The 464,627-nt window shown below is 49.1% G+C and overlaps 27 protein-coding genes, 5 non-coding genes and 1 pseudogene across 64 annotated transcripts; 17 read left to right on the plus strand and 16 right to left on the minus strand.

Annotated features, from left to right (window-relative positions):
* Positions 1-13,248: 13,248 nt before the first annotated feature.
* Positions 13,249-17,514, minus strand: ERAL1 (Era like 12S mitochondrial rRNA chaperone 1). 3 transcript variants are annotated; one of them, XM_060081307.1, is made up of 10 exons: positions 17,198-17,514; positions 15,949-16,076; positions 15,759-15,836; positions 15,300-15,346; positions 15,075-15,136; positions 14,796-14,908; positions 14,462-14,710; positions 14,171-14,320; positions 13,972-14,052; positions 13,249-13,855 (listed from the first exon to the last, which is right to left on the minus strand). In XM_060081307.1, exons 1-10 carry the CDS (start codon positions 17,478-17,480, stop codon positions 13,733-13,735), a joined length of 1,314 nt encoding a protein of 437 aa, XP_059937290.1. In that variant the 5' UTR covers positions 17,481-17,514; the 3' UTR covers positions 13,249-13,732. The 3 variants fall into 3 exon arrangements, with proteins under 3 accessions (XP_059937290.1, XP_059937289.1, XP_059937291.1); XM_060081306.1 differs by having other exon boundaries at positions 15,720-15,836; XM_060081308.1 differs by lacking the exon at positions 13,972-14,052 and having other exon boundaries at positions 15,720-15,836.
* A 5,201-nt stretch (positions 17,515-22,715) lies between these two features.
* FAM222B (family with sequence similarity 222 member B) lies at positions 22,716-89,931 on the plus strand. 2 transcript variants are annotated; one of them, XM_060082430.1, is made up of 3 exons: positions 22,716-22,826; positions 77,979-78,100; positions 86,024-89,931. In XM_060082430.1, the coding sequence occupies exons 2-3, from the start codon at positions 78,019-78,021 to the stop codon at positions 87,631-87,633; spliced, it is 1,692 nt and encodes a 563-aa protein (XP_059938413.1). In that variant the 5' UTR covers positions 22,716-22,826; positions 77,979-78,018; the 3' UTR covers positions 87,634-89,931. The 2 variants fall into 2 exon arrangements, with proteins under 2 accessions (XP_059938413.1, XP_059938414.1); XM_060082431.1 differs by lacking the exon at positions 22,716-22,826 and adding an exon at positions 49,903-50,103.
* Positions 89,932-92,159: 2,228 nt separating this feature from the next.
* Positions 92,160-98,630, minus strand: TRAF4 (TNF receptor associated factor 4). The gene is made up of 7 exons (XM_060082694.1): positions 98,410-98,630; positions 95,379-95,430; positions 94,694-94,798; positions 94,456-94,617; positions 94,205-94,366; positions 93,963-94,118; positions 92,160-93,702 (listed from the first exon to the last, which is right to left on the minus strand). The coding sequence occupies exons 1-7, from the start codon at positions 98,550-98,552 to the stop codon at positions 93,070-93,072; spliced, it is 1,413 nt and encodes a 470-aa protein (XP_059938677.1). The 5' UTR covers positions 98,553-98,630; the 3' UTR covers positions 92,160-93,069.
* A 602-nt stretch (positions 98,631-99,232) lies between these two features.
* On the minus strand, positions 99,233-110,435 carry NEK8 (NIMA related kinase 8). 9 transcript variants are annotated; one of them, XM_060082686.1, is made up of 18 exons: positions 110,343-110,435; positions 109,413-109,580; positions 108,761-108,844; positions 105,602-105,807; positions 105,130-105,362; positions 104,760-104,891; positions 104,056-104,264; positions 103,821-103,900; positions 103,352-103,533; positions 103,107-103,257; positions 102,624-102,700; positions 102,178-102,295; positions 101,384-101,534; positions 100,973-101,136; positions 100,710-100,868; positions 100,368-100,526; positions 100,117-100,156; positions 99,233-99,983 (listed from the first exon to the last, which is right to left on the minus strand). In XM_060082686.1, exons 4-18 carry the CDS (start codon positions 105,735-105,737, stop codon positions 99,794-99,796), a joined length of 2,181 nt encoding a protein of 726 aa, XP_059938669.1. In that variant the 5' UTR covers positions 105,738-105,807; positions 108,761-108,844; positions 109,413-109,580; positions 110,343-110,435; the 3' UTR covers positions 99,233-99,793. The 9 variants fall into 9 exon arrangements, with proteins under 9 accessions (XP_059938669.1, XP_059938670.1, XP_059938671.1 ...); XM_060082687.1 differs by having other exon boundaries at positions 109,409-109,580; XM_060082688.1 differs by lacking the exon at positions 110,343-110,435 and having other exon boundaries at positions 109,413-110,127.
* On the plus strand, positions 109,906-113,472 carry TLCD1 (TLC domain containing 1). The gene is made up of 4 exons (XM_060082695.1): positions 109,906-110,277; positions 110,608-110,690; positions 110,784-110,866; positions 111,268-113,472. Exons 1-4 carry the CDS (start codon positions 110,084-110,086, stop codon positions 111,649-111,651), a joined length of 744 nt encoding a protein of 247 aa, XP_059938678.1. The 5' UTR covers positions 109,906-110,083; the 3' UTR covers positions 111,652-113,472.
* On the minus strand, positions 112,245-115,714 carry RPL23A (ribosomal protein L23a). The gene is made up of 5 exons (XM_060082696.1): positions 115,615-115,714; positions 114,836-115,019; positions 113,111-113,287; positions 112,540-112,609; positions 112,245-112,305 (listed from the first exon to the last, which is right to left on the minus strand). Exons 1-5 carry the CDS (start codon positions 115,637-115,639, stop codon positions 112,291-112,293), a joined length of 471 nt encoding a protein of 156 aa, XP_059938679.1. The 5' UTR covers positions 115,640-115,714; the 3' UTR covers positions 112,245-112,290.
* LOC132479445 (small nucleolar RNA Z17) lies at positions 112,425-112,495 on the minus strand. The gene has a single exon (XR_009530559.1). It is a non-coding gene; the product is annotated as a small nucleolar RNA Z17 (small nucleolar RNA).
* LOC132479436 (small nucleolar RNA SNORD42) lies at positions 112,689-112,755 on the minus strand. Its single transcript, XR_009530551.1, has one exon. It is a non-coding gene; the product is annotated as a small nucleolar RNA SNORD42 (small nucleolar RNA).
* Positions 113,360-113,431, minus strand: LOC132479444 (small nucleolar RNA Z17). The gene has a single exon (XR_009530558.1). It is a non-coding gene; the product is annotated as a small nucleolar RNA Z17 (small nucleolar RNA).
* LOC132479435 (small nucleolar RNA SNORD42) lies at positions 115,108-115,174 on the minus strand. Its single transcript, XR_009530550.1, has one exon. It is a non-coding gene; the product is annotated as a small nucleolar RNA SNORD42 (small nucleolar RNA).
* A 1,211-nt stretch (positions 115,715-116,925) lies between the features above and the next one.
* Positions 116,926-120,855, plus strand: RAB34 (RAB34, member RAS oncogene family). 4 transcript variants are annotated; one of them, XM_060082014.1, is made up of 11 exons: positions 116,926-117,032; positions 117,702-117,914; positions 118,127-118,218; positions 119,055-119,123; positions 119,226-119,327; positions 119,444-119,508; positions 119,634-119,685; positions 119,875-119,956; positions 120,036-120,126; positions 120,216-120,347; positions 120,430-120,855. In XM_060082014.1, exons 2-11 carry the CDS (start codon positions 117,861-117,863, stop codon positions 120,495-120,497), a joined length of 807 nt encoding a protein of 268 aa, XP_059937997.1. In that variant the 5' UTR covers positions 116,926-117,032; positions 117,702-117,860; the 3' UTR covers positions 120,498-120,855. The 4 variants fall into 4 exon arrangements, with proteins under 4 accessions (XP_059937997.1, XP_059937999.1, XP_059937998.1 ...); XM_060082016.1 differs by having other exon boundaries at positions 120,240-120,347; XM_060082015.1 differs by having other exon boundaries at positions 119,058-119,123.
* Positions 120,856-130,762: 9,907 nt separating this feature from the next.
* PROCA1 (protein interacting with cyclin A1) lies at positions 130,763-131,990 on the plus strand (the record flags this gene model as incomplete). The annotated part of the gene is made up of 2 exons (XM_060082803.1): positions 130,763-131,010; positions 131,089-131,990. Coding segments are annotated over 2 exons (1,017 nt in total), but the record flags the coding sequence as incomplete, so codon positions are not given.
* A 1,267-nt stretch (positions 131,991-133,257) lies between these two features.
* Positions 133,258-165,557, minus strand: SUPT6H (SPT6 homolog, histone chaperone and transcription elongation factor). Of its 3 annotated transcripts, XM_060080869.1 has the most exons (38): positions 165,418-165,557; positions 160,880-160,977; positions 156,304-156,445; positions 155,366-155,524; positions 155,191-155,267; positions 154,670-154,862; positions 154,351-154,435; positions 153,443-153,716; positions 152,848-152,949; positions 152,484-152,600; positions 152,042-152,131; positions 151,698-151,840; positions 150,656-150,804; positions 150,401-150,499; positions 149,820-149,949; positions 149,583-149,733; positions 149,261-149,415; positions 148,865-149,060; positions 148,314-148,453; positions 148,085-148,202; positions 147,209-147,285; positions 146,814-146,949; positions 146,383-146,520; positions 146,137-146,304; positions 145,029-145,156; positions 143,695-143,902; positions 143,018-143,165; positions 142,441-142,583; positions 141,145-141,285; positions 139,157-139,352; positions 138,518-138,756; positions 137,849-137,962; positions 137,548-137,672; positions 135,708-135,820; positions 135,220-135,297; positions 134,957-135,123; positions 134,300-134,487; positions 133,258-134,053 (listed from the first exon to the last, which is right to left on the minus strand). In XM_060080869.1, exons 3-38 carry the CDS (start codon positions 156,410-156,412, stop codon positions 133,867-133,869), a joined length of 5,181 nt encoding a protein of 1,726 aa, XP_059936852.1. In that variant the 5' UTR covers positions 156,413-156,445; positions 160,880-160,977; positions 165,418-165,557; the 3' UTR covers positions 133,258-133,866. The 3 variants fall into 3 exon arrangements, with proteins under 3 accessions (XP_059936852.1, XP_059936853.1, XP_059936851.1); XM_060080870.1 differs by lacking the exon at positions 160,880-160,977 and having other exon boundaries at positions 165,422-165,557; XM_060080868.1 differs by lacking the exon at positions 160,880-160,977.
* A 556-nt stretch (positions 165,558-166,113) lies between these two features.
* On the plus strand, positions 166,114-172,636 carry SDF2 (stromal cell derived factor 2). The gene is made up of 3 exons (XM_060081280.1): positions 166,114-166,327; positions 168,415-168,611; positions 171,971-172,636. Exons 1-3 carry the CDS (start codon positions 166,174-166,176, stop codon positions 172,256-172,258), a joined length of 639 nt encoding a protein of 212 aa, XP_059937263.1. The 5' UTR covers positions 166,114-166,173; the 3' UTR covers positions 172,259-172,636.
* Positions 172,637-174,960: 2,324 nt separating this feature from the next.
* Positions 174,961-201,886, plus strand: BLTP2 (bridge-like lipid transfer protein family member 2). Of its 4 annotated transcripts, none has more exons than XM_060080361.1 (39): positions 174,961-175,108; positions 175,946-176,069; positions 176,584-176,633; positions 176,931-177,078; positions 177,263-177,381; positions 177,613-177,673; positions 177,856-178,045; positions 178,640-178,763; positions 178,924-179,048; positions 179,509-179,576; positions 179,683-179,828; positions 180,797-180,915; positions 181,027-181,190; positions 181,350-181,608; positions 182,116-182,321; positions 184,080-185,172; positions 185,612-185,803; positions 185,945-186,147; positions 186,294-186,412; positions 186,534-186,754; positions 187,066-187,256; positions 187,390-187,489; positions 187,621-187,823; positions 188,705-188,999; positions 191,681-191,838; positions 192,118-192,324; positions 195,477-195,576; positions 195,810-195,992; positions 196,490-196,611; positions 197,087-197,242; positions 197,334-197,446; positions 198,023-198,203; positions 198,780-198,866; positions 199,059-199,169; positions 199,304-199,439; positions 199,544-199,674; positions 199,861-199,962; positions 200,531-200,665; positions 201,095-201,886. In XM_060080361.1, exons 1-39 carry the CDS (start codon positions 175,041-175,043, stop codon positions 201,275-201,277), a joined length of 6,693 nt encoding a protein of 2,230 aa, XP_059936344.1. In that variant the 5' UTR covers positions 174,961-175,040; the 3' UTR covers positions 201,278-201,886. The 4 variants fall into 4 exon arrangements, with proteins under 4 accessions (XP_059936344.1, XP_059936343.1, XP_059936342.1 ...); XM_060080360.1 differs by having other exon boundaries at positions 186,534-186,748; positions 197,325-197,446; XM_060080359.1 differs by having other exon boundaries at positions 197,325-197,446; positions 201,095-201,885.
* A 158-nt stretch (positions 201,887-202,044) lies between these two features.
* Positions 202,045-207,266, plus strand: RSKR (ribosomal protein S6 kinase related). Its single transcript, XM_060080363.1, is given in 14 exon segments — positions 202,045-202,351; positions 202,721-202,741; positions 202,743-202,875; positions 202,878-202,981; positions 203,077-203,160; positions 203,293-203,361; positions 203,706-203,775; positions 204,006-204,110; positions 204,290-204,330; positions 204,586-204,613; positions 204,724-204,813; positions 204,901-204,989; positions 205,116-205,226; positions 205,665-207,266. Coding segments are annotated over 14 exon segments (1,221 nt in total). The 5' UTR covers positions 202,045-202,294; the 3' UTR covers positions 205,884-207,266.
* A 5,437-nt stretch (positions 207,267-212,703) lies between these two features.
* On the plus strand, positions 212,704-232,973 carry SPAG5 (sperm associated antigen 5). 3 transcript variants are annotated; one of them, XM_060082039.1, is made up of 24 exons: positions 212,704-212,745; positions 213,111-213,236; positions 218,514-219,604; positions 219,720-219,894; positions 224,564-224,638; positions 224,887-224,979; positions 225,075-225,209; positions 225,422-225,541; positions 225,664-225,756; positions 225,859-225,972; positions 226,313-226,406; positions 226,566-226,713; positions 226,793-226,895; positions 227,084-227,217; positions 227,429-227,564; positions 230,404-230,515; positions 230,683-230,769; positions 231,031-231,151; positions 231,268-231,379; positions 231,762-231,842; positions 232,002-232,157; positions 232,238-232,312; positions 232,443-232,523; positions 232,777-232,973. In XM_060082039.1, exons 2-24 carry the CDS (start codon positions 213,123-213,125, stop codon positions 232,846-232,848), a joined length of 3,522 nt encoding a protein of 1,173 aa, XP_059938022.1. In that variant the 5' UTR covers positions 212,704-212,745; positions 213,111-213,122; the 3' UTR covers positions 232,849-232,973. The 3 variants fall into 3 exon arrangements, with proteins under 3 accessions (XP_059938022.1, XP_059938020.1, XP_059938021.1); XM_060082037.1 differs by having other exon boundaries at positions 212,745-212,853; XM_060082038.1 differs by having other exon boundaries at positions 212,745-212,853; positions 224,890-224,979.
* On the minus strand, positions 215,597-216,216 carry LOC132478744 (U2 small nuclear ribonucleoprotein A'-like; annotated as a pseudogene).
* A 632-nt stretch (positions 232,974-233,605) lies between the features above and the next one.
* On the plus strand, positions 233,606-237,230 carry ALDOC (aldolase, fructose-bisphosphate C). The gene is made up of 9 exons (XM_060080824.1): positions 233,606-233,708; positions 234,791-234,912; positions 234,998-235,209; positions 235,323-235,377; positions 235,472-235,632; positions 235,757-235,840; positions 236,086-236,260; positions 236,401-236,600; positions 236,730-237,230. The coding sequence occupies exons 2-9, from the start codon at positions 234,801-234,803 to the stop codon at positions 236,823-236,825; spliced, it is 1,095 nt and encodes a 364-aa protein (XP_059936807.1). The 5' UTR covers positions 233,606-233,708; positions 234,791-234,800; the 3' UTR covers positions 236,826-237,230.
* Positions 237,231-238,965: 1,735 nt separating this feature from the next.
* On the plus strand, positions 238,966-251,717 carry PIGS (phosphatidylinositol glycan anchor biosynthesis class S). The gene is made up of 12 exons (XM_060080952.1): positions 238,966-239,029; positions 239,310-239,449; positions 239,534-239,645; positions 243,476-243,565; positions 243,993-244,084; positions 245,880-246,087; positions 246,370-246,512; positions 247,230-247,344; positions 248,631-248,776; positions 249,335-249,435; positions 250,223-250,433; positions 250,782-251,717. The coding sequence occupies exons 1-12, from the start codon at positions 238,996-238,998 to the stop codon at positions 251,055-251,057; spliced, it is 1,668 nt and encodes a 555-aa protein (XP_059936935.1). The 5' UTR covers positions 238,966-238,995; the 3' UTR covers positions 251,058-251,717.
* A 1,122-nt stretch (positions 251,718-252,839) lies between these two features.
* UNC119 (unc-119 lipid binding chaperone) lies at positions 252,840-258,616 on the plus strand. 2 transcript variants are annotated; one of them, XM_060080953.1, is made up of 5 exons: positions 252,840-253,171; positions 256,664-256,777; positions 257,293-257,395; positions 257,507-257,679; positions 257,945-258,616. In XM_060080953.1, the coding sequence occupies exons 1-5, from the start codon at positions 252,949-252,951 to the stop codon at positions 258,055-258,057; spliced, it is 726 nt and encodes a 241-aa protein (XP_059936936.1). In that variant the 5' UTR covers positions 252,840-252,948; the 3' UTR covers positions 258,058-258,616. The 2 variants fall into 2 exon arrangements, with proteins under 2 accessions (XP_059936936.1, XP_059936939.1); XM_060080956.1 differs by lacking the exon at positions 252,840-253,171 and adding an exon at positions 255,908-256,033.
* A 6,805-nt stretch (positions 258,617-265,421) lies between these two features.
* Positions 265,422-278,364, minus strand: FOXN1 (forkhead box N1). Its single transcript, XM_060082259.1, has 8 exons — positions 278,242-278,364; positions 277,393-277,851; positions 274,943-275,053; positions 272,989-273,119; positions 271,542-271,638; positions 268,168-268,375; positions 267,486-267,977; positions 265,422-265,738 (listed from the first exon to the last, which is right to left on the minus strand). Exons 1-8 carry the CDS (start codon positions 278,362-278,364, stop codon positions 265,422-265,424), a joined length of 1,938 nt encoding a protein of 645 aa, XP_059938242.1.
* Positions 278,365-300,797: 22,433 nt separating this feature from the next.
* On the minus strand, positions 300,798-322,554 carry SLC13A2 (solute carrier family 13 member 2). The gene is made up of 12 exons (XM_060081487.1): positions 322,453-322,554; positions 308,543-308,671; positions 307,629-307,765; positions 307,307-307,521; positions 306,572-306,752; positions 306,348-306,470; positions 304,272-304,490; positions 303,971-304,059; positions 303,562-303,683; positions 302,245-302,406; positions 301,461-301,598; positions 300,798-300,968 (listed from the first exon to the last, which is right to left on the minus strand). The coding sequence occupies exons 1-12, from the start codon at positions 322,552-322,554 to the stop codon at positions 300,798-300,800; spliced, it is 1,788 nt and encodes a 595-aa protein (XP_059937470.1).
* A 28,366-nt stretch (positions 322,555-350,920) lies between these two features.
* Positions 350,921-358,272, plus strand: SLC46A1 (solute carrier family 46 member 1). Of its 2 annotated transcripts, XM_060081167.1 has the most exons (5): positions 350,921-351,190; positions 352,575-353,427; positions 354,550-354,633; positions 357,043-357,199; positions 357,737-358,272. In XM_060081167.1, the coding sequence occupies exons 1-5, from the start codon at positions 350,963-350,965 to the stop codon at positions 357,792-357,794; spliced, it is 1,380 nt and encodes a 459-aa protein (XP_059937150.1). In that variant the 5' UTR covers positions 350,921-350,962; the 3' UTR covers positions 357,795-358,272. The 2 variants fall into 2 exon arrangements, with proteins under 2 accessions (XP_059937150.1, XP_059937151.1); XM_060081168.1 differs by lacking the exon at positions 357,737-358,272 and having other exon boundaries at positions 354,550-354,614; positions 357,043-357,150.
* Positions 358,273-360,030: 1,758 nt separating this feature from the next.
* On the minus strand, positions 360,031-378,759 carry SARM1 (sterile alpha and TIR motif containing 1). Of its 2 annotated transcripts, XM_060081299.1 has the most exons (9): positions 378,012-378,759; positions 372,965-373,580; positions 370,087-370,299; positions 369,689-369,780; positions 369,341-369,576; positions 367,079-367,181; positions 366,813-367,002; positions 362,071-362,192; positions 360,031-361,993 (listed from the first exon to the last, which is right to left on the minus strand). In XM_060081299.1, exons 1-9 carry the CDS (start codon positions 378,479-378,481, stop codon positions 361,864-361,866), a joined length of 2,172 nt encoding a protein of 723 aa, XP_059937282.1. In that variant the 5' UTR covers positions 378,482-378,759; the 3' UTR covers positions 360,031-361,863. The 2 variants fall into 2 exon arrangements, with proteins under 2 accessions (XP_059937282.1, XP_059937281.1); XM_060081298.1 differs by lacking the exons at positions 360,031-361,993; positions 362,071-362,192 and adding an exon at positions 363,238-363,826 and having other exon boundaries at positions 378,012-378,572.
* A 505-nt stretch (positions 378,760-379,264) lies between these two features.
* Positions 379,265-382,963, plus strand: VTN (vitronectin). The gene is made up of 9 exons (XM_060082026.1): positions 379,265-379,340; positions 380,167-380,290; positions 380,384-380,503; positions 380,580-380,927; positions 381,005-381,144; positions 381,401-381,557; positions 381,724-381,876; positions 382,277-382,627; positions 382,851-382,963. Exons 2-9 carry the CDS (start codon positions 380,227-380,229, stop codon positions 382,961-382,963), a joined length of 1,446 nt encoding a protein of 481 aa, XP_059938009.1. The 5' UTR covers positions 379,265-379,340; positions 380,167-380,226.
* Positions 382,964-384,329: 1,366 nt separating this feature from the next.
* Positions 384,330-385,237, plus strand: SEBOX (SEBOX homeobox). The gene is made up of 3 exons (XM_060082804.1): positions 384,330-384,360; positions 384,524-384,684; positions 384,857-385,237. Exons 1-3 carry the CDS (start codon positions 384,330-384,332, stop codon positions 385,235-385,237), a joined length of 573 nt encoding a protein of 190 aa, XP_059938787.1.
* A 5,656-nt stretch (positions 385,238-390,893) lies between these two features.
* On the minus strand, positions 390,894-395,929 carry TMEM199 (transmembrane protein 199). Of its 2 annotated transcripts, none has more exons than XM_060081301.1 (6): positions 395,694-395,929; positions 393,865-393,938; positions 393,452-393,541; positions 392,898-392,940; positions 392,573-392,685; positions 390,894-392,271 (listed from the first exon to the last, which is right to left on the minus strand). In XM_060081301.1, exons 1-6 carry the CDS (start codon positions 395,902-395,904, stop codon positions 392,179-392,181), a joined length of 624 nt encoding a protein of 207 aa, XP_059937284.1. In that variant the 5' UTR covers positions 395,905-395,929; the 3' UTR covers positions 390,894-392,178. The 2 variants fall into 2 exon arrangements, with proteins under 2 accessions (XP_059937284.1, XP_059937283.1); XM_060081300.1 differs by having other exon boundaries at positions 390,894-392,274.
* TRNAG-UCC (transfer RNA glycine (anticodon UCC)) lies at positions 394,592-394,664 on the plus strand. The gene has a single exon. It is a non-coding gene; the product is annotated as a tRNA-Gly (tRNA).
* A 108-nt stretch (positions 395,930-396,037) lies between the features above and the next one.
* Positions 396,038-404,944, plus strand: POLDIP2 (DNA polymerase delta interacting protein 2). 2 transcript variants are annotated; one of them, XM_060081933.1, is made up of 11 exons: positions 396,038-396,265; positions 397,583-397,664; positions 398,851-398,948; positions 399,643-399,739; positions 399,908-399,983; positions 400,223-400,330; positions 400,790-400,926; positions 401,741-401,767; positions 401,977-402,102; positions 403,305-403,384; positions 403,910-404,944. In XM_060081933.1, the coding sequence occupies exons 1-11, from the start codon at positions 396,105-396,107 to the stop codon at positions 404,022-404,024; spliced, it is 1,107 nt and encodes a 368-aa protein (XP_059937916.1). In that variant the 5' UTR covers positions 396,038-396,104; the 3' UTR covers positions 404,025-404,944. The 2 variants fall into 2 exon arrangements, with proteins under 2 accessions (XP_059937916.1, XP_059937917.1); XM_060081934.1 differs by lacking the exon at positions 401,977-402,102.
* Positions 404,945-405,114: 170 nt separating this feature from the next.
* Positions 405,115-414,851, minus strand: TNFAIP1 (TNF alpha induced protein 1). Of its 2 annotated transcripts, XM_060081936.1 has the most exons (8): positions 414,718-414,851; positions 414,008-414,351; positions 411,384-411,701; positions 410,641-410,810; positions 410,121-410,210; positions 409,987-410,039; positions 408,998-409,193; positions 405,115-407,851 (listed from the first exon to the last, which is right to left on the minus strand). In XM_060081936.1, the coding sequence occupies exons 3-8, from the start codon at positions 411,586-411,588 to the stop codon at positions 407,615-407,617; spliced, it is 951 nt and encodes a 316-aa protein (XP_059937919.1). In that variant the 5' UTR covers positions 411,589-411,701; positions 414,008-414,351; positions 414,718-414,851; the 3' UTR covers positions 405,115-407,614. The 2 variants fall into 2 exon arrangements, with proteins under 2 accessions (XP_059937919.1, XP_059937918.1); XM_060081935.1 differs by lacking the exon at positions 414,008-414,351.
* A 177-nt stretch (positions 414,852-415,028) lies between these two features.
* Positions 415,029-421,377, plus strand: IFT20 (intraflagellar transport 20). 6 transcript variants are annotated; one of them, XM_060081939.1, is made up of 6 exons: positions 415,029-415,207; positions 418,010-418,250; positions 418,410-418,538; positions 419,702-419,787; positions 420,395-420,498; positions 420,956-421,377. In XM_060081939.1, the coding sequence occupies exons 3-6, from the start codon at positions 418,412-418,414 to the stop codon at positions 421,035-421,037; spliced, it is 399 nt and encodes a 132-aa protein (XP_059937922.1). In that variant the 5' UTR covers positions 415,029-415,207; positions 418,010-418,250; positions 418,410-418,411; the 3' UTR covers positions 421,038-421,377. The 6 variants fall into 6 exon arrangements, with proteins under 6 accessions (XP_059937922.1, XP_059937923.1, XP_059937925.1 ...); XM_060081940.1 differs by having other exon boundaries at positions 418,031-418,250; XM_060081942.1 differs by having other exon boundaries at positions 418,066-418,250.
* Positions 421,005-429,595, minus strand: TMEM97 (transmembrane protein 97). The gene is made up of 3 exons (XM_060081937.1): positions 429,390-429,595; positions 423,767-423,911; positions 421,005-422,852 (listed from the first exon to the last, which is right to left on the minus strand). Exons 1-3 carry the CDS (start codon positions 429,516-429,518, stop codon positions 422,593-422,595), a joined length of 534 nt encoding a protein of 177 aa, XP_059937920.1. The 5' UTR covers positions 429,519-429,595; the 3' UTR covers positions 421,005-422,592.
* Positions 429,596-464,627: the final 35,032 nt, after the last annotated feature.

A 464,627-nucleotide genomic window follows, 5' to 3' on the forward strand; every position in this document is an offset into this window, starting at 1 on the left:
GAAAGGAATAGGAAGTTCGGGAGGGTGTTGAAACTTTAGTGTGAGGAAGGCCTCATTGAGAAGGTAGCGCTGAGGAAAGCAAAGGAGTGAGTCATGCAGATATCAGAGAAGAGCTTTCTGTCCAGAGCCTCTGACATGGAAGTGTGTCTGGCATGACTGAAAAACCAGCAAGGAGGTCAGTGTGTTTGGAAGTGAGTGAATGCATGAGCAGTGGGGCGAGTGGTGGGAGATGAGGTCAGGATGGAAACCTGTTTCTGGTTCACGTAGAATCTTAATGGGGCCTATTTTTGCCTTTGCTCCGAGATGGGAAACCACTGAAGGGCTTCGAAAGAGAAGTGATGTGATCTGACACATGTAAAAAGATCATTCTAGGCACTGAGACAATCCAAGGGAGACAGGGAAATCTTTTCCAGAAATGGTGGAACAACTGAGTCTAAATGAGAAAAAAATTGGGACTTCCCTGGTGGTCCAGTGATTAAGTCTCCGAGCTTCCAAAGCAGGGGGCAAGGATTCGATCCCTGGTTGGGGAACTAAGATCCCACATGCTGTGCAGCAAAGATACATAAATAAATGAGAAAAATATTGAGTCACAATTCCTACCTCATTCCATATATTGATACAAAAACTAGTTTGAGATGGATCATAGATCTAATGTGAAAAATCAAACCATAAAGCTTATAAAACAAGAGGGAAATGTTTCTGTGACCTTCGCACAGGCAAGATATCTTAGGACAAAAACGAAAAAAAAAGCACTAACCATAAAAGAATAAATTGGACCATCAAAATAAGGCTCTGTTCATCAAAAGAAACAAAATGAGAAGGCAAGCATAGTCAGAAACAACATGTACAGTATGCGTTTCTAACAAAGGGCTTGCATCTCATTTAAAAAGAGCTCCCAGGGACTTCCCTGGCAGTCCAGTGGTTAGGACTCTGCGATTCCAGTGTCGTGGGCCCAGGTTCGGTCCCTAGTCAGGGAACTAAGATCCCACAGGCTGCTGGTGTGGCAATAACTAACTAAATAAATAAAAAGAGCTCCCACAAATCAATAATAGAAAGACAGCACAATACGAACGTCACTCTGAATGCTCTGCTGAAAACAGAATGGAGAGGGACAGTTGCTTCTTACCTGTATTGCAATAATACAGGTGAAATATGATGGTGACTTGGACCAATGGGGGCTGGTGAGAAGCACTCAGATTCTGGATCTATTTTGAATTAACCAGAGTTGCTGACATTGGGTATAAGAGAAAAAGCGGGGAAAGAAAATGCCCTCAGTAAGCCATGTTCATGAATGTAAAGACAGTATTACAGGGACTTACCTGGTGGTCCAGCACTTCCACTGCAGGGGGCACGGGTTTGACCTCTGGTCGGGGAACTAAGATCCTGCATACTGCACAGTGCGGCCAAAAAAAAAAAAAAAACCAACAGATTCAGTATTGCAAAGATAGATATAATTTCTCCCAAATTGGTCTATAGGTTCAATATAATACCAATCAAAATCCCAAGAGGGGCTTCCCTGGTGGCGCAGTGGTTGAGAGTCCGCCTGCCGATGCAGGGGACACGGGTTCGTGCCCCGATCCCGGAAGATCCCACATGCCGCGGAGCGGCTGGGCCCGCGAGCCATGGCCGCGGAGCCTGTGTGTCCGGAGCCTGTGCTTTGCAACGGGAGAGGCCACAGCAGTGAGAGGCCCGCGTACAGCAAAAAAAAAAAAAAAAATCCCAAGAGATTTTTAATTGACAGACTAATTCTGAAGTTATGGGGAAATGCCAAAGGACCAAGAATAAGCAAGACAAGCTTGAAAAAGAGTAAAGTCAGAAGATTCGAACTATCAGATGTCAAGACTTTTAAAGTTTTAGTAATCAAGACAGTGTGATACTGGCACTTAGTAGACCAATGGAATAGAACAGAAAGTCCAGAAAAAGACCCACACTTGTTTTATGACAAAAGTGGCAATGCAGAACTGTGGGGAAAAGACAGTCTTTTCAATAAACGATACTGGATATCTGGGGGGGGTGGGGAATGGTTCTTGACCTTGAACCTCACACTGTACATGAAATCAGTTCCAGATGGGTTGTAGATCTAAATGTGAAAAGTAAAACTGTAAAACATATAGAAAATAACAGAATATCTTCATGACCTTAGGATAATCAAAAAAGTTTTTTAAACAAGTCAAAACTCAATAACTGTAAGAGAGGAAATTCCCTGGCTGTCCAGTGGTTAGGACTTGGCATTTTCACTGCAGTGGCCTGGGTTCAATCCCTGGTCAGGGAACTAAGATCCCACAAGTCTCGAGGGGTGGCCAAAAATAATAAAAATAATCAAGAATATCTGTTTATCAAAAGATATACTAATCTCCAGGGAATTATACTGAGCAAAAAAGATCAGTACCAAAATGTTACATACTACATATATGATTCCAATTATATAACTTTTATATTTAATTGTGGTAAAGTACACATAACATAAAATTTACCATCTTAACCAATTTGAAGCCCACCTTTCAGTGGTATTAAGTACATTTATATTATTATGTAACCATCACCACCATCCATCTCCCAGAACTCTTTGTATTTTGTAAAACTGAAATTCTATACCCATTCAGTAATAACTCCCCATTCCTCCTTGTCCCTGGCCCCTGGCAACCATCGACCTACTTTCTGTTTCTATGAATTTCACTACTATACATACCTCACATAAGTGAAACCATAAAATATTTGCCTTTTTGTGACTGGCTCCTTTCACTTAGTATAACATCCTCAACCCTGAATAACATCCCATTGTATATATACACCACATTTTGCTTATCCATTCATCTGTTAATGGACACTTGGATTGCTTCCATGTTTTAGCTATTGCTTTTGTTTTGTTTTGTTTTGTTTTTTTCCCCCCCGACCAGGGACTGAACCTGGGCCCTCAGCAGTGAAAGCTCCGAGTCCTAACCACTGGACTACCAGGGAATCCCTATTTCTAATTTTTTGAGGAACTATATTTTTTTCCACAGCAGCTGCACGATTTTATATACCCGCCACCTACCAACAGTGTACAAGTGTTCCAATTTCTCCACATTCTCACCAACACTTGTTCTTTTCTTTCTTTCTCTCTCTCTCTCTCTTTTTTTTTTTTTTTTGGTAGTAGCCATCCTAATGGGTGTGAGGTATATATAACATTTTTGAAATGACAAAAATTTAGAACTGGAGAACAGATTAGCGGCTGCAGCGGTAGGAACAGGTGTGGGTGTGGTTATAAACATTAGGGATCCTTGTACTAGAACTGTTCAGTAGCTTTATCGTGGTGGATACATGTACATACACAAGTGATGAAACTGTGTAGAACTTAATACACTTATGTAAGTGAGCACAAGCAAAACAGGAAATCTGAATAAAATTGGTAAATTATGTCAATGTCAACATCCTGTGATATTTGGCTGTGGTTATGATATTACTCTGCAGTTTTGCAAAACGTCACCAGTGGAGAAACTGGACAAAGTGTGGAAGGGACCTCTCCATATTATTACTGACAACTGCATGTGAATCTACAATCGTCTCAATAAAAATTTCCATTAATAAGCACACACACACACTCACACACAAGGGCCCATTGAGAATATGAGAAGGCAAGCCTCAGAATAATGGGAAAAGATATTTATAATACATATATCTGGGCGAAAAAAGTAGCACTCAGAATATACTTTGCAAATCAAGAAGGAAAAAGACAGATAACCCAACAGAAAAAGAGAAATGATGGCTCAAGCACTAGACAGAATGGCCAATAGATGCACGAAAACATGTATGGCAAAGATAGTGGCAAAGACAGTGGCAACAATATTTTCCATTCTACATGTTCCCTCTTACAGTGTGACTTTGACAGTCCTTCCAATTAGAGGTGGAGACTATGCCCCCTTTCCCTTGAAACTGAGTGGACTTTTGTGACTATTTAGGTCAATAGAATACGCAGAAGTGATATAATATGACTTCCAAGGCTAGCTCATAAAAGACAATGCATCTTCCACTTTATTTGCTGGAATATTCTGTCTTTAAGTCTTCAGCCACTGTGTAAGCAGTCTGACTGTGCTGTGAGGAAGCCCAAGCAGGCAAACCACATGGATAGGCCCTGAGCTACATGAAGAGAGAGGGATGCCTGGCTAGCTCCCAGCTCTCCCAGCCCCCATCTGACTTCATCTGCATGAGAAACCCCAAGCCAGTTCTGCCCAGCAGACTTCCTGAAATCCTGACTTCCAAAACTGTGCAAGTAGGAAAAGGACTGTTGTTTAAGCTTCTAAGTTTGGGGATGATTTGCTACACAGCAATGGATAATGGGAATAGCATGCATAACTTCATTAATCATCAGGGAAGTCCAAATTCTGACCAGAATAGATATCACTGCACATCCACCAGAATGACTAAAATGGAAAAGAGTAACAATACCAAGTGTAGGGGAGGATGTGGAGCAACTGGAAATTTCACACATGGCTGGAAGAAATGTCAATACAACCACTTTGAAAACCTGTTTGACGGAATATAGTACCTACACCTGAACGTAAGCATGCCCTTTGACCCAACCATTCCACGCCCAGCAGAAATACACACACATGTATGTACAAGAATAATGGGAGTTCCCTGGTGGCCTAGTGGTTGGGATTCCGGGCTTTCACCGCCATGGCTCGTGGCAACGTGGTAAAAAAAGGAATATTCATGGCAGCGTTATGAATAACGGCCCCCAAACTCAAACAATCCAAATGTTTACTAATGGTAGAATGAATAAAGTGTAGTGTTTTCACGAAACTGAATACTGTGCAGTAATGGAAATAAACCAATTACTGATCCATACAACAACTTGAATGAGTCTTGCAAACATACTGTTGAGCTAAAATCATACATAGTACATCATTCCATTATACAACATCCAAAAAAGCAGGCAAAGCTAATCTATGGCATTAGAAGGCAGGATAGAAGTCACCTTTGGAGAGAAAGAGGTGGGTAACAGAGAGAGGATGCACCTGGGAAGGTGGTGTTTCTTGACCTGGGTGGTTGTTACTTGGGTGTGTTCACTTTGTGATAATTCACTTATGAGTTTGGTGGGGTTTTTTTCTTTTTTTCTTTTCTTTTTTTTTTTTTGGCACCACGCAGCTTGCGGGATCTTAGTTCCCCGACCAGGAATCAAACCCAGGCCCCTTGCAGTGGAAGCTCAGAGTCCTAACTACGGGACCACCAGGGAATTCCCCATTTTTTGAATATATATATATATATATATATATATATATATATATATATATATATATATATATATATACACACACACACACACACATATTGTACTTCGGTAAAAAGTTAATTCAAGAATAAGTTGCCGGGCTTCCCTGGTGGCGCGGTGGTTAAGAATCCTCCTGCCAATGCAGGGGACACGGGTTCGAGCCCTGGCCCGGGAACATCCCACATGCCACAGAGCAATTAAGCCCATGCGCCATAACTACTGAGTCCGCGCTCTAGAGCCCACTAGCCACAACTACTGAAGCCCGTGCGCCTAGAGCCCTTGCTCTGCAACAAGAGAAGCCATGATAGTGAGAAGTCCACGCACCACAACAAAGAGTAGACCCCACTCGCCGCAACTAAAGCCCACGAACAGCAACGAAGACCCAACACAGCCGAAAATAAAAACAAATAAATAAATTTTAAAAAGCGAAAAAAAAAATTGTCTTAGTGGGTGTATATATATTCCAAACTTATCAAATTGTGCATTTTTAATATGTGCAGTTTATGGTCAATCATACCTCAATAAAGTATTTTTAAAAGTTGAAAAAAAAAAGAATAAATTGCTTCCAAGGCTTTTTGGCTGATCTGGAAGAATGGAGCTGCTATTTGCTGAAATGGGAAAAACAGTTGAAGGAGCAGATTTGAGGTGGGATCAGGGACCTCGGTTTTGGACATGTTAAGTCTAAGGTGCCTATTAGAGAAATTTGCCAACTAGGAGGCTCACTTTACAAGTTAGTTTTGGGGAGAAGTCTGGCCTGGACACATGGATTAGGGAGTCACCAGTGTGTAGACAGTATTTAAAGCCATGGGACAAGATGAGATCAATGAAGGAATGAGTGCAGGTGTAAAGAGAAGAGGTTCAAGGATTGAGCCTGGGGCCGTCTATAGTGAGGGTTATCATAAGGACTAAATGACATAGCTCATGTTCACATCAAACGTGGCACTTCATGAGCACTTAGCATGTAGGAGCTGGTATGATTTGCTTGGTAGCTGGCTAATAAAGCCCTCTTGCAGGCATTTCTTTTTTTTTTTAACATCTTTATTGGAGTATAATTGCTTTACAATGGTGTGTTAGTTTCTGCTTTATAACAAAGTGAATCAGCTATACATATACATATAGGCATTTCTTTTCTTTTTTCAGATTTTAATTTTATTTTCCAACTGATTACTAAAATGATGTATATGTTGTACTCATTTAATCCTTGAGCCAACCCTGTGAAAAGAGCTACTGCCCTCCATTTATGAAATAACTGAGGCTCACGGAAGTGGAGAAACTTGCCCGAGGTCACACAGGGTCTGAGCCAGAACCAGGACTGCAAGCCAGATGCCTAGACTCTGAGGCTCCTGCTCTTTTCACTACTTCCTGTTGACTTTCAGGAAATGGAGGCCTGGGTGGCCACACTAGGACCTAAGTAGGATATGGTCCTGGTTCGCCTTAGCGTCAGGGACAGTGGCTAGCCAGAGGAGATGACCAGAGGGGCCTGGGAAAAGGCAAGCGTCTTGCTTAAAGAGGCTTGAAGGATGCTGGAGGAGGGGAAGGGGCAATGATCTGGAGGGAGGCTGAGGCATCAGCACCTGTGTTAAAGCCAATGGACTCTGAGAGTGGGGAGAACAAGGTCTCATTCCCTGAGCCTGGAACCAGCCTCAGGAAGGGCTGAGGGCCCAGCACAGAGCGGGTTAAGCACCCTGGAACCTTTGCCTGGGGTGGGGGTGGAGGCAGAGGACTGTCTGGAGGAGCCTCTTCTGGCCTGATAATCCAGGCTGCCTATCTCTTTCACAGCAGCTGTGAAGCAGACAGGTTGTCCTGGCAGGGAGGGAGGGAGGTAAAGCCCAGCTGATGGCGGGAAGGATTTGAGGAGGGAGGGACACCCAGCCTCCCTGGAGATCCTTTCCCACCTAACAGCTAGCTACCTTCAGGACTGTGCCAGGAGATGGGAGCGGGCATGGCCCGAGTCTGGACATGGGGGCTCCCACTGACCAAGAGAACAGGAACTGGGAGCTGATAAACAGATCTAGGGAGGTGTGGGTTGGAAAGTTTCTATTTCTGCCTCAATATGAGCCTGGGCAGGTGTGCGCTCCCACGCACACCTGGCAGGTATTTGAGTGAGCATGCCCCCCCCGGGAGGATGAGTAGGAAAAGCCCATGGCAAAGCCAGAAGGGAAGGAGCCTGGCATTTGCTGAGCTCCTGTTACATATGAGCCAGTCCCTAGGTTAGAAACTGTCACCTCTACTGTCTCATTTCATCTGTACCGCAATCATGAAAAAGATGGCATTTTAAGCCCATTTTACTGATAAGGAAGCTGAGGCTCCAAGAGCAGGGCAGGGCTCAGGCCCACTCGGCAAGCTGTGATAGAGCCCAGGCTCTGACAGATCCAAAGCCATGCTTTTCCCTTCTGGCTCTGAGTTCATCCTGGGCCGGTGGTCTGGAAAAAAAGCAAGAACTCTAAGGCATGACTCCTGAACTGTACAGGCGGAGGCTCTGGTTCAAGCCTCAGATGGCCTGGCCTGTGACTCCAGGGCATGTGAGCTCCATACGAGGGCCTGGCTCGTGAGCCGCAGGAGGTCAGAGAATGGAGAGGATTGTTGCTGGGTTGGAGTTGGCCAAGAGCAGGTGTGGAAGAGGCTTAAAAAGGGGTGAGACGGGTGGGAGTCTCTGAGGAAGCAGAAGCGAGGAGGGAATCCCGACTCCACTCGGGAGCTTCCCACATACTTTCACTGAGTCTTCCCAAGGTCAGCCCCATTTTAGAGATGAGGAGACCAAGGCTCAGAGAGATGAAGCAAGCAATGTGGTCAGAATCGCATTACTGGTAGGTGGCAAAGCTCAGGTCTGATTCCGTTGCCTCTGAAACTTTATAAGGCCCCACAGAGACACACACAAAATCAACCTCAATCATAGCAGCTTTGTGCACAGAGCTTGGGATCTGGAGTTTAGAGAGAAGAGTTGTAGCCTTGCCTCTTCTGATTACTGTGTGACCCAGGGTCATGAGTGTCCTCCCAGAGCTTCAGTTTCTGTTATAAAATTGGCATGCAGTCATCTTCTGGAAACTGATAGACGTTGGCAAAGCCCCCAGAGAAGCCATTGCTATGACCCGCAGCACCTGAGTTCATTGCTCAAATCGTGCACTTGCTCATGGGGCCAACAAGAATAGAGCGTGGAAGGGGATGTGTTGAGAACGTGAGTACACGCTGGTCACTGTCTGCAAGGCATCTGTTCAGCGTAAGGCTTTCTCTGAGCATCTCCCAGGATAAGGCCCATGAAGGGTGCTGGGGCCATAGAGAAGAATCAGACAAGGTGCCTGCTCATGGAGCCATTGGGGACAAATGAGGGAACAGATGAATTCTCACAGTGTGATAAGGAGAACAGAGCAGGTCCAAGCCTAGACACAAGGGCAAGTGTCAGGGAGGGTTAGGAGAGGCTTCACAGGCCAGTCATGATGAAACCAAGCTGGGAGAAAAGGCGATCGCCAGCAGTAATCTCCGACAAAGCCCCAGGTCACAAGCCCCAATCTACCACATGGAGAGTAAGGATTAGATCAGTTTTCCAGCCTTTCTTTCTCACACCTGTTAAGCTCCTAGAACCACACCAGGCTCTTGCTTTGAGTCCCCTGAATCTAAAGCAAAACAGGAGAGCAAGAACTTCCCAGAACTTCTTAAAGTCCTTGGTTCCAAGATGAGTTTTGCTGCTAACTGTGCTGTGAGTGAGACATTGAAAGACCATATTTTTCGGCCTGCTTTTATCTTTGTACAAAACTGCCAACTTCGTGAAACTTAGTAAAACAACCAAGAGAAACTTAAGAGTAATTTTACTAGCTGAGTCCAATTTTTTTGATGTGTATCTCTGTGTGTTGTAGGTCTATGCAGGCATCATACATGTGTGTTGTGTATGCGTATCTGTGCGTGACTGTGTGTGTATGTCTATGTACCTGTGGGTACCTGCTGCTGCCTTTCTATTCCTCATAGGGTCATGGGTTCCCTGATTCTGAGAGGTGGAGGGAACCCTGAGGCTTTGGATGATACCTTCCCCTCCTCTGGGCCTCAGTTTCCTCTCTTATATAAAGGAGGGACTTGAACTTCATGATTTTGAAGGAATCTTGCAGATCTTACTGTCCTTAATTTCATCACTCAGCATATGGTTTAAGGACTTCATCCAAAGAAGGACAAAATAAGAGTCAAATGTTTAAAGCTGCAGTGGCAGGGGCTGGAATCAGACTTTGGAAGGATAAGGTCCCAGACAGGCCCACCCCAGTCTCAGGAGAGCCATGAAGCTCCTAGTCTGAAGCAAAAGCTCTGAGCATATAAGGCTTCTCCCAAGGACTGGGATTGTGTCCCCCAACCCCAGGCTGGCTGCCAGGCAAGGGGCAGAGTCTTGCCCCTTGTGACCTTGTGACCATGTGACCTGCAGAAAGGGAGAAGTACTCCCAACTTAACTCCCCTCAGGGTTCTAAGGAGGGAGAAGGATGGAAAAGCAGCCATCCAGGAGACCGCCCTCAGCATGAAGTGTCCTCAGGTTCTACTGTGGCCCCTGCAAGCTCCTGATAAGCAAAAGGGCCCCTGCCCTGATAGCCCCAAGTCTGCTAATCAGGGTCCGCAGACTACCCCGCCCAGGCTCAGACTCTCCTTCAGCCCACACCCTGATCGCCTGCCCCTCCACCCAACTTGAGGCCACAGTCACAAGATCTCTGGCTGGTGGAGATATCTCTCCTCTACCTCCAGGACCCCTGAGTGCTGTCCATGCTCACCCCTGGACTTGGCCCCCAGGGTCTAAGTGGAAACCTAGCCAGCGAGTGGCATGAATTTGGCCCTAGTGCCTGAAGGCTTTACTCTGGGAAGGGAGCCTGGACTATCTGTGGGGTCACAGGACAGGAAAGGGGGTCGCAGGGAGGCAGGAGTAGACAAGGATAATTCCTCACTGGGTTGGAGCACCTGGGTCTATAAAGGCTTCTCACCCACATTTCTCACTTAATTCTTACAACTTGGTAAGATACGTATTATCACCAAAGCTCAGAGCAGTGGCATTTGCCCTCAGTCACACAGCAAGAGAGTGAAACAGGAAAGGAGAGAAGGAAACTGACATTGGTTCATGCACGCTGGGCTCTGATCTGGGTGTTTGACATGAGTGCTCCCATAATCCTTGTAACCACCGCTTGAGGTAGGTTGGACGGCGCCCATTTTGCACTTGAGGAGACTGAAGCAGAGAGCACTTGGCCCAGAGGCACAGAGCTGGATGCAATGGAGTCGGGACTGTCACTCCAGGCCTGTTACCTCTGAACCTGGGCTTTCTCTATGGCCTCCAGCTGCTTTCAAGAGTATTTTATGAATTTTCAGATGTTCATCAACAGGTCTCGGGACTACCCTGGTGGCGCAGTGGTTAAGAATCCGCCTGCTGGGCTTACCTGGTGGCGCAGTGGTTGAGAATCCGCCTGCCGATACAGGGGATACAGGTTCGTGCCCCGGTCCGGGAAGATCCCACATGCCGCGGAGGGGCTAGGCCGGTGAGCCATGGCCACTGAGCCTGCGCGTCCGGAGCCGGTGCTCCGCAACGGGAGAGGCCACAACAGTGAGAGGCCCGCATACCGCAAAAAAAAAAAAAAAAAAAAAAAAGAATCCGCCTGCCAATGCAGGGGACACGGGTTCAAACCCTGGTCCGGGAAGATCCCACGTGCCGCAGAGCAACTAAGCCTGTGTGCCACAGCTGCTTAGCCTGTGCTCTAGAACCCGTGTGCCTAGAGCCCGGGCTCCGCAACAAGAGAAGCCACTGCGATGAGAAGCCCGCGCACTGCAACGAAGAGTAGCCCCCGCTCGCCCCACTAGAGAAAGCCCACGCACAGCAACGAAGACCCAATGCAGCCAAAAATAAATAAACTAATTAACAAGAAGCAACAGGCCTCACCTGTGGCCTTCAACAGCGAGCCCCGGTGGGAGGCGGGCGAGGTTTGTTTAATTAATTTGTTTAACCCCTTCTGTGCGCCGGCACTAGCACTGTGCTAAGTGCTTTACCAGCAGCTCATCATCCAGCCCTCACAGCTCTGCGAACTGGGGACTGTTATTACAGGGATGGTCCAAGAAAATGACTTGCCGGAGAGAGCCACAGCTTTGTCAGCCTGCCTCCCCGGGTCAAAATCTCTCCCCTCCCCCACATGACATCAGGCATCCGACGTGAACGCTTGTTTAGTCACTACTCTGTGGTAGAGATACATTGGTGAATAAACCAGGCCCTCGGGATTATTTGCTTAATGTGAATAATCACACAAATAAACGAGCCCATAACAGGGGGATTTAACTAGCCAGGACAAACTTCTCTGCAGAAGAGACACTTAGAGATCTGAAGAGGGAATAAGAGTTAACGAGACAAGAGAGGAGGGAAGATCATGCCAAACAGAGTCAGAGCATGTGCCAAGCCTCTGTGACAGCAGGAGGTAAAACACCTCCAAGGAACCGAAAGAAGTTTGGGTCTCTCCCCTCACTCCCCATCTTGGCCTCATCTGCCCCACAGAGGCGGGTGTAACTGCTTCCCAGCATACACACCAGATGGTCTAGGAGAGGGGAAGGGGAGGGAGCGGAGAAGCAGACGTGCTCCCCAGAATGGGGGTCCAAGGAGCAGTGGCCCTGCTTTGAGGAGTCTCTACTCCAAGTCTCACCTTTCCCAGAGGCAGAGAACCTAATACTGCCGGGCTCTCACTCTGGGGGCCTTGAGCTCTGACGAACAGCCCCTACCCTTTCCTAAGCTGGCTCCCACGTGAGCTTGGGACTCAGCCAGCCACCCTCAAATGTTCCGGCAGAGGACCCCTCCCCCTAGAGGACCTTGCTGTGGCAGAGGTGGGCAAAGGGTCCGGCCCCCTTGGGTTCAGCATAAACATAGACAGGGGCCGGGGGACTGAAATTTAGGTCAGAGCTTGCCCCAAGATCCAGCTGTCAGGACCCTCCCTGCCTTATAGAGATTCAAACATTCCCATCACCAAAAAGAACCACCACCACCTCCCCAGGGCTCTGACCAGCAATTAAGCCCTGCAGGATGGCTGGGGTGAGGCTGTTTTTTCTTCAGCCAGGCCCAGGCCCAGCAGGCTTAGCAAGGTCCATAAAAGAGTATGTGACAAAGGGCCTAATGGAGAAGGACCAGTGACCTTCAGTCCAAGGAGTCTAGCAGGGAAAGGGTTAAGAGGCAGGGCCTTCCAGAACCCGGGAAAGTGCCCCACCCAAGGGGAGGGGCCAACTGGTGGATTAAAAGGGAGCAGCTTGAGTGGAGAGGCAGGAGGGACGGGGTTTCTCTACTTCCAAAGGCCTTAGTCTGCAGTTCCAGCCCCAGGTAAGTGGTCCTCCTCTGGGTCTGCTTGTTGGTATGACCAGAGGAGATCTTCTGCTTAATTATGTGATCTCTGGCTTGTTAAACTCCGGCACTGGCTCCCTAAGGACATCTCAACAGACCCTACCTCTGACGGGCTCTTTGCATCAGTCCCCTTCAGGCTGCCCTTGACCACAGAACCAAGGGGATGCCAGCTAGAGAGTGGGGAGCTGTGTCCATCCCTGACCTGTGCTGCTGTGCCCCCAGTGCCTGGCTCTCTCTGCCACAGTGGTCTCCAAGCCATGCTCCCTGTGCCTCCTGCAGGGCCCTGGCTGGGATATCATCATATACTGTAAGTTTGTGATGAGACACTACAGTATAGATGATGTACTAGTCCGGGTACTCCCAGCTCTGGAGGCTGATGAGGAGGCCAGGGGTGGCTGCAAGCCCACCGTGCTCACTGCTCAGCCTATCACAGCCTGCCGACCGCCAGGGCGCTTGGGGGTGGCGAGGAAACCGTTACCATTACTGAGTTTAGTAATGGTAACGGTTCTCTTGCTGCACCCAGAAAACGTGCCAAGAAGATTGCTCGGGACCCTGGAGCAGCCTACTGAAGGGAGGGAGACTCCAGCTCAGACAACGGGGTAGGGGTGGAGGGAATGGGTATGTTTTCTCTTTCCTGTTCTAAAGAAATAAAGATGAGACCCAGAATGCTGCTTGTCTTTTAACTTTATTAGCATCCAAGATTGGAGAGGGGGGTGGTGGGAGGGATCAAGGACTTGAGGAGCAGTGGGAGGCACTATCTCACTCAGGACACGTGGGTCCTTACACAGCTGCAAGGTGTACGAACTGAGGGGAGAGGGGAAAGATCTCCCTGCTAACAACTCAGGAAGAAACTCTGGGCCCAATGCCAGGTGGCAACAGTGCTCCCACACCAAAGGGCCAGCTTCTAAGACCTAAGTAGCTACAGGCCCAGGCAGAGGAACTACATGGGAACCAGGCTAAGGTAGATTCCTTCCTCCAGCAGGAGGCACGGCCGGGCAGGGGCTGTGCAGACTCGGACGGCCACCCAGCGGTCAGCCAGCCAGTCACTGTCCAGGCCCGGCTCCGGGCCCTGCAGGCCCCAGGTAGGGGCAGTTCTGGTCAGTGGCTCCCGCCAGCAGCTTGGGCGGGGATGCCTTGGGAAAGATATCAGAGGGTGGTCACTTCAGGAGTTTCACAGACAGGCGGAGCTGAACTTCACAGAGGAAGATGTTCATGAGGTCGCGGCCCACCTCCTGTGCCACCTGGGAGATCACGTGCCCCTTCGGACCGATCAGGATCCTCTGAGGGTGGGGTAAAAGACAGGGACGTGACCCTGCTCTCAGAGCTCCCAAGCAGTCAGGGAAGAACCCCTGCCTAACAGAGTATCGGTCCCTCCTCCAAGCCTGGCCCTGCTTACCATGTGAGATTCTTTGGGCACCAGAAGCTTCTGCTCAATCATCAACTTCCCGTTTGGCCCTTCCTCCCACATTACCGTCTTCTGCACAGGGAGACATCATGACTGGTCAGGCAGGCCCCTACCCACGCCCTCTTTGGGACCCAGCTGTCTGCTCCGGGTGTGTGCCTGATGGAGAGCCCCATGACCCCTGTGCCTGCACCTGCTGCACGTTGTAGGGCACCTCCTGGGGCAGGTACTCCAGGAGTTTCTCTCGGATCATGTTGGCGCAGATCTCCTCAGGCGTCTGGCTGGTGAGGACTCCACTGTGGAACTCCCAGGGCCCTGGCCGGGCCTGTGCCAGGAGGTATTGCTATGGGCACAGAGGGAGTAGGTAGGCATCTCAGTCCCAAGCAGGACTTTCCCCTCACTCTCACTTCCAGGAGGAGGAACTCTGAGGCTTGTCTTCACATGGTGGAAACCAAGGGCCAGGCTATGGTCAAGGCTAACTGACCTTTAGTGTTTTCACATCCTCCTGGCTTAGGGCTGACAACATGAAGATCTCCTGGAAGTGGGGCCAGCCAATCTGCTGAGGGTCTCCCACGGACAGTGTGTTTGGGCCGTTAGCTGCTGGGCTGGAGCAATGGTTGCCCGGCTGTGAGCGGACAGCCTGCCTCGTTTTGAGCTTCTTGCCGTCGACCACACCTTCAGTGAGGGCTGCTGTAAGCTCCAGGAGAACTGACTTCTGCTTCAGGCAATCAACCTGGGGGTGGCGGACGGGCAGAGGACTGTGGTCAGTGAGACGGGGCCCTTGAAGTAGACCCCTTCCTCAGGTAGGGGGTGCTCACCTTGTTCATGACAAGGACGCTGGGGACTTGGGAGAACTGGGTCAAGCACTGGAGCACCTGGGGACTGAGCTGGTTCCGAGTCCACTTGTCCGAGACATCCACAAGAACCACAACTGGGAGTTGGCAGTGTAGAGAGGACAAGGTTACGACCACTCTTTCCCTCCAACCCCCAAAACTTCCAGGGTATGGGATCTGGCCAACCCCCATCCCCCCAAACTGTCAGCAATGAGAGGCCATGACCATGTAAACTGGGCTTCAGATTCCCATCCTGAGCCTAACCCAGATCAGCAGATTCCATGCTCTTCCATGGATCTTCCAACAAAGAGAGCTCCAGATGGTGCCTAAGGGACAGACAGACATAGATCAGGAAGGGTCTTGGGAGTGATGCCCTCCTGAGGAGGGATGGGGTGTGATAAGGGGGTTTTCCAGCCCCTATGGTGGAATCTCCCCACTCCCTCTTCAACACCTTTCCCCCCTACAACTCCCTGTTTCCCCAGCTATTACCTTTTCTGTTTAGCAGGGCTGATGAGGCCAGGTGTGTCAAGTAGAATCTAAAATCAGGAAAGAGAGATGCCCAGACCCCCGACCCCAGGAGGAAAGATTATGGCTGGGTAGTGAAAGGTCACCCACCCTTGATGTCAGGAGCCTGCCCCCACTTCTTGGCCAAGCTGACTTCAAATTTTTACCCTCCAGCCTTGCTTTAATTCTAGATAGAATCCAGGAGAAAGAGAACAACTGTGAATATTTGGAAGATTAGGAAGCAGTAAAGAGGCAGTGAGACCTTTCTGACTAGATGCCAAAGGGGGAAGGTAGAGAGAGAACTGCATAGGCCTAAAGGAAGAGGAGCCCCCTTCCCTCAGAGAAGTGAGCCTAAGCATCATTTTCTTCAGGTCTAACAGTAAGGGAGACCCTCTTAGCTTCAACCTCTGTCCTGTTTGCTGGACATCCATCGCAAGTACCCACCACCTGGGTCTCTTTCTCTGTGATGACCCCCAGAGCTTGGCTGCGAGTGGTATGCACCTTCTGGGAGACAGGGAACACCTGCCAGGAACAAAAGTCCCAAGTGAGGTCCCAGATCCCTCCAGAACAATCCACGAAGGCACAGTAAGAAGTGAGAAATGAAAGGGTGGGGGGTGTCAAGGATGCAGCATACTTTTCGGCCCAGCAGCTGGTTGGAGAGGGTTGACTTTCCTGCATTCGGGGCACCCAGGAGGACCACTCGTAGGACTCGGGGGTTCTCAGGCATGTCCGGGCGATGTACCAAGAGGAGATCCTGCTCATCTGTGTGTGGGAATGGGAGGGGAGTGAGAGGTAGTGCAACCTGGATCCCCTGTCAGGTACTTGGTCCTACCCAACCACAAAGGGAATATGGATACAAGATTAGTGCATCAGGTTGAAGCCGAGACCTAGCTTTGAGATTCAGTTTGTCCATTACTTTGTTTATATGCCTTTATCAAGTTCTCTAACTTCTCTAATCCCCTTAGTTTTCTCATATGTAAAACAGAAATGATATTGATGGTAACTACTTACTGTATAACCTCCTTTTGACAGTTGGCAATTGTGTAAAACCACTCAGCACAATGCCTGGCACTTAATACTCAATAACCTTGTGGAATCGTATTGTGTAGTTGTGCCCAGTAAATGTATGTACATGTGTGAAAGTATCTCTATACCAGATAAAGCCACAAATCCCTCCAGCTCTATCTCACCCTACTAAGGGTACAATGAAGGCTCTGCAAGCTTTCTCAGTCTTTCTGTAATTGCTCCTTATGACACTGCATCGTAATTACCAGTTTCTGTGTTCAGCCTTTAGTCTATGCTACTTGAAGAATAGAGGGTGCTATTTCCAGGTGTACAGTTGACCCTTGAGCAACATGGGTTTGAACTGTACTGGTCCATTTATACGCAGGTTTTTTTGTTTTTTTATTCTTCACTAAATGTGTACTATGCGATGTGCAGTTGGTTGAATCCTCAGATGGGAATCGTGGATACGGTGGAGCTGCATATACGGAGGGCCCACAATAAATTATATGAGGATTTTCGATGGCTTGGGTTCTGCACCCCTAACACCTTTACCCCGAGTTGTTCAAGGGCCAACTGTAACTCAGTGTCTTGATAAGTAGATGGGTCAAGTGTGCTCCCCATGTTAGGACAGAGAGCCACAACTCTTCCATGCCTGTGGCCCTTCAATCTCCTGCTCTATGGTTGTGACCAGATCGGTTCCCTCTGGCTCGAAAACTCTTAGCACCTAGTATCTCTTTCCTATGAGATCCTTCACTGCTCGCTTCTATCTCTCGGGGCCTCAAGATCGTTTTCTGTAATACAGAGCCAAAGACGATATCCCCGGGGCTTTCAGTGCTAAGACCGTGACAGTCCCAGACAAATCTATCTGGGCTCTTTACCTCTGTGCATGGACACGGCGGGGACGCGAACATTCAACGAGCTGTCTGGCTGAGAGAGTCCGAGGAAGCAGTCCAGGGCTGAGTTCTGGCCATTAGGGCGAGAAGCCGAGGCCAGGCGGGGACCAGAGAAGGCCGGGCCCGAGACACAGGAGACGCACCTCTGCTGACTGCCCAAGAGCGAGGGGATCCGGGTCACGCATTCCCTCGCCGCGTCGGGACCCGGCTGCCAAACCCCTAACACGGTTCGAAGGAGCACAGTCCCTCGCCTGCCATGGGTAGCCATCGCAACCGCAAGGCACTCCGGGAACTCCCAGGAACGCACCTATGATTGGACAGTGCTGCGGAGAGGCGAGCGAGCAGGAGAGAGCTAGATCGGCCCAAACAGAGCGGAGGAACTTGGGACATTGGAGGTTGGCTGGGGTTGGACCGGCTCTGGAGACTGCCCGAGGCTAAGGAACGGGGAAAAAGTGTATTTAGAGTTTGTGTGAGCTTGAAGATCGTTTTGGATTCCCATACGTATCGTGTTTTCTTCTTCTCCTAACAAAGTTTTGTAGAAGGCCCTTCTAGCCCTGCCTCATGAAAGACTACATCTCCCACGAGGCCAAGCGGCAAAATCGTTCTCTTAGCGCCTGACCTCACTAAGCGGGAGAAACTCGCGCAACGAAGGAGGGATGGTCCGGCGCGTGGGGCCGTGTACTGCTCCCCCTGAGGGTCTTTTTAGTCCTTTCCAGCCTCAGGCTTGCAGGATCCCCTCCCAGTGCCCCTCTGGCTTGGCCTAGCGTCGGCAGCGGCCTCCGGCAGTCTGTACCTTTACTTTATGGGAGCCTCCTGTAAGGAGGGGTCGGTGTTCCCGATGAGCAGCAGACCCGGATTTCCCTCCTGTAAGACTCGCCTACTATCTCCCCTCTGAGGCCATTCCTTTCTGGAGAAAAACCAGAGGGTCTGCAAAGGGAGAAGAAGCGGCTTAGTCACCTAGGATCTCCCGGACTGCCTTAGCGGCCTGAGGAACCTGATATACCTTGGCCGATCTGTGGCCTTAAGCCCTCTCTTCATCCTTTGAAGCCTCGGTCAGACTTTTGGAATTGAGGGATAAATGTCGCGGGTTTGGAGGTGCTGAGGATACAGCAATGAACAAAGCGGACAGAAATCTCCAGCACGGGACTTGTATCCTGGGGGCCGTGCGTGTGTGTGTGCGTGCGTGCGTGTGTGTGTATGTGTGTATGAGAGAGAGAGATACCTAAGTGACCTGTGACCTGACAGGAATAGTTTCGGTAGGATGGTCTGGGTGAAAGCCTAAATGGAGTGGGCTTAAGAGAGAATGAGGGGAAAGAAACTGAGGGCGGCCAGAATATATATACAACTCTTCCCAGAGGACCAGAGCAAAAGAGAACGGTAACACAAGATGAGGATAGAGGGGTGGAGTTAAGAGAGGGTTTCCTTTTTCTTTTTTTTACGATGGGAGGTTTTTGTTTGCTCATGGTAGTGACCTAGTAGAGAGGAAGAAATGGATGATATAGGACAGAGAGGGGAGAATTGTTGGAGGATGGTAAGAACCAACTGGCCAGGCTGCTGTTGTCGGAGTGGATGCTGAGTGTGCAGAGAAGCTCTTCGTGACATGGACTGACAGAGCCTTGGGCAGCCAGATGCACTGATGGTTTGCAAATGGTGTCAGGTTCCAGCTTTCAGGCTGCCTGCTCTGTTAGTAGAAGAAACAACCTTTTTGGAACATGATATTCTGGATGTTCTTTGGGCATATGGGTGTCCAAAGAAAAAGATGCTACTAAATATGAGACAGCCAACAATCAGAAAAATACAAATCTTCCTTCATGGACAGTTAGGTGAAATACCATTTCAACTGCAATTTAGGTGAAGGGAAAGTTCAGGTTAAACAGTAGTTGAAGAGCTTAATTGCATAAATGCATCGCCCAAGGAACACATATTAAGTACTACAGTGGTGGTAACAGATAGCAGTGAAAGAATCCCAGGGATGACACAAAAACTTAGGGGAAATGAGTCAAAGTGTCTTGTTAATTCTCTTCTTTCCCAGAGATTTTCTCTCAAAGCATATTGTGGGGGGAATTTTGTATTTTGTGAGGTTAGGAGAGACTAATCAAATGAATCAGACTGCCTGGGTTCATATCTCAGCTTGCCACTTATTAGCTGTGTGAGTTTGGACAAGTTATTTAAACTCTCCACGTGTCAGTTTCCTCATCTGTAAAATGCAGATGATAATAAACATTTATCTAATATATGTTCATTTGAATCTAGGGTTTAGAACAATGTAGGCTCTTAATAAATGTTCCTATCTTAAGGCTGTTTTACCCCCTCAGAAACCTTGTTCCATGAATTATCCTTTTTCTTTTTTAAAAAATAAATTTATTTATTTAATTTATTTATTTTTTGGCTGCCTTGGGTCTTCGTTGCTGTGCGCGGGCTTTCTCTAGTTGCGGCGAATGGGGGCCGCTCTTTGTTGCGGTGCGTGGGCTTCTCATTGCAGTGGTTTCTCCTGTTGCGGAGCACGGGCTCTAGGCGCGTGGGCTTCAGTAGTTGTGGCACGCAGGCTCAGTAGTTGTGGCTCGTGGACTATAGAGCATAGGCTCAGTAGTTGTGGCGCACAGGCTTAGTTACTCCACGGCATGTGGGATCTTCCTGGACCAGGGCTCGAACCCATGTCCCCTGCATTGGCAGGCAGATTCTTTTCTTTTTTTAAATTTATTTATTTTATTTATTTTTGGCTGTGTTGGGTCTTCGCTGTTGCACGCGGGCTTTCTCTAGTTGCGGTGAGCAGGGTCTATTCCTCCTTGCAGTGCGTGGGCTTCTCATTGCGGGATTCTCGTTGCAGAGCATGGGCTCTAGGTGCACGGGCTTCAGTAGTTGTGGCACGCGGGCTCAGTAGTTGTGGCACATGAGTTTAGTTACTCCACGGCATGTGGGATCTTCCTGGACGAGGGCTCGAACCCGTGTCCCCTGCATTGGCAGGCGGATTCTTAACCACTGCGCCACCATAGAAGTCCCTGCTATTATTATTATATGTCCTCTACTAGACTGTAAGTTGTGAGAGGACAAATAATATATATATTTTATATGTATGTCACTACGGTGTCTCCTGCATCTAGAGCAGTGTCTGGCACATAGTGGGCACATAGTGTCTGGCACGTTGTTCAGTGACTGAATAAATTACATCTTTCTTTGGATTGGCGGTCCCTTGGTGGTGTCAACATGTGAAGCAGTTCCAGATATTATATCTTCTTACATACAGTTTTTGTGGGAAAGAGCAACAGATCTTCCCAGAAGGAACTCCTTGTGCATTTTTGGCTCTGACTGGGTTACATGCCCATCCATGAAACAGTCATTGTAACTTAGGGAATGTTATGTGTTGATTGACTTGGGGTCTAGGCTATTTGCTCATCCACATGGTCTGAAATTGGAGTAGGGGTGACTCTCTGAATGAGTATCATTCAGATATAGTGAGTGAATGCTTGGCAGGAAAAAAAAATCACAATTTTGCCCTTGGTAAGATATTCAAATAGGGAAATGGCTCAGGAGACTATTATGGTTCAAATATAAGAAAATATGCTGTCATCACATAGATTCCAGCAGGCCTTCTCAGGGGCTGTGTGTGGTGGTGGGGTTAGGAAGTCACAGGTCCCAGAAGCTTCAGGGGCAGCTATGGCCTTCTTTTTAGTCATCCATTCATCAGAACGTAGTGTCGATATTAATTCTTGCTCCTTTCTGGTTCTGCAATTCCCCTGTGGTGCCAAATGTGCTCTCGTTCCAAAGGATAATACTTTTGCAAGTAATGACAACCCTTCTAAGCCTGGAGCTAGCCTCTGTAGGGCCCCACCTACAGGATGTCCTGTTTACTGCCCACCACCCTGTTCTGTCAGCTGTTGTAGTTTACTCTATGTATGTCCAGATGGAACTCCCTAGCTGGGAGGCTATTCATACATGAAGCCTGAACCTTTGAGTAGATTTGCTTTTCTAGGGACAGGATTATGCCAATTTATACACTTTCTCTACAGCAACATATGTATATATGTAAAAGTCACAAGCATCTGAGGAGAAAAAAGAATTCTTAGTTTCCTAGGTGCTGCAGGGAGTAACCCTTAGTTTCTTAGGGACCTGAGAATTCCGTTATATGCATCTGTATATATCTTCCTGCCTCCTTTTCCAGAAGAATGTGAGCAGGCTCTATTACCTCCAGCATGTCTGTGACACTCCACTTACAGCCTTTTCAACCTTTACTCTAGGACCTATTTTTGCTTTTTTCCAAAATGAGGAAGACCCTTAATATTAGATGAGGAGTTCAAATATTCATAGCAGATCCAGGCATCCAACAGTAGCTTTTGCTTTCCCTAGAAGTAAAGCGAACTTAAGACCCTTCACAAAAGAATGGAACTTCTTCTCTTTCTCTCTCTCTCTCTCTCTGTCTCTCTCTCTCTGTCTCTCTGGACTTACATTATATCTTGGTCTCTATCCCTCCAGACTCTGAATTGTAGACAGGAGATTGGGCTGGAGGTAGGATGGAAGAGTCACGGTGATAAGGAGAGTTTTGTCCTGTACCTCCTCTTCCCTTTGACTGCAGTGCATCGCCCGCAGCTTTCAAGTTTGCATTGTTGAGGTGAATTCCCTGGTGGTCCAGTGGTTAGGACTCCATGCTTTCACTACCTAGGGCCAGGGTTCCATCCCTGGTTGCGGAACTAAGATCCCACAAGACAACAGACGCTGCCCCCCCACCCCCGACACAAAAAAGTTTGTATTGTTGAATTCCTGGGACTGAATTGAGCCTAGCTTCTTGTTGGGTTATGCTAAGGCAGCAGTCTAGGTAGGGGTCTAGGGGTGATAGCTGGGCCTCCTTGGGCTAAAGGCCTGGTTTTCGTTTACCAATTTACAAAAGAGCCAGGCTCCACAGCGAGAGTTGTAAAGTAGGGGACTATTAACCTGCAAGTCCCTCGATGGCACATATGAGATGCCTAGAGCATTTTCGTCCCATAAACAGTAAGTGCTTGATAAACAGACTGAACAGTGCATTCTAGGTGCAGTCACCTTCTTGACAAGGTCCCCAGGGCTTCTGAGCACCTACTGGCCAGTAGTGTATTCAGGGTTGTCAAAGTTGACTCTTGCACAATTACCCCTCAGTGCATTCTAGATGTGATCGTATTCTTGAAAGAAACCTAAATTTATCAGTAGTCACGTCAGAGCATTCAGGCCTTTAAGTGCAAGTGGGATCCAGAATCCTGGAAGTGCTATGAAGTCTACGGCCCCTATGGGCACCGCGTTTAGAAACCTACGCTACCTTCCAGAAGCCTCAGACCCCGGGGCAGCCGCCAAAGCCTCTAAGCTTAAGTCCTCGAAGCCAGCAGCCATAGCCATCCGAGACCCGGGGGTCCAGGGCATCAGGCACTGAGGCAGACACCCCCGGTGCGGGCTGCGCAGGCGCGGGAGGCCCGAGAGGGCCCCGGCGCTCCAGGCTGCGCAGGCGCAGGAGCGGCTGCCGGCGAGTCTTCACGGCGGCGGCGGCGGCGACGGCGGCGGCGGCGGCGGCGATTGAGGAGCCGGGGCGTGGAGCAGCAGTGGCGGCGGCGGGCGGCAACGGAGCAGCCATGAGGGCCGGGCCCAGTCACCGACAGTGAGTGGTGGTGGAAGCGGGGTGGGCGACGGGAGGGAAGTGGGTAACCTGCTGGAGGGATACTCCGACTTGGTGGGGGGGCTCTGCCTGTCGGAGGCGAAGGGGCGTGGGGGAGGGACAGTTTGAGATGATGATGCGGGAATTTGGGGCAGGGGTGGTCAGATGGCCCGGCGTCAGTGCTGGACAGCTTGGGGAGGGAACGGGGTGCGCGCTGCAGAGTGAAGGAGCCCGCCGCAGGGGCAGTGTCCCGCGCTCCTCCGTTTGTCATCGTCCCTTCCCCCGGGAGCTTTCGGTTGCCTCTCCCTTTCTGCTTCTTTCAGAGAATCGTCTCGGGGGATGGGGGTGCGTGGAGGATGAAAGCCCTGCTGGGGCTGCAGAAGACGACTCTAGTCCAGGCAGGGAAGAGCCGGTCGCCCGGAGTAATAGGCTGCTCTGGGTAGAGGGTGGGGGTCGTTTAAAGCTGGGAGGGGTCTAAGGAAAAGAGCTAGGGGCTTAGAGTCCGTCAGTTTCGAACCCACGTCCACCGCTGTTTAAAGCTGAAAGGTAACCTTGGGCAGGTCCCACTTAACCTTTCTGAACCTCTGGAAGATGTAATGGGTTTCAACGGACTATTGCAAGCATCATGTATGTGATTGAGATCGTTTATAAAAATTGTAAATTGTGAGTACTGTGCCGAGGTTGCTATATCACCAACAGTATCACTGGATTTTAGATCTTACCGTTATTAATGGAACGACTGGTTTCTTTGTCAAGGCGAAACATATTGTTTGTAAAACCTCAATAGGCACAGATGTGTTTTCTTCATCAGCACAGCAGATCATGTGCAGAAATACCAGTTTCTTCTGTGATGTGACAGATTAACCATCAGACTTGTGTAGGAAAAATACCATACTCTCGGGCATTTTTACAAATGGTATGTAGCTCCTTACTCAAGAGGGAGGCAATAGAGAATGGAAGGCCAATCTGTTAAATGCTTTCTGAACACAGCCCGTTTAGGTTTGTTCCCTTGTAACCACAGTTGGTACTAACTTGCTTTATGATGAATTGAAGAAACTAGTTTGAGACAAACTGGGAGGGGTGCACAATGAGGGATGTGCAAATACAATTTGTTATCTTTTAATTGTAAAAAAGTTTTTCGTTGCAAGAGTCTCTGGTTGCCCCAAGGCCCTGTCTCTGTTTTGGAGGTTAGATAGCATATAGCAACTTTTCATCTCCACTTTTTGTTACCCTGCCTGTGGAACCTCCAGGGTGGAGTGCCTCTCAAAGAAAGACAGAAGCAGCTGTGCAGGAGCCCAAGAGGTGGCTGGTTTGTTTCTGAGGGGCTGAAGGAGCGCTCCTGAGGCTTTGTTGTTGTTCTTGCTGTTTAGGGTGGACAAAGCGGAGGACAGAGTTAAACTGTGTACTTAGAGAGAGAGAAAATGGCTTTCTAGTCACAGCTTTTGAAAGAGATGAAACTCCTTTCAAAAGGACAGAAAGAGACGATGCTTCAGCTTTGCTGGCTCTGAGGATGCAGAGCTTGAAATGGTGAGGTCTTTTGGAAATTAGTGAGTGATTTGTCTTTCATCTGACCAAAGGTAGAGAGTAGCTGTATTAGGTCCTTGAAGGTTCACAGATAAGGAGAATGAATTATTTTATAGGAATAGGGAAATGCACCTTAGTTGTCTTTAACTTCTCCATCTGGTAAAACGTGTTTTACTTCTTTCCTGGAAATACACAGTGATATATTATTTTTAACTTTTTGCTTTAGTTCCTTGGCTGTCCCAATAAAATCTCTGTCCATAACACAGAGGTAAGTTTTTTATTCTTATTTAGAGGATAGTTTAAAAAAGAAAGCATTTGTTACTGTTGTCATAGGTCATTTACAGGCTACAAATTTATTCTGTCTTTCACCACCACATGGAAGATGAAGTAGAGGTATAAAATGTTAGAACTAACCTAACCATCTTATTTTTAATAGTTGGACATTTATTTTTAATTTTGCTAATGCATTTTCCCCTCCATTGGAAATTTCCATCAGTTCAAACAAGTCCATAAATGCTATCCTTATTACATTAAAATGGTAGAGGTTTGTTCAGCTGTGATGAGAATTTCCTGTCCTCTCCTTCTGTTCTCTTTCCTATTTGTGGTTCCTTTTATGTAGTAGATTACTGTTACAGAATGAAAAGTCTTCCCCTGAGGGAAAGAAAGGGGATGGCCAGTGCCTTGATTGCCTTGTTGTGTGAGCAGTCCGTCTAAAGTGGGGATGTAAGGACTTCCCCTGAATCCCTGACATAGCAAGAGCTAAAATAAAAGGAATAAGGTTTACCAGTTCATTTTTATTCTAATAAAATGAATCATTTTTCTTAAAAAAAAAAGCAAAAAGCATCTTATGCCTCGGGGGAACCTTTTTATGTTTTTATTTTTTTAAAAATTAATTAACTACTTAATGTATTTTGGCTGCATTGGGTCTTCGTTGCTGCTCGTCGTGGTCTTTCTCCAGTTGGGGCAAGCGGGGGCTACTCTTCGTTGCGGTGCGCGGGCTTCTCATTGCGGTGGCTTCTCTTGTTGCGGAGCACAGGCTCTAGGCACGCGGGCTTCAGTAGTTGTGGCACGCGGGCTCAGTAGTTGTGGCTCGCAGGCTCTACAGCCGCAGGCTCAGTAATTGTGGCGCATGGGCTTAGTTGCTCCGTGGCATGTGGATCTTCCCAGACCAGGGCTCGAACCTGTGTCCCCTGCATTGGCAGGCGGATTCTCAACCACTGCGCCACCAGGGAGGCCCCTCAGCGGAACCTTTTTAAAGCAGTCTGTATAAAAACAAAATTTTGGTGTTTTTACCTCCCTCTCTTTTTTCACTGAGAATATTTGCTTGCAAACAGAATCTTTGTTTCTTCAGAGCCTTTGTGATCTTGCCACCCATTCCTTAGCTGAAGTCACTTTTGTGATATTTTTATAGCCACTTAACAATAGAGCACAAAGGGGTTTTTTTTTGGTTTGGTTTGTTTGTCATTTGTTTTGGTTCTTGATAGAGTGCTAACAACTTTAAAGGAATACTATATGAGAAAATGTTAAAAAGGAAAAGTAGAGTGGATTTATTTATTTATTTATTTATTTGAAGTATAGTTGATTTACAATGTTGTGAGGAGAGTGGATTTAACTTAGTGAATTTGTAAGTTGGTTCTGATGTTTGGAGGGTAAAGGATTCAAGAATGGACTTGTGGTTCAGAGTAGCCTTCTGAGGACCAGGGTTTGCTTACCAGTGTTTATTTGTTTAGCACAGTTGTTGGCATAGAGTAATTGCTGATTAAATACTTGCTGAAGGGAAAAATAATAGCAATATGAATCATAATCAGCAAACATGGGTTCAAATCTTCTGCAACTTTGTGTATCTTTGAATAAGCTTACCCTTCTGTCTTTACCTGTTTCCTCATATATAAAGCAAAGATAATAGTTGTACTTATTTCATAGGGTTGTTGTGAGGGTTAAATGTGGTAATACATGTAAACTGTTTAGAATGGTACCTGATACTTAGTAAATGCTAAATGAATGCTAATTATTACTAGTGTTTGTTGGATACACACTCTCTTTGTGCCCAAATCACTGGTCAAAGATGATTATGACATAGCCCTTGCCCTCTGGGAGTTCACAGTCTAGTGAAGGAAACAGAAGTATACAAAGTAATTGTATAGAATGCAATATCTATTTCATCAAATCTGTGGTGCTAATGATTGTAAGGCTCACAGTTATTTTGCACACCACTAAGAAAGAAGAAATGCTGCTAATGAGACTGGCATGCCATCAGTTGTAAGGTGTATCCTGTTTTCAGAGAAATGTGACGGAAAAAAGAGTGTCTTAGAATTGATGGAGAGACTTCCCTGGGGTCCAGTGGTGAAGACTCCATGCTTCCACTGCAGGGGATGATGGTACGGTCCCTGGTCGGGGAACTAAGATCCTGCATGCCACATGGCCAAAAGAAAAAAAAAAAAAAGAATTGATGGAGTATAGTAAGTGGTTCTCTACTAGAGAAAGGTACAGCTTGTTATGAGAGTTGATGGAAGGGCTGGGTTCAGATATCGTCAGTAAAGGCCTCTGCTGCATTGAACCTGCATGATAGGCCCTCACAGATGGACATGGAAGATAGGGCATTCCAGACAGACAGTAAAGTCTGAAAATGGGAAGGGAGAGGGCATTATTGATGTGTACCACCATATCAGGACAAGCAGGAGGAGGAAATGAGCTAAGGCTTTGGCAGAGTAACATTGTATAATGCAGCAGAGCAGGACAGGAAGCTTGGAACATTTTCAGAAGAGACATGAGCCTAATTCTTGGATTTAAACTCCTAAAATATCACAACTCTAAAAAGATGATTCTAATACAATAAATTGGGAAGTGAGAGTATGGGAGAGAAGTGAAGTGGCCAAGGGAAGGGCTGAAGCTTTACAGCTGACCAGAGAGGGGATAAGTGTGAAGTCTCTGTACTCTTGGTGTGAGGTGAATGCTTTCTCAGCAGAGAAGTGTTTAATATCTATTTCTGTCTTTTCACTGCCTATCAAGGTCTTGATTGTGTCCCTTTTAGAGCTTTGTAACTCAGAGTGAAAAGGAATACAACTTGAGAGGAAAAATGCTAAATTTTCTTTATTAAAGATGCATTTAATACAAGGAGGGTAATAAGTTATCAGATTTCATAGCTCAGTTATAAAATGGTGGTTTGGTACAGTGCTGGATTGTACAGTTTCATGGGAAAATATAGGTCACTTAAGGAGTGACTTAAAAGACTCAGAAGAAAAGAAAAGAAAAAGACTCAGTTATTAATTTTCTGGTAACTAACCCTGAAGCTAGTAGGGAAAACTATGAAAAACGAAAAATAGCATAAGCATGAATTTCTGTAGTGTCTTTTCTTTTCACCGGTAAGCCAAAACTTGACTCTCTCTCTCTTTTTTTTTTTAAGTATTTATTTATTTATTTGGTTGTGCCGGGTCTTAGTTGCAGCAGGCAGGCTCCTTAGTTACAGCTCACCAGCTCCTTAGTTATGGCACATGGGCTCCTTATTTGTGACATGCATGTGGGATCTAGTTCCCTGACCAGGGATCGAACCTGGGCCCCCTGCATTGGGAGCGTGGAGTCTTAACTTCTGTGCCACCAGGGAAATCCCCAAAACTGGACTCTCTTAAGCTTTTTGGACTCTGGTCTCATTGAAAAATTTTGGGGTTGATCCTCAGCAGTCAAATTCAGCAAATACTGAAGTGCCTACTGTGTGTTAGGCATTATGCTAGGCACTGAGAATTAAAATGTGAATGACATGATCCTCGTTTTTAAGGTGCTCACATTTTTTTTTTTTTTTGATTTTTTGGCCACGCTGCTCGGCATGTGGGATCTTGGTTCTCCCACCAGGGATTGAACCCGTGCCCCCTGCGTTGGAAGCGTGGAGTCTTAACTAACCACTGGATCACCAGGGAAGTCCATTAGGGTGCTCACTTTTTAAAAAAAATATTTATTTATTTATTTATTTTTGGCTGTGTTGGGTCTTCGTTGCTATGCTGGCTTTCTCTAGTTGCGGCGAGCGGGGGCTACTCTTTTTTTTTTTTTTTTTTTTTTTTTGCGGTATGCGGGCCTCTCACTGTTGTGGCCTCTCCCGTTGCAGAGCACAGGCTCCGGACGCGCAGGCCCAGCGGCCATGGCTCACGGGCCCAGCCGCTCCGCGGCATATGGGATCCTCCCAGACCGGGGCACGAACCCGTATTCCCTGCATCGGCAGGCGGACTCTCAACCACTGCGCCACCAGGGAGGCCCAAGGGGCTACTCTTCATTGCGGTGCGCGGGCTTCTCATTGCGGTGACTTCTCTTGTTGCAGAGCATGGGCTCTAGGCGTGCGGGCTTCAGTAGTTGTGGCTCCCAGCCTCTAGAGAGCAGGCTCAGTAGTTGTGGCTCACGGGCTTAGTTGCGCCGCAGCATGTGGGATCTTCCCAGATCAGGGCTCGAACCTGGATCCCCTGCCTTGGCAGGCGGATTCTTAACCACTGCGCCACCAGGGAAGTCCCCTAGGGTGCTCACATTTTAATTGGAGGCTGACAAATACGTAATTATGAACCAATACAGTATGTGCTGTCATAGAGATCTGCACTAAGAGCTATAGGAGCACTGGTTCTGCCTGGTGGTGGGAAAGGAAGGTTGGAGAAGGCTTCCTGGAGGAAGAATCAATTGAGTCTTGAGGAATGAATACAATTTGGCTGCTTCAACAGAAAAGGATTGGAGAAGATAGTGTTTCAAGTGCAAAGAACAACTTGCACAAGGGTATAAGAGTACAGACCCTCAGGCTAGTGGTTTAATGTGCGTAGATCATGGGGTATGAGGTAGAAGTGGAAGGACGTGAGGTGAAAGATGGGTTGGAGCCCAATTGTGGATGGCCTTGGTGAGGGGTCTGAATTTTATTTTGTAGGTGCTATGGAAGAGTTCAGATCACTATTTAAGAAAAGTAACACTGATGGATCAACAGCAAGGTCCTATATCCTGTGATAAACCATAATGGTAAAGAATATGAAAAAGAATGTGTATGTACAACTGAATCACTTTGCTGTATAGCAGAAATTAACACAACATTGTAAATCTACTATACTTCAATATAATAAATTTGAAAAAAAGAAAAGTAATCTAACATTGTTGACAGTGTGGAAGTTAGATTTTAAAAGGAGAAATTGGCTGCAGGGAGACAGTTCGTTATGAGACTGGTGTGATGGTTGCTTGAGAGATATTGAAGATCTCAATTACAGTGGTAGTGATGGAATTGTAGACAGATTAAAGAGCTTTTTAGGAGACTGACTAGAAGGATCTTATTGACTTTATGTTGGGGAGTGTGTAAGGGAGAGGGAGTTGTCGAAGATGGATTTGAAATTCCTTGCTTGGGTGACTAAATGGATGGTGATGTCATTAAACAAGATAGGGAATACAGGAATAAGAGGGTGTTACATTTGAGGGGAAATGAGTTTGATTTTGGTATGTTAGGTTTGAGGTGTCTGGGAAATCCAGGAGCAAATGTCCAATAGGCTTCTGGATATTTGGGTCTAGAGTTCGGCAGAGAGGTTTAGAATGGAGATGCAGATCTAGAAATCATTAGGGTGTAAGTAATAGTTAAAGCCAGCATGATGACCCTGTGAGTCTAAGTTCCAGTTGCTTAATATGTTGTTCATTCACATCATCTGGAGGGATTGGCTTAATGGAGATGTGGCACTCAGTACTTTCTCAACAGTAGTTCATACTTATTTTTACATTTTTTAATGTGTTACATACTTGGCTTAAATTAGCAGCTTTTAGGTTGCAAGCAAGAATAAAACACAAAACTTCTCATCTTGGTGGAAAGAATGGTATTACTCTTAATTAAATAAGGATACCATTCCTGCTTAAAAGCATATATGTTTGTAAATTTTTCAGTGAAAGGAAATTAGTGTGCACATCAGCTGTACATTTTCTTTTCCTATTCTCAGTGGTTTACCAGACTTAGAAAACTGCCTTTTCTTTCTTTCTTTTTTCTTTCTTTCTCTCCTTCCTTCCTTCCTTCTTTTATTTTTGGCTGTGTTGGGTCTTTGTTGTGGCACACGGGCTCCTCTCTAGTTGTGGCGTGTGGGCTCTGTAGTTGCGGCACACGGGCTCTCTAGTTGTGTCGCGCAGGTTCAGTTGCCCCGCAGCATGTGGGATCTTGGTTCCCCGACCAGGGATCCAACCCGCGTCCCCTGCATTGGAAGGCGGATTCTTAACCACTGGACCACCAGGGAAATCCTGAAAACTGCGTTTTCTAACATCAGTTCCATTATAGATATGGGGGGGAAAAAAGGAATCTGTTCCACTGAGTACCTCAGATTAGAAGCTAGGTGATTTTTTTTTGGCTGCGTTGGGTTTTCGTTGCTGTGCGCGGGCTTTCTCTAGTTTTGACCAGCGGGGCTACTCTTCGTTGCGGTGCACAGGCTTCTCACTGCAGTGGCTTCTCTTGTTGCGGAGCACAGGCTCTAGGCGTGCGGGCTTCAGTAGTTGTGGCTTGCAGGCTCTAGAACACAGACTCAGTAGTTGTGGCGCACGGGCTTAGTTGCTCCACAGCATGTGGGATCTTCCCGGCCCAGGGCTCGAACCCGTGTCCCCTGCATTGGCAGGTGGATTCTTAACCACTGTGCCACCAAGGAAGTCCCAAGCTAGGTGATTTTTATGAACCAAAACCTCAGAAGATTTGATTTGAAGACCACAGGATAATTTTGAATCAGTGATACCAGGTTAGTTCAGAGTTGGGATTGGGAACTCAAGTCAACTAACTCTGTGCAGTCTTCCTCTACCACACAGCTTTCCACCATTTATATAATAACTGAAAACAATGAAATAAATATGCCTGATGGTAAGTGAAAGATATACATGCTGTTGTTGCTTTCTGGAAGGACAATTTGGTATAATTTAGGTGCTTTTTTTTTAGTTCATGATTTTGAAATATAAGCAAAGGCATGTTTTATGAAAGGAAGGAATTTGAAGAGTGTTTAAAGTTGTTGGTATATTTTAGCTAAGCATTTTTAATATTGACATTGAACAGGATGTCTGGCTTTGACTGGAGAATCAAATGCTGGGAATCACAGACATCCCTAAGGTCTTGACTTGGTTCAAGGCTTAGCTTTCCATACTTTTCTTTTTCTCCCTTTCCTTGGGGATTTAATGTTAAAAAGAAAATTAATCTGTAGATATGTTATCTTTTTACCCCTTTATTATGGAAAATTTCAAATATACGCAAGAGTAGACAGAACAGTATAATGAACCCCTATCATTCTGTTATAATAATTGTCAACTCATGCCTGTCTTGTTTCATCTATGTACCCCCTACCCACTAACCCACCTACATTATTTTTTAAAAATCCAGGATATCATAATTTCATGAATAAATATTTCAGTATATATCTCTAAAAGATAAGGACTAAAAGAAATCCCACAAAAAATTAACAAGCATTTTATTTCTTTTTTTTTCTTTTTCTTTTTGTGGTATGCAGGCCTCTCACTGTTGTGGCCTCTCCCGTTGTGGAGCACAGGCTCCAGATGCGCAGGCTCAGTGGCCATGGCTCACGGGCCTAGCCGCTCCGCGGCATGTGGGATCTTCCCGGAACGGGACACAAACCCGTGTCCCCTGCATCGGCAGGCGGACTCTCAACCGCTGCGCCACCAGGGAAGCCCATTTTATTTCTTAATAGCATCAGTTATCCAGTTAGTTTTCACATTTCCCCAATTATCTCAATAATTTTTCAACTGTTTGTTTGGAACAGTATCCAAATAGGTCCATACAGAATGATTTCATATGTCTACTGTTTTTCGTTTAACCTATAGGTTTGCCCTCCATTTCTTCATGTATTCATTGAAGATCTCTCCTTTTTTTTAAAAATTTATTTATTTCTTTTTGGCTGTGTTGGGTCTTCGTTGCTGCACGTGGGCTTTCTCTAGTTGGGGGGAGCAGGGCTACTCTTCGTTGCGGTGTGTGGGCTTCTCATTGAAGTGGCTTATCTTGTTGCGGAGCACAGGCTCTAGGAGCTTCAGTAGTTGTGGCACGCTGGCTTAGTTGCTCCGCGGCATGTGAGATCTTCCTGGACCAGCGCTCGAACCTGTGTCTGCTGCGTTGGCAGGCAGGTTCTTAACCACTGCGCCACCAGGGAAGCCCCAAGATCTCTCCTTTTTTTTTTTTTTTTTTTTTTTTTGCGGTATGCGGGCCTCTCACTGTTGTGGCCTCCCCCGTTGCGGAGCACAGGCTCCGGACGCGCAGGCTCCGGACGCGCAGGCTCAGCGGCCATGGCTCACGGGCCCAGCCGCTCCGCGGCATATGGGATCCTCCCAGACCGGGGCACGAACCCGTATCCCCTGCATCGGCAGGCGGACTCTCAACCACTTGCGCCACCAGGGAGGCCCAGATCTCTCCTTTTTAACAGCTGTTATCCCCTTTACTCTTTTGGAGGTTTCCTTTTACAATATGTCTACAAGGTAGGACATTGTCTTTTCAGTTTCATCCTGTCATTCAAAGCAGTTGGTCATTCACAACAAAGATTAATGCATTGCCTACTCTGTGCTAGGAGCTAAGAATGAATTAGCTAGTGTAGCTAGTTCTGCCCACCCAGTTTATGTCCTGATGGGAGAAACAAAGTTAGCTATCAGTTATAGAATATAACGTGTTAAGAGGGATGTAGAGAACCCCAGGGTGCAATGGAAACATGTTAACTCTTAACCCATATTTGGGGGATCAGGAAAGGCATGTGGATGGATGAAAGAATGTTCAATGTAACACCTGAAGGATGACTTGGAGTTAGGATTACTGGCAGCAGAGGGACTGTTGTTTGTAAAGTATAATAATAAGTTTAACATTTTAATTTTCACTATTTGAAATAAATAGCATGTTTCTTAGGAAAATTGTGTTTTCAACTTTATTGTACCAAATAATATTAATAAATATCTTTATACAAAGCATTTTTCTTCCCTTTTGCACAACTGCAAGGAAGTCTCAAAACAGCTGTGCAAGTGAAAAATCAGAACCTTGAAAAATAAGTCTAGAATTTCCAACCCTTACAATGCCCCCATCGTTTGTTTGTTTGTTTATTTATTTATTTATGGCTGTGTTGAGTCTTCGTTGCTGCACGTGGGCTTTCTCTAGTTGTGGTGAGTGGGGGCTACTCTTCATTGTGATGCGAGGGCTTCTCATTGCGGTGGCTTCTCTTGTTGCGGAGCACAGGCTCTAGGTGCGTGGGCTTCAGTAGTTGTGGCTTGCAGGCTCCGTAATTGTGGCTTGCAGGCTCAGTAGTTGTGGCACACGGGCTTAGTTGCTCTGCAGCATATGGGATCCTACCAGACCAGGGCTCGAACCCATGTACCCTGCATTGGCAGGTGGATTCTCAACCACTGGGCCACCAGGGAAGCCCGTACCCCCATCGTCTTTCTTAAGGTTAACCTAGGCAGCCAATTTCCATCTCTAAGTAGACACTTTGGGGGAAGCTTAAAAAATCCTTGACAAGTTGATTCTAAAATTTATATGGGACCAAAATAGCCAAAACAATTTTGAAAAAGGTTAACAAATTTGGAAGACTCATACTACCTGATTTCAAGACTTACTGAAGAACTACGGTAACCAAGACAGTGTGGTATTGGCAAAAGGATAGATATATAGATCAATGAACAGAATAGAGGAATAGACCCACACTATTAAATAGGGCTGTTTGATTTTTGACGGAGGTGCAAAGGCAAGTCAACAGAGAAAGGATAGTTTTCTCAACCGCTAGTCATTGGAACAACTAGATATCTATATGCAAAAAAAGAGAAAAAAGAACCTCAACCCACACTTCACACCTTATGTAAAAATTAACTCAAGATCAATCACAGACCTAAATGTAAAATGGAAAACTATAAAATATTTAGAATGAAACTGGAGAAAATCCTTGTTACCTTGAGTTAGGCAAAGAGTTCTTAGATACAGTACCAAAAGCAAGATCCATAAAAGAAAAAATTGGTAAATTGGGCTTCATCAAAATTTAAAACTTTTACTCTGCAAAAGCCAAGACACAGACTGGGAGAAAGTATTTGCAAGTCACATATCAAGATAGGAACTGTATATAGAATGTATAAAGAGCTCAAAACTCATCAAGAAGAAAAGCAAATGACACCATTAAAAAAATGGGTGAGAGATTTGAATGACTTCAGCAGAGAAGATATATGGATGGCAAAGAAGCTCATGAAAATGTCCTCAACATCTTAGTCATTAGAAAAACGCAAATTAAAATCATAATGAGATGTGCCATTAGAATGACTAAAAAACAACAAAAGGAAACTGTCTAGATTATGGACTGATGAGGATGTGGAACAATTGGAACTTTGGAAAACACTGTGGTGGTTTCTTATAAAGTAAAACATACACTTAACCATATGACCCAGGTGTTTACCCAAATGAAATGACAACCTCTGACACAAAAACCTGTATGTGAATATTTATAGCAGCTTTATTGGTGATCATCCAAAACTGGAAACAACCTGAATGTCCCTCAACTTTGGAATGGAAAAACCAACTGTGATATATCCATACAATGGAATACTACTCAGCAACAAAAAGGAACTATTCATATATGCAATAACATGAATGAATCTCATGTGCATCATGGTAAGTGAAAGAAGCCACCATACTCAAAAGGCTACTCTCTACAACCAGGACCTACTGTATAGTACAGGGAACTATATTCAATATCTTATAATAAACTATAATGGAAAATAATCTGAAAGAGAATGTATATATGTGTGTGTGTGTGTATATATATGTGATATATATATATATCATATATAAATAACTGAATCACTTTGTTGTACACCTGAAACTAGCACAACTTTGTAAATCAACTATACTTCAATTAAAAAAAATACTCACTACATGATTGAATTTATATGACATTCTGGAAAACTCAGAACTATAGGGACAATGGAGAACAGATCAGTGATTGCCTTGGGTTAAGGGTAGGTGAAGTGTTTGACTACAAAGGGGTAGCATGAGGATATTTTGGTGAGGTGATAGAACTGTTCTGTACCTTGTTTGTGGTTATAGTTATATGAATTTATGAATTTATGAGAACTCAGAACTGAACACTACAAAATGAATTTTACTGTGTAAATTTTTTATTTATTTGTTTGTTTGTTTGTTTGTTTATGGCTGCATTGGGTCTTCATTGCTGTGCACGGGCTTTCTCAGGATCTACTCTTCGTTGTGGTGTGTGGGCTTCTCATTGCGGTGGCTTCTCTTGTTGCCCAGCGCGGGCTCTAGGCACACAGGCTTCAGTAGTTGTGGCACGTGGGCTCAGTAGTTGTGGCTCGCGGGCTCTAGAGCGCAGGCTCAATAGTTGTGGTGCACGGGCTTAGTTGATCCATAGCATGTGGGATCTTCCTGGACCAGGGCTCGAACCCGTGTCCCCTGCATTGGCAGGTGGATTCTTAACCACTGTGCCACCAGGGAAGTCCCTGTGTAAAATTTTTCAGAAAGAAATTCTGAGGGTAGAAGACTTTAAAGAAGATTTTAAAGAAGTCTTTAAAGACATTAAAGAATTCCAGGGGCCTCCCTGGTGGCGCAGTGGTTAAGAGTCCGCCTGCCGATGCAGGGGATACGGGTTCGTGCCCCGGTCTGGGAGGATCCCATATGCCGCGGAGCGGCTGGGCCCGTGAGCCATGGCCGCTGGGCCTGCGCATCCGGAGCCTGTGTTCCGCAACGGGAGAGGCCACAACAGTGAGAGGCCCGCATACCGCAAAAAAAAAAAAAAAAAAAAAAAAAAAAAGAATTCCAGAAGTATAACTTCTTAAATATTTGAATTTTTTAACTTAATTTCTTTTTTGAATATATTTTAAATAATTTAAAAGATACATAATGAGGGGACTTCCCTCATGGTCCAGTGGGTAAGACCCGGTGCTCCCAGTGCGGGGGGCCTGGGTTCGATAGCTGGTCAGGGAACTATATCCCGCATGCCGCAACAAAGACCTGGAGCAGCCAAAATGAAACCTGGTGCACCCCTCTGCTGGGCATCCATCCTCTTCCCTTTGCTACTGCTTTTTTGGTGAGAGATAATTTGAACTATTTGCTAGTGTTTCTGGATCATGTCTCTACTCTGCCCTTTTTTTCCACAAACACTCTGGTTTTTCCATCAGATCTCAAATTTCTAAGTAAGGACTTTTATTTAGATAAAATAAGATCTTTCCTCTTAGTAGGGGATTGTTGGGTATCCAATTAGGCTTCTATATCTCACCTAGATATTTGCCTGTTCTTGGTAAATCATTAATTTCTAGTCCTTTGTTACTCTCTCCCCCACCTTTCTCTCAGAGGCTATCAAGTGGAAATTATCTTTACTCCTTTCTTCCACACCTATAGAGTTTAGTATATTCATGTTGGCCTTTCCTTTCTTCACTATACTGTTAATGCTCTGGGACCTTGTATCACTGTTTCTCTTTCAGCCGAATCTTTAGTCCTTCTGTCGTTATTTTTTCTTTTCACAGGTGGTGTAATTCATTGCACACACAAACAAATTCTCCAGATGTCTAGCTTTAACTCAAATCTCTCTGTTTCTCTCTCTTTCCCTCTCGCCTGCGCCACCCCTCCTTCCCTCCTAGAATCCAGGCCTATATTTCCAAAACCCACCTAGGCATTGCATAGGCATCACAGAATTCATTGTCTTCCCCACAAAATCTAAACATTCTAGATTTCCTGCCTAGTTGAATGGTATTAACAGCCACACAGTTACCTAAATCAAAAACTTTGGACTTGACCTTGTTTCTTCCTTCTCCTTCATCACTCATATCTGGTTGATACCTAGGTCTGATTTTAACCTTCAAGGTCTCCTAAACCTGCCATTTCCTTTCCAGCCATATTGCTGAAGTCTTGGATTAGACCGTTTTCATTTCTCACTTGGACCGTTGCAGTAACCTCCTAACCGGTCTGTATGCCTCAGGTCTTATCATCCTTCACTTGATCCACCACACTGCCACAAGAGTGATCTTCCTAAGTTCTAAGACTACTTATGCACTTTCCCTTTCAAACCCTTCATTACCCACAGTGCCTGATACATAGCACATGCGTGATTCCATCTTCCTTCCTCCTTTCCTCATTATGTTTTTGCTCAGGCTGTTTTCTTTCCCTCCAAGGACACTTCCAAAACAGGCAGACAGACATAACCAATAATCTAGTGAATCTCCTGATTAATCTTTAGGATTTAGCTCATAGCTCATTTCTTCTGTGAAGTCTTCCTAGTTTCCAAGTCAGAATTAATCACTCCTGCTCTGGGCTGCTCTGATATTTTAGTATCCTGTTAGCATTACACTTATTATTCTAATGTTTTGTTTCCTCAACTGAGCTCTTTGTGGGTAGGGGTTATGTCTTTTTTACCCTTTTAAGTTCAGCAGCACCTAACAACTAAGCCTGCCAAATTTATTGAGTTTCTAGTATGTGTTGGGAACTAACAATTCTCTGGTAAACAAAGTCCCTGTTCTTATGGAGCTGATGTTCTAGTGAGGGTAAACAGACAACAAACAACTTTAAAAAAATCAGTTGCAGAGCATTAAAATAGAATGATGTATTAGAGGATGAATGGATAGCTACTTTAAATTGGGAGAATAGGGAATATCTCTCTGAGGGTATGGCATTTAAGATCCAGGAGGATACAAGGATTAGCAGATCAAACATTCCAGTGCAAAACTAAGGAGGAATGAACTCCGTATGTTGGAGGAACAGGAATAAGACCAATGTGGCTTGAATATGGTGGGTGAGAGGGAGAGTGATGCAAGAAGAGGACAGAGGCCATATGACGTTGAGATTTGAAAGCTAGGGTAGTGTGCTTCCTTTGGAGGCTTTTAAGCAGGCATATGATGTGAGTTGATTTGTAATTTTAGAAAGATACTCTGGTTACTGTGTATAAATGGTGATTATATTTATTGAGATGGGTAAGACTGTGGCAGAACATATTTATCAAGAATTCTGTTTTGGTCATGTCGAGTTCGAGCTGCTTGTTCGACAGCCAACTGGAGCTGTAAGATAGTTGGGTAGAAAAGCCTGGCATTCCAGGGGGAAGTCTGGGCTGGAATTGTAGACTTGGAGATCATCAACATGTAGACAGAAGTTGAAATCATGGAATTCTGTCAGGAGGTCACCTAGAATGGTTTGTGTCTAGAGAAGAGAGGTCTGACAGAGCAGGAGTAGCCAGTGAGGTAGGAGGAAAACCAGGAAACATGATGGTATGGAAGGCAAGTAAAGAACATGTAAAGAAGGGAGTGGACCACTGTATTGCATTGCTGTCTCAGATAAGAGCAGAGAAGTACCTGTGGGGTTTGGCAACCTAGAGATTATTGGTGATCTTGAGTAGAACTACTCATTGGACTGGTGGAGATAGATGTCTGATTGTAGTGGTTGGAGGGAGCAAGTGAGATGAAAAGCATTTCATTTTCGTATGATGACAGCGAGGTTTTGGAAGCCTATTTCTAAAAACTTCCTGTGTCATTGTCACTAAATTCCTACCTATTTGTATTCCAATGTGGTTATATATTTTTGTCAAAGATTATAATCTTAATGTTTTTGTACCATCATTTTAGGTAGATTCCTGTTCTCTCAAAACCTAGCTTAGGGGCTTCCCTGGTGGTGCAGTGGTTAAGAATCCGCCTGCCAACAGGTTCGAGCCCTGGTCTGGGAGGATCCCACATGCCGCGGAGCAACTAGGCCCGTGCACCACAACTACTGAGCCTGCTCTCTGGAGCCCGCAAGCTACAACTCCTGAGCCCACATGCCACAACTAATGCAGCCAAAAATAAATAAAATAAATTTGTTTAAAAAAACAACAACCAAAAAAACCCCCTAGTTTAACTAGGGTTATGAACAATACATATACACTGGTGAGTGAATGAGACTGTATTTAAGGATCAGGCCCCTGGTCTTGGAAAAGCAGACTGGCTTGACCTTGGCTTTATGATACATCAGTTTTCTCAGCTGTCAAATGAGGATAACAGGACCAGTTTAGCTCAGTGGGTGGTTGTGAGGCATGACTACTAATGAAAATAATTGTAAAACACTTTTGCAAGTTAAAGTGTGATATAAATGCTAAATAATAGTTCTTTATTGGGATGTTGTGAAAATTAGCAATATGCTGTCTCTTTGAGCCCTTAAGTTCCTTTTGAGAAAGGTGATATATATATATATATATATATATATTTTTTTTTAAAATAAATTTATTTATTTTATTTTTGGCTGCGTTGAGTCTTCATTGCTGCGCGCAGGCTTTCTCAAGTTGCGGAGAGTGGGGGCTACTCTTCGTTGCGGTGCGTGGGCTTCTCATTGCAGGGGCTTCTCGTGTTGCGGAGCACCGGCTCTAGGTGTGCGGGCTTCAGTAGTTGTGGCTCGCGGGCTCTAGAGTTCAGGCTCAGTAGTTGTGGCACACGGGCTTAGTTGCTCCGCGGCATGTGGGATCTTCCCAGACCAGGGCTTGAACCTGTGTCCTCTACATTGGCAGGTGGATTCTTAACCACTGCACCACTAGGGAAGTCCCGGTGATATATTTTTATAAATACTATTTGCAGAAAAAAATAGCTCAGGATTTGGGAAAAGATTGCTATCCTAATTTCTGGAGTGTAACAATTATGGAACCATAATGAGACAACTTTTTATTAAAGAGAATATTTCCTAAAGGTTTATTATAATATCACTTTAGAGCTTTCTTATCACAAGGGTTTTACCATCTTGGCTTTTTGGTTCAAGTGAGGGTGTGAGTGCCACCCTATGGCAGTTAAAATTCTGACTGTTTAAAGGACTGGTGGTGATGATTTATTATCTATATTTAAAGTGTCACAGCCAATCAATAGAACCACTCAAAAAAAGCATTGAAAAAGCATTTTAATTTATTTTAGGCAACACCATATAGACATTTTAATGCAGGCTTAGGTGATGGTTGCAGTTAGGCTTTAAAGAGAGAGACAGTGCCATTTCAGGCAAAACTAGCACTCCTTGTTCCACACCTATATGAGTCTAAATATAGAATTGGTGGCATCATTACCTATAATGTACTTAGAAAATGCCTGAAATTTGAATCTGATGAACTAAATTTTTCTCAGCCTCTAAAGTAGCATTAACAATAGAGTAAAACTGGGATGTGGTTCTTTTGATGTTTAAAACCGATAAGGGAAATGGTTAAGCAATAGTCTGCTGACGTGCTCAGAACTTTACCCTGCTGACAGCTCAGTTGGGATCTTGTGTATTATTTTTTTCAGTGGAGACCTGTGTATTGCTAATTTTAGAACAGAGTGACATGAAGTTCTTAGCTTTACATAGGTTGGAATTGAATCTTTTTTCTGGAATTTCAGTTCCACAATCCATTACCTCTTTGTATCAAGGACAAGTGAAAGGTTTTGGTTTCTTTTCCTCTTTGATGGGAAGACTGTACTTGTTTTTGCCTCACCCAGGCATTATTCGCTTTATTTTTGCATTTGGTGACTGGAAAGGGGGTCCCTGAATGGTCTGCTTCTACAGCAAAGACAGTGGAGTAAGCTTTCTTTCTTGGAGATGCTTTACATTTGTGGTTGTATTTAGGCTTTCTGTTATTTGCTGCCATCATCTGCCTTGCTCATTGTAGACTCGGGGATTGGCTTCAAGTTCATAGGTAAAGGTTCATCTTAAATTCTTATTTTAGTTCCTTTGGGTTTGATTTGCAGTTGACCTGTATCCATTCTACTTGTTTCTTGTTTCTTTTCCAGAGTAGATATTTCACAAAGCTTCTATCATATATTTTTAGGAATGTATATTTTTTCCAGCTTTATTAAGGTATAATTGATAAAATTGTAAGATATTAAAGTGTACAACAGGATGATTTGAGGCACCCTTATCTTTTGTTATTGTTCTTCTTTTTATTCTGGAGGCTTGCAGTTGGCAGTACTATCAAGCCAAAATACCTTTGGGACTGTATGGAGAAGGCACTTTCCACTACTTCCTAACAATATGGAATATATGTAATACTTGATCTTATGTATTTCTTCTGTGACTACTAACTAGTTCATGCCCTTTGAAAATTTCCCCTTCGGTTGTTTCTTTTTCTTATTGACTTGTAAAAATTCTTCGTATTTTGTGGCCAATTTGTTGCAAATATTCTTTAAGGCTGTGTATAAATGAGAAAGCAGGCTGTTGCATCAAATGCTTATCCAAGATGATATTTGGTTAAAATGTTTGCCTTGGTTATTTGAGCAATGGTAAGCTTCTTTTGTCTCTTTCCTTCCAAAAATGCATAGAAAAGCTCCTTCTGTCTGAAGTAAAGTGTTGGCTCTGTGTTGGTTATAATTTGCTTTTTCTGGCTGGCAGAGCCTTCTTTTTGTTTTCTGTCTTCTGACAGATTATAGGATTGTGGGGAAACAGCGTCCAGGGCTTTTTCAGGAACTGTGCCATTTTATCTACAGGAGAAGCCATTGGCTTTGGCACTAGAAGGGAATTGGCTCTTCATTTAAAGATGCCAAATCATGCTTGATTCACAAGTTTGCTGTCTCATTTTGTGTATGTGTGTGAAACTTTTTCAGGATGTTGGCTTTTACTTTTTCTACCATGTGCTACTCCATCAGTATGAGAAATTAACAACTTGTTCCTTCTCTCCAACTCTCCACCCCCAACACACACAATCCAAACATCCCAAACCATAGCAAAAGATGCAACAGTCATTTTGAGGATTAGGGCAAAATACACCACACGAATGTTTCCATTGCCCTTTTGGTGACTTTGAGTTTTAATTCTGCTTTATCAGTTAAAGTCTTCATCTTTCCTATGTAAGCTTGAATTATTTAGGTGGGGAAATGATTTGCCAACCAAGATGTCCCTTTACAGAGGCTTTTCAAAGGCATCGGTGGAAGTGAATTGTCAGAGTACTCTATTTCCTAACTTGGGAAACTTAACTTGGCATAAGAGAGAGGACATTTAGGAAACTTCTACTTATTTATTTATCCTTGACATGCTCTTTGCAGGGGGGTGTAGTGTAATTTATCCTGATCTCAAATGAGAATTTTTTTTTTTTTTGCGGTACGCGGGCCTCTCACTGCTATGGCCTCTCCCGTTGTGGAGCACAGACTCCGGACGCACAGGCTCAGCGGCCATGGCCCACGGGCCCAGCCGCTCCGCGGCATGTGGGATCTTCCTGGACGAGGGCACGAACCCGCGTCCCCCGCATCAGCAGGCGGACTCTCAACCACTGCGCCACCAGGCAAGCCCTCAAATGAGAATTTTTATTATCATGTAAGCAGTCTTAACTCCAGTTGTATCTGTTACCTTCATGCTTTTTAAACTGTGTACAATTGATTTTGAAACCTAGCCAACTAGATATTTTAGCAAATCTTCCACACACGTTAATGCCTCACTCCTCTACTTTCTATAGATAACAGTTTAAAGATACCTTCTTTTTTTTTTTTTAAGAATCTTTTATTTATTTATTTATTTATGGCTGTGTTGGGTCTTCGTTTCTGGGGTGGGCTTTCTCTAGTTGTGGCAAGCGGGGGCCACTCTTCATTGCGGTGCGTGGGCCTCTCACTATCGCGGCCTCTGTTGTTGCGGAGCACAGGCTCCAGACGCGCAGGCTCAGTAATTGTGGCTCACGGGCCCAGTAATTGTGGCTCACGGGCCCAGTTGCTCCGCGGCATGTGGGATCTTCCCAGACCAGGGCTCGAACCCGTGTCCCCTGCATTGGCAGGCGGATTCTCAACCACTGCGCCACCAGGGAAGCCCTAAAGATACCTTCTAAGTGAAGCTATTTCCATTTAGATTAAGGTGGGAAAGTTGTAAATAGGAGAATAAGCCAGTTTTGATAAGCTGGTTTGTCCAGTATGAATTTTTATATGGACACATGTTTTTTTCTCCCTCTGCCAAACCGTCCTGCCCCAAACCCACAGTCTTGCAAAAGTTGGGGTTTGGTTCTCATGTGCATTCTTTGTTGTAGTTTGCCTTTTTTTTTTTTTTTTTGCGGTATGCGGGCGTCTCACTGTTGTGGCCTCTCCCGTTGCGGAGCACAGGCTCTGGACGCGCAGGCTCAGCGGCCATGGCTCACGGGCCCAGCCGCTCCGCGGCATGTGGGATCTTCCCGGACTGGGGCACGAACCCATGTCCCCTGCATCAGCAGGCGGACTCTCAACCACTGCGCCACCAGGGAAGCCCTAGTTTGCCTTTTTTTTTCCAAACTGGTGTCTCCCTTCACTAGACTAAGCACCTTAAAGATAGAGTTTGTAGCTTATTCATCTTTTTGTCTCTGGAGTCTAATGAAGTTCCTGGTGTGTAGGAATGCCGTAAATACGTGGTGATGTGAGTGAATGAATGAATGAATTGAATTCCCAAAGATACAGTGAATGGATTTTATACTTCCCTCTGGTGTCTGAAAGAGAAAGTGCAGCCAGTTAAAAAAAGGTTAAAAGAATACCTTGCTACATTGAAATAATAGTCAAGGCATTGCCTTTTTTCTTTTTTTCCCCCAAGTTTTCACACTTGTTTTTTCAGACCTGTTGTTCTCTTTAAGTCTAGTGAATAATACATTTCCTCATCAAAGTCTGTGTTCTGTCTCTTGGGTGTTTGAATTTTGTAAAATGTCACTAGTGGGTCTTTTTGGGGAAAATGCCTTTTTGTTTTATTTATTTATTTATTTACTTACTTATTTTTTAACACTAAAGTTTTATTTTTTTTCTTTGCCATTATGCTTTATTACAGGATATTGGATATAGTTCCCTGTGCTATACAGTAGGACCTTGTGGTTTATCCAATCTATATATAATAGTTTTTATCTGCTAATACCAAACTCCCAATCCCTCCCTTCCCCACCCCTCCCCCACCCCCTCCCCCTTGGTAACCACAAGTTTGTTCTCTATGTCTGTGAGTCTGTTTCTGTTTTGTAAACAAGTTCATTTGTGCATATTTTAGATTCCACATATAAGTCACATCATGTGGTATTTGTCGCTTTTGTTTTTTTAATTTTTATTGGAGTACAGTTGCTTTACAATGTTTTGTTAGTTTCTGCTGTAGAGCAAAGTGAATCAGTTATATGTATATCCCCTCTTTTTTGGATTTCCTTCCCGTTTAGGTCACCACAGAGCATTGAGTAGAGTTCCCTGTGCTATAAAGTAGGTTCTCATTAGTTATCTATTTTATACATAGTATCAGTATATGTCAATCCCAGTCTCTGAATTCATCCTCCCCCTGCTTCTGATTTATTTCACTTAGTATGATAATCTCTAGGTCCATCTTCATTGCTGCAAATGGCATTATTTCATTTTTTTCTGGCTGAGTAGCATTCCATTGTTTATATATACCGCATCTTCTTTATCCATTTATCTGTTGATGGACATTTAGGTTGCTTCCATGTCTTCGCTATTGCAAATAGTGCTGCTATGAACATGGGGGGTGGGGTGCAGGTATCTTTTCAAAGTATTGTCTGGATATGTGTGCAGGAGTGGGATTTCTGGATCATATGGCAACTCTATTTTTAGTTTTCTGAGGAACCTCCATACTGTTTTCAATAGTGGCTGCACCAATTTACATTGCCACCAACAGTGTAGGAGGGTTCCCTTTTCTCCACACCCTCTCCAGCATTTGTTATTTGTAGACTTTTTTTTTTTTTTTTTTCCGGTACGCGGGCCTCTCACTGTTGTGGCCTCTGCCGTTGCGGAGCACAGGCTCCAGACGCGCAGGCTCAGCGGCCATGGCTCACGGGCCCAGCCGCTCTGCGGCATGTGGGATCTTCCCGGACCGGGGCACGAACCTGTGTCCCCTGCATCGGCAGGCAGACTCTCAACCACTGCGCCACCAGGGAAGCCCTATTTGTAGACTTTTTAATGATGACCATTCTGACTGGTGTGAGGTGGTACCTCGTAGTTTTGATTTGGAAAATGCCTTTTTAATAGTGTTTAGCTTAGGTTCAGAATAGATCATTGTTATTGTTTTATTTTTGTTATCTGGTTCTGCTGAAAACTGTATATTTATTTTGATTTGAGTAAATTAAGCATCAAAGGCACCTTTTTTGGGTTTTTTTGCTTGTTAAAAATGTCATTTGGGAAATTTGCAGAATAGAGTACTCAAGAAATATTGAAGTGCAAACAGTGATCAGACTAGATAGATGGATGTTACCTAAACTAGTTTTCAGTCCAACCCATTGATCTTTTCCTTCTGTTTCTGAGAGATGGTATGTTTGTTTTGTGTTTTAATATCTTTTGCTGATTATGAATGTAAGGCATGTTCAACACAAAGTTTAAAAATTACAAAAATAATCATTTGTAATTCTGCTACTCAGCTAATCTATTAAAATTACAAAATTACCTCCCTGGTGGCGCAGTGGTTGAGAGTCCGCCTGCCGATGCAGGGGATACGGGTTCGTGCCCCGGTCTGGGAGGATCCCATATGCCGCGGAGCGGCTGGGCCCGTGAGCCATGGCCGCTGGGCCTGCGCATCCGGAGCCTGCGCATCCGGAGCCTGTGCTCCGCAACGGGGGAGGCCACAACAGTGAGAGGCCCGCATACCACAAAAAAAAAAAAAAAAACAAACAAAAAAACAAAATTAATGCATGTTTTTTATCTTTTAAAAGATTGAGTAAAACAAATATAAAAATTTTTTCTCCTTCATTCCTCCGTACCCCTCTTTTCCTCCTCTCAGTGGTTACTACTGTTGACAGATTGGTGTATATACTTCCAGATATTTTCTTGGACCTACAGACATATATATAATATTCATATGTGCTTTAAAAATAGGTGTGTTTATCTTATAATACAATCTGAAACTTGATGTTTTAAAACTTTTTATTGAGATAAAATATATGTATAGGAAAGTGCACGTTAAGTGTACAGCTCAGTGAATTTTCACAAATTGAACATACTTACGTAACTAGTTCTCAGATCAAGAAACATTACCGGCCCTCTTGAATCCCCTCCTGGCAATTTGTCCATGATATTGTAGAAGCACAGAGTGGATAAGTCCTTGGTCAGTACTGGCAGACTTAAAATTTGGTTATATGTTCTGTCTTGAAAATGAATGAAGTTATTAATGATTTCAACTTTGGTGGCTGTTATGAGAACTTGGGTCATTTCGTGATTTGGACCATTCTTTTGCTGTAGTGTTTACTGGTCTAAATATTTATAGAGAACTTTACTATGTATGACTTACTGTGTAAAATTGGGAAAGGAGAAGATACAAAGACAAGTGTAATATAAGCTTTGACTTACAGTCTAAATTAGGAAGACAAATCACATATTAGACAACAGAACAGTTAGGTACTAAATTGTGTAGTAGTGATTCAGAAAAGGAATCATTGCTGACGACATTAAAGAAGGCTCCACAAGGGAGGTGGAATTTGAGCTGAGCCTTGAAGAATGGGTAGGATTTAAATGGAATGGTTATAACAGTACAAGTCATGGCAAGAAAGTAGAAATGGAAGATACACAGACAGTGAGCAAGCAGATCAGTCTGTCTGCTATGGGGGTAAACTGCTGAGGAAAGGTGGAGAGTAAGTTTGATAACATAGGATAGTACCAGATTGTGGAACATACAATAGCCATAGAGTGGAAGCTTGGTTGGATGGCATAGGCACCAGAGGGCCACAGTAGAGCTTAGTGGATAGGAGTATTAGACTTGGAGCCAGGAATACTCAACTTCTAAAATTGGCTTTTCCATTTATCACCTTTGTAACCTAGAGCAGATTGTTCAGCCTCTCTGGACCTCAGTTTCTTTGTCTGTAAAAATGGGGGAAATATCTATTTCATAGGTTTACCATGATGATAAAATCATAATTATTTATTATGTATATTTTTTAAAACTGAAGTATAGTTGACTTGCAATATTTTTCAGGTGTACAGAAAAGTGATTCATTTATATGTATATTTTTTCAGATTCTTTTCCATTATAACTTAATACAATATACTGAATATAGTTCTTTGTGATATACAGTAAGTCCTTGTTATTTATTTTATGTGTGTGTGTGTATATATATATATATATTTTTTTTTTTTCCCCCTTGACACAGGGGCTTGCACCTAGTAAATGTGCAATAAATCGAACTGTTTCTGTAGTTCTTAAGGAGAAGAGCAAATGGATGTGAAAGCAGTGCTACGTGGAATTAGGGAGGTAGAAAGAAGTTATAGTTTCCCCCACAGATGTAGTAAGGGTCTCTGTTAGGGTAGTGGTAATAAGATAGAGTACATTTGGGGGGCATGAAAAGAAATTGGACTTGAGTTCCTCTTTAGGAGGAAGTGTTTTGGGCTTCCCCTGTGATCTTGTGTTAAACAGTTGTAATTCCTCTCTGTTTTCTTGGACTGTGTAGCTGAAGATAAATTTGATTTTTTAATTTTATTTTAGGTATTCAAAATACCCTCAGTTCCTCATTTATATTTTAGAAGAGGATATTAGAAGTTTTGTCTGAATTATCTAATTGTCAAGAACATTTGTGATAATGGTGAGACTGGCATGTTTATTTGTTTGTTTTTGATGTCTTGGCAAATTAATGGGCTTATGAGTGATATTGGAAGGATTTTTTTTTTTGGCCACGCAGTGCGGCTTGTGGGATTTTAGTTCTCTGACCAGGGATTGAACCTAGGCCCTTGGCAATGAGAGATCGTGGAGTCCTAACCACTGGACCGCCAGGGAATTCCCTAAATCTTAGTTTCTATTTAATCCTTAAAGAGAGAAAAATTGCCTTTTTCAAGAAGGCTAGAATTTGAAGGAAAGTACTGACGCAGCTGTTTACCTTAGTCATCAAGAGTAGCTTTTAGGGCTTCACTGGTGGCGCAGTGGTTGAGAGTCCCCCTGCTGATGCAGGGGACGCGGGTTCGTGCCCTGGTCCGGGAAGATCCCACATGCCGCGGAGCGGCTGGGCCCGTGAGCCATGGCCGCTGAGCCTGCGCGTCGGGAGCCTGTGCTCCGCAATGGGAGAGGCCACAACAGTGAGAGGCTCACGTACCGCAAAAAAAAAAAAAAAAAAAAAAGAGTAGCTTTTAGGTCAGCTATTTAAAATAGTTTCTTGAAGTACTGTTTAGTTATTTTACTATGGAAAATGCCAGAGAATTGCTAAATAATATGGAGAGTTGTAACTGCTTTTGTGCTTTTGAGGATTTTTGTTTAGGTCAGATGTATTTGGAAAGGGAATGGACTCGTTAGCTAATTTGAGAGGCTTTTGTGGGCAGTATTGAAAATAAAATTTTCACGTTTGGTTCTTTTTATCTGGAACCTAGTCTGTGAGACAGCAATGAAGTTCCTCCATAAATCTATTTAAGCCCAAAAGCCTTTTAATTTGGGTTAGAAAAAAGAGCTGGCTTTTAAATGGGCATGTCACACAATTCCTTTTCCATCTTCCCAGAACACTGAGGTTATATATATATATATGAAATGCTTTGGGCTCCACATAAGAAAAGGCTACTTAATTTTAAAGTGTTTTGTTGTTGTTTTTTAAAAATTGTAGTAGCACTTGGGAACTAAGGGGGATTGTAGTGTGAGGTAGACACTTAACATTAGTTGCAAGAACTTTGTGGACAAAAATGACAGTGTAGGTAATAACCTGCCTTCCCCATCCCCACTTGTTTTTCTTAAATGAACCCCTACTACTGCTTCACCACTATACCTAAGAAAATATTCGACAGTCTTTAGCATATTGCATCCCAGCAGTGTTAGGCCCTTAACATTGACGTTAGTGATTGAAGTGTTGATGCAACCTGCCAGTTACGCGGAGGCCTGGCAGTTCCTGAGAGTGTTTTCTAATATTAGGTGTATGGCTTGAACAAGACTTAGATGTTTGTTTCCTAATTGTACTGAAACCTGCTAAGGGAGTGGTTAGCTTGGGTTTAATTGGATGTAGATAGCTTGTATCTGAGCTGGGTTGGATCCAACTGTGTGTGTGTCTTTGGTGTTTTGTTTGTTGCAGATGATTTGATGTATTCCTTCTCCCAGCGCACCAACTTCCAGATAAATCTCTTCCCAGTATGCGCCCCCCTCCCCCCTTAATTTCTGCGTCACGGGAAGCAGGAGTTTCAGACAGGGTGGATTGATGCGTGCAGCTGATCTAATATGCAAACCTAAATCTATGCACTGTTATGAGAGAGTGCAGTTGATTAGTCTGAGAAAAGAAGGGCGAGGCAGAGAGGCCTGGGGAGCATCTTTCTTTCTACTCTCAGGTGTCTCCGGATGGCTATTGCTGTGGAAGTCTGATGCACTCTGGGAGGTACTGCCTGGATGGGGGTCACTCCTAGTATCCAGGCAGGGCGTAGGCGGGGGAGCAGGAGAAGGGGCGCCGCATCACCTGGCCCATCCGGGATGCCGGGCTGCAGGCTTCGGGGTGGGGGCCTGGAGAGATGGGGGCAGCTCTAACAAAGAGGAGCCGTGCCAGGGCCGGGGCCGCGGGTAGCTGGCCTATCCCGGGCGGCTGACCTCCCAGTGGGCCTCCCCAGTTGGCTGTTTGGTGAGTCGCTCCGCTGGCTCCCTGGCTCGCCATTGGCTGTGCGGACTGAAGGGGGCTCGAGAAGGGCCGGGATGGAGTTGAGGGGGCGGGGCTGGCTTCCGGCGGCGAAGGGGGAGCGAGCGAGTGGTAGCCGGCTGGGGGAGGGGGTGTCGGCGCGCCGTGGAGTGCTGCGCTCAGAGAGCCTGGCACCCGGAGCAGCCGCCTCCCCCTCCCCCTGCCAAGACAGCTAGAAACCCCTTCTCTTCCATCCTCCCGGGGCTCGGGCGAGGAGGGCTGAGCTGCCCCAGGCAGGCGGGGCGGAGCCCGGAGCCCCAGCGAGCGCTGCGGAGCGAACCTCACCTCCTTCCCTTCCAGGGCTCAAGGTGTGTGTGCTTTTTCTAACCAACCCCGACTTCAGCTGACTTAACCTTGTGAGAAAAGGGGAAATGGAATGGAAAGTAAGAGCTCCCCTTCTAATCAGTTTATTTTGATTTTCTAATTCTACCCTTCATTCTAATTTCCCTCCCTTCATCTCACCCGTGCAGCAGGGTAAGGAGATTCAGGACCCTCATCTCTTTTTACTGATGTGTCGATGTCGGTCGCGTAGTAAAATGAACAGATGATAAAAAGAGGAGCCCTTTCTTGTGTGGCATCTGATGTAGTAAACCAAAAAAAAAAAAAGCAGGTTAGGATAGGAGTGGGTTTTTGGAACTGTTCTGCATCCGTGTCCATTAAGACTGTCTTCACCATTTTCCTACTTGGGACTGCCTTAATCAGCAAAAACAATCTGAAAAGGAAGGAGGTGCTAGTGGAAAGAGGGATCAGCCCCCGTCAGATGGTGGTTAAAGGAAATCCTGATAGTTGTTAGCGATTAACTCTGCTAAAGTCTCTCCCCGAGTACAGTGTTACCGGCTTTGTGTAGCCCTCAGCCCTGTTGGAGAAACCTAGCTAGAGCAAGCAAACTTACCTTGCTGTTACTGAAACTTAAAAGTCTTATCTTTTTCTCCATCTGTATATTTCTCGTTCATAGGCTCTCAGAGGGATTAGTTTCTGTCATCAAAAACCAAGCTTTAAACAAATCCAGATGAATTTTGTTTAATTCATTTATTTTTTAAAGCGCCACCCCCATGAATTCGTGTGGCTGTATCATTACAATTTATATGTATGTCTTGAGTTCCTTTGCTTCTACAATGTCCTTCTTTCTGAAGGACAGAGCTCATCTTCAGCCAAAATCAGGAACCTCTTTATAGGTTTTTAATTGAGAGGAAAGTTATCAATTGAAGATAGAAAACCCAAAATTTATGATAGAAACAAAGGAGGGTGTGTGTGTGTGTGTGTGTGTGTGTGTGTGTGTGTGTGTATGTGTGTGTGTTGAGTGGCCGTGTTCATGGTAAACTTGTTTGGACCAGATTTATCTTAATGTTGATTAGCAAAGAGCTAGAATGCCAAAAGTGAGGAATATCAATTTTTTTGGCAGCACTTTGGTAAGTATTAATTGAAATGATTGAGAGTTCAGTCTTGTAATCCAGATTCAGTTTCCAGAAATTGTTCTAACTGGAGTTCAGTTTTGAAGATAGAATTGGTATGCTGGAGCTGTTTTACCATTTAAGTTAGATTAATATTTTTTCTTTGCATTGATTTATTTTATCTCTAATCAGTAAGGAGCAGTTTGGGGTAAAAGCAAGTATTATAAAGACTAGGGGTGATGGGGGTAGGAAACCATCTCAGTTGTGGAAACTTACTAGGGATCAGGAACTTACTATACTTTTTTTTTTTTTTAATCGCAAGTAGCCTTAACATAGAGTTGTGCAAAAAAAAGTAGATTCACAGTAAACCTTTGTTAGATTTTGGGTTTTTAGTTTATTACCCATTTATCCCTTAAGACTCCATGAATCATGTTTAAATTGAAAAGCAAAGAGAATCCCCCAGATGTTGTCTTACCCAACTTGTTATTGAGAATGAACTGTTAAAAATCACTTTGAAGCTTTGACGGCTAGCTAGTGTATAAAACGAAGTGTACTTTGATGTCTGAACTATATAGTAAGCTGAGGGAATGAAAAAATCCACTTGGAGGCCATGTTAAAGCATATACCACTTCAACTTGCTTCTACCAAAAAACAAGTTGTCCTCCTATTTGATATCTAGGTGTTTTTTTCTTTGTCTACTCATGAGTGAGCAGTTAATACAGCTTTATAAAGTTACATCACACTTTGCTCACTTAATGTTTTTATATTTCTATTTTCTTGACAGATTTGTGTAATCTATATTTTGCGCGGTGCAGTGATTTCCCCAAAGAATTTTTCCCAGGAGACAAAAGGCTATGTATAGGACTAATCATAGGTGTGTATCTATACTGATCTCCAATTATCATTTAAGGGGGATGGAAATTCAGATTTGGTCCTCTGCAAGGAAACAATTATATGAAGCCATGACTTTCCATAATCTCTTAGGTTGAGGGGACATGGTGCAGCTGAGGTTCAGTCCACTGATTTTCCTTTAGCAGTCTCTTTTTATCCATCCTGCTTATATCTGTGAGTCACAGCTTAGAATGTGTTAAGAAAAAGGGCCCTATGTTCTCTCTAAAGGGAGACTCAAGCCCAATCCCCCATTCGCATCAGAAGTATAAAATGGTCCCCTTGAGAAGGTGAAGGAAAAGATTGGACCCTTGGTGTTGTTTGATTCTCATGATAATCAGCTTGAGTGTTGTCAGGTTTGGAATTGGGAAAAGCTTGCTCAAGGTGAGAAAATATTAGAGGCAAAAAGACCTGGGAGACAATGAATGCATTCATATGGAGATGGGGCTGGTGGGAGTTTTTAGCTATTCAGCTCTGTCAGGCAGGTGTCTGAGACAATATTTTGTGTGTTTAAGCACAACCCCCTCCCCCAAAGGTTGACTCTTGGAAGCTGAATCTTTTGAGGAAGTTGTTTGCTGTCTGAATCCAGAGGGTAGAGGACTTGGTGGAGTCTGTTATCTGTTTATGGCTTAGATAAGGACATGGAATTGATTGCTGGTGAGTTACTGAACTCTTCCTAATGAATGGTTGCTAGGCAAAGTGCATCTCAATCAGTTTAATCCTCAATAGTTTACAGGTCTGCTCTTGGTGAGGGCCAGAGCTGTCTTTCTAATGATACTGCCCTTTAAGAATCTTGTTGGATGTGCATATATGTTGCTCAGTGGTTCAAAACAACAACAACAACAAAAAAAAAACAAGACTAGAATAACTTGTGTGTTTCATTTCATCCATCTAAAATAACTTAGCTGTTGGTAACCTGGGTCAGCATTATCATTAACTTCTCTCCTGGATCAAGTGGTGGGATGAAGTTGCTCTCCAATGTTAAGATACCACTATTCGATTATCTTTGAGTTTGTAACTAGTAAGGCAGTGAACTAATACATTCATTTTGGAAACAGGCCAGTGATAACACTGCACTTGGGCCTGGATGGATGGAAAAATAGGACAGAGTAAACAATTGAGGGCATAAATAATGAATCTTCCAACTGAGCCCTGGGAGAATGAAGGAGATTATCCTCAGAGCTGTGCAATCTGGCAGTGAAAGGGGAAGAGTCCACTGAATTAATTACCCTGACTTGTTTGATACTGCACTTATTATGGGATTGTTAGAGCCATTCAAAATAGAGTTGCCTTTTAGATATAAACTTTTAATCCACCTTTTTTTTTTTAAAAGCCAAACACCCAAATAACTCATCTGTTTTTTAGAATCCAAGCCTTTGCTCCCTCCCCCAACTTTGTTTTCTGTATTAGCATTTTATGAATACTGGACAGTCCTTTTGTTTGGTCACATCTTAGAATTTTGCCTAATTAGAGATTTCATCATCTGTAAATATATAGAGTAATAGAAGAGAGGACCTGAGCCTGGCTTAAAGGAATTATTTGGTACCTTGAGTACATATTATATTGTACCTTGAAATTAAATGTTGGGTTGTAGGGTATAATATATAACAACTCACAAAAGGTTAAGACAAGAATTCCTTCAGCCCAAGAATCATTTCCAGTATTAACATAAATATTTTTACTTTTGGATTAGTTTTCATCCAGTGAATTAAATAAGCACTCTCTTAGTGGTCTCAGCATTTCTCTGAGGTGGGGAAAACTAATGCCTCAAGAATGTCTAAATAACTTAGAAAGTGATTTGGTAGTGAAGCCAGACCCAGAGCCAAGGTCTCTGAATTCTTCCCTTCTCTGAATTTCTAATACATTTAATTCTTTTCTCCAAGAACTCCTTTCAGGGTCCCTATTTGAAATGATTGAAATTTTCCTATCTCTACCCTGAGAAGGGTGTTTTTATTTCTCTAGTTGTGAAGAGAATCCAAAGACCAAGATGCCATTATCAGTCAAGAGAAGGAGAAAGGTTCAAGATGAGGTGTTGGAGGAATAAAAGAGATGTAAAGGAAAGGCCAAATTGAAGTTTTATTAAATTTGGTGCCCATGGATCCAGGGCGGGGGTGGGGGTGTGGCTGATTAGATCAAATTTAGTCATAGACTGAGTTTGTTGCATTTAAGCCTAGCTGAAAAGGGCAGGAGGCATCTTTACCAACGTACAGGCAGAACTCTAGTTAAGGGTTCCTTCCTGATCAGAGAATACAGTCAGTTCTTGATTATTCATGCAGAAGGGCAAACAGTCAAAGTATAGACAAGTAAAATCCAAAGATATTCCTAGGCCACATTTTTAAGCAATAGCTTTAACTTCCTCTGCTTTTTAACTGCGATTTTCCAACTGAACAAACTGATTAAAATTTTGTTTCTTTGTCTGGTCATTCAAGAGACAAGTAGGTGAGATTGCCACCAGCTTGGTTTACACTCAGTTTCTTTTTTTTTTTTTTTTTTTTTTTGCGGTACGTGGGCCTCTCCCGTTGTGGAGCACAGGCTCCGCGGCCGTGACTCATGGGCCCAGCCGCTCCGCAGCATGTGGGATCTTCCCGGACCGGGGCACGAACCTGCATCCCCTGCATCGGCAGGCGGACTCTCAACCACTGCGCCACCAGGGAAGCCCTACACTCAGTTTCTTAATCATCAAAGGTAGTGTATAGCTCAAAACAGAACCTAGAAAAGTTCAGCTCAGTTTTGTATCCTTGAGACAGTTTGTTTTATTTACTATTTTAAGACTTGACCCTTCTTATAGGACCTAATTATACTGAGGTTCTATGGAAAACTGAGATTTTCCAGGTAAATCATAAATCTTGACACTGGCATGTTTTCTTTGTTGGTGTCTTCTTGCCCCACAGATATGTAAATCATTCCTCATATGTGGGCAAGCTGTAGATAGCCAAGCCAAAGAAGAACTAATACCAAAGTAAACCCCTTTTCTAACACTGGGCTCTGTGTACTCTAATGATGGGAGCTGTTGGCCGAAATGAAATCCATTTACACATTAGATTGTGATCAAAGAAGTACTATAAATTACAAATTCAAAACTGAGTATTTCTTTAAGTGCTGTTTGGTGGGAAAATGTTATCTCTCTTTAGTGGAAGATCTACTGAATATTACAGCAGATTTTAAAGGCACTGTTTCATAACCACTCGCTAATTCTTGGCACTCAGCAAAGTGGTTTTGAGGATCAGTTGCTGATCTGAGTGAAAATCAGATTTTATGCCACTTGCAAAATTGAAGTGATTTACACAGCATCCCTGTTGCTTCAGAGGAGAATCATAAGCATTATTACTCCAACTTAATTTTTTTCTTTCCTTCCAAAAAAGCTAAAGTACTTCTGCCATTGGCATTTCATTTATCACTTACTATGTAAAGGATAGCACTTAATCTATTTTAAAAGGAAAAGGGTATCAAGACTATGAGAAGTTAAAGGCAGCTCATCCCAGGTCACAGTATATCAATGGAAAAGTCACATTTCCTGGGTTCCTGAATGGGCCTTCTGAATCACCCAGCTATTCAGCTGGAAGTGGTTTTACTATTATGAAGACATTAATTTTGTAGCTGTGAAGGTACTGGTTTGGCTTTTGCTTATCTTATTCTCCCAGAACCTCTTTCATTCAACAGAAAGTGGGACCAGTGGATTAATGAAGAATCCATATCTTGGTTCTGACCTGTCGTGCCAGGTGTTATTGTGAATTCACTAAAGTGATTTACTGAGGGGCTTTCCTGGTGGGCAGTGGTTGAGAGTCCGCCTGCTGATGCAGGGGACACGGGTTCGTGCCCCGGTCCGGGAAGACCCCACATGCCGCGGAGTGGCTAGGCCCGTGAGCCATGGTCGCTGAGCCTGCGCGTCGGGGCCTGTGCTCCGCAACAGGAGAGGCCACAACAGTGAGAGGCCCGCGTACTGCAAAAAACAAATAAATAAAGTGCTTTACTGAGGATTTTAGTACTTAGGCTTCATTCAGTCCCTGTGAGGTATGGTAGGATTGGAGTGTGATACTGTGTTAGAACATTTCTCCAGAGAGATGAAAGGAACCTTTCCCTCTTAAGAAAAGTGCTTTGCCTATTTCCATATCCTGTGGCAAAATTAAGTTGGAACAAGTTGCTTTTTCAGCAAGCTATATTTTAATTTTTGCCTCTTTTCCAAGCTGAACAAATGTCCCAACTGAAAAGTGTCGTTCTTATCATTCATAGTATGTTCTGGAGAGATTGTTCCTTAGTGCACCTAGAAGTGAGAGGCTGATGCCACTTCAGTCTGCATGCCAATTCTGTAGCTCTCTAAAATTCTGTTTCTACCAGCTCCCTCCATCCCCCTATCTGTCCACAGCTGCTCATCTTTCAGCTCCCCACAACTAGAGAAATGCTCGTCTTTATTAAAGTCGGAGTTGCATCCAGCAGCAGTCTTTGTGTGTGTGCTGGTGGGCTTGCATTACTTTTTGCATTATTTCTGGAAGAGTATTTCAGCATTACAGAAACAAAATTTTCCTCTTCAAAACAAGTTGATCAATTGCTTTTTATTAAATGTGCAAGTACCTAAGAGTTAAACTTGAAATGAGAGGGGGGGAAAAACTATTTTAGTTATAGTTTAATTGCTAAAAAAAGATCTCTTATGTAATTAAAAGCTGTACTGATGCCTTGCACTGAAACTAGCAGATAAAGCATGGAGAAAGTACAGTTTCTCAGTGAGGACCACACTCTGACTATGCTATTTAAGGTTGCTGCCCCATCCAGTCCTCCTCATCTCCTTATACTGCTTCATTTGTTTTTTTCATAGCATTTATCACCTTCTAATAGTCTATGTCACTTACCTATTCATTAAGTTTATCTGACCCTCGCACTCTACCTCGTGTACAAATGGAAACACCATGAAGACAGGAGTTTTTGTCTGTTTTGTTCATTGCTGAGTCCCTAGCTCCTGGAGCAATGCCTTGCTACATAGTAGGTACTCAATAAATATTGGTATTAATTAATTGGAGGAAGTACTCTTTAATAGAATAGATATCTGGGGATTAGAATTGGAGTGATGGGAAGAGAATATTATCTTCCTGGAGCTAGTACTAAATTAAGGATCAGATTACTTAACTACTTTAAGGGAAATAATATTTATGTGAAAAAACTCAAGTAATTGGGATTAATTATCCTAGATTAGAGAAATGACAGACATTTTATTTTATTTTATTATTTTTAATTAATTTATTTATATTTTTGGCTGCATTGGGTCTTTGTTGCTGTGCGTGGGCTTTTCTCTAGTTGTGGCAAGCGGGAGCTACTCTTCATTGTGGTGCGCGGGCTTCTCATTGGGTGCCTTCTCGTTGCAGAGCACGGGCTCTAGGCGCGCGGGCTTCAGTAGTTTTGGCACTTGGGCTCAGTAGTTGTGGCTCGTGGGCTCTAGAGTGCAGGCTCAGTCGTTGTGGCCCACGGGCTTAGTTGCTCCGCGGCATGTGGGATCTTCCCGGACCAGGGCTCGAACTCATGTCCCCTGCATTGGCAGGTGGATTCTTAACCACTGCGCCACCAGGAAAGTCCATGACAGACATTTTATAATATGTAAATATGAAGGAACATTGTATAAAGATAGATGACTAGCTCTTATTCACCTACACGAGGGCAAAGGAATAGGCTGAAACTTCTGAACAACGAAAATAAGACATGCAGAAGAATTTACTGATTTTGAGAATAAACACTGGAACAGGTGACCAAAGAGGGATGGTTTCTCAGAATGGATTTTCAGCACCGGCACCATGTTGGCAGCAATGGTGAGAATGGAAAGAGCACAGAGCCAGGAGTCTGAAAATCTGGTTGAAGTCCAGGCACTTACTAGCTTTTCCTAATTTCTTTATCTGTGAAAATGGCACTAATGTAATGATACCTGCCCAGACTATCTCAGGGCATTTGAGAAAATTAAGTTAGAGAATCAATGTGAAAGCACTTTGAAAATTGTAAACCTCTCTACAAATGTAAGCAATTGTTAATGATTTTACAAAACCACCTCTGTAAGTGATTTAGAATCTTGGAATCTGGAAATTGGGTTTAGTGGTCCCCTAGTCCAAATTCTTAGCTACTGAAAATAAACTCTTTTCCGTCATTCTTAATGAAGGGGTCATTGCTTTTGCTTTAGTGTTTCTAGTGCTGTGCCACTGTTGAATAAGCTCAAATTATTGTTTATGTTCACTAAAAATTGCCTTTCTTCAGACTTTATTAACCTATTTTTGATCTCTGGAGCTCAGAGATAAAGCTGCTCCCTCCTTTGTATGACAGCCCTCTTATGACACCTTTATTTGAGATCTTCATCATCTCTCACCTCGAAATCACTATAGCCACTTAAATGACTTCTGCCATCTCCCATTTGTCTTTCACACTTCCAACAGGTTTATTTAAAATAGACATCTGATCATGTTACTGTCCTTAAAACCTGTTCCTATCTCCCCATGGCTTCAGGATAAAGTCTGACATTAGCTAATAATAGTTATAACTACCATCATTGAGCATAGGCACTGTACTAAGCACTTTATAAATATAATCTCATTTAATCATCACAATTAGTCTATAAGATGTCAGGGCTACTTTTCTGCTGATTTATTTATTTATTTATTTATTTTTATTTTTTATTTTTTTGGGCTGCGTTGGGTCTTCGTTGCTGTGTGCGGGCTTCTCATTATGGTGTCTTCTCTTGTTGCAGAGCACAGGCTCTAGGCGTGCGGGCTTCAGTAGTTGTGGTGCATGGGCTTAGTTGCTCCACAGCATGTGGGATCTTCCCGGAGCAGGGCTCGAACCCGTGTCCCCTGCATTGGCAGGCGGATTCTCAACCACTGCGCCACCAGGGAAGCCCCTGCCGATTGATTGATTGATTGATTGATTGATTGATTGATTTTTGGTACGCGGGCCTCTCACTGCTGTGGCCTCTCCCGTTGCGGAGCACAAGCTCCGGACGTGCAGCCTCAGCGGCCATGGCTCACGGGCCCAGCCGCTCCGCGGCATGTGGGATCTTCCTGGACCGGGGCACGAACCCGTGTCCCCTGCATCGGCAGGCGGACTCTCAACCACTGCGCCACCAGGGAAGCCCCTGCCGATTAATTGATTGATTGATTGATTGATTGATTGTACGCGGGCCTGTCACTGCTGTGGCCTCTACCGCCGTGGAGCACAGGCTCCGGACGCGCAGGCTCAGCGGCCATGGCCCACGGGCCCAGCCGCTCCGTGGCATGTGGGATCTTCCCGGACCGGGGCATGAACCCGTGTCCCCTGCACTGGCAGGCGGACTCCCAGCCACTGTGCCACCAGGGGAGCCCTAAAAAAGTTTTTTTAAATTATTTTATTTTACTTTTTTTTTTTTTTTAATAAATTTATTTATTTATTTATTTTTGGCTGTGTTGGGTCTTCATTTCTGTGCCAGGGCTTTCTCTAGTTGCGGCAAACGGGGTCCACTCTTCTTCGCGGTGCGCGGGCCTCTCACTGTCGCGTTCTCTCGTTGCAGAGCACAGGCTCCAGACTGCGCAGGCTCAGTAGTTGTGGCTTGCGGGCCCAGTTGCTTTGCAGCATGTGGGATCTTCCCAGACCAGGGCTCAAACCCGTGTCCCCTGCATTAGCAGGCAGATTCTCAACCACTGCGCCACCAGGGAAGCCCCCCTGATTTATTTTTAATCTGCTATTCTGTCCCTCTAGTATAAAATATAAGGCTCTTCATAATTTAACACATCAGGCTCATCTCCAGGTTTAGCCCATACACTCGACACTCTCCTCTCCATACCAGACCACTTGTGGTTCCCCAAACAAGCCAGTTAGTTTTACAACTACATTCCTTTCATTATGCTAGTTTTCTCTGTGTAGAGTGGCCTACCTGTCTCAGTCTGGTAAATTCTTGCTCAGCCTTCAATGACCCATATTGTTTTCTCCCATCTTTCTCATTGTTTTCTGGAAGTACTTTTTCATTATTTGGGCTTTCAAACAACTCTGTTTTCCTTCCTTCCTTCCTTTCCTGAGGTTTATTTATTTATTTATTATTTTAAGAATATTTATTATTTATTTGGCTGTGCTGTTGGGTCTTCGTTGTGGCATGCAGGATCTTCAGTTGCAGCATGTGAACTCTTAGTTGCAGCATGTGGCATCTAGTTCCCTGACCAAGGATCAAACCTGGGCCCCCTGCATTGGGAGCATGGAGTCTTAGCCACTGAACCACCTGAGGTTTAATTGATAAACAATATGATTAGTTTCATGTGTACAACATAATGATTTGATATTTGTATATATTATGAAATGATCACATTAATCACATACCTCATCAAGATTTTGTCTGCCATATCTGTATTCCTAATATATAGTACTGCTACTACCATAGTGCCTAGTGTATCATAGGTGCCCGGTGAATGAATGAATGAATGACGTTCCTACTAAGTGTCCTCTGTTTCAGGTTAAACTCCTGTTTCACTTTACTATCCATATTACAGTTTCTAGATCCTTCTCTTTTTTACGTACTGGATGAGATATTCTTAGGATTTTCCATATTTCATATCAGAAAATGGTGTATTTTGATGACTAGAGGAAGTAAACTGCAACCTTCCAAAATAACTTTTTTGAAAAGTATACCAAATGGACAGTTGGTCCAGCTGCTTCCTTGGGGATGGTTCTGATTGCATTAGTAATTTCTCTAGCCACCTCCTTGCTGGGATAGAGCCCAGACCACCTAAGAAAAAACAAGCAGAGGTAGCACTAGGTACTGTTTTTCTCTTTTACCTGTTGTCACCTCAGGAGGTGACTGCCTCCTGCCCACTTTACAGGTCACTGTAGATATAAAGACCACAATTTTCCCCTTTTGTAAGAGTGGCTACCTAAGATGCCATAATACCCTTAGGAGTCTCAGTCTCTTGGGCTGTAGACAGAATTGAAAAGCAGAGAGTCTGATACTAATTCCAGGGGAAAGGGCACAGTTCTTGTCCAGAATTGAAGGCAGATGAGTCAGGCAGCAGGAATCTATCAACTCCAAAGTCAATTCAGAAGCGATTTAATCTTTGCTATTGAAGCAGATCTGCAATGCCATTTGCCTGTCTAAAAATGAGATTACCCAGGATTCTCTTACCAGAAGATAAATTATTTGTGTAACAGTAGCTCCCAGCCTTGCATAGTGTCTCTTCTTACTACCACATGCTAGTGGCACAGGGCACGTCTCGTGTATAGTACTAAGGTGTGGAGATCAGGCCACATTGCTTTACTTAGGGTGTCCAGGGAAAGTTAACAGTTCTCAGCAACTCTCAGCCTTAATGGGCCTGGTTATTGTTAAAATTCATCTTTATCCAAGGAAGTGTTGGTTAATGATTTTTCTCTTGGCCCAACATGCCTGGGCATTAGCTGGAATTGATGAGTGATTTGCAGTGGGGAAGCCGTGAGAGCAATTTCTTGTTTGTCCACAGATTATCATTAGCAGTTTTGTTTGCAGATTGAAGGAGCAGGAGAAGTGGGCTCTTCTCCAGTTGCACTTCCCGATGACTAGGGCGTTAGTTCAGTTGTGTCCAATTAACTTTCATTGCAGACAGTGGTGATGATTACTTGCGAGTCAGTTTTTTGGCTGCAGTTATCCTAAGGCTGAAGTATGAACTTGATGGATTTTAATAACCAGAGTGACAGTTTCACTCCCTCACTCCACTGCAGTTACTTTTTTTCCCAGACTTCTTTTAGATAAGAGGTCAAAGCATTGTAAAAATCCATTTCAGAATTAAAACATATTGTCCTTCTTTTGAAGAGCGGTGTAGGATCATATTTTAAAAGAATCTGTTAGGAGCAGCCTTAATGGCTTTTTATATTCTGACATCATACCCTTGAGTTCATTGCTGCTTATCATGGGAGAATAGACTGAGATGGAACTAAATGTCATTCACAGGAGCATGTGCTTATTGTAAGACTATAGTAATTAGCAAGGTGCAGTTTAGTCCTCTGCTTGCACTAAAAGTGCAAAAGAAAACTTTTGGGCACTAAAGTCAGTATGGGGACTTCCCTGGTGGCACAGTGGTTAAGAATTCCCCTGCCAATGCAGGTGACACGGGTTTGATCCCTGGTCCAGGAAGATCCCACATGCCACGGAGCAACCAAGCCTGTGTGCCACAACTACTGAGCCTGCTCTCTAGAGCCCATGAGCCACAACTACTGAGCCCGTGTGCTGCAACTGTTGAAGCCTGTGCACCTAGAGCCCGTGCTCCGCAACAAGAGCAGCCACCGCAGTGTGAAGCCTGAGCACCGCAACGAAGAGTAGCCCCCGCTTGCCGCAACTAGAGAAGCCCGCACGCAGCAATGAAGACCCAGCACAGCCAAAAAAATAATAATCATAATAATAAATAAAAAATTTAAAAAAATAAAGTCAGTATGACACTGAGGACACGTTTCTTTAGCTCTGTAGGAATTTTAGTTTGTGATTTTTAAAAAAGTTGCATGTCTTTGGAAACAATCCTTGCTGGGTAGAGAAAGAGGGAAGAAACAAAAGGAAATAGTTTGTCTTTCTCTAAAGATGATGAAGTTCCTTTGCTATTTCCCCTTACTGTTGTTGTTTGATGGTCACCCTGAATTGGCTTGTAAGCAAAATTTTCTCTCTTCAACACGAAAAGAGTGAAGCTGATTCCAGCTAGAGCTGTTCCTCGATCTCTAGGTGACTTGCTGCTGCTTTCATTCTGGATGTTGTTGCTCACCTTAGTGTCCTTTGTTGCTAGGCTCTCTTCCCAAGGGCCCATCGGTCTCCTTAGATATTTTCATGGATGTGGCTGCATAAAAATTTTGTTGACTATAAGTTGCCAAAGGGTATGGCCATGCATTTTAAGAGTCTGCTTTTGTTAGCGTTTGTTTAAAGTAAGGGAAGGGGAATTGCTTGGCGGTCCAGTGGTTAGGACTTGGAGCTTTTATTGTCGTGGGCCCAGGTTCAATCCCTGGTCCCTGGTCCGGGACCTAAGATTCTACAAGCCGCGTGGCACAGCCAAAGGAGGGGAGCGGGGAGAAAGTTCATGGCTGCTTGGAGACAGGCTATAATATAGTTGTTCCTCTTCCAAAACTTCCATGATCACCCTAAATAGGAAAGAAGAGGAAAGGATGAGTGATAAACATCATCTTTGTACTACTTCAAAGCTCTTCATTGATTGTTACTGAAAACCTTTCTGCTGTAGAATAACCAAGACTCTGCCTGCCAGCTGCTGCTGGTGTGAAAGTAGAGAAGCTAGTTATAGTTGCTACATTTCAGGGAGTCTGGAGATAAAGCTTATGATGTCATCTGAAACTTTTTGTATAGTGGGAGCAAAGGGTGTCAAAACCCTGTTACAGTCCAGAAGATATAACAAGGCTTTCCCTTGGAGCAGGTTATATGTGTTTAGAAGGAAAGGCCTTGAAAAACTCTTACTAAAACATGAACTTGATGGAGATGTTAGTGAATGTCAGGCCTAAAGAAAGGAGGGTCATTAATAGTGCCTCCTTCAGGATAAGACATTGCTTTTGGAACCTTTCTAAAGGTGAAATTTTCCATCTTTAGGGTAAGAGAGTTGTATGAATGCCACTTAGTGGAAGCATTGCCAGAACAGAGTGGAGGTTGGGAGAGAATTAGAAGTGCAGGCCCAGGAGAAAATGTGATTCAGATAAGTGTTGAAAAGAAATTAGAAGTTGATGAGGCAGAAAGATACAGGAAACCTATTCCAGAAGGCAAGAACCCCAGTGTCGGCACTCACCAATTCAAAGATGTCACCTGCGTTGAGATAAAATGAGAATGGTTTCTAACAGACCACTCTTTTCACCTCTTCTTTATGATCTCCACACCCCCCCTCTTCAGATTTCAACACTGCTATCTTGGGTTTTTTTTGTTTGTTTTAACAATTTTAGTAAAATATTTGGAAACAGGGACTTCCCTGGTGACGCAGTGGTTCGAATCCGCCTGCCGATGCAGGGGACATCGGTTTGATCCCTGGTCCGGGAAGATCCCACATGTCGCAGAGCAACTAAGCCCGTGTGCCGAAACTACTGAGCCTGTGCTCTAGAGACCACGAGCCACAACTACTGAGCCCTTGTGCCACAACTACTGAAGTCCGCACGCCTAGAGCCCGTGCTCCACAGCAAGAGAAGCCACCGCAATGAGAAGCCCGCACACCGCAACGAAGAGTAGCCCCCGCTCGCCACAACTAGAGAAAGGCCGCGTGCAGCAGTGAAGACCCAGCACAGCCAAAAAAAAAAAAAAAAAAAAATTGGAAACAATCTCAAATTTATAGAAAAGTTGCAAGTACAGTACAGAGAATATTTTTCTTCCTTAAATCATTTGAGAATAAGTTGCTGACTTGATGCATCATCATCCCTGAATACTTTGGTGTTTATCTTCTACAAACAAGAACATTCTCCAACATCATCACAATTCAGCCATCAAAATCAGGAAGTCAACAATGACACATTGCCATCAAATAATTCTCAGACCCCCCTCAAATGTTGCTAGCTGTACCAGTAATGTTCTTTATTACAAAAAGGGTCCAGTTGAGGGTCATACCTTGCATTTATTTCTTATGTCTTCTTGGTCTCCTTCAATTTGGAACAGTTTCTTAGGCTTCTTTGATGTTCACGACCTTGACACTACTGCCAGTTATTTTGTAGAAAGTCCTCAGTTTAGGATTGTCTGATGGTTCCTCGTGTTTAACTTCGGTTATATGTCTTTAACAGGGATATCACAGGAGTGATGCTGTGTTCTTCACTGCATAATTTCAAGAAGTGCAGAAGTTTTATTTGTCCCGTTACTGGGAATGTTTGATCACTTGGTTAAGGTGGTGCCTGCTAGGCATTTCCAGTGTAAAGTTACTCTTTTCCCTTTGTAATTACTAAGTATTTTGGGAGAAGACAATTTGAAACCATGCAAATATCCTTTTCCTCTTAAGCCTTTCAGTTTACTAGTTTATTTACATTAGTATGGACTCATGATTTCCTATTTTATTCAACTTATTACATTTTATTAAATTCAGTTTGTTATCTTTATTTACTTTGATGTGCAAATTATCCCAGATTTTGCCAGTAATCAGGGGAAAAAATACATAACTATATGTTTAACCTTAAAGATGCCCAAATGATTTGCTGTCCTTTTATTTCAAAGGTTTGGCTGACACTAACCCAAACTAACATCTTTTGAACAGTGGTAGAAAAAAAAGTTTCTAATTATTCTATTCCTAGTATATGCCTCCTTCACTCAGTGTATCCATTCTCTGTTCCCTCTAATTTCTACTGTGTAAACTTATCTTTCTGGAGTTTCCCTCACCAGCTGAGCATCCTGTAGCTTCTGTGTTCTTTGACATGTCACCATTATTCTTTGAGCACTTCCTTTCCTACACAGTAGTATGTACCAGCCTCATCTAGTACTTTCTCTGCCTCAGCCATTTCTCCAAGGAGCCTTTGTTCCTGTTAGTGGAGGATTTAGTATTTAGAAGCCAAGATCTGAGCAGACCCTGTTGGGGCTCATTGTTATTGAATGGGAAGTAGTCGCTGCGTCCAGCCCCTCTGGAGATGTCCTCACGCCACTTGGGTTCGGGCTCCCGACATCAGGGCTCCCCACCCTCGACTTTGTGGATACCCTCCTCACTGTACTCTGTTTGGGTACCTTCTCTTTCTAGTCCAGTTGAAACAGAGGGAACTGGGTGAAAGTTGGTTAGGACACTTAGTTGGTGAGGGAGACCCCAGAGCAAGAAGTTGACGGAGTTGAAATTAGGACAGTGAATAGGTACACTGACGAAAGGAGGCGTGTACCAGGAATAGAAGAGCTGTGAACTTGTTTTCTGCCACGGTCTATAAAATGTTAATTTGTGTAGTGTTAGCCATTTCTTTGAGGTATCTTTGAGATAAAGGAAGACAGATCATTTAGACATCTGTAAGATAAAACGTGTATTTATATACTTTTTCCTGATTCACTCAGTGCTAAAGTAATCTTGAGTTAAATTGCTTTGTTTGGGTGGCACTTAATATCTCGTATAAGACACAGATTTGACCAGTTAGAACCAGTCACACACTGACATATAACAATGATGAATGACTATGGAATTTCTCAGGGCCAGTCTGCTGATGGATTGATCTGTGAGTGAGCTGTAGTACTTTGAGTCCTTGGAAAATTTAAAACTACTTTGTTAGTTTTTGTTTTGTTTCCTAAGACAGTTCCTGAAATGAGGAAGCCTCCTAAAGCTAAGTTCAGAATCTTATTTCTGTGGTTGTTTACTCTAGCTATCAAAGTATTCTTCCAGCAGGGACAGGGACTGTCTCTCTGTTCTCTCTTCTTCCTGTGGATATAGCCAGTATTCTGAATTTCATTATCCAGTTGTGGTAGTTTGCAGGGTGTGGGAGGAGGTGTTGCTCCTCTTCCTCAGTAAGCTTTCAGTTCCTGGGTCCTTTTGAGGTTTAGCAGCCTCTCCTGCTTTCAGAAACACCGTTAGCTTCAGAAGCCTGGTAATTCCTTGGATATGTGGAGTGTGAGCCATAAAGCTTCAAGTGATAGTCTTAGTGAAATGGCAAGGCAAGATCTTTTGATTTTTCACTAAGGCTATAGAAACCCTCCCCAAAAGTTGTTATACATCAGAATTCCTCATGGTCCTCTACTCAGGCTGGGGCAGAAGGGAGGGCCTAAATGAACACAATGTATTAGTGTATCAATCATGCCTTGCCCTGTTACCTTAAAATCTGCCTATTGCCAAACTAACCCTAATAATATTAATACCGTGAAGGGTGATGTGTTTACTGTAAGCATAACTTCATTCCCCACCTGCGCTGAATTTACTAGCCTTACTGAAACTCTACACTAGAAATCTAAGGCACATAAGCTCAAGGTATGGTGTACAGAGAACTAGTTCTAAGAAGGTAACAGACCAAATGAATATATGGTGGATATAGTAGATGCATAGCCGTGGAAAAGTGTGAGCTCCTTTTCACCCCCCCAAATTTAGAACATCTTAAAGAGCAGAGGGATGCTTCCTGTCAGAGACCTTGGTGGGCTGTATGATGCCCAGTTCCGGCATAGTATGCGTGTCCAAAGTGGAAACTGACTTAGAAAAGGTATGAGTTGAGAGTATGTTCAGAGTTAGTCAAGGTTTACTTCTCACATTCAGGAAAGAGCATGAGAATAGGAAGGGAAGAGTTTTCTGTACGAGGATTGAGAATGAGAGATAACTGTGTTTGATCATTACTTGTAGTATTCTCTGATAACAGTTTTCCTCAGTGTGAATGATAGAGCTTTCCCCTGGGGAAGAAAGTCTGACCACTCGAACCTAAAGCGTTTCTTTGCCTTTATGTAGTCACTTTCCCAATGCAGTCTTACCTTGGTTATAGTTGCTGCTCCGCCCCTTTTTTTAAAAAGGAATTATCACTAAAAGCTGATTCCAAAGTGTTAGGCTTGCCGAAGGGTTACAGAGTATAATAGTATAATAGAGTTACAGAGCGAAGTGCTGCTGTGGGACAGGTAGTTCCATAGGAAAGTCGATAATTACACTTAAAAAACAAAACCATGGCTTAGAATTGTATGTTTTTGTTGTATGTAATAGTGTAGGAAGAGGGCTACGATAGGTACTTAATAAATATTGACTTGAGAGGCAGCCGTGGTACAGTGCAGTGTTTTCCGAACATCTTCATCTGTGCCCACAATAAAGACTGCATCCCAGTAAATACACACATGATTTAAATAGCTGGAATAGAGTCATGAGACAATAAGCATTCTTACTGTTACTTCGTGATTTTTTTTTTTTAAAGGCTGGTCACAGCCTACAGATTAGAAAATACTTGTCTAATGGAATGAGCCACAAGTCTAGGAGTTACGACAGACACTCTATATGAGGTCCACTATCCCAGCTACATATCACTAGACAAGTTACCTAATCTTTCTAAACCTGCTAATCTATGGAAAGGGAATGATACTTATTCCATATAGATTAAAAGGTTGTTTTAAATTTCAAGTGAAATAGTGTATGCAAACGCGTTTCAGAGTATAAAGAACTATAAAGTGTAAGGTGGTGGTTTAGTTGTGTTGGCAAAATAAAAAGTGACCTGGATTTTGATAGATTAAGAAAGTGATAAGAGCCAACATTTGAATAATGTTCAGGCACCGGTGTCCTAAGCACTTGAGTATATTAAACTCATTTAATTCTTACAACAATCCCATGAACTAGGTCCATTTTACAGATGAAGTTGTTTCTTTCCCAAGGTCACATAGCTGGTAAGCAGCAGAGCTAAGAGTCAAACTCAGTCTTGTCTCTTAACCACTTTGATGTTGTGCCTCTTGTTAACAGATTTCTTCAGGTGATTTGAGCTGCACTTGACACTTACCTATATGTGAATTTTCCCCTTTTGAAAACTTATGAGAAAATGACTGCCCTTGCCACCCAGTTTTTTCCTGTTACTTCCTTGGCTCTGTTCGTTTTATATTCAAGAAATGAAAGCTAAGTAGAATGTTATCCTGAACTAGATAGTCCAGGAATGAGAATTTATCCCCACAAAGTGCTGTAATGCATTTAATGGTCAAATACAAATGACTTCATAATTTTTATGTATATATAATAAATTTTACAAAATTATTACACCATATATATATATACATATATATATATATATATATATATATACTTTTTTAGCCCAGCATTTATCTTACAAGCATTTTTTTGTCCTTAGATATCTTTTAACAATATATATTTTTAATTTGGGAGGCTCATACTAATTTTATTAGATGAATAGCCCATAATTTATATAACGATTTCCTTACTTTTGGACATTTAGATTGTTGGAGTTTTTGCACAGTTACAAACCATACTACAGTGAAGAGAGTTGTATGGAAATCTTTGTTTACATTTCTGATTATTTCCTTAAGTTAGACTTTAGAAGTGTAGTTACCATATCAAGAGTATGAATATTTTTAAAACTTCATATTTATTTCTAGAAAGAATGTGTCAATTTTTTTTTTTTTTTTTTTTTTGCGGTATGCGGGCCTCTCACTGTTGTGGCCTCCCCCGTTGCGGAGCACAGGCTCCGGACGCGCAGGCCCAGCGGCCATGGCTCACAGGCCCAGCCGCTCCGCGGCATATGGGATCCACCCAGACCGGGGCACGAACCCGTATCCCCTGCATCGGCAGGCGGACTCTCAACCACTTGCGCCACCAGGGAGGCCCAGAATGTGTCAATTTAACAACTCACTTTAGTGACTCTTCACTGTATCCTTGACTCAGTGTGTTCTAGATTTTTTTTCAAACATGTTTGTCAATTTTTAATCAAAAAATAAAATATCATTCTATTTAATTTACATTTCTTTAAATATTAGATAGTTGCACCATTTCTTTATATGTTTAGTACTTGCTTACATTTCTCCAACGACTTTGGTGGGAGTTGTGTCTTCAGTCCACGCACATGCATACAGATGTTGCTGTGGATCCTGTCTCCTTTCACTGCTTCCATTCATAACTCTTCAACACCTCTTCAAAATTTCATTAAAACCATTCTCTGCAGTTTTGACAAACTACTCTCTTAGGCAGTATAAATCAGTGTTACTCATTACATAGCAAAAATGTGGGTTTATAAATGTCTCTTGAAATTTCTAAACCCAGCAGTGAACTTTGGATGAGGCACTTTAGACCCAGAAAAGGAAGACACCTTGGCACCGGGGTGAGGAAACAGAAACTCGCACAGATCCAAACACTCTCATCTAGATTTGTTTTAGAATAATACCTTGTAGGGACTTCTCTGGTGGTGCAGTGGTTAAGAATCCGCCTGCCAATGCAGGGGACACAGATTCGACCCCTGGTCTGGGAAGATCCACATGCCGCGGAGCAACTAAGCCCATGCGCCACAACTACTGAGCCTGCACTCTAGAGCCCACAAGCCACAACTACTGAGCCCGCGTGCCGCAACTGCTGAAGCCCGCGCGCCTAGAGCCGTGCTCCGAAACAAGAGAAGCCACTGCAATGAGAAACCCTCGCTCACCACAACTAGAGAAAGCCTGTGCACAGCAATGAAGACCTGATGCAGCCAAAAATTTAAAAATAAATAAATAAATTTATTTAGTAAAAAAAAAATAATAATAATGTCTTATAGTTACGTATTCAGAATGGAGCAGGCTTATAAAAAAGAGTGAAATAATGCCATTTGCAGCAACATGGATGAACCTAGAGATTATCATGCTAAGTGAAGTAAGTCAGAAAGAGAAAGACAAGGGGAGTTCCCTAGTGGCCTAGTGGTTAGGATTCTGGGCTTTCACTGCCGTGGCCTGGGTTTGATCCCTAGTTGGGGAACTGAGATCCTGCAAGCCATGCAGCTTGGCCAAAAAAAAAGAAAAGAAAAGAAAAGAAAGAAAGACAAATACCATATGATATCACTTATATGTGGAATCTAAAATATGACACAAATGAACTTACCTATGAAACAGAAACAGACTCACAGACAGAGAGAACAGACTTGTGGTTGCCAAGGTGGGGTGTGGGGGAGGGATGGACTAGGAGTTTGGGATTAGCAGATGCAAACTATTATTAAATATAGACTGGATACACAACAAGTTTCTACTGAAAAGAATATGAAAGAGAATGTATATATATGTATAACTGAATCACTTTGCTGTACAGCAGAAATTAACACAACGTTGTAAATCAACTTCAGTAAAACACATTTAAAAAAAAAATGAAGCAGGCTTTCTAAATGACCTTAAGTCTCTTAAATTTCTGTCACCCTTCAAACTTGAAAGCCAGACTCTAGACTGAGTTAGGGGGCCTACTCTGGCGAGGTGATTCTGAGGCAAGGGAGTCACTAGAGAATGCGGCCTCTGTGCAGGTGAGGGGAGGAGAAAGGGCGTGAGTAAGCAACTCGTTTAGATGTTCTTTAAACACATGCTTGCCAAAGTTTTTTAACAGCCTGCTAAATTCTTCAAATTCTTTTTCCATGTTGTGCCTTTGATCTATAAAATTACAGAAGCTATACTGAGGAACTGCCTTTTTCATTTTAACCAGAATGAATACCTGTCTATGATCTGACTTGTTTGGGGCTCAGTCAAGGCCTATTAAAGGACTTTTTAGATACCCTGAGTCTTAAAATTGCACCCAACTTTGATATCTTTCCTACAGATTTCCTTTTCTTTTTTTAATGATTTAGCTCTGATGCCTCGGTTTCCCCATCTGGGTGTGAGATCCGTGCTTCTCTGGCAGCTTTTCATGGACTCAATGTGCGATGTGGGCTTTGAAGATTAAAAACTGCCACATAATTATAGGTTATTTGTTAAATTATATTTAATCTGCGTAATAATCAGAAACTTTCTGATTTGATACAAGTTTCTACAGGAAATTGTAAAAGGTAAAAATCCAATATTTGTGTATTATCTCAAGGAAGCGGTTTCTTCTGGTTTCTTGTTATTCTTATTGTCTTGCTGGGCACAGTCCCAGGTACTTATGAGTAAAATTCTACCCAGCTTGAGAGCTCTGCTTGTGGTTATGAATGTGGTTAAATACAAAGGTCAGTCTACCTTTCTAAAATTGTTCAGCTTAAGTTATAGTGATACAGCCCTGATAGGAAACTGAAGGCTATTACATATGATCATGAAAAACTGCAAATTCTGATTTAGTGGCTTGCAATGAACACAACCTGCATTTCACATTTTTAGGAACACTGATTTCTACCTAATGGGGATGAAAGTACAGAAGCCAAAGGATACTTTTTTTCTTTCTTTCTTTTTTTTACTTTTTGGCCTTGCCGCACGGCATCTGGGATCTTAATTCCCAGACCAGGGATCGAACTTGGCCCCCCTTCAGTGGAAGCATGGAGTCTTAATCGCTGGACTACCAGGGAAGTCCCAAAGGATACTTTTCAATACAATGCAAAAGTAGTACCTGGGCCTTTTTTTTTTTTTAAGTACCTAGGCAGTTTTTGTCTCCTCTGCACTCTCTCGCTCTCAGTAAAGGCACCTGTGCACACACGGGCACGGACACTTTTTGGCACTTGTATTATCCATGTGTTTCAAGGCCCTAAATTCAGATAAATTCCAGAGCGTGGGATTAAAGTATATTGCTATTCTTCTGGAATGTGAGCCAGTAATATTTATTAAACATCTGTTACATGAATAATCTCATTCCTGACCCTGTTACTTGGAAGGATAAATAAAAGACAGTCTTTGGAAGCTCACACTCGAGTTGAAAGGTTAGAATGTCCGGGCAAATACTTTCCTAGGACCTGAATAACAAATTCAGGAGAAAGCACTGGGTCATAGATGAAATAAATAGTCAGAGGATCTAGGAAAGAGTATTCATGCTAAAGAAAGCACTGGCAGAGAAAGCACCTTTAGGGACCAGGGTGGGGTGGGAAACAGCATCGGAACAGGACCTGTTGTGATGGGTCTAAAGGGTAGTTAGAAATAATGTTTCCAGGGCTTCCCTGGTGGTGCAGTGGTTGAGAATCCGCCTGCCAACGCAGGGGACACGGGTTCAAGCCCGGTCCGGGAAGATCCCACATGCCGCAGAGCAACTAAGCCCATGTGCCACAACTACTGAGCCTGTGCTCTACAGCCCGCAAGCCACAACTACTGAAGCCCGCGCGCCTAGAGTCCGTGCTCTGCAACAAAAGAAACCACTGCAATGAGAAGCCACTGCAACGAAGAGTAGCCCCCGCTCACCACAACTAGAGAAAAGCCCGTGCGCAGCAATGAAGACCCAACGCAGCCATAAATAAATAAATAAATAAATAAATAATTTTAAAATAATAAATAAATTTTAAAAAAGAAATAATGTTTCCAAACCCCTTGAGCCTCTGTGTTCAGCTATGTGGAGATGGTTTGCAGCAGGGATAGTTCTGGGCTTTCAACAGTTAGTCCAGAGTGAACATCCATCTTTCTCTCCTGCTCTTTCTCCCAGCCCAGAGTTGTGAGGTTACAATTACAAGTGACTTTAAGTCCCCTATTGAGTTAAAGATAGAGAAGAAAGATGCCTTTGAGCAATGACTGAATGTTATTTAGATTGAGTAAATAGTGAAAAGTACAAGGTAGTTGGAAGTTCACAGTTACCTGGACTGACAAAAATTACCGGTTGAATAGATTATTTCATCGACATAGACCATAAGATGACTGATTCTGCAGAGTCTGATTTGATAAACATGTTTAATTTTTGCCATCCTCTACCCTGTTTATTTTCCCCAGAGCAGTATTTCCGTTAGGTTTTAACCTAATTTCTTGGACCCCAGGAGTAAGAATGGGGAAGAGTAGGATAAAACTTCTACCCCCACTATTGAAAAGTAGTCATTTTAGATAAGCCTTTTACCTCATGGATGAGAAGGCTTATTAATCAGAGACAGTGATGACTCTTAATTAACGCAGTTTCTCAGTGTTAATCATATTCTCTTAAAATGATGTGCTTAGGATTTTCACTGTTGGGTGTATTTTATAAAGTGGAGTCAAATAACACGGGGCATAACATTTTCTTTTTTTTACTTGGTATTTCAGAGATGGCACTGCTCTCAATTTCATTTTTTAATTAAAGTCCATAAATGGTAGGTTTAAAATTTTGAACCACAGCATGAATCAGAAATTGGGCTAGTCAACCTTTTTTTTGTGGCGGTGGGGGGGGTTCTTTTTGAAGGTGGGGTTGAAGGCAGGGAAGGAAAAGGAAAGCAGGAGAGAGACTTGGCAAAGAAGGGTACTGGAAGGCACTAGGGTGTGAGTGGGAGACTATGCTGGGAAGTGATTACTCTAGATCGCTTCACCCCCAGCCCCCAAGTGAAAATGCCTTTGCTAGCATTTTATTTTCTCTCCCTTCCTTTTCTCACTAAAGAAAAATATGAAGAGGAGTCTTCCTTTTTCTCCTTTTCTACCCTTCAGTGGCCGTAAGCATAGACAGGGACAAACAGTACAGACAGCGGAGGTTTTCCTACCAGCACAAACCTGTCCTAAGGCAGAGATGGTCCTTTATCAGATGCCACCCAGGAAAGCAGAGAGTGTAACATCACAACTCTTAATAAAACCTCTGTCAGTCTCAGTGGGGCGGGGGAGGTGGGGGGCATGGATGAAAGTCCTTTTGAGTTTTCTCAGTGGGGCCAGGGGTTTTTTTGTTCTTTAATTAGAGGTAGTCTGGGAGAAGCTAGCACTTGTGCAAATGCCCCAGCAGAGTCTGGACACCTTAGTTCTGTGCTCATGGTAATACCATCGTACCCCTGCTTAGGCAGCAGACCAGCTGGTGGTGGGAAAGCTGTCTGAGAGCTCCCAGAGAGGCTCTGCCAAGGAGATCTTTTTTCTTTCTCTGTGGCGTCTGCAGCTCATTTGGTCTGAGCACCAGGTTACTACTTGATTCTGTTCAGTCGTCTGGACTTGAATTTTGAGGCCCTTTCAGAGAAGGTAGAGCTCATGTTGATTTCTGGGTCTAATTGTGCTTCTGGAAATATCAGCTGTAAATTGTATTGGAATTTAGCGTTTAAGAAAAAGCCAGATGGTAATCAAAATGTGTGGATGGTTTGAAGTTTTTAAATAAAAGGCTTGTGCTCAGCTGTCAAGCCTCCAGAGGAGTGCTTTATACTATGCATCCCTGCTTTCTAGAATGGGTTGTGGAAGGAAGTTGCTTCCTTCCTGTTTCATCATACCCTTTGTGACCTTGCCACATTCTCTGCCTTCCCTGCCTTGGCAGAATCTGATTCTTGACTTCAGTAAAACTGCTCAGGGGGCTTGAAAATTAAGGATGGCAGAACTCTTAAAGAAAGGTGCAGAAACTAAGAGCTGTACTCTTAGCAGCCCAGTTAATGCCAGTAAGAGCTGAAGAGTAGTCTAGACTTGCTGGGTGATTCTGGTTGGGAACATAATCATAGAGGGTCCCAAGCTCTGGTGTCTTTCTTATTCATTTACTTCTTCCTGCACAAACTAAAAACTGACTTTCTGGAGTCTTTACAGAAGTCACCTCTTATTTTTGTTCCTTTGTTTGCTGTCAGTAAATCCATTAATGCCTTTTGCCACAGTTTAGCTGACTTAATTCTCTCTTGTTCTGCCTCTTGAAATCCAGAGTTGTGGCTTGAAGGGCAGTATGTTACAGTCAACTCTTAGGATCCACAACCTCCACTCGTCTCTTCTTGGTTGCAAGGCATCAAGATTTACTAGGTATATCAGAGATTACAATGATCATTCATAGATTGGTTCCTTCCAGAAAGTACAGGGAGAGAGTGTGTCTGCAAGAGAGCTGAATGAATGTGTTTTTTGTACCCCCATCGTCACAGTATGTCCGCTTTCCAGATGAATTACAAAGCCTGGAGGTGGGGGTGTGCTGGCTCGTAGAGTCAGCAAGAGGGGCAGGGGAGGTTAGAGGATGAGGTCGGAGAGGTAATGATCATGTGACAGATCATGGAAGGCCTCGTGGGCCGTGTTAGGATTTTGTATTTTATTCTAAGTGAGATGGCAAGTCATTGGAGATTTTTGAGCTGATATGATTTCCAATTAAAAAAATAAATTAGTTTGGCTGCTATGTGGAGAATAGATTGGGTGATGGGGCAAGGGTGGAACAGAGAGACCATTTGGAAGGCTACTGTAGTAATACAGGCTAGAGATGATGAGATGACAAGTGAATTTATTGCCTACTTCCAAGAAAGGTTGGGAGACCTAATTAAGAAAACATCACTAGGACTTCCCTGGTGGCGCAGTAGTTAAGAATCTGCCTGCCGGGCTTCCCTGGTGGCGCAGTGGTTGAGAGTCCGCCTGCCGATGCAGGGGACACGGGTTTGTGCCCCAGTCTGGGAAGATCCCACATGCCGTGGAGCGGCTAGGTCCGTGAGCCATGGCCGCTGAGCCTGCGCATCCGGAGCCTGTGCCCCGCAACGGGAGAGGCCACAACAGTGAGAGGCCCGCGTATCGCAAAAAAAAAAAAAAAAAAGAATCTGCCTGCCAACATAGGGGACACGAGTTCGAGCCCTGGTCCAGGAAGATTCCACATGCCGCGGAGCAGCTAAGCCTGTACGCCACAACTACTGAGCCTGCGCTCTAGAGCCCGCAAGCCACAACTACTGAAGCCTGCGGTCCTGGGGCCCGTGCTCCTCAACAAGAGAAGCCACTGCAATGAGAAGCCCGCACACTGCAACGAAGAGTAGCCCCCGCTCGCCGCAACAAAGACCCAGTGCAGGCAGACATACATACATACATACCTAAATAAATAAATAAGAAAACATTACTAAAGCCCCTCACACAGTCCATTTCACAATATTAGGCCCCAGTATTTGTTAATTCTCTTCCTTTCCTTGGAGTTTGCCCTCAGCTATATTAGGACCATAGGGGAGAGGTTATTAAATAGAGATCAGCATTCACAAGGGAAGGGATGTGAGCAGTACCTCAGTCATTTGACCCTAACAGAAGACTTTTTATTTCTTGAGGCACTGCAGTTGGCACACTGTGTTCATACTGTCATCCCACCCACCAGAGACCTGAAAAGACTGAATCCGTGCCAGAACTCTGGGGCAGCTCCATTCTCATTGAGGCATTCACTCTTCAGTTCTTTCTGCACTTGCTATCTTAGACACAGTTTGAGTAGCCTCTTTTACAAAGTATCTTTTCAGCTACCTGGCCTTTCCAGCTGGAGCTCTCTGATACTCATCGTGACAAGGTAGTTTCACATACTTGAGAGGGCCCTTTAAGGGAAAGAAAGAGGTTTTGTGGTCTTTGTTTAACATTTGAGCTTTCCCCCATTCCTCTTTTGTTGTGATCTAAAGCCTTAATATGCTACCTTGATTTCCGGGGTTTGCAGTATGGGAAAGGAATTTAATGTGTTTTAGTACATTATAGTTGTTTGGGAAAAAGCTTGGTCCTTGGTACACAGGGAGCTTAAATTGTTGACAAGGCTTCCTTCCCTACAGAAGGCTACTTCAGTGTCTGCTTGCTTTGGCTATATACGTCTTGTTGGAAGACTTCACTGATGAAACCATGCCATCTTGATACAATGTCCGGATTGCCTGCCCAAAGAGGGCTGCTGGCAGCCTACCACCTCCTTGATTTACCCGGGGAGCAAAGCAATGTTTTTCTTTTTTTGGGTTCTGGAGGTCTAATTGTGTGAAAGGCAATAACAAGGTGAATCCCTAGAAACATACAAACAGTTTGCTTTAATAGTAGTTAATTTGTCTCTTAGGATGCTTTGCTCCTTCCTCTTTTTAAAAGTAAGTTCAGGTGAAATCCCCTGGCGGTCCAGTAGTTAGGACTCCGCCCTTTCACTGCTGAGGGCTCAGGTTCACTCCCTGGTCAGGGAACTAAGATCCTGCAAGCCACGGGGTGTGGCCAAAAACAAAAACAAAGTAAGTTCAGATTACTGGGGTCATAAGTTGGACTTTGGGTGCCTTTGCAACTCATATACCGTACTGTCTCTGGAAATGTCTGACTGCCCCAGCTGCCGGCCAAGGCTGAGAGTAGACTGAGCTGAGCCCTATGAGGGCGAGCTCTCTTCGGGAACGTTGTTCTGTTTTCAGGGAGAAATCATCTTTTCCTTCACCTCAGTTAGACTGTGCCCTAGCCTTTCTGCTTCTGCCTCAGCTGGGGCACAGATGAAAGCCAGATGCCATTTATCTGGCAGCCACATGGGCTTATCCAAAAGCAGTACGGAGAGGCAGTCTACAGGAAATGCAAATGCCAAACAAGTGCATCTACAGCTTGTGAACATAAAGACCTTCAGTTGTTTGTGTGGATAGGTATATTCTAGTTTTTATTTTCCCCACCCAAGCATCTGTGCTGACTGAAATATTTGAGCCATAGTAATAGTTGAGAGCAAATTGTGCTACAGATAAAGACATAGATATATTTTCAACCAACATGCTACTAATTAAATTGTTTATCTGTCTAAACCTGGACCACTGTTGCTCATATCCGATGTCCCTGGTATCTTCCTTGAGTGAGTTGCCTTGTGTTCCATGACCTTGTTTTTTTGTCATTACAGTGTGAGTGACTGCCTCATGTTGTGTTGATGCTGGTCTGCCATGCTAGCCTGTCTACCAGGGCCAGGTGACCTGTCCTTTCAGCTTCTTTCTCACACGCAGATGAACACTGGACTTCAGAAATGTAAGTAATCTGGATCCCAGGGAAGGATGTGATCCTTTATTTTTTCCCTACATTTGAGCTATACCAGAGGCACATTTGGGGTACACTGACCATGAATTTTGGTACCTCCAAGATATTCTTCAGCACAGACAGCAAGAAAGCAGCTGCAGGGGCCTCCCTGGTGGCGCAGTGGTTAAGAGTCCGCCTGCCGATGCAGGGGATACGGGTTCGTGCCCCGGTCTGGGAGGATCCCATATGCCGCGGAGCGGCTGGGCCCGTGAGCCATGGCCGCTGGGCCTGCGCATCCGGAGCCTGTGCTCCGCAACGGGAGAGGCCACAACAGTGAGAGGCCCGCATACCGCAAAAAGAAAAAAAAAAAAAAAAAGAAAGCAGCTGCAAAACTTGTCAACAATGTGAGACACTTCTCTGATCAGAGAGATCCTCTTTTTTTTTTAAATTAATTAATTTAGTTAGTTATTCTGTTTATTTGGCTGGGTCGGGTCTTCATTGCAGCACACAGGATCTTTGTTGCGACGCGCGGGCTCAGTAGTTGCAGCGCGCGGGCTCCAGAGCACGCAGGCTTAGTTGCCTTGCGGCATTTGGAATCTTAGTTCCCCCAACCAGGGATCAAACCTGTGTCCCCTGCATTGGAAGGCGGATTCTTAACCACTGGACCACTGGGGAAGTCCTGAGAAATCCTCTTAAATACTAGAATTCCCCAGTGTGTATCATCTTAATTTTAATTGTTGTTGATAGCTATCTGTTAAGCAATAAGGCTATCAGGAGTTTTACAGGATATATATATCAAAGAAGTGTTTCAATTTGAACCCCCATGAGGAATTGAATGAAAACTCACAGTCCAGATTACTTACTGTATCTCTGAAACAAACTGTATCCACTGTTCTGTTGTTTTGAGCTCTCTGAGCACTCTCTGCCATGGAAATAGACAGTTCCCTTTGGCTTTGCTGTCTGCCTTCTGAGATGTGGCCCTCAGTTCACAGCAAGTAAAGAAGCTTTCGCCTCCAGAATGGATAGGAAGGTAGCTTGCTCAGTCTCTCTGGGCGTGTTCCTGTTAATATACTTGCTATAAGACGGAGTTTTTGAGAACTGTTAGATTCCTGTCTTACATTGGCTGGAATTGGGGCTTTATACTTTGTATTTTCCCAGATTCCTACCTTCTATCCCTGTACTACATCATGTGCAAGGAAAAGAGTCTATTCCTGGCTTATTACCATGTACGGCATCTTCAAGTGTAAAAATGGCCCTAAATTTGGAATAGACTTTCCTTTCAGAGTAAAAAGGGAAAATCAATGAGGCATCTAGGCTTACCCTTTAATAGAAAAGGAGCTTCAGCACCTTACCTGAATCCTTTATGAGAGATGTTGGCAAAATTTTTCTGTCAAATAGCAAATATTTTAGGCTTTGTGGATCATCCCATATGGTCTCTGTTACATGTACTCACCTCTGCTGTCGTAGGGCACAGGCAACCATAGACAGTATGTAAACAAACGAGTGTGGCTATGCTCCAGTAAAACTTTCTACAAAAGCACAGCAGCTGGGTTTTGGCTTGCAGGCTGTAGTTTGCCGCCGCCTGCTCTGTGAGATCATCTTCAGAAGTTAAAAATGGTCTGGCCTCTTGACTTCCTTTCTTTGAGGGAGAGTAAGACTCAGAGCCTGGCTAGTTCTAGAATTTGGCGAGTGAATCCAACTTGCGTAACGACAAAGCTGAAGGTGACAGTCTTCCTTCTGCAGCTGCTTGACACAATAGGCCAGCTCTGCTGTCCCAGCTCTTCCCCGGCTTTTCTTACTAAATGATAATTGGGTGAGAAAGTTGTCTGGGCTCCTTGGCCACCCAAATCTGCATGCTCACTGCATTGTGACTGGTTCCAGACTTCCAGGCACACAACTGGGGAGGGAATGTGCTCGGAAGCACGCAATAAGGTAACAAAGAGCAGCTCACTGTTCTAGGTCCCTTAGCATACGCTGACAGCTTCACCCAGAGACGCGCTATCAAGGGCTGGACCATTTGGGAAGAAAGGCAAATTGGCAGCTTTATCTTAGTTGCTGACTTTGGACCTTCACGCCCTTCTACCCAAAGCAGTCCCCAAGTAGCCTCTGCCAACCACTGTCCCAAATCTCTATTCAAGAATTGAGGTATCCTTTTTCCCTGGTTTCAGGCTTCCCTGTCCGTTTAGGGGACAGTGTATTTGAATCCCTTTGACTCTCTTGTTGCTCTCCTTAACACCTAAACTTTCGCAGAGGAGAAAACCCAGTGGTGTTTTTTTTTTGTTTTTTTTTTTTTTTTTTGCGGTATGCGGGCCTCTCACTGTTGTGGCCTCTCCGATTGCGGAGCACAGGCTCCGGACGCGCAGACTCAGCGGCCATGGCTCACGGGCCCAGCCTCTCCGTGGCATGTGGAATCTTCCCGGACTGGGGCACGAACCCGTGTCCCCTGCATCGGCAGGCCGACTCTCAACCACTGCGCCACCAGGGAAGCCCCCCAGTGGTGTTTTTAAGCCCACTTACTTTCTTCTTTCCTCTCCCAAAATGTGTAAGAAAAAAAAAAAAATCCTGGGACTTTCCTGGCCATCTGTGCTTCCAACTGCAGGGGGCGTGGGTTCGATCCCTGGTTGGGGAACTAAGATCCTGCAGGCCACACAGTGCCGCCAAAAATTTTAAAAAGAAGAAAATCCTGTGTTGTGACTTAGCTCTTCGCATTAAGCATTTACCATTAAGGTGAGATAAGCTGTCTTATAAGCTGTCTCCTTTGGAAACCAGCAGCCAAGGAGCTGCTCAGAGCCCAGGCCTATCAGCTGTAGAGACCTTAAAACCAGTTTTGTAACTGCTATTCAGCCTTTCCCTGCCCCCATCCTAGGGAGGGTCTTAAAAGTTGCTCAAAACACAGAACTCCGTATCTGGTGAGGGGATGGGGTACTGATATTTATAGCTTAATATACTTTTTTTTTTTTAATTGTTAACATCTTTATTGGGGTATAATTGCTTTACAGTGGTGTGTTAGTTTCTGCTGTATAACAAGGTGAATCAGCTATACAAATACATATATCCCCATATCCCCTCCCTCTTGCGTCTCCCTCCCACCCTCCCTATCCCACCCCTCTAGGTGGTCACAAAGCACCAAGCTGATCTCCTTGTGCTATGCAGTTGCTTCCCACTAGCTATCTATTTTACATTTGGTAGTGTATATATGTCCATGCCACTCTCTCACTTTGTGCCAGCTTACCCTTCCCCCTCCCCATATCCTCAAGTCCATTCTGTATGTTTACATCTTTATTCCTGTCCTGCCCCTAGGTTCATCAGAACCTTTTTTTTTTTTTAAGATTCCATATATATGTGTTAGCATACGGTACTTGTTTTTCTCTTTCTGACTTACTACTCTGTATGACAGACTCTAGGTCCATCCACCTCACTACAAATAACTCAGTTTCATTTCTTTTTCTGGCTGAGTAATATTCCATTGTATATATGTGCCGCATCTTCTTTATCCATTCACCTGTTGATGGACATTTAGGTGGCTTCCGTGTCCTGGCTATTGTAAATAGAGCTGCAATGAACATTGTGGTACATGACTCTTTTTGAATTATGGTTTTCTCAGGGTATATGCCAGTAGTGGGATTGCTGGGTCATATGGTAGTTCTATTCATAGTTTTTTAAGGAACCTCCATACTGTTCTCCATAGTGGCTGAATCAATTTACATTCCCATCAACAGTGCAAGAGTGTGTAGCTTAATATACTTTATATATTTTCAGAGTCAGCTCAAGGCGGGGGAGATGGGTCTGGGGTCAGGAGAGGGCATACGTGGCTTCTTGGCCCAGCACTGTCAGTCACCTGGCTAATCACTTCTCCTCAGGCTTGAGCTGCCTTATGTACAGAATCACAGGATTGTTCCCTTCAAATGCCAACATTTTCTCTTCTCCCCTTCCTCTTCTACATGTATAGGAGGATGTGATGCATTTTCCAACCTAGAAGTATAATTTGCCAAAGTTCAGGCTGGATTAAAGGACATCTTGCCTCTGGGTGGGTCCTGCACTTGGTAGAAGACCACAGTTGTGGTTAGGTGGATGCCCTCCTAGAACTTTTCTCGATTGTTATTCCATAATGTCACTTGCTTTGAGAGACCTCAGCCATTTTGGAACTCTGTACTTGCGAAGTCTATTTTCTTCTGACCCATCTTCTCCCAATTCCCCAGAAAATGTGTTTTTGAACGTTTTTTTCTTCATTAACCCCAAGCCTCTGCTCCTGTTTTTCCAGCTCACAGTCAGGTATGTAGATAGGGTGGCCTGGTAAATATTTCTGGGTAGAGTGGTTGAAATGACCAAAGATCCCTGGTCGTCAGATCATCTTTTAGACCTCTTTCATTGTAGAGTTTTGGGGCCTAGGGCAAGTATCGCAATTAATTTTTTACTACTTCTCTGTATGCTTACCTGCCCCTTAGTGGAAAGACCTGGAAATGGTGAATTGGCCCAGTGACTGGATAAACTACAGAGAAATATCAGAAACATTAGCTAACATTTGTTGAGTGCTTACCATATGCCAGGCACTATCTTGAATATTTGTATGTATGTTCTCATTCATTCCCCAGTAATTCCATATGGGAGACTCTCTTATCTTTCTTTTCAGGATGAGAGTGTTTGTCAATGTCACGTTACTATTCAGTGACTGGGCTAGAACTCACACTTGGGTCAGACTCCAAAGCCTGTATTTGACACACACTGCCTGTGTCTCTCCACAGGTTAGAGGTTCCTGCTGCAATAAGCCACCCATGTCTTTTGATCTACAAAACAGAAGGATAAACAGGGAGGTCCTTGCAGGGAAGCCTGGATTCAGGGAGATCCCCCCAGTTCCTGGAATAGACAACAGCGCTTTCTCTACTACATGTAATGCTCAGACTCAAGCCCAGGAGGTACTGCAGTTAGGGCTTCCATGGTCCCGTCTGTGGGCAGACTCAGCCAAACCTGCTATCCTTGAATAATAACTATTGACAGTCATAGTTCCTGTTCACAGAGCATTTCCCATTCATTGGATCTCTTGAGCTTAGTAATTCTGTGAGGTGGGACAGCAGGTATCATCCCTGTTTATAAATGAGGAATGACTGAGAGAGAGACTGAGTAGTCAGATAATAAAGCCAGTGCTCGAATCTGGATCTCTTTTTTCCTAACCACAGAGTCTCTGTTCTCTACACTGCCTTATGTCTCAATGACACCATTGGTACCAGATATTTAAATAAGTTGCTTACAAAGTTGTAGTATCTGTGTTAGCTGTGCATTTAGAGGAAGATGATGCAGAAGAAAGAAAGTCTTCAGGGTGCCTCTGTGGGGACTGAGATAGAGTACTGAGGAAAACTTGGCTCTTTTTTCAGGGTTGGGCTGAAATCTGGTACATGAGGTGGGTGGTGTTGCATTCCCAGAATGTGGCCTCTTTCTTGTCCAGTATGCTCATCTCATCCTTGAGATTCTTCCTTAACATACTGTAGCCTGTGTCCACCCTTCCCGCCCCTCACCTCACCTCATCACCACTGTCAGCATCAGTGGACGCAGGACAGAGAGAACTAATCGGTGTGGTGTCCCACTCCATACTTCTGACTGGGGCCCAGCCATCAGTACCTCTGCCTCTGCTAGAAAAAACCAGCCTTGGAGTTGATGTTGACTTGGAGCAAAGGAGCTCTATTATTCAGCAAGCCGCTGTACCAGTCTCTCTTCCCTGACCTTCAGAGAGAGAAGCCCATCAGCATGGAGGAAAGCTCTTCCAACATGGAGGAGCGGACCTTCCTTTCCTGTCCGAACTGAAACCCAGCAGCTTCAGACTCCCATTATTCAGCCGAGTCCCAGTTGTTCAGTCAGACAAGTACACTTACCAAGCACTTACTACACGTTTGCTCTGGGTAAGGAAGACACTGAGCTAGGAATGTCACGTTTTTGATCAGTCACACAAGAGTACAGTGGCTGACCAGGGCAGCTTCTAATGGAATTCTGGTGCCTTGAGTTTAGGAAGACCTGTCAGTGATCCCAGACTTCTTGGCTGTCTTCTTGTCCAGGAGAATGTAAAACCGGTCAGAAAACGGCCCCACTTTGTAGAGTCTGAAGCCTATTAAGGGTCAGTGGCTTATAAGAAGCCGCAGAACTCTGTTCTCCAGGCTTTGACCTCCTTGCCAGCTAGTGCTACCTAGTGGGTGGGAGACTTCCAGGCCTCTCTGCCTCCCTCTGCTTCCAGCCTTCAGTTGTCACTGTCACATTCATCCTTCTAAATCAGTCCTTCAAATCAGCCATCTTACAAACATTTCGTTTATGAATGGAGCAACTATTCTGTACTCAGTAAATAAAGCAGAGCCTTAAATATGTGGGAGTGCCTACTAAGTTCAAGGCGTTGTGCCTGTGTTTGAAAGCACAAACCTTTTCCTTTCTGTACCCTTTTTGCTAAGTTCTACCTCGTTGAGCATGGGTCCGGATCTCTCTGCCTCTTCTGGACTTGAGCTTTCTTTTCTTGCTTCCAAGAGCAGCAGTTTCTAAGCAGTTGCTGCCAGCCAACCGGCAATGTCACCTAACGCAGGCAGCTGTGCCCTTTTCCTGCTAGCACACTCACTAGACTACTTCTGTTCCAGTTGATGCCCAGCGACATGACTTTGAATGGGGTCTCCTCTGGGCCAAGCCAGCTGAGGCCACAAGCCAGGCATTTGGCCAGCTCAGTCCTTGGTCTGCCCTGGCTGCCCCCTAGAAGGGGAGGAAGTAGGGAGGGAACCAGCTAGCTGAGCCAAGGCTCCCAGCCAGTCCCCCTTTTTTTTCCTGCTCTGGGCAGTCTGTGTACTTACTCAGCAAGCCTTTATTAAGCACCTTCTGTGTATACTCAGGGGAGACCCTCCCCAGAGAGAGGGAGAAGGGAGCAGAGACCCCTTGCCAGCAGCCTGGCATCCTTAAAGAGCTCTTGTTCTCAGACCTTTTCCTTTTTGATGGAAGCACGACATCCGCTGGAGCCCCCTGACGGGAGGCAACTGGAGATGGGAACAAAGAGACCATTAGCATTAACGCGGCCCATTGAGCGGCGTTTCCGCAGTCTCCAAAGAAGGCAGGTTTTTCCTCTTTCATTTTGGAAAGTGACAGCTCACAAGGGCAGAATACAGACTACTTTTGGCTCCCGGGACTTAGAGACCCTCCGAGTCCTTTCTCCTCAGTTCCCTCCCTGCTGCCCTGTTATTATGGTCACCCCCACAGGAAATAAATAAAGCCTTTTGATCTTCACCCAGTCAGGCTCAGAGTAAGCTGTAAACAAAAGTGAACTTGTGACTTGGGGATGGGGAAGGGATGTTGGCAGCTTCCTCCTCTGCCCCTGAGAAAGCAGCATCCTGTCTGCTGCGCCAGGATGCCCACCCAGTCGGCACGGTGCGCCAGCTGCCAAGGCAGAAAGTTGATGCCTCACTGGCAACTGCAGACTGTAGAGGAGTCGTTCTGGGTACCCTCTTCCTCAGGGTGTCATGGGACAGGGACTGTGTGGCCCTGACAAACAGCTCTGCTTAGAACCTTCAACCCCCAGGCCAGGACGGGCTGGTAGGAACTTGGAGAGAATTCCATGTGAGAATTGGCCAAGTTCTGGCTCTCTGAGATATGAGACTTTTGCAAGTTGCTCTGCTCTTCTGATCTTTAGTGACCTCACTTGTAAAGTGGGAATACCATGATAGTACCTGCCTCCTAAAGCAGTAGCAAAGATTCGTTGAGATAGCCTGTCACTCAGCACAAGACCTGGTCCATTAGAAGTAAATGTGAGCACTGCTTGTTTTTGTGGGGGCTGAGGCTGGGTCTCAGTGGAAGACTAGAGATGACAGCCTAGTTCGCCTTGCCCCTCAGGCCCTCAAATGGGAAATCTAGAAGGGCTGGTTGGCTTGGCACTGATGAGCTCCGTCTCCTTCTTTGCTCTCCTTCCCCTTCTCTCTCTAGGGGACACTACACAGAAAATGAGAACTGCTCACTATCCTACCCCAGCCGAATTGGACGCGTATGCTAAGAAGGTCGCAAACAACCCACTGACTATAAAAATCTTCCCCAACAGTGTGAAGGTTCCCCAGCGGAAACACGTTCGTCGTACTGTGAACGGCCTCGACACATCAGCCCAGCGCTACAGCCCCTACCCGACTCAGGCTGCCACCAAGGCAGGCCTGCTTGCCATTGTCAAAGTGCCAGCCAAAAGCATACTCAAGGACTTTGACGGCACCCGAGCCCGGTTGCTCCCTGAGGCCATCATGAACCCCCCAGTGGCGCCCTATGCTACTGTGGCACCCAGCACTTTAGCCCACCCCCAGGCCCAGGCTCTGGCCCGCCAGCAGGCCCTGCAGCACGCACAGACCCTGGCCCATGCCCCTCCCCAGACGCTGCAGCACCCTCAGGGTATCCCGCCACCCCCGGCGCTGTCCCACCCTCAGAGCCTCCAGCAGCCTCAGGGCCTGGGCCCCCCTCAGCCTATGGCCCCAACCCAGGGCTTGGTCCACCCTCAGGCCCTGTCTCACCAGGGTCTCCAGCACCTCCCCACTCCCTTGCTGCACGGAGGCCGGAAGATGCCAGACTCAGACGCCCCCCCGAATGTGACCGTGTCTACCTCAACTATCCCCCTTTCCATGGCGGCCACCCTGCAGCACAGCCAGCCCCCGGACCTGAGCAGCATCGTGCACCAGATCAGCCAGTTTTGCCAGACGAGGGCAGGCATCAGCACTACCTCAGTGTGTGAGGGCCAGATCGCCAACCCCAGCCCCATTAGCCGCAGTCTGCTCATCAATGCAAGCACTCGGGTGTCGACCCACGGCGTCCCCACACCAATGCCTTCATGTGTGGTCAATCCCATGGAGCACACCCACACGGCCGCAGCCGCATTGCCCGCTGCAGGCCCTGTCAACCTGCCCACGGGCATCTCTCGAGCCCCCACTGGCTACCCTAGCGACCTCAAGCCAGTCGCCTGGAACCAGCACCAGCTGGCCCACTTACAGCAGATGTGCAGTGAGGCCGGCGGGACGCCGGCCCCTGGCCTGACAGGCAAGCACGCGGCAGGACGCGAGTTGGCGGGGCCTGGCTTCGTGGGCAAGGCCCCCGCCTACCCGCAGGAACTCTGCATGGCGCAGGCCTTCCATCTGAAGCCACCCCTGGAGAAGCCAACCCCGTCCCCACCAGTCAACGGCCTGGCAGCCCCACTGGCCTACCCTAATGGTCACTACTTCCAGCCCCTGTGGAACAACATCCTGCCCACTCCCAATAGCGACAGCTCGGGGTCTCAGGACCTCGCCATGCCGTTCCACAGTGGGCAGCCTGCAGGCGCACCCCTCGACTGTGCGGCGGCGGCGGCTGGGGCCCACTACCGGGCAGGGACCGGGGGCGGTCCGGTGGCAAGCCAGAACAGCCTGGTGCAGACAGTGGATTACCTAAGCGGGGATTTCCCGCAGGCCTGCTTCCGAGACCAGAGCCTGGCCATGCTGAGCAAGGCCCACCGAGCCCCTGGCAGCCGAGCCCCTGATCCCACAGATAGTCGAAATCTTCATATTCAGCACCCTGGGTATAGATAGGTAGCCCTGGTGCCCTCCACAAGCTACACATCATACGTCACCCTCCTAGGTTTAGTCTTACTTTTGAGTAATTGGATAGTTTCAAAGTTTCAGTGCTCCAACGTGATCATTCTTAGATGTCTAAGAAAGGGAGTTTAGTGGGATCTGATTGAGGACAGAGGGGGATCCTCTTTGCTCTCATCTTCCCCTCTACCAGCCCCAGCAACTTTTGGGTTTATGTTGGGGCCTCATCCCAACTTCAGGCTTTTCTCTCCAATGCCTGCCTATCAGTGCAGTTTTCCCCCCCACCCGCCCTTGGCCATTTCCCACCAGCCCCCTTTTGTCTATTCCTGCACCTCTCACTGTTTCTCTTTGGACTGAGGCGTGGGCTAAGGGAAGGGCCCCTTAGGTCAGGTAGCTGTCGGTGCCCAGCCACCTAAGCTAGGTCTCTCCCTGTCTGTCTCTCTGGGGCTAGGAAGCCAGACCTCCCAAGTGCTCTGAAAGCCAATTCCTTGTTTACCCAAAGACCTCAAATCAAAACTGACCCAGTCTGCATCTCCTCCCAGCCCTTCTCCTTTCCTCAAGGCTTTGTTTTACATCTGCATTGATCCCAAAGCCACTGCACTTGTCCTTGCCACACTCAAGGGCATCCTGCACGCACGTGGCCATAGCCTTGAGACCGAGGGGAAAAACTGTGTTTGGATTGATACCTTGGTTCCTGACTCCCTTTCCCTGCCTAGAGAAATGCCGAGACCATCCAGCGTACCCAAGACCTTCCTGTCTCACTGCTCTCTCCTAAGTCATCTGCTGCCCTCATCCCCCACCCCCCCTCAAAAAAAACGCAAAACAAAACAAAAAAGTCTTTCTTGAGGGATTAGGTAGTAGGTATGGGATGATCACATTGGAGTTTGGATTTAAAAACACTGAAAAAAAAAAGTGCATTTGGTTCTCTCTACACTGGCTAAGAATATTGCTCTACGCTGTAAGTTTTAAACGTCCTGTTTCTGTATGAATGTAGTGTGGGTTTGAGTAGCAATGTGTGTGAGCGGCCCCACAGGTGCATTCACTGTCTAATCACCTTTCGCAGCCCCTCAGTTTAACGAAGAAAACACAAAGCCTTAAGCTCTTTGAATTCTCCTTTACCAAATGAGCATGGTTCTGACAGCTGGAGAGGGGCCTCCCTTGGAAACAGCCCCTTCTGCCCCTCGCCCTTTCTTCACCCACTCCATGCTCCAGGTCTCATTCCCAGGTGACAATTAGTTGGCTAGAAATTTAAAACTTTTCTGTAACTTTAAACTTAGATTATGTTTTGTTGTAATGTTTTGCACCCTTCTGTTAAAGATGCATAGTTGGGCTTTTTTTTTTTTTTTTTAAACCAAATAAGCCCCACCCTTTCCTCTTGTCTCTGGGGAATGTGAGCTGATGTTCTTATTTAAGATTTGGGGTTTTGTTTACTATACTATCCACTGTTCTTTAGCCAGAAATTCTCTAGTGATCTGAAGCAATGTGACTGAAGACCAGTTTTTAAAATTGTGTGTTGGCAAGTTGCCTTATATTTAAAAAGAGAAAAAAAAAGGAAAAAAATGCCTGATTGTGTTATGCCAAATGATAGCAACATGAAGTCCTAACTCATTGTTCCCAATGGTTTTTTCCTGCCGTCTGTGAACACTGGCACCTCCCTGTCCTGAGCCCCCAGGAGCACCTGCAGCTTCTGGTGCGATGCCTTCTCCCTGTGTGTTGGCCACCATCTCACCCAGGGGCCCCTTCCAGTTCTCGCTTCTCTGAGTTAAATTCTCTGAATGAACACCATTGTCTCCCCTTATCCCTTGCTTGATCTCCAAACCAGATATTTTTGCTGTAATTTTTTCCAATGCCTCTCCCCAAAAGGTGAGCTGCCATTTTAGGAAATTGGACCAGACACCAACTTGGGGACTTAAAATCAAACCTCAAACCCATCTCTTCCTGTGTAGGGGTGCAAGCCTCTGAAGCTCTCACTCCCACCCCTAGTCTGCATGGAAAATGTACTGTGACCCCCCTGTCCCCCATCTACCCTCTCCTTTGGTGTGAGATGTTTCCTAGTTCACCCTGAGCCCCTCTCCCCCTCTGCCAGCCAACCCCCAACCAGCAATAAGGGTCCAAGCCAGGGCCTCCTATCCACACCCCCTGCCTCCATTCCACACTGCCCCTAGAAAATACCCGGATCCCCACGCCGCCCACATACTGTAGCAGTCATTCTCCATCTCCCTCATCTTCTCACCTGTGGTGGTTTATGGGTGTGATGGGGTTTTTAAGATTATTATAAACCAGTAAAAAGAAAAAACTCACCTTTGATCTTGTCCTATTCGTTTAATGCTGTCAGTGTTTGAGATGATCTTTCTTAACGGTTTTTAATATGTCTTATTAAGGGAAGTAATTTCTCATTTTAAGGGGACTCCTATAGTATTTGTTCCTGTCAGAAGCCCTCCCACTCCATTATCCCAGACCAGGTGTGTTCAGTCAGCCCCTGGAGGGCACCTGGCTAACTGGCCCTCTCCCTAGGCAGGGCTGCAGGGGGCTTGGTGGGATTTGGTTAAGTATGGTTCGCTGCCCCTCACTGGAGGTCCAGTTCAATGTAATGCCACTTTCACTCCAAGGACTATCCGTCACTGAAAAACGGGGACCTGGTTTGCTAATAAGCCAGCTTAAGACTAAACGACCCTTCCCCCCACCCCACAACCTTCTCCCACCTCGAACAGTTTGGAAGCTGAGGACCTCTGGCAGGTGGAAGTAATAGGTGGTGTGATCTGTAGCATGAGAAGTGGCCCTCTTGGTGGTTTGAATCTTCAGGGTTGAGTACTGATGGGAGAACTTTCTTCTGTCTGCAGGGGAAAAAAAATCCAAGAGCTATTTACGTCCCCTCCTCCCTCTCCACTTTCTGCTGCATTTGGGTCTGGGCTAAGATGTGATGGAGGGAAGGAAGGATCCCACAGGTTGTGGGACTCAGTGAGGGTGGAATCAGATGGTTAGGTGGCTCGAGTGGAAAGCACCCTCCTGAGCATGCCCTTTTCTGTGGGGTGCCCTTTTGTGAAGGTGCTTTGTCTCCTTTACTCCTCATCCCATCCCTGTGAAGGAAAGCCCTCTCCTGCCTGTGTCAAATGAGACCTGCAGTCAGCCTAGGGTCACAGGGCTAGACAGAGCAGATGGCTGAGTTGAGCCCAGCTCACGCTCTGAGGCAAAATCTGGCCTGAGTTCCACAAGCAATTATGACTGCCTGCAAAGGCAGTGAATGAGGGCTAGGCCTGGGTATGTGGTCAATCGCAATATCCACTGCAGGCAACTGAAGGCGGCAGCAGCCGCCTTTGTGAACCTACCGCCTGGAATGGTGCAGTGGTACAGTGCTGCCAGCAGAGGGAGCCCAAGCTTGATCCAGGGGGTTCTGGCTTCTCTTGGAAGGCTTCTGCAGAAGAGTGGTTCTACCTGTTGCTGTGTGAAGCCCGTGCTTAGGTGAAGGCATTTCCCCTGCTAGAGCCCATGGTCTTCTCTACCAGCTTCCAGACTTCACAGTACCACGACAGTTTAGATGAAAGAGCCATCTTTACTTTCTCAGCAAGGCAGCCAAGGCTTCATCTCTCCCCAGATCAGTGAATTTGACCTTTTGAAGGCTTTAAGTTGGTTAGTTCCCCGGGCTGGCTGTCTCAGGCTCAGGCCTTTCCTATCACCTTCTGATAAGGGCTCTTTTCACCTGAGTCTCTGGGAAAGTAGTAAAGGCAGGCTACAGCCCTTGAACCTTCTCCATACTAAACAATACTTCCCATACACTGGGTCTTTACGAATCTAGCAGGATTACTTTAATTTAACCAGTGAGAGTAAGGATGCCCCATGTAGCTAAGTAACTTGTCAAAAAAGCAAGCACAGCAAGGATCCAAAACCAAATCTACTGCCAAAATTAAAGGAAGCTAATCTTCTAGTGACTGCTGGAGCTTAAAACAATCCAGTGACGGGGGAAAAAAAAATCCAGGCCCTGCCCCAAACTAGCTGAAAGATCACTGAAGTCAATTCACTCCTGTTCCTATTTCACCAGTCAAATGTGGATAATCATAGGTACCCATTGAGGCCTGTATGAAAAGTAAGTATGGATGAGAAAATTTGAAGCCCCCTGTGCACAGTTTAGGAGTCCCTGGGTGTGGGCAGGGCTTTGGAGTTAGACTAACATTCATAAAGCACTCACAGACACCCCTCAGTATCCACAGGGAATTGGTTTAAGAATCGCCAGCGGATACAGAAACTCACCAAGTCCCTGATATAAAATAGCATAGGATTTGCAAGTAACCTATACACATCCTCTGGTATACTTTAAACTCTAGATTACTTATAATACCTAATACAGTGTAATACTATGTAGATTTGCCCATGAGTGGCCCAAAACTTTTGCTTTTTGTAACTTTCTGGAACTTTCCCCAAATATTTCCAATTCACTGTTGATTGAATTCGAGGATGTGGAACCCACAGATACAAAGGACCGACTATTTTTACTGGGAACATGCATTGTCTTCACCACAGCCCACTAAGATAGGTCCTTTTATTAAAAGCTATTTCACTTGACTGTTGTATTAAATAATGCATATAAAGTGCTTACCAGTGCCTGCCACATCAAAAGTACTCAATAAACGGTAGCTATTATCATTAGACCAAGAAAGACCTGCCTAGAGCACAGGCACTATTCCTTGGTGGGGTATCGATCAGAGACTCTAAACCTTATAAAACGTCCAGAGCCTGCACCTCCCTCCTCTAACCACTAGAGGGCAGCAGCAGGCAACTGTCCGCCACACAAAGCCTAGTGCAGTCCCTCTGTCTTCCACCAGAGGGCGATGCAGCAGGGCAGCTGGATCCTGGGGCCAGAGCAGTTGCAGTCCCTGACTGGTCCCCTTGACTTCACAATTGGGCCCTGAGCAACCCAGATGAGTCAGGCTGGAACCAAGGTAATAAATACAAGTCAGGATTTATTAAAAATCAGGGCTCCCCTGCTGTGCCCTCCTGGCACTAAGTAAATAAATAACCAGAGGGGACACAGCTGGGGAGAGGAGACATCAGATCTCAAGACAGATTCTTTTAACTACCCCGCAGTTTCCCAACTCCCCCTCCCCCCCTATGGCTCTTGGGACATAGCACCAGCAGGCACCTCAGTCCCTGGAAGAGTGTGGCCGGCACCAAGGCATGTCTGCCCTGATCCTAGGCAACAGGCCCCGGGATCGCTTGTTTCCAAGCCCTTGATGACCCTAAGACCTGCTCTTCCCAGAGGCCAGGGCTGAAGCACCAAAAGGAGGCACCTGAGGGTGGTAGGGAAGGAGGGAGGGGGAACAGGGTAACAGAACCTAGGCAGCGGAGGCAGCTGTAAGGGGGTCCGGCCCCCTCTCCAGGCTCAGCCTGCCTGATGGAGGTCATTCCCCACCCCCCTTTTTCCTATAGCTGGGTCTGCTCTCAGCTGAGGATCTTTCGGGGCAATTCAACAGAGGCACGGATGAAGACTGCATCATCCCGCACATAGTTTCGCTTGCGGATATCCTGGTGGGAGATGAACTTGGGGTAACCAAAGCCCAGAGAACTCTCATCCAGGGAGCCCCGCCAAGTGCCTGGTTTTTGGAAATTCTTCCAGTTTGGGTCAGGGTGAAAGGTCTCAGTGACATGCTGTGGCTTAGCCAGCCCAGGGTCGCTCTGATCCAGCAGGGAGAAGGTGACGCGGCGGGCAAAGGGCCACTCAAGGAGATTGTCAAAGGCACCTGGCAGCACGCGAATGTAGAGCGAGAGATGTGTACCCTCACCACTGCCATTGCCATTGAGGAATGCAGACACCTGCAGCTTGTAGCCATACTTATGCGTGTAGAAGGCGGGGCTGAAGCACTCGAGGTTGGGCTTGGCTTTGGCCTCCTGTAGCCTTCGCCCGTAACTGCCAATCTTCCAGATGAGCACGCCGTCGCTGCCCACGGAGAGCTCCTCCAGCTCTCTTCGCAGCTCCTGCAGCTCTTGCCGTTGCCGGCCCACCAGGGCACACATCATGGCCAGATGTGGCTTCACGCTCTCCTCCACGTGCCGTGCCATTGCCAGCTTAGGGCACTGTTGGCAAAGCCCCAGGCCATGGGGGAAGAGAGGAGAGTTAGTTGGGGCAAGTTCAGGGGAGAGGGGAGGAGCAGGTACAGGGCAGTGGGCACCCAGCTCTGAATGAGGAAGGTAGAGGGCTCTAGGAGGAGGCTGGAGCTGGCCAGCAGGGGGAGGGCTGAGGCTTCAGAGCAGCACAGCAGGGACCACTACGGGCCTACGTCTGAGGTTTCAAGGACCAAGAAGAGAGCTGACAGGAAGGAAGAGAGGCATCTCACCCTGTGCTTGCAGCCGGAGTCTTTGAATGGGCACAGCACCAGGGCAGTGCTACAGCTGTCCTTGAGGTGGCCCGGCAGATCCTCCCGAGCCATGGTGCCCACGCCACACTGGTTGGGGCACGGCACAGGCAGCCTCGGGCACTGGTACTGGTGGCTCTAGGGCCACAGAAGCAGAGAGAAGCAGTCAGTAGCCTGACTCCCTGCTACCTGCCCCGCGGCCCCCAGCTCAGGAAGGGCCTCACCTGGATGGTGTCAAAGACAAACTCCTTGGTGCAGTAAGTGCAAGGCTGGGTGCGCTTGGGGCACTCAGAGGTGGCATGCTGGGCCAGGAGCCGCCGCATCATGCGGGCACCGCACTTGTTCTCACAGTACACACTCTCTTGCGGGCACACGCCTTCGTGGCTCTGTGGAAACGCCAGAGGGGCCGAGTTAAGGGATCCCTGGGCCACCAGGTGCCCCACTCTCCCTCTACCCTCAGCCAGGCCCCACCCACCTCAAAGGCCTCCCCGCTGAAGTCACAGCCACAGAACTCGCACTTGAGTCGCCGCTTGGGGCAGTCGTGCTGCAGGTGCGCGGGCAGATCCCGGCGGCTCAGCTTGGCGGGGCAGCGGTTGGGGCAGGGGACTACATTGAAGCTGCAGGTATTCAGGTGGCCCTGGTGGGAGGGGCCGCAGTTAGTGCCTGCCCAGGCAGGGGCAGTCCCCCCACCCCAGGCCCCTTCAGAGCCTCACCTGTAGGTGACGAAGTGGCCCACTCCAGCGGCAGCCCTCCTCACTGTGGATGCAGCGGATAGGCAGGCCCAGTACCTGTACCTCCAGCTCTGGGTCTGGGTAGATCTGGGGGCGAGGAGGCGGGGAACTGGTCAGGGTCAGAGCCTGCTACGGTCCCCAGTTCCCACCTCCTCCACCCCAGACAGCTTAGCTTTCTACCTTAGAGCCAGCGACAGCCCCTCGGTGTAAATTCTCCTCTGTGCCCAGGGACAAAGAGTGCAGCAGGTGGTCTCTGCTCTAACACTAGATTCCAGGCTCCCCAACACGCTGGCCCAGGACGTTCCCTTCGGGGCGGCAGCCAATCAGCCTGCTCAGCCCCAGGCAGCCTCCACACCCTTTGCTTCCTTCCTCCTGGTACAGGGGCCCTGGCCTTCAGCCACAGGGCTGGCCAGCCACCCAAATGGGAGGGGACACTTCTGGTGGGCACAGAGCGGTTCTGTACACCCCCACAGGCTGGGCATTATGCCTGCCCTCCAGGGCAGACTCGGGCCTCATCTGCGAACTGGCCTGGTGGGAGGGAACAGGCCACGTTCGTAGGGGTGCATGATTCCGCAGCACCGGGTTGACACTGGCCCCGAGCCCACTGGCTGCAGCAGCTCCAGCCTCCACCGAGGGCAAGAGCCTGTACCTGGCACGGTGGACTCACCTTGGCATAGTCCAGAGGAAGTTGATCCTCAGGGCACTTGAAGACTCCTTCACTGTGAAGGGGGAGGGGACAGGGTCAAGGCGCCACACTATGGGAAGAGAGATCCCTGGGCCCCACCCCCTCAAGCAGGGTCGCCTCCTTCCCTCACCAGACCGGTTCCCAGGCTCCCAGGCAGCCCTACCGGAGAGGGCAAGTAGAGGCCTGAGGGTACCCACTTCTACAGGACCCCCAAAGATCCCAGCTCCTGTCCCGGGGAGGGTGGATTTGGGTCCAGTGGAGGCAGAGGCAGCTGCTTCAGACAGCATTTGGCCAACAGGTGGCAGCTGGCACCCCTCCCCCAGGATGGCAGCTGGACGGCGAAAGGAACAGGCTGCCCAGCCACCCAGTCCCCCAGGTCACTTTTCATTGGCTGGGCTGAAAGCTGTTGGGGGAAGGTGAACACGGATGGGCTGAGGTTAACAGCCAGGGCTGCCCAGCCCCTGTGAGGGTGCCCAGCCAAGAACCCAGGGCAAAGGTCAGCTTGGGGCCACCTTACCCCAACTCTCCCCTCCTCCTATGTGGGTGTGTCTTCTAAAGCAAAGAGGAGGAAAGGCTCGCTCCAAGGTATTGTGTTTACACTCCCACCAGTTCTCACAACCTGCCTGAGAAGGGGCTCAGTGCCTCATTTTGCAGATCAAAGAACTGAGGCTCACGGGTGAACTGGGTATGTCTGTCTGATTCCACAGCTCGGATAGTTTCTACTACGCTGTACACAGAAGAGAGGCTAGTCCAAGAAAAACTGTCCAGGCAAGCACAGCCAAGACTCTGGTCACTGCACGGCAGGCATCTGAAGCCTGCTGACCCTGTCCGCTGCCCTCCCTCTCCTCCACCAATCCCACACCAGGCTGTTAGCACTCAAGGAACCTGTGGCATGCCTCCCTCTGCCAACATGACCTTGCTGACCCTAGCCAGGACCAGCCACGCATGCCTGGCACGGCCTAGGCACGGCAAGGGCTCACCCAGCAGGACTGAAGACCCTCAGGCATGGCATTTCTGGCAAGTCTGAGTCAGGTAGGTGGGAGGCAGGCAAGGATGAAGGCGGAAGCAGAGGCTACACGGCAGCCCTGTCCATGACGGCACTTTGCAGGACGTGGGCAGTCCATGGCCCAGGTGCTCAAAGGATTTCTAGCACCCACCTCCTCCCCGTGACCCCACGACTACTACTGGGCATGCTGCCAACGCCAAGAATAATACATGCTCAGGCACTGAGGAGGTATGCCCGTGCCCACAGGGTAACCAGGCTTCCTGGACCCACCTGAGTACAGCGCTGGCAGAAGGGAAAGAGGGGTGGGCCGTGGGGGAGGGGGTCTGCTTGGCTGCTTCAGGAATGTGCTGACTTAGTGGTTTTGGAGTCAGGGAGGGGACTGAGGCAAGTCCCCAGGCTTCAGGCAGAAGATTAGCCTGGGCAGCTTGGGGCCCAGCCAGGACAAAGGTTCCCCCAGTGCTACGGACACCCTAGCTGCTAGGGTGGGAGGCGCAGGGCCTGTCCCACCATCCCTTCCCTCCCGGGCCTCAGCATCAGAGTTCAGGCGCCAGCCGAGGTGGGGAGGCAAGGGCAGAGACGGCTCCAGGCCGTGCAGTGGAGGCCCAGGCCCAGGGGAGAAGACAGGATGGGGGAAGGGGCTGTGGGAGAGGAAGAGGGGATTTCCGGGAGGGGGAGGGGAGAAGCAGCAGAGAGGGACGGAAGAGGGAAACAAGCCTGGCAGCCCCCTCCCCCGTTCCTTCCCCGAGGCAGTCAGGGTGGGTCAGCTGAGGAGGGGGGAGGCTCAGCTGGCCTCATCTGGAAGCCAGAGGGCCGGGGAAGAGCACGGGAGAAGACAATGGGGCTGTGTGTAGGTAGGGGAGTGTGTGTACACTGAAGGGAGGAGGGAGGCGGGTGAGGGAAAAGGAGGAGCGGGCAGCACAGCAGCTTGTGCAGGAGCATATGTGAGGGCAGGACCGGCCCAGCCTGCGGGGAACCGAAAACAAAGGGCCTGCTGAGATTTCCGCCGGGCAAGGGGCTGCGGAGGACGGAGGGACGGAATCCCGGGGGCGCTCTCCCAGCCTGCGCCCCACGAACCCTCAGCAAACAGCCTCCTGACACAGGGCACTGGCTGACCCAGCCTTCCCCGGCGCTCTTGGCCCACGACCTCCCCACGACACGGGGCTCCCTCTTCTTGCCTCCCCACACCCCGGAATGAGCAGGTCCCAGCGTGGACAGGAGACTCAGGACACCGCAGGGCGCCCAGAACTCAACGAGTGCCCAAGAGCCCACGGAAGACCTGGGTCGAGAGAGGGCAGGGGGCGTTCAGTCACAGCCAGGGTGCGACCCCCTCCCCCTCACGACTTCTAGACCACTCGCGGTACTCAGGACCCCCAGGGCAAGGAGGGACACCCAACGGGTTCCTGTTTCAGAGGAGATCGGGAGCGTCGCAGTCCTCCCTCTATCGTGCGACCACAGGCAGGCCGGGCTTACACCCCAGTTAAGCCTTTAGGTAACTGCGCGACCGTGGGCAAGTCACAGCCTTTCTTTGAATTTCAATCTCGTTTCCTTATCTGTGAAATGGGAGAACAATAGCTGCCGTTCTCGGAACATCCGAAGAATCAGAAAAGCTTAGATGGGTGAAAGCTCGGAGGCTTAAGGTGTTGCGCGGGGCACAGGGTTTTGTCCTCCTCTTCCCAGGATTCAAAGTTCAAGGGTGAGGCCGTTCTGGCTCTCAGGTGAGGGGGAAGGGCCGGCCACGGATCAGGAAGGGCGTCCTTTCCCACTCCACCCTGCGGGAAGGCACGGAATTCTTCCCACCTGGCGCGTGGCACGCGGGACCCTACGGATCAGTGCGTGGGGTCCTCCCTCGAGGCCTGACGTCACTGCCGCCCTGTGACGTCACGGTGGGCGCCTCTGAGGTCACGGGGCCGCGGCGCAGACAAAGGCCCGGCGTGCCTCCGGCCTGGGTCCTCCCCCAGCTGCGTCTCCCACCCCCACCGGCCGTCCCCCGCTCCCGCCGGGCCGCACCTGAGGAACTCCTGCAGGCAGGTGTCGCAGAAGCGGTGGCCGCAGGTAGAAACCTGCACGGGCTCGCGCATGGGCTTCCCGCACAGCGGACACAGCAGCCGCCGCTTGGGCTTCTCCAAGAACTTGTAGTCAAAGCCGGGCATGGCGGGCGGGCACGGGCAAGCGGGGCCGGGTTCGCGGCGGCCCCACAGCCCGCGCCTCGCTCCAGCCGCGCTCCCGGCTGCGGGCGGCGCCGACTGGCAGCCGCGGCCTGCGCCCAGCCCTTGAGCTCGCCCGCCGGAAGAGGGGGCGGGGCCGTGCACGCGCGGTCCTAGTGCCCGCCTCACCGGGCTCCCCACCCACCCGGCCGTCCGGCAGCTTCGGGGTCGGCACTCAGACAGACTCTCCCCCTCCAGGAAACAGGGTCTCCTCTTTATGCTCGGGAACAGAGATGGAGGCCCCGCTACTCCCCAGGGTCGGGGGTGGGGTGGGGGGGGAGCTCTGATGCTGGATGGGGCGGCGAGCCTCGGGGGACGGGCCGCGCCACAAAGATTCGCTTCTCCGGAGTCAACAGCTCGGCCTCGCGGGCCACGTGTCGCCCCGGGGCCCGGGGCTCCAGCTTGCAGGTGCTAGGCAGCTGAAGCTTGGCAACCAGATCCGGGGAGCCCAGCTGGGCGGGGAGGCCGGGCTGGGAACTGGGCCAGAGGAACCTCGGCCCGGGCCTCAGGCTGTGCCCACATTCCTCTCTCCACCGCGGCCCTGCAGCCCAGATGGAGCCCAGCCCAGCCCTGGGGTGGCCGCCACCCCCAGCCCTCAAGAGACCACACTCTAGGCAGGCAGCTGATTTTTTATTGGCGCTACTTCCCAGTCATCTGGGAAACTAGTCTGGTCCAGCCAGCTACCCTTTCTCCCAACGTGCTTTGGGGGAATGGCATGGGGTGAAGGGCAAGCTTCAGCAGGGCTGTCCTCTACAGCATACCGCAGCCCATGCACTCCCCCCGGGGAAGGGAGGCGCTCAGATTGTGTAAACCCGTGCCTCGGGATATAGGAGTGGGGGCGGGTGGTAGCGCTCCTGGGACCTCCCTGCCCCAGGCAATGCAGGGGCTAGGCCTCTGGAATGGCCAGAACAGGCAGGCCCCAGCTTGCCTTCCTCCAAAGCACTGAGCTGCGCTCCCAGCAGACACCAGCGACTTATTTTCTAACTGGGCTGGGGGAGGGGCAGCGTCTAGGTGGAGCCACAGCGACCTCCAGCCTTTTTCTGCAGAGGCTCTGGAGACCTCCCTGCTTCCGAAAGTTACATCTGGTCTCCAACTCTAGCCAGGCTGAACCCTGGGGACGTTGACTAAAGATAAGAAGGGGTGGGGAGGGGAAAGAGGGATGTTGGGGGAATAGGGTGGGTTGAGTTTTACATAGCCAGGGCCAAAGGCAGAGCAGGGGCTTTACTGGTTCTTATACCCCATTGATGATACAATCCAGGGGGCTGGTCAGGCCTGAGGCACCTGTACTTTTCAAGAACATTTACAGGAGAAGCGGTATCAGGGTCGTCCAGAGGTGTATCCAGGTGCCTCAAGGGGGGACTGGCTCGTCTGTGACCGCTGGAGAGCACAGAAGAGAAACCCCTGCAGCCTCCCAGAGGGCGACGCCTCCAGCAAGCCTCAGCTACTTCCACTCTCACTCCCACACTGGGCCCTGGACTCTGCCAGGCCAGAAATAGAGGTTCAAACTAACCTGGACTTGAGGGTTGGAGGAGAAAGAACGCATTTGGGCCCTGGGGAGGAGCGGAGGCAGCCCTTCAGGCACAAGAAGCACCTACCCTTGCCCACCCCAGGAGCTCACTTTTGCCCAGCAGCTTCTGCTTTCATTTATCTGGGGGCTGAAAATGCTTTTAATAATTTGGGCTGTGACCACCGGGGATGGGAATGTGGGCAGGGGCCAGCTGGGTTAACCCTTGTGTGGGTGAGGGTGAAGTCATAACTCACGGCGGATAGCCAGGAGAGTGTTTCCATGGCAACAGGACACAGAAGTTACTGTGTAGGGGTGTGTCTCATCCAGCTGCACTGGCCTAGGGAGTCCAGCATCCTCATCCCTCCTTCCCAGTCGACCTCGGGCCCCTTTGCCCCAAGAGTACACTTCACTTTCTGCCAAAGAGAATCCCAAGGAGAGAAATAGGAGACAGACATACCTTAGCAAGCAGCTAGCTTCCTAGATTGCCATACTGGCCCCAACATGGGGTTGCTGAGTTCAGTAGCCCTGAGCATAACCCCCCATTGCCCCTGGGTCTGCCCACACCCCTACCTGCCCCCATAGTGCCCACTAATCACCTGCCCCAATGGCCACAGTGAAGGCATCCCCACAGGCCACCATTGCTATCTTGATTCCCTGGAGGCCCTGGACTTGACAAGGTACCCGGCTGACCCGGCAAGCGATGGTACCCAACTGCCCATGCTGATTGCTGCCGAATGTATAGCAGTCACCACAGGCTGTAGGGCAGGAGAGAGGAAAGGAAGGAAAGGGTGCCTCAGCAGAGGGCCCAGGGAAGCCAGGGGAGCCCACCTTTGGCCTCCTGTGCCCAGGCCCTACTTACCAGTTACAGCAGCTGAATGAGCAGTGCCCAGGTCCACGCTCAGCAGGGGCTCCCGGTCCAGGGGTGCAGACCCTAGTGGTGTGAAGCTCAGGGCCTCCTCCACTTGCTGGTGTGGGGCAGGCTCCTCCCCTAGGGAGAGATGATCCAGGCCCAGCTTGTTGAACCTGAGGGCAGAGCCAAAAGCCAAGTCCAGCTGACACCGGTTATATAGACTGTCCTCCCCCCACCTATCTGGGCAGGAGCTGGTGCACCAGGGGACATGTCTTACACGGGGTTGAACCCACAGAACACTCAAGACCCCCTCAGTTCTAATCCCTGGTGGGAGGTAGGCAATGACAGATGGAGCACTGGCAGCTAAGGAGGGTGGGGGAGAGGGCAGGCTAGTCACTGTAGTGCACCTAGTTGACGTACCTGTTGCTCCCACAGGCCAGGGCTTGGCCGGGCACAGTGAGGATCATGGAGGAGTCAATGCCACATACAACCCGCTGGGCTTCCTGTCCTGAGGGCATGGGTACCTGCTGGGGGCAGCTGTGGGACTCCCTGGTGCCTAGTCCCAGCCGGCCTGCAAGGAGAAACCAGCACTGGGCTAGTTTGAGCTTTAGGGTTAGTGATACTAGGATAAGGAGGACCCACAGTGCAGCATGAGTGAAGGCTGTTCCTGACTGAAACGCCCATCCTTGGCCCCTCCGTGGGTCAAAGTTCTACTCCTCCTTTAAGGCCCTGCTCAGCTGCCACGTCTGTGTTCGCCAGGTAGAGTCCCTTGCCATTCCTTGTGTTCCCACACCTCTGGACCTTGGGTGAGCCCTGATGCTGTCTGTCCTCTATCATGTTGGAGATGTGTCATCCTTCCCCCATCTAGACTGAGTCCTCCAGGAGGACAGGGACCCCCTATCTAAGTCATCCCTAGTTTCAATGCCCAGCCTGATGCCTGACCCAGCGAGGGGCACAACGTATACTTCTGGATGAATGAAATCTCTCTCATTACATCATGGGCACCCGAAGGAATCGACATCATGTTCATCTTGTCTCAGCACCCAGCACAAGGTGGGCACGTATTGGGTGTGCAATAAAGGTTTGTCGAGTGAATAAATGAATCAGAGAGAAAAGGAGGAGGAGAAGACAGGCCATAGGGTAGAAGATGGCTATGAAGAGGAACAAATCATGGCTGGGGGGGTTCCAGAGGCTAGAACAGAGTGAAATCTTACCACCATCTCCGCGGCCCCAGGCAAATAGTTCCCGCTCAGTGGACAAGGCCAGCACATGAGACGCCCCACAGGCCACCTGCACCATCTCATAGCCCAGCAGGGCCTCCACAATGGTGGGCTAGAGAGAGCGGAAGCAAGGGCAGACTGGGCAAGGGGCCTGGACTAGCCACCTGGCCTCAGCATCCTCTGTAGGGATGAAGTTGGAGGCTGCAAATTCTCATGAGGTGGCTGTCTCTTTAACTCCCCCCCCCACATACTGCAACCACTGGGGAAGCCTGGTCTTTCTGTACTTCCCCAGATGCTGCCCAGAACAGGTGCAGCCTGGGAGGTACAGGGACCTGTGGCTGCTGGGGATTCCCCTGCCCCCAAGCTGGGTGTCAGCTCTCAAATGTGGGCTGCTTGCCATCTCCCCACTTCCTCCTCCCCAATGTACACTCAAAACCCACCTGGCTGATGTCATTGAGGCTGCCATGGCCTAGGCACCCATTGCTGCCACTGCCAAAGGTCATGATGATGCCTCGGTCTGGGGAGGGGAGCAGTGAGGAAAGGGAAAGGAAAGAGGTTAGGCTGTTTTTCCAGACAGACCAGTGCAACCTTGGATCGGAGGAGCAAGAAAAAGCTAGTTGGAGGCTAGGGCAGGAAGAATTGGATGGGGGGAGAAAAGGACTGGGGTCTTTCTTCCCAAGTGTGTGACTTTGGACAAGTGACAGCCTCTGAGCCTTAGTTTCTACATCTGTCAAATGGGGATGATATAACTGCCTTGCCAGGCCTGCTGTGAAGGTAAAGGAGATCAGGTAAGTAAAGCACTCCCTGGAAGATAAAAGCATTATTAAGTGAGCAGTTAGCAAATGATAGGCAAGGAAGGAAATTGCTCTGGGGGGGTCTTCTTATAGCTGAGTCCCCACAGGCTAGTCCCCTGACCGGCTCACCAGTCAGGCAGGCCGTGAAGAGGTCCCCACAGGCCACATGCTTGATAGTCACACCCGACTGGCCCTCCAGGAAACGGGAGACGAACTGGGGCTGCTGCTGCTCCACCGCCCCAGGGAGGAGGGGGCCCCCTCCAGCGCCTAGGGGCGGGGCCTGCGAGGGGACAGGGGAGGGCGTGGGCGGGGCCTGAGTGCTCAGCTCCTGAGCCACGCCCCCCTCCATTCAGGCCCCCACCCCGCCTGCTCACCTCCCAAAGTATGAGGCGCCCGGAGCGCGTGACGCCAGCCTTCTGCGTGCGCCCCGCTGCCACCTGGACCACCTCTGTGTTGAGCATTGGCAGCCGCAGCGGCACACTGAGCCCGCCACCCCACGTGTACACCGATGACAGCGGCGGCGGAATGGCCGGCCGGGCAGGTCCCCGGGGGACACCTGCGGGGACAACTCATCAGGCCTATTAAATTGGTGGGATGGACTTCCCTGGTGGTCCAGTGGATAAGACTCCACGCTCCCAATGCAGGGGGACCAGGTTCGATCCCTGGTCAGGGAACTAGATCCCACATGCATGCCGCAACTAAAAATCCCCACGTGCTGCAACAAAGATCCCCACATGCCGCAACTAAGACCCCGCACAGCCTTAATTAATTAATTAAAAAAAATCATAAATTGGTGGGAATGCCATGGTGTCCCTCGGAACCCCTGCGGTCGCCCCGACTTACCTCTGCAACGGCCACTGGTGGTCCTGCCCCCTGTGCTGCCGGGGGCCATGGGTGGCCCGGTGGCCAGGGGTTTCTCTGCCCTGCAGGACAGACGGGGGCTTCAGGACAAGGACCCTCCTTGGCATCCCCACACCCAGAAATGGTGGACTTGCCGAGAATGCCCCTCTCTGCCCCAGGCCTACTGTGCTCCCATGGGGTGCCCCACTGCTGCCCAGGGCCCCCTCCCTGCACTGGCCTCCGCATGCGGACGCTGCCCAGGTCGGTGTGGAGGTTGAGGAGCGCCCGGATGCAGAGTGGCTGCGCCATGATGTGGCTGAGCGGTGGCCGCTGTGCAGGCTCCAGGCTGAGAAGACTCAGAACCAGCTGGCGCAGCTCAGGGCTGTACCGGTCAGAGATGGGCGCAAAGGTGCCGCTCATGATCTTCAGCACCAGCGCTGGCAGGTTCTGTGAAGGCACCACGTGTGGGGTTGGCCAGAACCTCAGGCCAGGCTCTTAACCTGCAACACCCCCAGCTCCAGGCCCAGCCCCTAGCCTGGTGGGGTGGCCACAGCCCTGCACTCAGAAGCCATCGGTATGGTGAGGGGACTCCCAGGATGATAGGGGAGCCAAACCCTGCTTTCAAGAACCTCTGATAGGGGAGCTGCAGCCATGTCAGCTGGATGCATGTTGGGAAAACTCACGTCTTGCCCTTAGGAGGGTCCCTAATCTGATGGGAGAGCCCTACCCTCAGGAGCCCTCAGTTTAATGGGGGGACCCAAGCCCTACCTTAAGGAACCCATAGTCTTAGGGAAGCCACAGCCCTGGCCTGGGGTAATCCACCAGTCTGATGAGAGGGACATAAGTGAGCCACAAGAGAAGAAACACAGAAGTGGTTGGAGCCAAGGACTTCAGGAGATAGAGGTAGGGATCCCAGTTGTCCCCCTGGGGGGACTTACTCACCGCAGCCTCAAAGGCCCTCTTGAGGCTGGCCAGCTCATACAGAACACAGCCCAGGGCCCAGATGTCACTCTTCTGGTTGTAGGGCTTGCCCTCACACAGTTCAGGGGAAATGTAGCATGGAGTACCCACCACCTGCAGGAGGGAAGCTGATATTACAGCCCCGGGGTGGGAGGACCAAGGCTCTGCCCAAAAGCCCACTTAGAGACAGCTTCTCCCCAAAGTAGGCAAAAGTGCTTCCTCCTGCAGGACCATCCAGCCAGGGACTAAGGGGCCAAGGTCTTGGGGGGGTGGGGCTGGGGACAGGGGTGCAAAGTAGACCTTGGCCCTCAAAACCTCCAGCACCCTTGAGGTCCCCTCCATGCCCAGGCACCGTATAGGCCTTGCTCTTGCTGCTAAGGATCTTGGAGATGCCGAAGTCACCAATCTTGACGACCATGCGGTGTTTGTCTAGAAGGATGTTTTGGGTCTTGAGGTCCCGGTGCAGGATGAGGTGGGTGTGCACGTGATGCAGCGCCAGCAGGATCTGCACAAAGAAGTGCAGGATGGTCTCCTCCTCCAGCAGGGAATTACAGCGCTTCTGGATGAACTCAGCCAGGGTGCCACCTGCAGTCGCAAGGAACTAGTCAAGATCCAGGTTTCTCCATGCTTGAGATGTTCCTTTTACGAAACTAAAGACCCAGACAGGGCAAGGGCTTGCCAGTGTCACACAACTGGGGTCAGAACCCTATACCTCTGACCCTCAGCCAAGCCCATTCCAAGGAGGGAAGCTGGCTGATCTGTGCCTGCCTGTCCCAGAGGCGAGAGGCCCTTGGAGCTAGGCCAGTGCAAGGAGGCTGGCCCACCTGGTGCATATTCCATGGCGATCATGAGCGCCTTGTCCTCCAGGAAGTTCTCGTAGTACTCAATGACATTGGGGTGGTTGAGCAGCTTGAGGACCTGGCACTCATTCTGGGCTGCCTGCCTCTCCTCCTTGGTCATCTGTTCCACTGGGATCTGCTTGATGATCACCAGCTTCTGGTCAGCCTTGCGAAGGCACAGATGAACAATCCTGAGGACGTGGAACACAGGAGTGGGTACCCGCTGGGCTTCCAGCCACGTATCAGGCAGGGCAGACCTGCTGACTGGGTGTTCCTTAGGACAAGGGAACTGGCCCCTAGACTAAGAAGTCATCTAAGTTAGTGCACAGAACACTGAGTTTAGGAACAGGGAGAACCGACCACAAGCTGTCTGAGACCTTAGGCAAGTCTTGTAACTTATCTGGGACTCAGTTTCAGCACAGGCACAATGACTGTGCCTAATAAAGTTAGTCTTGGTCTCTGTAAGTCCACATAGACTCTGGAGTTAACTGCCTGGTTCGAATCCTGGCTCCTCCTCTTACTAGTTATCTGGTCTTAAATTATGTGACATCAGGATCTGGGAAATAGGATCGATCTCACAAGGTTGTTGAGAGGACCAAATGATAAAATGCATGTACTGCACTTAGCACAGCGCCTGGCACATCAAAAATACTCAGTGAGTAGGAGCCATTCATTTTATTATTTTCTGCCAATTCTGTAGTCAGTGTTCATAAAAGCAGGGTTTTGTTCTTTCTCCTTCACCACTATAGCCCCAGTGCATAGCCTAGTGCATACCCCAGCACTTAGTAGGAGCTTAATAAGTATCTGTTGAATGATGGACTATCTAAGTATCAACTGTATATCTCCAGTTCAGACCTCTCCTCTGAGCCTGACTTCACATATTCAACTACCTGCTTTGCATCTCTACCTGAATGGCTGGCAAGCATCCTGAATTTTAACAAATACAAAACTCTTGATCCCTGCCCTTGAAACCTTTCCTTCCTCAGTTTCTTCCATCTCAGTCAATGACACCACCATCCCCCAGTTATTAAAGTCCCCCAGTTAGTAAAGTCAGACACCTGAAAATCATGCCAGAATCTTTCCTCTGTCTCACACTAACATCAGTAAATCTTGTTTCTACTACCTACAAAATACTGGGAACCCACCCATTTCTCTGTGTCTTCTGCTATAACCGTTGGCCAAATTATCATTTCTTGCCTAAAATACTGCACTAGACTTCAAATGGTCCCTTTCACTCTTGTCACCCTCAAATCTAAATTCTACACAGCAGCCAGAGTGACATTTTAAAAATGCAAATCATATCAAGACCATTCCTCTGTTTAAACCTCTTTTCCTTTACACTGCAAATAAATTCAACTCCTTTACCTCAGCCTACAAGGCCGTAATTTGGTTCCCACCCTCTGTGATAATCACATTTTATTCCATTCTTTACCTTGCCCACTACATTCCAACTACATTAGTCTTTTTCTCAGTTCTTTGAATACTCTGAATTCTTTCCCACGTGAGGACCTTAGCATAAGCTGTTTCCTCCGCCTGAGAAGCTCTGCCTTTTTCAGACTACATACTGGTCCTCATTCCTCAAGTCTTGGTTTGAAACTTCACCTCTCAGAGAAATTTTCCCTGATCATCCCAAATGAATACTCCCTGGTGTTGTACTCTATTCTCGCCGTTTGTTAATCACTGCTTTAACAATGTCCTGTTTATTGTATAATTTTCCGATAGTCTGTAAGCTCCGAGAGTGAAAGGAGCACGCCTGTTTGGTCTTAACTGTATACCCAGTATCGAATGCCTGACGTGTATAGTTGCTCCTCAACATTTGCTGAATGAATGAGTCAGGATCAAAGAACAAACTCTGCGGGGGGCCGCAAAGGCTGGCCGGGGGCGTGACCTCCTTGGAGGCGGAGTTTCCCAACCAGGACTAGGACAGGAAGCCTGCGCAGGGCTTCCCGGATTAGGCGCTCACGCATCGGGGCGGGGCTAAACGGGTATAGATTTTGCTGTCGGAGTTGGGGCTTATTTTCCCTCTCCCCGAGCAATTGCCTCCCCCAGAGCCCTGGCTCACCCGAAGGCACCTCTGCCCACCACTCGGATCCGCTCGTACTTCTCCATCTCCTTTCTGAATCACATTTCCGGAACCCCCCAACTCAGACACAGCGCGTGCGCGGGCCCGCCCTCTCTAGAACCACGCCCCCTACACTGCAAGATAGTTGAGGGGCGGAGCTAGTGGAGCTAGGTGTTGGTTCAGCCTCTCGTTTGTCTCCGCTAATTTGCACCGTCCCTGCAGCCCGGATCCTCAGTCGCCCTCCCAGTGTGCAAGGAATGGGGCGATATGCCATTTCTTGGCATGCCCCGCAAAAGCCAGCACCTTACCAGCTGCTTCCTACACACGTGGCCGCATCCGGCCCTCGCAAAGCTTCCTTAGACCGCAGGGGTTCCCCGCGCAGGCCGAGTGAGGGTGGGAAGAAAGGGCCGATCTCTCCCTGCCCCACTCTTTGCCCACTAGTGCGCTGTTTCCGAAGGAGAGGGCAGATTCTCACCGGCACGCAAACGATAAACACTACCAAAACGACCGGTCTCGGTCTGTGGGGCAGGGTGCCGGATTACTTTCGCGTTTGCCTAGGGAGGGACCGGGGAAACCCCGACCTGTGCAAGTTGATTCACCTCGGGAGGACGTGACGCGGTCTCCGGGCTGTCCCGGCTAGTGAGCGCTGCGCTCGTCAACACCCTCAGCTCCCCAACGCACACATACAACGCTGCCGCTGCCGCAGATAATCTGCCTTCAGTTCTCAACTAGAGAAAACCTCCTTGGGGGAAGATGGGAGGGAGTGGACTACTACCTGAAAGCTTCGGGGAGAGGGGGAAAGACTCTTGTTCGGCTGATATGGGTTCAAGGCTTCTGCCCAGAGGTAGGGGGTCGTCGGTTAGTACAATTGTCTAAGATCTTGACCAGAAGTGAGTTTAATTCCAGGTCGCTCCCTGGCGCCTCCTGCTCTTCACGAGCTCCATAAAAGCTCAGTTTAGGGAGCAGGAAGGATGGTGATTAGCTAAGGGATAGCATCCCTATTTGAGTGGGCGAGGAACGTGGGGAAAGGGGTGTTTATCTTCAGCTCCCACCCTGCCCCTTGAAAGGGTGCCCAAACCTACCCACGTGGAATGACCACTGGAAGGGCCCCTCATGAGGGACCCTCAGTCTGGCTCAGGCCGCTGTGGCTGTCGGACAAAGCTGCCCTGTGAGCAAAGGGGAGAGCAGAGGAGAAGGCCGCTCAGCCGGCACACTCCGTGCTCTCACCTAGAGACCGATCGGGCCTTGGTTGACCAAGAAGCCCCAGAGGGGTTAATGTGTAACCTTGGAGCCGTCAGGGGAGGCAGAACAAACACCCAAACCGCTTTGCGCCTCGGGTTTCTGGCTTTTCCTCCCTCTCGCAGCACCTCCACCACCTCCCCCCCGCCCCCGCCCCAACTACTCCTTTCTCCTTTACCCCCGCCCCCGCCTCTCCGCCGCCCTTCAGTTTGCCTGGTTCCTTCGCGGGCGGGAGGGGATCCCGCGCCACGGTGAGAACAGGCTGACACCTAGTGGTCGCGAGCTGCAACTGCTCCACGCCACTGGCCTGAAGAGTGAGGGTCACCCCAGCGGCCTGGGCAAATCGGCCGTTTTCCCCGCCCCAGCCTCCAGGGAGCAGGGAGAAGAGAGTTGGGACTGTCTGAGGGAGGACTGTGACTGCCGCGCGGCCCCAGGAACCCAAGAGCCGGACGGGAGGATGGGTGATGAGTTAGTCGACAGTTTCTAGGTACCGACTCGGTGCGGGACGAGGTAGAGGCAGGTAAACGTGTTCGTCTTGGGCTCGAAGAAGCTAGTGATCCAGGGGTACAAGGTCCGGGCGGAGATCAGAGTCCGAAGCGGGGCAACGGCTGGTCCCCAGAACCAGGGATTAAGGACGTGGGTTGTGACGGGCCTCGCTTAGTTCTGCCCACAGAGGAGTTGAGGGAGGGGAGAGAGAGTTATCTCAGTACCCGCCCAGGAAGGGGAGCCGGGACCCCTGGGGAAAGTGGTTATGCGGGTTAACGAGGCCAAGCGAGCGAAGTGGGACTCCGTCGGCAGTCGGGAGCTGCCAGCGAGGGGTGGCTCGATGGCGGCGCCCCCAGGACAGCCCATTTTGCCCGAAGTCCGCGGGATCCTCGAGGCGCCAGAGGGGGCCCCGGGAAATGGGGCTCGCGCCCTCCGCGCTGCAGTGGCGCCCGAGGGGCGGGGACAGGCGGGCGGGGCGGGAAGGGGGCGGGGGCAGAGGCCGTTGGGGAGGGAACTGGAGGAGCGAAGGGGCCTAGAGGTCTCCGCCGAAACCGTGTGTGTGAGGCCGGCGGCCGGCAGCAGAGGCGTCCGGGGTGGACCGGCCCGAGAGGGAGCCCCTTTCCCGAACGGCCGGAGGAGGCCACCTAGAGGGCGGACAGACAGAGGCAGGGAGGGCCAGCATGCCCCCAATGCTGTTCCCCGCCCTGCCGCTGCTCCTGGGCGCCACGCTGACCTTCCGGGCGCTCCGGCACGCGCTCTGTCGCCTGCCCCTGCCTGCGCACGTGCGCGCCGACCCCCTGCGCACCTGGCGCTGGCACAACCTTCTCGTCTCCTTCGCCCATTCCATTGTATCAGGGATCTGGGCGCTGCTGTGGTGAGTGGAGGACTGGGGGAGTGAAGGTGGCCCGGGGACCCCGCGTTACTCTTTCCATCACTCACCGGCGGGCTAAGGCCCAGGCAGTCTCACCCGATTCCCGGTTTAAAATGCTGTCCAAAGAGGAGCGGCAGCAGCGCCTGGGGAGCGGGGGGGCTTCTCACCTGGGAAACAGGAGACACCTGGGTTTCAGCCGAGCCCCTCCTGGCTCCCCCGTCAGCCAATAGCGCCAGCCCAGACCCTCGGGGGACTGGCAAGGGTAATGGAGGGGGGAGTTGTGGGTCCTTGGGGATCCTGAGATGAGAGCCTGCCTTCTCCCTTCCCTTCCAGTATATGGCAGACCCCTGAGATGCTGGTGGACGTTGAGAGCGCATGGTCGCTTTCTGGCTATCTGCTTGTTTGCTTTTCCGCAGGTAGGTCTTGCCCAAGAAACATTAAAAAGGGGGGACAGGGATAAGCTTCTTGTTCAGTACCATTTATGACCTCTTCCCCCAACCCTCCGCTAGGGTACTTCATCCACGACACTCTGGATATTGTGGTTAGCCAACAGGCACGAGCTTCTTGGGAATACCTCGTCCACCACGTCATGGTGAGAAGCAGGGGATGTGGTGTAGGCCTGGTGCTAGCAACCTAGTCTCAGCTGTCTTTCTGAACCTGGGAGGTAAAGACCATCTTTTCTTAACTCCATCCCCACCCTGTGTCCCCCATCTTCTCATGCTAGAATGCTGACAGCTGGGTCTCTAGGCCCTTGCTTCACTATTTGAGGCCAGCTATCATGGCCTCACTTTCTTAAGACTGGAAACTCCACCCAGAGAATCTGTGGGCAGGGATCAAAATTTAATCTTGTTGAATCCACTGTAAACTATATTTCAGAAAGCAAATAAGGGAAGATTTCCTACCCCTCAATCTGGTGGCCTTGTTATTCCCACCAACTTCCAGGAAAGCCTTGACATATGGGTTCCCTAACCCATTCTCTCCCTTGCCTTGTAGGCTATGGGTGCCTTCTTTTCAGGCATCTTTTGGAGCAGATTTGTTGGTGGGGGCGTCCTAACACTGCTGGTGGAGGTCAGCAACATCTTTCTCACAATACGGATGATGATGAAGATCAATAATGCTCAGGACCTCCTCCTCTATCGAGTCAACAAATACATCAACTTGTTCATGTACTTTCTTTTCCGCCTGGCCCCTCAGGCCTACCTCACCCATTTCTTCTTGGGTTACGCCGGCCAGAGGAACCTGGGAACCTTTCTGCTGGGCATCCTGCTTATGCTGGATGTCATGATTCTCATCTACTTTTCCCGCCTCCTCCGCTCTGACTTCTGCCCCCAAGGTGTCCCCAGCCGGCAACACAAAGACAAGTTCTTGATTGAGTGAAAAGCGCAGTTAGGTACTTGTGGCAAGGACAGCAAACACAGCCAAGAACACCCTCACACGGACTGAGAAGAGATTTAGCCCCTTGCCTGAGGTGTCCTCTGGGGCCAGCCACTCCACCTTTCAAGCCTGCATCCACTATTGAAAACACTAATGAAAGCACTCTTCTGAAGTCCTTGTCCTTCCTTGGGCAAGGGGTGAGGGAAGCAGACAGACCGGTTGGACATGGTAGATGGGTATGGGGACAGGGTGCTACCGGAAAGCCAGCCAACCCACACTGCCCTGAAATGGATGCTAATGAAAACTCTGGATATTGGTTTCATACAAAGCCTCTTCCAGAGATAAAGGAAGGGGTTCTTGCAAAGCTTCTTGCTTGGTCTCTTACCTCACGATGGAGGACAAGTTGTAGTTGTCCTAAGACAATCAACTCTAGTCTGGGTCACAAATATCTGTTACAGGTATGGCGAGGTGATAGGGCTGAGTGTTCCAACAGGTTAAGTAGACCAAGAGTCTTGCCCAAGCCCTGTTACTTAGGTGTGTATATACCATAGTATGGCCTCCCACCCAGAAATCAACATAAAGAAAAGAAACATACATATAGTGAAAACTTTTATATTTTAGAATTAGCCAGCTGGACTCAGTTTAGATGATCCCAATCTGAAAAACAAAAGGGAGCTCTGTTACTGGGAGTTGAAATGTGAATATTAAGCGGGAAATGTCAAAGTTAAAAAGCAAACTGAGGGCACATGGTGAGGGGTAGGGCCTACTAAAGACAGGGCACAGTCAGTCAGTTGGAACTAATCACCGAAGTCAGGGTTTGGTCACTAACAGACACATCATTTGCACCCAGGAAGCGGGGGTGTTAAGGAGTTTGTAGCAAAGGAAGCTTACTTTGTTGGCAACATCCAAAGCGTCATAGTCAGGAGCCAGTCGAACATATGCTTTCTTCTCTCCATCAGGCCTAGGGTGGAGGAGGAAGCCTTAGTCCCTACCGCCCTCACTGCCCCCATCCATGCCCCTCCTTCCTCCCCAGTCTTCTGGCGTATCAGTGGTTCCTTTGTTCGTGTCATTTTCCCCCCCAAATAGTGATTTTTCCATCATTTGCGCAGAGGGGGTCAGGGAAGCCACTAAGCCACAAATGAAGCCAATTCCATTTTATGGGAAACACCACAGGCATTCTGACATTAACTGTATCTTACTCTAGGGTCTGCTTCTGTCTAGAGGTAGGGATCAAGAAAATGAGCACCAGCCCCTTAAGTCCTAGAGGCAGGACAGCTGATGTTTCCTCAGAAGTCCATACTCCATACAAGGGGCTGCAATTACAGCAGGGGCTGCTCACTGGGAAGTCTACTTCTGATCCCAAAAGTAGCATCAAGAAATTTCATGCCATTCAGGTTTCCTGGCTTCTGACAAGAGGCCCAGAGGCCCTGGGTTCCTCCCCATCCCACAGGACTCCACTCACCTGATCAGGGTGTTGACCTTAGCCACATCAATGTCATAGAGCTTCTTCACAGCCTGTTTAATTTGGTGCTTGTTGGCCTTGACATCCACAATGAACACCAATGTGTTGTTGTCTTCTATTTTCTTCATGGCTGACTCGGTGGTGAGGGGGAACTTGATGATGGCATAATGGTCAAGCCTGGGAGAGAGGCAAAATGGGGTAAACTGGCCTGGGCCCAGTAAAGTAAAGAACGGGCCCTCTTGGAGCCCAGGTGCGTCAGACGATGAGGCAGCAATCATCTGTGTCAGACTTTGGTCGCTGAACAGTGTCATCACGTGCACCCTGAAACTTAGGGACCTGGAGCCTCAGCTTGGGGACGTCTCAAGGGCTTTCATCCTTTAAATGATTAAACAATCATTTTTGAGTTCCAACCTTCTTCATTCTTTTACCTGACCTCAACATTTCTGAAGAGCAAATTTCTAGAAGAAATTTGAGACTTAAGAGGTTAGACAACTTAACCCAAGAGCACAAAGTTAAGACTATGGAATCTAGAAACTCAGGCTAGGGTTCCGAAGAATGTTGGTGCTTCACTATGAGGCTGAATTGACTGTTTTGCCCCCTTTGGTTGCTGAAAACTGGCTTACAAGCCATCAATTCTTTTTTTTGTGTGTGTGGTACACGGGCCTTTCACCGCCGCGGCCTCTCCCGTTGCGGAGCGCAGGCTCCGGACACGCAGGCTCAGCGGCCATGGCTCACGGGCCTAGCTGCTCCGCGGCATGTGGGATCCTCCCGGACCGGGGCACGAACCCGTGTCCCTGCATCGGCAGGCGGACTCTCAACCACTGCGCCACCAGGGAAACCCAAGCCATCAATTCTTGAAAGCAAATTTTTATTTACAGCTCAGGTTAAAGTTACAGTGGCCATCTAACACAGCTTTCCCCCTGAAATTTAGAGAAGCAAGGCTCTATTTGCCTGGGTACACCATCCTCTTTTGAAGGTAGAGATCAGATCTCAATCTCTCATCACACTAAATTCTAGGTCCAAATGGCAGTAAAAATTCTGTCAAGTCCATTTCTCCGTGGACACAATCCACTCTCCTGCCTTTTTCTTAGGAAGCAGTGGGAGGACCCATTGGTGGTAACCACTACCAAGGCTCTACCCTAAACTGTGCTCGCTAAGGTCGGTCATTACGACTAGTGACACCAAAACACTCAAGTACCTTAACCTTTCCCACTCACTCCCCCAACCATTTCTTGAGTGTAAACATTTGGGAAAGTGAATGAAAAGAAGCTGCCATACACTGCTGCAGGTCTTCACTGTCCAATATAGATAAATGAATCTCATCAATCTAGAATCATCCCACATCCTCACCTTCAAGGACTATTCCCCACAGCAAAGATTTTAAAAAGTGCAACGAGGAGCAACCTAAACCTGGAACCCCGAACAAAGAACATCTAAGTCCCACTTTATACTCACAAGAAAGTAGACTACATATGAAATGATGATTAACCTAACAATTCGCTAATCTTGACAGTGACTCTGGGTTGTTTTAAACAATTCCTGCTAATATGCTAAACACGCCTCCTTTCGTTCTTAAATAGGGCATTATTCTCTTCATACTTCCTTTAGAGAAGCACACTAGGTACCAACATGGTTTTGAGAAGCCATGCTCTAGGTTTGGTAAATTTCCAAATTACCAATGGAGGATACCCAAACATCTTTTCATGGGTACGGGGCAGTACTGACTTGTTTCTCCTAGGGGCGCTCTTCCGAGGATATTTGGGCTGCCTCCTGAGCCGCAGTGTTTTGGGCCGTCGGAAGGTGGGTGACGTCCGGATCTTCTTTTTTTTGTGGCTGTGTACGCCTTTCAACACTGCTTTCTTGGCCTTCAAAGCCTTTGCTTTGGCTTCGGCTTTGGGAGGGGCAGGGACTGAGAGAAGGAAAGAAAACGAGGGTGCGGGATTCAGAAATCAATCACTTCTGGCCTCAAGACCCACAGTGGGCGCCCCAGGCCACACGTGCATCAGTGGTTCCTTTGAAGACATCACAGGTCTCAGGAGTTATAAATTTTTCCATCATATGCACGATTCTAGGGGGAACTTGCGATACGATGAGAAAGAAACTAGCAACAGCCGAACGCTTGACACTTGCTAAAAATGTGAACTAGTAGTTTTATGTATACCATCGCCCAGCCATTGGCGGAGAGTATATAGCCCCATTTAACATGGGGATAAAAGGGAAGTTGAGGGTACCGATTCCTTACAGGCCTAGAGACATGGAGCTCCCCAGAGCCGACTGTCTGGCTGTCCCCCGCAGGTGGTACCGGCCGGGCTTGCCTCCCCAACACCCTTCACTGAAACCCAGACCATGAGGCTGGGCCCACGCGCTCCTCAGCGTTGCCAAAACTCGAGGAGCGGTCCCACAGCAGACACCGCAAGGCCTGGCTCAGCCACCATCCTCCCAGTCCATTCACTCTGCGGGGACCCCAGGCCAGCCAGCTGTGTATCCCCAGCCCCAGCACACACCTTCCTTCTTCGCCTTCGGCGCCATCTTCGTGAAAAGGGTTTCCGAGACTTGTTCCCACGGGCTTATAGAGTCAAGTCTCACAGAAGACTCGCGATACTTATTAGTTAAAGCTGATTGGATACTCTGCAGCGCGGCGCCCGCCGGGAATGGTAGTTAGATTTTATTTCCTCGCGAGAGGGATTAAACTAGCACCACCCCTCCGTTTGTTAGACCCTAAAGCTTCATGGGGGTTGTAGTTTTTTGGAGACGCGTGTTTATTTTATGTGGCGGGTGGATGGTGTAGCCTGCACCTGCACGGGACTGAGCACTTCACATCTTGAGCAACTTTAGGGAGGAGGATTACAGGATTGCAGTTCCACTGCAAACTGGAATTAATATACTGTAGTTAGATTGACTCAGGTAGAGTGAAGCAAAATTCTAGAACGTTAGAGCAGAATTTGCCCAGTCCAACTCCCTCAGACATCTGTGGAAATTGAGGTCGAGAGAGGGGACACGGATTACTTATAACACGGTGATTAGGTGGCAGAAAAAGTCGAGTCAGGCGGAGGGGAAGAGCAAAGTGTCAGAAGAAGTAGGAGGTGGCCACATTGCCCCTATGACAGATTTCATGCGTCTTCCCGTTAATAGTCTTGAAGAGACTCTACCAATTATTCCAAATACCCAGAGATCAGATTTCTCCAGGATACGCTCGTTCTTCTTGGGAATAATTTCATTCACAGTCCCCTCCCTTTAAGCAGTCTTCTCTTCCTTGCTCCAGTCATCTTTGCGTCCCCAAATTCAGTTCCTGACACAGAGCAAGGTTTAGTAAACGCTCGGGTTTTCTTTGAAGGACTGTGCTTATCCCATATCACAATGCCTTTCTGTCCTCCCCCTCCTCTCCTGGAATCACCTTTGAAGGTGAGATCTGTTGTGTGCTACCCCCTCTTCTAGCCTGCAGACTGCAAAAAAGAAAAGTCCTGGGGGAGTGGGGGTACATTTCAATGGGGTCAGAGCGAAGAACGCCCATACCAAAGGAGAGTCCCCAAGTCCCAGAGCGGTGACTTCTCCAAAGGGAGGAATTCTGGGTCCCCTAGCCCTCCTTTATCCTCCACCAAGGGAGGCAGCTTGGTCTTCGGCGCCCCAGTCCCCCAATCTAACACGGCAGCCTTGGAGGAAAACGCACCAGATTTCGGACCTCCCTCTCCTTGGTGGCACCTCGTTCCGACCCTGGCACCCCCTCTACGCTCCCCACCACCACCTCCCAGGGCAGAAGGGCGAGTGGGGGCAGACCCTATGAGTCACGTCCTGGGCCTGGAGTTGAGGAGGGAAGCGCCGCCTCTCCTAGGGCCCCTTCTCTCCCCCTTTCCCCTCCCGCTGGTTCCTGGCGCAGCCAGATGCTGCGCAGCGATCACCGATTCCCCATCACCAATTCGACTGGGTAAGGGTCCCCATGGAGGCTCCGCCCGGCACAGGAGGTGCAGGGGAGAGAGACCTGGGGGATCCCGATCTGGGCAGGTTCCAACCAGGGTGAGGGCGGGCCCGCAGCCGGGTGAGGCGTCTGCAGGGGGAGCCTGACCTGGGGCAGCGCTGGCGGGAGGAGGGGAGGGGGAGGCTGGGGCGGACTGCGAGGCCTGGAGCTGCCGGGAGAGGGGCGGGGGGCGGCCCTTTTCCAGGAATTTCCGGGGATCAAGTTACAGCGCTTGCGAAGGGAGAGTCGAGTGGGACGCGAGGCCCTGCAGCGCACTGGGCCCCTCGCCCCCTCCTCCAGCAGTCCACCGGCCGTGCTGTGCCGTCCCTGCCCACACTGACCCCGTGTGGCGGGGCCGCTCCGCGCCCCCGGGCTTCTCTGTTATGGTAGGGTCGCCTCAACCCCGAGTTGTCGTCGGGTCTTCTCGGCCTCGAGTTATTGTAGGAACTATCCGGCCCCGGGTTATTGTAGGGTCAGCGCGGGCTCGGGTTCCCCCAGACGGGACTCCACGCCCCAACTTGGCGGCCGAGGGGTCTCCTCGCCCTCGAGTCGTCCTGGGGACGCCCCGGGCCCGGGTGATTGTGGGTTCGCCCCGGCCCCGAGTGATTGTCTCATCCCCGTGGCCCGCGGTGGTTGTAGCGTCCCCGAGGCCACGGGCTCCCGTAGGCTCCCCGTGGCCCCGAGTTATAGTCGGGACCCCTCGGTCGCGGGTGATTGTCGGGTCTCCACGGGCCCGGGTCGCTGGGGCGGATCAGGCCTCCGCGCCTTCTCAGGGCGCCCCGCAAGGCCGCAGGCAAGATGAACATTCTGGCGCCGGTGCGGAGGGACCGCGTCCTGACGGAGCTGCCCCAGGTAGGCGCCAGGGCCACGTCGGGCTTCTGGCTGCGGTGGGTGTGGGCGGGGAGGAGGCGGCACCAGACCAGTAACAGGCCTGGGCCCAGCCCTGCCGCCCAGCTAGGCCTGCTGCTTCTGGGTGGTCCCCTCCCCATCCCCCGCCGCGGGCTGCTTGGTTGCGGGAAGAGGGCCAGGATTGGGCGAGTCCCCTTTTCTTCCCTCCCTCTCAGTGCCTGAGGAAGGAGGCCGCTTTGCACGTGCACAAAGACTTCCACCCCCGCGTCACCTGCGCCTGCCAGGAGCACCGGACAGGCACCGTGGGGTGAGTTAGAGACACCCGGAACGAAGAAAGAAAGTCCCAGGAAACCTGTAGTCAAAGCAAGGCTACAGAGCCAACAACTGGAGGCTCCGTTTCAGCTTTTACCAGCTACATGGTTATTCCCCCTTTTCATGCCCCTGTGTGCTCCCGTTTCTTCCAGCTAGGTTGTGGCAAGTCCTAAGAGATGGGGTGGGGTAGGAAGGTGGCAGTTTAATTCCTGACACAGAGAAGGTGTCCAACATGAGGGCGTGGTCACCACCTCAGTTTCCCACACACCATCTATTTGAGCTCCAGGGCAGGGAGCAGTCCTAGAGGGATGAGTCCTATTGTGGGTAAAAAAAGATAACACTGTTAACAGTTGCCACCAGTAATTGAGCATTTACTGTGTGCCCAAGCAGTGTGTTGTATACTATTATTGTCTTTTATTAAATGGAAAACACCACCACTTTTAAGATGTATCCTGATTTCAGAGATGTTAGAATGTATGTTTGTGTGTGTGTGTATGTCTCAGAATATAGGACATTTATCTCATTTTAACCTTCACAACAACCCAGTAAAATGTATGTTAAATCCCCACTTAACAAAGGTTGAAACTGAGGCTCAGAGAAGCTGAGAAACTTGTCCTAAGTCACACAGCTAGTAAGTGAGAGCTGGAATTCAAAATCATGTCTCTCTGATACTAAAACAAAAACACTCCTCCCCAGCATATCTGTCCAGCCCTGGTGTCTATGGTAACCTCAGCCTGGGTGCAGCTACCTTTGTGGACCTACTAGGGAGCACTGGGACTCCTCTGAGTGAGAGAGCTAGTGCTCACTTTTCCTGCCCACTCTTGTGTCCAGCAGATTTAAGATCTCCAAGGTCATTGTGGTGGGGGACCTGTCAGTGGGGAAGACTTGTCTCATTAATAGGTAAGAGGGTGCTGCAGCTGAGCTGGGCTGGGCTGGGCAGAGTGGGCCCAGGTCTAGCCAGGTGGGCTGGGCTCAGGACCAGAGCATCTGGTGCCCCCTCAGGTTCTGCAAAGACACCTTTGATAAGAACTACAAGGCCACCATCGGAGTGGACTTTGAGATGGAACGATTTGAAGTGCTGGGCGTCCCCTTCAGTCTGCAGCTGTGAGTTCTTCCTCCACTCCTTCCCGCCGTTCCTTCTCCCAGCACCTATCTCCCACCGCAGCCACCAGCACCACCCTGCCCCACACATACCTGTGTTCCCCCCCGCTTCCTCCCAGCTGGGACACCGCTGGACAGGAGAGGTTCAAATGCATTGCATCAACCTACTACCGAGGAGCTCAAGGTAAGGGCCACGGTTAAGTGAGGTAGGTGGGAGCACCTGGCCTCTAGTCTAGGGCTGGAGGGATTGTGGAAATGAATCAGTAGTGTCTTCCCCAACACTCTGCATGTTTCCTTCCACTCTTCCAGCCATCATCATCGTTTTCAACCTGAATGATGTGGCCTCCCTGGAGCATACCAAGTACGTGTGCATGCTGAACTGTAATGGGGGCTCTGGGAAGAGAAGGTTCAGAAAAGAGGGGGGTCAGGAGCATGGAAGGGAAGGAGAAGAATGTATCCAGGACCAGAGAGAGGGTCCCTGGGCGTATAAGTGTCAGCGGGGGGAGCCTGTCTAGCTCCCTCATCCCTTGCTGTCCACTGTCTATGGCAGGCAGTGGCTAGCTGATGCACTCAAGGAGAATGACCCTTCCAGTGTGCTTCTCTTCCTCGTGGGTTCCAAGAAGGACCTGAGTGTGAGTGTGCCAGTGGGGGGAATTCCCACCTTGACAAGGGAAACCCCACCCCCAGCATCTGACTCTGACTTTCCCTCAGACTCCTGCTCAGTATATGCTAATGGAGAAAGATGCACTCAAGGTGGCCCAAGAGATGAAGGCCGAGTACTGGGCAGTCTCATCTCTCACTGGTGAGTCAGAGGCATCCCGCCTTCTGCTGTGGCATTCCTGCCTACCTTGCCTCTCACTCCTACACTCCAGCTGTGCTCATTGACCCCAGGCCTGAAACTGCTCCCTGTGTCAGGTGAAAATGTCCGGGAATTCTTCTTTCGTGTGACGGCACTGACCTTTGAGGCCAACGTGCTGGCTGAGCTGGAGAAATCGGGGTCCCGGCGTATTGGGGATGTTGTCCGTGAGTGCCCGCCTGGATGAGGGTGGCAGAGGGCACAGGGACCCTCCAATCCCTGCCTCACATGTTTCTCACCCTTCTTCAGGCATCAACAGCGATGACAGCAACCTCTACCTAACTGCCAGCAAGAAGAAGCCCATGTGTTGCCCATAACGGGTGAGGGTACTGTCCAGAGACTGCCCAGCCCTGGGGCAGTGTGCCACCTTTTCTCCCCCAGAGCTCAACCCCTGGACATTTGCACTGACTTTTTCCAGACCAAAGAGCTGCCCCTTGGTGGCAGTATCCCCAGAGGTGTAGCTGGGACCATGCTAGTCACTTCCTGCTCCCAGGCACCGTGCCAAAAACTGGATGCCCCTCTCCTCCAGGGCTCTCCAGGTTGCCCAGTGGTAGGGAGGTGGGTGGGCCCTGCTGCTCTTACTCAGCCTGCTGGGCCCTCTGGGTTTGAGGATGCTTAATGGTCCCAGCCTCACACTATGCCTTATGCATTAAAATATCTGTTATTAGCAGGTTAGGTGCTGGAGTCCTTTGTGGGGGATCAGGGATGTGAAATGGGCAGGGCTGTATGGTGATCTTGGGACTGGAGCCTTCTGGGATTCTGGCCATTCCTGGCCTCTGGGCAGGCCTCAGGCAGGCTAGGAGCTCAGGGACCATGTTTGGGGGATGCACCGAACCCTCACTGGATGACATCTGAATAATTTTTGAGATCTTTGAGAGCCCTTTTCCTTTGGTCCCTTCCCGCCAAATGTCTCCTGCTACATCGTGCTTATACTGAAGTCCACCATTGGATAATTTTTTTTTTTCACCTTTTTCCTGCCTGTCCTTTAAAAAATATTTCTCTGAGGGGAACACAGTGAGAAGGGAATGAGTTTTGGGTGCTTTTTGGGTTGACCAGAAGGCCCAGGAAGGTAGAGGCAGGGCTCTTACTCAGGAAATGTTCTATCTGATAACATCTAACTATATTAGTTAACAAGATTATCAGTAGCGTATTCTTATATTTTAAAACAATTAAAAAACTAAATTGGATTAGAAATAAGACATACGGGGACTTCCCTGGTGGTCCAGTGGTAAAGAATCCACCTTACAATGCAGGGGACGCGGGTTCGACCCCTGGTCAGGGAACTAAGATCCCACATGCTGTGGGGCAACTAAGCCTGCGCGCCACAACTACTGGGCTCACGCGACTCAACTAGAGCCCGCGTGCCACAAACTACCGAGCCCACAGGCCCTGGAGCCTGAGAGCCACAACTAGAGAAAAACCCACACACCACAACCAGAGAGAAGCCTGCATGCCAGAACAAAAGATCCCGCATGCCTCAACGAAGATCCCGCATGCTGCAACTAAGACCCAACGCAGCCAAAAAAAAAAAAAAAAAAAAAAGACATACATTTTCCCCTCTTCAAAAAAAAAACACGTGCTCCAAGTCAGGAGGATCTGCATGTGAATCCTTGCTGTCCATCCTGGGACACTCAGACAAAATCACTTATCCTCTGTGACTTAGTTTCCTCATCTCTATTATTATTTGGGGGGGGGGGCATGCCATGCAGCTTATGGGATCTCAGTTCCCTGACCAGGGATTGAACCTGCGATGGCAGTGAAAGCCCAGAATCCTAACCACCAGGCTACCAGGGAACTCCCAGTTGCCTCCTCTGTGAAATGAGGATTCATGGATGAAATAAGATAAATCACTAACATACACAGGAAGAGCTCAAAAACCTTAACTATTATAATAACAGTTTGGGTGAAGAGCGACCAAGAACCTGGCTCACTGTTGACATCCAGAGAGCCAGAGATAGGCTGAAGTGTCTCAGATATCTGGGCCAACAATGGAGGGACACATGTGGCCTGGTGTCATCCTGGGAGGTCATGGAGGGTCAAGATTAGAACACAGATCCTCTTTCCCAGTCAGCAAGTGTTCTTCCTTTGCTTCCATTCTTTTTTTAAAAAATTTAAATTGGAGTATAGTTGCTTTACACTGCTGTGTCAGTTTCTGCTATACAGCAAAGTGAATCAGCCATACGTATACATATACCCCCTCTGTTTTGGATTTCCTTCCCATTTAGGTCACCACAGAGCACTTGAGTAGAGTTCTTTGTGCTATACAGTAGGTTCTCATTAGTTATCTATTTTGTACATAGTAGTGTATATATGTCAATCCCGATCTTTTGCTTCCATTCTTACCCACTACTCTATTCTAGAAGGGTTGGCTTTTCTTCACTCTCCCCCTTCTCCTGGCTTCCCCTCCCCTGCTGTTCTTATTTTTTTTTTAAACTATTTTATTTATTTTTATTTTTGGCTGTGTGTGTCTTTGTTGCTGCACACAGGCTTTCTTCAGTTGCGGTGAGCGGGGGCTTCTCTTGTTGTGGAGCATGGGCTCTAGGCACGTGGGCTTCAGTAGTTGTGGCACATGGGCTCAGTAGTTATGGCTCACGGGCTCTAGAGCGCGGGCTCAGTAGTTGTGGCACACTGGCTTAGTTGCTCTGCGGCATGTGGGATCTTCCCAGGGCAGGGCTCGAACCCATGTCCCCTGCATTAGCAGGCGGATTCTGAACCCCTGCGCCACCAGGGAAGTCCTCCCTGCTGTTCTTAGAGTTCTCTAAAGCTACAGTGGGTGAGAGGGTCTGGGTGGTGATCCTGCCACTCCGGCTGCTGGGTCTTGAGGAAGGTGGAGGTTGAGATCATGCAGAGCAGCAACAGGAGAGGCCCTTGATGGCTCTGGAGAAAACAAAGTTTAAGCAACATCCTTATCCCTTCTCTCCATCCTTTGAGGCATATTCTGGCTTTGGAGCCTGGTACCAAGAGAAATTGAGAGGTGTGATGTGTGGAAAGTTAGTGATGTGGCTGTAACACTTTTTTCACACTCTCCTGGAATTGTTTTTCCATCTCTGTTCCCTTACAGGACTGTGATCCCCAACTCTTGCCTTACAGAGTGTGTGTGTGTGTGTGTGTGTGTCGTGCACCACAGTACTGCTGTGGAGTGTTTGTGCTGCGTGGAGCGTGGGCAGCAGGAGTATGGGTCTGTGTTCTGGGTGGTGTATGTGAGGGGCGTGTGCATGTGTGCGTGTTGCGTTGGTCCGTGTGGTGGTGAGTAGATTTTTTTACCTGCGCTAGAGTGTGATACATGCATGTGCAGTGTGTATACTATACTTAAGGGTGAGAGGGCTGTGCGCTGTGAGGGGCGTGTGTCGTAGGTGACTATGCGTGCAGCTTGCCCTGCTCCCCGCATGGGGCAAGCCTATGGAGATACGACATGAGGTTGCAAGAGTGAAATAAAGCACTAACACACACAGGAAGAGCTCAAAAACCTTAACTATTATAATAAATATTTGGGGGAAGAGTGACCACGATTCTTTGGCTCTATGTTGATGTCTATCTATATTGGGCAGTATTGTCTCAATATAGGGTGCCCCATGGGGGCTAGGAGGGGGCGCTGTGGGTGGGCGCCGCAGCGGAGGTTGTGAGCCGACATCACGTCTTCTTTAGCTGGGCTCCATGGAAGGGCCTGCGGATGGGGAGAGAGAGCGAGAGCGAGCCCGCCTCCCGCCAGGGAAGGAGGGACCTTGCAAGAGCCAGGATGGCGGGTTGGAGTTTAGAGGGAGTAGCTCCCTAGGCACGCAGACAGGGGCCCGAGTGTAGATTGGGCGGGGCTAAGGGCAGCGGCTGGGTTCCGAAGGATTGGGAGGGGCCCGGAGGTTGAGAGAATGATTGGGGCGGGGCTAAGAACGGGGTTAGGGGCGGGGCTGGAGTCTGGGGGTAGGACTAAACCTGGAACAGATCTGGAGAGGAACTAGCGATGGGATTGAGGGCTGGGCCTCAGCGGCCGAGTTAAAGTTTAGGCCTAAGATAACGGGGAGGTGCTAATGTTAAAGGTGAACAAAGAGGGAGAGGCCCGGAATGAACTGGGAGGACCCGGATGAAGAGCGCAGCGGAAGCTCAGACTTGGGCTAAGACAACGCAGCCTAGAGCGGAGGGAGGCGGGAGACTGGGCAAGCATGAGGCGGGGTTAAGGGCTGGACTGGGGCGAAGCTGAGATTGGGGTTTACGTTGGACTCGGCCAAGCTGAGGTTCAGGGTTGGACTTCTGCGAGGAAGAGTCTTGTAGAGACGAAGAACTAGGCTGAGAGATATGTGGGTTAGGACGACACTGAGGATTGAAAGGTGGACTAAGGAAAAAACTGAGGACGATACCAGCTGGTGGGACGAGAGCAGCACCGGTAAGGAGTGGACGTGGCAGCAGATTAGGGGAGGGCTTCCAGCTGGGGGCGTGGCATGGGGGCTGGCTTGAGAACCCAAGGGGGGTGTGGAACCTGAGAGAGCCCGACGAAGGAGGCGGGGCCAAGGAATGGCTGGGGCGGAGTTAGGATCTGGGGGTGGGCTCACGTCGAGACATGGACCAATGATTGAGGACTGGGGTCCTGAGGACCTGGAGAACCGCCTGCGCGTTCAGTTGGGGTGGTCCGGTTGAAGCCAGAGCTGAGGCCTCCGGTTGTAAGGCTGGAAGGCGTTGCTGTGCCGCACTGGGGTCCCAAGCCGCTGCCCAAGAAGTGCGGGGCTTGGCTGGAGCCCATGGTCCAGCGGCCAACTAGTCGCCGGGGCTGGGGCGGGAGGTTTCATTGACTCCGGGGCAGGAAAAAGGCTGGAAGTTCCGCCTCCAGATGTGGGCGGGGCCAGGGAGGCATTTCCAAGGAGACGGGAGCTGCCCTGCCTTGCTCCCTCCTCTTCCCTCCTTCCCTTCCTTGGTTACTCCCTCCCTTCCTTCCTCCTTCCCTCCCTCCTTCCCCCGTTCTGCTGCCCGGGTACCCCACCTGAAACCCTACCCCTTGTGCCGCAAGGTCGGGGGGAGCGCCTCAGCTCGCCAGACTGGGAGGGTTCTGTACAAATGAGCATCACCTGTGAGTTTTGAGTGTTAGGCCCCTGCGCCAAGAATAATACCCTACTGAGAAAGAGACCACGAGCCTCCCTCTTCCTTTTAAGCTATCACTCTCATTCATTATGAAGTCCCCTCTGTGTTCAACTTAAGTCACTTCTGCTGAGGAGCTCTGGACTGCTGCTTCAGTCGGAAACTCCGACTGAAGGTCTGAGGAGAGTTATTAAATCCCTCCCCTTGGCAGAGTTGTAATTGTCAGGGCTTCTTGGGGGTGTCGGGGGAGTTAGTCAGTGGACCCTGCATATAAGCCTCTTCCATGGTGACTGGAGAGAGCAAGGAGAGTTTGAATCCTGAAGCTGGCTCGCGCTCCTCTGGCCTGACTTTAGGGTCCAGGCTGGATACCGGAGGCTATGGAGTCAGGACTGAGTAAGACCAGAGGGTGAGGAATTGGCTATATTAGAGTTGAAAAGCCGGTGTAATGGGAAGTGATAGCTGGCAGGACAGGTTTTGGATAGGAACCATAAGTAGACAGGCTGAAAGAGCATAGACTATGGAGCCAGGAAAACTGGATTTGAATCCTACCTCTGTCATCTGTTAACTTGTGTCTTTGGACAGGTTACTTACTGTAAGGCTCTCTGTCCCCATCCATAAAATGGACTTTGGTGAGGATTTAGAATCAAAGGCATATTTTAAAAGCCCCCCGCCGTCCCGAAAAAAAGCCCAGCACAGTGCCTGACATTAGGAAGATGCTCATCCAAGGTCAATTCTCCTTCCCTAGAAAAGTCCCCAGGTTTGAACCCTGAGCAGAATCTCCAATGCCATAGCTTCTTTGTGGCTCCAGTAGGGGCTTTATTCTCTTCTACTCATGTGTTCATTCAATCAACCAACATTTACTGAGCACTTTCCATGTTCCAGGATCTATAGATACAGAGGTGGATTAAATATAGGCCTTGTTCTCAAGTTGCTGTAAACACATGAAGTACATTGGCGCAGGGTAAAGGGGCAAAAGAAAAGTGTGACCCATTCTACTTGGATAGCATCGTTCTTTCCAAGATGAGCAGGTGTTCCTGGGGAGTAGGAGGCAGGAGAGAAGGAATGGAAAAGGGCAGGGTGGGTGGAGGGATGGATGGACAAGAGGAACTTATAATAGAAGAACCAGGGCCTGGGTCCTGGGGACCAGTTCTGTCCCGATAAGGAGTTCTTACCTCATCCTGAAGGCAGTGGAATGCTATTAAAGAGGAGGAATGTGCTGAACCGGTTTGGCTGCATTGTGAGGACTGGATATGGGTAGTGAGACAGAAGTCAGGGAGGCCAGGCAGCAGGTTACTCCAGCTGTCTTGGTCAGAGATAATGAAGGTCTAAACCAAGACAGAGGCAGATATGGGGGCAGGTAGGCATGGCAAGACTTGGTCATCAGGTTGGTGAGAAGTGAGGGAAAGAATGATCCCTAGATTTCTAGCTGAGGTGTCGCTCCCTGAAATGGAAGATACAAGAGGAGGTGGTTCATGAAGGGTAGGGAGAAGATGGTGGGTTCATATGGGACATGCTGGTTTGATGTTTTGGGAATGTCCAAGAGGACATTGGCTACATGCTCAGGAAAGCAGTCTGAATTGGAGACCCAGATTTATGTCATTTTATTAGTGGATGTTGAAACCATGGAAGTGGATAACATTATCCAAGACAAGCCTGTAGCTTCTTCTGAGAAGGAGACCAAAGACAACCTTGGTAATCACCAATTTAAGGGGTACAGCAGAGAAAGAGGGGGCAGCAAAGGAGTTAGGAAAGAACTAAAAAGCTGGGAAGGAAGAGAGATGAGAGGGGTCTGTCATGGGAGCCAAAGGAACAGTGTGCAGAAGAAAGAGATTGATTGGTCAACAGGGTCAAGTGAGATGAGACTGAAAGAAGGCCACTGGGTTTGGCTATTAGATCACTGGTGGCCTTTGCCTGGGCTATTCTGCTAGAGGGGCTGGGATGGCTGCCATGCTGTAGGTGGCTGGCGTAGAAGAGAGAGGTAGAGACTGAGCTCACTTAAGTAGGGATGAGGCTTCCTTCACTGGTGCCTAGTAAAGCTAATCCATCCGTTCAATGAGGGAGTGAATAAACTTGGATTGAAAAGGAAGAGGGGTGGGATATGCAGTGGCAGAGTGAGAAGCAGGGTTCATAGAGTGTTTTGTTTGAAGATGTTCATAGCCTGTAAGGAGAAAAAAAAAACCCAAAACGCTAAAGAGGCCGAAGGCGAGAATTCTGGCTGGGACCTAGAGTTCAGGTGCTTGGGCAGGAGGAAGGAGGGCCACTTCCCCAGGCTGGAAGTTGATGAGGGTGGGGGCAGCCATAGATAATGCTGGTGAAATTTTGTGCTGAGAGGAACAGAAGCAGGGTAGGAGTTTCCAGGAAAGTGCTTGGAGTTTCATTCATTCTTTCCATTAATTTTGAGTACTTCCTGTGCTGTGGAAAATAGAAGGAGCTCACCAGGGACCAGTAGAAGGATGACCGAGTGCCACTGAAAGCCCAGCTGAAGTCCCCAAGCAGTCAGCTACCTTCCTTAAGCAGGACTCAGCTCCAGTACCCCAAAGGACAAAGCTAATTGTAGGAGGAAAAAGGAGGTGGCAGACTCTACCCTGTGGTTGCTGATGGAGCCGCTGCCGGTTGGAGTTGTCTTTGGGAACACCCTGGGACAATTCCTGACACTGTCCCTTCTTGCCTGGACTCTGGCTCGCTCCTATTCATGACTCCAGATTCAGCTCCTGTTATGCTTCTTCCAAGAAGGTCACCCCACCCCTGTCTCAGTGGGTGTCCTTGTCCTGTCCTCCCACAGGCCTTCCTCCCCACCATTTCCCTCCCTACCAGTGTCTGCCTCACCCTACTGTCATGCACTGTGCCACAGATCTCTCCTGCCTCTCCCCTCCTCATCCCCTCCCCCAGCCCCTTGACGGCAGGGACTGTTGTGTCGTTCTTTTAATCTCTGCATCTTCTGGGGACTGCACCTGGGGCTTCTCAGGAAATGTTTTTTGAATGAATGGCATGGGGAGGGGGGCTGCTGTTACGTCTCTGTACTCTCTCAGATATAAACAGGTTACCCATCTGGGACAGAGGACATCTGCTGGCTGGTGTGGCGTCCAGCACTGACGCATCCACCTTCTCCTCGGAAGGTGGGTCTGTCTGAGGGATCTCTGGCCCCAGGGGTCCCCACCACCCCTCACCTGGTGGTAGGCAGAAGGGAGAGAAGTGTCTGGTCCTGAAGGGGTCACCCAGCTGCCCTACCCTGAGACCCCTTCTTGTGCCAGACAGAGAGGGCCACTCCTTCCAGGAAGCCACAATCACCCCTTTCCTTTGTACGGCACTTTATGTATGGTGCATCAGTATCTTTGACACATGTAAACTGAGTCCTCCCAACAACCCTGCAAAATAGGTATTACCGTCATCCCCATTTTGTGAATAAGGAAAGGAAGGCTCAGAGAAGGAAAGTAACTTGCCCTAGGTCACCCAGCTAGACTTGGACTCAGGCCTGACTACAAGTTCAGAGCAGTTGCCACCTTTGCTCCAGTTCAGCTGTGCTGGAGAAAGCCCGAGGTGGTGGTGCAGGACTCTTACTCTGCCTGCCTCTTATCTCCCTGAGATGGAGAAAGGGCCTGGGAGGAGGGGAAGCAGAAAGGGCGGCCACTAAGTGGATCAGGGGTGTACGGGGGACCCGGGCCCCCCCGAGCCTGCTGGGGGGAGGGAAGGGAAGAATGGAGGAGAGGCTCAGACCAAGCTGCCGTCCCATCTCTCAAGTACTTTAAGGCCACTTGGAGTAACACACCCCCAGCCTGATCAGCTACTAGCTGGTGGCCAGTGTGAGGTCTTGCCCCAGTTCCACCCCTTGTAGGGGCTGGATAAAGCCACAGTCCTCCTGGCCTGTTTGGGGGGCGTTAGCCAGCCGTAGCACCCCAAGCCGGGCTGCCCTGGAACTTGCGAGTGCCCGCCCCCTTCCTCCTCTGGGAGCGGGTGGAGCTGGAGTTCAGGGGGAACCTGCAGGAAGGTGCCTTGTCCTCTCGGCACAGGGAATCACTTCATGGGCTTGTTTTAGATGGTGGCCCAAGGGGAGAGCCATTGGTAGACTGGGGCCTTAGGCAGGGTCACAGGTGAGGCTGGGAGACACCAGTGTGTGCACAGGGCTTGCATTCAGCTGAGCAAAAGAGGTAGGAACCTTTCTTCAGGCCTTTCCCCTAATCCCCAGGCCTCTCCCCAGCAGCTTCTCCCCTGTGCCCTGGGACATGGTATCTGTGTTGCCTACAAGGGGTGGACTGTTCAAGTCTGTGGCTCTAAGGACTGGGGAGAGAGAATGGATGGGGGATGGGAACTTGATGAGTAAAAGAGAAGGGAAAGAACCAAGAGTGAGTCTGGCAAAGGGGAGAGAAGTGAGAGTGAGAAAGGTGTCAGAGGGAGGAGAGCGAAGGAGGGAAAGGGAAGAGTCAGCAGGAGAAGCCAAGGAACGTGACGCACTGGAGGCCTAGCTCCCCTCCAGGCTTGAGCTGTCATGCTGCAGCAGGCCCTGGGGCTGCAGTGGCTTCAGAGGCCGTGAGAGGTCGGACACTGGCCTCCTGGGCCTGTGTGGAGCAGGCGTAGCAACTGGGGATGCTGCTGCGGCCAGCTTTAACTGCCGGGGACTCTGAAGTGGTGCTCCCCTCTGCCATGGCGAGAGGGCCCTCCCTTACCCAGGCACTCCGTGCAGAACTCTGAGCACTGGGTGAGGGGCAGGCAGGAGTCAGCAGAGGGCCCTGGGAAGGAAGGTAGGCTCCCACAGAAGGCAGGGGAGGGGAAGAGGCAGGTGTCACAGGACAGCAAGGGGGGACTTGGTGAGACACTGTCCTGAGAGTCTGCGAGGGGCAGGCAGAGTCACACGCAGTGGACTGGGGAGAGGAGAGCGCTGGGCTGAGTTTCTAGTACTCAGCAGTAGAAGCAGCCGTGGGGGGAACTCCCTGGTGGTCCAGCGGTTAGGATTTGGCCCTTTCACTGTCGGGGCCCAGGTCCAATCCCTCGTTGGGGGAACTGAGATCCCACAAGCTGCATGGCGCGGCCAAAAAAAAAAAAAAAAAAAGAAAGAAACAGCTATGGGGGAGGGAGGGACGATGGTGGCAACAGGTGACCTTGGTGAAGCCTTTAGACTGAGCTGTGGGAAGGGAGATCCGGGTATGTTGCCGCTGCTGCGCAGTACAACCCAGACTCTTACCCCAGACTCCTACCCCGCCAGGTGAATTCAAGGACACTGACAGGTGCTGCTGGAAACACAGATAGTGCACCAGGCACATCATCCATCCCTTCACCTCTTACTATGGCCACCACGACGTGCACCTGCACTCTATCAGCCACTGTGACTGTGATTCTAGGTAAGGGCCCTCCTCCTTGGGAGACCCACAGCCCAGGAAAGACTCCTGGGTAGAGCCAGATCCAAAATTTTCACTGTGGTTCCCTGCTTCAGCTTTGACCTGGTGCTGCCAGCCCGGCCCCAGCTTTTGTAAACCTGGCTTGTGTTCCAGGAGCCACCGGGAGGTCTTTTGGCAGACCGGGCTGAACCCAGTGGAAGCCTGCTGTCCCTCAGTCTTCTTGCTCTGGGCCACTGGGGAGTCATGGAGGCAGGGGAGCCAGCCTGAGTCCCCTGTGTGGCAGGCTGAAGGATTGCTCAGAGAAGACATATAGCAGTTCCAGAGATGTGGGCCTAACCTGCTCCCAAGACGTGGACTCGGCCTGTTTCAACATCATCCAGTGCCCATGCTTTGAGCTCATCCCAGAGGGAGAGTGTGTGGAGCCGTTCTGGTGTGGCTGGTGAGTGCCGGCGGGCTGATGGGGGTCACTGGCCCCCACACTCCGTCAACCGTCTTTCCCTGTTCTCTTCTCCCCCAGGTGCAAAAGCTACAGGCCTGTCTCCGTGGCAGTGATCCACCATCCCATCCACCGTGTGTGTGGGGCAGATGACGACCTAAACCAAGAAGAGGAAGAGGAGGAGGAGGAGGAAGAGGAAGAGGAGGATGATGATGAGGAGGAGGAGGAAGAGGATGAGGAGGAAGAGGAGGAGGATGAGGAGGAGGAAGAGGAGGAGGAGGAGGAGGAGGAGGAAGAAAGCAAGCCTCCCATCCCGACCCACGTGGGGCCCCCCGCCCTCCCCACCAACACAGGTATGGGCATGGTCACAGGTAGCCCTGACCTAGCAGCTCCCATCACCATCTGGCATTCCGAAAGCCCCACAGCGAAGTCCCAGGGCAATAAGGTGATCAAGAAGATAAAGAAGAAAAAGGAAAAAGAGAAAGACAAGGAGGAGGAGATGGACGAAAAGGCAAAGGTGAAGAAAAAAGTCAAGAAGGGCAACTTGACTAAGAAGAAAAGCCCAGTTAAATCAGAATCACCTCCAGACTTAAGCCGATTGTTAAGCCCAAGAGAGTTGACCAGGATGTCAGAGTCCAGCCCAGACAGCCGGCAAGATCTGGAGAGTGAGGACAGTTACAATGACCCTGGGTGGGAGGAACCCTCCAGTGAGGATATTGTGGAGTTTTCATCAACCAGGAAGAGAGAGAAGAATAGGGTCCATGCCAAGAAGCCCGGGATGAAGACCTCGCCAGTCAAGAAGGTCAACAAGAGGAAATCTTCCCCAGCATCAAACCCCAATCTCAGTTGAGGCCAGGGCGACCAGGGTGAAGAATAAATGCGATCATGCCTGTAGCTGACCCCCTGCTTCTCTCTCCCTCCAACCTGGCTACTTCTGGCGGGGAGGGGGCAGCCTCTGGGCATAACTGGAGCCAAGGGGCTAAGGAGCTGCAGGTGTTTCTGAAGGGCAATCCATCTTTCAAGAGGAAGCCCAGAGAAGGCAGGTGGGAGGGCAGGGAAGGGGCACAGCCTGTTTCTCTGTAACATCCTAGGTCCAGGGCAGGAGAAGAGTCCCTCTGGGTGGGAAGGAGGCTTCCTGTCTACTGGGAGACAGGTCAGTGCAAAATCCACTTGGTGATAGGCATTGTGTGCAGCGATACCACTGATAAATTAAGCCTTTTAACCCACTCTGTGCCGCCTTGCCTGGCCTTTCCCTACTCTAAGTGGCCTTGGGGCAGGTGCTGGTAGCATCAAAAGGAACATGAACCTTCCCAGCTGGTGTGGCCCTGCTCCTGCTAGGCCCTTCTAGGCCTTTTGTGCTGAAGGGAAAGGAACTGAATTCCTGTCAGAAGGCCAGCCCCTTCCCCCAGCTCTTGCCAAACAACAGCCAAAGGGATCTTGAATGAAGGAAAGCAAGGCGGGAGCTCTTCAAGTGTGGGCAGCAGTGGCCTTTTCTGACTTCTCTGCTGAGCCCCAAGCAGAGGAAAGGGAGGGGAAAAGCTTTGCTTTCGCAGAGCTGACAGGCAAAGCTGTGAGGTGAAGCCCTAGTAAAGAAACACAGGGAGATCAGTCCAGAACAAAAGAGGCAATGGGGCTGGGGGAAGCGACTAGTCGGCTCTCTTCGCCAGGGCTGTGTGTGTTGGGGGGACCAGGTGAGTGTGGGGGGGGCCATCCTGGGGGAGATACACTTGACTCACGTGGAGGTACTGTCAGAGACCAAGGCCCAGCCGGCAAAAAGGGGAGAGAGAGGTGCAGGGTTCAAGTGGAGACACCCAGATTGACTTGTGGCCTTTCTCCCATGTGCCAGAGAAGACTAGAAGGCACAGTGGATGGGGTGGCTGTGTGTGAGTGTAATAGCAGCTGCTAACATTTCCTGAGGCCTGATGAGGTCCCAGGCACTGGACCTAGCACTTCACACATTCTTTCTTAGTCCTCACAGCTGCCCTGCTGAGCTAGGTATCATCATCTCCATTTTACAGATAAGAAAGCTGGCTTAGAGACAACAGGAACTCGCTCAAGGTCACAGGGCTGGGAAGTGGAGCAGGGATGTGACCCTAGGCAACGTGGTACAGAAGCCACCTGCTCCTCTCTAAGTCCGTGCCTCTCTGATGGCCTGGAAGAGGGAGTCAAGGGAGCCCTCAGAGCTCCCAACACTGCTTTGAAAGCTCCCCCTCAAGAGCTGGAGAGTTGGGGAGAGGCTTCGCCAAGTGCTCTATAGAAACACTGTTTATTCAAACGACGACGGGCAGGAAGCGTGGCAGCAGGGGGTAGGGGCAGCCAGGTGGGGCTGGGCAGGTTAGCACTGCTCCCCTACGTCCCTTGTGATCCTGCTTTGATAGCCATCCAAGCTGTTGGTATCAGGGGCAGAAATACCTTCCCTCCTCTCTCCTGTCCCAAACTGAATAAATAGCATTCCTCTCCCCACGAGAGCTGGGGGAGACTCACGTGCCGAGCTGGTGCTCCGTCACAGCCCAGAGTCAGGTGAGAGCAGCAGCTCAACATGGCTTGTAGGGAGTAGAATACAGAACCGTTCCACTCTCATTTTCTTCTTCCTCTTCCTCCTCCCTGCCACACTCCCTTCCCAGCCTGGTCCCAGGACAGGTGGTCGGTGAGGGCCTGGAGTGGGAGTATCGTTGCCTAGCGTACACTGAGCTCACGTGCGCAAGGCCATCCAGACTGTCACCCATCCAGGCTGACCACCAAAAGAGAACGTCAATTCACTCCACTTTATGGACAGAAAAGGAGGGGCAAGGAGTGAGGCAGTGGGCAGCCAGGCCTCTCCCAGCCTCAGAGGTAACCAGAGTCCTAGGAGCAGGCCCTCTACCGATCCATCTCGTCCAGGAGTGGGGTGGCGTCGCCAGCAATAGACATGGGGGTGCTTTCGATCATAGGGCTGGGGGAGGGCCGAGGTGTCAGCCGCTGCTTCTGTTTCCGCCGTTCTGCCTCCCTCTCCTGCAGCCACTGTTCCGCCATCTTCCCCCAGTCGATGGCTGCATGGCTGTTGGACCTGGGAGGGAGAGCAAGGGCCTTTGAGACCGGGACTCTCTAGAAGAAAGCCTTCCCAGCAATCACTGGTGAGCGTCCGTTCTCGCAGAAGTGGACCTCGCCTCTATGGACAGCTGCCGCACTGCGTTCTTCCCTCTTCTCCCAGAAAGCAGTCCTCCTGGGACATCACCTGGGTCACGGCTGCCAGAAGATCCAGAGCCCCTCCCTCTACTAATAACCTGTTCTGTGCCACCATCTGTCTACTTACTTTGGCTGCTGCTGCCGTTGCCGGGAGCTGGAGGAGGGCTGGGGCTGGGCCTGGGCGGACTGAGGGGTGGTGCTGGCCTGTAGCTGGTGGTACTGTGGTGTGGTGATGGGCTGGCTTGGGGTTGTGTAGGAGTAGCTGGGGGTCATTAGTGGTGTGGCCACCGGCTGCTGGGCTGGCGTCGGGAACACCTGGAGAAGGGTGAACAGTTGAATCGGGATGGGTTTTGTGCTTAGTTGGTTTTCCTGTGAATTTCTGGCAAGCTGAAAATTTGGGCTCCGTCCAGAGCCTTCCAGCTGACCCTCTCCTGAGCAGTGTGTGGTTCTGAGCAGCAGAGGCAGGCCAACACGATGGGACCTGGCACAACAGGGTGCACCCTGGACCACTTGAGGTTGCTAGAGGCTTGAGGATTCTAAAGATCCCAAGAGACTCTGTGGAAAGGTCAGAACTTCTCTCATTCCCTTTCCCCTTAAATGGGCCTGAGAAAAAGGAACATCTGCTGGAGACAGTTCCTAATGCGGTGGTAGCCCCCTCTCCTTATGAAGGCCCTCGTGGTGGGCACTGCAGAGGCCGGTCTACGCACACAGGCTGGTAAAGGATGGCCGCTCCCTCTCACCCTTCCCCACCCTCTGCAGGGAGCTTCCTCCCCAAGCCACGTACGTGGTAAGCGCTGCCGCCCCCTCCACTGCCGCCGTAGCCGTACTGGCTGGAGGCCCACTGCGCTGGGGTGGCATTAGGGTTCTGGCCTTGGCCTGTCACGGCAGCAATGGCATTGAACACCTGTGAGGTCATGTTCTGGGGCAGGGCGTTCACAGCCCGTGTCAGATCTGTAAGCACACAGAGGTGGGAGATGGGCATGTTAGAGGTAACAGTCCTTCTAGCTCCGTCCCTCTTATCCCCAGTCCCTGGCACGAGCTCCTTACCTGCAAGGTTGATGTTGGCTGGGGTAGCATTGATAGAGGCAGGTGTCCGGGTCCTGCTGCTGCTACTGGGGGTGATGCCTGTAAGAAATGGCCCAAATTATGTCTCACCAGAAACCTACTTCTGGTTTTACAACTGGGGGGCTGGGAGAGGTACTGAGGTGGGTGGAAAGAAGGGAAGCTGGGGGAATTCCCTGGCAGTCCAGTGGTTAGGACTCTGCGCTCTCACTGCTGAGGGCACGGGTTCAACCCCTGGTCGGGGAACTAATATCCCATAGGCCAGGCGGTGTGGCCAAATAAATATATAAATTTAAAAAAAAAAAAAAAAAAAGGGAAGCTGTACAGGCAAAGTGGAAGATGGAATAGGAATTAAGAGAACTACAATGACAGCCTAGGCCTCAGCCCCTCCTGTAGAAGGCCAGTGATTATCTTGACTCAGCACTTAGGTGTCCCTCAACCACACTCCAGAAGTCAGAGAGAGTAGAACTCACCTGGTACAGGATCCTGATAATGATCCTTAAACCATCTGAAAAGGCCATTCACAGTCGGGAAGATTTGGCCCCGGTACCGGAATCCTTCTGGAGTCACTGTTACATATTCTATCCTGGGATTTTGGGAGGAAACATACATCAGATACCACTTGTGGCCAGCTGTAAGAGAGCGGCCAGAGCAGATTTCACCATGTGAAGTACCCACACTGGGTGCTGGGGGAAAGGAGAGAGAAAAGAGCCAGTCCCTGACCCTGTAAAAGGAGGCTGCACTCTGGGTGAGGTGAGGAGGGCACAGCAGAGTCCAGGCAACACCAGGAGTCAGCAGCCCCTGGTGTGCTACGTTCAGGCTGCCAGAATAAGCCTTGCTGGGGGCTGGGCCACCGTCCTGCGCTGCAGTATGTTGGCAGCACACTGCAGGTGAGGGTTACTGAGATCACAGAGTGTCAGGGTTGGGAGGCGCCTCCCAGGGCAGCAAAGCACAGCTCCCCATGAGCCGGAATCCGGAAGTGCTTCTTGACGGTGGTTGGTCTGCCCTTACTTAACACTTTGCCAGAGCAGAGAGTGGATCAGAGGATGGGCTCTGGGTTCAGACCCAGTCCTTGTTCCAGTTTTGTCTCTGCCACTCATCACCTACATGGCTTTGTACCAACTTACTAAACCTGAACCTCAGCCTCATTTGTAGAATGAGGATAACAGCACTTAAAACCCATAGCGTGGGTATGAGGAATAAATGAGACAACACGTAAAGCCCTTATCACAACACTTAAAAACAAGTTGTGCTCAATAAAGGATAGCTGTCAACAGCCAACAGTCAACGCTAAGTATGGCAATGTGCTGACTCATATTAAGCTGAAACCTGCTTCCTAGATCTTCTACCCAACTGTTGTTCATTCTGCACCGCAAGGAGTTTGTGCCCCTTTCCACGGGACGCTATCATGTTGCCTCTGCTCCTGGTTAAAGTCCCCTGTTTGTTCAATTGTTCCTCATGGGATAGTTTCCAACCGCCACATGGCCCCGGCTGCTATCTTCTGGAAGCATGCTGGTGAGTCAGAAAAGGCTTCTCAGAAACAAGCGCAATATTCCAGAAGTGCCCACGATGGTGCAGGGTCCAGAGTCCAGAGCTTCTTGTCCTCTGGCCTCTGAGCCCCTCCTAATAGAGCCCACACTGTGCATCATGTGCGAGCAGTACAGGACTGAGAGCAGAAAGGCGCAGGCCGTGGCCAAGGACCAAAGGGAGGATGGGGGAGTAGGGAAGGCTAGTATGGCTATCAGTCTGGGTAACGGACACAAAGAAAGCAGGCCTAAGGAAATGAGACTTTGTCTGATGCAGGGTGAACAAAGGAGGGACTCAGATAGAGGAATGCCTAGGAAGGCCAGCCTGTCAGTCATACACAGAAGGGAGCGGAGCAGGTTGGTGACCGCAAGAGATGCCTTCCTGACCGATCCCCGTTCAGCACAGGCTCACCACAGCAACGGTGAGCCACCGTGTGCTGAAAAGCCCTGGTGAGGGAGAAGCAGAGAGCGGAAGGAGTGACCAGTGTGTTGGCCCCCATCTTTGCCAGTCAGGTGGAGAGAGCGCCTGGTGATTTCTGTCACTCTCTGGGTGGGAGAAGAGGTGAAGGGAACTCCTTTTCGCAGGGTTGATTAAAGCACCTTTCTTATTCAGTCTGCCTTTTGCCTCTAAATCATCACCCTCTCTCCCCACCTCCAACCTCCACCTCCACTCTAAACAGATACGAGGAGAAAGGCAGTCAAGCAGAACCAGAGAGAGTACTGTTTGGGGGCCTGCTAGCCTATCTGTGGACCCCAGTGGCAGCACCTTCTCAGCACCAGTGCTCACCTGGGTTTACCCCGGGGCTGGTATCCCAGTAGGAACTTGCCGGGCAGTTCCTTGCAGGCACAGATGAAATAGGGAATGAAGGTGGGCTTCTCCTTCTTAGTTTTGATGAGCAGCTCCTCTAATTTCTGGGGGTAGAATGAGGGGGAGAGGTTGGGATAGCAGCATGCTTGGTACACAGTGTCTGGCTCACACATGATGTACATACACCTCCTTCACCAGCTGAGCATCCCCTACACTGAAGGGAAACCATACATCCGTAAGTGACTGGGAGGTGTCATCCCTTGCAGGGCCCTGGGCTCACCTTACGGTCCCCACCACTGCAGTCCTGATAATACTTGTGGTTCAGAAGGTCCCGGGCAAAGGATGCCATAGGCTGAACGTAGCGGGCAACAATCTCATCCAAGTCTTCAAATTCCTGTGGGAAGAAAACGGCCCCGACTGTCATATCCAGCGCTGAGATTCGGCCTTCCATCCAGTCCACTTGGAGGAGAGCCCACTGTGGGGAGGAGCGTCCCGGCCCTGCTGCAGCCTTACTCTGCCGCAAAGTCCCCTCAGTGTATCCATCTGTTTGAGTCATGCCCAGATTTATTAGCTTACACGGCACAAAAATCCTTTAATTCATAACTTTAGTTCTCCCTTAGTGCTTGGGAACAATAGGGGGCTCCATAAGATTCCTCTCCACTGAAAACAGGACAAAGAAATTTGGTGTGTGTGTGTTGTGCACGAAGCGCTTGCATGTGTGTTTTCTCCTCTTCCTCCAGAGGTTCTCTAGTCTATTTTAAAATCTGGAGGACAGGGAAAGAAGTGAAAAATATACAAAACTGATATCAAATTACTCATTTCATAACCAACCTCCTGTTTTGTTGCTCTGTGTAGCTAAAATACAATGCATACCAGTAACTAAGGTGAAAGTGGTTTGTTTCTGGAAGCGGGAGTGGGGATGCTAGCGCAGGCAGGGGCTGCCTCTCACCTCACTGTTGATCCACAGGGTGGCTCCCAGGCTGAAGGCATTTTCCTTGCCCTCTTCCCGCACATCCACGTGCTGGTATATGCCGTCACTGACCTTCCAGGTCACCGTCAGGTGATTTTCACCCTTGCTGCTCGGTCGGATGATCACGTCACCCTGGTCCATGGTCTCCATCATTTTTTCTGCTTGCTTAAAATTTATATTATAGAAGGACGGGTGTGCAATCACTCGCTTGATATATGCTGAAGAGAGCAGGAAAGAAGTATAGGTCAGGTGATGGGACTGGGAGCCAACAGCCATGGGACAGGCCATGGCTTAATTTCTGACCCACTACTGAGTTCTGAGACTCTTTCACCCTCTCTGGGCCTGGATTCTCTGATATGAATGATATGTTAACCTGGGCCCCTGGGTGCTGAGAGAATGAAGCTTTAAGAGTCACAGTGCATTAGCAAAGAAAATGTGACCCAAGAAGACCCCAGCTTCCAGCCCTGCCAATGGCTCCCTTTCATGATGCCTCTGGGTCTCGGCACCTCAGAGCTGAGCGCTCGCTCCCACCGGGAAGCTGAGCAGTCAGCAGTGCACCCTGCAGAGGGAGAGCTGCCAGGACTTGGGGTGCACAGGCGTGGTCGTGGGCACACTCACTGGTCCGCTGTTGCTTCCGTTTCATGTCCTCCTCCTGCTTGTGGTCTGCTGCTTCAGCGTCAAAGTCATAGTAGGTGTCCTTGGGCAGTTTCCACTCGTTGTTCCTGTCCATGAGGTCTGAGGTGCGGCAGGTCAGGTCTGCACTAAACTTCTCGATGTCAATCTTCATGATGCGGCAGTGAACAGTCATTCCCACCTAGATCCACAGAACATTTGAGCTGGAAGGGACAAAGATGGTCTAGCCCGATGCCCTATTTTACACGTGAGAAAAGCAAAGTCCAGGCAGAAAGGTGGAGTGACTGCCCAAAGCCAGCCAGCTACTGAGTGGCAGATTAGTGGGAGTTCAGGGTTGAGTTTCATCTGCAGACTACAGTCTGTGCCCTGTACTGATGCCTCCCACTCTAGGCAGAAAAACCAACTGAAGCCTCCTGGGACATGCTCTGTCACTGGTAATATTCCCTTTTCTCATAAAGCTGCCTAATTGTTGCTGCTAGGATGTGATCCAAGTCTGGCCGCCCTTTTTGGAGGGAAAGCAAAGTAGTAGCTATTTTCTGTACTTTACCCCTGATTTGAGCCCTTCTGTCTAAAGAGTAACAAAACCCAGTCATCTGCATGGCTCTCCTTCTGAAAATCTCCCTAGCTTCATTTACAGGCATACCTTGGAGATATTGCAGGCTCAGTTCCAGACCACCGCAATACAGCAGATATCACAATAAAGTGAGTCACAAGAATTTTTTAGTTTCCTGGTACATATAAAAGTTATGTTTACACTATAGTCTACTAAGGGTGCAACACTATTATGTTTTAAAAAATGTACATACCTTCGTTAAAAATTACTTTATTGCTTAAAAATGTTAACCATCACCTGAGCCTTTAGCGAGTCCTAATCTATTTGCAAGACTAACATCAAAGACTACTGATCACAGATCACCCTAACAAATATAATGAAAAAGTCTGAAATACTGTGAGAATTACCACACATAAATGTGTGACACAGAGACACGAAGTGATCAAATGCTGTTGGGGGACCTCCCTGGTGGCACAGTGGTTGGGAATTCGCCTGTCAATGCGGGGCACGTGGGTTCGGGCCCTGGTCCGGGGGGGATTCCACATGCCGCGGAGCGGCTAAGCCCATGTGCCACAACTACTGAGCCCACGAGCCACAACTAGAGAAGGCCCACATGCAGCAATGAGGACCCAATGCAACCAAAGATAAATATAAAATAATAAATAAATTTTTAAAAAAATGCTGTTGGGACAATGGTACTGATAGACTTGCTCGATGCAGGGTTACTACCAACCTTAAATTTGTAAAAACAAACAAGCAAACAAACAAACAAACAGTATCTGCAAAGGTCAATAAAATCAGGTATGCCTGTATTCAGAATGTCTTTCCCCAGCCTTCCTAAGTCCATAGGCTCAGGGGTTCACAACACTTAGAACCAGAGAATTTGGCAGATCTGGTACCAGCTGTATCACTAACCAACCAGCTGATCCTGGAAAAGGCACTCAAATTTCTCTGAAAAAAGAAGGTAGTATTTCCTTCCCCATCAGGCTGTGAGATTTGAGTCAACATATGTAAATGTCAAGGGCTGGTATCTAGTGTGTGCATAATAAACGGCAGCTCTCACAAGAGAACACTAGAACAGAAAGGGAGCTTAGCCTTTCTGCTTCACAGCATGTAACGCTGGGCCCTGCTTCCTGCCCGCCGGACTAAACCACAGCTTCCCACACAGGAAGAGAGAGCCCTCTCTCAAAGGGCTAGCAATTTGATGAAATTTCACAAAGGCAGGGCACAAAAGCTGCTCCTCATTCAGACAGACGGTTCTCGCCCTGACTTCACTCAACTGGTTATAAATCCTCCTGAAATGCTCCCCACCAGGAGCCACTGGGAACAGAGCCTAACTCCTGGTGGGGACAGCCCAAAGCCAGCCTGATTTGGGCAGCTGAAAACTGCACCAGAGGCCTTACCCCAGTCATTCACCTACCTTCACTCGCTCCTCCGGCCGCTTCACCACCTTGTCACTGAGGAATTTGGTGGGGATGAAGCCAGTGACACCATTGTCTAGCCTTGTTTTGACACCGATGGCCTGGCCTGGGCATGAACCACTGTCAAAGTGGTTCCAGACCTAAAGAGGGCATCAGGAGAGGAGCCTGATCATTAAGATTCTGGAGATCACACATTCAGAGAAGAGCTGCCAGGAGTGCTGTAATTCATTTCACCATCGACACTGGCATCGTGATGTGAGAACACGATGACTTAGCCACCCAGCAACACAGAATTTGAATATTCCCAAAGTTCCTTGACTCATAACTCATGTTTGGCACCACTGGCCATCAGACCAATCTTTTATGGTAACATAATTTATATGTCCCTCCAGCTACAACTGAAGCCCCTCCCTCCCATTCTGTTCTGACCTAGTGGGCATAAGAAATCTCTCTGTCAGTCTCCTCAGAACAACTCATTTCAGTGAACCAGGCACACCTTGGCTCTTTATAACCTGGACAAATCTCACCAGCTTCTTTTATTGGGTAAAGTGAAGAAACTGTCTATTTTACAGTCTGCCTAAATAACATTTGAGGATCCAGAAAAAGCTTTCAGGATGGCTTTTATGAGTTCTAACCATGAGAAAAGCAGATGATGTCTAGAAGAATGTGGGAAAAATTAAGACGTGTGTGGACAATGAAAAAATTGAAGGGAGCCTTACAGATACCTTCTAACTAGCATAGGGACACAGTGCCTACACTGTATGTGAGAAATGCATATATCCTCTTGTCTCTACTCTGGTTGAGCTACATCCTCAGGGAACGGGAAACAAGGATTAAGGGTTGGGCCTCCCTGGTGGCGCAAGTGGTTGAGAGTCCGCCTGCCGATGCAGGGGATACGGGTTCGTGCCCTGGTCTGGGAGGATCCCATATGCCGCGGAGCGGCTGGGCCCGTGAGCCATGGCCGCTGAGCCTGCGCGTCCGGAGCCTGCGCGTCCGGAGCCTGTGCTCCGCGACGGGGGAGGCCACAACAGTGAGAGGCCCGCATACCGCAAAAAAAAAAAAAAAAAAAGGATTAAGGGTTGAGCGAGAACAGAAAAAACCACATAGATCATTTCTGACTAGCATACAGAGGGACTTCATGTTAGGCCTATATGCATTCCAGCCCTCTTCCTTCTTTGTGTATTCACTTGGTAAAGTGTCATCTAAACTATCCCCATTCTTGGTTCCTTTATAGGGCACTGAGACCATTCAATAAAGGAAATTCAGCGTTACCATGGTAACAATGCAGCATGTACCTCGCTTAGTTCAGGGAAATTGTCCTGTTGACAGAAGGGGCACTGCCATAGCCCTGTCTCATCGTTGCGGATCGCCTGGTCATAGCTCTCACCCTGTGGACGCCTGTGGGCGATGCCAGTGACGTTGCAGATAATGAGCTTTCCTGGAGGAAGGGGAGAGGAGGAGAGGGAAGGGAAGGAGAGAACAGGAAGCAGGCTAAGAGAACTGGAGAGGTAACTCCTTCCCACCAGCCGTTTAGTGACAGAGCTTCTGTCCTAGAGCATCTCCACTGATTTCCTTCACATCCTCGAAAAGGGAGATCTTTCCCTCATTTGATGACAGGAAAATGAGGCCATAAGACTGATCCCATGAAGACCCCACAGCAGCAGGTTAAAAGCATAATCTGACCTTGAACTCAGCTTTGACTTCCAGCTCAGGGCTCTGTAATCTTCTTAAAAGTTTCCCTGGTCTTTCCCACCTACAGTACAAACCTGCCTCATTCTGCTGGAACTGTTGCTTGGTTTGAATGTGTACATTGAACGCATCCCCTCACCCCTACATATCCTCCTCCAGCTAAAAAACAGACACAGAATTTACCAATGTAGAAGGTCTCTGGTGTTTCTTTGGTTAACATATTGAAGATTTCCTCTGTGTTGGGAGAGCGATAGGCTGTCCGGAGGTCCTTATACCGACAGCTCAGCTCTGCTCGGATGTCATACAGAGTGATGTGTTTGTCACCATAGCCCTGGGGAAGAAGCCCCCGTCAAGAAGAGCCTTGCAACTGCTCCCCAACTGAGCCATCAGGGGTTTCGATGAAAGAAGTAAGCCAGTTGGCTCCTGTCAGGGTTTCTCTTCTTTCCCCCTAACACTTACTAAAGGACTAAAGGAGGTTTTCAAACTTTTTCTTAGCCATGGAACACTGTTCTGATAAAAATGCCTCACGGAACCCCAATGTGTAAAACAGACAAATGCAAAGCCGCACCACTGGAAAGGAGGAAAGAGGGCCTAGAAGGAAACCCTGCTACTCACCCCCTCCCAGCTCCCTCGCAATGTGCCCCCAACAATGACTACAGCAGTCTCCGAGACGCCCTCGGCTCCTTAATAAGCAGACTGAAAACTTCCTTGAGAAACCCAGTACAGCACGGGGAGGGAGAAGGATCAGGTCTCCTACACTAGCAGTATTAGGGCTTCTCTGAGGACTTGCTGCCTGAGTCTCCTCTCAACCAGGCCACTTGGGATGGTTTCTGTGCCAGCCCTTCTACACTGTCACCCACCTGCCTCTCCAGTTCTTCTGCAAAGGCATCCAAGTCCAGGTCCTTGAGTCGCTCTGGGTTTTCCAAGATCTCCTCAAGGGCCCCTGCAGGGTTGGCATCCTCGGCTGATTCATCATATTCCAGAGCATCCACTGCCATCTTCCTGGCCCACTCATAGGTCTCAGGGTGAACTCGGGAACCATCAAGGACTTCAATATATGAGTCAGTGCTGAAGGAAAGGCAGAAAAGGGGCAGGATATATAACGAGAAGCTTCTAGTAACAACCCAGATGTCCACCAATGGGGAACTGGTTAAATAAACCAGGGTACCTCCATACAATGGAATACTATACAGCCATTAAAAAGAATGAGGTAGATCTATGTGTGCTGACATGGAAAGATGGCCACAATATATTGATACGTGAAAAATGCACTGCAAAACACTATGAACCGTATGATCCCATTTTTGTAGTAAATGGGTAGTTAGTAAATGCATAGCAAAAATAAAATTTAGAAAAGTTGTAGTATACATCAACTTGTTATGGTAATTATCTCTGGGGGGTGGGATTATGGGGGACTTCCACTTTCTGCATAATATTTCTATATGTTGAATTTTATATCATGAACTTATATAAGTCTTATAATAAGATAAAACAAGAAGGGGGAAGAAGACCTTTGAGAATTTGCTGACAGCTACTTTCCCCCATAAAGCCTTCCCAGGCTGGTCTTGCCCGTGCACTCACATGGACCTATGTTATTCGTGGAGTGTTACAGCAAAGCTGGGTGGAAAATGAAGTTTTAGAACTTGAAGCCTATTTCCCCACTGATTTCCATTACTGAATGAGGAGCTATGTGCCCGTGGAAAAGATCCTCCAAAGACTGAGTTGATAACTTCTGGAGAGGAAGAGGTCAATAGTGAAGTCCAAAGTCCAAGTGAATAGAACTTTCTCTCAATAACATCATCTCAAAACATACCAAATCTCTCTCCCCCTTCCTGATGCCTCAGACCCCCACACTGCTTCTCCACTGCCCCTTCTATTCCCACCGTTATCTAGCCACAACAAACCATTAACAACAGAACAAGTATGTGTTTACTGAACCAAGTCTTATGTTTTCTGTCCTTGATTTATAAACTAAGTTGGTTCTTTTTATGTTTCTCTCACAAAAAAGCTTCACATAATTGAACTGATCTTTTCCATAGGTCAGAGGCTCTTGACTAAATAAAGGTTCCTCACCTTTGCTTTAAAACATTTCCTAATTTAAACAGCTTGTGGCCCTTTGACAGCCCTAATCCCTGAATCCCCAAAGCAAAGCCCAAGAGAATTCCTCTTGGCCCACCCAGGCAGAGGGCATCACCTGTCCCCCAGGGAGGCTGTGTCGATCTTGAGGAAGCCAGCGCAATTCATGAAGACTTTGGGACCCATGTGGCACATGGTGACCAGCTGGGTCCGGCTCTCGAGCCTGGTGTTGTTCTGTTTCAGGATCTAGAAGAGCGGACTAGAGTAAGCTGGAGCAGTAGGCAGGCCCCACCTTCCAGCCTGCTTTCAGGTCTTTGCAAAACCCTCCATGATGGGAATTTTGCCGCCACACCCCGATATCTAACTGAGCACTACACCATACTAACTGCTACTAAACAAATTATGTTAAAGAACTACACTATGCCAAGCAAAGATAATACATACCTAATGTATTGCTTCAAAGTTAATGATACAGTCAAGTAGCCACCCCATATTAAGAAAAAAAAAAATTACAAATACTCTTGAAGATCACTACATACCCTCCTCTGTATTGAAATCCTTTTTTTCCACTGGGGGAAAAACCCCGACTATCCTGGGCTTCCCTGGTGGCACAGTGGTTAAGAGTCTGCCTGCCAATGCAGGGGACACGGGTTCGAGCCCTGGTTCAGGAAGATCCCACATGCCACGGAGCAACAAAGCCCATGTGCCACAACTATTGAGCCTGCGCTCTAGAGCCTGTGTGCCACAACTACTGAGCCCGCGTGCCTAGAGCCCGAGCTCTGGAACAAGAGAAGCCACCGCAATGAGAAGCCCGCGCACTACAACGAAGAGTAGCCCCTGCTCGCCACAACTAAAGAAAGCCTGAGTGAAGCAACAAAGACCCAATGCAGCCATAAAGAAAGAAATAATAAATAAATATATATACAAAAAAACCAAAAGAACCCACTATCCTGAGGTCTGTGTCTAGTACACTCTCGCTTTCCTCCATCTCTTTTAAATCATGGCTCAGGTTATCTTTTCCATGAGCCACCACTGTACAGTAGTGAAGACCATGACTGTGGCCACCTGGTCTGAAGTCTGACTCTTGACTCTCTCTAGCTGGATGACTCTAGGCAAGAGGTAAAGTGCCTTTACCTCTTTGACCTTGGTCTGCCTGTCAAAGCATATTGGCAAAGTAAAGGTTCAATGAAATAGAACTTTTCTTTTTTTCTTCTTTTCAATCCTACCTTTAGGAGATGGGTCCCTTTCCGAGGTCCCAGGCCACAGACGTATTGAATTAAGGCCTGGCTGTAGGGGTGGGCAATGGCACGGTTGACGTCAACTCCAACCTCATTGACTCGGTTGATAAATTCACAGTACAACGCGTTGAGCAGCTCTTCTTTCACCACATGCTCCTGTCGGCACACAGCAGGCAGGGATAAGGTTATTGTGCCACTCTGTCCACTTGGGCCTATCTGTCAAATCCTACTCACCTGCAAGGGGTGAAACTTGAGGCACAGGATGTCTTCATCAGAGCTGCAAACCTGGGCAAATTCAATCAGAGGGTCCTGGATACGCCGGGCCAGGGAGACTGCCTGTCTCAGCACAGGAGGGTAATCCCGGAACTCTGCCTAGAGTCAAACGAGGGTCAGCAGGGCCGTATGTTCTCCTCAGCTCTAACAGCAAGAGGAAATCCAAACCGCCTGGCTTTTTAAGTCAGTTTCTCTTCCCTGGGACCATTTTTCCTGGGACCAATTTAATCTCTGGGGCTCCCAATCTGAACCATGACTGGCACAATGGAGATCCTCTGCATAGGTAAGTGAACAGGTGCAATCCTGTGCCCCCATAATCTTTGTTTCCCCAACTCCCTGGGATTGATAGCTCTTGCCTGGGCAGGGCCTAAGGGTGGGGGCTCCAGCATTACCTCTGATTTCTTGCTGTTCATATAGAGAATGGCCAACTCATTGTCAATCAGCTCCACCCCAATAGAGGACAGCTGTTGACCTTGGTCCAGCTCATGCACAATGCGCTTCACATCCTCAATCAACATCTGGGCGTCCCTGGAGGAATGAGGGGTGCTGGTCAGGGATATTTCTGGACAGTTTCTCAGGGATGAACAATCTCATGGCTGGGAGTCGGGGAGGAGAGAACTTTGAAGACAAAGAGGTACAATATCCCCAGGGATATCCCCTGGGGATGGGCATAGTACCAAGGCTCTACACAGGCGCATGCCTACTCTGTAACAGGGACAGAGCAGATTCAACAATAAAGGATGAGTGACTTTAAGCCAGGCCTGGCCCAATCCCCTGGTACCCCTACCTGTTCTCTCCTGCAACTGTCACCACATGAGGCTTTTTGTTCAGGAGGAATTTCTTTAGAGTTTCAATGTCTTGAGCCTGGAGTGAAAGAGAATTGGAGCTGAATGACTTTGAGGATAGGGAGATTTCAAGCACTTCTCTCTCCCTAAGCAGCCCGAGACCTTACAAGACCACAGAACAATGATGCAGCACACGCTGTCAAACTGGAAGACAAAACGAGGGGACTAGGACCTCTAGTTTGAATATTGTACTTCTGTTAATATTTCCTAAGATTATTACACTTCTGGCCTATGCTTGAGTTGTGGTTAACCAAACATACTTAGGTCTTTTTTAACATAAACCACTGCCTGGCAGTCAAGACTATTCTAATCTCCATTTTAAGATTTTTCTTTCTTTTTTTAAGAGCTGTTTGTTGAAAATTATTTTTTAGAATGGAGCTCTGTCAATAAAATTGAAAGACACCTTTACGCTAAAAAAAATCAGACGCATATACATGAGATGAATTCAAGTTTCTCTTCCCCTGGTAGAAACACAAATGCTAAAGCAGGGAAAAGGTTGGCTTAATGCCACAGTGGCTTTCAGCTCCTGGAACAAGCTGACCCAGATGCTGGCAAAAACAGAGGCAGATATGGCAGCTCCCAGAAGCACATAAGGCCTAGGAACTGGCTTCAAGCCAGAAGGAAATCCTGCACTAGAACTTGAGTGCCATCTACTGCCTACACAAGTGAGACTTATCCCAGGACTTAAGAGGTCAGGGACCAGGTCAGAGATAATCAGGGTCTTGCACGGGATGTTGCTTAGACCATAAACTCTTATCCCCACTGAACTATAAGATGTGCTCAAGATGTACACTTGGTAACCTGTCCTAGTCACTTGCCTTCTTCTCCCGTTCTTCCTCTCTCCACGCAGTCCGCCGTTTGGTAAAATGAGGCAGCCGGAGGAAGTCTGTCACTTCTCCTTCACCGTTGACCAAGGCGCAGAACACAGGGTGATCTCTGCCAGCCCGACAGAAAAAGAACCGGGTGATAATCAGCAACATGAGGATACAAGTAAGAGAAGAACGAGACTCGGGAGACAGATAAGGGTGATGCCAGACAGGAAGTTACCTGGCAGAGGAGAAAGCAATGCCTAGGACTCGGATGCCCTTCCCTTGGTTCTCATCCATAAAGTCATCATCTTCCTCTACCTGTTGATCCGGCCGGTAGGGTGCCACCCTCAACCAGTTGTAGAGCTTCCGACTACAGGCCTGGGGAGGAGGCACACCAGTCACTATGGCCAGCAGGCCCGCCAAGTATGTTAAGGAAACAGATGCAGGCACACATTTGCAAAGGTCATATTTATAAGCATGCACATTCCTAGCCCTCGGCACGCTTACAACCTGAAGGCGTACTTTGCTTTTAGAAATAGGAGAGTACACAGAGGCCAGTCGTATAAACAAAGAATATGTGTATGCAGTGGGGGAGGGAGGGAAGAGGCTCTTCAAGTGGGGAGGTCTTGGAGTGACCCGCGACCTTGTTTGCACTCCCTCTTCAGGTTATGCTATGTCTGCCCTCAGTGTTTCCCCATTAGCTACAGGACAGCTATTAAGGGGTGCCTTCACTCTCAGCTCTAGCTTGGGGAAATCATATGACTAAAGACCACGAGCTCCTGTCCTCACCTTTATGACATATTCTTTGGCTTCGGCCAGCAGCTTGTTCTTGAGCTCTTTGGCCATCTGCACGTACAGGAACTGCTGCAAAGCTCGCTCGATGGCCATGGTGCGCTGCCGATTCCACTCCTGCACCTGGTGGCTGAACTCATCTCGGTAGTAAAATTGTTTGATTTCTTCAAAATACGTCTGGTCATTGCCATAGCTGAGGAGAGACAACACTGTGGTGTCAGGGACAGAGAAAAGGTGATGCCCAAATGCCCTTGAACACTGGGAGTGACTAAGCCAGGGACGGTGGCTTGCTCAGTTCTGAAAGTGTGGTTCACATTCCTGAGGGACCCCTCCTTCCAACAGACTACTGACCAAGCCCTTCCCAAAGAGCCCCCAGCCCAGAGCTTTGCTTACCCTTCCACCCCCTTCATATCTATGCTGATGTCAATGGTGAGCAGCCCTTCATCTTCAGCCAGGCATATCTTGAGGAACTGGTCATCTCTCAGTTCCTTAACAGGCTTGTTCTTTAAGTACTTGAAGGAGTAAGCGTAGTGGGCTTCATCCACATCCTGTACACAAGAGGGAATCATCAGTCAACACACAGACGGGGCTTGACCCTTGGAAAAAAGACCGACTCTCTGCTCTCAGGCAGACAGCTAAGTGTGAAGGCAAGAAACTCACTTCAATCAAACAGAGCTGGACCCCATGCTAGATCAAAGCCCCTCAATCGGCTTACCTTTCTACCTTTCTTGGTGGGGGTTATGTTGAGCTTGGCTCTCTCCTGGAAAGTTTGCCTCAGCACCTGCCGGACAAGGGGCTCTCGGGCAATCTGCAGGGCTACCATGTAGCGGGCACCTTCCAGCACAGCTTCTGGTGTGGGGAACTGGCTGTAGGGAAACAGGAGGAGCTGCAGGATGAGGACGTCTTTGCCCTCGGGCCCCTCCCCCCGCCAGCCACCTACGGCAGCGCCCACCTGCACACGTAATCCTTGGCCAGCTCCGAGGGCTCCGCGGGGAACTGCTCTGTCTCGTGCCTCTGGTAGCTGTCCCGGAGGTTCTCCCCAAACTGCTCGGGAGTCAGCCCGAACTTCTTGGCCAAGCCATCTAAAGCAAACCAGGAGGGTGGAAGGTGAGCCAGCAACCTCTTGGCGTTCAGTCTAGAGCAGCAATTCTGGGCATTAGACTGTAAAGGGATCACGAATGAGCAGGAGCAGGATGTCTTACAGTGAACAGTGAAAACGCTGACTTTAAATACCTAACAGGCGGTCACAAAGCAGAAAAAATAGAAATTTTCTGTGTGACGACTGGGGTCAGAACTAAGGTGGAAGTGACCGTTTAGTAAAAGGACTTCCCAAAGATAGGATGAACTCCCTCTCTCTGATCATGTGTTTCCCACTCCTTCAGGAATTATGGGAGAGGCTGGACCATTCTTGTGGCATGGGTGTGGGTCATGGGAGCAAGTGTTGGAAGTGGATTGGTGACTCATTCAGATGTCCTTTAGGTCCTCTTCCTACCTACCAGTGACTACTGGGGAACATATACAGCTCGTTTTTACCTAGCCCAGCGCTCTGGCAGATGGTGTACATATCTCGGCGGGAAGCCTGCTTGAGCTCTGGCCCTCTCTGCTCCTCATCTTCTGCCTCCTCACCATCACCTGGGAAGAAAACATGAGTTAGTCCTCTGGTTTCCGGTTTCCAATCACTCCCAAGGATCTGATACATGTAGAGAAGCCCTGAAGTGTAATCGGCCAAGGGGATCCTTGGAGAGGCCATGGCCACCAAGCCTCTAGGTTTTCTCTTCCAACACTCACCTTCCTCATCTCCCTCTTCCCTTACACGCTTTAGCTTCTTGCGGCTGGCCTTGGCGGCATTCTGCATCTTGGGGATGTCACGACCATAATAAAGCAGGAAATGATTGTAGACATCTTTCAGTTCATCCATTGATTGTACATCCTTGAGCCTGGAGGGAAGAGACATAAGACCTCAATTGTCACGGAGGAAGGGTATACCCCAGTTTCGCTACAAGAGGTCCAATTCCCATGAGGCAAGATCCCAACTAGGATGAGTACCCATATTTTCCAATTATTAAAGACATGCAATGGCCCCAGACCATGACTTAACTGCAATCAGGTTTCTTTTTTCTTTTCTTTTCTTTTTTTTTTTGCGGTACGCGGGCCTCCCACCGCCACGGCCCCTCCCGCCGCGGAGAACAGGCTCTGGACGCGCAGGCCCAGTGGCCATGGCTCACGGGCCCAGCCGCTCCGCGGCATGTGGGATCCTCCCGGACCGGGGCACGAACCCGCGCCCCCCGCATCGGCAGGCGGACCCCCAACCACTGCGCCACCAGGGAAGCCCAATCAAGGTATCTTAAAGGCAGAATACGTCAAACAAGTGGTGGCTGGTGGTTGTTAGAAAAGGCAACAAAGAAGGAGAGGCAGACGAGGCAGCAAGTCTCCAGTTCAGAGTCCTTGAGACAGTCCTTCTTTCCCCGGTTCACGCCGCTGGCCACTGAAATCAGCTGCTCCCCACCCACACCCCTCTCTGATGCCAGGCTCACCAAGCTACTTTCTGGTTGTAGTTTGGTTTCCCATGTAGCTTTCCACACAGGGAACATGTAAATAAGCAAACATGATTATCTGATCCTCTAAACCTTTTATACCAAGATGGATAAGTAACAGGAATTTCCCTGTCAGAAAGATCCCTTCTGACGTGTTGATAAGTTGGGATTCTAAGGAATGGGTCCCGCGCTGAGAATTTTGCAAGGTTATGCTGCTCTGGGGTCGGGGTGGAGGGGCGGGGGCCTGCCTTTGGTGTGAGGGCTCCCTGTAATGGAATAAAGCCTGCATATGCTACCTCTCCATGTCGGTGGTGTCCAGAGCCCGGATGCCATCAGCAAGGGGCTTGTCAGGGTCAGCAGAGATTTGCTCGTACTGGTAAGCCTGCATCTTCTCAAACAGCCGTGTTAGGTTCTCCTTACGGATCCTCAGCTGGGTCCACTAGGACAAGACAAAGCAGGAGTAAGGGATGGTATTCAGCCTTGGACACCCAAGACCATGCTGTTCCTTACCAGGAGACCCTGGGGGAAGCCTGACAGGGTCTGGGCTGCCACCTGATATGTACGGGAGAACTCGGGTCCCAGTAGTGGTGGTACCCAGTCCAGCCCTCAACCCCTTGAGGGGCATGGATCCCTGTATTACCTTTTCATCCCACTGCCACACCCTCCACAGGTCATTGATATGCAACTCGGGCTCCACATACTCCTTCCGGTAGAAAGCAATGAAAGGCACCTAGAGGGGCAAGGAGGTGGCAGTCAGCCAGAGAGGAAAGATCTGCAAGGACCCCCTTTGTTAGAGGAATAAACCGCTCCAGGAAATTCAACAGCAGGAAGCTTGGCCTCCCTCACAGGCCCACCCAGGACACATGCTCTCTTCCCCCTTCGCCCCGCCCCGGGGGAAGATAATGCTGCAAATGGGGTGGCACTGTTCTCTTGATCACTGGAGTCTATGGTCCTCATGCTTCTTGAGTCAAGGGACCACTGCTGCGGACAGAAGGGGGCTCCCCACCCGGCTTAGGGAGCCACCGTTTCCATCACCCCCGGTGAAGGTCTAACCAGTGGGCCACTAGAGCTTGAGGCGCTACCTCAAAATGCTGATTTCGCATGAAGCCCAGGGCCTCTTTAATCTTCTGAATCGTGCTGGGCCCTTTTCGACTGAAGCTGCTGGTTGGCTGCCCTCGGTCTAGGTAATCACAGCTTTCCTACAGTCAGAAGAAGAAAGAAACAGCAACGACACCATTACTTGCTCTGTCTTACCACCCACAAAATGGCTTCTTGTCACGGGATGACCTTCTCCGATTAAACCTAGAAAAATCTCCCTCACACACCCGCACACACATGCTATTCTATACTAGGCCCACAGATGTTTGGGGCAGGGGAGAAGCAGCTCCTCATCCTAATGAAGTAGCTTCTGGTTCATGTCAAAATATAGCATCTTTTTTTGGGTACCTGCAGAGAAATGGTTGGTGTGGCAAAGGCATTCCTGTAGATCCAGTCAGCCTCTTCTTCCAGTTCATCATCTTCAGCCCCCTTGACGGAGATGGAACGGAGCTGCAGGGGATAAGGCATCAGCATGAGACTGACTTTATCTTGTATCTCACGTAGCAAAAACATGCACTACTTCTGGACAAAAACGTGTGCTCCAGAGGCACACATTTCCAGTACCTGGAAGAGTGTTGTCTGGCAAGAAGTAGGCATGTCATGTATTTGCTCAAGAAAGAGTGCCATTTTAGGAACCATAAGCCACTGGAGAGTCTATGTTGAGCTAGACTTCCTGTACGCCTAGTCAGATGGGGTTCAAAGCTGACTTCCTGTATACCATTTTTAGATTTTTTTGGCTGCGCTGCCCCAACGAGGGATTGAACCCGCGCCCCCTGCAGTGGAAGCATGGAGTCTTAACCAGTGGACCGCCAGGGGAGTCCCCCTATACACCACTGCTGTTAGATTGTTGCTAGATTGTTTCTCTGCTATAACTCTTGTACCAAGGAGGCTCAGGGCAGTTGATGACCGTTCAGCAGAAGGACAGACACTGGTGCTTCCTTACCTGGAACCTCTCAGGCAGGTCAGTAGCTCGGATTTCATTGTCCTGATCTGTGAGGTGGCTGCTTTCCAGCTCACTGGGCTCATACATCTCGAAGATGCTCTTGCGGCTCACACGTTTCTTGGTGGTCTTCTTGGGGCGCACTCGGATCTCGCCCTCAGCCTCATCATCCTCATACTCATACTCTTCCTCCAGTTCTTCATCATACTCATTGTATTTCTCAAATTCGTCATAGTCAAAGTCCACACCAAAAATCTCCTGGGCTTCTTGCAGGGCCCTGTGGGTGAGAGCAAAAGGCAGTTGGCCCAGATTCCAGTGAGAGGAGACAGATGCAGCCCCTGCAGAGGTCCTGTACCTACCCCAAGGGGACTAAAAAGGTTAAAAGAAATGTAAACAAAAAAAGCATAGTCACTGCAGAGGAAAGGCTTAGCTGGGGGACATTTCTAGGGAAACTATTATTTATTGAGATTAAAAAGCCCATCTTTGGCACGTGCCAGTGACAAGGATCAAACAGCAACAGGGCACATGGGTTCATATCACGCTCAGTGGATCCATCTTCTGCTAACACGTTATAGTATTCCCTCAGAGCAAAAGCTTTCTTCTAACAAAATTATATTTAGAAGACTAATAAATAAACAAATGAACAAGGAGCTGCAGGTGGAAGAGAGAGGCTGGATCCTTGCCTGTGTGTGCCTCCACCCTCATCCCACCATGACCCTTGAATGCTGAGAGAGCTATCAGAGCTTCTAGAAACAGTCTGACATCACTGCCTGGTAAAGGATATTAGAGGTAGGGAAGCAAAATGGCTGAGAGCTGACTGTTCCATTTTTAGCAGAGGCCTCTGACCTCCTCCTCCCGGCCTGGGTCCACTCAGATGCCCGTATCACCACCTCGCACCAGACCCCACTCACGCATCAGTGTATCCAGGAAGCTTTTTCCGCCACTTAGGTTTTTTCAGTGGTTGTCCATCATCATCCACAATGAAGTCGTCAATGTCTGGATAGGGAAGGGAAAGGTTAGTGCCCAGAGGCAGGGGATGAGCCAGGACTGAATGGCTTTAGTTCCTACTGTAGGAGTGGTCAGTGAGGAGGAGACAGGTTCCTGAAAAGGAACTTCTTTGTGTCAAATGCTGGGGGCCAGTAGCTGGACAATGGTCTCCCATTCTATTGTTCGGGGTAGGAAATCCCAACACCCCACCCCAAACTGGCTTCCCTGCCTAATGCCACATACCTGACTCTTCATCATCTTCCTCCTCCTCCTCTGGAGGAGCCGTGGAGACCTCCATGGCCTCCTGCCCTTCTTCCCCTTCCCCATCCTGAAAGATCTCCTCTGCAATGGCTTCTTTCTCATGCTCCTCCTTGCCATATTCCTCTTCGTCATCATCCTCATCATCTGACATTTTTTTGACACGTCGGTATTTTTGCTAGGGGTGGAAAACCTGCCTCGTCAGGGTCTGAGGGAACTGGCATAAGGATCCCTGCTTTCCCGTCTCACTCCTATTTTCCCACCCTATCTATACTCACAAGGGAGATGGGAAAGAACACATCAAGTACGCCCCAAGGCCCGCTCTTGAAACTTTGACAAGCCTTTAACAGGCACCCAGAACTGGCTCCACAGCACAATGATACTGAGCCACTTTCTCCTCGCTGACATTCCCCAAACTGTTCTGGATGTGCCTCCTCCCCCAGAGTCACTGAATTTCAAGGGCTTCTTCCTTCACCCCCAAGGACAGAGACAAAAAGGGCACTTACTCCTCTTTTGACTTTGACACCCAAATTCTCCTCAATGAGATCAAAATCATCATCCTCCAAGCGGTCGTCAAAAGATGCTAGAGAAGACAGAGTGGTCGCCCATGGTGATGGGGAGGCCCCTTCTCCACTGTGACTTCCACCCCACCCTCACCTGACCTAAGGAGAGGCTACTCACTGCGTTTTCTCTTCTTGTGGCCAACATCATCTTCTGAATCACCAGAGTCACTACCCTCATCCTCCTCCCCTTCATCTTCATCGTCATCGTCATTGATAAAGCCTTTCAGGTTTCCTTGCTCATCCTGATCATCTAGGTTCTCCTCCTCCTCCTCCTCATCTGGAAAACATGCATGTTTGAGGCATGCAGTTTGGGAAATAGGCTGGAGCTGGCGCAGGGCCACCTGCTTAACTGTTATTTCTCACCTGCTCTGAACCTAATGACCTGGATGCCATGTTAACTCTTCTGCCTCATCTAAAGATACAAAAAACATGACCACTGACCTAGAGCAGCTTCTGGAAAGGAATATCTCTTTTCTACATTCACCATCTGTATTTAGGCAAGATGAGCTTCCTGATTACTTTGGCTCGTCAAAATCATTACTAGAGGCTTTACAGCCACCAGTAACCTTTGTTTTCCTCTCAGTTTATAAACTCAGTAGCTATATTCCTTCTTTCATCCATAATGCTTTTCATGAAGCTTGCATTTTCCTTGCTGTCTCTAAAGCCATTTCATGGTTCCACTCTGCTGATGATCCTAATGGTTGGATTTGGACAGAGAACTTGGAAACTGGGTACATAAATACCAACAATGCTAAGTCTCTAAAAGAGCGAAACACTACCTATGTATTTATTTATTGGTTTACTGTCTGTCCCCTCCCACTAATGTAAGCTCTACGATAGCTGGGACTTTATGTTGTATTCTTAGTTCTAGGTACAGTGCCTGGCATACAGCAGACAGATGTTCAGTAAATATTTTCTATGAATGACTGAAAATTCTCAAGCTGGTACCTCATGTGTGATAACTTCTGTGCTCAGCCTGAGCCTCTCATCAGCAAGAATCCAACTATCCAAAGCTTAGCAATACTGGGGAGAAGCTTGAGGCTGGGGCTTCCTCACCGTCATCCTCCTCTTCTACAAATTTCTTGGTGACCCGGGGCACCACCTCGCCTTCATCATTGTACTCTTCCTCTGACTCCTCGGCCTCGCTTTCCACAAAATCAGACATTGCTGCAGCTTCTCACGGCCTGCCTGAGGACGACTAGGGAAGGAAAGGAGTTGGGGATAAAAAATGAGACAGAGAACCTTTAAACATTTCCACAAAAAGCATTCAGCTAGGTGCCACTGATCTGCCCAGTCATTTCTACCTGGGAGGAGAGAGTAAGAATCAGATGGCTCCATCTCTTTCATTATCCATTCCTCTCACAACTGCCCCTCTCATGTGTACCTTATAAAAAGCAATTATACTGGACTGCTCTGTATATACCACCTTGCTCGTCCAAAGAGTTTTATCACACTTACCATCTGGGGACAGGAATAGGCAGACGAAGAAATTAGTGTAGGAATAATTATATAGGTAGGGATATGGTGTAGTGAGATTATATGACTCACTCATAAGTTTGGGAAACAATAATTAAATGCCAACTTAATGACAGGAACTTTCATATTCACTATCAAAAGGAAAATCCTTTTCGACAGATTAAACAACGTTTCATGAAGTTGAGCCCCCTTGTGTGAGTAGTGGTTGGGAGCATTTGGGTAGAGAAGGGGCCTCTTCAGAAACATCAGAACCACAACTCTATTGTGACCATTTACCTCCCCAGCAAAACAATAACCAAAAAACCAAAAATACAAGAAACACTTTGAAAGAGACTTTCATGGCCTACAAATTAAATGCAACATAGTTAAATACAAAAACTGCTGGGCCTAAGAGTAGAGATAAAATCCTGGCCCCACCATCTACTAGGTATATAAACTTAAGCATATTACTGAACGTGCCTGAATATCAATTTCTTCATCTGGAAAATGGCAACAGCACTACCTACCTCGCAGGGTAGTTAAGAATATCACATGACATAGGAGAAAGAACCTAGTCTACTATTTCAAAAAATGCTAACTGAGTTTAAATTTGAATCCTGGGCATAATTTTCCTTAGCATTCTGTAACTTTGTACCAACCAATCCCAACTTTGTCTTCTACCTTCCCGCTGTCAGATGCATCCAAAGTCTGGAAATGGCAGTGGAGAACCACAGAACCATGACATGGAGTTTCCTGGGCTTTAAAACACAGCACTGGGACTTCCCTGGTGGCACAGTGGTTAAGAATCTGCCTGCCAATGCAGGGGACACAGGTTCGAGCCCTGGTCCGGGAAGATCCCACATGCCGCAGACCAACTAAGCCCGTGCGCCACAGCTACCGAGCCTGCGCTCTAGAGCCCGCGAGCCACAACTACTGAGCCCATGTGCCACAACTACTGAAGCCCGCACGCCTAGAGCCCGTGCTCCACAACAAGAGAAGCCACTGCAATGAGAAGCCGGTGCACCGCAACGAAAAGTAGCCCCCGCTCACCGCAACTAGAGAAAGCCTGCACGCAGCAACAAAGACCCCACGCAGCCAAAAATACAAAAAACAAAACAAAAAAAACAGAGCTCTGATCACACAAATCATAGCATCAAGATTCCATTCTGGAATCCTGAAGCTGGCTGCTGATCAACTCAGCACCACTCCTCACCCTGTCCTGAATTACGGTCCACTGCATATGTCCATTTTCTCCACTTAGACTATAAGCTTCTGGAAGTCAAAGACAACATCCAATTGAAGGGCTAATAAAAACCATGAAAACATAAACGGCAATGTAAGAAGCATTACATGGTACTTTATTCTGTACCAGATAAGCTGTTTCCCACTAGGTGCTCTATACAAAATAGAAACTGCTAAGTATCTGTTAAATAGATTACTTATTGTTTCATGTCTTCCCAGTTAAAGAAGGCAGTGGAACTGGAGAGAGAGGAGGGTGGCTAATGGCTACCTCAAGTGGTCTAAGCTCTAGAAGGAGGCTTAAGTTCTGTGGCTCTAATTCTCCTGAAAATTACCCTTACTGATACCAACTGATACCATAACCAGTTAAGATTAACTGAGCTCAAGGAAATAAAACTGAAGATACTAAGTTCTGGTGGAAAGGGAGGGTCAATGATATGGTCTTATGTTCAATTTTAGGCTGAGGTTTCAGATGCCATTCTTTTCAAACTGTACTGAATGCCTACCAAGTACAAACACTCTGCTAGGAGCTGGGGATTTGAAGAGAAACTGTATGTTCTCAAGGAGCTGATGTCTAGTAGAGGGCCAAATAAGGACCTTAAAATAATTTTATGTATTTTGACATATATGTAGAGCAGGCACAGGAAGAGAATTGGAAAATGAACAAACCCACAAAACCCAACCAAAACTAATATAGGCCTTTCCTGGGTACTTTATGCAATTAAAAAAAATGTGCCCTGGGCTTCCCTGGTGGCGCAGTGGTTGAGAGTCCGCCTGCCGATGCAGGGACACGGGTTCGTGCCCTGGTCTGGGAAGATCCCACATCCTGCAGAGCGGCTAGGCCCATGAGCCGTGGCCGCTGGGCCTGCGCGTTCGGAGCCTGTGCTCCGCAACGGGAGAGGCCACAACAGTGAGAGGCCCGCGTATCGCAAAAAAAAAAGTGCCCTGAGGAATATTTTTTGCATACCTACCAAGTTCCAGACACTTAATAAATAACCTATTAACCCCTACATTGTCCTAGGAGTTACAGCACACTTCTCTCTCCATTCAGCAAAGGAGGAAATAGACTCAGAGATGAAGTCACTTGTTCAAGGCGACATAACTGTCAACTGCAAGAGGTGAGATCTGAGTTAAGGTCTGTCTGACTCCACTGAAACAGCCGTTTCTATCACATCAGTAGTTCTCAAAGTGTGGTCCAGGGATCACCCCCTCCTTTCTCTCATGAGTGTACAGTGGAGTTTTCCAGAGGTTATACGACATGTAGTATCACAACAGACTGAATGCAGAAGCAGGTAGGAAAATCCAGCATTCCTCTATTAAGGCAGACATTAAAAGGATTTGCCGAAAACAAAACAAAACAAAAAAACCCAAACCCAAAACCAAAACAATCCTCCCTCCAAAAATCCAAACCCCAAAACAAACCAAAAAACCCCCCAAAACCAAAAAAAAAAACCCAAACAACATCACTCTTCTTACTATGTTTTTTGTTTTGAAGATTATATTTGTTTTTCCTAAAACATGTTATTTATGCTAAAATGTAGTGGGCTTACTTTTTTTCTCAGCTTTACTCATGTACAATTGACCCTTGAACAACATGGGTTTGAACTCCGTGGGTCCACTTATATGCGGATTTTTTACCCAGTAAATATAGTAGAATCTGTATTTTCATTTTACAGATCTTTAAATTAAATGTGGGAAACTGTTTGTGTTTGATTAGAGATCACAATATGTGGAATCAAAAGAATCAGGGTTTGGGCTTCCCTGGTGGTGCAGTGATTGAGAGTCTGCCTGCCGATGGACACAGGTTCGTGCCCCGGTCCGGGAAGATCCCACATGCCACGGAGCGGCTGGGCCCGTGAGCCATGGCCGCTGAGCCTGCACGTCCGGAGCCTGTGCTCCGCAACGGGAGAGGCCACAACAGTGAGAGGCCCTCATGCCGCAAAAAAAAAAAAAGAATCAGGGTTTAAGTTTTGATTCTATCCAAATTGTTTCAGCTTCCTGCCCTTGGGTGAGTCATTCATCAATTCCTTTGTTTTTGAGGCAGAGATAGCCGAATGCGGATTGTGAGGGGAAGAGAGGTGGGTCAGCACATCAACCCTGTGTTATCCAAGGGTCAACTGTAATTGGCATATAACATTGTGTAAGGTTAAGGTCTATAATGTGTTAATTTGATATACTTGTATATTGCAAACGGGCTTATTATTATGTTAAAATGAATTAACATTCATCTATTTATTTAGTCATTATTAATTTACTTTAGAAATTAATTTTAATTTCTAATCTGATTAACATCTATATGTATAAATCTCAAACATCAATAGATGTAACTCACATTAACAAAATGTCTTTGGAATCTTAAATTATCTTTAAGAGTATAAAGGGGTCCTGAGATCAAAAAGTTTGAGAGCCACTATACTACACCATTGTATAGGTCCCACAGGGTGGTGATACAGGAAGCCTTGGGTTAGACTGATGCCCTTTCCCCTGCAAGATCTGTATCCTTAAGGTCATTCAGCCTGAGTACAGCCAAAAATGAATATCTAAAACTTCTGCCGATTAAATGTAGTGCTCTAATTTTAATACTGCTCTCTTTCAGCCCTGAACTAAGTCATTAAAGATAGATTTGGGTACAGCAGCCCCCACAGATAGCTTACTTTAATTAGGCTATCAGACCCACAAATTCAGTCTTGTAAGGCCTCAACATCTTCACACTAAGTGCCAGCTCCTCCAGGCCAGATGCCCTACAGCCTACTTAGCAGAGAGAAACAGACAGCCTACCTGATGAAAGCACAGCTTTATTCTGTTCTGCGGGCAGCTGGTGCTCTGTGCTGCATGCAGCTTTCCTCCCATTCCCTAGGTTAGCAATGAAGTACATGCTGTGCTATAGCTGGGGAATGCCTCCGATCTAACTCACTGCCAAGACTTCTAGTTAAAATACCTTGTGCCAGAAGCAATCCTGATTTGCTGCAACTTGAGGGAGCTAGATGTGCAGAGGGTGCTGCAGCAGCACTGCAGGCTGAGGTTGGCAAGCAGCAACTATTCCAGAACAAAAACAGTATTGATTAGTATGTGATTATCATTAATATATGATATCTGAGTCTGATGTCATTTGGATTTTGTATTTAGGACTTATGCTCGTGAATTTTCCCCATATTCAGATTCTAAGTTAAATTTGCTACTGAAATAGATCCAGAAGGGGAGTGGGGTGGTGAAAGGAGAAGGTTTCTCCAGGCGGAAGCACAGCTGCAGTACAAGATGTGGCTCAAAGGGACAGGCTGGCGGTTACCATGACATTCTCTGGAAGAGGAATGGAGCTGGGATCAGATTGCCACAGGGGAGGCCCTCCACAGTCCCTCCCTTTGAACAAGATGATGTAGGAGGCAATTAAAAGGAGACCAGAGCAAAAAGAGATGTCTGTTAATTCCCTCCACTGGCAGCTTCAATTAACGTTTACAGTTCTGTTTTTTTAGGGTAAAGCTCTGTGCTGGGACTTGGGTATGTAAAAATAAGTAAAACATGCTTTTGACCCTAGTGTTCATATTCATCTCACAAAAAACTTGTAAATAAAGTTATGACAGGGGCTTCCCTGGTGGTGCAGTGGTTAAGAATCTGCCTGCCAATGCAGGGGACACAGGTTCGAGCCCTGGTCCGGGAAGATCCCACATGCCACGGAGCAACTAAGCCCGTGCGCCACAACTACTGAGCCTGTGCTCTAGAGCCTGCGAGCCACAACTACTGAGCCCGTGTGCCGCAACTACTGAAGCCCGCACACCTAGAGCCCGTGCTCTGCAACAAGACAAGCCACCGCAATGAGAAGCCCGCACACCACAACGAAGAGCAGCCCCCGCTCGCCGCAACTAGAGAAAGCCTGCGTGCAGCAACACGGCCATAAATAAATAAATAAATAAATAAAGTTACGACAGAGCACAATAAATGTTTTATGGTAGTTATACACGAGAACTATGAAAGCAATATTAAGACAGAGGTCAGAGAATGCCTCAGAAAAGGTGATGCCTGAGTTGAGAGGAGTTAAGAAGATAGTCTGGAAAAAGGCAACACGAGCAAAGGCTTAGAGGTCTGACAGGGCCTAGTGATCTGGAGAACAGCCCTAGAAGTCTGGTGTGGAGTTTAAACTATAAGACATTCTGCATTTGATGAGCAAGAGCCTAGGACTACTCCAAAGGTGTTCACAAATGACTACCTAACTTGGAATACAAAAACCTAAGAGTTTAATAAACAAAAGTATTCAGAGTCCACTCAAGACAAGTTCTTTTAAGTTTGGGATTCAGAACTCTGTTATGAAAAATCCTAATCACATCAAGTCAAGATGTTAGAATACAGAAAATGTTAGTTCTACCTATAACCATTTTAACATGCACACCGTATTTATATGAAATAACAGTCTTAGAATCTTTTCAAGAATCTTTTCAATGCCTGGGCATAAAAAGCACTATTGTTAATGGTTAACATAATAAGTAATTTAAAAATATTAGTTTTTTCTTTTCTTTCCATGTTTCCTTGGGGGACAAGGAAAGGGCAAACGAGGAGCAGGAACAACTAAAATATGTAACCAGATTCAGTTTCCCTGCAACAGTTACCGAGCCTTGTGCAACACACACTAGGGGAGCAGGCAGTTCCTGCTCTAGCACAGAGGGGCTGATCTGCCATTGTAGTACAAAAGCAGACATAGACAGTATGTAAATGAATGGGAGTGGCCTAATTTCTTAGTTTAGTAACCCCTGATCTAGAAGTAGAGAAGGTCTTTAAAGAATTGATGGCATGGGCTTCCCTGGTGCAGTGGTTAAGAATCCACCTGCTAATGCAGGGGACATGGGTTCAAACCCTGGTCCAGGAAGATCCCACATACCATGGAGCAATTAAGCTCATGCGCCACAACTACTGAGCCTGCGCTCTAGAGCCCCTGAGCCACAGCCACTGAGCCCGTGCGCGCCTAGAGCCCGTGCACTGCAACAAGAGGAGCCACCACAATGAGAAGCCTATGCTTGCTGCAACTAGAGAAAAGCCTGCGCAGAGCAACAAAGTCCCAATGCAGCCAAAAATAAAATAAATAAAATAAAATAAAATTTATTAAATAAATGTTAAAAGAAAAAAAACTTGATGGCAAAGGTACCATGGGAGACTGTAATAGAGGATTCTAACCCGGTTTTGAGAAAGTGACTTTAAATAAAGACCTTAAATAGTGAGGCAGAATTAACTAAGTGGAGGAGCTGGCTTCTTTGGAGATGGTTCGAGAAGTGGTGTTGTTGGAGAAAAGTGCTCCCAGCGCAAGGCCCAGAATATGCTATAGCAGGAACAGTGAGGGTCAGTTTGACTGGAGAGAGGGTTCATGATGAGTTAGAGGTGAGGCCACAAGGATCTTGATAGGACAACTTAAGGATTTTGGATTCTATCTGAAAGGTGGTGGGAAGCCCCTACAGGGTTTTAAACCAAGAATTGACTCAGTAATTTACTTGTTAATTAAATAAATATTTATTTAATGAGTGCCTACTACACGCCAGGCACATACAAGACAAACTCCCTGCCCCTAGGATACCTGTATTCTGTAGTTTGCCAGGAGACAAACCACAAACAAATAAAATAAAGCTTGCTGTAAGTGCTAGGAAGGAAGTAAACACCCTCACCTTTGAGAGGGTTAGTTTAGGCCAAGAGGTCAAGAATGGGCAGGCTGTGGTATCCAGAGCCAGGGGAGGAGGTTCCTGGCTGAAAAGGTGGGCAAGAACTTGGCATATGGTAGGCAATGTCCTATGGCCAGTGTGACCAAAGAATGGTAAAGGCAGCAGAATGAGAGAGGGAGAAGGGGCCTGCTCAAGTCAGGCTGCGAAGGCCACGGAAAGCCACTGGAAAAGGAAATGACGTGATCTGACCTGACCTGATCCTGCTAATGTGGAAAAAGGACTGGGAGGGGTTCTGGGTGGAAGCAGAGAAAACTGAAGATACTATTGTGGTAGCTTGGGCAAAAGATGCTGGTGGCTTGGAACAGGGTAGCAGCAGTGGAGATGGAGAATAGAAGAGAGATTTGAAATATATTTTGGAGGTGAAAGACTTGGCGGGGTGGGGGGTGGGGGAGGTGGATAGTAAAAAAGAATCCAAGATGATTTTCAGAGGTCTGGCTTTGGTAAGCATGTGGATGAGAGTACCACTTAGTAATGTAGGGAAGACCAGGTTTGGGATGATGGGAAAAACCAAAATTTTCTTTTTCTTATGTCAGGTTTGGGATGTCTAAGAGACATCCAAATGGAGCTGTTAAATAGGCATTTTGTGTGATTCTTAAACATAGAGGAGAGAAGCCTGGACTAGAGACTTAAACTCGGGAGTTGCCAACTTTCAGATGGTTATTAAAGCCACAGGACTGGGTCATCTGAAGGAAGCATGCCGAAAACCCAGGATTAAACTCTGAAGGAAATTCAACTGTAAGATGTGACTGCACCACTTCCTGATGTGATTAATCCCAGGATGAGATGTAAATTTCTTCGGGGGTAGCAATACCATGCTAATCTGATCTAGTAGCCACCCAAAGCAACTAAATAAGCTTTCAGATGTTTCAGACTTGTACTGGCTGGAGGAACACGAGTCATGCAAAAGGGCTCTAAATTCACAGTTGATGGGGGAGCAATCATACTTTTGTAATCAATACATAAGACTTAAAAATCAGTAACTTTCATATAAACAGTTAAACTAAAAAAGGTCGAACTAAGCTTTTTTTGTCCCAAGAAATCAATTACACTCTCCATGTTCATTAATAACAGCAGTATAACTTAATACTCCCTTGCTACTTCTGATATTACAGTGAAGTATTTTAAGAGAGCTGAGGCCTCCTCTAACAGAAAAATAAGTATCAGTACTTGTAACAAACACGGGAAATGAACCGCTCCAGCTGGTTCAAGGGAGTCCCTGGAGAGAAAGGCAGAAACTGGAAGAAAATAAAGTTTTTGTCTTAATAGCCCATTCTGATGCGTCTGGTAAGCGTTTGATGAATGTAGCCATCTACAAAAAGTTCCAATTATATTATTCAACAATATGGAAAAAGACGGAATTTGGCATCGCCCTCTAGCCTGCTGGCCGAGTTGCTGGAACTCCGTAGGTTTCACATCCCCAGGACAACAATTCGGTCACCTGATTCTGACTCGGAAGCCCCAGGTCCCTTCCATTCCAAACGCTATCGCGCGGCCCAGTTTTCAGAAGATGCGAGAGAAGAACGGCATCCCAGGAAGCCTGCTGACACAACAGGCCACCCAACTCATGGGTTCTGGGTGGCAGAGGTTGGGAAAAGCCTTGAGACTCTGGGCAACTACCCCGCTTTCTTCCTCCTTCTCTCTCATAGAGCAGGGCAGGCCGGAGGCCCCCTTCTTCCCGCATACCGCTCCCCAGTGCCTCGTCCCTTACGGGACCAGGCCCTAGGAGCCTGGCTCCCCACCTGACCCATTCGAGGAACACGCTTTCCAGTCCAAACTTTACCTGCCTGAGGCCCGCCGCTTCTCCGGTGCGCTAAGCCCCCACCGAGGAAAATGGAGTCCTCGAACCGAGACTGGGAAAGGATAGTACGGACCCACCGCACGGTCCCTCCGCCGCCGCCGCCGCCGCCGCCGCCGCCGCTGCTGCTGCGTCAACGTACTACGTCACTTCCGGCCCCCTGTCACTGGGAGTGGGCGGACCAGTTCTTGCTCTCTTCTCCCAACCGGGTCTCCGGGCTTCGCCGGGGGCGGGGGCGGAGGCGGGGGTGGGGTGGGGAGGGAGGCATGGGGGTAGCTGGGCTGGGCTGGCCGAAGCAGTTTAAGAAGGCAACTGTCTGGTTGAGAGTCCGCCTGCCGATGCAGGGGATACGGGTTCGTGCCCCGGTCTGGGAGGATCCCATATGCCGCGGAGCGGCTGGGCCCGTGAGCCATGGCCGCTGGGCCTGTGCATCCGGAGCCTGTGCTCCGCAACGGGAGAGGCCACAACAGTGAGAGGCCCGCATACCGCAAAAAAAAAAAAAAAAAAAAAAAAAAAAAAAAAAGAAGGCAACTGTCATAGGGCCCCCGTAACAGAATAAGCTGAATGAGGAGGTCGGAAGCAACCAGACCTAGCCTGTTCCTCAGGCCGCTCTAGCCAAAGGAACCATAAAGACCAGACTAGAGCTTCTTTTCGTCCTCTCTGTGGTTCCACCCGCGGCTTCCGGTTCCGGGGAGGGGCCGAGTTTTCTTCGAAGATTAGGGTCTCCGCGCTACAGACAGGATGGCTGCGGTGTCGTCGCTGCTGTTGTTCGGGGGTTTGTGGAGTGCTGTGGGATCGTCCAATCTGGCTGTCGTTACATGCGGTTCTGTGGTGAAGCTGCTCAATACGCGCCACAACGTGCGACTGCACTCACACGACGTGCGCTACGGGTCAGGTACGGCGACCCGGGTTCGGGTGGGCTGGGAAGGCCTGGTAGGCTCCGGAGGGGGCGGGGCCTAGAGAAACTCTTAGGGGTGTGGTCTGGGAAGGTTAGGGGAGCGCGAGGGAGGTTCCTGAGGTCTGGAGGCGGAGAGTCCGAGAGTTGAGTGGTCCTTAAGCATCTTAATCGTAATCTTAGTTTTTATGTGGTGAGCTTCGTGCCAGGCACATTACATATTTGCTTTTTAAGACTCACAACATTCCTACGACGCATAGACTATTATTATCCTCATTTTACAGGCGAGGAAACAGACTCAAATAAATCGCATACTCAAAGCCTTGGCAGCTAGTGAATGACAGTATGGGGTTCGATCTACATCTGTCCAGGCTTAAAGTCTGCTTTCAGTTACTGCAGGCTGGTACTACTCAGTGCAGGAGAGACAGACATGTAGAAAATTACAGTAAGTGCTGTTATTTCTGAAGTCTTCCAAGACCTCATTCTTTGATTATAATTCTCTGTTCTAGCTCTTTTCCATCTTACACTTGCTCTTCAACTCTTTTCCTTTGGCCTCTTTTCACTCAGACCTTATCCTTTTTGTAAAGGAGAACTGAAGCACTCACTGGAATTGGAGAGGAAACTGTTGAGAGGGCTTTTTAACGTATGAAACTAAAATGCTTAGCTTGTGGGTTCATTTATAATTCAGCAATTATTTGTAGATTCATTCATTCAGTATAGATTTAAGGAATCTACTGTGTGTCTAATATTGTTCTAGATACAGGAAATACAGTAATGAGCCAGTGAGCAAGTGACAAGAAAACGAAAACAGAAAGGAGAGGAAAAAAGTTAAGGTCGTGAGATGTGAGAGACATCTAAAATGACTGCTAGATTTCTGTCTTAGATAACTGATGATGCTATTAGCTAAGAGAGGAAGGAGTTCTCTTAGATGGAGACTGGTCTGTGGTTTATGATACCCAAAACCTGTCTGGCCAGGTAGACTAGGAGATGAACTGAATTGTCATTGTCGGGACGTCTTAATAATTCTAGCGGTGGGCTTCCCTGGTGGCGCAGTGGTTAAGAATCCGCCTGCCAATGCAGGGGACACGGGTTCGAGCCCTGGTCCGGGAAGATCCCACATGCCGCGGAGCAACTAAGGCCATGCGCCACAACTGCTGAGCCTGCGCTCTAGAGCCCGTGAGCCACTACTTCTGAGCCCACGTGTCACAACTACTGAAGCCCACACGCCTAGAGCTTGTGCTCCATAACAAGAGAAGCCACCACAGTGAGAAGCCTGCGTGCTGCAACGAAGAGTAGCCCCAGCTCGCCACAACTAGAGAAAGCCCGTGCACAGCAACAAAGACCCAATGCAGCCAAAAAAAAAAAAAAGTTGAAATTGTAAATTAAAAAAAAAAAAACTTTTGTAATATGTTGGATATATCACTTACAGGAATTGGAGAGCTGTAATGGCTTGTTGGATTGAAGTTGACAGCAAAAACCGGTCTCATTTTATTTTATTTTTAATTAATTTATTTATTTTTGGCTGCATTGGGTCTTCGTTGCTGTGCGCGGGCTTTCTCTAGTTGCGGTGAGTGGGGGCTACTGTTCGTTGCAGTGTGTGGGTTTCTCATTGCAGTGACTTCTCTTGTTGCGGAGCACGGGCTCTAGGTGCACAGGCTTCAGTAGTTGTGGCATGCAGGCTCAGTAGTTGTGGCTCGCGGACTCTAGAGCGCAGGCTCAGTAGCTGTGGTGCATGGGCTTAGTTGCTCCACGGCATGTGGGATCTTACCAGACCAGGGTTCAAACCCGTGTCCCCTGCATTGACAAGCGGATTGGATTCTTAACCACTGTGCTACCAGGGAAGCCCTGATATGGTACACTCTTAAACATAGTTTGTCATATAATAACTAATACTATATTAATACATATAGTGTTTTTCATATATATTTTAATGTCATAGAAGAAAAAAATATGAAGCATGGGGTTTCCTTCCCAGCCCCCCAAACCTATTTTATGACACAGGGCACATTATTAGCCATAGGAAAGAGAGGGGTCAGGTTGAGCTCACCCTCTTTTCTTTTTCTTTTTCTTTTTTTTTTTGACTGCAGGTAGTGGGCAGCAGTCAGTGACAGGTGTAACCTCTGTGGATGACAGCAATAGTTACTGGAGGATACGGGGGAAGACGGCCACAGTGTGTGAGAGGGGAACCCCCATCAGATGTGGTCAGCCCATCCGGCTGACACATGTCAACACTGGCCGAAACCTCCATAGTCACCACTTCACCTCACCTCTTTCTGGAAACCAGGTGAGGTGGCATCCTGTGGGTCATTGCTGCTCATTACTCAGTTGAGTTGTTTGATATCTTGGTTCTTAGCCCTTTCTGTTCCAGGTATAGATCTTCTCTTTTGTGCAGACCTGAAGAATTGCCTCTGTCTCATAAGTGTGAAGGAAGTTGTTTCTGGTCAAAATGGAGACTCTACATTTAGATCAGATCAAGAAGTGAGGAAAGAGAGAATAGGTATATGTTAGTGTATCATAAGTTATCTTGATAAATCTTGCAATAAACCCAGTGTTTTCCAAACTTGCGATAAAAATTATTATTTTTTAATGATGCCAACTAACCACTTTAGGAAAATGAATTAGGTATTGTGCCATTTTTTTTAAGCCTTGAACTTCTGAAGGATGTGGATCCCTTAATGACTGCTTCCCTCCCACTCCCCCTCTGTACATATTTTCCCCTATTAACGTCTTAACATTAGTATGGTAAATTTGCTACAGTAAATAAAGCAATACTGATACGTTATCAACTAAAGTCTATAGTTCATTCTGATTTCCTTAGTTCTTACCTACTGTCTTTTTTCTGTTCCAGGATCCCATCCACGTTACATTTAGTTGTCTCCTTAGACTCCTCTTGGCTGTGACAGTTTCTCAGATTCTCCTTGTTTTTGTTGACCTTGATAGTTTGTTTATTTATTTATTTATTTTGCCGTACGCGGGCCTCTCACTGTTGTGGCCTCTCCCGTTGCGGAGCACAGGCTCCGGACGCGCAGGCTCAGCGGCCGTGGCTCACGGGCCTAGCCGTTCCGTGGCATGTGGGATCTTCCCGGACCGGGGCACGAACCCGTGTCCCCTCTCCCCTGCATCGGCAGGTGGACTCTCAACCACTGCGCCACCAGGGAAGCCTGATAGTTTATTTTTTATAAATTTATCTGTTTATTCGTTTTTGGCTGCGTTGGGTCTTCGTTGCTGCACGCATGCTTTCTCTAGTTGCGGTGAGTGGGGGCTATTCTTCGTTGCGGTGCGCAGGCTGCTCATTGCGGTGGCTTCTCTTGTTGCGGAGCACGGGCTCTAGGTGCATAGGCTTTAGTAGTTGTGGCACGCAGGCTCAGTAGTTGTGGCTCGTGGGCTCTAGAGCGCAGGCTTAGTAATTGTGCACAGCTTAGTTGCTCCGCGGCACGTTGGATCTTCCTGGACCGGGGCTTGAACCCATGTCCCCTGCACTGGCAGGCGGATTCCTAACCAGTGTGCCACCAGGGAAGTCCTGACCTTGATAGTTTTGAGGAGTGCTAGTCAGGTATATTATAGGGTGCTCCTCTGTTGGAATTTGTCTGATCTTTTTCTTATGATTAGACTGGATTTATAAAGGTTTTGGGGAGGAAGACCACAGAGGTAAAGTGCCATTTTCATCCCATCTATCTAGGGTACATAGTATCTTACGATTGTTGATATTGATTACCTGGCTGAAGTAGTGTTTTTCAGGTTTCTCTTGTAAAGTTATTCTTTTCATTTTTTCCCTTTGCATACTGTACTCTTTGGAAGGAAGTCACTGTGCACAGCTCATACTTGAGTTGGGAGTTATGCTCCTCTTCCTTTAGGGTAGAATAGTTACATAATTTATTTGGAATTCTTCTGCATGGAAGATTTGTCTTTTCTCTATTTAGTCAGTCATTTATTTTCATTGGTACGGACTCCTGGATATTTATTTTATACTTTGAGTTATAATCCGATACCACTGTCTTCATTATGTTGCTCACATTTTTCCAACTTTGGCTGTTGGGAGCTCTTTCAGTTGTCTCCTGTGTCCATTTGACCTGCTCCCATCATTGTGTATGTGTGTGGCTATGTTTTAACACTTCCTTACTTTCTGGCAGTAAAAGATATTCCAGGCTCGTCTTGTATATTTCTTGCCCCAGTCCTAGAATCAGCTATTTCCCTATGGAGTCCTGCTTCCTTTTATTGGAAAAGGGTATTCTTAAACCAAGATCTAGGCCTTTCATGAGCTTGTTGCTAGGGGGTTTTGTTTCTTTTAGGCCCTCTCACCTGACAGGGCAAAGAAATATGTGTATGTACGTGTATATACTCATATTTATTGTAAGTGTTCACATATATAACCATCTATATCTATATTAAGTTAAACATGAGTTCTTACTGATGCCTCCAATTCTAATCCATTGCCACGTAGACCATTTTAGCCTCCTCCCTTTGCTTATTTGTAAATTCCCACTCTAACAGTGAGACACCCGGCTGCTAGCACTGTCATCCATTTACTTACGTGTTCAGTTCCACTATACAAGTATAGGAGTAGAATTGTTAATTATGTGCAGTTTCTTTTGCCTTTAGTCTTACAGACTTTATTTCCAAACGACTGATTTTTATCATCTAAAATTTTATAGCTCTTAGTATATATTTAAATCATATGTGTCTGGTAGTGGTCATTTTGTAATGTATAGAAATATTGAGTCACTGTGTTGTGCACCTGGAATTAACATAGTGTTGTAGGTCGATTATACTTTGATTAAAAAAAATTATGTATGTCTGAAATAATCACTTTAAAAATTGTGACGGAAACTTTGAATTTTTGGCCTTATGGAGAATGGGATTAGAATACGAGTGGAAGATAGAATCTGCTGTACTCTGCTCAATTAATATTTATTATTTTATTTAATTCTTATTCTCACAATTATTTTGTAAGGCATTATTGTCATCATTTCATAGAGGAGAAAATGAAAGCCCAAAGGAGTTACACAGGAAGGGACAAAGCTGACATTCAGGGTTTGCCTGTTTCCAGAGCCCATCCCCTTTCCAACTTGTGTTTCTCACCACGTCACTTAATGTCTAGTTCAGGGAATGAGGCAGGAATATTTTTTTTTTTTTTTTGCGGTATGCGGGCCTCTCACTGTTGCGGCCTCTCCCGTTGCGGAGCACAGGCTCCGGACGCGCAGGCCCAGCGGCCATGGCTCTCGGGCCCAGCCGCTCCGCGGCATATGGGATCCTCCCAGACCGGGGCACGAACCCGTATCCCCTGCATCGGCAGGCGGACTCTCAACCACTTGCGCCACCAGGGAGGCCCGAGGCAGGAATATTTAAAGTCAAATAACAAGAGGTAAAGTATTTGAAGACTATAATAGAAAATATAAGGCACATAGAGGAATATTTGCAAAGTAAACGTTTGGACCATAATCTTATGGCAAGTGATTTCAGGTCCTTGGTGTCTTTTTATCTTTTTTCCACAGTTTTATTTTATTTTATTTATTTTTAAACAACACTGGCAAGCCTCTTATTTATCACTTTTGGAGAGTCTTAGTTTTATTCCCATTGCCTCCCTCCCCTTTTCAAGCCTACATGTCAGCTATACTAATGTCGCTACCTATCTGTGTCTTCCAGGAAGTGAGTGCTTTTGGTGAGGACGGTGAAGGCGATTATCTGGATGACTGGACGGTGCTCTGTAACGGGCCCTACTGGGTGAGGGATGGTGAGGTGCGGTTCAAGCATTCTTCCACTGAGGTTCTGCTGTCTGTCACAGGAGAACAATATGGTCGACCCATCAGTGGGCAAAAAGAGGTGCATGGCATGGCCCAGCCAAGCCAGAACAACTACTGGAAAGCCATGGAAGGCATCTTCATGAAGCCCAGTGAGTTGTTGAAGGCAGAAGGCCACCACACAGAGCTATGAGTCTGGAGGCTGTGAGCCACTGTCACCACACAGTGTTCATAGACATCTGCTGCTCCTTCACCCTTTGGATCCCTGCCACGGGTGACCATGTCACCAGAGATGAAGATGCATGATAGGAAACAGTGGATGTGTTTGGAAGCCTCAGCCCTTCACAGTTGAATTTGTTGTTCTCCCAGACTTGGGTCAGTTATTTCTGAGTATAAGACTTGTTGGTGAAGGAGCAGGTGCTTTTTATTCATATTAATAAAAAACTGAGGGAGGCATCCCTCCTAGCTGGGAAATTTTTATTCCTCAGAATCTTGGCATCATGGATTATTAATGTGTGTGACTTTTCTCCCACTTTCTTTCTCCAGAATGATATAAAAAATTTCACTGTTAGTCACTGTATTGTCGTTTATTAGGCATGCTATTTCATAATCTGATTAATCCTTGAGTCCTAAGAGTCATTGCTAGCACTCTTTTGACATGATGGGAACCTTTGGTGTGGGCCCTTTTGAAAGCCTTACTTGCATCCCACTTTTTCTATCCTTACCTTCACTTCTCCCTCAGCACCTCATCTTTATTAGATTTTTGACTAATTATGGCTATAGACCCTTAATAAGTAGCCAATAAAATGTTTTACTTTGGGTATGCTAACTGTACTTGAGAAAAAAGGGTAGGGGTGGAAAGTGGAACCAACATTTATTTACTGCTTGCTAAATACTGGGCACCATATTATAGATCTTACCTCATTTAATCCTCACAGATATGTTACCGGGTATATACTACGATTTTACCAATGCAGAACAGAAAAGTTGAGTAACCGCCTGAATTCCTAAAGCTAGTAAATAATTTGAAGACAGGAATCCATATTTTTACTGCAGTACAACTGTGTTTAGTTCTTGGGAGATAACTATACTTTTTGGACAAATGTAGATGTCTTTCTCTGAAAAGGGGATTAGAAATCTTTTGTCCTCTACTCACCTCACTTCTTCCTTTCCTCTGCTTGGCAGTTCCAGGAAGTTTGCTTTTCTGTCCTTCAAGGGTGGTGGTAGTGGTGAACAGAAGTGTCTGTCATCTGCTGGAATTTCAGTGACCAGCGGGCCTTTTTATTTTTAGAAACTTATGGATTTTTCCCTTACTTGCCTTAGGGAGTTAATGTCGAACATTTGGGGGTACCAGGTCTGTGCCAGACGTGACCTGTAACATTCAAAGACTTGATCTCTTTTACAAGGGCTTGTCTCAGTAAGCCGAGACCAGGAACCAGTTGAGCTCCATCTCTGACCTCTTCCCTCTTTTTCCACTTCAGTTGCGTTGCTCCCTTGAGAGCTCTCCAGAAAGTAGGCAAATGATAATATCAACATTTCATGCCATTGATATAGTTGGGAGTAGGGTGGATTAACAGTCTGGGGAGAAAGAAAGGAAGTGATAGAAACAGCTGAGTAAAGGGATCAGCTTTCACAACATGATTGAGAGTAGGGAGTTGTGTTGCAAGTACCCCTTCGTGGCTTGGTCAGAGTTTTTACTCAGTTGTTGGGCCTTCTCTGAAGGTTCACAGACAGAACATACCTTGAAGCTGCAGGTTACAAGGTGGATGGCGGAACTATAGCACCCGAGAGATAAGTAGAAACTTGAAAAAAACAGTGGTAGAGCCCTTGGGAAGATGTGAAATGACCAATAAGAGGATTGATTAGGTGAGGAAGGAAACCAGTTGGAGGGGTAAAAGCAACTTTGGGTAACCTAGGTGAACGTTGACATGGTGCTTTATCTGAAGAAGTGAAAAAAGTCTCCCAAGAGAAATCCTGAAGGATGTTTATGGAGATGAGGATGTCAGAGCAAAGGGATATGAAGTACTTATTTTGAAATAAGTATGTCAAAGAATCTGAAGCTAAAGAATTTTTTTTAGCTTGTACTGTATTAACATCACTGTACTAGAGTTGGAAGGAATCTTTGTCCAATGACTTCACAGAGAAGGCAATCGGCAAAATAAAGTTGGCCCTGAATTCTCTATTTCATATAATTATGTTTGCTTCCTAGATAAATTGTTGCTGAAGAGCAGGAACAATATTCTTTATTTCTGTGATAACCCCTGGCCCAGTGCCTGGATTGTGCTATTCACAGTAGAAACTGAAAACTGCAATGAAGGGTACAGAATGGTGCAACTCATTCCTTTGTGGTGGGATTTTTGAGGCCTTTTAATTACCGCTTGGTTTCCTCCTTAATGATGTTCAGACAAGACTCGAATAAGACAGGATAACTACTTCGTGTGACCCAAGGGTATAACTTCCGCAGTAGCCTCAGCATGAGCCCTAGGTGGCCAAGCAGACTCTATAACTACTCCGGGAAACTGCTTTGAAAGTGGAACTCTCCGTGGCCCAAACGACGCAGCCAGGTCCACTGCCAGCCACGCAGCGGGCTCAGGCCCAGGCCACTGGCAAACCCCCGGCTCCCCTTTTCCGGGTCCCGAAGGGTGCGCCCGGGGGCGGGGCCTGTGTGTCAGTCCGCTTGAGGGCCGCTCCCCATCGCTCCCCATTGCTCTCCTTCCGGAGCCACGCCTTCACTTCGCGCACGCAGCCGGTCGGCCCCGCTGGATCGCGGGCGCCGGGTGGGGCGCGGCAGGGAGACAGCTGGCTGGCTGGCGGGCTGTGGGGGGGGCGGGGCGCACGCGCGCCAACGCTTCCTCGCCCAGCGCCATCCCTGCGCGTGCTGCCGGTCGGCCCGCGGCGGCGCAGCTCGGAGCCGGCGGGGCGGGAGGTGCGCCCCGGCAGGGCGGGGGCCGGAGCCAGGCCGGGCCGGGGCCGGAATGCCCCTGTTCTTCGCTGCGCTGTTGGCCTTGCTGTTGGTTGCGCTCAGCGCCCTCTTCTTAGGCCGGTGAGGGGATCCCGGCTCCGGCGTGTGTGGGGGGGTGGCGGGAAGAGAAGGAAGAGAGACCGAGGAGTGGGCGCGCGCTGGAAAGAGGCGCGCGGGAGGGGGAGGGGTCTTGGGGAAGGTGGGCGGGCAGCAGAGGGGGAGGGGCCGGGGAGGGGGCGCGCAACGCGGGGAGGGGTCGAGCGGGGGCGTACTACCGGAGCTGGCGCGGAGGAACCCAGAGTGGGGGGAGACTGAGCCAGCGGGCGAGGCCTGAGAAGATGCTGAGATTGGGGAGCGGATAGGGGTGTGAATGAGGAGGGGGGCCCGGCTGGCTGGTTTTTTTTTTCCCCATCCACATGCCCCTGAACGTCCCCTTCCCCGAGCGCGAAGGGCACCTGCAGCCTCGCCCTGGGGAGCCGGAACAGGTTTGGCTGCCCAGGGAGAGCGGCATTTGAGCCGGCCGGGTGTGAGCCCGCACTGCCTTCTCGCAGACACCTGTCTGGAGGGCGGAGACGGCACATCTGGCACGGATGCCTGTACTTCGAATCCTGTTGGGGCCTCTTCTCTCTACCTCTGGGGTTCCTGCGGATTTGAGGGGTTGCTCTCTTTTGTCTCCAACTTAAAAGGTGGAGTTTAGTTCGTCTCGTTTCATCTGGGTGGAGGGGACACTCTGGGGCTAGGGTCCTGATCAGCGTGGCTGAATGTATGTGACAGAGTGGTGTTTTGGGAGACAGGAGGGTTGCCAAGAAGATCCACCTCCAGTTCATGGCCCTTTGCAAGGCCTTCTAGGACCCGCAGGGGGTGAGGGAGGCAGTAATTGGGAGAGGGTCCTACGAACTCACAAGGATTTTTCTGCAGGTGGCTTGTGGTCCGGTTGGCCACCAAGTGGTGTCAGCGGAAGCTGCAGGCAGAACTAAAGATTGGCTCCTTTTTTTGGATTCAAAATGTCAGTCTTAAGTTTCAGCAGCACCAGCAAACAGTGGTGAGTCCTAGGAAACTTCCTGGGAATGTATGTGGGGTTGATCCAACTGAATTTCAACTTTTAATTGCCTTTTTTAAAAATATTCTGGTGGTTTTCCTAGTTAACCCCGGCCTTGCCATCCCTTTGCCAAGATGATTTTAGAGCTAGTTTGGGAACACTGGAATTGATGCAAGTTGTTCTTTTATAAATGCTTATAAGGCACAGGGTGTCCAGGGCATGTAAGAAAGATACAGAAGTAAAGCACAGAACAACGATAACAGAAAGTAGAAGAGCTTACTGTTCTAATGTAAGGGCAACATATTCATAAAAGAGAAGTACTAAGCAAGTTCAATCAATGTCATTAGAGGAACAGGATATAGTGACGAGGAGAGAAGCTGGTGGAAATTGGATGGAGAATATTTAGTGGAAGGGCTATAGCACATCCTCCTCTTCTTAGACCCCTTTCCTATCTTGTCACGCTGCTCTTGGCTTGCCTAGCAGCTAGTGTACAAAGCTTCTTCCCACACTGTTTTAGGAAATTGATAGCCTGTGGATTTCCAGCAAACTCCTTAGCCATGATCTGCCGTGAGTACCCTGTCACCTCACTCTCCTCCTGGGGAATATTTTGGGATTGCGGTTTGCAGAATGAGATTCTTTTACAGAGGCCTCACAGCCCAAGGAGGGAAGTGGGTTCTTGCTGATGTCTCTGGATTAGCCTTGAAGCTATTGTTTTGTGGGACAGATATTGATAACTACTATGAGACTGTCTTCCATGATTTGAGCTACATTTTTAGGGAGGATGGGAAAGTGAACGTGAGGGAGGGGGAGAGACTGCTATGGAAGGGATGGACCTGATGGCAGTGAGATTTCTCTTCTGGGCAGACACTATGTGGCCTTGTGCTTTGGCGAAGTACGTATCAGAACAGACCTACAGAAGGCTTCTGGCCTGTTTGCCCCATTCTCCCAGAGTACTGGGGTGCACCAAAAGGAGCTGTCCTTCAGCCCATCCTTACTGAAGATCTTCTGCCAGGTGAGACTACTTTCCCACTTTCCTGGACTGAAGTAGGAATGGCTGGCTGTGGAGTCATGGGTGGACTTTTTTTTTACTGTATTTGAGGCATAATACTAAGAGCTGCCTCTTATTCTTTTTCCACTGGAAAGGAAGGACGTTGCCTTGACGTTAATTATTGTTCATTTTTGCATCTTCTTTTCAGCTATTCTCCATTCATGTAGATTCTATAAACATCATGGTTCTCAAGGTGGCTACTTCTGAATCCTTGTGGCATATTCAGATCAGAGATAGCAGTTTTCTTTTGGATAGTGATGGGAAGAGGTAAGCACTGGGTAGAAGGTTTGCTAGTCCCATTCTTGCCTTATAGTTGTTTTAGGGTGGGTGGATGTCAGGGCTTTCTTATCAAGGTGTCAGGTTCTCTGTCTGTGTAATTTGAGGAGAGAGTAAGATTAGGCACTTACGCTTGCCTTGTGCCTTCCAGCCAACAAAGCTTGATTGAAGGTAAATGGTGAGGAAAGGGGCCAAGTGCTGTTAATTTTTTTCCTTTCCCAGGCTGAAATGTGAGGTGAGCCTAAGTCAGATCAACAGCAAAGTGCTAAAGAGTGGCCAGTTGGTGAGTATGCCATGGTCATTCAGATGCCTTGTTTTCTCTGGGCATGAGGTATGAAGGAGCTTAGGGCTTACATTCCAGATTCTGTATGCTATGCGGTTCCCTCAAGGATGTGTTCCAGATCACAGCATTTTGATCCCAAGCTCCCTACGCGTTCACACCTTAGAGGAGTATCTTTCCTATAGGAGGACACCTGTCTAGCGGAGCTCTCACTTACCCTAAAGCTGTGTCTAGAGGTGGGCATCAGAAGCCGGCAGCTGAAGGCGATCACTGTGGATGTGTGGACACTCCATGCTGAACTGCATGAGGGCCTCTTTCATAGTCAGCTGCTGCGCCAGGGCCCAGGCCTGGCATCCAAGCCTGTTCCCTGTTCAGGTAAAGCCCCAGTCAGTGAGCTTTTTAGCTTCCCTGTTCTTGGGTTATCTTGGAAGTAGAAAAGAAATAGTGGTCTCACCACTTGTTCAGGTGTGATTTGTTAGTTGCCATGGCCTTTGACCCTGGCCTTTGAGGATAGCTAGAGAAAATAGGGCATTTGCTTGTGGTGAGTGAAAGAACTAACATTTAGTGGGTAATTATTATGAATTAGACCTGTACTTTGTGTTTTGTGTATGTTCCCGTACTAACTCCTTAGCATTTTACAAATGAGGAAACAAGCTTAGGAAGATTAGATAGGTTACTTGACTGAGATCACCTAGCTAGTCAGTAGTGAAAATGGGGTTTAAATTATTTGGCCCGAAAGTCCGTATTCTTTTCATTGTAACAACCTGCTCTCCATACTGTTTTTTAGACTCTGGGGAAGGAAGTATAGCAAGTGCCTGGATCTCTGGGATCTTTGCTTTATGACCTAAGATTGGGCGTTTCTTTAGCCTACTTTATATGGGAGGATTTGGCCAAAGAGGGCACAGCATGTTGGGAGACTTAAGAGTGTTAAGGATTGATGGCTCTTGTCTTCTTCATTCATGTTTTCAGAGGTGATAGAGAACTTGGCTGAGCCAACTCTGCCTGGCCTGTACCTCCTTCAGCAGCTGCCAGACCAAATCAAGGTGAAGATGGAGATCACAAGTGTGGTGCTGTCCATGAATAGTCAAAAGAGGTGAGATCTCTCCTGACAGAAGCGTGGAGAGTGATAGTTGGAGCTTTGTGCTGGGGTCTCCATAACCAGCCCAGTAGCTGCACTGAGCGTGTCTGAGGGGATAAAGGGAGTAGGAATAGCATCCCACGTATTTCTAAGCCAGAGTCTGTCTCTGGTCCAGGCACCTCAATTGGACACTGAAGCTGCTGCATTTCCTGTACCACCGTGATGAGGATCAGCTGCCCCTTCGAAGCTTCACAGCAAACTCTGATATGGCACAGATGAGCACTGAACTCCTTCTGAAAGGTCCATGGGTGGGGATACTGGTGCTGAGAGAGACTGGGAGGACCAGACACACACTTCCCCAGTGCCCCACTTGGTCTTCTTTTTTTTTTTTTGCGGTATGCAGGCCTCTCGCTGTTGTGGCCTCTCCCGTTGCGGAGCACAGACTCCGGACGCGCAGGCTCAGCGGCCATGGCTCACGGGCCCAGCCGCTCCGCGGCATGTGGGATCCTCCCGGACCGGGGCACGAACCCGTGTCCCCTGCATCGGCAGGCGGACTCTCAACCACTGCGCCACCAGGGAAGCCCTCCTCCCACTTGGTCTTCTTAATACCAGTGTAACCGAGGAAGGGGAGGTGGGAACATACTGAAAGAGAATAGTGTTGGTGACCTTCTGTTCATCTCCTTGCCTGCCTCTGACTCTCTCCTAGTCTTACCTCTTGCCCTCCCAGTGTTTCCTTCTGATCTGCCTTTTGCCCTTACAGATGGGTTGTTGCTGTCCCAGAGCCGCCAGCGCATTGTCTGCCTCAGCTCCCTCAAGGCTAGTGTGCAGGTGTGTTGACCAAGAATCAGTCCTTTTCTTCTCTCTCCATGCATCGTCGCATCATGAGCTAATGAAATTAAACCTAAGCCCACAGTTCTGGTGTTCTTATTTCCAGGTGACCACCATTGACCTCGCAGCCTCCCTGGTTCTGAACACTTGTATTATTCATTACCGGCATCTGGAATTCTCTCACTGGCTGCACATGCTAGCCCTGGAGACCCAAGAGTCTAGTTCATCTGTTCTTAAGCAAACGAAAAGAAGGTCAGTGTAATCTTCTTCAGCCACCATTTTATCAGGTGGATTCTTGGATTTTTTGGTCTAAAGTGGCATTTTGTGTTAAATATGTATTTGATTGTTTGATCTTTTTATTTTTTATTTTTGGTTGCATTGGGTCTTTGCTGCGCTTGGGCTTTCTCTAGTTGCGGTGAGCGGGGGCTACTCTTTGTTGTGGTGCGTGGGCTTCTCATTGCGGTGGCTTCTCGTTGCGGAGCACGGGCTCTAGGCGCACGGGCTTCAGTAGTTGTGGTGCGTGGGCTTATTTGCTCTGCGGCATGTAGGATCTTCGTGGACCAGGGCTCGAACCCGTGTCCCCTGCATTGGCAGGCGGATTCTTAACCACTGCGTCACCAGGGAAGTCCCTGATTGTTTGAGCTTTTTAAATCTCAGTTTTAGTAGCCCAGACTCAGTAGCAAACCTATTTTATACATCTTCCCTATTAGACTAGAGTCTGGCGGTAGAATGATGTTCTCTTTGTTTTTATGTTCTCAATGCCCAGCACCGTTCCTTGTTATACAAAATGAACATTTGTTGAACTGAACTTAAATGATAAACAGTATCTCGTCTGCCTTAGATTATAAGGTGACAGATCACGTCAGCAGTGCCGTGACTCTGTCTGTGTAGTACTTGCATTGTGTTGCGTAGAGAACTTAAGGTCAGTTCGGAAGCGATGCTTTTGATTGTAGTAAGTTAAATCATAAGATATACTGATTTCATCACATTCGATCTACGAAAATGGCAGTTTCATCTGGTTCAACCTAATAAGACTCTATGGATTATCACTGGGAGTGGGAGCGAACTGATGAATTCAGTCTGTTTTTTTTTTTAGTTGCCTCCCATCCTAAGAATCACAACAGAACTCACCCTGTCTTTTGAGAGGTTCAGGAATCTGTTCTATAGTAGGAAGTTGCAATTCTTTCCTTATCAAACAGTGATGTCTTATCCCTATGCAGAACCTTCCCTCAAATCCTGGCTCCTATCATCTTTAGCACCTCCATCTCCAATGTCAACGTTTCCATTCAGCTTGGAGATACACCACCCTTTGCCTTGGGATTCAATTCCATCTCTTTGGGTAAGGCTGTGCAATGGAAGAGGAACAAGAATCTGTTCGTTAGTGGAGCTGGGCCCAATTGATGGCCACTGTGGCTCCAAAGAACTCCTCTCTCCCACCTCCTTTTTTCAGATTACCAACACCTGAGACCACAAAGTATCCATCAGCGGGGTGTCCTGACTGTGGACCACCTCTGCTGGCGGGTGGGCAGTGACTCCCACATTCAGCGGGCACCCCACCCACCCAATATGCATGTTTGGGGTGAGGCGCTTGTCCTGGACTCCTTCACACTACAGGTAGGTGGGGACTTTGGTGAATAGTAGCCTGTGGAGTTTCCTCATCCTACCATGCTTTAGAGCACTGAGCACCTTTTTTTGGCAGAAGACGATGCATCAGTGTGTTACGGAACTGTGTGTTGGCATGCTTCTGATGGTGTCCTTCTGCTTCTCTTCTAGGGTAGCTATAACCAGCCTCTGGGCCTGTCCAGCACTCAGTCAGATACTCTCTTTCTTGATTGTACCATCCGAGGACTGCAGGTAGAAGTATCAGATACCTGTGCTCAGTGTCTTTCTCGGATATTGTCCTTGATGGGCCCACAATCTGGGAAGTCAGCTGTCTCTAGAGAATCTTCGTTTGGGGAATCTGTGTCGTTACTGTGGAAGGTGGACTTGAAGGTGGAGAACATGAACTTGTTCACCCTTTCTGCCCTGGTTGGTAAGTGGGACAGGAAATCTGTACTGAAGTGGGTAGTTTGTAACCTAAGCAGATTATGCTGCTCCTTCTCACTTGATAAAACCAATTATTTGAAAATTTTCTAAATTAGAGGCATGAAGTGTTGGAAGGTCTTGCATAACTATTGGGCCTCTTGATGTTTCTTAAGGGTTTACAAATAGCAAGATGTATAAGAAAAAGACAGCTTTGAGATCTGATCAAGAGAATGAGATGCAGTTAGTTTTTTATTTCTTTGTGTATTTAGTTCTAGAGAGTAACTGATATACCTCTGGGGAATTAGTAGGAGTTTGGGAACTTCTTTGGCCCTGCCAGATCTAGTTAGGTTAAAATGGGAAAGGAAAAACTTCCCTAAAACATGAGAAATGAGGTTAGGAAGGTTTGGGGAGTAAAGGTAGCTAGAGTGAAGGGAATAAAGGAGGAGGGAGGGTGAGGACTAAAGTTGCCATTTGAGAGCTGAGAACCAAGCCTAACATGGTTTCTGGATGTTAGGTGCTTCAGAGATCCGACTGGACACGCTGACCGTCCTGGGAAGTGCTGAAACCTCCGCCGTGGGTGTTCAAGGACTTGTGCTTGCGCTGGTGAAGTCGGTCACAGAGAAGATGCAACCCTGTTGTAAGGCTCCTGACATCCCCACTCCAGTGCTCAGCCTCTCCATGCTCTCCATCACCTATCACAGCAGCATCCGCTCTCTAGAGGTAATGCTTCTGTGGGGAGGTGGAGTCAGATTGGTTTTTCCCTAGGCTTAGAGCATTTTCCAGTCTTGAGTCACGTTGTGAAACTCACCTATGAGAAATATAACACCTCGTGGTTGTTCTTTTCTTCCTGGTTTTTTTTTTTTTTTTTTTTAGCTGTGTTGGGTGTTCGTAGCTGCACGCGGGCTTTCTCTAGTTGTGGCGAGCGGAGGCTACTCTTCGTTTCAGCGCGTGGGCTTCTTATTGCGGTGGCTTCTCTCGTTGTGGAGCACGGGCTCTAGGCGCGCGGGCTTCAGTAGTTGCAGCACGCGGGCTCAGTAGTTGTGGCTCACAGGCTCTAGAGCACAGACTCAGTAGTTGTGGCGCACGGGCTTAGTTGCTCCGCGGCATGTGGGATCTTCCCAGACCAGGGATCGAACTCATGCGCAGGTGGATTCTCAACCACTGCGCCACCAGGGCAGCCCTTGTTCTGTACATTTTTAACTCTTAATGTGGAATTTAAAATATATATAAAACTAGAGAGAATATACGAACTTTCATGCATCCATATCCAGCCTCAATAGTTACCAACTTACGACCAACTTCATTTAGCTAAACTCTGAGCAGTCATCCCTGCCTTCTGCTCTGGGATTATTTTGAAGCAGAAACCAGACATATAATTTCAACTGTAAAGATTTCAGTGCATATATCTGAAAAATATAGGGCTTTGAAAGGTCACGATCTGGTATCATTTTACTGAAGCACTCAGCTCATCAAAAGACTGGAAGAGATCTGAAGATGGAGGCACTGCAAAGTTTTGAGAGGCTTCCCAATAGCTTTCTCCTCAGAGTATCAGACAGACATAAGGCCCTGTTGAGGGGAGAGTGGGATATGTTCCTGTTCATCAGACTTCAGCTTCCTTTGGAAACTGAAGAGTTTCCTTTTCAGAGATTGGAACTCAAAGGAATTTTTTTGTCTTGGGATATACATTTTCTCTGCTTAACTATTGAGAATTGACTTTGTTTTTCAAGCTGACAAGGTGTTTAGTCCCTTCTTTGAGGCATACTTTCCCATAGGTCAATGGCTGTATTAACTTGTGTGACCAGTACTCTTTACACATTTTAAGAATTAAGTCAAGGTGCAATCAATGCATGAAACATTTTCCAGTTGATTGTTTCAGTGGTTATTTTACAGAGTGTGGTTGTTATAGAAAGATAACTCACGAGCAGAAACATAAAGCCCGATAACTAATTGAGTACATGTGTGTATACTGGATGTACTGTGGTAGATACCAGAATTAAAATATGTGGCCTCGGGACTTCTCTGGCGGTCCAGTGGTTAAGACTTCACCTTCCAATGCAGGGGGTGTGGGTTTGATCCCTGGTCGGGGAGCTAGGATCCCACATGCCTTGCAGCCAAAAAACCAAAACATAAAACAGAAGCAGTATTGTAATAAATTCAATAAAGACTTTAAAAATGGTCCACATCAAAAAAAAATCTTAAAAAAAATAATAAAATACATGGCCTCTACTCTCAGACAATTTAGAATCCAGTTGAGGAGGACTTAAAAAGTGTACGTGCTTGTAAGTATAAGTTAAGAACTGTTAGCTCAGTTTATTAGTGCAAAGAGGAGCAAAACAAGGGGGTAACTAATGTGATTACTCAGGAAAGACTTCTGAGTGGAGATGGTTCTTGAGCCAGGTGTGCATGTATAATAGTTCCTGCGTCTCTTGTGTTCTGGGACTTTGTAATTGACAGATCCTTTTCTCTTGCCCTCTAAAGGTTCAGTGTGGTGGAGGGCTGACCTTACTCTGGAGCCCTCCAGATCACATGTACCTGTACCAGCATATCCTGGCCACCCTGCAGTGCCGAGACCTACTAAGAGCCACTCTGTTTCCTGAGACTGTCCCACTTGTTGCACTAGAGACTCCAGAGACGGCCTGTGAGCCAGAAGGCTGTCCCCCTGAGCCCTCTCCCCCAAAGCGGCTGCTAAACCTGACGCTAGAGGTGAGCACAGCTAAGCTGACAGCTTTTGTAGCTGAGGACAGGTTCATTACCCTGGCTGCAGAGAGTGTGTCTCTGAGCCGGCACGGGGGTTCACTGCAGGCTTACTGCCCAGAGCTGGCTGCTGGGTTCGATGGCAATAGCATCTTCAGCTTCAAGGAGGTGGAGGTGCAGCTGCTGCCTGAGCTGGAGGAGATGATCCTCCACCGGAACCCCTTCCCTGTGCTGCAGACCCTCCGGAACCGTGTTTGGCTCCTCTCCCTGGGTTCAGTCTCAGTGGAGTTTCCTTATCAGTATGATTTTTCTCGAACTCTGGATGAGGCTGTGGGAGTTCAGAAATGGCTGAAAGGACTGCATGGAGGAACTCGTTCTCAGGCTTCTCCAAGCTCTGCCCGCCTCCCACCTGATCTACTCTTGAAGGTTCAGCACTTCTCGTGGGTTTTCCTGGATGACATTTTTGAGGTGAAACTTCGTGATAACTATGAACTGATGAAGGATGAAAGTAAGGAGAGTGCCAAAAGGCTGCAGTTGCTGGATGCCAAAGTGGCTGCTCTTCGAAAGCAGCATGGGGAGTTATTGCCTGCCCGCAAAATTGAGGAACTCTATGCCTCTTTGGAACATAAAAACATCGAAATCTACATCCAGCGCTCCCGTCGTCTCTATGGCAACACACCCATGCGCCGGGCACTGCTCACTTGGAGCCTGGCAGGGCTAGAGCTGGTGGCTCTGGCAGATGCCTCCTTCCACGGGCCTGAGCGTGTGGTTGAGCAGGTTCGAGAGCTTGACCCAGGCAGCCCCCTTCCTGCTGCGGGAGTAGATCTTGTCACTCAGTGGTGCCGTATGCTCAAGTGCGGTGTCAAGACATTTCTGGGTAAGTGGTGCTTCCCTACTTGCAGGGCCTAGCGTTTGCCCTTGGAGCTCCAGGGAGCTCTTCGAGTGATTACAGAGGAGCTTAGTTACACTGGGAAATGTGGCTGTTTTGGGGTGGGTGGAGTGGGATGGGTGGACTCCTCTTCCCTTTCTTTGTTCCTGAATTTCACCCTGAAACCGCTTGGCTAAACACAAAGGTACAACGAACACAGTCATCTTCAGGCTTAGTGCGGCTCTTGGATCTCAGTGTTATGCCCCTCACTGTCTGCTCAGGGTCTTCGTGCACTTTTTCAGCCTTGCTGCCGACTGCCAACTCTTATTCTCTCAGTTGATCTTGTAAACTAGCAATAGATGGGTAAAAATAGTAGCGGGGCAAAAGTGCCCGAGAGTGCTAAGACAGATTCCTGAGTAGCTGGTGTGTATCCTCCCTATAATAACAGTTCGGATAAGAGACTATCCCCGGTACTTGTTTGAGATCCGTGACTGGAGGCTGATGGGTCGACTTGTGGGCACCGAGCAGAGCGGTCAGCCTTGCTCGCGTCGGCGTCAAATCCTGCACTTGGGGCTTCCATGGGGTCACGTGGCAGTGGAGAGGAACATGCCCCCGCTCAAGTTCTATCACGACTTTCACTGTGAGTAGAGGAGGGCAAATGATTTGACTGAGATGTTGGTGATGGCTGGGGTGGGAGATGAGCTGAGGCCTTTCTGGAGTGAAGGCAGGAGAGAGGGAGGAAGTTGTTTAGCAGGCTGTGCCCTTTGCTCCTCTATCCCAGCGGAAATCTTCCAGTACACAGTGGTATGGGGACCGTGTTGGGATCCAGCGTGGACACTGATTGGCCAGTCTGTGGACCTCTTGACCAAGCCCTCAGCTGACCCCAGCCCACCCTTGCCCTGGTGGGACAAGAGCCGTCTTCTCTTCCATGGGGGCTGGCACATGGACATTGAACAGGCAAACCTGCACCAGCTGGCTACTGAGGTGAGGGGTCCAGAGGAACTGTTTTCTTATTAGGATGGTATGGTTGGGGCTTGTACAGCACATGGGGGAAGAGAGAAAGGTACTGATTTGGGAGGTGAAGGTGATACGTTTATTCCTATCTCACCAAGTTTTTGGGGTGGTTATAGGATCCATACAACACAACAGAAAATATGCACTGGGAGTGGAACCACCTGTCTTTTCATTGGAAACCTGGTCAGTTTGTGTTCAAGGGTGACTTGGATGTCAACGTGAGAACAGCCTCTAAGTGAGTGGAGTGATAGATGGGGCCTCAACAGGGTGTGGGACTCAGGGTGGGGGGAGAGGGGAAGGGCCGAGGGGCTGCAAGTGACCAGGGCACTAAGGACCAGGGCTGTGTTGTGAGCCAGGTATGATGACTGCTGCTTCCTTCACCTGCCTGACCTCTGCATGACACTGGACCTGCAGTGGCTATGTCATGGGAACCCCCATGATCACCATGGTGTCACTCTACGGGCCCCAGAGTTCCTGCCTGAGGTGCCTTTGGGCCAGCTTCATGACTCCTACCGGGCCTTTCGCTCTGAGAACCTCAATCTCTCCATCAAGATGGATCTGACTTGGCACAGTGGAAGTGAGGCTTGGATCTGGGGCAGCGGGGAGGAAGGGCTTGGGAGGATGAACTTAAGACAACAAGGACTTAAGCTTGACCCTCTGGAGAGGGGATAGGAAAAGAACAAAGGAGGGTTTGGGTCAAGATGTTTTTTTGGAAGAGGATTGGTGAAAGTAGAGAGCTTGGGTCTTTGAAAGGAGAGGGTGTTGGGGATATTGAGGCTTGAGTGCTGTTTGGGTTTTTAAATCTCTAAAACCTGAAGCTACGGAAGGATTTAGCTTTGTCTCTGTGTTTTAACCACAGCTAGGAAATGTCTGTTGTTTCCTTTGCAGCAATATCCCAGCCCCGAATTCTGCTGTATAGTAGCACCCTGCGCTGGATGCAGAACTTCTGGGCAACTTGGACTAGTGTCACAAGGCCTATTTGTAGGGGAAAGCTCTTCAATAACCTGAAACCCAGCAAGAAGAAACTCGGCCAGCACTACAAGCAGCTTTCCTATACTGCACTCTTTCCCCAGCTGCAGGTCAGCTTTGACGGTGCTGCTGACATCTGCAGTTCTGTTCCCCTTCTCTGGTTTTCTTTTTTTCTCTTACTGGGTCTCTGAATCATCTCTCTGATGCCATCCTTCATTCAGTGGTATGCTTTCTTGTTGCCAGGTGCATTATTGGGCCTCATTCGCCCAGCAACGTGGCATCCAAATTGAGTGCAGTCAGGGCCACGTCTTCACTCGGGGAACTCAGCGGCTTATACCTCAAGGTAAGATCAAAGGCTCCCACCACTTGTCCTTGCCTCTTCCTTGTCCTCTTTCTCGGTTCCCTTGCCTTCTCTTTCTGCCCCACACTGTTCTGTACTGGTTTGCATGGGCTCTGTATGCCTCTTTTTCTCAGCGGGCACGGTGATGCGGCGCCTAATCTCTGACTGGAGTGTGACACAGATGGTTAGTGACTTAAGTCAGGTGACTGTATACCTGATGGCCTCACCCACTGAAGAGAATGCTGACCACTGCCTTGATCCCTTGGTAACAAAGACCCACCTGCTGAGCCTGTCCTCCCTTACCTACCAGCGGCACAGCAATCGCACAGCTGAGGAGGTACCGCCTGACACACTCTCTTTACTGCCTTATCTGTATCAGTAGGTATCTTAGTCAGCTCACGCTTCCGTAACAAAATACCATAAACTGAGTGGCTTAAACAGCAGAAATTTCTCACACTTCTGGAGGCTGGGCAGTCCAAAATCAGGTGCCAGCATGGTCCTGGTGAGGACCAGGTTCCGGTGAGGGCTCTCTTTCTGGCTTGCAGGTGGCTGCCTTCTCACTGTGACCTCACTTGGCAGGAAAAGCAGGAAGCTTTCTGATGTCTCTTCTTATGATGACACTAATCCTGTCATGAGGGCCCCACCCTCAGGACCTCATCTAAACCTAATTACTCCTAAAGGCCCCATCTCCAAATACCGTCACATTGGGGGTTATGGCCTCAACATATGAATTTGGTGTGGGTACACAATTCAGTCCATAGCAGTAGGTTTCAGGCTAAGTCCCTGGTGATGTTCCTAACTACACTCTAATCACATATGTTGTTACTTTATGATGCACTCACTAGTATCAGCATCCCTCTTTTTGAAAATTCCTTTTTTTCCCTCTCCTTGTAAAGTTAGTCTCTTGCTCTTCAGGAAATAGAGTGAAACTTTTTGTTTCTAGTGCCTTATTTGGTGGTCCCCCCACCCCCCCACACACACAATTAAGGAAGGATTTTAGTTGAAATTCTCTGAGTCATTTAAAATACAGTGGATATAGTCAGAGTGTAATCTAGTGCACACACTAAGACCACTTAGGTTTTCTTTCTCTAGGGTTGTCTTGTATCCCTCAGAACAGGTCTGTTACTCAACAAGCATGTTTTTTATCTCTGCATTTGTGGTCTAGGAGGAATGTTGGGAATTCCCATGCTACTCTGAGGTTCTTTTCCTGTTTCTTAGGAGCTCTCTACTCGAGTTGGGGATCCTGCCTTTCACACACATCAGCTGCACTTGGTAGATTTACGGGCTTCTTGGACAACCACCAATCGGGACATTGCCTTTGGTTTATATGATGGCTACAAAAAGGCAGCTGTACTCAAACGTAATCTCTCTACTGAGGCTCTGAAGGGGTTAAAGATTGATCCCCAGATGCCAGCCAAAAAGCCAAAGCAGAGTGTCCCGACCAGCGTCCCAGCCCCACCTCCTGTCAACACTCCCAGCTTTAGTGGACAGCCTGATAAGGCATCTTCAGGTGGTAAGCTGGGGGAGACAGACTCCACAGGGTTAGGTTTAGAATTTGTATGTGGGCTTGGACAGGAGTATGAGAAGGACTAAATTATGACTGGTTCGATCTGTGTGTAAAGATGAAACTTATTTTTCCATATTAGGCCACCTAAGTCTTACATAGCAGTGATGGGGGGCATTAAAGGGTCTGGTCCATGGGACTTCCCTGGCGTTCCAGTGGTTAAGACTCCACGCTTCCACTGCAGGGGGCACGGGTTCAGTCCCTGGTCGGGGAACTAAGATCCCACGTGCTGCGCTGTGTGGCCAAAAAAAAAAAAGGTCTGGTCCTTTGGCCAGGAGAAGAGGATCAGGAAGGAGTGATGACTTAGAATATGACTAAGGAAAAGAAACAAAGGATTAGAGAATTGTGTTGTGTTTTGATGAACTAATTTGTTCAGTCAATAAATGTTTATTGAGTACTTGATAGGCACAGAGCACCGTGCTGGGTTTAGTGAGAGATACAGAATATATGATATTTCACTTGACTCAACAAGTTTATCATCTCTGGATGAGCTAAGATTAGTTCATTCATTCACTGAATCAATCATTCATTCATAGATTCACTTTTTAGCTCTACTGAGGGTTTATAATGTACCAGACATGACCGTAGACATTAGGGATGTAAAGATGAGGGGGAAGCGCTGAAACTAAGAGAGAGTCATGAGGGACTTCCCTGGTGGTCCAGTGGTTAAGACTCTGTGTTTCCACTGCAGGAGGCACAGGTTCGATCCCTGGTCAGGGAACTACGATCCTGCATGCTGTGCAGCACAGTTGGGGTGTGTGTGTGTGCAGGGAGGGTCATGAAGACGCTTTGTAAGAACGTTCAAGAAGAAAGTATTTAAATCAGCATAGGGAAGTCTAGAAAGGCTTCACAGAGAAGCTAATATAATTGAGATGGGTCTTAAAAGATGAGTAAGAGTTTGATAGGCAAAGAAAGAAAAGAGGGCATTTTAGGGAGAGGGAATAACAAGTACAGAGGAATGCAAGTTCATGGTGAATTTAAGAACAAGGTGAAAAATGATAAATGCCGCTAGGGAGAAATTAAAGAATATGTGAGCTGTTCTTGACCGTAGTGAAGGAGGGACTATAATCAGAGAAGGGTTTATTGAGGAAGTAGCATTTGAGCTGGACTTCGAAGGCTTAGTATGGTTTGAACATGTGGAAATGAGGGGCAAGGGCATTAAAAGCAAAGGGAACATCCTGAAAAGGAGTGGAGTTGGTCAAGCTCAATGTGTTCAGAGCAGAGTGAACAGTCCGTTTGGGTTGGCGTAGAGTATAGCTACAGGTGAAGATGCTGGAAGGGAAAACTGCAGGTAGACCATCAAAAATACAAGGCTAAGGAGTTTTTGTTCTTTATTCAGTAAACAGTGGTGAACTACTGAAGGTTTTTTAATAGAGGTATGTCATTAGAATCTTACTTTTAGGAAGATAAATCTGGCAGTGGTGTGGGGGATGACTGGAAAGAAACTGGAGGTGGGGGAGACAAATTAGGAAACTATTATGGTGTCTCAGCAAGAGGAAAGGGGAGCCTGAACTAGGTAGAGGCAGTGGGAATAGAGATGAGGGGATGAATAGAAATGTTATTACGTGTGTAAGAGATTTGGCAGCTGGTTGGAAGAGGGAGTTAAAATAGGGATAAAGTGATAATGATTGAGGCTTTGAGCCTGGTGACTGGCCTGATGGTAACTAGGAGAGCCAGAGGCTAATAAACAGGTTTGGGGAGGTGTAGTGTTGTTGAGTTCATATTTGGACATGCTAAGTTCGTGGTGTAAGTAGTACCTCTAGGTAATGTCTAAAAAACAGGTGGAAATGAGGATCTGAAAGCTTAGGGGTGGAGGTAGAGACTTAGGAGTTTCAGCATAGAACTAAGAGTTAATGCCAAGGAGATAATAGTTGCTTACTGTGTGGCAGGTACCCTGCGAAATACTTCATGTATTATTATTATTACATGTAATTCTCTCAACAACCATATTAGATAGTTACTGTTACTTTACACACAAGGAAACTGAGACAGAGAGGTTAAAGCAAGCAAGGTTACAATCAAGTAACTGGCAGAGATAGCATCTTGAACATAGGCAGACTAGTCTAATTCTGGAGACTGTGCTCTTAACCACAACACTGTTGGACAAACTCTTCAGAAAAAAAGAAAAGGGAACAGGCCAAGGACAGACCTTAGGGGATATACTTATCTCTAAAACCTGGGAGAAGGTAGAGGATCTAGAGTGATAATCAGAGAAAGCGGCAGAGCTAGGAGAACAGCGACACTGGTGGCAAGGGAGTGGCTTATGTGGAAAGGAGTGGTCAACAAACAGATAGCGTGTAAAACAGCATGAAACGGAAAGGAGAAGGGACAAAATGGAAGGGAAAAGACCCTAGAGTTATTCAGAGGTGGACGTGCCTAAGAGAAAGGAATGCTGCCACTTACGTAGCGTTTCTAAGTGTCTCTTGGGAATCTGTTACTTTTATTAAAATTGAAGGAAAATGAAATGACAACCCTTACCCAGGGGTCAAGGGGTGGAGTGGGCCGGGCTGGAGTTGCAGGTTGGGGAGAATACGTTCTAGAGAAATTGAAGGGAGATCAGTTTGGCCCTGGATGTGTTCTCGATCCCTTTGACTCTGTGGCTTTTCCCCCACTTCATATTTCTCTGCCAGGTGCCTACATGTTGCAGAAGCTGATTGAAGAGACAGATAGGTTTGTAGTGTTCACAGAAGAGGAGTCAGGTGTGAGTGACCAGTTGTGTGGCATTGCTGCCTGCCAGACGGATGACATATATAACCGAAACTGCCTTATTGAACTGGTCAACTGCCAGGTACCTTCTCTTTACTAGAGCACCCAAAGATAGGGCTAGATCATAGTCATATGTGTTTACCTTCTCCCACCTCTAAATAAGAATAGGTGGGTAGAGCTCCAAAAAATTATTCTTTCTAACAGGTATCATGGATAATCACTTCCATTACTAAAAACCAGTAGAGTGCGCTCAGTAAGCCAGAATTAGACCCAGCTGCAGTCATTGGTACAGGCCCTTTCACTAACCTTCCATCTTCTTTGTGGCCCTGGTGCTGTGACTCTGCTTCTGTCTCTGGCGTAGATGGTTCTTCGTGGAGCGGAGACAGAAGGCTGTGTCATTGTGTCAGCTGCCAAAGCCCAGCTGCTGCAGTGCCAACACCATCCAGCCTGGTATGGTGACACATTGAAGCAAAAGACATCCTGGACTTGCCTACTGGATGGCATGCAGTACTTTGCCACCACTGAAAGCAGCCCCACTGAGCTGGATGGCCGACAGCTCTGGTTAGAGGTTAGTCAGCATGGCTGGGAAGGCCCGTTGTATCTCCAGTTTTCCATAGTTGGCCCCTTTCGCCAAAATAGTGTGCAAGATCCTTGACAGTACCTGTTGCTACCAGGTTGGCAGAATAATGAGGCTGACGATAACACCTGAATGTAGAAACTGTTGGCAGTCTCTGGCCTGTGATCTGTGAACACATAGTGCTTTTTCTGTTTTTTAAATCTCATACTATTCTATTTCATTGCAAGGGAGATTCTCATTTCCCTACATGAGAATAAAATGGGTTAGAACTTTTTTATTTTTGAGATTGCTGATCCCTATTAATAAGATCCCACTAATCAGCAGGCAGCCAAAAAAACAGGCAGTAAGTCTGAGAATTTTAGATAAGCTCTCTATCTGCCCTTTCTCTCATCTCTCTTATGAAGATGATTGGTCGTTTCAGCAAATCGGTAAGGTTGAATAGAAAGACTGCTTGTCTAGGAGGCAGGTTATTATGTGAGTTCTGATTTCACCTTTGCTATTTTAGTGGCCATGAGCCCTTGGGAAGTCACCTTTATATTTGTAAAATTGAGTTAATACTCTCAGAAAACTGTTGAAATATCAGATGAGAACGTACTTTGAAAAATACAAAGCTTCATTCAGATGGAAAGTAGTCTTATTTGTTTTTTAAAATTTATTTATTTATTATTTATTTTTCGCTGTGTTGGGTCTTTGTTGCTGCGCGCAGGCTTTCTTTAGTTGCGGTGAGTGTGGGCTTCTCATTGCAGTGGCTTCTCTTGTTGCGGAGCACGGGCTCTAGGCGCGCGGGCTCAGTAGTTGTGGTTTGCGGGCTCTAGAGCACAGGCTCAGTAGTTGTGGTGCATGGGCTTAGTTGCTCTGCAGCATGTGGGATCTTCCCGGACCAGGGCTCGAACCCGAGTCCCCTGCATTGGCAGGCGGATTCTTAACCTCTGCACCACCAGGGAAGTCCCAGACTTATTTTTTTAAGTCAGTATGTTTGGGGAAGTCTTAGTGTATGTCAAGATAATGTTTTTGTTAGAAGGTGAGATTGTGAGCAGTTGGCAGGGACTAAGCTATAAATTTTCTTTTCAGCATCTTGGTAAAACTAAATTTGTACTATAATTTCTACAATATAATTGCATCAGATTTATTGGGAGATCTAATGGTTATGAGATGTACCTAGCCAATATTCTGCATTGTGGTTACTTATTTAACAGGCGTTAAGTGTCCACATTGTGCTGGGCATGGTACATGCAGATGAGTTATTGGATCCAGCTACATCTGATTAGGACCAATGCGAATACTTCATTTTTCATTCTACTCAATGGGGATAAAGCTAATCCCTCTTCCCTCCTCCCTGGCTGGTACTTCTTACTCCATTGACCTTAAGGCTCAACCCCAAGTATAAGTTATGTGAGGTAATAAGCATTTAATCAGATGTCAAGCCAAGTAAGGGTCAGGTTGTTGGTAATATGAAAGGTCATGCTGGTATATTACAGTTGTAGTTCAGGCAAGCAGTACCCTTTACCAGTAGTCTCAGGAGATAGGCACAGAAGGTGGTAACTACTCACGCAGAGATAGGCAGGATGAACTATGCAAGATCTGGCATTTTCTGGGCCTCTGCTTCTTGTAGGCATGCGTTCGTTTGCAAGTGAACTCATTTTTTCTCAGGCTATGATATTAGCATTAGAGTGGAATGTCCTTGGCTTAGGTGGGAAAGACTTAGATCCTGCCTTTGCTATATGAAGTTTTTGGTGACTTGACAGATTGTTTGTTCTTCTCATATCACTCATTGCATTCACTTTGACTTCAGCTTGGCAGAGAGTGTCAGAAGAATTCAGTTCCCTTCCCCCATGGCAACAGTGTCACAATGGTCTGAAGACAGAAAACAGCAAGAACACAAACACACGAATACCAAAATGGGTGGGAAGTCATTGGTTTTCATGATTTTTTTTTGCCCATGACATGATTTGATTTTTTTTTCATTTTTAAAAATTGTGATAACATATACATAGTATAAAACTTATACACATTAAAAAAAAAAAGAAAAGAAAAAAGGGACTTTCCTGGCGGTCCAGTGGTTAAGACTCTGTGCTTCCACTGCAGGGGGCAAGGGTTCCATCCCTGGTTGGGGAATGAAGATCCTGCATCCCACGCAGCGCGGCCAAAAAGAAAGAAATAAACATAACATAAAATTTATCATCCTAACCGTTTTAAGTGTATAGTTTAGTGGTATTAAGTACATTCATAATGTACAACCATCACCACCATTCATCTCTGTAACTCTTTTTATCTTGAAAAACAAACTATACCCATTAAGCAATAACTCCCCACTTCCCCTTTCCCCCAGGTCCTGGCAATCACCATTCTATTTTCTCTCTTTGTGATTTTGACTACTCTTAAATACCTCTCTTTTATATATAGATAGATAGATAGATTTTTTTTTATTAGGTGTCTCATATAAGTGGAATCATATATATTTGTCTTTTTGTGACTGGCTTATTCACTTAGTATAATGCCTTCAGGGTTCACCCATGTGTTAGAATTTCCTTCCTTTTTAAACCTGAATTCCATTGTATGTATATACCACATTTTGCTTCTCCGTTTATCCACTGATGGACACTTGGGATACTTCCATATTTTAGCTATTGTGAATAACGCTGTTATGAATATGGGAGTACAAATTTCTCTGAGACCTTCCTTTCAATTCTTTTGGGTATATAACCAGAAGTGGAATTGCTGGATTATAGAGCAATTCTGTTTTTAATTTTTTGAGGAACTTCCACAGTGGCTGTATCATTTTACTTCTTATCAACAGTGCACAGAGTTCCAATTTCTGCACATCCTTGCCTTATTTTCTAATTTTTTTTTGGTAGCCATCCTAATGGGTGTGAGGTGGGACATGATTTGGTTTTAACCTAGCTTGTATTTTTCTGGCCTGAGGCCTGGCAAAACGTGCATGTAACTCAGTTGGGTTTGGAGAATTTGGGTGGTTTGGGCCAGGAGAGAGGGACATATGTCCTTTCCCCTGGGAGATTCTTCAAGTTATTCCAGGCAGTGAAAATCTAGATAGTGTTAAACTTGTATAGTGGAGATAATGGAGCTTGTGCAGGACAAGCTGCTGGTCCCCCAGGAGTTAAAGGTGCCTGTATCTGTGTCTTCAGGTAAAGAATATTGAGGAGCACCGGCAGCGTAGTCTGGACTCTGTGCAGGAGCTGATGGAGAGCGGGCAGGCAGTGGGAGGCATGGTTACCACTACCACAGGTCAGTTCTCACCTCTTCCTCCATTATGTGGTTAGGAGCAGACATGCATCCTTAAGGGGCCTCATTTCCTTACCTATTTGTAAGATTAATATATATGGAATAGGACCACTTTGTGTTAGGCTATGTTGAAAGCAAGTGTCTGGAGTTCCCTAGACATCACGCATAGCTTGGAGGCTCTCACAATACCTCTTTTGAGAATGTCTTTCTCTTATCTCTTTCCTACCTCTTTGCAGATTGGAACCAGCCAGCTGAGGCACAACAAGCCCAGCAAGTCCAGCGGATCATTTCACGCTGCAGCTGCCGAATGTACTATATTAGTTACAGCCATGACATTGATCCTGAGCTGGCAACTCAGATTAAGCCACCTGAGGTTCATGAGAACCAGGAAAAGGAAGATCTCTTAAAGAAGCAGGAAGGTATTCAGGGTTTGAAAGGCTTTTAGGAGGGGACTAGGGAACTTGTGAAAGTAGTTATTTCCATAGTGGTTTTGAGGCAGAAGTGTTACTAAGAGTCCCAGTGTGCATAGGGCATTAACATTTCACTTTGCTTTACATTTTTTAAGTTCTGTTAGGGGAGAATAGAACTGGAATAAATGGGGGACTTCCCTGGCGATCCAGTGGTTAAGACTCCGCGCTTGCGCTGCAGGGGGTGCGGGTTGGATCCCTGGCTGGGGAACAAAGATCCCACAAGCTGCGAGGGTGAGGCACTGCCAAAAAAAAAAAAAAAAAAACTTACTGGAATGAATGGATATTGTTTGACTCTGAAATAAGCACATGTTTCTACCCATGAGCATATCTCACCAAGACCTTTTATGGGGTTAAGTAACAGAAGTGGTTCTAGATATGGGTTAGGAGTTGGGGTAGACATTTAGGGAGAAACTGAGTCTCTTATTTAGCTGCTAACAATTACCTAGGGGCTGTGGATACCTTTACCCTCATCCATCATGAGCTGGAAATCTCCACAAACCCGGCTCAGTATGCCATGATCCTGGATATCGTCAACAACCTGCTGCTCCATGTAGAACCCAAGCGGAAGGTGAGTATGGGCCCTTATAGAATGCCAGTTAGTCTCACAGGAATCTCCAGACCTTGTGCTTTATTTGGGGTCCAGTAAGAAAAGCCATGCTTCAGACTGAAAAAGGGCTTTGTGGTTAGTACATCCTCTTGTAGTCAGCAGCAGCAGTTGAAATTTTCGTTATCTAGGAAAGGTCTGGGTGTCCCTAAGACTGTAGAGTTGTTTACTTGTTTTTCTTGGTCAGTTCTTTACTCAGTCGCTTACGTACCTCTGAAAACAAACTACTTCCCACTTCCCACCTCTGTCCCTACCCTGTGGGACTGGCTTATTGTGAAATCCACATTGCCAAATCTTCTGCATTGGCTTACCCCTTACTCTCACCAATGGTGAGAGAGAAAGTTGAGCTTTCCAGAAGAGAGATCATTTCTTGTTCCTTTCTCTGTTTTACTTTACTACAAGACTTGTCTATTGTTCATTTCCTTTTCCATTCCTTTAGGAGCATAGTGAGAAGAAGCAGCGGGTCAGGTTCCAGCTTGAGATCTCTAGCAATCCTGAGGAGCAGCGCAGCAGCATATTACATCTACAGGAGGCTGTGCGGCAGCATGTGGCCCAGATACGGCAGCTGGAAAAGCAGATGTATTCTATCATGAAGGTAGTCTCCCGGGCAATCTGAGGACAGGGAAGTCTCCTAGGACAAGGGAAATCTCTCAGTTTTTCCTTATCTGGTTCCCTAGTCTTTGCAGGATGACAGCAAGAATGAGAACCTGCTTGACCTGAACCAAAAGCTTCAGTTGCAGCTAAACCAGGAGAAGGCCAATCTACAGCTGGAAAGTGAAGAGCTTAACATCCTCATCAGGTGCCACAGCATTCTTTCCATGCCCTTTTCCAGTGCCCCAGCTGGAGTCAATTTCTTTTGTCCACGTTCTGATAAGTCTTTAGGTCTAGTGTGTATTATCAAAGGCTGATGTAGTAGATTCAGGCATCTTTTCCTGAATGAGTCTTGTTGGACTTGGCCAACAGGTTGAGAACAGGAGAGCCCTTTCTTAGGATCCTTATTAGAGTACCTCCGGGGAAAGGAGAAAAACAGGTAGTTCGGAAAGATCATTTTTGTTGCCTTGATACTGTGCAACTAAACTAAAAATAAAATGTCTTGAAGTTGATCAGTAAGGAACACAATTGCAGATACAATCATAGGGGTTATTAGTAGGAACAAACTACTTTTTCAACAAGCTGTAGAACTAGAGATGGGATTTGTGCTCCCATGGCCCAGGGTTTGAGGAGCAACAAATCCAATGAAAAAATTTAGGGAATAGCTGTTCTAGAATAGGTCCATCTCTGGGTTTACCTCCTGCATCATTCTAGGGCATTCCGCCCCACCCCTAATCCAAATGCTGTTGCTCTTATTGGCTTTGACCCTCCTATCCATTTATAGGTGTTTTAAGGATTTCCAATTGCAGCAGGCCAACAAGATGGAGCTGCGAAAGCAGCAAGAAGATGTGAGTGTGGTCCGCCGCACCGAGTTCTACTTTGCTCAGGCACGATGGCGCTTGACAGAGGAAGATGGACAGCTGGGAATTGCTGAACTGGAGCTGCAGCGGTTCCTCTACAGCAAGGTATTGGGTATATTCAGTTACACAAAGACAGCTGTATTGAGAGGCATTGACCTTTCTCAGGAGTCTTAACTCACAAAAAGAGATAAACAAAAAGGGACTGATTATTATATGACTGTTAATGATGGTATTAATGGTTATTAATAATGACAGAAACATGAGCAGAGAGTGTCGCTCATACACATTTGCTTGTAATATTAAATAATACAGATATAGATGAGCTTGATCAAATGCTTCCCTCATTGAATAAGGTTATCCCTAGAAATGTGGCTCAGAGGGAAGTGATCTTCCAAGTCCAGCTTAGAATAGAATCATTAATTCTATATTGGCATTCAGCTTTCCTGCAGTTAACCCATGGCATGGAGGACAGGACATTATTCATTATTCTTCCAACCCCCCAGGGACATTTGGAAATAAGTTGAGACCATTTTTGAATGTCACAGTGACTGGCAAGTACTGCAGGCACTTAGTGCCCTGGCCATGGAAACAAACGATATATGGTAGCAGTACTCTAGCAAGCTCCTGAGAAAGGCTTATTACAGTGGTTTGGGGGTGGGGGGCGGAAATCTGTTTTTATAGGTGAATAAATCTGATGACACAGCAGAACATCTTCTGGAGTTGGGCTGGTTCACTATGAACAACCTCCTCCCCAATGCTGTCTATAAGGTAAGTCTTATTTCCCTATTCCTAGCCCATTCACATGCTTCCTGGGCATTTGCAATGACCCTTCCACATAAACCTACTATGGGAAACAGTGTGATCTGAGATGGTGGAAGCTTGCCCAGCTTAGCAAGACCATTGCTTCTTCTCTCCTCTGCAGAGGATTTGTGGGTTGATTTATCACTCTTTATTCTACAGGTAGTCCTGCGGCCCCAGAGCTCCTGCCAGTCTGGGCGACAGCTAGCTCTTCGCCTCTTCAGCAAAGTCCGCCCCCCCGTTGGGGGTATTTCTGTTAAGGAGCACTTTGAGGTTAGTAAACAGTCCTTTGGGGACCCAGGAACAAAAGGCAGTTAAAAACTATCTGTGCGTTGTTATGTTAGGGGTAGGTAAACAGAGGGATGATGTCTGAGCTTAATTGCTTCTTCAGCCTTTTTCCTCTTTAGGTAAATGTGGTGCCTCTCACCATCCAGCTGACACACCAGTTCTTCCATAGAATAATGGGCTTTTTCTTTCCTGGACGAAGTGTGGAAGATGACGAGGTTGGTGATGAAGAAGATAAGTCCAAACTGGTGACTACTGGTGAGAACTTTAATGGTGGAGCTCCAGAAGACTGGGGTAGCAGCCCCAGAGACAGCTGAAGCTTCAGCAAGAGGACAACAGCTAGTGTACTTGCTTTTTTATAGGAATACCAGTGGTGAAGCCTCGGCAACTGATTGCAACAGATGACGCAGCACCCCTGGGCCCTGGGAAGGGTGTGGCACAGGGCTTGAATCGGAGTTCTGGGGTCAGAAGGTCATTTCGCAAAGTCCCTGAGGTATCAGACATGCCCCTGATGATAGAAAAATGGGAGAGCCTTGGGGTACACTGTTTGGCCTGGCTGGGGATTTCTTTCTGTTTCCTTTGAGTCTATTCCAGGGGTGAAAGGAGATGGGAGATGTTTGGGGTCCTGAGTTTCTTGTGATAGCTTCAGGGGCACACTCTTCTTTCCTTCCTTTCCTAGCACCCTGTGGATGATATTGACAAGATGAAAGAGCGAGCTGCCATGAACAACTCCTTCATCTACATAAAGATCCCACAGGTTCCACTGTGCGTCAGCTACAAGGTCTGCCCTTCCCCAGCACTTTTAAAATTTTATTTATTTATTTTTGGCTGTGTTGGGTCTTGTTTCTGTGCGACGGCTTTCTCTAGTTGTGGCGAGCGGGGGCCACTCCTCATCGTGGTGCGTGGGCCTCACTGTCGCGGCCTCTCCTGTTGCGGAGCGCAGGCTCCAGACGCGCAGGCTCAGTAGTTGTGGCTCACGGGTCTAGTTGCTTCGCGGCATCTGGGATCTTCCCAGACCAGGGCTCGAACCCGTATCCCCTGCATTGGCAGGCAGATTCTCAACCACTGCGCCACCAGGGAAGCCCCCCAGCACTTTTTGTGTGGGAACGGCACCACATAAGATCAGAGATTAAAAACAGAGATAGTTCAGCTTGTGAAGCTTGTCTGTGGGTGATAAATCTGTTCCCTCTGCTGCCCTCAAGAATCAGTACCAGACTGAGATAAGGGGAAACAGGTATCTGTAGGTTGCTGCTGCAGGAAGGTCCTAGACTTGGACTCAAGTACTGGCTTGGACTAACACTGGCAGCTGATAATATTTTTTTCTCTTCTCTTCCCTCCCCCTCTTGCAGGGTGAGAAGAACAGTGTGGACTGGGGCGACCTTAACCTGGTGCTGCCCTGTCTGGAGTACCACAACAACACCTGGACATGGCTAGACTTTGCCATGGCTGTCAAGAGGGACAGCCGCAAAGCCCTGGTTGCCCAGGTATCCTGGCAGAATTCATGGCTGTTTGGTTAGCAGGGGCTGGCAAGCAGATCCTCTGCTCAGGAGCATTTCATTGTAAGATGCATGTATTAACAAGCAGCCTTGGGAAAGGGGCAGGTGAATGAAGTGAGTGACTTTTATCCCTGTCCTCTCCATGACTTCGCTCAGATGGTTAAACTGAATGTTTACTGACTGCTGTATATATGTTAACTACTGTTGATTCTTAGGTAAGTGCGGGCTGGCACAACTTCATGTTTAGAGTGGGTTCTAATAGACTAAGCTTCTTGAAAGCAGAGAACATTTTTTATAATTTGAATTGCCCCATTGTGCCTTCATGTAAGTTTGATAAATCTTTACTTAGTCCACTTGATTTATTCTGCCTGTCTCATTAATATTTACCTTCCCTTTTACTCCTCTCTAACCTATCAGGTAATCAAAGAGAAGCTAAGGCTGAAGCCTGCAGCAGGGTCTGAAGTCCGGGGAAAGCTAGAAACTAAATCGGACCTCAACGTGCAACAGCAGGAAGAGGAGGAGAAGGCCCGGCTCCTCATCGGTTTAAGTGTGGGCAACAAGAATCCTGGGAAGAAGTCCATCTTTGGCAGGCGCAAGTGATCCGGCAATTCAAGAGAGGCTTGAATCTGACTCTGGCTCAGGCCACAGGGACTTGTGGGGTGGGAGGTGCTTCCCTTCATCCATTAGGATTTGTGGGGGTCAGGGGCCCACAGGGTACTGTGGATAGAGGCACTGCTCTTTAGCAGCTGGCCTGTTCCTTGCAGAACATGGTGGATAATAATTCTGAGTTCTACCTCACACTGATCAGCAGGCCCAGGGCCAGAGAGGCATCAAGAGAGCAAGGCCCAGGGAATGGCCCCAGGGCTAAGATCTGGTTCCCTTGGGGTCAACTGAAAGGGTGGGGGGACAGTTCTGATCAAGTGTGATACACTTTTATAAATAGACATATATAAAAAATATATATATATTTCTAAGTGTAACTGCTTTCCCTCTGTGCCAGAAAGTGGAGGGGAGGGGCTGATCTGTCCCTCATTCCACTGCCTTGTATGAAAGAGGTATTAGTGTTGTGGGGGGAATCAGCCCCTCCCCAATCTGTGCCAAGCTCACTTGGGAGAATGGCAGTAGGAGACAAAGCTGGCTATGGGTCCCTCTCCCTGGGGTATCCCCTGAAGAATGGTAAAAGAAAAAAATCATTTAAAGAGAAAAAATATATTTTAAATTTGATGCTGGTTTTTTTTTTTAAATTGTATTGAGTGCATGGTTTCAGCCTGTATCCTTTTCTCCCCATCAGTCCAAGACACCTAGCTGCCACCCTAATGAGGGTGGCTTCTTCCCTCCTGCCTGAAGCTGTGTCACAGATACTTCCCAGCTCTGATGTGACATTGGTCCCATGCTGATAGGTCTCTGCACATTTTAGTCCTGGCTATAAGCCATTCTTAACCAGGGGCGATAGCCTTTGGGGATAAGGGTGAAGTTTGGCTGCATCATTTGCATCTCTAGTCATGAACAACAAGGGGAAGAGGCGGGGCTCATGTGTAATGCAGCATCAGGGGAGGAACTGCTTATGTAACTGGGGCAGCAGATTTTGCAGGAGAGAGGAGGCGCGGAGGCTTGGGGATGGGAGCAGTGAGTTGTCGGAAGGGGCAACGTGCCCAGATGGCTGCTCCTCATAAGGTAGGGTGTGGGGCTCTGGCAGCTTGTTTAGGGGAGGTGAAAGGCAGGAGCTTGAGGCCTGGGAACTGGTAATAACCGTGTTGTCCACTGTGGGGGTGGGGCAGGGAGGCATTACCATCAAAGTATTTATGGTAGGTGCAGTACTGAATCTCTGATGCCTTATCGGGAAAATATCCAAATATTACTCTCCTAGAGGATTTTAATTGTGTGCAGGAAATCCAGACCTTGGCCTGAAGCAAGGGCAGTAGCAATTTTGCCTGGGGTTCAAATTTACATACCTAGGGTTGAGATTTGAGGGAGTGCCTGCTAAATGGGCAGAGCCTGTAGTGCCCCAGGGGCAGCAGGTTTAGTGGCTCCCTTGGTTCTCAGCAGGGTGGCAACATCCGGGGCCCCTGGGTCCCCCTGGGTCCGAGGCTAGAAGAGCCTCTGGCCAGGTGTGGGGACCACCAGGTCAGGTCTGAAGGAGTTGCTGTGGGGACTACAGGGACATCAGTTCCTGCACCAGGAGCCCCTGGAGCCAGCCCCACGCTAGTAGAGAAGCCTCTGCCTGAGTGGCCAGTGCCTCAGTTCATCAACCTCTTTCTGCCGGAGTTTCCTATTAGGCCCCTTAGGGGGCATCAGCAGCTGAAGGTATGTCAGTGGAATCCCTGGAAGGGATCTCAGTCTTGGGGAGAAATCTAGAAACAATCGGTCTCAACTGCCCTGTTCTCCACTTCTCTGTACAGATTTTAGGCCTTGTGGCTAAAGGCTCCTTTGGAACTGTCCTCAAGGTGCTAGATTGTGGCCAGAAAGCAGTATTTGTGGTGAAGGTAGGGACCTAGATACTCTTCCACATTATTCTCTAGTCCCTGCCTCCAATCTTTATTCCAGAAAGGTTGGGAGGAATAAACAATTTAATACACTATTCCTCACTAGGAGTCATCACTCCTCTCCTTTTATAGGTGGTGCCCAAGGTAAAGGTCCTACAGAGGGACAACCTGAGGCAGTGCAAAGAGGAGGTCAGCATCCAGGTATGCACAGAGCCCTGGAAAGGATCCTAGGAAGAACCAAACCACCGGCGGAGAAAGTACCTTTCTTGTCCAACTGTACTGCTTTTCCTGACTCTCACCCCTCCCTCTGCTTCAACCAAGAGATCCCAGGAAAAGTAGCTATCAGCAGAGTAATTCTAGGTCCTGCCAGGGAAATCTCTCCAGCACGTCCAGTGTGTTCCTTAGTACTGGGATTACCAGGCAGGCAACCTGTCCTGAGAGGTGGGACAACAGCTTCCTTTCTGCACAACTAGGTAAATCCTGACTTCTTGGCTGCCTTGATCCTCAATGACCCTGATCCTAACTTCCTGTTTTCTTGTCCATAGCGACAGATCAACCATCCTTTTGTACACAGTTTGGGGGAGAGCTGGCAGGGAAAACGGCACCTCTACATGAGTGAGTGACTGGGTTCTCTCCTCATTCCCAGGGGTCCTTCTACCATACTCCCCACCTGAGATTACCCATCCCTTTGGCTTGTTCTGCCTTTGCTCTGTTCCCCTCTTCATAGTACTCTCTCCCAGAGAGAGGGGACAGCAGGTGGCATCGGTTTGGGCAGGAGGCATACGATGCCTTGAGCCCAGGCATAGTGGCCCCCAAATACTGCCTAGATTTCTGGTACTTTGCAGTGTGTAGCTACTGCAGCACAGATCTGTACTCCCTGTGGTCCGCTGTTGGCTGCTTTAGTGAGGCTTCCATCCGCCTCTTTGCTGCTGAGCTGATCCTGGTGCTGTGTAAGTGAAACAGGAGTGGTAATAGAAATGAGGGAAGAAGTAAGCAGGGAGGGAGGCAGAAGAGAATTGATACTAACTATGGAGGTCAAAGAACAGGGATAGGAATGGGGTGGGAGCTATCAGGGAAATTGGAAGGACAGGAGAGCTTCAGCGCACCCCATGCTTGCTGTCATCCACAGGCTATCTCCATGACTTCGGCATCATCCATCGAGATGTGAAGGTAGTTAAATGCTTTTTCTTTTTGTTTAAGGAGGGACTTCAGTAAGATGTTCCAACAGGTCCAAGAAGGTGGGAGGAGCTGCTGAGAACAGTTGACCTTGGGGCCCTCATGGGTGTTGAGGATTTGGGCAAGGGCCCTCCAAGTATAGACTTGGATGCTGAGCTAGGGCATCTTCTTCAGCTGGGGGGTATAGTATACATGATAAAGGGGACTGAAAGGAAGAGGATGAATAACTTCTCACCTGTGATTTTTCAGATGGAGAATATCCTTCTGGATGAACGAGGTAAGTCCTTTTCTTTTCCTAGTCCGAGAATGAGAGGTACCTCAGTTTGGAAGTAAGTCATGGCTGATGAGGGTTGGAACAGAGTGGTGCTGATGGCTTGTTTTTCACAGGCCATCTGAAACTGACAGACTTTGGCCTGTCCCGCCACCTGCCCCAAGGAACCCGAGCCTATACTATCTGTGGCACTCTTCAGTACATGGGTGAGAGAGAAGCTAAAGCTGGTGGGTAAGCATTGGGCAGGAGGATAGCCAACAGATATCAGTGACAAGTATCTTTCATATCCGTAGCCCCAGAGGTCCTGAGTGGAGGGCCTTACAACCATGCTGCTGATTGGTGGTCCCTGGGTGTCTTGCTTTTCTCTCTGTCAACTGGAAAGGTGAGAGAATGGTAGTGATGTTGGGCAGAGAAGAGAGGAGTTGCCCTGCGGTGGGAAGAAAGAAGACCTTAGGAAGTCTTACCTTATTCTTACTAAGCAATGACACCTTCCCACCCCTTAACTCAGTTCCCAGTGCCCGCAGAGAGAGATCATGTGGCCATGTTGGCAAGTGTGACCCACTATGACTCTGCAGTCCCAGCTTCTCTTAACCAGGGGCTCTCACTCCTGCTCCATGAGGTAAGGGTGGGCATGACTTTCCTTCTTGACTACAAAAACCATTCCCTTCTTCCCCTATCACTGAAGTGATATCTCCCCATTCCTCTGATTAATTATTAAGGGGGGATTCCAACCTGATCAAGTACTACCTCACTACTTGCCTTCTAACCAACACTACAGATTTTATTCCTGAGTTCCTGGTCCTCCGAAGCTCATCCCCATACAGAGCAGGTCACTTCTGAGAGAGTGGGCTAGTGCTGCTCTCTTACCACTACTACTACTTTATTCCTACCTTTGCCGCCAGATTAGCCTGTTTCTCCCACTTTTACATATCCTACTCTTTTGGGTTCTTCTCCCTGCCCTCCACAGATCCATGAACTTCTTTCTCCTTTTCCAGCTTCTCTGTTCAGTCCCTTTCCTATCCCAGTCTCTCATCCTTCATGCTCTATTTCTCTTCAGCTATTATGCCAGAATCCCCTCCACCGTCTACGTTATTTGCATCACTTCCAGGTCCACCCTTTCTTTCGGGGTGTGGCCTTTGACCCAGAGCTCCTACAGAAGCATCCAGTGAACTTTCTCATGGAGACACAAGCTACCCAGCCATCATCGGAGTCCATGTTCTTCAAGGACTTTGACTGTAATCTGGAGTCCTTCCTGGTGCACCCCAGTCTGGCTTGAGCTCCTCTACTGTAGTTGGGGCTCATCTGGGAACCTGAGGACCTCCTCTGCTGCCAATTCAGTGTGACCACCTTGATGATTCAGTTTGTTTTTACTTTGTAGCCTCTTATCATTCTGTTCCTCTAGGTGCTGGACCAGAGTTCACACTGGGCATTCTGCAGTTGGTAGTCACAATGCCCTAGTCCTTACCCCATCATACAACCCATCCCTCAATTCAACATCTCAGATCAGAGTGTGGACCTTTTCCTTTGTTTCATTTCTCCAGTGCTAATACCGTGCAGTTTTTAGCCAGAAGTTTATTCCACTTTTCCTTCTCCTTGTTTCTGTGCCATGTTTCCTTTTGTGAGCAATAACAGCACTTCATGGGTTCCCAAGGTGCTGCTATTTATTTGTCTAATAGGCTTGTCAGAAGCAGTATGAATGTTCTTCAGAGCTCTCAAAAGCTGGTATTTGTTTCAACCCCTAAATATGCAGGTAAAACATATGATCTGGGGGCTCAAAGTCAGTCTAACTTTTAAAAATTTAAGAAGTGAATCTAATAGCTTACTGTGAGGAAGAGAATAAGAAATGAAACATGGGTGGGTTAAATGTCTTCTCTAGGGGGTAATTGGAATAGCTATACACATTTTTTCCAAAACAAAACCTCTTTGAAGGACACAAGGATTCTTAAACTGATCACTTCCCTAGATGGCCCAGGTTTCAGTTGGTGATGGGAAAACCAAGGGATTAAGAGGCGTGATATCAACCTTGAGATTTAAGATCAGAGATGTAACTCAAGAACCTTTTCCTTTAGGAAAATCATCTGGACCTTAAATCTGTATACATTTCTGGCCTTTGTGACTTCTTTTCATTTTTCTTAAACCAACTTCTTAGAAGTTTCATTTTCATTATTCTTCAGTTAAATCTGATCTCTCTTTACAAACCAAAGAGAGTCTGGGAAGTATTCTGAGTACTATTTTTTAATTTTGTCCCTGGATTAAGCCATATTTGCCCTGTACATAGCTGGCATTTTATTGGCCTCTGCAGAACTGCTTTTTCTGAATTGTACTTTGGCAATTCATATGAAAATCCCTATGAAATTTAATTGCTGTGGATACTGCAAAGGGTGTTTATCATTATAATTCATAATGTTCTATATAAGGATGCATGGAAGAAATTTTCTCTGAACCCAGTTATTCTTTTCCTGAATTGCTGGTTGGTTTTTACCTTAAAGACAGTAAATATTCAACTGACTCTATTTTTCTTTTCATATTGATGCTAGACCACTTAGAGCCCAGTTTGTGGCCCACTTCCAGCAAGTGTTTAGGACCTCATGTTATGTTTTGTATGCTAGCCACGTTCTTGGTTCCATCATCTTCCTTTTTGACCTTTACTTTCCTTATTCTCTTCTCATTTTTCTGTTTTAATCCTTTTTTTAAAATCTTACTAGATTATCTCCATCTTTGTAAACCTTTTAGAATGAAGTTGAGATATAAATAAATAAATGAATGTATTCTTGATTCTTTTGATTATCTCACTTGTTTCTCTTTAGAGACTTTTTAGGCTTTATTACATATTTTTAAAGTTGTAGTGACCAGAACTGCCACATTGGATAAAAACCAATACTGGGGGCTTCCCTGGTGGCACAGTGGTTAAGAGTCTGCCTGCCAATGCGAGGGACACAGGTTCGAGCCCTGGCCCGGGAAGATCCCACATGCCGCGGAGCAACTAAGCCCATGCGCCACAACTACTGAGCCTGTGCTCTAGAGCCCGCAAGCCACAACTACTGAGCCCATGTGCCACAACTACTGAAGCCTGCACGCCTAGAGCCCATGCTCCGCAACAAGAGAAGCCACCACAATGAGAAGCCCGTGCACCGCAACAAAGGGTAGCCCCCGCTCACCACAACTAGAGAAAGCCCGTGCACAGCAACGAAGACCCAACACGCCAAAAAATAAATTATTAAAAAAACAAAACAAAAAAAACAATACTGAATACTAGAAATGGGAATCAATGGCTTCTAAAATAGTAGTTAAGAGTATTAGATTGGAATTTAGGAGACCTGGTGCCTTGATCCACCAATAAATATTTCGGTGTCTTTATACAAGTCATTTTAACTCTCTGGACCTAGTTTCCTAATGTATACCACCACTGGTTCTTCATTGTGGGAGACAGGTTTCAGATTTCTGTGATGCTTCTTCAAAGGGCAGATGCAGATGATTTTATGATACTGTGTGTCTGGCCCAGTGTTAATGTTCAGATCGCCCAACATTATATAGCCTCTCTGGTCACAGCAGTATACTGGTTTAAGGTCTTTAGGACATGGTTAACATAATGTCACTAGGGTCCCTTTCCTGGGTCATGTTAGATAGCTTAGAGACCAGGATCATGTAAGTGTCGTTTGAATCATTTCTTATCAAATGAGGGCATTTTTAACATACTCTCTTCAATCAGTGGTGCTTACAGCAGTGTTTCTCAGGGAAGAGTGGAGGCAGTGACAGAAAAATCAAAGTTTCACAAAGTATAATTTGAAAAAGCACTGCCTCCACCCCCCCACCTACCCCAGTTTTGATATGCTCATCCCTGGAAGGCATTCTTTCCTGCTACCCTCCACCCCCATTCAGAATCACCTAAAAATAAATACCTTCTATTTATTCACGTGAAATTCAGTAAAAAAAAATTTGTTTTATATACAACCTGAAATGATCTTTTAAGTTTAGACCTACATTTTTAGTTTTCATTACCTAGAAGAAATCAGATACACTTTTAAGTATGGATGTTTTGCTCTGTACTCCTATCTTTTCTAAGAATTTAAGATTAGTCTTATAAATAACAAGAACCTACTGTATAGCACAGGGAACTATACTGAATGTCTTGTAATCTATAATGGAAAAGAATCTGAAAAAGATTTTGTATATACATATATACACACATATATATATATACCTGAATAACTTAGCCGTACACCTGAAACAACACTGTAAACCAACTATATTTTTTTAAAAAGTCTTAACACCAAACCTTATATTCTTCTTTTAGAAAAGTGTCCTTTTAGTTCTACTCATTGTTTCTTACCTCTAACCTAAGTTACTTTATCATATATTGACCAGTTCATTTGTTCACTTGTTCATTGATTTAACAAACTGGTAATCTCAATTCCTTGGTTTACTTCTTTAAATAGAGTCTTCAATGTAAAAATCTCTTCAAAGCTTTTTTGCAAAATTGAATAGAATCATATTCACTGTATTATTAGCCCCTGTTACAGGCTGAATTGTGCCCCCTCCCCATTGATATGCTGAAATCCTAACCCCTGTACTTCAGAATGTCACGGTATTTGGAGATAGGGTCTTTACAGGTGTAATTAAGTTAAAATGAGGTCTTATGGGTGGGCCCTAATCCATAATCCAATATGATTGGTTTCCTTATAAGGGGGGGTACTTCCCTGGTGGCGCAGTGGTTAAGAATCCGCCTGCCAATGCAGGGGACACGGGTTCGATCCCTGGTCCGGGAAGATCCCACATGCCGCGGAGCAACTAAGCCCGTGCACCACAACTACTAAGCCTGCGCTCTAGAGCTCGCATGCCACAACTACTGAGCCCGCGTGCCACAACTACTGAAGCCTGCGTGCCTAGAGTCCGTGCTCTGCAACGAGAAGCTTCTGCAATGAGAAGCCTGCGCACGGCAATGAAGAGTAGCCCTCGCTCGCCCGCAACCAGAGAAATCCCGTGCGCAGCAACAAAGACCCCAACACAGCCAAAAATAAAAAATTTTTTAATTTAAAAAACTAAAAAAAAAAATACATTTACATAAAACATGAATGAATCAATCAAGATAAGAAATCCAGATGCTTTGAAAGGAAAGATAACATCTTAACCTCATAAAAGTTTTATCTTTGTATAGCCAAAGATACCATTAATAAAGTCAATGGACAAAAAATAGATCTAAAGAAAAATATTTGCAATGTGATGGCAGTTAATGTCCATAATACAGAACTCTTACAAATTAGAAAAGAGAAATAACCTATTTTTTTAAAAAGGACATGGAATATGAAGTGATGAATGAGTTAATTAGATCTATATCGGTTGACTTAGAAAGCTCAATACAAGCCATTGAGTGGGGAAAAAATGCAGAAGTGTAAGAAATGATGCCATTTCTGTAGACGACTCTCAATGCTTACTTCCCCTCCGTGTGTGTGTGTGTGTGTGTATGTGTGTGTGTGTGTGTGTGTGTGTGAGAGAGAGAGAGAGAGAGAGAGAGAGAGAGAATGAAAAAGAAAACCTGGGAGGGAGAGGGGAGTAATGCAAATGTAAAGAGAAGAGGGAAAAAAAGGTACTAGCTCTCAATCCCAGAGACCTCAGTCTGCACGTCAACTAATTTGGGTAAAAAAAAGCGTGTGTAAATAAAAACAAAATCCTTGTGTGTGTGTGTGTATACATATGTTGTTGTTTTTTGGCCGCATGGCTTGTGGGATCTTAGTTCCCTGACCAGGGATCGAACCCCGGGCCCATGACAGTGAAAGCGCCGAGTCCTAGCCACTGGACCACCAGGAAATTCCCTGCATATGTTTTTATAAAGGCATACACACTATTCGTTACCTCAGGCAGGTAGAATGGATGGGGGAGGCTGTGCCTTTAATATGTCTTTGCATTGTATTGTTTCACTTGCTACGACGAGCATCTCTTATTTTTTATAATTTGAAAAACGCCAAATTAAAAATATCATGCAGGGAGTTCCCCAGTGATCGAGTGGTTAGTTAGGATTTGGCACTTTCATCGCCGTGGCCCGAGTGCAATCCCTGGTTGGGGAACTGAGAGCCCGCAAGTCACGGAGCACGGCCTCCCCCCAAAAAAAATTCATGCAAAACACCACCAACAAATTAATTCTGCTTATGTTGCCTATTTACAATAGTATTGTCCCTCTCGTCTACCCTCCATATCCCTCCGAATTTGCTGCTGGAAGCACTATATCTCTTTGGTTACTCACCTGGCATCTGACATACCAACTGCAACAAGGACTAAGCATTCCAAGTCACACTTCATATAATACAAGCTTTTACTACTGGCGCTTAAGAGTTTTCTGTCTTGGTTTTTCTGCCCCTTTCACCCTTGTTTTATTTGCTGGACCTTTTTGATTGACCAGAAGTACATATACCTTGGGATTCCCTCTGCTAAGTCTGGGGGGATCCCAGGCTCAAGTCTGTGTTCTTCTGTTGTCTTTCTCCCAGTTTTCCAGTCAAGCAACTGTTATCTCTAGCGTCTTTAGGTTGCACCATTATGTTTCTAAAGCGGTGTTGTCCAACAGAAATAATGTAAGCCTCATAAGTAATTTAAAATTTGCTAGTAGCCCCATTAAAAATTAGGTAAAGGGGCTTCCCTGGTGGCGCAGTGGTTGAGAGTCCGCCTGCCGATGCAGGGGACACGGGTTCGTGCCCCGGTCCGGGAGGATCCCACATGCCGTGGAGCGGCTGGGCCCGTGGGCCATGGCCGCTGAGCCTGCGCGTCCAGAGCCTGTGCTCAGCAACGGGAGGGGCCACAACAGTGAGAGGCCCGCGTACCGCAAAAAAAAAAAAAAAAAAAGAAAAGAAAAGAAAAAGTAGGTAAAAAGAAACAGATGAAATTAATTTAATGTATTATATTTAACCCAATGTATCTAAAATATCATTTCAACATGCAATCAATATTTTAAAATAAGATATTTTATTCTTTTCTTTTTTCATACGAAGTCTTCGAAATCTAGTTTGTATTTTACACCTATAATACATCTCAATTTGGACTAGCCACATTTGAAGTGCTCAATAGCCACATGTGGCTAGTGGCTATGGTATTGGACAACACAGTTCTAGAAGAGCCCATCCCCTGAGAGCCCCGAAGTTCGTAACATTATAGTTTTTCCTCTTTGGGTTATTGCCTTTTCCAAATTCATTATGACTTAAGAGTGTAAATAAGGTGCCGTGAGCGTTCAAAGGAACATACTTCATCATAAACTGTTAACTCTGAATACTTACCTTTAGGCTGTTTCCAAAAATCAATCCCACCTCCAGTAGCTAATTTCCCACACAGAGGGGTTTCAAGCGACAGGAGAATGCAGTAGTCGGTAGTGTGGGTGGCAATCTTGACTCTGCCATTTACTACCTGGGGGCATTAGGCAAAAGGCATTATCTGTGACTCGGTTCCTACGTCTGTAAAACGGGGATATTTACGGTGCCTACTTCATATGCCCTTTGGGGCATTAAAGGAGTTAAGATATAAAAGGCATTTGGAAGAGCGCCAGGTGCCTAATAAATGTTCAATACTTGTGAGCTATTATTGTTGCAGTAAACTTGTTGCGGACCCTGAGTTAAGTCCCAAGAAAACACCAGAAATTCTGAAGAGGCTAAATGACAGCGCAGGCTGAGGACCACGTCTCAGGCCATCACGGACGCAGGACCTCTGTGCGGACCGATCAGCCTACGTAAAAAAACGCTCCACTCACCTTCCCTTCTAGACCCCCGACCGGCTCCTGCTGGTCAAGGCTGAGGTAGCTGAGGGAAACCTAAGGAGAAACTTCCAAAGGCCAGGCCACAGGGACAGCTTTTCCGACAGGGTGTGAGACTGGCCTACTCGAAGCAGGAGGGATGGACTCCTCAACTGTCCAACTTCCTGGTCACCCTCTCGGAGGTGAGGCCGAAAGGCTGGCCTTCGGCCTGTAGCGCGTACCGGCTAGGCGTCGGGGGTTGCGGGTCGGCTCGCCGAGCGCGCGCGCACAGCGGGCCGGGCGGGGCGGGTCCAATATAGTCCCCGCCCCCGCCCGCCGGGCTCGAGCCCGGAGCGGACGCGCCCACTTGACGCACTGAGACTTCTCAGCCAATCGGGAGGCGCGGAGCAGGTTCAAATAAAGACGGCGGGTGAGTATGGCGTCGCCTCTTGCGTCTAGGAGGTGATCACCCTGTGTTGTTTTGAAGATGTGGCGGGTGAAAAAACTGAATCTTAGCGTGTCGCCTTCGCCCCAACCGGTGAGCGGGAGGGCCTCATGGAGAGAGAGAGCTGGGCCGGGGTTTCGGGTCGGGGTCGCTGGCAGTGCCGGGCGTCGTGGAAAGCTGGGTCAAGCCTGGGGACGGGTGCATGTGGAGTCTAATGCTGGTCCTGATGTTCAGAGGACTGGGGTTGGAGCCTACTCGTTATTGCTCGTGAGCTTCTTAGGGAGGGAGGGGAGCTTCTTAGGGCAGGCTGGCAGAGCCCAGGCTTTCTCACCTTCTCTCTTCTGTTTTAGGGAAAAGCAGCTATGAGAACGCCTCTCCGAGAACTTATCCTGCAGCCTGGTGCCCTCACCAACTCGGGAACAGGGCCCCCGATAGCCTACTCGTCCACCCCATCACTGTGCAAGCTAGGGCTGCAGGTGAGATTCGCCTGGCCAGCCTCTCGACTGGGCTCTTTGCCGAGGCCGAGAGCTCAGAGGAACAGAGGGCCAGGGTTGGAACGTAATTAATAACGATAATGAAGTTTCCTTCTTCGGTGACATCCATTTACAGCTATTCAGGCCAACAGAGAGGTACCCTAGGGTCGTTAAAGGAAGTCCACTGAGAACCCGCACCTCTATTTAGCTGTTAGTTTTTTTTATCACCTCCTCCCCCGTTCAGTCTTTACCAAACGTCTCAGAAATACTATCACTTTGGTTAGTGGTCTCCCTCTTAATAGGGGACTCACTTAGGGAGAAGTCAGTCAGCTGCAAGAATGAGGCAATGTCCATCCATTCCCAGAGGTAGTCAGAACTCCCCTGGGATCAAGTTACACCCCTGAACCACCGGAGTTAAAACTAGCTCCTTGTAGAACTGCCCTCACTGAGTTGTACTTTTGTAAAAGGTCTTGAGAGACATAGCTATGTAGAAAATGCTTTTCAGTTCAAATAATGAGGATTGACTGTGTACATTTCTCTGCCTGTTGCTTTTCTCATTTAACAATGTGGTTTAAATTCCTCCATGTCAACTAGTGTAGAGCTAATTCATAAGATACTGTGGTATGTATGCATGAATCATAATTTAGTCATAAATGGTCATTTATCTTTCCACTTTTTTTGCTTCTGCAAACAATGCTAATGTAAATATCTTTGTACTGATACCTTTATTTCAATGAGATACATTTTCAGGAGTAGGATTATTGGTTTGAAGGAAAGATATTTTTAATTTTAAATTTTGTCAGATTGCTATCTAAAATAGCTATTACAATTCATATTCTCTCCAGCATTGTATGACGATATCCATTTCCCCACATCACCTCTTGTAGTAGTTGTTAGAGATCTTTAAAATTTTACCCAGTCTGATGTGGTATCTTATTGTTACTTTAATTTGCATTTTCCTGACTACTAGTGAGTGTATCTCTTACATGTGAGTTGGTTATTTGGGTTTGCTCTTTTGTGAAATGCTTATTTATATTATTTGCTCATTTTTCTATTGGGTGGTTAACTCTTGTTCCTCATTTTCTAAGTGTATATTATAAATAGTCATCCTTTGTCATGCTTCTTAGCTAGTTTGTAATTTTCTTTTGATTTTTACCTTTAATCCAGGGGTTATCTAGGAGGGGTTCTTAATTTCCAAGTGCTTGAAAACTATTTTGTGTCACCTTTTAAATTTATTTTCTTGCATTATGATCAGACTGTAATCTGTTGTCTTTGTAGCCAAGTATAGGATGAATTTTTCTGAGTGTTCCATGAACATATGAAAAAAAGCATATTTACTATTCAAAGGATGTCACATTCTGTTACATCCGTCAGCAGATAGTTAATTACTCTGCCCTTGCACTTCTTTCAGTCTGCCAGATCTGTTGAGTTCTGTGTTGTCCTTGTCTAATTTTGGTATCAACATAATTTTGGCCTTGTAAAATGAGTTAGGAAGTGTTTCCTTCTCTTTATTTAATTTTTTGGAAGAGCTTGAGACAAATGGGTATTAAATCTTCTTTGAATTTTGGTAAATTCAACCTGTGAAATGATCTGGTCCTGGACTTTTGTTTTCTGGGAGTTTTTTTTTTTTTTTTTTTTTTAATTTATTTTGGCTGCTTTGGGTCTTCATTGTTGTGTGTGGGCTTTCTCTAGTTGTGGCGAGCGGGGGCCACTCTTCGTTGCGGTGCACAGGCTTCTCATTGTCGTGGCTTCTCTTGTTGCGGAGCACAGGCTCTAGGCGGGTGGGCTTCAGTAGTTGTGGCTTGCGGGCTCTAGAGCGCAGGCTCAATAGTTGTGGCGCACGGGCTTAGTTGCTCTGCAGCATGTGGAATCTTCCCGGACCAGGGCTCGAACCATGTCCCCTGCACTGGCAGGCAGATTCTTAACCACCGTGCCACCAGGGAAGTCCCTTTGCCCATTTTTAAATTTAATTATTTTTGTTGTTGAGTTGTAGGAATTCTTTTTTTTTTTTTTGATAATCGTAAGTTTTATTATGAATTTAAAAACCTAAACATTTCATGAGAACTGGAAAGCCTACCCACAAGATCCACCCTCCTGCATTTCCAACTCCCACACGTCCAGGCCTCACTGCACATACACCCCAATGATGTGCAATCTGCAGCACAGAGTGTCCTTTATTTGTACTATTGATAGAAAACTGGCATTTAGATTTCAAAATTTTTATTACAAAATTACCAGCAGTCTTAAGCATTTCAGCAATGCTTATGGACTCTACTTTGCTGACACAAACAAGGCTATTCAAAAAGCAGGACCTGTCTGAAGTGGACTATTGTATGTCCTGAGATCCTTAGAGGCTACCCTGTTCAGGACCCATTTGTGACTGTGTCTTCTTCCATCTCCTCTTCACCATCATCAGTGGGGCCTGATCTGCGTTCTCTGCCAGGTATCTGACCGGACTGAAGCAAGCCCTTCAGCCGCTCCACTTCAGCCAAAGTTGACGTGTTTGCTATAGCATTCTTGATTGCTTCCACATCCCCTGGAGATGGCCCACCTTTCTTTTTGTCAGTTGGCAAACCAGCACCTGGATTGAAAGTTTTGCTTCTCTTGGCAATATCCTTTGCAAGTTGTGCACCCCGTTTGCCCTTGAACATTTTCTCTGCTTCCTGACGCTCTTTTAGTTTCACCTTCTGGAAATCCAGTACTCTGACTTGTGGAACTTTATAAATCACATATAGTCTGTAATGCTTCTTATTTGTTACAGGATTTCTTAGAATACTTAGATAAGTCAATGATTTGAGAGATGCCAAAGGGTCCAGATCACCCAATTCCACAAGACTGTTGTTGGTGAGAATGAGTTCTGTCAGACAGGGCAGAGCCTGATCAAGTCCCTCACCTATACGGCCCGCAGGTCCAGCTTGCGGTCCCGCACGGCGTTGGTGTACTGCGCCACCTGCTCTATCAGCTCCGCCGTCAGTTTCACCATCCGGCCACCTCCCGTCCGCCGCGCCGCCCGCTCCTGTAGGAATTCTTTATCTGTTCTGGATATTAACCCCTTATCAGATATATGATTTGCAAACATCTTCTCCTTAAGTGATTTTTAAAAGGAATAAATAGGCACTTGATAAACACAGCAAAAACTTTAAGGTCATTTTTACCTTTCTAAAAGCCTTTGGTTTATATATTTAGCTTCTGGGCTATGTAGTGCCGACTGATTTATATTTTTTTATATCATATATCTTTGATTTTGTCTTCTGTCGTAATAGTGCCGTAACTTTACATTCTACCTTGTCTGATACTAATACTGCCGCCTCTGCTCTCTTTGTTTGTTTTTGCCTGATATCTCTTTGCCATCCCCTTTATTTTCTACTTTTCCTTTAGCACTTTGTTTTTGTTTTGTTTTTTTTTTAAATAAATTTATTTATTTTTTATCTCTGGCTACGTTGGGTCTTCGTTGCTGCGTGCCGGCTTTCTCTAGTTGCGACGAGCGGGGGCTACTCTTGGTTGTGGTACGCGGACTTCTCATTGTGATGGCTTCTCTTGTTGCGGAGCGTGGGCTCTAGGCACACGGGCTTCAGTAGTTGTGGCGCGCATGCTCAGTAGTTGTGGCTCGCGGGCTCTAGAACGCAGGCTCAGTAGTTGTGGCACACGGGCTTAATTACTCCGTGGCACGTGGGATCTTCCTGGCTCAGGGATCGAACCCATGTTCCTTGCATTGGCAGGCAGATTATTAACCACTGTGCCACCAGGGAAGTCCCTCCTTGAGCACTTCGAAAGAAAACTTGAAAATTTGAAATAAAATACATGAAAGTACATAAAACATTGAGCCTAACAAATTTGTATAAAGCACACATCGTTGTAACCTATACCCAAGGACATTGCTAGAATATCAGAAGTTTTAGCTCAACTTTATGTTTTAAAGTTTCATCCACTGCTGTAAATGAGAAATTTCATGTAAGTCTAATTCTTTTTTTTTTTGGTAAATAATTGGTCTTTATAATCTAAAGCTTCTAAAATAGTTTTTTGTTCTGGTAGTTCAGAAATTTTATCATTTTTTGTCAGTCCTGCTTGGAACTTGGTGAGCCATTTTAATGTGCAAACTCAGATCTTTCTTTACCTTAGAGAAATTTTCTTCTAATACTTGTTAATCAGTGTCCCACCTGTACGTGTTCTCTTTTCTCCTTGAGCTTCTTTTATTCACATGTTAGGTTTGCTGGATTTATCTTCCAGTTCTCTTAGTTTTTCCCTCAGATTTCCATTTCTTTGTATTTTTGTCTTTAAGATATGTCTTCCACTTGATTGTCCAGGCCAGTAATTCTTGTCTTAACTCTGATCATCCTCTTTCGGTGCATATTCCTAAAATTTTTTGTTTAAAAGTAATATTTATTATTTCCAGAAAATCTTTGTGTGTGTGAGTTGTACTCAGATCTTCTTATGTATGCATATATTTTTTGGTGCAAATTGTTATCTGTTTCTTCCGTCAGCTGTATTTTGGTAGGGCCTACCTTTCCTAACTATCTTAGGGTTTGTCCTTTCTCTGGCTATTGGATCCACATAAGTACATTCATATTTTCCTTTTTTTGTTCATTGAGTCTCAGGACCAGCAGCCCTGCAAGTGGTAGAAAGTGCAGTGGTCCCTGTCCCTATGAACCAGCAGTTGGGAGGTTGTCACTCCCTTTTCAGGGCACCAGGAAGAGTCTTTCTGCTCTTCATTCTCCTTTGCTACAAAGGCTAGAGCTCTTCAAATCCCTAGGATTGAATGGCTTCAACCCATGTGTTCAGGCTACCCTCAGTTCTTGCAGTCAAGGAGACTAGGTCACTGGCACAGGTTGATGTTGCCCTTTCTTCCTATGGTACATGGATCTCTGTGGGCCAAGTGCTCTCTCACTCTAGTCCCCAATTTCTCATCTGTTCCAAAAGAACTAAAATCTTATACCAACTGTAGAACTTGAGCCAGGGATCCCTCCTACCCTAGAAGTGGGTTGGAGTTAGGATTGGAGAAGAGTGGGGTCACTTTCAAGCTACCATCTTCCTGTGACATGGATAGATTATCTTAGCCTTGTTTATACTGTAACCTGGTTCACTTGGAAGGACCCAGAATGGCTTCCCAGCTCTTCAACTGGGTCTCTGTAGTAAGTAGCAAGGTTTAGCCAAGTTCTTACCTAAGTAAAGGTAATGAGAACTCTTTCCTTTTCTGAGTTCAGACCGTATCCTGTACCCATAACTGTATATTGGGAACCAGAACTGACTGTACTAGTCAACTACTTTTGTTTCCTTTGGCAGGAAGGCAGCAGCGACTCATCTCCACTGGATCTTGTCAATGCTAAGAAGACAGACTCCCCTTCAGAACAGTTCAGCCATCCCTCAACATGTCTAGAAGCTTGTCAACATGAATCAGATGAGCAGCCCCTAAATCTGATTCCCCAAACCAATTCTACTCCCCAAACATCTGAGGAAGCAGTAGACCCACTGGGCGACAATGTGGTTAAAACCACGGTCCTTGTACCTTCTCCAGGGGGACAGCAGCAAAACATTGCACTCGAGGCCCATCTAGATACCATGGCAGAGACAAACAGCTTCTCTCTAGATGAGCCTTTGAGGCCAGGAGATCTGCTGAGGATGGGGGTGGCCCCCTGCATGGAAGACAACTTTTCAGAAATTGTTCCTGCTATGCCTGAGAAACCTACCTTTCAGGATCCTCCATCCCATCTGTTGGAGTACCCACAAAATCCCTGTTCTGAGCAACAGCTACACTGCTCCAAGGAAAGCCTGAAAGACAGTAGGACTGAGGCTGTGCCTGAGGACTTAGTCCCTTCTGAAAGTAATGCCTTGTTGCCTTCCTCCCTGCTCTGGCTTTCCCCTTCAACTGTCTTAACAGCAGGTTTCCCTGTCAGTCTTGTGGACCCAGGGGAGGAAATTTTAGAGCACAGAACTACAGAGGAGAGAGAAATGAGCTTTCCCACATTCCCTGAGGAGGCTGAATTGCGAGAGCAAACACTTGTCTCAAATATGGACGATATTCCATCCACAGGCCTGACCCCAAATCCAGGAGAAATGGAATCCCAGGCAGCTCCAGGGCCAGCCGTAGAAGATGCTGGTAGCACTCCTGTCTCTGATATGGGGCCTTGGAGGTCTCCCCTGGCCTGGCTGGAAAAAGGTGTAAATACCTCCGTCATGCTGGAAAATCTCCGCCAGAGCTTATCTCTTCCCTCTGTGTTTCGGGATGCCGCGATTGGAACTACCCCTTTCTCTACTTGCTCGGTGGGGACTTGGTTTACTCCCCCAGCACAGCAGGAAAGGAGTACAAACACATCCCAAACAGGCCTGGTGGGCACCAAGGACAGTACTTCTAAAACAGAGCATCTTCGATGGGGGTAAGTATCCCCGTATCTTTGTGCTCCTGGACTTCATTCACCTGGATCTGCCACTCACCTGGATCTGCCATCCCTTTCCCTCTCTTCTCCTCACGTTCTCCTCTTCCTACTGCAGCTGTCCTCCAGATCTGACTGCCTTATCTCGACATGACCTGGAAGATAACCTGCTGAACGCTCTTGTCATTCTGGAGGTTCTCTCCCGCCAGCTGCAGGACTGGAAGAGCCAGCTGACTGGCCCTCACCCAGAAGTTCAGGACAGCAGCACACAGACTGACACCTTTTCCAGTGGGGTAAGAAGGTTCTTCCCAAAGTGTGGAGGATCCCAGTGGGCCCTCTTCCTTAGAATATGTATAAAAGCTGAGGATCTGGAAAATCCCTTAGAGCTCTTGGTACTCGTTATACCCCTGGGGTACATCAAGACCTTCCAAGGGAATGCAAGCAAGGAAAGTTTTAAAGGAATCGGTTTCTAGATCTTCATCTTCCAAATGCACTCTTTACTAATTTGTTTCTTTCCTGCTTCCCCATTCTCAATTACCCTTGCCCAATTTACTAACTTTACTATAAAGAAGAGCATATTTACTACCTGTCCTGAATCTTACATTGTCAAGAGGCAGCATTCAAAGGACAATAGAAAATATTTGTGTATGTGCTGCGAGGGCAAATGACTGCAATGATTATGTAACATGTCATTTTTGTGTGCTTTCAACAAAATTGAAGGAAGGCTTCAGTTATGTCAGTGGATGGACGTTCACTGTGAGATTTTCGGCATGTATCTCCAAAGGAGCTCCTAGAATTGCATGACATGCCCTTCTTCCCTTCTTTCATTCCTACTTATTCCCATTATTTATGTGAAGAAACTTTCTCACAGAAATCTTTTTTTTTTGGCTGCACCACATGGCTTGTGGGATTTCATTTCCCCGACCAGGGATCGAACCCAGGCCTTTGGCAGTGAGAGCGCGGAGTCCTAACCAAACGACCGCCATGGAATTCCCTCACATAAATCTTGTATCTGTAAGAATGGAAAATAGGTATAGAATTCTTGCTGAACTATGTCTTATTGTAGGAATTATAGTAATCACAGACACATGAACTAATAAGGGGAGGGATGCTCCATCTATTTCATCAGTAGATGGATCTCCAGTAAAATTTTACTGGATATGTTTATGATTTTAATTAAAAATTATATTATTACAGTGATTAATATACAACTGATGAAAATATTTCTCCGTCCAAAAGAGAGTTTTCTCACTAAAAATCTTATGTGGGACTAGCAAGTGGGAGCTACTCTTCATCGCGGTGCACAGGCTCCTCATTGAGGTGGCTTCTCTTGTTGTGGAGCACGGGCTCTAGGCGTGTGGGCTTCAGTAGTTGTGGCTCGCGGGCTCTAGAGCACACGCTCAGTAGCTGTGGCGCATGGGCTTAGTTGCTCCCCAACATGTAGGATCTTCCCGGACCAGGGCTCGAACCCATGTCCCCTGCATTGGCAGGTGGATTCTTAACCACTGCACCACCAGGGAAGTCCCCTTTGTGTATTTTCTAAAGGTATCAAATAGGTATTAAATCATTATGGTTTATAAAGCAGAAACAAACACACCATTGTAAAGCAATTATACTCCAATAAAAACGTTAAAAAAATCATTATGGTGTATGTAACATTTATACCATTGGGTATATTTAAGAGTGATGTAACAGTTTTATTTCAAACTGTCAATGTTTATAAGGCGGTGGAAATTACAGCCTTTGTAACAATTTAAACGTAAGGGTACTCCAGCTTTCAAAATTACTGTAGGAGATATGAGAGGAAAACAGTTGAAAGACCATTGTATTAGAGGAGTCTTGCTATGACAGCACAGGCCGAGGAAGTAAGGGAATGTGTCAGGGAAGGAATTGAGGTCCTCAGTGTTGTGGCTGTTGAGGTAATAGGTGGCTGCTGCTAAGAAGAGATGGTCTTGGGAATTCCCTGGCCGTCCAGTGGTTAGGACTCCTTGCTCTCACTGCCGAGGGCCGGGGTTCAATCCCTGGTCGGGGAACTGAGATCCCGCAAGCTGCGCAGCGCGGCCAAAAAAAAAAAACCGATCGTCTCTAAAACTCCAAAGACCTCCTTTGGGTTGAAAATATCCTGAAAATAATGACTTTACTTTTTGTCAAAATCCTGGAAGCCATAGGCTCATCATTCCTGTATTTTCTTATTTTTGTATCCTTTCCTCTTGTCCTTGACCTTGTTCCCCATCCCTGAGTTGGCCTTGTACCCTCTTTCCTTGAAGCTTGCCAAATCCTTTTAGAGACCACTGGAGCAGAACCAAAGAGAGGAAGTGACAGTGCCTTCAGCCATTCCCCATCACAGTGCCATGTCCTTGCCGCTTGGCTGCCTCATTCACGCTAATCTCATCACCTGCCTGACTGGCCAGCCCTGAGCAGTATGTGTGCCCTGTTCCAGGGCTCCAGGGGTAACTGTGCCTTACTGCATGATGCAGTCGGGAACAATGTCTGCTTTGCTGGGGAGGGGAGCGATGAACTCCAAGAGATCTGCCTCCTTATATCCAGACTGCTGCAGCATCGTGACTCAGCACTGCTGCTCCAGCACTAGGCTTTTTCCTAGACGATGGCTGCCTTGCAGCAGTAATGAAGGTTCCCCACTTTTCTCTCAGAACTTCAAAGTTTCTCTACGGCTCTGCTGCCTTTGAAATCATACTTATCTACCCACATAGCACACTAAGATTTTCGTCTGCCCCAAGATAGTGAACAGACCATTAGAGATCAAGAAAATTAAAATGAGTAGTAAATAAATATTTGAGAAGGTTACCATTACTGGTATTCAGAGAAATGTAAATTGCAACATGAGATGCTATTTCCTTCTGACAAAATAGCAAAGAATAAAATAGATAATAGTGGTAAGCATTGCCCTGTCGTCAGTAGGGCATAAATTGGTTCAATTTTTTTTTTATGTTTTAAAAGTTATATTTAATATTACATTTAAAATTTTTTTCTCTTGTTTGAACATTATGCCTTTAAACGGGTTCAGGCATTTTTGAAGGCAATTTAAACTGCTCAAAGCAGTTCAAACTTTTTGATCCAGTAACCCCACTTCTAGGGATAAATCCTAAGAGGAAAAAAAAATTCTGCATAAAGATGATAACTTTAAAAAAATGAAAAATAATGGTACATCCATAAGATGGGATATCCTACAGTTATTTAAAAATATATTTATGGGGCCTCCCTGGTGGCGCAGTGGTTGAGAGTCCGCCTGCCGATGCAGGGGATACGGGTTCGTTCCCCGGTCTGGGAGGATCCCATATGCCGCGGAGCGGCTGGGCCCGTGAGCCATGGCCGCTGGGCCTGCGCATCCGGAGCCTGTGCTCCGCAACGGGAGAGGCCACAACAGTGAGAGGCCCGCATACCGCAAAAAGAAAAAAAAAAAAAAAAAAAAAAAAAAAAAAAAAATATATATATATATATATATATATATATATATATATATTTATGAAGAGGTTTTTTTTTTTTTCCAGCCATGCAGTGTGGCATGCAGGATCTTAGTTCCCCCACCAGGGATCAAACCCATGCCCCCTGCAGTGGAAGTGTAGAGTCCTAACCACTGGACTGCCAAGAGTTTTTACTAGCATGGAAAAATAAGTTTAATGTTCATGGTTTTTAAAGAAAGGAATTCAGGGACTTCCCTGGTGGTACAGTGGTTAAGAATCCACCTGCCAATGCAAGGAACATGGGTTCGATCCCTGGTCTGGGAAGATCCCACCTGCCACAGAGCAGCCAAGCCTGTGCGCCACAAGTACTGAGCCTGTGCTCCACAACAAGAGAAGCCACTGCAATGAGAAGGCTGCGCACCACGATGAAGAGTAGCTCCCACTTGCTGCAACTAAAGAAAGCTCATGCACAGCAACGAAGACCAAACGCAGCCAAAAATAAATAAATAAATAAGATCCCACAAGCCCCATGGCCCAGCCAAAAAAAGATACCTAGAGATCAACAAAAATAAATAAATAAATAAAAAGAAGAAAAAAAGAATAAAAAAAAGAAAGGAGTTCAGAGTTCATATAACCTCTAAGAGGCTTTGAGGTGAGGTAAAATATCAGCAGAAGTTAAAAATGAGTGATACTCCACTTTGATAGGTCTCCCTAAAGCACATATCCTAGTCTCAGGCTCTCAATGAGGAGACTAAATATAAACTCAGGGCTAAATAACATTAGTATAATAAAATTAAGTAAGAAAAGCAGGACCCCAAATTTATTTATATATTATAATCACAATTGTGGTTTTTCTTAAGCATTACTGTCTTTCATCAAATCTAAGATACTATCAATATTGAATGCATACCAATGTCAGTGGTGTTAAAATGTAAAAAGACAGGGACTTCCCTGGTGGTTCAGTGGTTAAAACTCTGTGCTTCCAATTCAGGGGGCACGGGTTTGATCCCTGGTTGGGGAACAAAGATCCCACATGCTGCGCAGTGCGCCAAAATTTAAAAAAATTGTAAAAAGGCAATCATCTTAGAATTGATTAAATATAGTTATTTCTTTCTAAATCAGTAGTCTACAACTTTTTTCTCCCCCTGACACCTGAGGGAGGTAACATACTCATCAGTAACAGCAAATCCCTATAGCAAGGACATCTGGTGCGGAGGTATATTGAAATCTGTTGGGGTGGGTGCTGTACTGTTGGTTGAGAATCACTGCTCTAGGGGTGAAATTGATAATGATTCTTTTTCCATTTTATTCACTTTCCTATTTCCAAAATTTTACAGTAACCACATAATCAGAAAAAAAATTTATTTTAAAAAGTAATTTTTTTACCTACCTCTGGATTTTTTCTGACTTGGCTTCATCAAGCTGTGAGCCTTGCTCCTGATTTTAATGGGAAAGGCTCTGTATCTCGGTGGGAGGGGGAAAGAGCTGCTGGTGGTGCATGTTGCCTATGCAAAAGGGGCAACTCTGTTTCTCCAACTAGATGAGTAAGAAACCTCAGCATCTTCAGGAGAGCCAGGAGATTGGACAGGCTCTGCAGCAGGCCAGGAATGTCATGGTAAGTGTTGATTGACCTTATACCATTGCTGGGTCTCCTGTGAAGATCAGGAATGGCGACTCCTGAGCAGTTAGCAGATGATGGATGGTACTCAGCCATGGTAGTGAAGGGAGATTTCCTTTTGTTAAGAACATCTCTTCCTTAGTGGGAGCGTGAAATTGGGGTTGGTGGCCTCCTCCTCAGTGTCCCAGCTTACTTCCTGCTTAATGACTTTATTTGATCTAGCCTAACCATCTCTCCCTCTACAGCAGTCATGGGTGCTGGTCTCTAAAGAGCTGATATCCTTGCTTCAACTATCTCTGCTGCACTTAGATGAAGATAAAAATGCTCTGAGTCAGGAGGTAAGCAGCATGCAGGTGGAGGCAGAGGCCTTTGGTGGGACTGAAATTCAGCCAAATAAAGAAACCAGACACAGTATATGATTCTTATCTTATAGTCTTGGCGTACAGAAACCTTGGTGTCCTGCTGTTTTGATGTGTTGAAGAAATTGAGGGCAAGGCTCCAGAGCCTCAAAGCAGAAACAGAGGAGGCAAAGCACAGAGAGGAAATGGCCCTCAGAGGCAAAGATGCGGTAAGGTGTCAGGCTTTTGTTCCTGGATGTGGGAGGTCTCTTCCTAAGGTTCCTGCAGGAACATAAATTGACTTGAGACACAGATGGGTGGCCTGAGAACTGCTTGCCCTGGGGAATAATGAACTAAACTACTGGTGTGACGGATAGTTATGGCTTTTTGTGATGTATCCTTCCTCTGCCCACAGTGTCCTCTCAACCTCTTCTCTAAACAGGCAGAGACAGTGCTAGAGGTTTTCTGTGCACACGCCAGCCAGCACATCAGCCAGCTGGAACGGGACCTGACATCCATGGGGGAATTCAGAGGCCTTTTGAAGGAAACCCAGACCCAACTGGTAATTGAAGGCGTATTCTTTCCTGGGATCCATACTGACACGCTGGGAGGATGGTCATGTACCCCTACTTCCCTGTATCCAGAGGGAAAGGGCCCCCTCCATTGACAATCCTTCTCATGTAGGTAGGGCTTCATACTGAGCAAGCAGGGTTGGCTCAGCAGACAGCAAGTCTTACTTCAGCCTTGCAGCAGGACTGGATATCCATGCAACTGGATGTGAGTATTTGGGGCCATTATACTGCTCCTTTGCTCACAGCCAGCCCTGTTAGGAGTCTTGTCTCAAGGGTGCTCTTCTGACCTGCTTGCTTCCCCTGGTAGTATGTAACATGGACAGCTCTGCTGAGCCGGTTTCGACAACTCACAGAGAAATTTACAGCCAAGAGCCGGCAGACCCTGCAGGAACGTGATGCTGCAATTGAGGAAAAGCAGCAGGTACAAACCAGGAGTGGGGACTGCTTAGGCCTGGTTTCCTCCTTCTCTACAGAAGGCCTTTCTGATGAGTGGTGTCATTAGCCTCTTCCCTGGGAGCTGTCTTCTTTCCATCTGGGTTTGGAGACCAACCAGTCCCTTTGCTGTAAGATGGCCTTCAGCACCTTCTTCAGCAACTTTCCTCCTGCTTCTACTTTTTCCTGAGGATCAGACTTATTTGCTGCAGTGTTTTTGCCCAGGAACAAGGTGGTTTGTTGTCCTGTCCAGAAAGAGAAACTAGACTAAGTCTTGGGACTTTTGATTCAGGAGGAGCTGTGGGAGGAAAACTGTCTTTTTCTCCTAGGTTTCCAGGGAGCTGGAACAAGTCTCTTCCCATTTAGAGGACTGCAAAAGCCAACTAGAACAACTGGAGTTGGAAAACAGTCGCCTGGCAACAGGTGTGCGTGTGTGCATGCGGGCAAGCAGTTGTACCCTGCTGAGGCTTGGGGTATGGCAGTAGCGCAAGAAAGTGCTCTAGGGCACTTGTCTTAGAGCAGAAGTGTGGGGACGTTTGGGCCTGGTGACCACATGGTGTCATTAGGATAATTTTGGTCTAGATCTCCGGGCTCAGCTGCAGATTCTGGCCAGCATGGAGAGTCAGCTAAAAGAACTACAGAGTCAGCATGCCAGTTGCACCCAGGACCTGGCCATGAAGGATCAGTTGCTCTGCCAGCTTACGCAGAGCAGTGAGGAGAAGGCTGCTCAGTGAGTTCCTCTCAGGTTATTGTGGCAGTAGGCATCCAGGATATGGGACCAATGGGATCTAATGTAAGGTCTCTGGCAGATGGCAAAAGGAAGAGATGGCATTAAAACATATGCAGGCAGAGCTGCAGCAACAACAGGCGGTCCTGGCCAAGGAGGCGCAGGACCTAAAGGAGACCCTGGAGGTAAGGAAGATGGCTTGGGGCAGGGGAGCTGCAGGAGTGTGACTCTTCCCTGGTGGTATTGAGGTGAGGTTTGAGACTCTGGACTCGAAAAAGCCTCTGTTCCCAGGACTCTAAAATTTCCCACTTAGATGCATCTTCCCCCCTCCCTTCCTCGCTCCTTGCCTTCCTTCCTGCTCCTGTCTCCCCAGTTTGCAGAACAAGAGAATCAGGTTGCTCACCTGGAGCTGGGCCAGGTTGAGTGTCAGTTGAAAACCACACTGGAAGTACTCCGGGAGCGCAGCCTGCAGTGTGAGGACCTGAAGGACACCGTGGAGAACCTGAAGTAAGACCTCTACCTTTCTGTGCTTCCCTGTTAGTGTTTATCTCTCCCAGGACCGCTTCTGGAAGCTAAAGTCTCCAAGGAGGGAATTGTGACAGGGTCTGAGAGCCTCTTGTTTCCCCTCTTTGAACGCAGTTCTGTGTGAGGATTTGTAGAAGTGTTCAGAGAAGGTCATCTGGTGTTTGGCTGTCTTCTCTGTTCCTTCCTATTTCAGGGCTAAACTGGCCAGCACCATGGCAGAGAAACAGCAGCAAGACCTGGAGAAGACACGCCAGTATTCCCAAGAGCTAAGGGTGCTGACTGAGCAACTCCGTAGCCTGACCCTCTTCCTACAGACAAAACTAAAGAAGGTAGGGTCTGGGGTTTCCTTCTCTTCCCTTACAATTGTATCAATATCTTCAAATAAAGACAGTTTTATTTCTTCCTTCCCGAACTGTATACCTTTTATTTCCTTTTCTTGTCTTACTGTGTTAGCTAGAACTTCCCCTATAGTGTTGAAAAGGAATGGCGAGAGGGGACATCCTTGCCTCGTACCTGATCTTAAAGGGAAAGCTTTGAGTTTCTCACCTTTAAGTATGATGTTGACTGTGGGCTTTTTGTAGATATTCTTTATCCAGTAGAGGAAGTTCCCCTCTAATCCTAGTTTGCTGAAAGTTTTTCCACTTGTATCCTTATTGTATAGAATGGTCTTCCTAAAATTCTACTCTTGTTCCATCTCTGTGACCTTCAGTGATTTTCAGTTGCCTACAGGATGTCTTCAACCTGTCACTCAAACTTTTCTTCTTCTGTCTCCTACCTCCCTGTTATGAACCCTTTACTTCCATAGACTGCCTACGTACTACACACACGTCTCATCCCCACTCGCACCCAGATGCGTGCTGTTACCACGTCCGTTCTCTTCTATCTTCAAACTGGAAATACCTTTTCCTTCCTATTAAAATCCTCCCTGGCTCACCTTCTTCTTTGAAATGTTCCCAAACATCAGTGGACTCAGTGATCTCCTGCTATATTCCTCATGAACTTACTCTCCTTTTGCACTTGTATTAATTTTCCTTGGATGTTTGGTCTCTTCAACTAGACTGAATTTAAAGAAAGCAGAAATTTAGCCTTGCTTCTTTGGCTTCCCCACAGTGCACGCTGAACAATAAATGGATATTTTTCAGAATGCAGCGTTAGTTAGCTTACTCAACAGTTAAAGACACAGCCAGAATCCTGAAATCGAATTGCTTAGGATCTGACCCCATTCCCCAGTGTGCACTAAGCACAGGAATCCAGTCTTGCAGGGAAGACAGACAGATGTAAACTTGTCATCTTGGCTTGTGATTGTGATAGAGGGTTGCCTGGATGGCCACTGAGGGTTACCTGGATGACCACAGAGAAAGGAGCATCAGTTTTACCTTTGAGAGTTAAGATGTCTTCTCAGAGCAGGTGACTCTTGGTCAGAGTCTTGAGGTTAGAAGTTTGTAGGGCAGGGTTGGGTATATAGGAAGGCCCACCAGGCAGAGGGAATAGTATGAAAGTCATAGAGGCACTATGGGTACTTTTTGTAGTGTCTACCTTGTGACAAGACCTGGGTTAGGTGCTGGGACTACAGGTGAACAAGGCCAAGGCCCTGCTCCTGTGGAATGTGGTGAGTTTGAGAACTGGGAGGTAGCTCTTTATGACTGGATTATAGGAGCTACGTGGGGCAAGGATGATAAGGAGAAAAGGCTGGAGAGCTAGGCAGGAGGCCAGATTTTCGAAGGCTTGAACTAAAGGGATATGGAGGAGGGGATGAATTGGATGAATCCAGTACATATTTAGGAAGTAAAAGTAAGAGAATGGGGACTTCCCTGGCGGTCCAGTGGTTAAGACTTCTCCTTCTAATGCAGGCGGTGCAGGTTTGATCCCTGGTTGGGGAGCTAAGATCCCACATGCCTCGCGGCCAAAAAACCAAAACATAAAACAGAAACAATATTGTAACAGATTCAATAAAAAAGACTTTAAAAATGGTCCACATCAAAAAAATCTAAAAAAAAAAAAGTAACAGAACGTGGTGACCAGTTTGATGTAGGAGTACGGTGGAAGAGTGAATGATGATCTCTAGATTGCTGGAAAGATGGCGACACTCTAGAACTGGGATTGGCAGACTTTTCCTATAATGTGCAATATGATAAATATTTTCGGCTTTGCAAGCCACATGGTCTTTGTCTCAACTACTCAACTCTGCCTTTGTAGCTCAAGAGCAGGCATAGAGAGTATATAAATAAATGGATGCGGCAGTGTTCCAATAAAACTTTATTTACAAAAACAGGTGGCAGGCCAGATTTGAATCACAGGCTGCAATTTGCTGCTCCCCTGCTCTAGGATCTTAAATACAGGTGGAGGAATAGACTTTTGGTGGGGTGGGACAGGAAAAATGGTTAGCTCAGCTTTATACATACTAAATTTCAGATGAACTGTGGAACAGTCTGGTAGATTCTTCACAGATAGTTGAGCCTTTGGGCCTGGAGATTGGGAGAAGGTCCAGTTGAGAGAGACAGATTGAAGGGTCCTCCATGTAGAAGTGGATGTTTTTGTGGAGCTCCTGAGGTGCGGCCACCTGGGGAATGTAAGGAGGGTCAAGGATGAACCAGAAGGAGCCACAGTTAAAGAAAGACCTGTGGATGGAGAGCAGAAACAGCCAGAGAGGTATGAGTCCTACCTGTGAAGGAGAGAGAGTCACGTCACACAAGTGAAGAAAACGAAGTTTCTAAAAGAACATAGTCATCGGTTATCACATAGGTCAGATAAAATAAGACCTGAAAGGTGTCCGGTGCCACTGGTGTACCAAATAATGAGAACTTTTGTGGAATGGTGGGGCAGAAGCCTGAGTGTAGTGGGCTAGGGAGTCCATACATGGTGAGAATTTTAGGCAAGAAATGTAGGCTTTTCTTTCTTTCTTTTTTTTTTTAATGGAAGGGAAAAAGAAAAGGCAGTAGCTAAAAGCATACTTAAGGTAAGAAGAAGGTTGTTTTTTTTTTTTTTAATTGTTGTTCTACTGAGAGAGAATTAAGTTCAGGGAAAGGAGCTAATGGAGAAGTTGAAGATAGAGAAGAGAGGTGACATAGAGAACCGCATCCCGAGGAGATGGCCGGTGAATACCTGCAAGTTCAGGGAACCCACTATCCCTGAAAAGCAGCTGACGTTTTTTTCTTCCTTTGCCCTTAGGCTGAACCAGAGACGCTCCCGATAAGCACAGCCTGTGCTCCTTCCCAGGAACGCCCTCTGCCCAGTGACAGCACCTTCTTGGGAAGCACCCTGACAGCGGTAGCAGATGAAGGTTAAAGGCCCCGGAATTTAGGGGTGGGAAAGTTATGACTCTGCTGCTGATATCTTCAGCTATTGAAGATGCCACCAACAGACCCTGTCTCTCCCTGGCTCCCGTGATGGCCGACCCTTGACTGGGTCACCAGAGGGGCCCTCTACCATGGTTGCATTTTGTTTTAGAGCCAGAATCGGCTCCTGTGCCCTTGCTTGGAAGTGACAAGAGTGCTTTCACCAGAGTAGCATCAACGGTTTCCCATCAGCCTACAGGTTAGGATGGGCTCCAGGGATCCTGCCTCATTTCTAGATCTGGTAGTGATGATAAAGACTAAAGCAGTGAGAAGTGCTTTGCTCTAAAAACCTCAATTTTACTTGGGCTCATTTCATTTCTGCCTTTTGGGATCGGTAATGTTCCAGACATTCAGATCCTGTGGGTGGGGAACATGGGTAAGAGTTGTGGAAGTGATAGCAACACACTCCTTCCTTCCAGAGCTAAAGGGCCCTACCTCTATCTAGTACTTTCTCTTTCAGAAACCCCAGGCATCGAGAATAGCCTGGCAGAAATGAGTACTATGACTCTGGAGCTTCAGAGCCTGTGTTCCCTGCTGCAGGAGTCTAAAGAAGAGGCTGTCAGGACTCTGCAGCGAAAGATGTGAGTGGAGAGCAGTCTTGGTGAGAGGGGGCAGGTCAGGTGAGCAGCCCCTTATGTCAAGGGCCCAGGCAGCCCCTGGGGGGACAGGAATAATGCTGAATTCTTCCCTCCCCTAGATGTGATCTGCAGGCTCAGCTGCAGGCCCAGGAAGAACAGCATCAGGAAGCCCAGAAGGCAAAGGAAGCGGACATAGAGAAGCTGAACCAGGCCTTGTGCTTGCGCTACAAGGTGGAGGAGGGGCCTGGAAGTGAAGCGATGAGGAACTGGGGCGACTGTGAGGGCCCCACTGGGAGCTGTTGTCTCTCCAGGAATCTGGGTGGTGGAGATTTTCCAACCATTGCCCTAGTTTTGCCCTTCCCGGGGTCAGACAATTCACATGTTTGGGAACCAGCTATAGACTGACCCATCTTCCAGGCTGACCTAGAACTCCAGGAGAACTCTTTCAACACGGAAATGTGCCTGGCCTGACATAGCCCTAGAGGAAGAATTGGACGGTTATCAATTGGTATCACCTGGGCTGAGCATGGTCAGGCACAAAATCCTATCCCCTGGCAAGGGCTGCAAAGAAGCCAGCGCTCCCACTGCCTTCTTACCTCCCTTTTCCTCACAGAATGAAAAGGAACTCCAGGAAGTGATACAGCAGCAGAACGAGAAGATCCTAGAGCAGATAGACAAGAGTGGTGAGCTCATAGTACGTTCGTCATCATGCCCAGCCTCTGCCTTCTGTCACTGGTAGCCAGGGTCCCAAATGTGGGAATTGGGTCCTCTGGTCTACCCTTGCTCACCACATGGGATAAGGATAGAGAGGACCTTTGAGGGCTACTAGATACCTCTCCATTCTCATCCCCAGAGGCTTAGAGAGGAGGTGACCCAGCTCACCCGTTCACTTCGGCGTGCGGAGACAGAGACTAAGGTGCTCCAAGAGACCCTGGCAGGCCAGCTGAACCCCGACAGTCAGCCCATGGCCACTAACTGGATCCAGGAGAAAGTGTGGCTCTCCCAGGAGGTGACTCAGAGTTAACAGAAGAGCTGGGCAACTAGTGGGAACCCTAGGCTGTGCCCCTACTGATCTGAACATATCTATAGGTGGACAAGCTGAGGGTGATGTTCCTGGAGATGAAAAATGAGAAGGCAAAACTCATGGTCAAGTTCCAGAGCCACGTAAGAATTTCCATGTCATTCTAGGGCTATTTCCTGTCACCACTAGCAAGTGCCCTGCCATATTTATCTTTCCCCACAAGCTATGTTGTTCTTTTAAGCATAGAGCTTATGCATCCTATTTGCGTTTTAGAGAAACATCCTGGAAGAGAATCTGCGGCGCTCTGACAAGGAGTTAAAGAAACTAGATGACATTGTTCAGCATATTTATGAGGTAAAGGAGGGAGGGAGTTGATGCAACTAAGGCACTTGGTATAAGGCCTGGCCCAGGGGGTACTGATGAGCATAGCTGTGGTTCCCAACCTTTGCTGAGAGCTGGGCCTGACTCACTATTGCAGCCTTCTCTGTGGCTTCCATTTCCCCCGCTCTAACTCAGTGGGTGCTTCTTGGGGCTGGGAGCCTTGGGGCTGGGAGCCTTGGGCCTTTGGCCTGTGACCCTGAGCTGCCTTTTCTGTATCTCTTGCCAGACTCTGCTGTCCATCCCAGAGGTCGTGAGGGGTTGCAAGGAGCTACAGGGACTGCTGGAATTTCTGAGCTAAGAAACTGAAAGCTGGACTCTGTTTCACCCCTTTTTACCTGCAGTACTCCCTTACCCCAACACCAGGACCAATTGGCTTAGAGCCAGCTCTGTTTAATGCTATTTAAATAAAGTATATTTCATGTATTTCTTCAGGCTCACTGAATCTTATTTCTTGGGTAGGAGGTGGGTGGATGAGGTCAGGGGAGAGGCAGCTTGGCCCTCTTGCCTGGGCATCCTCCACACACCCCTCCCACTGCATCCAGAGTCAAAGCCAGTCTCCCCCCGCACCCTGATGCCTTTTCTTCCCCAGGTACTCTGGTCGCTGGACTGCTTGTTCCCTGGCTCACTGCCTGTAGCCCTGCTGAATAAGGGGGTGAGGACAGAGAAACTCAGTTCCTTACTCTCTGCCCTGGACTCCCACACTGTTGGTGCCTGTGTCCCACCTAACCCAACTGTTGTGATTGTTTAGGTGACCCTCCTTCACCAGACCAGGCTTCGTCCCCAGCAGCCATCACAGGGCTCTGCACATGGTAAAGGCGATTGTGGCAGAAATGAGGCGAGGCCATTTCCTGCCCATGGGGCCTTGGTGGCTGGCCCACGAGGCGGGAGGGGGACAGTGCGCAACCACCTCGGAGATCCCAGCAGAGTAGTCACTCCACCTCGTCGCCCCGCCTCTGCGGGCGTGGCCTCGCTACTGACTCCAGTCCTGGGAGAGGGCGTGGCCAGGGCGGGGAGGTGCTGGCCCCGCCCTCCGGGGGAGTCACGTAGCTCTGCAGTCGCCGCAGCCTCATTTACGGGAGCCGGGCTTGGAGCCACAGCTGCTGCGGACCTGAACCCGAGCTGCTCCTGTGGCTGCCGCAGCTAACTCGCCGCGCACAGGTGAGGTCCGGGGCGAAGCGGGAGTTGCTCAGCATCTCCGCTTCCTCTCCCTGACTCTTCTTTCTGCCTTCCTTACCCTGCTCCCGGGGGCCCCTGGATGTGCCTTCTCAGCTCTCTCCTTACATTCTCTCTCCTTTCTGTCCACTGGAAACCCCACACCACTGCTCAGCTTCTCGCACACCACTCCTTCCTCTTACGCTCTTATGCAGCTTTGCCAACCCCAAATCTTCTGCCTACTGGATTGTTCCTTGGGGTTAGCCTCTCTCGCCCAGACCATTTTAATCCCAGCCTGCCTCTCCTAGGCTGAGCTCCCTCTCCAGTTCTCCTCCCTTCATGGCCCCCCTGGTCTAGGTCCTTCCGCCTGACTAGTTAGCCTGTCTCACCATCATCTCCCCACAAGTCTCCTCCCTGCTGCTCCTGCATCTCTCCCTCTCTCTCCCCTCAGGCTCTCTCCTCATTCCTTTCAACCCTGATCCTGTGCTCCCATTCTCCTGACTGCCTAGGCAGTTAGGTTCAGGGAATGGAGAAGAGGTTATGGAAGCCTGTGGCCGTGTTTTGTGCCACTCCTCCTCCCTACCCCCACTCTTTTCCTCCAGAAGCTGAGGGAAGAGGGGTGATGGGTAATTTTGCCTCATTCCGAAGCCTCTGAAGTAAGTGCATTTTCCCTCAGGGCCCTGCTGAGGATGAGAAGAGGGAAGTTGGAAAGGCCAGGGCTTATGCCCACCTGAAGAAGGGGCCAAATTCGGTGAAAAAAGGGTTGGCATCTTTATGTGGGCAGTAGTTTCATTAGAAGACCTGCAGCTTTGGGGCTGCTCACCTCCCCACCCCCACCCTGGGGCTGGGAAGGGTGCCCAACAGGGACAAAAGGAGATGTGGGAATTGGGGCCCTGAGCCTGCTGGCTGTCAGAGGGATTGGTGCCATTTTAATGCCCAGGACCCACGCCAAGGACGGCTGCTGCCCTGTTCCCAGCCCCTCCTTGTTGGGTGGAAGGAAACGGCCATGCCTCTCCATATGGACAGGAGAGGAAGCAGCGGAGGTAGTGGGTGGGGTCCAGCTTTTATACCTTGTTTCCGTTCCACAGAACTGTCACCATGCCCCACTCGTACCCAGCCCTTTCTGCTGAGCAGAAAAAGGAGTTGTGCGACATTGCCCTCCGGATTGTGGCCCCAGGCAAAGGCATTCTGGCCGCAGATGAGTCTGTAGGTAGGTGGGGGCCTGTGGTCAGTGGGGAAGAGGTGTCCAGGGAGCCCTGGGGATGACCTTACCACCCTACTTTGTTTGCCCCCAGGCAGCATGGCCAAGCGGCTGAGCCAAATTGGGGTGGAGAACACAGAGGAGAACCGCCGGTTGTACCGTCAGGTCCTGTTCAGTGCCGATGACCGTGTGAAGAAGTGCATTGGAGGTGTCATATTCTTCCATGAGACACTCTACCAGAAAGATGATAATGGTGTCCTCTTCGTCCGTACCATCCAGGATAAGGGCATTGTCGTGGGCATCAAGGTGCAGCCACTGGCCCTGGATGGGGGCTGAGCATGGAAATAGGTGTGTGGGTGTGAGGGGTGGCAAGCGGAATCCTGCCTGGGTTCAGTTCTGTGCCTGTGTTTCCCCTTCAGGTTGACAAGGGTGTAGTGCCTCTAGCCGGGACTGATGGAGAAACCACCACTCAAGGTATAGGAGGGGTGGGCTTCAGGACCACAGGGTTGTTGGGTGGTTGCTGCTGGCAAACAGGAGCAGAGTAATGAGGCTGGCACTATGCCTGCAGGGCTGGATGGGCTCTCGGAACGCTGTGCCCAGTATAAGAAGGATGGCGCCGACTTCGCCAAGTGGCGCTGCGTGCTGAAAATCAGTGAACGCACACCCTCAGCACTTGCCATTCTGGAGAATGCCAACGTGCTGGCCCGCTATGCCAGCATCTGCCAGCAGGTGTGCCTACTATGTGTGTGAGAGGGGGTCAGACGGGTGCTCTGTGCCTGGTGGCGAGAGGGTTACATGGCTTTCTTCCACCTTACCTACTGCCCATCCCAAGATACTCTGCTCTTACCTGCAGAATGGGATTGTGCCTATTGTGGAACCTGAGATCCTGCCTGATGGAGACCATGACCTCAAACGTTGCCAGTTCGTTACAGAGAAGGTGAGTCCACACCTGGGCACAGACATATACCACAGAGAAAGAGCCTGACAGGGAGCCTGTTCCCCACAGTCCCTGGCTCAGATGCAGGCGCCTTCCTCAAGCACTCTTTTACTTGATCCCAGAATGTACCTGTGAGTCTGACCTGTACCCACCCTCACAGTCATGCCCACCCAGCCCTAGACAGGGAACATAAGGTAGTGAGTGGCAGGGGCCCAGAACCTTAGTAAACCTCCTCTGATCCCCAGGTCCTGGCTGCGGTGTACAAGGCCCTGAGTGACCATCACGTGTACCTGGAGGGGACCCTGCTCAAGCCCAACATGGTGACCCCTGGCCACGCCTGTCCCATTAAGTATAGCCCAGAGGAGATCGCCATGGCAACTGTCACTGCCCTGCGTCGCACTGTGCCCCCAGCTGTCCCAGGTACCACCCTGCTTCCAAACCTGTTCCTTTCCCTAAGACCCATTCTCACGTTCTTCCCCCGTTCTTGTGACCTCCAGGGGTTCCTTACCCTGGAAAAATAAGGAGTGATCAATCAGTTTGTCTTCTCTTCTCCACCCTAGGAGTGACCTTTCTGTCTGGGGGTCAGAGCGAAGAGGAGGCATCTCTCAACCTCAATGCTATCAACCAATGCCCCCTTCCCCGGCCCTGGGCCCTCACCTTCTCCTATGGGCGTGCCCTGCAGGCCTCTGCACTCAACACCTGGCGAGGGCAACGGGATAATGCTGGGGCCGCCACTGAGGAGTTTATCAAGCGGGCCGAGGTTGGGAGCTAGAGGTGGTGGGTGGGGAGGTGGTGTGTAGCCAGGCAGGGTCAGCACCCAGAGGCTGTAGTCTGGGAGGGTTCAGCACCTGTGGACTGGGTCGGCCTACTTACCCCCTTCCTTTTGCAGGTGAATGGCCTTGCGGCCCAGGGCAAGTATGAAGGCAGCGGAGAAGATGGTGGAGCAGCAGCACAATCCCTCTACGTTGCCAACCACGCCTACTGAGTACCCACTCCATACCACAGCCCTCGGCCCAGCCACCTGCACCCAATTTTGCCTGTAGTTACGGCCAGGGCCAAGTAGCCATGAAGAGTGGAGATGCCTCCACCCAGCACTGAGTCATCTTCCTTTTTTCTCCTCCCCTCCCCTCTCCGATTGCTGCACCTGGGACCATTGGATGGGAGGATAGGGAGCCCCTCATGACTGAGGGCAGGAGAACTTGCTAGAAGTCAGAGCAGGATGCTTGGGTCTCCCCCGTGCCCCTGCCAGCCCCCACAATTTCCCCATGACGGGGTTGCTTCTCCTTGGGCTCTCCTTGCCCACCCTCTCTCCTGGGATCAGAGGGTAGGGCACCAGAGCTGACTCATGCTTTGGGTACATACCACATAGCAAATAAATGGTAGCAAAACATGCTACTTTGTCTGTCTTTTTTACACATCCAGTTCCCACCTCCCAGTTTCTGATCTCTGCTGACTCCTGTCTCTGAGCCCTCTCCGACTGTGGAGGTGGAGAGGGTGGGTTTTGAGTTTTACTGGGCTTTAAGTTTGGGGGGGAGGGGCACACCCAGTCACCATTCTCAGCTCAGGCTCTTGCTGTTGATGTCCGAGGCTGGAGCGTGGCAGTATGGAGGGCTGTGAGTCTTTCGGGAACTGCCACTTCAGAGGCACTTGGCAGCAGGTGCAGAAGGATGGAGTGAGGCAGGACTCAAGCTACTTCTGAACGCAGCTTTTGCACATGGCCCCAAACTGGGATAAGAGGCGATGGGAGAAGTCTCTCACCTCTCAGCTGTGTTGAGCCCTGCTGAGGCTTGACACATTTCACCAGGGGGAGCCACTGCAGAAGGAGCACCTGGGTTGCCCAACAGGGAAAATGCCCAGGGCTCAGCGATGCCCGACACAGCAGGGTATCTAGCAGGTTGCCGAGAGCCATTGCTCACTCCCATTTGGGATACATAGGGGCACAGAGGGAGCCAATTTAAGGGTCTGGGCAAGAGCAGACCTGGTGAAGTCTCATAATGAACTTTGACCACTTAGCTTGGACGTGGGGCTGTAGGTGGAGCACCGGGGTCTATCTGAGCAGATGAAAAGAAGAGAGAACCTGCTGTGTGTTCTATGTGAACTGGGGAGGCCATGCTCTGTGTGAAGTGCACAACCAATGCTCCGCCCAGCTAATTATTGCAATATGGGAGTGTAGGCTCAGTGTGGCCTGATCTTGTATTAATAAAAATAGCTCAAACTTACATAGTAGTCTCCTGCCAGGCCCTATTCTAATCACTTTACAGTTGTTAACTCATTTACTACAACAATTCTACATAAAGTAGATACTATTGCTATCCCTATTTTATTTATTTATTAAAACAATTTTACTTTTCTTGGCCCCGTCACGTGGCATGCGGGATCTTAGTTCCCCGAATCGAACCCAGGCCTCCTGCAGAGTCCTAACCATTAGACCGCCAGGGAATTCCCTGCTATCCCTATTTTAATATGAGGAAACAATCACAGAGAGGTTAATTAACTTCTCAAGCTCACTCAGGTAAAGTGGTGAAGCTGGGATTTGAACCCAAGTGATCAGGATCATCCAGAATTCTGTGCTCATGAATTTTCAAGAATTTTAAGTGAGGTATTCAGACTTTAACAAGTTGTAAATGAATTCAAATGAATTTTAAAAATATTAAATGAGCTAAATATCCTAAAAAGGTACTATTAGCTTGCTGCTGCGAAAGAGGAGCTCTATAATAGGGATGATAAACAATGATCGTGATAAGCGACTTTCCGTGTGCTCTTTCCATGAATGACCACATTTTAGTCAAGTATCTCCATTTTTCAGATGAGAACACTGAGACTTAGAGCTTCCCGTGGTCTCCCGGCTAGTATTTAACAACTGCAGAGTTTGCGCTCTTATTCCCTGGGCTAGGAGTGGGTTCCACAAGGAAGCGGACGGTGTCTTCCAGCAAAACCGAAACCCGCACAGCTCCTCAATAGCCGGGACAGCATCCTTTCAAGCTCTGGGAGAAGCCCTCTGCGCACCCCGCCCACCCTTCGTCGGTTTTCGTCTGGAGTGCCGCTCGTGATTGGTCACGATCGCTGCCGTGGGCACGCCCCCTCCTTGCGGGTTTCCGATTGGGGGAGACTTACGCAGCTCCTCCCCTCGGCGGCAAGAGCGGTTGGAAGCGAGTATGGCGGCCCCGGGGGCCGCAGCTACAGACTTAGGTGCGGTGGCATTCGGGAGGGGGCTGCGGCTCGCGGATCGCGAGGGAGGAATGTGGGGGTGGGGACTGTGTTGTGCCAGAGTTCTCGCGGATGGGGGTTCGGGGTTCGTCTCAGGCAGGATCCCTTCAGACTAGGGTCCGGGCCCCTCGCCGGGGAATCCCTTCGAGTGCGGGCTGAGAGGTTCTGAGTACAGGTTGCCGGGGCTCCTCCGCGTCGGGGGTGGGGCCGGCACCCGAGCCCACCTCTGGCGGCGCCTCAGTGGATCCCCCCGTGTCCCCAGAGGTGGTTCGAGGCAAGCGCGCCGCCCTCTTCTTCGCCGCGGTGGTCATCGTGCTGGGGCTGCCGCTCTGGTGGAAGACCACGGAGACCTACCGGGCCCCATTGCCTTACTCCCAGATCAGTGGGCTGAATTCCCTGCAGGTAAGACCTCGGTGGTGGAGGACCAGGGGACAGCCCACCGGCAAGATGGAGACTCACTGATGGCCCTGATGCTTCTTCCCGCAGCTCCGGCTCATGGTGCCGGTCACTGTCGTGTTTACCCAGGAATCAGTGCCATTGGACGACCAGGAAAAGCTGCCCTTCACCGTTGTGCATGAGAGAGAGATCCCTCTGAAGTGTGAGTTCCTGATCAGGGCTGCCTTTCTGGTCTGAGTTCAGTCCGCAGATAGGTTGGATAGGAGGAGCATGGGTATCCCGTAAAGGTGATTACAAACTTATTAAAAGACCACTTTGAATGAACAGTGTGTTTGCTAAGAAAAAAAGCAGCTTTAAATTCAGTATTCACCATTAAAGGGGCAGTTTTATTCATAAAACGGTTGTGCTACCTGATCAGAAGTAGGTGATGCTCATTACGGGATAGGGGAGGATGTGGGATGTAGTGGAATGAACACAGGGTTTGGAATTAATTTGGACTTACATACGGGCCTTATTCAGTTTAACATTAAATACTTTACGGAGTGTTAGGCACGTAGGTATCAGGAATTTGGGGATGAATAAGAAATTGATATTGGTTTCAAGAAATTCATAGGTAGGGGAGAGAGACAAAGAAATCACAGAAGTATATAAGTATATAAGAAACAGAGATTGTACTTAAGAAAGAGACTATAACTGTCTGGAGGAAAGAAAGGTAGACAAGGTTTTGAGGGCTGTAATTTTTAAGCCAGATTTTTAAAGGATGTGTAGGAATTCAAGTTAAATAAGGAGGAGAGGGAGGGATAACACTAGTTAGTAATAATGATAGCTGATATTAGTTGTTCATTAGTTGTTTCACCAGAAACTCAGTGAAACACTTTACACGTGTTGCTTCATTTAATCCTAACATTATGATCCCCATTTTAAGTCTCTTGTCTCTTTTATTATATACCAGCTCTCCCTACCCCATCCCAATATACTTGTTTTCATTGATTTGTTGGAGAAACCAGGTCATTTGTTTGATAGAACATCTCACATTCTGGATTTGGTAGATTTCTTCCTCCTGGTTTCATTTAACTTATTTTTCTAGTATCCATATTTCTTATAAACTGGTAGTTAGATCTAGAGGTTTACTTAAAATCAGGTTTTTTAATTGTTTAAAATTTATTTATTTATTTGTTTGTTTGTTTGTTTATTTAATTTATAATTTGGCTGCGTTGGGTCGTCGTTGCTGCACGCGGTCTTTCTCTAGTTGCAGTTGCAGTGAGCGGGGCTACTCTTTGTTGTGGTGCAAGGGCTTCTCATTGCGGTGGCTTCTCTTTTTGCGGAGCACGAGTTCTAGGTACACAGGCTTCAGTAGCTGCAGCACGCGGGTTCAGTAGTTGCAGTGTGTTGGCTCAGTAGTTGTGGCTCGAGGGCTCTAGAGCGCAGGTTCAGTAGTTGTGGCGCACGGGCTTAGTTGCTCTGCAGCATGTGGGATCCCCCCAGACCAGGGTTCGAACCGGTGTCTCCTGCATTGGCAGGCAGATTCTTAAGCACTGCGCTACCAGGGTAGTCCTAAATTTATTTTTTGGCCGCACTTCATGGCATGCAGGATCTTAGTTCCCCGACCAGGGATCGAACCCGTGCCCCCTGCAGTGGAAGCACAGAGTCCCAACCACTGGACTGCCAGGGAAGTCCCCAGGTTCAGTTTTTTTTTTTAACATCTTTATTGGAGTATAATTGCTTTACAGTGTTGTGTTAGTTTCTGCTGTATAACAAAGTGAATCAGCTATATGTATACATATATCCCCATATCCCCTCCCTCTTGCATCTCCCTCCCACCCTCCCTATCCCACCCCTCTAGGTGGTCACAAAGCACCGAGCTGATCTTCCTGTGCTATGCAGCTGCTTCCCACTAGCTATCTATTTTACATTTGGTACTGTATATAGGCACATATATGCAATGGAATATTACTCAGCCATAAAAAGAAATGAAATTGAGTTATTTGTAGTGAGGTGGATGGACCTAGAGTCTGTCATACAGAGTGATGTAAGTCAGAAAGAGAAAAACAAATACTGGATGCCAGCACATATATATGGAGTCTAAAAAAAAAAAAGTGGTTCTGAAGAACCTAGGGGCAGGACAGGAATAAAGATGCAGACGTAGAGAATGGACTTGAGGATGTGGGGAGGGGGAAGGGTAAGCTGGGATGAAGTGAGATAGTGGCATGGACATATATACACAACCCATGTTCAGTTTTTTTTTTAATTTAATTTTATTTATTTTTTTATACAGCAGGTCCTTATTAGTCATCGATTTTATACACATCAGTGTATACATGTCAATCCCAATATCCCAATTCATCAGACTGTGATTTCTTTTTTTTTTTTTTTTTGCGGTACGCGGGCCTCTCACTGTTGTGGCCTCTCCCGTTGCGGAGCACAGGCTCCGGATGCGCAGGCTCAACGGCCATGGCTCACAGGCCCAGCCGCTCTGTGGCATGTGGGATCTTCCCGGACCGGGGCACGAACCCGTGTCCCCTGCATCGGCAGGCGGACTCTCAACCACTGCGCCACCAGGGAAGCCCCCATGTTCAGTTTTTTAGGCAAGAATACTTTACAGTTGGTGTGTTGTACTTCCTATCGTGTTATATCATGTAGTGGCCTGGTTGTTTCACTTTGGGTGATACAAAGATGATTATTTAGTTCAGATATTGTCAGCTTGATTTCTGTATTTTAGTTCTCTGTCAGCCTTTCACCTGATGATTTTAGCATCTGTTGATACTGGAATCCATTTCATTAAGTTGCAAAATGGCAGTTTTTAAATTCTGCCATTTCTTCTGCATTCTTCTGGAGTTCTGTAAAGAAGAACTTTCCCAATAAATTTTAGGTTCAGCTTGTCAAGTTCCAAGTGGCGAAAAAAATCCCTTTGGGATTGCCTTACATGTTTAGATTAACTTGGAGAGAATTGATATTCTGAGAATATTTAGTTTTTCCATCTAGGAGCCTTGTATGTGTTTCCATTTTATTCAGATCTTCTTTTATGTCATTGTGTAAAGTCCTGTTTTTCTTTTTTTTCCTTACAGTTTTGTACATGTATTCCTGGATATTTTTATATTTTTTATTGTTACTGCAATTGGGATTTTTAAAAATACTTGCTTTTTTAATTAGATATTGCTGGTATTTATTAGAAAGCTACCCATTCTTGCATTTTCTTATAATAGTTTTTTAGTTGGTTCTCTTTGATTCCCTTTGAAAATAATTATACTACTTCAAAAAGTGGCCATTTTGTCTCTTTCTTTCAAATATTCATGTTTCTCTTTTTTCACTTATTGCATGGGTCAGGAACTTCAGGAAGAACAGTGCTGAATAATAGAGGAGATAGCAGGCATCCTTGTTTTCGCGCTAATTTTAATGGAACTATAGTGTTTTGTCATTAAGTGTGCATCTTATTTTTATCAAGAATGTTCACTGAGGGCCTCCCTGGTGGCGCAAGTGGTTGAGAGTCCGCCTGCCGATGCAGGGGATACGGGTTCGTGCCCCGGTCTGGGAGGATCCCATGTGCCGCGGAGCGGCTGGGCCCGTGAGCCATGGCCGCTGGGCCTGCGCGTCCGGAGCCTGCGCGTCCGGAGCCTGTGCTCCGCAACGGGGGAGGCCACGACAGTGAGAGGACCGCATACCGCAAAAAAAAAAAAAAAAAAAAAAAAAAAAAGAATGTTCACTGAGTTTATTTTGAGACATCTATTGAAATGATCATATGGTTTTCCTCCTTTTACCTACTAATGTAATGAATATTGTAATAGATTTCCCTGTGGGGAGGGTACTTCAGGTTGAAGGTGTACAGCGAGAGGCAGGAGCTGGGCAGGTGGAAGAGGTGGAGTGTCATGTATTTATATCATCCATGCAGAAATCATTAGAATTGGCTGTTGCTTCTTGGTATTTCTCTGCAGACAATCATCTTGCTCTCCTCGGACACTGGACAGCATTAGAGCTGGAAGGGTGGGCAGAGTCTGACACTTGCTCTTCTCATCCTGCTTCTTTCTTTTCTCTAAGACAAATTGAAAATCAAATGCCGTTTCCAGAAGGCCTATCGGAGGGCTTTGGATCATGAGGAGGAGGCCCTGTCATTGGGCAGTATACAAGGTACTAGGAGGGGTGATCATTTTAACAGGAAGCCCTCTTTTTCATTCTGATCTCTAAGTGTATAGTTTCCATATCTTGTCCTTTTTTTCTTGGGGCGGGGGGCGGGCGGCCTGTGCCGTGCGTCCTGCAAGGATCTCAGTTCCCTGACCAGGGACTGAACCTGGGCCACGGCAGTGAAAGCCCAGAATCCCAACCACTAGGCCACCAGGGGACTCCCTCCATAACTTGTCTTAACTCCAAAACCCCTCTGGGAAAGCTGGGGATGAGATACCTTGTGTCTCAGCCTGGGCCACCGAGGGCCAAGCCTGCCCACAGTGTCAGCTGGGTGTGAGCGGGAGGTGGAGTGATGGGTTAGGCACCGTGTGGGAGCCAGAGGGAGAGGGAATGGTGTTTGCGCTCCTGATACACCACCTGTTCTTGTCCCCAGAGGCAGAAACCATGTTTGCTGAGCCATCGGAGCATGCAGAGGGCTCCCTGACAGTGTACGTGATCTCTGAACACTCCTCACTTCTCCCTCAGGTAGGGTGAGCAGAGAGGCTGCGGACATGCCTTCTCCCTTCAGCTTGTCCTCTCCTACGTCTCCTCCTTGCAGTATTGCTGTCCATTCCTTCCGTTTGCTACAGAAAACTCTCCTCAAGTATTTTTTAAAAAGAATGCAAATAGGGATTGTTTTCATTGACTCTGGGTCTTTCTAAATCCAAGGCTTGTATGTGGTTAAAGTTCCATTTTTTAAAAAAAATAAATTTATTTGCTTTTTTTATTTTTGGCTGTGTTGGGTCTTCGTTGCTGTGCGCAGGCTTTCTCTAGTTGCGGCGAGCGGGGGCTACTCTTCCTTGCGGTGCGCGGCCTCTCATTGTTGTGGCTTCACTTGTTGCAGAGCACGGGCTCTAGGCACGCAGGCTTCAGTAGTTGTGGCACGTGGGCTCAATAGTTGTGGCTCACGGGCTCTAGAGCACAGGATCAGTAGTTGTGGTGCACGGGCTTAGTTGCTCTGTGACATGTGGGATCTTCCTGGGCCAGGGCTTGAACCCGTGTCCCCTGCATTGGCAGGCGGATTCTTAACCACTGCGCCAGCAGGGAAGCCCTTTTTTTTTTTTTTTTAATTTATTTATTTATTTATTTAGGCTGCATTGGGTCTTCTTTGGTGCGCGGGGGCTACTCTTCGTTGAGGTGCGCGGGCTTCTCATTGCAGTGGCTTCTCTTGTTGCGAAGCACGGACTCTAGAGCACAGGCTCAGTAGCTGTGGCACACAAGCTTAGTTGCTCTGCAGCATGTGGGATCTTCCTGGACCCGGGCTCGAACCCATGTCCCCTGCATTGGCAGGCGGATTCTTAACCACTGCACTATTAGGGAAGTCCTAAATTTAAAGTGGAAAAAAAATCAATAGGGTTAAAGAAGCTGGTTTGAATGGGCTGTGATGATAATATGAACAATACATTGACCTTTTCAGTTTCTGAGCAAAAGGCTTGGTGGGAGCTGTACAGCTACCATTTTATTTTTTAATTTATAATGAAATATTTAATTATTACAAGAAGATGAAGGCAAATTTTAATAAACATCCATGTACCCACCCCCAGCTTGAAAACTATAATACAGCCCTGTGCATCTCCATGATTATATCCCATTCCCTTGCAGCCAAAGGTGACCATAGTTTGTATGTATCATTTTCATATTTTTCTTTCAAGTTTTATCACATATATCTCTGTAAACAATATGTTTAATTTTATATATTTCTGAACTTTATATAAATGCCGTAACGAAGCGCGTGTTCTTCTCCAGTTTTCATTTGGCTTGACCTTTATGTTTGAATCATCTATGATAATATGTCTAGTTGAATCTAATGCATTCATTTAAAATTCTGTCTAATGTTTCATTGTATAAACATATCACAATTTATCCATTCTGTTGCTGACAGGCATTTGGATTGTCTCCAGTTTTATCCTATTACAAATAATGCTGCTGTGAAAATTCTTGTATTTGCCTCTTTGCCATTTGCCATTTACTTATATCAAACTTTCCCGTTGTTTGTTTATTCTTGCTCAGCATGCCGTCTCTTAGTCTCCAGCCCATGAAGATAGAGCTGTTGCCTGCACCTATGTCAACCGGGAAGGAGAAGGGAACTGAAATGAATGAAAACACTCATATATACCCATAGCTCAGAAATGTTGACATAATAGTTCTCAGTGAATCTAGAGAGAGGTGCAGGCCTGTTGGTCGGTGGCAAAAGGCCAGATTCTCAAAGACAGGAGCCAGAGTGCTCTTCTGCTTTCTTCCCTGAGCCGTGGGCATTCTGTCCCCTGCTTGCCCCTCATAGGACATGATGAGCTACATTGGGCCCAAGAGGATGGCAGTTGTGCGGGGGATAATGCACCGGGAGGCCTTTAACATCATTGGCCACCGTGTAATCCAAGTAGCCCAGGCCATGTCTTTGACTGAGGACGTGCTTGCTGCAGCCTTGGCTGACCACCTCCCAGAGGACAAGTGGAGCTCTGATAAGAGGCGGCCTCTCAAGTCCAGCTTGGGTAGGCTGACCGGGCTGTGCCACGGGAAGGGAGAGGGAAATGAATTATGTGGAGACAGTGGGGCAGGAGGGGAAGCTGCATGCAAATGCTTCACTCCTTTCTTCTGTGGGTTCATCTGTTTCTTAAAGCACTCAGTGTTCCTCATCCCAGTTTTATCCTCCCTTTGTGTCCATGATGGCAACCAGCCCCATTTCAGAGGAGAACCAAGTTCAACTCAGCCAGGGGTACAGGCTGCCTTTGATCCACAGATGCCTCTGGCTTCCCTGACTCCTGTTTTTATAGGCTATGAAATCACCTTCAGTTTACTCAACCCTGACCCCAAGTCCCATGACGTTCACTGGGACATCGAGGGGGCCGTCCGGCGCTATGTGCAGCCCTTCCTGAATGCCCTCAGGGCTGTGGGCAACTTCTCTGTGGACTCTCAGGTGAGGCTGGGAGCAAGTTGAGGAGCCCTTTTCCCCGCTGCACCATCCTTTTCCAAGTCCCTCCATATTTGGCATTTACAAGTGTAGTCTGTTCTTCCAGCTCTTTGAGCTTGCTGATTTGCCAGGAAATTCCTGTGTATGTATATGGTTCTGGGGTCTACTTTTCCTCCTTGGTGTCCAGCCTGGGGAGTTCTGTCGATGCTTGTTAAAAAAGTAACTTCCTTATGGCTCCCTCTGGAACTGTATTCACCAGTTGTGCCATCCTAAAAATTTATTAAAAAACAAACAAAAAAACGTCCTGAAATATGTTAATGTAGTAACAATAAAGATGTGATGAATGTAGTCTTCTGAATTACACAGTGTCCTTTTAGGGAAAAGGTGGGAGACATTTTTATCAGGTCTTGGTAGCGGGAGAAATTACTTCTGAATAACTGATTTGATTTGATCTTGTGGACACTGAATTATGCTATTCTTTGTTTAGGCTGTGAGAACGCCTGGTAAAATAATGTGGTGTTCAAAACATGAATTTAGTGTGTTAACTTTACCCTTAGCTTTGTTATTTTTTTCCCTACTCCTGTTTTCTCTCGGCCTTGATTTTTGTCTCTTATATTTTGCCCTGCCTAATGGTTATCTTTTTAAGGCACCTCAAATCTTTTGGGGGGACAAATTGGAATATAGCTCAGTAGACAAATAGCATGCTCCCTCTTTGCTCTACAGATCCTTTACTACGCAGTGTTGGGGGTAAACCCCCGCTTTGACCCAGCTTCCTCCAGCTATTATTTGGCCGCACACAGCCTCCCCCACGTCATCAACCCAGTGGAGTCCCGGCTGGGTGAGCTCCTGACGATGAGGGTCTTTCTGCCAGGCCAGGGAAGGACCCTGAAGGCTCAGCCTGGGGTGGGAGGCGGGTTGTATATAGCGATGGCTCCCAGGTTGGGTTGGTCCAAGGGCGTTGAGGAGGTGCTGGGCATTTAGGCTCCTTTTTCACGATAGTCTGTTGACATCTCCATCTCCACACGGTCACATCCAAAAGCATTGATTAAACATTCCCAACACTTTTTATAAACAAATGGATAGGTTGCATCTCCCTCCCTGCAAGCCATCTAGGAAAAATATGGCCACACGTGTAGGAAAGCCAACAGCAGAAGTACATGAAGGCAGAATTTGAATTGACAGTTCTGCTGATTGAGGCTGAGGAACCTTGAAGCTGGGGTTCCAGTTTTTCATTTTGGCGCTGGTACCTCAGAAGAGTAGGTAGTACAGTACGGTAGAACTGTAATAGAGGCAAACCAAAGGGAGTATATCACTAGTTGTGGAATTTTAGGCACCAGGGTTAGGCCAGTGTGGACCAAGGGGTATGGGTGGGGCAGCACATGAGGCCTTGGCAAATTCCTCCTCCCTCCCTTCTTTCCTCCCTCCCTCCCTCCCTTCTTCCCTCCTTCCCTCCCTCCCTCCCTTCTTCCCTCCTTCCCTCCCTCCCTCCCTTCTTTCCTCCCTCCCTCCCTCCCTTCTTCCCTCCCTCCCTCCCTTCTTTCCTCCCTCCCTCCCTTCTTCCCTCCTTCCCTCCCTTCTTTCCTCCCTCCCTCCCTTCTTTCCTCCCTCCCTCCCTCCCTCCTTTCCTCCCTCCCTCCCTCCCTTCTTTCCTCCCTCCCTCCTTTCTTCCCTCCCTCCCTCCCTTCTTTCCTCCCTCCCTCCCTCCCTTCTTCCCTCCCTCCCTCCCTTCTTTCCTCCCTCCCTCCCTCCCTTCTTTCCTCCCTCCCTCCCTCCCTCCCTCCTTTCCTCCTCCCTCCCTCCCTTCTTCCCTCCTTCCCTCCCTTCTTTCCTACAAGGTCCAAGGGACTGCTTTATGGCAGTGCCGAAAAAGGTGGGAGGCTGTTGGAGGAGAGGCGATTTAGGGGCAGTTTGAGGCTGAGGACTGCACTTCATGTGTGTGGCACATCTCAGGAGAATGCTGAGGTTCTTTACCACAGAAACCCAGGCCTGGAGGATATCCTAGTGATTATCAGTTGGGGAAAATGAGGCCCAGAGTGAGTGAGCAGCAAGTTAGAGGCTGACCTGGGCCTAAGACCTAGACCCAGCGTGTTTGGTGTGCTGACTCCCCTTCTCTTTGTGCCACAGGATCCAGCGCTGCCTCCCTTTACCCCGTGCTCAACTTTCTACTCTATGTTCCTGAGCTTGCCCACTCCCCGCTGTACATTCAGGACAAGGATGGGGCTCCAGTGGCCACCAACGCCTTCCACAGCCCCCGCTGGGGTGGCATTATGGTATGTTCACACCACGGAGACCCCAGAGCCCAAACGTCAGGGGTGTTCCTTGAGACTGTTCCTTCTGTTGTTCCTCTGGTGTCCTCTGTGGCCCAGCCTGGGTTGGGGGGTGGTGGTGAGGTGCTGTGAGCTCGTGCCCCCCACCGCCCCCCGCCAGCCCCACTGCTTCTTATTTCCATCAGTGTTTATATAGTAGCACCCTTTTGCACTTGCAGTTTGCGCTGACTTAGGACTATTCTGTGTATAACTTAGATCTTGGCCCTGTTTGTGGGAGTCTTAACAAGGTTGGGAATGTTGTCTCCCCTGTTAGATTGGAGTTTCTCATGGGTAGGAACTGTAAAATGGAATAAAAAATATTTCTTTAACAAGATTTTTGAGGGAGTAGGGGAGATAATTTATATAAAGCTCCTAATAGCAGGTATTCCAAAAATATGAGGTTCGTAATTTTTAAGGAGCACAGAGTATGTCTTCCTTTCCTCTCATGGCCTCCAGAGTGTCTAGGGCAGAGCTGTGCACAGTCCTGGCATGATGTTGAGGCACCCTTATTTCCCCCTGCAGGTATACAATGTGGACCCCAAAGCCTACAATGGCTCGGAGCTGCCGGTGAGAGTCAAGGTGGACATGGTGCGGGTGATGGAGGTGTTCCTGGCTCAGTTGCGGTGAGGTCCTGGGGGATCCACTTGGGGGCGAGGCCACTGAGACTGACCACAGTCTCCTGGGCTGACTGCAGTAAACCCTCACTTGGCAGGGATACCTTGGCTGTGCCTGGAGCCCCAAGGAAACCAAGAAAGGTTTCCAAGGATCACTTCATCCTTCTCTTAAGAAAGACTAGTTGTTGACAAAAAGTGTTTTAGGAAAAACAGGCTCATGAATGTCAGGTCCATAGGCTTTGATTAGGGATGCTTAAGAAAATAGCTGTTAATTCTTGTGCGAACGGATCTATTGATAGTGGCTTCCTGATGCCCTGTGTTAAGTATTCTAAGGCTGTGTCTGGGCTCATCAGGGAAGAGGATTCTGATTGATTAGCAATGTGTGCCATGGTGCAGGAATAGAGAGGCACAGCACACATGCCTTGTCAGAGGTGGTCATGGATCATCCCTTAAGTAAGGCTCAGGGGCCCCATTTGTCCAAAGAGAGGGTAGACAGGGTGAGGGGATTAAACTAGTTGGTGTTAATTAGAAATATTTTAGCCATGGAACCTTTTTTCACACAAGATCTTAGAATATAGAAACAATATAGAAACAGGTAAAAGTGAAAAGCCACTGGTTAAAGTGGGGCTTGGGGCTCTGTGTTACTTAGTGTTGCTGCTCACCCCCTAAGGCGCTAAGGCACTTCCTACAGCCCCTGTGGTTCTGGGTGAGATCGAAAATCCTAATAGTTATTCTAGGAATCCTAACCATCTTCTCCCACCTTCTGCCGCTTTGACCTTCTTTGCTGTTCCTACAGGCTGCTCTTTGGGATTGCTCAGCCCCAGTTGCCTCCAAAATGCCTGTTTTCAGGGCCTAAGAGTGAAGGGATAATGAGCTGGGAGCTGGACCGGCTGCTCTGGGCTCGGTCAGTGGAGAACCTGGCCACAGCCACCACCACTCTCACTTCCCTGGCCCAGCTTCTGGGCAAGATCAGCAACATTGTCATCAAGGACAACGTGGCATCTGAGGTAAGCGGGCAGGGGATGGACTCTGTGGCCTAGGACTGGAGTGGCCAGCAGGGCCCAGGGTGTGGTGAAACCAGAGAGCCATTTGAGGTCCAGAGGATGTGTGGGCATGCCATCCTTGAGTGCCCAGGCTTCCCCTAGAGGTCAGTGCCAGCTCCCCTGTAAGGAGTCTTAAGTGCGGGTGTGAGATGTTAAGCAGGCACTAAGAAGATACCCCCTAGCCCTTTTATACCGGCCTCCATATATCCTGGGCAACCTGCCTGGTAGATGGAAGACACAGTGAGGCCCTCTCCCACCCTCCCCACCAGCCGATGCCTAGGACTTTTTGGTAACCCCCTACCCCCTTCCTAGGTGTACAGGGCTGTAGCTGCAGTCCAGAAGGCAGCGGAGGAGTTGGCCTCTGGGCACCTGGTCTCTGCCTTCGTTGCCAGCCAGGAAGCTGTGACATCCTCAGAGCGTGCCTTTTTTGATCCCTCACTCCTCCACCTCCTCTATTTCCCTGATGACCAGAAGTTTGCCATCTACATCCCACTCTTCCTGCCTATGGCTGTGCCCATCCTCTTGTCCCTGTTCAAGATCTTCCTGGAGGCTCGCAAGTCCTGGAAAAGGCCTGAGAAGATAGACTGAGCAGGGCAGCATCCCAGTAGGAAGCCTTCCTTTCCAGCCAGGAGGGGAGGGGTTAGATTGAGAGGCGCATAATGGGGCCTGCCACAGATGACTTGTCTCCAGCCTGCTCTGTTGCCACTCCAGCAGTCAAAGTATAACACTCCTTCCTATTCTTCTGACTCAGGTCCCTCCCACTCTTCATCCCCCCACCCCCCACCCCCCATCCTCAAAAGACACATCATCTGGGCCTCCTTACCCGGCCTGAACTTGAAGGCCCTTTTCTATCTCCCTCTGGAGCAGGGGCAGCTTGTGCTTCTGCCCTGTTCCTCACAGTCCTCTTGCACTGAGAGGGAGCATTAGGGGAAAGCCCTGGGTTGGATTCTAGGGCCCTTCCCTCCACGCTTCTCTCTAACCCCTCAGGGAGAGCCCTAGCACGCTCTCATAGAAGGGGCCAAGCACCTGTCACCTCTGGGACCTTCTCCTTTACTCCCCTCCCTCCTGGCTGGCTACACCTGTTGGGTGCAGCCTGATGCTGGGTGTGGCAGAGGTTCCCTTCACCCTTTCATAGAGGCAGTGTGGTGAGCGGGGAAAGTTCTGGACTTGGGATTAAACATGCCTGAATTCAAACCCTTGCTTCTGTACTTATCATCTGGGGAGCTTTGAACAAGCCACTTAACCCTCTCTGAGCCTCAGTTTTTCATTTGTTAAAATAGTACTAATGATACCTCCCCTACAAGTTGGTTGTGAGGATTAAATGGGATGAGCATGTGATAGTGTCTGGCATATTCTAGGCTCTCAAGAAACATTGGTTGAATGTGAATTGGAACGATATGAAGTATGAGCATACCTTTCATTCACATTCGTGTGTAAGTAATGGTTTCCTGGTGTCTGTCCTCCTGGGCTCACTGGTCCATTTTGCTTCCACCTGGCCATGTGCCCTTCTTGCGTTGATGTCCTGGAGGGCCCTGTGGTGGCTGGACATTGTAGGCTGTTGTCCTTCGGTACGTCCTGGGTTGTCTAGCAGGGGGTCTGGGAGAGAATAGCTTGTACCAGTGTAAGCCCTCAGATACTAACTGATTCATAAATTCAAAACAAGAACATACAGTTGACCCTTGAACAACATCGGGGGTGGGGTGCCCACACTCTGCATTCAAAAATCAGAGTATAATTTATATTTGGCTCTGTTGATCTGCAGTTCCATATCCAGAGATTCAGCCAACCTCCCATCGTGTAGTACTGTAGTACTTTCTACTGAAAAAAATCCACAAATAGGTGGACCCACGCACTTCAAACCCATGTTGTTCAAGGGTCAACTGTATTGAGCACAGGCTGCACGGGGCACTGTGCTAGGTGCTGGGTATTATAGAGAACAAAGACAGGATATCCACTTTCACCGAACTGGTCTTTTAGGAGGCGGAGTCAGTGAGCAAATGAAACTAATTTCAGATAATGCCTTAGAAAGAAAAAACAGGCTGATCAGATAGTGACTGGGGGTGTTTGAGAGGGTCTCTGAGCAGATGACATTTGAGCTGAGACCAGCAGGACAAGAGGAGGCCATCTGGGGGAAAAGCATCCCAGGCAAAGACCCTGAGGCAGGAACTCGCTTGCGGGGCAGAGGGAGGGGCGGAGTGGCTAGAGCACAGCGAGTAAGAAGGAAAAGGTAGCCAAGACCCCTTAAAATCCCTACCGAAAAAATGAAAGAAGCCCAGGGCGGGCCGCCTCCCTGCCCCGGGTGAGTAGCCCAGGTGGGCGGGCGGTGGGCGGGGCCAGTACCGGGCCCACCCAGGGGGCGGGGCGGTACCTGGGGCCCCTGCCCGGCCGGGGGCGGGGTTGCGGACGCTTCCCCTTCCCTCGGCTCCCGCCGGCGCAGGCAGCTGCCGCGGCAGCGAGCAAGCTGCGGCCCCGCGAGGCCATGAAGGTGAAGAAGGGCGGCGGCGGCGGGGCCGGGACGGGGGTGGAGCCCGCTCCAGGGGCCTCGGGCCGGAGCGTGGAGACCAAGCCGGAGCTGCAGGCGGAATCCGAATCCGGGTCCGAGTCGGAGCCGGAGGCAGGCCCGGGGCCCAGGCCGGGGCCGCTGCAGAGGAAGCAGCCGATCGGGCCGGAGGACGTGCTGGGGCTGCAGCGGATCACGGGCGGTGAGCACCCGCGAGGGAGCGCCACCCGCGGGCGGGAGCGAGAGAGCACGAGAGGGGGCCCTCGAGGCGCGCGGAGCCCGGGCCCCCGCCCCCTTTCCCGCCCTCCCCCCGCCTCCCCTCCCCCTCCACGTCTGCCTCCAGGCCTGAGATCTCATGTTCCCCCTAACCTTGATCTCTCTCTGCGCCCCTCTTGTCCCTTTAGAGATTTATTTCCACCCCACGCCTTCCTTTTTCAGGAGTCCATCCCCCTTTCCCAGGTGGAAGTGGAGCAACACCTGCAACTGTGACCCCTTCCCCACAGAGTCTTCAGAGCCCTTTGAAGATTTTCTCTGCAATAATGAGGAAGGGGGCTGAGTGCAGTCTACCCTCAGTCTCCTCCACCCTGGAGGCTAGGTGGAGGCTGAGTTACTAGGGTGGTATCAAAACCCTCAGTTCTCCCCGACCATTAATGCCTTCGCCCTGGACACCCCAGGAAGTCTGGGGCCATCCCCCTCCCCAGGAAAGGACCTGAGGAGGAAGCTTCAGTGGGTTGGCTCTGGGCGCTCTCAAGGGAGTGGGTTAATGCCCACCCTTAGCCTGGACTAGGGCCTGTCCTGTTTTGGGAGGCCAGGTCTCCACTGTGGTTGAGTTTCTGAGCTGGACTGCCTAAATTGAAGTTCCAACTTTGCCATGTAATTGACTGTGTGACCTTGGGCTAATAACTTCACCTCTCTGAGCATATTCATCTGTAAAACGGGGATAATGGTACCTACCTTGCAGAGCTATTGTGAAAATAAATCCTCTCATTTTGCACCATGACTGGCATGCTGTGCATGCCCTGTAAATAGGGCTCTTTTATCAATAGTACTGAGGGCCCCACAGGACTGCTCATGGCTGCTGCCTAGAGGCAGACAACTGGGCATTCAGGGCAGGGGACGGCGTCACCATAGGCAGAGAACAAGGGCTGGAAAGTCTCATGGCAGGGGCAGTGGCTGAGCCTCAAAGAACAGAAGGCGTTTGGAGTGGCCTACTACCTTGGCCTCATTGATTAGTAAAACTGCCGCAGCTCCCTCTGAGAGAGCAACTCTTGGGGCTCCCCTGTGGGGGTAGGGGCAAGATGCTGGAGTGGACCTGAGCTCTGGAGCTGCAGGAGCAGCAGAGCCCAGGGCTTCCAAACAGAGCTGTGGAGGAGACCATAATGGCAGGTCTAGGCCTGTGCGTCTGGGTCCTCGGGGGACCAGCACCTCCCGTCTCTCTGAGCCAGGCAGCAACCATTCTTGGCTAGGCCCCCAGAGCGCTGAGCTGCCTTACCCAAGCAGGCACTGGTAGAGGGAGGGGGCCTGGCCCAGTCCGATGTTGGTGCCAATTGGGCTGTAATTGGCAACAGCAGCATTTAAGATTCAGGTTAGCTCTGGGGCAGAACTTCCTTATAGGGTGTCTAACTTGTCCAGGTCCTAGGTAACTTTAGAGGTTATTTTGCACCTATGGGGGCTTCCAACCCATGTACAACCGTGTGTCTCTGAATTTGGAGGAAATTTATAGCCCTTAGAGACGTGGCATCTGCTGTAGATGAGCAGAGGAAGAGTCTTCACGGGAGCCCTTTCTTTTGTAGAAGTTGAGAACAGGGCTCCAGGACTCTCCCCACTGACACCCCTGCCTGGTCTCTTCTGACCCTAATCGCACAGGTCTGAGGTTTTTTGTTCCTGGATTACTGAGCCCTGAATCCAGCTTAGGAAGCTATTTGTGGCTGAGGGGAAGGGAGCAGTTGTGTTCTGAGCCTTCGGCCAGTCTGCCCCTTATCTGGCCTGACCCTGGGTCCCAGGCCTCATCCTCCTCTAGCAGAGGGAGGGAGTGGAGGTGGTGTCGTGAGCTATGGGCCTCTCCTGTTCCTCACTTCCTCTAAGGACAGAGGAGTTGATAGGTTGAGTTTGCGGTAGAATAGACTGAGGTCATACTGCAAGTTGTTCTCGAATGAGAGGAGAGGCTCCTTAAGTTAGAGAATGGGGGAAGAAGGAGGGCTTTCTGGGGAGCTGGGAGTTGGGCAACTAGGATGCTGTTCCCAGTTCTGCCACATCCTCTCCTTAGGCCCCGCACCCTCCTTCTACATCTTGGGATTAGTGCTTACTTTCTGTGAAAATAAGGTGTGTACAGGGTGAGGTAGGAGTTGCCTACTTCCATTCCTCCTCCTCACCTCTCACCACCATGAGCTGTGATGGGCAGACCAGGGCTCAGGCCCCTCCACAAGCCCTATGTAGTCCCTGCTGGACCCCAAGGTGCCAGGTGGCTACCAGGAGGGCTTCCTGGAGGGGGCTGCCCCAGGCTTGAGGGAGAGAGAATGACTTTACATTCACTTCCTCTTCCTGCCCCAGAGGGATAAGAGGTGGTCGAGGGGCCTGGAGGGTGATTTCCGGGCCTCTACGTGGAGGATGTGATGCTATGCAGGCTGACAGCACCAGAGCCCCCACTGTACCTCTCTGTTCCTTCCTATTCGCTGCCAGGGCCTCCTTGAGTGCTTGCAGTTGCTGCTGCAAGAGCAGTGAGGGTTGGATCAGGCCCTGGTATTTCTAAGCTTCCTCAAGCAGGGCCCACCACTATTCCTGGTTCCTCTTCTGGGCTCGAGGACTCCCCTTACCCCATGCACACCCCCGATGCACCTGCCACACCCTATTACTGGCCTTGCCTGTACTCTTCTCTCTGGGGGTGGCTCAGCATCAAGGCTGGATGGATGACCTTTGAGGGGGTTCCCTCTGTTTGCTAAGACCTCCTCCTGCTTGAAGATCAACAGGGATGGGAGCAAAGGTGGCTCCCTTCCCCCCAATATTCCAGGCTCTGGGCTTGAGCCAGCAGAGCTTTGGCTAAGCTGCTTAAGGGAGCTGGGTTTGTGTAAGCCTCTTATGGGGAGAGGAGGGGCCGGGGTGGGGGGTGAGGAGGGATAGGGAAGGGGTTGTTCGCTTGCCCCAGCACTACCCAGCTCAGAGAAAGTCCTTGATTGACACACCTAGATATGTGCCAGGGGTGGCTATGGGGTGGGGGCGGAGGCATCCTCTCCCGAGGTGGAGCTGTGTCACCCCTGTTAGAGTGAGGTTCCTAAAAGCAGGGCTCTATCTTCCCTCTCATGGTGGCGGGGGAAGGGCTCCCCGTCAGATTAGAGGCTCATTTGGTTAAACGTCACCGAGCCAGTCCTGGCAAAGCAGAGGCTGGAATAAGGGCCCTCAACCCCTGTGTGGGCGGCAAAGTGTTGGGGAGGTGACCTTGTCCTCCACCCTGCCCCTCCCTGACCCTAGAGGCTATCAGGATGGAACCATTTGTCTCCCATTAGATGCCAATGGCAGAGTTATGTCTCCCGCACACTGTGGGTGCTCCCCCAGGGTGGGGGCTCAATTCTCTCTTTCTGTAAGGCAGTGACCTTAGAAGCAGGAAAGGTGGAGCTAGTTCGGGCTTCCACTAAAGCTGAGTTGGCAGCAGGGGCTTCTGGGCAGGCCCCTTCCTTGCTCAGCCGCCCGTCTTCCCTAGACTACCTATGCTCCCCTGAGGAGAATATCTACAAGATTGACTTCGTCAGGTTCAAGATTCGGGACATGGATTCAGGCACTGTTCTCTTTGAAATCAAGAAGCCCCCAGCCTCAGGTGAGTGGGTTGGGTGGGCCATCGACAGAGGGAGGTGGGCGAGGGCTGTGAAATGGGCTGCCCAGGGACTCCTCAGGCCACAGAGGAGTCGGAGCAGAGCTGGGATTTGCACCCAGGCCTTCTCAGGAGACACCAGGCAGGGGGGCCTCTGCCTGGGGCTGGGCCTCTTCTTTTCCTTCCCGTGTGCTCCTGGGGTTGGACATCTTGGGAAGACAATCCTGCCTCTTCAGTCCCTGCCAGCCTGCCCCCTGCAGGCCCCCTTGGGAGCTGCAGCCCCAGAGGCCCCAGGTCTTTTTGTCTCTTGCGGCTCAGGGAATCTCAGTTGAAATTGGTGACCCGCTGACCAGCTGGAAGCAGTTGGAAGCATTCAGCCAGTGGTCTGAACCCTCAATATACATCAGGATCTCCTGAGGAGTTTTGAAAAATTCAGACAGATGAGGGCCTTGGGGTGAAAGCCCGGGTGGGCATGGGCCCCAGCCTGAAGCCCACTGAGCCCCAGCTGGGGTGCATTACAGAGCGGTTGCCCATCAACCCACGGGACCTGGACCCCAATGCTGGGCGCTTTGTCCGCTACCAGTTCACGCCTGCCTTCCTCCGCCTGAGGCAGGTGGGAGCCACGTGAGTCACTGGGCCGGGGTGAGGGCTAGGGGTGGGGGCTGAGGTGCCGGTGAGGGTGGTAGGGAGCCCTTCCTGAGTCCCAGCTCAGCCCCGCCCCCTCCTCTCACTCAGCGTGGAGTTCACAGTGGGAGACAAGCCTGTCAACAACTTCCGCATGATTGAGAGGCACTACTTCCGCAACCAGCTGCTCAAAAGCTTTGACTTCCACTTTGGCTTCTGCATCCCCAGCAGCAAGAACACCTGCGAGCACATCTATGATTTCCCCCCTCTCTCTGAGGAGCTGAGTGCGTGGGCAGGGCCCTGTGGGAGGGATACAGGGGGACTCAGAGAGACCAAGTTGTGGGGACTGTGGGTCTGAGCCCCTTTCTTCCCTCCCTGGGTCTCTTGTGTCCGGCCACCATTCGTGTGTCACCTGTAGGGAAACTGAGGCTCAAAGAGGCTGGGGGAACTCTTTGTTCAGCTTGTCTGCGTCCCCTAGTCCTGAAGCCCTTGCAGTGGCCTGGCTCAGGCTTCTGACCTTTGCCCCAACTGGCTGGGTCTCTCTTGCAGTCAACGAGATGATTCGTCACCCATATGAAACACAGTCTGACAGCTTCTACTTCGTGGATGACCGGCTGGTGATGCACAACAAAGCAGACTATTCCTACAGTGGGACGCCCTGACCCCCAAACCAGCCCCTACCCCAGGAGGGCCCGGGGCCCGCAGCCGTGACCACCCCAGCACTCACCTGTCAGCCCCAGGTCTTCTGCCTGGGCAGTGCTCCAGAAGCCCTGAACCCTGAGTCAGTGTTGGGAGGGCGGGTGCCTGATGTCCCCCGTCCAAGTCTGTGCAGCCCATGGGGCCTGGCACGTGGGGTGGGGTGGTGGGAGGCTGTTTGCCTCCATAGCCAGGAAGACCTCCCGTGGGAGGAGTAGCCAGGACTTCCGGACAGCCAAGCTGGGCCTCTTGGGCCCAAGTTTCAGAATAGTGTTCCCCTATCCAGGCTTTGACTAGGTCGGGGCAGGGGGTCCCATTCCCTGTCCCCTGCCCACCACTGACAGGCCATTTAGAGTCGTAAATTCACAGAGGAAGGTCCTTGTGGGGTCTGGCAGTTAAGCCCTGACCGCAGCCCCAGCCTCTACCATCAGGGGCTGAGATCCTGCCTGAGGTGTGAGAGGGACCTGCCCAGATTGCAGCCTGGGGTAGGGGCTGGACCAACTGTATATAGTTTTCAATAAACTCTTTCTCCTTTTCTGTTCTCTGGTTGTGGGCCAGCATGTGCGTGTGGTGGTGGCTGAGGGGGCCGTGATGTGGTCCCAGGGCTCTCCTGTCTCCTAACCCGCTGCAGCCTGACCCCACACCCGGCATCTAGAGTCAGCATTTAGTATGTGTTGCAGCTGGAAAGGGTTTTTCCTTTGATAAGGAAGGAGACCCAGGCCTTGAGAGGGGAAGCTTTGGCCAAAAGTCATAGCCAGCCCTGAAGAACAGAGAGAGGCTGGGACAAGGGCCCCCGACTCTACGGTGGGAGGGGAGGTGTTGGGGAGGTGGCCTTGCCCTTTACTCCACCTTCCCTGACCCCCAGAGGCCACTAGGACCGTTAGGTTGTCCTTTTAGCCCTCATCAGTGAGAGAAGGCTGAGGCCTGGAGCCATCTTGCCCTCAGCTCCCTTGGGGAGGCCCCCTGGCCCAGCTGCCCTGCATCTAACACCACCCCCAGTCCTACCCCAGACCCAGAGGAGGTCTTCATTTCCTTAATGGAGGAAGTTCAGGAACTGAGATGGGTGGAGTTTACTGCAGGGTTTACAGCTTACTGTTCCAAGCGCCAATTTGGATACACGTGGCGCTAGTGCTCCCGCTCCCTCTCCCTCTCTGGGCTGAGGAGTTCATCTAACCCTGAGAGGCCTAGAAGGGCTGGAATTCAACTGGGTTCTGTGGAGCACTTGCTGGGGGCCAGGACCTGGGCTGAACTCTGGGATTCTAAAATGAGTGAGACACAGGGATCAAATACCTGTCCCTAGAATAAGATGAACTGGTCATACAGGGGAGCAAGAGTCGTCCTGCTTGGAGGGTCCTAGGGAGGACTCTTGGAAGAATCTTATTCACCCCAGCATTCAGGCCACAAACAAGGGATTCAGTCTCAACTCCTCCCTGTTTCCAGCTCCATCCAATCAGTCACCAGTCCTGGAGATTTCGCCTCTTAAAAATCTCAACTGCATCTACTTCTCTCCAGTTCCTTCCCCTCTCAGTCGAATTCCTACAGTTACACTCCTCAACACCCCTCTGCCACTACTATGGTAGTACGTGGACTCTGGAGCCAGACTGCCTAGATTTGCATCCTGACACTGCCACTTAATAGCTGTGCAATGCTGGCAGTGCAAGTTAACCTCTCTGGGCCTGCATTTTCTGAAAAATGGGCATAATCCTCAGAATTGATTGTGAGCAGTCTAAGTTAACACATATAAAGCACCCAGCCTTGGGCCTAGCACTCAATATATATTGGCTCTTATTAGCTTCATTCTTTCCAATTCACCCTTCACTCAGCTGCCAGAGATAATCTGGCCAGGTCATTCCTGCTTAGACCTCCTCAGTGGCCCACCATTGTCCTCAGGAGAAGCCCCAACACCTGAACCCCAAGGCTCCACAGGTCTTTCACATTGTAAATATTCACTTTCTTGAATGCAGCTGATAAATCTTGCCTCCAAACCTCTGCTCTATGCCGTTCACTGTGCCTAAATACTCTTCCCTCATCTCTTCCTGTCAAAGTCGTCCTAAATTTTCAAGCATTTGTGGCGGTGGCTACCTGGCTCTACTGGTGTTCAGTGAGCAGGGGGCAGGAATGCCAAATGCGCTCCACTTGATGGGACACTCGGTGCTAACCGTCCACCCCTCACAATGGAGGGTCACTGAATGAGTGTGTGTAACCCCAGGGAAGGCCAATGAGCATTTGAGAGCAGGGCAGCGGAAGAGGAACCAGTGATGGAGACAGGAAGAAAAGCCGGAGAGGTGAGGGTACGAGCCTGTTTGGGAGCAGGCTGTGTTAAAACTGAGGGAAGAAAGAATTTCACCAAGAGGTAAGTGGTCAGCAACTGTCAGCTGTCACAAAGGGGAGGAAGGGGCGTGGGATGGGAGGGGTTTTGGTTTGCAGATGAGGCTGTACAGGTATACAGGTGTTTGGAGTTGGAAGTGTTGTTTTGGGGGTTACAAGTCTACAGAGGAGGTATAGCAAGCAAAGGGGACTTTTAGGCCAACACAGGTGTCAGGAAGAAAACCCTCCCCTACCACTCTGGTAACAGTCCTCACTGCACCTGCTAAATCGAATCGGGTTGGGGTCCTGGATCGGGCCTGCTTACTTCCACCTTCAGATGGCTAGGGAGGTCCCTGTTCTGCGGTCCTCATCCCTGGAGCATGTACCAAAGAGGCCCTCATCTGAAGAGGTCTGTGTCCCCTGGGCCTGGAGGAGGCCTGGCTGGGAGAAGCCTTGGCACCCTGCCTCCTTTTAAGTCTTCATGCCTCTGGCACTGTTCCTACTGCTAATGGTGCAACTTGGTGCATTTGGTTCCTGGCACTTTTTCTGGGAACCCAGAGGATCCCTGGGCAGTAGAAGGAGGAAGAAGACAGGGCCGGGTGGGGCTAGTCCTGGCTCTGGTGATGACGAGCTGTTGACCTTGAAGGCTGATCTGGACCTTGCCAGATCTGCGCCTCAGATTCTGTCTCTTTGAAGTCAGCCAGATATTTTTGCTTTGACTCCTTAGGGGTGTCACGAGGACCGACCCCTGGGTTGAGCAGGAAAACCCAAATTCTACAGGGAGACTCACCACACGTGCCCACCTGGGCTGGAGCCAGGGTGCACATGGGGACTGCCACACCCTTTGTAAAATATTGAGTCACTTCCCTTTCCGATGGTGAAGAGCTGCTGTCCCAAGCCCCTAGTGCCTTCCTCCCTAGGCGGGCCCCTCCCCTGAGAGCCACCCTCCATTTCCCCACCACCTGGCAACTAAAGCAAGGGTGCTTTGCTTTTTTGTGTGTCATGGACCCAGTGTTGGCTCTACTGAAGCCTGTGGACAATAAGGCCGTGTTGGGTCTTCGTTGCTGTGTGCAGGCTTTCTCTAGTTGCAGTGAGCGGGGGCTACTCTTCATTGTGGTGCATGGACTTATTGCAGTGGCCTCTCTTGTTGCGGAGCATGGGCTCCAGGCGCGTGGGCTTCAATAGTTGCAGCACGTTGGCTCAGTAGTTGTGGCTCGCGGGCTTAGTTGCTCCGCGGCATGTGGGATCCTCCCGGACCAGAGCTCGAACCTGTGTCCCCTGCATTGGTAGGTGGATTCTTTTTTTTTTTTTTTTTTTTTTTTTTTTTGCGGTACACGGGCCTCTCACTGTTGTGGCCTCTCCCATCGCAGAGCACAGGCTCCGGACGCGCAGGCTCAGCGGCCATGGCCCACGGTCCCAGCTGCACTGCGGCACGTGGGATCCTCCCTGACCGGGGTGCGAACCCATGTCCCCTGCATCGGCAGGCAGACTCCCAACCACTGCACCACCAGGGAAGCCCCGGTAGGTGGATTCTTAACCACCGCGCCACCAGGGAAGCCCCAATAAAGTTTTCACATACATAAAGTATATTGTAATCCTATATATTTTATGCATTAACAACTATATAGAGAGATCTATACATATTCTGCAATACCTGTAATGTAATATGAAAACATCTGTGATTTCTCTACTAATGACAAAGTCACAGATTCTGTGAAAAGCTATTGTGATTTATTGCTGACTTTTTTGTTTTTCGGCCTGCTGCGGTATATTAGTTCCCCAACCAGGGATCAAACCCGTGCCCCCTGCAGTGGAAGCACAGAGTCTTGACCACTGGACTGCCAGGCAAGCCCCCCCGTTGCTGACATTTTTGTTTTAAATAAATTTATTTATTTATTTTTGGCTGCGCTGGGTCTTCATTGATACGTGCGGGCTTTCTCTTGTTGTGGTGAGCGGGGGCTACTCTTCATTGCGGAGCGCAGTCTTCTCGTTGCGGTGGCTTCTCTTTGCTGTGGAGCACAGGCTCTAGGTGCGCGGGCTTCAGTAGTTGTGGCTCATGGGCTCTAGAGCACAGGCTCAGAAGTTGTGGTGCACGGGCTTAGTTGCTTCGCGGCATGTAGGATCCTCCTGGACCAGGGCTCGAACCCGTGTCCCCTGCATTGGCAGACTGATTCTCAACCACTGCGCCACCAGGGAAGCCCATTCATTGGTGACATTTTTAAATTGAGAAATGCTAAATTCGAGGTAGAGATGAGTGAAAATGAAGGTGTAATTCCTTTATTCAAATTCATGGACTCATGAATTCTAACCAGTTTTAGGACCCTCATGTTTAGAGCCCCTGAACAAAAGGGTTAATTCCCCACAAATAGAGGACTAGTGGATAGTGTTAGAGCACGCAGACCCTGCATCCATTCAGACTGTTCCTCCCTCTAAACGGTGGTTGAACACGTGGTGATAGGTGGCCAGCAGGGGGCAGCATATGAGCAGAAGTGTGGGGCTCAGTTGAGAGGGAAGCTGCCCCCCCCAGTTTTAAGTCCAAGGGCCAGTCTGGTTACAAACAAACAAACAAACAAACATGAGACCCCCAAGTCTTATCTGCTTGTCACCTGTCTTACTTGCACAGGGGCAAGCTTACTCGTAGGTGTGTCGAATGGGCCCAGAAGACTGAGGTCGGACTGAGGGCTCCTGGAGATGTCCTTGCTTGCTGCCTAGGAGGGAGGTGTAGAGCAGGTTGTCTGAGTCTCCAGCGTCCGAGGGTCTGACGCAAGGAAGTGGGTTCTCTCACGAAACATTTGCCCAGCCCTTGGGGTCTTGGGTATCAAGACACAGGCCTGGGGTTGCTCAGAGCTGGGGTGCAACATCAGCTGGGGGCTTGACAGAGGGCCGTCACCACTTCCTATACTGTGGGGCTGGGCTGCGGCACGCAGGCTTGGGGGCGTCTTCCTCTTGGGTGCACTGGCTGCCCATGCCTTCCTCCACTCCCTGCCCTGCCCTCTCCCTCTAGCCCCAGCCCCAGACTTAGAGCCTCTGTGAGGGAGGGTGCTGATGTAGGGCGGGGTTCTATTATGGGATCCTCTGCAGAACTGTCCTCTGGGGAAGGCAGGTGGTGTTGGCTTGCCCCTAGGCCTAGCGCCTGGAAGAACTTTCTAAGCAAAAGCCCCACCTGTGGCTGCTCTGAGACTCGTGGTCTGAGGTCCATGTATATGCTTTTGGCTCCCACACCTGCCCCAGCCCTGTTCAGGCAGAGTGTTTGGTGACAGCAGGCCTGCCTGGTGGTGGTACCCCAAGCGGGACTGAGTGGGCCCCTGACCCTCCGGAGACCACCCTCCAGGGCCAGCAGTGCACATAGCACCAGGCTATGGTCCATTCATGTCATCTGTGGAACCCAGAGCCAAGCCAGGGAAAGATGGGGGCAGGAAGGCACAGCCAGGATAGGGAAGTGACCCTTTCTAGTGTGAGGAGAGGGAGGGTGAGAGGAGGGAGGGGCAGACCTCAGTACGAAGGGGTGTGGTGGAAGGGCACCCCCTCCCTTTCTCTGGGCAGGGAAGCTGCTGCCTCCAGTCCTTTCGGAAGTTCTCCTGGGGGAAGTTCTCCCCGCCAGCCCCATCCTCCCCATGCTGGTCGGGAAGTACTCCGAGATACCTCACTCTTTGGATTGAAACTTCACAGTCCTAGGGGGTAAAATCACAGGACCAGGGAATCTACAGTCAGCGTGTCCTAACCTTTCTGCCCCAGGGTGGGGAGGTCCGGAAAGGAAAGCTTGGTAGCCGAGACCACAAGGCACTTGCTTTATTGTTCCAGGACAGGGGACAATGGCAGGACTTCAAGGGTTCTACTTATGTCTCATCTGAACCTGGGGCCAATCTCTGGGGGTTCTTGTCACCCTCAGACCCTGGGTAGGCTGAGGCTCCCACTTGGGAGGGGTTGGGCTCTCAGGTAGGGCATGGAGGGCAAGTGGGTCACACCCTCTCATTCCAGGGGCATCCCAGGCCTGCCAAGCAGTCAAAGAAAGGGGGCATGGGTGCTCCCCCCACCAGCCTCTACCAGACTTCCCTTCCCTGAATGCCCAGGCTGCCTGAGACAGCTGGAAGTAATTCACAAGCTGGGGCCTAAACTACATGAAGTTCTCGGGAGTGAGACTGTAGTGACCTGGAGGGGCCCTCCCTGCACCCAGGGCTGGGAGAAAAGGACACTTTCAAGTTTCTGAGGGCGAGGGCTTTTCCAAACACTTTGTGTCGGAATTGGGCTCAGTTTGGTCCTGGGGTGGACACTGCCCCTCCTGTGTGTCATCCTGGGAAAGGCCAGAGAGAGCTTAAGTTGAGGACAGGTAGAGCCTGGCACGGCGGGTGCTGCTGAATAGCAGCCCCCCAGGGGTGGGCCCACAGACAACCCGGGGAGGAACTCCATATCTCCTCCTTCTTGATGGGCCGCTGGGATGAAGATGGGAGAATAAATACAGGGGGCTTCTGGGAAAGATCATGCCTGGAGGGGAACGGGCCTGCAGGGAATGTGGACGTCAGAATAGGGTTCCGTGGTGGTCTTGGACCTGGCATGGGGGCCCTGAGCTTTTGGTAACCAAAGCCCTCAGGTCTCAGCTGCCCCCAAAATGAAGTCAGGCTCTGTGATGTAGTTCTGATTCCTCTGGATGTAAGGTATGTGTGTGGGTGTATGTCTGCATAAATGTATGTGTGTGTGTCTGTGCATGTGCGCCTGTGCATACATGCATGAGGGCTTAAGAGTGGATGAGTGTGAGCTAGGAAGAGTGCATTTTCTTCTTGCCCAGACACTTGCTCTTCAGGGGCCCTGAGCGAGGAGCTGGTGTACCAGGCGGCAGAAATGTGAGAGGGGCAGAATCCTGGGTGGTGACTTCTACACCCCCAGCTGCCAGCTAACAAACAAGTTGGCTTAGTGGCATAGGGGACAGGGAGTGTGTTCCTTCCTTGACCTTTAAGGTGAGCCCAACATGGGCGGCCAGCTGCGACTTCCAGGCCAGGCAAAGGCTGGAGCAGCTGCTGGGCATAGCTCATGCTAGGGCCATGGGCTTGGAGCTGGGGCTGAGGTACACAGAGGGGCCAGCAGGGGCCATGGATTCCAGCTCCATGAAGGCTGAGTAGAGGGTGGTGAGATGCAGGTCCCCCGCTTCCCCGGAGCCCCCATTGCCTGGTGGTGTCAAGTCTTCTGCCCCACTGCCTGTCTCTGCCAGGCAGGGCCCAGGGGGGAAACAGCGGGATGGGGATGGGGGTTGGGGCGGCAGCATTGAAGATGACGTCAGGGGTGAGGTCACCAGTACCAAGGGGTCAAGGGCCAAGCTGTCATCCTTCAGCTGTTCCCACAGGTTTCCTATTTGGGGGAGAGAACAGGCGTCACTGGGAGGCACTAAGGAGCCCTGTCTGCCTCCCACCCCATAAAGAGAGCAGGATTGGGGTAACACTGAATGGAGAACAGACCCTTGGCACTAGCTCTGTGACCCCAGGCAGTTGCAGAACCTCTCTGATTCCTCCTCCCATGTAGGACAGTTTGAAAACCACACCTCAGATGATCTGTGTGGCTCTTTTTCTTGTGGGTGGGGGAGATGATCAAGGATTTGAGAGCTGCCTATTGGAAGGGTTGATGCAGATGCTGTACATTCTGCGGTTACCCTGGGGAGGGAGCCCCAGGAACTCTTCACCCTGGCTCTTGCCCAGGCTCCCAAGGAAGGTGGATCTGCAGCCCAGACCAAGGATCTTCCAACAACGCGCTGCTGCATCCAGTGAGCTGGCTGGGCTCGGCTCCCTGGGCATCCTCCACTGCAGGGCCCAAGGGACGGGAGCAAAGCCCCGAAGCACTGACTCTGGGAGCAAACAGCGCTGCCGCCAGCTCCTCCTCTATGTGTTGTGTGACCTGCATCGTGGCAGGCCAGGGCCTGGAGCTCCTTCCCTGGGTATCAGGGCTGCAGGGTCTGGAGGAAGAGAGCTGAACTAAACCCTCGACTGAACTTGGCTGCCTGGGTTCCAATCCTAACTCTCCTTCTTTCTCTCTCTCTTTTTTTTTTTTGGCTGCCCTGCGTGGCTTGCAGGATCTTAGTTCCCCGACCAGGGATTGAACCTGTGCCCTCAGCAGTGAAACCACAGAGTCCTAACCACTGGACCGCCACGGAATTCCCTTAACTTTCCTTCTTTCTAGCTAAGTGACCTTGAATAAGTTACTTAACCTTGGTATACATCTGTGAAATGGGTTGAATAATCCCTCCTATCCTATAGGCACACATAAGAGCACATGTAAAGCGCCTCACAAGATGCCTGACAGTTAGTAGGTAAATGCTTATGGTAGCTCACACGTCTATAGCTTCTTCTGAGGCTGTTGAGCCCTGTTCCCTACTTCTGGAGGTGGATGAGGCTCTAGCTGCTCGTTTCTAACAATAGCTCCCCAAGACCTGGGCTCTCTCCCCATCAGACCGGGAGACCTCTGAGGGTCGGCTGCCCCCACCTGCTTGTGGATGTCTCCTACCCCAGTGCGCACAGAAGGTCTGAGGCCTGGGTCAGCACCCTCCTTCAAACCCTCTGTGGCCAGTACCAGGACCTGGGGGTGCACTGGAGGTTAGATGGGAATGGGTGGCGTTGGCCACGTGCAGAAATGGAGCAGGCAAGATGGAACGGAAGAGATAGGACCTCTCCCCCCGGGACCTGCCTAGCTCTGAGGCCTTCCATTCTTCCAGGGGGGAGATCTGTCTCCTTCCTCTGCATTCGAAGATGAACTCAGAAAATGCAGTCGCTTCTGGGAATGTTCAGACCATGGGTCACTCACCACCAAATATGGAACGGAACATCGGGCCCTTTCCAGCCCACCCAGAGCCGAGAGCGGTTTGATGATAGGTCGGTTGGAACCTGTTCAAGGGCACCAGGAGGAGGGAGAGGGGGGCAAGGACATTCCTCTTTGACCCTTAACCACCACTACCCCCTCCCCAGCTTGGGCCTTCTCTGCTCCAGTTGACCTGAAACCCGGCAGATAGTTAGCAGGCCGAAGCCTGGAGACTTAGATGGGCCGGGCCACACTGCCACATGTCCCTCTCCAGTACTGTCCCACTTCTCCCTTCCCATCCCCAGCTCACCCTGAAAGTCGAAGTCAGTGAGAGAGGGATTGATGGCGTCCAGGTCAGTGCCAAGGTCTCCGTCGGGCAGCAGGGTCTCGTGTATGGTCCTAGCTGGGGAAGGTTCAGCCAGCAGCTTGGCACTGTGGCTGGGTGGGGTGTGGGCAGGCAGAGGCGAGTCCTGGGGGGTGCCCGGCTGGGCCCGCAGCTCAAGGTGCCCATCTGGCTGTGGGAACAATGGCTGCGGAGGTCCGGGAGGGGCCAGGCCCGGTGAGAGGTACGAATATGTCTGCCCATAGCAGGAGGGTGCATGGCCCCCAAGTAGGTCCTGCAGGGGATTCTTGCCAGGAATGGGGCCCGGAACTGGGTGGATTGACTGCAGCGGCTGGGAGAACCTGGCTGGAGGTGCCAGGGGCCGGATGGGGCCTGAGCCTGGCAGCCCAGGGGGCGGGCAGCCGAGCAGTGGGGAACCCAGCTTCTCCCTCTTGTCTCCAATGAGGCTGTCCAGCTCTTCTGAAAAAGCCCAAGAGAGAGAGACACCATGAGACCTCCCTTTCCCCACGAACGCTCCCAGCCTTAGAACCGCACTCAGGCGCTTTCCTCACTTATCAGTTCTCCTTGCTCAGCTTTTCTTGCCTCCTCCACTCTTAGTTTCTTGGCTCGTGGGCACTCTGGGCCCTCCCTGCATGGCCGTTAGCCTCACCTGGCTTGGCCATGCTTTTGCGCACGGCAATGGGGTCTTTCCTCTTCCACTTCTGCAGCTCCTCCTGCATCTTGTCGATCTTGGCTGGATTGAGGGCCCACAGGCAGCCCTTGCGAGAGGAACTGCCTGATTTGTTCTCTACCTTCTCGAAGCACTTGTTAAGGGACAGGTTGTGGCGGACAGAATTCTTCCAGCCATCAGGCGCCGTCTGCCAGAGCAAGACAAGAATTCAGGCCGGGGTCACGATGCCGGAAAACTCCTTTGCTATCTGGGCACAGAACTGCCACCCACTCTGGGGCTTGTCGCCCTCGTCAACACCCAGCCCACGCTCGGTACCCTTCAGTAGTAGGGCAGGGGTCACAGTTATTAGCACCTAAAATCTGCCTTCGTCCTACCCCATGCCCTTCAGAGAGGGCTGTAGGTGGTTCATAAAGGAAGGGCTGGTGGGCGCTACGGACGGCCCCGCCCCTCCCCAGCCTGCGGTTGGGCCACTCCCCACTGGGTCCTCAGGCCTGTGCTTGGACCCGTCTGTGGAGAGGGACTCACTACACTGAGCTCTCCCTGCTGTGAGTTTGTCTCTGGGGTGTAGGTCCGTGGAGTCCTCTGAGTGTGAGGACATGTGTGTCCCTGAGAAATGAGTGTGTGTGAGAAAGTCTCTCTGGGGGTGTGTGTGGGTATCCATGGTTGTATGTGTGTGGTTGTGAATGTTCATATGTGTGTGCCTAGGGGGCGTGGCCTGGTGGGGAGGCCAGCCCTCAGGCGGGCAGTGCTCATGCCAACAGAATAAACACCCATTAGGAGGCCTGGTCATGCCACCAGGGCAGTAATTGCTCCCAGGGAGGGTTGTAAAAACTATTAGGCTGACTCAGTTGGGTGAGAGGCGTGTGGCGGGGGTGCCAGGGGGCACCCCCTGTCCCCCCACCTCCAGCTCTGTCCCAGGCTCTGTGACAGTCCTGGGCCCAGCAGGGGTGACTGTGGGCAGAGCGCCTGCTCTGGCTGGTGAGGTCCCTCTACCCTCGCCCCTCGGTCCCTCTCCCTTCCAGCTCACAGTTTCTGCTTACTGAGGGGCAGCCACTCCCTCCTCCCCAGCTCACTTGCCCCAGGGAGCAGTCAGGCTGAATCATGTCCAGCAGAACTGGGCCCTGATACCAGCGTCACTGCAAGTTGCTCGCAGGAGCTGCTGGAGCCTTTCTCAGGGGCCGCTGGCCTGGGTCAGGGGCCTGGTTGAGATGACCCCCAAGGCTCCCAGGGTCATGAGAGAGAATTCTTGAGCCACCAGACCAGCCAGCTGGGGAATTCAGCTTCAACTCCCACGACAGTCCCTACTAGGAGTCAAGGCTGTGGGCAGAGTTAATGGGCACTGGGCCCTTTTATGGCCCCATAAATCTGTGATTTGGGGGTGCCAGGGCAGCCCCCACCCCAGCCACTTCCTGTTTGGAAGAGGGATGATCAGCACTAGCAATTATGTCCAGTGACTGGAACTTCCCCAATCCCGCATCTCTGACTCACAGGGCTTCAGGACGCCCATCCCAGCTGCCTTGGGCATGAGTGCTGCCCACCCCAGGGTCCACTTTGTCCTTGCCCAGAAAAATGACCTTCAACTGGGGAGTGAGTGATAGAGGGGGCAGACGATCTTTGACCTAATTCCTTAGGTGGGTCAGAGGGGAACTGTGAGAGGTGGAAGGAACTTATGCGCCAATGGGTTCAACCTGACCATTTTACAGACTGGGAAACTGAGGTCCAGAGAAGAAAGGGTCTAGCCCTAGATCACACAAGGAGGCGGTGACAGAGCCCAGACTCCAATTCTGTTCCCTAACTAAGGGCCCTGCCCAGCTCACCCCATAGGACTGCTTTCACCATCTGGGGCCTGACCCATCCTCACAGATGCTTTCTCTCTGAAGTCAAATGTAAACTTGGGAGTGAGGGAGTGATGCAACTGGCTAAGAACAACAACTGGAACCAAAAAAAAAAAGCAGTTAGACCTCTTCACTACTCAGCCCTATAAAACAGGGATTACACAGCTCCCAGGAAAAATAATTAAGCCAGGAAGATGAGACGTAGGGAGGGGCTGGGAGTTGTCAGGGAGGACAGGCTGAGAGGAACGGGGCGGGGCCCTCACTTCCCTCTCTCTGGCCTGGCTCCTTGAAGCCCTAGGGGACCCTCTCAAATCTTTATAGGCCAGGGAGACTTGGGCCCCCTGACTTGCTGGGGTAGAGGGGCAGCTCTGGATACTGGCTTTGATGCTTCTTGAATCCCAGTGACAACTCTCCTTCCTCCTCTCCCTTCCAGGACCTTTGAGGGATGACCATACTTTTTCACTCTTGGCCAGAACTCTGGCCATCTTGCCCACTCCTCATCTGATGGCAGCTTGGCAAGTACAAGCTTGTTTGAATATCAGCCTCAAGTTACCCCCAGGCAGCACAGTTGGGAAGATGGTGGGGCCGGAAATCACTGGCAGGTGGAGCTGGGTTCTGGATTACCTGGGCCTCAGCTCCCACCCTTTGCCTGGGTAGAAGGTGAGACTGCATCCACTAGGGTGCAGGTCTCGGAGAAGGCACTCCTCACACGCAAGCTCTGACCTCCCTTGCACCACCCCCAGAAGAAGGGGTTTTTGTTGGAGGGCCTGGGGAGCATCAGACAAGGGAAGTGGGTGGTGTGGGAAGCCAGAGAGCTTGAGCCGGCAAGTGATCCCACTTGATGTTTGGCCTTGAGCAAATGGAGAGAAGGGCATCTGTCCTGCCTCTATGGAGGGAGTTTGCTAGAGCCCCAGAAGCCCCTTCTGTGGAGGATAGAAATTATTGATAGATCCCGTCCATGGGAAGGTCAGGTGAACCAGCCAGTTCCCTAGGACACTCTAAGACCATGAAGCCCACACTCTGCTTTCTGGCAGATCTGCAGCTGAGCCTGCTGCCCACAGAGGCAGATCCTAATCTCTCCCGGGAAGGTAATGAGTTCTGCAGTCCCAGCATCCTGTGTCACCTTGGCTGGCCAGCTCCTACCCAAACTCCTCCAGTCCTACAGCATCCTGGGGGCAGCGGTGGGAACAGCCTCGTATTTCTTCCCAAGCTCTCTCTCCCCATTTGGGGTAGGTGGACGCTCCTTGAAGCCTATCAGAATTGCCATGTCCACCTTCCACCAGCATGAGGTCTGACTCCAGCCTGCTGTGTGACCTTTGGTGAATGGCTTGAGCTCTCTCTTCCTCACACAGAACTGTCCTTCTGAAGTGGAGACAAGGGGAAGCATGTGGGGGACACACCCTCTCCTGGCTTTCACTCAAACTCATCTCCCGCCTCCCAACGGAATCCTCTGGTTCCAGAGAGGCCTGGCTTGCCCAGGACTTGGGGCTGGTGGGGTGCAGTGGATTGGGGGCTCACCTTGAAGTAAGGAAAGTGCTCCGTCATAAAATTGTAGATCTCGCTGACGGGAAGGCTCCCAGTTTTACTGTTCTTCAGGGCCATGAAGATGAGGATGCTGAAGGCAGAGAAAGTTCTGAGAGTTTGAACCTCTGACATGGCCTGGAGTCTTTCCCCACCCCACCCCCCACCCCGCCCTGGCTGGAATAGTCAAGGAAGAATAGCCTGCTGCAGAATTCACACGTGAGAAGCCCTATGAGGTCCAGAGGAGAAGGAATGAGAAAGTGTCCACGGAAGTCAGGAATTACTGATATACAAGGGTCTTGTGGCATCTGAGAGAGCTGGGTTACAATCCTGGCTTTGGCCACTCACTAGCTGTGTGACCTTGGGTGAGTGCCTTAACCTCTCTGAGCCTCAGTTTCCTCAGCTTTGAAGTGAAGAGAGTAATAGCTATCTCAGAGTCGTGAGGATTAAGCATGCTGCCTAGCACATAGAAGGCACTCATTAAATGGAAGCTGTCATTACCAGTCAGCCTTCAGCCGATTGCATGAATGTTGGATAGTAAGGGAGGGGATTAAGGTTTTTTGAGTCCCTACAAAGTGCCAAGCATATTCTCTCACTTAATCCATCCAAAGGCCTGAACACTGCAGTTCTTTTTTTTTTTTTTTTTTTTTTTAACAGATGAATAAACAGAGGCTCAGAAAGATTAAGTAACTTGCCTGAGGTTTCACAGCTAATAAATTCAGAGCCTGGAGTAGAACCCAGTTCTACTGGACTCCAAAGATTGCATTTGCTCCTTTCTGCTCATCATCCGGCCTTCCACAACGCCCTTCTCTGTGCTCCTGGATAATGTTTAAGTTCCTTTTCCTTCTCCTGAGCTCATACTGGCTGATGACCTGACCCCATGAGGGGCCTGGCACACAGGAGGTCGAGTATCGATGTTGGTTAGATGAATGAAAGTTCAGATGGAAGGTCTCCCAGATGGGCTGGGTGCTGCTGGCCTGGTACTTACAACCCCAGCGCCAGAGAAGTTGCACCAGATCTGGCAGATGCTGGACAACTGAGCCGCATCTGCAGATCTCATCCCTCACTTACTTCCAGCAGAGCTTTGGGGTGAAGCTTCTCTCTATATCTGGGGAGGGAGGGAGAAGGGGGGAAGCATCCCCCCTAAACTCTCGGTTTCAGGCCCTGGGCCCCAGGAAGCTAGAACTTAGCGGGCTCATCCAGGGCACCAGCACCTACTGAGTTGAGCCAGAGACATGGCTCCCCAGGGTGAGACGAGAGGTCAGAGGTGAGCTAGTCAATCCCCCTGCCCCATGCTGGAATCCTCTCTATAGCATCCTTGGGAAGTCCACTAGCTATGACTTCCACTCCCTGCCATTACCCTTATACCTCAAGGGATTCCGTGTCTCAGTTTCCCCAGGGTCCTCTCAGCCCTCTTCTACCTCAGGAGTGCTGAGAAACGTACCTGTAGGAGTAAATGGGTTTTGGGAAGAGAGGCTGGTGCCCATCGGTGCTGGCCTGGGGTGCAATCCGCTGGTATGGATAGTGTGAGGAGCCCAGGTAGGGTACAGGGTAGCCGCTGCCACCTGGTGAGTACTGTAGAGGTCAAAGGGGCAGAGTGGTTGCCATGGTAACCAGTCTTCCCAAGGAAGGGGGCCCCCTGCCCCCATTCATATACATCCAGAGAAGGAACTGAGGCTAGATTCTTCTCTCATGTGCTCCACCACCATGGTCATGGGCCCCAAAGGCAGAGCTATCTGAGGATGCTGGCCAAGGATGTGGCTATCCGGGGGCCTGTGAGGAGATCCACATTCCAGAATTCAGGATCTCGGAGGCCTCAGAGCTCCCTTCCTCCAGCGTCTTTCTCTCAGGTCTCTAGGTACTCTGGTTGCCATGGTGATAGGACAGGAGTTGGGCTAGAGAGTGTGAGGGGTAGCCCAGGCCCCTCTACCCTTCTGGGCGGGCGCTCCGGACCTCTCTGGTATCTCCTGGAGTGGTTGGGCTGGAAGTGGGGTGTCCAGCCTGGGCATTTGCTGGGCACTGCCACCTTTTATGAGTTTCAGTGGCTCCTTGAAAGGGCTGGTCATGATGGTGGGCAGGTGAGGGTAGGAGGTGGTTTTTATGGCAAAGGGAGTGGCTGCAGTGCCAGGGATGGTGTTTTACGGGGGTGAGGGTGGGTAGGAGACTCTGACTCCCCCATCTGCTCCAGGCCGAAGTGATCTTTCCAGGTCACCCGAGAGACACTTAGTGACTGAGTCACCTCTCTGAAGGTTCCATAAAGCCCTGGGTGTGGCTATCTTGTTCGAGGAGGGGGTACAGAAAATAGAGGGCATCAAGACAGGGCTGGGCATGACGAGGCCGTCTAGGGTCTGGTAGTCCCTTAGCCCTGCTGTGGCTCAGTTCCTGTTGGGCCAGGCTGCCTCAGGGACATTCCTACCCTGGGTCAGACCGTGAGCCTCAGGAGGGCTCGGCTATTCCAGCCAGGCTCGTCATGGAGTGAGGATGATCCCTCATGTGTTCCCTCTGCTTCCTTCCTTCTCTTTCTTTCTCCCCACTAAGCAGGCAGAATGACCAACACACCCCCATCCCCCGCCCACCTGCCTGCCTCCCTGGCTTGGCCAAGATCAAGGCCAATGCCAAACAGCTGGGAGCAGAACCTGCTCCACAGGCAGGGCCTGTCTCAGTGCCAGGCTGCAGGTGGATGAAGCTGGGTGCTGGGCAACCACTTGCTCTGTCTTGCCTGGCGACTCCTGGGAGCTGCTTGGCTGTTCTAGGGCTCTTTTCTTTCTCTTTTAAAAAATCTCCATCCCATGCCAGTGTGGGGCAATTACTTGGCTTCCTGTACATCTGGGAGGAGCTGAGGCTGGGCAGTGGGGTGGGAAGGGGGATAGGGCCAGAGATGATGGGGACCTGGAACCTCCAACTGGGAAGGCCCCCTAACTTCACTCCTGGTCCCACCCTGTCTAGGCTAAAGGGGAGTTTGAGGCCAAGGCCACATAAGATGGTGGCTGACCCAGACGAAAGCCCATTGTTCCCTGGCCTGGTCAGCCTTGTGTGTCACCCTATTTACTCCTTTTCTCTTGGCTCAGTCCTTTTCTAGCTCTCCTCTTCTCTCCCTTTTTGGTTCACATCCGGCCCTGCCCCAGTCTCAGTCCCACTCTCTTTCCTGAGACCTCTCAGGCACTGCCAGGGTCTCCGACAAGCCCCATCCACCCCAAGAGAAGGGCAATTGCTTCCCTCCCCATGAACCCCTGTTCTCCACGCCAGGTGGCCCAGCCTGAGATTCAGGGCCCTGCTGTCCCTACCTGCCCATCCAGGTGTGCACACACACACACTCACACCCACACCCGCACACCACACACACACACATGTAATATCCTGAGACCCTGGGGAAAATTGCCCACCTGCCCCAGACCCACCTGGTGGAAGGGGGGCTGGGAAGGACAGTACATATGCTGCAAGGGGGGCTGGTAACAGTACATCCCTGGACCACTCTCCAGAGGGGGGGGCTTGACCTTGACTTCTGACCCCTGCTGGAAGGAAAAAAAAAACAGATGACCAGGCTGGACCATATTTTTCTTCCTTTTTCTCTTCTGTGTCTCGAAACTTACACAAAAGCAACCCCTACTTTGCCTCCCCCAGAGCTTATTCCTGGAGAACAAATAGAGAACAGAGACGGGCAGGGATTTTCCTGAGGGAACTCAGCAAGTTAGTGGTGGAGCTGAGGCTGGAACTGACAGGGCTCCCCATCCCCCCACCTCCCTGCAGGTGAGAGACTGAGGCTGGGCTGTCCGGGGACATGGGGGAGACTTGTCATTGGTCACACTGAAGCTGCGGTAGGACCAGTGGTCTCCCTAGAATGGCACAAGTGTGCACTGCCTGACCCCACTCACCAAGCCTGGCTCAGGACTTGCTGGTTCAGAGCCACCAGCCCCTCAGAGCAGGTCTGCAAAGGACCACTGCTCTAGAATTCCCATTGCAGAGCCATGGTGAGTGGAGCACAGGAAGTGGCCAGAGAGGTTGGTCCAGCTGGGGCCCCCAAGGCCCTGCCACTTCCTCTTCTGCAAAGCCCAAGGGAACTCTGGCAGGCTCTCTGGAGGGGGCTAGCGAGTCCCCTCTGCTCTGGCCATCCCCAACTCAGAGCCTCTGCTCTCTGCTCTGGGGAGTCTACACAGTTGCTGGTCTGCTGGAGCCCCGTGGCCTTTCTCACTCTGGCAGAGGGAGCCTGCAGCTGCTGCTGCTGGTGGTGGCCTCCCATGGGTTGTGAGCCCCACATGGAGCCCCCAGGGGCCAGCACAGAGTTCTACCCAGAGTAGGGCCAGACAGAGTGTGCAGCTGGGTACAGGAAGGTAAACAAGGCCAAGAGTAGGTGGACCATTCTTCCTGGGATTACCAGGGGCCTTGGAAACCAGCATCTGGGCCCAGAGGGTCAAATCAGCTGTGAGCTCTTTCTGGGTGTGCCCGGGGTTGCTGATAAAGAGATAACCCTAATCATAGTATCTCAGGTCTAGAAGGGCCACAAACACTATGTCCAGCCCTGTCATTTGGCAGATGATGGGGCTGAGCCCATAGAAGGGAAGTGATGTGCCCAAGATCACTCAGAGAGTCAACCAGCCTGCTGTGGGTCTCTGGGCCCAAGCCCTTCTCTATATTGTGTGTGTGTGTGTGTGTGTGTGTGTGTGTGTGTGTGTGTGTAAGAAAGTGGGCTCAAACCTCAGCCTCACTTCTTATAGGCTGAGAGACAGCTTGGGCAAGTCACTTGGTCTCTATGGAGCCTCAGTCTCCTCATCTGCAAAATGGGGTTAGTGGGAACTCTTTAGAGGGTTGTCATGAGGATTAAACAGGGCACTTGAAAGAAAGCGTCTGGCACAGTGACCACGGGCTGGCACTGAGTGGACATTTAGGGGGAAGTAACTGATGCGATGGTCCCTTTACTGGGGGTTGCTGCCACGTTCAATGGGCCTGAGGAAGATGCCGTCAAAGGGCCCCAGAACCAGAAGCAGACTCTGTCTTGGCCACAGTTGGTAGGTGCCCAGCGCCTTCTCTATCTTCCACTCCTGGGAAACAGGCTTTTGTTGGGGGTGGCTTGTGGATGGAATGGGAGCCTGTTTGAAAGCAAGAGGTAAGGAGAGCTGGGGGGCATCTGGAGTAGGCACAGCCCAGGCTGGGGAGTGGGGAGCAAAGCTCCCTTTAGTCTTCCTCTTCCTAAGGCAACAAGCCTATGAGGTACTATTAACGATACTTTTCTGATGAGGCTCAGAGAGCTTAAGTGACTTGCCCAAGGTCACACAGCTTGTGGGTATGGCTATGAAAGGAAATGAGCTTTCAAGGTGCTTTCAAGGTATTTCTATGAATATAGCCAGGCCTCACTCTGGGTAAAGAATGGGACCGGAGGGTCCTTTGAGAAGACTTAAGTCCTCTCAACTCTGTAGGCTGATGCTGGAGAGAACATCGTGCCCTGTGGCTCCTCCCTAAACCCTTTCTCTTGGCCTCTGGAATGTGTTTTTCTTCTCACGTTTGCATACGGGCGTGTAGGTCTGGCTGGAGATTCTCGACACTTAAAAAAACAGAGAGAAGCTGCACACTGGAATCCTGACTCAGGAGCCTCTGGGAAGCTTCCAGCTTCCTCTGTCTGACAGGCCTCCCCAACCTTGTCCCCCCGACACCAGGCCAGGGCAGCAACCCTTGCCCAGCTGACCTGGAGGCCCAGAATGAAGCCTAGAGTCCCCAGCTCTCTGAGCTTGCTGCTTTCCTGGTGCACACTGACCCTGAGTGGAAAGGTCTGGAAAGGGATGGCGGGGTGTTTGTTCTGGGCTGCCAGGAATTGGGATGGGGGTAGGTGGGATGGCTGCCGGCCACTGGTACTCACCAGGACTTGGGGGCTGTGCTCCCGGCTGGGGTAGGGGAGCCCGTTGCACCAGGCCTCTGCTGGGAAGCCGGGCAGGAAGGCCTCATGCTCCCCCACATCCGTGGGGATCTCCTCGAAGGCCTCCAGCGCCCCTGGGGTCCTAAAGGAGTGTCCAGCGAGGGCCAAGGCGGTCTGGGCCTCAGGGAAGATGTCGTCATGGAAATGCCGCTTGTATGGATGGAAGGGCACGTGGCTGCCCTTGAGGAAGCGCCCGGGGCTGCTTGCCGGGCCCTCCTCAAAGCCGAAGCCGGGGTACTTGTCTGAGTGTGAGAGCCAGAAGGGGCCCAGGCCAGGGCCAGCTGGGCAGTGGACCTGCTCCAGACCCGGTGACGCGGCACAGGGGCTGTGTGGAGGCAGTGAGGGTGCCCTCTCTGGAGGGCCATCAGGCACAGATGATGAGTAGCTGAAGCCAGCATGCTTCTGGGGTGGACAGAGGGTAGAGAGCCTGTGAGCGGAGGCTGCACTGGGACCCTACTCTGTGCGAAGGTAAAGGGTCTGTGGCTGAGCTCTGGTGAGACATAGCCTGCCCTTGGAAGCCCCGTTCTGACGAGAGCACACTGCTTCTAAACCTGGGTCACCCCCAGTAGGATGGATGCACAGTCCTGCCCTGGGAAAGCCCCAGACTGAAGGGACAAGCAGAGGCCCAGGTCTGACACTTCTGGATCTGGGAGTCACTGGGTACTTATTTGCTGGTGGAAGGGACAAGACAGATGCAGGCAGGTCCCTTGGGGATGGGGGTGACGGTCCACCTGCTGCTCGTGCACCTCTCAGGTTTTGGCTTCAGCCTGGACCTAAGTGCCTGGTACTTACGTTCTGTGGGGCAGGGGAGCCTGGGAGGCCCGGTGCCTGCATGTGGTCCCCTTGGGGCTCGCCCTCCAGTCTGGTGGGGCCCGGCAGCGTGACGTCAGACTGCGGCAGGAGTAGCGACACCATCACCCAGTCCTGGCCTCAAAAAAAGCCAGCTGTGATGAGTGTGAGGACCACCGTCCAGGGCTGACCAAGCCCAAGTCCACCACCTCCACTCCCACCCCATCCCTGGGCTGGGACCCTGACTCCAGCCAGATGTCTGATGAGAGGGGGAAACAGACAGACAGAGACAGATAAACAGACAAGCTGAGAGGAACATTGGAAACGGAAGGAAGCAGATAAACAGTGTAAGAGACAGAGTGTGAAGGACACAGAGAGAGAGAGAGGCTGGTGGACTCGAGGGGACTTGGATGCCTGCTGGCCCCGTGAGCCTGGCAGGCATCCCCCACGGCACTGGGGATGCCACCACCGGCCCACTGTGGAACGTGTGGCATATGTGGTTTTCTCCTATGTCCTCCACACTCCAAAGTACCTGTGACTTTGTGCAGGCCAGTGCCCTTTCTGAGCTTTGCACTCACCATTCGAAAAACTCAGGGCCTATACTCGGTGACATGGAGGGCTTTTTCTGTTCAGACCTTCTAGAATTATGGGAGAACTCTGTACCCAGCACAGTTGAGGGGTTAAGAGGACTCAGCTCAAAGTCAGCCTTTGCCTTTCCTTGCTAGCTGTGTTAGCGAAGCTCTCTGAGCTTCGGCATTAATCAACTGCAAAAACAAGGAGAGAGAGAGGGCCACTCTCATGGGGATGCCGGACTAAATGAAATCATGCACATGAAGAATTTAGCACGGTGCCTAGCATATAGTAAGTGCTCAATAAATACCAGCTCTCGTTATTAAAATCATTATTAGTATGGTTCTTTTTTTTTAACATCTTTACTGGAGTATAATTGCTTTACAGTGGTGTGTTCATTTCTGCTTTATAACATTAGCACGTTCTTACTACTCCTACCGTCATTTCTCTGCCTTCCTTCTCCACCATCTGCAAAGGGCAGTTTCTCCTGAATTTATTCCTCTTTGCCCAAGTAGTTTCTGAGAAAGGCCACCCTTTGCTGAGAGCCTGCCCTGGGCTGGCCACTGTGTAAATGATTAGGAGAATTTTCTCATTGGTTTGTCAGAATAATCCTGTGAGGGAGGGACGTTATTAACCTCACTTTCCAGATGAAGAAACTGAGGCTCAGAGGGGTGAAGTGACTTGCCCAAGTCACATAGCTAATCCTTGAGAGAGTCAAGTTTTGAACCCAGATCTGTCTGACTCTGAAGGCTACACTCCTCTTAGTCTCTTCATTTGTTGGGGGTCAGAGTGGGGGGTGCACGGGCTGGGTGCCAAACAACAAGAAAAGCCCGAGGTTTACACATACCCAAGACCCCCTCCGGCAGAGCAGGAGAACTGCATTTCCCCAGCCCTGCTCTCCCAGGAGCTGTGGGAGGGAGGGAGGGCCACGGTGGCCCCATGTGCCCAGCCTGGGGTTAGTACATCTTTGTTAAATAAGCTCTCTCCTTCATTTGACAAGGGGGTAGTGGGGACAAAGAAGGGAGGGCAATTGCCCAAAGTCCCTCAGAGGATCAGTGGCAGAGGGGGTTAGGAGCTGGGGTCCAGGTGGGGACCTGGTGGAGGCTCTCCCGCCCCTTCAAGAGTCTCCACCGCCCCTTCTCCATGTCCCGGTGCCGCTCACTCGGCAATGCTAAATGTGGCGTGACCAGGGAAGCGCCGAGCTGGCCGTAACTGGACACCACGGTGGAGCAGGCCTGGGGCCCGAGGTGCAGGGCAGCCCATCTCCGGCTCCGCATGATTGCGCGGCCCGGCCCCTGCTCCCTGGACAGCCCCTGGACAGCTCGGGCCCGCCTGCCACTCCTGGCCCTGGTCCAGAGATGCTTTCCCAAGGCCTTCTCCAGGCCTACCAGAGGCAAGGCTGGGCCCCTTCCTCCCCCAGGTCTTGGGCTTTGTAACACGTGGGGCGGTGGTCACTCTCCTCTCCAGAGGCAGAAGAACATATGGTTAAGAGCAAAGGTTTTGGATTTGGGCTGACCCAAGTTTGAGTCCCAGCTGTGTCACTTCCTGGCGGTGTGACTTTGAAAAAACGGTGCAATTCTCTGTATCTCCTTTTGCTCCTCTGATAACAGGGCTTGTGGACCCCCCTCCCCCCTTGTAGAGAGAGGGATGAGGCTGCCTTAGCCCCTGACCCCTTTCTCGAGTCGCTGGTGGCGCTCTTAAAGCTGCAGTATCTTGGGCTTCCCTGGTGGCGCAGTGGTTGAGAATCTGCCTGCCAATGCAGGGGACATGGGTTCGAGCCCTGGTCTGGGAAGATCCCACATGCCGCAGAGCAACTAGCCCCGTGAGCCACAATTACTGAGCCTGCGCGTCTGGAGCCTGTGCTCTGCAACAAGAGAGGCCGCGATAGTGAGAGGCCTGCGCACCGCGATGAGGAGTGGCCCCCACTTGCCACAACTAGAGAAAGCCCTCGCACAGAAACGAAGAGCCAACACAGCCATAAATAAATAAATAAATAAAAATTAAAAAAAAAAAAAAAAAAAGCTGCAGTATCTAGTTCAGAAGCTCTAGAGTCAGGATTGGGTTTGAATCCCAGTTAACAGTGGGACTTTGGTTGGACAACTCGCTCAGCGTCCTTCCTCGGAGCTCAGTTTCCTCATCTATAAAATAGGGCTAATAGTACGTACCTCTCTGGAGGGTTAAATGATATATTGCTTGCAAATAGCTTAATGCATAGGATGTGCTCAGTAATGATAGCTATTATTAATAATTAGCAGTGGGACAGTTATTCTAAATGATGAGCTCTGGGGGTAAGGACCAGGAGAGCAGAGGGAACTCCTCTTCCCTGCCTCCCACCTCCGTCTCCCTGACATCATCCTCCCCCATTGGCAGAGGCTAAACTTCCCTCCTCTTGACCCTCTGGCCTCAGAGATCATTTTAGCCTTTCCCCTGAGGGAGAATGGCTGCAGAAACTCCCAGGGATTAGAGTAGGAAGGAAGGGGAGGTGACTCTTGCTTTGGATCCCTCAAGAGGCCTCTCTGATGGTTGCAGTGTCCGGGCCCTGGCATCTGCATTCAGGAGGAATCTTTCATTGATGACTAACCTTTACGCTACCTGCTGCAGTTTCAGGGGGCACAATAGGATGTGTGTCAGCAAATATCGTCAGCAAACCAGTGCAGGAGGTCCAGTCAGCTCTCCTCCTTCCTTGGATCCCAGGAGCTACCCCTGATGGCACTCATGACCCTGCCACTCAGTGTGGGCTTCCACAACCCACAACCTGCTCTCTTTTTGGGCTAGAGCTAGGCCAAGGCTCTCAATGGTGGACAGTGCCCTGGGGTCCCTTGGACTGTAAGGACTTTCCTAATCACAACTCCACATCTATAAAGCACTCTGCAGTTTACAAAGCACCTTCGCATCTACCATCTCATTTCATCCTCTCTTTGCCCCTGAGAGTAGCAGGCAGCGGTGTGCCAGAGCCAGCTGCTATGGACTTGTTAGGGCCAACTGTACCCATCTCTTTCCAAATCCATTTTTGGTGAAATTGGCCCAAATTGGCCTTGGTGGGAATATTTACCCAAGGAAATTTGCAAATGCTACAAATTCGTCCTTTTTTTTGAGAGCTGGTGGGTGAGCATTTATCATACACCAGTGGTAGGGGAGAAATGTCATGAATCCCATTCTTCAGGGGAGAAGATTAAGGCCCAGAGAGAAATGACGTGCCCATGGCCACATAGTTAAAACTGAAAACCACATCTCCTGCGTCTCAGGCCTCAGAGCCCCAGTTATTCCCCCAAACCATTCCAGGGGTGCAACGCTGGCAAAGCTTTAGCAGAAGACCACCTTAGTATCCAGGTATTCTGTCTACCCCCTACTCTCAGAACTTTTCCTCCTTCCATGATCCTTGAGGAGTGGGAGGGCAGGGGTAGGGATAGACGAAGTAGACTTGATCTGCCCTGGAGTTGGAGGAAAGAGAGAAATGGTCCTCTAACCTGAGTAGGAAGCATGATGAAGAAGAAATTCCTCAGAAAGAATGACCACAGGATCAACAACCAGTGGTATCAAATCTCTGCTCTGTGTCCTTCTCACAAACAGCCAGGCTTTTTGTCCCTTCTACCCAGCATATCTCCCCACCCCTCAGAGACTCTTTTCCCAGTACCCCAGGATTAAGGCAGAGGGGGCATTTGTGGGGTAGGAGCAGGGGGACACCCTGTTTGCTGGTTGTGTGACCTTGGACAAGTCACCTCCCCTTTTCTGTACTCAGTTTCATTATAAGTAAAATGATGCGCTGGGACCATTTGCATCTAAAGATGCTGAAGCTGGTCCTGTGGATGTGTATATGGTCCACAGAGCTGTCAGCTAGGCCCTCATCTCTGTTATTTCTTCAGGAGGGACCTCTCTGAGGAAATCCTCAAGGGGACCAGGAACAGCTGGGTGAGTTATTATACCCCAGAAAGGAGGTGCTGTATTATCACCCCCATGTTATAGACGAGGAAACTGAGGCTCAGAGAGGTTAACCTGACTTGCCCAAGTTCACTCAGCTAGTAAATGATGCTCCCCAGGATTCAGACACAGGCTTCAAAGCTAGAGTGCTTAACCACTATGCTACACAGCCCCACCTCAGGAACACCTCAACTTCCTTGCTCACACTTGGAAGCCAGAGTGGCAGGTGGGGGGCAAGGTTGGAGGATTCCTTGGGAGGGTCTGTCCCTGTACCCCATGTGGGCGGCTGAGTCACAGAGGACACTAAGGGCCCTCACTGGGCTGTACACTCTCCATCCCATGCGGGCTGCTCCTACCCGCCCTTTACAGAGAGGTGGAGATGGTAGAGTTCCACCTTAATGGTTTCTGTTGCTGGCTGTGGCAGCATGTTTTACAAGGGGTGGGGACCGTGCCCAGGGCTGCCTGTGGCCCCACCCAGGGCTCCACCCTCCCGGCTGCCGGGAGGGGTCCCCTGGAGCAGTTTGGTAGTTGCCTAGTGGGGGTCGCAGGGAAGGGCCTGGGGGCCCCTCCTGAGGCTGGACACCCAGGATACTGGGAGTCTGGGGTTTCTAGCTCTTCTGCGCCCATCAGGTTGGGGGTTCTGAGGCCCAAATCCTGTCCCCTCTGGCTCTTGACCCTGGCTCGGTATCAGGAAGTGGGTCAGCTGCCCCTGCCTTGAGATCTGATTAAAGGGCTCTGAGAAGCACCTCCAGTTGAAAAGGGCAGGGGGTGGAGTGGGGAATAAGAACAAAGGATGAAGAGTCCTCATGTCCCCCATGGGACGCTTTCCTCACATCTGAGCCACTGACACCTGCAGCTGAGTCGTTCCCATTCCCCAGACCAGGGCTCTCCTGAAAACACTTCAGTCATTCCTCTGCCTCTGGAAGTAGGCTTGTCTTAGAGCAGCACTCGGTATGCCCGTCCTGAAAAAGCACTTGAACCACCTTCCATGCCTGGGGCTCACCTGGAAGTTCTTCCAGTTGTCTAACCGTAATGTAATCTCTCTTGTAATATTAGTCCTCTTGCCCTATCCTTCCTGCCGTTCACCAAGGGCTAGTAAAGGGCAATGGACTCGTCCCTCCTGCAGGGTGGGTCCCAGCCTTGCTGTGGATGTCTAACTCCAACAGCTTCCTGTTCCCCCATTCTCCTTTGCCCAGAACCCCTTCCTTTCTACCATCCCTGACCATCGTGGGCAGCTTCCCATCTCTCCAGCCCGTCCCCAGCCCCTGCCACCCAGCCTTGGCCCCAAAGGAGCTGAATCATCCAAGCACTCACAGTAGGCTCTGGGCCATGGCCACCATCACGGCTTCGGGGAGTCATTCGGCCCAGGAACTCCTCAGGAGCTTCCACTGAGGTATAAATACTCCCACATGCCTGGACCAGCCCCCTGCCTGAGGGCCGGGGCGGAGCTGCCTCCCCAGGCCAGGCAGGCAGGTCACATGCCCCATAAATGTCACTGGACCACAGGCCCTTCCTAGCAGCCCTGGGGAGACCAAGTGGGGCCTGACCTCCTTGGATGGATGGATGATGGATGGATGGGGGGATGGAGGGATAGGTGGATGAATGGAAGGAAAGGTGGGTGGGTGAAATGGACAGACTGATGCGTGGACAAATGACTGGATGGAAAGCTGGACAGATGGACAGACAGATGAGTGAATGGACAGTGGGACAGATTAATGGGTGTCCTTGAACTGCCTATGGATGCTCATTTGGTAGATGGGAAGAAAGGGGTGCTGGTTTCAAGGAAATAAGAAATGCTATCCTTCAAAGCTCCCATCCATCTCTTTCTGAGACACACCTACCAGGCCCCCTTTTCTCCTCTGCTATGGGCACCTGGTCTGAGAGATCGGCTCTGCTGGGTTCTCCCTACTCCTTAGGTGACTCTTTCCGAGACACTTCCCACCTAAACACCCCCAACCCCCAGGAATCTTTTGGTCTTTGGTGTCATTCATAGTCTGTCTTTTCCTCCCTCCTGCCTACTCTGGAGTTCAGGCTCTGAGGCTGTGAGCCCATCTCCAGATCTTGTTCCCAGAAGCAATATCATCTTGCCCTCCAAGTTTAGCAGGGGGAGGGGGAGGCAAAATTCTCTCTTCCAAGATCGTGAGACCCTTATATGTGTGATTTAGGGAGAAGGTGACTTCCACCCCCCACCTTCCCCAGGAATTTTTAAAGGCATGACTGGGTCTGACGGTGAGAATAGGTCTGGCAAGGGACTCGTATGTGAGCCAGGTGACCTAGAGCCCCTGGGGCCTGACTGGAGAGCTGGGCTCCTGAAGGGTGGGGATTCCTTGCTTGCTAGTCCTCCCGGGGGGCAGTGTTCAGAAAGCAGTGGTCTGATCAAAGAAAGTTCCTTCTAATCCTCAGTCTGCCTAGCTGTGAAAGGGATCAAAGAGTGGGTGGTGAGGTGGGCAGTGACTGAAGGAACAGGAGGATTTTTCATAGATGGTAAAACATGGCCTTCCTCCTTCCTTACAGCACGCTTCCTCCAGCCACTCTGCCTAAAGAGGGTAGGGGAATGGGTGGGGGTGGGGGGTGGGATGACGTTGGTCTCCTCTGAGCACCCATTAGCTCTGTGATCCAGTGTCCCAGAAGTCCTGCCCCCATAACAAAGTCACTCAGGGCTGAGCCTGGTGGTCCCACCTCCAGCCTCCTGTGGGCTGCTCTCATAACTGGCTGTGGAGTTAATTGGTTGTGGTAGTGATTGGTGGCTGAGGATATGAGAGGTGAGACCCACAGGGATGACTGGGGCTTTGTTTCACCTCATCCCCTAGATTGGCATTTATTATCTCAGAAACCCCCAGCTGCCTTACAAAGCCCGCCGGTTCCCGCACAGGGAGTCCTTCTGACCAAGGAGCCTAGAATCTCCTCTCCCAGCTCTGCCATCCGTGTGGGCTAATCACAGAAATTAACCTCATTTCCTCCTTTATAAAATGGGATCCTCTTCTTTGCCCCACATACCTCACCTGGCTGTCCTGGGGACTGAGTGAGAAGCAGGGTGTCAAAATGCTCTGAGGAAGAGAAACTGACACCATCTTGCCTGGCGCCCCTGCCTCCTCCCCTGGGGTCCCAGGCCCATAGCATTTCAGGAGAGGGGTGCGGGCTGAGATCTTTGCCCCTTCAACCATTTGCCCCTCCCTGGGTGCTCCACATAGAAGAGATCCAGACCCCTTTCTGCCTGCTCACCTTACTGGGGGCTTGAGATGGCTCATGGACCTACCATCCCTTGAGCCAGGGGCCTCCATGCTCTGTACATATGATTGTCATAAGGACTGCTCATTATGACCAATCTATTATTAGGGATATTAATCCCACCACCACTACTAATGCTACAGATCTAGTACCAGACAAATACACACTGGTGGCACCTCTCCTCCAAAGCCATCCAGAGCGCACGTGCACACACACAGATCCTCCTGGGCTTGGCATTGCCATCCCAAAGAACTTTCTCTCCAAAACCTTTCCCACCTTGGGCAGATTGGACATGATCATGAGAAGGCCCCAGGAGGCGGAGCCTCTTCTCCAAAGCCACATGCTCCTTGGGGCCCAATGTGGGCTCCAGGAACTCCTCCCAGAGGGAGCTGGGGACACCTCTGATGGTGAACACTGCTGCAGTCACTCTGCCTCTGCTAAGTGGACAGTCTGACAATCGGGTTTTCTGATCACAGTGATTGTGTGTGTGTGTGTGTGTGTGTGTGTGTGTGTGTGTGTGTGTCCTCATGCACATCTTATGCCTTCCAAGAATGATGGGCTGGTGTAGTCTGGGACATGGCTGTGGAATTTACAAGTGTAGGTGAGATCTCCAATTGTCTCCGGGTGATCCGGTTCCAGGGACATGCCCTATTCTGGGAGTGTCTGTGTGTGTGTGTGTGTGTTGGTGCCCAGGTTGTCTGTAGTTTATCAGAAGCAGTAGTTTCAGGCTGGGGGAGCTGAGCTTGAAGTAGACTGATCATCCGTCCTCCCATGAGCACGGGGTGGAGGGTTAGGGTCAGACCTCTGGGAAACTCTCTGTTGCATCCTGGGGGGTCTTGAGTGGTACCTACCCCCTGCACCTTCCAGAGTAGCCATGAGAGCATGGGTTTCCTTTTCTCTGTGACTCACAGCTGGCTCTTGAGTCAAGTTCCCTGAGAGATCACGATTCAGCTAATTCTCTCCCTGGCTCCATTAATCTGAGCTGACTAAGCAAGAGCCACAGGCGGGGTAGAGACTGGGGATGCTCAAGGCTGCAGTCATTCCTAAACAGCCCAGCAACCTTCCTTGCTTTAGCTTCTGTCCATCTCCTTGCCTTGGGCCTGGCCATGCTTAATAGGATCGGTTATGCTCCCAGCACCCCCCAAAAACGTTGCCACTGCCTCCCTTTGGGGCCCTGTAAGGACGTCTCTTCACCTCCCCACTTGACCTGCCACACACCTGCAGTGTTGAGAGGTCCATCTGGACATCAGACTTGTCTTGTTGCACCTGAACTCATTTTTACTATTTGGCCAGCAACCAGTGTTTAAAGTTCAGATAAGGTCAGGAAGCTGAGGGCTTCTCCAGGGATGATCCTATCCAATCCATTTTGTCCTGAACACTGGGAGAATGTGGAGGACATACCAGGACCTGGTGGGGGCACGGATGAGGGGCGTTGACCTCCAAAGGGGATCTCTGGGTATGGAGAGATCCATCCTGGGGAGGTGGAAATGGTGTGGGATGGGAAGATGGAGTTAGGGATGAGGATGATGTTGGGGCTGAGGAGGTGAGGGAGAAAGCAAAGAGAGAAATAAGGTGGTGGAGGTGGAGGTGAAATTGGGGTTGGGGATGTGGGTTGGATAGGAAGAGGGCTGGATTGGGGTTAGAGATGAGAATGGGGGTAGAGTAGGTTGTGAAAGGAAAGACAGGTGAAGTAGAGAGGTTATGGATGTGGAGGGGTGGAGGTTGGAGATGGGCACAGAGATGGAGGAAGGGGCAAAGGATGGGAAGGAATAAATGGGAAAGACCAAAATCCCTCAGGGACCTTTGATTGATGCTTCTGAGACCCACTCTCCCAGAGGTCACCTTGTCATTCCCCTGCTCCCGGGCATGTCGCCAGCCCAGCCACACCCATCACAGATCAATGGTTGTCTCTCCACTCAGGAAACCACCTCCTGTGGTCACATGGTCCAGCTAAACTCAATTTAAAATGCTGAAACATCTCTCTGAAGTCTAATGTCAATCTCTCCTGCTGCAGAAGCCCATCTCAGCTTGCTAAAAACTCCCTCCTGCAGGCCTCAGCAGGGACGGTGGGCTGTGACTGGGAAAGAAAGAGGGGAGGCCATATCTGCGGGACCTCTGTCCCTGGCATCCCTCTGTTATAGGGGAATAAGGGGAGGCAGGCAGAAATGTCTCCCAGCAGCCCCCTTCTCATCAGAGTATGGAGCCAGAGAGACTCATAGAGGGGCAGTGGGCATGGGGGCTTATTTCTGTCCCTTCCTGTACACAAGGTCTTCAGAAATTTCAGTGTGACTTATAACAGTCTCTAGCTAGGTGCTTGAGCCCTGTGTAGGCAGTGGGGGCTCTGCTGGTCCATGAAGACTCAAGCTGGAAGGAGGGAGGTTAGACAGCAGGAAGGACTTCCTGGCAGAAAAGGATGGAGAGCCCATGGGAAGTGGTACTTTCTTAGAGGGCAGATGGAACTCTCCATAGGGGCTAAAGGAAGGCTTTCCCTGAGACCAAAGTGGGGACATAAGACATCTTCCCAGAAGGCAAGTGTCACCAGTGGGCTTCCCCCTTTGTCTTCAACTGTCCCAGGCCTTCTCCTGTCTCACAATGAAGGAAGGCACAGCTGTTGGTTGGGGTCCTATGGGGTTAGTGTGTGGATGAGACAAAGATGGGGAGCAGGGAGGGTGCCCCAACCCTCTCATCTTTCTCTTGCCTTCCCAGGAGCAGAATCAAGAAATAAAGTCCTTTACTGAAATAAAGCCCTTTGAGAACTCCCTGGCATTCCCGGGAGAACAGGTTCCTGGCCCTGGGAGGTGAGTGAGGCGCCGGGCCTGGGTGCGCAGCATGCCTCGGCAGGCCCTGGAGCCCGGAGCTGAGCTCCAGTAGAGGCTGCATGGGCGGGGCCGGGCAGGGAGCTGAGAGGAAATGTGTCTCTCCTCACAGCACCTTCGCTCCTGAGGACCAGAGCCTCCCCAGGACCCAGCCCCACTCTGGCCCTACCTGGCCCACCACGAGAGTGCGGTCCAGGAACAGAGGTGCTGCCCTCATCGGCTGGGGATGCCCTTCTACTGCCTGCGTCCTGGGGGTCAGGGAATGCCCAAGGTGGTAAAAGGGCCTGAGCTGGGCCCGACGGGGACAGGACTGGAGTGCAATGCCACCCAACCCTTCTCACCCTCCCATCAGCCCAGAGGAACTGGGTTTTATCAGCAGGGAAAAGAGAACCCTATGGGGGCAGGCAGAGCTGGATCCTGCAGCAGCAGAGACTTCAGACCCCAAGAAGGACTGACTTCAGGACTGTGAGTGAATGCCCGAGTTTCCTCCCTCAGGACTGGGGAAGTGAGGAGGGGGCAGACCTGCCTGGCTTGGGAAACGACCAGCCGAGAGGCAGGTGGAATGGATGAGATGATTTCTCAAGAGGATGTCCCTCTCCACCCAGGTCCTTTCCTGCTGACCAGCCGTGACGGGCCACAATGCACACGCAAACATATCTTCCCCACACCTGTAGGTGCAGAGACAAGAGGCAAACACGCCCACTCATTCAAGTCTATTCTTTTTTTTTTTTTTTTTGCAGTATGTGGGCCTCTCACTGTTGTGGCCTCTCCCGTTGCGGACCACGGGCTCCAGACGCGCAGGCTCAGCAGCCAATGCTCACGGGCCCAGCCGCTCCGCGGCATGTGGGATCTTCCCGGACCGGGGCACAAACCCGTGTCCCCTGCATCGGCAGGCGGACTCTCAACCACTGTGCCACCAGGGAAGCCCTCGAGTCTATTCTTAATCTAACTTGCTTCTTTGGACATTTGGGGGAGGACCTGGGGACTCCACGGGGAATGCCAGAACCTTACCTGATCAGATAGGGGGTGGGGAAAAGCCATGGGAGCCAGAGGGGTCTTCCTGCTGCTCTGGCCAGTTCCCTAAGGGCCTTTGCTCCCCAAACCCCCAATTCCAGGCATCCAGGGTCTGAGAGCTCCCTGCATATCCCAGGTTTGCTCACCAGGCCTCTTGGTTTCTGGGGTCCGGACCTCTGGGGGATTCTGCCTTGAGTGCAGCATCAGGTTGTGGCTGTAGCACCTGTTCGCCACCTGTCTGCTTCTCCACCAGCTGCACCTCTCCTTCCTGCAGCCCAGTCCTCTGTGCAGGCCCAGGCACCTAGACCCCAGCTGAGGCTGCTTAGAGACAGTGAGTGATTCTTTGATCAACAGACACCCTTAGCACCAACTAGCCCCCAGAGCTGGGCTCTCCCTCTCCACTTGGAAAAGCCACTAAATTGGGAATCTGCCTCCCTGTCTTTCAGCTCTAGTTTTCCAATTTTAGCCCCTCTGTGTCCTTACTTTTTTCCAGCACAGGGTGGCTAAGCATATCCTCTCCAACACACAGAGACACACAGACAAAATCCACGAAACACCCGAACGAAAAACCACACCACAGCAAGAAGGATTGAAGTTAGACAACCTGGAACAGGAAGAAGAGGGAGGAATAAGGAGGAGGGGGTCCTGCTTGCCCTCCAGACACTCACCCCACTTCCTGATTCTCCCTTGAGCTGCAGCGAGAAGAAAGGGAGCACCCAGGTGCTCCCAGTCACTCTGAGGACCCATTAAAAAGGCAACTCCCCTCCCCGTTCCCTGGCCCAGCCCTGCTGGCCTCCACGGCTGACTTGGGCCGGGTCTCCTCTTACCGCTCAGTGAAGCAGGTCGGCGTGGGGGCCGGGGTCTGGGGGGCCAGGAGCTCCGTCTGTCTATCAGTCCGTCAGCTCGGCCGTCCTGGGTCTGTGCTGACATCAGGTGAGGGGAGGCAGCTGCTGGGCGAGCCAATAATTATGATATCAGCTTCCCCTTGCCCCGAGGGGCTGATGCCAAAACGGGGAGAAGAGCAAGGTGACTAAGAACCTAGTTTGTTCCTTGGCTCTTGTTTGACAGGTACCGGCTCCTGTGCCCGCCCTGGCCACGCCCTGGTCCCCCCAATGCCTCCCTCCTCCTGGACCAGGCTGGGCCCCTTGGGCACACTGTGGCCTGTGGCGGAGGGGGCTGTCCTGTGGCCCCTCCCTGCACCGCAGAACAGGGATGTCAGCCCCCATGGGTGGGGCACAGGCCTGTCGGGACATGCACACGTGTGTCAGGAGAGCTGGGCCACCACATGTGTGTTCAAGGAGCTGGGGAGGGGGTTCTGGGGAGTAGTTTGGGTGGCAGCCCAGGGTTCTCAGGCCTGCCATGGACAGGCAATAGTTGTGACTCCTTGAGGGCCAGGCACAAGCATAGGTTTGCTGGGGACTGTCTGTCCCCGAGGTGTCCAGCCATCTGCCTGTCTCTCTACGGTCCCTCTGACACCTTCTGGGTGTCTTCCTGGGTGTGTGGGTGTGTGCACCCACATGTACATGTGTCCGTGACTTCCTCTGTGTGTCTGTGGGTATGTGAGTGTCTCCGTGTGTTCGCACATTTGTCTCCTGGGTTGCTGTGCGTCTGTGTCTATGTCTTTCTCCATGTCTGTGTGTGGATCTGTGTCCATTTATCCAGGCCTGTGTCCGTGCCCTCTTGTGTGTCATCTGTGTGTGTACACCCTTGTGTCTGTACACATGTCTCTGGTCTGGGTCAGGAATCCTGCCCTGTGTGTGTATCTGTGTGTCTGAGCAGGTGGAGATGGGGGCCCCTGTTCTGTGTCGTGATCCCACAGCCACTCTTTATGGTCTGGAGGATGGAAACAGAAATTTATGTGGTTGTGGCCCCGGTCCTGGCCCCCTCAGTGTGGACCCTGTGGCTCAGAGTCCACACTGGATGTGGAGTACCTGGACAGCCCTGGAAACTGGTCCCCACTGCTCCCACCAGGACTCAGGCTCCTGGCCCAGACCTTGTCCTCACCTCCTACTCACTGTTCCCTTTTCATCTTCTTTGCCCCACCCCTGTCTTCTATCCCCGGCCATTCTTTCCCTCCTCTCCCTCCCGCCTTGTTCTGGCCTCTAAGCCCACTTATATCTCTTCCTAGAACGAAAGGCTCCAGGTATGTAGTGGTAGAGTGCCCAGCAAAGCCTGGGATTTGTCTTCTGGCCAGAGAGTGTGGACAGGTCAGCTCCGCTCTACTTACTCCATCTCATTCCAAGGAGGGAGGTAATGTCAACCTTGGCAGGGGGGTCCTGAGGGTCATCTGGCACCAGTGTAGAGTAGACTAAAACATTTGGAGACTTCTTGGTCTAGGCAGGGAATATCCATTTCAAAAAGAGGGTGCTGAGGCAGATAACAATGAACTCACCTGTGAGTGAGGTTAGCTGTGTCATCTTCCATACTTACCACTCTGTGCCTCAGTTTTCTCATCTGTTAACAAAGGAACAATATTAGTCACCCACAGAATTGTTGTGGATTAAATAAGATTACGTTTAAAGTTCTCAACACTACCCCTGGTATATAGTAGATGTTCAACAGACATGTGCCCCCTTTCTATTTATCAAGCCCAGTGGTGCTGGGTGGGAAATGAGGATGTGCTGGCTTGCCTGCTTGGGTATAGGAGTTGTGTTCTGGGGCTAGAACAGACCTGACTTAATCCACCTTTCTCTAGGACTCATATTAGCAATAAAAGCCCTGCTCCCTTAGCCTGATAACCAGGGGAGTTTCACAGTGAAAGGGCAGCTATCAGGACCTTCTAGTGTGTTTGCTAATTGCTCCTATCTGATGTATACAGGGCTAATCGTTTTCTAGACTCACAGCTATTTCACTATGGATACTCTGGCCAACAGAGAACCAATAAAGTTGTAAATTGGAGGCTGCTATCATTGCTATCAAATCAACATTATTCTGAAGGTCCTAACCAGTGTGATAAGATAAGAAAAAGAAATGAGACATAGCATAAAAAGGAAAGAGGCAAACTCTTCAAGAATTACAAATCGTGTGATTGTTTACTTAGGAAATCCGAGATAATCAACTGTAAAACTATTAGAACTAGTGAGAGAATTTAGCAAGGTAGCAGAATATATGTTAAGTATAGAAAAATCAAAACCATTTCTATACAACTAAAACAACCAATTGGAAAGTATAAGGAGGGACTTCCCTGGTGGCGCAGTGGTTAAGAATCTGCCTGCCAATGCAGGGGACACGGGTTTGAGCCCTGGTCCGGGAAGATCCTACATGCCGCGGAGCACCTAAGCCCGTGCACCACAACTACTGAGCCTGCGCTCTAGAGCCCGCAAGCCACAACTACTGAAGCCTGTGCGCCTAGAGCCCATGCTCCACAACAAGAGAAGCCACCACAATGAGAAGCCCACGCACCACAACAAAGAACAGGCCCTGCTCGTCGCAACTAGAGAAAGCCCGCATGCAGCAATGAAGACCCAATGCAACCAAAAATACATAAATTAATTTAAAAAAAGAAAGTATAAGGAGTCAAAAGATCCAATTCACAATAGCAACAACATTACAAAATACCCAGGACTAAGCTTAATAAAAAGTACATAAATTCTACATGAAGAAAACAATAGAACTTTACTGATAGACATATAATAAACTCTGAATAAATATAAAGGCGTATCATGTTCCTGAATTGGAAAGCTCAATATAATATTGTAAAGATGTCCATTCTGCTCTAAATAATCTATAAACTAAGTGTAATTTATTTTTTTAAAATTAATTAATTTATTTTTGGCTGTGTTGGGTCTTCGTTGCTGCGCGCGGGCTTTCTGTAGTTGCTGCGAGCAGGGGCTACTCGTTGTGGTGCATGGGCTTCTCATTGTGGTGGCTTCTCTTGTTGCAGAGCACAGGCTCTAGGCACGCGGGCTTCAGTAGTTGTGGCACGTGGGCTCTAGAGCTCAGGCTCAGTAGTTGTGGTGCACGGGCTTAGGTGCTCCACGGCATGTGGGATCTTCCCAGACCAGGGATCAAACCCGTGTCCCCTGCATTGGCAGGGCGGATTCTTAACCACTGCGCCACCAGGGAAGCTCCTAAACTAAATGTAATTTAAATCAAAAGTCTAATTCCCCTCTCCCTGAACTTGACAAGTTGATTTTTTTTTGGCAATGCTGCGTGACTTGCAAGATCTTAGTTCTGTGACCAGGGATCAAACCTGGGCCAGGGCAGTGAGAGCTCTGAGTCCTAACCACTGGACTGCCAGGGAATTACTTTTTAAAATTTAGGGAAGAGTGGGACTTCCCTGGCAGTCCAGTGGTTAAGACTCCGTGCTTCCACTGCAGGGGACGTGGGTTGGATCCCTGGTTGGGGAACTAAGATCCCACATGCAGTGTGGTGTGGCCAAAAAGAAAAAAAAAAGTGCATATATATATATAGTTTATGAGAGAGTAAATACACGATAATAGCTTAGAAGTTTTTGAAAAAGAAGGCTAATAGAGGGAACTTGCCTTGCTAGATTTCAAAATGTTCAATAATGCTTCTTCAATTAAAACAGTGTGATCTTGGTGCAAATTAACAAATAAATTAATGGAAGATAATAGAGTCCAGAATAAACTTAGGTATTTGTCAGAATTTGGTATATGATATAACATATTTTAAAGCAGTAGTAAAGTATAAAAATTCAATAAGTGAGCTTGGGATAGTGAGTTTTCCATCTGAAAGAAATAAAGTTAAATCTTACTTCATGCTATACATTAAAAAATCCAAAGCAGAAACTAACACACCATTGTAAAGCAATTATACTCCAATAAAGATGTTAAAAATAAATTAAAAAAAAATCCAGATGGATTAAAGTTCTAATGTAAAAGGAAAACCACACAAATAAATAGAAAACTATAGGAAACATTTTTATAATTATGGAATGGAAAATTCATTTTTTTTTTTTTTTTTTTTTTTTTTTTTTTTTTTTTGCGGTATGCGGGCCTCTCACTGTTGTGGCCTCTCCCGTTGCGGAGCACAGGCTCCGGACGCGCAGGCTCAGCGGCCATGGCTCACGGGCCCAGCCGCTCCGCGGCATATGGGATCCTCCCAGACCGGGGCACGAACCCGTATCCCCTGCATCGGCAGGCGGACTCTCAACCACTTGCGCCACCAGGGAGGCCCTGGAAAATTCATTTTTAAAGCATGACATCAAGTGCAGAAAACATAAAGAAATGTTTGTTGATTACATAAATAACTAAATATTTCATTAGGGCAAAATGTACCATAAACGAAGTTGAAAGACAAAAAACAGCCTGGAATAAAGTTTTGCAACATATGTAACAGACAAAGGGTTAATATTCATAATATATAAAGAGCTCCTCTAAGTAAATAAGAAGAAAGACAGTCACAGAAAAATGGACAAAGTACACGAATAAGCAATTCACAGATAAAATACAAATGGCCAATAAACAAGTGTAAAGTTTTCAACTTCATTAAAAATCAAGAAAAGGCAAATGAATTTAGGGGCCAGAAGTCCCAGGGAGACTCTGATGGTTTGGCAGGAGAGACTGTGATTTTCACGTTCCTACAGTGAGACTCTGATGGCTGAGATGAACTTCTTTCCCTCCTGAGACAGGATCCCACCTCTGCCCCAGGAATGGGTGCGGGCTCTGACTCCCTCTTTCCTTTGGGAAATACTACTTCCTCATTGCATGCAGTTTGGGAGTAGAAGCAGGAGCCTTGGGAATTGAGACTGAAAGAGGATTTGTGAGGCCATTCTTCTCATTCTCGGCCTCCAGACAGGACCGTCCTCTCCTTTTCTCATCCTCTCCAGCCCCTCAGAATTCTCTCCTAGACCCAGAAAGTCTGTCCTGGTGTCTACCCTCCATTCTAGCCATTGCAAGGTCAGTTCTGCTCCCTTTGGAAGCTGCTTCCATCTGGAGGTTTGGTCCCACACACTCCAGCACCCTAATTTCAGGACCTGCCGATGTAGCTGAGCTGGGCTCTGGCCTGGACGGGCTGTAGCTCGGTGTTTAAACAGACTGGGACCAGGGGAAGATTTGTCTCTCTGGAGACTGGCGGTCAGAACCGGTTCACTGTCTGTTGCTGAGCTCTGCCTAGGGCTGGGCTGCTCTGACCCAGTAGCAGCCCTGACTAGGGAGGGAAATCTCTCTGGCCACTGTCTGCCATGAGGCAGTCTGGTGTCCCCAGGGAGAAGGAAGAGTACGTTTCCACTCTTGGGAGTCCCAGGATGATGGAAGGGGGGGCTCCCTCCTAGCACCCCATGTCAGGACTGGCTATCTTCTGTCTACTTGTGTGTGTGTGTGTGTGTGTGTGTGTGTGTGTGTATGTATGTTTTAAGAGAATGTGAGCTTTTTTTTAATTAAAAAAATTTATTCATTTATTTATTTTTGGCCACACTGCACGGCATGTGAGATCTTAGTTCCCTGACCAGGGATCAAACCTGGGCCCATGACAGTGGAAGCGCAGAATCCTAACCACTGGACAGCCAGGGAATTCCCTGTCTACTTGTGTTCACGTGAGCTGAGCTTGTCTTCCAAAAGTGAGTTCCCAAGACTGAGCCTGCCACTTCCCAGGCCTTCCCAGTCTCACTCCATTGGCGTGGAAGACCCTAAGAACATCTGCAGAGGGACAGGGCCCAAGCATGGCTGTCAGGAGGCCCTGAGGCCCAAGGACCCCAGGTCAAGGAAGGTCTGGAAAGGTCTGGAGTTAGTCAGGACGGGCTTCTTGGGGGAGAGGAGGCAGCTCCTTGGCTGTAGATGATCAGAGGAGCACTGGCCAGGGCCGTGGAAGGTGTGTGACAAGGGCGTTGGGTTGGGAGGTCTGAGCTGGTTCTGGGTGGCTGACCCTCTGGGAAATCCAGGGAGTTTCCAAGCTGAGAGCTTGGTGGGGGAGACCAGTGGTGAGGGTTGTAGCTAGAGTCCTGCTGGGTGGGGAGGGCAGGCTTCTCCTCTCTCACCTTAATCTCTCCTGCTGCAGGAGGCATGGTTGTGGAGATGGGAAGGAGCAATGCCGGGGTGTGTGTGTGTGTGTGTGTGAGACTGTGAGTGTGCAAGTGTTTACATTTCTGTTACCATGCTCACATGTGCCTCCATGGGTGTGCATTAAGTCTGTGGAGCTATAACGTGATGCTGGGCCTGTCTGTGCCAGAATCTGTGTCTCAGTGTGTGTGAGCTTTTCTGTACTTCTGGGAACACTCAGGTCTGACACTGTGTGCATGGGCATCCGTGTTTATGTGAGTGTCTGAGTGAGTGTTTGTACAAATGTCTGTGACTGTGTATGTGTGTGTGTGTCCATGAATGACTCTGGGTGTCTGAAGGGCTACAAGTGCCTGTGAGTGTGTAACTATGTACGCAAGTGTCTGTGCATGTCTATGTGTTGTTCTCTGTGTGACCCAGGAATCAGTGGTTCTGTGTATAGGTGTCTGTGGGTCTCCCCACCTTTAAGAGCAGCTCTTCTGAATCTCTGTCACAATCTTCCCAATCAGGCTGCTCCATCTGCCCCCAACTGCATCCCCTCCTCTCCCGCTTCCCTTCCCTGAGGTTGAGGCTCAGCCTTTTAAGCCCCCTAGTAAAACCTCTTGGCTCTGCTAATCGTGACTAATGGGGCCCAGCCTGGGTGGAGGCTGCAGGGGGCACCCTCTCCAGGCTGGCATCCACCAAAACCTCACCCATCCCAGTCCTACCCCATCCCTCACCCTGCACCCCTGGCTGCACTGACCACCCACCTGCACAGCTCACCCCTCCCATTTCATGAAGCAGCCTCCCCTCTGAGACTTTGGGGAGACAGGGGAGTCATGGCCTGAGCCCCCAAGGGGCCTACTCTGGGGTTGAGGATCCTAACCCACAGAGCTTCCCTTGACCTAAAGCCCAAGTCAAGGTGAACCCAGAGAGGGGGATCAATATCCCTACTCCCACCTTCTGCATCCCCCTAACAAGCACACATGCCAGGTTTCTCCTTAAAAAACTTGTCTTGATAGCTCTTTGCTGGGCCTTCTGACTGCTATGGTTCTCTGGGGCTGGGGCTGGCCAGCAGGAAGAGGGGGGAGGGAAACAGGGACATTCCCAGGGCCCTAGGGGACAGGGGCAGGGGAAAACTGGGCCTATCTGATGAGCCTAAAAGGTGACATTGGCTCAAGGTCACATAGTACATCACACACAGCAGTCTGGAAAAGGGCTTTGAGGGCAGACTTCCCTCCAGGAGCAAGAAGTCTCCCATCCTTCTGATATATTCATTCATTCATACAACAGTCACCATACCAGGCCCTGTGCTAGGAACTGGGGACACAGCTGCATCAGGCAGACTGTCCTCAAGTTGTTCCGGCCTCATTGATCTTCTCTAGCAACGGGGAGCTCACTACCATAGAAGTTTTTGAGTCCCAGCACTGCGCAAGTTCAGCTCATAGGAGACACTCAAAACCCCTTGCTACCTTCCTGGAAACCATGGGGGGAAGGGGTGTTAGTGGCCAGGCAGGGAGGGCATAGACCCCCATCCCCGCAGAGCCCCATCCACCTGCAGCCCAGAGTGTGTGTGTCCAGGAGGCGCTGAGCTGCTAGGCCGCCTGCACACACCTGACCTGGGTTGACGGCCCTTTCTTCAAAGGCCCGGTCCATGCTTCTTTATTGCCCAGCTAATAACAGTGATTAGGACAACAGGCGCCGCCTGCCTCCCATATGCCCTCCCGCCTGCTGAGGAGGATGGATTCTAAGCACCTGGGAGAAGCCTGCCCCGAGCCCTGCCAGGGCACCCACCATAGCCGACCCCTCCACCCTTAGGCCAGTTTTCATCCACCTCCTCGCCTGAGAAGGAAGGCAGGGACAGCCCAGTCTTCATCCCCTGGGGCTGCTGTGTGATCTCAGTCCACATCTGGCCCTCTCTGAGCCAGACTGAAGGGGAAGTGGAAAGGTCCAAAGGAGAGCTGAGAACAGTGCAGGGCCATGTGTCCCCTAGGAAGCACACCTATCTCTTCCCCAGCCAGGGCTGGACTCTGGGTACCAAACCAGGGTCCCGAAGAAAGTAGCAGCAGAGGGTCCTCCTTGCAGATGGGGCTGGGACTACCCCTTAGGAACCCACTTTGGGTAAGCCACCGGTGGGGTCCCACCACTCTGGGCCTGGCCCACTCCCAGTGGAGGGGGCTGTCGCCTGGGGCCTTGGGCGGGTCCGAGTGTGGGTCTGGGTGGGAGCCGTGATTTATGACTGTGCTTCATGAGTGAAGAATGCCAGCCTGGGGGTCTGGGATGGGGGCAGGGCCCCTCTCCTGACACTCCTCATTCTGCTGGGTGTCTGGCATGTCCTGTCAGGATCTCCTGTGCCCTGGGGACAGCCATGTTCTCCCCCATGCAGCAGCCCCCTCCCCCCAACCCTCAAACCCCCAGCTCTGGGAGTACCGAGTGAAGGCCCAGCCCAGAGGGGAAATCCAGAATTAAATCCTTTCTGGTTTTCTTTCTTCACAACTCATTTCCCTGTTTTACTGGGCATGAGAGTGATGGTAAAGATCTCTTTTTATTCTCCCACTGCAGCAGAAGGGAACTCTTGGAAACTTCCATCTGGATGAACTTCCAGCCAGGAAGGGATGTTGAGCTCCCAGGATGGATGATGGATGTGGTGACATCCTTCCCCACCCCCACCCTACCTTGCCAGATAAATGAAAACTCTGGAATTCATGAAGGCGGAGAGGCAGAGGAGTGGGGGAGGGGAGGTTGGGAGGCAGAATGATCCAGAGTGCAGTCTGGTCCTGGACTCTGAAGGCCACAGTTTTGTTTTTGTTTGTTTGTTTGTTTTTGCGGTACACGGGCCTCTCACCGCCGGGGCCCCTCCCTCCCGTTGCGGAGCACAGGCTCCGGACGCGCAGGCTCAGCGGCCATGGCTCACGGGCCCAGCCGCTCCACGGCATGTGGGATCTTCCTGGACTGGGGCATGAACCCGTGTCCCCTGCATCGGCAGGCGGACTCTCAACCACTGCGCCACCAGGGAAGCCCAAGACCATAGTTTTGAACCTGTTCCTGTGAGTCTCACCTGTATCCTTCTTGCTGCAGGTTGCCATATTGGGTGAGGGTCCCTCTTTCTGGGCATCTAGCATGGGTCAGCCTGCCTCCCCTGGTCTGGTGGGACTGGTTTTTCCAGCAGGTGGAGGGGTCTGTGAGGAGTTGGCAGGGGAAGAGGGTTTTACGTAAATGCCCAGGGAGGGCTCCGGGAACGGGGAGGCTGGTTTTCTCAAAGACGTGCAGGGGGCGGAAGCTCCCAATCAGCCGGGGCTGGTGGTGTCGGTGCTGCTTTCCTGGGCGGCTGCGTCCACTCCGACAGGCCTTGGCAGAGCTCCCTGGCCATTACCTTCCCCTTGGGTGGGAGGGGTGCCAAGGGGGCCGCCATACAGGACAGATGCCAGGTCCCCTCCCAGCGAATTTCCCAACCTGGGGCCTGAACCATGTTGGGGAGAAGCCCTGGAAAGTGCCGTGAAAAACCACCACAGACTCTACTGAAAGACTTTAATGGGGCTGATATTTGAACCTCCCCCCAGACCTGAGAGGCTGGGGGGAACTCAGTATGTTGGGCCGGTCCCAGAGACTGTAGCCATGGCAACTGCTGGTAGGCTTTGCTGCCCAGGCAGCTCCAACCCTGAGTTTCAATAAATAGAGGACAAAAGGGTCTGGTCACCCACCAAGCTGGGGAGACAAAGACCTGGACTGCCAGACAGGCACGCTGTTGTGTCTGTGACCTCACAAGTGTACATTGTCAAGCATACACCACCTAGGATCATCACACACACAAACCCCCCTTGCAGAACATCCTCACATGACACACTGTCTTTACACACACACACACACACACACACACACACACACATACATACACATACACATACACACGCTTTCCTCAGACACGTAGGACTGAGCTCACATACATCTTCCTCGAAGACACACATGAGGTTAGGTGCCTTTCTCTCAGTGTTTGGCTTGGAGCCTGGGTTTCCCCTCCCAGATCAGAGGAATAGGAACGAGGTGGGGCTTCCTGGCTTGGGCCAGATTATACCGCGGTCTAGGGGCTAGGTGTTGTGACGTTTGCCTGGCTGACCCCACAGAAGCCTGTGGTGTTGGACTGGGCCCAGGAGGGGAATCTGTTCAGGTCGAACATGGGGATGCTCCAGGTGTTGATGGCCAGCGTGATGACCAGGACCCCGATGATGTTGAGCATGAATCCTGCTCGGGCCTGGGGTGAGGAGAGCCAGTCTGAGTGAGTGGGTGTTGAGCTGGGCCAGTACCCATCCCTTAGGTGTTCATAGGTGCTCAGGAGCTCCCTCACTAGCAAACCTCTCCCTGGGAAGTCCTCCCTTGGGTCTAATCTGCAACACTAGGTGATGCCCCTACCACTGGCTTTAATCCCAGTGCTAACAGGGGAAAGGGGAGTTTCCAGAGCCCTGAGTCATTCTCTCTGAGTCCATATCCCTGGGTTCGGGTGCCTGGCATCTTGGTGTCTTCCCTAAATTCCTCACCCCTCCTCTCCCTCTCAGTGGCCTAGGGCTGGCAGGGCCTGAAGATACTCCAACTGGGGATCATATTTCAGCCTCCCCTCCTGCCACCCACCCCAACAGGGTCCACTCGAAACTCTGAGAATCTCAGCGTCTTTAAGCTACTTTGTGGTTCACCAAGATGGAAAGACGGAGCAGGGAGTGCTGAGGCACTGGAGACCCCTGCCACTCACCATGTCCGTCACTTTGAGGCCTCCGAATGAGAAGGCGATGGCGTTGGGCGGGGTGGCCACAGGCAGCATGAAGGCCAGGGAGCTGGAAAGCGTGCAGGGGAGCATGACGTAGAGAGGGTGGATGCAGATGGCCTGAGACTGGAGGAGCAGACAGGGGGGCCGAGCTGACCGCAGTCCCCGTCCCAGAGGGGAAGGCGTGGCCCCCATTCTCCTGCTTCCCTCTCTGAGGGACAACCCCCATCCCCACCCCAACATACACGCTGGCCATGAACCCACCACTTCTGCCAGAAGGCACCTGGTGACCTGGAAAGGGCCCCTTGACCTCTCTGGAGGGGATAAGTGTGCAGCCCTGCCCTGTGGGGCGTGGGAAGGGGCGGGACCCATAAAACGGATCTCGAAGGGGCTTGTGGGTGTCATCATCAAAGGCTGCGGGAACGCGCCTGGAGAAGGGGCTGGGGATGCTCCGGGGAGCAATTTCATGCCGTCACCTCAGGAATGACAAGAACAGGAGCTGGCCCAGGGAGGTGGGCGAGGCCACCAGTGAGCCCCATCAGGGTATTCCAGGGGTGATGTCATCAGGGATGGAGTGAGTCAGGGGGCAGATGGCCTTGGGGCCCAAAGTTACTGAAGAGCCTGGGGAAGGGTGGAAGCTCAGGGGTCTCTTCCCAGAAATGAGAGGAGGTGCAGACAGGTCATTCTGACCTTCAGGCAGGGCCCCACACTTCTGCAGGCAGTCTGGGCAGAAGGGCTGCCTGGAGGAGGTGTGTCTGCAGGGCCAGCTCACCATGGAAGCCAAGATGGGCAGGAAGATGGTGGTGGTGGCCACGTTGCTGGTGCACTCAGTGAAGGTGGCGATCAGGAGGCAGAGGATGAAGGCAATGGCGGGAGGCGGCACACTCTCCAGCGGGGTCAGCTTGTCCCCCAGCCACTTTGACAGGCCCGATTCCTGTAGGCAGAGGAGGGTGGTGTGTGGGAGGCTGGGCTGCCTGGGGCCCCAGAGTCCCCTGCTGAGGCTCTGGGAGGGTCCTGCTCTTGCCTGCACCTCTCTAGAATCTTCAGAGATAAGGGCAGCTTGGGAGGGAAGATGAGAGCCAGCTGAAACCTAGGGGCCCCTCTACTGCTCCTGAAGGACAGCTGGCTGTGGGCAGAAGGGTCAGATGGGAAGCGAAGGGGCTTTCTTGGGAAACCTGGGGCTTGGCGAGAGTAAAGACCTTTGACCCCATTTACTCCTGCTCTCCTGGCCTCTCTTCAGGAGGTTCCTGGCCAACCTTAGCCCTCTGCCTGCCCTCTCCAGCCTAGTAGGTTGGGACAGGGGGGACCTTTCTCCCAGCAAGGAGGGAGAAGGGGAAGGGCCCTGGTACAGGCTGGGAAGAGGCCAACAGGGGGACGGGGACAGTTCACAGGGTCAGAAGAGCTCCAAGGTCTTGCCTTGCCCACACCTATAATGCCAGACTGTGAGCCCCAGGGAGCTGGGACTTTATTATATACAATGTTGCCCACTTAGCACCCAGCACCCAGCACAGCGCTTGGCACAGTCAGTGAGCGCTTGATGGATGAACTAACCAATCCCTGACCCAGGAAAGCTCCTGTCCATGCAGTGAATGAGCTTAGCCAGAACACGGAGGCCTGGGGGTGCAGGTTCAGGGATTTCTGTCTTGGATGGAGGCTATGGGGAATGATGAGCAGGTCCCCAGAGCCTGGCTGGGTATGATCGTGGTGCCCCCTGGTGGCCTCAGCCAGCAAACTGCGTCAACCCAATGCCAGCCAACTACTCCCTGGTGCTAAAGCTTTGGCGTTCTCTGTCTGGCAGGCGGTGAGGGGATGGACTGGGTGATCACCGAGTACAGTCCCTGCTCACCAGAGAAGCCCGCCTTCTCTTTGGCTTTGAGAACCCGACTAGGGAGAAGTCCCTATGGCTTGTGTTTCCTCCCCCCTCTCTTACGGCTCTAACCTGTTTCTCCAGCTGCTGCAAAGGCTCTGCCCACCAGGAGGCTCCTAAGTGGGGGGTCAGGGCTCCCCTGTGTGGGAGAGAAGCAGGGCCCCTCTTTCCCTGTCACAGGGTCTCCCTTAAGTGGGTTGGGGAGGGGGTGGGGTCTGTCACCTCACTGCCCTTGGCCAGGGCAAAGCCACCGCCCAGAAGGAGCACGATATTCCAAGGCATCTTCTCTTTAACTACTTTCCAGTTGAGGAGGGCAGGAGGGGCCTTCAGCTTCCCTGGTTTTCCTACTCCCCAAGCAGAAGAGGATGGGTCACCTAGAGCCAACAGGCTTTCCTTCCCTTCCCTTCCCCCCTCTGTATGGGTGGGTCCCTATCAGAGCTTAATGCATGTAAGAGAGGGACCCTCAGTTCTGCAACATCACGACTTTGTCCCTGAGCCCCTGTGCCCTTGGCAAATCACCCCAGCTTCTCGGGGCTTGGTCTACCCCTGCCGAGTGTGGTCGAAGGGACGTCGCATGCCAGAAGGCGGGGTCTGCCCAGAGGCCCTTCCCTGCCCCAGACCAGGTGCTTACCTGGTTCCTGAGTCAGCCCTGGGATCTTGGAGGGCACGATGAACAAAATTACAGCGATTAAGATGGCTACTGTCCCATCGGATGGCATGCTGCGGGCGGGGCAGGGAGGGCAGGCTTAGCGGCTTAGGGCTGCTCAGGGTCACAGGATGGAGGGGCGCTGGAGAGGAGCCTCTCCCACAGATGTGCCAACCCCTCCTGGCAAGTTCCCCCCACCTCAACCCGGCGTTACCTCCTGTTCTGCGTTGGGGGCCCTGCTCCCTTCCCTCCTCCTGGAAGTATTCCTCCTCCCTGCAGTGCTCACCTTTTCCCATCCTCATCGAAAAAAGCCAGGTTACCCCAGCCGGTGAAAAAGCCTGGCTCCCGAGTGAACCAGAGCACCACCAATAAGACAAAGAGGATGGTGACAGCCTTTTCTGCAAAGGTCATGGGGCCCAGCAGCTTGTGCTCCCTCCGGATGACTTCGAAGGCTGCTCGCTCTTGTTCCCTCATCTGGTCCCCCAAGCCACAGTTCTTCCGGAAGCTGCAGGTAGGGGTGGGGACAGCTCGTAAGGGCGCCACGCCAGGCAGGGGAGCAAGGGGCTGTGAGTGCCTGTGGTTTTGTTGTTGTTGTTTTGGCCGTGCCACACGGCTTGTGGGATCTTAGTTCCCAGGCCAGGGAGTGAACCAAGGGCCACAGCAGTAAAAGTGCTGAGTCCCAACCACTGGACTGCCAGGGAACTCCCATGAGTTGTAAAGGTTCCCAAGGTTCTGGAAGCAGAGCGGAATACTCTGGGATGTCGTGCCTCTTATTTAGCAGAGGGGAGGCTGAGGATGGGGGATTGGGCTTCCCTGTGCTTGTCCCTGCTCCATGTGCCCCATTGACCCCTCTGTCCTTCCAGGAATTCTCTTGTGCTGAGCCCTCCCTCGCCCAGAGTGAGGAGACCCTAGAGGCCTAGACCCCAGGCCTCCTTCTGGCCCTGACTCATCACTCCCCGCCTCCAATAGCCTTTCAGGAAACCCTCCCTTCCCTCTCTTACTGCTTCTGGGCATCCTCTGCCAGCCTGGGCCCCACCCACACTGTCCTCTGAGGCACAGGAGTCTGCAGCCCACTTCCATGTGCTTAACTCACTTTGACTTTTAACTTTTCACTTGGGCAAATCGCAACTCCCCTGCTGGACTTCTGAGTTCCTCAAGGGAAAAACCATGCTTCACACATCTTTGAATCCTTTATGTTGCTTAGCACTGTGCTGGTCTCTTTGACTAACACTTTGCTTTGTACCATCTCCAACCTCAATCCAGCCTCCTTGCACCTGCTCAAGCAATTTTACAGCAACAATGCTTAAAACTCTCAATGGCTCCCCACTGCCTGGGCAAGATGGACAAATAACAACTTATACCACAATAACAGTCATACCACCACTCTTAGCCTGTACTATAGCAGACATCACTAATCAATCCCAGACTTGATTCCAACTGAGCTCCAGCAGGGTCTCACATGATTTTCAACTCAGAGCTCTAGTGACTACTAGTAATCAAGGGCTGGAAGTAGGAATAGAACCTCTTTACTACTCTTGGCCTCAGGAACAAGGTCCGTACTCTTTATGTGGCACATGAGATTCCCCATAATCTTCCCCTAACTACTTCTCCAGCTTCATATGCTGATACTCTTTTTTCCTCTTTGTGTTTCAGCCACACAGAACTAGAGTTCCCCCAAACCCAGCATGCTCTTTCTTGCCTCCTTGCCTCTGTACCTTTGTACAAGCTCTTCCTGCTCCTGGAATGACTTTACCTCGTTCTCTACCTGGCTGACTTCTAACTCTACAAGATTCAGTTCAGGCATCATCTCTGCCAGGGAACTTCTAGAATCTTCACTATCCTGGGCTGTGCTCCCACAGCACCTGGGCTTCCCTCTGTCACTGCTCCCACCTAACCCATTAGATGGTGAGCTCCAAGGACAGGGACTGTCTAATGCTTCTAGTGTTCTCAGTGCCTAGCAGAGGGCCAGGCACACAGTAGGAGCACAACAAGGACTTTTGTAACCGACCATGCTCACAGCGTGTGCTTCTTAAGCACCTGCCAAAGGACTGGGGATTGTTATGGAATGGGACCTGGCCTGGGCATCAGGAGATCTGGTTTTCAATCCCAGCACTGACACATCTAGTTGCGTACCATGTCTTGAACCTCAGTTTGCTCATCTGATAGATGGGCTAATACTCTCCAAACAGTAATTCCCTCAAATTGGGGGGGGCAAGTGCACAGAAGGGCCTTGGGAGGGAGAGGCCTTCTCACCGGGATGGTGATTATGCCCTTTTCTGCAGGGCTACCTGGGTACCCAACTGGAAGCTCCTAGAGGGTAAGGGCAGGCACCTGGGCAGCTCTTACCCACTCCACCACTTACTTGAAGCCTAAGAAGAGGAACTGCAGCCACACCCAGGAAAGCAGCAGCAAGATGACCATGGTGGGGAAGGCAAAGCCAAACCAGGAGGCGAAGTTCACCACGTTGCCATTTTGGGGGAAGAGCCTGAAGAGGGATTCAGGCTGCTGTGTGACATTGCCCGGTGACCAGCCTGCTCCATTTGCCCCCCAGTCAGAATACAGACCCCCTCCCACTCAGTCACTCACGAGTTGACCTGGCCTTGCAGCACCAGGTTTGTTGTGGTGCCAGTCAGGGTGGCGATGCCCCCGATGCTGGCCGAGTAGCACACACACAGGCTCATGCCCCGGGTGAAGCGGAGCTGCTCCTCGTTCCGCTGTGCCCTGGGGTCCGAAGGAACAGGTGGGGCAGGGCCATCCTGCTTGTTGTCTGGGAACAAGGGAGAGCTCAGGTTGGGGATGGGCGCAGGGTCAGTTCTGGGGAGCATGGTGGGGGCTCCAGGGCCTCTGGGGCACCTTGTCACTGAGCAGCCTAGATCCAGGCTGGGGGGAGGGCAGAGGCTGCTTCCAGGTCTGCAAGGGCTGGCACTCCCTGGAGTCTCAGGCCGGAGTGATCCCCCCAGACACCACCTGACCCAACCCCTCTTTTGAGAGAGGGAAACTGAGGCACAGAGAAGGGAAGAAGACTGTCCAAACCACACAGGAAGAGTGGAGCCTGGACCCCTGACAGCCTACCCAGGCTTCCGCTCTCAGCTTGCCAGGGTGACCTAGCATCTTGGTTTGTCCAGGACTGAGGGAATTCCTGGCCTGTGGGACTTTTCATTTCAAAACCAGGAAAATCCCAGGCAAACCAGGACACGTTGGTCACTGAACTTCTTGCTTCCCTCTTCTCTCCCTAAACGTGCCAGGATGACTACTCCTATCATGGGCATCGCCTCAGACCCTCCTCAAGAACTGAGGGTTTGGGGCAGGGCCTGGCGTCACCTTTCTCATCAAGCTTGGTCTCTTCCTTCTGGGGACTTGGTTCCTGGAGTTCAAAGGCGGGGTTGTTCCTGCCCTCCTCAACATCCTTGCCCATGGGCGTCTTGTGCAGCTGATCCAGAACGGCATGGGCGATGGGCACCATCATGGCAGTGGTGGCTGTGTTGCTGATCCACATGGACAAGAAGGCCGTAACCACCATGAAGCCCAGGATCAGCCTAGCGATGGACAGACAGACACACTGGTGTTCCAGCATCCCTTCAAGGACTGGATGCCCAGAACACCGCCACCGCAGGTCCTCCGGACTTGGTTTGTGGGAACTCACAGGGAGGGCCGCACCCCGATGATGAGGAGCACGCGGAGGGCAATGCGCTTGTGCAGATCCCAGTGCTCCACGGCGAGGGCCACCAGCATCCCCCCGATGAACAGGATGTTGGTGTCCTTCAGGTACTCAGTGCTGACCTGGCAGGTGGGGACAGTTGAGAAGAAGGAAGGGGTCGCCCCGTGCCTCTGGGCTTACAGGGTGCCGACACTGATATTCCCGCAAACGGAGGTTGGTCCCCTGGCTCTTGGACCCAAATGGAAATGGTCTTTGGATCATCTGCCATTTAATATTAACCAGTTTCCTCTCTTCCTGCCAAACTCATTCTTTCTCCCCTCAGGAATGACCGAGACATCATCTAACCTGAATCCACTCCTGGTGCAAAGCCATTGTCTGGGAGATAAAGCATTTAATGCTCTTTCTAGAAACTAACGCAGCAGTTCTCAGTGTGGCCCCTGGGCCAGCATCATCAACAAACTGGAACTTGCTAGAAATGAAATGCTTAGACCCTGCTCCAGATCTCCTGAGTCAGAAACTCTGGGGTAGAGCCAGCAATGTGTTTAAATAGTTCTGCAGGTGATCCTGATGCATGGTCAAGTTTCAGAGCCACTGACCTAGAAGGATACAAACTCTTTAGCTGGCTCTCAAGGCCCCCTTTTCCTTCCCTCATCTAGGCCTAATTGCTCCCACTTTGAATTAACTCTTGACACCAACCACGCACCTGGCATTTCTAGAATGCCTTCCCCCCCGGTCTTCTAGTTGACCCCTCCCTCAGTGCTCCCCAACCTGCCAAGCAGAGGCAGGGGCCCCTCTTCCACGTGCCCTGTCTGTGATGAGGCTTCCTCCATCATCAGCGTCCTAGGGCAGACCCCCCTCCATCCCTGGGAGCACGTCCTCCTGTGGGTGGGGAGACTTACCACGGAGGCACCCATTATGCCCATCATGGGGAACATGACGGTGGGGAGGAAGGCGGTGATAGCCAGGGGCAGAGCCTCGGTGCACCAGAGGAGCGCCATGAGGATGATGGTGTAGCCACAGTAGGCTTCCTGCAGGCGGGAGGGGAACAGCAAAGCTGTTGGTGAGGGCAGGCCTGTGTCCCAGAGTCACGTCACCTCCTGTCCCCAGAGAAAACAGGTCGTTTGTAACAGTGTGGGGAGAGCCTGTGAAACTCACAGTCCTTGATTCCTGAGCCCAAGGTCCCATTTAAAAATGAAAATAGGGGCTTCCCTGGTGGCGCAGTGGTTGAGAGTCCGCCTGCCGATGCAGGGGACACGGGTTCGTACCCCGGTCCGGGAAGATCCCACATGCCGCAGAGCGGCTGGGCCCGTGAGCCATGGCTGCTGAGCCTGTGCGTCCGGAGCCTGTGCTCCGCAATGGGAGAGGCCACAACAGTGAGAGGCCCGCATACCGCAAAAAAAAAAAAAAAAAGAAAGAAATAGAAAACAAAGCAAAGCACTCACCACCTTGTCTTTAACCTTGGGGAGCCTAGACATTATAATCCAGCCACTGGATTATAATCCAGTCCCCCTGGGGACTGCAGGGGGCTCAGGTGAGGATCCTTACATGAGATGGGGGCTCATCTAGATGAAACTGGGGCTTGGGAAATGTGGGTCCCTGCCTGGCACCCTGGCCTTCCCTGCTTTATCAAGAACCTGTAAGAATATATTTATTTGTATGACGATTTAAGTAGCATTTGTTCCTTCTGCTAGGAGGTGAGTTCCATGAAGACAGAGTCAATTTTGTATCTGGATCCTTGGAGCTCAGGACCCAGGAGGCTTCAGAGCAAATCTTTTCTGAATGAATAAACCACTGAAAAGTTTTAGGAATAGTGGGGTCTCCTTCCTAGTAATCCTGGCATGACCACTGTTTCACGTAACTCCCCTATCCCTGCATTGTGCGGGGAATTGTGGAGTAAACCCTGAGTCATAGTCTTGTGAGTCTTGGGGTACCAGAGACCCCCCTTTCCCTCATGAGGCTCCCAAAGCTAGAAAGGCCTGACGTCAGGCCTGGGAGGGGACCCGGAGCAGGAATGAAGTCAGACAACCCCAGATGTCAGGGGCCCACCCTCCTTGACAGAGCCTCTCCGCAGGCCTGGGGAGGGAGGACAGGGGAATCATTAGCCAGAAGGAAGCCTCCAGGGAAGGGGGTGCCTGGCATCCAACCCTCCTCGGGACACCTGCCCACTCTTTGTTTGCCAAAGGAAGAGGCTGCCTGCTGGGACTATGGGCTGGGGGCTCCTCCTCTCTTACCTGTCTCAACTGCCCTGCCCCTCTTGCTTTCTCCACCTGCTATAGGCTGGGCTCACCCCTTATACCTCATGCCTTCAGTACCCTGAAGCTTGAAGGAAGGTCTTGGGGAGAGGAAGCTGCTGTTTACTGAGGAACTCTTAGGAGCTGGGTGTTTTCATGTTTGTAGTTACAGCCATGGATGAGTGTGGTGGTCTTATGTTATAGATGACCTCCAGAAGGTATGTGGCTTGCTCAAGGTCACAGAACTAGGGAGTGGCAGAGCCAGGTTGGAACCCAGGCAAGGTGTGCAGGATTGCATAATTCTAAGAGCACCCCCCGAGTAGTCTACCTCAGTGGCATCCTGGGGGGGGGGCGGTGGTGTGGCACCCAGCCTGCCCAGCCAAGTCTGTCTGATGCCAGGCTCACTTTCTTTCCATGAAACTTCCACCACCTTTCTCACCCTGGACATGGACTCATTGGCACAAGGGGTGGGGCCACCTTGATCCTTGAGCAGAGAGCCACCCCTCCTCCTCCCCCAGCAGGCAGTAGATTCTGCTGAAGCTGCTGTTTCTTCAACCATTTTCTCACCTGCAGTGTGCACAGCCTGTTACCCATCTTCCCGTGGGGCTAAGGGCAAGCCAGCCCTCTGGACCCTGGTGTGCCCCCCATGCCCTCACCCCCCAGAATTCTCTGGCCAGAGACAAGGAGTGGGGGCTGGGCCAGATGCCTTTGCTGATTCAAGAAGAAAGCTCTGCTAATAATGACAGCAGAAGCATTGTTAAGGACTACTCCATGCCAGGCATGGTACTCCATGCACTTCAGGTGGTTTTTAATCACATTTAGTTGCTCTGTGAGGTAATGACTCTTGTTCCCATTTCATGGATGAAGAAACGAAGGTGCAAATAAATTAAGTAAATGTCTCAAAGTCACACAAATCAGTGAAGAATCCAGGCCATCTGGTTCTTGAGCCCCAGCTTTTTTGCCTTCTACACTGAGCTTGCTCCCTTGCTACTGGAGGGTGTCCCCCAGCCTCAGGTGCGCTGTGACCAGCAGGGTGTACGGGGGTGAGTTAGGGCTGTGGATCCAAATGGAACTGTCTGCGCTGGGGCCTGCCACTTCCTGTTGCCTGGCTCTGGGCAAGTTCCTTCACTTCCGGGTCCCCATCTCCATCCTCCCAAGAGAGCTGTGAGCACCAGTGTGTTGAATCTATGGCTCTTCTACTCGTTTACAACTTCCTTGTGTCCCTCTCCGTGTCTGTCCGTCTGTCTCTGGATCAAAACCCAAAACCACTTTCAAAGTTCCATTCAGAAGCTTGCTCTGGCCCTGGTGGCTCTGGCCCCATGTCCCCATCCCACCCTCCTGGGTAGTCGGTCCAACTGTAGAGTTAGTTGGTCTGTAACTCGCTGACCTGCTCTTCCTGGTTCATGGGGCTCTTAAATGGGGCGTGGAATGCCAAGGATTCGTGAAGTTGGATGGGAAAACAATTTCATCTTTTAGCTAACATCTAACTAAGGTTATGAACAGAGGCAACAAAACCATAGAGCTGTTGTTTTGTGGGGGGGGGGGCGGGGGAGGGGGGTGCCTTGCCGTGCAGCTTGCGGGATCTTAGTTCCCCGAGCAGGAATCAAACCCGGGCCCACAGCAGTGAAAGCGCGCAAGTCCTAATCACTGGACCACCAGGGAATTCCCAAAACCATAGAGCTGTTAACGGTGCTGTGGGCGATTTTGTCACAGATATTTGATTGTGGCTGTCAACTGTTAGGTACCTGCACAGATTAGTGGTTGCAATGGACTCAAAATATATCTCAAAATATTGTTTACATCCATCACTCTTTTGAAATTTATGGTAGTTATTATACCAACACTAGATCTTATTTAATGCTTTAATAAGGAAGCATCTGTATTTCTGAATTGCAATTAATTTTTTCATATTTTTATAACTGTATTTCAAAATGGTTGGTTTCCTTTGTCATCCTATACATTTTTGTTTGTTTGTTTTGTTTTTTTGCAGTACGTGGGCCTCTCACCGTTGTGGACTCTCCCGTTGCGGAACACAGGCTCCGGACGCGCAGGCTCAGCGGCCATGGGCTCACGGGCCCAGCCGCTCCGCGGCACGTGGGATCTTCCCGGACTGGGGCACGAACCCGTGTCCCCTGCATCGGCAGGCGGACTCTCAGCCACTGCGCCACCAGGGAAGCCCTTTTTTTCTTTTCATCCTATACATTTTATTTCGTGCATTTCAAAGCTATATTCTGAGAAGGGCCCACAGTCTTCACCAGACAGCCAGTGGCATTCATGGCTCAGAAACGGGAACAGAACCTGGGGGATCCTTTCTCCTTGGCCCCACAATGTGTCTGATTCCACGATCTGTATCCCCAGTGTTAGAAGTGGGAAGTCGGGAATCAGACCTGGGCTCCAGGGCCACCTTATACTCTCTGCTTTGTTGCCCAGCTCAACGCATCTTGGGCTGGCCAAGCTCAGCTGGTGGCCTATGGCCTAGGACCCAACTGGCTTACTCCCCAGTCATGCTACATTGCACTACTCCATATGCCACTGGCCGAGGGCACAGCCTGCACCCTGTCTGAGGCAGCCCCTCCTGGAGCTCAGATACCAGGAGGGAAGAATTTTCTCTTGGCGGCTAATGCTCTTCTTTCTACCTCTGTCAGTACGTCCTCCTTCTGCAGTCCAGCAGGCTAGTTGTTCCCCAGCTGTTCCTTGGCTGTAGAATGTACTCCTTTCTCAGCCTGGCCTCTGGAGAACAGGGGTCAACTTTCTTTCACCTCCCTGTCTCTAGCCCCTCCCTCTTTTGCTGGTGCTGGCCTGGGTCTATAAATCCTTCCTTCCTACTTGGGCCCCTGGCCCTGCTGTGCCAGGAAACTACCGTGGTCAGACCCTCATTCCTCTCTCCCCCCAGGCTGTCCCTGCTATTGAGGGGCAGGCACTGGGCCTCCTGCCTGCTCATCAGGCTTTCACTGGACAAATAACCTCTCTGCTCCAGGTCTCCAGTCCTGCTGGTTCAACACCTCCAATGCTCCCCTTTACTTCCCACCAGCTCTGGGCCAATAGCCTGGTCCAAGCCCCTGCATCTGTTACCAAGATTTCTGCAAGGGCTTCCTTATTCACCTCCTAGCTTCCTCTTTTGCCCCTGAAATCTCTTCTTCTTGCTGCAGCGAGAGTGATCTTGAGGCACAAACCTGTTTAATCCACACCCTGCCCCCCAACACACACACACACACACACACACACACACACACACACACACCCCTCAAAGCAGCTCAAGTCCCTGCATGCTTTCCCACTGCTCTTAGGAAAATTTGGGGGCTGGTCTGTGCCTCTCCTCCTTGTTCTCTCTGGTCCAGCCACAGTGGCCCTCTTCCAGTTTCTCAAATGCTCCATCTTCCCTGTAGCCACAGGGCATTTGTACCTAATCTCCTCTCTTCTCTTCCCTCCCCACTTTGCTCACCTGATGTCTACTCATTCTTGAGATCTTAACTCAAATACTCCTTTTTCAGGGAAGCCTCCGTGGGTTTCAGGGGTATATTCCCCATTTTTCACAGCCTATGCCCCTGTACCTCTTCTGCATAGCACTCATCACGGTCTGTAGTTAAACATTTGCTTTCACAAATTTCTCATGATAAATATCAACCTTTGTCGCCAGACCATACTCTCCAGGGAGCAGGGTCTGGGTCTGTTTCTGCTCACACTAGCAGGGTGCCTGGCACCTCTACGGAGCTGACACTGGATAAATGAGTGAATGAATGTCAGACACCAGGGTACAGACATGAATCAGACCTGACCCCAGCCTTCGGGGAGTCTGAGTGTCCTGTGTGGGCTGGTCTGTAGTCATGGCGGGCTGCCTGGCAAAGCCAACAGTGAAGAGAAGAGATAAAGCCTCAGATGGCTTCCAAACCCCAAGGCTGGCAACTTGCTTCTTTTGTGATAGGAAACAAAGGTCAGAGGTCAGAAAACCAGAGTGCCCAGGCCCATCTTTATTGCCGCATGTCCTTGGGCAAGCTATTTAACCTCTCTCAGCTTTGGGTTTTTTTTTTTTTTTTTTTTGATAAGAAATATTGAGCATTTCTAACTATACACACATTACTGTCTTTTATGCAGGGTCCTTTTCTACAAATGGGAATAAGAGAAACACCCTCCTTGCTGGGTTATTATGAGGATGAGGGGTGTGACTGCGAAGGTCTAAGCTGTAAAGGAGTGTAGATGGCAGTGAGCAGATCGCTGGGTTCGCCTTGGCACAAAAACCTGCTCCCGGGCTTCTGGGGAACCAGGGTGGATGAATGACCTACAAATGAAGATGGTGGTGCCAGGGAATCCAGGGTAGACTCTGGACACTGGGTGTGGGCAGGGTGGGGACCTGTGGGCATCATGGCCTTTACCTGCTACAGGCACAGAGCAGCCTGTGGCCATTGGGCAGCAGCAAAAATGCCCACAGTCTCAAAGGTGTCACATCTTATTCGTCCTGGTGATTGAAGGTTAGCCCTGGGGTGGGCTACGCCCACTGCCCCTCTGTACCTGGCAAGTAGGGATGCTGCTGGGAAGTGAGGCGAGGCCCTGGGTGGCAGCCAGCATCATTGCAAAGGAGAGACCAGAGAATGGAGTCCCGGAGAAGGGGCCCCTTCTCTGAGCCTCCCTCCATCTAGGCTGAGGAAGGCTTCCAGAGAGGGCACACTGAGCGGGTACTGAGGGGTGAATAGGAGTTCTGTGGGTGGGCAAAAGGTGTTAGCATGAGGGAGTAAGCACAGAGGGAACGGAATGAGGCATAAAAGATCAAGATACATTCTTGTGGGGGAAGGGATGTAATGCTCGCCTGCATGCCCTGAGAGGAATCTAGGACTTTATCTGGAAGACAAAGGTGAAAACGGGAGGAGGCCCTTGAAGGATTGTAAACCGAGAGGGTGACACAGGTTGGTGTTTCTGTTAAAAGATTACGCTGGTCTTCCCTGGTGGCTCAGTGGTTGAGAGTCCACCTGCCGGTGCAGGGGACACGGGTTCGTGCCCCGGTCCGGGAAGATCCCACATTGCCACAGAGCGGCTAGGCCCGTGAGCCATGGCTGCTGAGCCTGTGCGTCCGGAGCCTGTGCTCCGCAACCAGAGAGGCCACAACAGTGAGAGGCCCGCGTACTGTGAAGGTTATGCTGATGCCGTCATATGTGTTTTTATAAAATGTGTCCACAGGTGTTTGTATACTCATAGGAAAATCTCTGATTCGGGGATTCTTACCCTTTTTTGGTACCAGGATTCCCTTGGCAGCCTGATGAAGCCTTCCAACTCCTTCTTAGAATAATGTTTTTAAATGCATTAAATAAAATGCACAGGATTACAAAGGACACCAATTATATCAAAATACAGTTATTAAAATATGAAAAAATGGGTAAGATAGTGATATAATGTGACTCTTTCTTAACTACTAAGCTCTTCACTGGCTAATGGCTACTGTAATTTCAAAGTCATGGTTAACATAATATGTCAAGGGACTGGCAACAGCTCTCATACGATTTGAAAATATCTCTGATTCCTACTGGTGGCAAAGTCAAAAATATCGTTCTTTACTATCGTGGTTTGTTGTCTACATTCATCACAGAAGGAAATGTTTCACTCTTTTGTGCTGTAGGACTTTGTGCAATGTGCATGTATCACCTAATTAAATAAATAAATCACCTGAAGATAGGGGGCTTACACCTGCGGTAGTGTGGCAGGTGGATTGGCAGACACAGAAGCTGGGAGGTGACAGGTGGCCATGCTGGGATGTCCAGGGGCTCAGAGAAGTCATGGCAGTAGAGATGGAGAGAGAGGATGGACTCCAGAGATGTTAGGAGACGGAAGACAGAGGGTTTGAGTGATGGCTGCTGGGTCGGGTGGGAGGAGGAAAACTCCAGGTGCCCTTCCTGAGTGTCTAGGTGTGTAGTGACCCCAAGGAGAGGAGCCATGTGACAGGACTTGGGGAAGGAGGTGCAGAGTGGGCTGTGTGTGTGTGTGTGTGTGTGTGTGTGATATTCATTCCAGGAATAATAGGCCCATCCAAATGCTGAATACCTTTGAGAGACTACACATAAAAGGCGACAATGGCCAGTCCATATGCAAATATATGTCCTACAATCTCTGCGGCAACCAGCCCTGTAACCAAACTACCACCTCCATAGCAACTGACCCCAAATGGGCAGGATTTGCTCAATGACCGCCAGCCTCCTTAATTTTCGATCCCCACTCGTTTGCTACCTCAACTTCCAACTCAGGACTAATTAGTGAAAGCCAAATGTGCTCTCCTAACAATCAGAGAGGATACCCCACTTCTAGTTAGCCCCCCTCCAGCTTCCCCCTGCCAACAACCTCCAGTCAGGGCACTCCTGAAGGCTTCCCTCTTTCCATTCTAAAGCGTCCCCACCCCCTGCCTTTGAGGCTCTCCCGAAAGCAAGGATGGAGGCTGATTCCTTCCTAGCCTTGCCTGATCTCATTTGAGTGATCTTTGTTTAATTCCGCACCTTAACATGAATGCGTTTGTTGCATCATCTTCTGCTTTAAGAGGCCAAAGGGAAAAACAATGGGTCTGAGTGTCAGAGAAAACAAAAGTGCGGGGGAGAGTCCTGACATCACAGTTTGGGCCAGGGCCAGGGCCAGGCCCGCCTGTGTCCCCTACAGAGCAAACCAGCAGGCTGGAGTTGAAGATGAGAGAAGCGTTCCCGCACTCCTCCGTGCATCTGAGCCCTACAACTGCCCTGGGCCCTGCTGCTGGATTCCGTTCAGGAAACCGTACTGCTAAAGAGCCTCCTTTGCTTTCCCATTCTTGACCTTCACCTAGCAGGTGCTGGAAGTGTGGACATGATTTGGTAATCTGGGGGTGAAGTTCGAGTTGGGGAACCTTCTCTCTCTTCTCCAGGGATCTCCTAGGCTTTGGAGGCTGGCCCCTACTCCCAGGACCTTCAGAGGCCAGAAAACCAGACTTCACACAGTCCAGTGCTGATCGAGGCCACACTTAAGGACCACACCTCACTGCCCTGGGGGTGTTGACCAGACACACCCCGCCTTCCTGTTTCATTGGTGGGAACACCAAGGTCCTCATGAACAGAAGAAATAGTCTATGGAAATAAGTCAGGCATCTACACAATGCCCAAAACTCTGTGTTGTGTTTTCCAGGGGCCCGGAATTCATACAAGGGGCAGAGGTTCAGGGAAGCATTGTTTATCAGGGGAGACAGAGGCGGGCCCCAGAAGCGAGGTCCAAATTCCTTGCACAGTTTTCATGCCCACAATCCTGGTCTGTCTTTGGGGTTCAGGAATAGCTTGCAGTAAGGGTATTTTAGTCACACAGATTTTAAAGTGCATGTGCACACACACACCTACTGTTCTTATATCCTAGGAATGCAGGGATTCAGAGTAAGAAATCCTACCCTCTGTTCTTACTGTAAATACAGTCTGGATTTCAGCTAAGCTCTGTTCTGGCCAACATGGCACCATGGGCAGATAGTTTTCACAGATGATTCTGTTGGGTCCAGGGAGGTGTTTGCATTTTCGACTCTAACTTACTAGCTCTTTGACCTCTGAGTAAGTATTTATCCCTCGTGACCCTCAGCATAAAATCCTCACTCCTTCCCCGGACGTTATAGGGCTGACATTGGCTGGCCTCTCCCTACCCCTCTAAACTTAACCTCAGTCATCTTCTGCTCACTCAGGTCCACAGGCCGTGCCGGTCTCATTTATCCCTCCACCTTGCCAAGCTCACCCCTGGTCTTGGGTTTTGCACTACGTGTTCTGCCTGGACGGCTCTTGGCCCAGAGCTGTGCTTGGCTGGCTCTTACATGCCAGTCAGGTCCTAGGGGAAATATCAGCACCCCAGGAGGCCTTCTCTGATCACCGCATCTACAGCAGCCAGGCCATAGTCACAGCCTGCTGTATGGTTTTCACTGCATGGACAGTATATGCTTTTTGTGTGTCCCTCCCCGCCCCCGCACCCCCAGGATCACAAGTTCCCCTGAATCCTACCTCCCACCCCCTGCACCTAAACAGTACCTGTCACACGATACTTGTTCCCTAATAAATGAATGAACGGATGAGTGAATGAATAGATGTTAAGGTTTCTGGCACACCGATGGTGCTTCTTGGGTATCTGGTTGCAGGGTTGGGGAACACTGAGAAGACCTCGGGCCTCACTGGTCCCCGATCACTGGGACCCCCCAGTGGGTGATGGGCATTTCTAGGATTCTGTTGCTAACGCCTCAAACGCTCCTTACGATTTCCAATCCCCACGCCTTTGCTCCTGCCGTTTCCTTCACCTGGCCTGCCCTCTACTGATGCCTCTGCCTGTTGAAATCTCGCTCAGCCTTCAAGGCCCAACTCAGATTCTCCCTTAACTCAGATGGAAGGATTTTCTCCCTCCTCTGAGCTCCTGCAGACTTCTGGCTATACTCCGTGTGGCATGAACACGCGGTCCTCTAGATCAAAAGCAACTTGAGGACAGAACATCTGTATTCCTTTCTGGTGACCCCCAGCACAGAGCAAGAGCTCGACAGACATCCCAGACTGAACGACAGTGGAAGGATTGGCTGACGGCTGGATGGACATGACGGTAGATGGCTCAAGTGGTGACTCACAACAGGGGACTACCTTGCATCCTTAGACAGCCTTAGCCGAGGCCAGATTCCAGTCCAGACTTTGCCTTTTTCTAGCTGGGACTTGAGGCAAATTCCTTTATCACTCTGGGCCTCAATTTACATGTCTGTAAAATGGAGACAACATTAGTAACCTCACAGTAACTCAGAGGTTATTTCGAGAAATAAATGGGTTAGTGTTTTGAAGTGTTTGGTACAATGACTAACACAAAAAAAAATACTGAAGAAATGTCAACAAGTATTATATGGACACAGGTCTGAGTCTAGTCTGGGCCTCCTCTTTCCCAGTTCAGGGCCCAGGGGCATGGAGGTAAGCTCAGGATCCACTGCAGAGAGCAGGGACTCAGCAGGAATTCACGACGGGGCCCTCTTTGCCCACATTCATTCATTTGACAAATATTTGTTGAACACCTACTATGTGCCAGGTACTGGGGGTTCTGCATGGAAAAAGACAAAATCCCTGCCTTCACGGAGCCTACATTCTAATGTAGGGGGGTCAGAGAATAAATAGAAAATAAAGGAATACATCATTTCAGATAGCGAAAGCCCTTTAAATAACAGGTTTTTGTAATAAAAATGACTGGTGCTGCTCAGAGAAGCCTTTCCTGAGGAGGTGGATTTCAGCTGACATGTAAGAAGTGAGAGGGAGGCCTCTGGGAGAAGAACATTCCAGGCAAGAAGATGAGCAATTTGAGGAAGGAGAGAGGCTGGAGAAGAGAAAATAAGAGGTAGGATACAGGGCAGGAGCCCCCGACGACTCGTGGCTACCCTGAGAGGTTTGGATTTTATTTTAAGTTTGACGAGAAGCCTACGTGGGGTTTTAAGCAGGGTAGTGATCTTATGTTTGGAATAGATCATCCTAGAGTTTGGGTGAAGAATGGTCTGGGGATGTAGAGAACAGACTGGCGGTTGCCAAGGGGGAGGTGGAGGTGGGGGAGGGATGGACTGGGAGTTTGGGGTTAGCAGATGCAAACTATTATATAGAGAATGGATAAACCACAAGGTCCTACTGTATACCACAGGGAACTATATTAAATATCCTGTGATAAGCCATAATGGAAAAGAATATAAAAAAGAATGTACATATATGTACAACTGAATCACTTTGTTATACAGCAGAAATTAACACAACATTGTAAATCAACTATACTTCAATTAAAAAAAAAAAGAATGGTCTGGGGAGGAGTAGGGATAGGAGAGAAACGATGGCGGCCAGGACCAGAGTGGAGGTGGTGGAAAGCGATTCCATTCAGTGTATTTTTGGCAAAAACACTGGTCAACAGGACCTGCTGGTGCTTGTGGAAGTAAAGGAAAGAAAGGCAACAGGAATGGCTCTGAGGTGGCTGGTTGAGCCATATCTTGATGAGTAAGATCGCAGGGAGAGTCAGCTGAGATGAGTTATCAGGGTTGTGAGCTGGATATGCCAATGTGTATGCTGCATAAAAGGAAATGTTCCTTTTATGGGGGAGGTGTCCAGTGTTAGTTGGATAATACAAGTGTGGAAATTTGAGCTGGGGTTTCAGGTTGGGGAATCATCAGCATAGAGATGCTTTTTTTTTTTTTTTTTTTTTTTGCAGTACGCGGGGCTCTCACCACCGTGGCCTCTCCCGTTGCAGAGCACAGTCTCCGGACGCACAGGCTCAGTGGCCATGGCTCATGGGCCCAGCCGCTCCGCAGCATGCGGGATCTTCCCAGACTGGGGCACAAACCCACGTCCCCTGCATCGGCAGGCGGACTCTCAACCACTGCGCCACCAGGGAAGCCCTAGAGATGCTTTTTAAGGCAGGAGACAACAGAAGATCACCTGCGGGCGAGTGAGGATAGGGAGAAGGAGCCGGGAAAAGTGGTCAAAGGAAAAGGAAAACCAGGAGAAGCCAAAAGAAGACAGCATAGCAAAGAGGAGGTGACCAGCTGTGACAAGCGCTGCTGACGGGTTGAGGAAGGTGAGCATGGAACAGGGGTTTGGTGACACGGACGCTGATGGGAACTTGACAAGAGCCCTCTCGGTAGGTAGAGTCTCGGAGACTGGATCTGTCTGTCTAAGGAGAGACGGGTAGTGTAGTCAGTCTCTGAGGCCTTCTTTTGTGAGAGAGAGCAGAGAAAGGAGGTATCTGTGGAGGGACTGTGGGTCTGAAGGAGGGTTTGTCTTTTCATGTGAGAGGGATTAGAGCTTGTTTGCATGCTGATGGGAGAGATGAGGCAAAGAGGGAAAAGTTGATGATGCAGGAGAGGAGAGGATAATCATAGGAGCAAAGTCCTTGAGAGGGACTGGTAGCCAGGGCCCCAGTGGAGGGGCTGGCCTCCACAGATGGAACCTGGGACAGTTCATCTGAGTCAGGACAGGGGAGACAACATCTGTAGGCGGGAAGCAGGCGGCAGGGAGGGGTACAGCACAGGGAAGACAGGGGCTCCGGACACATCGTACTCCCACAAGGAAGCCTGGCTTCTCATACTGACTCAGCCTTTCCTGAGTGACCGAGGGCAAGTTTCTACATCTTTCTGGGCTGTACCTTCTTGGGGAGTAAAATGGGACTCACAGTTCCTGTCTGTCCTTCCTTCCGGGATTAACACACTTGGCTCAGCCTGTCTGGAAACTGATCTGATGGGTCCCTAGCATAGAGATGCCACTGGCTTTGGCCTGGCATGAGGGTCATCTCATAGGTCAGCCAGGCCCTGTCACCTACCAGGAGCTGTGCCACTACCTCCCTAGTTCCTTACCCTTCTGGGACACCTTGAACAAAAATCTCGCCTCGATTTCCCTGTCTGTGACTAAAGGAAGCAAATGGCTCAATGGCAAGTGAGGGTGGTGTGGCGGGTGTGGGGTGAGGCCAGGGCCAGGATTAGGTCTCAGCCTTCCGGAGGCAGGCAGCACAGGCTTTGTAGCCAGACCACACCCCCAGCTCTGCCACTGCCTAACTATGCCACTTGCCAGAGGGAGGTTTCCTGTGAAGCTTGGAAATTTTGTCTTCTTTTACATACAAGGGGGGCCCCAAAGTGTATACTATCTGACCTCCAGAAAACAGGATCTGCCCTGGGATTTTGGGTGACTTAACTTCACCTGCGTCATAAGATGGGGGAGAGGGTTCCTGGGTACCTGGTACAGGGTATGCAGTGGGGGCTCCAGTAAATGAGAGCCGAAGTTATGACTCCTGCTGCTTGCATGGGGGTGGGCAGGAAGCAGTGGCATTTGCCCCTCCATTCAAGGTGTGCATCTGTATCGCCCACTGACAGGATCTCCTCCTTCAATTCCCACCCCTCCTCCACAGGAGACTTAGCTCTTGGGGTCACAGGTGAGCACCTCCTCTTTCTGTTTGTACTCTTTTTTTAATTTTTTTATTTTTTTTGCGGTACGCAGGCCTCTCACTGTTGTGGCCTCTCCCGTTGCGGACGTGCAGGCTCAGCGGCCATGGCTCACGGGCCCAGTCGCTCCGCGGCATGTGGGATCTTCCCGGACCGGGGCACGAACTCGTGTCCCCTGCATCGGCAGGCGGACTCTCAACCACTGCGCCACCAGGGAAGCCCTCTATTTGTATGCTTAAATGCAGACTTAGCTCTTGGGATCACAGGTGAGCGCCTCCTCTTCCTGTTTGTGCTCTTAAATGAACAAACTGCCTGAGGCCAACTTCCTCCTAATCCCCTTCCTTCCCCCTCAAGCAGCTAGCCCAGCTCATACCCTCCCAGTCAACTCAACTGCTTCCACCTGCACCTCCTTTACGGAGCTGGTTTCCTGCCTCCCAAGGGAGTAGACACCAAGTGCACCTAAGCAATTCACATTGGGCTCCTACTACTGGGTGCTGAACAAAAGCCCCCATTGACCTCTTAGTCCTCAGGCCTCAGGAGGACCAGGAGGTGACAGCCTAGGCTGTCAGGCTAGGAGGGATGAATGGGTGATGCTGGTCCTAAGGATGCCCAACCCCAGGGCCAGACGGCCCCTCTCCTGCTCCCTTGGAGCTTCTCTGTGCCCAGGACCCCATGTCCTTACCTTAGTCGGGATGAGGATGGGCAGAGGCAGCAGGAGAATGGGTAGGAAGAACACAACCAGGTAGAAGCGATAGGCCCACAGGCCCTGCCAGCAGGTGGCCATGGCGTGGATCCACGTGGGCTGCCGGGTCACCCTCCAGATCCAGGGAACTGCAGGACCGACAGTGTAGCAGGTAGGCGGCTAGGCAGGCTTATATAAAGCCACTGGAGGGTTAACCATTGACCCACCCTGGCAATCAGAGTGTTTTTAGAGTGACAGTGAGGAAGAGGGATCTGCAGGAAGTGTAAAGATCAGGAAGACTTTGCAAACAAAGGGAGGAGGGCAAGATCAAGGAATAAAGCCTTCAGTTTCTTTCAGGAAGTTGAGCCCAGAGTTAATTCCTTCTGTGTGTGGGCTACTAAGGGCTGAATATGGAAGGAGCAGGAGAAGGAAGAGTGCCTGGGAAGCCCCACAGCCGGCATCCACAGAGCAAGACCCAGAGCACCCTCCCCAGCCCTGTCCCCCTCTCTCTTACTCCTCCAAAGAGGAGTTCTCTGAGCAGTTTATACAGGGCCTTGTGTGGGGCAGCCCAGCCTCCAGAAACATCCTGCCCTCTGGGGGTTTCCAGTCTAGGACTGAGGAAGGGCTGGAGCAAGCCCTTCTCCTTCCAGGTATCAAGGAAACTGTCAGAGCCACTGGAACTGACCAACTCGTATTCACTGTGTCCTGTGTGATGCGCTGACAATTATTCTTTTGGCTGCACTGTGCAGCATGTGGGATCTTAGTTCCACCACCAGGGCTTGAACCTGCTCCCCCTGCACTGGAAGTGCAGAGTCTTAACCACTGGACCACCAGGGGAGCCCTCTGCACTGACTTAATTTGGGAACAGCCACTTCCTTGTTGATGTGTTGATGTATGATAGGTATACAGTAAAGGTTCACTTTTGTAGGTTCTTCCTAGTCCCCCACTCCCAACCCCAAGCTCCCATGGAACACCGGCAAAGATTGTTTCATATTTTGGAAACACATTTAATCTCTCCATCCATTCATCCATCCACCCATCCATCCATCCATCCACCAAACAAGTATTTGACACTGATTATATCACCAGCCCTGGACTCAGTGTTAAGGATGCAGAGAGATTAAAATGCTGCTGGTAATAGTTAACATTGGTTCAGCATTCAGTACAAGCTTATTAGTTTACTATTTCATTTACTCTGTACAACCACACCAGGAGTTAGGTGTTACTATTCCATTTTACAGTTGGGGTAACCGAGGCCCCAAGACACAAGCCAGCCAGAATTCAAACATGCTTTAGGAGTGCCCTGGGGAGGTCCAAACCAGTATGGCAACCCAGGTGAAAGGAAACAGTAGGAGTATTGAGCAAAGGCTCTTGGAAAAGGTGACACCTCAGTGAAGACTTGAAGGTTGAGTCTAATTTGGCCCCAAGGTGACAGAGGTATGATCACAAGCAGCCTCAAGAGGGAACCAAGACCTGGAGGATGGAGTGTGTGGATACATCTACCCAGAGCCTCTGCCTCTTGCTACCCTCCCACCTCCCCACCCCAAACAGCTCAGAGTAGAAGCTCAATCCATATTTCTGTTGATTATTCAAATGTGATGATCTGTGTGCCAGGGCAAGAAGGCAGGGTGTCTCAGGGAGATGGTTTCAGGAAGTCAACACAGCCTGGGCAAAGATGTGAAAGGAAGAAGGTTCTGAGTGGTTGGAAAGTGGGTGTGTGGGACCAGGTCTGAGAGCTGGTGACCACGTTTCCAGGGAGTACAGCAGCTTGGCCTGGGCGGCGATGCCAATGAGATTCTCCTAGAGCCAGTGAGGTCTGTGTGAGACAGACCTCCCCACCTTGCCCTGACCCCAGTGCCCTCTGCAGGGTAGGCAGAGAGCTGTGCATGGATCCAGGTCAAAGGGCTCCTGGGGCCAGGCTGGGTGGGAAGCTACAGTGCAACAGGACAGACTGCCCCACCCCATCCCCCCGCCCAGCCCCCATTCAGGCTACTTATGGCCTTTCCACTCCCAGGCAGCCAACCTGCCACCTGCCTAGGGCAAGGTGAGGAAGAGTCCAGAAGCACGGGGAGAGACAAACGGTTTCAGAGACTTAAGACATTCCCTGATTTTGTCTCGCCCTTGGAGGAGGCCTCTCCCCTGGCCTGCGGCTCTGGAGGAGCCACAAGGGGAGCAGGGCTGAGCCCCCCAACAGAGGAACAACATCCACTATGTGTGTAATCTGCATCCCAGTTTACCCAACTCTCCACACCAACCTTGTGATATAGGCTCAGAGCAGTGAAGTCCCTTGCCAGCGCATGTGAGCTGAGAGAGAACCCGATTCATATCCAAGACCATCCATGCTCTTTGCCCACCCTCCAGGCCCTGGGCCCCTGTGATGGTGCTGGGACAAAACTCAATTTTTCCAAATTAGATGGCTCCTGTTGGGGAATAGCTCAGTGGTAAAGCATTTGACTGCAAATTAGATGACCACTCTTTCACTGAGACCCCCCGGCTTTGTACGTACAGCCCCCTTCAAAGTCATAGACTCTTGGGACCCTTGCTGACTCTCTTTTGCGGACTGGTGTAGGGGGACTATCACATTCCCAGCAGCCAGGCCCCATCAGTGACTAATTCGTCTCAAAGGCGGGAAGTCTCCGTCTATCACGTGTGTTACAAGAACTTTCCCTTGCCCGGCAATCACAGGCAGGGCCCTCCTCTACCAGGCTTAGCTCAATTCTCATTTGCCCCACTTCCTTTTCCTTCAGTTAGTGCTATAAATAACTGTTCTTGTTGTTGTGGCGCCTAATGGACTATGAGCAACTCACGGCAGGTGCTGTGACTGTCCTTCTACAGTCCTTGTCAGCATTGTCTCGGGGAGGAATGCCCTGTGACCATTGACCCTGCTTGAGAAGTTCATCTAAGAATAGCTGAGGAAGCCCTAGGGTCAGAGGAGATGCTTTATGGCTCACAAGGACCGGTTTATCCTCAGGAGCAGTTGGCAGATAAGCTGGAGATAGAGCTGGGGCTGAGGCTGTGGCCCAAAGGTGAGTTTTAGGAAGTTCACACCTGGACATGGGAGCCAGACATTCAGACAGAGGCTCCTGAGGAACTGGATTGAGCAGGTTGGGCCTGGGGCCCACAGGGGTACAACCTAAGTGGACCTGGAAAGACAGCGGTGGCTGGACACAGCAGGGAGCCCCAGGAATGATCTGTAAGACCTGAGACTACCCAGCCTGGAGGAGAGAAGATAGGGTGTGAGGGTTGTCTTCAAATCCTTGACTGAAGAAGAGGGCAGAGGTATTCTCAAGGACAGAGAAAGACCACAGGTAGCAGGGTTAGGGAGCCTCACTGGTGCTATTTTCAAGGAATCCCCCTCCCCAAGAGAAAAAACAGAGCTGGGTGGGAGGTGATGCATTCCCCAGCACCGGAAGCGCTCCTCCTGGGTGGCTGGCTTGTCCTGAGACAATAGGGTGATGTGGACAGGGTCCCACACTGTGCAGGGGGCTGAGCATCTTGTTCACCCAGAATCTGACTCCAGGGGCCCTGATCTCTTCCCCTGTCTTCCACTGCCTCTCAAACTGGGTCCTCTCATTTTGTCTTATACATGTTCACATCCCCCCTCAGCACCTTGCAAGGTGCTTAAACAACCCTACAAGATCCTCTCTTTGCATTCCTCTGCCTCAGCTCTTACCACTCCTGCCTTGGCTCAACTGTTTTCAGATCCTCAACTGCATTTTCTATGATCTCCAGGGAGTTGTCTATGCCCTTGCTTCTCTCAGACACATTCTCCCTGCATCTCTCTCCCCATTTTACTGGTTAAGTCTTGTTAATCTTTCAAGTCTCAGCCTAAAACTAAACTTCCTTTGTGAACTCTCATCACAGAGTGGAAGAGAAAGCAGTTGCAGTTGCACTGCTCCTAAGTTAGCGCTAGAAGACCCTATCACAGCACATATCACACTGCATTTTATTCTCCTGTTAACCTCCCTACATCCCCCACCAGAGTAGGTTCCATGAAGTCAGGGTCTGTCTGTATGGGTGTCCATATGCACCTCTTCAGCCTCTTGAGCTGATACTCAACAAATACATTTTGAAACAATGGATGAGTAGATGGATGAATAGATGGGTGGATGGATGGATGGGTGAGTAGATGGGATGTCCATAGGATAATTTACAAGGTTCATACCAGAGAGCCAGGCCCTCCTTCCAGCATGTTCTGAAGCTGGTCCCTGGATCTTCAGATAGGACAGATGCAGGTCACTGGTCAGGCAACAAGGCAAAGAAGTGGGTGGGTTTTTACCACAATCAAGACTGTAAAGATGGGGCTTCCCTGGTGGCACAGTGGTTAAGAGTCCACCTGCTGATACAGGGGACACAGGTTCGTGCCCCAGTCCAGGAGGATCCCACATGCCACGGAGCGGCTGGGCCCGTGAGCCATGGCCACTGAGCCTGCGCGTCTGGAGCCTGTGCTCCACAACGGGAAAGGTCACAACACTGAGAGACCCGCGTACCGCAAAAAAAAAAAAAAAAAAAAAAAAAAAAAAAAAACCACCTCTTTTCTGTTCCTGTTACAGGTTGTTTATTGAGCATTTCCATCGATAACAATATCTGCCTGTGGTAAAATTAATAGATTTCTTTTGACAGTTCTTTGTATATTACAGAAGTGGATTCACACAGTATGTACTGGTTTGTCTCTGATTTCTTTCCCTCAGTGTTATGTTGGTGAGATTCACCCATATTGTTGCCTATAGTTGTAGTTCATTCATTCTTGCTGTTTATAATATTCCCTTGTGTGTACACCCACAATTTCTCTGTTTTGCTCCTGATAGACATTTGAGTTGTTTCCAGATATTTGGCTATGTTGTCAAGACTTGATATTTACTTTTAGCTATTCAGGTATGTAGTAACATTGTATTGTGGCTTCATTTTGCAATTGCTGGTGACAAATGAAGTTGTGCAATTTCTCATTTATTTATCAGCCCATTTGAATATTCTCTTCTGTGAAATGTCTGTATAAGTCTTTTGCCCATTTAAAAAATTACATTTTTCTTATTGATTTTTAAGAGTTCTTTATATATCCTAGATGTGAGTCCTTTGCCAGATAAATGTATTACAGTTATCTTCTATTCTATGGCTTGCATTTTCACTCTTTTAAGGGTGTCTTTTGATAAATAGAAGTTTTAATTTTTAATGTAGTCTAATTTATCTATTCTTTCCCTTATAGTTAGTGTTCTTTGTGTCCCATTGAAAAAAACTCTTTGCTTACTCTGAGGCTATTAAAGTATTCTCCTATGTTTTCTTCTAAAAACAACCCATCTAGAATTTATTTCTGTGTAAGATGTAATGTAGGGGCTAATTTTTTTTTTCTTTATGGCTTTCCAATTGACCCAGTACCATTTATTAAAAAGACTATCCCGGGAATGGAGATCTCAAGAGATATTATTGTAGCTTATGAAGGGGATCTTTGAAAAATGTAAGTAAATGTTAGGATTACTTTTAATGATTTTGGTTGCTAGACTATTGTTTCTCTGCAATAGAGCCCCAAGAGGAGGTGAGGTGGAGCCAGCCCCAAAGTGTATTTTGTTACATTCTTTATTTCTAGGTGAAGTACTAAATATCTATTTTTAAAATTTGGACTTGATTCTAGCTGATAGATTCACTGTTAAAATAATTGAGCCTCAGAAATTGAGAATGCATTCAGTGGACAATCCTTGGGTCCCAAGACCTTTTACAGTCGGCAGACAGAAGGATCTCAGGAGGCCAGGGTGGGAGATGGGGAGACCTCTGGAGGGATAGGCCTGAGCCTGGGTATGATGGACTTTGGGGTTAAAAATATACCTTGGGGGCTTCCCTGGTGGCGCAGTGGTTGAGAGTCTGCCTGCCAATGCAGGGGACACGGGTTCGTGCCCCGGTCTGGGAAGATCCCACATGCCGCGGGGAGGCTGGGCTCGTGAGCTATGGCCACTGAGCCTGTGCGTCCGGAGCCTGTGCTCCGCAACGGGAGAGGCCACAACAGTGAGAGGCCTGTGTACCGGAGGAAAAAAAAAAAAAAAATATATATATACCTTGGGAGTTCCCTGGCAGTCCAGTGGTTAGGACTCGGTGCTTTCACTGCAGCAGCCCTGGAGCAATCCCTGGTTGGGGTATTAAGATCCTGCAAGCCGCTCAGTGTGGCACAAATGAACAAACAAACAAACAAAAACCCCTTGATGCCCTCTCAGTTACCTTTCTTCTTTGGATGCTCTTCCCTTAGCTGTTTGGATAGAAACATGATTTGGTCAGTTTAACCCTATTGGTTAAGATCTTGTTATCCCTATTCAGTGCCAGGCACTTGTTGGACTATTTACTTCATTATTTAAATCCTCCAAATAATCCTGAGAGTTTAGTATTTTTGTCACCATTTCATAGATGAAGAAATAGACTCAAAGAGCTTAGTTGGCTTTCTCAAAGTCACAAAGCTTGCAGATGTCCTAAAATTATATAATTTTCCCCTCTCCTACATCTCTGTCTCAGCAACTGATATAACAACTAGTCAGAAAATCAGCAAGGATATAGAACTAAAAAACGCCATAACTAACAGTATCTAATTGACATTTACAGAATACTCTGCCCAACAACAGCAGAACACGCATTCTTTTCAAGTGCCTGTGGAACTTATACCAAGATAAACCATACTCTGGGCCATAAAACAAACTGTAACACGTTTAAAAGAGTTGAAATAATACAGAGTGTGTTCTCTGACCACAGTGGAATCAAATTACAAATCAACAACAGAAAGATAACAGGAAAATCTCCAAACACTCAGAAAGATAAACAACGTATTTCTAAATGGTCCGTGTGTCCAAGCAAAGTCTCAAAGTAAATTTAAAAAACACATTGAGGGCCTCCCTGGTGGCGCAAGTGGTTGAGAGTCCGCCTGCCGATGCAGGGGATACGGGTTCGTGCCCCGGTCTGGGAGGATCCCATATGCCGCGGAGCGGCTGGGCCCGTGAGCCATGGCCGCTGAGCCTGTGCGTCCGGAGCCTGCGCGTCCGGAGCCTGTGCTCCGCGACGGGGGAGGCCACAACAGTGAGAGGCCCGCATACCGCAAAAAAAAAAAAAAAAAAAAAAAAAAAAAACACATTGAACTGAATGAAGATGAGGCATATTACAACATATCAAAATTTGTGGGACACAGCTAAAGCAGTGCTGAAAGTGGAATTTACAGGACTAAATGCTTACATTAGTAAAGAAGAAAAATCTCAAAGAATAATCTAAGCTTCCACCTCAGGAACCTAGAAAAAGTGCAAAATAAACACAAAGCTAGCAGAAAGAACGAAATAATAAAGATAATAAAGAGGAGAAATCCATGAAATTGAAAAAAGAAAATTTATGTATTTACTTATACTTAACAAAGTATCTTTAATGTTTATTTTTAAATTTAATTTAATTTTTTATTGAAGTATAGTTGATTTACAACACTGTGTTAGTTTCAGGTGTACAGCACAGTTTTATATATATATATGTGTATATATATGTGTGTATTTATATATATATGTATGTATATATATTCTTTTTCAGATTCTTTTCCCTTATAGGTTATTACAAAACTTTGAGTATAGTTCCCTGTGCTATACAGTAGGTCCTTATTAGTTATCTATTTTATGTTAGAGTGGTATGTATATGTTAATCCCAAACTCCTAATTTATCCCATAAGTTTGTTTTCTATGCCTCTGAGTCTATTTCTGTTTGGTAAATAAGTTCATTTGTATTTTTTTTTCTTTTCTTTTTTTTTTTTTTTGTGGTACACAGGCCTCTCACTGTTGTGGCCTCTCCCGTTGCGGAGCACAGGCTCCGGACGCGCAGGCTCAGCGGCCATGGCTCACGGGCCCAGCCGCTCCACGGCATGTGGGATCTTCCCGGACCGGGACACGAACCTGTGTCCCCTGCATCGGCAGGCGGACTCTCAACAACTGCACCACCAGGGAAGCCCTGTATTTATTTATTTATTTTTTAATTCGACATATAAGCGATACCATATCATATTTGTCTTTCTCTGTCTGACTTACTTCACTTAGTATGATAATCTCTAGGTCCATCCATGTTGCTGCAAATGGAAAACAGAAAATTTTTAAATAGAGAAGGTCAAATGGGAGGAAGAAAAGCTGGTTCTTTGTGAAGATCAATAAAGTTGAGAAACTTCTGGCAAAACTGACAAAGAAAAAAGAGAGATCACATTTTTGCCTATACAGAATAAAGCAGGGACTATCACTACAGCCCCTGCAGACATCAAAAGAATAAGTGAATACTATGAACAGCTCTACACACATAAATTTGATAACTTAGACGAAATGGACCAATTTCTCAAAAAGTACTAACTAATATAACTCACCCAATATGAAACATAAAATTTACATAGCCCCATAACTATTAAGGAAATTGATTTTGTAACTTAAAAATTCCCCCAAGAGGAATCTACAGACCCAGATGGTTTCACTGAAGAATTCTGCCAAATACAGGTATACCCCGATTATCAAAAGTTTACTTTATGCCACTTTACTTTTTTTTTTTTTTTTTTTTTTTTGCTGTATGCAGGCCTCTCACTGCTGTGGCCTCTCCCGCCGTGGAACACAGGCTCCAGACGCACAGGCCCAGCAGCCACGGCCCACGGGCCCCGTTGCTCTGCAGCCTCGTTGCTCTGCGGCACCGCGGCACGAACCTGCGTCCGCTGCATCGGCAGGTGGACTCTCAACCACTGCGCCACCAGGGAAGCCCACCACTTTACTTTTATAAAAGACCTACATTAGTACCTGTTTTCGATAAGCAAAAGAAATCTGAAGAGGATTTTCATTTTTACGAAAAAATGCTAAAAGCAAAAATAGTGTCCAGAGTTTGTTTTGCAGCAAGCATCATAGAAGCAGCACACATCCCTGGGCAGCAGGAGTGGCACTGCCAAGCTTCTTTTCTGGTAACTACACTCAGCATCTCAGCATCAAGCTGCCATAGCTCTGAACTGTGTCTGTGAGCATCTGTGCTTTATCTCAACTTATTTTGTGCATCTGTTAGCACGATGTGTCCTAAAGAAGAAGCAAGATGTGTGTTTCTTTGATTTATACCATTTTAGCTTAGGAAAGGTTTCATAGGAATGTTCTACTTCCAGATAGCGGGGGAAACTTGTATATAAAGAAGAATTAACAGCAATTCTACAGTCTCTTCCAGAAAATAGAAGAGGAGGGAACACTTTCCAATTCATTTTATGAAGCTAATATTACTCTGATACCAAAACCAGACAAAGACAGTACTAAAAAAGTAAACTACAGACCAATAGCTCTCATGATGAAAAAATCCTTAAAAAAATAGCAAATAAAATTCAGCAATATATAAAAAGAATTACACACTGTGACCAAGAGGGGTTTATTCTAGGCATGCAAGACTGTTTCAGTATTTGAAAATTAAACAATGTAATGCATCACATTAACAGGCCAAAGAAGAAAAATCACATGATCATATCAATCACTGTGGAAAAAGCATTCGACAAAATTTAATATTTATTCATGATAAAAACTCTCAGAAAAATAGGAATAGAGAGGCACTTCCTCACCTTGATAAAGAACATCTATGGGGCTTCCCTGGTGGCACAGTGGTTAAGAATCCGCCTGCCAATGCAGGGGACACGGGTTCGAGCCCTGGTCCCAGAAGATCCCACTTGCCGTGGAACAACTAAGCCTGTGTGCCACAACTGCTGAGCCTGTGCTCTAGGGCCCACGAGCCACAACTACTGAAGCCCGTGAGCCACAACTACTGAAGCCCACGTGCCTAGAGCCCGTGCTCCACAACAAGAGAAGCCACCGCAATGAGAAGCCTGCACACTACAACGAAGAGTAACCCCTGCTCGTTGCAACCAGAGAAAAGCCCGCATGCAGCAACAAAGACCCAAAAGCAGCCAAAAATTTTAAAAAATAATAAAAAATAAAATTAAAAAATTAAAAAAAATTAAATTAAAAAAAAAAAAGAACATCTACAAAAACCCTATAGCGAACATACTTAATGGTGAAAGACTGAATGTTTTTCTCCTAAGACTGGGAACAAGACAAAGACAATCTACTCTCACCACTTTTATTCAACAAAGTACTGGAAGTTCTAGCCAGTCCAATAAGACACGACAAGGAGATGGAAGACATGCAGATCAGCAAGAAAGAGAAAACCGTCCCTATTTGCAGATAACATGATTGCCTGTGTAGAAAGAAATTTCAAAGGGATTCACAAAAAGAAAGAAGAAAGAAAGAGAAAAAAGGAAAAAAGAAACTCCTAGAACTAGTGAATATGTATTCATTCGTACATTAGTACACTGAAATTTAAAATACAATACCATTTACAAGCACTCAAAAGAAAAAAAAAAGAAATACTTAGGTATAAACCTAATAAAACGTATACATTATTTGTATGCTGAAAACTATAAAATGCTGAAGGAAGAAATCAGAGAAGATCTAAATGAATGGTGTACACAGTGTTTATATATTGGAAGGCTCAACATAATAAAGATATCAATTCTCCCCAAATTAACGTACAAATTTAATACAGCTCCTATCAAAATTATAGCAGGAGGGTTTTTTTTTTTTTTTTTTTTTTCTTTTTTGCGGTACACAGGCCTCTCACTGCTGTGGCCTCTCCTGCTGCGGAGCACAGGCCCCGGACGCGCAGGCCCAGCGGCCATGGCTCACAGGCCCAGTGGCTCCACAGCACATGGGATCCTCCCAGACCGGGGCATGAACCCGTGTCCCCTGCATCGGCAGGCGGACTCTCAACCACTGCGCCACCAGGGAAGCCCTATAGCAGGAGTTTTTGCAGATATACACAAGGTTATTCTAAAATTTATGTGGAAATACAAAGGAACTAGAATAGCTAAAAACAATTTTGAAAAGGAAGATAGAGTGTCAAGAACAAGTCTACCCAACTTCAAGAGTTATAGTAAGAGTAATCCAGACTGGTATTGGTGGGGAATTCCCTGGTGATCCAGAGGTTAGGACTCCGCACTTTCACTGCTGAGAGCCAGGGCTCAATCCCTGGTCAGGGAATTGAGGTCCTACAAGCTCATGCAGTGAGGCCGAGAGAAAAAAAAAAAAAGACAGTATTGGTGGAGGAATAAACCCGTAGATCAATGGAACAGAATAGAGAACCCAGAAGTAGACCCACACAAATATGCTCAAATGATTTTTTTTTTTTTTTTTTTGGCTGCTCTGTGCCATTTGTGGGATCTTAGTTCCCCAACCAGGGATTGAAACCGGAGGCCTCAGTGAAAGTTCAGATTCCTGACTACTGGACCACTAGGGAATTCCCCCAACTGATTTTTTATAAAGGAGCAAAAGTAATTCCGTGGAGCAAGAATAGCCTTTCAGCAAGTGGTCCTGGAGCAGTTGGAGATACATAAGCAAAACAAACAAACAAACAAACAGAAAACCTCAACGTAAACCTCACATCTTATACAAAAATTAACTCAAAATGGATCATGTACTATGAAAATGAAAACTATGCAACTTTTAGGGAAAAAATGGGACAAAATCTTCAGGATCTAGGGCTAAGCAGAGTTCTTTGATCTGACACCAAAAACACAATCCATACAAGCAAAAATTGCTAAGTCGGGCTTCACCAAAATGAAAACTTTTGGTCTGTGAAAGACCCTGTTAAGAGAATGAAAGATAAGCGATAGACTGAGAAAAAATCATTTGCAAACCACATATCCAACAGAGGACTAATATCTAGGATATAAAAGAACTTTCAAGACTACATTGAAAAAAAATCTGATTAGAAAGTAGGCAAAAGATATGAAGAGAAATCTAATTGAAGAGAATATATAGATAGAACATTTCTTACAACTGCACGTAAATCTACAATGATCTTAAAAAAAGTTTAATTAAAAAAATTAAATCCTTCTCTACAGATTGCAAGCGTTTGCATGACAGAGGGAAGTAAAAATCCTTTTTTTAAAGACTTGGGAATTCCCTGTTGGTCCAGTGGTTAGGACTCCACTGGGGGCACAGGTTTGATCCCTTGTAGAACCGGTTTGATCCCTGGTCGGGGAACTAAAATCCTGCAAGGCACATGACGTGGCCACAAAAACAAAAAACAAAAACAACAAAAGACTTTATTAGACTTCCCTAGTGGCGCAGTGGTTAAGAATCCACCTGCCAGTGCAGGGGACACGGGTTCGAGCCCTGGTCCAGAAGATCCCACGTGCCGCAGAGCAACTAAGCCTGTGCGCCACAACTACTGATCCTGCTCTCTAGAGCCCATGAGCCACAACTACTGAAGCCTGTGTGCCACAACTACTGAAGCCTGCGCGCCTAGAGCCCATGCTCCGCAACAAGAGAAGCCACGGCAGTGAGAAGCCTGCACACTGTAACGAAGAGTAGCCCCCGCTCACCGCAACTAGAGAAAGCCCACGTGCAGCAAGGAAGACCCAACGTAGCCAAAAATTTAAAAAAAGAAAAAAAAAAGACTTTGTTAATATTCTTCTACACACACACACACACACACACACGCACACACACACACATGACTCCGTTGATAAAACAGTCTGGTCAATGAATCCTTAATTAATGACCATTTGCAATGAGAATTCCCAGCCCCAAAGCCTTAACGTCTCAGAGGAATGACTCTCCCAGGGTAGGATTTCCAGCTCAAGGCCAGTTCAGGGGGTATGGCCATTTTGTCAGGAGTCTCCCACAGCCCCTAACCCCCACTTGTAAATGTTCCTGGCTCTTGATGGCTGTGGGGCCTCTGGGCCTGCCCCATCTGTAAAATGGGAATGTCTACAGGTCTCAATGAGATAATATTGTTAAGTGTTTAATACAATGACTGCTCCTTCTATTGGTTTGTAAACTGGTCCCTGAACACGGAGGGCAAGGAGAGACCAAATAAACAGACAGCCACTCCAGAGGGATAGGTGAACTTACATATCAGGCTTGTTTTGGGTGACTGCAAGAGGAGTAGATCTCCACACCCACCAGCCAGCATCTCTAAAATTTATGTAGAGGCCTTATCTGGGCTCAGTCGTGTATACCAACCAGATGGTCTCAAAACCCTTGAGTATTTTAAGGCTGTGTCCTTGGGGCAGCTTCCTGGGGGGTGGGAGCAGGGAGGGGGAAGCTTCTAGAGGGGAAGGCAAGCTGAAGGCACATTCCAGGCACAGGGGAGTGTGTGAGGAGCTTCCGATTGCCCTGGTCTAGCTTGCGGGTCAACTGGTGGTCCTGTCCTCTCAATAACCCCATCCTTCTCCTCCTCCGCCTCCTCTCTTACCTCCTCTTCCTCCTTTTCTTTGAGAATAGGAACACCAGTTACATGGCGATTGCAAATAGCAAGTCGTGGATTGAAGCCTGATGGAATCTGAAGAAGAAATGCTGGCAATCAAGTCTGGAGAGGATAAGAAGTCTTGTGATCAAGGAAGCCTGGGAAATGAGGTGTGTGTGCTGAGAAGGAAGTTCCTGGTAGAAGGGCATGTGATGTGTTGACAGGCTAACACTTCAATAGTGTGTACTTTTCTCTCCAGTGAAAAGCCCCACAGAACCAAGAGGGCTAGTCTCTGGGAGGTTCGCTGAGGCTTATGGTCTGACATTTGCAAGATTCTAGGAGAGTCCTGGGGTCATGCACTTCTACTCTTTTCAATAGAGATGACTTGGAACTGGCTTGCTAGAGGTAATTGTTCATATTCATACCTTTATAGGACCTGTCATTACATAAATCAACCCATTGTAAAGAATCTTCTCTCTTGACAATTATTTGTTTAGAAAATAACCTTGCTTAATCTGCTGGGTTCACTTTCAAGATGTAGAGTGAGGTCTCTATCTGCTGATTGGGGACATTTGTGGAGCCTGGAGAGCACTGTCATACCAGGCATGGCCACCAGGAAGCAAGCAAGAGAGCTTGGGTCAGGTCTAGAGAGAAAGTCCATTAGAAGCAGGATGCAAGGAGAAAAGGAAGAGGACAGCTAAGGTTCCCAGTCACCAGGAAGCAGGGAACCTCCCAGGCCACGGAGGTTGGAATTAGTCTTGCTGCCGAAGCCTGGTCCCTGGTGTTACCTGTGGGCTGGTTGTCACTGAGCCTGTGCACGGTCCCTAAGTCCTAGCCTGGGCCTTGGTGGGGTCTGCTCTGAAAAGACTGGTGCCCTAGAACCATACTGGCTGCCTGGCTGCTTTTAGGACCACCTGCCCCAGTGCTGTGCTGTTCAGAAGAGAGCCTTGGGTAGACCCTGCTGGAGCTGGACCCAAGGTTACCCTTTGCAAACTGCACTTAATCTTTTCCATCGGGCTTCCTTTATCTCTGGAATCTATCCAAGTTGCAGCTGGGTAGAGATCAGGGTTTTCTCCTGACTGGCAATCAACTCACCTTCTGATAAGAGCGTATTGCTCTGCACGCCCCACGCCCCACTGCGTACAACCTTGGGAGAATCAAGGATGCCTTTCCCATGCCAAAAGGGGCACACGTGACCCAGCCAGCCTCTCCATTTCCTAGGAACTGGATTCTTGAGAGTAATGGAATAGGGTTACAGCTGCTTTCTCCTGACAACAGGGTCCAAAAAAGTGTGTCTGATGGTTCCTGCTGCCTGGATTCCCAGAACTGTCCTGCATCTTGTCTTAATTGTGACCTGGCTGTTCGGCTTTCTTTGTATTCTGAGAGTTACCCTTCCAGGGCCTTTAAAGAAATCCTTTTTAAAAAGACAGCCAGAATGTTTCTTTTCCTTGCAACTAGAGAATGCTAAGTGACACATGGGCTGAATCTCACAAGATGACATCAAGTGTAAGTAAGGGATACTTGAAAGGGCCTGCAAATGGGTCCCGAACCCCCTACACGTGGGCCACATGGTGGACACAGGAGCAGAGTGTGAGACGAAAGCTTGGGGATTCCCAGAACAACACAGCAGGAGCCAGCAAGGCAGTGAGAGTGTGCTTCCCACCCCCCCAATTATGGTTTAATTAATGAGATCAGGTAGTGGGGACAAGCCAGGCGACGCTCACACGGCGTCCTGTAGAGCGATCTGTTCCTGCAAGACAGGTCATAAACAGTTACTTATTCAATCATCTGACAATTATTCCTGGCATGTCAGACACGGCTAGATAAGGAAAGACACGTAAGTTACAGTTTAGTGCCCTGATTCGGGGCAGCAGAGCTCTGTGGCTGTGCCTGCTCCAGATGGGGGGTGGGCTTCCTGGAGGAGGGGGGTATCTGAGGTGAGTCTAGAAGGATGTGTAGGAAGGAGTTATTCCAGGAAATAGGCAGGGAGGGAGTGGTGGGCCTGGGAGAGGGACTTTTAGGCAAGGGCAGTAGCAGGTGCCAGGGCTCTATGGGAAATGGGCAGAGTGTCTTGCATAGAGTGGGTGCTGAGTGGGAGGGAGCTGGCACCAGATCAGAAAGAGCCTCAGCGGTCAGGCCAAGGGAACTATTGAAGGTTTTTAAGTAGAGAAGTGACACAGTAAGATTTGCTTTGTATATATATATATATATATATATATATATATATTTATTTATTTATTTATTTATTTATTTTTGGCTGCGTTGGGTCTTTCTTGCTGCGCATGGGCTTTTTCTAGTTGCCTCGAGCGGGGGCTACTGTTTGTTGCAGTGCGCGGGCTTCTCATTGCAGTGACTTCTCTTGTTGCAGAGCACGGGCTCAGTAGTTGTGGCTCGCGGGCTCTAGAGCTCAGGATCAGTAGTTGTGGTGCACGGGCTTAGTTGCTCCGCGGCATGTGGGATCTTCCCGGACCGGGGCACGAACCCACGTCCCCTGCATTGGCAGGCGGACTCTCAACCACTGCGCCACCAGGGAAGCCCTGTATCTGGTTTTCAGAGGCTGACACGCAGTAACCAGGCCCATAAGGGACTGCCTCGCAGTTCCAAATACCAATGTGTTAACTCTTAGTAGGGAATCAAACTTCGGAAAATCTAAAGAGATCTTTAAAGAGGGACCAGAGTACATGTGCCCGTCAACAGGCACTTCTACCCCACTCATCAAGGGCCCTGGAGGCTGGAAGGGTCATCAGGGGTCACCAAGGGAGAAGGAGAATGAAGGGGTGTGTGTGTGTGTGTGTGTGTGTGTGTGTGTGTGTGTGTGTGTGTAGACACTGTAAGGCTATTTATGAAGACTCTGAGCAACTTGTTGGCAAGGACTGTCAACTGAGGTCTCCATGTTGCCTGTGAAGTGAAGGCTCATGTCTGCCCAGTTCAACGTCTCTCATCCTGCAGTGGATAAATTACCAACTTTCAATAAGAACCTATTGCATAGCACAGGGAACTACTCAGTACTCTGTAATGACCTATATGGGAAAAGAATCTAAAAAAGTGTGGATATATGTATAGGTATAAGTGATTCACTTTGATGTACATATGAAACTAACACAACATTGTAAATCAACTATACTCCGATAAAAATTAATTTAAAAAAATTATCAAATTTAATCTTTCACTTTGATCTCCATTTCCTGGACGTCTTCCTCGTCCTATTTTGGTCCACTCTTTTCATATGACACATTTTTCCACTACAAGAAGTGCCTTATTTCTTACATACTGCGGAAGTTAAGGATACAAAAGTTGATAAATAGATTTACATGTCATATGGTAGAGTCCATTTGTAGAGCTCATGAATGCTATAAAGTTCCATATTACATAAACGTTTATGAGTATTTTTTTACAACTCAGCATTGTTTAATTTGTACATGATGTTTTTGGAGAAACATTAAAACATTGTTTTTGCAACAAGTTACTGACATGAAAAAAAAGCAGACGCGGGGGATGGTAGGGAACGGAGAGACTGTTCCAGAACAAAAGAGATTTAAGAGCCATAAGGTGCCCTTAAAATGCATTGTGTGGGCTTGTTTGAAGTCTAATTCAAACACATCAGTCATAAAAAGACTTCATTTGGAAACAGTTATTGAATACCCAGTATTAGATCATGGCAAAGAATTGTTGTTATATTTTAAGGTATGATAATAACATTGGGCTTATGTGAGAAAATGTCTATATGTTTTAGAAATGTAAAATATGGGATGAAATGACAGAACAGAACACCATAATGTCTGGAATTTGTTTTAAAATACTTCAGCAAAGGACAAAATTGAATGAATCTGCGGCACGATTTTGGTAATTGCTGAATCTAAATGATGAGTATATGGGGGGTTCATTGTGCTCCTCTGTCTTGTGTGCCTTTGAACATTTTCATAATCATAAAAAGTTAAAGATGGATTAAACAGTAGCAGCAATAAAAATTATATTTCTAGGGTAATTTCTTTTTTTTTTTTGCGGTACGTGGGCCTCTCACCGCTGCGGCCTCTCCCACTGAGGGGCACAGGCCCCGGACGCGCAGGCTCAGCGGCCATGGCTCACAGGCCCAGCCGCTCCGCGGCATGTGGGATCTTCCCGGACCGGGGCACAAACCCGTGTCCCCTGCATCGGCAGGCGGACTCTCAACCACTGCGCCACCAGGGAAGCCCCCGTACTATTATTATTCTTGCTGCATTTGGGTCACTGACATTTCTTTGTCATTATTAATTTATTTTGTAATATGACTTTTTCCATTTCCTAAAAAACATGCATATAAGAAAGAGTAGGGGAGATCCCACTCTCTGGAAGCTGGACGACTGCTCACATCAGTTTTTACAGGTTCTCTATTATTCATGGGAAACACCCAGGATCTCTCTGCACCACTGCTGCCTTTCCAGAAGTTGTTTTAGGACCCATAGTGGAGGGACATCTTTGCACTCGCTATTAACAGACTTAGAGTATATATGGAAAGCGATTCAGGTCCACACTTTGAAAACAGAGGAAATGGAAATAGAGTACAGAAAAGAAAATACAGACTTAAAAAGAGATTCAGATGTACATTTTGAAAACAAGAAGAATTGTAATGCACAGGTAAAGAATTTATCTGAAAGGAGATTCAGATACATATTCAAAAAGAAAGGAGGGGGGGTCACGGAATTTGCTCTGAGGAATTAGGAATTCCTGCAAGAACCCTATGTTGGTATTCATCATGTATGTTCCGGTTCATACCAGTGATCCTAAGGTGATTTATCCTGTGCTCCAGGTAGATGTTTTTGATCTTAATCCATCCTTTTATTATTTATTTATTTATTTTTTGGCTGCATTGGTTCTTCATTGCTGTGCGTGGGCTTTCTCTAGCTGCGGAGAGCGGGGGCTACTCTTTGTTGCGGTGTGTGAGCTTGCTGTGGCTTCTTTTGTTGTGGAGCACGGGCTCCAGGTGCACAGGCTTCAGTAGTTGCAGCACACAGGCTCAGTAGTTGTGGCACGCGGGCTCAGTAGCTGTGGTGCACCGGCTTAGTTATTCTGCGGCATGTGGGATCTTCCCGGACCAGGGCTCGAACCGGTGTCCCCTGCATTGGCAGGCGGATTCTTAACCACTGCGCCACCAGGGAAGCCCTGGATTTGCTCTCTTAACTTCCATATCTAACATACAGCAGTGTTAATTATATGGATAATGTTGTACATTACATCCCTAGCACTTATTTACCTTACAACTGGAAGTTTGTACCTTTTGACTGCCTTCTTCCAATTCCCCCTCCTCCCACCTTTGGGAACCACAGATCTAATCTCTTTTCGTTTGTTTGCTTGTGTTTGAAGTAGAATTGACCTATAACACTACATTAGTTCCTGTTACACAACATAGTAATTCGATATTCCTGTACATTTCAAAATGATCATCACAACAAATCTAGTTACCATATGTCACCTTATAAAGATGTTACATAGTTTTTGACTATATTCCCTACACTGTACCTTCCATACCCATGACACATTTACTATTTGGCAGCTGGAAGTTGATGCCTCTTAATCGCCTCACCTATTTCTTCCTCCCTCGACCCCCTCTTCTCTCTGGCAACCACTGTTTATTCTCTGTATCTATAACTCTGTTTCTGTTTTGTTAGGTTTGTTTGTTTGGTTTGGTTTTTAGATTCCACATATAAGTGAGATTATACAGCATTTGTCTTTCTCTGTCTGACATTTCATTTAGCGTAATACCCTCTAGGTCTATCCATGTTGTTGCAGATGGCAAGATTTCATTCTTTTTATGGCTGAGTAATATTCCATTGTATATATATACCACATCTTCTTTATCCATTCATCTATTGATGGGCACTTAGGTTGCTTCCGAATATTGGCTAGTGCATATATGTTTTCTAATTAGTGTTTTTGTTCTTTGGATAAATACCCAGGAGTGGAATTGCTGGATTGTATGGTAGTTCTATTTTTAATTTTTTGAGGAACCTCCATACAGTTTTCCATAGTGGCTGCACCAATCTACATTGCCATCAACAGTGCACGAGGATTCCCTTTTCTCCACGTCCTCACCAACGCTTGTTATTTGTTGTCTTTTTTTTTTTTTTTTTTTGCGGTACGTGGGCCTCTCACTGTTGTGGCCTCTCCCGTTGCGGAGCACAGGCTCCAGACGCGCAGGCTCAGCGGCCATGGCTCACGGGACCAGCCGCTCTGCGGCATGTGGGATCTTCCCGGACCAGGGAGCGAACCCATGTCCCCTGCATCGGCAGGCGGACTCTCAACCACTGCACCACCAGGGAAGCCCCTATTTGTTGTCTTTTTGATGACAGCCATCCTGACAGGCGTGAGGTGACAGCTCATTGTGTTTTTGATTTGCATTTCCCTGGTGATTAGTGATGTTGAGCATCTTTCCATGTGCCTGCTGGCTGTCTGTATGTCTACCTTGGGTACATGTCTATTCAGAGCTTCTGCCTATTTTTCAATAGGATTGTTTGTTTTTTTGATGTTGAGTTGTACGAGTCACACGTCTTCTTTTAAAATATTTAATTAATTAATTTATTATTTGGTTGCACTAGGTCTTAGCTGCGGCAGGCGGGCTCCTTAATTGTGGCATGTGGGCTCCCCAGTTGCAGCATGTGAACTAGATCCCACATGCGGCATGCATGTGGGATCTAGTTCCCTGACCAGAGATCGAACCCGGGCCCCCTGCATTGGGAGCGTGTTGTCTCAACCACTGTGCCACCAGGGAAGTCCCACAAGTCTTCTTTTAAATTTGCCCTTTTCTTTCACTGCTGAACACCTGTCCATTCACTCTCAGGGCAGTGAGCACTCACCTTGGCCCAAACCCACTGCTTTCAGGTGCCTGGTGGCGTTCCGTCTTTTATCTGAAGTATACCACAACGGGGCCAGCTCAGGGTTTTCCCTTTTCCCATTCAGTCTTATAAAATAAGGGCAAATGTCAACCAGATGTCAAAATAACTGCATAGAAAAGCTAAGAATGGGGAAGGCTAGTGAGACAGCCTGAAGTGTTGGTTTGGGAGGGCTGCGAAGGTGTCCCAGATTAGCCTCTGACAGCCGACCTAGAAGCGTTGGAGTATAAGTACGAAAGGGTCAGCGCTCGAACCGTGGAGGACAGCTGTCTGCCTTGACAGGTTACGCTGTGGGGGTGGGAGAGTGCGTCTGCTGCTGTCGTCCGCGAGCCGGCCAGGGTTGGCTGGGTTTGCACCTTTTGCTTTCTCTCCCCCACTGACTGGGTTTCAGCCTCAGATATGCTTCCCTGAAATTACATTGGTCTCTGATATCAGGCCTGCCTGTCCCTAAAGCTTCAGCCCCACCTCTGAAAGAGGAGCTAATCTCACCCCAGATGTGTTGCATCTTGCTTGTTACATTCTCTAAGGGTGAGCTTATCAAGGGCCACGTTTGCTTCATTCCTTCGTATTTAATGCCCGGCTGATCTGTCCTTAACCCATTGTGATCTGACTTCTACCCTTCCTGTAGAGCCTAATATCCAGGGCACAGGACAAAAATCTCCAATAACCGAGGCCCCATAGCAACGGTTGCGATGGGCTCTCCTGACCTAAACCAGATAGCCCCCGACTCCATATTAGGTAAAATATTCACCGTGTAGCATCCTGACCAATCAACTAATGCCATCCTGCCAGCAGGAATTTTCTTTGTCTTGAGGCTCTGAAAGTTGGCTGCTGGCCCACAAAGGGGGTTGGCTCTCCTTTGTCTATCAGGAAGTTGGCGCGCTGTATTTGCAGCGCCCCTCACTAACACTGCTCTTTGTTCTCAAAAAACTCTCTCCTAAAATACTTTGTGTCTGGAAATTCTTCTTCCAACCCATGCACAGACCACAACACTTCCCTTCCCTTGTCTCACCGGCTGAAACTTCTGGGGTGCCCAGCACTGACGTATCCCACCTGTCACCAATGTCAGCTGCAAATTCTTCCCTCTTGGCTTCCTCAACATTCTCTTCTGCTTCTCCTCTTCCTCCCTCTTCCTCTGTCCATCTGAACTCATCGTGCACCTCACTGCCTCCTGCCCAGGCTCCTTGTCACTTGTCCTGTCCCGTCAGGAGGGTCTGTCCACCCCCATGGCTCTATCAGAGGTGGCTGACTCCCAGCCCTGCCCTTTCTCACGAGCTCTGGGTGCACCTGACCGTGGGAGCCCCCCTCCACCAGGATGTCACACACGGCTACCTCGAACTCAGTAAGATCCAAACTGATCTCCGCAAGGGCATCATCTGGCCCCTGCTGACTTCCCGGCTTCACACTCTCTCTCCTTTGTTGCAAGGTGTAGCAATACTAGATTGTGGTGGCCTTGCAGCTAATTAAATCAACAAAGTATGGGAGGAAACAGAATATTTTTCAGATTCTTGGAATAGCAGCTTGACATAGTATCACAGTGATTCCATCTGCCTTCTGTTCAGAAACTATCAATACAGACCCCATAGTAACTTTGGGATCCTGTTCCCAGACAACGGCAGAGCTCGGTAAAGGGGCTACAATCTTGCTGGCCTACAAGGCCAGGTGTTCTTTCCATGAGTGAAGGTGATGGCAGGGGAGTGGTGAACTGGTGAACACATGCCCCACCTCAAAACAGGGGACAGTCTCTTCTTTTTTTTTTTTTGGTGGGATCTTAGTTTCCTGACCAGAGATCGAACCCGGGCCCACAGCAGTGAAAGCACCAAGTCTTAACCACTGGACCACCAGGAAATTCCCAAGAGATCATATTTATTTAATGGCTAGCACAGAGCAGTTCCCAAAATGGAAGCCAATTATTACTTTATCAGCACTATTGATACATCTATGAAAAGAGCATGTTTATATGGTCAGCCTAGGAAAACAGGGTACATGAACACCACCAAGGAAGGGAAGAGCGAGCCTGGTTGATGGTGTCACAATCACTTCAGTCCCCAGACAGCTGTTCTCAGTGGTGGCTTCCCTTGTACAGGGAGGAGATAGCCTGCCCCCAACACCTCAACCATCCTCCTTCCTTTGGCTCTGATTCCTGCTCACCCAGCACCTTTCTGATCAGTAATTCCATCACCCATTTCCCTGTACCGGGAATGGGCAGCCCTAGATGAGCAATGTGGCCAGTACAGTCCATGAACAGCCTTCTGGTTGGCACCCCAGTCTTGTGTGAGTTCATTCCCTGGTGCACTCAGAAAACCAGGTGCTTGAGACCATCACCACTGGGTTTCTGAGCCCGGAACTGAGGAAGGGTCTGACCAAAACTGTCCTTCCCTCTGAACCCCTAGACATTACCCTCATGGTCACCGCCCAACTGGGTCAGCCATGAGGAACTCCTGCAGGGCCTCCCAGAAATCAAGAGGCCTGGGTTCAATTACCTTATTTGAGAATCCAGGGAAAATAAAAATGAACACTTGTCAAGACAGGTTTTTTGGGGTTTTTTTTTAATAGCTTTATTTATTTATTTATTTTTATTTTTTTGGCCATGCTGCATGGCTTGTGGGATCTTAGTTCCCCAGGCCCTCAGCAGTGAAAGCACGGAGTTCTAACCACTGGACCACCAGGGAATTCCCAAGACAGGTTTTTATAGTACATTTGAAACATTTACATTGAATAAATTAACACATTTGAAGACACACAACAGAGTGCTGTTTCACTGTGCTATTCATAGGATCATTGCATGGACCTGCCTTTCCCAGGGCGCAGAAAGCCCTTCTCTATTTCTTCTCTCTGTTCTCCTGGTGACTGCATTTCACCACCTCATGCTTCAAAATTCAGCTCCTCTGCTGTGAATCCTTCTTTGACTTCCTTGTGAGGACGTTCTCTGAACTGATTTATGCAACTGCATACTTTTGTTTGTTTGTTTGTTTGTTTTTGCCGTACGCGGGCCTCTCACTGTTGTGGCCTCTCCCGTTGCGGAGCACAGGCTCCGGACGCGCAGGCTCAGCGGCCATGGCTCACGGGCCCAGCCGCTCTGCGGCATGTGGGATCTTCCCAGACCAGGGCACGAACCCGTGTCTCCTGCATTGGCAGGCTGATTCTTTTTTTTTTTTTTTTGGTTTTTTTTTTGTGTGTGTGTGTGTGTGTGGTACGCGGGCCTCTCACTGTTGTGGCCTCTTCCCGTTGTGGAGCACAGGCTCCGGATGCGCAGGCTCAGCGGCCATGGCTCACGGGCCCAGACGCTCTGCGGCATGTGGGATCTTCCCGGACCGGGGCACGAACCCGTGTCCCCTGCATCGGCAGGCGGACGCTCAACCACTGCGCCACCAGGGAAGCCCCGCCTGAATACTTTTATTATTGTAATTTGGAACTGGTAGCGCTGCCTCCCACTGGCCTGGGAATTCCCTGAGGGAAGGGATTGTGTAAACACTAGTATGTAACCCCAGCACCTGGCAGTGAGCTTGGCACGCAGTTGATGCTAAGTGAACAGATGGAGGGATGGAAAGATGAGAAGGTTCTATCAGGGACAAAGTGTTTAAAATGAGACCAAGAGCAGGAGTCCCAAGACAGGAAGTGGTCTGGGGAAGCTCCCCTGTTGGGTAAGAGGCTGGGGAGCTGTGCCTGCAGCCCTGCACTTCTCTGGATCCTGGACAGCATTCCTGTCTAAGGCTCAGCTGGTTCCCTCACCTGGGACAGCCTCACTTCTTTCTGGTAAAATCCCTGCCCATCTTCAAGCTCGGTTCAACAGCAACCACCAACCGTGGCACCTGGACACAGTCACACAAAGCTCAGAGTTGGCATGTGAGAAGCAACAACTCGAAACAGGAAATGTCTTTACCCTCATGCTCTCTTCTCCCTTCCTTGTAATATCTAAAACAAGAACAGCTCTCCAGAAGCTGTGGTTGGCCACTCGGGAAAAGGAAGCAGAGGCTTTGGGTGAAAGTCATGACAAGACTGCCATTTGGATGAGGAATCCTTGCTGCAATCATCTCTTTCACAGTGGCTGGTTGTAAGACGGTGCTCTACGGGCATGAACCAACTGGGAGTGAAGAAACCGTTGTAGCTTCCACGGGCTTCTCCAAAGCTTCTCAACAAAACTTACTGAGCACATAGCCCAGGGCTAGACAACACTGTCATTAGATACTTTTCATTCCTGAGGCCACGGCAGACAGAACTAATGGATCACATGACTCCTTCGCACCAAGCCAGAGAAGCAGCCCATCTCAATGTTGCAATCCAGGCAGCTGCAATCAATCGACTGAGGTTGGTGCATGCCATCAAATCTATTTAACATTTCAGTTTATCGCATGCCAGGCCCATTGCTAGGAGATGCAGAGATGAATAAAACAATGTCTCTGCCCTCAAGTCTGGAGGCAGGATGTGGGTAGGGGTTGGGAAGAGACAATCCTGTGAACATGTACTTATAACCAGTTGAAGTCTCAAACCAGGATTAGATGTCTGAATAGTCTTGTGGAAGCACATGCTAAGCAATGATTAATTCTGCCTGGAAGTGTGGTCCAGAGGTGGGTCTTGAAGGATGAATCGGAGTTGACTAGGCCAAGCAAGGTGGGAAGGGTATTCCTGGCAAAAGGACTAACATATACTAAGGCTTGGGATCCAGAAAACACTGGAGTTGGTATAAGGAGAAGAAAACCTATACCCAGGGTGGGGAGGACTTTTCCCTGCATCTCTCTAAGCCACAGATATGACATCTGTAAAAATAATAGTACCTACCTCATAAAGTTGTGGTGAGGGTTGAATAAGATAATATGTAATGCCCCCACACAGTGCCTGGTTCAAGGAAATCAGCTCCTTTTGATGTCTCCAGAATACCAAGGGGCAGAATTCCCTGGCAGTCCAGTGATTAGGACTCCACGCTTTGACTGCTGAGGGTCCAGGTTCGATCCCTGGTCGGGTAACTAAGATCGCACAAGCCTCCTGGCACGGCCAAAAAAAAAAAACCAGAATACCAAGGGACATGCAGTTGATCTCTGGCAACAGAGCCAGATTAGGTTTAAAGTAGAAGAACATCAGATTTTTTTTAATGTTATATTTTCCATGACTAAAATGCATGTTTTTATTAGAAGAGTTGAAAATATTTTAAAAAGAGAAAGAAGAAAAAAAAACCAATCTGAGGATTGTAACCTGGGAGACAGTCTTTCAGAAAGCTCTGAGGACTGTTCTACCTGTTATAGAAGCTTTTGAGACAAAAGGTTCTACATCAAAGTAACATATTGACAGTTTCCATAGTCTAAGAAGGCGAGTAGTGGGTTATTTTGACCTCTTTACAGGATTAAGAAAGAAATGTCTCCTAAGGAGTTACCTTGCTTGTGCCAGGAGAAAACTGCTTTTTTTTTCAGGGGGCGGGGGGTGACTAGGCATTGCTGTGTCTTCTCAGGGCATCTAGTTAATGTCTCATACAGCTGCTCATTGCACACTAAAGGGAGGGGGTAGTGGCTCAAATGGGCAGAGAGAGAATTTTTTGCTTAAAAACGTTCTCATCCTGCCTTGCAAATATTCTTATTTTATTGGTTAGAAGGGGCTTCTCGCCGCGTGGGCACCACAGGCTCCAGCTCTGGGACAAGCCACACCCTGTCCCATTCCCAGAGATGGACCTTGGCCTTCCATCTCTCAGTCTTAGTTCTTTATCTAGGAAATGATTCTAAGATTTCAGCTGGGCACCCCTTCCTCACTGTAGCTGACCTAAGTGGGCCAAGCTTTTGTACAGGTGGGGGGGAGGGAGGGGAGGGGAGGGAGAAAACCCAGGGGCTTGTATGTTTAATGTGCAATTTCCTGTCTCTAGGAAGATCACAGGGTGGTGATGGCTGTGGGGAGCTTGGGCATCCTTCAGTCCACTGGTATCTAGCCAGCATCTACCTAGTCTGAGGCTCGGACTCCTTTCGGCTCAGGGGAGGGGGGAGAGTCAATAAGCCAGCAACAAGCCCACGCACAGCCATGATGGCCCGAAACGGAGCCCTCACCACCCCAAGAAACAGGCCTGTGGGTCATGGCACAAGGCTTGCCTCCAGAAATCCATTCAGCTGCCCCCTTGTCAGGGAAGGCAGCCTTTCCTGGCTCCGCTCCTTCCAGACCAGGTCAGGCTCCTGAATTAGTACCCTCAGAGTCCCACACTCTTCTCCTTTAAAGCGCTTTCCGCAGTTGAAATCTTAGTAGGATTCTTTTTTTTTTTTTTTTTTTTCCCGCGGTACGCGGGCCTCTCACTGTTGTGGCCTCTCCCGTTGCGGAGCACAGGCTCCGGACGCACAGGCTCAGCGGCCATGGCTCACGGGCCCAGCCGCTCCACGGGCCCAGCAGCATGTGGGATCTTCCCGGACCGGGGCACGAACCCGTGTCCCCTGCATCGGCAGGCAGACTCTCAACCACTGCGCCACCAGGGAAACCCTAGTGGGATTCTTTGATGTCTCTCCCCGACCATTCTAGAAACTGCAGGGCCTGGTTGAGGGCTTTGTTTCCTCACTGCAGTCAACTTGAAAAAAATGCACAACATAAGAGCTGTGAGTTGAGTGTATTCAGTTTCTCACTGAGCTCTGAGAAACTGTTCCATAGAGGTAACGGAGGTGCCGGGATATATATACTTTTTTTTTTGTACATCTGGGACCATGCTGGGGGGGTGGGAGGGGCTCTGGAAACACAACAGTGTAAAGAAAAAAAATGTTGCCTGTCATTCCAGTTCTACAAGGATCAAGCCATTAGCCACTGCAGTCGCCCAACCCAATGGAAAGAAAAACACCTAGTCGAACATAACAAGATTACTGCTAACCACAAAGAACAGGCATCTTAAGTTAATGATTGAGTACTTTTCTATGTTTGGGAAGACACAGCAATCTGGGGTCATTGAATTTTTTCTTTAGATGTGTCTCTTAACTACCTAGGGGCAGTGTCCAAAGCACAGAATTTCCCTCAGGTGCACTGTGGGTGGATGGATGGTGGGGGACCGCAGCAGCTAATGGTTGATCCTTGTAGAACTGGAATTGCAGGCAACATTTCTTTTCTTTGCATTGCTGTTTCCAGAGCCTCCCCTAGGCATTGTCCCTGACATACAAGGAGCACTCAACAAATGCACTGATAAGGGAGAAAGCCAAGTAATACCATTCTCTTTTACAGGCAATAAAACAGGCCCAGACAGGAGATCCAACTGCTTTATGCCCCTATTTCTATAGTAGGAGGACCAGGGAGCACAAGGTCACACCTAAGGGCCTCCCAGGTCCTCCACCTTCTTCTTCTCCTCTTCTGCTCCTCCAAGGGCACTGCAGAGCCAGGGCCCAGCCCCAGGAAGTAAATAAGCTTCCCAGGAAAAGATCCTACGGCAGGAGGGGAGCAAGGGACAGCCTATTTATAACAACAATAGCACTTACAATGTATCAGACACTGTTCTTCCACAGCAACTCTTTGAGGCAGGTTCTATTAGCACCACCATTTTAAAGGTGAAGAAAGGGAGGCACAAAGAGCTAAGTGGCATGTCCGAGATAGCAGTGGGGCCTAGGTGATGGAACTGAGGCAGGAGAGCTGGAGGCTGCACTCTTATCCACTGAGTCGCCCCTGTCCCAGCGCAGAACATCAGCATAGACGTCGGAAGTCATGTACTCTTGGGCTTCCCTGGTGGCGCAGTGGATAGGAGTCTGCTTGCCAGTGAAGGGGACACGGGATCAATACCTGGTCCAGGAAGATCCCACATGCTGTGGAGCAGCTAGGCCCGTGCGCCACAACTACTGAGCCTGTGCTTTAGAGCCCAAGTGCCACAACTACTGAAGCCCCCGTGCTTAGAGCCCATGCTCCGCAACAAGAGAAGCCCCCGCTCTCCACAACTAGAGAAAGCCCTCATGCAGCAACGAAGACCCAACACGGCAGAAAATAAATAAACAACCAAAAAAATTTTTTTAATTAAAAAAAAAAAAAGTGTCCTTCTAGCTCAGCCTTGAGTGTCCGATGTCCTTGTTTCTTCATGGGTAAATTGAGAGTCTTGATAACGTCTAGCCAATAGAGTTGTTGGGACATTAATGCACTTAGAGTTTAGTACAGTGCCCAGCACATAATAAGCGATCAATGAATGTTAATTATTGATATTCTTGCTACTGTTATGGGTGTTCTGCGCCTGAGGAGTGCAGGGCTGTATCCTGGCACGGTCTGCAGTAGAGGTCACTCTGTAAACCAGGGGTACGGTGTCCCTCGCCTCCCCACAGCCCAGAGAGGGAGGGGCCGAGAGGAAGAGGGCCCACCACTCCTGGCCCCGCCCCACCAGGCTTAAAAAAAAGAAAGAAAGACAGAAAAAGACGCTGGGCGCAGGCGCAGGAAGCCGAGGCGTAAGCCTAGCGCCAGCTCAGAAGCGCACAAGCATGGAGGGGCGCGCGAACTCCCGGGGCGAGCCCCGCGCCTGGCCCGCTGGGCCCGTGCTGTGCCGCGGCTGCGTGGAGCCGCTCATCTTCCTTGCCAACTTCGCCTTGGTCCTGCAGGGCCCGGTCACCACGCAGTACCTGTGGCACCGCTTCAGTGCCGACCTTGGCTACAACGGCACTCGTGACAGAGGCAGCTGCACCAACCATAGCGTGGACCCCACCGCGCAGGTAGGGGCGGCGGGGAGAAGCGAGGAGCGTGGCAGGGGCGGGGCCTGCGTAAAGGTTGGGGGCAGCCCAGTGGGTTAGGATATTGGGTGGTGGGCGGGGCCGGAGCAAAGTTGGGGCTTGACTGAGAAATGCGCTGCGGGGATGCTTAAAGTTGATCTAGGTAAAGCGAGTTTGAGAGTTAACAAAAGAGGGTGTCCACTGAAAAATTGCATAAACTGAGGGACTTCCCTGGTGGTGCAGTGGTTGGGAATCTGCCTGCCAATGCAGGGGACACGGGTTCGAGCCCTGGCCCGGGAAGATCCCACATGCGGCGGAGCAACTAAGCCCGTGCGCCACAACTACTGAGCCTGTGCTCTAGAGCCCGCGAAGCCCGCGAGCCACAACTACTGAGCCCACGTGCCACAACTACTAAAGCCCACGCACCTAGAGCCCATGCTCTGCAACAAGAGAAGCCACCACAATGAGAAGACCATGCCGTGCAACGAAGACCCAGCACAACCAAAAATAAATAAATAAAATTAAAAAAAAAAAAGCACAAACTGAAAGTTGAGAATTATGTTTTATTTGGCGGACTTTCTGAGGACTCAGGCCTGGGAGGCAGTCTCTGAGATAGCGCTGAGGGACTCTTCCCAAGAGGTAAGGGAGGCGCCAGGATATATAGGAGTTTTGCAATAAAAACCAGGTAGTTGGAACATCAAAAGATTACTGTTAATTGAGGAAAACCAGACATCTCAAGTTACTGGACTTTTTTTTTTTTTTTTTTTTTTTTTTTTTTTTTGTCTGCACCACCTAGCTTGTGGGCTCTTAGTTTTCCAACCAGGGATTGAACCCAGCCCCAGCAGTGAAAGCACCAAGTCCTAAAAATTGGACCACCAGGGAATTCCCACAAGTCAATGAATTTAGCACTTTTCTAAGTAAGGGAAGATGCAGGAGCCTGGGCTTATTGAAGTCACTCCTCTGATATGCACCTTAGCTCTCTAGAGCCAGTGTCCTGTTCTGCCCCATCCTGGGTCTGTACTTGGGGGTGGCTGCAGTGGCTGAGGGCTTGGCAGTGGGCAGCCTGTTTGTCTCCATCCTGAGGTACATCAGGGCTCAGCATCAGGGGCAGCAGTAGTGGCTGAGGGCTTGACGGCCGCAGCATCCTTTGTTTGCTGATGTGGCAGGCGGCGTTTTTCATTCACAGTGCTAAAAGTAAGAGAACGGATCTTGCCCATTTCCCATACCCCTCCAGTGTCAGTTTTTAAGAGTTGTACTAAAATTCTCTGAGGTTTAGGGCTCCAAAGAAAGTCCTCATCCCTGTATCTCCCAGGTTGGTGATGGTGTGGGCGATGGGCAGCCCAGAGTGGGGAACGGCACCCTGGTAATAAGACTCTTACCTCTGCAGGAAGTGGAGACGCTTACCTCCCACTGGACCCTCTACATGAACATGGGTGGCTTCCTGGTGGGACTCTTTTCGTCCACCCTGCTGGGTGCCTGGAGTGACTGTGTGGGCCGCCGCCCGCTGCTGGCGCTGGCCTCCCTCGGCCTGCTGCTCCAGACCGTGCTGTCCATCTTTGTGGTACAGCTGCAGCTCCACGTTGGCTACTTCGTGCTGGGCCGCATTCTTTGTGCCCTCCTCGGTGATTTCAGTGGCCTCCTGGCTGCTGGCTTTGCCTCCGTAGCAGATGTCAGCTCCAGCCACACCCGTACCATCCGAATGGCCCTGCTGGAAGCGTGCATCGGGGTGGCAGGGATGCTGGCGAGTCTTATTGGTGGCAACTGGCTCCAGGAGCAGGGTTATGCCAACCCCTTCTGGTTGGCCTTGGCCTTGCTGATTGCCATGACTCTCTATGCAGCATTCTGCTTTGGTGAGACAGTGAAAGAGCCGACACCTGCCCGGCTCTTCACACTCCGTCACCACCGATCCATCGTCCAGCTCTATGTGACCCAGGCCCCGGAGAAGTCCAGGAAGCACTTAGCCCTGTACTCGTTGGCCATCTTCGTGGTGATCACTGTGCACCTTGGGGTCCAGGACATCCTGACCCTCTATGAGCTGAGCACACCCCTCTGCTGGGACTCTAGGCTGATTGGCTACGGTTCTGCAGCTCAGCACCTCCCATACCTCACCAGCCTGCTGGGCCTGAGGCTTCTGCAGTACTGCCTGGCCGACACCTGGGTGGCTGAGATCGGTCTGGCCTTCAACATCATGGGGATGGTGGTCTTTGCATTTGCTACCATCACACCCCTCATGTTCACAGGTAATGTGTGTATGGGTTCAGGGACAGTTTGTCTCAGAATTGCTGGGTGAAAACTGGGGACTGGCCACCTGCTGCCACCAAATGTAGTTCATGCCCATGTCTTTGGAAACATCACTGTGCCCCTAGCCTGCCCTGGAGGACAGGCAACTAAGAAACCTCATAAAAATGCCACCTTTGTTATACAGAAAATATAGACCTTCAATAGCCAAAGTAATTCATTCACATTACCAACCATAAATATTGTTAGTAAGATAGAGCCAAAGACAAAAAAACTTGCTCTTACACTAGTTGCTCCACTCCTTGGCCTCCCACAGCCTATATTCATGGTGCTCTTAAGCAAAGTCCAAGCCATTAATGCCTTAATACTCGCTTCTCTGATAAGAATCACAGGACCTATCTCAAATATCCTTGGTCAGCTTCTTTGGGTTTTTAAAAAAGCCAGTCTTCTCAGACCGCAGCTATCAAATTCCTGCTTGTGTTAGTTCTTCTTTTCTTTCTTTCTTTTTTTTTTTGGTGGGAGGGGGCAGCTGGGAATGAGGAAGTTAACTTTCCTGAACGGACAGATTTATTTTAATAGAGCCCTAAAATGTGTACAGTCAGCCATTCTGGAATCACGGATGTCCTAATGTGGCTGCTCGCCTGGACAGTGCTGACGGGGACCAGGTACCTTTTTCTCCTGCCCACAGCATCTTCCATGGACTCGGTGCTGGGCTCGACGCCTTTGGGGGTACAGAGATGATGAAGACACTGTCATTGCTCTGGGATTTGGGGGCCTTTCACCCGAAGGGGCCCTGGGGGGCCTCATCGTGAATGCACTTCAGAGGCGCCACTGTTTTTTTAGCAGTTTGCAGTTTTTGTTGAGGAGGTAACAGTTGAACAAGGGAGAGAAATGGTTACGAAGGAAACAGTGTAAGCCTGTGAGTAACTAAATGTCAAGGGAAAAGGAACTTGCATTCACTGTGTGCTTGCTGTGCCCCATCGTTGTCTCCTTCCCCATCAGGGAAGTTCTTCCTGTGTCTAACCCAAGTCCCTCATGGGGTAGGTACAGGACCTCTGCTGCATCTCACTTGGGCACCCCTCTCCCCAACCCCATTTCCTTGATGATTGTTTCTTTCTTCACAGGGTACGGGCTCCTCTTCCTGTCGTTGGTCGTCACGCCTATCATCCGGGCCAAGCTCTCCAGGCTGGTGAGAGAGTCAGAGCAGGGTGAATATCGGGGTTAGCCTGTGTCTGGTTCCTCATGCCCAGTGTTTCCTGAACTGCGCAGAGGGCAGCCACGGGCCAGGAGGCAGCTTACCTTCCTCCCTCCCACCCTGGAGAAATAAGTAGCCAAGACAACCGCATTGCTGTCACAGTGCCCAGGGCTGGCAGAGAACCACAGCGATCTGGATTTTCAGACCACAGAGTCGGAATTTGCAGTCAGCAGCATACGATTATGTTCTTTTGGATAAGCCAAGCAGAGGATTTACTCTTTCCAGACTTCAGCTTTTCCATCTGTAAAATGGATGTGACGATGCCAGAGTTCCCTGCTTCCCTGGGGTCAGAGTGTCCAACTCTGTGATGTAGGTTTCACTGTCTCCACACGGCAGATGAAGCAGAGGCCCAGAGGGTTAAATTAATTCACTTGAGGTCACTCAGTAAGTGGTGGAACTAGGATGCACACCCAGGTCTGTTTCTAAGAGCAGCAGGTCTGGAGATCTAGGTTTTAGTCCTGGCTCTGTCACACCGGCTCTGTGATCTGGGCCTGTTCCCTCATCTGTAACACATGTGAATTGCTCTTTTTTTTGTGTGTGTGTGTGGGAGGGGTTCTTTTATAGTTTTTTTAATTTAATTAATTAATTTATTTTTGGCTGCATTGGATCTTCGTTGCTGCACGCGGGCTTTCTCTAGTTGTGGCGAGCGGGGGCTACTCTTCGTTGCAGTGTTCAGGCTTCTCATTGCGGTGGCTTCTCTTGTTATGGAGCACAGACTCTAGGTGCACAGGCTTCAGTAGTTGTGGCACAAGGGATCAGTAGTTGTGGCTCAGAGACTCTTGAGTGCAGGCTCAGTAGTTGTGGTGCTCAGGCTCAGTAGTTGTGGCGCATGGGCTTAGTTGCTCTGTGGCATGTGGGATCTTCCTGGACCAGGCCTTGAACCCGTGTCCCCTGCATTGGCAGGTGGATTCTTAACCACTGTGCCACCAAGGAAGTCCCATGAATTGCTCTTGATGACATCTGTGGGCCCTTCGAGCTCTGACCATCTGATAGTTTAATCTCAACTTCTGTTGGGCTGTTGCTTATTCTGCAAAATTTGTGTTCTGCTGGCATATCGATTCATTTTAAAAATTATGGCTGCATTGGGTCTTCGTTGCTGCGCGCGGGCTTTTCTCTAGTTGCGGTGAGCGGGGTCTACTCTTCGTTGCCGTGCGCAGGCTTCTCATTGCCGTGCGCGGGCTTCTCATTGCAGTGGCTTCTCTTGTTGCGGAGAATGGGCTGTAGGCGAGTGGGCTTCAGTAGTTGTGGCTTGCGGGCTTAGTTGCTCCATGGCATGTGGGATCTTCCGGACCAGTATTCGAACCCGTGTCCCCTGCACTGGCAGGCGGATTCTTAACCACTGTGACAGCAGGGAAGTCCCATGCTGTCATATCTGTAAAGAGTAGCTTCTCGGGCCTCCCTGGTGGCGCAGTGGTTAAGAGTCCGCCTGCCGATGCAGGGGATACGGGTTCGTGCCCCGGTCTGGGAGGATCCCATATGCCGCGGAGCGGCTGGGCCCGTGAGCCATGGCCGCTGGGCCTGCGCATCCGGAGCCTGTGCTCCGCAACGGGAGAGGCCACAACAGTGAGAGGCCCACATACCGCAAAAAGAAAAAAAAAAAAAAAAAAGAGTAGCTTCTCAGGCCTCTTGGTCTTTAAATCCCAATCCGGAAACATGTGGCTCATCCACTTTTTCCCATCTGCCCTGGAAGTAGGATCTGGTGATGGCAGAGACTCTGGTGCCATGTATAGCCCACCGTGGGTTCTTTTATCCTCAGAACCCATGTGCCTTCATTCATTTACTCAATAAGCTTTTTTCTAGCACCTTCACTGTGCCCAGAGATGCCAAGGGGAACAGGAGAAAAGAACAGCTCTTACTAACTGGCTGCCTCCAGGGGGCCAGGCCCTGTGATAGGTGCATTACATACGATTATAGTGTTACCAACAATCTATGAAAGGTATTATCCTTATTTAACAGAAGGGGGACAGAAACCCAGAAAGATAAGTGTCTTATTCGGTGATCACACAGCTAATAAGTGTTGAAACTGAGAAGTAGCCCAGAAATTTATCCTAAACAGGAGATGATTCCAAAGGGGATAAACCTAAAACCATTTTATCAGACTTTATCAGACTTTTGCTAGAAGCCATCACATGTACTTGTAATATATAGATTTAATAACAGCCATTTGTTTTGTAGCACAGGCGCTTTCCATGCATGACCTCTTCGAAGGCTTATCACAACCCATGATGTAGGAGTTCTAGCTGAGGAAGGTGACACTCAGAGAGGTTAAGTGACTTGCTCCAGGTCACACAGCTGTGAGGTAGTGGTGTCAGGATTTGCATTTAGGTCTTTCAAATTCCTGAGTGTGTTTATTTCTTCACAGGCGCTCTCTTTTCTGCTGTGGCCTGTGTGAATGGCTTGGCCATGCTGACAGCCTCCGGCATCTTCAACTCGCTCTACCCAGCCACCCTGAACTTCATGAAGGGCTTCCCTTTCCTCCTGGGAGCTGGCCTCCTCTTCATCCCGGCCGTCCTGATTGGGTAATGCAGGGCCCTGACCCAGGCTCAAAATGGAGCCCTTTACCCTAACGGTATCCTCTTCTTCCTCCTCCTTCCAACCTCCTCAGTCCTGGACCTCTTCCCCTGTGGGTGTCTCAGTCCCAGCCTGACTCTCCCCTTGCAGATGGTTGCCTAATCGTCTGGGAGCGATTCCCCCGGAGCAAGGCAGAGGCCGGTAGGGGAAGGGTCAGGTTCACAGTGCTTCTTGGCAAGGCTATGTTCTCGCACCCAGTTCCCCTCATCCCCCTCCATTCCCATTTTACAGATGGAACTACGGTGGCAGAAATGTGCTAAAGGGAAGCCTGGAGAGCTTCCTCGGCTAGTTGTGACTGGGCCACACGCTAACCTGACCCACTTGTTTCTTCCCCCAGAGCCCTCTGTCTCGGGACATTGTCTTCCACCTCTCAGCTTGGGGAGGGGGATACCTGGACCAGCCCATCCAATAAAGCCTGTGTCACTTCTCCAGGAGTTGAGGGTCCCCCCGTGTTAAATCTGAACCCTCTCTCTGGTCTCTCACAGGATACTGGAAAGGGCTAATCATTGCCCTGAATTCCAGCAGTTTTCCCAGAGCCCCTGATCTGCCTGGACCAGAGGACAGGGGGCGAGAGGAGCAACGTGAGCGCTAACCAGCTGGAAGTACATGCCTCTGGATCCCAGTCCTCAGCAGCAGCGGCAGCTCCCCTCAAAGGGCAGCGTTCACCTTGGACCAGGTGGTCCAAGCTAGACCAAGGCCCCCACCTCATCCACACCGTGCCTGCCTGTGATTCTAGCATGTGGAATTGTAACCCAGACAGTCCCACTCAGGGCAGGCGGTGTGGGAGCCATTTGGAACAGGGATCTGTTTACCCTTTAGTTCATCAATCACATAGAACCCTCCAGGGGAGAGGAGAGGTCCTGCTGGAGGGACCAGTTGAAGCATGAGGGTAGCACCTCTGCTTCCAGCCCAAACTGTGCAGCTCACAGTGCTCAGTTCATGGCCAAGCAGCTACCAGTCACTCCTTAGTGATGAATCCGGTACCACTGGTCAGTGCCAGCTTTGGGGGGAGGGAGGGTTGTGGGAGGGACTTGGTGCCACCTGGAGGGAGAGTGCTGCTATCTCTGCGTGGGAATCAATCCCCTGGGCTTAGCAGTGCCAATCATAATAAGAAGTCTGTATAATCATCCTGGAATGAACCTTCCGGCCCCCAAGGCATTGGGCTGTGGGGCCTTCTGTTTTCTTGTTCCTAGTTTGCCCACCGTAGGTCAGACAGCAGTGGCTGCTGGAAGGGACAGGGGCCCCTGGGTTGCCATGGGATTGGTACTGGGCGTGGCCAGCTCAGTCCTCATCTGACTGCCCATTCTCTTCTCCGGAGCTGCTGGGAGGCGAAGGGCTGCCACGCTTGCATCAGGTCAGCAGAGAAGCTCCGGGCAGAGCCCTGGCCGCTCATTCCTCAGGGCCAGAGATCTACTCCCTGAAGACACCTTGCCCTGGTCTTCCTGGCTACACCAAACCAAGCAGAATCAGTTTTTGTTACCACTCAGCCCTCTAACACCTCCCATTGCTGGGCATTTCAGCAGGGCCATGTGCTGACACCATCCCTCGAGCATCTGTAGCTCAACAGGAACCTGGAGATGGGCCCGACTCCCCAGAGAATGAGGGGCCCATTTCTAGGGCGTTAGGAAAGCCTGGACCTGAAGTTGAAAGGCAGAATGGGATTTGGTATTAAGGCACTGGCTTTGATGAGGGCCATAAGCCCCCAAACAAATCAGATGACACCTGACTCTTCAAAACAGAATTGGCCACAGGGCATGGCCCCCTGCTGGTATTTCTACCCTCATTCTCTCTCACCTGCCCTCCTAGCCAGTTTTCTGGCTAGAAATCATGCAGGTAAAATGGGGGTGGCCCAGGGCAAACTAGGGTCAGCTGTGGCCCTCTGTAGCCTGGGCCTGTTTCCAGATTCCCATCTCACTGTTCCCTGTCATTGGGAGATCAAGCAAGGAGAGGCCCCCTCCACTAACTGTCCCAGCAGTGAGGATGGTAGGAAAAAGGCTCTGGGCTGGCCTCAGGCCCAGGCTGTACTCCGGGCATTGCCTCTGGTTCGTGTGTGGCCTTGAGCAAGGCCCTCTGCGAAGGGTTAGATCAGCAATGCCTCTAATTGTCTGATGATGGTTGGACAAGTTAGGAAACACTAGATTAAATACTGTTTTAAGATCCTTCCTGTCTCATACATTCTAGAATGGAATGCCTCTATTCATGGACCTAGGGGAAGGATAAATGGAGTTGGAGCTGGACTTTTGACTTTTGAGTGTTTCTTGGTCATGAGCAATTCTTGGTCTTGGAGAGGGGTGGGGTGAGGCTGACTCAGCCCCGACCTGGGAGCAGCAGCTACAGCCCAGCCAAGCAGAAAACCCTGACCCCGCAGACCAGGCTGCAATGTCAGAGCAGGCTGGGGGGGCGGGTGGTGAAAGGCTGTTTCTCAGCCCTTTGTCTCAGGACCGGCCCTGTGAGACCAGGCCTAGGTGGAAGGTGCGGGCCAGGGTGCCTGCCCTGGCTGCGATCTGGGCAGTGTTTGTTAACGGCAGGGGAGGCTGGCCCCTGAACACACTGACCTGGCCAGGGGAAGGTCGTCACTTCAGCTGCTCCGGTGGGGCCCAGAGGCTGGGCTGGGCTTCCCCAGACAGGAGGCAGGCAGCAGTAGAGAGTGTGCCAAAGAAAAAGAAACAGTGCTGGGCAGCCTCTCTGAGTACTGCCCGTGAGGGACCTCAGGAGGGAGTGGGACTGATTGGGGACAAAAACACAGAAGGCTTCCCCTGGAGGAGACTCATCACACTGTATTGTTATTGTCTCTGCTCTTGAGGGCAACATCCAGTCTGCCTCAGTCACCATCGTATCCAGGGCACCGGTGGGCATTCGTGCGGCAAGGAGGAAAAGGGTCAAGTGCAGTCAGAGGACCGGCTGGAGGCAGTACCTTTGGCAGGGAGGCGAGTGGAAGGAAGGAGTCCCAGGCCTGGAGCGAGACCTTTGACTTTCTGACGATGTGGCTCAAGAGCTCCGAGGGGCCTGGCCGGCACCTGCAGGAGGCGGCTCTGGGAGCTGAGCCAGCCTTCAGGTGTGAACCCACTGCCCTCAGGAGGGGAGGGGCAGGGCAGATGCCCGTGGAGCCCATTAGCTGGAGCCTGCATTTATTGGAAGGAGGATGCTTTCTTGCTCTCCTACCCTGGTGGAGGAAGGGGCCAAGGGACACTCCTGCTCGGTTATTTCTTTACAGCCCCTGAGTCAGCCTTCTGTTGTGAAAGCCTGTCCCCCAACGGCTAGATTCTTTGGGGCAAGAGGGAAGCCAGCCGTCGGTGGAGCAACAGCCCTGCCCAGGGTGCAGCCTCCAGGATGATTCTCAGTAGAGTCCCCCCGGCAGTGGACTGAGCGCCAGGAGGCCAGGTCTGGGTCCTGGGGCTGCCACTGGTGACTTGGGAAACTGGGCACGACATTCAGTTCCTTCTCTATAAGGTGGAGATAATACCAGGTAAGGCTGCTCTGATGATTAGAGACCATGGAGTGAAGCATCAGGGAAATGGCCAACGTTTGTGAGGCATTTGTGTTTCAGTCTTGCTTCCTAAGGTATCATTCCTTGATCACCAGCTTCAGCCCAAGTGGGAGTCTGTGAGAAATGCAGGAACTCGGGCCCCACCCCAGGTGTCCTGAACGGGATTTTAACAAAATTCCCAGGTGATTCGAATGCACCCCTTGCCCTTCTTCAGTATCTTGCCTCTTCCCAGGGAGCTACAGGTTCTGCCCAGGCTACTGCCACAGGGGGGCTGCCTCGCCCCAGCTCCCCCTGAGCCAGTGCGGGGGCAGCCTTGGACGGGTGAGGGGCTGAGGAAGGGAGCTGGGCCATGCTGGGCAGAGGCCTGGCGCACAGCACCAAGGCTAGGTAGGGTGGCTAGCTGCTCTTCGAGAAGCAGCGTCCCCTGCTCAGCCTCAAGCAGGGGGCTCCCATGCACCAGTGAGCACTGGCCACGGCTGCAGACCAGCCAGAGTGAGGGCCGGCTCAGTCTCAGCCTGACCCCAGATGTGGCAAAGGAGGCTGCACATCAGGAAGGCTGGGAGTGGACCTGGGACCAGACCAGGCCAGCTAAGGGCACTGAGTGGTTACAGGGCAAGGCCACAGGATGGCAGGAAGTGGTGAGCCCAGGGGCCAGGCGCAGTCTCGGTGGAGAGCCATGGCTAGCCTCTCATCCCTAGCTGTCTCCCGGGCCCGAGCCCTTGCTTGGTGGGGAGGGTTGGCCATTGCACTGAGCCCTGCCCGAGGCTGCCTGCCTTCACTCTACTCAAGCTGGCTGCTGGTAGGGCAGGAGAGGGGTTAGCATGCAGCACACCCTCATTCTCCAGAGTCTCCAGAGCTGAGCAATGACCCTCCCACGCCCGAGACAGGACCTGGGGGCAGGGCCTAGGGGAGGTCTTAGCACCCCCAGTGCCTGGCTTCCCTTCCCTTTCCAGATACTGAGGAAGCTGGGTTTGCGGTGGACAGTGAGGGTTGGGGGAGGCAGAGAGCCGTTTCCTGAGAAGAGCCCAGGTTGTCTCAGCCCTGGGAAGCCAGTTTGAGGAGCTGTTCCATTGGGCGGATGATGGAAATGGGGGGTCACGGCAGGGCTTGGGAATTAGGGACTGGTTAAACGGGGCCCAGGGGTACAGCACCCTCCAAACTGGTGTCAGAGCCCGCAGATGAGTCCCGGGAGGAGCGGCCCTGCAGGAAGCGGATGATCTTCTCAATGGTGGCCTCCTGGTACTCGTGGGACCACCTGTGGGTGCAGAGGCTGGTGGGTCAGAGGGAGCTGCTGGCTGGGGGCCCGTGTAACCCACCCCGCCCCCTTCTCACTTGATGCCATTGAAGGTGAGCACAGCCTGCATGTCCTCGGGCAGGGCCTGGGGCTCTGGCCACTGGAATCCATCAATGACGGGCACGATGTTCTTGCCACAGTTCAAAGCAGTCACAATCTCCTAGAGAAAGAAGAGGGGAAAAAAAAAAAAAGGGAAGAGGAGGACACGCGGGCCCCATCCAGGGACCTCGGGGCCAGGCGAGCCCAAGGGGGGATGTTGGCCATGAAGTCCACGTTGACTTCTCCCTCATCCCCTGTGGTATGATAAATCTACATTTGCCCTTTGTTCCAGGTTCTCGGTACAGAGCTCCTAAAGCCCTCTCGCATGACCTGGTGGGTGGGGCTGTGCCGAACAGCTTCAGGATGGGGGCTGGTGGCCAGGAAGACTAAGCTGTGATTAGAGGGTTGGAACTTTCAGTGCCCCCCTCACCTCCAGGAAGGGGAAAGGGGCTGGAGACTGAGTTCACTCACCAATGACTTAATCACGCCTACATAATGAGACCTCCATAAAACCCCTAAGGACCGGTAGGTTGGTGAACACATCTAGGTGTGGAGAGGGTGGCCCGGAGAGGGCATGGAAGCCCTGCCCACGCTCCCACCCCCCCTTACTTTGCCCTGTGCATCTCTTCCATTTGGATGTTCCTGAGTTGTATCTTTTAAAATGAACCGGTAATAGTTAAGTAAAGTGCTTTCCTGAATTCTGCATGTCATTCTAGCAAATTATTGAGCCTGAGGGGGGTGGTCATAGGAACCCCTGCATTTGTAGCTGAGTCAGACAGCAGTGCAGGTGGCCTGGGCCTTGCGACTGGGTCTGAAGTGAGGGCAGACTTGTGAGACTGATCCCTTAAACCATGGAGTTTGACACTGGCTCCCGGTGGGTAGTTAGTGTCAGAACTGAATTGAATTGTGGGACAGCCAGTTGGTGCTGGTGAAATGGAGAACTGGTTGTTGGTATGGGAAAAAGCCCACACAAATTTGGTGTCAAGAAGTACATCACACCCCCTGCATCCAAACTGATCCATCCTGAGCCCTGCCAGCTGTAGTCCTTACTTATTTCTCAAATCCTTTCATTTTTCTCCACCTCCACCCCCACCGGTGCCCTGCTCCAACCCCGTATTACCATTAGCCCCTACCAGGTCTCTTCTCATCCATTCTTGCCTCCTCTAATTCATTCTCCATGTTGCCCCTTCACCTAGCTACTCTTTGCAAAATGCAAATCTGATCATGTCACCCCCCCTACTTAAAACTTCACGACTCTACATGGCTCTTCGAATAAAGTTCAAGGCTCTGTGCGGTTGGCCACAGCTCACTTCTCAAACTCTATCCCTGCGCTGTCCTCCCAGCCACACAGACCTTGCAGTCCCTTAGATTTGCTACCTCCCTCCCTCCACAGGGCCTTTGTACATGCTGCTTCCTCTGACTAGAACACTCTTCCCTGCCGTTTCACCTAGCTAATACCAACTCATTTTTCTGATCTGAGCTCAATCAAATTTCCTAGGGAAGTCTTCCCTCACTTCCTGACCAGGTCAGATCCCCTGTTATAGGTTCTCATAGGCTCCGCATCACATGCTACACTTACAAATTTAAATTCACTAATGAGTAATTTACTTAATATCTGTCTTCCCCACCAGACATAAAGGTGGGAACCATGTCCAGGTTTCACTCACCTTGTATCTCAGGATCTTTCACATCTTTCAGGATCTTTCAAAGCCTTGCCTGTAGTCTGCCTTTGCTAAATACTTAACAGCTGACTGGCTGAATGAATGAATGAAAGAGACAGCGTAGCATTTAGGGGTTGCGCTCTGGAATCATCAGATCTGGGTTCACATCAAGTCTCTGACACAGGCTCTGTCATTTGAGGCAAAAACAACAGGCTCTCAAAGCCTCTGTTTTCTAATTTCTAAAATAGAGTTAACGATAGTCCCTATCTTATAGGATTGCTGGGAGAAATAACCGTGCTATCCCATGGCAAGTGGTTAGACTAGCGACTAGCATGCAGTGTATGCTTAATAAATAACAAGTTTTATTACTTCCTCCTCTGTAAAGTGCGGATAGTAAAACTTACCTCACTAGGTTGTTCTGAGGATATTGCTATTAATGGGTGCTCTGGTAAGTGCTTATTGAATGTTTTTTTCCTTTCAAGGGGGTACCACAAGGATTGGACTTTTTGAGTGCAGTTCACTTGTGGTTTTCCATATTGATTACCCACTAAATGTGGCTTTGAGGAAAGCAGTTTTAAAACCAGAGGCAATTCAGCACTAAAAACAACCAAGGAGGGCTGATGGAGCCTTTGGGACTGGTCCAAGGCAAAGGCTCCCACCACCTGCCCGCTCCTCCCTCCTTGCTGTTGGCTGGGACGGTGATGGACGCCAGGCACCCTCGTGGAACAGAGCCTTCTTGGGGAAGGAATCTGCATAACTTCAACCCTGATTGGCTTCTGGGGCGCCTCTCCATTTTACAACTGAGAAGAAGGAAGCCCAGCGAAGGGGAGGGACTTGCTCCCAAGGCACATACACGCCCAGCCCAGGAGGGGGCCAGGTCTCTGACTCGAGCATTCAGATTCCAAGTCCAAGGCTATTTCAAACAAGCCCTCTGCCTCTCTGCTGAGCACTTGGATGAATTCTGGCCCTGCAGCAATTTATGTGGGAACCTTTAGACATTGGTTTCATCCAGAATTACACGGAAGCAAAGACAGCACACTGCTCACTGTACCGATTCAGAGGCTGGCCAAGACAGGCATAATGGCTCGTTGAAGATCATGAAGCCAGTTAAATATGAAAACTTGATTAGAGTTGCGTCTTCTGACCTAGTAAATCTAGTAGATATGTATGTTTCTCCCAGCCATCTCAGCTTTATCAGAATCACTCATCTATTTAATCATTGATTCAATTATTCTAAAAACTCTTCAAGAGCCTACTTTGTACCATGCATGGTTTTAGGCATCGGGGATGCAGCATGAACAAGGCAAGGTCTGAGCTCTCACGGAGCTCACAGACACTCCTCTCTTTCTCTCAGAAGGCCGCCTGCCACCTGCTCTAAGCCACGATCCTCCAGGGTGTCTCTCTGACCCAGCATCCCCTCCCCAAACCAAACCCAGTATTCAGACCCTCCTACACGGCCTCTGGGGCCTGACCCTCTTCCCCACTGTCAACCTGGGCTGCACCCTAGTGTGGAGCCTTCTCCCTAAAACCCACTGGTATGGCATCACTGCCCTCATGGGATCCCTTTTGCCAGTGCTTTCAGCACAGGTCTTCTCCCTGCCTTTAGGAACCTGGTTTCTTAGTTCTTATCCAGCCAGTGGTGTGCTGGTACATGTTTAACAACTAGCTCTCCAGAGGGGGAAAAAACAACCAAACAAATAAAATCCTGATTTGTAGTTTTTACCAATTTCTTTAGTGTAACTACTCCCACCATGGCTGATTTCAAGCTTCTGGCGTGACATCACTGAACTCGGTGTTGGGAAGAGATGCAGACAGTCACTCTGGTGTCAGCTGATTCCAATCCTATCTCACCACCTCCCCTCCCACCCCTCAGATCTGAGTCATAGGACAAACCTGGATCCTAAGAAAGAGCATGGGCTTTGGAGGTAGATAGACAGGAGTTCAAAGCCCAGTTCTGATTTCTGCCCCAGCAGTGTGGCCATGGGAAAAATTATTCTACTTCTCTGAGCCTTGGTTTCTTCATCCGTAAAACGGAGAAGGCAATACCAGTGATAATGCAGGTTTCTGGCACCCTTCTCATGCCTACCTTGCTCCTGCTGTTGCCCTGTCTGAGATGCCTTCTCTTCCACTGGCCTAAATTCTTAAGACTCTTCTCAAGTTCTGCTTCCTTCACGAAGCCTCCCCGGATTATTCCAGCCCTTGATGTTTTTTTCCTTTCTCCATATTCTTATAGCTAGTAAGAGGTTCGCCTACCCGGCTTTACGTTGACACCAATTTATGTATGATCTAGTCATTCTGGGCATATTCTTGTCTCCTTAGCTGCTTTAGGACAAGGGCCCTATGCATATGACAACTGCTTCCCTTTGCCCTGGCCTCAATTCCTGCTGACTAACGAGTAACGATTAACAACCTACAGATGTGATACAGATCCATCCATCCATTCTACAAGTTCCCAATAAGTTTTTACTATGCGTTAGGCACTCAGGATACAATGGGGAATTAAACAGTGGTAGTACTCACAATAATTATATTAATAATAGTAATTGCTGCTATCATACAGCAGTTCTTATGTGCCAGGCATTCTGCTAAGCACTTCACAGATTTTACCTCTTTTAATCTTTCTAACAATATCCTAGGGAGTTAGGTACTATAACGATCCCACTTTCCAGGTGATAAACATGAAGCTCATTAGGGTTAAGTAACTTGCCCAAAGCCAGAGCCAGGATTTAAACTCACAGCTTTCTGCTCTTAGCCATTCCACTGTGCCTGTCACTATGCTCTCCTGCCCCCCTTCCCTCACAGAGGTTATTTTTCAAAGCGTGTTCATCCCTCTCTGACCCTCACAACAATTCTACGAGGTGAATAGGACAGGTAAGTTACGCCCATTTTGTAGATGAGAAAACTGCGGCTCGGAGAGCCTAAGTAAGTTGCTAAAGTCCTATTACAGTCAGAGCCATGGCTCCTGACTTCCAGCTGGGCTATGGAGGTTGCTGGAGTATATGCAGGTGAGAAAGAATGAAACGGGGACCTTGTGCCCTGGGCCACAGGCCAATGCTGGGACCACAGAGGCCAGCACTTACCTTGTGCACCCAGTCCTTGCAGTCGTGGTCCTGCATGCACTTGTCCAGAGCCCCAGCTGACAAAACCAGCACAAAATTGCGGGCACCCATGATACTCTGGATGAGCTTGTCCTCGAACTTGCCCGCTTCCAGCTTCTCCACATCAATGAAGACACTGAAGCCGTGCAGCTGCAGGTGTACCTTCAGGAGGCTGCAAAGAGGTCCCGTGTCACTACCATGGCCTCCCCACAAGGCCCCAGGCAGCCTGCCTGTCCGCCCCTCCTCACCTGGCGAGCTGGGAGCCTGAGTTCCGGCGGTAGCTGATGAAGACGTCTGGGGTGTCGCCGCTGGGCTTGCAGCCGGTGCAGGGCAGTGGGGAGTGTAGCATTTCTGAAGCAGACAAGAGACGGCTTGGTGAGGGTGGGCCTTCCCCATCATTCACCACGAGGTACATCATCTCCTGCACACCCAGCCCTCTCAGCCCAGCCCAGGCAGGGTGGCTTGCTCCAAAAAGGGTCAGAGAGGTGGAGAGATGGGGCCTACAGGAAGGCAGGCTGCAAACTATCAGTGAGGCCCTCTCAGGAGGCAGGCATTGTGTTCTGGGGACTCCTCCAGCACTGCCCTCTCTCTAGAGCTCCAGACCTGCACAGCCAGCTGCCCACAGGTACTCCAAACCCAACCCGTCCCAAATCCTCCCCAGACCCCCCTTCTTCCTAGTCTCCCACCAAAGCCAGAAACCTGGGTATCAGCCTCAACTCCTGCCTCTCATTCATTCATTCAACAAATATTTACTAAGTGCTGTGTGCCAGGCACTATTCTTAGTGCTTGGGATACAGCAATGAACAAAACAAACCCTGCCCTCATGGAGCTGACATTCAATGCTCAGGATCAGGCACCATGCTCTGTGGATTCTACCTACTAACATCCTGGACTCCAGCCTCAGGGCCGTCCCTGTGTCCAGGCCCCCAACTCCAGCATCCTCAGTGGTCTCTCCAGATCCACACCTGCCCAGTCTAATCTGTTTGCCGCAGGCACCAGAGAGCTCTGCTTAAAATCCAAATCTGAGTGTGTCATTGCCCCCACTCCAAAACTGTGCATGGCTCCCTACTCCCTACAGGAGGTGTTTGTAAGCTGTTTTTGCTGTAGCAGCCTCTTGTTTTTAAAAAATTAAATCTTGGGGATTTATTGAGAGCTGCAATGTACAAATGATAGAAGTTAATCTGCTTTGGTTGAAGCAAAAGAATGGGGCCAAAGCCCAGTCCCTTGTCCCCTGTGGGAGCTTAGTACATACTTATTGAATGCATGCATGCATGAAAAGAACCCATCTTACAGCACTCAGACATCAGTCACAGACAACGTTTGTCTCTTTACGAGGTATAAAGGCAGAGGTTGAGATCCCAGTTCTGTCATTTAATCACTTCTAACCTTACAAAATGAATTTAAATCTCAGTTTCATCATCTGTAAAATTAACACCCACGATGGAACCGTCCTTTATCTTTGATTATGATGATGGTTACACAGGGGTATACATTCAACACTGTTCAAACTGGACACTTTTAAGTTAAATTATACCACTTTTATTCTTTAAAAAGTTTTAAAAGCTGACTTTAAAAAAACAAACATCCACTGCACAGAATGGATGTAGAGATTAATGAGATAATATCTGTTAAAAACTTAATCAGGACCTGGCCTCTAGTAATTGACAATAAATATTAGCCAAATAGTAAATTAGTAAATTAAATTAATAAATCAAGAGGGCTGCTAGAGCCCTAGGATCCACTCTGCTCTCACGACCTCCCTAAAGCACCCATACTTTGTCCGCTGTGGACTAACAGGATAAGCCCTCTGTCTTCTCGCCCACATCCCCTGTACCCAGCCCCCAGGCTGTCTCACCTCCACACTTGCATGTACGGCTCCCTCTGCCTGGGCTGCTGTTCCTGAGGCCACCACTCTTTTCCCCACCCCCAACACATCCTTCAAGACCTGGTCAGGCATCCTCTCCTCTCCAAAGCCTAGGCCTGGGCGGACAGGGTAGGTGGTGCTTCCTCTAGGCTCCCACTGGAGTCCTGGGCATGCCAGCTCCTGCAGCCATGTGCCTGTTTATACATCTGCCTTCCTCCCACCCTCCTACCACCTCAGACTGGGAACTTCTTTTTTTTCATTTATTTTTTTTTGCGGTAAGCGGGCCTCTCACTGTTGTGGCCTCTCCCGTTGCGGAGCACAGGCTCCGGACACGCAGGCTCAGCGGCCATGGCTCACGGGCCCAGCCGCTCTGCGGCATGTGGGATCTTCCCAGACCGGGGCACGAACCCGTGTCCCCTGCATCGGCAGGCGGACTCTCAACCACTGCGCCACCAGGGAAGCCCCAGACTGGGAACTTCTTGAGGGCCAAGTGCAACATATTCATCTCTGCATCCTCAGAGCCCAGTGCAGCACAGCCTATGTGCTCAATCAACCCGCAGTGAGGCTCTGAGCTCCCCCCGCCATGTGTCTCCCCTCACCCCTCCAGGGCAGGGGCAGGGGTAGGGGCCCAGGTGGGCAGGCTGACCTCTGGCGGCCGTGAGGATGCGGGCGCGGTGCACGCCCAGGCGGATGCCGCAGTCCTCCAGGAGCTGCTGCTCCGACACTCGGTGCAGCAGGGAGCGGTCCAGGCCACAGCTGACTAGGCCATACGTGTATTGACGGAAGCGCGAGTCCAGGCTTCCCAGCCAGTCAGCCAGGTTGCTGCGGTCGCATGTAGCGTAGTTGGCGAAGGTCTTGAGCTCCGTGAGCTCCCTAAAGAATCTGCACCCAAGGGAGGAGAGGATGCTGAGATCTTGACTGGGCACTGGCTAGAGGCGGAGGGGGTGTTAGACCTGCCCGGGGCGGGGGAGTATGTGGGCTGGAGGCTCCGTACCTCTTGCGGGTGATGCCTGACTTCATGCCCAGGTCGGTCTGGAGTTCCTCATCCGTGAGCCGCAGAAGCAGGTCTCCATCCACCTGCTGCTCCTGGAGGCGGGGTCAGATGTAAGGAAAGGCTCCCATCCTCAGCATTTGGACCCCACCCAGCGCAAGATCAAGAGCAGGGACCTGGAGATGGCGGTGGGGGAGGCGGATGGGACCCAGATGAGAACCGAATGACCCCGAAAAACACTGAGTACAGGCTCCCCACCCCCAAAAGTCCACCCTGGTGCCGCTGGCGTGCTGCGCCGGGATGGGGCGCGGTCGCCTGTGTGCAGGGCGCCCCTAGCGGCCACGCGGCCCTCGGGGATGCCCTTGCTCCGACTGCCGGCCGGCGACCCCGTGCGGCTCTACCCGGAAGCTCTCGCAGTACTGGGAGAAGCCGATCTGCTGCAGCCATGTCTGGACCTCGGCTTCCTTCCAGCTGGCCACGCTGGGCTGGATGGGCCGCGGCACCTCCTCGCCCAGCAGGCGCAGCGCGCGCTTCGCCAGCGCCGACGTGGTACCATTAGTGGAGTAGGAGACGAGGCGTTTCAGGCTCTGGATGGCACCTATGTCGCTGAATACCTGGGGAAGTGCGGAGAGGATGTCTTGGATCCACCAATTCACCAGCCGCCCCCAAACGTGCCTGGTCCCTCCCCTCGCCTCTTCTCACCGCTGAAAACCCCACCGTCTGCCCTTGCCCTGCCTTCATCCAGTAAATCACCAGGTCCTGTGGATTCCCCCTCCAAAAGCTCCTTCAACTTTTTTTTTTTTTTTTTTTTGCGGTACGCGGGCCTCTCACTGTTGTGGCCTCTCCCGTTGCGGAGCACAGGCTCCGGACGCACAGGCTCAGCGGCCATGGCTCACGGGCCCAGCCGCTCCGCGGCATGTGGGATCTTCCCGGACCGGGGCACGAACCTGTGTCCCCTGCATCGGCAGGCGGACTCTCAACCACTGCGCCACCAGGGAGGCCCTCCTTCAACTCTTGACCAGGTAAGTCCCTCTCATGCCTCCCCTCTACAGCTTCCATCTGCCCCGAAATCAAGTCGAGTTCTCAGTATGGCTGCCAGGCCTGGCACAGTGCAGCCCCTGCCCACCAATCCCCACTCTACTCCCCCTTCACCAAGCCACCACCCATGGAGGCTCTCCCACCTCTGGGCCTCAACCTGTGGTGTCCCCAGACGCTTAGTTCTTCTAGCCTGCTTGTGGGAATCCTACTCATCCACTGGATCCAGATTGATTGGCACCTCCAACATGCAGCCTGCTTTGATTGCCCCACAGCTTGGCCCATACCTCCAGTTAGGCCTTGTGCTACACTCTGAATGCTACTGTTGTTAATTGATAATGCAATTTCTACTGGACTGTAAGCTGAGGTCATGTCTTAGTCACCCCTGGAGTCCCATAACTGGCACACTGCAGGGTACAGAGTGAGGGCTCACTATGTCTATTTTGAACTGCGCTCACTTGGCCTTGCTGGGAAAGAGGTGCCAGAGCTGGTGGTCATGGCTGCTGCCAAGACCCACTCCTTGGAGTCCTCACTCCCTACTTCCCTTTAAATCCCTCCTCCCAAAACAGAATGGCCTGTTTTGTAAAGCCAGCCCTCCCATGGCCCAACTCTGGCGTGCAGAGAGGAGAATCAAAAGCTCCTAGAACATTGGACCTTGGAAGAGGCCTCAGAGACCCCCTAACACAACAGTCTCTTCTGGATCTATGGGGACACACGTGATGGGTGACAATCACCTGTGAGACACACTCCTCTGATGACCCCTGTCCAGCCCCAGATGACCACTGTCGTACAGATAGGGTGGTCCATGCAGTGTGCACCACTCCCTGTGCACCAGCGGTCACTAACCCCCCAAACCTCCAGAGGAATACAAAGGAGGGAGAGTGACATTATAGGATAATCTTAATTCTGTAATATTAAAAAAAACTAACACCAGAAACTTTCGATAGTTTAACTATTACTAGTCTCACATCCAGGGTAAGAACTGCAGCTGTGGTCCACTCCTTCAATTTTCCAGAGGTCAAAAGTGAGGCATATGGGGACTTCCCTGGTGGCACAGAGGGTAAGACTCCACATTCCCAATGCAGGGGGCCCGGGTTTGATCCCTGGTCAGTGAACTAGAACCCACACGCATGCCGCAAATGAGAGTTTGCATGCCACAACTAAGGAGCTCACAGCCGCAACTAAGGAGCCTGCCTGCTGCAACTAACACCCAGCACAACCAAATAAATAAATAAATAGTAAAAAAAAAAAAAAAAAGAATATCCCACATTAAAAAAAAAAAAAAAGTGAGGCACATAAAGGCCCAGAGAGGGGAAGCCAGGTACCCACCGTCACACAGCAATTTAAAGCAGAGGGCAAAGGCTGCAGATCAGGTCCTGAGATTGGGGACCCTTTGGGACTCGGGTGGGAGTTATCTAGCTGACCCATGGATGTCCTGCCTCTGTTCACTCCATCTGTTTCTGGACTCCAGACCCAAATGACAGAATGGCCCACTGGAGCACCCGAGGTTGTCATCCCTCAGGCACTTCAAACTCCATCTGTCCCATTGAACTCACTTTCTCTCCACCCTCAAACTATCTCACCCAGTTCACCTTATCTCAGTACCAGGTGCCACCGTCCACTGGGTTGCCTATGTCCAAAGCCAGGAGTATCCTCAGCTGCTCGCTCTCCTTCACCCAGCCACCCACCAAGTTCTAACTCTCTCTCTTCAGTACCTCTGGAGTCTGCTTCTCTCTGCCTCTGCTGTCATGCCCTGGTCCTCACCTCCACCATCCCAGCTGCCCCCTGCCATGGCCTTCTATCTGACCCCCCTGCCTACAGCCTCACCCTTGCCTACCCCGTCTCCATGCAGCAGTCAGGGTGATCTTTGTGGAACACAGAGATCATACAGAGAGGTATGTCCCCTACATAAAACCTTGGTCTTGCCTTCAAGGCCAGAATGATGGGTCCCTCATCTTTCTCCTTATTTCACCTCTCATGTGTCTTTCAAGTCCTAGTTTTTTTGTTTGTTTGTTTTTTGTTCTTGTTTTGTTTTGTTTTTGGCTGTGCCACCGGCATGCTGGATCTTAGTTCCCCGACCCGAGATTGATCTCGGGCCCGTGTCCCCTACAGTGGAAGCGTGGAGTCTTAACGAATGGACCGCCAGGGAAGTCCCTCAAGTCCCAGCTGAATGTCATTTCCTCTGGGGAGCCTTCCCAGTCTCTCTCTAACCCCTTCCCCACCCAACCCCACACCCGCACCCACCTTGGTCTTGCCCTGCAGACTCTTGATGGCAGCCTCGGCACAGAGATAGAAAGCCCCGATGCACTGCGCCTCCAAGCGCGACGAGTCAAGCAGCGGCACGAGGCGCTGCAGGTCGTCAGGCCCGCGGCCCTGGCTGGTGTCACTGGCGTCCACCAGGCAGCGGGCGAAGCGGCCGGGGTCCAGTGAGGCCACTAGCGGCTCCACGAGGGCCAGCGTGCCCGAGCGCTCCACCTCGCGCTCCACCTCCTTGTTGGTGGCCAGCACCGCCACGGCGAGGCAGGCGTGCAGTCGGAGCAGCTCGTCCTCGGAGAAGGCGAGCGGGAAGAGCCACTCGGCGGCGCGCTTCTCCACCATGCGCCGCTGCGCCGCCTGGCCCCCGTGCAGCGCGCAGTTGGCCAGCGCCAGCGCGCAGTGGCGGAGCAGCGGCGGGTCCGTGCGGCGGCACCAGTACAGCACCGCGTCCAGGCCGCCGGCCGCCACCAGCCGCTGGCACGTCTCCTCCGAGTGCTTGAACATGTGCTCCAAAATGCCGGCCACGCTCCGCGCCAGCTCCACCGGCTCCCGCTCCTTTGCCAGGTTCAGGATCACGCCCAGCCCGATGCGCGCCACTCGGTCCCTGCCGAAGGAAAGCGGGAGGGAGTAAGTGGAGGTGCCGTAGCCCGGGGTGCTTATCTTAACCCAGGGCCTCGTTACTTACGCTTTCTGGGCCTTGCTAGCGTCAAATAGGACATGAGTCTGGTCCTCCCTGCCTCCTCCACCTCCCTCATCTCCTGCCCTGGGACAACCAGACTTCTCTGATTATAAGGGTGCTCCATCCTGGCCACACCCATTTCTTCCCAGACACCCGTCCCTGGAGAAGCAGCATGCGTAGTGGTTAAGAATTCTAGCTCTAGAGCAGATCTCCTGGGTCCTGGTTTCTTCTCTACCATTTTCTAGCTGTGGGACCTTGGGTACCTTCCTTTATCTTTATTGATTTCCTCATCTCGTAAATAGGATAAAGTGAATACCCACCCCATAGAGTTATTACGAGAACTAATGTAAAAATGCATGTAAAGTGCTTGGCACAGTTCCTGGCACATAGGAAAGACTCAATAAATGTTCATCTCTTCAAAATTCTCTTCACTCTATGCTGTGTGACTGGGGTGTATTTATTCATTCATTCAAAACACCATTTATTGAGGACTTACTGTGTGCCAGGCGCTGCAATAGGGGCTGAAGTTAAACAGTGCCTAAGAGAGACTGGAGCTAATAACAGCTAATACGGAGCCAAACAATAAGCAAGTAAACAGCGAATGAACAGGGTAAGAGTTATCTGACCAAAATGATAGCAAAACCAGGTGCTGTGATGGAGAGTGCCTGGGTGGAGGGATAAGTCTGAGGAAGTGACATCTGCGAGTTAAATGTCCAGAGACCCCTGCTTGGAAGTATCTGGAAGAAGAGCATAATAGGCAGAGAGAACAGCAAGGACAAAAGCCCCGAGGGCTGATGAGCTTGGCACGTTCCAGGAAGAGAAAGAAAGCCAGAGATGTCTGCAATGTCTAAAACAAACAAGGAAAAATATAAAATCAAAGAGGGATTCATGTATAGACTATATAAATACATATTCAAATCAACAAGCAAAAGGCAGTAAATCCAACAGGAAAGGGGCAAAGGACACAAATGGGCAATTTACAAAAGGAAATTCAAAATGTTAACAAGCAAATAGAGATACTCTAATTCATTAGTAATCAGAGAAATAAAAATTAAACCAGCTATCACTTTACACCCATTAAACGGGCAAAAAGCAGAAGCTGCTTCAAGTGGTTGAGGTGGAAGTTTCAAGGGAAGAGTGAGGAAAGAGCTCCTGGGGGCCTCTTGAGTCATCTCAAAGCATCTGGACTTCATCTTGGTGGCAAATGGGGAGTCACTGAAGGGCTTCAGGAAGGGGAGTGACCTGGTCACACATGGGTTTTAGGAAACTCGCTCTGGCTGCTGTGGGGAGGACAGGTCAAAGGAAGAGAGCTTGGAGGCCAAGAGAGCAGACAGGAGAGCTGCCACACTCCAGGCAGAGGTGAAAGTGTCCTGTCGTCCTGACCTCCACCAATGATGTCCCTCAAAGACTTATAGGCCCAGCCAGCTATGGAGTCCTTGCCCAGTGAGCACCACAGTGACCACAGTGCTTATGACTTTGTGTCCACTGCAGGGCCCAGCTGAGCCCAGAACATGGCCTGAGGCCAGGGCAGCTTTGCTGAGCTGATCACTGGACTTCTCTGCAGCCCAAAGGAACAGATGGGTTCTAATCATCCACTCGGGCAGAAGGCACTGCAGTTGTTCCTTTAACCAAGGAGAAAGCCAAAGCTCAGAGAGGTTACATGGCATGCCCAGGTTACACAGCTGGTGAGAGGCATAGCTGGGATTTGAACTCACATCTGTCTGTCTCCAGGGCTCAAGATCCTTCGTCTGCACTTTGTGCTTCCAGAACAATCTGACTATATATACTCCAAGAATATCAGAACCAGGAAGTGCTTAAGAAGTCATCTAATCCAACAACACCCGCCCTGAGGCTCAATGAAGGGAAGGGCATGTTCAGGAACATCAATTCCGAAAGAGGACTTTATTCACATTTCTTTTTTTTTTGGCCGCAAGGCTTGCAGGATCTCAGTTCCCCGACCAGGGATCAAACCCAGGCCATGGCGGTGAAAGCCCGGAATCCTAACCACTAGGCCACCAGGGAACTGTGCAATTGTGCATTTCTTGAACCCCAGCCCTCACCTTTCCCTATGCACTTGGCACCTTTATAGAGTTGAACTCTGTGCTAGTTGTGAGATTTATTCACTCAATTCCCAATTCTTCTACAATCTGAGAGGCTGTGGGTCTGGGTTCAAATCACAGCTCCGAAAGAGGGGTAAATTGTCCCTATATACACATATATAAGCCTGTATATATAATATACACATATATGCAAGTGCTTGTATATGCAGAGACTCTCTCTGGAAAGACGTACAAGAAACTTGTTTCACCGGTTTGCCTCCAGTGAAGAACAGAAAGAAGAACGTTTAAGTGTGTATCTTTTTTGTACCTTGCACTTGAATTTATGTGCAATAGTTTTTGTTTTTTTTTTTTCCTTTTCCTTTCTTTCTTTTAAAAACCTGTCGCCTCCACTTATTCACTGTGTATTCTTGGGAAAGCCATTTAACCTCATTATGGTCTCCTGAAGGGGGCAGGCTGTGACTTTAGAGGGCTAGCAGTAAGAGTGTGGTGGGGCCAGGCTCAGAGGGCCCTACCCTGTTGGCCTTCTCCTGGTATTTGAGGGTCAGTGAAGCTGTGACCTAGGCTCCCGGGCAGTGAGTGTGGCAGCACCCAGGGAAGAAGAGAGCTGCAGGAAAGGGAATGGCAAAAGGAGTGGGTGCACTGATGGAAGAACCTTCTTTATGAGGAACTTGGTCGGTGGAGGAAGGAAAAAATTTCATAGACACAAATTCTCAGTGTGTCACCACCCTCTTCCCTTCTTGCCCTCCCAGCCTCCTCTCGGAGCAGTGCAGAGGTGTGGGGAGATTATGCCTTTCTCCGGGAGGATTTTGATCGGCACCTGGCTTGCTGGGTTCTGTCCTTGGTCCTGAAGTGATGCCAACACCAGCACGTTGTTCCTTGGGACCAGAGACACCGGTTAGTGTGCCTCCTTTCTCAGTAATTCTGAACCAGGTGAGGATTGTTGTTTTCAACCTTGAAAAATATCAGTTCTAGTTGCATCTTGCAGCCTTCCTCTTCTTAGGGTGTTGGCTGCACCCATTCTCCAGGAGTTCTAATTATAGCTGCCCTATCCCACATACCAGGCCTACAGGACATGCCCTTCAGTGCTAGCCCACCACATCCAGTGAGCACCCACTCCATTTGCTAGCCCTCCACATTCACAGCCCATCCCCAACAGGACACCTGTTGTTAGATAGAAGATTAATGACTTACTGAACAAGCAGAATCCTAACTTGGCCTCCCAACTTAAATTGCTTCATTCATGCACTTTTGAAAGTTGTATCATTTCCACCATCCACAAGGTTATCTTTACTTTTTGAAAAGGGCAAGGAAAACGCCCCTAATCCATGCCCATCACACCTCTGAGAGCTTCATAAATGGAAAGTGACCCTTCCAAAACCCTTCTAAACCTGAAGGGCCCGAGAATTCAGCATGAGACTGGAGTGTGACAGCCTGGTCTCCTCCAGCATCAGAGGGGCAAGGAAGTGGGTCAGTGGTCCTCATATTCCAGGGGAGATCCCAAGAGGCAGGGAAGCATAGCAACAAGGCTTCAGTTGGACCCCACCTACTGTATCTTGGCACGTGTGGGGAAGATGTAGAGAACACATACTCTGGCCCCTGCCTAGCTCCACACCTCAGTTTCCTCTTCCCCCACCATCCAGCCCAACTGAAAACACCCATCCTGTTTCCCATGAGCAGGCACAGCATGAGATCATGTCTGTCCTGTTACCTGAAGCAAAATGAAAACGGAGGAAGCAGGAAGTGGACTGCTGGGGGTGGCATGAAGGCAGCAGATAACCTTAGGTCAGCACTCATTTCAGCCTGGGGGAAGAGGAAAGGGGTCCCCCCTCCTATTTTCTGAGCAATGTGTTCTCTTTCTCTTTTAGTGGGAGCGAGACGGTATGGCAGAGCGAAGGTAGCACAGAAGGATACCCAGGCCCATCGGGAGGAGGGCTGTGGGTTTATAGGGCTTTGGCAATGGGATCCCAGCTCCATCCTCAGAACCAGGGACAGATTCCTGTCCTACTACTCCATTCCTCCCCTCTCTGTCTCATTTCTCACCCCACCAGCTCTGGGAGTGAATCCTGGCCGCACCATTAGTTCACTGTGTGACTCTGGGCAAGTCACTAAACTTTCCCAGGGCTCAGTTTCCTCATCTGTAAAATGGACACGCTGGTCCCGAACAGGGATATAATGCAGGGGTTTGTGAGGTGAGGCAGGAAAGGCACAGTGCGAGGCATACGGGAGACCGAGGCACTCGACCGCCCTTGCGACCCTACACCACGCGGCGCTCTCCGCCCCAGCCCGGCCCCCTCACCGGTTCTCTGCCACCAGGATCTGCTCCAGCAGGCGGGCAGCCTGCACGCGCGTCTCCAGCTCCGGCGCCTGGAGCAGGCGCAGCAGCAGGTCCAGACCACCGTCCAGGCGGATGGCGTCGCACAGACCCTGGGCTACCTCGCGGCCCATGGCTGGTAGCAGCCAGGCCTCCTCCACCAGCTGGAAGACCTCGGCTAGGCTGGCTCCCACGGCCCGCACGCCGCCTGCCTGCTTCAGAGCCGACAGCGCCTGCTGCAGCTCGGGCAGCGCGCGCTCCAGGGCGCCCTGCACCTCGGTGCTCGCCCCTGGCGACACCTCGCGGGGCCCGCGGCCGCCCGCCGCCCACCACGGCCCAGCGCAGCCTCTCCCGTCCGGCCCCGGCACCGCTAGCCGCTCGGCGCCCGGCCGTGGGCCCGACATGGCGAAGAAGCGGCACAGCTTGTAGGCGGAGAGGAGCAGCGTCAGGACCATGGGCACGGGGTTTCAGGGGACATCCCTGGAGAGGCGGGGCCGGGCGGAGCGACCCAGACTTTGGGAAAAGGAGGAACCGAGAGGGGACCACGGGGAAGAAGATGCAAGAGGGAGGGTGGAGAGAAGGGTAACAGGCAAGGGCACCGACCAGAAGTTTTGGGGAAGGGTGAGGGCAGGATATAGGACGAAGAGGTTGGGGAAGGGGATGCAGGCCCAGATGCAGGGGACAGGCGGGAGGAGAGAGCGGGAAGGCGAGGAATGGATCCCGGGGCCGGAGGGTCTAGAAAGCAGCAACCAGAACGAAGAGCGGTTCCAGTTCCGGCTAGGTTCGCAGAGATGCTCTGCAGCAGCCCCGCCCCTGAGAAGCTGTGGTCAGGGAGCCACGCCCCGCCTCTCGGTCTCGAGGGGCTCCTCCCCTGCCGCCTGCGTAGCCCCACCCCCAAGTCTTCTCCAGCTACGCCCACACGCTGGCCAGGCCTCTCCCCCTAGTCACGTCCCCTGCCCCCTCTAACTGGTTGTAGGGGAAGGAGGTGGGAGGCGGAAGGACTGCTTCGGTTTTACGTTGGAGACACTGGGATGACACTGGAATGTGAGGGCAACACGGTTGAGTGTGCCTTTGCCCTACTAGCGGTTAATGCAATCATAATAGCAATTCTGAGACACTTTATGCCTGTTTCTCAATTAAGTCTCACATCATGCCTACGAGGTAGCAATTACGGCTCCCATTTAACACCCGAACCGACTGAGGTCCATGGAGAAGATTCTCCAAAGTCACACTCCCCTCTGATTATAGAACAGAAAAAAAAGCATCGGAATCTCTGAGGATCACTCCCTCCAGGTGGTGGGAGGACTTCCAGAGGTATGTGAACCCCTGAAAGTGGGCACAACAGCAGGCGTTGTGTGCCAGTGAGCATTTTCTAGGTAGAGGGATCCTGTTTCTCACTGGAGCCTAAAAGTGTGGGGAACTGGGCCACTTGTTACCGATGGGGGAGGATGAGGGTGGGGACAGGGAGTGGCCTGCTGAGAAGCAGTAAATTAGTGGAAGGCTCAGGAATCACATCCAGTCCAAAGGGTTAATATTCACCCAACTTACCGTGCTGTGAAGACCAGCTTGGGGACATCAGTGCACCCTGGAGATGAACCCAGAAATGAAACTTTGTTCTTTTATGATAAAAAAAATGTCCCCAGCTCCTACCCCCTCTTTCACTGCCCTAAATACACAAGGGGTGGGTGAACCACCCAGCCAGGGATGTGCCTGATCAAACAGATCACAGGTCAATAACCACTAATGGAGAATGAAGTTGGAGCTACTCCAGGAGTTGGGCATTTTGTCTGCTTTAGCTCCCAACACCCTGTGAGTCAAGTATGATTAGTCTCATTTTGCCAAAAAGAGAGCTAAGGCAGGTAAAGCAGTTTGACCAAGGTCCCACAGCCCGTGAGCGGCAGAGTGGGCCTTCTTTCTGCCCTCCAGATTCACTGTGCTAGTGGTCTTCGGAGATGCCCCTGAGCTTGGTAAGGATCCTATTCACAGCTCTCCCAGGCCCGGAGTTCCAGGAACATGACCCTCTGCTGCAACAGCCTCTGGGGTCGGGGCACTGGGGGCTGGGCTGGGGGTTGAGCAAACAGAGCAGTAGAAAAGGCAGCTCCTCTTCTCTGGTTGTCTTGCCACTCCGTCCCTTCCTCAGGCATCAGAGCAGAGACCGCAGAGAACCTACTTCACCAGGCTCGAGGCTGGAGGCCCTGCCATGGCATCCCCAAGGCCCCTTCTGATGCTGGCCCTGCTGGCGTGGGTTGTTCTGGCTGACCAAGGTGCCGGAGGGTGTTGGTGGCCATTTGGGTGAAGGTAGGGTGGGCAAGGGTGGTCTGGGCTTGGCCGTGCCAACTGATACCCCCTCCCCACAGAGTCGTGCAAGGGCCGCTGCACTGAGGGCTTCAACGCCGACAGGAAGTGTCAGTGTGACGAGCTCTGCTCTTACTACCAGAGCTGCTGCTCCGACTACGTGGTCGAGTGCAAGCCCCAAGGTGCATTCAGAGTGGCTGGGCGGGCCTGGGGTCCCCTCTGCAGCTGGAGACTCACTACCACCCTCCCTGCCTGCAGTGACTCGTGGGGATGTATTCACTCTGCCAGAAGACGAGTACAGATTCCATGACTACCGCGAGGAGACCAGATCCAATACCAGCGTCCAGGCACCGCCAGAGAGCCCCACCCAGACCTTTGTCTGGCAGGCCCAGCCTGAAGAGGCTTCTGAGCAGGCACCTGTTCTGAACCCTGAGGAAGAAGCCCCAGGACCTGGGTGGGGGACCTCAGAGCCTGAGGTGGGGCCCCTCAGGCCCGAGACTGGTAATCTAGGGATCTCCGAGTCCCCAGCAGAGGAAGAGCAGTGCAGTGGGAAGCCCTTTGATGCCTTCACCGACCTCAAGAATGGTTCCCTCTTTGCCTTCCGAGGTGACTCGAGGGGCAGGTTATGGGGGTAGGGGTCTGCCCCAGGAGCATCCTCCCTCACACAGCCTCCCTCCCTCTAGGGCTCTACTGCTATGAGCTGGATGAAAAGGCAGTGAGGCCTGGGTACCCCAAGCTCATCCGCGATGTCTGGGGCATCGAGGGTCCCATTGATGCTGCCTTCACCCGCATCAACTGTCAGGGGAAGACCTACCTCTTCAAGGTGCCAGGCCCACGGGCTGTGGGTCAGGGTCGAGCGTATCTAGGCAGAGGTTGAGGGCTGCTGTGCCCAGGATCAAAGTGGGCAAAAAGGCTGGATTCTGGCCTGTGGTCCCTGGCTGGGGCTCTATGAGGACCCAAAAGCCCAAGAGGCTCCAGGTCCTGGGTGACAAGCCTGGAACTAGGGCTGCCGCCTTGGGCGGGGACTCTGCCTCTGTGCACAGCCAACTGCCTCCTCACCCTCCTTCCCGACCCCTTAGGGCAGTCGGTACTGGCGCTTTGAGGATGGTGTCCTGGACCCCAATTTCCCCCGCAACATCTCTGAAGGCTTCGAGGGCATTCCGGACAACGTGGACGCAGCCTTGGCCCTCCCTGCTCACAGCTACAGTGGCCGGGAGCGGGTCTACTTCTTCAAGGGTACTCGGGAGGTGGCAGGGAGGGTGCGCACGCGCTGCAGCAGTCTTGTTCTTCTTTAAACTTCACTGGCGACAGGCCTCAGGTTATCCCCACCCCCCTTGCCAGGAGCTCCTAACTTCCACAGCCTCTGGGCTTTCCAGTCTTGCTCATGGCCACCCTTCCCCAGGGAAACAGTACTGGGAGTATGAGTTCCAGCAGCAGCCCAGGCAAGAGGAGTGCGATGGCAGCTCCCAGTCGGCCGTGTTTGAACACTTTGCCCTGATGCAGCGGGACAGCTGGGAGGACATCTTCAGACTTCTCTTCTGGGGCAGCTCCTCTGGTACGGAGGGAGGGCAAGTCTTGCTTCCCCATCCAGAGGGCTGGCATCCCCCAGGGTAGAGGTAAGGCTGAGCTGGCCTGAGGGGCTGTGACTGTGCATCTATCGATCAAAAGCTGTTTGCTCAGGGCAGACTTTGCTTCTGTTGACCTTTGTAGGGGAGGCTTGCCTCCACCCGGACCCCACACCTTGGACTTTGCCTAACACAGCCAGTAGAAGGAGGAGCTGTAGCTGAGGCAACCGGGGAGGGATATGGTGGAGGGAGGCCAGGGGAAAGCGTATTGAACAGGTAGTGGGAAGGCTGGGATGCTGGGCTCTGCCATTAACTTGCTGTGTGTCCTTGGACAAGGCACAGCCCATCCTTGACCTCCAAGGCTCCCCATTAACCCCTTCCTTGCCACAGGTGGTGCTGGAAAGCCCAGGCTCATCAGCCAGGACTGGCGTGGTTTGCCTGGACAAGTGGATGCGGCCATGGCTGGCCACATCTACATCTCAGGCTCAGCTCCCCGCTCCTCTCGGACCAAGATGACCAAGTCTGTGCGTCGCAATCGTAAACGCTACCGCTCACGCCGTGGCCGTGGCCGCGGCCACAGACGCAGCCAGAACCCCTACCGGCAATCTCGTTCCACCTGGCTGTCCTGGTTCTCCAGTGAGGAGATAGGCCTGGGAGACTATAACTATGATGACTACGACATGGACTGGCTTGTGCCTGCCAACTGTGAGCCCACCCAGAGCGTCTACTTCTTCTCAGGAGGTGGGAGCCCTTGCCAGCTGGTCTAGCTGGGTCATCCCTGCTGTCCCTAGTCCCCATGGGTTGAACACAGCCCTTGAGTGGTGACTCCAAAATGCCAGGCCGGGAGTCCTCTGGTGCATTGTGGATGTTCACTTACCCTTCCGGGAGAGACCCAGGTCTTCTTAGGGCAGGATGGGCAGGGCCAGGCAGGGTCTCACGCACCCTCTCCCAAACTCTCTTCCAGACAAGTACTACCGAGTGAACCTTCGCACGCGGCGAGTGGATGCTGTGATCCCTCCCTACCCACGCTCCATCGCCCAGTACTGGCTGGGCTGCCCAGTCCCTGCCCACGAGTAGGAGTCCGAGTCCAAACAGCTGGGCCTCTGCTGCTCCCTCCTCCAACATCCTCCTCCCAGCTCAATAAAGATCCCTTGGCCCTGAGTTTAAGACTACTGTCCGGACTGGGGTGGACAGGCAGGAGGCAGGGATCTGCCTGGGTAAAGGAGGGGGACTTGGGCAGTCAGGGTGACTTGGGGGAGGGGACAGAGAAGATGCTTCTTTGTGTCCACCTGTGTTGGGCTCAGGCCCTCTCCATGAGCCAGAAAAGCTGTGGGTTGGGAGAGCCTCATGAGAGCAAGCCTTCCTCACACACGGAGCAGCCCCCAGCAACCCACCAGCAGCTTAGCAGGAGCTTGGACCCCTCTAAGGATGACAGGAGTCACCAAGCTACCCTACCCAGCCCTGGGTTTGTTTTGCCTCTTGTCATTGACTATGGTCTTGGAAGGGGCAGGGGGGCAGGAGGTGGAGGGTCCCAGCTCAGCTTTTCTGCCCATCCTGGACCTGAAATGCTGTTAGCTCAGACCCTTGGGTCCCTGGGGAAGCGGTCACTGTGCTCCCCCCAACCTATCCCTATGATAATGGGCCTTTGAGGTCTCTGTCTTGGGTCTGGGGTGCAGAGCCCTGAGGCAGGAGAGACGGGAAGGGCAGGAACTGAAAGGAAATTCAAATGCACCTATTTCTCTTAGAAAAGTGGCCTAGAAGACTTCCAAACGATGAGTACACTGTAAAAACAAACATCTTTCTCAAAACCCCTCAAAGGTACTTGTGGAACCTCCTCTGGTTCCAAGTTCCCGGACTGTAGGAAGTCCATCTGGGCTCTTGAAGGGCCAGGGACAAAGGGCTAGGTGCAGGCAAAGCTCTAAAGCAGAACTGAGGGTGATCTGGTGGCGACATCTGCTCCCAGCCCTGCTGAGGGGAGGGTGGCTGCTGCTCATCTGCTGTCCAGCTTCTCATCCTGTCCAGCTTCCCCAGCCCCATCCTCAGTTGTGGGATAGGACTCCACCCACTCTCCCCCAAGGCAGCCAGCACCAGAGCCCCAGGAGGAGCATCTAGAGAGGGATCTCGTTGGCTTCCTGGACGGAGCCCTGGGAGGATTTTCACAAAGTACAGGATTTCAGACACAGACTGCCAGAGTTTGAGCTTTGAGGAGGCGGGCTGGGGCCAGCTTCTTTTGTGAAGCCCCAGAGGAACAGGGTTGCCTCACCCATACCCCTGCAAGCCCCCTTTTCCTCCGGGGTTTCTCAGCCCTCCTCGAGCTGGAGGCTAAACCTCCCGCCTCCTGGAGGCGGGGCCAGCCTTCTGAGCAGGATAAAACTCCACGCTGAGGGGAGCGGTGTGGGCACAGCCTTGGCATGGCCATCGGGCTCCTAACTGTGCCGGCCCCATGGCCAGCCCAGTGGATGCGTCCCCTGCAGGTGATCTGGTGGGGAAAGGGTGGGCAGGGCAAGGATGTGGGGAAGGTATGATGGGGAAGGTTAAAGAGGGGTGGGGAGTAGGGGCTTCAGGGTCTGTTGGCTTTGATGCTGCAGTGGAGGCTCTTGCAAGGAGTCCTGACTTGAACCCCGTCCTGGCCTGCAGGCCATGCCAGTGGGTTGGGTCCCCACCGGAGAAAGAGGACTACCTTCAGCAGAGGACAGCTGCTGGAGTTGGAGCGGGTGTTTGCAGCACGGCCTTACCCCGACATCGGCACCCGTGAGCACCTGGCCCGGGTCACCTGCCTTCCTGAGGCTAAGATACAGGTGAGCTGTGACCCCCTCGCCCCTCCTCAGGGTCGGGGTGCTCTCACACAGCAGATTTCTAAGCTTGACTCACAGTCCCTTCTCTCTGGATATCCTGCCTCCAGGTTCTGTTTTCCTTGTACCTGGGGGGAGGGGATGCTGGCACCAGAGAGACTCCTTCTTTCCTTACCAGGTGTGGTTCCAGAACCGCAGAGCCAAGAGAATCAAGAATAGGAAGCCAGGAGGCCTAAGTCCCAGGCCCGAGCCTCTCCAGAGATCCCTTTCTCTTCCGGACACCATCCAGCAGTCCTGGGAGCCCCGCACCCTTAGCCAGCCTCCACCTTCCAACAGCACAGCTCAGTGTGCCTCTGTGTGTCGACATGCCTCCTGTCCAGCTCCTGGCTTGGGTTCAGGGCAGGGCTGGGTAGGGGCTAAAGCTACAGCCCCGTGGGGACCAGCTGGGGCTTCCGGGGTCCACGTCTCTTCAGAGCGAGCTACTCCCCAGACCTCACTGGGCAGCCTGTCTGACCTCATCTATGCCTCGGCCATTGTCACCAACCTGGACCACTCCTAATCTAGGTCTAGAACTTGCAAGTCCCTTCCTCTGGCTCCCGTAGCCCATCCTGCCCCTTAAGACTGAACACACCAGAGGTGGATCCCCTGCCCTCTCCTTTTACACAAGGGGCTTCTCTTATGGGAAGAAAGTTTAGCTCAGGGATCCCTCTCTTCTGCTGTCCTCCAGGCCAGCCTAGATGCGGGTGCTATGGAGTGACAAGGGCCTGGCTTCTGCTACCCAGCACCCTGCCCCTCCAGGGACACCTGCCCATCATCTCGGCAGGAGGTACCTGACAGAGGGATGAGGTAGGAGCCCATGTTTCCCACTTCTCCTGCCAGGCCTGGTCCCCAATTCTTCTCATCCCAGCTGACAACATGTCCTCCCTCTAAAGGAGAATGGGCAGCTGCCCCTCACCCAACGGCCCTTCAGGCCATTACCTAACTGACTGTCAAGTGAGCTAGGAGAGTGCTTAGCCTAATTTTAGACTGCAGGGATCAATCCTTTTACAGTTCAGGGCCCCCTCTCCTGTCCTCCTGCCACCTGGACGAATTAATCAGAACCATGGATCTGAAGAGGGAGTGATATTAAAGTAATAAAGTAGAAATAGGAACGCAGGGCTTACGTTGATTTAATTTTCACAAATATCAGATTGGCTGCCCTCTGACCTGGGGCTGCAGAGAAAACCTGACAGATTCAGGATGGGGTGGGTGTGGTGCATGTGGAAGCATTGGGTTTTGATATCACTGTCATCTGTAATACCAACTAATCTCCAAATAAAACCCAAACTCTGTACCTTAATCTGGATTGTTGTGTGCTGCAAATGAATTGGGACGACGGGTGGGGGGGGCGTTTGCTTTTGAAATTTATCTCCATCACCTAATCCCTAAATAGGGCCAGGTTCCCCCCAGATTCTGGGTGAGAGGTATTACCCAGGCTTCTGCTGGGATTGGTTAGAGGGAGAGTTAATCGAAGGGCTTAGGGCTCTGGCTGACAGACCCTGGAGAGGTGGGAGCCTCAGCTGCATCCCCTGCTCCTGGTCCCACTTGTTCCAGGATACTCCAGCTGCCTCCACTTCTGGAGCTGTTCTGCCTCAGAAAGAAACTCTTGGGATCTGCCGTTGGTCTGTGCTGGATTCAAATCCTGGCTGCTATGTAGTCTTGGAATTCTGCAAAAGTCTATGAACCCGAAAAATGGGGATGATAATATTCATCTCCTCTCTGTTTTGGGAACGAGAAGCAATAATGTAGGTGAAGGGCTTCACGTGGTGCGTGGCACGTTGTAAAAGCTCTCAATGCACGCTAGTTCCCGCTCACTCTCCCTACGGCGGGCCATGAGAAACTGGGAAGGTCCCAAACTTCTTGCTCCTCTGGCCTCCTGCCAAAGACTTCCCTTTCTCCCTGGGAAGCCCTGGACCCAGACTGCGCTGGAGAAAGCATAGTATAGTGAGACAGAGGGAGTGGCTGGGGCTGAGAGCAGAGTTCCCTTCTCTGGGATGAGAACTAGAGGACAGGTCACCTGATTCCTATTTCTCATTCTGCTCTTGCAGATGGAGGCCACCTGCACCATGGCCATTTCCTCAGCAGGCACTAAGGCTTTGCTTTAGTCCCAGAAGCCAGCCCATAAAGGAGCTCTAAATTACTCAATGCCACAGAAACCTATTGGCTTGTGAGTAGGGGGCTGGGATCAGGTAAGGATGCCATCCCAAGAAAGAGGACTGTGTGGGGAATTGACTCCAATGGCATCCTGAGAAGATGCCCTGGTCAGAAGCTATTTAAGAAGCCCTGTTCCATGGGAATTCCCTGGCGGTCCAGTGGTTAGGACTTGGCACTTTCACTGCTGTAGGCCCAGGTTCGATCCCTGGTCGGGGAACTAAGGTCCCACAAACTGCTTGGCAAAAAAAAAAAAAAAAAAAAAAAAAAGAAGGCCTGCTCTTTATCTAAAATTTGGAAGTCTTCCAACCTGAATCCAGGTACATGGAGGCTGTGAAAACTTGAGGATATGTTGGCACCCCGGCCCACGGAGTTTAGCAGAGGTAAGTACAGCCATGACTCTCCACAAAGCTTCAGTGTAAGCTTTTTTTTTTTTCTCTCATGTTTCAGGGTTGTATAACAACTTATTTTGCACAATAATATCTTTGTATAATAATTTTTATTTTAAAATGTATTTATTACTATAATCTACTTAATCATCTTACAGCGGATTTTTTTTTTTTTTTTTCTTTTTGCGGTATGTGGGCCTCTCACTGCTGTGGCCTCTCCCGTTGCGGAGCACAGGCTCCAGATGCGCAGGCCCAGCGGCCATGGCTCACGGGCCCAGCCGCTCCGCGGCATATGGGATCCTCCCAGACCGGGGCACGAACCCGCATCCCCTGCATCGGCAGGCGGACTCTTAACCACTTGCGCCACCAGGGAGGCCCTCTTACAGCGGATTTTTAAGTTGAATCCGATATAGAATTTTTTTTTTTTGGCCGCACCACTCAGCTTGCAAGATATTAGTTCCCCAACCAGGGATTGAACCCAGTCCCACGGAGCAACAAGTCCTAATCATGATGTCTCCATGTTGCCTGTGAAGGCTCATGTCTGCCCAGTTCAACGCCTCTCACCCTTCTCACCCTGGAGTTGATAAATTACCAAATTTCATCTTTCCCCCTTTTTTTTTGGGCTGCACCACGCGGCTTGCAAGATCTTAGTTCCCCAACCAGGGATCAAACCCATGCTCCCTGCAATGGAAATGCAGAGTCCTAACCACTGGACTGCCAGGGAATTCCCTCCAATATAGAATTTTATTATTAGACATAACTCTGAGATGAACACTGGCATGTATTACAAACATCACTTACAGATATTGATAAATCACTTTTTTGTGTGGCTTTTATTTTTATTTATTTTTTAGGGGGATCCTATTGAACTTTATTTATTTGGTTTTGGTGCTTTAAAATTTTTTAATTTTATACTGGAATATAGTTGATTTACAGTGTTGTGTTAGTTTCAGGTGTAGAGCAAAGTGATTCAGTTATACATATAGATATATCTATTCTTTTTCAGATTATTTTCCATTATAGGTTATTACAAGATATTGAGTATAGTTCCCTGTGGTACACAGTAAGTCCTTGTTGATTTATCTATTTTATATATAGAAGTGTGTATATGTTAATCCCAACCTCCTAATTTATCCCTCCCCCAACTCTTTCCCCCTTGGTAACCATAAGTTTGTCTTCTAAGTCTGGGAATCTGTTTCTGTTCTGTAAATAAATTCATTTGTATCATTTTTTTAGATTCCACATATAAGTGATATTATATCTTTCTCTAACTTATTTCACCCAGTATGATAATCTCTAGGTCCATCCATGTTGATGCAAGTGGCATTATTTCATTCTTTTTTATGGCTGAGATAAATTGCTTTCTAAAAGGGTTGTTGGTATGCTTTTTTTAGATACTTATTTTTTATTTTTTTAAAAATAAATAGATTTATTATTTATTTATTTATTTTTGGCTGCCTTGGGTCTTCGTTGCTACCCGCAGGCCCTCTCTAGCTGCGGCGAGCAGGGGCCACTCCTCGCCGTGGTGTACAGGCCTCTCACTGTGGTGTCCTGTTGCCGAGCACGGGCTCCAGGCATGTGGGCTCAGTAGTTGTGGCGCATGGGCGTAGCCGCTCCGTGGCATGTGGGATCCCCTGGGACCAGGCCCTGAACCCGTGTCCCCCGCACTGGCAGGCAGACTCCCAACCACTGTGCCAGCAGGGAAGTCCCTACATATTTTTAAAATACCTCTTTTTGCTGATCCCTGATGTAGATCATCAGAACTCTCCAGGTATCTTTAGGTCAGTGTGTGAAATGTTTTCTCTAAGAAGAGTTGAAATGGAGGATGGTTCTATATTACTGACTAAAGCCAAAGAGCAAAGTGATGATCAATTTAATCCCCAAGTCTGTCTTATAGCACATGAGTTGTCAGGCTCCCTAACACCAAAACTTAATAGTGACCCCACAAAAGTATAGGCAGTAGGGCTTCCCTGGTGGCGCAGTTGTTGAGAGTCCGCCTGCCAATGCAGGGGACGCGGGTTCGTGCCCCAGTCCGGGAAGATCCCACATGCTGTGGAGCAGCTGAGCCCGTGAGCCATGGCCGTTGAGCCTGCGCCTCCGGAGCCTGTGCTCCGCAATGGGAGAGGCCACAACAGTGAGAGGCCCACATACCGCAAAAAAAAAAAAAAAAAAAAAAAAAAAAGTATAGGCAGTATTGTCCACTCTTTCCTCGAGCACCCTAAGTATGAAGTAAAAGAAAGGAGAGAGAATATAGAAAATTAGGAACTGCATCAGACACAATGAATACTTCAACTTCAGACTCCTGAAGGTCAAGAAGAGAAAAAAAGAGCCAACAATTATTAAGCACATGGTGAGGAGTTCCCACTCCATGTTAGTACTTCATACGTACTTTCATTTGACCAATTTTCTAACTTTAGGAGGAGACTGAATAGTGTTAAGTGTGGAGAATGGAGACATGACAGCCAAGAGCCAGGGGTTCGTCTTGACTCTAATAAGCTCTGTGGCCTTGGACAGGCCAGGTGATCCTCCTGAATATCAGTGTCTTTGTGAATTGCTTGGTTGGGAAAATTAATCGAAGTTTTTGTGGCATTTAAAAATTCTGTGGTTCTCTGTTGTTTATTTGTATTTTTGGCTGTGTGGGGTCTTTGTTGCTATGCGCCGGCTTTCTCTAGCTGCGGCGAGCAGGGGCTACCCTTTGTTGTGCTGCGCAGGCTTATTGCGGTGGTTTCTCTTGTTGCAGAGCACGGGCTCTAAGCACATGGGCTTCAGTAGTTGCAGCACGTGGGCTCAGTAGTTGTGGTACACAGGCTTAGTTACTCTGTGGCATGCGGGATTTTCCCAGACCAGGGCTTGAACCCGTGTCCCCTGCATTGGCAGGGCAGATTCCCAACCACTGCGCCATCAGGAAAGTGCCTGGTTCTCTGTTCTCTGTTTTCAGGATAAAATCTGTGTATTTTTTCCCTCATTTTTCTTACTGTTCTCGGCCCCAATACCCCAGAGATATTCATCGTCAAAGGTGGAGAATGGAATACAGACCAAAGCAAATAACTCAAATAGATTTTTTAAGCACATAGCATAGATACTGGTCTGAAGGTTAAAGCTCTTTCCATTTGCAAGACCCAGTCACTTGAGAAGGGATGATGTCTACAAGAATTCTAAAAATCTGGCTTGGCTTTTCTTATCAGGAGCAATGAGTGACTCGGTGTAGCTTTTTAACTCAATCTTGAAACAGTCTGGGTTGCTAGAAACACTGTAAAACGCCACCTGCATTTTTTCTCTCAGTTGACATTTCTTCCAATCAACAACAGAAATCCTAAGATTTCTCAACAAAGTTATCTGAGGTGTAACAGAAGGGCCTAAGCCCTCCGTCTCATGCAGAATATTGCCCTGAGAGGCTGACTTGCTATAATTCAAGAAATTGGCAATATTGTAGAGGAAACATCTACTGAGCCAATGAGTGTATAATTTCTAAGAACAGAATAGTGTCCTGGGGGAAAAGAAGACCATGGGAGTTCATACACTGAACAAACGCAAAGACAGAGTCCACCATTAGGAGCAGACCCTGACCAGTTCTCAAACTATGGACATCTTTGGGCTTTTGTGTTGTCGTGAGATTTGAAATAAGAATACACTGGATACAATAAATATTTATTGGATAAATAATAATGGTGCTATAATTTCTAAATGTCTTATACAGATTCTATCAATACACCACTAATCTAAGTTCTTAGAAGTTTAACATTACATAGAGACTTCAGGACAACCTAGGAGTCTTTGGCTCCATTTAACAGAGGAAGGACCGAAGTAGATCATTTGACCGCTCTCAGCCTCAGTTTTGCCTCTGGAAAAGGGGCCTAAAACCACTTCCTTTTCCAACCTCCAGGATTGTTGTGAAGACAAAAAGCAATCATGTAAAACAATTAGTCAACTGTGAACTTTTACATACTATGGTTTTGCATTTACCCAAACATGTTTAAGAATCCACATAAAATAACCCACATTAGGCTTATGTATAACAATATATACACACATATATATTATAAAGTGTATAATTATACATATAGTTAAATCTGAAAATAGTCCCCTGTCCACCAAGAATGTCTCCCTTTATTAGTTGACACAATTCACAGTAGGCATACTCTCCCCACAAATACAAACAAGCACAAGGGGTTTTGCAATTAAAAGCAAACATACTGTTTTGCCATCTGAACTGTTTTCATTTTTGGAAGCAGAGCAAAGGGTGATAGAAAGGTGGGAGGTTTAAGGAGGGCTCGTGAGTGGTGGAGACGGGCAGAAACATATAGAAAATCTGAGCAAGGCAAGCACAAGGAAGAAGACGAAGACAGAAGCTAAGATTCCAAAAACGTAGCTGCCTTGCTTCTGATTCCACTATCCTGTACCACCCGGCTTTCTCCTATTTGATGTCCTCTAATTGGTTCCTCTTCCAGCACAAACTGAAGAAAGGGAATCCCTTCTGCTTTCTTGGAGGCTTCTGATCTAAATTACAGGTCTGCATCAAGATGTGTGGAGCAAGGATGACCACTGATTTCTGCACTTGGGCAAGTTCAAGGCAGTATGGTCTACTTCTGGAAAGGCCTGGATTCTCTTTACTTCCAATGGAAGAAAAAAAACCCAGCCCCAGCAATGCCCAGAATGGACTGTAGAAGGCAGATGGGCACCGGGTTCAGGCGAATGTACAGACAGACCAGTTCTTTCCAGGCGTTGTCTGAGTCTCCTCTACTGCCCACTCTGTAAATTGACAGAGTGACAGAGGATGGGGCTCCCTGCAGGAACAGCAGGTGGTCTTGGCTCGGCCCTCTGACTAACAGGAGCTGAGTACAAAGAGCCTGATGGGTTGACTGAGAATCAGTGATTGGCAGCTGGGAGCCTGGAGTCTCCAGACTTTGATGATGAAGCACGGTTACAGCTCTCCCAGCTCACCTTCCATCACCCGCACCATGATGTACAGCTCAGCCAGACCCACCACAGAGGCCACGATCAATGCTGCCAGTACCTGCTGAGAAGTGGGAGAACCAGGCTTAGGGGATGCAGGCCAGCTTCCAGCTCTGCAGCCTCTAGCACCTAATAAGGATGGAGAGGACCTCAACCCAGCCCATAAGTTGGGGGGAAGGGAAGAAAAGAGGATCTGGATTCTCTTGAGGTTATTACCTACCCCTATGACTGTTGGATAGATCTAATGTCCCCCTTGTTTATCACATAAATACCTAACCTGTTCAAGGCATTTTCACATATGTCCTCCCTTTCCCACTAACACTCCCACCTGGGGCACCCTGCCCTGACCAGTACCTACTCACCGAGGTCATTTCTGTGAAGATATACTGGCTTCCAAGGTAAGTGCAGACGAAGGTAGCTGCCACCGTGACAATGAAGTTAAAGATGGTGATGACCAGAGCCTTCACTGACCTCACTTTGGGGAGGAGCCCAGGGAAGAAACCATTAGGTCAGCATCCTCCAAGAGGCCCTTTTATCTCATGGCTGCCTCCCCCCTCAGCTGGGTTTCCCTCCAACAGCAAGCCTGAATAGCTCAGGCATAAACCCAGAGCACTGGAGTGGGAAGGAGGGCCATGACTGACCGGTCCCAGGGAGAGGCTTTAGCAGCCTGATTTCCTAGTACCTCACCTTGCTTTCCCAGGTCACTGAGGGTTCCACCATGCCTTGAATCCTGGAAAAAAGCAAAAGCAAAGGATTTCAGAATGGAAGCAGCTCAGAGACAGCCCAGCAAGTATTCATTTGTCAGTCTGGGCTCAGCCCTCTTTATTACCCAACACATTAGTTCTGCCTTCTCCATGGATTTTGTCTGGGACCAGTTGGATTCTTCTCTGGACCACAGGTCAAGCATTTCAGAGAAGAGGCATAGGTTCCCAGTACCCATGTACCCCTCTCCTGCTCCGGGGCAGGAGCATACAGAGAATAGGACGGAGCCCTGTCAGAAGAATGGCTCCAGGCTCATCCCCACCCTCTACAACCTTTAAAACTCAGTCACCATCTGAGCCCAGAGTCTCAGTAAATGAGTTGGGAATTGTATTTGGCTTGTACGCAGCACAGAGCTTCTACGGTCCCTTAATAGTATACAAACCAAGTTTCCATGTTGCTTCTTTCATTTGTACCTCTTCCCAGAGCAGGGCCTGCTTTCAGGGGCTACACAGTCCATGTATTGAAGAGCGGGCCCTTACCTGACAGGTGACGTTGCGGGTGATCCGCTTATATTCCTCATTGGCCAGCTGTATCTTAATCTTCTCCAGACGGGCAACTAGCTCTGGGTTCTGAGGCAGAAAAATCAAATGAGAAGAATGATATCCCCAGCTTGCTAGAAAGCATGTCACAATCACTAGTTTCAGGGGACAAAGTACTAAGAAGACCCACGTACCAGTTCTGCCTCCAGTGCTTTGGAAACTTTTTTTTTTTTTTTAAATTTCAGTTTTCCAAGCTGTCAGACTAGGAGGACAATATCTGGTTCCCTCACCCCAGCAATCAAGGATTTAAAAGACAAATTTTTGAGCCCAAATGTTGGTTCATAAATTTGGATGTATCATGAGTAAACCCAACTCAACCAACACCCACTCTCACAAATATATCCCTTACATACCCGAGGAGGCTTCACAACCTCTGGGAGATAGATTTCACTGCCTTCTAGGAGCTCATGAAGGTATAGTTTGGAACCTAGGAAGAAGAGATTTCCACCAACATAATGATGCATAGAGCTGAGGTTGAAGGATTAACATCAGAGAAGGGTCTAGCTCTTCAGTTCTTTCTACCAAAATAAAACATGGCCATGCCTATACCAATTCATCTCCAGGATCATTTTCAACTGGGAAGAAACTAGGACAATCCCACATAAGTATCTCCTAGTGCTACATACTGACTTTAATTGTTGGCTCTCTATTACCCTACCAATGTCACAGCCAATGACATGTAAGCCATTTATATTTGCCTTTAAGTTAGGTAATTTCTGTGGCCACAACAGAACTTGCCCTAAATAGGTTTAAGGCGTAGTGGTGGCAAATGCTCACAGGACACTGTACTAGATGATCTCTAAGGTCCTTTTTAGTTTCAATAATTGAAGAATCTACCCTTCACACTTCTGGGTAGGCTGTTAATTCCGGCAAAAGACCTAACATGTCAGTTAGTCCTACTGCCCTCCTTTACATGTTCAGGGAACTGAGGCCCAAGGAAGAGAAATGACGTCTCCAAGAGTTCATAGCAGAGTTAGGACTAGAACTCAGATGCTACTCCCAGTTCAGATCTTTCAACACACTTTTCCATCATCCTATACCTAAAAACAAAAACAAACAAAAAAAATCCCATTCGGGAATTCCCTGGTGGTCCAGTGGTTAGGACTCCGCACTTCCACTGCTGAGGGCCCGGGTTCAATCCCTGGTTGGGGAGCTAAGATCCCACAAGCTGAGCGGCGCAGCCAAAACAAAACCAACCAACCAAACAAAAAACCCATCAGATTTGGCACTCTTGCTAAGAAATCCAGATTCCCAAACAGGGCAAGCTCACTATGCTAAGTTGTTTTTTAGTGTGGCTTAAAAGAAAGAAACTGAACCTGTGCAGTGGTATTGGGTTAGAACTTGGACTTCCTCAAGGGTCAGGTGGGCCTCAGTGGGCCTGGAAGAGGAGACTCAGGAGAACAGAAACTGCACAAGTAAATTTTGTCATCCACGAAGAATTCCCATGGAAATTATGAAGGGAGTGGGTTCCCCAGGGTTTATGAGGTGACTCTTGGGTTGGCCAGATGATCATTCCATGGGTGAAGGAGAGTGATGGATTTGAAATCCAGTCCCCCTAAAACTGAGTTCCCTTGCTGAGTTTATAATTAATCTCTCTATCCAAAACTTTATTCCCTTTCTTGTCCCCCTCTAACCTCAATCCTTTGCTAACAATACTAATGAACCAGAGTCAGATGACTAAAACTGCTATTGCTGATAACATCTCTAATGTACTAAAAGTGCTGTTATAGATATCATCATTAACCTGCAAACTCAGGTTGTTTCTCCAGGGCAAGGTAAGCTAACAGACGCCGGAGCCATGGACCACCTGGCCTGAGAATCCTAAATCAGAGACATCCTGACTCGCAAAACGACAATTAGGAAATGTCACATGACAGTGATTATTCCCAGCCTCTTTGTTCTTTTCCCTTAAACGAAAACCCCTTAACTCAAAGACCAAGCTGAAATGGATCTGAGGCTTGTCTCCCACTCCCGTGCTTGGCACCCTGCACTGAACACTGTACTTTCCTTCACCACAACCCTGCCTCAGTAGATTGGCTTTGCTGGGAGTAACGCAAGCCGCGAGTTTGGTTCCGCAACAGATACATCCCTCATAAAAATGCTAGAGGTAGGAAAAAAGACCTCAGGAGAGACTAAACTCTGGGGAAAAGGAGGCGACTCTGGACTGGAGACTGGGGCTCACCCCTTTCTCTCAGGTACTGATGCAGGTCCCGGATCAGGCGGAAAGGAACCAGGCGAGCGGGGCCAGCCGGGCAATCGCCGCCCTTGTGCTTCTTCCCTAGCACGGCCTCAAGCTCTGCCCGCAGCTTCCCGGGCAGCTGCTCTGGCTCCAGCTCCCCGCCGGGGGCCAAAGCACGTACAAGTCGCTCCCCTGCTAACAAGCAAGACGCCATGACTAGCCGACTTTAAGGTCAGGTGACCCCGGGCCGGGACTTCCGTCCGCCTGTGCCGGAAGGAGCGCGAAGCTCGCGGGGCGGGGCAGAGGGCCAAGGGGGCGGGGAAGCGGCGCGAGGCAGTGTGGGGCGGGGGCGGAACGCCGCCCGGCGGCGGGTCGGGCCCTGTGTCAGCAGCCCAGCGGGTACTCGGGCGGGACATGGCGGGCTGTGTGGCCCGGCGGGCCCTGACCGTGGGCAGTCGCTGGTGGTCCCGGTCGCTGACCGGGGCCCGAGGGCCGAGGCCGCTCTGTGCGGCGGGTGGAGCTGGTACCTTCCCACCAGTGGCGACCACGACGACGCGGAGGCACCTCTCGTCCCGGTGAGGGACGAAGCACGGGGGCCGAGCCCGGAGCCCAGGGAGCGTGTCCCGGGCCAGAGGGGAGGCCAGGGAACCCGGCCGGCTGGGGGTGATTGGAGTTCGACCCGGGAGAGGGTTCCGCCCGGGAGCCGACTGCGCTGCCCGCGACGCGTGCCAGGAGCGGACAAGGGAGCGCGGCCCAGAGCCCTGGGTTGTGCAGGGCTGGCTCTGAGGGGGAACTAGTAACCCTCCCGGAGCGAATCTTACTTCCCCGAATGCGGGAATCCGAGCGCCGCTGTTAGTGGGCAGCCCTTTAAGTCCTAGGGCTTTCCCCCAGCCCGTGACTGGGCCAAGGCCTCCCACAGAAAGATGCTAGAAGTGGGAAACAGGACTCGAATCTGCGCCCTGCGTTGGTCCCAGGTTTCAATGTGACCTTGGGGACACACTTTCTCTTTATGTGACTTGGGGAAGAGGGTATGAGGCCGTGGGGATGGTGTGAGCATGTCTCTAGGGATGGGCCAGGCAGATCAAATTGGGGCGGGTGAATCAAGTGGCAGGAAGCATAAAGTTAACATCTCCAAAATAGTAAGAAAACAGTGCTTTGAAGGACCCCTAGAAAGAGCAGCCCTGTCCGGAGAGACCACTGTAAGAGCTGACCTTTTAGTGGGTGAGATTAGACACGGACACTGGGGAGAGATGATAGCTATTTCCAATTTAAGGCTCCTGTGAAAACTGATTAAATCTGAACAAAAACTAGATTGAGAGGATAATACTAGGTGTAGTGCAGGGGTGAGGACTGCAGTTTAGAGGGGGAGATGGACATGGAATTATAACACAAAATAAGTATTTTTTGAGCACCGTTTATGCACTAGGCTTTGAGAGGGAGCACAGGCTAATCAGACACAGGCATTGCTCCCAAAGAACTTGCAGTCTCTAATGGAGATAAGAGAGGGACACAACTGAAATGCAAGGTGGAAAGGGCAGTTAAAATGCTGAGGGAGTTCAGGAGGGTGGGTCAGGGAAGGAATGGAAGCAAGGGATACAATTAAGCAGGGTCTGAGGGCATGATATGAGGAATGCTGAGAGTCAAGAGAGAAGAAAGTGATCTGGGAGCAGTCAGATCTTATGCAGGCCTCTGTGGCTGGCCTCAAAGGAGGAAAGGCAGAATCTCTGTAGAGTGGTGGCTTCGCAGGACTCTTACCTGCTTCAGCTGGCCCCACTGCTGCTCCCCTTTTCTGCTGTCATTGCCCTGGCCCTCAGTATCCTAGTAGCTTTTACTGATGGATTAGTACCCTTCACTTAGCTGTTCAGTTGCTTGTTCTTTTCCTTCCTAATCAGAAACCGACCAGAGGGCAAAGTTTTGGAGACAGTTGGTGTGTTTGAGGTGCCAAAACAGAACGGAAAATATGAGACTGGGCAGGTGAGTGCTGGGCTGCGTCATCTTTCATTTTCACTGTGAGCTCTGCTTCTGAAAGGGTCAGATTTGGTCACAGGCCTGAAAGTTATGGTTTTCTGCCTTGGTGTTTGGTGCCGGAACAGAATCAAGTGTTTTTTGTTTTTTTTTGTTTTTTTTTAAGACGGGTTTTCTGTTTTCCTGGATTTGAATACATTTCATGCGTAATTGGGTTCTGTTTCCAAGTTAGTGTGGACAGAGATGCTTTGGACTGTATTGAGGAGAGAGTCCTGTTGCTGAAGAGTCATCTAACATAGTGGCTGGTAGGAAGCCAGTGGAGGGAGCTTTCAGAAAAGCAAACCTGCTTTCTGATGCTTTGTCATAGTTGAACTGATTGCAGTGAAGTAAGCTCTGGGTGTGAGGCTCTTTTTCTGTGTCAGCTTTGTGCCAGATCCACTGAGATAGATTTAGGCTCCTTGTAGGTAAGGAGGACTTTTTGCTTGTTCAACTTTTTTTTTTTTTCCGTATGCCTACAGTGTACTAAGCTTTATGCATTGGTGTTAAATCAGAAAGGAATGCCTTCATGGAGTTGACGGTCTAGAAGGGAATTACAATATGCAAACGGTCAACGGCTGTACAGTGTGCTAACTGGAGGGGAGGTGAGGGAAGGCTTCCTAGAGGCCTCAGCTATGGCCTAAAGGATGAGTAGGGGCTTCCCTGGTGGCGCAGTGGTTAAGAATCTGCCTGCCAATGCAGGGGACACGGGTTTGAGCCCTCGTCCAGGAAGATCCCACATGCCGCAGAGCAACTAAGCCCGTGCACCACAACTACTGATCCTGCGCTCTAGAGCCCGTGAGCCACAACTACTGAGCCTGCGCTGTAGAGCCCATGCTCCACAACAAGAGAAGCCACCACAATGAGAAGCCCACGCACCGCAACGAAGAGTAGCCCCCAAAGCCCGTGCACAGCAACAAAGACCCAATGCAGCCCAAAATCAATCAATTAAAAAAAAAAAAAGGATAAGTAGAAGTCAGCCAGGTAAAGAGGCAGTAAGCATGCTCCAGAGTTGGTCCGGGTGGATCACAGAGTTCAAGGGAAAGAGTAGCAAGACCTTGCGCTGGAGTTGCCACCACCTGTGCCACTTAGTGGTCGGGGCCCCACCTGGATGGACCTGCTGGACTGCAGACTGACTGAGGCCTCTCTTTTCTCCCAGCTTTTCCTTCACAGTGTTTTTGGCTACCGAGGTGTTGTCCTGTTTCCCTGGCAGGCCAGACTGTATGACCGGGATGTGGCTTCTGTAGCTCCAGAAAAGTAAGTTTCCCTATCATTGTGCCTCACAGTATCCTCAGGAGGAGGCCTGACTCATGGCAGACATACATAATTGGGGTCCCAGCACTGAAGGCAGCATCCTTCTGGGCCTTAGGAGCAGTCCCAGAACACTCCCTTGGCACTAATACCCATGGAGACGAAAGTGCTGAGTGCCAGGGACAGTCTTAAGCTAGGGGGTCCCTTTAGGTCTCCCCAAGATGCTCTCCCAAGGCATTCTCAATTTGGTTTATAAATACCCCAGAGGGCATCTGGGGGACTAGGCTTCTTGATTTCTTGATGTTCAGTTAGAATCTTTCCCTTAATCTCTTATCATCACTAGAGTACATTAAAAAAGAAAAGGCTCCATTAAATGATCACAGACAGCTCCTGGGATGTGAGAAGAGTGGGGTGCTCTGGGCTCCAGGGACTAAGGCAGCAGTTTGATTTTCTCAGCTTGGCCCTTTTCTTCTAAGAGGCATCCAGAGAGTAAGACAAATAATGACTCTACACCACACTCTGTTGCTTGCCCCTGACTGAGGAATGCTGGGCCAGGGTGTGCTGCACAGCTACCCAGCTGGTGCTAAGCTCCTTCAGCTCGGGCACCGGTCTGTTTAGGTGAGGGGGTGGTAGGGAGCTGGGGCAGGCACTGCTTCCGTTTCTCTGGGGTTGATCTTGGGCTTCTTCTCCCGCCCCATAGAGCAGAGAACCCTGCCGGCCACGGCTCGAAGGAGGTGAAAGGCAAAACTCACACTTACTATCAGGTGCTGATTGATGCCCGAGACTGTCCACATATAGTAAGTAAGCAAGATGGTTGCGCCTGGGGTTCCCTTCCGTGGGAAAGCCCCGAGCCGTGATGGGGACTATGAAGGAGAGGGGTCAGACAGGTCCAGATCAGCGCTGGGCCCTAAGTCCTCAGGACTGGATAGTGACCGAGAAAATGTCTGACTCGCTTCTTGCTTTAGTCTCAGAGATCTCAGACAGAAGCTGTGACTTTCTTGGCTAACCATGATGACAGCCGGGCCCTCTATGCCATCCCAGGTGAGTAAGGAGCATCTGAGTGGTGCCTGTCGATGAGGGGGGTCTGGTGCGTCTCAGGGAGAGGATTCTGAGGCCTTTCTGCTGTCTAATCTGCTGGGAGGGAGTATAGATGCTGAGAGCAGTGGTTCCAGGGTCGTCCCACCCTGCCATAAGGCCAGGAATTGTGTTTCTTTTCAGCCCCGTTCCTCCCCCCCTCCTCTGTGAGTTTCACTGTCTCTTTGTCTCTGTCTCTCTGCCAGGCCTGGATTATGTCAGCCATGAAGACATCCTCCCCTACACCTCCACTGATCAGGTTCCCATCCAGCACGAGCTCTTTGAAAGATTTCTTCTATATGACCAGACAAAAGGTAACCTCTATCATAGAGGGAAGGTGGAGTGGGAGGGCCCTTTCTTCAAAGAGAATATCCCAGAAGCAATTTCAGAGCTCTATTTCTACAATCTTATTTAATCTCCCATTAGACTTGTCACGTAGACGGCTATCATCTCCTCCTCACAGATGTGGAAACAGGCTCAGGGATGATGAGAAGGGACTCAAGGTTGCTAGGTAGTGGGTAGTAGCAGAGTGAGGTCTGAAAACCAGGGCTCCTAACTCCCAGTCCACTGCTCTTCCTCTGGCGTCACATACCTCCTCAGGCCTTATTCTTGGTAGGCAGTTCTGTGCGTTCTCCCAGCCTGTGCTTTTGCTCATGTTTGGGTGTCTTGTTTACCTGGGCCACCACTGGGAAGGGTTTTCTAGGAGGAGCGGTTGGGCAGGGTGTAACGCCCTGGACGCTGGCCTGGACTAACCAGTCGATCTCTTGCCCCAGCACCCCCTTTTGCAGCTCGGGAGACGCTACGGGCCTGGCAAGAGAAGAATCACCCCTGGCTGGAGCTCTCCGACGTCCACCGGGAAACAACCGAGAACATCCGTGTCACCGTCATCCCCTTCTACATGGGCATGAGGGTATGTGCCCAGCCTGGGACCTCCCCTCAGGGCTAGGCCCCCAGGTTCTGTGTGGTGTCCCCAGTGACTGCTGGTGTGGGTTCCAAATTTAAACCATGTGCCTGTGGTTCTGCTTTCAAGTGCTGCATGTATTGATTGGGGTTGAGCAGCCTCTTGGCAACAGCTGACACCAAGACCTAGAGCAAGGAAACTCAGATCCCAGGAAGGAGGCCTCCTGGCTGACTCTTCCTTCTCTTCCGGCTCAAAGGGAGCCACGTCTATGAAGAATATACACATACTTGCTTAAATCAGTGTAGGCTCATCTTCCCACTTTTTATGCATTTATTGAGCTATTTCTTGCTTGGCCGTAAGCTAGGCCCTGGGGATACAAATATAAATGAGACCCTGTGCCCTGCCTTTCAGGAGCTCGTGGTGGTGGCGGGAGGCCAACATACAGCATTCCAAGTATTGAAACAAGGTTGGGATATGGAAAGGCCGAGGAGGAGGACAGCAGCTTGGACCAGCAGTAATGTGGGGGAAGACAGGGAGGGTGGTGAGAAAGGGAAGAGCCCCAGGGCTGGTTTTTGTTGGCATCCAGCTCTGTTTGTGATCTTGATAGGATGAAGAGGAAGGGCGCCAGGGATGGACCCAAGGGAGGCTGCCTCCCTCTGGGCTTGTTCGCCATAGTTGAGACATCATCAACCCACAGATACCTGTGGCTTTGCTCTGTCTTTGCAACGTACCTGGAATACATCCACTCCCTTGGAGAGATGTTGATTGGAATAGACTTGTTCCTGCCCTCTGGGCCTGAAATTCTTTGTGTTTTTTCCCCCAGGAAGCCCAGAATTCCCACGTCTACTGGGTGAGTGTCTCCCTCGGGAGGAGGGGAGCTCAGGAGGTGTACCTGTGGGCGCAGGTTGGGAGGTGGGCAGGTTTACCTCTGGGGGCGGGAGGTGAGATGGTGCAGTGCCGGTGTCGGTCTTTGTTGCCCTTTGCTCTCCTAGAATTCCAAGGGAGCTGGCCCAGGGTCTATTCCTTCTCAGATGTGAACTCTCTCCCCTACCCCCGCAGTGGCGTTACTGCATCCGCTTGGAGAACCTCGACAGTGACGTAGTACAGCTCCGGGAGCGACACTGGAGGATATTCAGTCTATCCGGCACCTTGGAGACAGTGCGGGGCCGAGGGGTGGTGGGCAGGGTGAGCATCTTTGGGCCAATAATGCTCAGTTTCTAGTCCTGCCCAGCAGGCCTAGGAGCTTAGTGCACGGTTTCCTCCTTCTCTGTGGTTAGGGACAGAGGCTCAGTGTGTGAAAGCTTAGGGCTGTTTGGGGTGAGAAACCTCACCCGTGAGATCGGTTTTCTTTTTTTTTTTTGCGTTACGCAGGCCTCTCACTGTTGTGGCCTCTCCCGTTGCGGAGCACAGGCTCCGGACGCGCAGGCTCAGCGGCCATGGCTCACGGGCCCAGCCGCTCCGTGGCATATGGGATCTTCCCGGACCGGGGCACGAACCCGTGTCCCCTGCATCGGCAGGTGGACTCTCAACCACTGCGCCACCAGGGAAGCCCGAGATCGGTTTTCTTATAATGCATTTCACAGATGAAGAGACTGAGACTGAGACTGTTGTTTAACTAGCCCATGGTCCTGTAGCTAGTAGAGGCAGGGCCTGGGTTTGAATCCAAGTGAGTCTGCCATCAAAGCTTGTGGTTGCCAGCCTTTTTAAAAATCTATTGGGATGCCCTTGGGTGGGGCATGGACCTGCCACCACTCCCGGTCGTCCTTCCTCTGCCTCTTTACACGTGTTCATCCTCTGCTAGTCCTTGAAGAGATGTGATTTTGCAATTCCTGCGTTACCCTACCCAGTCTCCTGAGAAATAAAGTCATGAGAGAGGACCACATTCAACAGGCATTTATCCATGTTAGCAGGGAGTTGGGGAAGCAGCATGGGATAGAAAGAACAGGGCTTTGGAGTTAGTCTGTTTTCAAATGCCCACTGTGTTGTTTATTTACTGCATAACTTCGGGCAAGTTAACCAAAATCTCCGTGTCTTAGGATCACACCTATTACCTTATGATTACCAGCAGACTTAAGTTAGCAGAAGTTTGCTGAGCACAGTGTGGCTCCTGGCACTTAGGTACTTAGTGAATGGATGCTGGACAGGGTATTTACAGAGTAGATCCTGGGCTTAGCATCTTTGCCTGTAACCTCAGCCATTCAGCCTGAGATTATCTTTCCCAGGGTCAGAATAAAAGGCCCAGGTCAATGGCTGTGCTGTGGAAGGTGCTGGTCGGCCGTTATGGTGGGAGGCATGAGGGAGCAACCAGCCTGGACTGGCAGTCAGCATGTGGCCCCGGGGTACAGGGAGCTTGTCTGGCCTGACCTATTTTGCCTGAACCCTCACAGGAACCAGTATTATCCAAGGAGCAGCCCGCATTCCAGTACAGCAGCCACGTCTCCCTGCAAGCTTCCAGTGGGCACATGTGGTGAGTAAGCACATGCTGGGGCAGGGGCAGCTCAAGTCCACGGACACTGCGGGTCAGAAAAAGTGAAAGCTTATAGCTTGCAGTTAACTCTGGACCAAGTGAAGTCCTGAGATGGAGCCTTATCCGCTGTTCATTGCTGTGTGGGTCTTGTCTGATTTATGACTGTTTTCCAGTTCCCTGTGATTTTGTGGAATGAGGACTTAGGTCAAAGAGGTCTGGTGACTTTGATGCTGCACTGAGTTGCCCATGTAGTCGGGTTTTTTTCCCTGGTGTTTCACTCCTTAACCTGAAAGTATAGTTGGGTAGCTTATGCAGGGTGCGTCTAAGGGCCAGATTCAGGAGAGCTTCGTTTCTTCTTCTCACGTAGGGCCAGGATAGGCTCTTGGGTCTCTGATCAGTGTTGTCCTGGCATGAGCCAGGCAGAAGAGAGCCCAGGCCTGTCTTATCCTGCCTCATTCTGGTGCTGAGGACATAGGGCTCTCCAGGTTTCAGCCCTCACTCCCTCTAAACCAGTTTCTCTCACAGGGGCACATTCCGCTTCGAGAGGCCTGATGGTTCCCACTTCGATGTCCGGATCCCTCCCTTCTCCCTTGAAAGCAATAAAGATGAGAAGACACCACCTTCAGGCCTTCACTGGTAGGCCAGCTGAGGCCCTAAGCACCCAGGCTCAGACCCCAAAGAACAGCTCACATCCCACAATTGCTGCAGAACTCTGTCATGGGCCACAGTGGGTCTCTTAATTGTTTGCACCGTTTGATTGTGGGGTTCTTACTTTGGCGGGTGGAGTATAACTGTTTTCTCCAGAAGACCCACGTAGGACTCCTCCAAGGGTGGCCTTCCCCGTAAGCCCTGCCTACGCTGTGTTCCAGTAAACCTTTCCATCAGGAACTCTCTGTGTTCAGCTGCCACAGGTCTGGAGGAGTTTCCTAGCCTGTCACACAAGCTGTTTAGAATGTGAGGTTTGGTCAATAAACCAGTGCACGCTTGGCCCCCCTTGCCATTTCTGCCCCCAGGGTCTCAGGGGCCCTTGGTTGCTGTCCTTACTGCCCTTCCAGGAAGCTGCCCCTTCAACTAGAGTATCTGTCTCCTTCCTGAGGCTGGGGGTTGGCCAATGTCTCCCAGGTCACTCAGCCAGTGAGGTGGGGGCTGGACTGGACTCTTGTTCTCTTTACCCTCTGCCAAGTGCAGAGCGGGAGGCCAGCGTCAGGATCAAAGAAGTGGCTCGGCTCTTCGTGCCGGCCAACTATTGGCATTTCTGGCCTCCGTGGGCCTGGGGGAGAAGTGAGGCAAGCCTGTCAGGTTTTCCGGAGCAATGGGCTTGCCAGCACAGGTCTGTCAAGCCTCCAGATCGCAACTGCAGAAACTCAGCCGAGGAGTGTTAGGTATGGACAGTGACGAAGCCAGTCTAGTTTCTGAGCTTCTCACAGATCTCCAAGAGCCAGATATAAAATGTGCTGCATTTTTGCCCTGATTCTTAGGATTCCTGCTCCCCCACTACTGTAGTGATTGTTACAGAGGTCGTTTTCTTGAATTAATATTAAATTTCAGTTCCAACCCTTATTAGTGTTGTCCTTAATCCTCCACCAGGGGGAGCCTGGGTTGCAGGGCAACTGAGTGCAATGGGGCATAGGACCCAGTGAGAACATAAGGTCAGGTGGTGAACAGAAATACAATTATGATGTCCACAGCAGCGAGCTGACCAAGCTATACTCACTGTAAGCACAGCTCTGTACCACTGTAGTGTAACACAGTTTTATTAGAAATTAGTGTTTTTTTTTCCATCACCTACGCTGAGCAACAAAGAATTGTAGTTACATGATAAAGGAGAAGTTCTCTCATGTCAGGACGTGTGCCATCCTTTAAGCAGAACTTGGTCAGGTAACAGAGTGATTAGGACCTAATCCTGGTCCGTGTAGTTAACAGCAGGCTTCCAGTTTTCTCAGAAACTGACAAGAAGGTTTGACCTTCATCCACACTTTTTGTTTACATTCCCCTGGGCTGCGCAGAGTTGAAAAATTCACACAGCCAAGAGCTGCTTTCTAAGTGGGGCTGGGAAACTCAAAGAAAATACCCCAAACCCTTACACCACAGTCTGATTTTAAAAGCTAAGATTACTTCAGTGAGTTCAGTGTTAGTATTCAATATTTAAAGACCAAAGAGATATTTTCAGTTGGACGACATAAGTGCCCAGAGTCCCAGAAAGACTACTCACCACTGAGACAGCTGAGGATCTGAATGTCAAAGCAGTAAAGAGAGGCTACAGGGGCTGGGGAGGTCAAAGGACAAGCATTAAAATGCCTCAGTAGGGAGCTGGGACTTTGAGTATTAAAGGGCTTCAGGAAGGCAGCTGAGGAAACAGACCAGGGGCCTCAAGCAGAAGCATTCCAGTCGCTGTGGGAAAGCCACAAAGCCAAAGCCAGAATCTGGTCAAAGAAATGGATTTGTTTTCATCTTGTTACTCCAGTGAAGGCTGGAAGAACCGTTTGTAGCTGATCACCAAGGTGCCTCACCTGGAAGTCTTTATACATTCAAGACTGCGACAAGTGAAAAGCGCTTGATTAAAGTCACCTTTCCCCTGCCCCACCATGTCATTTCAGGTCCTTGTGAGTGTCTGCTAACCCTGGCCTGGCATTTGCCCATAGGCTCATGGGGTCAGCCGTGAAGAGCCACCTAGCTGTAGTCAGAGTAGTCAAGAGACATGAACTTGATAAGCTATGTCCCTTCCTGACTGAGTGGGTACTGCTAAGTGCTATGCTGCTTTGTTAGGCTGGCTGAACAGCTCCCTCACTGGCGGCATTCTTTTGGAAAAGAATTCGGATAAGCAGCCTCCTAAGGGCCAAGCCAAACAGAAGTGAATGAATACCAAAGCCCTGAAGAAGAACTTGCACCCTTGCCCAAGAGCCAGTGCTTGCATCTCCACAGCCAAGTTCCCGACAAGAAAAACGAAGAACCTTTCAAGGCTCTTCGGCTACTCACATTATCCTGTGTTCAAGGACTCACCACTGGGCAGAACCACCATTCCCCAGCCAGGACACAAAACCAATAGCATGGATGCAGGGCAGGGAGATGTATGGCCAAGCACAGCCGCCTCTGCACAGGGCCTCCAGGAACGTGGGGCTCTGTGTTTGCTGTCCTCAGCTGATGGGCAGGCAGGTGTGGTGCCCACGGGCTCCGCAGCCTTCCTGCTGCAGCTCATGCTCCTGGCTGCAAGCAGCTCCTCGCCCCCGTGATGGCTCTTTGGGTTTAGAGTAAGTGAGGACAGCATGCCTTGGAGCCGAGGGCAAGAGAATCAAAGACAGCAATCATGTAAGACTCTAGAAGCCAGTATGTGACCCTAAGATGTAGGGGTAAAGTATCCTTTCTTACAGGGGTGTTATTAGGACCATAGGTCCTAACTCACACACCCTTACCCCCTCAGCGCTCTCTGGGCCAGCGGCTTGGCCGGTTTGGCAAAGCCAAAGATGGTCAGTTTTTTTTTTTATTGCTTCTTTCCCCTCCCGCAGATTGATTCTACAGGGAAAAGGGGGTTAGGATCAGAGAAGGATGACGCGGGTCAGGGCAGGAGACAAATCTCCTGAATAAAAGTACAAAGTGCTTTACAGAAACAGATCCCAAAGGCATCAGAAGGGCCAAGGGTTCTGTTTTACCCACGGTCTTGAAACCCTGGAGCAGAAACACCCAGTCTCCTCATTATTAGACTTAAAACTAGTCATTTCCTAGATTATTTTTTAAAAACCAAACTCATTAAGCCTGTGCTTAAACACCTTAGGAAAAAAGAAGCCCCACCTTCTGTAAGAAATTGGGCCTCCACAGCACCAGAAGCCACCTTCCCCACAGAGCGAACCCATTCCCCGTGGGCCTCCCCGAGGCCTAAAGTAGCCCTTCAGCAGAGCAAAGGGGTGCTCAGCGAAGGGCCAAGGGGAATGCTCTTGGCAGCGGGGTGGGCAGGTCAGTCCATTCAGCCCAGGGGCAGCAGCGGCTCCCTGTGGCAGAAAGGGAGATGCTGAGCAAAGGGGCTGGGACTCAGTCATCCTGAAGTGCTCAGGGAGCCGGGAAAAGAAACGCAGTCCCTCCCCTGCTCAGGCCCTCTGACCTCCCAGGCAGGGCCTGTCATGCCTCTGGGTGCTGGAGCAGAGACCCCAGGCAGCAGCAGCGTGGGGTGGCCAATGGGGCGGGGTTCCACAAGAGAGGAGACAGGGTATCTCGTGCCCTGACTCCAGGAGGGTCTTGTCAGTCGCGATGGGCAGACTGGTGGCCAAGCTGCCGGTCATCATAAGTGCTATAGCGCTTGACGTGGATGCGGCGGACACGGTCCCGCAGTTCAAAGGTTTCCTCATCTTCACTGGGGGACGCCTGACTGCGGTTCCGGCTTGTGGCTTCCAATAGGGAGTTGTCAGGGACTCGGGGGGTCTCGTAGAGTAGAACGTTGAGTGTCTCCTCATAGATTCGGGCTTCTGGGAATTCCACCTGGGGCAAGGGGGACGAGAGGACCGAATGAGGTTTTACCCCAAAGAGGGAGCAGCATGTCAGGGCCCTTGGCCCTGTGCTGACTCCATAAGGCCTCCAGAACTCTCTCAAGAGACATGACTTTCTATCTCAAGAGGGAGGGTGGGGGTCTTCTTCTGAAGGAGGCGTGAGGAGACGGACTCTACGGACACAGAGACGTGGAACGCTAGCACCCTCCCCCTGCCTCCCCCAATCCCAGACCAATGGACTAGTGTGTGTAGAGGTTATGGCCTTGGCTCTGTCTTCAGGCCTAGGTACAAATACAGCTCCCCTGCTTATTAGCTGTGGGGCCTTGGACTTAACCTTGCTGTGCCTCAGTTTCCACATGTTAACATCTACCTCAGTGAGTTGTTGTGAACATTACATGAAAGATGCAAAATGCTTAGCAGAGAGCCTGACGCACAGTGAACGAAAAATAAAAGCTTGGCTGCTCTGAGGCCTTCACGTGCACACAGCCCTCCCCCAGATGAGCTACCCTTCCACCCCAGCAATGCTCTGCTGTTTCCAAAACATGCTGGTGGCGGGGGGCGGGTGCACAGCTATTCTCCAGGGAGGCACCATCTGCTTGCAGCCGGGGCAAAGAGAGGGAGCTATCTCCTATCAAATCTCTTACACGTGCCTGGCATTGCGTTGTCACTGCAGAGGCTAAGCTGATTGACCAGAAACACCCAACCAGCAGGGGCCAGAGGAGATCTGAACAGCTCTTTCTACTGCCCTGCACTGCTTCTCCTAAGAACTGTCTCATTTTCGTAACAGCTCTGTTAAATTCACACTATCATTCTCAGATTTCTAATGAGGAAACTGAGGCCCAGATGGTTTACATGGCTTATCCAAAGTCAGAAAACTGATAAATGGTGGGCCCAGAATTCAGATCTGAATTGGGCCAACTCCAAAGACCCGGTCCTTTCCATGGCACCAGGCTGTTCCCTGCTGGTCAACAGCCCTGCCTCTCAGCTGACCAAAGCAGAGTTCTATACCATTCCCTAAACCCCACGCATTGGCTTTTGTCCTTGAGCAGCACCATCACGGCAAGTTTGGGAAAGACAGCAAAATGTATGCCCGGTGGCGAAAGGTTCAGCCCCACTCACGCAGGCAGAAGCCCCATACCTTGGTCTGCTTCTTCTCGGTGGCGTACACGATGGAGGTGCAGCACACCTCCGCCAGCTTCCGACCCTGCCCGTAGAAGGACCAGCAGCAGATCTCGTCGCCGATGACATCCTTGATGAAGAGCACACGGCCGTTGAAGCGCAGGGAGAGCTTGTCGAACAGCTCGATGTTTTTCAGCAGGTGGTCATCGGAGTTGCTGAAAAACGAGTGAGGGCCCGGGGCCTGGGAGTGAGGGAGGTCCCAGCACAGGGGCCGGTGCTGGCCGGGATCTCTCCTCCCTTCCACTGTTGTGCTCATGAAACGAGGAAGAGTCAAGATGCCAGAGGGACAGCGAGAGAAAGGGTCATGGGCCCCCTTCGCGTTTGGGGGCGAGTTGGTTTTAAGTTAAAGCAGAGAGGACTGAGGGAGGGAGGTTTCCTCTTACCAGGCTGGAAGGAAGGAGGCTCGCTGCCATCTCAGCAGGAGGACCCCTTCCCTGGCTGTGGGGGGTGACGCTGGCAATACGTCTGCCCACGGGGAGTCCCTGAGAGGGTTTGGGTCTCCGAGCCTGCAGCGTCCTGCATATACTTAACTATGGCCTGTTGAGAGGCCACTGGGGGACAAGCGGGACACTGGCCCAGCTATGAAGAGCGAGGGCTGCCTGAGGAGGAGTCCCAGCCCCTTGGCTTCCCAGCCTTCCTCCAGCCCATAGAGAATGCAGGGAAAACACCTGGCCCGCTGCCTGACGTGACACACGTTAAGAGGCTGTTACATGTTCAGTCCCATCTACATCCCAGCCAGGGCCCCACAATGAGTTCCAAATGCCTCGGCTCTGATTTCCCTCCTACTCTGTTCTCTTCCCGAGACCCAGACTCACGCCAACTGTGCCAGGCGTGCAGGTGGCCTCCCTTGGGTCTGCTGCCCGATTTCTGTCTGCTCAGCCCTCCCCGCTGCTTCTGTGGCCCTTCCCTGGGCAGCGCACCCCACCCCTCAGCAGGTGCCCCACCTACCTGGTGTAGGAATACTTGTTGTTGCTTCTGTTGTATAGCAGCTTCACCACGGGCTGTGAAGGAAGAGAGCATGAAGGCCAGGGGCCTGCACCCCCAGCCCGCGGCCCTCGGCGATCCCTCGGAGGTCCCAGTACCTTGGTGGAGGATTCGATGAGCCTCTCCTCTTCCTTCAGGGATGTGATGACGGGGACGTTGCACACAGGCTGGTAGGAGTCCTTCTTGTCCTGGGTGACACACAGCCAAGAACCTTTTTGGGATCTTCTGTTTGCCAGGCTTAGCCAGGCTTTCCCCAGGAGCCGTCAGAGCCCCTCGGCCATGGCCACCCCCTACTTGTTGAGGAGGCATCAGATAGAGACAGGAGGCCCCTGGCAATAGAACTGCCAGCTGGCAAGCAGACCCCCATTCCCAGAAACCTAAAATCCAGATATCTAGGCGGATAAACTAGAAGCACTGTCTACTCACACCGCCTGAGTCCGTCACCTTATAAACCGACCGGCTGCCAGCTTGCTTGGCCTGGGCAACAGCTGGTGTGTCTAACTAGGTTTGGACTCATCAATCGTACCTGCCATGTAGCCTTCCAGGAACTGGACCCTACCTCCGTGAAGGAGGGGGCCCATCCTGACCACATCAACCTGCCCAGCTCTGCCTCCGTACCTGCAGGGCAGTCTGGCACATGTTCACCAGCCCCTGAATGAGGTAATACTTTGCTTCAGCCATCAGTTCCTTGATTTCTTGCCGGTTTTGAGGGAGGATGATGGTGTCATCTCGGAGGTAATTCAAAATGGTGCCAAAGTGCTTTCCACATCGGTCTATGAGGATCCAGCCTAGGGATTCAGACAGGCCCCAGAGGGTTACTGTTTGCCTCCAGGTACCTCAGAGCAGGTAGCAGGCAAAGGCCACCTGACGAGCCTGGTGGCAGGTGATAAGGAGCACAGAGCCCACAGCACTGGGTGACGGGAGTGGGAACAGAACCTCCGGCTGTTAAGTCCATGGCTGCCTTTCACCCCTCCTCCCTGAAGCCAAGAACTGGCAAATACCATGGGAGACACAGGCCCTCCAGGCTCTGCGGAGGCCCACAGAGTTCGTCTAAGCTCAGGAGTGCTCAGACCCACCTCCCGGCAACACAGAAACACCTGGCCCTGGCCATAAAATATGTGAATATCTTAAAAGTATGGATCTTCTCCCTGGAAAATATGTAAATACACAACATTCTATGCATAATTTCAAAGAATTCTGAAGCTCTACTAAGAACTCCAGGTGAAGGAGTCCTGCACTAGGTGAACAGGAAAAATGAATCTAGATTCCAGATCTGCCAGGCTTGAGCCACGCCCTGAAATCACTTCCTCAGGAACTTCTCCTAACTTCCCCACCCCACCCAACAAGCCCCAGCACCTCACCTTCTTTGTCGGTCAGCACCTCCATGCGCCCACTGAACATGGCCTTGAGCATGGTGTCATGCCGGGTTAGCGCCCGCACGGTGGTGTAGTACAGGGAACCACCCACATTGAGCTGGACGTATTTGTTGCCCAAGCCTCCTCCCTTGAAGCCGCTTAGCTTGGGTTTGGCCCCTGACGCTGGGCACAGACAGGTATCCCCCGACATCTCCCGCTGCAGGTAGATCACCACACGGCAGGAGGTTGGCTTGGAAGGCCCCGCCGTGGTGGAAGGGTCACGAGTGAGTGGCCAGTGGAGGCCAGAGCCTCATACTCTCAGCGCTGTGAGCAGGAGATGGGAGAGAAGACAGGAGTCAGCAGAGGAGAGCCCTCAGCCAGGAGGGAACAGGAAGAGAAACACTGACCAATCAGTCATTCTCTCCTTATGAACCCAAGTCTCCCTGGCGAGGCTAAAGCCCTAGGCAATGGCAAAAAAGACATTCCTGCTGTTCTTCATGGTACCAGGACCCAGGTCTGGGAGCACAGTCTCCCAGAACCCGATGCTGGTCACCTCACCAGTCTCCCTGAGACTTGGCCCAGCCCTGGATGGCAAGGAGACCAAGTAAACTCTTGGAGCTAATCAAAGGCAGCTCCAGGAACAGACTGGGCAGAGCAGAAGTCCTCACCCTGGGGATCCACCAGTCAGATTCCAGTTGTTTTCTTCTCAGTGTTCCCAGGATCCAAGATTTCCGGCCAAACCTACTGGGAATCCAGCCAGCCTAGGAGTTTCCCAGGAGTCTGAGGGACAGGATGCACTTCCTTTCTAACGATTCCAGGCTCAGGAGCAGCCTGCACCAGTGCTTCCTTTGAGCACCACCCAGAGTCTGGCTTCAGGAAGGCAAGTAACAGCAGCTTCAGGAGAACATGGATTGAGCCAGGCTGGAGGAAGCCTGCCTGTATTCCTGGCAGAGGTTACCCTAGCTCCAGCCAAGGTTTCCTGACCTCCCCCTTTTTTGGCATCAGCCCTGTCCCAAGTTCCTGAAATTGTCACCATTTTTCAGGATAGAACAACTACAGGATGGCTATTTTTGCTTCTTTTTCCTGAGAACGGGTCCAGCCTTATCTCCTTCTCTCTTCCTGCCCAACAATGGGGAGAAAGGGCCAAAAAAGACCAGATGATAAATTTAAAAACAATTAGGTGATTTGGAAACTGAAACACTGACGGGAGTTCACAGGAGGGAGAAGCAAGCAAAGCAGAGGAGGGCAAAGCCAGATCACCCCTTATGATCTAGGTTCTATACGTGTTTTGGCTTTCTAAAGAATCACTAAAATTCATTCACTGAACGAAAACAAAAAGCAAACATTTTTTGCATGTTTATTATGTTCCAGGTGCTATTCTAGGCATTTAATATATATCAGCTCATTTAATTCATTTGGCAATAAAACAATATTGAGTACCTACCAAGTTAAGCAGGAGGGATAAAGAGATGAAAAGATATTGTCCTTGACTTCAAGGAGTTCAAAGAAGCATGATAATGTCAGTTAACAAGAAAAAAAATAATAAGCATTAGCATTTATCGTGCCCCTGCTTTGTGCCAGGTGCTGGGGATAACAGAAGAGAACAAACAAGTCAGCCTCGTGAAGCTTACATTCTAGTGGGAAGACAACAAACAAGAAAATGAATGAATAAGCAGGCAATTCCAGAAGGTGAGAAATGTAATAATAAAGATAATAAAACAGAGAGAGTGACTAGGAAGAGGTACTAATTTAGATGGGGAGCCAGGGAAAGCCTCTTTGGGAAGGTGACTTTCCAGCTGAGCTCTAAGAGCATTCCAGACAGATGGAAGAGTAAGTGCCAAGTTCCTCAGTCAGACACAAATTTTAGGAATAGAAATAAGGCCAAGATGGCTGGTGCATAGAAAGTAGGGGGAAGTTGGCTGGATGTAAACTCAGGGAAGGCAGGGGCCGGATCATACTGAAGAGTTTGGATTTTATACTAACTGCAATGGGAATCGATTGTAGGGTTCAGAGCAGGGGAGTGATATGATCTGAGATCACTCTGGCTACTGTGTAGAGAATGGACCGCAAGGGTGCAAGAGACCAAGTGGGAAGACCGGAGGAAGCAGTAGTCTAGGCAAGAGATGATGAAGGCTTGGACTGCAGTGCTGGTAATGAAATCAGAAGAAAAGCGAAATGACCTCATTTCATCATCAGAACTTGCAGAAGTTTACCCCGTTCTCTCTTTTAAGTGTAACCCAGAAGTGCACTGGTTTTCCCACGTTTACTGCTCCACTCTCCAAACAGTGCTTACCACAATGCTATGCACATTTAAAAGTACTTGTCAGTTTGTTAGACTGCAATTGTCCCCGAAAAGATTTAGGTAGGTCCCTGGGAGGAATGTCCGAGGGAGGCCCAGGGCAGGTGCTGTATGAAATACTGAATTCCTTTGGTGGCTTGTCATGTACGGATGAGATGAGCCCCCACCAGCAGATTGCCCAATCGGTAAGTCACCTTGAATAGTATGAGGTCACCTTACCTTCCTCTGCCCACCCCAAAGGAATAAATCCACCCCTTAACAGGTTTTAACAAATTCCCTATGTATTTTGTGTCTAGCCCAATTTCCCCAGGATCAGAGAAAAGGAGCTCACTAAAGGCTAGGCAGCTGCCCATAGAGGAAGACAAATCCAAGCTAATCTATTCTTTTCCAACAAAGCAATTGCTTTGAGCCCCTGGATGACGTCAGCTCAGATTCCACCGGCTCAGATTCCGCCCAGGCCAATGGGTTCCAGGAATCCTGTGGCAGGTGACGCCCCAGAAAGTAACTCCGGTGAGAATGAAGTTTCCACTGAGAGCCTCAATGCTCTTCCTTCCGGACTTTGGGTGTGGATATTTGGGGATGCTAGGGGCGTATCCGTGTCACACTCGGCGAAGCGAATGGCAACCCAAGACGAATAAAGGACAAACAACCACGGCGGTGTTACAAGGTGGGGTCCTAAGGAAAGAAGGTCCCAGAAATTCGTCATACTGGGGATGGCGAGGGGAGGAGCCGATCTTGGCTAGAAAGGGCGGATCTAGCAGAAACCCAAGGTGTAAATCTTATGCTTTATCCAAAGGGCCTGAGGAAATTCATCGAGACCCAACCTCTCCGTGGCCAGTGTAGAGTCTTCCCCAGCCCGTACCCCTCCCTACTATCGAGAAACCAAGACCGATTCTGACACCCACCCCCAGGGGAGGATTTCAGCTCTCCACCTCCCTTCGCCGTCCCACGCCTTTTCCCCAGGACTGGGAGGGACTCTCTTTGCTCAGCCCAGGACCCGTCCATCCCTTCCCCTAGGGCATGGGCCGGCTCGGCTCTCACCCTCCCAGGTGGCGCCTCTCCTCTCAGCTGGGTTGCAAGTCGACACCGTGCCGCCCCTAGACTGTGGCCGCCTGCCCTCCAGCAATCCCGGGCCTTAAACTCCCATCCTCTACCCGCGGACTCCGCCCCAAGCCAGCGGGAGCCTGAGACTATAAGGCGGGGCAGGCCCAGCACCCAATCAGGGTGGAGGGAGGAGCCCCTGAGAGAATCCCGCGGTGAGCGCACAGCTACTTCCGGCAGCCTTTCCGGCGCAAAGGCCTCTGGGTCTTGTAGGCAGCCCTCTCTCCTTTCAGGCCTCTGTTTCCCAGCAGGCTCTGCGGGTGTACGGGCTTACGGTGTCGGGAAGTGATGTTAGGCGTGAACAGGGCCTGTAGCCGTGGCCGCTGCTGAGGCTGGCGGGCAGGGCGCCGGCTGCCACTGACCGGAGAGGGAAGCTGCCTGCCGACGTCAGCCTGGGTCGCAGCCGCTGCCGCCGCTGTGGAGTAAACAGGTAAGCCATGAACTTCGGGTCGGGGGACGTGGGCGGGCCCGGGGCGAGATGAGCCTGACAGGCCCGCGGCCCGAGGAAAAGCCTTCCCAGGGTGAAAGAAACGTGGGAATTCCTCCCGGCTCTGGGAGCGGTTTTACCCCCGGCTAAGGCCTGGAGCTTTACGCGCTGATGCTCGCAACCATCTTAGGAGGAAACTGAGGCTCAGGTAAGTTCAAGGAGTTTACGTAGGGAAGGCAGCCAGCTCCATCACCCAGGTCTTCCTAATTTTCCCCACACCCCACGGATGGAGCCTGCTCGTAGAGCCCAGCGTGGGTCCGGAAGAGCCCGGGGGGGCCGGGGGGCGGAGAGCGCGTCACCACCCTGATCTTCAGGGAGCTCAGTCTGGCTCTTGTGCCCGGTGCTCCTCAGGTGCGCGTGTGGTGGTAATTGGGAGAGAATGCGGTAGTCGGCTGTGAACCCTCTGCCTACACTTCCTCTTCGGTCTGACCCATCTCATTCAACTATGTGCCTTCCAACGGTGCAGCTGGCTCCGGCCAGATACACGGGACTCTTGTCTGACTCTCCTTCACTCCTCCCCAAACCCCTGCATTCAGTCATCCTTTACTAACTCCTATCGACTCGACTTACAAAACATCGCAAATCGGAACACTCTTCTTCAGCTCCAAGCCTTGGTTACTGAAATAGCTTGCTCTGTTTGTTGTCACAGTCATTCATGCCACAGACATTTGCTGAGTGCCAGTTCTGTGCAGGCACCATGCCAAAAGCTCGGGTAACAGTGATGAACAAGATAGTTGTAGCTCCATCCTCTTATTCCCTCCAACCCATTCTCCATCCTGGGTTAGAGTGATCTCTCTAAAAGGCATATCTGACTATGCCACTCTGCTGGCTGCCCATTAATTACCCTTATGAGAAAATCCAGGCTCATTGCTGCAGCTTTCAGAGCCCTCCGCCATCCAGCCCTAGCCTCCCCACCTCACCTCATCCCGTTCCTCTCTTCCCCTTGCTCAGTGTTTCTACCACGCTAGCCTTTTGGCTCTTGGAACACATCAAATTTCTCACAGCCTCAGCATCTTCACACATGCTTTTCCTTCTGCCTGGAATACCTCCTCCCCCTTTAACTTGAAAAACTTCTGGACACCGTTTAGGTCTCAGCGTGTCACTTTTTCAGAAGACTTTTGTTTACAAATTTTTTTTGTAATTTTGTTTACATATGAATTATGTCCTCCTGCTACGGCTTCACGTAGCACCATGTGCTTTTCTTCATACTGTTATCACAATTCATGATTATCTGTTTACTGTCTGTCCAGAGGTCAGAAGCTAAAGCATTAAAGCATTTTCTTCACTTCTCTATCCCCAGAGCAGGGACTCAGTAGATGTTTGTGAATAAATGCAAGCTCTTAGGGAAGAGAGTGGAAGTTGAAGCAGATCTTTGTGCCCTCAGGTTACTTGAAGCAGTTGTTCTAATTAATCAGCTGGTAGGTGTTAAATGCTTAGACTGTGTAAATAGAACAAATAGGAAGACAGATCTTCTTTAAAAGCCCAATTATAAGGGAGCTCTGGATGATTAAAATGTTTCAAAATGAAGATGCTAGCCAACATACTTGAATGGGCTCCAGTGAGGCCAAAGGCTCTGGACCACGGTCATACACAGCCAAACATACATTAGTTGGGCCACACAGTGTTGGATGTGTTTTGTTTTTTTTTTTCCTTGCTTAAAATTTTTGAATTAGATACTCTCCTTTAAAAATCAGATTTCATATATTAATCTGGATTTCTGGTCCTCTTGAAAATCAGTTCTTGCAAGAATGGAGCTTAATTCTTTTTAACCATTGCTCTTCCTATGGCACATCTACCCCGGGAAGTCACTCGCAGAATCACCCCATTCAGAACAGAACTTCTCTAAGGAAGCTGGAAGGGAAACAGGTGAGGCTGGGGGAGGTGGGAGGGAAGGGTTGGCGCAGGGCCAGGTTGTGGTAGCCTTCGGAACACCTTGGGTGTGGGAATTGGTATAGCAGCCAATGGCTAGACCTCAGTAGCATTGCCTCCCTTTTTAGACAGGGTGTGTGCTGTCTTATTTTTATTTTATTTTATTTTGTGTGTGTGTTTAAGCCAGAACGAGGGTGAGTTTTCAGCGTTTCCTTCTCAGAGTTGAGACATCCTTTGGACCAGGAATGCAAGGTGGCCTGGGAAGGGAGAAGTTATCTCTGCTGGTTCTCTTGTCTACGGAAAAAAAAAAAAAAAACTCCTTAGCTTAGCACACAGGGTGTTTCTGATCTGGCTCCATCCGACCTTTCCAGCTCCATCCTCTGTCTTTTCATCTTCTAGGCAAGATAGGCCCTTCCAGTGGCTTCATGCTCTTGTTCAGGCTGTTTTCTCTGCTTGGAATGCCTTTCCTTGGCCTCCTTATTGGTATGTTGTTGATGATATTTCACTCCTTTTTGTGTTTTCTGCTAGAGACTGACCCCTTTGGGTCCTAGTTCAGGCAGCTGTGCCTGTGGCGTACATTTTGGGTAATATTCTTACACCTGGCTTCTTATTTCTTTAACCTTAATTTTTAAGTCACTCAGATTTTCTTTTACTTGTCTTTTATGTTGTTCCTGTACTATATTTGAAAAGCTCTTTTATGTCCTTTTGGGTACATAGCTGTGGTTAAATAAATATGCTTATGGCTCACAACTTAGTTCACATGTCACTTCCTCACCCCAAGTTAACTGTTCTATTCTCCTCCATGCTTTAGTGATATTTCTGTAAAAGCACTTAACACAGTATAATTTTTCAGTGTACATGTCTGTCTTCCTCCAGCTAAACTCTGTGCTCCTCCAGGGCGGGCACCATGTTGTACTCATCTTTACCCCCAGCATCTAGCAGTGTTGGCATGTAGTAGGCCCTCAAGAAATGTGTGTTGAATGAACGATGCCTGTGACAAGCAACTGGACTTTATTCTTTCCTGACCCTTGGTCCTCTGACACACCTCTTCCTGGCTGACACTGTCACCCCTTCAGAGCAGGACTGCTCTTCTCTAGGGAAGCTGGAAAGGAAACAGGTGAGGCTCAGAGAGGCAGAGGCAGAGGGAAGGGGGAGCCTTTGGAACACCTGGGGTTTTGGCATTGGTGTCCGGGGCCAGGAGTGGGGCTGGGCCGGAAGCCGGCATTTCCTTGAGTGGCTGGGAAGTGATCGGGGATTGGGGCTGGTTTCTTTACAGCCATGGCCAAGGACATCCTGGGTGAAGCAGGGCTGCACTTTGATGAGCTGAACAAGCTGCGGGTGTTGGACCCAGAGGTTACCCAGCAGACCATAGAGCTAAAGGAAGAGTGCAAGGACTTTGTGGACAGTGAGTGTCATTTGGGGAGACATGGTGCCACTCAGCTTTGTGCCCCGCCCCCACCCCCAGACTGCAGCTTTTGGCCCTGCCACGGCGGAGCTGGCTCCCAGAAGGCTAAGCCTGGCCTCCATGAATTCCCATGTGCCACCCACCTTGTCTACCTGCCTTCTCGTGTAGTCCCAGAGCACCAATCAAAACAAACACTGCAATAGAGAGAGGAGGGTATTTGTTTGGTTATGCCATCTCAGGAACCTTAAACTTCAGAACTATGGCTTGGGGGTGGGAAGTGGAGTTATGATTTGATTTCTTGGGAGAAATAGTGTTCTCAGTGCCTGACTTGCCTTTATTGATTGATTGATTGATTGCCATGCCTCAGGGCATGGCCGTAAGTTAATAAACAGTTCCCTGACCAGGGATCAAACCCATGCCCCCTGCAGTGGAAGTGCAGAGTCCTAACCACTGGACTGCCAGGGAAGTCCCTGACTTGCCATTATTTGGAGTGAAAATTTCTAGAGGCAGTTCAAAAGACTCATTTTTTTTTTAGCTAGATATACCCAGGATGCCTCCTGTCCCAGCAGCCAAGCAAACCCAGTAGCAGTGAATACAGAGCAGATCTAGCTAGAGTAGGGATTTCTGAGCTTTTGGACACCTGTAGGCTGTGGAGAGAGCTTGACTGGTGAAAGGTAGTGTGGGTTCTCTCACCAGTCTTCTGATTGCTGTGTGCATGTCGTCCTACCCTCTGGGCCTTAGTTTACTCCTCAGTAACATGGGGTTCCACTACACCCAAGGACATTGAAAAAAGCAAATGCGAGATTAAGTCCTTAAATGCTTTGAGCTTTTTATTAGCTCAGGTCGTAGGTGGAAAGCCCCTACCCCACCATTAACTGAAATCTAGTGTCTTATCTGAGGCTTGTCTAGAGGCAGTGTTCACGTCCTGAGGCGGTTTTTTCATGAACACAGCGCTTTGTGCCTCAAGATCCAAATATACCCCAGTCAGCTCTGGGCACCTGGCCACCCTTCTCTAGGTTCAGACCAAGGGTGTCAGACACCAAACGTTTTCTGACACAAATTAGAAGGGGCAGTTAGCCCTGCCCTCTTGGTGCAAGGGAATGCTGAGGGAGAGTGGTGATGCTGAGAAAATAACACATTTTGTTGTGTTCTTTCCCCAAAAGAAATTGGCCAGTTTCAGAAAATAGTTGGTGGTTTAATTGAGCTTGTTGACCAACTTGCAAAAGAAGCAGAAAATGAGAAGATGAAGGTAAGATCAGCATGTGTTTTGTCTAAGTCTTGGCCTGGTTCACTAGCCTCTCATCCTTCTGCCCTCTTGACGTATTTGGGGGTGGGGTGGGTAGGGGAAGGTGGGCGGGGATTCTTTAATTAGAACAAGATTTTAAATAAGAATACTTATGCAAATATTGAATGATTATGCTTTACACCTGAAATAATTCCTGGTCCAGTTAACCTACTATTGAACTCTTATATGCCAGTGTACTTTCAGTCATTGTTTCCTTTAATCTTCACGTCATCACTGAGAGAGGTGGTTTACCCTCATTTTATAAATGAAAAAATGAAGGCGTGTAGAGTGTAGATGACTTGGCAAAGGACACAAATGGCGCACCAAATGGGCCACTGTGTGCCAGGCTCTGGGGACACTCCTAGGTCTGCCTCAGAGCTGCAGTTCCGTTCTCACCAGGCACTTTGGGATCGTGAGGTTAATTAAGCCTCTCTCTGACTGACTCCTAAACCTGAGGCTCAACTTTCCCCACGCTGCACCCCACCCTCCACCGGCCCCAGGCAGCATCCCTTCCCCACTTGAGGACTTTAATGAAGCCATGGCTTTCTTTAGCAGTATCGTGTTTTTCTAGGCCATTGGTGCTCGGAACTTGCTCAAATCTATAGCAAAACAGAGAGAAGCCCAACAGCAGCAACTCCAGGCACTAATAGCTGAAAAGAAAATGCAGCTTGAAAGGTAAGAAGTTTTGACATAAAGCAAGTTCTTTACTGAACTGCAATTCTATTTTTCCCTTTCGAATGGTCACCTCTTGTCCTTATTCTTCATCATCGTTCTCCCAGGAATAGTGTCTTGTCATCCTGATTAAAATAAAAATAAAATTACATTTCATGGGAAAAAAATGTTACTATCAGACAACCTCTAGTAGTTTGAGAGCACGAACACTCAGGTAGTGGGTGTCCAGAGTTGGCTGGCTCTCTGAAAGGAAGACTCTCAGGGCTGGAGACTTCTCATGGGTGGCCCTAGGTAGGGCTTTGCCTCTTATTTTTTCTCTCTTTCTTGCCCTCACTAACTTCATTTTGAACTCACACCGTTTCTTGGAATCATCTAAATCACTTAACATTCTTCTCTAGAAGAATTAAGTCCATGGTTTATTTCATCCATTTTGAGGGCTTCTAACAATTTTGTTTTTCAGGTATCGGGTTGAATATGAAGCTCTGTGTAAAGTAGAAGCAGAACAAAATGAATTTATTGACCAATTTATTTTTCAGAAATGAACTGAAAATTTCATTTTCTAGCAGGAGGGCAAATAAAGAAAAAAACCCCACAACCCCCAAACCAAAAAAACCTCTGCACCAATCCAGTGACTTGACTAATGACCCAAGTGTGTTGTGTGAGATGGTGTGTGAGGAATGCAGCATCTCTGAAGGCAATAAAACAAATCTGGGGGAGCTTGTTTCAGACATCAGTGCCTATCTGCAGGCGAACACCCAGTGGCCATTGTGGTCCAGGTTCTCACCTCTTGCATTCTCAGTCTGAACTGAGCAACCTATAAACTTTTTTTGTAAATTCACAAAGCTTTGGAAGGAAAAGCAATAAATTATTATTTTCAAATGGCTTGATCTACCTCTTTTCCTGGTGCCCTTGAAATGTACATTTAACCCTTTGTAAGAGAACCCTGGACTCTCTAGCCCCTGGTCCACAAAACAAACCAGGCAGTGGTCAGCAGCTACCTTTATTTTGACCAGATACACGAGTCAGACGATACTCCCAACAACCAGACCATTAGGGCTTGTAAGCAAAACAGGCAAAAAGGGGGAACTAACCAGGACAAGCATCTACCATTTTCCATGTGTGTTCACAAGTCTTTTTTTTTTTTTTTTTTGAGTTGGCCTCCAGTATGAATTTAGAGAAAGCTAGCGGAATACCAAGTACTAACGTGAAGAGACCCTATATGCACACACTGGACCTGTCATGCGCGGTTCCCCACCACCCGTTGCCTTTGACTGGGAATGAGACAGGAAGGAATTATTAAACTATTCGGTAGGACGAAGTTATCCAGTAGGAGGGACACCTCCAGTGCAGGTTTGAGACACCAGATGTCAGAGTAAAGGAACTTACGTCAGGTGGTCTGTAAAAAGTAATAGAAGTCTTAAGGCTTGGAAAGAGGATAAACAAGGAGACTTTAAAAAATCTCTTCTCCTGGGACAACCTGTTTAAGACAGAAACAATACACCTTCCAATTTGACCCATTTCTGACTGAAGGTCATGCCAAGGTTGAATGTTCAGGAAAACTAAGTTTAACCCTCTTACAGAATAGGTCACCCCCACCTAGGCGTGGGGACAAGAAAACAGTTTTTAATGAACATCACAGAGGCACAGCTTCAAGCTTAAAAATGGCCTGAGACACCCCAGTGACATGCTGTAGAGGATCATGAGTCAAAGGGTTAGTCACATGTATACTCTGGGTCAAATGACTCATGAACATGCCAAGTAGGCCATGTTGCTTGGAAGTTTATCTGGTGTCTGGTCTGGTCCTGCCTTTAGTAATCCTGCAATGGCACTTGGGCACACAGTGAGGCCTTTGGCACCACTTCCCTATAACCTAGCCCACACCCCTCTGCTCATCCTCAGGTGATTGGTCTGTTTATGCCAGTGCCCTTGGAAGATGAGGGTTTGATGTGCCTCCTGCCAGTGCCTTGGCCATGTATGTTGCTGCTGGTGTGTTTCAAATACTACTGAAAACATGGGTTCTGAGCATTTTCCTGGTACTGGGTCCAACAGGAAACTGCCCCGTGGTCCCCTCTCCCCTGGACCCGGGGTTATTTTTCCTCATTTTTTCTTTCTTTTCTCCTCAGACTTGTAGTAGGGGTTCTGCAACATGAAAAGCAGAAGTATAAGAGGGATGAGAAAGTAGGGCATGTAGACAGATATAAGGAATAGTCGTTCGTGGAAAGTCTTAGGTCCTTGTCCTCTGAAACAACTGGCTTTGGAGAAATCCTCGAGTAGAAGTGTGGAGAGGATTGGAATCAGAGTTGTCATCGTTTGAACCGAGTAGATGATTGCAGGGGTACGGATCCACCTGCAGCCTCCTGAGGTCATCGAGGAGAGAAAGAGAGAAGGGTTAGATCTGCTCATGGCTCCAGGTATGTCCACAGCATCCTCCACCCTGTCTCTGCCTGCTCCCTTCAGCTGAATCATTCTACCTCCTTTTCCACCAAGTGGAAACTGGATGTGATATAATAATGCCCAATGTGCAAACTTATGTGACAGTTGGAGCCCTAGCCACTGACTGCCAAAGAACACTGGGTGGTGTCAGAATTAATTCAGAAAAACTCTAGGGCAGTTAAATGGCCATTACTAGTTAAACAAGGTTGGTCTAAAATGCAATTGGGGGAAGGGGAAGAGGCGGGGGCAGCCCTGTCAGCAACATCTCTTTGCTAAGTAATTATATATAGGTGAGAGGGATCAAGAGATTCTGCTAAGAGATGGCTTGGGGGTTCCAGTGGGAAAGCAGCTGTACAAGCTTAGTTACCATGAACACTGGTATGGCCACCTTCTTTTTAAAAGCATTTGTCATGGAGACACTGTAAGAATAATTTTTAAATGAGAAGTTAAGCCATTTAGAGATTAGCTTGATGCTACTGCTTAAAAGCCAGTATGATACTACCCAAAGCAGAAAAATAAAAGCAACAACAAAAAAGAAATTCTGTTGGGGGGGAGGGACAATAAAAAGGAACAAGTTCAAACTTGAAAGTAGCCTCAGGTTTCATGTGTGTGAGAGATTTCCAGTTGACCGAGGCAGTCCTGCAGCCCAGCTGACCACAGACACTAGCCTGAGCCACATTAATGTCCCTATACAAGATCTATCCTGGCCGTTGCCACCAATCCTATATCACCCTCATACAGCCTCCAGGGACCACTCCCCTCTCCCTTGGTAAAACTTTCCCAAAAGATTTCTGGGACCTGGTTTCAGAGGAAAAATGGGATTTCCCCATTTACTAACCTTTGAAGAAGGCATATGTTGCGACAGGAAAGAAAGGCAGCTGAAACACAAGCTCGCAAAACAGGAAGGACTTATACCACACCGGGGGGTTCTGTAGCAGGGCGTCTTTGAACTCCTCAGTATACCACTGCCGCAGGTTTCTCAGCTGCGAAAAGATGAGGATCACAATGAATACAGCTACCTGGCAGGACAGGCTTCAGCAGCTCCAACCCACTGGCAGAGCCTCTCACTACCCAGCTCCCTTGGCAGCAGACGGCACACCCAGCTGGCTTTTGTTGTACAGCCTAGATGGTCATTTAATAAAAACTCACCAGCTCGAAATCAAATGTTACCTTCTCCCAGCAGCTTTCCTCAGCTCTTCCAGCCCCTGTGTGCTACCCAGCATGTCTGTGATAACACACGTCCAGGTGTGGATACCGTCAGGAGCAACTGTATGTGGCCCTTAGTAGGCTCTCAGCTGAACGCACAAACGTGAAGTATCTGCCAACAATAGCCTTCTTTACAAAGAAATGATGTGAAAACCATCCTGACGTTTGTCCTTTCAAAATAGCAACTGCACAGCAAGCTCCAAGGGCCAGACTGCCTCAAATACAGAAATAAGTTTCCTTGTGTTTTTTGGGGGGCGAGGTGCGGGGGGAAGTATAAGGGAGGTAAATCTAACCTCTGCGAAGTTGCAATTTTAGACAATTTAACTTCTCCCCAAATCTCAAGTTCCTTGTCATTCTTTACCCCCCGAATTCTAAAGTTTTTTCTCTTTTAGGAGATCAGTAGTATATTTGCAGAGGAACAGACTGCCTCACTCTGGAGAGTCTCAGTTCTAGCTTGGGCCCCACCTTCGTGATGACACTGTCAAATCAAAAGATGCAGATCCATGTAGACAAGGCTGCAGGCAGGGGAAGGAAGCAGGAGGGTTTGAGGCTGCCCATTCTGTGCTCTTTTAAGAGCCCAAAGCCTAGGGCTCTCCACACTACGTAGACTACTGAAGGTCTGTCACATTTAACCTCCTGGAGATGGCATCTTGATATTACGATAAATCAAGACAGCTTCCAAGATAAGCATTTGGCTTACAATGGAAAATCCAAAGGTATTTTTCCTGTTAATTTTTAATCTAAAGATAAAGGCTCACTATTGTGAAATAGAGGCCTCTGTGCTGCAAGTGAGCTTTAAGCAAACATCCAGAAAGAAACATTCTGTTAGCATTAATTACAAAAAGGCCTTAGCTAGATAATCAACTTATTGACCAAGTGATCTTGAATCTGTATTTGACTTGAAATTTAAATTCACAGCAATATCCTTAGCTTCCTTCTAAGCACTTTTCAGGATGGTAATGTGGTAGAAAATATTCATAAAGGTTAAGCCACTGCACCTCTCCTGGGCTCTATTTTCTCATCTGTAAAACAAGCAACTTGGACTAAATGTTTTTTAAGATCCTTTTTTGCTTTCTAGATTTACTTAAAAAAAAATATTGGAAGGATGTATTTTGAAAGATTTATTGCAGAATTTAAAAGGCATTCTGGTTCATTTGGGCTTCCCTGGTGGCGCAGTGGTTAAGAATCTGCCTGCCAATGCAGGGGACCTGGGTTTGATCCCTGGTCCGGGAAGATCCCACATGCCGCGAAGCAGCTAAGCCCATGCACCACAACTACTGAGCCTGCGCTCTAGAGCCCGCGAGCCACAACTTCTGAGCCCACGTGCCACAACTGAAGCCTGCACGCCTAGAGCCTGTGCTCCACAACAAGAGAAGCCAGTGCAATGAGAAGCCCGCGCACCGCAACAAAGAGCCCCCGCTCGCCGCAACTAGAGAAAGCCCACACGCAGCAACAAAGACCCAATGCAGCCAAAAACAAATTTATTTTTTTAAAAAAGGCATTCTGGTTCATTTGAACTTCACTTTCTATTTAATTCGTATACATTCAGATCCACCTATTTCATAAATCCAGGCAGATTTGTACAACACTGTAATTTCTAAGGGCTGCAGGATAATAACAGCAAAATTTAAAACACAGTTGACCCTTGAACAACACGGGTTTGAACTGTGCAGGTATGCGGATTTTTTTCAACAGTAAATACTACAGTACTACACGGTCAGTCGGTGGCTGGTTGAATTTGAAGATAGGAACGTGGGTATGGAGGGCTGACTATAAACTGTAAGTGGATTTTCGACTGTGGAGGGTCAATGCTCTTAACCCCCAAGCAGAGTGATGAGCATGGTACCCAGGGGCTGAGTGCCTGGCTCTGGGCAAAGCACTTAATCTCACTAAACTTGTTTCCCAATTATATAGTACCTACCTCGCTGTTGGTAAGATAAAAAGAGTTAATACTTACAGTCATTAGAACAATGGCTAGCACACAGTAAATGTTAAGATTACTTAACTAATACATATTTGGAGAAGTTCAATTTAATCCTATTAAAATCTCAGCATGCAACTGGTCATTAATAATTATTAGGTAAGACCCCCCAAAAGGTAATAAAACTGTTTCCATTTATAACTGACTCACATTTGACTCAACTTACCATTGTTATCCATTAAAATATTCACCTGGCCTTCGCACATGAAATTCTAGACTGAAGTTGCTACTGAACAGTCTTGCACTCCTCTTAGAATGAGTGCACAAACTTTCAGCATCTAGATGCTCACTTGTTTTCCCTTATTTTAACAGATGCAATGCTACCCAGCTGCAGATGATACTACAAAATGCTTCCCATCCTCTCCATATTCTAATCCAAACTAAATTCTTATTGTTTCATAGTAAGAGTTTTTCCAAGTGTTGATCTGATTCAAACAAAGAAAGATATTTGCAAATTTTAGCCTAACCATTATGTAATCTCCACAAGCTTTTTAGTTCTGGAGAAACTCCTATTTAGGAAAAACACAACAGATGTTAAAATTTGGCATTTTTCCTTTTTTTTTTGCGGTACGTGGGCCTCTCACTGCCGTGGACCCTCCCATTGCAGAGCACAGGCTCCGGACGCGCAGGCCCAGCAGCCAGAGCTCACGGGACCAGCCGCTCCGCGGCATGTGGGATCTTCCCGGACCGGGGCACGAACCCGTGTCCCCGGCATCGGCAGGTGGACTCTCAACCACTGCGCCACCAGTGAAGCCCAAAATTTGGCATTTTTCAAAGAGAATGTGAAAATAACTCAGGGCTTTTATTATTATTATTTCCCCATACAGAAGCAACAAAGCCATCATTGCCCACCCCAAAGCAACAAGAGTGAATAGAGACACAGGCCTTCCAAGCTGGGAGGCCCCTGTGTTACTAAGGTCTTTAAACAGTATCACAGACAGACACACACACACACACACACACACACACAAACAGTTACAGAGTTTCTGGTCAGGTCCAGCCTATGTTGGCCCTTGACCTTTTACAACAAGTCAACTTAAAAAAATAAAGCTGAGAAAACTACCAAATCAAATATGTAAGTTTAAATGGGGTCTTTATGATTTTGGAAACATTTTAATTGTATTTTCTGAGTGGTGAGCAAGAACTTGTGGTTATGGCACATTCACAGAAGATAGGGAAACCAATAGCTGTTAAGTCTGGAACGGGTGGCTACCTGGAGTAACATAACTACTGTGTATGTATGTATGTATGTATGTATTTATTTTGCCTGTGCCCGGTCTTAGTTGCGGCTCTCGGGATTTTCGTTGCGGCATGCAGGCTTCTTAGTTGCGGCAGGCGTGTGGGATCTAGTTCCCCGACCAGGGATCAAACCCGGGCCCCCCAAATTGGGAGTGCGGAGACTTACCCACTGGACCACCAGGGAAGTCCCATGACTGCCTAGTATTAAAGGGACTCATTTATAACATCAGAGATTGTGAACAGGCAGCCTGCCTGAGTTCTGTTGGCCACAAAGACTTTGCACAGACATGGCTCTCCTTTCTTCAAGGTAACTAATGGCTAATGCGGAGCTGTGACGACCTGTTTAGAAGGATCATGTACCACCCGGGCCTGTGTCGTAGGCTGAATAATGGCTCCCAAAGACATCCACATCTTAATCCCTGGAACCTATGAATGTAACCCTATTTGGCAAAAGTGACTTTGCAGATGTGGTTAAGGATTTGGAGATGGGAAGACTATCCTGGTTATCTGGTGGGCCCTAAATGTAATTACTTTTATAAGTGTCCTTATAAAAGTTGGGCAGAGGGAGGTTGGACTAAAGAAGAAAAGGCAGCAAAGTGATGACCGAAGCGGAGATTGATGTGATGTGGCCACAAGCCAAGAACACCCGCAGCCACCAGAAACTGGTAGAGGCAAGGAACAGATCTGCCACTAGGACCTTCAGAAGGAAGGAGGCTTACAAGACTCATTTCAAACTTCTGACCTCCAGAACTGAAAGATAATAAATTCATGTTGTTTTAGATCACTATATTTTTGTAATTTGTTACAGAAGCAATAGGAAACTAACACATCTTGTATGTGTTTGAGCTTGTGATTTAACTCATCTCTCTCCTACTTGACAGTTGAAGCTACAGAGCCCTGACTTACCCAAGGAACTCAAGAAGTTCTTGGAAGAACCAAGTCCCCAGACAATGCTCTTGCCACACACAACCTACACTTTTCCCAGGAAAGGGTAGGTCAGAGGTCTTCCCATTTATGCTTGGAGCTAGAAACAAACCAGACAACGGAGTGGGGGTTTATTGTTGAGCAGTGGCTCTTAACCTTTTGGGGAGGGTCAGACCCCTGGAAAAGTTGATGGAAGCTATGGAAAACAAGGCACACAAAATTTTGCATACCCCATTAGGGGTTCATGGACCTCAGGGTAAGAACCCCTGCTCTGCAGAGAAAAAGCATTTAAAGACAAACAGAGGTAAAATCAAATCTTTAGGTAGACACGTCAGGCTTGCCTATAGTTCTGCAGACAGATTGGAGAACTGTAGAACTGAGGACTGGAATTCTGTGATAGAAGGTTACAGGGTCCACACATGAAAATAAAACTCAATAAATAAAAAGCATTTAAAGCAAAAGTTAAAGTTTGGGGTAAAGAATGCTCTCCAATAACCAGGAAATGGGGCTTTCGCCTCCGTTTCTACTCAGGTGATCATTCTTGCTCAAACCCAATAAAAAAGGACGATTTGAAAAGGTGTCGTTTACTTCTGAGCTTTTGAAGTTGCTGGGTCCTAATCTTGAAATCAGGACGCTCTGCGAATGTCCCTTAGAGGGGTCTAATACTACTTGCGTTATTTCTTTGGGATTAGTCGGTATTTTTAAAGTTCTCCCAAGAAACACAACTTTAAAACAAATCCACCATGTGTCCATAATTTAGACACTGGTTCATCCAGGCTACTTCCCTCAAATACTGACAACTGACCAGAGCTGGGGTGTGGGAGTCTTAAACCCAGGGAAGAATTGTCTTTAAAAGGAGCAAGGTGTTTGGCCCCAGGAGCCTTGGGGAAGCCGCTGGGAGAGACAAAGAAAACCCCGAGGAAGAAGTCGAGTTGAAGGGTAAGGAGGGGCCGGAGCGCCGGCGGAACCCAAGGAAAGCAGGAGGGAACCCTGAGTGGGCGAGGCGGGGCGCCAGGCCGGAGGAGGGGAGATCACCGGGACGCCGGGGCAACCGCTACACCGAGGGGCGCCAACCTCGGCGACCGGCGGCCAGGACAGACAGCGCCCTCACCTCCACGGGGTAGAGATAGCGCGGCAGCAGCGCCTGCAGGTCCACGAGCAGGGTGATGGGGATGTGGGAGAGGAAGTAGAGGCCCAGCAGCCACTCCAGGCCGCGCCGGGCGCCCAGAGGCCCCATCATCCGTCGGTTGGGCAAAGCAGGAGCCCAGACTACGCTAGAGGGAACACGACGTGGGAACAGGCCCACAACCTCGCCATCCCAGGACACCCCCCCCGCCCCGCCCCGCCCCGCCTCGAGGGCGACGAAGGCCGCTTCCATTGGCTGAGAAGCCGCGCGCAGGCCGGGAGCGTCCGCCGAGGAGGCCAGCGGACCTTTTCCATTGGCCGCGGGGAGCGCCGCGTGACGCGGGGGCGGGGCTGCTCGGCTGCCGCGTGGGGCCCCTCCGGGCGCGGGCCTTGCACAGCCAGAGGTCCTGCGTGGCGCGGGGTCTGCCGGCCTTCTCTCCGCGATCGCGTGCCATCCGTGGCCCTTTCGCTCATTTCTCTTCCGTTCCTTCGCTCCATCCGTTCAGTGCTTGCTGGGAGGCTCCTGTGTGCCCGGCCGTGGGCGCTTATGGAGATGGAGCGCCCAGTGCAGTGGGGTGTCACTCAGCAGGGCCGGCCGGACAGTGCGTGGTGGTCCTGGCCGTGGCGGCAGTCACGGGCCGTGGGAACAGCGGGCAAGATCCCTGTCCCTCCGGAGTTAGGGTCCCTGAAGCCTTCTGAAGGATGTGTAGGAGGCAGCCAACCTCAATTAAGAAAGAAGCACGGGGATATAGTAGGAGGTAAAATTGATCATTCTTAGTGATTGGCTGTGGAGAATGAGGGAGGCTCAGTGGTTCATTTTTATTCTGCAAATATTGATCTCTAATTATATGCTGGGTCTGGGTCTGCCCTGGGACAGCATGGGTGGGGCTGCCATTCACTGAGAAGAGTGAGGTAGAGGAGAAGTGAGTTGAAGAGAAGGTAATTTGGTTCTGGCCATGTTGTCACTGAGCGGTAGCCTCTGTGGCATCTGAGTGGAAAAGTCTAGCAGGCAGTTGGATGAACATGTCTGAAGATGTAGATTTGTGAGGCATCAGCGTTTGATGGGAGTTGAAGTTTTGAGAGCAGAAGGCCTGTGAGAGATCTTAGGCGACCTGCAACCTTAGGGGTCATGGGACGAGGGGGCTGAGATACAGGTAGACAGCAGGAGCGTGATGTCTCAGAGACACGGGCGAGGAGGGAGGGTCAGCTGTGTCAGCAACACCTGTGACCTTGTGCGAGCAGCTGTGGCTGGTGGAGGCAGGAGCCTGATGACAACAGGGCAAGGAGTAAGGAGATGGGGAAATCGAGGCAGGGAGCTAGACATCTGATTAGGACGGGGAAGAGAGATGCGGCAGTGGGTGGAGGGGGGTGTGCTCAGGAGAGGCTTATGTATGTACTTTGCAGATGAGAGAGACTGGAGTACTTTCACTTGTTTAGGTGCTGCTTGAAGTTTCTCGGTCCAGGGAAAGGTTTTCCATGTAGGAGGACGAGAGCAGGAAATGTGGCTCAAGGCTGCCGAGGAGCTGGAGAGAATGGATCAGGTTTAGGTCAGAGGAGTGCTGTGCTCCCCAGGGTGGGCCCTGTGGCACTAGGACAGAGGACTGTGGTCAGTGTAGAGGACCCAGCTGAGATGTGTGGCCATTGATCTGGAGGCCCCACTCTCCTAGGCTGTGTGCTTTTCTCCATCATGAGATCTGCACAGAAAAAGGCTGTTCGACTCATCCAGGGTTGGGGTTAGAAAGACAGTGGTGATGTTGAGGAGTTGAACAAGAGAGTGATTGAAGAGACGGAGCTTGCAGTTCAAGCGGGATAGGGAGTGAGTGACATAAGGCCAGAAGGGGCTGGTACACTGGGAGAAATTGGAGACATGAATGGATTTGAGGCCTTGCTGAGGAATAAGCGCTAATGTGGTGGGAGTAACTGGATGAATGGGCCAGAAGGTTGGGAGAGTATGACATGCGGGTACAAGTGTGTGGGTTCTGGGTCTCAGAGGTTCTGCCCATGGGAAGCTGTGGCTGAAATAGAGTGGAGGGGAAGGTATTTGGAGATGAAGTCAAGGGACGGAGGGCCCAGGGTGTGGGATGGATGGACCACAGAGGCCACCTTGGATGGTGGTGGCAGTCGGGTGGAGAGAAGGCTGTGAGCCCATTGCCAAAGTCTTCGGTATGTAAGGGGAGTGACCAGGAGGGAGGTGGGCATGGGCTGAGAGGTCTGGCTTAAACCTCGGAGAGTGGAGGGGAAATGGACGTGGCCTTGGGGAGCAGGGAGGCTGGTGACCCCACCTCCTGACCCTGAACTAGTGGACTGTGAGAAAATGAGCAGCCAGTGCTGGCGAGGGCTGTGGGGAAGCCGAGCCCTTAGGGGCAGGGGAGCTAGGTGTCATTTACTGCAGGAGGTAAGGGCTGAGAGTGTGGAGGGCTTTGTGAGCCCCATATAGAGGGGTTTGGGCTCTGGAGAGGAAGGGGGTGTTTACTGGGGAGGAGAATCAGAGCAGGGTAGAGGGAGAGCACAGCAGGAGAGGCAATGGAGGTTCCTTCTGGGATGGTGAACAAGGGATAAACACTGTGAGAACACAAAGTTCTGGCATCCCCAGGGCCTCTAGGGGGTATAGGCTGGAGCGCTCCTGCACAGCTGTACTCAGGAGGGGGCCTGGCAAGAGCGCGCCCCCCTCCCCCCAAGAACGGCTTTCAGGACATGGCAGATACCTTTTAAGCTGTAGTCCATGCTGACTGTAACTGCTTGCCGTGGGGAGGGAACGTGGGGCCCCTAGGCTGGGATTTGCCCAGGGAGTGGGGTTAAGTGTACAGCTGTTAAAGTGACTTCCTCCAAAAGCATCTCACTCAGCCAAGTTTGTTTTCTGTCGATAAAGATTTTCAAGGCCAAGCACTTCTGCAAGGCTCTCCATCCAACACAATCTCTGTCCAGCTGCTGTCTTATGTTTGAAATTCCTTTAGTGGGGGAACCAAAGCTTGACAAGGTCAGATAAGAAGTAGAAGATAAATGGCCCTGGGGAGGAGGACGAGGTTAATCAGCAGGTTCTCACCAAAAGCAAGTGCTGAGTGAAAGAATGACTTAAAAAAAAAAAGTTCTGAGCAGCTTCCCTGTCCTTCTGAGTGAGAAGAGGTGATGTTTAGCACCTTTTGAAAATAATTTGTATTGTGATGAGACGAACACCACTAGCCCGACAATGGACCCCGCAGTGGTGGAAACGATTCTCGCCCGTAACTCCAGCCGAAAAGTGCTCGGAGAAGGCCCGCGCTAGACCTGCCACCTTCCTCTTGGGCAGCAACTGTGCGAGGCTCTTTCCTCTCCTCTCCGCTTTTGTTTCACTCTTCTCTCTCCTTAAAATGCACCCACCCCCCTCACCGCACCCCTGCCCGCCTCCCCATTCTTAGGTGTTTTAAGTTCCCACGGCCTGCTGCCCTGACTGCCGCTGTCTGGGGGATCGTTGCTGTCTCTAAACCTCCGAGGCGTTGCCTCTGACGTGTTCATTCTTTTCACTCTGAGCAGCACTGATCTGAGTACATGTCCACACCATTTTAGGTGTGCAGTTCAGTGGCATTAAGTACATACACATTGTTCTGCAACCATCACCGCTGTCCACCTCCAGAACTTTTTCATCATCTCAAACTGAAATTCTGTACCCATTAAACAATAACTCCCCATCCCCCCGCTCCTCTCCCCAGTAACCCCTATACTATTTTCTGTCTCTTTTCTAGGTACCTCATATAAGTAGAATCATTCAATAGTTTTCCTTTTGTGTCTGGCGTATTTCACTTAGCATAAGGTCTTCAAGGTTCATCGATAGATCATGTATCAGCATTTCTTTTTTTTAACTAAAGTATAGTTGATTAAAGTAAAGTAATGTTTTGTTTCTGGTGTACATCAAAGCGATTCAGTTATTTATATGTTCTTTTTTATATATCCTTTTAAATAATATATATATTTTTCATATTCTTTTTCACTATGGTTTATTACAAGATACTGAATATAGTTCCCTGTGCTATATAGTAAGACCTTGTTTGTCTATTTTTATGTATATTAGTTTATATCTGCTAATCTCAAACTCCTAAGTTATCCTTCCTCCCCCTTTCCCCACTGGTAATCACAAGTTTGTTTTCTATGCCTGTGAGTCTGTTTCTGTTTTGTAGATAAGTTCATTTGTATCTTTTTTTTTTTTTAGATTCCACATATAAACAATATCATATGATATTTGTGTTTCTCTGTCTGGCTTACTTCACTTAGTATAATAACCTCTAGGTCCATCCATTTTGCTGCAAATGGCATTATTTCGTTCTTTTTTATAGCTGAGTAGTATTCTATTGTTTATATATATATATATAAACTATATATATATAGACAATATATTCTATTGTTTTATGTATATATATACACATACATACACACACACATCTTCTTTATCCATTTATCTGTTGATGGACATTTAGGTTGCTTCCATGTCTTGACTATTGTGAATAGTGCTACTATGAACATAGGGGTGCATGTAGATCTAATCTCTGGAGACAAGCAGATCATTGGTTGCCTGGTGCTGATGGAAATGGTTGGGAAGGGGACAAGGGAATATTCTGGGTGATGGAAATATTCTGTATCTTGATTGTGGTGGTTGTTACATGGGTGTATATATTTTTCAGAAGTCATAAAACTATACCCTTAAATTAAGTTTTATTGCATGTTATACTAAGCTTATAAAAAGTCACTTAACATCATTAGTTACTAGAGAAATACAAATCAAAACCACAATGAGAGGGCTTCCCTGGTGGCGCAGTGGTTGGGAGTCCGCCTGCCAATGCAGGGGACACGGGTTCATGCCCCGGTTCGGGAAGATCCCACATGCCGCGGAGCAGCTGGGCCCGTGAGCCATGGCTGTTGAGCCTGCACGTCCGGAGCGTGTGCCCCGCAACGGGAGAGGCCACAACAGTGAGAGGCCCACATACCGCAAAAAAAAAAAAGAAAAAGCAGCAACAACAGAAAATAACAAGATTAGAGAGAATTAACAAGTCTCGGGGAGAATGTGGAGATACTGGAACCCTGTACCTTGCTGGTGAGAAAGTAACATGATGCAGCCACTGTGGAAAACAGTTTGGTGGTTCCTCAAAACGTTAAAATTACCATATGACCTGGCAATTCTACTCCTCGGTCTAAAAGAACGGCAAACGGGGATTCAAACAGATACTTGTACTGATACATGAATGTCATAGCAGCATTATTCTCAATAGCGAAAAGGTAGAAACAAGACAAGTGTTTATCAGTAGATGAATGGATAAAGGAAATGTGTTATATACAGTTGACCCTTGAACACATGGGTTTGAAGTGCATTGGTCCACTTATACTTAAATTTTTTTCAATAAATACATACTACTACATGGTCTGTGGTTGTTGAATTCATGGATATGAAACCAAGGATGCAGAAGGCTGACTGTAAACTTTACACAGATTTTTGGCATGGAGGGTCAGTGCTTCTCACCCCTGTATAGTTCAAAGGTCAACTGTACTTAACAATGGAATATCATTCAGCCATAAAAAGTAATGAAGTTACGATACATGCTGTAACGTGCATAAGCTTTAAAAACATGCTCAGTGAAAGAAGTTGGATACAAAAGGACAAATATCTAGGAAAGGAGAATTCTTAGAGACAGAAAGATTAGTGGTTGCAAGGGGCTAGGAGGAGGGAACTGGAGTGATTGCGTAATGGGTACAGAGTTTTGTTTGGGGTGATGACAAAGTTTTGGAAATAGTGATGGTTGCAGAACATTGTGAATGTAATTAATGCCCCTGAAATATACACTTAAAATGATTAAAATGACCAATTATCAAAGAAATAAAAAAACAATTTTTAATTTCAGCAAAAGTTGAAAGCAAAAAAAACATTAAGATTTTAATTTTGTAAAGGTAATGGTTCTCAAAGATATAATTCGATACTTTTATCTCTGCCTGCCTACCCTGCATTTTCACTGTGATGTCTAAAAGGTGCCTCCGCCTCAGCTATGTCCAAAGCCATGACTTTCTGCTTCCACTCTGTTCCTCCAGATTGCTTCCCCCATCGTCGGCCCCTCCTCTTGTTTCTCAGGCCCAAACAATGGCTTCATTCTTGGCTCCTTCCTTTTTCACAAACTCCAGATGTGAATTGAAGAAAAATGGAGCTGATTCTATTCTTTGAAATATATCTAGACCTACCCATATGTGAGCACTTGCTTTATTACAATATTACTACTGGTGAACAACGAAGTAGATTTTCAGTAAATGGTGCTTAATCAGCTGACAATCTAGATGGAATGAAATCAAACAAAAATCAATTCCAAGTGAATTGTGGATCTAAATGTGAAAGGCAAGATAAACTGGAAGATGACATAGTAGAATATCTTCACGATCTCAGGGTGTGCAAAAATCTGAGGGCAAGAGATTTTGGTCTGCTGTGTTTATGCTGTGTCTTCCGTGTAGATACCCAATATTTACAGAATGAACATAAAAGAAACTTCAACATTCTCTTGAGCGATATACACACATACAAGTACTTGGATCATTGTGAAGACACACAATGTTCTTAAAGGTAAGATTTAATGTCATATAAATGTCACTTCTCATTAGTCTATCATCTAATGAAATCCTAATTAAAAACCTATTCAGGGAATTCCCTGCGGTCCAGTGGTTAGGACTCCGTGCTTCCACTGAGCACTGAGGTGTGATAAGGCCTACCAGGAGGTAAACAATATTTTAAAGCCACAATTATTACCATTTTGTTGAATCTAGGACACTGTGTATCATAAGGTGCATCACTGGTTCGTGTGCCGCTAAGAAAAACACTGCCAACTAGCCTATGACTTCTTAGATGCCTCCTGATTCAAAGACCTCACAAGTGTGAATGGCATTGACGCATGGATTCTCAGACAGATAAACAAAAAAAAAATTAGAATGCCAGAATAGACCCCAAAACCTACGTGATTAGTAGAAGATTAATATTGCAGATAGCTGGGAAAAGAGGGATCTTTCATCGACTGGTATTGAGAAAATTAGGTGGTCATCTAGGAAAAAAGCCTCCTATCTCACACCTGACACACACACACACACACACACACACACACACACACACACACACACACACACACACACACACACACACACACACTCCAGCTGGACCAAAGATGCGAAACCAATAAAACTGTCGTAGAAGAACTTGAGGGATAATAATTTTTATATTATCAGAATAGGGAATACCTTTCCAAATATGTCATAAATTGAGAAGCCACACAGAAAGACTGATAATCTGACTTCTTAAAAGCAAAACCCAGAGGCAAGGCCGACACTGCCCCACAACCTAAGTGAAAATACAAAAGGTAAAAGCTGGGAAGCAGCCTGGCTGCTGCTCCCACAGAGGCCTTGACCCACCGCATCGTATTTCCAGGGTCCTCATTCTCCCCAGACCCCCACTCACATGGCTGCTGCCAGTGCCAGTCTATATGGGACCTCAGCCATCTCCTAAAATTCGAGGGTTATTTTATACAAACCTAGTGGGTTGAATGGTGGTCCCAAAAGATGTGTCCCCTAGAATGTACAAAGGGACATTTTCTCAAAAAAGGGTCCTTGTGGAATGAGTGAAGGATCTGAGATGAAGTCATCCTGGATTAGGATGGAGGAAAGCGCTTGTCACTGTCATACCAGTGACAGCACGCATGCCGAGTTGCAGGCCACATGGGATGGTCGGATGGTCCTGGGTGCTCTTCTGGAAGTTTCCATTTACCTACCTGAGCTACCCCTCCGCTCCTGGACCCCACTGCCTGGGGAGAACTTACAACAGCAGGTACAGGTTGTTACCTCTTTAACAGGTGGCAGCCCGGCAACTCCTGCAAAAGGTCCGGCAGAGGCCCACTCAGACTGAGCCATCCACACGGCATGGCCCCTCACTCCCAACCACCAACCCAGCCCCGTGGCTGCTGACAGGGCAGGGAGCATGGCCTGAGGAGCAACTGCAAGTGCTCTTGCTGCCTGGGAGGGTGTTTCCAGACCTTGATCCAGGCATACCAGGGAAGGGCTGGCCGGCTGAGTCAGGCTGCCCAGATCGGCCAATCCTTGCCCATCAGGGGCTCATAGTTGCAGAAAATGGGCCTTGCTGCACCAGCCAGGTCCAAGGAACAGGTGTGAGGTCCTGAGGATCAGGATGGACATGGGGCTGCAGCTTTGGCTTGTTTTCTAATCATTTTAACTGACCCATGAGTGGGAGGCAACTGCAAGAAGACCCTCTCCTCACGAGAGGGATCTAGGAGTCAGGTAGAGGAAGGGTGGTGGGCGGAGACAGAGGCCTGGTGCCCGGGTGCAGTGGAAGCCTCTGGAAGAGCCAGTGGAAGGAGGCTGCACAGAGTGAAGCCCAGGGTCACAGACATGTCCAGGAGCTGCTGTTTGTTAGTTCAGGTCCTTCTCTGAGCTGCTCAGGGTCAGCTCTGACAAACAGGTGGGGCTGGGGTGCTTTGCTTTGAAGGCTATGGGTGCCGTTCCTGTGTGCCCAGCCCTGCGGGGGTGCCTGCCCAGGTGGGCCCTGTGGGCTGCTGGGTGCCTGCCCAGGTGAGCTCCATATCCTGGGAGGTGCCTGCCCAGGTGGGCCCTGTTCCCTGGGAGGGGACTGCCCAGGTGAGTCCCATGCTCTTGAATGTGCCTGCCCACGTGAGCCCCGTGGGCTGCTGGGTGCCTTCCCAGGTGAGCTCCATATCCTGGGAGGGGCCTGCCAGAGAAAGCCCCCGTGCACTGGGAGGGGCGTGTGAGCTAGCGTCCTCTCTTTGCGGCTGGTACGGAGCTGCTTAGCGTCTGCCCCGTGGACACCATGGACGCTGCTGGGGTGAGATGAGAACCGGGAGAGGCTGCTGGTGTCTGAACCTCTGCCCAGGCCCGTCTAGAGCGACGAGGTCAGTAGGTGGGTGCTGGCTGCTGTGCTGCGTGAGGGAGGCCCCACGGGTACCTCTTGTTTCTTCCACCTGACAACACGGAGGCACCCCCCCGCCCGGGACAGAGGGTACAGCCTGCCCCAGGTAAGTGGGAATTCCTGGTGACCCTGTCGGGGACACCAGAGGGAGGGACCAGGCAGGAGGGGCGTGGGCGCCCACGCAGAGCCATGGGGCTCGGGGCCCAAGGGGCCTTTCTGGGTCTGAGTTGGGAGTGGACGAGCAGTGGTGAGTGCGACCCAAGAAAGCTGCCCTGATGACATGAGGCTGACCCCGCTTCAGGGAGACAAGCCTCCCGGGCGACCCCCAAAACAGGATTGGAAGACAAATCCTGTTAAAAGAAGGTTTTGTAACATGAATCCTGCTGAACGGGAGGTTTTGCAAAGCTAATCCCCTAAGAGGAGGCTCTGTGAGCTCTTCCCCTTGGGGGGACGTGGAGCCTGCCGGGAACAGGCAGTCCCCCTGGGCGGGCGGCGGGTACAGAGCCCACTCTGTGGCCCCATGTCTGTGCTTCTGGGTGGGTAACTTGGCTTCTCGGAGCCTCAGCTTCTCAGTCTGTTCAAGAGGTGATGGCAGCATGGATTGACTAGTAAGTTGCTCAGAACAGAGTAGAAAGGGGTCTTGTGGAAATCGCACAGAACATCGTCTTTAGGGGAATCGCAGGTTCCGTTTCCCGCAGGTCTGTCTTCAGGATCAGGAGAGCGGATCTAAGCAGATTCGCAGTAGAGCCTGGGGACGGGCTCGGTTTGGGGGGTCCTCCTGTCTCCTGAATCATGGACGGGGAAGCTTCAGCGGGCAGTGGCAGGTTCATCCCACCTCTGGAAGTGTCTGGACTCCAAGGCCCAGCAGCCCCTGTGCCCCGCGTCTGGGCCCCCCAGAGGCAGGTGGGACAGGCTGGCCTCCTTCCTTCCCAGGACATGTGAGGTGCAGGCTGTCGTCAGGGAGAAGCAGGGATGGAGGGGTATCCCGTGTGGGAAGAGGACGTGGGGCGGCTTGTGTACGTGGATGTCCACACCAGGAATGTGGGTCAGTGCAGGGGGTCTCGGACACCAGGAGGTGCAGCTGGTGGGCCTGAGTAAGAGGGCTGGGGGTCCCGTGGAGGGGGTGGGTCGAGCTTCACCCGTGCTGCGCCTTGGACTCCCCGGCCTTCCTTCTCCTGGTCACTGGGGAGGAGGGGCTGAGCGGTGCTGGTGGAGTGACCGCCAGGCCCTGCCAGTGTTGGCGCTTCCGGCTCTTGTCAGGGAGCCCGTGGGGTGTGGGTTCTGCCGTGCCTGCCAGGGAGGAGGCCTGGAGGGCTCTGGCAGGAGGCACTGGTGTGGCCAGCACCTGTGCAGAAGCTTCCAAGCCAGTGTCCAGAGAGAACCCCTGCCTGTGGATTTCAAGTCCACACACACAGATCAGCTTCTAGTGGGCTCGGATTATTCTCTAGACACGAAGTCCTGACACCCTGTGTGTCCGCGGCCCGTGGAAAGGCACATCTGCTGTGGTGCCAGGTGCTGCCTCTGGACCCCCTCCTGACTGGACGCCGAGCAGCCAGTGTCACCATGTCGTGACTGTGTGTCAGGCGGGGGGCAGGGGGGAGAGCAAATGGTCCAGGCCCACGAGGGGCCGTGCCATCCACAGAGCCAGTGCTCTGGCTGTAGGTGTGCCCTCCGCTCACCCCACTGGCAGAGGCTACTATCCCCTTACAGATGGGGAGGCAGTCGGTGTGCCACCTGAGGTCGGGGCCTGTGGCTGGCAGGCGGTGGCGGTCAGCAGGGGGTACGCACGAGGTCAGGGAAGGCTCTCAGTGTGTTTACAGAGAAGATGCGAACGTGGGTGCAGGTCCAGAGCTGCCTGCAGATACTGCTGTGAACACCCCTGAATTCTTTCCTGAGAATATTGGCGGAGGGGCGTTCAGGCAACAGGGCAAACAGCTTGTTCTGGTGGCTCTTGTTGGGGAGTGGGGCATAGACAGGGGCTCAGCCCGCAAAACCCTAGAACCGCCCCCAGAATGGCAAGAAGTGGTTCTTCCACCTACTAGACGTGGAGGGAAGCAGTGAGGTCTGCGGGGCCGCCTTCACATTCGGGGACTCGCTGGGAGGCTCGTATGCTCAAGGCTAAGATGGGTCACAGCACACAGTAGGGGTGCATGGGGGGATCCCTGTGCTGGCTTCCTCATGCCCCCTCCTTCACTCGAGGGTCTTGAGAGTGTCTCTTCCCCCAGTGAGGAAGGGTAAAACCATGACATTTTCCCCCAGGGAAGCTCATTAGGGGCTTGGCCCCCAGCTGGGGCTGGTCACCTGGCATCGTCTGCCCTCAGCCTCCAAAATGCCAGTGCCCAGAAGGGGAGCCAGTGTTCAGCATGAAACACATGGTTTGTGCAAACAGCGTAGGTGCAGGGGGCCGCCCATAACGGGAGGGAGGTTTAGATAAAAGCAGGGAGCCGTTCCCCAGATGTAGTAGCTTCCTGGGGTGGCCACGACAAATGACCACAAATGGAGGCTCAGAACAACAAAAACCTATCCTCTCTACTCTGGAGACCAAAAGTCTGAGATCAAGGTGTCTCAGGGCTGAGCCCCCTCCAGAGGCTCCAGGGGAGGACCCTTCCTGGCTTTTCCAGCTTTTGGAGGCTCCAGGCGTCCCTGGGCTTGTGGCCACATCCGTCCAGTCTCTGTCTCCATCTTCATGAGGCTTGTCCTGTGTCTGTCCTCTTCTGTCTCTTCTAAGGACACCTGTCACTGGATTCAGGGCCACCCTCATCCGGGATGACCTCATCTCCAGATCTGTAAATAGGGTCTTTAGACCCTATTTCCAAACAAGGTCCCATTCCCAGGTTCTGGGGGGCCAGGACGTGGACATAACTTTTGGAGGGGGCCCATTCCACCCATACCGCAGCCCAATTCCCAGACGCTGACCCAGGGCCATCCATACCTGCTGACCTTCCTCAGGACAGCAGTCAGGTTAGTGATATTCTGACTTTCTGCACAGAGGCATCTTTTGTTTCATGCGCTTGATGGGGGGAAATGCTGTTGGCCGACCTCCCAGTCTTCCCAGGGACCAGGCTGAGGTGTCCTCCTTGGGAGTGTGGGAGCACGGCCAGGGCACCCTGTATATGCTCTATGCTGACTACTCAGTGGTCATACACCTGCTTGGGGCTGGGCACCCTCAAAAGGCTGGACTGGCCCCTGGACCACTGCACTTTCTACCACATCAGTAGGTGCACTATGTGCGGGCCTACAACCATGATGTGTGGACAGGCACTCATGCCTGCCGCATGGCCTCCAGCCCACCATGGACCCTCCAGTCCTGCTGTGGACATCGCCATCCAGTCATGGACTCCTACTCCTGCTGTGGACAACCCCCATCCCTTTAACCCCCAAGAGGCCTGCTGATAGGGATGAGAACTCCACCGAGAAGAAGAGACCAGGGGTGTGCATGTGCCTTTGAGGAAATCTTTGCTCAGAAGACCCCAGCATCTATCAGCAGTCTTCTCCGTGATCTCTTGACCTTTGCTCTTCCTCTTTTCATCTGATATCTTGCCAGATCATTCATGGAGAAATGAGGTCCTAGCTGGCAAGAGCAGAATCAGCTTCCCAACATATGAGAAAAGAACAGGCGTGGGCCCGCACCCATCTTATCCTTCCCTGCCTGCCCGGCCCCATCATGTCAGGAAGATGTGTCCCTCCTCCTGTCAGAAGCCAAATCCCAGATAAAGGACTTAGATGTAAAGGAAACCAGAATATTGTTTTGAGCTATGGACACTTAAAAAAAAAACCAACAACAGCAAAAACAAATGATCAAATCCCCCAAAATACTGATGTTACAGAAAAACCCGAACGAACTTTTGGGCCAACCCAATAGGTGCAAATAAGGGCGCGTGGACCTTTCTGCTCTTTCTTCCTGGAAGCAGGAGAGAACATATCCTCCCCCCCACCCCCACTCTCGCCGCCATGGAAGACGTCCTCCCTCTGCTGGAAGGAGAGTGACATTGTTATCCTCAAGGGAAGAAAGTGGAGAATGAGAGAATTCTGTACAAATGGAGTTTGTTAAACGTAATTCTCATACTCCTTCACTTCCCCACACAGTGTACTTCCTTTTCCACAATCGCCTCTCTTTGTTCAACACAATAGAAAAGCATTTAGGTTTTGCCACTTCTCTGGGTCTTTCTTCATTTCTGTAGTGGGGCACCCTGTGTCTTGTAAATCTTATGGGAAATAAATGTGTATGCGTCTCTCCTGTGAATCTGTCTCCATTTAACTCTCAGGACCGGCTGTCAACTCTAAGAGGGTGGAGGTATGGTTTTGTCTCGGTGACATTTTTCTTTCCAGCGTCTTTGAATTCTACTTCCTTCCTTGGCTTGATTCTTCAGTATGCTGACATGCTCTCAGCTACCATCTTCAGAAACTCTGTGAGAATGAAACACATTCTTACCCTATGATCCAGCCCTCAAAATTTTTGGTATCAGTGGACCCAAGTGAGTCGATTGCTTACATCTACTCAGAAACCTGCACCAGGATGTTTAGGGCAGCTTTATTCAGAACTGCTAGAACTTGGAAGCAACGAAGATGTCCTTTAGGAGGTGAATGGACACATAGACTGGGCTACATCCATGCAACAGAATGTTCTTCGGCACTGAAAAGACAAGAGAGAGATATGGAGCCATGGGGAGACGGATGGGGCACCTGAAATGCATATTACTCACTGAAAGAAGCCAGCCTGGAAAGCTGGCATACTTTAGGGCACCAACTACATATGATATTTGGGAAAAGGCAAACCATGGAAAGGGTGAGAAGGTCACTGCAGCGCCAGGGGTTTGTGGCGCGGTTGAGGGGTGAGGGCTGATAAATAGGTCGAGCACAGAGGCTTTTTAAGGCGGTGAAGCTATTCAGTGCGATACATTCATTCATGGTGAAATACATTTGTCAAAACCCATAGAATGTACCACACCAGGAGTGAACCCTAATATAAACTCTGGACCCTGGTGATGGTGTCCATGTAGATTCATTGGTAGTGACTGACACACACAATGTCGGTAGGGTAGTTAGGGAGCGGGGGGCTCTGAGCACCTGGGGGGATGGGGACAGGGGGAGCAGCAACAGCAGAGCAGGGTGTATGTGGGACCTCTCTGTACTCTGCCCAATTCTGCTGTGAACTCAAAACTTCTTTAAAAAAAAAAAGTCTATTTAAACAAAGAAACAAACATTCGAGTAGTATCACATGGCTGCTCCTCTTCCAGTCCTCAATTTGTCTGGGCCACTTGAGAGTGGAACTTCAGCGGACATTGTCCTTTCAACCCGCATCATTTCAGAGTTTCATCTGACATCTGCTTTTTATCTCACTACAATTTTTTTAAAGATAGTATGTCTTTTTTTTAATTGACATATATTTGATGGGCAATATTATATTAGTTTTCTGGTATAACACATAGTGATTTAATAGTTTTATACATCACAAAATGATCACCAAGATAAGTCCAGTTACATGTCACCATACAATGTTGTTGCAGTATTATGGACTCTATTCCCTATGCTGTATGTTACATCCCCATGACATTTGTTTTATTACTGGAAGTTTGTACCCCTTAATCTTTCTCACATACTGCGCTCATGCCCCCACCCCACTCCCCTCTGGCAACCACCAGTATGTTCTTGAGATCTATGAGTCCATTTCTGTTTTGTTGTGCTTGTTCTTTTGTTTTGTATTCTACATAGAAGTGACATCATAAGTTATCTCTCTCTCTATGACATGTCTCAGCATAATACTCTCTAGGTCCATTCATGTTGTCATAAGATTTCATTCTCTTTTATTGGCTGAGTCATATTCCACTGGGTGTGTGTAAATATGTACATGAAATCTTTCTTAGCCATTTGCCAATTGATGGATACTTTGCTGGCTTCCATATCTTGGCTATTGTCAATAGAGCTGCCATGAACATAAGGGTGTGTATATCTTTTTGAATTTGTGTTTTTGTTTCCTTCAGAAAGATACCCCCAAGTGTAATTCCTGCATCATATGATAGTTCTATTTTTAATTTCTTGAGGAGCCTCCATAATGTTTTCCATAGTGGCTGTACTAATGCACATTCCCAACAAAAGTGTATGAGGGTTCCCTTTTCTCCACATCCTCGCCAACTTCTTATTGGTTGTCTTTTGGATGATAACCATTTTTTCAGGTGTGAGGTGATAATTTCATTGTTGTTTTGGTATGCATTTCCCTGATGATAAGTGATGTTGACTATCTAGTCATGTATGTGTTGGCCATCTGTGTATATTCTTTGGGAAAATGCTCGGTCTTCTGCCAATTTTTTACTTGGGTTTTAGTCTTTTAGAGGTTGCATTGCATGAATTCTTCGTCCGTTTTGGATATAAACCCCTTTTCTGATATATTGTTTGCAAATATTTTCTCACGTTCAGTAGGCTGCCTTTTCATTTTGTGGATGATTTCTTTGCTGTTGAAAAGCTTTTCTTTTAGATGGAATCCCATTCGTTTATTTTGCTTTTGTTTCCCTTGCTTGAGGAGACAGAACGGAATAATATTGCTAGACTGATGTCAAAGAGCATACTGCCTATGTTCTCTTCTAGGAGTTTTATAGCTTCAGGTCTTACATTGAAGTATTTGATTCATTTTGAGGTTATTTTTGTAGATGGTATGAGAAAGTGTTCCAAATTGATTCCTGTGCATGTTGCAGTCCAGTTTTCCCAACAAGATTTATTGAAGAGGTTATCTTTTCCCCATTGTATATCTCACCTCCTTTTGCATAGATGAGTTCACCATACATAATGGGTTTGTTTCTGGGCTCTCAGTTCTGTTCCATGGGTCTGTGTGTATTTCTTTTGTGCCAATACCTTGATGTTTCCAGGTTTGTAGTATAGTTCGAAATCAGGGGACATGATATGTCCACGTTTGTGCTTCTTTCTTAAGATTGTATTGACTATTCAGGTTCTTTTGTGTTTCCACACACATTTTAGAATTCTTTTTTCTAGTTCTCCAAATAATCCCATTGGCATTTTGATAGGAATGGCATTGAATCTCTAGATTGCTTTGGGGTGTGGAATCATTTTAACAATATGAATTCTTCCAATCCACGAGCATGGCATGTCTCTCCATTTGTTTGTGTCCTCCTCAATTTCTTTCAACAGAGTTCCAGTTCTCCGAGTGCAGGTCTTTTACCTCCTGGGTTAGATGTATCCCTAGGTATTTTATTTTTGTGAATGTCACTGTCGATGGAGTTGTTTTCTTAATTTATCATTCTGATAGTTGTGAGTGTATAGAAATGCAACTGATTTCTTTAGATTAATTTTGTATCTTGCAATTTAGCTGAATTTTCTGATGAGTTCCATTTGTTTTTGGGTGTCATCCTCAGGATTTTCTCTATAGAGTATCATGTCATCTACAAACAGTGACAGTTTTAAACTTTTTCCTCTGCCATTGGACTCATTTTACTTCTTTTTTTTTAAACAAACATTTTTATTTTGTTTATCTTTTTTTTTTTTCTTTTGGCTGTGTTGGGTCTTAGTTGCAGCACGCGGGATCTTCGTTGAGGCAGGATCTTTCACTGCGGCACGTGGGCTTCTCTCTAGTTGTGATGTGTGGGTTTTCTCTCTCTAGTTGTGGCACACAGGCTCCAGAGCGCATGGGCTCTGTAGTTTGCAGCACGTGGACTCACTTGTTGAGGCGTGCGAGCTCAGTAGTTGTGGAGCATGGGCTTAGTTGACCCGTGGCATGTGGGATCTTAACTCCCTGACCAGGGATCGAACCCGCGTCCCCTGCATTGGAAGGTGGATTCTTTACCACGGGACCACCAGGGAAGTACCCCCCCCCTTTTTAAAATTTATTTATTTATTTATTTATTGGCGGTATGCGGGCCTCTCACTGTTGTGGCCTCTCCCGTTGCGGAGCACAGGCTCCGGATGCGCAGGCCCAGCGGCCATGGCTCATGGGCCCAGCCGCTCCGCGGCATATGGGATCCTCCCAGACCGGGGCACGAACCCGTATCCCCTGCATCGGCAGGCGGACTCTCAACCACTGCGCCACCAGGGAGGCCCCCCCCTTTTTTTTAATTGAAGTATAGTTGATTTACAATGTTGTGTTAGTTTCTGGTGTACAAGAAAGTGATGCAGCTTTATATATATATTGTTTTTCATATTCTTTTCCTTTATGGCTTATTACAGAATATTGAATATAGTTCCCTGTGCTATACAATAGGACCTTGTTGTTTATCCATTCTATATATAAGAGTTTGCATCTGCTAGTTCCAAACTCCAAGTCCAACCCTCCCCTGCACCCCTCTGTTCTCTATATCTGTGAGTCTGTTTCTGTTTTGTAGATGCATTCATTTGTGTCATATTTTAGATTCCACATATAAGTGAAATCATATGGTATTTGTCTTTCTCTGCCTTCACTTATGATAATCTCTAGGTCCATTCATGTAGCTGCAAATGGCATTATTTCATTCTTTTTTTATTTAAAAAATACTTATTTATTTATTTACTTATTTATTTATGGCTGTGTTGGGTCTTCGTTTCCGTGAGAAGGCTTTCTGTAGTTGCGGCAAGTGGGGGTCGCTCTTCATCGTGGTGCGCGGGCCTCTCACTGTCGCGGCCTCTCTTTCTGCGGAGCACAGGCTCCAGACGCGCAGGCACTGTGATTGTGGCTCACGGGCCTAGTTGCTCCGCGGCATGTGGGATCTTCCCGGACCGGGGCACGAACCTGTGTCCCCTGTATTGGCAGGCAGTCTCTCAACCACTGTGCCACCAGGGAAGCCCTTGCTGTCCTGTTTTACATCTTCATGTTTATCCTTTTGCCACTCAGTGTAGGTATCGTTTTCACAAATTTTTTTCTAATTAATTTAATTTATTTATTTTTGGCTGTGTTGTATCTTCATTACCGTGCCCAGGCCTTCTCTAGTTGTGGTGAGGAGGGGCTAATTTTTTTTTTTTTTTTTGAGGTATGCGTGCCTCAGTGCTGTGGCCCCCCCGCTGCGGAGCACAGGCTCCTGACGCGCAGGCCCAGCGGCCATGGCCCACGGTCCCAGCAGCTCTGCGGCACGCGGGATCCTCCTGGACCGGGGCATGAACCCGTGTCCCCTGCATTGGCAGGCAGACTCTCAACCACTGCGCCACCAGGGAAGCCCCGAGGGGCTACTCTTCGTTGCGGTGTGTGGGCTTCTCACTGCAGTGGCTTCTCTTGCTGTGGAGCATGGTCTCTAGGCATGTGGGCTTCAGTAGTTGTGGCACAGGGGCTTCAATAGTTGTGGCTCACGGGCTGTAGAGCACAGGCTCAGTAGTTGTGGCACACAGGCTTAGTTGCTCCGCGGCATGTGGGATCTTCCCAGACCGGGGCTCAAACCCATGTGCTCTGCATTGGCAGGCAGATTCTTAACCACTGCACCACCTGGGAAGCCTGTTCACAACATTTTTTTGATTTTTAATAAAATCTGTTTACTGTCTTAAGTGATTTACTTTCCAGTTGTGATTTTCTCTTTCCTGTAGATTCTTCTTTTCTGTTTAGAAAAGACCTTTCCATATTTCTTCTAGAATAGGTTTAGTATTGCTGTATTTTTGGGTTTTGCTTATCTGAGAAATTCTTCATCTCTCCTTCTATTCTAAATGATAATCTTGTTGGGTAGAAAATCCTAGGTTGCAGATTTTTCCCTTTCATTACTTTGAATATATTTTGCCACTCCCTTCTGGCCTGCAATGTTTCTGTAGAGACATCAGCTGATAGGTTTATGGGGGGTTCCCTTGTAATTAACTCTTTGTTTTCCTCTTGCTACCTTTAGAATCCTCTCTTTAACTTTTGCCATTTTATTTATTTATTTTTAATAAATTTATTTATTTATTTATTTATGGCTGCATTGGGAATGTATTGCTGTGCATGGGCTTTCTCTATTTGCAGCGAGCGGGAGATGCTCTTTGTTGCCATGTGCAGGTTTCTCTTTGCAGTGGCTTCTCTTGTTGTGGAGCATGGGCTCTAGGTGCACAGGCTTCAGTAGCTATGGCTCGCGGGCTCAGTAGTTGTGGCTCACAGGCTCTAGAGTGCAGGCTCAGTTGTGGCGCACGGGCTTAGTTGCTCTGCAGCATGTGGGATCTTCCCGGACCAGGACTCAAATCCGTGTCCCCTGCATTGGCAGGTGGATTCTTCACCACTGTGCCACCAGGGAAGTCCCACAATTTCTTTAAATATATTTTTGATCCCCTTTTCTCTTTCTTCCCCTTCTGGGATCCCTATTATGCATAGATTGGCACACTTTATATTTTCCCATAGGTCTTGTATAATGCTTTCATTTTTTTAAAAAATTATTTATTTATTTATTTATGGCTGTGTTGCATCTTTGTTTTCTTGAGAGGGCTTTCTCTAGTTGCGGCAAGTGGGGGCCACTCTTCATTGCGATGCGCGGGCCTCTCACTATTGTGGCCTCTCTTGTTGCGGAGCACAGGCTCGAGACGCGCAGGCACAGTGATTGTGGCTCACGGGCCTAGTTGCTCCGCGGCATGTGGGATCCTCCCAGACCAGGGCCCGAACCTCTGCATTGGCAGGCAGATTCTCAACCACTGCACCCCCAGGGATCCCCTATTTCATTCTTTTTGATCGCTGAGTAATATTCCATTTTGTGTGTGTGTGTGTGTGTGTGTGTGTATCACAGCTTCTTTATCCATTCATCTGTCGATGGCCATTTAAGTTGTTTCTATGTCTTGGCTATTGTAAAGAGTGCTGCTCTGAACATAAGGGTGTATGTATCTGTTTGAATTATAGTTTTGTTGGGATATATGCCCAGGAGTGGGATTACTGGATCATATGGCAACTCTATTTTTAGTTTTTTGAGGAACCTCCATACTGTTTTCCATAGTGGCTGCACCAATTTACATTCCCACCAACAGGGCAAGAGGATTCCCTTTTCTCCACACCCTCTCCAGCATTTGTTATTTGTAGACTTTTTAACGATGACCATTCTGAGCAGTGTGAGGTGGTGCCTCACTGTAGTTTTGATTTGCATTTCTCTAATAATTAGCAATATTGAGCATCTTTTCATGTGCCTATTGGCCATCTGTATGTCTTCTCTGGAGAAGTGTCTATTTAGGTCTTTTGCCCATTTTTTGATTGGGTGGGGTTTATTTTTGGTATTGAGTTGTATGAGCTGTTTGTATATTTTGGAAATTAAACCATGATTGGTTGCATCATTTGCAAATATTTTCTCCCAGTCTGTAGGTTGTCTTTTCATTTTGTTTATGATTTCCTTTGCTGTGCAAAAACTTATAAGTTTGATTAGGTGCCATTTGTTTATTTTTGCTTTTATTTCTATTTCCTTGGTAGACTGACCTAAGAAAACATTGGTGTGATTTATGTAAGAGAATGTTTTGCCAATGTTCTCTTCTAGGAGTTTTATGGTGTCGTGTCTTATATTTAAGTCTTTAAGCCATTTTGAGTTTATTTTTGTGTATGGTGTGAGGGTGTGTTTGAACTTCATTGATTTACATGGGGCTGTCCAACTTTCCCAGCACTACTGGCTGAAGAGACTGTCTGTTCCTCATTGTGTATTCTTGCTTCCTTTGTTGAAGATTAATTGACTGTAGGTGTATGGGTTTATTTCTGGGCTCTCTATTCTGTTCCATTGATCCATATGTCTGTTTTTTTGTGCCAATACCACACTGTTGTGATTACTGTGGTTTTGTAGTATTGTCTGAAGTATGGGAGAGTTATGCCTCCTGCTTTGTTCTTTTTCCTCAGGATTGCTTTGGCAATTCTGGGTCTTTTATGGTTCCATATAAATTTTAGGATTATTTGTTCTAGTTCTGTGAAAAATTTCATGGGTAATTTGGTAGGGATTGCATTAAATCTGTAGATTGCTTTGGGTAGTATGACCGTTTTAACAGTATTAATTCTTCCAATCCAAGAGTATGGGATATTTTTCCACTTCTTTAAATCATCTTCAATTTCCTTTATCAGTGTTTTATGGTTTTCAGTGTATAAGTTTTTCACCTCCTTGGTCAGGTTTATTCTTATGTATTTTTTTATGTGATAAAAAAAATATTTATTTATTTATTTATTTATTTGTCTGTGCCATGTCTTTAGTTACAGCATGTGGGATCTAGTTCCCTGACCAGGGATTGAACCTGGGCCCCCTGCATTGAGAGCACGGAGTCTTAACTGCTGGACCACCCGGGAAGTCCCTGATGTGACTTTAAAAGGGATTGTTTGTTTCCTTTCCTTTTCTGATATTTCATTGTTAGTGTAAAGAGATGCAACCAATGTCTGTATGTTAATCTTGTATCCTGCTACATTGCTGAAATTGTTTATCAGTTCTAGTAGTTTTTGTGTGGAGTCTTTAGGGTTTTCTATATATAGTATCATGTCATCTGCATATAATTACCTCTTCCCTTCCAATTTGGATACCTTTTATTTCTTGTCTGATTGCTGTGGCTAGGACTTCCAGTTCTGTGCTGAATAGAAGTGGTTAGAGTGGGCATCCTTGTCTCATTCCAGATTTTATCAAGAAGGCTTTCAGCTTTTCACCGTTGAGTATTATGTTGGTTGTGTGTTTGTCATAAATAGCTTTTATTATGTTGAGATATGTTCCCTCTATACCGACTTTGGGAGAGTTTTTAAAATGAATCGATGTTGAATTTTATCAAATGCTTTTCCTGCATCTGTTGAGATGATCTTGTGTGCATGTGTGGGTTTTTTGTTTGTTTGTTTTCTTTTGGCTGCACGGCGCAGTTTGCAGGATCCTAGTTCCCAAACCAGGGATCGAACACAGGCCCCTGGCTGGTGAAAGTGCCAAGTCCCAACCACTGGCCTGCCAGGGAATTCCTGATCTTGTGGTTTTTTCTTTTGTTGATGTAGTCTATAACATTGATTTGCGTGTGTTGAGCCATCCTTGTGACCCTGGGATGAATCCATCTTGGTCGTAGTGTATGACCCTTTCTATGTGTTGGATTTGGTTTGCTAATATTTTCTTAAGAATTTTTGCATCTGTATTCATCAAAGATATTAGCCTGTAATTTTCTTTTTTGGTAGTGTCTGTCTGGTTTTGGTATCAGGGTGATGGTGGCTTCATAGAGTGACTTGAGAGTATTCCCTCCTCTTCAGTCTTTTGGAAGAGTCTGAGAAGGATTGGTATAAGTTATTTTTTGTATGTTTGGTAGAATTCCCCAGTGAAGCCATCTGGTCCTGGACTTTTGTTTGCAGGGAGGTTTTTTCTTTTAATACATTTATTTATTTATTTATTTATTTTTGGCTGCATTGGGTCTTCGTTGCTGCACACAGGCTTTCTCTAGTTGTGGCAAGTGGGGGCTACTCTTTGTTGTGGTGCACGGGCTTCTCATTGAGGTGGCTTCTCTTGTTGTGGAGCATGGCTTCTAGGCTCATGGGCTTCAGTAGTTGTGGCACATGGGCTCAGTAGTTGTGGCTCACAGGCTCTAGAGTGCAGGCTCAGCAGTTGTGGTGCATGGGCTTAGTTGCTCCGTGGCATGTGGGATCTTCCTGAACCAGGGCTTGAACCTGTGTCCCCCGCATTGGCAGGTGGATTCTTAACCACTCCGCCACCAGGGAAGCCCGGGAGTTTTTTGTTTTTTTTAAAATTACAGATTCTATTTCACTTCTAGTGATTGGTCTGTTTAAATTATCTATTTCTTCTTGATTAAGTTTTGATGGGCTGTATGATTCTAGAAACTTGTCCATTTCTTTTATGTTGTCCAATTTTTTGGCATATAATTGTTCATAGTATTCTTTTATGTGTTTTTTTGTATTTCTGCATTATCAGTTGTTTTTTTCCTCCTCTTTTGTTTTTTTATTTTGTTTATTTGGGTGCTCTCTCTTTTCTTCTTGGTGAGCCTGTCCAAAAGTTTGTTGATTTTTGTTTACCCTTTCAAAAAACCAGCTCTTGGTTTTATTGATTTTTTAAAATCTCTATTTTATTTGTTTCCTCTCTGATCTTTATTATTTCCTTCCTTCTGCTGACTTTAGGTTTTGTTTGTTCTTTTTGTATTTCTTTTAGTTGGTAGTTTAGGTTGTTTATTTGAGATTTTTCTTGTTTTTTTTTGAGGAAGGCCTGTATCGCTATGAACTTCCCTCTTAAGACTGCTTTTGCCGCATCCCACAGATTCTGTATGGTTGTTTTCATTGTCATTTGTCTTAAATTTCCACTTTGATTTCACCGTTGACCAGTTGGTTTTTTAGTAGCATGTTTTTAGTCTCCATTTTTTTCTCGTTTCTCTTTCTGTGGTTGATTTCTAGTTTCATGATGTTGTGGTTAGAAAAGAGCTTGAAATAATTTCTGTCCTCTTCAATTGGTTGAGGCTTGTTTTGTACCCTAGTATGTGGTCTTTCCTGGAGAATGTTCCATGTACACCTGAAAAGAATGTGTATTCTGTTTTTTTTTTGGATGTAATGTACCAAAAATATCAATTAAGTCTTACTGTTCTATTGTGTCATTTAGGATCTCTGTTGCCTTATTGATTTTCTGTCTGGAAGTATCATCCACTGATGTCAATGGGGTGTTAAAGTCTCCTCCTATTATTGTAGTCCTGTCAATTTCTCCCTTTATGTCTGTTAGTATTTGTTTTATGTGTTTAGATGCTCCTATATTGGGTGCATGTATTTTAATGAGTGCAATATCCTCTTCTTGTATTGATCCTTTTATCATTATGTAGTGTCCTCTTTATCTTTCTTTATGGCCTTTTGTCTGATATAAGTATTGCAACCCCCACTTTCTCGTCATTTCCATTTGTATGAAATATCATTTTTTATCTCCTCACTTTCAATCTATGTGTGTCCTTTGCTCTAAAGTGGGTCTCTTGTAGGCAGCATATTGTAGGCTCTTGTTTTATTATCCAGTCTGCCACTGTGTCTTTTGATTGGAGCATTTAGTTCATTGACATTTAAGGTAATTATTGATAGATATGTGTTTATTGCCTTTTTAAACCTTCTTGTATTTAAACCTTGATTTTATATTTCTTCTTTTTTTTTTCTTTTCCTTTTGTGGTTTGATGGTTTTCTTTTGTATTATTCTTGTGTTCTCTTCAATTTCATTTTTGTGAATCTAGTGTATGTTTTTGTTTTGTGGTTACCCTGTTTTTCAAGTATGTTAAGCCAGTACTGTATCTACTTGCTTTAGACTGGTAGTCATATAGGCTCAAACACATTTTAAAAAAAAAACACTACATTTTCCTCCTACCCTCCCCCATATTTTATGATTTTGCTGTCCTCTTTCTTTTTTTTTCTTTTTGTGGTACGCGGGCCTCTCACTGTCCCCCCCGCTGCGGAGCACAGGCTCTGGACACGCAGGCCCAGCGGCCATGGCCCATGGGCCCAGCCACTCCGTGGCACACGGTATCCTCCTGGACCGGGGCACGAACCCGTGTCCCCTGCATCGGCAGGCAGACTCTCAACCACTGCGCCACCAGGGAAGCCCTGAGGGGCTACTCTTTGTTGCGGTGTGTAGGCTTCTCACTGCAGTGGCTTCTCTTGCTGTGGAGCATGGTCTTTAGGCACGTGGGCTTCAGTAGTTGTGGCACAGGGGCTTCAATAGTTGTGGCTCATGGGCTCTTGAGCACAGGCTCAGTAGTTGTGGCACACAGGCTTAGTTGCTCCGCAGCATGTGGGATCTTCCCAGACTGGGGCTCAAACCCATGTGCTCTGCATTGGCAGGCAGATTCTTAACCACTGCGCCACCAGGGAAGCCTGTTCACAAAATTTTTTTGATTTTTAATAAAATCTGTTTACTGTCTTAAGTGATTTACTTTCCAGTTGTGATTTTCTCTTTCCTGTAGATTCTTGCTTCTTTTCTGTTTAGAAAAGACCTTTCCATATTTCTTCTAGAATAGGTTTAGTATTGCTGTATTTTTGGGTTTTGCTTATCTGAGAAATTCTTCATCTCTCCTTCTATTCTAAATGATAATCTTGTTGGGTAGAAAATCCTAGGTTGCAGATTTTTCCCTTTCATTACTTTGAATATATTTTGCCACTCCCTTCTGGCCTGCAATGTTTCTGTAGAGACATCAGCTGATAGGTTTATGGGGGGTTCCCTTGTAATTAACTCTTTGTTTTCCTCTTGCTACCTTTAGAATCCTCTCTTTAACTTTTGCCATTTTATTTATTTATTTTTAATAAATTTATTTATTTATTTATGGCTGCATTGGGAATGTATTGCTGTGCATGGGCTTTCTCTATTTGCAGCGAGTGGGAGACGCTCTTTGTTGCCATGTGCAGGCTTCTCTTTGCAGTGGCTTCTCTTGTTGTGGAGCATGGGCTCCAGGTGCACAGGCTTCAGTAGCTGTGGCTCGCGGGCTCAGTAGTTGTGGCTCGCAGGCTCTAGAGTGCAGGCTCAGTTGTGGTGCATGGGCTTAGTTGCTCTGCAGCATGTGGGATCTTCCCAGACCAGGACTCAAATCCGTGTCCCCTGCATTGGCAGGTGGATTCTTCACCACTGTGCCACCAGGGAAGTCCCACAATTTCTTTAAATATATTTTTGATCCCCTTTTCTCTTCCTTCTCCTTCTGGGATCCCTATTATGCATAGATTGGCACACTTTATATTTTCCCATAGGTCTTGTATAATGCTTTCCTTTAAAAGAAAAACAAATTAATTAATTAATTAATTTATTTATTTATTTTTGGCTGAGTTAGGTCTTCGTTGCTGCGCGTGGCTTTCTCTAGTTGCAGTGAGCGGGGGCTACTCTTCATTGCCGTGTGCAGGTTTCTCATTGTGGTGGCTTCTCTTGTTGCGGAGCACGGGCTCTAGGTGCACAGGCTTTAGTAGTTGTGGATTGCAGGCTCCAGAGCTCAGGCTCCGTAGTTGTGGCACACGGGCTTAGTTGCTCTGCAGCATATGGGATCTTCCCTGACCAGGGCTTGAACCCATGTCCCCTGCATTGGCAGGCGGATTCTTAACCACTGTGCCACCAGGGAAGCCCTGCTTTCATTTTTTTTTAATGTGTCTTTCTGTCTGCTGTTTTTCAAAAATATATATATATTTATTTATTTAGGTTGTGCTGGGTCTTAGTTGCAGTGGGCAGGCTCCTTAGTTGCGGCAGGTGGACTACTTAGTTGTGGCATGAGAACTCCCAGTTGCGGCATGCATGTGGGATCCAGTTGCCCATTGAACCCAGGCCCCGCACATTGGGCGCATGGCATCCCATCCACTGCACCACCAGGCAAGTCCCCTGTCTGTTGTTCTTATTGGGTGATTTCCATGATTCTATCTTTCAGATCACTTATGCACCCTTCTGCATTATTTAGTTTGCTATTTATTGCTTTCAGCTCAGCTTTTGTCTTGGCAAATGATTTTTCTAATTTAAATCGGCTATTCTTTATAGTTTCTAGTTCCTTTTTACAGTGATCAGCATTTCTGTTGATAGCTTTTCTTAATTCCTTCAGTATTTTTATTATCTCTTCTGTTGATAGCTTTTCTTAATTCCTTCAGTATTTTTATTATCTCTTCTGTTGATAGCTTTTCTTAATTCCTTCAGTATTTTTATTATCTCCTTTTTGAGGGCTCTAGCAGACTGGGGAGGTCTGTTTCATTGTTTGTTCTTTCAGTGGAATTCTCTTGTTTTTTTAATTGGGAGTGGTTCCTGTGCTTCTTCATTTTACTCATAATTTGTCTATGAATTTGGGAGGAACAGTGCCTACTGTTGTCTTGAAGGAGTGTTTTCATGTGGGAGCACCCCTGTGTAGCCTCCATGAGCCTAATATTTTTGGTGCAAGGGCTGTTTTTAGTATGGATGCCTGCCACATCTTTCCTCATTGTGTGCTGGCTGATATCCCCTTGATAGGGTGTGTGATTAATACTGTGGTGACCAGAGCCTGCACTGGATGTTGAACAGCACCTCCTCTTTGCTCTGTGATTGTAAAGCCCTGTCAAGGGCAGAGTCTGTTCCCCAGTTGTTTGAGTAGAAGCCCCCAGATCTGTTTCTGAGCTGCAGTGTGAGGTAGGTGGGACTGGAGCACCTCCACTGGGAGAGGAGCCACTGCGTATTCCTCTGCAGGAGCTGTCCACCAGGAAGTGCACTCTGTGGTGTTGCCTGTCACCCACTGTGCCCACTCACAAAGCACACTGTCGTTGCCACTGCCATTGGCCCCGCTTCAACCATGAGAATGCTGGCATTTGGCCTGGGTGTCCCTCAGGCACTGTGCTCACAAGGCCACCAGCATAGATCCGAGATCTGTCAAAGTCAGGCACGGGGACTGCCATAGTTGCACACCTGGACCTGCCGTGGAGCTACAGAATGAGCCTTGACCCCGGCCCTGCCTCCATGTGCCTATAAAGACCTGAAGCTGCTAACACCAGACCCACCCCAGCCATAGGAGCACCAGTAATCCACTTGGCTGGGGAGTGCAGCAAGGTGGCCAGGACTGCCTGTGCTGATCTCTCTCTGTTCTGTGTGCCACAGTCTGGCTGCTGTACTTCCCTCTGAGCCTCTGAAGCTCCCTATCTGTCCCAGCTGATCTCCCAGCTGGTAAAGGGGGTTCCCAGGCTGAGGGAACCTTTCTTCTTTCACAGCACCCTCCCAGGGGCGGATGTCCCATCCGGAGTCCTTTTTTTTTTCCCACATTTCCTGGTTCCCTGACCTTTCTTGCCGCTTTGATTGTATGAGATCTTCTGCCAGCATTCATTAGGTATTCTGTGAGAATTGTTCCATATGTAGATGTATTTTTTATGTATTTGTGGGAGGTGTTCTCTACATCTTTCTATTCTGCCATCTTGCCAAAGTGTCTCATTTCTTTCTTTCTTTTTCTTTTTATTTTTTGGCTGCGTTGGGTCTTTGTTGCTGCACGCGGGCTTTCTCTAGTTGTGGCGAGTGGGGGCTACTCTTCGTTGCAGTCTGTGGGCTTCTCATTGCAGTAGCTTCTCTTGTTGTAGAGCACGGGCTCTAGGTGTGCGGGCTTCAGTAGTTGTGGCTTGTGGGCTCTAGAGCACAAGCTCAGTAGTTGTGGCACACGGGCTTAGTTGCTCCTAGGCATGTGGGATCTTCCCGGACCAGGGCTTGAACCTGTGTCCCCTGCATTGGCAGGTGGATTCTTAATCACTGTGCCACCAGGGAAGCCCCATTTCTTTCTTTTTTAAGCTGGAATAATATTCCATTGTATGTATATACCATATTTTGTTTATCCATTCATCCACTGATGGACATTTGGGTTGTTTCCACCTTTTGGCTATTGTGAATAATGCTGTTTTGAACAGTGGTGCACAAATATCTGTGGAATCCCTGCTTTGAATTCTTTTCAAAGAATTGTATATACAGTTCTTGTATATATATATACATCGTATATATATGTGTGTGTATATATCCAGAAATGGAATTGCTGGATCAAAGGGTAATTCTAATTTTTTTTGAGGAACTGCCACACTTTTTCATAGCAGCTGTGCCATTTAACATTCCTATCAGGAATGCACAAGAGTTCCAATTTCTCACATTCTTGTCGGGATATTTTATCATACAATATCTTGTATGATTTTTAAAAAATATCTTTTGCTTTAAATATATTTTTATCAGAACTTCGTAGCTACAGATTCCAGCTAATTCTAATTGTGGAAAAATGACTATCATATAAACTGATCGTAAAGTCCTCATTGGCAAACCAAGTGGTCAAAACAGATTTACCTTCTGTTAGAAGTCTGGCTTCATTTTATACGTTTCCATAAAAAACCTGTCACTTCTGAATTTCAAGACAGAACTGGGCCATGAATTTGTTGCCTGAATGAAATAAAGTACTACCAGTTTCAATATTTCTTCCTAATGCTCTCTTTGCTTTACTTTCAAGGTGTTCTCTTTCAAGACTGCTGTATTATCTGACAGTCATGGGATGAAAGAGGTGAGGTCCTTATTAAAAAAAAACCCACAACAAAACACACAAAACTGTTTCCTCGGCAAACCAGGAAGTTTTTACACACAGGGACATCGTGCCGCAGTCATATTTAGGATGTATGAGAAGTACGTCTATCTTCTGTGAAGTGGGAGAATGGTGATCATGAAGGGTAGGTGGAAACGGACACCCTGGAGGAGAATGGTGATGGCGGAAAACAAGTTGAAGTTGACTCTCTTAAAAAACATATGTGCTGGGGGCGGAGTCAAGGTGGCGTACTAGGAGGACACGGAATTCGCGTCTCTGCACAACTAGGGCACCTACCAGGCACTGGGGAGGACGTGGGGCATGGTGGGGTGAAGGGGGAGGAGAGGTGGAGGCAGCGGGACTGGCGCCCACGCCCAAGGGGGAAATCGGGGAACCACTGGGAGGGCAGAGGACCAAAAGGGAGCGTGGCCAGGTGTCCCCTGCCCACTTGGGCCCCCAGGAACCTGCTGAGATCCCGGGCCTGATCCTTTGCCCACCAAGGCCCCCACCAGCCATGCGGGTTCTGAGGGAGAGGGAGGGAGGGAAGGGGGAGCCAAAGTAAAGGCCGTAACTCCGGGACTGGCACCCCTGAGGGGTGGCTGGGGGAGGGGAGGAGTTCCTACACCCAGCGGGACCCACCCATGGCCAGGGGTCCAGCGGCGACGGGTGAGACCCTGGGGGAGACGGTGGGGGAGGGGTAGAAGGAACGGAAGGGAACATGGCCAGCGCTTTCCCCGTCCACTTAGGCACCGGGGAGCCTGTTGGGCTCCCGGGCCTAATCCTCTGCCCTCGGAGCCTCCCTCCTGCCACGCAGAACCCAAGCCCCGCCCCTACGCCCCAGCCCCTACACCCCCACCCAGGGCCCCACCTCTACACTCGGAGACCCCCTCCAACATGCTGGGCCTAAACTCCACCCACAAACCTTCACTCGGGGCCCTGCCTCCAAACTCCAGAGCCCCACACTCCAGAGACCCTGCTTTCCACGTGCTGCCTCTCCCCTTCTGCGCAGGTCCTAAGCAGAGGCCCCGCCCCATGCTCAAATGTCACCGCCCCACCCACCTAGGTCCTGCCCCATCCTAAACCCCACCCCTGCCTAAGTTCCACCCCACCTAAACTCCACCCCCATAGTCAAGGCTGCTTTTTTTTCTTTTTTTTTGAATTTTTGAATTTTATTTTATTTTTATACAGCAGGTTCTTATTAGTCATCCATTTTATACACATCAGTGTATACATGTCAATCCCACTCTCCCAATTCATCCCATTCCCCCCCACCCCATCCGCTTTCCCCCCTTGGTGTCCACTCGTTTGTTCTCTACATCTGTCTCAATTTCTGCCCTGCAAACTGGTTCATCTGTACCATTTTTCTAGGTTCCACATATATGCGTTAATATGCGAATTTGTTTTTCTCTTTCTGACTTAATTCACTCTGTATGACAATCTCTAGATTCATCCACGTCTCTACAAATGACCCAATTTCATTCCTTTTTATGGCTGAGTAATACTCCATTGTATATATGTACCACATCTTCTTTATCCATTCGTCTGTTGATGGGCACTTAGGTTGCTTTCATGACCTTGCTATTGTAAATAGAGCTGCAATGAACACAGGGGTGCATGTGTCTTTTTAAAAATTTTTAAATTTTTATTTATTTTTTTATACAGCAGGTTCTTATTAGTCATCAATTTAATACACATCAGTGTATACATGTCAATCCCAATCTCCCAATTCATCACACCACCAGCCCCACCCCCTGCCACTTTCCCCCCTTGGTGTCCATACATTTGTTCTCTACATCTGTGTCTGAATTTCTGCCCTGCAAACTGGTTCACCTGTACCATTTTTCTAGGTTCTAGATATATGCGTTAATATATGATATTTGTTTTTCTCTTTCTGACTTACTTCACTCTGTATGACAGTCTCTAGATCCATCCACATCTCAACAAATGACCCAATTTCCTTCCTTTTTCTGGCTGAGTAATATTCCATTGTATATATGTACCACATCTTCTTTATCCATTCATCTGTCGATGGGCATTTAGGTTGCTTCCATGACCTGGCTATTGTAAATAATGCTGCAATGAACACTGGGGTGCAGGTGTCTTTTTGAATAATCGTTTTCTCTGGGTATATGCCCAGTAGTGGGATTGCTGGATCATATGGTAATTCTATTTTTAGTTTTTTTGTTTTTGTTTTTGTTTTTTGCATTATGCGGGCCTCTCACTGTTGTGGCCTCTCCTGTTGCGGAGCACAGGCCCAGCGGCCATGGCTCACGGGCCCAGCTGCTCCATAGCATGTGGGATCTTCCCGGACCGGGGCACGAACCCGTGTCCCCTGCATCAGCAGGCGGACTCTCAACCACTGTGCCACCAGGGAAGCCCCTATTTTTAGTTTTTTAAGGAACCTCCATACTCTTCTCCATAGTGGCTTTATCAATTTACTTTCCCATCAACAGTGCAAGAGGGTTCCCTTCTCTCCACACCCTCTCCAGCATTTGTTGTTTGTAGATTTTTTTGATGATACCCATTCTAACTGGTGTGAGGTGATACCTCATTGTAGTTTTGATTTGCATTTCTCTAATAATTAGTGATGTTGAGCAGCTTTTCATGTGCTTCTTGGCCATCTGTATGTCTTCTTTGGAGAAATGACTGTTTAAGTCTTCTGCTCAGCTTTGGATTGGGTTGTTTGTTTTTTTAATATTGAGCTGCATGGGCTGTTTATATATTTTGGAGATTAATCCTTTATCCGTTGATTCGTTTGCAAATATTTTCTCCCATTCTGAGGAGAATGTCTTTTCATCTTGTTTATGGTTTCCTTTGCTGTGCCAAAGCTTTGAAGTTTCATTAGGTCCCATTTGTTTATTTTTGTTTTTATTTCCATTACTCTAGGAGGTGGATCAAAAAAGATCTTGCTGTGATTTATGTCAAAGGGTGTTCTTCCTATGTTTTCCTCTAAGAGTTTTATAGTGTCCGGTCTTACATTTAGGACTCTAATCCATTTTGAGTTTATTTTTGTGTGTGGTGTTAGGGAGTGTTCTAATTTCATTCTTTTACATGTAGCTGTCCAGTTTTCCCAGCACCACTTATTGAAGAGACTGTCTTTTCTCCATTGTATATCCTTGTCTCCTTTGTCATAGATTAGTTGACCATAGGTGTGTGGGTTTATCTCTGGGATTTCTATCCTGTTCCATTGATCTATATTTCTGTTTTTGTGCCAGTACCATATTGTCTTGATTACTGTAACTTTGTAGTATAGTCTGAAGTCAGGGAGTCTGAATCCTCCAGCTCCTTTTTTTCCCCTCAAGACTGCTTTGGCTATTCGGGGTCTTTTGTGTTTCCATACAAATTTTAAGATTTTTTGTTCTAGTTCTGTAAAAAATGCCATTGGTAATTTGATAGGGATTGCATTGAATCTGTAGATTGCTTTGGGTCATATACTCATTTTCACAATATTGATTCTTCCAATCCAAGAACATGGTATATGTCTCCATCTTTTGGTATCATCTTTAATTTCTCTCATCAGTTCTTATAGTTTTATGCATACAGGTCCCTTGTCTCCCTAGGTAGGTTTATTCCTAGGTATTTTATTCTTTTTGTTGCAGTGGTAAATGGGAGTGTTTCCTTAATTTCTCTTTAAGATTTTTCATCATTAGTGTATAGGAATGCAAGAGATTTCTGTGCATTAATTTTGTATCCTGCTACTTTACCAAATTCATTGATTAGCTCTAGTAGTTTTCTGGTAGCATCTTTAGGATTCTCTATGTATAGTGTCATGTCATCTGCAAACAGTGACAGCTTTACTTCTTTTCCGATTTGGATTCCTTTTTTTCTTTTCCAAGCCAGGACATGGAAGCCACCTAAACATCCATTGACAGATGAATGGATAAAGAAGGTGTGGCACATATATACAATGGAATATTACTCAGCCATAAAAAGAAATGAAATTGAGTTATTTGTAGTGAGGTGGATGGACCTAGAGTCTGTCATACAGAGTGAAGTAAGTCAGAAAAACAAGTACCATATGCTAACACATATATATGGAATCTAAAAAAAAAAAAAAAGTTCTGATGAACCTAGAGGCGGGACAGGAATAAAGATGCAGATGTAGAGAATGGACTTGAGGACACGGGGAGGGGGAATGGTAAGCTGGGACGAAGTGAGAGAGTAACATTGACATATATACACTATCAAATGTAAAATAGATAGCTAGTGGGAAGCAGCTGCATAGTACAGGGAGATCAGCTCGGTGTTTTGGGACCACTTAGAGGGGTAGGATAAGGAGGGTGGGAGGGGGAGACACAAGAGGGAGGGAATATGGGGATATACGTATGCATATAGCTGATTCACTTTGTTATACAGTAGAAACTAACACAACATTGTAAAGCAATTATACTCCAATTAAGATGTTAAAAAAAACAAACACATGTGCCTGCGCACCTCCAGGAGAGTCTTCATTTATCCCCAGGAGTATGTGTATCCTAGTTTAAAGAATGCTTGTGTAATTAATTTTATCCCCCTCCCAACTAGACATTATTCTTGCTTTATGCAGTCTTTGTTTGCTTAGTTTCCCCCACATGTTCACTAATTTCTTTGTTCATTCTTGTATTGGAAATCTGCTTGTAATTATCCTTTCTTCTTGAAGTATAGCCTTTAGAATTGCCTTTGGTGAGGATCTGTTGATAGTAAACAATTGGTTTTCTCAAAAGATCTTTATGTTTTTACACTAAATGTTAGTTTATAATTCTAGGTGAATTTTCTATCAGAACTTTGGCTGTATTATTTGGTTATCTTCTAGGTTCAGTTTCTGCTGTTGAGAAGGCAAGTTTCACTGTTATTCTTTTTAGGCAATTTTTTTCTGTTACATTTAGGACCTCCTCTTTGTCACTCTGCAGTTTCACTAAGTTGTCTATCCTGCTTATGATTTGTTGTGCTTCCTAAATTCAACGATTCCTAACTATGATCAAATCTAAGAAAACCTCAGCTATTATTTAATATTGCCCCTCTCATATCCTTTTATCTTTGCAACTCCAATTTTATATAGATTGTTTTTTTTCACTCTATCCCCCAAGTCTCAATATTTTATTTTCTGTGCATTTGTGTTATTTCTGCTGTATATGAGGCAGTGTATATTGGGTAAGTTTTAGTTTTTCTTTGGCTGTGTTCAATGTTCTGCTTATTTTTACTTTCAGTGACTTTTTATTTATTTTTTATTTATTTATTTTTCAGTGACTTTTTAAAATTTTATTTATGTGAGTTGATTACTTTTCAAATATGCCTGGTCATATTTCAAAGACTTTTAGTCCTTGCTTGGCTTTTGGATACCTTCGTTTTTCTAAATATTCTTAAGCATAATCATTTCGTATTCTGTATCCAATACTTCCAATATATGAAGTACTTGGTTTGTAATTGTCTCTTAGTATAGTGGCTTATTTCCCTGTGCTTTGTAATTTGGACTGTGAGTTCATATTTGGGTGGGCTTTATCTACCAGAATCCTCTGGGGCCCCAGTTAAGGATGCATTCCCCTCAAAGGAGCATCTACGTTTGATTTTGCCAGACACCCCAGGGCACTACCAACTGAGGGCCACTTTAAGTTATTATCTTGGTTTGAGTTTCTTAAGCCTTGATGGTAGCCTAAGTCTGAAGTCTAATGACATGTTAGGGCACACTTGTGGTTTTAAAATTCTTGTGGAGGACTTTTTTTCCCACCAGGAGCTGAGGCAGTAACAAACATACACACACATATATATATATATATATATATATATATATATATGTATGTGTATATATGTGTGTGTATATATATATATATATATTCTTTAAATTTTTCTTTCCATTAGTTTATTAGAAGATATTGAATATAGTTCCCTGTGCTACACAGTAAACCCTTGTTTATCTATTTTATATATGGTAGTGTGCACCTGTTAATCCCATACTCCCAATTTATCCCTCCCCCACCATTTCCCTTACCATTTTTGTTTGTGAATCTGTTGTTTTGTAAATAAGTTCATTTGTACTTTTTTTAGATTCCACATATGTGATATCATGAATTTGTCTTTCTCTGACTTACTTCACTGTATGATAATCTGTAGGTCCATCCATGTTGCTGCAAATGGAATTTCATTCTTTTTTATGGCTGAGTAATATTGTTTTATACATATACCACATTTTGTTTATCCATTCATATGTTGATGGACACTTAGGTGGCTCCCATGTCTTGGCTATTGTAAATAGTGCCGTTACGAACACTGGGGTGCATGTATTTTTTTGAATTAGATCTTTCGTCTTTTCTGGATATATGCCCAGGAGTGGGATTGCTGGATCATATGGTATCTATTTTTAGTTCTTTAAGGAACCGCCATACTGTTTTCCATAGTTTGTTTTTTAGAGTATCTAATCATCCCTATTGCTGGAAGTAAAAGTTCAAATATTTTTGCTGTACACAAAAAGATGTACACAACTGGTTG

The sequence above is a fragment of the Mesoplodon densirostris genome, chromosome 18, assembly GCF_025265405.1.
Source record: "Mesoplodon densirostris isolate mMesDen1 chromosome 18, mMesDen1 primary haplotype, whole genome shotgun sequence".
Taxonomy (NCBI): Eukaryota; Metazoa; Chordata; class Mammalia; order Artiodactyla; family Ziphiidae; genus Mesoplodon; species Mesoplodon densirostris.

What these genes read in the sequence shown, in the direction of transcription:
- ERAL1 (XM_060081306.1), bottom strand. Translation starts at nt 17,480, where the DNA reads ATGGCTACCCATGGCAGGCGAGGGACTGTGCTCCTTCGAACCGTGTTA. An exon ending in CGCCGTGTCCATGCACAGAG is followed by an intron (nt 16,077 to 17,197) that starts GTAAAGAGCCCA and finishes TCCCACACACAG; the next exon opens with ATGAGCAGGATCTCCTCTTG. An exon ending in AGGATGTGAAAACACTAAAG is followed by an intron (nt 14,321 to 14,461) that starts GTCAGTTAGCCT and finishes CTGTGCCCATAG; the next exon opens with CAATACCTCCTGGCACAGGC.
- FAM222B (XM_060082430.1), top strand. Translation starts at nt 78,019, where the DNA reads ATGCTAGCCTGTCTACCAGGGCCAGGTGACCTGTCCTTTCAGCTTCTT. An exon ending in GAACACTGGACTTCAGAAAT is followed by an intron (nt 78,101 to 86,023) that starts GTAAGTAATCTG and finishes TTCTCTCTCTAG; the next exon opens with GGGACACTACACAGAAAATG.
- TRAF4 (XM_060082694.1), bottom strand. Translation starts at nt 98,552, where the DNA reads ATGCCCGGCTTTGACTACAAGTTCTTGGAGAAGCCCAAGCGGCGGCTG. An exon ending in TGCCTGCAGGAGTTCCTCAG is followed by an intron (nt 95,431 to 98,409) that starts GTGCGGCCCGGC and finishes CCCCCTTCACAG; the next exon opens with TGAAGGAGTCTTCAAGTGCC. An exon ending in GGCCACTTCGTCACCTACAG is followed by an intron (nt 94,618 to 94,693) that starts GTGAGGCTCTGA and finishes CCCTCCCACCAG; the next exon opens with GGCCACCTGAATACCTGCAG.
- NEK8 (XM_060082685.1), bottom strand. Translation starts at nt 107,725, where the DNA reads ATGGAGAAGTACGAGCGGATCCGAGTGGTGGGCAGAGGTGCCTTCGG. An exon ending in GGCGCCTCATACTTTGGGAG is followed by an intron (nt 103,258 to 103,351) that starts GTGAGCAGGCGG and finishes GTCCCCTCGCAG; the next exon opens with GCCCCGCCCCTAGGCGCTGG. An exon ending in CTGGGGCCGCGGAGATGGTG is followed by an intron (nt 101,535 to 102,177) that starts GTAAGATTTCAC and finishes TTCTCCTTGCAG; the next exon opens with GCCGGCTGGGACTAGGCACC.
- TLCD1 (XM_060082695.1), top strand. Translation starts at nt 110,084, where the DNA reads ATGCCCCCAATGCTGTTCCCCGCCCTGCCGCTGCTCCTGGGCGCCACG. An exon ending in GCTTGTTTGCTTTTCCGCAG is followed by an intron (nt 110,691 to 110,783) that starts GTAGGTCTTGCC and finishes ACCCTCCGCTAG; the next exon opens with GGTACTTCATCCACGACACT. An exon ending in ACCTCGTCCACCACGTCATG is followed by an intron (nt 110,867 to 111,267) that starts GTGAGAAGCAGG and finishes CTTGCCTTGTAG; the next exon opens with GCTATGGGTGCCTTCTTTTC.
- RPL23A (XM_060082696.1), bottom strand. Translation starts at nt 115,639, where the DNA reads ATGGCGCCGAAGGCGAAGAAGGAAG. An exon ending in GCCGAAGGCGAAGAAGGAAG is followed by an intron (nt 115,020 to 115,614) that starts GTGTGTGCTGGG and finishes TCCTTCTCTCAG; the next exon opens with TCCCTGCCCCTCCCAAAGCC. An exon ending in AAGGTCAACACCCTGATCAG is followed by an intron (nt 112,610 to 113,110) that starts GTGAGTGGAGTC and finishes CCTCCACCCTAG; the next exon opens with GCCTGATGGAGAGAAGAAAG.
- RAB34 (XM_060082014.1), top strand. Translation starts at nt 117,861, where the DNA reads ATGAACATTCTGGCGCCGGTGCGGAGGGACCGCGTCCTGACGGAGCTG. An exon ending in TCCTGACGGAGCTGCCCCAG is followed by an intron (nt 117,915 to 118,126) that starts GTAGGCGCCAGG and finishes CCTCCCTCTCAG; the next exon opens with TGCCTGAGGAAGGAGGCCGC. An exon ending in CACCGGACAGGCACCGTGGG is followed by an intron (nt 118,219 to 119,054) that starts GTGAGTTAGAGA and finishes TCTTGTGTCCAG; the next exon opens with CAGATTTAAGATCTCCAAGG.
- SUPT6H (XM_060080870.1), bottom strand. Translation starts at nt 156,412, where the DNA reads ATGTCTGATTTTGTGGAAAGCGAGGCCGAGGAGTCAGAGGAAGAGTAC. An exon ending in TGTGGCAGTGGGATGAAAAG is followed by an intron (nt 151,841 to 152,041) that starts GTAATACAGGGA and finishes GTCTTGTCCTAG; the next exon opens with TGGACCCAGCTGAGGATCCG. An exon ending in GGGGCGGCAGCGCTTACCAC is followed by an intron (nt 134,488 to 134,956) that starts GTACGTGGCTTG and finishes ACCCTTCTCCAG; the next exon opens with GTGTTCCCGACGCCAGCCCA.
- SDF2 (XM_060081280.1), top strand. Translation starts at nt 166,174, where the DNA reads ATGGCTGCGGTGTCGTCGCTGCTGTTGTTCGGGGGTTTGTGGAGTGCT. An exon ending in CGACGTGCGCTACGGGTCAG is followed by an intron (nt 166,328 to 168,414) that starts GTACGGCGACCC and finishes TTTTGACTGCAG; the next exon opens with GTAGTGGGCAGCAGTCAGTG. An exon ending in CACCTCTTTCTGGAAACCAG is followed by an intron (nt 168,612 to 171,970) that starts GTGAGGTGGCAT and finishes TGTGTCTTCCAG; the next exon opens with GAAGTGAGTGCTTTTGGTGA.
- BLTP2 (XM_060080359.1), top strand. Translation starts at nt 175,041, where the DNA reads ATGCCCCTGTTCTTCGCTGCGCTGTTGGCCTTGCTGTTGGTTGCGCTC. An exon ending in AACGTGAGAACAGCCTCTAA is followed by an intron (nt 186,413 to 186,533) that starts GTGAGTGGAGTG and finishes GTTGTGAGCCAG; the next exon opens with GTATGATGACTGCTGCTTCC. An exon ending in CACTCTTTCCCCAGCTGCAG is followed by an intron (nt 187,257 to 187,389) that starts GTCAGCTTTGAC and finishes TCTTGTTGCCAG; the next exon opens with GTGCATTATTGGGCCTCATT.
- SPAG5 (XM_060082037.1), top strand. Translation starts at nt 212,803, where the DNA reads ATGTGGCGGGTGAAAAAACTGAATCTTAGCGTGTCGCCTTCGCCCCAA. An exon ending in TGTCGCCTTCGCCCCAACCG is followed by an intron (nt 212,854 to 213,110) that starts GTGAGCGGGAGG and finishes CTTCTGTTTTAG; the next exon opens with GGAAAAGCAGCTATGAGAAC. An exon ending in GGATATCCATGCAACTGGAT is followed by an intron (nt 225,757 to 225,858) that starts GTGAGTATTTGG and finishes TTCCCCTGGTAG; the next exon opens with TATGTAACATGGACAGCTCT.
- ALDOC (XM_060080824.1), top strand. Translation starts at nt 234,801, where the DNA reads ATGCCCCACTCGTACCCAGCCCTTTCTGCTGAGCAGAAAAAGGAGTTG. An exon ending in GCATTGTCGTGGGCATCAAG is followed by an intron (nt 235,210 to 235,322) that starts GTGCAGCCACTG and finishes TTTCCCCTTCAG; the next exon opens with GTTGACAAGGGTGTAGTGCC. An exon ending in TGGAGAAACCACCACTCAAG is followed by an intron (nt 235,378 to 235,471) that starts GTATAGGAGGGG and finishes CTATGCCTGCAG; the next exon opens with GGCTGGATGGGCTCTCGGAA.
- PIGS (XM_060080952.1), top strand. Translation starts at nt 238,996, where the DNA reads ATGGCGGCCCCGGGGGCCGCAGCTACAGACTTAG. An exon ending in GGCCGCAGCTACAGACTTAG is followed by an intron (nt 239,030 to 239,309) that starts GTGCGGTGGCAT and finishes CCGTGTCCCCAG; the next exon opens with AGGTGGTTCGAGGCAAGCGC. An exon ending in GCCTCTCAAGTCCAGCTTGG is followed by an intron (nt 246,088 to 246,369) that starts GTAGGCTGACCG and finishes CTGTTTTTATAG; the next exon opens with GCTATGAAATCACCTTCAGT.
- UNC119 (XM_060080953.1), top strand. Translation starts at nt 252,949, where the DNA reads ATGAAGGTGAAGAAGGGCGGCGGCGGCGGGGCCGGGACGGGGGTGGAG. An exon ending in GCTGCAGCGGATCACGGGCG is followed by an intron (nt 253,172 to 256,663) that starts GTGAGCACCCGC and finishes CGTCTTCCCTAG; the next exon opens with ACTACCTATGCTCCCCTGAG. An exon ending in CCCTCTCTCTGAGGAGCTGA is followed by an intron (nt 257,680 to 257,944) that starts GTGCGTGGGCAG and finishes TCTCTCTTGCAG; the next exon opens with TCAACGAGATGATTCGTCAC.
- FOXN1 (XM_060082259.1), bottom strand. Translation starts at nt 278,364, where the DNA reads ATGGTGTCGCTACTCCTGCCGCAGTCTGACGTCACGCTGCCGGGCCCC. An exon ending in GCTCCCCTGCCCCACAGAAC is followed by an intron (nt 277,852 to 278,241) that starts GTAAGTACCAGG and finishes TGTCCACCCCAG; the next exon opens with AAGCATGCTGGCTTCAGCTA. An exon ending in CCCAGCCCCCCTTCCACCAG is followed by an intron (nt 273,120 to 274,942) that starts GTGGGTCTGGGG and finishes TGACCTCTACAG; the next exon opens with TACTCACCAGGTGGCAGCGG.
- SLC13A2 (XM_060081487.1), bottom strand. Translation starts at nt 322,554, where the DNA reads ATGGCCACCTGCTGGCAGGGCCTGTGGGCCTATCGCTTCTACCTGGTT. An exon ending in CCCTGGCCAAGGGCAGTGAG is followed by an intron (nt 302,407 to 303,561) that starts GTGACAGACCCC and finishes CTCTGCCTACAG; the next exon opens with GAATCGGGCCTGTCAAAGTG. An exon ending in TGCCCATCTTGGCTTCCATG is followed by an intron (nt 301,599 to 302,244) that starts GTGAGCTGGCCC and finishes CTGCTCCTCCAG; the next exon opens with TCTCAGGCCATCTGCATCCA.
- SLC46A1 (XM_060081167.1), top strand. Translation starts at nt 350,963, where the DNA reads ATGGAGGGGCGCGCGAACTCCCGGGGCGAGCCCCGCGCCTGGCCCGCT. An exon ending in GGTGAGAGAGTCAGAGCAGG is followed by an intron (nt 354,634 to 357,042) that starts GTGAATATCGGG and finishes ATTTCTTCACAG; the next exon opens with GCGCTCTCTTTTCTGCTGTG. An exon ending in ATCCCGGCCGTCCTGATTGG is followed by an intron (nt 357,200 to 357,736) that starts GTAATGCAGGGC and finishes GGTCTCTCACAG; the next exon opens with GATACTGGAAAGGGCTAATC.
- SARM1 (XM_060081299.1), bottom strand. Translation starts at nt 378,481, where the DNA reads ATGGTCCTGACGCTGCTCCTCTCCGCCTACAAGCTGTGCCGCTTCTTC. An exon ending in ATCCTGGTGGCAGAGAACCG is followed by an intron (nt 373,581 to 378,011) that starts GTGAGGGGGCCG and finishes TTCCTTCGGCAG; the next exon opens with GGACCGAGTGGCGCGCATCG. An exon ending in TCAGGCATCACCCGCAAGAG is followed by an intron (nt 369,577 to 369,688) that starts GTACGGAGCCTC and finishes CCTTGGGTGCAG; the next exon opens with ATTCTTTAGGGAGCTCACGG.
- VTN (XM_060082026.1), top strand. Translation starts at nt 380,227, where the DNA reads ATGGCATCCCCAAGGCCCCTTCTGATGCTGGCCCTGCTGGCGTGGGTT. An exon ending in GGTTGTTCTGGCTGACCAAG is followed by an intron (nt 380,291 to 380,383) that starts GTGCCGGAGGGT and finishes CCCTCCCCACAG; the next exon opens with AGTCGTGCAAGGGCCGCTGC. An exon ending in CGTCTACTTCTTCTCAGGAG is followed by an intron (nt 382,628 to 382,850) that starts GTGGGAGCCCTT and finishes ACTCTCTTCCAG; the next exon opens with ACAAGTACTACCGAGTGAAC.
- SEBOX (XM_060082804.1), top strand. Translation starts at nt 384,330, where the DNA reads ATGGCCAGCCCAGTGGATGCGTCCCCTGCAG. An exon ending in AGTGGATGCGTCCCCTGCAG is followed by an intron (nt 384,361 to 384,523) that starts GTGATCTGGTGG and finishes CCTGGCCTGCAG; the next exon opens with GCCATGCCAGTGGGTTGGGT. An exon ending in TTCCTGAGGCTAAGATACAG is followed by an intron (nt 384,685 to 384,856) that starts GTGAGCTGTGAC and finishes TTTCCTTACCAG; the next exon opens with GTGTGGTTCCAGAACCGCAG.
- TMEM199 (XM_060081300.1), bottom strand. Translation starts at nt 395,904, where the DNA reads ATGGCGTCTTGCTTGTTAGCAGGGGAGCGACTTGTACGTGCTTTGGCC. An exon ending in TCAGTACCTGAGAGAAAGGG is followed by an intron (nt 393,939 to 395,693) that starts GTGAGCCCCAGT and finishes TCTTCTTCCTAG; the next exon opens with GTTCCAAACTATACCTTCAT. An exon ending in CCCGCAACGTCACCTGTCAG is followed by an intron (nt 392,941 to 393,451) that starts GTAAGGGCCCGC and finishes GCTTTTTTCCAG; the next exon opens with GATTCAAGGCATGGTGGAAC.
- POLDIP2 (XM_060081933.1), top strand. Translation starts at nt 396,105, where the DNA reads ATGGCGGGCTGTGTGGCCCGGCGGGCCCTGACCGTGGGCAGTCGCTGG. An exon ending in CCCGAGACTGTCCACATATA is followed by an intron (nt 399,740 to 399,907) that starts GTAAGTAAGCAA and finishes TTCTTGCTTTAG; the next exon opens with TCTCAGAGATCTCAGACAGA. An exon ending in AGAATTCCCACGTCTACTGG is followed by an intron (nt 401,768 to 401,976) that starts GTGAGTGTCTCC and finishes CTACCCCCGCAG; the next exon opens with TGGCGTTACTGCATCCGCTT.
- TNFAIP1 (XM_060081935.1), bottom strand. Translation starts at nt 411,588, where the DNA reads ATGTCGGGGGATACCTGTCTGTGCCCAGCGTCAGGGGCCAAACCCAAG. An exon ending in GGTGCTGACCGACAAAGAAG is followed by an intron (nt 410,811 to 411,383) that starts GTGAGGTGCTGG and finishes CTGAATCCCTAG; the next exon opens with GCTGGATCCTCATAGACCGA. An exon ending in CCGAGAAGAAGCAGACCAAG is followed by an intron (nt 407,852 to 408,997) that starts GTATGGGGCTTC and finishes CCCTTGCCCCAG; the next exon opens with GTGGAATTCCCAGAAGCCCG.
- IFT20 (XM_060081939.1), top strand. Translation starts at nt 418,412, where the DNA reads ATGGCCAAGGACATCCTGGGTGAAGCAGGGCTGCACTTTGATGAGCTG. An exon ending in CAGAAAATGAGAAGATGAAG is followed by an intron (nt 419,788 to 420,394) that starts GTAAGATCAGCA and finishes GTGTTTTTCTAG; the next exon opens with GCCATTGGTGCTCGGAACTT. An exon ending in AAGAAAATGCAGCTTGAAAG is followed by an intron (nt 420,499 to 420,955) that starts GTAAGAAGTTTT and finishes TTTGTTTTTCAG; the next exon opens with GTATCGGGTTGAATATGAAG.
- TMEM97 (XM_060081937.1), bottom strand. Translation starts at nt 429,518, where the DNA reads ATGATGGGGCCTCTGGGCGCCCGGCGCGGCCTGGAGTGGCTGCTGGGC. An exon ending in GCTATCTCTACCCCGTGGAG is followed by an intron (nt 423,912 to 429,389) that starts GTGAGGGCGCTG and finishes ATCTTTTCGCAG; the next exon opens with CTGAGAAACCTGCGGCAGTG. An exon ending in AACATATGCCTTCTTCAAAG is followed by an intron (nt 422,853 to 423,766) that starts GTTAGTAAATGG and finishes CGATGACCTCAG; the next exon opens with GAGGCTGCAGGTGGATCCGT.